The sequence below is a fragment of the Eschrichtius robustus genome, chromosome 17 (genome assembly GCF_028021215.1).
Source record: "Eschrichtius robustus isolate mEscRob2 chromosome 17, mEscRob2.pri, whole genome shotgun sequence".
Lineage (NCBI taxonomy): Eukaryota > Metazoa > Chordata > Mammalia > Artiodactyla > Eschrichtiidae > Eschrichtius > Eschrichtius robustus.
Genome location: NC_090840.1, coordinates 77,329,713 through 77,858,804, shown reverse-complemented (window position 1 = coordinate 77,858,804; position 529,092 = coordinate 77,329,713). Strand labels below are relative to the sequence as shown.

Here is a 529,092-nt window from a genome sequence, read left to right as displayed (position 1 = left end):
TTCTTTATACAGCAAGGTAATGAGGAGACTTGTATGCCCAAAGAACTCTGGATTCATAGAACCCACTTCCAGGATGCTTTTGTAGTCTGGAAAGTTCTCATACTTGACTATCATTTATAAACCATTTATAAGGTACTTACTGTTGGGCCAACACCACTCTAAGTGCAGCCTATACAACATTCTCCAATCAGAATAACCCTGCAATGTTGGGCATATTAGCCCTATTTTATACATGAGGAACATGGGCTTCTTTGAGATTGAATGACTTCACATTGGTTTAGTAAGAACAGAGTCTGGTTTGACACTCAAATCTAACATTTCAAAACCATGCACTTGCCACTGTACGTGTTTCTTTTATACTACACTACGCTGATTTATAATGACAATATACAAAATTCTATGTAAGTGTATTGACAAGTTCGTAGCTTTACCTCCATTGACATAAGAAGAATCCCATACTCTCGCCTTGTCTCAAAACATTTGCAGGGATTATTTTTTCATTACCATGTCTCTTTAAATCATCCCCTTACTCTTTTTTTCTTTTCTGTTAATTAGCCAGGCTGCTAAGCTGGCACAATGAAGTGGTGTTAAAGTGTCCCCAAATTAATAGTGCCTCATCAGCACTGAGGCAGGGCGTGAAATTACCTTCGGAAGTGTTACCTGAATGCAGTTAGCACCCCCTCGGCTGCTGACTTCAGACAGGAATGGGAACTCAGCAGAAATATCAGCAGGTCTGTGTTAGCCATAAGCAGAATCCTGGGGTCAGGGAAGGTGAAGTCCTCCTGGCCCACCAGTGTCTCTCCAACCACTCTGCTCCCCTTGGCTGTACTATCCCCTGGGCCCTACTGCCTCCCAGCTCTCAGGGCTCGAGGTTTCCAGAGCCAGTTTTTCCTGACTGGAATTGTTCTGTTCCCAGGTCACCCCTTAAATAGAGCACATGGCATCTCCAGGCAAATGGATAGGTCAATTGTGAGTTGTGCTAATGGGACAGGGTCAGGGCAACTCCCTGGCACCATGGAAACCATGCCCTGCATTCAGTGCTGGGTCTAACCTGTCAGAAACCCCCATGCTGGATGGGAGAGGAGCTGGGAGTGTGGCAGAATGAAGGGGAGCTCAGTGGGCGCCTCCAAGGGGAGCTTCTCCTAAGTAGGTCTTCAGGCATCTCTATCATTGGTTAGCCCCGCTTGGATTGCGAATTCCTTCCCCAGGCCAATTTCAGTCTTTACAAGTTCTACACGGGTTAAAAATCCCATCTGAGATGAAATTTACTCGATCAGTTGTTCATAAACAGAGCAAACTCAGGTCGGTTCCATCTGTCCCACTACCTGTAACAGCCACCTCTAGGCTAGAGAGGGGGCATATAATTGATGGGAAGATTGTAGCTGAGGGAAGCACTCTGGGGAAATAGAAAAGGCCCTGGCGCACATGGGTTCCCACGAAGACGGGACCAATCCTTGCTCAGCCACTTACTAGATGTGTGATGTTGGGAATGCTACCCACCCACTTTGAGCTTCCATTTCTTCATCTGTAAAATAAGGTTTATAATAATGCTGATCACATAGAGTTGGTGTGAGGACTAAATGAGATGTAAAGCTATGGCACATAGTGAGCACTCCAGTAACTGTTAGTGATCAAGATGATGAAAGTGAGGGTGATGTTGATGGTAATGGTGATGATGATGGTGATGATGATGGTGATGATGGCGATGGTGATGGTGATGATGATGGTGATGGCGATTATTTTGATGATAGAGAAGAATAATATATGTGAAGTATTTAGCCATTAAAACAGTATGCTACTAGAACTGAGGAGAGTCCAGGGACAGGATCACAGCATATGGACACTTGATCTACAACAAAAGAGAGACTAAGAGAGTAATAGAGAAAGAATGGCTTCTTCAATAAATGGTGCTGTACAGAAAAACATGAAACTCACTCCCACTTCACACAAAACTCAACACCTAAGGTTATTTTTAAATCTAAATGTGAAAAGTAATACAAAAATTCTTCTAGAACAGTGTCACCTTGCTTGGACCTTCCTGACTGGTTAATCCAATCAGCCTGGGTAGGCCATTCACTGAGACACATTTTAATAGTGATCCAGATAACTATGTCTTAGAAGCATGAATAAGGGCAGCGGCTACCTCTTTTATTTCCCTCAACCCACGCAGTGAAATCTGCTCTTCTAGTCCCATGTGGGGAGCCCGCCTGATCAAGGTATAAGATGAGTCTGGGCAGGAAAACCCTTCCCTCTCTGTCCCAACTGTGGCTGCGTCTTTGTGGCAGGGCTGTGACCTGGGTCCTTGCCACCACGTGGGTGAAGGGTTTCATAGTATGTCCTTCAGGACCATCCACGTCCCTCTCGGCACCATCAACATCCCAGGCTCAGAGTCTAGATTCAGGGCACAGTCCTTTTCCAGGTGGTCCTGCTTTGAGGGATAAGAAATCTGCAGAGGCAGATGGAGTCGGTTCTTATTTCCTGGGTGGTTCCATTGATCAGAGTCCTGGCAGCACAGAGGGTGAGTGAGGGGTTCAGGTTGTCCAAACGCCTGTGGAAGATGGCTAACAATGTCCTGAGGGCCAGCTATGCACTAGGCATGGGGCTAGGAGCATTCAAACCTCACCTCTAGTCCGTGGAGCAATTCCACGAGATCCTTATTTTACAGATAAACAGACTGGGCAGAGAGGTTAAGTTACGTATCCAGGATCACACAGCTAATGGGCAGAAGAGCCAGGATTTAGACCCAGGCCTAGACACTACCTCAGTACACAGGCTGCATCGTGAGGGCAGTTAGAGAGGAGGTCAGCCATCACAGCACAAATATGAACACAGCCAGCTTCTGCCCGTATCTAAAGGGAAGAATCAGACTTCTTAGAAGGTGAGTGAGCATTAATTGCTCCCTTGACCTACCTTCGCCATTACTCTGTCTCTCCATAAGATTTTGCTGGAACTCCAGAGGGGAGAGAGACAGAGGTGAGGCTTGCAGACAAGGGCCTAAAGGGTCGCCAGTGTTTCTTTATCAGAACCGATGAAGGCCATCCCAGAGCTTTGGGTGTTTCTTTTTTTAATTATTTTATTTTATATTGGAGTATAGTTGATTCACAGTGTTGTGTTAGTTTCAGGTGTACAGCAAAGTGATTCAGTTATACATATACATATCCATATATCTATTCTTTTTCAGATTTTTTTCCCCATATAGGTTATTACAGAGTACTGACTAGAGTACCCTGTGCTCTACAGTAGGTCCTTGTTGTTTATCTATTTTATATATAGCAGTGTGTGTATATGTCAATCCCAACTCCCTAATTTATCCCTCCCCTCCACTTTCCCCTTTGGTAACCATAAGTTTGTTCTCTGTGTCTGTGAGTCTGTGTTTGTTTCGTAGATAAGTTCACTTGTATCAGTTTTTTAGATTCCACATATAAGTGATATCATATGATATTTGTTTCTCTGTCTAACTTACTTCATTTAGTATGATAAGCTCTAGGTCCATCCACGTTGCTGCCAATGGCATTATTTCATTCTTTTTTATGGCTGATTAAAGCTTTGAGTGTTAAGTAAGCAATTAAGAGCCATTTAATCAATCCTTATTTTTAGAGAAGAATTATTTTTAAAAATACAATTTAAAATGTGTTGTTTCATCAACAATGACTTAATTCACAACAAACCAGAAATTTAAGCTTACCAGCATATCCTTTTCATGACATATTTGGCTAAGTGAGGCTCATCTAATACTGTAAAGATGAAAATAATAATAAATAACATTTATTAAGCATCTACTGTGTGCCTTTCATTTTATTGTAGCAAATATTGGTTGAGCACTTGCTATGTTCCAGGCTGAGGATCCAGCAATAAACAAAGTTAACAGAAATCTCCATCCTTATGGGGTTTACATTCTACTGAAGGGAGCCAGAAAATAAATAAACAAACAAATAAATAAACAAGGCAACCATATGGTGTAAGAGGTATGGAGAAAATTAAGCAAGAGAGAGGGATTGAGAGTACCACGGGGGCTGTGATATTAAATGATGAGGTCAAGGAGGGTGGCATTTAGGCAAAGAACCAACTGAGTTGTCAGACTCAGAATGGACTTCTTGGGGAAGAGGGTTTCAAGTCGATTTAGCAAAAAATGTGAAGGCCCTGTGGTGGGAATGAGCTGAGCTCCTTGGAAGGGTGACCTGGAGGCCACGTGTCTGGAGAGGGTGAGGGAGATTCAGTCAGGGGGTCAATGGGGCCAGACGACACAGCAGCTCCCAGGGTTCCTTCCGCTCTGCTTTCATCCCCAGTGAGACAGGAGTGGGTGGGCAAGGACACGGAACAGTGGGTGCCTTGTGTTAGACTGCTTCCAGAGCCCCACTCCGGCTGCTTGTAGAGGCAACAGGAAAAGCCAGGGACCTGTTAGAAGTGGTGGTGACAATGCAGAGAGAGACGATGCTGGCTTGGCTTAGCGGATGGTGGTGAAAGTTGGGAGAAGTAACTGGATTCTGCATATGTTTTGAGGAGAGACACCTCAGGGTTTGCAGATGGAGTGTGTGTTTTTTTGAGAGAGAGAGGAGTCAGGGGTGGTCCTGAAGTGTTTGAGAAATTGCAAGGATGATGCGACTTGTACAGAGATCTGGAAGAGTGGGGGGAAAATCATCCTCATCGGGGGCAGGGGAAGAGGAGGAGTTTACATTCTACTGAAAGGAGCCAGAAAATAAATAAACAAATAAGTAAACAAGCCCACCATATGGTGTAAGAGGTATGGAGAAAAGTAAGCAAGAGAGAGGGACTGAAAATACCACGGGAGCTGTGATATTAAATGATGAGGTCAAGGAGGCCAGCCTTGAAAGTGCTAAGTTGCAAACGCCTGTTGGATTACCCAAGGAGGGGTATTGGGTAGGCAGATGGGGTCTGGAATTCAGAGGAGAGAATTGGGTGGGAGATATTATTTCTAAAGCTTCAGCAACACTTAGAGGTGAGCGTCATTTACCTCATTGTACAAGGAAGGAAACTCAATCACAGATGTTAAATAACATTCAAGATCATCCAGCTAATGAGTCAGGATGTGAACCTAGTTCAGAAACCACCCTTAGTGCTAAATGCATTCCTGCTTGATTGAAGATTTTAGATGTAAGGAGAAAATCCTCATGTGTGTGTCTCTCTCTCTTTTTTTTATTTTTTTTAAACAAAAAAACAAACAAAAAAACCCCTTTGTAGCTCAGCTCAAACTTTCCTCCATCTAAGCTCAGATCCAGAGCCAACTGGCCTCCCACTCACTTGAGAAAAATGTAAAATCCCACGTTCAGAGAGCTTTCCGTTGGCTTCGAAAGCAGTCACGATTCAGAGTCCATCCAACAGAGACTTGTTTTTGGCTAAGACACCAAGGGATGATGTCATTCTCTGAGGACAGGGAAAAGCCTGCATGCCTTTGATTTCCCCTTCAAAGCCCATCACAGCCCAGCTTCCCTGCTGCCGGCAGCACTGTAAACTGGTACAGTGTTTTCGGAAGGGACATTTTCAAGGTGTAGCAAGAATATTAAATATGTTTCTGCCCTATGACCTCAACGTTCTTATTCTGATCTTAGGAAATAATCCATACCACACAAAGATGTCTTAGTCTCAGAGATGTCCATCACAGCCCTATTTATAACGCTGGCATCTTTAAAGGCATCTCATATCCAATGGAGAAATGGTTAAATAAATTATAGGTGTCAAAATTAGTTTTAGCAAGAAATTGAAAAGTCATGGAAAATGTTAGGGTTTAAAGGCAGGATGCAACACGGTATTTTGATTCAGTCTTCATCTATATTGAAGCGATTTTGAAAAGCAATTGGTGACTAACGAGATATAGTGAAAATGTTATATATGTAAAACGATGCTGTTAGGGGTTGTATGGGACCTTGCTTTCTTTTCCTAGAATGGAAAACTAAGAATGGCACAGCTGAAAACAGAAGACTCTAGGAGCCTCACGTTCTAACTGGCCACCTCCTCACGGCTTACTGAGAGGCGCCATTTCAACAAGACAGCTCTTATCCCACCACCTCTATCCCCAACCTCCACCAGCAACCTCCAACCAACATGAGTGGAATCCTGGAAGACAGGAGAGGATATCTGCTCAGGAAAGATAAGAACAATACAGAGAAGTCATAGTCCTCCTTTCCCCATGGCTTGGGAACGCAGTGTATGTCTAAGGTTCCCATCTTCAAAGCGAAGGGAAAGAGGTGTCAAGCGAATCACTCATAACAACTGGTGTGAGCCAGCAAGAAGGAGAAGCTGATTCCTTCTGTTTGGAGGCCAGTCTTACTGGCCTGTCCCTAGATTATCAAAGAAAGGAGCAAGAGCATGGGGTGAGAGAGTGTGTAGGAGAAATGCCAACAGAGAGGGCCCCCCCTTGAATCCAACATTCCCAAGACAGACATGAAATAGGTCTGGCACATGCATGCAGGTCTAAGAGCTGATCTCAGTGGTCAAGGGGAAGAGGTAGGATCCCGTCTCTCAATGCAAGGAGTGGTGAAGAATTTATGGTCCTCTTTACCATACCCATCTTTCAGTCAGAAATTATTTTTCCATATGCAAAATATATTCCCCGTCTCCCATGATCCCCCAAATCCCATACCGTTACAGCCTTGGATCTCATCAACTAAGTTACGTCTGGTTGTAGATGAGGCTTAGTGGGTGTGCTTCCCTGAGTATGGCTCTTCTCCAATGGCAGAGCTGTGAACTAATAAGGTATGTTAGCTTTCCCACGCCCCCAGCATACAATGAGATAAGCATAAAATAACTGCAGTAGGCAAAATAACTGCAATAGACACTCCAATTCAAAAAGGGCTTTGGGGGATGTCAGCTGAGCGAAGTGGTGGTTCCCCCAAGGTTTCGCTGGCTGATTGGAACTCTTTATATCCCCAGCACTATGCAGCCCCCAGAATCTCCATTCAGCTTACAATTCCTCTGTAGTTATTTTCTGCTGGGCTATAAAGAGTCTTACTCTTTGCATGCACAGGTTAGTATTTGAGCAAAGACTTATGTGGACCTTATGCACATTTCTGGAGCTCCTTATCTGTGTAGCTCCCCGCCTTCTCTCTAGTACCTGGTTCCACAGACTCCAGCCATCTTAGCAGCTCCTAACTCCGATCTCTCGCTCTCCAGATCACCAAAACCTCTGCATTCTTTTTTGGGCTTTATCTCCCTCTACTGTATTCTAGAAAGTTCCCCTAGGCAGAAAACTGGAACAATCATGGGCCTCATCTCACATGTTTCTTCTCTCAAAGGGATCATAGTCATGCAATGTCTATTGTCCACTTTGCCTAGTTTTTCATGTACAATGTATGGCACTCCACAAAAAATAACCAGACACACAAGGAGGCAAGCTGATAAAAACAGAAAACAAAATAAGCTATTGAAACAGACCCATATACAAATAATGGAGTTATCAACTTCAGACTACAAAATAAATATGCATAAAGTATTCTAGAAGTTAAAAGACAAGATTTAGAATTCGGGCAGTGAATCAGAAACTATCAAAAAAATAAAACTTTAGAACTGAAAAAGTACAGTAACTAAAATTAAAAACTCAATGGATTTCCTTAACAGACGATTAAACCAAACTGGGAGGATAATTTGTAAACTGAAAGACAACTGGAATGATACAAGAAGAGAGAAAAGACAGCTAAATACAGAAAAGAGAGTAATGGATCCCTATAAGGATAAAAGGTTAAGAATTGGACAGAAGCAGTATTTAAAGAGATAATGGTTGGGAATTTTTTAAAAAATCTGACAAAAGACATTAAGCTAGAGATTTAAGAATCTTTACAAACCCCAAGTAGGATAAATAAAAAGAAAATTACACCTAAGCACATCAAGTAAAACTACCAAAAACCAAAGAGGAAAAAAAAAAAATCCTCTTAAAAACAACTAGAGGAAACAACAGACAGGAAGGGGAGTTACTCTGAGGGAAGAAGTGCATGGAATCAGGGAAGAATTTGACTTTACCTGATACTTAAGCCGGACCTTGAAAGATGGGTATGATTTGGGGTAAAAGATCTTCAAGGTAGTGGGAGTGATCAACAAACACTCAGAGAATTGAAAGCTCAGGACATGTGCTTCTGTATGAAGGCAGTGCAATTTGATCCTGGAAAGGTAGCTCGGGGACAGATCGGGAATGACCTAGAATTCCTCCCCAGGTGTTTGACCTTCCTCCTGAAGATAGCGGGGAACTACTGACAGTTTAAAATCAGGGCATTGATTAAAGAAGCCACATCTTTTCCAAAGCAAGAGGCAGACATTGGGGAAAAGAGAGCCAGGTCCCCTTGTGCAGCATTTATATAGAGAATATGAAAATATTCCTCATCCTTGACGTCAGAAACTATATAGAGCTGGACATGGAAAGAGGGGCATGGGAGCAGTCATTTACTCAGTACTTGCTTTGTGCCATCAGTAATAAAGATAGGCACTTACAAAGACATCACAGTGTTATCTTTCACCATAATCTCTTTGGGAGGCCATTCATTTACTTCTTCTCCTCAACATTGCAAGCTTTTCTCCTGCCTCTGTACTTTTCACATGCTACTCCAAACAGTCTACTCCTACTTTTTAGCCTGGATAATGCTTAGTTATCCTTCCAGTATCAGTTTAAATATAACTTTTCCCATGAACTTTCCAGGCAAATTCAGGGTCTTCTTCTCATATATTTACATTATTCTAAAAATATTTCCATTATGGCAATTATTTCATTTTATCATAGTAATCTATGTCCTAGCCCTGTTAATGCACTAGCACCAGCATTAATCATTTTGCACTAGCCCATCAGTATTTGCAAGGCTGGACCACCTCTTACCAATCTTGTACCTTCAGCACCTAGCAGAGAATCCAGGCCATTAGAGTAATGCCAGCTTCAAATACCACCGCTTATTGTGTCATAGAGAAAAAGAGTGTGGCAAGTTGAATCCTGGTTTTTCAAGCATTAGCCCATAAATCACGTACCAGTTTTGCTATCTTGGCCAAAGCAAGTCACGTGGCTACACTTAACTTCACGGGGGCAGGGTAGGGCAATATTATTATGGCCAAGAGGAGAAGTGCGGATTTTGGGTGAATAGTACCAATGACTGCCACAGTGAATAAGCTTGCAACAAGTAATAAAATAATGTCATAAGTTGTACGGATTAAATAAAACATGTGTAAAGTGCTTAGAAACTGTGAAATGCTGCACAAATATTATGTCTAAGTTATTATAGAGTCATAATGTTATGGATGTCAGATAAAGGAACTATTAACTCCAACATGTGAGGTGGGCGGAAGACTTCATGGGGATAATGAAATTGTGAGATAATTAGAATTTGCATATGTAGAAATGGTAAAGCGGGCATTGCAGGCGAAGGGAACAGCAGAGGTCTGGAGACAGTACTGTAAAGGGCACATTTGAGGAATGACGTATCTAGTGGAGCTTAAGAAGGCGTCTGTTCACATAGCATCTTTACAGGGAGGAGCTTCCAATGGCCAGGTGGAAAATAAAATGCCAGCTGTGCCATTTTCAGAAGCAAAGGTGTCCATAGGCAAGAACCCAGATGCCATAGATACACAAAAAACAGCCCAAGCCCAACACCACAGTCATGCTAGCAATCTGATGAGCTCATCATCCTCTCGAGAGCTCATTACACAGCCTGGCAAGGGCGATGTCTCTGCCACTCAACCCACCCAGACAGAACCACAGAGATGAGATCATTATCATCTTTTTAAAAAAGTCACTATTGAAACAACTGAAATGCTTGGCCTCATGCTGTCAGGAAAGCTGTCACCACGGAAAAGAAAAAGAGAAAGTCCCCAAATTAGTGTTGAATCTCTTCCAAGAACTGTCAATATTTTTGGAAGCCCCCAGAGAACAAATGCTTTCTGGAGGCTGGCAGGATCTGCAGTGTTGGAAAGAGAGTGACTTCAGGCTGACTGATGGTGGCCAGTCGGTGTCACATTCAGTGGGTGACATCTAAGATAGGCAGTCGGCAGCCTGGAGTGAGAACAAATTGCCACATCTCTGGGCTGATGAAAACGTGCAAAAATCTCTCAGAAAACTCAGAGCAAGATACGTACTACTGGTCTGTGTTTATATTTCTAATCTGAGTTTTATTCGTTTTACACTGACCTGCTAAATAAGGCAGAACCTTCAAATGTGCCTGGTGCCCCCAAATCGTTTATTTATGGGTGTCTCCTGGGTGTACCAGTCTTGATGGTCATTGGACAATCAGAGTCAAATCTCAAATTAGGATAATACAAAGTGGGTTCCTTAAGGGGACTATTTATAAAGGTGTGGGGGAGCTTTAGAGGAATCACAAGGACTCGTAATAGTGGGATTGTTACCATCACACTTGGTCACTAGCGGCCCCAGGAAAAGCATAGTCTCGGGTGAGACAGCTCAGTCACATCCCATAGGAGCGAAGAACTGGGGTTGTATGCTGACCACACTCCCTGTAACTGATAGCAAGTTCTTCTTGGGAAAAGCACCTGGGCTGTGCATCTGCATGTCTACTCCAGTCCTCTCCTTGCCCTGTTCAGATCCGCTTCTCAATATGTGTTTGAGGAGTCAGTCCTCCAGGATCCTGGTGGGCTTCTTTTCCTTAGGAGAAACTAGAAAGGGGAAATTAGTAGGACAAAGTACTCATCTTCCGGTACCACTTTGGTGCTCATTGATCCTTGATTTCTTCTGCTGGTACCAGCTGAGTATTACCTTCATCCCCTACTCATCTGTTTTGCCTCTGAGGATGCTACGTTGTATTAAGCATCTCTGTAGTCCTCTGTGTGTCAGACTGACAGTTGTCGTAGTTGCACCCCCTGGTTTCTGGCCTTTAAGCGCTGCCCCTCTAATACTGGCCACCAATTAGCGCTGGCCTCTATTGGTGTAGGGTCCTACCACCCCCACTGCTATCTGCAAGACAAGTTCTTTCACAGCCTCTTCTACGTCAGCCCTGGCCCACAGAGGAGATCCACCACTTTCCATGATGCTGGCGCCCACTCAACAGAGAATCCCTTATGTCTGCAGTAAATGGTTTGTCCTCTGAGCCTTCCTGTGAATCACGTGATGGGTCTCCCCCAATGTAGAAATGGTAAATCAATTCCAGCCTGCCCAACCCCCTGAGCCTTTCCATCCCTCCCTTCACCACCTGCCATGGCAAGTCTAGCATTCCAACTTTGCTCAGCTTAAGGCATTACTTCTTCTATGCTTCCAGGATCACAAATTCATACCATCTCCTCGAGTCCTTGGCAGGATGTTAACTTCTGTAGCTCAGGACAGTGAACCTGAGTCAGTAAACTCTACCCAGTTTTACGTTTTGTCCCCCTTGAAGCACCCTTAGATTCAACACCCTTAGAATCAACACCCTTAGAATCTGCTACCATGCGTACGCCTGGGCTTCAGGAGGGAATTGATGGCTACATCTCCATCATGTCTTCAAACTATAAGGGAACCATTTATACCTCCTTCAGAGTGCCTAGTCTTATTTTGTTATATTTATTGTGTTACAAAACTATTATTGCTGCTAATAAAATACATGACCCTATGGATGGGACAGGGTTTTGTATAATCTTGGAGATTTCTCTCTGCCGAGAGGCAAAGAAGGTCCAAGGGACCCCTGCCTGTAGGCATGATCACAGGAGGTAATCCAGTAAAGAACCCATAGGACAGAGAGAGGGGTGGGGATTGAACCAAGAGAAACTGAGGAAAGACCAGCTTCCTGGAGAAGATGGCCAATCACAGCGAAGTGACCACATAGATGAGAACAAGCAATGGCTCTGGGATGTGGCCAGTAGGAGGTCTGTGGTAATCTGAGCAAGAGCTGGTAGAATAGACAGGACAGTGGGGGCAGCTGGAGGTCTTCCTATTGGTTAACCTCTGTTTTTCTCCTCGTTCCATTGGAACCGAGCACAGCGCTGGCACAGAGGGGGTTAATGTCTGCCAAAGACGATTAGGGCAGTTGGGTGACTCAACGCGGAAGCGATCTCTCCCTTTTTCTGAATTATCATGTACCTTTTCCCTATGTCTCTGGATCGCTTTCAGTATTAGATTGCGGATATTTGTGTGCAGGTTTTAATTTCTCTCCTTTCCTAAACTGTCAGCTTTATGAAAGCAGAATCTTTTATTTACGCTAAGGGCCCAGCACAGACTCTTGTACTTATTAAGTGTTCAATAGCATTTGTTCAATGAATGAATGAAGTAGAGTAATGAATGAATGAAAGGTCAATGATGTTCCCTTATCTGATATGCTTTTTACTAAATCTCCTTTTTTTAAAATTAATTAATTAATTTATTTATTTATTTTGGCTGCGTCAGGTCTTAGTTGCGCCATGCGGGGTCTAGTTCCCTGACCAGGGATCGAACCGGGGCCCCCTGCACTAGGAGTGGGGAGTCTTACCCACTGGACCACCAGGGAAGTCCCCTAAATATACTTTATTGAATATACATTAATCAACATAAATGTATGTAGGGGGTCAAGAGGAAACTCAACATATTAAATATCAAGAACGATCTATGCGAAAGGATTTTTTTAAAGGTGTTTTGGAAAAGGAAGCCCAGAAAATGAAAACGTTTTTCCCACCTGTTGTTCCTCATTTATTCATTAATTACCCAAAATTTCTATTTAAATGCTATTGATGTGTCTACTAAAATTATCTAATGGTTGACATGATAAGGTAACATCTCAGACCTCATGCTGCCGAACAAGCAAGCAAGCTAGCTTCTTTCACACTTCACATCTAATTTCAGAGGTGAGACTAAGTACCCAGGCCTGTGAATATGTGAGACTTTAAAATTATCCCGGATTCTCAAGCAGCACTCACCCATTAGTTCACATGGAATACATGTAGATATGCGCTTGGGTGACATATCTTGTATCCACATATCTTATTAGTCTTCCCAAGACCTGATAAGCAACTCTTTTTGTTCTCTGGACATCCAAGCTCTTACTATATCACCTTGTTAAGTAAGTAATATTCCTTCCATTTGAGAAATTCTGGAGCCACTAGTTCAGCTAATACTAGTTTTGTCTTGTGACAATAATATAAGGAAAATGGCGCTCACTTGCAGAGTGGTTGTGAATATGGGAAGTACTCAGAAAATATTAGTTCTCTCTCTTCTTTAAAATTGGAAAATTTTCCATAGTGGATTTTTTGGTGCTCCCCTCAGATACCCTGGGACCTCCTCCCTGGTTTCTGCATGCATTGTGTTTTTGCATCTATTGGCCTGCTCCAGCAGCTCTCTGCCCTGGGGCTACTGGAGCCCTTTGCTTGCAGGTACAGAGAGCAGGAAGGACCTGGCAGTTATGTCTCCCTGGGGTGGGTTTTAGCCCAGGATTGTGTGATGCAGGGTATCAAAGCACAGCCCCTTTATTTGAGTAGGGACAAACTCTGAGGGATCCTTTAGACGCCGGAGTTTCCTGCACAATCAGGCTGAAGATTTGGCCTGACATTGAACTCCTGCTTGGCTTCTTTCCCCTTCCTGTTCTGTTTCCCTGATTCCTTTACCAGCTTCTCCTGGGAACATGTTCTTGCAAGTTATCTGCATGTGAGCCCTCATGTCAGTGTCTGCTTCTGGAGAAACCAATCTAAGTCAATTTTGTTAGGTGGAAAATGCATTTACCAGAACAAAAGGATTGGTCATTAAATAGCCTCTCCCTGGATGTGAAGGGCCAGGGATGATGCAGCCGAGGTCCAAGTGGTAGCTAGGTGGACCTGAGCAAGAACAGTGCTGGAGGGATGGAGGGGGATGGGCACAGAAAGGAACATATTGTAGAATCCATAGAATCAGAGAACTGGAGGTGGAGGCAGAAGGGAGGAGGGCAGGTAAGATCCAAGGACGGCTCTACATCCATGACTCGAGAGACTGGGTGGGCAGTGAGCTTGGGAAACAAGGAGCAGGAGATGGGGAGGAAGGCAAGTTTGAGTGTGAGCGTGTCAGGCTTGTGGGACATCCAGGTGGAAGTCCTTGTCACAGACACAGAGCAGGGAAGCTCCAGGCACGGAGGCAGTGTGTGAAGCTCAGGGTGCTAAGTATATGTATCTGGGCTAAGGAGCTGTTAAAGCAGCAAATACGAAAATCCAAGGGAAAGGAAACACACAGGGGCAGCGACACAGACAGGAAAAATCAAGCTAAACAAAACAAAACTCTGAATCCCACAAACTAAGCATCCTTCCCAGTAATTTCTGATCCCCTCTGCTCTACGCATTAATCCAAAATATCTTTCCCCAAGTTGACCTAATGTTCTCTTAAAACTTAATATTAATTTTCATTGGTTGTATTTGCCCAATACATAAATATTTCTTGTTGCTTCTTCACCTCTCTGAGGCTCACTTCCCACATGTCTAAAATGAGGGGCTACCTTACAGAGTTGCTATGAGGACCCATGAGATAATTCTTGTGGGTTGCCTCGCATATCTGTTCATGGTACGAGCCTGGAAAGTGTCATTGGCTCACCTACCCATTTCACTGGCATACTTGCTGTCACGTGCTCTTTCTAATTAAAAAAATTACATTAAAAACTTCTAGAAAAAAAAAAAAAAGACTAGAGTTAGAATGACTAGGATGATGATTCAAGTCTGAAAATTTAATTAAGCTGTTTTTCACCCAAAATGACTTTGCTGATGAAATACGGGATTAGTAGAGGACTGGGTGACTAGAGGAAGTGAGGGGGATTTCAGAAGATAGATCACCCCTGGGAAAGGCACACTGAAATAAAATTAGCCTGTGGGCTTTTATAAAAAGATGCCATAGAGGAAGAGAAGGCCCAGGAAGAAGAAGCCATACATCACGTTTTTCATAATTTTTAAAATAGAAAGTCAAGACATTTTTACCATTTTCTGTATACAAGAGACAATTTGTGTGGTCATTCTTTTGGGACAAATTGACAACTGTGACAGTTTTTCTGAGTTCCACTCTTTCTCTCTCCCTCTCCCTTACATGTTTGTTGAAACAAATAGCTCCCTGGCCTAGATGTGGAAATCATCAAGGGGGTGGGCAGTGCCCTACTTATTTTGCATCCTTGGTGCTTAGAAAGTGCCTGGTAAATAGAAATTTTGAGCCAATAAATGTCTGTTGAATGGCTGAATGATTGGTTGAACAAATGAATGAATAGACAATAACATTCACTGTCCTCCAGAAGATTACAGTACATTGCACGGGAGAGAGCACATCCTTGGCGAGAAAGTTAGATGGCACAGGGAAATCGAAGGCACAGATTTTGGAACAGCAATCTGTGCTTTATGTGGGAACAATGCTGAGGTGGATGGTTAGCCTGCCAGGGCTTCAAATACTGTATTAAAAATTAAATCTGCAGTTCATGTTTATTCCATGGTGTGTTTTGCATTCTAGACAATCCTGGCACTATTTGGAAAATTATTGCTTACATTAAATTAGAATTCCAGCATGTTTGAGCTGGAAAGCACTGGATTTCTTGGAGATGGTGCAAATAATCTCAGAAAGTGCTTTCATCAAAGTGAATAACTTTGTTTTTTGTTTGTTTGTTTGTTTGGGGGTTTTTTTTGGCTGTACCACGTGGTTTGCGGGATCTTAGTTCCCTGACCAGGGATTGAACCCGTGCCCTTGGCAATAAAGTTGTAGAGTCCCAACCACTGGACAACCAGGGAACTCCTGAAAGTGAATACCTTTGGAATTGAAGGGAATTTAGAGACATCTTAGTTGAGCCTCCATATGAAAGATGAGGAAACTGAATTCCAGAAAGGGGAGGTGATTTGGTCAAGGCCCGTGTAATACAGTCCTATAAATGCTGCCTTGACTTAGTTTTGAGACCTCAGCTAGAGGCTGGTTAGTTCCCAATCCTGAGCAGTGGATTAAGTCCACACCCCCAACCATCTTCTTCACAGGCATCCCACACTGTCCATCACTATGCCCACCCTAATTGCTCCAGGGTCCGGTCCAGACAACCAGGGACAGCCCTGATACCCAAGAGCCCACTGAAATTACTCAAATGAGCCAATCCTAACCCTGCTTACCTTGCATCACCTGTTCCTTCCCAAGGAACCCACAGTCAAGGGTCTTGCCCACAGGTCCCCTCATCTCTCTTTCTGGTGACTGACCCCAGGAGTCCCCTGAGTGTCCCTGTGTGGTGTGCTGTGTTTTTCCCCGGAAACTGTACAACTCCTTTCGGTCTTTCCCTCTTGATCTGCAGCTGGCTGCACCACACCTCGCCTGAGGTCACCTGGTGAAAATGTTCCACCGTGAATTGATGCCAAGACCAAAGCTCTGATATACAAGAATCAAGCCAGAACCCAGATTCCCTGACTCCTTCTGCCAGCCTCAGATGCAGGTGACGTATTTCTCCCTTAAATATATGATCTAAAATTTTGCTTCCTGTGGCTTTACTCTTCTTTCTCTAGATGCCATTTGATCTCCTAGGAAAGAAGTCACACAGAATCTCTTACCCAAGTTCCACTGAAATGAGGGTTCACACCCATCTTTTAGGAAGGATTTTAACCCATCCAGCAAGAGCTGTGGAATTGGACACTTGCCCTCCAAAAGTCCTACTTTGTGGCTGACTTAAATAATTTTTGCTGCAAATTTGGATTGCAGCCTCTGCTTCTTTCAGCTCCTTAATGGGGTTGAGGGATGGCCAAGGGCCCGTCTCCATGAGGAATGTTTATTTTCCTGCAGGCTGCTTAAACGTGATGCATGCTGCACTTTCGTTAACGCCTAAAGTTCAGGGTCACGTAAGTGACATTTGAGTGGCCTGTCCAAATGGATTTTTAAGAAAAAAATGTCAGTGTCAGTGACAGATAGGTGGATAATTGAATTATTAAATACAATTTCCTTTTTTTCCCCAATGGGCATGTCCCTTACATATTTTTTTAGTGATCCATTTCTTAGTGACAAAATAATCACATACATAGAAATCTCATTGCTTATTTCTCTTCTTTCTTTTTTTGGAATAATATTATGTTAAATGTGAACCCTTAGGATCCAAGAACTGGTTAGAAAGGAAGTAAATGTCACCTAATCAGATTTCTCCCACCTGAAATTTGAATCTACTAAAAGTACATTTCTCAATTTTTTCAAGAATAAAAAGTCACTTTTAGGGTCAAAGGATTTCACAGATCCCTGTATAATAGTAGTTGCATTTTTAGTATCCGTTGATTGAGAAACTAAGCTACTACAAATTCAGTCACCCCTTTAAATGAAGCTTTATCTTATGAATCATAACCACATATGTGCACATTGAACAGCATATATTGGTGAGAGGGGTGGAGACGATGAAGGTTATGGACTCAAAGACTGCAATTGCTTTATCAACCCTTCCTTTCTGCCGACACCACACCCCCGAGACTGACACAACCCATGCTGGTTCTCTGAAACATTTCTACAAAGTAGTTCTGGTTTCCGCCTGTAAATTCCCTGTGCTGGGCATCTCACTACCTCACAAAGAAGCCCTCTGTATCTCTGAGCTGCTCTTCCTAATATTGGCAGCTTCTTTCTAATGTTTAGCTAAAATCTTTCTCTCTGGTTTTCACCCCCTGAGCCCACTGAAGACAATTATCGTCTTTCACATGACAACTCAGCATTCATGCTTTCCGCCCCCAATAGGGCCAGGATGAAGTGGGCCCAGAAAAGGCTGCTATGAGGGAAATACAAAAAGGCTAAAGCTCTAAGGGTTGCAAAATTAGTGGATGTTGCTGTGGATCCATCTTTGGACTCACGTGACTACTGATATCACGGGGACTGAAGAATACGAGTCAAGAGTCCCGGGTGACAGTGAAGAAGCAGACAGGTGGAAACTTCAAAGCTGACTGGGTCCCAGGGATTCCAGGCTGATATGAGATGATTATGATGAAGAATTTATCAACCCAGTGGTGAAAGGTGGCCAAAAATTAGGTCCCAAGTAAATCTTTGAACTAATAATATCTAGATGTAGTGGGAAAAGCATTCAGATGAAAACCACCAGACCTAAAAGAAACTATTACTGCCGACCTCTTCATGCAACCTCAAGATGTTCTTATTCATGTTCTCACTGGTATGATTCCATATTTATAAAATCACATGTGTACACACATGCACGTGGGCACACACACACGCGCACACACACACACACACACACAGCATTTTTCTATTCTTGCTGATTTCTTTAGTGATGGAACACATGACTTTTCAGCTGGCATGTGACTCCCTTAGCTATGAGTGGGTGATCAAAGGGAATATAGTGTCCTAGAAATTCCCATGTCCTTCCTCCCACTCTTCCTTTGACCCTCCTCCCAGGCTGCCCTGTTTCTAAATAAACATACCCAGCTCCCTGAAAGTTTTTAAGACCCCGCCCCCCCCCCATCCTCCAAGTTTCTCTTTTCTAAATATGTTCCCTTTGGCCAAAGCACAGTACTGAGAATGTAACCCATGACTCCACATGTGGACTGAATAAAATGGAATCTTCAATGTCCTCCCTTTATTGCTAGTAGCCCGCATGTTGTACACAGACCACATTCTGCACAAGAGGCTAAACACCCACCCCATCTCATGCCCAACCAGGCAGGAGAGCACAGTGATTAAGAACAAGCGCCTGGACTCAGACCCACCTGGTCTCGACACCTGTCTCCTCGCCTCTCTCTGTGAGTCATTCAGCCTCTCCAACCCCAGTGTCTACCATCCTGAAAGGCTGGATTGGGATGAAGGTTTGCAAAAAGACTCCTGGTTTTTTCTCATTCAAACACCTTCCACTTGTTAATTTATTCCACACATATTCTTCCAGACAGCGTTGATGCGGAATGAACAAGACAAACTTCACCCTGGCCTGATGGAACTTACCTCCTAGAGGTGAAAATGGACAAAAAAGCGGTAGATAATTGAATGAGTAATACCACATCAGGTTGTGATTAGTGCCAGGTATGAATATTATATGGACTGAGGAGATGGAAGTTACAGACGGTGCTTTTTATTTTTTAAAATTTATTTATTTTTGGCTGCACTGGGTCTTCGTTGCAGTGCGTGGGCTTTCTCCAGTTGCTGTGAGCAGGGGCCACTCTTCGCTGCGGTGCGCGGGCCTCTCATTGAGGTGGCTTCTCTTGTTGTGGAGCATGGGCTCTAGGCACGCAGGCTTCAGTAGTTGTGGCTCGCGGGCTCTAGAGTGCAGGCTCAGTAGCCGTGGCTCGCGGGCCCTAGAGCGCTGGCTCAGCAGTTGTGGCGCACAGGCTTAGTTGCTCCGCGGCACGTGGGATCTTCCCGGACCAGGGCTCGAACCCTTGTCCCCTGCATTGGCAGGCAGATTCCCAACAACCGCGCCACCAGGGAAGCCCAGACGGTGCTATTTTAGCTGGGATGGTCTGAGGAAGCCTCAAAGCACAAGCTGCTTGTAGGAGCGAGGGCCTGAGTGCACAGGTAAGTAACAGAGACTCCGATGTAAACAGGCCTCGTCAACGAGGAAACGTGCATCTCACGTAAGGAGAGTTACGTTCGCCGCATTCAGGGCTGGCCTCACCCAGAGGCTGCAGCAGTGGTCTGAGTGTCACAGCCCATCAGGGCTGCATGGACAGAAGAAAGAAGACCAGCTCTTCCAGGGGTTCATTTTAAGGGGAGAGGAAGCCATTTCCCAGAAGCTCCACTAAAGGCTTGCTTCTCACGTCTCAGATCCTAGAATTAGGTCAAATACTTGTTCCGGAACAAGTCATTGGCAGGAGGAAGTGATTACACAGTTGGCCTGGGCTTTTCCAATACAGGCACCACCAGCGAGGCCTTCACTCGACAGTTTGTACGTGTCAGACACTGTGTTCAGCATACAGGTAGGGTCCTCTCCTCAAACTGAACTTCCTATGAAGGCTTCGAAGCCTACGTCTGTCCATCCACGTCCCATGCATGCGTGCGCAGCGTGTTATCATGGGCAGGAACAAGCCAGACCTGGAGCACTCTCTTCTTACCCCTCAAGACCTTGGCATCCTGGGGCATGTACTTAGCCTCTGAAGCCTCTGTTTCCTGATCCAAAAATTGATAAAAATAATCACCCCTTCCTCATAGGATCGCTGTAAGATGGAGCTAGGGGCAGCACAAAGTAATTGCTCACTCAGCGTGTCAGTGACGCGCAGGGCAGGGCAAGGGTGACTCAAGCGAGATGCCAGGACTGCAGGTCCCTGCCTGGGTGCCTGGCTTGCCTCACCCGTGCCCACACCCTGGGTGGACATCAAACATGTATTGACCTTCTAGTTACGTGAGACTGTGCCGTCGACACCCTTTGGTCAAAGGCCACTGGGAACATACTTGTAGCTGAGCAAACCAGGTATCCTTCTCGTTGCAGGAGAGAGAAGGCAGAGCATAGGGAACCATGGGGAGTCTCAGTAAAAGGGAACCAGAAAGAACCTACTCTAGGATTTGGGCCCTGTTTGGGGATCTGGGGTCCACTAAAGACGCAGGGGTCAACTCTAAGTTGGGTGTTGTTAGAAAGTGGGGACAATTTATGTTTGGGTTTCTCAATAAATCTCAACCTATAGGGAGGGGAGACTAGAGCGAGGATAAGACTGGGATTGGAAAAGAGGTCACAGTCACTCACTGTAGCCAAGAGGTGGGGATGTTTGGTATTTAGTGGGTGGCCCAGGGACCTCATTTTGACCGGTTCCCAGACAAGATTATGAAGCGGCCCTGTTTTGTATCACTTTCCCATAGGCTCAGAGTAACCTTGTAGGATGCTGGTGTCCTAGGGATGGTTTATGTCCAACAGCAGAGGGATCTGGCTTCGCCGTGAGGGCCCAGCCAGTTTCTGGATGGTTTTTCTTTCTTAGTACTAGACAATGGAGACCAAACATTAAGTTCCTGCCCTCAAGAAACTCATAGCCTGCAGGGAGGCAAACATTTACAATACCGTATGAGGATAATGCATTTATTATTACTGCAATAATGGAGGTGTTATATCTAGATGGGGGGGGGGGCTCATGGGAAGCAAAGGGGAGCATCAGCGAAAGCTTCTGCAAAGGAGGGTGTATTTCGCCTGGGACAAAGGATGAGAAAGAGAAAGAGACAAAGGAAATCCTCCCTGAGTGTGGCCGGCTATGTGTTCCAAATTATAAATTCAACACAAGCCCCAGCAACTTTGCAACTGTAGACGTTTTCTTCTCTTTCTTTCCAGGAAGAAAAATAGCCCTTCTATTTTCATCTTTAGAATCGCCATTTGTCATTCTCAAGGTGCCTCGGTGTCTTTGTCTCTGGTGTCAGCTGGCAGCAATGTTGCTAAAAATAGCTGGCGGAGGGAATCGCTCTACACACTGAACATTAAAAATAGAAAGGGAAGCACTGGTGTGAATAATGCATAGGAGAGAATCCCGCTCGCGCTGGCCTCCAGGTTCTCCGGGGGCCTGGCTGCTGGGCAGAGCCCTGCAGGGCAGGGGAGGATCAAGGCATTTGTTTCGCTCCTGCTTCAGTGAAAGGGCAGCCCGCAAATTACAGCTTACCCTTCGGCCTGCCTGCGCCAGTGAAGGCTGAGAAGAAATGAAAGCTTGGACCAGCATTCTGGAATGCAAATCTGCTGTCTAATTTATAAGCAGAAATTCAAATGCCATCCACGACCAGCACAAAGGAGGGGTGGGTCTGTGACATGGCAGTGAGCACATGCCCTACCGAAAGCCATGGAGTTTCCTTAGAAAATATACTGCTAGCCAATCAGAACGCATCTGCAAGGGGAGTTTGTCTCTGAAATCCCCAGATTAGGATTTCTGCAAAATCTAATAGCTGCTCAAAGTCAAGACCCGATTGCATCAGCCAGAGGGGAGCTCCCGCCACATCCAAGAACACTGTAAGTTCCTCATCAATATTGATGGATAACCAAATGCTCTTAGAAGGATACACAAAAAACCTCCCTTTACACTGACTCATTTGCCATGACCAGACACTAGTTTTATTTCTGGCAATCCCAGACTGTCAGCACTGAAATAACTCAGAGACTGGTGGGTAGAGTGCAGGGTGAAGTCCCGAGAAGGGAAGAAGGTATCTCAGGTCACTCAGAGGCAGGGCTGACTTCCCCCTTCACTGCCCCCGATTTGCCTTCCCCAGCGGTTGCCTGCTGAGTCACCTCTTCAAATCCTTGTGCAATAGGAGCCTTGTTCCCAAATGCGGAACAAGCCTTGATGCAGGTAGAATTCATTGTGTCTGACCCAGCACATACATCAGAGGTGGTGTGCAGTCCCTTCGTGGCCCGGAACTGTGGGCCCAGAGCAGCCCACGGACCCCCAGCATTGCCCTGGAGTACAGGATCTCTGCTGCATCCATCTAGCGAGCTGGGTTTTGATTTGATCCAATAGAGTCTTCCTAGCTCTCCTAAGAGAAAGGTATAACTGCTATTACAGAGGTCGTCCCTCCTTCCTCAGGGGCGGGGTCCTCATTCTCAACCCACGTCCGGCATCCTCGTCGAATGGCTAAGAGCACAGCTTTGGAACCAGCCTGGGCTCAAATCCAGTTCTGCCCTTGACCGTCTGCTCGACTTTGAGCAGCATGTCTAACATCTCCGGGCTCCTATTTCCTGCTCCTGAAGTGGGACCAATATCACTGGTTTACCAGGGCTGTTACAAAGCCAAGACCACGCATGAGAAACGTTGACCACAGTGACCACACACCACTGGCGCTCCGCAGACAGCAGCGCCTCCCGTTTCCCAGAGCTCCCCGCCTTCCCGTCTGCATTGCAAGCCTCCCGGGTTCCGACTGAGAGCTGGCTTTGAATCCCAGGCCTGTGACACTCCCTCGGTGGCCTTGGGTAATGGGCGTCCATCCACTTGCTTGTGAATGAAGACCATCAAGCCTCCCTTGGTGGTTATGGAGCAGGTTAGTGAGATAACAGGATAAAGCACAGCTGTGATGACCCCGAGCCCTCAGGCCTCCAGGATGTGAAAACCGTTTTCCTTGTAGGGGCCATAGAACTGGCCTGGCATATGCTTAAACTGGTGGCAAGTCAACTTTTATTTTCCTGTCTTTCCCTCATCATTCACTTATTCAGTCATTCTTTTACTCATTCATTTATTCTTTTATTTATTTGTTAATTCATTTGTCAAACCCCCAAAACATATACTCTGGGCTGGGTCCTATACTGCTTAGTGCATTACCAGAGAGGAATAAGACATGCCCCTGACTTTGATGGGGGCCCCTAAGAAGTAAGGTCACCCTGGCAAATGTTCATCAAGAACCTTGAAGATTCCATGGGCCTCTCCTATCCTTTTCCTGTTTTGATTTTGTCTCCTACTATCCAGTAAAGTGGGTGAGGTAGACAGAATAGTGTTTCCAAAGATGACCACGGCCTAATCCTTGGAAAATGTGAATGTTAACTTCTGTGGCAAGAGGGACTTTGTGGATGGGGTTAAGTTAAGCATCACGATACAGGGAGATAACCCTGGATGATTGGGTTGGGCCCTCAATGTAAGGACAAGGGTCCTTAGAAGAGGGAGGAGAGGGAGATCTGATTTCAGAGACAGAGAAGGTAATATGACATTGGAGGGCAGAGGTTGGAAGAGATTGGAGCCATGTGGCCAAGGAATGCTGGCAGCCTTGGAAACACAGAAACATGTTTGGACTGTACCTTAGAGGAAAAATACACTGGATTCACACACAGTGAGAAAACATTCAATGAATCAGCCCTATAGGATCCGAGCAAATAGAACATCTACCCAGAGCTACCTAAGCAGGGGACAGATGGGAACAAATGACACAATGACTCAGCAAATATAGTACAGAAGAAAAAAATGCACTTAGGAAAAGAACACAGCAAGCAGAAGTCAGACAAACACCCCAAACTATGAGAAAACGTAACTCAGGGAAGGGAAGAGAATGTGTCATAATTGTTTCAGGCTATAGAATGACTTAGTAAGACCATGAATTTAAAATTTAAAAGTTCAAACGAAGAAATACTAAAACAACAGGAGGAGATGAATCAAGAAAATTTAGACTTAGGGTCCCAGTAGGAAACAGAAGGCACTCCGCTGGGATTTTGAAAAAATTGAATCAAGGGTCCACTTACAGGGTGACGGATGTCATTGAGGAATGTGAAAGCACCCAAGTACTGGTGACAGGAGGAAGCCGTCCCCAGCCCCAGGCCTGCAAGAGCAGGAGAAAGAGCTGGTGTTACCAGAAGCATGAAAGAAGGGCCTCACCAGCTGCAGAAGATGCTGGGAAAGATGTATTCTTAGTTGGGTGCATGGTTACACTGAATGAAATTGAGGTTCTATAGCTGAGAAAAAAAGGGGAAGATGTGTATTGGGTGGCCACAAACTATCTCTGCCACAAATAGACAAACTTTCTTCACTCAGCAAGTACCGAGCACGTTGTGAAGGAGGAGGGGAAGGAGAAGGAAAGACAAATGTGACACAGACGCCAATATTCAGCGACTCACAGTCTGATGGGGAGACAGATATGTAATAAATGAGTTTATTAGAGTCTCTGCTGCCCTCTTTAAAGTCTGTCTAAGGATTGACATATACACACTACTATTTTAAAATAGGTAACCAACAAGGACCTACAGTATCGCACAGGGAACTCTGCTCAATATTCTGCAATAACCTAAATGAGAAAAGAACTTGCAAAAGAATAAATATGTGTATATGTATAACTGAATCACTTTGCTGCACACCTGAAACTAACACAACATTGTAAATCAACTATAATCCAATATAAAATAAAAATAAAAATAGAATATATTGAGGTTAGTAAGCATGAAGAAAATTAATGAACGGTAACTGGATATATACCAAGTTGTATTGAAACCGAATGTTGAATCCTTTTTTAAATCAGGATAAGGAAACAATTTTTTTGGTATTTTTCAAATATTTTTAGAGCTGTTCTATTCAGTTATGCACTAATACATCCTATTAAACACAAACTGATTTAAGATGTGAAAAAAAAGTGTTCCTAAGGAGATGGGGGGTACAAAGAGGGCCGTTGTCCGCTGACCCTAGAGTTTGGTGGACACACATCTCTTGAAGGGAGTGGCCTTTGAAAACATGGAGATTTTCTCCAGGAAACCTGGAGGGGTAGTGGGAATAATTAAGAAGGGGAGAAATGGTACCCCACGTCTGGGGAACAGCAGGCCTGGAGTTTGGCAGGAATGTAAGAGGGGAGATGGGACAGGAGAGGTGGGCCAGAGACATGTTGTGAAGGGTTTGCATGCTGTGCTTATGTTGGAGTCTCTAATACATGGAGGGGACAGTCAGCTTCTGTGAACTGGTGGTAATAATAGTGTCTACTTCACTGGGCTGTTTCGAGGATTCAGCGGAATGAAACAGTGAGTCCCCAGCAAATTCTAGTTATAAATACTGAGAGGCTAGGAGGTCCCTTGTCATTAACAAAGGCTGGACCACCCCTTAGTGGGAGACCAGGGGGAGTCAAGGACAACAAATGCCTGCAAATGAGAGGGCCTCTTAGGACTTGGCTGAAATTTTCTTTCTAGGCAGAAATTTTGTTTTGATTTGATTTCGTGTAAAAGATGTTGCTGATACGGCCACTTCAGAGATGGAGGCTTGCGATAATTTTTGAAAGACTTTCCTTGAGAAGCTCTTTAGGGCTTCCTTAAAATACATTTTGCTGAGATGATTGAAAATGAGTCCCGTCTATCTGCTCCCAGCTGTCTGGACCAGGGGTTGTTTCTGCCTCAGCCAATTTTTTGAAGCCGTTAGAGGGATAAAGTGTGTTACTGGCCGCGGCTCCAGAGGAGGCTTGGGTCAGGGAGACGCTCTTCCACAGCCGATGGGCCACGGGGCTGTCCAGCTTCCTCACCTCCCACAGGAAGCAGCTCCTGGGCGGGGGCTGGTGACAGTTTAGTTATCACAGTGTTTCAGGCCAACACCATGGCTGAGAAGGTAAAGAACCATCCTTTAATTTCTTTCCAATGTTTGGTATTTTTTAAAAATTGAGGTATCGGTTTCATATAGAAAAGTGAGCACATCATTAATGTACAGCTTGATTTTTATAGATGGATACCCCCATGTAACCACTGCCAAGGTCAAGACATAGAGCATTTTCATCAACTCGGAGATGCCCTTGTGTTCTTCCCAAGTCCTTACACCCACCCACCAGAGGTAAACGCTATTCTGACCTCCAAAACCATCCATTAGTTTTGCACATTCGTGTTCTCTGTATCAATGGAATCGTACCATGTGTGGTCCTTTGCTTTTGGTTCTTCTAATGCAAGTAAGAGCTCTGAGATTCCCCTATGTTTTAGTGTATATCAGTAGTTTGTTCTTTTACATTATTGTGTAGTAGCCAACTTTACATCTAAATTATCATTTTCCAAAGTTAAAAATTTGACACTTATACAAATGTAAATTTGCCATGTATCAAAGATTTTATTCAACTCATTAATTAACGAGTGAATCAGTAAAACAATAAAAACAGGTTCCAATGAGGATTTGACTTCCAGAGATTTGTATTCTCTACCAGATAGAATTTGTTGGTATTGTTGTGAACAGGAATAATTTTAGTTGCTATGAACAGGAAGCATTTGCATTGTTATCTGTTTTCCATAACTTACTATCCTTCCAGAGCTGTAAAGTCACAGAATCAATAGAAAGAAAGGTATGTTCCCTATACACCCAGAAAACCCCTTGACCACACCCAGCACTGAGCTAGAAGATTACCTAGGGATCTCTTTGGCTCTGTACCAAGTCTTAGAAAATATTTCCTGACAATGTGAACATACTTCAATTTATTTATCCATTTACTTGTTGATGAGCATTTGAGTTATTTACAGTTTGGAGTTATTATGAATAAAGCTACCATGAGCATTTTGTGTGTGTGTCTTTTTGTGGACATGTGTATCACTTCTCTTGAGTATACACCTAGGAGTGGAATTGCTGGTTCACAGAAAAATTGCACATTTCTCTTTCGTAGATACTCCTGAGCAGTTTTCCAAAATCGTTGTACCATTGTAAACTCTCCCTTGCCTCCCAGATGTGTCTGATAATTCCAGTTGCTCTGCTTCCTTGCTAACATTTGGTGGTGGCAGTGCTTTTCATTTGAGCCATTCACGGGTTGTGCAGACACCGTCGGTTTTTATCGCTTAAGTCAGGAGTTTTTCTACTTCCATGCGTATAAGAATTACGTGGGCTGTTCATTTAAAATGTGGATGCACAGGTCCCAGCCCATCTCCAGAATTTTTCATCTAGTACTTCTGGCTCAAGCTCAGAAATCTGCATTATTAACCAGCACTTCATTACTGAGGCTGTGTTATGAGAAATACTGACTTCAGTGAAGCTTTACTGTGTAACCTTATGAGTTGCTGCCGCTGTTTTCCTTTCTTCAGAGCTCATTCTGCCAGGAGAGAGGCTGAGTACACAGGTCAGCTCACAGGTTTTTGAACGTGAAATAATGATAACTACCTTTTATCTCCCTTTTCAAACAATCCTCCAGAATGAGACTTGGCTTTTCCGTCTTGCAAATGGGGACATTGAGGTTTGAGCGTAGGTAAGGAAAGAGACGTAAGGAAGAGAGGAAAGGCAATTTGCCCAAGAATTCAACATAGAGAACCAAGGATTAGATCCAAGGATTGTCCTATCCCCTATCAGTAAATTTTCTAATATACTAATGACTTTGGCACCTTTTTGTTTATTTTTGCTGGCAGAGGACATTTTTCTCTAAGATAAAGTCTCTTTTTAAAATTTTTTATTTTTAAAACTTATTTTAAAATTTTATTTATTGGGACTTCCCTGGTGGTCCAGTGGTAAAGAATCCACCTTACAATGTAGGGAACGAGGGTTTGATCCCTGTTTGGGGAACTAAGATCCCACATGCCATGGGGCAACTAAGCCCATGAGACGACTACTGAGCTTGTGCGCCTCAAGGAAGAGCCTGAGTGCCGAAAACTACAGAGCCCACGCGCTCTGGACCCTGCATGCCACAACTGGAGAGAGAAAACCCTGATGCCACACCTAGAGAGAAGCCCACACGCCTCAACGAAGACCCCGCGTGCCACAGCTAAGACCCTGTGCGGCCAAAAATAATAAATAAAATAAATAAATAATAATAATAAATAAATTTTTTAAATGAATAAAATTTTATTGATTGCATTTTTTTAATTGAAGTATAGTTGATTTTCAATGCTTCAGGTGCACAGCAAAGTGATTCAGTTATACACACACACACACACACACACACACACACCCCCATATTCTTTTCCAGATTCTTTTCCAATATAGGTTATTACAAGATGTTGAATAAAGTTCCCTATGCTGTACAGTAGGCCCTGGTTGTTTAACTATTTTATATATGGTAGTGTGTATCTGTTCATCTCAAATTCCCAATTTATCTCTCTCCCCCTTCCCTTTTGGTAACCATAAGTTTGTTTTCTGTCTGTGAGTCTATTTCTGTTTTGGTTTTTTTTTAAGTTTTTTAAAAAAAATTTATTTATTTAATTTATTTATTTTTGGCTGTGTTGGGTCTTCGTTGCTGCGCGTGGGCTTTCTCTAGTTGCGGTGGCTTCTTTTGTTGCAGAGCACGGCCTCTAGCCACTCGGGCTTCAGTAGTTGTGGCTCGTGGGCTCTAGAGCACAGGCTCAGTAGTTGCGGCGCACGGGCTTAGCTGCCCCACGGCATGTGCGATCTTCCCAGACCAGGGCTTGAACCCGTGTCCCCTGCACTGGCAGGCGGATTCTTAACCACTCCGCCACCAGGGAAGCCCTCTATTTCTGTTTTGCAAATAAGTTCATTCGTATCCTTTTTAAATATTCCCCATATAAGAGATACCCTATGACACAAGATAAAGTCTTAAGCAAAATCCCAATGTATGAAACAGATCATAATTAAGCATAATTAAGCAAGGGCTAGGAGCACAGCACCAGCCCGTGTAATTTCTCTGAGCCCTGGTGCCCTGCTTCCACCTGTAACCTCCCCTGTGCCCCAGGACAAGGGCTTCTGAACCACAGGCCCCCAGCACTGTCCCTAAGAGGCCCTGAGCACAGACGTGTGATTTATATAACATGCCATTTTTATTTGTTTAAGAAAATATCCACCCCTAAAATTTGGATTCTCTTTTCTTTAAACCTAAATATAACCTGAGAGTAAAATGTAACCTGGGTGTGGGGAGAGGGAGGGCAATTGGATGACCCAGGAGGTATGAACTAGAAGTCACAGTAACCGTGAAGCGAGGGCAGAAAAAGCAGGTGGCAAAGGGCGGAAATATTTTTCAGGAGGGAATTACCCCTACACCCCAAATAAATCAATTTTGCCTGCTGGTGTTCTCTTATCCTCAGATGGCAAGCTGGTTAAAGTTAGGGAACACTTCTAGCATCCTTCGCCATGCTCATGGCCTTTCATTGTCCAGCTGTGTGACCTTTGGCCAATCACGTCATCTCTCTCATCCTTAGTTTTAACATCTGTGCAATTGTATCAAGAGCACCGACCTCAGTGGGAAGAACAAGGATTAAGGGAAATGCATGGTGCCCGTGAGAGTCCCAGGCCACAGGAGGTGCTCGGTAAAAAATGTGTTTCTTCCCCTGGACCCCCGTTGAGTCAAGTGTACACCCTGCAGATCCACCAGCCGTTTCAGAACTGTTATGGTGACAGTGGTGTGACTTTCTTCTCTGCTTTCCTGCTGGGACTGGGATGAGCCAGCCCATCCTCTGCATAGGTGAAGGGAGGGAGGGCCAGGATGACACCAGTAGGAGGGACTGGAGAGAAACATATGAGTACAGCAAATTCTATAAACATGGGAGGATGAGATCATCGTACCATCGATTTCGGGAGCAGAAGCGGCCGCCCAGCTAGACATAGGGGTAGGTATGTGGAAAGCTGCAATTTTAGCTGACTTGTAATAACAATAATCACTAAAATGTATTGAGCGCTTAGTGAGCGTGCCAGCCATTGGGATAAGCAACTTGTACATTTTGCCTCACAACAACCCTATAGCATAGGTGCGTGCCCTTGTTATCTTACAGATGAGGGAATTGGGGCACTTGGGGCTCATGGACCTTCTCCACGGTTACTCAGCTACTAGACAATGCAATTGTGCTCACCTGGGTTCACACGGCAATACCAGTTAGGGTGTAGGTTTGGTGGCTGTCACAGAGGTTCAAATACCGTGGCCTAAACAAGTCAGAAGTTAATTTTTCTCATGTGTCAGTCTTAACGGAAGCTGTCGGAGACCAGGTCCCTTTGACCTTATCACTCAGCCCTCCCTAGGGGTATGGCCCCATTCGTGTGGTCCCTGAAAACTCACCATCACTTCCTCCTCCCGGGTGGCAAGAAAGGGGTGAGGGGAAGGCGAGGCACTTTGCCTCCATCACTTCTGCTCTCACACCGTTGACCTGGACCGGGTTAGGAGGTCTTATCTAGCACCAAGAGGGGCGTGTGAATGCCTGTTTTAAGTTAAAATCTACTGTTGTTATTATTAATGTAATAGTAAGTAAAGGAAGATGCATTAGCGGACAGCCACTCCGCTCCTCTATCTTATATTGAGAGGTATTGGGCAGAATATGACCAGGACTTTCACATCTAAGACAAAATATAAGCTGCAGCATAAACAAACATTTTGCAGGCACCTACCATGTACGGGGAAACATACGACAAGCCATGGATAGAAGACTTACGAGATATAACTCTGCAGACAAAAGGATAGCATGAGCTGAGTACCTTCTGAGTACCTGAAACTGGGCTGGACACTTCCAAGACATCATGTCCTACAATTGTCTCCACACAGCAGTTGAGATGAGAGCATTCAGGCTCAAAGAGGTGAAATGACTTGCCAAAGTTCACGTGTCTAGTAAGCGGCCAGATCAAGATTCAAGATTCCTGTGTGACCCTGGGCAGGTTACTTAACTTTTCTGTACCTATGACTTCCTCATCTCTAAAGTGGAGAAAATGGTACCTACCCCACAGGACTGCTGCAGGCGGTGGATGCTCTAATGTACTTAAGATGCTGGGTAGAAGGTTTGGCCGGTAGCAAACCCTCGGCAAATGGTTAGATGTTATTATTGTTGTTATTAACGTTATTGTTAATGTTAGTATTAGTGTTGTTTTTCCACCCTCCCACCCTGCATCCAGTCCTAATCCAAGTGTGGTAAATTCTGTATTAGGAATACAGTAAGCTAAGGATGTCCACGGAGATGGTGGGATCCTTTGAAGTCTAAAACATAAGAAAGACTCATAAAGGAAAAGAATTTGCTGGACTTTGAAAGAAGGGTAGGATTTTAACAGGCAGAGAAGAGGAGTGAGGCTGGATGAAGAAGGCATTCCGGGGAAGGGGGTGAGCTTGGAAAAAGGCATCTAGCAAGGCAGTGGTAAGGGCGTCATGGGGTAGTGAGGTGGGATAAGTGAGGCGAATGAGTGGGAGACAAGGCAGGATGATGAGGGACGGGGGAAGCACGGAGCTAATTTAAAGAGGTTGGCCTTTTACCTGAAGGCAATGGAGAGCCCTGGAGGGTTTTGATCAGCTCTGTGCCGGAGGAAGATTGCCATGGCAACAACTCTGGGGAAAGATGGGCAGGTGGAGAGGCCAGCTCAGTAACTAGCGCCATGGTTTAGGTAAGAGGCAATGAGGATCCGAATTAGAGCTATGGCTTTGGGAAAGACTGGGAGGGAACCAAATAAGGACAGTGTGTGGAGGGGGAACTAAAGGATCACAGTGGCTCCGTGTGTAGAGGGTAAGGCAGGCGGAGCAGTGAAGCTGGAGTGCTTAAGCCCACTGTCTGAAGCACAGGCTCCAAATAACTTAAGCCTCATAGCATATGATGCTCTCTGCCTGCTGTGACAAATTATGAAATTATTTCTTTTTATTTTTTTCTGGCTGGTTCTGGTTAGACCTGAAACTATTCATTCACTCACTCACTTGTTCATTTGTTAACGCATGTGCTCAGAGTTTATGTTAAGCAAGTTCAATCGGTAAAGAGATCAAATGTGCTTTCGGCAACAATTTCTATGAGCAAGGTATAGAGTAGGCTCTTGTAACAAAAAAGTCCTGCTAGAAACCGGATACTTGTGTTCCCCCTAAATTCCTATGTTGAGACCTATTTCCCCCAATGTGATGGTATTAGGGGTGGGGCCTTTGGAAGGTGATTTATGTAATGGGGGTGGAGCCCTCACGAATGGGATTAATGCCCTTATACAAGAGACCCCAGGGAGTCCCCCTGCCCCTTCTGCAATGTGACAACACAGGCAGGAGACCAGGAAGATTCACCAGATGCCGAACCTGCTGGTGACTTATCTTGAATTTCCCAGTCTCCAGAACTGTTAGAAATAAATTTCTATTGTTTATAAGTCACCTAGTCTATGGTATGCTTTTATAGCAGCCAGAACAGACTAAGACAGGCCCCCAAATACATTGGTTTGAACAAGCCACAATTAATTTATCTTCCTCATGTAAGTTTAAAGTCAGTTCAGGTATGGTGTGAGGGCCTGATGGTGAAGGGAAATTAGCCTACTTCTAACTCGTTCTGCCATCCTCAACAGGTAGCTTCCATCTCGAGATCTGGAACGGCTGCTCCAGTGGCCGCTGTCATGTCTACACTCAAACCAGCAAGAAAAGGGGAAAGAAAGGGGAGGACTCCTCTTCCCTTAAAGGTTGTGACCCAGAAGGTGAACACATCACTTCCATTTACATCCCATAGCTGGAACTTTTTCCCATGACCACATAACTGCAAAGGAGGCTGACAAAGGTACTCTTGAGTTGGGTGTCCACGTACAGATACGAAACCTACCACCAGGGAAGAAGGGGATGTTGGCAAACAAATACAGTCTCTGCTACTCTCCTATATCCCCTGTGCCTACTAAATTCAGGGAACTTAGACGGGGCTGATCCATTTGCATGGTGACTTAATGAAAACTTCATGATAGGTTCTGGGGTACCAAGATGAAATAATATACTTTCTGTTTTGAAGGAGCTTTTAGTCTATACTGGGGGCTAGACAAGTAAAGAAACAAAGACAATGAATTGTATCGGGTGGGATAGCAGCCTGTGCGGGGCACAGTTTAAACAGTCACAAAGGAGAAAGGCAGCACATCCATCTGGGGCAAGAGGGGTCAGAAAAGACTCCATCAAGAAGGTGATGTTCAGCTGAGTCCGGAAAGCTGAGTCGATGTTTGTCTGGGGAGCCAGGCGAGGAGAGCTGTTCAAGGATGCGAAAGAGGAACATCAGCAAAGACAGGAAGAACTTTCCAGTCTCATTAGAATCTTCATTAGCAGCACTTTCAAGGATAACACCGGACACCGTGGTGCTCTCCAGTTTTTGACTTACAAATAATGCAGTGAAAAACCTCATTGAATCTTGGTAGGCATCTCTGATTGTTTCCTTGGGATAGAGTCTAGATGGAGAATCTTCTACCAGGATGTCTGATATACACTTCACAATTAACAGGGCCAAGATGGAATCTTGACTTACTGCCCCACCCCGATACCACACACACATACACACAGACACACAGACACACAGGCACACACACACACACACACACACACACACACACACACACACACTCCTTCTGCTTCTTCCATAGTCTTATTCATCAGTGAATGACACCACATTGCACTCAATTACTTAAACCAAAAACCTACTATCTTCAATATCTTTCTTCTATTTACCCTCTTATTTAGTCCATCAGCACGTCCCATCAATTCTACCTTCCTAATACCTCCTAAATCTACCTCATATCATCTCCAGTGTCACCAGCTTGGTCCAAGCCCCCAGCATCTCTCCTGACACCTGAGATAGCCCCTAACTCACCTCCTTCCATCTAATCCAGACCTCTTACATTCCGTTTTCCATACAGTAGCCAGAATAATATAAAAATGTAAATCAGTTCACGTCATATATCCTCGTAAAATTCTACAACATTTAGCACAGATTTAAGGAAAAGAAGACAAACTCTTAATCATGGCTTACAAAGCCCCCTGACCACCCTGCCGACTGGACCTCCTTCTACCCCCTCTCCCAATGCATTCATTTATTTTATTATGTGAAAGTTACAGTGATGGGCACTTGCAATGTATCAGCAAGAAAAAGAAACAAAGATTCCTTTCTCGTGGAATTTATATTCTCCCAGGAAAGACAAGAAACATAATACATGGAAACCTTGCAGAGTGTGGTAGAAGTGGTACGTGCTATGGGGAAAAGAGAGGTAGAACAGAATAAGGGGGAGGCGGGGTTATAGGATACGACTTTAAATAGCATATGACATTTCAGCAATTCTTCTAACAGGTGGAGTTAGCTACATAGATATGAGGAGAAGAACTTTCTAAGCAGAGAATATCCATTTCCTATACAGCAGCCATCATAATATACTGCATACCTTACGTTCTAGCTTCTGAAGTTCAGACAGTAAGCAAGTAAATGAACAAGAAAACTGGGAAAGTTCAGGTAGTGATAAATAGTTGTAACAGACCTAAAGTAGGATCATATGAAGTGACTGACTGAGGGCTACTTCAGGTTACTTACTGCGTCTCATCCTTGTATCACCCTGATAAGTTAGGTCTCAGTAGCCTCATTGTACAAGGAAAGAAACTAATGGCAGAAAGACTTTAAATAATTTGCCCAAGTTCACTCAGCTAGTTCCTCCTTTTGTGTGTCTCCATGGACGCTCTGTGGTTGTCATGGCACTTGTCGTATGGTCTTACAATGGCAGGTTTAGTCACCTGACTTTCCTGCAAGGCTGTGAGCCCCGTGAGGGGGAAGCTACATCTTTCTCGTTCCACACAGAGCCTGAGACACTAGCACAGTGGCTTACACGCCGCAGGCGTCCAACAACGCGTGCTAAATCCATGAATACATGTCTGACCCCTAGTTCAAATCCTGGTCTGACGGACCCTAAACCTGAAGTCCGGCACTATGAATGTATTGGCCCTAATGTAGTATGCTGGTTTGAAAAGTAGTCACAAATTCTTTGACACTCTTTCCATTGAGTCAGTGTCCAAATCCGAGGGGCTTTTGACTCCTCCAGCCAATGGAGTGCATTGTAAGTGACACTGTGTGGCCCTGGGGCTGGGTCACAAAAGGTCATGCAGCTTCCGCCTCATTCATTGGAACACCTGCTGCCAACTGTCTTGAGGGGAACACGCATAAGCGCTCTGGTCAACAGTCCCACTGGTGTCCAAGCGTCCCCAGAGAAGGGGCCGTCTTGGAAGTGGATCCTCTCACCCCAGATGATCCAACCCCACCCGTCTGAGTCATCCCAGCTGAGTCGCAAACATGGAGCAGTAATAGGCCAGTCGTGCGGTGCCCTGTCGGGGCTCCTGACACAAAGACTCCACAAGAATCATAAAAGGGCTGTTGCTTTGCACCAGGAAGTGTGAGGTGGTAGGTTACATAGCCACAGATAACTGGAACGTGAAGGAAAATCCCATGTTCATATTGACTTAACTGTTGTGTTGACAGTTTATCTCCCTTTCCTGAATGCAAGCTTTCTGAGTGCAGGAATTTTTGCCTCTTTTGTTCAGAGCTGTATTTCTGGCACCTAGTAGAGGATGTGGCATATAGTAGCTGCTCAATAACTGTTTATGAAATGAATGAAGCTTTAAACATATTCATTGAAATAGAGGAGCAGGAAAAATCAGCTCTTAGCCTTTTGGCCAAAGCCAAGAGGGAAACAGGAAGCTTGCAAGATTTCCAATGACGCGCGGGATAAAACCATACTGGATGCTTTAGGAAAGCCTGGATCTTTCTGAAACAATTTACTGCAATCGTTTCTACTCTGTCTTACCCTTCTCCATCATCTTCCTAGATAGTGAGAGATTTTCCATGATTTAGTTTGTATCTTACCTCATTCCTTGCCAAGCCTGGAAGATCCTAGAAACTCTTAGTTGCTCCAAAAATATTTAGTGAATGAGATCTCATGCATCCCAAACCACAGAGCCAAGTTTTATCTTCGTGAATGTAATACAAAACTGAGCTCTTAACTTGGAAAGGAAAGAATCAGCTACTTAATATGCAATGTCAGCAGCCTTGTCGAGTTTATGCTTCAAAACAGAACTGCATGTCCCTAAGCCCAGTCGATTTCCTGCTTATTATCATATTAGACCTATTCCAAGGCAGACGGAAAATTTGAAGGACATCGCCAGCCATTAAGACTGGCATAAATCTTCCAGGACTGCATTTAAATACATAATACTTCCCATTAACATTTTTTGAAATTAGGGTCCACTCAATTTCTTGATTAAGCAGGAGTTCTTTTGTCAAGTCATTCTATTCCTTTCAGCTGATACCTGGGCTCCCAAAATCTATAGTCGTTGGTAGGAAGCCCTGTTGACGTCAGTCCTGCTTTTAAGGCAGACTTTGTTCAAAATTCCATACAAGATCTTTGTTGGTCCCCTCTTTGACCTTCACTCTGCCTGAGTGTTTTTATCATCAGTTAATGAGAAGAACAATGGTCCTAGCACCTCTACTGCAGCCTCCCCATGCTCAGCACACCAGTAGTTTTCAGAATAACACTAAGGTGTGGTACTAGCATCTCCATTTTATAGATGATAGAATGAGGGCCCAGGGAGATTGAACAAGCTGCCCGAAGTCACAGCAAGTGGGTGGCAGAACCAGGAGTTGAACTTCGTGTTGATTTGATTCTAAAGCAGGTATTCCTCTGACTTTGCTGAAAGGGATGGAAGATAAACTGGCATTTATAAGAGCTCCTACTATGTGCCAGGCACTATATTGGACATGATAGTCTTTAGTCATTTTATAGCCACATTATAAAGTAGGCATTTTTATCTCCATTTCGCGTAGGAAAATGAGGCTCCAAGATATTTAACAATTTGCCCAAGGTTAAACAGCTACTAATCCGTGAAGCCAGGATTCAAGTTCAGGCTGTGAGACTGCACACACTGCTCTTTTCTTTAAGCAGGAACCTAAGCATTGAATGAAAGGTCTAGTAGATGGTGAATTAACAGGGAGGCAGAGGTATCCTGTGACTTTGAGGAAATCACTAAAGCTCTCTGCCTCTCAACATCTCCACCTGTAAAATGGGTTTATAAAGCTCTCCCTCCCTACCCCACAAGACTTTGGGAGGATCAACTTTAGGACTGAATAAAGAAACGACGTGTCCTAAACCCTTACTTTACAGATCAGGACACTGAGGCCCAGACAGGCCATGCAGCTTTTCCAAGTTGCTCAGTGAATTGATGACCCGGGCTAGATTAGAACCTCAGTGTATCAGTCAGCTAATGCTTGGTAACAAGTGCCAAAGTTTATTTTAAAGTTAAAAACATAACTCTCATGCATATATAAAATGAATACATGGTAAAGATTTTATCCAACTCATGAAGTAATGAGAGAATCAGTAAGATGTTGAGACCAGTTCAAAGGAGATTTTGAAGAACAGAGAGAGACACATAGACAATCAGGAATGCTGAAATAAATTTGCTAAAAGATGCATAACAGGTTAATATTCAAAAGGCCATAAAATGTCAAGTTTGGGGCTATCTTTTCTACAGGACACAAATCAACTATATCTCTATAGCACAAAATTCATTTGCACTGCTATCAGTTTTCTACAAGTTAACTTTTATCCCTGCAGAGTTTCAAAACAGCAAAGGTGCAGATACCTACAGATCAGAGCATCCCTGTAGGGATTACAGCACTCCGCCAAAAGGACACCAAATAATCACTTTTGCTGACTTCCGATTTTTCCTGATACGGAAGATCACTGAAATTTTCATAGCTTTTGGTCATAAGCATTTATTCATCTGTTCACAGGTCAGGAGGTGGTGGGGTGTCTCTGCCCGACATGTCTTATTCTGGGGCCCAGGCCGTAGGGACCAGCAGCTTCCTGGGGCATGTTATTCTCACAGAGGAGGGGTCAGGGCTGTCAGAGAAGCAAGCACAACCATGTGATGCCTCTTAAGGTCTAGGCCTGAACATAGTGCATTTTTACTTCTGCCCATATTCCACTGGGCAAAGCAAGTTATGGGAACAAGCACAACATTAGTGAGATGTATAGTCCTCCCATGGGTGTGGGAGGGTGAATATTTCCTGAGCAGTAATCAGTCCATATCAGGTTGTGTTAAGAGATGCAAAACATCTGGACACAGAGGCACTACGTAAACATACAGGAACAAGAGTCTTTTACATACAGAGATCTGTTGTGACCATCTGCCCCCTCTTCTGGAAGTGAATGAAAATATGGTTGGCCAGCCAAAGGTCAAGTCTGGAAATGAACTCACTCTGATGCTTGGTTTAGTGACACAATCTTCTAATAGTGGGGGACTCTTGTGAAGATATTAAAAGACAGTTGAAAAGCATCTTTCTTAAATAAGGTATGTCTAGCCCTTTGGGTTTACAGAACTAAGCCTGGGGGGATACAAAATGACAGAATACTCATGGCACATTATCCTGACCATTGGTTTTACATGAAGCATTTTGCGAACTGTTTTGAATTAAAAGAAAATAACAGCTATAGTATAAGTATACCACATGCCAACAATAAATGGTATATGACATTTAATGGATTATTTTCATGTGTTGTTTTATTCTTATTTTTGCCACAGATAATTAATAGGAAAAATACTTTATGGTAAACAAACAGAGATGAAGAAGGAGGGTTTCCAGTCTGACAACCATTTGGGGTATCACCCACAGAGCAAGCTTGAGACCAGGGTGGGAAGTACAAAACCAGAGAAGAGGGATCTTCCCCCTAGAATAGGACTGTGTCCAAGTGTGGCCCTTTATGAGGCCTAGGATATGGGAAGCAGATTGGGGGAACACTGTTTCCCCAGAATTGGGGGCCCAAGAGACTCTTCCCCATTCTCTTAACTTTTTGTTCTTCCTCTTCTTTTTTTTCCAACACCGTCATCGCAATCAGACTGGCCGCTCCCACTTATGAATTGCTCCCTCTTGTGTTAGGTGCTGTGCACTACACTTTACATAAGCTCCACGGCTTTATGTCACCTGCCTGGTCCCCACTGACACAGGGGTTTGCAAACCCCGGCCAGGACTTCCACTCACAAAGCCTGTTTGGTGTGGTCTCAGAAAATTTACAAATTAACACCCATTTAAAAGGGAGTCTTAAGTCAAGATTTTTTTTAAAAAAAAAGTGGCTGTTCTTCCTTTGAGGAAGAAAGATAAAGTATTCTTTTCGTTTTTTCCCAATCTGTAGCATCAAAAGAAAAGTCAAGACACAATTAAGTTCTAAATAATGCAATGTCTTACAAGTGTTAGATTATCTAGTCTTTCAATAGTCTTCTTAGGAAGCTTTTATTATGGATATAATATTTAATACAAATGTGGGAATAATAATAATAATAATGGAAAATTAGGCTCAAATAGATTAATAATGAGTCAAACAGAAATAAAAATGTGGCCCAAAAACCATCTGCAATGTAACAACAATTTCTTGGGGTCTCTGTATTTAGCTTTGAACTTCACCATAACCACATGAGGTAAATGTTACTAACAACTCCATTTTCCTGAAGAGGAAGCTGAGCACGAGAGAACTTCCAGAGCTTCCTCAAGTCCACATAGCCAGAAAGTGCCAAGGTTGGGATTGAAACCTAGGTCTTCAAACACTAAAACCTGAGCTATCACTGCCCTCCTATGAAACACCTGAATTTTACCACCTGTGTTACATTCACATTACCTCCGGAAAACTTCATCTCACCACGAAGAAAAACTTTCCGATTATGGGGACAACATCTTCTGAGATTTGGAGAAAAATCTGAACCTTTGCTCAGCCATTGTTCTCCGACTTCGGGCAATCCACATACATCTGTGCAAAACCTACCTCAGTGGGCAGCTGTGACAATTAAATGAGGTAAAGAAGGAAAGGTGCCTAATAGCACAGGGCTTCCCACCGAATGGGCACTAAGTGGTGAGCGTATTGGTTATTCAACAGTGGGATTCCTTCTTGGAAGGCAATGTGTTGGAGACAGTCAAGTAGAGACCGAAAGACTTGGCTATAGACTGATCTGGATTCACATTTTATTAGCTAGGTTCATGATCCTTTAGTGGAATGTAAAATGTCTGTAATGGGCTCGTGTTATGAGCTGAATTGTATCCCCCCAAAATTCACATGTTGGCCTCCTAACCTCCAGTACCTTGATGTAACTCTATTGGGAGACAGAGCCTTTAGGGAGGTGAGTAAGCTCAGATGAGGCTGTTAGGATGGGCCCTAATCCAGTATGACTGGTGTCCTTATAAGAAGGGGAAATGGACACACAAAGAGACACGAGGAGTGGGCACACACGGAGAAAAGACCACAGGAAGACACAGAAGGGAGGCAGCTCATCTGTAAGCCACGGAGGTGACACCAGAAGAAACCAACCCTGCCAAAAACTTGATCTTGGACTTCCTAAATTTCTGTTCTTTCAGCCAGTGAGTCTGTGGGCTTTTGTTTTGGCACTGCCAGCAGACGAATACTGTTTGCAATTAGCATTTTATAAACTATAGGATAGCAGATATCAGAAGGTATCCTCATTCATTTCGGTTGGTTATGCGTATGTTATACTATATGCACTGGGTTGTAATATAAATGTGGGTCACTGTCACCAAGTGTGGGGCAACACTGGACTTGACACCCAAAAGTTCTCTTCTAATTTGGGTATCATAATAATCGTTATTATTGCAGTTAATATGTTACTATTCAGCATATGAGTTAATATGTATTAATTGCCTCTAAGTGCCAAAGGTTTACACATACTAACTCCCTTACTCCTGAAACGTCCCTTCAAGGTAATTATTATTCCTATTTTACAGATTAGGCTGAGACTGATTATTTAATCTGCCCAGGGTCAAATGCTTAGCATTTTTCAGAGAAAGAACTCCTGCCCAGAGCAGCCTGTCTCAAAAGCCTGAGTTCTCCCCATGCAGCATCATTGTGCAGCTACCCATAATCCTCCGTCCAGTTCCTTAGCACCCAGGCGTCAGCTTCCCCTCTGCAAAACGTTCAGTGATGGAAATTAGGAAGACCTTGGACTTAACAGGCTCTGCGCACGTGACTAAGGGTACAATGGGCCTTTTATGATGGCAGTAAGAACCGGGAGCGCTTCTCCAGTTGGCATGGAGCTCTTCTCTCTGTCAACTAAGGTAAATGGAGTATCTGGGCGTCTGGGGGGGCCGGTAATGAGACACAAACGTCTACTCCATCGGGACTAGAAGGAGGTGGGAAAATGGTCCCGGAACTCCTTGTCTGAAGACACTGTGAACAGCATCTCTGCCCACAGCACTCAGCCCTCCTGCACGAACAGGCTCCGGGCCAGACGTTCTTGAACGCAGGTACACGGGCTCATTAGAAGGGAAATGGTAGCGGGTAATTGGAATATGTAAATGGCATGGGCAAACAGGGTGTTTTAACAATCAAGACCCGAAGAGAAAGAGCTTAATTTGATGGAGAGAAAGGAACAGACTGCCCAGGGAGTCAATTACTGGAGCCAGAGGAGGGGTGCTTGGCTTAGCAGGGATCCCACAGTCAGGAGGGAGGGAGGCTGGGACGTTAGCTGGGTTTGCTTCTGCCTCTAAAATGCCAAGTGACCCAGTGACCCAGCCCTGTCTTTTTCCAGATACCAATTCTTGAGAACTCTTTTGTGCTAAATACTTCTTGCAGCCGTTCCCCCCACTCTTCTCCGGGATCTGCCGCCACTTTCCATCTGGACCACAACATCTCTCAGATGAGCTCCACCAACAGTCTTGTAACTGCTCTAATAGAATTAATCCCTCCCAATCCCAGCCTCTCCTCCAGAGTCATCACAAAGCCTTTTCTGCAACCACCTGGGACCACGTCAGTCTATGCTTAAAGCACCTTGTGGTCCGCAAGTTCATAAGCCTGGTACCTAGGCAAGCCTGTCCCGAATGTCCCCTGCTTCATTTATGCTCGCCTCGGCCATCTGAACCTCTTGCCCTGGAAACTTCAGGCTGTGTCTTTTTTTTTTTTTTCCCCGTTGGTCCGCACCACAGCACATGGGATATTAGTGCCCTGACCAGGGATCGAACCCATGCCCCCTGCATTGGGAGTGCGGAGTCTTTTTTTTTTTTTTTTTTGATGTGGACCCTTTTTATTTAAGTCTTTATTGAAGTTGTTACAATATTGCTTCTGTTTTATGTTTTGGTTTTTTGGCTGCAAGGCATGTGGGATCTTAGCTCCCCAACCAGGTATCGAACCCGCACCCCCTGCATTGGGAGGCAAAGTCTTAACCACTGGACGGCCAGGGAAGTCCCTCCACGCTGTGTCTTGACTCCAAGGCTTTGCATATGCTGAGGCTTCCACTTGGCACAGAATTCTCAGCAAGTAATACAACTTAGGGGTTGAAAGTATAGACTCCACATAACTTGAATCTTGGGACCCCCATTTTTTTGCCGTGTCACCTTGAGCGGGGTACTTAACCTCTTTAAGTGTCATTTCATCATGGTTAGTAGAGAACAATAACCATTATGCCTCTCTCATAACTTTGTCGCTGGGATTAAGGGAGATAAACCACATAAAGCACTTCGCCCAGTGCCAGGCATACAGTAAGCACTTGATAAATGTAAATAATGATGATGTTGATGATGATGAGCATCTATGATGATCCAGGTCATTGAAATGCATGACGATACAGAGGTGAGTAGATTGTTTTACATTGTTTATCTCATCTTTTCAACTAAACACGGAATTCATTACTCAACTTTCTTTTCTTTTCTCCTCCTGTTTCCCACAGATAGAGAGCAACGCATGAAACAGGCAATCAATAAACGCTCACTGGAAAGATGAATGAATGAATTCATTAGATGGATGAGTTGACTATTTTACCCAATATAATTATTTAAAACAAAAAGCAAAAATGACACAAAGAAACATGCAAATTAAATTTGAAGGTTAACGTAAGAATGGCAAAGGCAAGGCAGGAAAAAGAAACACTTTTTCCCACTGAGAACAACCAAAGCTAAGCCCTTTAGTTATTGCCATCTGGGGTGAAGGTGAGTGCCATGTGGCTGGGAGCTCATTCATTCCCCATCACGCCTGATTTGAGCTGCCTTCCACAGTCATGTGTCCAGACACCTTCGAGTAATGTGCACAGTACATCACAGGCTACACAGCTCTGCCTCATCATGGATCCCTGAATGGTAATCAGACCATTTTACAGACGAGGAAACTGAGGTCAGATATGAGTTCAGCCACTAGGTCAAGGTCACTAAGCTCAAAGGCACAGAGCCAGCACCCGAATTTGGGTCCGGGTCTAAATTCCATACTTTAAGCTGCCCTCATCCTCTGGGTGACAGGTGCAAGGGTGTCCTTCTGCCACTCTCATCTTTTTCATTCCCAGGAAGGCTTCTCACTTGCGAGGAAGCCCTCACGTAGAGTGGTCTGAAGTTTAGGAAAAGGAAGACAAACAAAGGCATGGAGGAAGGGAAGAGGGCAGCAACTTTGAGGATTTGCTGTAGTTGGGTTTTCAAGAACAAAAATAAGTACAGGGGAGGCGTGGGATCCTTCCTTTCCAAATATATGTCCTTTTGGCCCGGGTTGTTACAGACCCAAAATTGGAGCTTGTGCTGTCTCTTCCAAAAAAGCAAAGGGGTGCCTCCTTAGCTGCAAAGACCTGTCTCACTGGCTCCTCCCAGAGGTAGAGTTATGACAAGCATGGTGGGGATGCATGATCTGACCAGAAGCAGTTTGACGTGGGATTCTACGATAGTGAATACAGTATGTTCAGCCCATGGAGGGTGATGTTGGCAGAAACATCACGGGCATGGGAAGCAATTCTGTATCCAGGAGATACGTATGTTCTATGCGGTCACATCTCCCCCACCCACGGTTGGAAGTTCCAATGTAATCAACAACACATACAAGTACTGTATGCAACAAATACTAAAAGCAAATTTAAGCATGGTCTAAAACAGTTATTTAATGTGTTTTGGGAGCAGGGTGAGAGGGTAGGTAGGGTCCCCATTAGCCTGTTCCTGTGAACCTGAGATACTACCCGGCTCATCTGATTACAGTAATAGTAACCAGCACTGGAGTATTATCATCTCCTACAAGCACATTTCTGTTCATCTGGTCACTACACGCCTAGCCCTAAGAAGTATGATCTACAAAGGTGGAAACTGAGGCTCAGAGGAGGTCTTTTGGTCTCTCTCTCTCTCTCTCTCCTTATTCATTCTCAGCAAGGCTCCCTACCTGCAAAGGGGAAAGACTTCACTCGCCCTAAAGTACAGTGAGATGAACACCAGGAGAGGTGAAAACAAAAGCAAATGAAGAGAGGAGGGATCCCGAGAGGAAAATCTAAGAACTAGGAAGTGGTTGGGTTTTCAAGATAACAAGTTGTGCAGAGCTGGCACGCAAAGCCAGGAGGGGGATGCCCTGTTGTTTCCGCCATGGCCCCTGCCTGACTCTTGAGGATACTCCGTCACTGAACTCTGTCTTGGTGCCAATACCCAGTTGACACCTGAGGCTTTTGGGATTTTGGCTTCAAAGAAGATTCCTTCCAGTGGGATACAGGACATTTGATTTCCATTAGCAGGAAAATGTGCTATAGAGGTTTCAGATTACATAGTCTCCCAAATGGCACCCAGTTTTTTGTGAATTTCCAAACTCTCTATCTGAACAACACTCTCCATCAGATTATAAAACCATTGAAGCAAATCAGTTTCCAAACTCCCTGGCAGTTTCCCTACTGTTGGGTTTAACTGGATCAGAGTTACGAATCTGATCTTGACTTTGCTTCACCCTTTTTGGGGGGCATGAACAGTCCCCGCGCTTGATCATAAAACGTTAATATTTGACAGTCTGCGGCTCTTATCAAGATAGAAGCCTCCTCACGTGCCTGAGGTCCAAACTGTCATTTTGGAAATCTGAACTTTTGATTAATTGCACAGTAATGAATTCTTTCCTATGCCTTCTTTCTATGTAGTCCTTGACTAGTACCCTTTTGAGCTTATCTAGTGAGGCTTTTTAAGTACTGTCAAAATGTTTTTGTCACTATGTTACTGAAGTTACAACAGCATTAAGATTTCCTAAGATTAAAGACTTTCATAATAGTAAAAGACAAAAACAAAAATCTCATACACAAACATACAGCCAATGCTTCATTAGGTACCAGGCATTGTTCTGGAGTCTTTGCATTCTGCATTCATTTATTCATCATTCTTTCATGCTGGCAATAAGCACTGAGAGCTTACTATCATATATAACAGGCAAGAATTCTTCTAGGATGCTGAGCCCCTGCACTTGTTTAGAAAGATAATAGTAAACAAAATGCAAATATGATCATTTTAGGCAGTGATAAATGTAATGAATAAATAAAACAGCAAGGGATTGTGGGGGAAGGTAACTTTATAAAAGGTGCTCAAATATGAAGGGCAGAATGGTTCTAGGTAGTTGGGATTGGGCTGGGACAGAAAGTACATGCATGTGTTGGTGCTCTGGTGGGGTGGAGGCTTAACAAACGTCAGGGAGCCTGCTTCAGGTGGCCGGCTTCTGTTTGGAGCTTTTCTCATCCAGGCAATTCCCTTTCTCCATACTTTTCCTCCTTCCCAGAGTTTGCACTGACTGGTTACTAACATGTTCCAACTAATTGCTGAGCATTAATTTATTCGTAAACATTTACCGGCGTCCCACCATGCAGGCAGTCATGTTTCCATGTACCAATTCATGTAATCTTCACAAAACCCATCCTGCAGCCCATTGCCCAAGGAATAATTTTTCTCCATTGGGTTTTCATGTCTTATTTTATATATAGTTCTCACATGAGAGTCACTTTCTGGGCAAACTATTCTGTTGCACCAAGCAGTTTTTGTGCCAATGCAACAAACACCATTTTAAGGACTTAAGCTTTGTAGCATAGCTTAACTCCCTTCTTGAAACTGCACCCACCTTGCTGCTGAGATTTTTGAGGTTCTTCCCTCTGACAGTCATACAGGTCCCCCTCCTCCTTCCTCACCCCAATTCTTCTCCCCTCCCCCATCCTTTCGCCCTTTCCCCATTTCCTCTCTCCTCCGGTCCCCTGCCCTTCACTCTCTTTCACTCTCCTTGTCCAACTCCTCCAGGCAAGTCCAGAGCCACATTCCACATGCAGGCCTTCTGGTGGCTCCTTTCTGCACACTAGGGATAGATCTTTGGCTTGGCCTTGCTCACACACCCGCCCCTCCACCCCAGCAGACAAAAGGAGAAAGAGTGAAAAATAAAGGAGGCACCAGGTGCCTGGGCAGCAGGAATGAAGGGTTTCTCTAATGCTGGCGGCAATGGTAGAAGGAAGGGAGGGAGTTAGGTTCAAAGGGCATGACCCCTAGTGAATTAACAAGATCTACCCCCACCCCCACCCCCCAACTGAGGCCTCACCTTCTTCTACTCTCCTCGGAGCTCAATAAGCTCAAGCTCCCCTTCACCTTTGCACTTGCTGTTCTGCTGCCTGGAAGGCTCTCCTGGACATTTACGTAGTTTTTCCAGCTTACCATTAAACCTCACCTCCAAATGTCACCTCCACAATGAGATGTTCCAGGAGCAGCCAACTTAAAGAAGTTCCCCGCTTGTAGCACAGGACGCTATTTTCTTTCCTCGTTGAATTACCAATGCAGTAAATTATGCTGTTATGTTTGTTTTTCCGTTATTGTCTTCCACCTTTCAAGAACGCAAGCTTTCTGAGCGCAGGGACCTCGTCTGCCCTGGTCCTAGAAAAATCGCCTCTCTTACTCAGGTGGGTTTAGTCACTGATTGAATGAATGAACAGAAACTCAGGCAAGAGAGGGAATGACCTGCTTAGAGCACAAGTTAGGAGCGAAGCCGATTCCCCGTGTCCTATTTCTTCGGTCTCTGCTCACTCTAGTTGATGGAGGTGCCATTCAAGGGGCCGGGAGGTGAGGGCGGAACTGTCCACCACGAACCATGAACCAAAGGGACTAGGGAGCCACAAGCATTGCTAGCACCGAGCGGGTGGGTTCGCGGTGCGCTCGGCCTTGGCCAACCCAGCAACTTCGATTTTACTTCCGAAGCCCAGAAGCTGGGTTGGGAGGTGACGAGAAAACGTAAAGATGCAGGGCCCAGGCGAACGCGGGAAAAGAGACGACGCCCCCAGCCGCTTCTCCTCTTCGCGCCGCACGCCGCGCCGGGGGTAAGCCCCAACGCCCACGGGTGCGCGGGCAGCCCGGCTCGGCGGCCGCAGCAGCGCGCACGGGCTCTCCCGGGGCCGCGGGGAGGGGCGGGGCGCCGCCGGGGCCTCCGGCCGCGAAGGGGCGGGACGATGGGGCCCCACCCTGGCGCGGGCGGGCGGGAAGCGGCGTGCGCTCCGGCCCCGGCGCGGTCGCCCGCTCGCCGCTGCGGCTGGAGCGAGGCTGAGGCTGGAGCGAGCGGGCGGGGCGGGACCGGGGTGGGGGGGGGGTGGCGCGGGTAGGAGCGCGGAGGAGGGAGGAGGCGGCGGCGGCGGCGCGTGTGGCGGGCGGGAGGGCGGCTGGCACCCGGCTTGTAAATAAACTGCGATGCTGTCTCGGGCTCGCCGGCCCGGGTGCCGCCGCTGCCGCCGCTGCCGCCGCCGCCGCCCCGAAGCGCCGGTGCCGGGCTCCCGCCGCCGCGCGCCCTAGCGCCTCCGCGCCAGCCTCGCGTGCCCTCGCCCGCCCCTCGCAGCCCGCGGCCCGCGCCCCCCGGGGTCCCGCGGTTGACCCGCGCGGGATGTGACCCCTCCCCCCTGCCCCCCGGGGCCCCGCCTTAGCCTGCTTTTGGAGGGGGGGGTGGGGAGGGGCGCGCGGATCATGGCATTGGAGTTCCCGGGCTCGCCGCCGCCGCCGCCGCCTCTTCCACGCACCCCGAGCGCCCCTTCTTCCCGGAGCAGCTGCGGAGAAGGCGAAGCGGCCGGCGGGGGCGAGGCCGATGGGGCTCAAGGCGCGCAGGGCGGCGGGGGCGGCTGGCGGCGGCGGCGACGGGGGCGGCGGCGGCGGCGGCGGCGGGGCCCCTAACCCGGCCGGAGGGGACGCGGCGGCGGCGGCGGCGGGCGACGAGGAGCGGAAAGTGGGGCTGGCGCCGGGCGACGTGGAGCAAGTCACCTTGGCGCTCGGGGCCGGAGCTGACAAAGACGGGACCCTGCTGCTGGAGGGCGGCGGCCGCGACGAGGGGCTGCGGAGGACCCCGCAGGGCATCGGGCTCCTGGCCAAGACCCCCCTAAGCCGCCCTGTCAAGAGGAACAACGCCAAGTACCGACGCATCCAAACTTTGATCTACGACGCCCTCGAGAGACCGCGGGGCTGGGCGCTGCTCTACCACGCGCTCGTGTGAGTACGGGGCCGCTCGGGGCGCCCGTCGGAGGCGGCGTGTGGCTGGGGGTTCGTGGGGGGTTGGGTGGGCTGGAGCTGGGGACGGCTGTGAGGCTTCAAAGTCCAGGGGCGCCCGTCCGCCGAACTGGAGACCAGCCTGCCCTGTGCTGTGTAGGTGTGTGTGTGTCTGTGGACCACTCTCTGGGTGTTGGACACCAGGGCTTGAAAGATCCAACCGTGGCTCCTCAGCTCATTTGGAGACCGCTTTGGCCTGTGTGTGCGCGCGCGGGTGCGCAGTTATGGCACCTTCTCCGGATGTTGGTATCCAAGCTTAAAAGAATTATGTGGTTTTTCTAATTAACGAGGAGGTCGAACGGGATAAAGCGGATCTTCCCATGCGCTCTGTGGCTCTGCTCGGGGTGGGTCCCTTCTACTTGGGGTCGCTGCTGACTTTAAATGATACGTCCTGGAGTTGGGGATGGGAGTGGTACACTGCCCACAGTGGAGTGTGCGTGTGTGTGTGTGTGTGTGTGTATGAGCGCGGGTGTCGATGGCTTGCTTGTGCTACCTTCTTAAGCCTCCATTCTCGTATGGAATGGAACGTGGTTTGCTCCAGTTGGGGACTTGGACTGGCCAAAATGCATGTTTTGGGTTTCTTTTTAGGGAAGTTAATGAGAGAGAGAGGGATGGGGGGAGATTGATTGTGATTCTCAGGCTCTAAGCCTAGACTGAAGGGTGAGGGCTTAACCCTCACCCTGAAGGGGGGCCAGGGATCATTTTGGCTGAAACATCTCCATAATTTGGTCTTAATATCCCCTCAACCGCTTGCCTTTCTCTTGCTTTGGCTGGGCAAGGGCAGCGGGAGTGTGAAGGGGCCTGGGCTGAAGGTTTGCCCCCTGGAAAGAATCTCCTTCTAGGCAGAATGTAAATGCGTGGTGGGAAGGAAGATGGAACTTCTTCTGCTCCTGACACTCTGGCTAGAAAATCCTGCTGGACTGGGGGAGAGGGTGAAGATGGTAGTGGTGGCCTCTCTCCAGGAGGGGAAATCACAGCTGTCAGCACGCATCTCAGGGCTGGCAGGGCACTTCAGGTACCCCTTGCTTCCCGTCTGTGGCTTAGTCATCTTGATGGCTGCTTCTTAGGAGTCTGTACCGTTACCAGGGTTTTGGCGGGGCATCGGCCAAGACCTTGACCCTTCTTGTGCCTTTAGCAATGGATATTCCTCTCTGTCCTTCTCCAATTGACCCATGACCGACGTGGTGGGAAGGAGTTCGGGGAGCCTTGGAGTTAAACACTACCTGCCAATCTTCCTTGGTTGGAAAGGCTTTTCCAGCTTTGGCCACCAGGTGGAGGCGTCTGCACAGGACCTCAGGCTTGGCAACAGGTTTCATCAGAGAGGTTACCGAAGCCTGGAAAGGGTGCCTTCCGGAAACTGAGGAACTTAGGACATCCAGCCAGGAACATGGGTTCTGGGGGGGGGGGGAGGGGCGCAGAGGGGGGCGGTCCAGCCTTTGGCATTCATGTCTGCGTGTATTTGCAGGTGTTAGTGGCTGGACAGAAGGGTTAGCAATTGTTGCTCTTCCATTTGCTTTCTTCAGGTGGTAAAAGGGGATTGAAAGATATTCGTCTCTGTCTCAAGTGCTGCATTTAGTTAAATTGAACTGAAGATAATACTGGAATATGGGATAATAAAAAAGGCACACGAATTATTTGAGTGCACACAAACATACACAGCCTCACATGTCCTTTTGCACGTAAATGGTGTTCAGTACGTGTTGGCTGACTTCCGAACCTGGGGTCCCACTGGAGTTTGTGGGCTCCCTCTTTCTTCTCCTCCCACCTTTCCCAGCCAGCGCTCCAGCCCTGTCTTGACCAGTCTGGGGAAGGGATAGGTAAGGCCTCAATGTTATCCTTCTCTAGAATTATTCCATCACCTGGAAGCAGGTTTGGGAATGCCAACATCTGTATGTAGTCTCAGTTTCCCAGAGAGGATCCAGGAAAATTTCAAACTATGGAAGGAGAAAGGCACTTTCACACAGGCAAATCATTTATTTCATTTCATTCTCACTGTGATTCTATGATGTGGGAATTGTTCCCTACATTTGATAGGTGAAGATACGAAAACTAAAACAGATAGCACCACTTGTCCAGGATCACGTAGCTGGAGCTCACATATGAATGCAGTGGGTCATCTCTTGTTTTTGAGCCCGGATTCCAGTTCTGACCCTCTTCCAACAATTGCGGGACTCTGGGTATTTTACCAGGCGTCCTTGGATGCCTCTCACCCCATTGGTAACAGAGGACTCTTAGTCCCGCCTCTGCCTCCCCTTCATAGCTCCCAGCTGGCAAATGGCTGGGAATGGAGTTTGGAATCAAAGCAGGGGCTGCTCAGAGCCCAGGGAACCCCAGTGTTAGGGAAACGCGACATGGCCTGGGGTGGCAGTGGTATTGGGATTCTGATTAATTGGGCACGAGACAGGAAAACCCATTGGGCTGGGTTTGAGCTCCTGATATTGAAGCATACCTCATTAGTGGAGGCATTGTACATCCTTCCTCCAGCTGAGGAGGAAGTCGGTTAAGTGAACAAAACCATATCTTTCATTGATGATTCAGGATTTTGCAAGCACTGAAATTCGTGCATCAAAGCAGCCATTATCTTATTCTGGGCCGTGGTTAATGGCAGAAGGCGAGCCAGGAATTTGGGCTGACCGTGGGCTCACAGGCTAGTGCACGCTTTTTTAAAAAAAATGAACCGGACCCATGAGATGTGGTTTTTTCCTTCTATCCCAAAGGCAGGATACAGCAAGTGTGAGAATCAAAGACCGCACCCGTCCCCCCCAAGCCTGCCGCCCCTGCTCCCTTTGCCTTAAATGCCCATCCCTTGCTTTCTCCTGGCTACTCACTTTCACCTTGGCCGAGTTCTCACGTCACCTCCTCTGGGAGGTTTTTCCCCGACCCTCCAGCTGAGCTAGAATTGCCCCTCCTCGGCAGCACCCCCAAGCATAGCATTTTGCACTGGACTGATCTGCTTGCTCATCTCCCCTGGCAGAACTGAGAACTACTTTGAGGAAGGGCTGTGTGGTGTCTTAGCCACTTCAGTCCCCAGCAGGCTTCTGGGCTCACGGTAGTTACCCAGTAAGCATTTGCTGAACGGATGAGTGAACGCATACTCTCAGGTTCCCCCAGACTTCGTTCTGCGTGGTTTTACTATTCTCAGAACAATAATAAGTAGTCAGCATTACGGAACGTTAGTGGTGAGAATAGCTCTCAGAAGTCTTCCAGTGGACAATAGGGGAGAGGTGGGAGACCACGCTGTGACCCCAGTAAGGCTGATCACTTTCTCTGTATCTTTAGCTGCATGGCTGAAAAGGATTCTGATGCTGTAGAAAAGGGGCTGGACTTGAAGTTCACATCTGGACTCTGCCTTCAGTCTCTGTGACTTTGCCTGAGCCAAGTTGGGGAAGATCTGTAAGTTGAGGATGATAAACACCCCATCATAGGGTGTTTTTTAGGCTTAAAGAAAGTAGTGTGTATGAATGAAATTAGCCCAGTATTAAGCACGAAGTGTTTACTAGTTGATTCTGAAATAGGGTCTCCTTAAAAGTCATAACACACCTGCCACTGTGGCTGTCCTGAGGCTGTCTGGGGACTCCCCCTTCCTAGCCTGTTAGTGGGAAGATGCTGGCTTCATCTTGGCATTATTGCTGGACTGCCACCATACAAGCATCCCACTACCCTGACCACCTGTCCGTGGCCAGTTGCATATGATCAATCAATCACCTGTTGACCCACCAGTGATCACAAGAGATGCACACTGATTGCATTCTCAGGTAGACTGGCCCCTGGAACGTCGGGCAGGCAAGGCTGAGAGGTGAGGCGCAAGGACCCAGCAGCTGCTCTGGAAGGTAAAGGGCCCGGCTGGTGGACCTAGCATATTGACTAAAGGAGCTGCAGTCCTCAAGGTGGAGGAGAGACACTGGCCTCTCACTGAGACCCCTTAGTAAAGCAGGGTCTTAGCAAGTCTTTGAAGTAAGAGAAATTTGATTTCCCAAACTTGCTTTGCCTCTGAACAGCTGGTATGTTCTTGGGCAAGTTGCTGGATCTCTGAGTTTCAGTTTCTTCGTCTAAAACATGTTATCAATATAGACTCTTGTGGAGCTAAGAGCACCTTACATAGAAGAAGTGCTCAGTAATAGACAGTAATTTGTGTTGTTAATGTTAGTCAATAGAAATGCCTTTGCTGTGCCTGGCACTCTTCTAGACATTGGCATTATAGCAGTAAACAAAATCAAGCAAAACAAAACAGTCTAATCTCTGCCCCAATAGAACATATATTCTAATAATATCTTTTTTTTATTGGGGTATAGTTGCTTTACGATGTTGTGTTAGTTTCTGTGGTACAACGAAGTGAATCAGCTATATGTATACATATATCCCCTCCCTCTAATAATATCTTAATAATATTTAATATCATCTAATAATAACAGTATTAGAAGAAATCTCAGAGTTTGGCCATCTGGTCAACTTCCCAGCCCAGGCGTAAGGAATCCCTTGAACAGCATCTCAGCCAGTGCTACAACTTTGTAATTCATTACGGAAGGGATGGACTGCTGGATTCAGTTCTCTCAACTGTTCTGTTTCTCTGACTCTATTCATCCCATTCTCTTCCTTTTCTGCCCCCATGTATCTTATTCTTTCTCATTTCCCACTAGATGTTTGTCTTCTTAACCATCTCAGTTCATCCTCACTTTTTTCCTTACTCCACTAATTTCCTCTTTGCATTCTCTTCCTCAGTTTTGTAGGTTTCCTTCTCATTATTGAGAACCAAGGATTTTGAAAAGCTCTCATTCTTTTTCAAATAATTTTTATTTTATTGTGGTAAGAACACTTAACGTGAAATCTACCCTCAACAAATATTTAAGTGTGCGATACGTTATTGTTGACTGTAGGTACAGAGTTGTACAGCCGATCTCTCCTCTTGCTTAACTGAAACTTTATGCCTGTTGGTTAGTAACTCCCTCTTTCCCCTCCCTCCAGCCCTGGGGAGCCACCATTTTACTCTCTGACTCTATGAACTTGACTGTCTCAGATGCCTCATATAAGTAGACTCGTGCAATGTTTGTCTTTCTGTGATTGGCTTATTTCACTTAGCATAATGTCCTCAAGGTTCATCTATGTTGTCACATACTGCAGAATTTCCATCTTAAGACTGAGTAGTATTCCATTTTCTTTATCCATTCATCTGTTGATGGACATTTAGGTTGTTTCCACCTCTTGGCTAATGTGAATAGTACTTCAATGAACGTGGAGGTGCTAATAGCTCTTTGATCCCCTGATAATAATGTTTTGAGTAAATACTCAGAAGTGGGATTGCTGGATCACATGGTAGTTTTATTTTTAATTTTTGAGGAACTTCCGTACTCTTTTCCAGCTGTACCATTTTGCATTTTCACCAACAATGTGTAAGGCTTGCAGTTTCTCTATATCCTCACCAACACTTATGGTCTCTTTCTTTTTGTTTGTTTGTTTTTTTTAAATAATAGCCATTCTGACAGGTGTGAGGTGATCTATATTGTGTCATGCTTTCTCAGTGGTAAGAACATGGTCTTTGGAGTCAGACCTGGGTTTAATCCAACTTTGCTATTTCCTTACTTTGTGACCTGGAGCAATTTGCTCAACTTCCCTGGAGTTCAGTTTATTTCTGATATGGAGATAATAATACCTACACCCCCAGGATTGTTGTGAAATTTAATCAAGGCGATGACATTAAACACCTAAACATTGCATTGTGTTGATTTGCAACCTCAGGAGTTCCCCAGGTGAAATCTGAAATTGGTCGGGTACATGGAGGGCAAGGAGAGACCGAAGAAAGAGGCAGGTCACTCCGGATGAGTAGGTGGCGGGTTTAAGAAGCAGAGAACTTACATACGAGGCTTGTCTTGGGCAGCAAGACAGGTAGATATCCACACCCAACCGCCAGCATCTTAAAAGTTTATATAGAGGCCTTCACGGGGTTCAGTAACATACACTGTCCGGGTGGTCTCAACAACATATGCCCACTCAAGGCTGCATCCTTGCAAATGGCTCCCACTGTGGGCACAGTGGGCAGAGTTCATTCCCAGCCCTGGAGGGCTGAGGAGCCAGCTGACAGGTCTACCGGTGGTCACGACCTCTCCATGACCTCCACCAATACGTTGTAGACTTCAGTAAATAGTGTTTCATTTTTGCTTCCCCTCTCAACCGTATTTAATCTGCCTTCTTCTGGTACCCCCCCTCATAAAATCCATGCCCCCTCCCCTTTCTAATAATCTCATTTGATTTTTCTTCTCATTTTATGAACTTCCTGACTTCTTCCTGGCTTTCTTTCTTATGACATTTTCAAGCTGTTCAAGCAGAATGAAGAGGTCAGGTAAGGGGTGAACAACAACCCACAACATCAGATCTCTGGGCAGCAGTGAGGCTGTATGCTGGGAATGGCAATGACCACAGGTGCCCCGTATTCACTTTCTAGGAAATGGGCTAACATCAAGTGGACCCTCGTGCTAGAAGGGAGGGTACCCAGTGTCTCTCTTTTATAAATGAATGACAGATGCTGAGATTTGCCCAGGCTCTTGAAACTACTCCGGTGGTGGAGCTCGGATCACGCAGGAGTCCTCCACCCGCGAGGTGGTGCTCTCTTCACCACGTCACGGTTCTCCTCTATAGAAGACAATGCACCAGAAGAGTAACAGAGAGGGACGGAAACGCTCCCTTCCAGGGTGAGGCGCTTTAGAGCTGCATTTCTGGAAAGTTCCCAGGGGAAACCAGTGCTGCTGGTCTGCAGACCACACTTGGAGTAACAAGGCTTCCCAGACTTTGATACACATGTGAATCACCTAGGCAAGAAGGCACCTTAAGAGAAATCTGGCAGACTCCACCTGAACCAAAGCCATCCAGCTTCTGTATAATGAGGCGAACTGACCCTACCTTCCTCCTGAATAGTTCAGTGGAAATTTACAACATACCTGCAGTCGTGCCTAAAATGACCTGAATCTAAGCATGAAGAAATAACAAAGTCAAAGTCAAATGGTGGGACATCCTGCAAGATATCTGGCGTGGTCTCTTTCAAAGGGTGCATGTCATGAAAACAAACAAAGATGAGGATAGCTGTTTCAGTTAAAGGAGGCTAAAGGCACATGACAACCAAGTGCAATGCTTGAGAATCGACAAGTGGGACTGCATCAAACTCCTGCACCACAAAAGAAGCGATCAATCAAATGAAAAGGCAACTATGGTAGGGGAGAAGATATTTGCAACCATGTATCTGATGAGGGGTTAATATCCAAAATATATAAAGAATTCATACAACTCAGTAACAAGAAAGCAAATAATCTGATTTAAAAAATGGGCAAAGGATCTGAATAGATATTTTTCCAAGAAGATATACAAGTGGCCGACAGGCACATGAAAAGGTGCTCAACATCACTAATCATCAGGAAAATGCAAAATAAAACCACAATGAGCTATCACCTCACACCTGTCAGAATGGCTATCGTCAAAAAGACAAGAAGTAACGAGTGTTGGCAAGGATGTGGAGAAAAGGGATCCCTTAAGCACTGTTGGTGGGAATGTAAACTGGTGCAGCCACTATGGGAAAACAGTATGGAGGTTCCTCAAAAAAATTAAAAATAGAACTACCATATGGTCCAGCAATCCCAGTTCTGGATATATATCCAAAGGAGATGAAATCAGTATCTTAAAGAGCTATTTGCAGTCCCATGTTCATTGCTGTATTATTTACAATAGACTAGATTTGGAAACAACCTGAGTGTCCATTGTTGGATGAATGGATAAAGAAAATGTGGTATATATATATTAAAAAATGGAACATTTTCCAACCATAGAAAAGAAGCAGATCATGCTATTTGCAACAACATGGATGAACCTTGAGGGCATTATGCTAAGAGAAATAAGTCAGAGAGACACAAGTACTGTATTATCTCACTTATACAGGAATCTAAAAAAATTGAACTCAGGACCAGAGATCAGATTGGTGGTTGCCAGGGGCTGGGGGGTGCAGGAAATGGATGAAGATGGTCAAGGGGTACAAACTTCCGGTTATAAGATGAATAGGTTCTGGGGATCTAATGTACAGCATGGTGACTATAGTTAAAAATAACTCTGTTGTATAACTGAAAGTTGCTAAGAGAGCAGATCCTAAAAATTCTCACCAAAAAAAAAAAAAGTCAACTATGTGAGGTGTTGGATGTGTTTATGAACCCTATTGCGGTTATCATTTCATAATATATATGCATATTTAATCACCACATCATGTACCTTAAACTTATGCAATGTTATATGTCAATTATATGTCAGTAAAGCTGGAAAAAACACAAACAAACCAATGCAATTCATGATTCTTGATTGGATCCTGAATTAAAAAAATAAAAACAATAAAAGATATTATTATAGGGACAATTAAGAAAATTTGAACAGGGATTCCATATGAGATGACAGTACATATCCAAATTTAATTTCTTGAGTATGATAATTGCATTTCGGTTATGCAGATGAAGGTTCTTTTTTTTTTTTTTTCAAGAGATGCGTGCTGTAATATTTAGTGGTGAAGTGTCATGATATCTGCAGCTTACTTTCAAGTGGTTCAGCACACATACAGACTCTGTAAGTGTGATTGTATGTGTACACAATACATACACAGGGGAAGAGGGAGAAGGAAGAAAACATGGCAAATACATAGGGGAAGAGGGAGAAGGAAGAAAACATGGCAAATACATGCACAGGGGAAGAGGGAGAAGGAAGAAAACATGGCAAATACATAGGGGAAGAGGGAGAAGGAAGAAAACATGGCAAATACATAGGGGAAGAGGGAGAAGGAAGAAAACATGGCAAATACATAGGGGAAGAGGGAGAAGGAAGAAAACATGGCAAAAATATTAACACTTGGAAAATCTAGGGAAAGCTTATATGTGTGGAATATATTACCCTTCTAATTAAAAACATTTTTAAATAAAAAGTTAAAAATACTTTAAAAAAAAAGAAGACACACACAAACAGCACAGAGCACATACATGAATACAGATGAAGGCGGCCTTACCCCAGAAACTGATACCATTGCTCTGTGGGGTCCAGGCATCACTGTTAAGTGATTCTCATATGAAGCCAGGCCTGAAAACCAAACCAGGCTGAGCTGAACGGGCTTTCTTAGATTCACGGATTCTGTATAGACCGTGCCTCAAAGTTCCTCTCCACCTTGGGTTTTTTTTGTTTTTAATTTAAAAATTTTTTTAATTAAAAAAAATTTATTGAGTATAGTTGATTTACAATGTTGTGTTAGTTTCAGATGTACAACAAAGTGATTTGGTTATACATATATACCTACCTATATATTCCTTTTCAGTTTCTTCTCCCTTATAGGTTATTACAAAATACTGAGTATAGTTCCCTGTGCTTTGTCCAGGTGATGGGAAACATCCAGGAGAAAGGTGCAGTCTAGAATGCTAAGGTCATTCATTTCAAGGCCACACGTACCGACTCAAATGCCAAGCTTCGTGCCAGGACGTTGAGGGAGATGAGCCATTCCTAATTCTTTCCCTGTGGAGGTGGAGACTGGAAACGACTAAATGTAAATAGCCTAGCAAATGCAGTAATAGCATGCAAATGAGGAACGCAGGCATGCAGAATGGGGAAGGCGCTGTTGTCTCCTTCGCTAAGGGAGACTTCTGCAAAGGAGGTGTCAGCAGTGGGGAGAAGATGGAGGAATTTACTGACGGTCCCATTGACGACTCATCTCCCCCTCCTACTAGGAGGGCTAATAATTCAGAACACTGAATTATTATTCCTGCACTATTTGGAGGTTCCGCCTTTCGCCTGTATTCATTTAAAAAGATTCCATCAACGTTTAAAAGGTTCCTAAATCCAGTGTGACCCTATGGTCTTTTCCAGACAATCAAGGTCCTGCTCTCTTCCTCTTCTTGGCTTGGGTTTCGAAGTTTTGACATTAATGAAAACAAGATTTGGTGCATCTGTGGGCCACAGAGCAGTGTGAAGGGAAGCATGGGAAAGGTCTTCAAAGCTGGATTGACTAAAACCCATTTTAGACACCGTGATACGTGGTTCTGGTGTGGGATGGCTGGAGATGGCTGTGAGTTTGTCAGAAATGCATTGGGTAAGTCGTTTGAAGATGTGTGATTCAGACACCTCCCTTGTCTCACAGTCTGCAAATACTTACCGTGTAGGATTGATGGAGAATCCCATGAGGCAGCGTGTGAGGAAGCACTTTGGAAAGTACAGGGGGAGCAGCATTCTGAGGTAGCATCTTCCGAAAGCTGTACGAGGAGCAGACAGGTCCCACAGTTGGGTTTTGGGTTTGGGCATTTGCCCAGGGACAGATTTGCCACGTTTCTGTCTGTGTTGCATCACCTGAGCATCGCTGGGTATTTTAATCGGGAACCCATTAACGGTATGACTTAGTACGTGTGCTACAGGGATGTTGGCTTCCCTAGGTTGATTGCCTTTTAGGAGAATGAAGAGAAAGAGGTTTGGAGATGACAAGACAGCAGTCAATACCGAGGTTTCAGGTCACCTCTAGTTTGGCAGGTGTCATAGGATGCAAATCAGATCCCATCCAGTTGTACCCTTGTTGGATGGAACTTTTCATTCTGCCACAGAAGGGATAGAGGGTTTTGTTTGAAATGTTTTCTGAAGAGAACAAATTGGGTTATAACTCGGGAACAAGATTGCTTCTTGCATGTAGTTAAGGAAGAACAAGAGTAAATACTTATGCAGTTGGCTCATGGGGCATCCTGTACGTAGGCTCTGCTCGGCTTCCTCCTGAGGTGGGCTTCTGTCCGTGCTGAAGACCTCAGGGTTTCCTCAGGATCGCCTTTTCCTCTTCTTCATCCTCCCCTCCTTCAAGAGACGTAAGATCCTTTGGACCCTGTAAGAGTATAACAGCTGAGTTGGGGCATATAAAACCAAGATATCAATAATAACCAACATTTTTACATCATTTTGTAGTTTATTATATTCCCTCTTGGGCAGTGCTGCCAGGACACTTGCTTTGGAAGTATTAGCCAAATGGCTGTTACAGCAGGGCCCTTCTTACAAATTCGCCAAATCTGTTTTTTCTACAATGTTGTATCTCAGGAGCCTGTCCATGGAGTTTCTTTGCCATTAGATTCTTTGTAAACCTGCCATAGCGGTTCAAGTCCGTCTCTACCTTTATGGATGTCTTTTGTAGGGGATGGGGTGAAATATTATCCAACGTGACTTGAAAATATTGAGCCAAGGGAATATGTTCATCCGGTCCAGGCCATCTGCACTAATGGAACATCACTCAGCACTATCTCACTGTGGATCTCCCTACTCCTCCTGCCCGTTCCTAAAACCCCAGCTTCGGCTTTATCTCACCCCACGTATATCAGTTTCGGCTGTTTCTCCACCTAGTGAGGCCAGTCCAGAAAATGAAACCTTAGGCACCAGCAAGTCTAATCAGGCTAAACAGCAGTTTAGGGGATTTACGAACCTGGAGAGAGGCACTTGGCAGATTACAAAAATCAGAGACCATTAGAACTGTAGAGAAGAGGTAACTGAGGCCCAGGGCAGTGAGAAACTTGCCTAAGGTCACTTTGGTGGCAAAGGGAGGACTTGAACTCAGATCTTCTTCTTCCAAGGCTGGCTTCCATTCAGCCACCTCAGCTTTCCCTCATGGTCTTCCAATGGCTGTGTACCAATGGAGCGGTCTTACCCATAGCATGACTTTTCTGGGTTGCCTTGTCTCGGGGTCTGGATCAAATAAGCAGAAGAAAGAGTAAAGCCAAGTGCAGACTATACAGGCATCCATCCACAGGCCCCAGCTGGCCTCTTGCCAAGGAGGGTTTCTCTTCCTGTTGAAATTCCTTGTGCCTTGATCCTCTTTTCTCCACCCTACCCCCCAAATCCAGCCCTCTACCAAGAGTCATATAAAATGCTCTCTGATCTCCCTTGAGTCCAACATTAAGTTGGGGCATTCAAAACCAGCATATCAGTGATCACTAATGTTTTTATCCATTCATGGAAACCTGATCTGTTTTCATTAATAACAGTCACTGGTATTTATAGAGTTATTTCCCTGTGCCACGCTGGGCTAAGCGCTCTTAATGTTTTTTCTAAGGTGTGGCTGAGAGCCCAGCCGCTAGGAGACCCAAGCTCTCACCCTGAGTCCTGGGCTAGTTTGCTCTGTTGTCTCCGACAGGTCATTGTACTCGTAAGAGCCCCAGTGTTTCATCTGATAAATGGCCCTAATATTCCCTGCCCCACATTGAAAGGATTTAACGAATGAATTCATGATGTACTCAGGGGAGGCTACCACTGCATCTTACTTTGTGTCCCCCCAGAAGCTCCCTGAGGCAAGGTGCTCAGTGCAAGTGGTTTATTTAACGCACAGTCGTGCACTCTGGTTTTCAGCATCTCCCCTTTGAGGAGTCTTTTTAGACGCTTTTTTCCCTGATTGTGCCCACCCATGATGTTTTAATACCACAGGTATACTGTGTATCCTTTATGTACTGTATTTATGTCTGGGCTCCATATATAAAAAGAGTAAGATTTTTTTTTTTCCCCACCCCACCCTCCAAGAACCAACTTTGCCCCCTTGGAGGCAGTACCCAACGCTATTGAGAATGCATGATTTAGGAGGTGATTCTGAGAAAAATTGGAAAAATAAGTAAAATTGGAGCAAGTGGGGAAGTAAGACACGAAAGAGAATGCAGACCGTAAGGATGCATTTATCATCAAGCAGGTCACCGTGCGGGTTAATGAACACTGGTCCTCCCAGGGGCCCCTGTAACGCAGTGTAGAACGGTGCAGAATTATCCTCAGACTCCATCCATCATTGGCTCAGGGCTGGTCCCAGGGGTATTACCTCTCAGAGAAACCCCTTAGACAAAAATGGGGGCGTTTGCCAAAGGTATTTGTTTGCGGAAGGCCACCTTTGGCAGGTGCTGGGAGAAGGTGCTGAGGAGGGGTGAGAGGGGCATTGACAGCAACTGCTGTACGTTGTCTCATTCTGAAGTGAAGAAAATACTGGAACTTGTGGTTCACAAATGTTTCTGTGTTTTTGTTTTTTTTTTTTTCCCAGTGGCTCTTAAGTAAAGGAAGTCTTGTGGCCTCAGGGTCATGGTAATCCTGTAGTGTTTTTTCCCCCTCATTAATTTTTCATTTAGGAAAGTCATTCAGGAAAAAAAAAACACGTGAATTTAAAGTATTTGTAAATATGTTGATTCAGCGCCTGGTATCTCACGATGGCTACGCTTTTCGAACTCTTACTGTGTGCAGGACTGTAGAGGTCTCAAAAGCACCATGAAACCAGGCCATTGCCTGCATTATCCTTTGGGGGATGGAGCCATATCCTTGTTGAAATTCTGGTGCGTTCACATATTAGTAATTCTTACCGAATAAAACAGGAGGGTTATCTTAAATGAGCATGGAGAACTTTAGGCCTGCTGACACTATAATTCCGAGTGCCTTTTGTGATGCTTTCAAAGAATGAAGAATCTAATTTATAATGTGAGAAACATTCGCATTTTTAAAACAAGATGAAAATAGGTATTCCGGTTGCTCTTACAGACACATCTTTCATTGAGAAAATGGCAGGATCTGGTTGCGAAGTGTGGTGCTGACTTCCACCGTCTGCCTCAGTTCTGGTTTCCTGGGAAAGTAATTAACATCCACCTTCAGGATTCCAGAATGTTAGCAGGAATGTTGAGGTTTCTTCTTGAATTCGTCTAGGAATTAGGTACCATGATTTCAACACCTTATTTGGTTGGGAAGAAATCTCATAGGAAAATCTTCATCCTTTACGTTTAACATCTTTGCCTCCAAATATCTATCTGCTCATCAAACTCAAGGGATTCTGATTCATCATTCAGCTGACATTGATTTCAGGTCTAAAAGATGCCATGCCTTGGACTAGGAACAGGGGGCATAGGGATGAATATATTAGTTTTTGCCCTTTCTGTCCATGGTCAAGTAGGTAAATAAACAATTGCATAGTGGTGTGATACTTTAATATGTGCATATACTCAGTCTACATGAGGCTCAAGTAAAACTGTCAACATCATTTAAATGAGTCAGGGAGAATTTCCATCAACAAGAAACAGATTTCATCATGCATATAAGGTTAAAGACTGTTTCTTTCTTCATTTTGTAATGTACAACCCTGACTATGACTGTGTCACACATTTAGACATCAGAGGTCTGATTTATTCTCACACTAAAGGAAAAGTGTTGAAATTAATGCAAGAGAGAGTGGGATCATAGAACCTAGCACTGGGTGAACCTTGAGGTGAGTTGTTTAAAGAGGCTGAAGATTGTTTCCTAGCTGTACTTCTGTATGTGCAAATATTCATTCTTTGCAGCCCAGGGTCTCATGCAACACCTGGCCCACCAGATACTCAGTCTTGGGTAAATGCACACTGGGCCAGTCCTGAGAGGTGTGCAGGTGAAGTAATGGAAGCAGAAGTGGGTACAGATAAGAAGACCTGGCTTTGAATCCTGGCTGTGCTGTGTTTTAGCCGAGTAACCTTGAGGGAACCACTTAACCAGCCTAAACCTGTTTCCTCACCTGTAACATCGAACTTGCTTATTTGCATGGTTGTTATAAAGATTCAATGAAATGTCAGTAATATAGTCCAAAGCCTGGTTGTAGCTCGTGGTCAGTATCTGATACATTGCTGTTCCCTCTCCATTCTTTCAAAAACCTGCTAAGGTAGAAATGATGTCAGTCAATGAAAGTTATGTTGAAATTAATATCATAATTTCTGCCTTAAGGTTAGGCTCTGGACATGATGAAGTTCTGTTACCATGTGTGAGTTCTGTTATCATGGTAAAAGGAAGGAATTTATGTGGAAAGGGAAGAAGAGGTGTATAAAGAAAAGCGTTCTTCTGCCTGACTCAAGTTTGCTGAGGGAGCAGAGATGCTGAGGAAAACACTTGCCCAGCTACAAAACACCTGATCAGTACGCCACCAAACTGTCAAGTTCATCTGAAACAAGGAAAGATTGAGGAACTATCACAGCCAAGAGGGGCTTCCAGAAATGTGACAACTGAATGAGATAAGGTGTCCTGGATGGGATCCTGGAACAGAAAAATGATAGTAGGTTAAAAACTAAGGAAGTCTAAATACAGTACGGGGACTTCCCTGGCGGTCCAGTGGGTAAGACTGTGTGCTCCCAATGCAGGGGGCTGGGGTTAAATCCCTGGTCAGGGAACTAGGTCCCACACGCATGCTGCAACTAAAGATCCCACATGCCACAACTAAGAAGCCCGCATGCTGCAACTAAGACCTGACAGAGCCAAAATAAATAAAAATTAAATAAATAAGTAAACAAATAAATAAATAATTTTTAAAAATATAGTATGGACTTTAGTTAATAATAATGTATCAGTATCAGTTCATTAATTATAACAGATGTATCATACTAGTCTAAGATGTTATAATAGGTGAAACTGAGTGCAGCTTGTATGGGAACTCACTGTACTACCCTCTCAATTTTTCTGTAAATGGAAAACTCTTCTATAAAGTCTATTTAAAAAAAAATTAATTGCTGGACTCTGTGAACAGAGGCACTGTATTTACAGAGGTCCTCCAACCTGTTACACAGACATGGAAACAGCCTCAGGCAGATGAGATCATGTCCCCCGTGTCTCACAATTAAGAGCTGAGATTTGGACCCAGGTCGTCTAGCTTCAAGTTTAGTCTAGCTTTCTCTACTACTCTTTCATCTGCTCTCATTGTATTCAGTGATGTCCATGAAATTATGATTTCCCCAACAGACGGTGTTCAGATCACATCAGCTGTTCAGTGCCATCGTCTGGGTGGGCCAATGGAGCCAAGTCTCTTCTGACCACTTCCTGGGGCACAATTCGAGGGGCCAGTACATTTTCCCTTATGTATCATTGACCAGCACCGGGTCAGCTGCTCCTTCTACCTTGGACCAATGAAGTGAAGGCCAAGGGAACTACCGTGATTGACTTAGACCCATCCTGAACCACTTCCTGGGGTCTGGCACATTGCCAACCAGACAAAATGAGACTCCGTTAGGAGGAGAAAGATGGAGGAATGTCTTCTGGGTAGACACACAGCTCACCTGCCATGTTGTGGTCAGCAGGAGCCCGTATCAGAGGCTGGGACTGACGGCTGGCATTATCATCATCGTCTTCTTTCCCCGTCAGGTCTGCCTCCAGGTCCTGCCTGACTGGCCGCTGGCCTAGTCTTCTGCAGAGAGGGCTTCTAAGTTGTCCGCTCACTGCCCTTCCCACCCTGAGTGGTTGAGGGTGTGAAAGGAGGTTCCGGAGGCCCTGGACACCCTGATGAGGCTTGCCCATTGCCATATCCCAAGCAGCCTGCTGAGCCAGAAGAAAGGAATGGAAGTTATTTATTTTGTCTGATCAAGGCTACTGTGGTCACTGCAGTTGGTTGTTGAAGTGGGGTGGGAGGCTGGAGACCTTAGGAGACTTCTCATTCTGTGGCCCTGCTCCTGACTCACCGTGTACCTGGAGGGAGGTTGTATCAGGTCAGAGGGGGCCTAAGGGAATGAGGGGGTCCTGGACCAGGAGATGGGATGGGGGGCTCTTGTGCTGGGCTCTTTGACATCTTTTATGGAGGGGATGCCATAAGGTAAGCATGGATGGACTGATGTGGTTCCCACCTTCAAAGACCTTATGGTCCAGACAAGAGGCAGACATGCACATGACCACACAGGAAGCCAGGGTGCCCTCGTGGCTGCGGCGTGGGCTCTGAGGTATGGGAGGAAATCCTCTTTGCCACCTGTGTGACCTCCAGCAAATTGCTTCACCTTCCTGAGCTTCAAATTCTTCATCAGTAAAAATGGGATAATAGGACCTGCCCTGCCAGACCGCTGTCACCATAGGATGGCATAAGGACTGTAAAATAGTTGGCTCCATCCTACTGATGGTAATGGGAACAAACGATTCTCATACAAAGGCAGGTGGGCACACAGGCTGGAAGTCAAAATACAGACAGACTGCTGTGGGTTGATTCCGAGATAGGACTCTGGCAGGCTTCCTGGAGGAGGCCGCCTTTGAGCCAGGCATAAAAGGATGCAGTGGTGTCAGGGTCAGGGTTAGGACTGAAGACAGAAGGAACAACTTAGGCAAAGGCTTGGAAATGAAAAATGCTGCTGCTGCTGAGTAAGGTGTGACTATCTCCTGGTGGCTGTACCTGGAGGCTCTTTTGTGGGGGGTTAGATAGCTGGGTGGTGAGAGGATGAAGTAGGAAATGTAATAGGAGGGGTCAGATTTTTTTAAACTGTGAAATTGCTGTGCAACCTGGGATAAGAAACTTCCGTGTCTCTGTGCCTTTTCTTCTTCCCTGAAAAATTAGGTAGTTGGATACATTTTAGGGTTTCCTGATGGAGAAGCTGTTAGCGTTATGGATGACATTGTTTCTCTTTGGACAGGAAAGTCGCAATTTTGCAGAATTTTCAGCATTTTCTGGACCCTGCCTACAAGCGCTATTAGAGCTCCCAGAGTTGGAATAACCCAGCCACTCCCAGGCTTTTCCAAATGTTCCAGTGAAGGTGGTAGCACCCTCGGTTGAGCACCACCAGCCTCCAAAGGCCATGACTCTCTGGCTGATACTTTGGTCTCAAATTCCCAGTTTTTACACTGTCAGTGATGAGTCAAAGCAAAAACACAGGTGTAGGAGGCTGGAGGATTCATTACACTTGTGGGGTTAATACAGTGTTTTTATGACTTCAGGAAAGCCTAAATTACTTTTTAGGCTGAAACAGTTTGGCTCAGGTAAAATACCCACGTACATCGTTTCAGAAGTTGGGGAAAATGAAAGTTACACAAACCACATATATGCACACACACACACACACACACACACACACACACACACACACACACACACACACACACACTCCTCAGTCCCCATGTCCCAGAGTTTGGAACATTAATTAGTGTCACTGCATGGAACAAATTAAGCTGGGGACCTGTTGATTCCATATGGAAAAAAAATGGTGCTGGGAAATGCTGACATCTGAAGCAACAGAGCAGTGCATTCGTTACTGGGATATCACCAGGACACAGACCCTCTCCAGGCACTGAGCTTGCTGTTCCAGGAGCCTGGGCACTTCGGCTGGATGGGGAGGTCGTGTGTGGATGAAAGCGTGGCTTGTGTTTCAGGTGGGGAAGGTGTGTTGGAGCAGGGAGTCTTAGCCAGGCCGCGGGGGTCTGAGCTCCCACTGTATGACCTCAGGCAGATTACACTTGACTTCTCTGGGTCTCAGTTTTCTCATCTATAAAATGAGGATATGAATAGTACCTACCTCAGAGCGTGGTTGCGAGGATTACATGAGTCAATCAAGGTAAAACACGAAAAGCACTGGACACAAAACGAGAGTGGTATGTGTCTGCTGTTATGATGACAATCTGTCAGGGCCTCTTGGATTCTTGCTGTAAACACACAGGTGCTCAAAAATGCCAACTGAGGGACTTCCCTGGTGGTCCAGTGGGTAAGACTCCATGCTCCCAGTGCAGGGGGCCCGGGTTCGATCCCTGGTCTGGGAACTAGATCCTGCATGCAGGCCGCAACTGAGAAGTCTGCATGCCACAACGAAGATCCAGTGTGCCTCAACTAAGACTTGGTGCAGCCTAAATAAATAAATAAATAATAAATAAATATAAAAAAATGCCAACTGAACAAATGAATTCAAGTAAGGGAACAGGGGGTCATAGCGGGCAACCTAGCTGGGAAAAGTACAGCCCTTTTTTGCCATATTTTTTTTTAATTGTAGTAAAATATAAAACATAAAATTTACCATTTTAGCCATGAGAGTACAGTTCAATGGTTTAATGTGTGCAACCATCACCACCATCCATCCACAGAGGTTTTTATCTTACAAAACTGAAACTCTGCACCCATTTGTCTGAATCCATTAGGGCTGCTGTACCAGAAATACCATAAACTGGATGGTTTAAATAACAGACATTTATTTCTCACGGTAGTGGAGGCTGGGAAGACCAAGATCAAGGCATTGGCAGACTTGGTGCCTGGTGATGGCCTTCTTCCTGTTTCATGAAAGAGGGCTTCTTGCTGTATCCTCACATGGTGGAAGGGGCAAGGGAGCTCTATGGGGTGTCTTTCATAAGGGCACTAATCCCATTAATGAAGACTGCACCCTCATGAGCTAATCACCTCCCAAAGGCCCTACCTCACACTGGGGGTTAGGATTTCAACATAGGAATTTGGGGAGGGGACACAGTCAGTCTATAGCAACGTGAAACACTAACCCCCCCATTCCTCCCTCCCCCCAGCCCCTGGCAGTTGCCATTTTACTTTCTGTCTCTATGAATTTGACTACTCTAGTACCTCATATAAGTGGAATAATACACTATTTGTCCTTTTGTAACTGGCTTATTTCACTTAGTATAATGTGCTCAAGGTTCATCCATGTTGTAACATTCGTCAAAATTTCCTTCCTTTTTAAAGGCCGAATAATATTCCATTATATGTATGTTCCACATTCTGTTTATTCATTCATCCATCAGTGGACACTTGGGTTGCTTCGACCTTCTGGTTCTTGTGAATGGTGCTGCTGTGAACATGGGTGCACAAAGCCACATTAATGCTTTTCACCATGACCCAGCTTCTCTGAGTATCTCTGACACCTCAAGCCAATTTCATCCATTGGTCCCTGGCAAGGAGTGGGGAGGAAGGACTGTGTGAGTACTGGGCACTAAGATGACCAACTGCTAGCTGAATAACTTTGGGCCGTTCCTTTATCCCTCTGGGCCTCCATTTCTTCATCTGCAAAATGGGGATGCTCATGTTTCCTTCCTTATGGTGTTGAGAGAATAAAGTGAGTTAACTTCTGTAAAGCACTTGGGACAGCACTGACACATAGTAAGCATTGTTAAATGGAAGTTCCTGTTATTTATATATTATTCTGGCCCTATCTCATGATTTTATTTTCACTGTGACCTGATGTGGACGTTAGGAAGTGGAGGCTCAGAGAAGTTAGGTGACTTGTCCAGGGACACACAGCTGGTAGGCCATGGAGCTGGATGGGAACCTGCATGGGCCTGAGTACAAGCCATGCTTCCCTTCCCAGTTTTTCCCTGGGCTTTTCTCCTTGAGCTGCAAAGGATCTGGCGCCCCCGTTCATCCTGCATTAAGCGCTGCCTTGGCAGGGTTTGCCCTGAGTACCCCAACCAGATCAGGGCTCCGTTATAGGCAAGAGCCAGGCATGATGTGTTTTCTTTTCATCGGCAGTGCCAGGCATGATGCTGGCCACGAGGTCCGTGTTTAACAAACACTGTTGACTAATCCCCTTGGCCTTGCAGCATCCAAGCTGAGTTCCAAACAAAACCCAGCTCTGAACGCGGGCATGGAAAGCGGCTGTTGGAAAGCTGAGCGCAGCTGACTTGCGTGGGGCCTCCACAAGTACGCCAGGAGCTTGGCCTGCGGTGAAGGTTCTGTGCTCTAGTTGGGCCAGGTCAGCTCAAATGCCATTTCCTTACCACCGTCCCGGCCAATTAGCAGAATTCAGCCAGAGTCTGTGGTGTGTGTATCCTAATCCAGGTTTTAAGTCAGTAGTTGTCTGTGCTTGGACATGGCAATAAGCAAGTCAATAAGAATTGACCTGTTGTGGTCCAGCCTTGTGGAAGGGTTGAATTCCATCCCTCTCGGAAAGAATCTCCATCCTTTATACCCCCTTGCAATGCTGCTTTTCTTCTTTCATCCCTTTCCCTGTTCTAGGTGCCCAGAGAGGGGCAGAGACAAGAGGACAGTGCTTGGGAGTGGAGGGAAAGTTGGGGTGTGAGATGGTTCTTCGTGGAGAAAGACCAAGCAAGTTCCTTCTTGCTCTTCAGCTTCCAGCCTGTCACCTACTCTGCACCTGCCTTGTGGTTCTTTGCCTCAGGGAGATGGTGTGAAGTCGGCCACTCTGAGCCCGGTGGTGCTCAGACTTCCTATTCATAAACCACTCCTTGCATCTTCTGTGATGAAGTCTGTGGCTGGCACTGCTGAGTGCGACATGGATTGAATAATGAAGATGTTTTTCTGGGGGGCAGGGGAGCACTGTCGTAATTCACTGGGCAGAGCATTGGGGTGGGGGTCTGGACACTTGGCGGTGGCCCTGGTGTGAACATGGGCGAGTCTTGGGCCCATGTTGGACCTTACTTTTCCTTTTTGTAAAATTGTAAGGCCTTCACTGGCTCTGACCTTCCAAGATTCTGGCCCTGCCCCTCGCTTAAGCCAGTGGGAATTGGTGTCGATCATTTGCCTCTTATGTGTAGCCCCCGTTTCTCCCACCATTCTCTGATTTCCCTTTGGGCACTTTATCCCACCCTATTCTTTTTTTTTTTTAAAGGTAATTTTAAATTTATTTATTTATTTATTTATTTTTGGCTGTGTTGGGTCTTCGTTTCTGTGCGAGGGCTTTCTCTAGTTGCGGCGAGTGGGGGCCACTCTTCATCGCGGTGCGCGGGCCTCTCACTATCGCGGCCTCTCTTGTTGCGGAGCACAGGCTCCAGACGCGCAGGCTCAGTAGTTGTGGCTCACGGGCCCAGTTGCTCCGCGGCATGTGGGATCTTCCCAGACCAGGGCTCGAACCCGTGTCCCCTGCATTGGCAGGCGGATTCTCAACCACTGCGCCACCAGGGAAGCCCATATCCCACCCTATTCTTAACCATGTTGTTTGGTTAAGAGTAACTCCGTGCCTGACTCCAGAGGCGGGCCCTGTTTGGAATCATCCAGTCAGCACGCCTCCTCTGGCCCCCGTGGTGGGTACAGGAAAGTACATGCCACCCGATCAGAGCTGGTGGGAGGAGAGGGTGGATCTGAGGACTTGGGAGAGAATCCCAGAAGAGGTGTCTTCTCCTGTGGGTGGTGTGGTGTGAGGGTGTGAGATCTGGAGCATCTGCAGTCATTTTTCTAACACGAGTAGGGGTCTGGAGAAGTGGGAGAGGGGAAGGAAGTGGCCGTTTATCAGGGCCTGAAATCAAAGGCTAAGCCATGTGAGCTGGAGTGGGAATACCTGCTTGCAGGCTGAGAGACAGGTGTTTGGAAAGGCAGGTGTGGTGGAGGTAGGGAATTGGATGTGGCTGTGTAGACCACAGTAAACATTTAAGTCTGTCCCCAAGGCCACTGGGTTTCCCAGCAGGTGTAGCAAGAGCAGATTGGTGTTTGTAAGGATGCCTTTGCTGCTGGGTGGAGAAGGGTTGGGGTTTAGGGATACATGTGGTCCTTAGCTGTTCCAAGATGGCGGCTACAATTCAGAATGAGGTCATTTATAAAGCCTTGGCCTTGGAGGTGCACATGGCATTCTAACCCACTGCATCTCTGCAGCATCTCTGCTATACTGAATTGCATTGTCCCCACTCTGTAGTTAAAAAAAAACGCTCTCAGAGAAGTCCAGTATCTTGCTCAGTGTCACACACAGCCAGACGCCAACTCTCAAGCCTGCACCCTCCCCACAGTACCAGTGACAGCACACGTCACTGTTTGACCAGCAGGGCCCTTCTTTCTCTCACCTGCTCTCTGAAACCTTCAGCATCCTTCAGGGCCAAGGTTTACATTTGTGTTCAAGATGATTTCCTTCCTGCTCATAATAAATGTCAAATTGAATGATGGAAGTGATTCAGCAAGAAATAGAATTTGAGGGGGGAAGAAAAGAGCTGTGTAAAAACATTTGCAAATGGACTAAAAATTTGAGTCCACCAGCTCATGCCAACATACTTGGAAGTTTGGGAGATATTTTTAGACCATGAAATCCAAATGGCACAGATCGTGGGTTGGAAAGATGGAAATGCAAAGTATAGTTTGCTAGCTGTGACCAGAGATTGCTTTGCTGAGTTTCTCCTTAGCTGTAAAATAGCAGCATTCCAGATGTAGAATCCCCTGAGTGCACAGTCTTCCTTTTTTTTTTGCATCTTTCTCCTTCCACATCAGGAGCCCTGGGGCTCAGCCACCTGTTCTTAGAGGTCCCTGGAGAGACCTACACGTTGTTGTCTTTTGGATCGTCTTCACATTTTTGGAGGCCATGAAGGCAGCCCCGTTTGAACCAGCTGAGGAGTCCCAGGGAGCTTGTTGGCTCGTGGATCCCAGAGGAGATCAAGAGCAGGACCAAGCAAGGAGGGGGGCTTTACCTGGGGCCAAGAACACCTGGAGCCAGGGGCTGGAGGACTGCCCAGACATGAGCTGTCATCCGCACTTGTCTTTCTGCAGACTCCTTCCGCGTGGTAGGAACCATGGTCACGTACAGCATCTGAACTTTATGTCTCTCTGTCCCTGGAGAGAGACTGCCCTTTCTTCTTTAGTTTTCAAGTTAGGAACCTGGGTGCCCACTGCTGGATCCCCCTTCCCAACCTGTGTCCTGGGGGTATGGGTCATGAGAGAGCATGACAGCTGCTGCAGAACAGGGGATAGAGGTGATCCCAAGAAAAGGGAGGAGAGCTTGTCAAAATCTTTGACGATAGATTTCACCGGATGTCATTTACAGCCCACCAGGCACTTCTCCAGATGCTTTACCTATGTTATCTCTTTTAATCCTCACAACCACCGCATGAAGTAGGTGCAGTTAAATGGAAAATAAAAGGAGGATTTGATCGCGCTGCAGGGTTCCTGGGATGACGAATCAGATAGTATTTTGAAGTTGCTGAGGGCAGTGTCCGGCGTGTACCTCCTTTCCCATTCCTTCAAAATGTTTTCAGTTATTTTTATTGTGATCAGAGGAATACATGCATGTAACTCAAACCCCAAATGGTACTCGCAGGTTTAAAATGGAAAGCCACAGCCCTACACCGCCCTGTACCTTCCCTATACCACTTGCAGAGGCAAAGCCTTCTCTTTCTGCTTGTTCCCAGACCCCCTGGCGGTTCTCGCCATGCCTATCAGTTACGGGCTTGGTGCTGCTGTCTTTTGATGAATCAACTTCAGGCATTTTTATTGATTTCCTGTTCTATCTCAGATCCCTTATGGTTTATGTTCTCTTTTCTCCCATGCGCCCTCTGTTCCTTTATCTGTGACCTCTCTTTCCTCCTCGTCTCTTGCATTCTCTCCTGTCCTCCCGTCACAGGTGGTCCTTCCCCCCACCCCACCTTCTCTCTCCTCTCTTCTTTTCCGGTTTTCTGAGAATGTCTTCTCCATATCCCTCTCCCAGAAACCTTTAGCATCTTTTTAAAATGTATCTTTATTATGATCCTTTCCTGCTCATTCTGCCCTGTGTTAGAGTTATTTATAGTCACATTATCACTAATTTTTAAAAATCGTTTTCTTGCATTCGTTCCCTTATGGTGCCTTCAGACCACTCCGTGATGTAGTGTTTTGTTCTCATTTTTTTTTTTTTTAAACTTTGGGTTTGTTTATTTATTTGTTTGTTTATTTATTTATTTATTTATGGCTGTGTTGGGTCTTCGTTTCTGTGCGAGGGCTTTCCCTGGTTGCGGCGAGGCGGGGCCCCTCTTCATCGCGGTGCGCGGGCCTCTCACCGTCGCGGCCTCTCTTGTTGCGGAGCACAGGCTCCAGACGCGCAGGCTCAGTAATCGCGGCTCACGGGGCCCAGCTGCTCCGCGGCACGTGGGATCTTCCCGGACCAGGGCTCGAACCCGTGTCCCCTGCATCGGCAGGCAGATTCTCAACCGCTGCGCCACCAGGGAAGCCCTGTTCTCCTTTTTGTAGAGGAGCTCACAGAGCATCCTCGGACTCCAGGATGGACTCCATCACACAGGAGAAAGTGACAGCCACGTGCAGAAGCTCGTTCAGGGCCAGGTCTCATCTGACTCAATCATCTCATTTCCCTCCAGCAGGGGGTCTGATCCTAGGAAGGGCTCAGGAAATGTGTGTTGCATGGGATTGGACAAAAAGTCACATTCCTTTTGATTAGATACATGGATATTCCTCTCCGACTTTTCGACTTTGATTCCTTGAGGCCACGTACAAACACGCTTTGTCCCACACGTACCACTCACACGTTCTGGCTTTAAATTCATCTCTTATGTGTTTTTTATAGCTTTTTATAAATCCTAAATTCTGTCTGGGAGGCAGCCCACTTGTAACAAGCCGTTGGAGGTTTTTGTCCTCCTGACACCCTGGATGATTTATGGGCTTGGAGATAGAGAACTTGCCTCTTGCACTGTCAGTATTGAATATACATGGCTTCCTCACAAAACAGCTTTCGGAGTTGCAGTAAATCCTCTGGAAATTACCTGGAGTTAGCCATGGGTGGGTTAAGTGCCAGTAAGTTCACGTTCCGTGGGAGTTCCTGCTGACATGTGGACGTGTGGCTTTAATGGTGTCCCACAGCTATAGAATTTTGGAGCTGGAAGAGGCCTTGGGGTTGAAGAACCTGAGCCCAGACCAGGGAGAGGGTGTGCCTAAGGACACACAGCTTACTAGTGGCAAAGGACACCTGGGTCTCCTGAGCGCCATCTCTTCAGTACCTTTGCTCTGCCCATTTCCAGGCAGGGTGCCCTTAGGTCAAGGTAATGTGTGCCCTGATGTAGTTGCCAAGCTGTTTCGTAGAGCACTCCCTAATTTAGTTATTAATTGGATACTAATCTCACTGGCCACCATTAAAGTGTTGCCTTGACAGGAGCTGAAGATTGGTGGATCAACGCTGAGATGGGGATTGTGGAAGCTGCTCTAAAGCCTTTAGGAATAAACATGCACCAGAAGGTAATCCGGTGCTCTTCTTGCTTTGAGAGTAAAATAGTAACCTGCTTGTCCCTTCCAGGCCCTCGTCCTGTAACGAGCTCAGCACTTGGACAGATGGCTGAGTAAGTGTAGTTCAACTCTGTAAATGCCCATGGAGTGCACTGCTCTGTGCCTGTCATCGTGCAGAGTACCTGGGCCACAGGTGCATGGAAGACAGACTTCGTGCCTGGAAAATCATGGAATGTTTTACAGGCAAACAGAGAGGGAATGGAGAAAAATAGCCAAGTTCTGGTTTCCAAAACAGAGCCCTGCGATTAAATCAAGCTTTTACTAACTGTATGACTTTGGGCCACTGAGGTCATCCCTGTGAGTCTCTATTTTCTCATCTGTAAAATGGGGTCATTGTAAGGTTTAAATAGGATTCTGTATGTGAAATGCCTGGCACATAGTCATTAACTCATTTGATTTGGAAGTCTGGGGAAGATGTCTTCACGGCCTTACTGCTTAGTGGAGCCTTCTTCTTATTTCTTTTTAACATGGTCACCATGCCCCAGTTAACTCATTCAGTCATTTTCACTCAAAAATATTTATGGTGGGCACTGTGCTAGATGTATGGGACATAGACCTGGAAGGTAATATGTCTCTGCCCACAATGGACTCAGAGTCACGGGGGAGACAGGGCAGGTAGCTCTATGTGATGGGCAGTGGGATGCAGAGAGGAAGGTGCTTCCAGGCCAGAGAGCCGCCCCTGCCATTTCTCATGGTCTTTCCTCCTCTGTGCCTTTGTTCCGTGCCACCTGTCAAACTCCCAAATGTGGCCTGACTCTTCTCTTCCTTTCTGAAAAGCCAACTCTTCACTTCTCCATGAAGTGACAGTGACACGAATGTGACGGTGTAATGCCCCGGTTAAGAGCCTTTGGGAGTGGGGTCTAAGTCTCCACTCCACTACTTCCCATGACACCCGTCCATGCTTTCACCTTTCCAAGCCTTGGTTTCCCAGTCTGTAAAATGGGCGTGGGGTTGTGAGAACTACGAGAGGATGATTGAGCGCTGAGCATGTTATTTGAAACATTCTGAAGGTTTTAGCCCAGGTTATTACTCAGAAGCCCAAGGCCCCTTCTCACCAAGTAATTTGTTCTGAGAGTAAAGCTCACTGTTTTTTTAGGTTACTTTGTCATCTCCAAACTACTGTCACTCGCAGTGTTTCATTGAATCCTTACAACCAGATGAAAAAGGGAAGGAATTGTTATTTTCTCCATTTACATAAAAGAAACAGGCGTGGAGATGTGGAGTGATATGACCAAGGTGCCACGTCTGATTGGATCCGAGTCTGATGTCACCAGATCCCATGCCCTTCACTGTCTGCCATCCTAAAGCCCTATCAGCTGTGTTTCTCCAACAGTAATTGCGCTAACAATACCTTGAATTTATCTAACACTCACCATGGAGGCCTTGGCATTCTTTAGAGCCTTGTTTCTTTTAACTCTCAATTTGCACGACCCTATGAAGCAAGTTTTATTTTATTTTTTATTCATTTTTTTTTGTTGTTTGCTTTTGTTTTTGTTTTCTTTTTTTCTTATTTTTTTATTTTTACAACTAAGAGAACTGAGGCACAGAAAAGTAACATGATTTGCCCAAGTTCAAACTCAGGCTGTTGGCCTGCAGAGTCCCTGCTCTTATCCTGTACACGGTGCTGTCTTTTTATTATGAATCTGTGCCTAACTGTTTTCGATAATATTAATGATGCTATTATATTCAGCATGGAGGCTCTCTGCTAGGGACAGGACACGTGGCCCTGGTTGTAGCATGAAGACACGTGCTCAGAACTCCCAGAGTTCGTGTACCGAGTGTGGAAACAGAGTTTAATGTAGGAATGAGTTGTGGTGGCCAGGTGAGAGTGGCAGGGAGAACACAGGGGACAGACGAGAAAGCTCTGGAAGGGGCCCAGGCTAAACTAATGGGAGAAACACTGTATCATCTCCATGTTATAATGTGACAGTGGGCTCTGGAGCCAGACTGTCTGGGTTCAAATTCCAGCTCTGAAACTTACCAGCTGTGTCACTTTGAACAAGTTACTAAACCTCTCTGTGCTTTTCAGGTTTCTGATCTGGAAAGGGATCACACACACGGGGTTTATCTCACAGGCTTGGTATTTATAAATATTCAACTGAGAATATTGCCTGGCACTTAACTATGAAAGTAGTTGTTAAGTAAATAAGGAGAACACATAGGTGGGGAGAAGAGTCTCAAGGGGCTGGGCGACCTCACTAGGGTCCTAACAAGGACAGGAGCAGGACCTGAATCCAGGACTCCTTGGACCATCCCAGGTAAATCCATACTTCTTCCCTTACATGGCACGACTTGCTGCAAAATAGAGAAAGCAAAACAAAATAGGATAACGATCTTCCTCATGGTTGTCTGTGGTTTGAGAGGAGCATCCAATTAGGGCATGTGTGTCTGTGTCTGGGACAGGGGGTTTAGGGTGCTTGGTGGGGAAGTGGAGGGAGTGGGGGGTGTTGGCGATGGGTTTTAGACCAAGCCCTTTGTCTACATGCCTTCCGAGAACCCGGGCTCTCGGTCATCTCCGACATGTGGGTATCTCTGTCCCAGCCCCTTTTCAGATCCCTTTGATTCTTATTAATGCTGTTTTTCAGTTAAATTATTCTTAGCTCTGGAATCTACCCAATTAAAGAAGTAATTTTCTGTACTTCTCCTGGAAGCGATTGCTTACCTGGTTTGGTGGTGCCTTTAGCAGTGAACAAAGCAGAGTGAATACTCCAGGGCCACCTGCTCTAATTGGTGGTGCTGGGGAGAGGGACACGATTGCCATTGTGGGGTGGATTTCTACAAAAGCTAGCCTGACAGTGAAACGGGCTAGTCAAATGCCAGTTCTCCCCCGCCCCTGCCACCTTTATTTCCAAAGGTTATGCTCAAGCGGGTCTCAGCGATAGCTCAGATTTGTAATTCTAATTTCCTTGGAAATAGGGCTAAATAGAGCATTTGTGATTCCTCTCCATGTGGATTCCCAGCCACAGATGAGGATTTACGGCTTGAGCCCCTCCCTCCTCCAAAGGCCTGTCTCTGGGGCAGAGATGTGATGTCTGAGCAGATGAGGGAGAGGGTGTTGGGGGTGAGGGTGAGGGTGAGGACTGGGCGTTCTCAGTTAAAAATACCTCAAATATATCTTTCCTCTAAATCTGGGGAAGAGAAAAACACACACTGCTAAAGCTTCAGGTTGCCTGGTTATGATTAAAATTCAAAACAGAAAAATGATGTTGAAAGGAGTGAAATGCTTTCAGCACTGGAGGAGGGGTCTTCTGCGCTGGATATTTATTTGGGGAAGGAGAATGCTTTGCCTTCATAGGGTCAGTTGAAGACTAGCAGGCCCAGATAGGAGCACGTGTGGCTCCCCAGGCTGAGAGATGGAGCAAGCTTTCCAGGTAGCTTTGGGAATGAATGGAGAGAGGATCTGGCCCATCTTGGTTGAAGCCAGCATTTGAGAAGTTTAGTGTTGGAGGTTAGAGCCTGGCTGTGTAGCCATTTATTCATTCTACAAATATATTTACCACCTACTGCATGCCAGGCTCTGTGCTAGCACCAGGGGAGCTGACGGGGCATCCAAACCTAACAAATGGTCTCTGACTCCATGGAGTTTATAGCTAGTAGGGAAGACAGATGTTATTCAGGGAATCACAAAAATAGATGTAAAATTACCACGGTAAGTGTCCCAGAGAAGAGGTGCCTGGGGCATAAAGCTCCTTGGAGAACTCACTGGGCATCACAGACATTGGAATTGAGATACGGAGAAAAAAATCTGTTTCACCTTTTGAGGTCTTTAGGTGTCAGAAGTGGGAAAAGGGTTCAAAGCAAAGACCTTGCTGCCAGTCTTGGCTGTGACACGTGGTAGTTAAGACTTTTGGTAAGTCATTTCCCCTCTAAGAGCTGCATCTGTCTCATTTGGAAAATGAGACTAATCAGACCTGCCCCGTGGTGACAGTGGTACGGATGTAGAGGGAAGAGCCGATGGGGGATCTGGTAGGCCAGAAGCCTTTGACACGTGAGAAGCAGAGTTCCAGTCTCTTCTCTGCTCTATCACTCTGAGCAGAATGTCATTCACAGCTTCTGATAAATACATAGTCAGCCTTGATTTAGGGCTTGGTAGGGCTGGGCCCTGTGGTTTACAGGCTCCATAAATGTTCACACATTCTGAGTATTAGGACGTGGGCATCCTTGGCCTTCATGGAGACATCTTCTCAGTAAGAACTGCGGGGAGATTTTGGCCAATCACTCTACCTCCCTGAGCCTCAGTTCTCCATCTTTGAAATGGGTATAGTAATATCCATGCATCATGGATCTTCAGAGAACATTCTGCTGCAGTACTTTATGGCACCAGATCTACCCGTGGTAACCATTAGCAGGAGGGGAGGCTGGGAATCTTTCCTTTTGACTCTAAAGGCATTTTCTGTCTTTGTCAGGTCTTATGTAGAAGCTTGACAATAATGAAAATTTACAAAGCCATATTCAGCAGAAAATAAAATTAATGTAGAATTTCTGCTAAACAGTTATTTAGTATGAACTTTCAGTTTTCAGCTGTTTAAGAAAGGCTGAAAATGACTGTTGGTGATTTATACAATCAAGTTAAAATATTTCATAATATCACCTGCAGTTACAATTTATCATGTGTCCCCCCTTACAGTGTTTGAATGTGGTAATGTGAAAATCAGGACTCATTTCCACATCCAAATAATACCTTAAGAATTTTGTTGATGATTCCACTTGTTATTGCCTCAGCAAGGTGAAGCTTCTCCAGGTTATTTAAAAGCTATCTAAGAACTACACTGACTCAAGAAAGTTTCTCTTACTTGGCATTTTGTCAAGTTTTTGCATATTATATGAAAATCTTAATTACAGAATGTAATGCATTTGCTGGAATGAAGGCAAAAGCGTTTTGTGGCATAAATACATAATAATTATGAATTGTTTCGTAAAAAGCCATTTAATAAATTTTGACTCTTCCCCTCTTTCAGTGGCCAACTGTTGCAGAGCTGGGGCAGGGTGTGGAGGCTGGTAGAGATGATACAGACTTGATTGTAATGCAGAGTGATGAGAAAAAGCTTGGGGGGGTGGACCAAGTTCAGGGAGGCTTCTTTCTGCGTTGAGGTTCTTGAAAAAATGGTCTATGCTTCTTTTCCTCTGTTTCCTTGGGCTTCTGTTTGTTACTCAGTCTGGGTTTGGATCCCTTTTGGGGCAGACTGCTCTCAGTTTCTTTATCAATAAAGCGGGATAAGAAAGGCATGCCCCCCCAAGATGCTTGAAGATGAAATGCACGGGAGGTAGCCTGCAGTGGCTAAGATCACATAGACTTGGGATAACATCCTGGTTCCTGTACTTGCTCGTGGTTACTTATGTTCTCTAAGCTTTAGTTCCTCATCTATAAGGAGATCCATCCCTGCCTCTGCCTTTCTTGTGAGGATCAAAGTCAACTGACATGGGAGCTCTGAGCTTTTCTTGTTCCCTTGACTGAAGAACCCCATACCTGTTCATGCACTCATTTGTTCATTCACTATTTTATCCCACAGAATATTTGAGTATCTATTATGTGCTGAAAATATTAACACACTAACAAATTAAAGAACCAAATACTAAATAGAATCAAACAATAATATTTACCAGGGGAAGCACTGGATCTGTGGTCCAGGATGCCCTTACATTGCTCCCTGAGCTTCTCACATCCTTTTTTCTTTCTTTTAAAAAGATTTTATTTTTAATTTTTGAAAAACTTTTATTGAAATATGGTTGATTTGCAACGTGTTAGTTTCAGGGGTACAGCAAAGTGATTCAGTTATACATATATATATATAGATATAGGTATTCTTTTTTTATCTTCTCTTCCATTATAGGTTATTATAAGATATTGAGTATCGTTCCCTGTGCTATACAGTAGGTCCTTGTTGGTTATCTGTTTCATCTATAGTAATGTGTATGTTTTAATCCCAAACTCCTAATTTATCCCTCCCCCCCTTTCCCCTTTGGTGACCATAAGTTTGTGTTCTATGTCTGTGAGCCTATTTCTGTTTTGTAAATAAGTTCATTTGTATCATTTTTTTAGATTCCACATGTAAGTGATATCATATGATATTTAGAATAGAAATTCCAAATGGAATATTACTCAGCCATAAAAAGAATGAAATAATGCCATTTGTGGCAACATGGATGGACCTAGAGATTATCATACTAAGTGAATTAAGTCAGAGAATGACAAATATCACATCCTTTCTTAATTATTAGTGTGTGGGCCTGTGTTCCCTCATGGCCCCATGCTGGTTTATCCTTGTACACCCTGTACTGGGACAGTACCCCTGGCACTTCGTGGGTGATTAGTAAATATTTTTGCATCCCATTCATGTGAGGCTGTAGGTCCAGGGGGTTGGACTTTGGGGCCAGAAATTTTTTCAGACTTAGAAAATCTTACAGAGGTTCATATTGGTTCCATGTAGTATTGACTTCTACCCAGTCTCCAGGGGCCAGCTGTTTTCTAGATCACCTCCTTTTGAAGCCTCCCCTTGTTTCCATGCCCAGTAACTCATTTTTCACTCATCTTTTCCAGCATTCACTGTTGATACTGGACATCATTTGACATTGTCTATGTACAGTTCTTCATGACCATCCTGGTGGCCCCTAGAAGTTTCCTTCAGATTATTTTGATTTAACTTAAAAAAATCTGAGCTGATTTAGAGTGAGCCACATCTTAGTTTGAAGGATACCTGCATAATCCAACATTAACTTCTCCTCAATTTTCTCTTTGATGTGACAGAAATAAAACTATCTGCCTTGGAAGGTTGTGATGACCACATGAGCTGATTCGTTCGTTCAGCAAATACTTATCCAGCATCTGTTATGTGCAGGCACTGTTATAGACACTTGGAATATTTCAGTGAGCAAAAGAAAGAAAAAAACCTTTGCCTTTATGGAATGAGCATTCTAGTTGGGGAGGCCCACGATAAACATAACAAATGGGAAAATTTTACAGACTGTTACAGTGGAGGAAAGTAGAACAGGTGATGGAAAGATTTAGCAACTGTAAAATACCATGGAAATAATAGTTTATTTTGTTAAGTATATACTAAAAAATAAAAATCAATTCAACATACTCTCATCAGCTTCCCTCAACTTCCAGAAAGACGTGTCCAGCCTTCTCACACTCATTGATTGAGTTCCCCAGGTGATTGTTGGAAAATCAGAATGCTGTGTTGGGGAGCAGAGATGAACCCACCTTTGTTGACTTGAAAAGAAAGCTGACTCAAAGGAAATGAGGGAGCATTAGGCTGTACCCAGCCCTTCTCTGTTGAGTCAGAACTAGCTCACACATCAGTGGGGGGTTGTTTTCCACAAACAGATGGCTAGTGGGAGGTCTTCATTGAATTGGGAACCGGTAGGGGCTAAGGATCCAGGTGAACAGCATCCTTGACTTTTGTAACATCTGAGCTGGACGCTCATGTGAAAGGATGAGATAAACACCTGGAGGGTTCGGGGTGGCTACTCTGATTCTCCTCCAACAGCATAAGACTCTTTGACCCCATGCACTTTGGGCATTGAAGGAGCCAATAATTCTAGTAACACCAAACGGGGATTCTTTGTCCACCATGGACAGAAGACAATACCATTTTGTTTAACCCAGAATTTGGGGTCATGGTATTGCTATCCCTGCTTGTGGGTTCTCTCTGGTCAAGTGCTGGCAGATTATTCTCAGCATCAACTGGACCATTAGTTCAACGAATACTCTGTGAACACTTTATCTGTGCCTGGCGTTATGACAGCCACTGGAGATACAAGCAAAAGAGACACGAATTCTTACCCACACGGAGGTTTCAGTCTAGTGGGGAAAACATATTTAAATGAGAAGGGGTTACACTGGCCATAATGTCCTGTGTGGAACTGAGGGGCAAGTCTCTGAAGGAAGGAGACCAGTCAGGAGATTGGTTAAGGACATTATTGGAATAATGTTGAAGCATAGGAAATTCAGCATGCTGTTTAACCTAGTTGGAGTGTTCGACTTTTATGTATTTAAATAAATTCTTGATTGATTTAAACTCTGGACTTACCTGAAAACAACCTCCAATATTTTGTCAGATTGCAGTTTGGTTTTGTCTTGGGTTTTTGCTGTGTTCATTCATTTTCTGCCTTAGGCCCTCGATGTCTTAGCTGGTCACATCTCTACCACTGGGAAGCTGGGTTGCCATGGATTCTTACCCTAACCCTGATTGATTCAATTCTGATTCACTCTACGAACATGCACTGAGGGCCTGCCATGTGCCCCATCGCATGCCAGATGTTGCAGTATAATGATAAACAGAATGGGGTCCCTCGGGATTGTGAATTTCCGTGTTGAGTCAGTAGAGAATCAACGGGAAAACATGGGGAGTGAATCAAGTTAAGTTAAATGAAATCAGTAAGAATTTTTACCTGTGGTTCTCAGTGAGTCCCCGCAATAACCCCATGGAGTAGATTTTATTAAAATCACTTTAGAGAAAGCGAGACTGATGCCTAGAGATGTAAAGTTACTGGTCCAAGGTTGTACAGTTAGTGTGGGAAAAATAAATGAGACGTGACTCCAGGCCTCTGGACCTGGTTAAAGACCGCAGTAAAAGGGCTCAGCACGTGCCTGGTTGGAGCTGTCTGTGAGGTGGGGTGCTACCCCAGCTGTTGCCTGTCTGGGCCCCAGCAGGAAGGGTGAAAATGTCTTCAATAGAGCCATGGAAATGAGCATCCCTAGACGTGCTCTCAAAACAATGCTTATTCCTCTCTCCTCCCAGTCTGGGGACTGTGGGCCCCCCTGCCAAGGAGGACAACCTGCGTGCCTCATCTAGATATCTGATTTCATGAGGATCCCTTCCGAGGTGAGCCGGGCTCCGTCGTCCCGGGAGACGGGGAGATGGAAGAGGTCAGAGCCTGGGGAGAACTTCCGGCTTCGCTGGGCACACCTGCAGTGAGCTCTGAGGGCGGCCAGGCCAGGAGATACGGGAATGACTGAGGACTCCCTGGATACCAGAGCTGGCCAGCATGGGCAGTTGTCTCCTGACTGAGGAGACAGAACCTGGATGGGTATTTGGCAGGAACGTCCTAGTGAGATCGAAACCCTGGAAATAGACGTCTGACTCCTGCCATCCCCGGGCCCTTTGGATTCTGGGAGAATGTGATTCTGCTGTGAGTAGGTGCAGGAGCCTCTCCTGGGCTAGTGATGCCTGAAAATGGTCCATGAACGTCATGAGGACATGCTTTCTCAGGGGACGTAGGAGGGAAGAACCCTGATGTGTGGGGTTTCAAGGAATGTGAGTGGCCTCCGGGAGGCTGGGCCGAGCTGGATTTGGTGCTGCCTGGGGGCAGTCAGGAAAGAAGATTCTAGGGCCTAATGCAACCGGGGTGCAGCATGAGGAGTTCTTGTCAGGCACACAGCCAGGGTCCTGGCCAGGCCGATAGCGCTGTGCGCTGTGTTCACGGGGTGAGGGGAGAGAGTCCCCCAAGATGAACAAACACTTCCTCTCGCCGAAGCAAATTGTTCTGAATGCGTAGCGGGGAGCTTGTGGCGGTGGCTGATTCCCCCACTGATTTCCCAGCTTCTGAAGGTGTTTGTCTCCTGGAATGGGCTAGGTTCTAGCGGCTCAGGGATTTTGTAGACACAGACGGTTACAGCTGGAAAGGCCCTGGCAGATCCCCCGGTTCACTTAGCTCTCGTTGATTGCAAACAGGAGACAACCAACCAAGTCCAGGGAAGGGGGAAGCGACTTGCCCAAAGTCACACGGCAGATTGGTTGAAGACCCAAGGCTGGCACTTCAGGCCTTTTGGCTCAATTCAGTGACCTTTCTCTGCTGCATTGTCGAGAGGATGCTTGGAAATGCTTGGTTCAGCGGTTTCTAATGAGTCTTCTCATTACAATTGCTTGGGTACTTTTAGCATTTCTGATGGCTGTATCCTGCCCCACCTTAGAGATTCTGATTTATTTAGTCTGGGATGGAGACTGAGATTATGTTTGTTTTTGAATCTTTTGGGGGGGATTCTAATGTGTAGCCAGGGCTGAGAACCATTAGCCCCGTCAAACTAATTCCAAATGATGCGTATAAGGGAAGTTCTGGGTGCAAGTCTAACCGAAGCACACGTTGAAGATGATTTCTAAGAAGAAATAGCTCATGCAATAAGGAAGAAGCCTCTGGTTGAGACGGTCTCTGAATGACTGCTCAGGCCAAGGCATGTCCCTTATGTTCTGTCCCTATGCCCAGTTCTTGGCACAGGGCATGGCAGGGAGTAGGTGTTTGAGCATCAGTACCCGCTTTTTGAATGAATGAATGAATGAATGGGAGCACTTGATTTTGGAAACAATCTAAGGCAGTGAGCCGAGGAACTCTTTGAGCAGACTGATTGGAAAACTCCCGTTCTTTAGATATTTTCTGCATCTATTTGATGACATGACACAGACAAACTTTGAGAGTGGGTCTAGAAATACTTATTCTTTGGAATAAGAAAAACAAATCAGTGTTTAAGAGGATAAGGCATGTATTGGGTGGTTGGAGTCTCATAGTTATGACTACTCTTCAGTTTTCAGCAGTTCTCCTAGTTAGCTGGATGACTGGCCATGGGATTATGTTTTCTGTGTTAGTTTCATCATCTGTCAACTGAGGATACGGTGCCTCTACTTCCTGCCTCACCCAGCTGTTCATTCAGTACCCATGTGCGGGGCGTCTGCTGGGAGCCGGGCGTGGGCTTGTTGCTGAGGCTGCAAAGATAATAAGGCGAGACGCCTGCTTGGCCAGAGACCTTCACACCATCCACTCCTTCATTCCTCACTGACAAGCACACGTCGAGTGCCCGCGGTGTGCCTGGCACTGTGCTTGTGAGGATCAAAACCAGTGGATCTGGGGCAAGTGCTTTCAAATAGTGTTTTGAAAAATACAAAGCACTGATCCAAATGCCAAGGTCACCCCCTATGGAAAGGCCTGAAATGGCTAAGCTTGGAAATCCCACGGAGGCCTTTCTGACCTCCCTCAGGGGTCCCTTCTATTATCGCCTTTATCATATCATAGAGTCATGTTCCGTTTAGATGTCTGTTTCTGTACCTTTAGGAGAAAGATGGTCTGCTATTTATATGTCAGCCCCCAGAACACAATGGTTGCTTCATATCTGCTTGTTTAACTGAATGAATATACTAGTTTTGCGCCAGTGGTGTTCTAAAATGCATATAAGTAATATTCCTGGCGAGACATATATTTTTACAAAACATAATTTACATATACAATCTAAGATGGGTGTACCTTGCTGTATCTTCCACTTTTAAGACGCGATAAAGGAAATCACAAACTTGGTAGCATTTTAAGGGTTAATCATTTTTTTAGTGAGCCTTAGAAAGCTGGGATACGCACGTGTGTGTGTGTGTGTGTGTGTGTGTGTGTGTGTGTTTTCTCTAGGGTGGTGGACAAGAAGGGAACGCTGACTAATTTCTGTGTGCTGGTTTCCAGGGACCAGAGGCAGTGGTTGCTATCTCAAATTGTTTGTGTTAATTATTGTAATAATGTTTTGTAAATAAGTTGCCTTATGCAAAAGTGGCTTAGGTGTGTTTCCAAGGAATTTTGGACTAGCTGTGGCAGTCATTCCCAGTTGGAAAAGACTTTGCTGGAGGCAGGAAAGAATGAAAAGAGAGCACAGCTGACAGAGGGACTCTGCTTTAGAGAAAGGATCACAGGGAGGAGTGGGAGGTGGAAGGGGAAATGGCACAAGGAGAGAGAGACAGAGCTAGGCAGATGGAGAAAAGGAGGAGGGAAGCATCCGGGGGCAGATGGACCTTGAGAGAGCTGAGATGCCGAGTGGAGACAGATAGAGGGAGAGACCAAGCTGCAGAGGCACAGACAACAGTGGGGACACACACACATGGGGATCGGGGACACAGAGGCAGACACCCTGGGAGAGACTGGAAGAGAGAGAGAGAGAGAACCCAGGGAGCATCCGCAGGCTGAGGCATAGGTAGATCATGGCCAGGAGGCCTTGCCTATAATTGGTCCATGGGGAATTTTAAATAAAATCTTTAAAGTGATTAAAGGCCATTTTATTGAAAAGAGATCTGGGCCTCTTTGGTGAAGAGAGAGACCAACCTGGACCACGATTTCCCCTGTGCTCAGCTGCTGTTTCAGTTGATCGTGTGTGTGTGTGTGTGTGTGTGTGTGTGTGTGTGTGTGAGGGTGGGGCAGGGGGAGTGTTGTGGATTTGCTCCCCTCTTTTCCTCCTGTCTGTGGCTCGGCTGGGGCGCACCCCGTCCCCAGGTAATTTGGGAGGGAGTGTGCATGGGGCCCAGCAAGAGCCTTCATTTCTTTGGCTTTGCTGTTCAGACCCCAAGTCTCGCTGGAACCAGGGTGTTATTTTTATATTTTAAATCGCTGTTGCAGAGAGCAAATGCAGCTTGAGGCCATTCCTTTGCTTCTGAAGTTTCTTTTGGAATCAGACCTGGTAGGAGTTTAAGGGTTAATCAGGAGATAGTACAGTTTTCCAAGAGGGTGGTCAGAATGGTGGCTTGGTCTCCTACCCTGGGGTCAGTGACCCCATCCTGACCCCTCACCATGATGTGATTAATTAGATTAAAGGAGACAGAGCAAGGAAGGGGAGGTGGAACCTCAGAGGTCATCTAGTTCAGTCCTTTCATTTTGCAGATAGAGAGACTGAGGCCCTGAGAGGCCGAATGACTAGAAGCCCAGGGGTCTGTGTGCAAGGCCAGTGTTCTTTGTCCTGTTGAGGGTAGGAAGGCACTTAAGCCATAAACCTGCTGCCTGACCCACTCCCTTTCCCGTGGCAGGCATCACTAGTTAATCTCAGCTGTCACTACTCAACCGTGATCCCCTCCTGCCAGAGCCTTCTCAAGCAGTCTTCGGGGGACACCAACCATTATTTGGTTTCTTCGGGCAGGATGAGTCTTTTTACTCTCCTTGTACCATGCAGTGCTCTCCTGCTGGCCTGTGTTTGTCATTCTTATGTGATAGCTTTATAGTAATAATCTGTGGCCCACTCTCCACTGATTAATAATAACACCTATAATGTAGTTACAGGGAATCTAATCCATCCCTTCTCAGAGTCCAAGTGTTGTTTATATGTGAACGTGAGGTGGTAGGAAGGAATGTTGACTCCTGACTCAGTGGTTATGGATGTCCTTGCTTTTCTGTGTCTTTTACTTGGGGGCAGGGGAGCCCCTATAGTTAGATTATAGGAATTTGAGTTTTGGTCTTTTGCAAGGAAGGCTTTATTATCCCTTGGAAGATGAAGAAACGTAGAGAGTTTGGCCAAACTCACACGGGTGAAGGACGGAGTCCGGCCCCAGGATTCTGGGAATGGCTGGACACACACACCAAATACAGGACCGAGGGGATCCACAGTAGTTTGTTATCCACACGTGATCACAGCCCAGGGGAGAGGACACCACCTACCACATAGGGCTCCCTGGGGACTGCACTTGTGAACAAGCAGGGGCTGTGGAGGCAGGCTTTGTAGTATCAAGAGGGTGGGGTGCCCCTGGTTTTTGCAGGAGGATTGGCTTGTTTAAGTACTCTGGGGGGCTGGCAGAGACCTGAAACCACTATTCAGGGATGAGCAGGGACGGTTCCCTGTCCCCCTGATAAGTAAGGTTGTTTCTCTAGGGGACCTAGTGCACAGGAGCAGAATCACGAGGGCAACTTGTGATTAGATCATTCGAAGCCCTTCCGATTTCACCAGCGGTCAAGGCAACGCATAATCCTGAGCTTTAATTTCACGCCTTCCACCACAGCTGGGACAGGCAGAGCTGGAATTTGAACCCAGGGCTGATGACTGCAAAGCCTGAGATCTTTCCCATCCCAGGATGCAGGCTCCTGCCAAAAGCTTGCTGTGGAATCTGATTTTGAGTAAATGGTTCTTCTCATATTCTATTCTTGTCAGTCACTCTTGGTGCCGCGTCTGTGTTTGTCTTTTATCACACCTGGGCCTTGTTTAATGATAGAACTCATTTCCTTCTCAGTTTCTCTTTGTATTTGTCCCACTGTGGTGGCTGGGAGAACCAAAATATTCTAGATGAATTCAGGCATTGTCTAAGAATCAGAGAATGAGGTAAGCAGTCAGTGGGGTGAATACAGCCGAGGATGGAAAACATAGACTCACTGACCTGACAGGAGTTGTGCCCCGCTTAAATCATAGGAACATGCCCATGCATACAGATGCGTGGAACAGACACCTTAAGCAGCTCAGTGTTCACGCTGCTGGAGGATGTTCAGCCATTGTAGACGAGTCTCCCGGAGATTCCTTTAAAGAACACACTTCCCGGTGCATTTAAAATAGCACTCAAAGTATGTAACTACTGTTTACACACTGTGGAGGTTTGGGGGTCATGGCTGTTAGGAAGGGAGTTGTAACACTGATTTTTTAAAAAATTATCTGTAGGTATTGAAGAAAGAGGTGAGCAATGGACAGGTACAATGATAAAAGCTTCTATTGTGTGTGCCCCTGTGCTAGGCATTTGCCTTACGATTTCTCCTTTACCTTCCTAAGAACCTCTCAAAGCAGTTATTATTAATATCATTTTTAAGGTGAGGAAATTGAGGCCCAGTGCATTTAATTGTCTGAAGTCACCCAGCTAGCAAGTGACATCTTACTTCCCTTAACGGGTGGTAATAGGGAGAAAAGAGAACGTGTATCATGATTTAGCACAGTGTCTGGTATGCAGTAAGCCTTCTGTGCAGTCAGCTGATCTCTTTATCCTGAGATTATATATTACATGTCTCTCTCATGACTATATGGCAAGTGGCTGGTATCTAGTGGAGGGCAGGTCCGTGCTGTGGACCCACGTGCTGCTCTGCTTTGTGGGCAGATGTAACTTGGACCAGAGGGTCTTCCTTCACCTACAGCTGTGCTCGATTTCCAAAGCTGTCTGGAATCTCCAAGTAGAAGTTTATTGTAGTGACTTGAATGGTGGTCCCCCAAAGATGTGGTCTAACCTCTGGAGCTTGTGAATGTGACTTTATTTGGAAAAAGGGTCTTTGCAGAGGTAATTAAGTTAAGGATCTTGGGATGAGATCATCCTGGATTACCTGGGTGGGCTCTAAATCCAATGACAGGTGTTCTTATAAGAGACACTCAGAGGAGAGACACATGGAGAGAAGAGGAAAAAGCCATATGAGAATCAGGGCAGAGATTGGGTGATGTGGCCACAAGCCAAGGATCACCTGGAGTCACCAGAAGCTGGCAAAGACAAAAGAGGTTCTCCCGTGGAGCCTTCAGAGAGGGGTGGCCCTGCCGATACCTTGATTTTGGACTTCTGGCCTCCAGAACTGTGAGAGAATACATTTCTGTTGTTTTAAGCCTCCAGGTTTGTGATCAATTGTTATGGCAGCCCCAGAAAGCTAATACACCCGTGGTGTCTCAAGAACCCTGCTGCTGGTGGGGCAGAAAGATGACCAGCTCAAGTGCCAGGAGCCCTGGGCTTTGCCCTGGTCTGCCACTAATGAGCTGTGGCCTTGAGACAATCTGTTTTGCCTGCTGGGCCTCAGTTTCCTTGTCTATAAAATAAGGGGTAGGGGAGGGGATTATGAAGTAATAGAGCAGGGCGACCAGAGATTGAGGGTGGAATCCTTGGGGGCGCTGGGACTGAGTTGTTAAGTGTTTCAGCCTTTGGAAGGGGACAGAGGCTGAGGTGCAGGGGAACATGGGAGGAAGGGTGCAGGGGCTAAGGGCATGGGTGCCCTTTGGAATGTGACACGCGGGCAGAACTGCTGGGGGGTCTGCACCCACCTGAGTCAGCTGCAAATGCTGCCCGCTCCCACTTAGCTGGGCCTGGAGCTGGGGCAGGGATGGGGGCTGCTGATGGGAACCGGTTCATTCCAGTCCGGAACAGGATTTTGACATGATGGAAAAGAAAAAGAATAATAACAAGCCCTCCATTTGAGATCATTTGGCTGCAAATGATGGGAGACACATTTAGGATATTTCTGCTCTGGTTTTTTTTTTATTTTTTTGAAATTCCAGAAATAATTCTTTTGACCTAGTTTTGGTTGTGCTCGGGATGTGGTTAGAGTTAACGGAGCTGAAGTACAATATGCACTTTCAACGTTCCAAGTCACCTGCAGGGCTGCTTGTCTGCTTGGGTCTCAGTGTCCTTTGGACGGGGGCAGGGGTGGGGTAGGGTGGTGGGGTGGGAGAGCGGGTGAGGGGTCAGGGCTCTGTTCCCCCTGAAACCTGAGGGATCAGTGCAGCTCGGAGGACAGGGATGTGGGCTCTGGCATGAGTTTGTGGCTCTGCCACTGTGGCTGTGTGGCTTTGGGTAAGTTACTCACCTCTCTGAACCCCAGTTTACTCAGCTGCAAAATGGGGTGACTTTGCCCTCCTCGAAGGGGTTCCCTTGTTCGATTGTTACAATAGCCCTGTGAGGTTAGAGCCATTAATGACCTCGTGTTACAGATGGAGACCTGGCACCATGAGGGGTTGGGTGACAGGCTCATAGTCACATCTCATGGCCGTGAGAATTTCCAAGCCTAGAGCCTGGGCGGAGTCCACGCTCTTTATCTGCCTCTTCCTGCCTTTCCAGGTGGATATTTGGTAGTGAGTATTGCCTTTGGTGGAAGACGCTAAACCTTGTACACTGTGGAGGTCCAGGTTGCTGGAAAGTGGCCCCGATTCAGTGGAATCGGGATAAAGTCCTGGAACGCCGATGCACGCGGAGTGGGCAGCTTTACCATCCTTTCCCGGGAATGCTTCCTTTTGGTCCCTACCAGCAGTGGTGCCCTATCCTGGCAGCTCCTGTGTTGTCCACAGGGCATGCCCGCTATGTCCTCCTCTTCCACACAGGCAGCACGGACGGGCACGTGGTAATACCCCAATTTTGTCAGATGACATCAAACAAAGAGTTCTGGCTTCTCCTTGCATCTTCACAGTGGGGTGGCTAGCTTGTGTGAGTCCTGGAAAGGGGCTCCCAGCTTGATCAAGCGTGGTCTCCTGGGCCCCCGTCTCCGTATCTAGTCCCATCCCCCTCCCACCCTCCTCCTCCAGGACCTGTTCCTCCCAGTATGTGCTGTTTCATGACTGTGCTTTCGCTCATGCCTTTCCTTCTACCTGAAATGCTTTTTTTTTAAGATTTTTTTTTTTTTTTGATGTGGACCAGTTTTAAAGTCTTGATTGAACTTGTTACAATATTGCTTCTGTTTTATGTTTTGGTTTTTTGTCTGCGAGGCACATGGGATCTTAGCTCCTCAACCAGGGATCAAACCCACACGCCCTGCAGTGGAAGGGGAAGTCTAAACCGCTGGACCGTCAGGGAAGTCCCTACCTGAAATGCTTTTCCCTCATTCTGCACCATCTACCCCAAGGGTTCCTTTGCTTCCTCAGACCTTGGCTTAAAGATCTGTCCCTTCTTCTCCCAGGCAGCTGAGATTCTAGTGCAGAGACAGACAGACAAATAAGTAAACAGACAAATAACTACACGTGATGATTTGGAAACAAAGGCTTTAGTGAAATGGAGGGTTGTGGGTGGAGGCATCCCTGAGATGCAGATATCAGATGAGGGGCCAGTCACGCCCAGGACTGATGTGTGGGCAGAGTGGCTGCTGGAAGAGAACCGTCTTCCGAGGTCCTGAGGTGGGAGAGCTGGTGTGTTTCAGGACCTAAAGAAAAGCCAGAAGAGCAGAAATGTCCTGCAGGATGGGGAGAGCAGTAGGAGGTGAGTTGGCAGAGGTCCACCTGCAGGATGGGGAGTTAGGTTTAAATGTTGATGCCAAATGTGTGCTGTGGGGTGATCCCTTTGGCTGTTGTGTTTATTCTGGAAGTATTGGGTTGGCCAAAAAGTTCGTTCGGGTGTTTCTGTGGCATCTTTCCGGGAGACCCGAACGAACTTTTTGGCCAGCACAAGAGACGTGCCGATAAAGGAAAGGGGAAGGTGTGGGATGCCTTATGGGTCTCTGGTTGGAGCAACTGGATTAGATAGTCGTGCCATTTCCCGAGAAGTGCTCAGTGTGGAGGTGAAATCCGGGGGTGTGTTTGGGCTGTAGAAGGTGTTCATGGTGGGGTGACAGATGGCGGAGGCCCTTAAAGGCAGTTGGGCAGAGGGGCAGCAGCTCCGAGTGGAGGTTAATGACCTTCCTGTCTTCCTGATGTCGGTGGTGCAGCCCCAGAGCTACGGACGGGGCTTATGATGCTGCTGGAAGGTGGGGAGAGGCAGGGATGGGACAGGGGCACTAGTGTGACGATTTGAACCTGGGTCCATCCTGGCTGCCCTTAAGGAAACGGGGTCGCATTTGCCCATCTTCAGGATCCAGGCGTCTCCCCCATTCCCTGTTCCAAAAAGCAAATTTCATTGGCGATTCTGCCGTCAGATCTAGGGCCTGTGACTCACATCACGGTATTATGTTTCCTGTGTCTCCTTTTGTTCCTGCTTTATTCGGGTTTATTCCTCATCTTCCAGTTTGGAAAACATTCTTTTTGCTGAAGACAGAATCACCCATTGAGGTGAAAAAGACCACTTTTTGCCTTTCGTCTGTTGCTGATACACCATCTGCCCCCATTTTGTTTTCCTTCCTCCTCCACGAGATTGTACAACACAATTTTGGTCATTCCTGGTGTCTTTCTTCTGCTCCTTCTGGGTCTGCATCTTCCTCGTGCTTTTCCTACAGATGTGAAACACTTTTAAAGATGTCTCCTGAACCTCTTATCTCCCACTCCTTTGGCTCACCTGCCCTTTTGTAATTGGGGCTTAATGGAGAGCATTTCCCGATTCCCAACACTGGTTTCTTGAGACTTCTTATCGAAAGATTTGTAATGACACTGTTGGAATTTCACTTTCTTCGAGCTTTGCTTGGACCAGGGTAAGCTCCCATTTTGCTGAGGGCGTCTGTGTGCCAATCGCATGCCTGAATAGATTTAGTTATCAAATATCTTAAAATATATGACCATTCATATCCACAGATGCTGTATATTATATCCATGCATATACATATGTCTCATCAGGAAACTTCGAAAATACAGCAAAGCACTTCTCAATACGCACATTTACTGTATAAACCTTTGAAAAACTCACCTTTGTCACCTTCGGCTCAAACCTCCCATTGGAATATACCAGCCCTGTGTTCCAGTTTACCTTTCAAACATCGTATTCACCATTTGGATTAAAATGTAAATTTACTTCATGTTAACCCAAGCAACATTTTTTTTGAGCACCTACTGTGTGCTAGTCTGGGGGCTAGAGTTACAGAGGGAAATGAGGCCACTTCTTGCCCTTTAGCAATGAGGGGCCTTCTGTGCTGTGTTGGCAAGTGTATGAAGCCTCAGTCAGGGAAGCAGGCGTTCTCTTTGTAGCCTCAGGAATACAAAACACACTGAAAGCCCAGAAACACGATGCTTCTGCAGCATCTTTTATCAACATGTCTCGAGTACACTGTGGTTTGGTACAAATTAGTTTTTCATCAAGGCATAAGCAGTTAATAAACACTTGTCCTTGCCTAGAGAGTTCTTCCCTCCGTGAGTCTGTTCTGACCACAGTGACCTCTTTGATGTGCTCTCTGAGTTCTGGTTAATTTCTGTCTTCTTTTGAGTGAAAAACACAGCCCACGCACTTCGGGGTGTCAGCTCGGGAGACATCCATCCTGGCACTGGGTGCTTCCGGCTCAAAGGTAAGGGACAAGCTGCAGATGTGACCAGGTTGGTCTCCTGACTGTGACAGCCTAGAGGCTGATGGGCCGCCATCATCAGTGCCCGTGACATTGTGGTGACGGGAGGGATTCCTTCTTAGACACTTCAGAATTTATCCAGGCCAGCATTCATCCCCCTGGGTAGGTGCCCACGTATTCCAACAGGCAGTTCTGTTTGTATTTTTCCTTTGAAGAGAGAATTGCATGCTTGGAAGAACACAGGCTCTATAGTCAGACATTCCTGAGCTCAAATGCAGCCTCATCAGTTGTTACTGATGGTGTGTTGCTGTGTTGCCTTGGGCAAGCCACTTAAGGGGTTTTGAGCCTCAGTTTGTATCATCTGTGAAATGGGCTACTAATACTGACCATTGTATCATAGGCTTGTTTGGAGGATTAGAAATAAAGCTGGTACAACACCTAGAAGAGTCCCTGCATGTATTAGCCACTTGGAAAACAGGTCTCCTCTTTCTTATCAGCAAGGAGCGCTCTCTGAAGGCACAGGTAGCTTCACAAGCGGAGGTGGGTATGGTTGTGACCATCTTTTCTCTGGTCTCCTTGATGGTTTTCTTGGCAAATACTTTAAGAAGGGCCTTCTGTCTGGTCCCAGAAGTCAGGAACTCAAGGTGCTTATTACATTTTACTTAGGTAGCTCCAGCTTCCACTAAGACGGTGACCAGTATATTCAGAAATCAAGACAAAAACTCTAATAATTTTTAGGGTGTTTTTATAGCCGAAAATGGAGGTGGAGAATGCCTTGCGGAGGCATGGGTGAGAGAGCTGAGTTACTCAGCAGGGAGTTTGGGAGGGGAGGGAAGAAATGTCCTCCTTATGCAAAAAGTGCCACCATGCCTTAGTGCCCAAAGCATTTGGATTGTGGACCAGGAAGCATCTTTTACAGACCTTTCTAGACCAATCCCTCCTCAGTTATGCTGACTCCCCTTCTCGTGTTTCTGCTGTGTGCTGGGCTTTATTCACCTCCCTTAACCCTCACAAAGATGCTCGAAGGCAGGGGCTGTCATGCCCACCGATTTTACAGGTGAGAAAACCGCGCCTTACGATCTGACTTGCTTTATGCCACATGGCTTTTAAAGGTTGAATCTGGACTTGAACTGAGGTCTGACTCCAAAGCCCACCCCCAGCCATGGTGCTGCCACTTTCCTCACACGTCCTCCTTACAGCTATTTTCTTTTTATATTTAGCAAAGCAGGAGGTTAAAGCTCAGGGTAGGGAGTAAAGGGCTTCTCTTAAATTCACAGCCAGTTAGAAGCAGAACCAGGTTAGGACCCAGAACTCCTGACTCTCTGCGCCTGCTTTTTTTCTGCTCCCGGCCTTGCGTCCCTCGAGTGCACCTTACTAAAACCACACAGAAGCCGGAGACGTCTCCTCAGCTCTGTCACAGAGCCCTTCCTTCTGGCTGCCAGTGGATACCGGTCCTCTTCAGGAAGCCTAGGATCTGAGCTTATATTTATCTTGTCCTCAGGCATCAAAGTAATTGTTTCCTCCTCATCTTCCTGTGGGACTTTCAATGCGAGTAATGATGCTCTTGCTCAGAGAAAACCCCACATCAGCTTTGTGATTCCAAACCACCAGCTGCCAGAGATGCTCAGTGCCTCCATGTTCATGAAGGTCCTTACAGATCAGGATTCCTGTCCCTTAACCCCGGGTAGTTGCAGGACGTCTCCCCTGGAAGACGAGGCAGGATGACCCAGTGGGGAAATATTCCCTTAGACCACGACCCAGGAGCGTTTGTACATCACTGACCTTGGGTGGGTCAGGGCCCTTCCCTGGGCCTCCAGGTCCTCACTTTGCTTCCCTCCCAGGTAGCTTGTGGCTCTCCAAGACCCTCCATCCATCCTCTCAACTCCAAGGGGACAGACAGAGAACGGCCCTTTCCCACTGTGGTCCACAGAGGTTCCAGAGCTGAGTTTCTGAATGGCCTGGCTTGGCCTGCATGCTGGGACGACTCGTGTTGCTTGGATTCCCCTGGGAAGCAAGTGGGTTTTGTTCACAGATGCATCCTTCTTACTCAGCCTGGAATGAATGAATGAACGAGTGCCTGGAATGAATGGATGAATGACTGGGTGAATGAATGAACTTTACCCAGGTCTGAGTCACAGGACCATTGCTAAGGGGTAAACTCCCCCCTCCCCAACCACATGGAGTATGGTGTATCACCAGAACAGGGACCATATGCAGACCGGTCAAAAAAGTGGATGCCTTCTACGTGCTGAGTATTTTGTCTCTCCAAATCCATTCTCCACCTGCTCTGTATCCGTATGAGACTAACCTTGTGAATTTCATCAATGGCTCCCTTGCCTGGACTTCTGGTTGGGTGCAGACAATAGAGGCAGCGGTGGAAGATCAGAGGGTGCGAGCTGGGGAGAAAGGACTTGGTTCCCTCCCGCTGGGCTGTTGTGGGCCACAGCTCCTGCTGGGAGCCCTCTCCCTGCTTCCCTTCTTTTGCCTTTTAGGCCCAGGGGTGATAACAGTTCTCTGCTGTGGTCAATTCCAGGGAGCTTTTCCCTCCCTTGTAGATTATCCTAAGCCCTGCCCCGCTGTTGTAAATAGTCCCTCGATTGGTGTGCGGAGCAGCCAGTGTCCCTGTGCCCTGTCTCTGTTGAGACAGGAGGCTGGAGGCTGCTGCTGTTTGACTCAGCAGCTGGGGATCAGGTCCCAGGAATCCAGAGGAGGGTAAGACTCAGTCCCTTCAGAAAGGGAGCCCTCAGACTCATGGGGGATACAGAGGGACCAGCAACAGGGGCCAGCATCCATGTTAGAGGGATGCCCACTTGGGGTGATGGTGACACGTCTCTGGTGGCAGACCTCATGCTCACTGCACTGGGCCAGGCTGCTCTGGAGGCTGAGAAATCTCACTAGATTCAGGCTGGCAAAGACATCAGACAGAGGAGCGGGGCTGGAAGGAGACTCAGGTTCGGGGGTGGAAATGAAGGACCAGGGGAAAGCCGCCTGGAGTCGAGGTCCGGGCAGCCTGTGGCTCAGGGAGGCTGAGTGTCCATCCAGGAGGCCTCCATCCGCGGACTTCTGCCGCTGCTCTAGCTTTGGGGGCCTTTAATGAAGTCTTTGCCCTGGTGAGGTGACATGATCTGGCCAGAGCACTGGGCAGGCACTGCGGCTCTGCCAGGTGACTTTAACAGAACTGGCTGCAACCTCTCTCAGGTGGTGGTTTGGGGCTTGGAGCTCCAGCGTGGACCACTCGCCATCCCTACTTCCCCCAGACTTCCTGTTCATCCTTCCCGATTCAAGCAAAATGTCTCTTTGTTCCCTTCATATATTCTTTTGCTTCACACACTTTGGTTTTTATTCCTCTCCTTAAAGGATGCTGCCTGTTTTCCCTCCTCCTTTCCCAGGAGCGGTCCATGGGGCAGGACATGAATAACTGTGTCCAGGGGTTGAGCTCCTAGGGAGTCCCCTTTCTCTCCTTCCTCAGCTCTGCCGCATCTAACTGTACGTCCTCCAGAGTCAGCCCTATCAAATGTGACAGAGCTTCTCTGGCAGAGAAGCTGCTGGAAATAGCTGCATTTGATACGCTGGGGCTGGTGAGGGCTGTCATCCCGCCTGCCTGCGTTGCTGCTCTGAATGTTAAATCCAGAGGGGGAGGGGAGGCCTGGCATTTCCCAGCTCTGCCTGAGGGGATCCCTCCCCTCCCTGGGCTTTCCAGGGCTTCCCTGCTTTCTTCCTGATGCTCCTCCCTCTTGCAGTGGAAAGTGTACCTTCTGGAGACTTGGGAAAATGGTGGACTGGGGCTGGTTACCTTACCCCCCTGCAGTGCTGATTCCCTATCTGTAAATGGGGGTGGTGCTAGCTCATACCCCTCGAGGCTGTTGTGAAAATTAAATAATGTCGGTTAAGCTCCCAACAAGGCATGTTGTAGGAACTCGACCCAAGGTAGATGCTGCTGTTATTATTATTATTATTTTGCGTAATGGGACCTGAGCCTGGTAGGCACAGGGGGTGCCTTTGCAGGCTGTACCCAGGAGGCTGGGGCAGGCATCTGTTCGGGATGAATAATTCATCACCAGTCTCCTTTGCTCCCAAAGCAGCAGCTCCTGGCAAACACTGCAGACGAATTCGTGTGTCACGGGTTGGGGGGGTGGTACGCTGGAGAACAGATGGGATTCCCCAGTCACGTGCCCCTGCAGACAGCATGACACACAGTCGTGCTGAGGAAGCCCTGCTTCTTGGAGGAGGAACTTCTTCAGCTTCTGAAAATGGATGCAGCGAAACTGCTGCCTGTGCCTTATGTGGCAAAAGCTTTGTGCTGTTCTGGAAGAAAGCGGGTATTTTCCATCCTGCTGCGTCCTTGACAGCATCTGACAATGTTTATTAACCGTGGGGACACACACGTCCCCTGGGAATTATAAGATCAGTTTATATAATTATGTTATTCCTCCTGGGTGCCAGGCCCTATGTTAGGCACAGGAGAACAGATGAATGGAGATCTGTACAGAATGTTACGGACACTCAAAGAAGGGGGTTGCTGACATAGTCTACTGAATAAGTAACAGCTGACTGTAAGCTACTTTAACCCTGCCTATGGCAGTCAGGGAAGGCTTCCTGGAGGAGGTGCTGATTCAACTGAACTTGGAGGATGAGCTGGAGTTTCTAGATGAAGGAGGATTTTGAGGAACACATGAGAAAGCATGGTTTTTCCAGAAAACTTTAAAGGGTTGAATATCTGAAGGATAAGCATGAACCAGGTGGAGGTCCCGGCACACCTCACTAGGTTTGCACATGATCCATCCAGTGGGAGCCACGGATGGGTGTTGGGTAGGAGGGGAACTTGGTATTGTTGGTATTATGGCAAGAGTACTCCAACTGCGTGGGGCAGAGTGGGTTGAGGAAGGGAGATCAGTTTGTGCATTCATTCATTCACTCACTCACGAATTCATCCACCCATCCTTTTATTTGTACAGCAGATATTTCTCAAGTGCCCAGTGTGTGCTACACTGAGAGGTGTCAGTGGGGAGAGGAACCCAGCAGACATGCTGAGAGGTGAGGGATGGGGAAACCAGCGCGGCTTGTTGGGTCAGATTGGTATCGCTTTGCTTTAAATAAATGAGGTCAATAGAACGAAGCTCTTGGTCTGATCAGAACCTGCAGAAGGACCCTGCTGCACAGTTGGGGTCCATCCACAGACACTGCGTGCCACCCCACGTGTGCTGCTGGACAGCGACGGGCGGTTCTTTACGCACTGTCATGAGGCAGGAGAGGTGGCTGTGCTGTCCTCTCTTTGCTCCCAGAATCCCCCTGGGGCATCTAACGCCTGTTCTGTGCCGCTTGCCGCGGCACTGCTGTCGAGATGCACAAATGCACATATGCACACACCTCTTCTACCTTAGCAGGCTCAGGTGGCCAGTGAAGTTTGCAAAAGGGTTTCTATTCCATGCCTAAAACATTGCCAAAACCCACAGGTCCCGGTTGGACTCTGCTTGGAGATGCCTTGGTACTCCTGTGGGGCAGAAATTTCCAGTCCACTTCCTCCCCTTCTGGTATCCTTCCTGAGCATCTTCTCCTCAGAAGGGTGTGCTTTATGGATCCACCTGAATCAGGATCGCCTGGGGTAAGGGTTAAAAGACAGGTTCCGGAGCCCCAGGCAGGCTTAACTGAATTAGAATTTCCTGGAGCGGGGGTGGGGAGCCGGGGAGCTTGCATTTTTAATCACCACCTTTGGTGTCTGGTGATTCTGAAGCTCTTTCATGTCTTCTGAGAGGTACCATTTTAAAGCACAGAGCTTTTTTTTTTTTTCTCCTGGAATCAGCAAAGCCCTATTCCTGAGCCACGTGTCATGCAGTGGGCTTATTTCCTTCTCACTCCTGCCCCAGAGGATGGTGGAGGGGGGTCCTCTATTTTATGCTGTAAGTAAGGGGGTGAAGCTGGGGTTCAAACCTCAATCGCCTAAGGCCAGTAGATGTCTACATCTGATGCAGGCACTGAATCAGTGCTCAAAGACGGGCGATGAAGTAGTTCATCGAACAGGATGGAAGCTCGGGGCGTGAGCAGGAGCTCCATTCATCCTCTGCTTGTCCATTTCAACCCACTCTTGGGAGCTGGGGCTCCATCCCCCATGGAACCTCGGCAGGCTTATCTGTGCACTTGGAGACTCAGAAGTCCTTCAGTCGCTTGGAATCTCGGGACGATGTCACTTTTAGGAAGCAGTGTGCTGGGTCCTGGGGCTTCGGCTGTGAGTGCCAACTTTGAGAGGAAGGGAGGTGGGGGGAGCAGACGGCCTTTTATGTGTGGCCCTGATGTTTCCGTTTCTTTTTCTCTGCTGGTGGCAGAGTTGCTCTGACCTTGAAAATAACACAACGGGGTAATTACTGCTCATGTTCACCATCCCTTGGTGCTTGTGAGCTCCTTGGGGGAAGGGATTCTCTGAAGTTTTTTGTGAAATATGATTACACATTTAACAGCTGAAAACACCCATTTATTACCTTACAGATATTGTAGGTTCAGTTCCTGGCACAGTGTGGTTGTCTTCTCTGCTCAGGATCTCAAGGCAGAGTTGAGGTGTCGGCCAGGGCTGTGTTCTCATCTGAGACTCGGTTCTCTTCCAAGCTCACTTGCTGTTGGCAGAATTCACTTCCTTGAGGTTGTAGGACTGAGGCTCTGCTCTCTTGCTGGCTGTCAACCAGGGTCCATTCTCAGCTCCTAGATGCCATCCACTTTCCTTCCCACTGAGCCCTCTCCATCACATGGCACCTTGCTCCTCTCTCACCTCTTTTATGGGCTTGCCAGGTTAGGTCAGCCGCACCCAGGATAATCTCCCTTTTGAGAAACTCAGAGTCATCTGGGACCTTAATTATATCTGCAGAATCCTTTCTGTCACATAAGGTGAAATAACCATAGAAGTGCTGTTCTCTCATAGTCACAAGTCCTACTGATATTCCAGAGGAGGGGATTATACAGGGTGTACACCTGGGGCCATCTTGGAAATCTGCCTACCGCAGGGCCCATGTTTAATTCACAGGGTACAGGGCCAGATATTTGCTTTACTGAAGGTAAGGGAACTGCCTGGAGGACCAGAGCAGGGCACAGAGAAGATTTCATACACCCAGAAACACACCCCAGGCGGTAGAAGCAGGACTCAAACTCACTGCACCAGTATTTGGCAAATAGCCTTGAGACCCTGTTGGATTCTTGCAGATATCTCCGTGGAGTATTATGCTGACGATTTTCTAGGGAGAATTTTATGGAAACCATTCCACATTGAGCACTTGAGTAGCTGGTTGCTGAATTTAGTCCATGATGATTAAAAAATTTTTTTTAAATTGTTACCTGACATAGTCCGCATAATACTTTTTATAGCCCTTTGGTCCAGAGCTTAATTAATTTCAGTGGATGGGTGGGTGAGCAAGTTTGTGAATAAGTTCATTATCACTAAATTAACCTATTTACTCACTCATTTCTTCATCCACCCACCTAGCAACTCCTGCAGCCAGTAGCCAACATCCTTTGTCAAAAGCCCACTCCCCCTGCTGTGATGAGCACTGGTGCTAAGAAACCACACCGTCCCTGGCTCCTACTGTGGCCCAGGGTTCCTTCAGTGTGCTCCGAGGGGTGCTTGAACTTGGGTTACCTGGGGAGCATGTGAAACATGCAGATTTCTGCACTCTGCTACAGACCCACTGAACTAGACCTCCTGGATGTGGCACCAGGAATATGCTGAGTTTTGCAAGCTTCCCGGATAGTTGAGGGCAGAGGAAGCATGAGACCCGCGAGCCCAGTGGTGCTGGGGAGACAGAGCAGCGAGCAGGCACTTCCGTTCTGTGTGTCCCTTGCTGCGACGGAGGAAGGCGGTGGGTGGGGTCAGGAGGTGGACCTTGTTCCAGGGAGAAGGAAGGCGGTGGGGTCAGGAGGTGGACCTTGTTCCAGGGAGAAGGAAGGCGGTGGGGTCAGGAGGTGGACCTTGTTCCAGGGAGAAGGAAGGCGGTGGGGACAGGAGGGGGACATTGTTCCAGGGAGAAGGATTAGCATCAGAAGAGGCCAGGAGAGAGAGAAAACGGAGATGGCCAGGAACTAAAAGTACTGTTCTGCCTGGATTCTGGGATTGAAGTGTAGCCACATTGATTTACTCTGAATCCAGTTTAACCTGGCAGACTCTGGGTTAATCTAACTCTAAACCCCTACTTTCCAGGGTGGAGAGAAAACTCAATCTGTGATTTGTCTGGGGAGTCGTTCTCTTTCCCCATCAGAGATAGTGCAGAGCCAAAAGAATGAGGCCACTGGTCCCTTTGCGAGGGCGAGTCTGCAGAGCTGCGGGGCAGGGCTGTTTGCTCCCTTTGTAGGGCTTGTCGCCTCCCTAGCGGGAAGGGTCCCTGCCTCCTGTGGAACCAGCCCTGCCCTCGCCCACCGCCCTCACCTCCGTCAGTCAGCACCTCCTCTGAGGATGGCGGGGACACAGGCCTGGCTGGAGGTGTTGACTGCTGGCCTACACCTGGCATGGGAAGCAGAGGTGCCCAGCCTGGCTTGGTTTGTAAAAAGGGGAGGAAAAAGAACCCCTCATTTTCTGTCTCCTTCGTAAGTTCTCTTCCCACACACGAGATTGTCTTTCCCCCTTTCTCTCATCACATGCACACAGTTTTTTCACTTGAAGCCTATGAAAGTGGAGAAGCATTGACCTGATTTCTGAATCCAAGTTGACTTCTGAGATCAGTTTATATGTTTAATGTTAGTATATCCTACCCCAAGCCCCCGAGTTCTGACCTGTTGTTAAATTCATAGTGTTTCTTATAGTTTTGGTGTCCGGAACTGAGGGAACATACTAGTTTAGTATTGGTGTGTTTGTTTCTGTGTGTGTGTGTGTGCATGTGTTTCTGTATGTGTCTCTGTGTGTGTCTCTGCGTGTGTATGTCTGTTCAAGGGCCTGTGTGTCTGTCTGTACGTGTGTGTCTGTGTGGTACATTGGGCAAACGGGGCTCGGGTACAGAGTTGTGAAGGAGACGACGCCTACAGAGTAGGCAAGGCGAGATTTTACAATTAATTTTGTTTCCTTCATGCTTAGAGCAAGGGGAAGCCTTTGGAACAGAGCTTATAATGAGTGGGCGACCCCAGTTAAAATACTGAAGTTCTTCTCTGCAGGTTTTGGGGGTAGTTGCTGCCCCAGGCTCCTGAGTCCCTGACCCCCTCTCTCACCCCTAACCCCTAATCATCTGTCCCAAACTCCACTTGATGCAGCAAGAAAAGTGTTAATTACTGGCACCCAAGATGCCCCAAGGCCACCATCTGTTCTGATTAATCAGTATCCAGACAAAACCCGGGGTTAAATATTTTGAAGCAGCACCCTTTCTTCAATTAGAAGGTTTAATCTCCACCACAGCCTTGTGAAATTGGAAAATTTGGCATTATTACTCCCAATTCACAAGCGTTGAAACTGTTGCACAGAGAATTGAAATCACCCACACGCGGCCACCCACCTGGGACATTTCTGCCTGGTTTCTTGTTCTCTGAGGCTGAATGTTGCCTTCAGCGTTGCCTTTCTTGACCTGGAGGCTATTTGGGAGTGAAGTTTTCAGAGGAAGCGGTTTTATTTTCTGGGAGGAGCTCCCCCTGGGGTGCCTTTTGGGAGTCCCCTCCTCCATCTTTGTTGTGATGTCCTATCCCTGGTAGAGGCCCTCCAAAGCTAAATCTGTATGTTTGCTGCATGAAGAAATGTTGGTTGAATGAAGAAATGATTGGACCCGGCTGCAGCGTTGATCTTGTCTTGAAACAGTCAGAGTTGTTTTTGAACTTGTCAGTCTCCAGCCTAAACTGCAAATTCCTGGAAGACAGGACCCCTGTCTGCTCATCTTTGCACCCCACCTTGTTGCCCCAGCACAGCCCCTGGTACTGCACGGTGTGGGTGCTTTTCCAGAGTTCTTTGATAGGGTGGAGTAACCCCCAGTCAGCCACGTCTTGAAGTCTTCACCTTCCGGATAGTGGGAAAATGTGCCTTAGCCAGGTCTCTTACCCTGAAACCAAATGCAAGAAGGGCTCTTTCAGAAGCAACCTGTATTTTTACTGCCACGAAGAGGCTGGGTACTAGAGGGAGAGTGAGCCTGGGGACCGCATGACTTGGAGAATCTCAGAGTTGTTCTTTGTGGGGATGGCCATTTCATGCACCTGGACAAGCTTACCCTGTACTTTGTGGACTGATGGCTTGTGGGTGGGGTCTGTGCATATTCAGAAGTAGCCAATGTCTTGTCTCTGGCCACTTTCTGAACTTTTGCCCAGTGGCAGCTCCATGACAAATTTTTGAAGAATGGGAAATTAACCAAGGGCATATATCATCTGCTTCTGCAGTGTCTCCTGTCCCTTTCCACAGCTCCGCCCTCACTCTGCCCAGGCTCTCCCCTGACCGCACCCCCGCCCTTGGTATGTCAGGAGAATACAGGCTCTTTGGTCATGGAGACACACATTCAAACCCTTGTTCTGTCTCTATAACTGGGATTATGGGTGAGTCACTCAGGAATCTTCTCTTTTCCTCATCTGGAAAATCAGGAGAGTGGGGTTATTGTGAACATTAAGATAAATGCTTATCATATACAAAGTGAGTGCCCTTATTTGAAATCAACTGATTAGGGACTTTAATCACATCTATAAAATACCTTCAAGGAAGCACTTTGTGTTTGATTGTGTAACTGGAGGTTGTACTTAGCCAAGTTAACAATCAAAAAACCACCCCAGTTCTTAACCAGGGGAGAGAGGAGAGCTCTCTGAGGGACTGAGAACTCTGAAGCTCAGAGCTTCAGGGGAACTTTCTCAAATGACAGAGCTCTCCTTCCCCTGGAGCTTTGATATGTGACCTTTCTTCCCATCTAGAACCACTGGTCTGCAGAACACTTCTTTGTCCTACTTCGCTCCTCCCTAATCGAAACTCCCCTGTCAATGTCTTTCTATTTGCTGTGAATTTTGTGGAAGAGAAGCAAAAGTGGGCAAGTCTGAGCCGTGTTGGCCAACTTGCAGGTCAACTGAGGAGTTCCTGGTGGCATTTGGCCACAGGTTCTGGAAGAGAAGTGATTTCACAGGTTTCAGGGAGAAGTGATTCAGGAGCGGCCTATGGGGAGAGGACAGTGTCCTTCCCTCCCCTGTAGCCTGGCCTCATGGCGAGGCCTTAGTAGCTGAAAACTCAGCTACTGACATCCAGCTACAGCATGTTTCCTGAGGCGTCCAAAGGATGAATAAAATTAGGTCCCTGTTCTCTGCAGGATCCACCAGACTGCAGAGGAGACAGACGCAGGAACAGTTATCCCCAGAACGGTAAATGTGGGGCGCTCAGCAGAGCAGCAGGAGAAAATCATGAGCCCCAGCTGTGTGGGTCCAGAAGCTTCCAGAGGAGGTGACTGAGTCCTGAAGGATTCATAGACATTGGCCAGCGGAAAAGCAATGATGATATTTTTTTGCTTGAGGCTTTTAAAGTTCGACATCTACACGGCTTGGGGTGGAGCATTGGTGTCCGCCTCAGCAGGTATTTCTGAGGCTTGGGAGGCAGGCAGGATTCACGCTTGCAGCCCATGCCTGCGTGCCGTTTAAACATCCAGCTGCTAATTAATGAACCCCAAACCGAGCTTGCTTGAATGTGCCAGACTCAGCATTTGGAACAGCCTGCGCCCCAGAGAGCAGGGATGGGCTGAGGGTCTGTACACAGAAGGCTCGGGCTGGGGCAGGGCCACTGTCCCACTGCAGGGTCTGGGGGAGGGGGTGGTCAGAGTGGCCACTGGGCCTGCTAAGGGCCCAGGAGCTCCCAGGACCCGCAGGAGAGCCCCAGGTCACGGCTCTCTTTGCGACAAATCCTCATTTGGACATTTTCTTGCTTTCTTTTTTTCTTTATTTTTTATATTAGAGTATATTTGATTTACAGTGTTGTGTTAGTTTCAGGAGAACAACAAAGTGATTTAGTTATACATATACAGGTATCTATTCTTTTTCAGATTCTTTTCCCCTGTAGGTTATTACAGAGTATTGAGTAGAGTTCCCTGTGCTGTGAAGTAGGTCCTTGTTGTTTATCTGTTTTATATATAATAGTGTGTATATGTTAATCCCAGCCTCCTAATTTATCTCCCCCTCCTTTCCCCTTTGGTAACCGTAAGTTTGTTTTCTAAGCCTGTGAGTCAGTTTCTGTTTTGTAAACAAGTTCATTTGTATCGTTTTTTTTAGATTCCACATATAAGTGATATCATATGATATTTGTCTTTTTCTGTCTGACTTATTACTTCACTTAGTATGATAGTCTCTGGGTCCATCCATGTTGCTGCAAATGGTATTATTTCATTCTTTTTATGGCTGAGTAATATTCCATTGTATATTGGACTTCTTGCTTAATTTTTAATTTTTTTTTAATGAACAGACTTTTTTTTTAAATGCAGTTTTAAGTTTACAGAACAATTAGGCAGAGAATGCAGAGAGTGTCTGTAGATCTCTGTTTACACACAGTTTCTCCTATTTTTAACATCTTGCCTTAGTTGGCATGTTTGTTACAGTGGATGAACCAATAGTGGTACATTGTCATTCACTAAAGCCCATAGTTTACAGCATGCTTCACTCTTGGTGTTGTGCAGTTCTTGGGGTTTTGCCAAACGCATAAAGTCCTGTATCCACCATGACAGTATCATGTAGAATCGCTTCACTGCCCCCCCGCCCCCCCAGGTCCCCTGTGCTCCCCCTGCTAGAAGTCAGGTGGAGCTTGCGTGAAAGGGGACGCACAGCCTTTCAAGGAGCCCAGGAGGGCATTTGTAAACAACCTCTCAGGTCATTCTGGGCCCTGCCAGGAGACCTGTGAAAGACCAGACCCCATAATAACAGCCTTCGTTGCTTCTCTGAATTAAAATGTGCTGGTGGTTTGTGTTTATCTGTGGTTAATCTTGTTTAAGGAAGAATTAAGAGGACCCTAAGTGCTCACCAAGCAGAAGACGTTGTTTGCTACCAGACACGATGCAGAATGGGGTGGCACCCGGCTTTGGGGCCCTCCCCCCAGCCCAACGCTGGCCCCAACTTTCCTGCGTGAATTTTGTGAAGCCCAGTTAAGGGTCTCCCAGCTCCCCTGCCCTCTGCGTCAGTGTCAGAGGCCTGGGCAAGGCCCGCTTGGAGCCTCAGTCCTGCAGATGTGAAACTAACACCACCACCTGCCTTTCCAGGTCCTGGTGAAAGAGTAAGTGAGACCATGTAGAGAAGAGCGAAGGGAAGGTGCTAGAATGTAACGCCATCATGGCCAGGCACAGGGAGGCCCGGGACATAAACGCACAGCAGCCAGAGCCCTGGAGAGCCTCACCGCTCTGTTTCTCCGTGCCCTGTTTCTCGCGGACTGTCTCGCCCCACGTGCATGATTGTGATTGATTTCCTGACCGTTATGATGCAGGAGAGGAGATTCTTGCAGGCGGGCATCTCTGCTGCTTCCCTCCCTCCACCTGGGCTTCCTTGGCAGCCAGAGTCAGAGCTGGTGTGGGACCGCCATGCAGGGACCCGCGGTGGCGTCACCAGGGCCGGGGAGCTGGCTCCTCGCCTGTGCAGCCTGCACCACGTGGGGCCATCCTGCTGAGAGCCTCTTGTTCCAAGTTGATCAAATGTCACTTTTATCTGGGTTATGACACAGGCTGGGTACTTGAGAACAAGGCTATATGGAAAGCCAGACCTGGGGGTTGGCTCTGTGCCTGGAAATCAGACCGTGATCACATGAGCCATGAACCCGGCCCTGTGCTGAAACAAACGGGTAACTTAGAGGCGGATGAGAGTCGAACTGGGTTTTAGTTCAACCCCCTCATTTCACAAAGAAGGAGGCAGACTCCACAGAAAAGGTGCACAGCTGGATGCCAGATAACTGTGTGTTGAATATATTAATAAATGCATGGTTGCGTAGCATATATATATCTGTCTCATGCCCTGCACACAACCTCCTTCACCGGGCCAGGTCCAGCTCACAGTTGAGCTCTAAGTGCCGCTGCCTCTGGGAAGCCCTCCCTGACTGCCAGGTCAGGTTCTTCTGCATGTGCCTCTTCCTTAGCATGTGTCTTTCCACGTTGTCTTTGCCTATTTACACAGCTGTCTCCTCCAGCAGACTATGAGTGCCTGGGGGGCAGGGCCATGTCTTATTATTTTGTCTCCAGCAGTGCCTGGCTCCTAGCGTAGACAGTAGACTACTTGCCAAGGGAATGAATGAATAAATGAATGAACAAATGAACAATTGGGTGGTTGAAGCCAAACTGGGCTGAACAACTAAATCTCTGGAAGCTACTATAATTTTGTTCAGTGATGCTGAGAGATAGTAGACACTCTCTTCCTTGACACTAGCTCTGAAATTGGTATATTTATTCATTCTTTTTTTGGCAAATATTTATTGGGCTCCTATTAGATGCTAAGCTGGAAATTCAACACCAGACAAAATAGAGAACTTCTGCCCTAATGGAGCTAGAATCTAGAGTGGGGAGATCACTGAATTAATTTAACAAATATGAAAGGAAATAAATAGAATAGGTAAGCCCTAATTCCTGGGGCGAGCAGCTTTGTAGATAGGACAGTCAGAAAGGTCTTTCTGAGGAGTTGATCTTTGGGCCAGATCTTATGCCGGGGAGTTGGTTATCCTTGTGCGTGGAGAGAACAGTAAATGCAAAGGTCCTGAGGCAGGAAGGACTTGGCGTGTTGGAGGAACTTATTTAAAGGCCAGGTGGTTAAGGGGGAGGGTGACGTGGGGTGAGGTTGGAAAACCTGCTGATCACGCAGGGAGAGCCTTGGATTTTATTCTAAGTGCAACAGGAAGACCTGGGGGGAATTGGCTTGTTTTTCATTTCCTTTGGAGTTCTCAATGCTGAGGGTTGTGGGAAGAGATGTTGTGAAAAATGGGTTGAAGAGGGGCAAAAATTGAAGCTGGGGTACCACTTAGCATGATTCTTCACAGTTCCAGATGAGAGGTTGATGGGCTTGGACCAGGGGTAGCATTCATGGTACTAATATCTAATATTTATTAAGCACATATGCCGAAGTAACTCATGAAACACTGCCAGCAGCTTTATTCCATCGGTTCTGTTACTGTTCCCAAGTCATGGGTGAGACTTAGAGAACAGAGGCTTAAAGAAATCACTTGCTGAAGGACACGGAGCTGGGAAGTAGAGGAGCCAAGATGTGCATCTAGGAAGCTTAGTTGCCAAGCCCGTGCTCCTTCTCGCCATCCATATGGGATCCATATGGGATGTGTTTTAGGGTGGAATTGATGAGGCTTGCTGCTAGGCTGGATGCCGGGAGGGGTGGCAAGAGAATCCCTTGAGCATCTGGGGGGCAGGGAGGTCTATAGTAAGACCAGAATTCTTTTCTGGAATTTTTTTTTTTTACCCTCTCAGCTCAGACCCTTGTTCTCCCCGGGACCTTTGCACTGGTCTCCTGCCCCATCTACTACCTCTGCAGACCCTCACACATGCATGCCCCACTGTTGAGACATTGACATTGCCCTGTCTCCCTTCTTTCTTACTAAAGCCAGTGTCATGCCTTTCCTTAGTGCTTCCATTGGCTATTCCATCACCCAACATGAGTACCATACCAACAAGGTCCTAAAACGGTGTTTCCTCTTCCTGTCTCATTGCAACCACAAACCATGTGATGCTCTTAACCGGACTCTGTTTCCAGAGTCCACCCAGCTCTGATCACAGGGCAGGACACAGGGTAGATGGTCAATGCAAGATGCTTGAACAGATCAATAAAGGCGCTCTGCTCTCCTGTCTCACCACCTTTGTACATGTTGTTCTGAACCAGAATATCCTTCCCTGACCTCTCTGTTCACTGCCATCTTGCACATCCTCTAAAGCCCATTGCACATTCCTGCTGCTCTGGGAAACTTTCTCTGTTGGCCACCACTAGATGTTTACGTCCTCCTTGTTACAAGGTTACCAAATATAGACACCGTTCCAGCTTCAGTGACCATCTCCACTAGGAGACGGCCTGCCTGCCCTGTGGGGGAGAGGGCGTCTGCATGGCTTTCATCAACTCTCCTGAGCACGTGCAAAATCAAGAAGGAAGCAGAAAGGACCTCCTGAGAGGTCATGGCTTGTCCCTTGCTGTCTGCTCTCACACTGATAGAATGCGTTCATACTCCATGTAGGGCTTGTTGACTCTCATTTGAAATAAGCTTGCCTTCAGGGAAAAGTGATTACGTACCTGGTAGGTGTCAGGCACTGTCCTAGGCACTGTGGATACAGCCGTCACAAAGCAGTTTAAAATCCCCATCCTCGCAGAGCTCAGGTTTCAGTTAGGGTAGGGGGAGAAAAGCAAATAAGCCAAACAGGTGGGGCTGAGTGGTCATATCACTCGGGAGGAAGACAAGCAGGGGCTGGGTGCGGGGAAGGGTGGCTTGCTGTTGGGTGCTGGGTGATGATGAAGCCTTATCCAAAGGGCCCTGGAAGCAGAGTTCATGGAAGGGAGGGAGGGGGCAATGAGGAGAAGAACACGGAGCATGCCGTGCTGACGGAGGAAAGGGTCTCGCGTGTTCTGGGAGCGGCCAGGAGACCAGCGTGGTCCAGATGGTGAGAACATGAAGTGGGACACGCAGTCAGAGAGATGAGAGGATGCTGAGGTCACCAGAACCTCGGAGGCCATCACAGGGCCTGGATCTTCACTCTGGGGAATTTGAGATGCTCCTGGAGGGTTCTGAGAGAGTGATATGAGCTGACTTTAGGTTATAGTAGCATCTCTCTGGCTCCTAGGCTGAAAACAGACCATAGAAAGGAATGTTTCCATTTTACAGAAGAGAAAACTGAGGCTCAGAAAGAGAGTTTATCTGAAGTCCAATAACTGGTGAAGGGGCAGGCCCTGGGAACCTAGGGATGGGCAGGATCGTGCTGTTCTGAGGTTTCTCAGCATCTCATGTGCACAGACAGGGATGTAATAATGGCCTTATGGGGGGGTGCCCCAAAAGTTCTTCCATCTTTATGGATGCTTGGTAATTTGGACAATGTAAGGGGTTATTGAAATCTTAGGATTCTTTTGCCCCCTTTTCTCTCCCTTTTCCTAGCTCTGTGGGCCTTGGATATAAAATGGCTCCTGAAGGCTAGGATGGGAAGGATGGGATAAGAGAAACAGGCCACCAGGTATATCAGGAGAGTTGTCTTCCTGAGGTGCGGGCAGCTTGTTGCCTGTCTGCTAATAGAACAGCTTCCTGTGACAGCTGCAAAAATGTTCAAATGCACTGGAAAAAAAATGACAGAAACGGTCTGAGGCTTAGGCTGCTCTGTGGGCGCACAGAGGTGAGAGCTATTTCTGTAACTCATTACAGGAGTTTTTATTGCAACGTTGTTAAAACTTGTGAAGCAGGTTGATTCTACTGCACATACAGAGACAAAGCCTATGAATAAATGTATAAATCTTAAGTGCATGTTACACCATTGGTTTGTCCTCCAGCACCTTTGTGGACACCTCCCATTATTTGGACAGAGGTCCAGAGAAGACCTCCCATTTTGTTGGTGGATTTCTAGAATGGCCCGGCTCAAAGGGCACTTGATATATGGCTGCACTGAACGCATCTTCAGGTATGTGCAGGCCGATGCATGCAGGTGGCCTCACTCTGTGGTCAGAGGAGGTGTGAGCCAGAGCTTGCTGTTGCAGCCCGTAGCTTGTGCCATATAGTGATGCAGTCTGAGGTTCAGGTCCTTCCTTTTGGGGCAGATGCCAGCATCACCTGCGGTTCTGAGAAAGTCCATTCAATCGATCAGATATACTGTGTGTTTTATTTGCTTCCTTCCTTCTCTCCTTTTTCTCCTGGCTCATCTTCCCAGCCTCTCTTTGTCCCTTTCTCCCTTCTCTGCCCTCTCTGTCTACCACCTCTGCATTTTTAGCATCATTCAGTCTCTTACTGTATCCAACCACTTAACCTGTACGATTTATACTATTTGTATAAATAGCAAAATTAAAATAGCATTTTTTTAACATCTTTATTGGAGTATAATTGCTTTACAATGGTGTGTTAGTTTCTGCTTTATAACGAAGTGAATCAGCTATACATATACATATATCCCCATATCTCCTCCCTCTTGTGTCTCCCGCCCACCCTCCCTATCCCACCCCTCCAGGTGGTCACCAAGCACCGAGCTGATCTCCCTGTGCTATGCGGCTGCTTCCCACTAGCTAGCTATTTTACATTTGGTAGTGTATATGTGTCCATGCCACTCTCTCACTTCATCCCAGCTTACCCTTCCCACTCCCCGTGTCCTCAAGTCCATTCTCTACATCTGCATCTTTATTCCTGTCCTACCCCTAGGTTCTTCAGAACCTTTTTTTTTTTTTTTTAGATTCCATATATACGTGTTAGCATATGGTATTTGTTTTTCTCTTTCTGACTTACTTCACTCTGTATGACAGACTCTAGGTCCATCCACCTCACTACAAATAACTCAATTTCGTTCCTTTTTATGGCTGAGTAATATTCCATTTATATATGTGCCACATCTTCTTTATCTATTCGTCTGTCGATGGACACTTAGGTTGTTTCCATGTCCTGGCTATTGTAAATAGAGCTACAGTGAACATTGTGGTACATGACTCTTCTTGAATTATGGTTTTCTCAGGGTATATGCCCAATAGTGGGATTGCTGGGTCATATGGTAGTTCTATTTTTAGTTTTTTAAGGAACCTCCGTACTGTTCTCCATAGTGGCTGTATCAACTTACAGTCCCACCAACAGTGCAGGAGAGTTCCCTTTTCTCCACACCCTCTCCAGCATTTATTGTTTGTAGATTTTTTGATGATGGCCATTCTGACTGGTGTGAGGTGATACCTCATTGTAGTTTTGATTTGCATTTTTCTAATGATTAGTGATGTTGAGCATCCTTTCATGTGTTTGTTGGCAATCTGTATATCTTCTTTGGAGAAATGTCTATTTAGGTCTTCTGCCCATTTTTGGATTGGGTTGTTTGTTTTCTTCATATTGAGCTGCATGAGCTGCTTGTAAATTTTGGAGATTAATGCTTTGTCAGTTGCTTCATTTGCAAATATTTTCTCCCATTCTGAGGGTTGACTTTTTGTCTCGTTTATGGTTTCCTTTGCTGTGCAAAAGCTTTTAAGTTTCATTAGGTCCCATTTGTTTATTTTTGTTTTTATTTCCATTTCTCTAGGAGGTGGATCAAAAAGAATCTTGCTATGATTTATGTCATAAAGTGTTCTGCCTATGTTTTCCTCTAAGAGTTTGATAGTATCTGGCCTTCCATTTAGGTCTTTAATCCATTTTGAGTTTATTTTTGTGTATGGTGTTAGGGAGTGTACTAATTTCATTCTTTTACATGTAGCTGTCCAGTTTTCCCAGCACCACTTATTGAAGAGGCTATCTTTTCTCCATTGTATATTCTTGCCTCCTTTATCAAAAATAAGGTGACTGTATGTGCATGGGTTTATCTCTGGGCTTTCTGTCCTGTTCCATTGATCTATATTTCTGTTTTTGTGCCAGTACCATACTGTCTTGATTACTGTAGCTTTGCAGTATAGTCTGAAATCCGGGAGCCTGATTCCTCCAGCTCTGTTTTTCTTTCTCAAGATTGCTTTGGCTATTCGGGGTCTTTTGTGTTTCCATACAAATTGTGGAATTTTTTGTTCTAGTTCTGTGAAAAATGCCATTGGTAGTTTGATAGGGATTGCACTGAATCTGTAGATTGCTTTGGGTAGTATAGTCATTTTCATAATGTTGATTCTTCCAGTCCAAGAACATGGTATATCTCTCCATCTGTTTGTATCATCTTTAATTTCTTTCATCAGTGCCTTATAGTTTTCTGCATATAGGTCTTTTGTCTCCTTAAGTAGGTTTATTCCTAGGCATTTTATTCTTTTTGTTGCAATGGTAAATGGGAGTGTTTCCTTAATTTCTCTTTCAGATTTTTCATCGTTAGTGTATAGGAATGCAAGAGATTTCTGTGCATTAATTTTTTATCCTGCTACTTTACCAAATTCCTTGATTAGCTCTAGTAGTTTTCTGGTGGCATCTTTAGGATTCTCTATGTATAGTATCATGTCATCTGCAAAAAGTGATAGCTTTACTTCTTTTCCAATTTGGATTCCTTGTATTTCTTTTTCTTCTCTGATTGCTGTGGCTAAAACTTCCAAAACTGTGTTGAATAATAGTGGTGAGAGTGGACAACCTTGTCTTGTTCCTGATCTTAGAGGAAATAGTTTCAGTTTTTCACCATTGAGAACGATGTTGGCTGTGGGTTTGTCATATGTGGCCTTTATTATGTTGAGGTAAGTTCCCTCTATGCCTACTTTCTGGAGGGTTTTTATCCTAAATGGGTGTTGAATTTTGTCAAAAGCTTTTTCTGCATCTATTGAGATGATTATATGGTTTTTCTCCTTCAGTTTGTTAATATGGTTTATCACATTGATTGATTTGCATATACTGAAGAATCCTTGCATTCCTGGGATAAATCCCACTTGATCATGGTGTATGGTCCTTTTAATGTGCTGTTGGATTCTGTTTGCCAGTATTTTGTTGAAATGAAAAAGGAGAAGTAACAACTGACACTGCAGAAATACAAAGGATCATGAGAGATTACTACAAGCAACTATATGCCCATAAAATGGACAACCTGGAAGAAATGGACAAATTCTTAGAAAAACACAACCTTCCCAGACTGAACCAGGAAGAAATAGAAAATATAAACAGACCAATCACAAGCACTGAAATTGAGACTGTGCTTAAAAATCTTCCAACAAACAAAAGCCCAGGACCAGATGGCTTCACAGGCGAATTCTAGCAGACATTTAGAGAAGAGCTAACACCTATCCTTCTCAAACTCTTCCAAAATATAGCAGAGGGAGGAACACTCCCAAACTCATTCTATGAGGACACCATCACCCTGATACCAAAACCAGACAAAGATGTCACAAAGAAAGAAAACTACAGGCCAATATTACTGATGAACATAGATGCAAAAATCCTCAACAAAATACTAAAATAGCATTTTAATAAGGGAAAAGGCTTATGCAAGTAACCTTTAATAAAATGTTGAGTTCTTGGGGCACCCCAAATAAGATTCTGACATTTGAGACATTTTTTTTTTGGCAGAGAATTTAGAAAATGGAAATAATGAGCAAATTATTTTAGAGAATGCTATTTAAAAAATGAAAAGCCACTATAAGTTAGTTTCTTCCATTCTGTTCGAGTCTAATACATTTTCCAAAAATGCATAAAAGTCAAAAGCAACACCAAGAAGCTCCATAATTGGGAGAGACCATATTGCACCAAAAAATGAAAATAAAAATTAACCGAAGAGTCAAAGAATGGCCGAGACCTGAAGCCGTTTGCTCTCGTGTTTTGTTTGGTTCAGCAGAAACCGTTTGCAGAGAATAAAGACTGTATTTTGGACTTGTGTTCAATTTGAAGACAAGATGATTTCTCTCGAAAGAGAGATTTTTCAAAACTGATGTGGAATTTGGTGTTACTCTAGAATTTGATGGTCAATGTTTGCCCCTGACACCATCTGTCTCGCCCGCCATCCCTGCGTACCCACCCAAATACGCAGACACAAAATAACCCTGTGAGGCTTTTGCACCGGGATTAAATGTTTTATAAGTTTGACTTTTTCATAGTAGATATGCTTTTCTTTAAAAGGCAATCCTAGGACTTAGATAGATAGGCAGACAGATAGACAGACACAAGGGTAGATAGTTGGCATTTAGCTAAATGTGAAGAAAAAAAATTCTTGAACTTGGATTGAGGTGATAATGATTTTGAGTCCTGTACCTTCCGTGTGCCCTTAAACAAATTACTTCTTTGGGAAGTATTTTTTAACCTTTAAAAATATAATTATTAAAAGAAAGGATCTTTCAAGCTAAATATTCTAAGAGCCAAGGTGGTTCCCTGGGTCACCCATACAGAGGCCACCAAACATAGGCAGGCCATATGAGCATAATTTGTTGAGCGTCATTTGTTGACAACCTGTTTTAATTCACAACTGATAGGCTCTGGAAAACAGGTCCTTCCCTCAGGGATCCCTGTCAGAAAACAGAGCATTTCCTAATCCTGTGCTTTGTACCGGGCGTTCTCCTGTGTGAGATTTTACATGATTCCTACCCCAGCCCTATGCGGTGTATATACTCTTGTCATGACTACCTTATTGCAGAACAAGCAGCTGAGGCCCAGGGAGGTTCAGCAACTTGCCGAGGTAAGCCAGGCAGGGAGGAGGAGGCTTTGCTCTAAGACGGGCCCCCTTCCAGCTCACTGTGCACTGAGAGGGACCACCGAGGTCGGCATCGGGCAAGATGCTCACAGGGGGCCCAGGGGGCCCAGCTCAGCCTCCCAGACTGAGTAGTGAAGCTTCAAGTAGTGATCTGGTAGAATGAGATTTCAGCCTACAAAGCCACCATCCAACCAGATCAACTGAATTTACTGTGTGCCTTTGGCCGTGGGGCTTTTTATGAAAAGCGCAGTGATAATAATAAACCACTTGGAAAATAAATGGGGTGGCATAACGAAGCTCTCGTCATCTCAGAGGCAGAGGCACTGGATAATAATAAGTAGTAATATTAATAACCATAATTATTGTTAGAATAAAATAAATTCCAATAATAATAGTATTATTAAGAATTTGAACTAGAGTTAACTGAGGGTAGGCCCAGTGTGAGATGGGGATAAATCATCTCATCCATCTTTCTACCTCCAGGGCCTATTGGAATGTCTAGCACACAACAGGTGCTCAGTAGAGAGGGCTGTTATCACCTGGTTTTTGTCTTTTGAACACTACGATTCTTGAACCTAATCTTGTTTTTCTCTTTGCCTTGATCATTAGGGAACTCAGATGGACTTGAAACTCTGGCATCCAGAAAGAACTTCTTTTTCTAATTTCATCTTATTTTGTTTATTTTCTTTCTCCCAGTGATGACTGTTCCTTTCTGTCCCTACCTGCCCACTGCTTTACTTACTCTAGGTTCTTTTCCCCTTAAAGGTAACATTGATTGAATATTTACTCTAAGGCAGACATTATGCCAAGGACTTTTTATGTGTTATCTAATTTAGTTACTACACCAGTCTATTTTACAAAGAGAAAACTGAGGGATTTTGCTGTCTTGTTGACTGTCTAATCCCAACACCTGGGCCAGACATGAGATCATAGTAACTTAGACTGGAGGATGGATAGAACTGAGTGACTGGCATAAGTGATGGTGTCCAAGGACTTTGAACACAGGTTAATTGTGACAGCAAATGGAGGGAGCAATGAGGAATGATTCCCTGGGTTCCAGTTGTAGCAACAATGAAGGAGCTGGTGCTTTTTCCCAAGATGGGAGACTGGGGATCAAAAGCTTTGGAAGGAAAATTTAGAGTTTCGTTTTCAACTTCTTAAAGATGCCATGGAAACATCCTGGTGACGTCAGGTAGACAGGTGGCTCTGTGAGCCCAGCTGTCAGAGGAATGGGCCAAGTTGAGGTCATGAACTTGGGAGCCATCAGCAAATAGGAGCCGTAGGTGTGGATGAGCTTGCCCAGGTGAAGACACAGAGAAAGAGAAAGAGGGCATTGAACCTGAGTAACTCCAGTGCTTAAAGGTTGAGTAGCGGAAAATAAGCCCATAGAGTTGACCACAAAGGATCTTAGAAAGAAGTGGGGGGAAAACTAGAATAGCTAAGTGTCATAAAAGCTGAGAAGAAGAGAATGTTTTTTGGAGACACAGTGATCGATCTGTCAAATGCTACTGAGAAAGTCTTATACGAGGAAAGAGCTGTGTCAGTTGGATTAAGAAATGTGGAAGGCACTGGTGACTTGGGTAGTTCGTTGAAGAGTGAGTAGAGGATTACAATATCCTCCATGAGATAGTCTTACCAAAAAGGCTTAATCTGGTTCTCATTAGGAGTAAGCTACCCGACAAATCCAGAATGTGAGTTACTCTGTATGGCAACTGGCCTGACTCTTTAAAAATGTCGGTGACATGAAAAACGTCCCCCAACGCCAAGAAACTGTTCTTGATTAAAAGAGAATAAAGGAACATAATCAAATTACATCATGTACCTTGATTAGATCCTGGATTTTAAAATATGAGTAAACATTTTTGAGACAATTAGAGAAATGCTAATGTGGATTTCATATTAGATGATATTATGGAATTTTTGTTAATTTTCCTGGGTGTGATAATGACATTGTGGTTATAAAGGAAAATGTCCTTGTTTTTAAGAGATGCTGAAGAATTTAGAGGAACGGTTATTATATTAGTGTCCTATTGCTGCTGTAACAAATTACCACAAATTTCGTGGCTTAAAGCAATACAAATTTATCAGCTTATAGTTCTGAAAATTAAAAGTCTGAAATGGGTCTCATAGGGCTAAAATCTAGATATTATCAAGGATACCAGGACAATCTCTCCATCTTAAGGTCATCTGATTAGCAATCTGAAGTCCACCTGCAAACTTAATTCCCCTTTGCCATGTTACCTAAAATATTCACAGGCTCTTAGAATTAGATGAGGACCTCTTTGGGGGCCATTATTCCACCCCACAGTCAGGATGTCTCCAACTTACTTTCCAATGTATCATAATTTTTAAAAAGTATAAATAAAGCAAAAGGGGACAAAATGTTAACATTGGATAATAAATCTAGGTGAAGGGCATGTAAGTGTTCTCTGTTTTCTCTCAACTTCTTTGTAAGTTTGAAAAATTTCAAAATAAAAAGTTGGAGGAAAAAAAATTGAATGGGAGGTGAAGATTAGGGTACCCTGTGTAGACCAGTTGGTTTAGAAGTTGGGTGGAAATGGGGCTGTAGATACAGAGATGTGGAGGAGATGGAAGGCTTTAAGACAGGAAACACTAGGGCTAAGGCCTTCTAAAGATCACCAAGGGGAACCAGTGGGAAATCCACAGGAACCCAGGGCTCGCCAGGGCTGGACGCGTGTGTGGAAACCTCTCTCTCCTCTCCAGCTGCCCATCCCCACCTGACAGCACTGCCTAGAACTTACCCACTTCCTAGGTTGTTGAAAATAGCAATGGGAAAATAAGGTTCTCTCTCTAAAATGTAGACTTGGACTGAATACTTACCGTAAAGCACTGTGGAAAGGATGAACATGATAACATGAAAGATGCACCAGGAGTGGAAGAGGTTTTCAAGAAAAAAGAATTGTCCAAGTTATCGGAATGAAGTTGGGTCTTTGCTGCCCTCCCTTGAGTTTATCCCCTCACACATCACTTTTCATTATTGCACTTTTATCAAGGATTTCTTCCGTGCTGCATGTGTCTTGTGCACCACCCCACAGCAGTCTCTGGGAGGTGTACTACTACTGTCCCAATTTCACAGATAAGGAAGTTCACGCTCAAGGTCACACAGCTGGTGGGGATAGAGCTGGGATTTGAACCTGGGCAGTCTGACTCCATAGTATGTTCTCTTTGGCACAGTGCTACATTAGTCCAGAAGAAATATTCTTACTGAAAAGCAAGAGGAACCTTTCTGTGGCTTAACAAGTGCTTCAGGGAGGGGAGGAGAGGGTTTGTATTCATTGCCCTCTGCAAAACTTCGTGACATCCTCTTTTCTCAGTAGTTTCTCAGAATAGCTAAGAGTCCCTTGCTCTGACCTGAACATCCCTGCAAGTGTGTGTGTTACTGAGTCCAAGCTTGTACTGCTCGCTGTATGACAGGCCAGTAATTCCAGAGACGAGGTGTTAGGGCAAGGGACAGCAACTTTATTGGGAAAGCCAGCAGACAGAGGAGATGGTGGACTAGTGTCCCAAAGAACCTTTTCCCCCCGAGTTAGAATTCAGGTTTCTTTATACTAAAAGTGGGGCGGGGAGTGTGGTTGGTTGTTGCGAACTTCTTGGTGCCGGAATGCCGCCGTCCACCTCGGTCTGGTTGCAATGTTCCCATAAACCTCCAACAAGACAAATATTATTCTCTGTTCTGCAACTTTTTATCTTTATAGGAATAGAAGAGTGTTGTACCTTTAAAGGTCCGAGCCTTGAGAATGGGCTATCCTGTGTATTTCTGGCTGTAGGCAACATCCTTAACTTGTAACAAAAGCAATAAAATACAGAGTTTCAAGAAAAAGAAACAGATCCAATGTGGAGTTGGATTTGTTCTTGCCTATTAACATGCGCACGTGCGCGCACACACACACAGACACACACACCCCTTTTCTCCCAACCCCTCCAATTCCTTTTCTCTTACCTTTGGCAAGATGGCTGTAACAGCTTTGCACCACCTTGGCCAGCTGAAGCCTGCACAGGTCCAGGTGCTGCTGTGTGTGTGGACACCAGGAGCCAGGAGCCGTGCGTGCTGTCAGAATTCTGCCTGCTACAATGACCCTCATCTCTTTGGTATTTTCCCAAGGTTTTGGTACCCAGGCTTTTGCACTTGCAGGGAGCAGGACTGGACAAATCTGAGACCAAACCTGAAAAGCAACAGGAAGACATTTCTCCCTCTTGACATACATGAAGTTACTGCCTTGCCAGGTTTGTTTGACCATGTGTGGCTCTGAGGAGATCAGGTTTTTTGTTTTCTTTACAGTATAAGTGACATGTTTTTCTTCCCTGTAAATTCAGCTTCTGCAAAGGTTGGTTCTTAGTTGCAGAATCTCACTGCTCAATGTAGGTAGTGGCTAGAGAATTGATTTCCATGGAAACTGAACTTGGAGACCCAAGTGTTTGTTATCCTGATCTGTAAAATGGGGCCAACCATGGGCCACTGTGAAGATGAAATGAGACAGCATATGTGGCACAGGGAGCAGAGTACCTGGGTCAGGGATAGAGGTCGTGGCCACAGCCTGTGCCAAGGGCCTCTCATACTGTCTCATTTAATCCTCACCACAATCCCGGGAATAGATACTAGAATTAGCTCCATTTAGCAGATGAGGAAAGTGAAATTGCTGAAATTAGGTAACGTGCTGAAGTCCAAACAGATCATACTGGCAAATCTGGGGCTGACCTCAGGTATCTGACCACAGCCCGGGCCTGGCAACTGTGAAACCAGCCTGCTACCTTAGGGCATCGCTAAATGCCAATTCTTGTCCCTTGAGTCCCATGAGTATTCCTGGTCTCTGGTGAGATGTGTCATTCCCCTAGGAGATGCCATTAATGCCTTTGTTGGCTTTGAGGCTCCCTGAGCTTCAGCCCCTGTAGGGATCGACCGAGTGCCGACCTGAAGGTTATTGGGAGGAGCCAGTAAGGGAGCACCTGGGAAAGCCCACAACACGTTGTGGAAGCTCCAGAATCCTTGGTGAGCTGGAAATTTCCTTAGGATGACATGCTGTATAAACACTAGGTTATTACTATGTGATTAAAAGCCTCTCCACTTCCCTGGGTTTGTTTTTATGTTTCTGAATTGTCTTGAGCTAAGATGCATGGGCAAGTTAAAAAAAGAGCTACTGTCAGTTGCAAAAGATGTACTGAATGGAGTAGGGGACCACTTTGATTTGAGCTGCATTATGTGAAATCAGACTCGAAGCCACCTCTTTGCTATTGAGTTAGACCCCACCCCGCCACCACCGGTGCTTCTGGCAGAGCCTGGTGTGGATGGGGAGTTCCAGGAAAAACAGCAGGGACCGGAAGGGGATGTTAATGAAGCACCTATTAGTGCTTCACGCCCCTCTGTGCGCTCTGAGTGGGCGATGCTTGGGCTGACTCATTGAGTTCGGATTGGTTGCAAGGAGGCAGGCCCCATTACCAGCAGTAGGAGATCAGTTTCCACATCCTGTGCCATCGGAGCTGGTCCTCGGTTGTACTTTAAGTTGCACCTCTGAGCAGAAGCACGATTTGTCTCCCCAGGACATCCAGGCAGCCGGGGCCAAGGTGCACCAGACCACGTCTTAGCAACAGATGGAACCCTTCCGTGGTGCATGATGCTGGTTAAACCAGCAAACGATCCAATCTGGGGACTTTCCTGGCTTCGGACTATTTAATTAACACGGGTCTCATGGGCTGGGCCAGTCCCTGAGTTTCTCTCACCACCCCATGGTCATCACATCTTCAAGGACCCCATCAAATCATGACAATGAGGGTGACAGTTGTGGCCACATTTTAAGTACTTACTCTGGATCAAGCAATCACTTTACATATATTAGCTCATTTAATTTTCTAAAAAATTCTTTGGTGATGGGGGTTTATACTGTTTTTATCCCTGTTTTCTGGGTCAGGGAGAAACTGGGTCATATGCCCAGGGTCTCCATGGCTATTAAGTGGCAGGAATGGAAATTGGTTCCAGGTCTGGCTCCCCCAAACCCATGACTCAGCAGTGACCTTCTGCTAAAGCCTTCCCTGAGCCCCAAGGTCAAAGTCCACTCTGACTTCTCAGAGCTCCCCTGACCTTTGCCTGGATCTTCTAATGGTACCTGTCACCTTCTTCCTAGCGTGGCAGGGAAGGATGTTGCATGGTGGCTGGCACAGGGAAGGCCCTCTGACTACTTGCACTTCTTGCCTTTCCTTTGGAAGGCAGACCCTGAGTCAGAATCACGGTTTTTAATGCCCACAGCCTGGTGCCTGGCACATGGTCCATATTTGCCGCATGCTGGTGGCTCCTTTGCCTGAACGTGGACTTGAGTCTGACTAGAGCTTGTATCGCACTGAGCAGATGAAGGGACACGGTGGGTACTTGGCACACCCTGGCTGGACAGATGAGTGGAAGAATATATATGCAACAGGTGATGAAGAATTATAGCCATCATCCTCATCATGACTTGGCATTTTCATGGAACGTGCAACAAGAATGCAGGACACGTGTCAGTGGTGGAACGATCAGGGGCCTGGAAGACCTGGATTGCAGTCCCCACGTTGTCACTTAATCATGATAGCTTTAGGAAAAATCACAGGGCCTCCTTTAGCGTCTGTCCTTTGACCTCTAAATTGAGCATAACCATCCTGAGTTTAATAGGTGGTTCTGTGGCTAAAATGAAATATTTGAAAGAAAGCCTGAGCATGGTGCCTGACACAGAGTACGCACTTGATAAATTACTCAGGTCATTCCTGTATTCAGCAAATGTTTATTGAACACCTACTATGTGCCAGGTGTTGTTCTAGATCAGGGGTCAGCAAACTATGGCCTGCAGGCCAAATCCAGCCCACAACTTGTATTGGAACACAGTCATGCTTGTTTGCTTACCTACTGTCTATGGAAGCTTTGCTTTACGAGGAAGAGTTGAATAATTGAGACAAAGACATTATGGCTTGTAAAGCCTAAAATATTTACCCTCTGGCCTTACCTGTAAAGAAGTTTGCCGAGCTCTTTTCTAGATGGTTGGGATAGAGCCACGAACAATGACAAAGACAAAACTCTGTGCTTCTTACATTGGGTAGTGCCAGGATGATAAGTTCAGGAAGAGAATACAGTGATGGTGGGAGATGGGAAATCAGAGAGGAGTTATTTAGATGGAGTGTCCTCTCTCTTGAGTTGACACTTATTCAGCCATTCACTTCTTCACAGATAGAAAACTTCAGCGGGGGGAAAAGTGAAATAGCAGTAAAAACACTGGAAGTATTAAGCACCTACCATGTGCTTCATGTTGTGGACCTAGACTTAAACTAAACTGGAAAATTCCTAGCATCATGAAATTTACATTCTAGAGTGTGTGGGACACCAAGACAATAAAGAACTACCCCCAAAAATTTTTTAAAGACTATTATATTAGAAGATGAAAAGTGCTAAGGGATAAAATAGACTGAGTAGCCAGGCGGGAAAAATGTGGCGAGGAGATTATTGTAGTTTTAAAGGGGGGAATCAGTGTAGGTGTTACTGGTGACATCTAAACAAAGAGTTGAGGGAGGGGAAGGGGTGAGCCATGCAAGGCATGTGCCGTAGAACCTTTAGGCCAAAGAAACAGCTAGTGCAAAGGCGCTGGGGTAGAAATGTGCCTGGCGTCTCTGAGAAACAGCAAGGAGGCAAGTATGGCTGGGGCAGAGTAGGAAGATGGTGAGGGCTAGCAGTTGAGATCAGATAGGTAATGGGCCATGGACAGGACTTGGGGGCCAGCATAGTGCCTCCATTTTGAAGATCACAGCAAAAATGGTGAATCCTCTTCTGGAAAATTATAACCCAACCCAGGAGCAAAAGATGAGTTCCAGAGAGTTTCTGTTGGAGACAAGTCAATAAAATTGACCCGAGAACTAAAGAGCCGCTGTTCTCTTTGCAGAGAAAGTGACTCAATGTAGGTCTGAGGAATTATCCTGTAACCAGATATGTTTCTCTGGGGGGAAAGCTGGATGCTGAAGGCATTAAAAGGATCTGACTTGGAACTGCTGGGTAATGAAAGTCCACAGTGGTCTACGACAGACAGCCAGATGTGCACACACAAAAGCCCACCATCCCCCCCCAGGTGTGGCTAGTGGACACATACACCTTTCCACTCATATGTCAGTATCAGAGTATGTATTTGATGGGGGCTTTCAAATGGATTTTTCTTTCTCTTTTTCTGGCTCAAGAAAACACATTGTGTCCACACCCGCCCCCTCTTAGCACAGGAGGCAGTTGCCAAGACAGTGGTACCCAGACACTGTGAGCATCTGTTTCGGAAGCAGTAGAGTCCTTTGCAAGACTGGTGGCTCCAGAACGCTGCTCCCCACATAGAATATGGTGCAGGAGGCTGGCTGGCAGTTGGGTGAGAATAAGTCTCCAGGGGGTTAGAAAGAAGAGAGATGGGTAGCTGTTTTTGAGTCTCCTGCTGCGGGAGAGGAAGATGTTTTCTCTCTTCTGGTTGCTGTAGACCAGTGAGAAAGGATGTTTCTGACTCTGTTTTCCCTTGGTTGCGCTGTGTACCCAATGGCAGCCTCCAAAAGCAGTTTGGTGGTGTTTGTTTTAGCTCCACGGGCTTCTAAAATCCAGGTCAGCCTACAGAATCAGTTTTTTCAGTGTCATTCCCCAGCCACCTGCTGGATGTGGGGGGCGAAGTGTTTTCTAGCTGAGCACATTTAGTGTGTTTGGGGCTTTTGTATCCCTTAGCTCCGCACAGCCTCACCAAAACATCTAAGACGAGGAGAGAGCTTCTTTTGTCATCCTGTCCATTTCATAGGCATTAGGGGTTGCGTGCCTGCCCCAAAGTCACCCAGCCAGTAAAAGGTGGAAGGAATGTTTAAGATCTGGCCTTTTGGTACCGTAGTCTTCAGGGCTTGTGTCTGAGCTACAGAACAAATGAACCTCTGTCCAGACGAACATCTGTGCCCATTACCACTCACAGGGTGCGCTGTAGCCACTGTCAGCTGAATCCAGGAAAGGTGGATCTGGGCTTTGTCTCTGGGGAGTTATAACCTGTAATGGAAGAGAATCTGAAAAAGAAAATATATTCATATATATCTGATTCACTTTGCTGTACACCTGAAACTACACAACATTGTAAATCAACTATACTTCAATAAAAATATTATCAAAACATAAACTTACAAAACCAGAGGGTGTGCCCTGAGTGGAAATACCCCCTAACTCCCTCAATGACTTCATCACTCTGGATTCTGAATGACATTGCTCTGTCCTGAAACTGTACCCATCCTCCCAGTCCTAAAGGATAAAGGTATTCCATACCTGAGGATGATCCTAGTTTGTCCCGAGATTGTAGAAACCAAATATTTAATAGTAATAACATTTTTATATGTTTGGAATTATTTTGACCCCTTCATTCATGTTATCTCATTAAAAAGAGTATATATTGCTACATTATTATTATAAAGATAGCAGCCTAATACCTGTCGGGCACTTAAAATGTGCCAAGAAACACTCTAAACCCTTCATGGGTATTGGCATTTGTAATCCTCAGAGCTTACTTAGAAATACTGTTATTGCACCCATTTTACAGAAGAGGAAACCGAGGCACAGAGAAGTGCTCAGAGTCACACAGATAAGGTGAAATGGAGGTAGCATTTAAATTTCAGCTCACAGACTGGAGAGCTTGTGCTGCCTTTTCCCATTGTACCAGTGCTTCTCAGAGCTCACGTGAGTGTTTTAAAACACCCAGGGAGTGTTTTAAAAAATGCAAATGCTACTCTGTCCACTCAGAGATTCTGTTTGATTGGTCTGGGGTGGGGCCCAGGCATCAGTATTTTTGTTGTTCTTGCTTTATTAGCTTTTTTTTTTTTTTTTTTTTAAAGCAGTTTTTTTTTTTTTTTTAATATATTTATTTATTTTATTTTATTTTTGACTGTGTTGGGTCCTCGGTTCGTACGAGGGCTTTCTCTAGTTGCGGCAAGCGGGGGCCACTCTTCATCGCGGTGCGGGGACCGCTCTTCATCGCGGTGCGCGGGCCTTTCACCACCGCGGCCCCTCCCGTTGCGGGGCACAGGCTCCAGACGCGCAGGCTCAGCAGCTGTGGCCCACGGGCCCAGCCGCTCCGCGGCATGTGGGATCCTCCCAGACCAGGGCTCGAACCCGTGTCCCCTGCATTAGCAGGCAGACTCTCAACCACTGCGCCACCAGGGAAGCCCTATTAGCTTTTTTATTGTGATTACGACATGCATGAAAAAAAAAGGCATAAGATAAATGTACAGCTTATGGAATTAATGTAAAGGGAACAGCTGTGCCACCACGCAGGTAAGGACATTGCCAGCACCTCAAAGCTCCTGCACTGTCCCTTTCCACTCACAACCCAGACTCTCCCCGCAAAGTAACCATTATCCTGACGTTTACAGTGATTACATTCTTGTTTTTCTTTAGACTTTCAGTACGAAAGTATTCATCCCTAAACACTATAGTTTCTTTTACCTGCTTTTGGACTTTATTTAATTGGAACCCTATAGAAGGTGTTATTTTGCGTCTAGTTTCTTTCCTTCAGCTATACGTTTGTGAGATTTATCCATGTTATTGCGTGTCACTTGAGCTCATTCATTTTCATTGCTGTATGGAATTCCACTGTATGACTGTAGCATCAGTCACCATTGATGGACATTTGGGTTGGTTTCTATACTGGATTATTACAAGCAATGTTGTTAGAAATTTTCTTGTATGTGCTTTTTGGTGCATATATGTACATATGCAAGGTCTATGGCAAGGAGTACAATTGTGGGCTCCAGGGTCTTTATCTTCAAATATAATACCTAATGTCTGTTTTCCAATGCAGTTGTACCAATGTGCACTCCTGGCAATAGCGTATGAGAGTTCTTCCTATACCACCTCCCCAAAAACCCTTCCTATTATCGGCCATTTTAATTGTAGCCATTCTGATGGGCGTGTGGAAATATCTCATTGTGGCTCCAATTTGCATTTCTCTGATGGCTTATGAGGTTGCCCACTTTTCATTTGGTTAGTTGCTGCTTGGATATCCTCTTTTGTGATTTGGGTACTCCAGTTTCTACATCACCTTCCCATTAGGATGCCAATTTTTTTTTTAAAAAAACGTATTCTGGATAAAAGCCTTTTATTAACTATATGTGTAGCAGATATCTTTTCTCACTCTGTGGCTTCACTTTTCTCTCAATGGTTTTGTTGCTCTTGTTTTGTGAACAGGTGTTCTTAATTTCAGTGTGGTGAAATTGGTGAATTATTTCCTTTATGAAAACATCATGAAGATTTCTCCATTATTTTCTTCTCTAAGTTTTATTGTTTTATCTTTCATTCCAAGGTCTCCCATCAACCTGAAATTGATTTTTGTGTATCGTGTGAGGTAGAAATCAGTTTCATTTTCTTTTTTAATTGATACCAGATTTTTCAAGGAACATATTTTTAAAAATCTGTTTTATCAGCTTATGTATTAGTATTTCTTTAAGCTTCCCAGCTGAGTCCAAATTATAGCCTGGGATGACAACTACTGCCCTGTGCTTAAACTCATGTTTCTTGTGGGACATTTGGGAAAAAGAATAACATCTCAAAGAACATAAAAATCTCTACCTAATCCCACCACCCAAAAATAACCATATGCATTAATTTCATGCATATTTTGTTTGACGATGCCTGCAACCAAGCCTGATACTTAGTAGATGCTTCATCAATATTTTTTGAAAGAAATAAAGAATAAGTGAGTGAATGAAAACTTTTATCTCCTTCTATCTTTTTTGTTCTTTGCATATTTATACAAATTCAGGTCATGCTATACATGCTATTGGCAACATGATTTATTAGCAATAGCTCTTGCCCATTTTCTAATATTAATTTTTTTCTAATTGGTGATTTTTAATGGCTGTCTGGTATTTCATCATATATGGAATGTTTTAAATCAGTGCCCTGTTGTTGAACTTGTACACTACTTCAATTTTTAATTAGTATAAATAACATCCTTCATCCTGAAGTCCTCTTGTGCTTTTCAGTTTATTTCTTCAGAATGTATTCCTAGAAGTAGATCAAGGTATGAATATTTATAAGTGTTTTTAAACTTATTACCAAATTGCTTTAAAAATTTCTGAATCAATTTAAATTACCCCAAGCAACCCAATGCCTCTTTCTCAGAATCTTCAGACATACTCTTTCCCAGAATTTTCAAATAGACTTGTGCCATCATTTTTTTTTCAATCTGGGCTAATTCGATGGATTGAAAAGTCATATCACATGTTTACTTTAATATTCAGTTTATTTATTTCAGGTGAATTTGAAAATGCTATTTATGTAACTTTATGTTTCTTCTTTTTCAACTTGCTAATATCTAATAAGAGTTCTTTACTAAGGACAGTAATCTTTGGATTATCAGATACATTGCAAATATATTTCCCAAATGGTAACTTTTCTTTGAAGTTCATTGGTTTTTTTCTTCTTCAAAAGTTTCACATTATTATGTACAAAATCTACCTTATTAAGCTTGTGTGTGTGTGTGTGTGTGTGTGTGTGGAGGGGGGGGTTGATCTTTAAGTTTCTGCTTCCTAAAGCCTTCCCTATGTTGTCTTAGTGGGACTGTCTTTAGGTTTTCAGCATTAAGTAAGATGTTTTCTATTGGTTTCAAATTATTTTACTATCTTGACGAATTCTTTCAATACTACTAATTAAAAAAAACAACATGAACAGATATCAAACTTGATCAATTGCCATTGGTCATCTATGAAGATGATTATATGGATTTTTCCCTTTGACTTATTAACGATGACTCCCATTAATAACTTTTCTAATGGCAGACTATCTTTTATGCTCCTGGCACAAAGGCTGTACTGAACATAATGTTCTATTAGGACATAATAAGTTTTGTTCTTCTAATGTGCCGCTTGAGTCTCCTACTAGGATATTATATAGGATTTTTGCTTTTGTAAGTATATGCAAGAATGCTCTTTATTTTATTTTTGTTAGTTTTCAACATGGTGTTGTGCTTCCCAAAATGGATTGGGAGAATTTTCATTTTTTCCTGAGAGCTGAGGAATGAGTCATGATCCATTCCTTGATGGTTTAAAAGAACTTTGAATTTTTTATTGTATCTCTGCTCTGATGAGGTTTTAAATATCTTGAATGAATTTTGGTAATTCATATTTTTCCTTTAAAATCATCATCTATTTCATCAACTTTTTAAAAGATAATAGCACAGAACTATATAGAGAATATATTTTTGTGATTTAAAAATGTATATTTGTGGTTATAAAAACTTTCTATTAAAATTTTTGTCTATGTTTAACCAGCTTTAGAATTTATTTTTCAACTTTACTCTTAATTTATGCTTTTATATTTTTAATTCCATTAAGCTGTTCCATATAGTTAAAAAAATTTTAGTTGCAAGCTCATTCCATTTATTTTAATCTAGCCTCCTCCAGTATTGACAGCACTTAAGGCTACACATTTTCCTCTGAGAACAGCTTTGGATACTACTTTTATATTCTGATATGAGATGTGCTCATTATCATTTTCTTTTCAATCAGAAAGTATGCTTCCCTAGGAAGATATCTATCAAAATCACCTAAAGGATCTTTTTAAACAATATAAGCAATCCAGTATCTTCCCTGTCCTGCCTCCACCCCCAACCCCATCCAGAGTTCTTTATTTTTCCTTTTTCTTTGTCACTTTGTTTTAGATGTGTTTCTGATAGATAGCAAATTGGTAGATTTGGGATTTTTTTTTCAACCCTCTTAGAGTATTTTCAGGATATTTAAATCTATTTGCATTTATTATATATTTAATCATCTGTCATCATTACCATCTTGTTTTATTTTTGCTTTCTGTACATTATATTTCCTTGCTGTTTCCTTGGTATTCTATTTTTTGCTGTTGGCCTACCTCTGCACTTCTTATACTCTAAGGTGGATCCCTTGGTCTGACATGATGTTATGTGGGACCTGGTGCTGGTCAATCAAACATGCTGTCAGTTCTTAGGTAATGGGGCTGGCTGAGGTCCTGAAGGCAGGAAAGGGATACTCATACTTGAAATATGTATCTATTCCTGCCGAATGGAATGGTTACCCATTCTGGGTAGACAGGCTACAGTGTATCTGCCTTGCCTCCCAGGGGCTGGTGGGTCTTCTCAAATGATGGTTGTGTATGGGGGTCTCTGTGTTGGTCTTTTTGTTGGCAGGGTGCATCCCCAGGAAGCAAACTCTGAGAAGGACATTAGCCTACAGGATGTTTGTTAGGGAGAGCTCTTGAAATTAGCACTTGTGGAAAGGAAGAGAAGGAAGCAGCCCTGAGCAGAGAGAGAAGTAGAGCTTCCATGCAGTCCCTACAAAGGCCTCTGCCAACTTCACTGGGATCCTTGAAGCTGGGATGATCTTTCAGAATTGTCCCAAGTTGGAGCAAGCGGGCAGGGCCTCTCTACCCCTGTGTTGGTCAGTGGTTGGCTGTAGACATGATCTTGGGCGAGGAGTTTTCATCAACCGAAGCAATCCTCTCAAGGCTGTTCTACTAGCATTCCAGCACCTGGAGGGGGAGGAAGGGAGTCTTTTGTTCCTGAAGGGGCATCTCAGTGGCTCATCACAATATCCATGCAGCTTACCAGTGCTAGTTACTGGACCAAACACTGTATATGGATTATTTGGTTCAACTTTCACAAAAGCCCTGTGAAGCAGGCGCTGTCAGCATTCCCATTGTACGGATGGGAAAGTGAGGCATCAAGAGTTTAAAGAACTTGCCCCTAATAAAGGAACAGAAGAACTGGTACTCAAACCCAGGCAGTGTGACTTGAATATACTGCCTCTATTGATCTGGAAGGTATAAACCTTGCTCTGGATTTCCCTAGCAGTCACTTTTAAGTATTAGAAAATATCCTTGAACCTGTTTCTCCAGTGACCATATCTGGTTCTGCCTCATGTTGCTGTTACACGTGAATGACCAGCTGACAGGTATAGAATTCTTGGGTTGCAACCTTTCCCATTAAGCTTCTGTGTGGATGTTCCGCTGCCCTCTGAGGTTTACGGCTCGCAGTCTTAGGGCCTCGATTCTTTCATCTTCCACTGTACATGGCCTCTTTGTTTGTACTTGTGTGCTTGTCGAGTTGTCTCCATCCTGGAATCTCAAAAATGCCATCACATTACTTCAAGGTGTTTACTTTCCTTCTGTCTGCTCTCCACCTGGGTGAAATCACTCATTCATTCTTTTGTTCATTCATCTTTTGAAATGTGTGTGTGTTCAGTCCCTGCCACACACAGTGCTTGTTGATGGGTACGCAGAGATAAGCCAGCCATAGCAGCCCACAGGGATGAGGAGACAGGAAGTAAAACACTGCCTTGGGGTAGGCATGTGCCCGGGAGACAGACCCCCTGAGTCTGGGGAGCAGGCCTTGGGGAAGAAAAGCCTTGTAGAAGGTGAGCCCTGATTTGGGCTTTGAAGGATGTGTAGGAGCTTGTCAGGTGACATGCTGATGCTCTTGCACTGACTCCAAGTCTCCCCAGTTGGGCTTTTTGTCTCGTCAAGGAAGCTCGACAAAGACCATCACAAGAACCATAGCTAATGCCTGATGCAGAAACTCTGTAGATGCTTTTCCTCTGCTCACTCATTTAATCCTTAGTTTTCAGAGGAGAAACTGAGGCCCGGAGAGGCTACATGGTTTGTCTGAAGTCACACAGCCAGGAAGTGGCTGAGTCACAGTTTGGTTCCCTGCCTGGTGATGCTGAGGGAAAGGTAGAGCTGAGGCTCAGAGACCAATCTGTGTCTTATTGGGAAACAGCAAAGAGCCGTCTCTGGGTTCTTCTTCCTCCAGGTAGCCCTCCTTCCCCAGCCCACCCTTGACCCCATCCACCAGGGCCCCTCTCTGCATACCTTGCATGTGCTCTGTGTCAGCACCACTTTGGGTGCTGTGGGCAAGAGAGATGAACAACGTGTGGTCCCTTCCAACACCTGTTAAAACAATAAGGAAAACTTTATTCAAGGTGACTGCAATAGGGGAGAGAGATCAGGCTAAGCTCTGAATGAATACAAGGAGAAGTGGGGGGAATGCCCTGGCGGTCGAGTGGTTAGAACTCCGTGCTCTCACAGCCGAAGGCTTGGGTTCAACCCTTGGTCTGGGAACTAAGATCCCACAAGCCGCTTGGCACGGCCAAAAAAAAAGAAAAAAAGTGGGGCTTTATAGCCAAAGGAGGGGGTGAGGGTTTATACCAGTGGATGGAAAATTACTAAGAGAAGGCCTCAAAGCTAGGGAGACTCTTGCTAAACTGATCCAACAAGATTCTTACCAAAGGCAGACCAAGGACTTAGACATCAAAGGTGGGGCATGAGGAACTGGATCAGGTATCAAGAGGGGGGGATACTTGCTAAACAGAGTCAGCAGGTTTCTTTGCTAAGACTGGACTGGGCAGGCCAAAGGCAGGACAGGGGTCAAGGTCCAGGGCTAGGCAGATTAAAGTCTGGTCAAGGAGAGTCTTTGTTACTAGTTGATGCCATACGACAAGCGGTTCAGAAGGTTCATTGAATGCGTGAATGCAAGGGTGCTGCACCGTCTCCGTCCTAAGTGAGTGGATGTGACTGGAACCACCAGCCCCTTCTCTTCGCCTCACTGCCCCGCTTGAGCCTCGGGCTCTCTCTCACCTCTGCTGTCCACCCAATCCCCCTCTGGCTTCCTGTAGGCGGGCAGGGTCCCCATCTCCCTCCCCACCCTGGCCCTGTCACCATGACAATCTTGCACCCTGCAAATAAAACACGCTGCACAAGTCATGTTTGGTTAGAAAATGTATGTGATTCCCCAGCCCCTGCATGCTGTGTCACCTCTACATCAGCGGGAGGCGTCCCTCCATCATGTCACCCCCTTCTCTCCCCACCTGCGTTGTATCCTCATAGACAGGTCAGCACCTGATTTTCAAAGGAAAGTTGCCGGATGTGTGGGGAAAGAGGTCAAGAGTGGTTTGGGGATAGGGTGTTTTCAGCTGTGCACTCTTAGAAGACAAGGGGTTGGATTTTTGTCTGTTTGGAATGAGAGAGTTGTAGCAAGAACTAGGTGCCTCTCATGATGGTGCTCTGGACGTGGAGCCAGGCTTTGTGCTACAGAGACCCTGTGTCATCTAATCCTCCCAACAGCCCGCTGAGGCAGGTACTTGCTGTAGCTCCATTTCACAGATAGGAACGCTGAGGTTCAGAGAGGGTCAGTAACTTACCCAGGTGAACCAAGCTAAGAGGTGGTAGAGGCAGCATCTGGGTGCAGCTCATCTGACCCCTTGGCCCTAAGCTCTTCACAGGATCACCGTACCAAGGATGGCATGAAGGCGTGCCCTCCTCCACCCTCGTCCTACCCCTGTCCCCACCTCCTCAGCGGCATCTGTTTCCTCTGAAGCCCGGCCACGGCTCTTAATGGCTCACTTCAAAAAGCCTGACCCCCGCAACGAAGCGGTTCAAAACCCTGTAAGATGTTATGGTGTATGAATTAGATCTCAATAAAGCTGTTATTTAAAAAAAAAAAAAGACAACTGCAGGACTTCCCTGGTGGCTCAGTGGTTAAGAATCCACCTGTCAATGAAGAGGACACGGGTTCGAGCCCTGGTCTGGGAAGATCTCACATGCAGCGGAGCAGCTAAGCCCATGCACCACAACTGCTGAGCCTGCACGCCACAACTACTGAAGCCCGCGCGCCTAGAGCCCGTGCTCCGCAACAGGAGAAGCCACCGCAACGAGAAGCCCGCGCACCACAACGAAGACCCAACGCAGCCAAAAATAAATAAATAAATTTTAAAAAAAAACCCTGCAAAGATTCAAAACTATGCATTCAGGCACCCCCCGCCACGCCGTATGGCATTGGTTGTTACTTAGTGTGACTGGGACAAGCTGTCTGCTGGCTTCTGCAGCAGAGGCCATGGTGGGGCGGGGAACTGGTGTGGTGACGTATTAGGACATGGCTGCCCAGCTCAGTGGGCTTCCGCTTTTGTGCCCGGGATGTTCTTACCCCAGTTCTGGCACTTGACTCAGCCTGACCACAGTCAAGGCCCACCCAGACCTCTCTGATCCTCCGCTGTACATGGAGGGACTGAGCCAAAGGGAAGGGATGGTGTCCCTCTGAGTATCCGGCTCCTGGGCCCTCGGGCCGGGGTCGGGGCCTGATGGTTGCTGGTGGGATCTGCTCCTCCCATCCACCACTAGGATGTCAGCACCATGAAGTCAGCATCTGCTGTTTTGTTCACTGAGGGAGCGCAAGCATCTAGATGCCTAGCACATAGTAGATGCTCAATAAATATTTGGTGAATGAGGGAACTCCAGTTGTAGGCTGACGGTGATGTAAGCAGGAGTTAGCCCAATGGGGAATCTCCATCTGTAGGGAAGGTCTCGCCTCTGCCTGCAGCATAGCAGTCCTGGCTCTCTCTAAACATTTTGGGGTCCTGTGGTCTGGGAGCCCTAGTACCCTCTATAGGACATGACACCACACATGATCAGCCCCTCTCTGGGAAGCGCTGTCACTTCTCAGTGGAAATCTGTGCCACTGAGTAATCCAGAACTGTGAGGTGCAGTGAGCATGTGGTTCGTTGGTGAGGACTCAGGTGTGGCACTTCTGTGCATGCTCGTCTGGCACAGGGGAGGAGTTTTAGCGCCAGATCAATCTAGGCTTGAATCCTGGCAGCGCCACTTCTCAGCTGTGTGGCCTTCGGCAAATGACTTAACCTCTCTGAGACTCAGTTTCCACATCTGTAAAGTTAGCGGTCATAGACCGAGCTTATAAGGGTATTGGGCGGATTAAACATAACTAGGTAACTCGCTCAACAGACAGAGACACTCAAGAATTACTTTCTGCTTAATCGGTTTCTTGACAGCTCCGAATATTCATCTTTCCTTTGCTCCGTTCTCCCTGCTTTACATTTCAAGTCTCTATCCAGGTGTGCGGGCACCCTTCCCCTCTTCTACATCTTTCTGCTTCCCTTCTTTTTCCATAGTAAGAGGGCATTACTTTCTGCCCATTTTTTCCATATAGTTAAGCTTTGGCCGTATGTCGTGATGAGCTGGGACTCCCCCGCTGGGGCTTGGAGATCTGGAGCTGGTGGATCTGTGTCTGTCCCATCTCTGTGTGCACAAGGCCTGCCTGGGACGGGGGGGTGTTCAGTGAATAGAAATTAAATGAACTGATAGTTCCTCTCTGGACATTTTCTCTCGCTCCGCTGCAAGACTGAAGCCCCTGCGAAAAAAGCCAGAAGTCTTAAGTCTGATGAATGTGGCTATAATTCCTACAGCCATGGGTGTGTGTGTGTGTGTGTGTGTGTGTGTGTGAGTCAGAGGGGAGATCCAGGGTGTGTGCATGCAGAGGACCCAGCAGAAGACTCTCTGGCGTGGGCAGCAGGAAGAGGCAGGCTGTTAGTCTAGGGGGGGTTTTATGTGAGCACCAACCCCTTCTTCATGTTGCTTCTGATGCGGAGTTTGATCCACCGAAGTCGGGAAGATCACTTCCTGTCTAGGAAGGTGACCCCATGTATAACGTGGAATTGACATGCTTGTCTCGTTCTCATGGAGTCAGTTACGAAGCTAGAAGGGGCCTCTGTCTCTGCAGTAGCTGGACAAGATCCCACACTTCGGGCTGACACTGGCCTGGGCTCAAAACCCCCCTCCTGATACACAGCTGTGTGCCTTGTGCAGACGAGTGTTTTTATTTCTCTACTCTTCAATTCTCAACAGTAACAGTGGGGATACTAGAATCTCTTAAGTAGTTCTTGAATGAGGAAGACGGACTAGGCAATTTTCTTCTCATGCCCAGCTCAGTGGTTGGCACACAGTAGGTATTCAATAAGCAAGTAAAACATATGGCTGTACATCTTTACATTGTCTTAATTACTATTATCATCACCAGTAATAGTACAACTCTGGGGTTTGTTGGCCTTTATGTAGTCATAGGTAGGATAAGCCAAAAAGAACATTTTAAAAAAAAAAGTTGCCAAGATTTGTTTAGGAGCTCCTCGAATGGAAATCAGGGGAATGTAATGTAGCCCCAGTAGTAGTAGCAACTAGCCAATACTTCATTTGGTGTGATATGCACCACATCTTTGTCCCTCGAACAGTTAGCTGGATGAAGAAATAGCTGTCTGCCCTCAGAAACGGAACATAATATGCAATTAAAATTAAGGACTTTCTATTTGAGGGGACCTGAAATACATGAAATTATAGGAGGAAGCAATCGAGGAATATTCTTGTTTCACATATTTAGGGATCGGTAATTAGAAGATGCCGAACACCAGCTGGAAAGGGCCGGGGCAGGGGAGGAGGCCCTCACCTCGCTGGGCGTGGGCCATCCCTGGGCGGCGTTTGTGTTACATACAGAAAACGGGATGCCTTGCAGCCATCATAAATGATGGGCTGAATTCAGCGGCTGTAGTTGTGGAGAAGAAACTTAGACTCTCGACAGAATGACCTGGTCTCACATTCTGGTCCCTGTATTGAATTATGTTACTTTTCCCTTCCAAAGTGTTGGTTTCCTTCTCATCCGGAAAGCAGGCTACTCATTTTGAGCACATAGGTTTGTTGTGGGATCACAAATGAGATAATAGGTTTCCTAAAGTGCTTGCAAGGAGTAAGTCCTTAATAGATATTAGTTTTTATTATTCTGTTCAGAGATGTGGTGAGCTGTCCACACATGATAGAGGAGGTGAAAAGCAAACGCACAAACCGCGTTATGAATAGTACCTGTGTCGTTAGGATGCTTCTAGCTGCAAGTAAAAGATGGCTCAGCCAAGGGGAATTAGACACTAGGGCATTTCATATCTCAGAGAACAAGAAGTCCTGGCTTGGTTAAGTCAGTTGTTCGACGTTATGGTTCCATTGACAAGGGGAAAGGGGGAGTGACTGATCAATGGACGTAAAGTTTCAGGGAAGCAAGATGACTACTTTCTGGAAAGCCGCTTACAACATTGTGCTATAGTCAGCCATACTGTATTCTACACTTAAAACTTTGTTAAGAAGGTAGATCCCATGGTAAGTGTTCTTCCCACAATTAAATTAAAAATAAATAAACTTATCTCTTCCCCCACCCCCCCGCCAAAAAAAATCCCAAACAAAGCAATATCAACAACAACAATAGCAAAACCTGATGGGGTTGGAACCATTGTCTTTGGTATCTGGAAAGTCACGTTTACAAAAGAAACATTTTCTTCTAGATCAAGTGACTTGAGGTGGAATGGCCACTCCTCCCTCTCTCTCTCTTTCTCTCTCTCTCTCCCTCTCCCTCTCTCTCTTTCCCTCTCTCTCTCTGTCTCTCAATTCTTAGCATCTAAGCTTCGTTGCCTGAAATTCTTCCATTCCTTACTTCCTGCCTGCAAAACTCCCCAGTTAACAAGACCATGCTTGGTGCGCCCAGGCCTGGGTGGATTACTGGGGGAACAGCGTGAGGGGTGTAAGCACTTAGTTAAATGCACAACTGGATTGCCAGCATCGTATTTTGGAATAGGATAACTATCATCATTGTAAAGTAAAATGCCACTGACTGTAAGACAGACCCTCAACTTAGCTACAACTTTCAAGAAGAAAAATTAGAAACATTAAATGTACGCATCAGTGTAAGACATTCTGATTTCAGAAATACAGTAATGTGAGGAGAAAGAAGTGCGTCTCTTAGAAGTGAGGTATTAAACCGATACCTGTGGGAATGGGAATTTGGATGGATGAAGTGGAGGGAAGACCAACGGGGCATGCTGGGCAAGGTCACTTAGATTAAAACACACTGACCGACATGGGTGCTTTGTGAGGGTCTCCCACGAGGCGGGCCCTGGGCTCCTTGCTGCGTCACGCCCCTGCCCACAAGGAGCTCCCAGTCCGTGAGACTGATTTCTAACCTGAAAAACCTGCTCCTGTGTGGGGAATGCTAGGATGAGGTGTGCAGAGAGTGCCAGGTGAGCACAGGTGAGCACTTACCTGGCCTGGGGGTGGTGGGGTCAGCAGAGAGTTCCTAAGGGAAGTGGTACCCGTGGTGAGTCAGCAAGCATAAGAAGGAATGGGCCAGGAGGAGAGGCTGAACAGGTATTGCAGGGAGAGGCCCACAGGTGGGAGGTGTGGCTGGGGGGCGGCCCGGGAGAGGGAGGCAGTGCCCCAGCCCATGAGAGAGCACGGGATGCCCAGTGGGGAACCTCAGGCCTTCCCCTGAGAGCCGTGGGAGCCAGCAGAGACTTCAGCCCCGCAGAGAACAGGTCATCAGGGAACCGAATCGCCCTGGCAGCCAGTGTGCAGAGAATGGGTTTCAAGCAGCTGTTCTCAAAGCATGGCCTGGGGACCCCGAGAGTCCCCCTTCCAGAGAATCCAAGAGGCCAAACTATTTTCATAATCATACTCAGGACACATTTGCCTTTTCAGTCCCATTCTTTTGTGAGCCTACAGTGGAGTTTCTCAGCGGTTACATGGCCTGTGTGATCAAGATGGATTGGATGCAAAAGCAGATGAGAGTCCAGCTGCCTTCTCTTGAGCCAAACATTGAAAAGAGATTTAGCCAAAAGGCCAAAACAGCACTATTCTGCTTAGTGCAGTGATTATCTGTTTCGCGAAATATAGCTGTTTTTCATCAAAGATGTGTTATTTATGCTAACGTAATAAGTTTATTATTATTTTTAAATGAATTAAACATATGTTAAAATATCTCAGTTTTAATTTCAAGTAGAGTAGATGTTGATAGATCTGATTGCAATCCTCTATAATACTGTACTGAAGAATGGCAAATGTTGCGAATAGCGAGTTTAGTTTGCTTTCTGGGAGGGGCCCGTGTCAGGAAGTGCCAGCAGGGGACAGTACTGGGTCAAGGCTCCTCTGGCCCCAGGGTAGGAGAAATGGGGCAGGAGGGAGTGAGTGGAGGATCGAGATAACTGGCAGCCCAAGAGGAATCTTCCTTTAACAGAGGTTCTCCACGGTCTGTTCTAGATGTCAACTGGTACCATATCCTGAAGCCTTTGCCGCTGGATCTGACACTTGTGTCTGTTATCTCACTCATCTTTGCAATATCACTGTGAAAAAGGTGCTGGAGGCTTTGGATTTTACAAATGAGGAAACTGAGGCTCAGAGAGGGAAAGCGGCTTCCCCAAGGACACAGAGCAAGCCAGGCAGAGTGAGGATTCAAACCCAAGTCTGTGTGACTCTGGGGCCTTTGCAGGTCTCGCCCATGATGGGTCATGTTCATTGAGGAGAGGTGTTTGAGGTCTCAGCCCCCCACTGCTGCTCAGGGCTACGGGCCCCCTGCCCCTGGCTGTCCTGAGGGGTGGTCCCTGATGGTGTCTGAGGGAACACGCTGACCACGGTTGATAGCACAATGCAGACACTGCATCTGGCAAAGGGATCTCAGCTGGGGAGGTCACTGCAGCCTGCAGGGGCTTCTGGGAGGAAATGTATAGCCAGTGATGAGCTCCTCCTTGGGCAGAAGCAGCCCAGGGAGCTGGGGAGGGGAGGACTCATCTTCAAGGCAAGCTGTCTTCTCCCTGTCATTCAGCAGAGCTCACTGGGTACTGTTTATGTGTCAGGAGCTAAGCTTGGTCCATTGGGGGAGCGCAGAGAGGAGAGAGAGAAGGAATATTTGTTAACTTCTTGCAATGCAGTCAGCAAGCAAAGGTCAGATCTGCATGGAATCCCTGGGGGATCTCAACTGGGAAGGCTCATCCTGCCACTTGTTGGCTGTGTTACCTTGAGCATGTAACCTGACCTCTCTGTGCCTCAGTTTCCTGGGAGTGAAATGGAGATAGTACACCAGTACTCACCTTGTAGGGTTGGCATGAGAATCAGATGGGTCAATACATTAAAGCACTTAGGTCTTGGCCTGGCAGCTAGAAAGTACTAGACAAATGTCACTCCTAACATTTTATTGTACTGCCCTGAACATGTTAAGGTGACCTGCCCTATTAGCATGTATTAGCTGCATAAAGCACATCTTATCGCATCATTCTCACCACAGCCCTACATGTCAGGTGTTTCGTTATTGCCCCAATGATTTTGATAAATAAATGGAGGCTCAGAGAACCTGACTTGTCCCAGATGTAGGTCTCCAGGGCCATCTCTCCCTGTTTATTCCGACTGCAGTGGCTAACTTTTCAGTGACACTTCCAATGCTGGAGGCCTGGATGTCGGCATGCCTTTGAACTCACATTCTTCTACTTGCATTAAGAGGACCCTCCGTGATGGGGGAGGCCTGCACTGGAGCTGAGAGACCACAGGGAAGTGGCCATTTGCTGAGCTCATCTTTGGGAACGAGAAAGGAGAACCTGGGGGTCCCCAGGCTCCTTCATCCATCCGGAAGGAGGATTCAGGACCCCAGCCAGAGGCTATGGCCAAGACAGCTTTGGGAAATTCTACGTCTTTGCTCATTTTCTTGTGCTTTCTTTCATTTTCTCTCTCCTCTCCTTTCTCTTCCTGCTCCATTAAGGAAACCAACCTTCATGGAGCACTTTTTTCTAGGAGCAGGACTCCATCCACAGTTTGCGTGCATTTCTCCTGGCTTCACAAGGAGCCCAGGAGGTTGTACCAAGGAGAGTGATCTGTGCTCCCCTGAGCCCACCCTGCCAGCTCTGTTCTAAATGCTTTTATGTCTTCACTCACTCCAACCTCAGAACAGCCTTGGCGGAGTAGGTACTATTAGGGTGCCCATTTTACAGATGAGGAGCTCGGGGCTTGGAGAAGTGCAGGAGGTGCCCAAGAACACTTAGCTAGTGAGTGCCAGTGGCGGGATAGCATCAGAGACAGATAGTCTGATTCCAGAGCGCAGTGTCAAGCCACAGTCTTGGACAGAAAAGACGTTACTCAAGGAAGCAGTAAAGGGCACTCTCTGCATTTGGTACAGAACCTCTAAGAGATGGATGGAATGGGGAGGCCGGCAGCCCAGACCGAGCCACTCCGAGGCTAGAGATGTGCCCGTTCTTGGAGCCGGACATGAAGTGAGGAGACTCGGTGCTGGGGACACATGGGGCTGGAGCAGGAGCCACAGCGGTGGGCAGGCCTGGGATTCTCTTTCCTCCAGGCTTGACCTTGGCTTTGTACCTACCGTGTGAAGAACGACGATGCCTTAAATGACTACAGGTCCCCTTGGAGTAGCTCTCAAGGCTGGATGTCAGGCCAGTGCTGAAGGCGGGTGCTCGCCAAAGGGCAGGGCGTAATGTTTGCCGTGTGCAGAGGGGAGACTGAAGAAACGGGAGGCCTCTCTGCTGATATTTACTCTGGAATTACTGACTGTGCAGAGTGGAGCCACAGCGTGGGAGGATCCAGCCAGAGCTGCTTAAGTTTCAGAGGTAGGGCTTTATTTTTTTCATGGGGGGTGGTGTTGGTTTTTTCCTGGTTGTCCTGACTTGGCAGGAAGAGGAATGCCACGTTCTGTGCCTCTGGAAATACTTCTTCCTGCTTTAAACAGGGCAAGGTCTCAGAGAGGGGACTAGTCTTTAACAAATCCCACTCTTCCGTGGGGACCAGCGTGCTGAAGGTGGCCATAAAGACGCTTATTTCCCCACCAGCCACTTTCACCTCATCCCTGATAACTCGGCTCCAGCCTTTCCTCCTCCAGGAAGTCTCCTCTGATTGCCCAGGCTAGTTTGGTCCCTCCCTCCTGCATTTCATTGCACCCTACATGGCTCAGTTCTCGCCCTCACCATACTTTATTGAAGCCTTTGGCTTGCACGTCTGCCTCCTGCATTGGGCTGCAGGCCCCTCGGTGCATGGCCTCAGCGCTCAGTAAATATTTGTGTCATCAATTCGACAACCCTAGCAGATAGGCTATTAGTCCCATTTAGAGCAATGATAAAGTTTCTGAGAGAATAAGCCACTTACCCACATTATTAAGCGCCTGCTTTGGGATTCAGTATCGTTCGCAGTAGATCACGTTACAGTTCCGCACAGTGCCAAAGACTCCAGAGGAGCAAAGAAGCCTGGAGACGACAGGAGCCTAGTGAAATAGCCAGTCCATCAATGAGCGCTAGATATCCACTGAGTGCTCCCTTCGTGCCGAGGGAGAAAGAAACCTCAGGTCCTGCCTTCAAGGACAGTCGGATTGAAGATGGAGGAGCTGGTAGATAAGGCGCGGTTGTGAGAAGATTACTGTCCGCACAAATGTTTCTGTGGCCCGAAGTCAGTGACATGCAGCTGGGAGTGACCAGTGTGGCCTCTGGGAAACGAGGGGGTCTCACCAAGGATTTGCAAAATGGGAAGGGCAGAGAAGCCTACAGGAGTGGTTGAAGGGCTTGGACTCGGGAGCTTATTTCCCTGCTTAGCAAACTGTGGGCTTTGTAACCTTGGAGAATTTTCTTTACCTCTCTGTACCTCAGTTTCCTGATCTGTAAAATGGAGATGGTGACCCTGACGTCCTTGTTGGGCAGTGACAAGAAGTAAGTGGGACCAGGCATGAAGAGCACTTTCCCCAGTGCCTTGCACGTTGTAAAGTGGTCCAGAAACGCTGCCTCTTGTTATTAACGCAATGGTTATTCCCAGCAATACCAGTAGGAAGGGCATTCCCGGCAGTGGTCTCTGCTCCTTGGCGTCTGCCCTGACTTGGAGTGGGTCTTCCCAGCCTTACCAGCTGTGTAACTGGATCCCCCATTGCTCTGTGGCTGAATTCAGCCAAGCACCCTTGCTCTCCATTTCTTATTGATCAGGGCTGTTTGAAACATGCCTGAAAACACGGTGCTCTAATGGCACAGAGAGCTTGCCAGAGGGAGCGGTCTAGTGGCTTACAAATGCCCCTCCCAACCACTGGCCCACCAGGGGACTCACTTTCCAAGTAGGAACCAGGAGAGCATTACAGGAAACAGTTAATGATGCCTGTTCCTTCCATGGGTCAGGTTTCTGCAAGAAGATTCATTCATTCATTCATTCACTCATCCATCCATCCATCCGTCCATCTGTCCATCCTTCCGTCCATTCATTTGGCAAGCATGCATTGTGTTTGCTGTTGCTCAAACACTGTGCTGGGCATGCGTGCAATGGATATTTATTAAGTGCTTACTGCGTGTGGCTCATTGTGCAGCTTGGCACACTGTGACGTCTGAGCCATTGGAGACCATGAGTAGGTGGAGTGGGTGCCCAGGGGAGTGCTGACAGAGTCATGATGACAGCGTCAGCCTGGCCGCGAGTCAGAAGAGGCTTCAGCCCCGCCTTAAAAGACAAGTGGGATCCAAGCAAGGGAAAACGGAGGAAATGAGCCTTGCTGGCAGAGGGAACAGGGCTGCGTGGGGAAGGCCTGGAGTTGGGGCATAATGATTGTGGTAATTACAACCACAGACATTGATTGAGAGCCTAGCCATAGCCCCTGCCTTCCTAAGCACTGAGCTCACTTTATCTCAAGGAGTGTTGAGTGCTGTGTCTGGCAGATACTTTTAAGAACTTGCTTCTGGGGTTAGAGTGTCTGGGCTTAAGTCCTGGCTCCACCTCCATTTGCTGTGTGATCACACAGTTCCCTCATCTTTAAAAACTGGTAATGTAATCATTTATCTATGTCAGTATGGACTTGTGGGTGTTTATTTTATACTTTGGGTTATAGTTGAATTCTGCCTTATTTTGTTACTCACATTGTTTCAGCTTCAGCCGTTGAGAGCTCTTTCAACTGGCTCCTGTGTCCCTTTGACGTACGCCTCTTGGTGTGTGTGTGTGTGTGTGTGTGTGTGTGTGTGTGTGTGTGTGTGTTTGTTTAAGCACTATGTAGTACTTCAGCCTCATCTTGTATAGTCCCTGCCCCAGCCCTAGAATCAGCCCTTTCGCTAAAAATTCCCAGTTCCTTTTATTGGACAGTGGTATTAGAAATCAAGATCTGGTTGGTAAGTGTGCTCATTGCTACTGGGATGTCACTGCTTCTAGACAAATCTCCAGTGCAGAAAATTCCAAATAATTTATGTAGAGAATTCCCTTCAAGGAGATAGAGCATGACTCCCCATCCCCTAAGTGTGGGCTGCACGTGGTGATTTCTTTCCAATTAGTGCAGCATATAAAGAGGGAAAAAGAGGAGTAGCTTTTCAGTGGACAAAGCTGATGAACGTGACCTCAGCCAGCTGATCAAGGTCAACATCAACAGGGACGTAATGCTGATAGCATGTACCCTTGATGTGATGTGATGAGAATGACACTTGACCTCCTCAAAACCCATAACCCCAGTCTCATCATGAGAAAACATCAACTGAGGGACATTCAACAAAATGCCTGGCTAGTCCGCCTCAAAACTGTTTAGATGATCAAAAATAAGCAAAATCTGAGAAACTTTCACAGAGTAGAGAAGCCTAAGGAACATAAATAAATGTGCTATGGTATTCTGAATGGTATCCTTTAAGAGAACAAAGGACAGTGTTGGGGAAAATGATGAAATCTTAATAAAGTATGACTTCAGTTAATAATGATGTATCAATATTAATTCATTAGTGTGACAAATGTACCATAGTAAAGTAAGATGTCAACAGTAGGGAAACTGGTTGTAGGTATATGAGAGCATTCTGTATCGGCACCAGTTCTCTGTAAATCTATAACTATTCTAAACAGAAACATTTATTGTAAAATGTAGGTAATACTGTTATTACCGAATAAGGTTCTTGTGAAAAAGAAATATGACATTATATACCAAACACAGCATGTGTACAGAGTAAGTACTCAATTCACGTTGATTCTTACTGTCATTATTGTTACTTAGTTCTCCCAAATCCCCTATGAAGGGGCTGTTGCCGCATGGTATCCCTTTGAAGGAGGTGGCATTGTCTCACTTTTTCGGCCGTGCAGTATATTCCTTATGCAAACTCAAGGTTCATGTAGCTGAATGTCAAAATCTGAGCCCGTGAGTAATCTCTTAATATGCACCTACTGTGTACCTAGCAGTATGCTCTATTTCTCTGGGAATTGCACATTCTGATTCTCAAATATGTCTGGGAGGAGCAGAGCTTCTGAGAGCCATGCTGTTCCGTTGGAACACAGTGACATATATTTCATTCTGACCAGTGATCCGGCGAAAAGGCATTAGCACAAGGTACAAGACGACCCCACAGCAATAGGTCTGCCAGAAGTAGTTGTGAAAGTCTGAGATTGCTACTGCCTCCAACTAATCTCAGTAATGTTTCTTTTTGTTTGATATTATCTTTGAGTTTGGGCTGGCAAGCACTAGAGGTTTAAGAAAAGTCTGTGGGGAAAATTGTTTATTAGTTGAAAAAAATCCATTCAGTAGCTTAACTTGTCATGCAGATTAGGACTAGACCACTGTTATTTCTTTACTGTAGACTCTGAGATCTTGAACAGGGGTGGTATCTTGTTTTTCCAGATTTTGCCAACAGGCTTAATAAATGTTGGGCAAATGAGTGACCAAATAAATTTTTGAATGACGATTTATCATTGGCTTACCTTAGTCCAGTTCTTTGGACACCAGTGTGTTGCTGGAATTTTTTTATTTTAATAAACTTATTTTTTTAAAATTCATTTTTGGATGCATTGGGACTTCGTTGCTGCACGCAGGCTTTCTCTAGTTGTGGCGAGCGGGGGCTACTCTTCGTTGTGGTGCGCGGGCTTCTCATTGCGGTGTCTTCTCTTGTTGCGGAGCATGGGCTCTAGGCGCGCGGGCTTCAGTAGTTGTGGCACGCAGGCTCAGTAGTTGTGGCTCAAGGGCTCTAGAGCACAGACTCAGTAGTTGTGGCGCATGGGATTAGTTGCTCCGCGACATGTGGGATCTTCCCGGACCAGGGCTCGAACCTGTGTCCCCTGAATTGGCAGGTGGATTCTTAACCACTGCGTCACCAGGGAAGTCCGTGTTGCTGGAATTTAATTTAAGAACATCTTCTCTGGGATAAACAAAGTGTCTCATAATCTTCCTGAAGAAGGATAAAAAAACCACGTATATAGTAAATATCATGATCAGTTGTATTCAGCGGTCTCTGAACAGGCATTGGGGGTTGAGTGGGAGGAGAAGGTGACAGGCTGTCAATAATTCACACGTACCAATGTTTGTTTCTTATGTTTGTGCCTTCGCTGTAATGCCTCCTTCTTTTATCCCCACATCTTCCCCTTGGCTATTCCTACACATCTTTTAAGATATGCAGCTCAGAAAGAAAAAGAAGGAATACTTCCAAATTCTTTTTATAATGCAATCATAAGAATGATGCCAAAACTCAGTGAAGACTGCACAGAAATAGAAGCCTATAGTCCAATTTCACTTATGGCAAATATCCTAAGTAAAATATTAGCAGAATTCAGCAATGCATTAAAAGAATATTTTATGATCAAATGGAATTTGTTCTGGAATGTAGCATTAGGAGATCTGTAACATTTTTCATCTTCGTAAATCGATCTAAGGAGAACACGCACATGATCTTCTTGATAGATGCTGAAAAGGCATTTAACGTAAGTCAGCATATATTTCTTGAAAATTTTCTTAGTAAAATTAGAATTGATGTATATTTTTAAAAAAATTTTTTGAAAGACTTATCTTAATTCAAAAGCCAGCATCATGCCTACTGAGAAAACACTGGAGGCGTTCAGAGTAAAGTATGAAAGGCAAGAGCATACACTATCAGTGCTGTTATTTAGCACTGTACTAGCGATACTCGCCAATGTGTTTATACAGAGAAAGGAATTGGAAGTATGAAAATCAGAAAAGAGGAGGTAGAATTAATGCAATTTTCAGATAACATGATTAATGCCTGGAAAACTTGAAAGAATCAGATTAAATATACTAAGAAGAGATTTAGTAAGGTGACAGGGCAAAAAATTGATACATAGAAATCAATATGCAAATTTTAATGAGACCACAAACTTACTTACCATAGTAACAAAAACGATAAAATACCTGAGGATAAATGTAACAAGCAACCTGCAAGAGTTATATGAAAAGAACTTTAAATTGCTCTACAGGTAGTCAACAAAAGCACTAAACAAATGAGAGGGTTTGGCATGCTCTTGAATTAAGAGGCTTTTATATAAAGATGTCAATTCTGCTTATATTCATCTATAAAGTTAACTTAATCCCAGTATAAACATGCTGGTGCTTGTTGAACTAGACAAATAGATTTATACAGCAAATGCTGATTTTGTTCTAGATTCTGTTTACATTCTTTACCAGCATTCACTTATTTAATCCAATAACAAACCATGGGGCATATACCGTTATTATCATCCTGCCTATTTTACAGCTGTGAAAGCTGAGGCACATAGAAGTTGGGTAATATGCTCAAGGTCACACACAGTTGCAAAATGGCAGAGCCAGCCTGGAAACCCAGGGAGTTCACCTCCAGAGCCTTCCCTCACTTCAACCATGGTGCTTCATTTTGAAGTAATAGGAAACAGGTACTGTGATAGGAAAAACATGCATAGGCACCCAGCTCATTTTTTTATGGGTAAAATTTTAGAAAAATGGATGCCTCATTGGATTATTGTAAGGATGAAATGATTTCACATATATACTGCCTCTAGCATAGTGCCTAGTGCAGAGTCGCTGCCCAATAAACATTAGCCCCTTTTCACCTAGGAGGGAGCCCAACAGAACTTAGATTTAACACTTACCCACTAATGTACTCAACATGAGTTATTATGCACTTACTGTGTGCAGGCTTTATGCTCAACTCTGGATTTAAAAAGGAATAAATATTAAATGAATGAGTGCATAGAAGAAACAAAAAGCAAAAAAACAATACCAGGTCAGTAGCAGGAGCGCTAGAGTAGCCTTTATCACCTTCCCATTGACATTCTATGTCACCATATTGATATTGACATTGTTGTCATATTGATAGCCTTTATCACCAGATAAAGGTAGAGAATAGGAGACCACTTCCTAGCTCTGTGATTTTGACCAAGTTTCCACTCCAAAACCTAGTTTCTTTGTAAAGTAAGGAAGATAATAATAGTACCTACTACACAATGGGATAATCTATACCAAAAGAAAGTACCTAGGCAATTTATCAATGTCCACTATTATATGATGATTATTATTATTTGCAGTAGTGGCTGTTGTTGTAGTAGTATTGACATGAGCTAACGCGGACTGTATAAGATCTTACAGAAAAACCCAAACAAACTTTTCAGCCAACCCCAATATATCTCTCCACCCATCCACCCACCTACCCATCCCTTTACTGAGCCCACTTATAAAATGTGTATTAAGTACCTAGTACCACATCTGCGCTAGGTCCTGGACATACAGTGGTAAGTCAGACATACCTGTATCTTCCCTTCTGGAATTGATAGTCAAGCAGCAGTGACACTCTCTCCAGCCCAGGCTCCCACCGCTTTACTTCCCTGAGCCCTCCTCAGATACTAAACAAGGCTGGCTCCCCCTGGGATGATAGAGAACTTTTTCCGAGTGAAAACGCAGATTCAATGGAGAAGGCTTAGGGAATCCATTGTAGCTACATAATGTGAAGTCATCAGCCCAGAACCAAAAGCTATGTGTTCTGTAGGTGTGTGGCCAACACTTAGATAGACCTCCATTGGGGTGATTTTTTTTTCTTTTCCTCCTAAAGTAATTTCCTCTTTAGGTGTTTTCAAATTATATCTTCTCGAGTATCGCCTTTCACAATGTTAACCATATCCTGTGTCATAATCTGTATTCCTCCTGCCCTGAAATGTTTTAATTCAAATTTTGCATTATGTCCGATGTGATGAATTAGAGCCAGAGAATCATTGACTAAGTGTCAGGAGAGATGGACTGAGGAGTTGAAACTAACGGCATTTGGGGACAATAGTTCTCCGCAAATATCAGCGTCCCAAATGAAGAGGTGAATTATGTTGCAGCCAGGAGCAGTACACAAACTTCAGTGATACACGTGACTTTTTTTAAAGAGAGAGCGAATTGCATTTGAGTTTAGATTCTTTGAGAGATTCCGCTTTTAAATATAGGGTCAACTAAGGATAAAGTAGAATAGCCCAGCATGAAATTCACCAGTCCCTGGCACTCAGAAAGTGCAAAAGGGGGGGAAGAAAGGAAGGTGGGCAGAAGAAGCACAAGCCAGTGGGATGTGGAGGCTGAGATGGGTCAGGTGTGAAGCATGGTTTGGAAAGAACAAGTGTGAATGATGTAAGCACGCAGGAGCCATTCACTGTGGGGTTGCTCTTCAGCCCTAGACTAAGATTCTGGACTAAAAGAAGCCATCCAGGGTAGTTGGTGGTGGAGTGCCATAGAAACAGAAGGTCACCCTGGGTCAGCACGTTTTGAGAGGTGGCCCTCAGGAACACAGGGGCGGCCTGCAATGACGAACCCTCCTTGCGGGTTACATCACTACAAATGCTCATGAGTCTTTTTTATGGGAATATTTATCTATATCAGAACCATATCCTATACACCAAGCACACACACACATATACACATATACAACATGGCCTGGCAGCATCTTCCAAAGTGTGTTCCCAAGGGCACTAATCCATTAAGGAAAGAAGGGTTCAATGACAAAATAATTTGGGAAACAGCCATCATTTGGAGAGTCATAGTACACCTTAGCTTATTAAAGGCTCTGAGAAGTCCAGCAAGTCTGACTTCTTCTTTCATCTAGTCTTTCCCAAACAAATTTGCCACATGGAACCCTTTTGTATTTGGGGCTTTTACCTACACATATCCTCCAGAATTAGTGTTCCACTTGGTGCCCTTCGAGAGATTTGGATCAGAGATGCCCAGCATATCTTGTTAGCTCTCCTGCAAGTGGCCAGGTTTTGCCGAATGAAGGGCTTACTTCTGAATCTGGCTTCTCACTTTGTGCACTGCTTTTGCCTGATGTATTCATAGTACTTCATGAGAGTCTACTAGCGGCCAGGTATCCGTCTGTGGTGTTCATGGTTCCTGTGTTTGCAGCTTCCCCTCCACTCTTTAACCTTTGCCTGATGGGATTCCCTGCCTCTTGCCTCCCCTTCATTCTAACCTCTAAAACCCAAAGCTACATGGTGTCCGCCATGCTTACAAATTCATTACAGAGTCTCATTAGCATGGTCATAAGCCCCCAGCCTCCACTTGACATTTCCCAACTCAGTACATCTGCCCTCCTGCCAGCTGTGGAGCTGAAGACCACATGCCCTTCAAGCCTGCTTGCCTTTACACTTCCTTAGTATCTTCTTTGTTATGCAGTCTCCTCTTTGCCTGGCTAATCCCACATCCCGTTTTTAACCTAGCTCAAATGTTCTGCTTTCTGGCATCAGCGTACCTTGGTGACCGTTCCCATTTAGCAGTGCTTCCTGAGGCTTTCTCAGAAATAAGCACGCAGTATAGACTCCAGTTAGAGCATTTGCTTCAGCGAGTCGTCATTTCTTGTTTGTTTGTTTAAGCACTTATTTCCCCCAGCGGACCTGAACTTCTCAAGGGCACAGCTTTTGTTTATTTCTTTCTGTTTCCACAGGAGCTGATAGGTACTCAGTAGATGTTTGTAGATGACTTGGCAAAGTGGAATTTTGGCAGGTCCTTCAAGCGTGATTTGAATTTGGATAAGTGGTAAGAATTAGAGGGTTTCCACAGGTAAAAATGTGACATTCTTAGAAAACACAGCAGATCCTGTGTTTGGGAATCTTCTGGTAGACCTGAACCAAGACGTAGAAGTATCTTGTTGTATGGTTTGCAAATACATTTTGAGGGTTCTTAAAATTATACTTATGTTTCCAATATGAAATTAATAGTGGTCTCTTTTGAAATATTGGAAAATATATAATAGAAAACAGATTGATAAAGAAAATCACCCAAGCCACACAGGAAAGAAAAAACACTGTTAATATTTTAGAGGGTTTCTTGCAGGATTTTTCTGTGTTCAAGTTTGCATCACATAGTTCAAAATCCTGCTCATTTCATTTATGTAAAACATAAGTATTTTACAATGTTATTATTTTACTATTTGCTAACATAATTTTGTTAATGTAATTTTAATGGCTGCATAATATTCTTTCTCCTGGATTTAGTATAAGGAGATTACTGTTTTCCACTATTACATTATTATAAATAATACTGAAGGACTTTGCTGGGCTTATATCTCTGACTTAGTTTTAGACATATAAATAGTTTAAAGGTCTAAATTTGCCTGAATTAGTTTATAAAAGATAATTACCAGTGTACTCTTCCTTAGTCAATAACTAAGAATTCTGTTTTACTGCCCTCTTGACTTTTATACTTTTATAGGTGAAAAAGAAAGCTTATTTCATTTCTATTTCTTTGATTACTATTAATAGGGACTATTTTAGATATTTTATTGTCTGTTCAAGTTGCTTTATGTATTTATGTTTTAGAGAGATTTCCCACAGGCAGAAATTTCACAGTCTGAGAAACAGAGCTGAAATTTCACAGTCTGAAAGACAGAGTTGCTATTCTAAGACACAATTAAAACAATGATCAGGAAGTCAGCACAGGAGAAATTCAGAAGATAAAAAATATTCTATTGATTTTCAAAAGTTCAATACATAAAAAAATACATTAGGTATAAAATATCTCTGCTTTGGAGCTACCAGACAGGGGCATTGGGGGAGTTTTGCATTGGGGAATCTGGGAGTGAGGGGTTGGGGAGGTTTATCCAGTACAAATATCAGGTGAGGCCAGGAATTCTACTTTGAGTGGGATGTTCTTTGGTGCAATTTCATTTATAACCAAACTGCCTGGCTTCCAAGAGGCCCTGGATGATGGTCAGGAGACTGGACTTTGGAATCCAGCATCCCAGCTTATTAGCTATGTATCAGAGAGCAGTAACTTCATTGCTTTGTGCCTCAGCTTCCTTATCTGTAAAATGGGGCAACAGGCTGGTGTGAGGATTAAAGGAGTTACATAGAAAGTGCCCAGAACGCAGTAGACAATATCTAGATATGAATTTACACTAGCTGTTCCCTGACCTGGTTTTAGAACCAACTTGTTCTCCTACTTCTTGAGCAATCTGTTGGTTAAGGGTCCCTGGCAAATGACTCCAAATTCCTCTGATGGACCTAGAGGAATCGTAAACCCTTACATTCTTGGAGGGCATTCCAGTTATCTGGAAATACTTTCATATCTGCTGTTTTACTCAGTCTTCACACTAACTTGCAGGGCAGGTACCATCTCATCATCACCTTGAATTCTTATTCTTGCATTTTCTAGCAAGGTGACCTTGGGAATAGCACTCTCTCTCTGGAGCCTCAGTTGCTGCCGTTTAACCTTGGCTTATGTCCTCAAGACTCAGATTCAACATCCCTCTTCTGTAGCCTCCTCCATCCCCCTAAATAGGTTAGGTCACTTCCTATATGGTCTCTTTCATCCTCTTGACATTAGTATCATGTTTTTTCTTTTTTTCGTCTAGCACAGTGGCCAATATGCATTTGACAAAAGAATTCAGACTGAACAAGGATACTTACCTGAAAATTGAGTGGGCTGGTGTATGTAAAAGGGCATTGGAAGGGTTCAGTAATTATTTATTGGTTGAGTGGATGTGAATTCCTTCACTCTGCCCTTGGAATTGGAAAAGATTTTACCATTCTCTCATCAAATTTCACATCCAGGGAGTTCCCTGGTGGTCCAGTGGTTAGGACTCGGCGCTTTCACTGCTGTGGCCTCAGGTTCAATCCCTGGTTGGAGAACTAAGATCCCACAAGCCGCACGACGTGGCCAAAAAAAGAGAAAAAAAAAGTCACATCCTGTTCCTAAGCTCTGCATAGCCACTGGGCTAATCAGTAGACCATCTCCAACCACGGAGGCTAACACTTCAAGAGAGGTCTTGTAGGTATGGGATGTGGAATGCTCCACCTGGGAGGAGGGGCAGGTTTCAAACACAGCTTCTGTGTGCTTTTCCCTGATGATAGGTCCTGTCCACAGACCATAAATACATTGAAGATGTTCAATATGTAAGTTAGAAAACAGCATGGAGGCCAGCCTATAGGGTGTACCATCAGAGGGCCTGGACGCAGCTCTTACAGGTTGTTAGACGGTTGAGTGATGTTAATGCCCTTTGTCCAAAGTGCTCCTGTGTCTGCGGGGGCCTGGGAAGCCATCTGTGGGCTGCAACTTGGGAAACTTGCATTGGGTGCTAGGCGAGGGGATGGAATGAAAACCGAAGAGATAAGCAAGATCAAATAAAGCGCATTCTGGACTGAAGCTTGATGGAAGCATCACCTTGACGGTCTAAGCAGTGAAGCTGAAGCCAGGTCAGCCCCTTCCCTCCCTTCCCTCCTCGCCAAGCACTGTCCGGGACCCCGGGGATACAAACAAAGGTCCTACCTTCATGACACATTCTAGAGAGTAAAACAGAGAGACTCAAGGAGAAAATAAAGGAAGAAACAAGGGAGGTACAGACTATGAAAATAGATGAGAAGGAATAAATGGAGTGACGCCCCTGGGAGGTAGGGGGAGTCGAGATGTCAGTGAGAGCCTGGTGTGGAGGGTGGGGGAGCAGTGCCGGAAGAATGGCCACCAGCTCTTCTCTGAGTGTAACGCCTCCTCTGGGAGTAGGAGGGGATGGGACCAGGGGGCTGGAGCTGACTGCTCTTTCAAAGCGCCCCTGTGAGGTTTAAGGTGCACCTTCCACTCATCCCACCAGCAGCTCTCGAGCACCTCCTCTTTGCCAGGCTCTGCTCCTGTGCTGGGCAGTAGCAGTCAACAAGGCAAAGTCTCAGCCATCAAGAAGCTTACATCCTAGTGGGAGGAGGCGGATCTGTAACAAACAAACCCAGCGTCATAGGTCAGGTGAGCAAAAGTGCCATGAAACTGAATAAACAGAGGGACAGAGGGAAGAGGATGGGGCTTGAGGGTGGGAGCCACACAGGACTCTAGACAGAGGAGTTGCTTGGCTAATTTCAGGAACAGCGAGGAAGCCAGCCTGGCTGGAGGGAGACGGGAGATGTGACCAGAGAGCGCTGGGAGATCAGAGCTTCACAGGCCACGACAAATGACTTCATTACATGCTGGACTCCCCAAGTTCTTAAGAGTCTTCAGAACTGGGGCCGTGCTGGACATTTGTAACAGGAGAAGCTAGAACCACAGCTCAGGGGTAGGTGTTGTCAGGGACACGGGGGTGCCCAGGTTCAGGTCTGAGAAGCTAAATTGGTATCAGATCCAAGGGGGCCAGTGCAGATCCAGAAATGTGGATGAGACTCAGAAGCTGGGTAAACACAGGCCAGGAGTAGGTGGGAAGCAGGAGAAAAGTCTGCGGATATTGCAGTGAATGGGCCTGGGCTTCCTTTGAACCACACCTTCCTTGTTCACTGGTGGGTACCTTGACCTGGGTTTGCCAAGGAGAACCCAAAGAATGAAATGAATATAAAGGTGCTTTGTTAACTCCCATTATTTGTCAACGGCGTCATCACTAGTTTCTCTAAGGACCACTGATACGATTAGGAAACTCTTTCACCTTGTCGTACAAGGGATGACTGGATTTGTCTCAAGGACTCTGAGGTGTGTGACCAGATTCAGTTGGTAGCCCTGCTACCACCCACAGACCTCTAACCCGCTAACCTGTCCAAAGACCCCCCAAGTGTCCAAGGAGCATCGTAAAGCTTCCACAGTGAAGGCATCACTGATGGCTTGACCCAAGCAGAGGGGGCTGAGGGGATGGCAGACCCCTTTTCCCCAGAGATCCCAGCAGGACAGACCCTGGAAAAGCAAGAGTGACAAGTCCATCAGACATAAAGGGCAATGAGCAACACGCCCAGCTGGAAACAGTTCTGAAGACTGGAAAGTGTTTAGTTATCAGATATTAGCTATGGGTTGCCTAGCAGGAGCTCCCCGATCTGAATCAAAGATGAAACATTTCTGCCTCTTAGCTTTCAACCAGGGAGTGAGGGTTTTCCTGTTTTTGAAAGGGTGGGTAATTTGGTTGAATGCCCCACTACAATTAAACTGGCATGTTTGTGATGCTCTGTCATCCTCTTTGACCCACACAATTATACTGTGTTGTTCCCAACTGGCAGATAAGGAAAGGAGGGCATGGAGAGGTCAAGTATGGAGCCAAGGTCAAAGAGATGACAAGCATGACGGGGGTTCGGGCAGAGACCTGGTTAATGAGTATACTGGAAGCAGAATTAATGAGTATACTGGAAGCGGAATTCCAGCAATGGACAGGGATAGCCCAGACCCACTGTTCTCCCCCCACGGCTGATGGTGTCTGGCTGTGCATTTCCCGTGGAGGTGGGGACTGCCAGTCTGGACCATCGTGGAGTGTGGGGAGCTTTAGCCTTGGGGGGTTCACTGACCCCTTTAGGAATCTGTTGAAAGTGCTGAGTCCTTATCCAGGAAAAGTATGCATTAACACAAATCAGTGTAAATTTCAGGGGTTCATACCCACCACTCAAGCACAAACGTGGATCCCTCATGAAGATCCTCTGATATTGTGCGATCCCCGTATTTGAATTACACGTCGATGTCACCCGCACGGGACTGGACTCATTTATTCTTTTGGAACAACTCCAGTCATGATTGCGTGCTCCCCACCTCCTCACCTTTGGAAGCGCTGGGATAACAGTTTTTCCCGCATCAAGTAAGTCTGTCATGCTCAGTTTAGTCAGAAGTTCATGGTGATTATAGAATTCTTGAGCTGAAAGGAACCAGAGGCATCTCTAGGCAAACTTTACGCAACGTGCCTTCTTGGATATTCCACTTCCTCTCGACATGATTGGGTTTTATAACAAAGGCTTTCTGTGGCTGAATGAGTCTGGATGTGGCTGATTGAAACCGTGCTGACCAGGATTCTCGGTGGAGCCACAGTGATGCCCAAAGATGGAGCCAAGGCTGGAGCAACTCACTAATTCATTAGGCCTCAGAACGCCTTCTCTCTAGAAGCACTTCGCAGGTCTGGTGCTCCTCAGGAAACTGATTCCGCTCAGCCCCTTTCCTCATTCTGAAGTGGAAGAAGCTTAGAGGCATTGAAGACAGTTTACCGGAGTCATCCTTTCCTCCTGCAATAATCACTGTCTCCTTCATACCAGGTCCCATCCCACATAGGGCATAAGACCTTGTCTCTGACCTCAAGAGGCTCCTATTTCATGGGGACACTGACACACAGATTACAATTCAACTCAATAAGTATGCAGGGCCGTGAGTTTGGAGCACTGGAGACTAGTGAGAGGCTGGACACGGAGAGTTGGGGGCTGCAGCTGCTTCCGGTGCCCCAGGTCCCGTCCCCTTGCCCCACATCTCATTCCAGCTGCGTCTGCTGGGGCAGCCCAGTGTGAGCTCAGAGTTGCAGATGGACCTGGCGTGGTCCACAGGGCAGGGCAGTGAACCACCTTGGTGCCAAGCCAGGAGATGTGGGTAAGTGCTCCAGCCTCCTGACCTTCATGCAGAGAATTCTGAGAGATTCTGTAAGCATCTCCGGTGGTCTCGAGGGAATCGAGCCCCTGATGCCTACAGCGCATGTGCACATTGGCTGTCCTCCCTGCCTGCCCACCCCTCCACTCGCTCCCTCACTCTTGCTTCCTGGAGTTGCCCTCCAGATGAATCACCCACCCAGGTCCTTTTCTTTTGGGGAAACCCAAACTAAGAGAGGACATAAAAGCAAGTGGGTGATGTTTTTGTTTTATCTCGAGTGAATCGAATGCCAGATGGTCTGGCTGGGTGAGTAACACAGTATTCTCTGCCTCGTTTAAAAAGGGAGGATTTTCAAGATGTTCTCGGTGCTCCCTGGATAAGTGACTCAACTCCCAGAATCCCAGGGCCTTTTATTACTGTTATTATTAATATAATTATTTTGGATTTACTTCATTTTCTCCCAAGCCACAGGACTGTAGAACCTCAAACCTGGCACATATTTTAAAAGATATCTAATCCAATTCTAAACTCATCCTTAAAATTGCCTCCATATCATTTCTCTTGTGTGGCCATCACCCTCTGTTGTTTTTCCTCTTGCCATGGGGAACTCACTGCCTCACAGACCGTCCAGTTCCTGGGCTATCACTCAACAAATCAACTCAACAAAGATTTATGTGAGAAGAGCATTAATCATCACCCTGTATCCTCTAGGTTGTAAAGCATTTGAGAAATCGCACAGAAGTCAGATAGGGCCATGGCTCAGCTTGGTTGATGGTAAAAATTCATTAGGAAATGGGGCTTTGTCCTGAGCCCGAAGAGCTTCCTAATATTTCTCTTTCCACGTGCAGACCATGGGACATTCCTAAGGGGAGAGACAGGTCTGCAGGGTGAGCACACATCTGGCCAAGTCTGTGGAGGATTGGGGTCTACCTGACTGCACTCATGTACAAGGACCTAGATCCCCAAAGTGGGAAGATGCTCTTGTGTGTGGTCTGGAAAGCATCATTCCTGCTTTGTAGAGAATTGGGTACCAATGCCTTTCAGACTGCAGCCATCTCACCCACTCAGCCCGTCACTCCTCCCCAGGAGGGAAAGCAAGTAAGGGGCTGGGAGAGACCAAGAAACATTTCTTCAATGTTGATCTGTCCTGGGGACCAAGTAGAGGTGCCCTTGTGTTTTGGGGACTGTAAGGAAAGAGCTAATAAAAGATCCTGCCACTCCCAACCCAGTCTCAGAGACTATGTTGATGAAGGGATGGAGTGGAGAGCACGACAGACAGTCTGTGACCTGCCCCAATGCCCAGCATCTGGAGGGACAGAAGGCAGGCACAGGGTGCTGTGAGAAGGTGGAGAAAGGAGAACATGACGGTAATGTTGAGCCCAGAGCGTTAGATCCTTGGACATCATTTCACCCAGTGGTTCTCAGCTGGAGGCAATTCTGCCCCCAGGGGACCTTTGGCAAAGTCTGAAGACGTTTGTGATTGAACTGGGAGAGGGTGCTACTGGCATCTCGTGAGTAGAGGCTGGGATGGTGCTCACCATCTTACAATACCAAGGGCAGTCCCCACAACAAGGAAATATCTGGTCCCAAATGTCAGGAATGCTGAGGTCTCGAAACCCTGGTTGAACCCAGCTTCATGCCCTCATCTTATAGATGTGGAAACTGAGGCGCTGAAATGTGACATGATAGCCCGAGCCTACAGAGCAGCCAAGAAGAGGCACAGGAGCTGGAATCAAGGTGCCCTGCTTCCCAGACCCACGCTGTCCCCTGAGCGCCATGCCATCTCCTGAGGACAGTCTCTTAGAGACCTCTGGAGAGGAGGCAAAGGAAAAATCCAGGAAAACAAAACTAGACCATCGGGTGCCGCACCTGCCTGGCCAGAGGACGACAGGCCTGTGTCCCTGGTGGGGCTCCTCAGTCCCCAGGCTGATGGGACCGGGCAGGAGGGGCTGTGCAGGAAAGTGTGCTCAAGCAGGAGCCTCAGCCTGGCAGCCGAGGCGGGGGAGGAGGGCAGTGGGAAGGGGCTGAGGCAGCCCTCATGCCGCTGTTCTGGACAACCTTGGGTGAGCAGCAGTGCAGGCTGCTCTGTGCGTCAGCACTCTTACCAGTATGCAGGAGAAATGTGTGCGTGTGCATATGTGTGTGCGCTCATGTGTGCAGTATAGTTGCAAGGCTTAATTTGCAGGTTCTGGAGTCAGACTGGCAATGAATCCTGGTTCCACTCTGAGCACTTTCTTCCTCCTCAAACTAAAGAAGCCACTTAGTATCTCTTTGCCTCAGTTTACCTGTCTGCAGAGTGGGGAGAAAAACGTCCCTTCTTCATGTGGCTATGGTGAGGACTAAATGAGGCAATGGACAGAAAGGGCTTAGCTGTTTGCCAACTCTCAGTAACTGTTAGCAGTTATTACGTCACTTGCCCTGAAAATTACAGCATTTGGGGGCTGAGGGGCTTCAAAGATACTCCACATGCGCCCTCAATTTACAAGAAGTGAGGCTGGGTTTCACAGCACAGGACTCACTCTTTCTGTCAGCTCAGGACCAGGCCTTCTGCCTCAAGCTAGCATTCTTCCTAGTACATTTTTCTTGTAGAAATGTGGCTTTGAATGGACAGTTAAATTTTTTTTCCACGATAACAACCTGATGGCTGAGGGTGAGGCGCCTCAGAGCAGGTGTCTCTTCTGCTGCTTTTTGAATAGCAAGGAACTCACCTTGGTGGAGCCTCCACTTAGTGCCTGGCACTATGCTGAGAGTCATGAAACCCATCAACAGCCCTCTGATGTCCCCATTATACAGATGAGGAAACTGAGGCTCAGAGAGGAAGCGTGATTGCCTGAGTTATCACCCTCATAAGGGGATGCACTGCCATTCAGAGTCAGCCTGCCCTCAAAGCCCTGCTTACCTGACTTCCTGGACCCAGACGATCACTGCCTTTTGCTGCTCCACTTCCCCCTGAGCTGAGAGGACCATCTGAGAATCCGTGAAGTCTTGGTTCCTGAAAGCACATTGAGGATCAGGGTGGTTAAGGGACTTGGCTCAAACATTTCTGGGGGTGAATGTGCCTCAGAAGTCAATGAGCCTAGACTCCTTGGTTGCAAGTGACAGAATCATCACTTAAGCACAAAAGGGATTATGTCAGCTCGTGTCAGCAGCCCACGTGATGGGCAGGCTCAGTTGAAAGCACTCAGAAACCATCGGCATTCCCTCTCACTTCCCCACTTCTTTCTGCTTTGCCAGCTTCATTCTTTTAGACCAGCTTTCCCACAAGCGTGGAAATATGCTTGCTACCAGTCTAATTGCTGAAAAAGTCTAATTGCTTTGGCCTCTTCCTCTTCAACTCTCATTGAAAATTCCCAAGGAAGAGTTCTGATTGGCAGGCTTGTGGTCACATGCCAATCTTTGGACCTATCACTGTGTTAGAGAGGTGGGGCTTTATGATTGGCCCACCTGGGGTCAGGGGCCTCTCCCTGGACATGTAAGTCTGGAGGGGCATGGCCAGTTCCATCAGGGTGGCAGCTCTGCAAACAAGCCTGTGATGGTGCCTGGTGGTTCAGAGGCACTGAGGGTCCAGCTGGCATCCCAGCGCCTACTAGAAACAGGGGGAGAAAGCTCTTACTAGGTGTGTGATCCTTGCCCACCATGGGTAACAAATAGCTTTGAGGTCTCTTTATAGCAGTCATTTATGCTCACCATGCCCACAGCTCTGCAGTAAGGTAAACGGAAGCATTCTAAATCCTGACCTCAATCAGTTTTCTAGAGGTGCTTTGTGACATTTCTACAAATAGATCAGTTCTTAATTAAGTAACGTAAAGAACAAGGTGCATTCTCTCTTCACCTCGAGCTTTTGGCTGCCCTGGGGACCGTTTTAGAACAGGCACTGTTTGCTGATTTCCCTCCAGGGTTGTATCCTGGGGCCAGTAGTGGAGACAGTGGCAGAGTGATACTCCAGGCAGGCTGCGTGGATGCTGAACCTCCACATCCAACCCATCCCTATGTCAGCAGGCCGCCTGCTGAGACATGTAAAGCGTAGAGGCTACCAGGGATTATCGGGGGTGCCCCACCCACTCCACAAGCCCAGCAGTAAAGGAGACAAGGAGGGATTAGCTAGGGATTCATCCTCCAGATGGGGACATCTGGGACCTGCAAGGCAGAATGGCTCAGTCCAGAGCAAGACCAGGCTGCCTTCTCATAGAAGGTAGGAACATCTTTGAAGAAAGAATTTTCCCCACCACAGTGGGGTTGGCCCACCATGGAAGTCTGAATATGGAAAGTCTGGGGAGCAGAGTGGAAAGTGCCTCCTGAGCATTGTCTAGGGGAGAGCGTGTGCTGACCCAAGAACATGATCTGGTTTTAGTGACTGTGTATCCTTGTGATGGAGATGGAAATGTCAGGCTTGCTCAGTGCCAGGAAACACTCAAATAATGTAACTAGTGCCTTTGTTTTGATTCCTGTCTCACGAAGCCAACTTCTGGTTTACAGCTGATCCCGACCTAAGGAAGTATTGTCTGGTATCCTTGACGGTTGTTCTCCCTGTGCAGTAGTCACTTGGCATGCTGGTTTATACATCAGTCTCTTTGAGTCTGGTTAATGTGAGTCTACCTAAGGGAAGAGGAGGCCCGGAAAGTGGCAAATACACTAATGCTAAATTTTATCCTGTGAGGTCTCATGGCAGCCAGCCGCCTCTCCTATAGATATCCTTTTTAGCTTTTCTTCAGACATGGACAGTGGAAGTTCAGTGAGTGCTCAGCACAAGTTGGGCACTAGAAGGAAAAGCAGACAAGCTCCTGCATCTCACAGAACATGCACAGTTCCAACCCTCCCTTGTTCAAAGCCCTGAGCCAGGTGCTGCAAGGAATGCAAGACAATGAGAACATGGTCATGGCCCCAGGGACCTAGTAGACAGATAGGGAACACACACTCATAACCACAAAGCATTGATAACCTCCCCCGTTGCCATTTTTGAGCTTACAGCGTTCTCTCTTGCCTGTGATCTCACCTTCTTGCTATAAAAATTCAAGGTTTTTCAAAGTAGGTATTGTTAAATCAAACTACAGATGAGGAAATGAGGCCAAAAGAGATTATCAGGTCTGCCCAAGGTCCCTCGTCAGTGAAAGAGCCAAGATTTGAACACATGTGTCCACAGTTCCCAGTTTTAACCCTCTCCATGTGCCAATAGCTGTCTCTAGTTGTCTATCACTTTTTTTTTCTGATGGTTTTTCTGCCTGAGAATCCTTCCCTTCTTTCTGCCCTCTGCATCCTGCCAGATCTGCCAGTCAAAATCCTACTTTTTGTCCTCAGCTCTCATGCTGTCCCTTCCATGAATCCAGACGAGCATATATCGGACATCATGCCAAGTATGCAGCTGGGGTCAGGACAGTGGGAAGTGGACACAGATCCCTAAACTCCCCAAAGAGAAAATAATCCTTAACTCTAGGAACCATGATAGAGCTGTCAAAAATTCACAAAACCAGCTATGCAGATCTTGACGCATGAGTCAGCGAGTATTTTTGCCCTAACAGGTTAAAATAGCATAATCTCCATTAAAATGAGAAAATGAAATCAAAGAAAAAAAATGAGCATGTTGGCATGTAACCATTGCCACTTACTAGCGCCATCTTGTGGTTAGATCTGTCACTCCCAGAGCTAAGTAACAACCCCAGTCCCTACTTGCTTCCTCCTAAACATTGTGCTCTCCCAGTGCCCATGGGCAGCACCTGACTTAATCAGCACAGCAGCTCTGAGCAGTGACTTTCCTATGTGAGCCTTGTTTTGTGTACCTTAAATTGTCAGGGTTTCTCAGCCTCAGCAGCATTGATATTTTGAGCTTGATAATTCTTTGTAGCCTGGTAAGTCTTCGGTAGCCTGGAAAGTCAAGAAAGGGTCACTTTGAGGTGGACATGATGACAGTTTGAAGCAGGTCTTGCCAGCCTTGCGGTCTAATGAGGTGGTGGAGCCTTTCATGAAAGGGAGGAAAGATGGATTAGGCAGGCTCTGGACCTGCGCTGTCCAGTAGGGTGGCCACTGGCCACATGTGGCTGTTTACTTTGAACTTAATTAAAATTGAATACAATTAAAAATTCAGTTTCTTCATCCTTCACTAGCCACTTTCCATGTGCTCCGAAGTTGCGTGTAGCTAGTGACACCATGTTAACAGTACAGGTATAGAATGGGTCCCCCATCACCGAAAGTTCTGGATGGTGCCGCATTGGATCTCCACGAAGCATGGAGAGCCTAGACTGTAACGTAAACACCCTCATGAAAACTTATTTCTAACAGACCTTATGCAAACCAGCAAACTCTCTGATGTGAATTTACACAGAGATTTTTTTTTTTATTGAAATACAGTTGATTTACAATATTGTGTTAGTTTCAGGTGTACAGCACAGTAATTCAGTTATATATATACATATATATAGTAAGCCCCCTACATACGAACCTTCAAATTGCGAGCTTTCAAAGATGCAAACGTGCATTCGTGTGTCCAATCGTGTAAATTAGTTCACGTGTCTGGCGTACATTGTCACATGCGTGCATCATCTACAAGAAGTTCTGCTTTTGTGTACTTTACAGTACTGTAGCGAGTACAGTAGTACAGTATCTTTACTTCAAGCCCAGGATGTCAGGATTTTCTTTATTTGAGAAGGCACTGTTAGTTTTTGAGGCATAGGACCGGAACGTAGAATGGTACATGAAGGCTGCAGCAGCCGTTCAGAATGCAATCCAGTGCCACGTGTCATCTATGACGAGAAAACAAGAGCTACTACCCAGACATCCTGGATCATTTTTTCAAGAGGGTAGATAGAACTAAATCCAGCAAGGAACCAGAACCTGTGCCATCAGCATCAGGCGTGAGCGAAATTGCAGCTTGCCCTCCGTCTCCTGTTGTTGATGATCCTTCAGCTCTACCATCTCCCACCTCCTCTCCCTCCTCCAGTCAGTAACTCTTCTTGCCTGTGCACTCGATGCCAGCCCCTGTATGCCAGCTGTTGGTCAGCTGTTGCCAGCCCCTCTATGCCAGCTGTTGTACTGTACTACTGTACTTTTCAAGGTACTGTACTGTAAGATTAAGAATGTTTTCTTTATTTTTTGTGTGTTTGTTTTTTATGTATTATTTGTGTGAAAAGTATTATAAACCTATTACACTACAGTACTATATAGGCCATGAGCAAGATTGGCTGGTGGGAGAACCTGCAGCTTCTTGAGCACCGGTGTGCCTTCCAGCCAGGGCCTCCTGGGAGATTTTTCCAGGCAGACGTGGAGGAATTTGCTCTATGGTTTTGCAGTTGAACAGTCAGTGGCAGCTCAACTATACACATCTCCTAGGTTCCCACATTAGACTTGCAGAAGAGGCAAAAGAAATGGTGAGTCAAGCTTCTTCACTGTGACGGAGAGCGTGGTGGCGAGGGCTCTAGACATCCCTTGTGCTGACAGCACCACCCTCCCCTACCACCAGCAGCTTAGAAGACGGCTGAGTCACCCTGACCTTTGGCGATGCTCCTGCCCCCGCCTCCCTAGGCTCCAGCTCACCTCGAAGAGGCTGGCATTTTCTCAGAGTGAGGCGACGCTTGCATGAGCAGAGGCCAGAAGTGGAAATGTAGCTGGAGAAAACCAGCGTGGAAATGCCAGTCTGCTCTTTTTGGAACTTGACAGCCAGAGCAGGGTACCCACGTGGCTTCAAGTTCCAGGTTCACTTGTCGAGTAGCCACTGTGGGTCCTCAGTGCTGGGGAGAGTGGGATCAGCTAAGGTCATGCCATGACATAAGCCTCACTGCCACCATCATCCCACTATTGTTGTCACCATCACTGTGACCATCACCATGATTATCACACCATCATCACCATCACCACCGTTACCGTCACCATCATCTTCACTCTTGTCACCATCACCATTATCACATCATCACCGTCGCCATCCTCATTATTGTTATCACCATCATTGTGACCATCATCATGATTATCACATCATCGTAATCATCATCACTGTCACCAGCATTATCATCACCATCATCGTCACTATTGTCACCATTGTTGGCACCGTCAATGTCACAATCATTATCACATCATCATCATCATTACCATCAGCATCATTGTCACCATCATATTGTAATCACCATCAGCATCATCAGTTATCGTCACCGTCACCATCATTGTCACTCTCATGATTATCACCATCATCACCATCATCATCATTACCATCATCATCACTGTCAATGCTGTTATAGCCTTTAGTGATGATAAATAATAACAATTTATTGAGCTCTTATTATTGTCAAGTTCTGTGCGTATCATCTCATTTTTCCACCACTCTCCAAGGCTCTGGCACTTTAGAGATAAGGCCACTGAGATTCAGTGATTTATGTAATGGGCCAAAAAAAAAAAAAAGGAAAGAAAAAAATTTCTCAATTGGAGAGGATAGGATTCAACCCAGACTGTGTGACTTGCTCCAAAGGGTGCTCTCACCGTATGTGGGATTCTCTCATCAGTATTTACCACAGCTGTACTCCAGTGGTTAATCACGTAGTAGCAGTCTTCCTGGCCTGAGGTGACTGTCCCGAATGAGCATCACCTTGTTCACAGCTGCATCCCCAGTGCCTACCCAGACCTGGGTAGGTGCTCAGTACCAACTAACTGCTCGAACAAATTCCTGGAGCAGAACACTCCCTCAATTTTATTCTTTCTAAGGCTCCAAATGTATCCACCTTCACGTAGATAACTATTATTATTTTAAGTCTTCAGGCAGACCTAAGGCAGGGAGGCAGGCTGGGTCTGAGTGACTACATTAAACCAATGAGAGATGCCAAGTGAATGTAGCTACTCTGTGCTTTAGCCAGAACCTCTGACTCAGTGCTATTCTAAATTTCATCTGGGTCATATTTGTAAGTGTTCTGAGGGACAGAGGGGACCAGGGACTCACCCAAAGCAAGTCACAGTCACCGTGCTGTGCCCCTTGATCAGTCCATCGATGCGAACACAGTCTAGCAAAAATGCACCACCGACCCCGTGGAGCTGTATGTTGCCAGCTAGGCTGACCTTGAGATACTGGTCACTTTATCTCAGCTCTTCTTCTTTTGTATTTTTTAAAAAAAATTTTTGGCCAAGCCGCGGGGCATGCGGGATCTTAGTTCCCCAACCAGTGGTCGGACCTGCGCCCCCTGCAGCGGAAGTGCAGTCTGACCCGCTGGACCACCAGGGAAGTCCCTTTCTCAGCTCTTCGTCCTCTTCCTTGGGTCACCTCACAGCCTTTGTTTCTTGACATCTTCTTTCCTTCTTCAACTGCATCAAGTTGCCCGCCGTCAGAGCTCAGCCTCCTCCTCGTCACTGGACCCACCAATTTGCTTCCCCCCAATCTCCCTTTTGCTCCTACTGCAACTGGCCTTGACTTTATCCACAGCCTCCATGCAAGTGTCCCCGGCAGCTGTCTACTCCCTGCACCTGTAGCCTATGTTGTGGTCTCTTCCAGGAGTACAACAAAGTCACTTGCTATGTGTTAGTTTCCTGGGCTCTAGATTCAAATTCAAATCAGGTTCCGCCCCTGATGAGCTGTGTGATCCTGGGTGCATTTCTTAACTCTTCTAGGCCTCGGTTTCCTCATCTACAGGATGGGGATCATAACGGCACCACTTCCTAGGGTTTTCTTGAGGAGTCCATAGTCCGGATGTGTGAAGTGCTCAGGACAGTGTTTGGCCCCTACAACAAACTCAGTAAATGTCTGTTTTATTCAGCTCTGAACATGACTGGTGCTCTACACAGTCTCATTTAGTCTGCTTGACAGTTACGTGAGAGCAATATGTGAAGGCGTGGTGCATCTTTTAAGAGATTTGATGGTGGAAAGAAAACCAGAAAGGGTCATGGTTTGGACTTGAGCCGGGGACAATCAAATGAGCTTAGGGTGTGTTAGAACGGTGCTGAGGGATTGGCATCCTCCGTCTGAATTTACAGAAAACCAGCCATGAGCGATGGTGGACGAGGGATCGGGCAGGAGAGGGGACGGTGATCAATGGATCAATGCCCACTGGAAATAGGAGGTTATTGATTAGATCAAGGACACGTGGAGAGAGGTTGCTTCAACAAACAGAGAGGACACTCCTCCTCCAAGTCTGGAGGGAACAGGAATAGGAAGAAGAGGGTGTGGCTAGAAGAGTCAGGATGTCTCTGTGCAGGCAAAACCATCCCATTTATTAGAGAAAAAATGTGACTCATGTGAATTATTTTTGTCTAGTGAAAACTTCATGGCTGCATGAGAGTTTTGTATCGGTGTTGCTCTGGACGATGAGCGGTGGATAAGCCCTCTCTTTAGTTCCCATAGATTTCCAAGATTAGAGAGATGGTAACCCAACAGCTGACATAGAACCTTCGACTCTCCAAGTTCAACGGTGAATGGAGAGGTTTACAACAGAGGTACCAGGTCTGGTTTAAGCCCGTAGTGGAAGGGCCATAGTGTGTGCATTCATTCATTTCTTCATTCATTCATTTCTTCATTCACTTTTCACTGACTCATTCGTTCACTCAGTTATCAACGTTCCGTGCTAGGACCCGAGGATAGAGAAGGAGCTCACAGCTGGAAAGGACTGTAAGACACATACACCCATGACTGTGATCCAAGGTAGATTGTGTATAGACATGGCAGGAGTGAAAAAGATGACTATCTCAGGAGTTAAGGAGAGAAGCATCTGGGAAGAGGAGGCATTTGAGTTGAACCTCTCGACATGGAGAGGATTTGCCTTCAGCCGTATAGATGACACTCCCATCTTACTTTAAGGCTGAACAAGATGGAACGTGCCAACTCTTCAACAAACACCTCTCCCATTAAGGGTTATCAGCGAGTGGCTCCTGCCTGTGGGGCAGTTAGGCATTAATGCTGTGCTCGGGAGGAGTTCTCTTCACCCGTGTTTGACGCTTTGCCTCTGGGCTGATAGAGCTTTTTCTTCCCTTTCTCTTTGCTCCTTCCGGACCAGAGCGATTCAGTAGAACGTTCTGCTCTGTTCAATATGGTAACCACTAGCTCTGTTCAATCTGGTCACCGCTAGCTGCATCTGACTGTCCAGTACTTGAAATGTGGCTGCTGTGACTGAGGAACTGAATTTTTAATCGTAATTAATTTAAATTTAGACAATGTGGCTAATAGAACTCCTTGCAACTCTGTGTTCTTGCTTAGTTCCTGGCACTTGGTAGATGCTCAGTATAGGTGCAATGAAGGAAACTATTTTTTGCTGCTTAAAATCTAGGCTGCTTCTTAAGAAGAGTGAATGTCTTTACAGAGAAGACCTTTGTATCGCTGAGCGCCTGCTCTCGTGGATTTGGCTTTACAAGTTGGCCAGTAGAAGGTGCCCCATCCATATTCTCAAGGTCTGGGTATAGCCAGAAACCCAGGCTTTGGGGAAAGGGGAAGCTACTCTAACAGATGCAGAAAAATGTGGGCTTTCTGGTGATGATAGGAGACAGAGCAGGGCAGACGGGGATCATTTGCTTGTCATATAACCCTCCACTCGAATCTTAAAGATCCAAGCTGATAAAATGTTTCGTGTGAGTGGATTTTTGGAAGAAAGTGAAGGGCTGACCATTGTACCTGGGCGTGCACAATAAAGCAGAGACCCCACCCCGCAGGAAGTCCTGGGGAATAGCAGGTGCCTTAGTCCGTGCAGGCTGCTGTAACAGTACACCACAGACTGGGTAGGTTATAAACAACAGAAGTTTATTGCTCACTGTTCTGGAGGCTGGAAGCCTGAGATAGATCAGCGTGCCAGCATGGTTGGGTGAGAGCCCCCTTCCAGGTGGCCAGCTTCTTGCGGTGTCCTCACATGGCAGAAGGGGTGAGGGATCTCTCTGGGGTCTCTTTCATAAGGACACTAATCCCACTCATGAGGGCTCCACCCCATGACCTAATCATCTCCCAAAGTCCTTATCTCCCAACACCATCACATTGGTTGTTAGGATTCCAACATGTGAATTTGGGGGAGACACAAACATTCAGACCTTGGCAGCAGGTCTCTGAGGGAGCGTGTTGAATTCCCAGGCACTTGGGATTGCTGAGGACAAATTTGTTCTGTTTGGATTTTTGAGGGGTGAAGGGGTCTTCTGCTTGGCCAGTCTGAATTGGTGGAGAGAATGCGTAAGTTAGTGAATGGATGAGTGAAGGGGAAGAGTTAAAAGATAAGACACAACGTAGATTCTTGTTCTCTTAAAAAATTCATCATTTCATATCTGGAAGGACCCTGGTCCAGGCTCTGGTCCAGCCCCTACACTGTTCAGAGGAGGCACCTGAGGCCCAGAGAGGGGAAGAGACTGGCCCGAGGCCACACAGCTGCCTGATTAATGGTAGGACACAAGCTGGAGTCTGGGTCCCCCCACTCTGATCCTTTTTTTTTTTTGTAATATTTATTGGAATATAGTTGATTTACAGTGTTGTGTTAGTTTCAGGTGTACAGCAAAGTGAATCAGTTATGCATATACATCTATCCACTCTTTTTTTTTTTAAACAACTGGTTTTAAATTTATTTATTTATTTATTTATTTATTTATTTATTTATTTATTTGGCTGTGTTGGGTCCACTCTTTTTTTAGATTCTTTTCCCATATAGGCCATTACAGGATATTGAGTAGAATTCCCTGTGCTATACAGCAGGTTCTTACTAGTTATCTATCTTGTATTTAGTAGTGTGTATATGTCAGTCCCAATCTCCCAGTTTATCCCTCCTCCCTCTTATCCCCTGGTAACCATAAGTTTGTTTTCTACATCTGTGACTCTACTTCTGTTCTGTAAATAAGTTCATTTGTACCTTTTTCTTAGATTCCACATATAAGCCATATCATATGATATTTGTCTTTCTGTGTCTGACTTACTTCACTCAGGATGACAATCTCTAGGTCCATCCCCCCACTCTGATTCTGATGTCTCTTCCATCGTATTCCAGGTGCTCCTGTAATGTGGAAAATGGGATTTTTCAGGATGCACCTCCTTTGATGGGTTTGCTCTGTGGTCCCTCCTCATGCTCTACACTGGCTTCTCCTGAGTTTTGCCAGGCTGGCCTCCCCAGAACATTAGATAAGCCCTATTAGGAGAAAGCTCATTGAGGAGGCATGAAGGCGGCGCTGGAGTCACATCTCTGTAAACTCTCAACAACCATCCATCACTCGCCCCCAGAGCCAGTTTCTGCCTGGCTATCTCCTGCCAGAAACGGCTCGATTGTTTTCTGTGTCGACATCCCCTCAACAGGAGAGGGCATTTGCTGACAAACAACCGGCATGTTCCTCAGAGCACAGATGGGAATTCTGGACAGGCGGGCCCCATCGGGGCCGAGGCTAGCAAGTGTCCCCCCCGCACCCTCGGTTTCCCTGCACACACCACTGTCAAGCCACCAACCCTCAAAGAGCAGTGATCAGAGTAACAGCCATGATAGTGAAATGAACAGTATGCAAGTGGCAGGCACTCATCTAAATGTTATCAGAGTTTAATTAATCATCCAGCAACCCTCTGAGGTGGGTGCTACAATTATCCCCATTTTATTACATGGGGTTAATGGGGTTGTCCAAACTCGCACAGTTAGGATATGGCAGAGTCTGGATTCAAACCCAGATGGTATGACTCCCAGATCTGTGCTCCCAGCCATGCAGGAGGTGTAGTGGAGCCAGGGGTCTGGTGTACAGTTTCAGTTCTGCCTTACATGTTAGCGTGTGACCTTGGGGCCATGCCTGACCCCCGCCTTCAGGGTCTCCCAGGCTGGGTCATAATACCCCCCGTCACAGGGTCATTGTGAGAATTACAAAGGATGACATTTGCAAAGTGCTTCCCTGTACTCTTACCCAGCACCCCATATGTTCTCAATAAATTTGAAGAGAAAGACAATTACAGAAGGCATTTGTTTCTCCAGCCTTCCACCATCTGAGACCTGCCACTACGCTTTTATCCTTACCCGGCTCATCCCTACATGGCCCCAAGGTAGTTCCTATCTTCCAATGTTAGGTTGATTTAGAAAAAAAATATTTGGATGATAAGAATAGAACGTGTATTTTATGAGGTTTCCCTTGACAAGTGTTTTGCAAAGCTCATTTTTACACTGTCCAAGTTTGGCATTCTGGCACAGAATCAACCCCAAAAAGCGCGGGGGCAGGGTATATGAGTATTTATTATATGCCAGACATGGGGCCGGCACGTTGGTTTTAATCCTCATAAACGAGCCCAAATGCATTTAGTCGTAGCCATGACTACGACTGCACCGTGATTCCTGAACTGCAAGGTCAGTAGCTTAGGGGGCTGTGCTGAGCCCTTGACACCTTGTGAATTCTTTGTCTGTAGAAATGTGTTCTGAGCCCAAACTATTGACCAATAGGGAGCCTGTTGGTACCAGCCCATCATTCACAAGGTGGGAGCTGACTCCACAGTTCTTGGCCTGAGGAACCATCATGCCCCTGGTCTGTCCACTGATGGGCTTCGGGGGACTCTGCTCTCCTTGAATTATATGTAAGTGCCGAGGCCAGTGATAGCTCAGAAGAGGACTTTATACAAATTAGAAAAAGGCAATGCCCAACATGTTCAGGAGGAAAAACTGCAAAAGGGGCTTCTTCTCTGGGCAGATTCATCATCAAGATTGTCCCCTTCCTGCTGGATGCCCTCTCCAGGGTCAGGGCTTGCTGAGTGGAGTGTGGGCTGGATTTCAGCCTCTGCCAGAGGCCCCTTGGCCTGGTGCCCTTATGCAGGGCACAACCTGAACAACCTTTGGGGACGCCCTGTGCATTGTTGCCTGTAAATATGATCGTTTTGAGTGAGGGGGTTCTATGGGTTGCATGGAGGCATCTCTGATCCAAAAAGATGTATTAGTCATGGTGATAAGATGAAGGGTGCCCCATACAGAGAATAAGTACGAGGAAGGGGATGGAGCAAACACTGTGACTGTGTGTGACAGTTCACTGGACTTTTTTTTTTTCAGACCAGGCAACAATATCTTTTATTATGTAGGGGTTTTTAAAAATTATTTCTGCAATCTCTCCATATGTGGGCAAAAATAAGTGTCCAGTGTAGCATATTAGAACTTGCAAACCTGATCACTGCCGAGAGAAGGGAACATTATCCGTTCAACACGCTTAACCAGGAGGCCAGTTCATCTGCCGACCTCCAGGAACATGGAGATGAACATGATAGACAAGGGGAGGCGGAGGACACGCTGTGCGGGCACGTGGACCCAGAGGCAAGCTGCCTGGCGTCAGATCCCCATATACCTCTTGGGCATCCTCCTTAATGGTCTCTGTCTCAGTTCCTCATCTGTAAAGGGAGGATGAAGATCCTAACTCACAGGGTGTTTCTGAGCTTAGAAAAGATGGTGCATATGAAGCCATTAGAATAGTGCCTGGCGTGGAGTGGGAGATCAGTACATGGCTGTAATCACCACCTGCTCCGTGTCTGGAGCCCCACGGGATTAGCCTTCAATGCTGTCCTTCCCCTCCCCGTCGGATCAGAAAGGTACCTTCTACCTGAGATGAACCGATGAGGAAACTGCATCACTCCTGAGCGCCTTGCCCTTTGCACGTGGAAGAGAGCCATGATTGGAAAGCAACCACTGACTTCCAAGGTGGCAGGTGGCGCTGAGTCTGCACAGAGGGGGAGGTGAAGGCACCGCCGAGCCCTGCTTGTAATGCAGGTGATCTGTCTCTGGAAACCCCGCCAGCCTCGTCGGGGGTCAGTCCACGCATGCCCAGACCGGCACCTGCCCTTTGGGAACCTCTAGTCAGGTGGGGGAGGCAGGGAAATGGGATGAGAGCTCAGGTGATGTGATGGTGGCCCTGCCTTCCCACTGCTGTGAGGCCAGCTCCCTTCTACACGTCCAGCTCTGTTTATGAAGAAGGAGCCTCTTCTCCAGGAATTAGTCTTGGGTCTGCAGAGGGGAGTAGACAAGGTCCCAGCCCAAGGAGCTCACGGTGAGACTCTTAAGGCTTGAAGTTGAATAAATGAGACCACTGCGGGGAGGGGAGGGGAAACACGTAAAAACAAGTGACACAGAACAAAGAGGATGTAGGTTCTCTTCCCCACCCTTCCACCCCTCCCCCATACACGTCTCTAAATACCACTGCTTGAAACTCCTAGAAGGTTTCTCTCTGATTTTGCATTTGGAGTCTAGATCAATCTCTTTGGGAACAGGTCTTGTGATCGGTGTGAAGGGATAAAAGCTTTAAATGAAAAGAAGGGAGCTCTGGAATGGGTGCCTTGCCCTGCTCACACCTCTGCTGGATGCTTGTCACCCAGACTATCATCCTCTTGATTGCTCCATCAGACCTCGAGCTCCCTGGGGGCAGGAGTTATGCCTTCCTGCCATGTATCCACATCAATGATGACAGTCGCTGGCCCTTTGTAGGCACAGAGTGAATAGTTATTAAAAAGTGAGAGGGTGTAGTCACAGAGGAGACAGTGAAACTCGAGAGAAGTTGGGACTGTCACGGAAAGCCTGGGGTGCAAGTCAGTGGACAGCCGTTGAAAAATATTTACGATGCTCTGGTTTTAGATTTGTAATTTTAGAAAGACCACTTTGGCTGAAAGATGGGGACTTAAAGTAAACGGGGCAGTGATAGGTCAGAGTGTGGAGACTGCTGTGAAATCCGGGTCTGAGATAGTCGGGGTCTGAAGTAGGGTAGTGGCAGTGGGGCTATAAGTTAAATAACCATGTGTGCACAGTTGCGGGGGGAAGGGTCTCTCTGGGAGTGAAAGCCAGGGATGCAGTCTTCCCAGAAAGAAATGCTCTTGAATGTCCTGTTGAGTCCCCCTGCCCCCATTAGGTATTTCTGAGATTGTCCCACCTGTAAGCATTGCTCTATGGCCTGCAGCTTGGGGGCGGCGCCGGAGACAGGCATTCCTATCCCCCTGAGGTACTGCACCACGAGGGGCATCTAGCAAGAAGCCTGCCAAGGACCACGTGAGTGAGCCTGGGCTCAGACGCTCCCTCCCCACTCTAGCCATTACATGAGACTGCAGCCTCAGCAGACAGCTTGACGGCAACACATAAGAGACCTTGAGTCAGAGACACCCAAGTAAGCCACACCCAGACTCCTGACCCAGGCAAACTGTAACACAATAAATATTTGTTGTTTGAAACAACAGTGCTACGTCTTGCAGGCTACCATCCTTCAGCAAACGCTTAGTGAGAACCTACTAGATTTGGGGGATATAGTTTTTAGCTGTCACCTGCCCAGGAGCTCACCAATTAACGAGGAAACAGACCATTTAAAACCAGTTATCTGTGAAGACTCACAGTGGACATACAGGTGAACAGGTAGCCTGTGAGCTGTGGGACCCCATCTCACAGGGCCATGCAGCTTGGGCCAGGATGGCAGGAAGGGCTCCCTGGAGGAAGCAACACATAAACTGAAATTAAAGGAAGAATGGGAATTAGCCAGGGGAAAGATAGAAGGTGTGAAGGGGGAGAAAAGGAAGTTCAGGGTTGTTATCCCCATTTAAAGATGAGAAAAGTAAGGCTCAGAAAAGTCGAGTTTCGCCCCTACTTTCATAATTAGAAGTAAGTGGTGGAGCCAGACTTTGACCTGTTGACAAGGTCAACAGGGTCCCAGCTGTCCCTCCCCCATGGCCCACCCCACCCCATACAGCTCCAGATCACTTTACTCACCTGGTGTTAACCTATTTCTCACTCTTACCTGTCTTTCTCTTGACTCTTATTTTATAACATTCTTGAAATTGGGCTTGTTTCCATTTAAGGGATTAAAAATTCCAATTCCCTTATGCCTATTTAAGGCAAAGATGGGGAATCTATCCTTTTTACCATCCCATGGGAACAATCAGTGGTTCATACTAAAGAAATGAGTTGCTTAATCTTGCTAGGGATTTCTCAGTAAAGAAAAAGGAGATACTTGAATCATTAAAATTTCATTCACCTGAAAGTGGTTAGAAAAGCAAGTCAGAGTTCTGACTTGGAGTTTACACAATACAGAAAAGCCTAAACAAGGTGATGGATGGCATAGAACGCATAAACCCACCACCCAGAGCCATCCATCCCAGTGCATTTTCTTCCTGACTGTTTCGTATGGACAATTTCATATACTCATTCAGCACTTTATAGTATTTTGAAACTCATCGGATTTTGATTAAAATATGGAATATAAAGGTGTATTTAAGAGATGGAGCAAACATTTAAAAATCGTCTATCTTCATTTCTCATAAAGGGCAAGGCAGTGAGAAGGGAGACAGACAGACATAAGCAGACAGAACTGCCCGTAAGGTTGATGAAGGAGGGATTTGGTCATCTCTCCCGTAACTCCGGGGTCCAGTTGCCCCTGCTCTCCACTCCCAGGCAGCACGGCTGTGACACCAGCAGGTGGTGCCATCCTCTGGGGCAGGAGGCTGGTTAGGCTGAATGGAGCGGTGGAACCCTGTGCCTTGTGTCACTTCCCCTTTGGACCTGCGGGCGCGTCCTCCCAGCTGTCTGAATTCAGCCCCTTCCCCACACGGCATGCTCCCTTCCCAGGGGAACGTGCCGTGTGGCACCTCAGCTGTCCTGCATGAGCTTGGAGAGCAGGCATCCTGCTTGCCCTACCCCAGTTTGGCTCTGGGCTGGGTAAGATGTCATCATTGTGGGATACAGCACGGAAATCAAGGGTCCGAGCCTGGAGTCCCACAGACAGGCCCGCCTCTAACATTTGTGAGGCAGGGGCTGAAGTATGAACGGGGCCCTCCAGACCACGGCTGTCCCCCACCTCCCTGCCCCAGCTGCAGCCCAGACCATGAGGGACTTGTGTGCATGCATGCCCCTGGGCCCCCGGCTCGCACATCCAAGCTCCTCCATCCCCACCCATTTAGGCCCTCCCTCCGGCTTCACCTTAGACCCCTTCATGGGCCCGCAGGAGCCTGGGCTGCTCTAGGGAACCCAGAGCCAAGATGAGGCCTGCCCTGCCCAGGAAACCTTTGCGGTGTTGGGCAGGGGAATTGCATGGTCCTTGGTGGGACAGAGTGGGGACGTGAGCTTCAGACTGGCACATCGTCTTGGTCTTGCAGAATCCTTCTGTGCAGGGGCAGGGAACATGGTAGAAGGAGGATCCTAGTGGGGTCCCTAAAGCCAGAGCCAGGACAGGGACCCTGGGTGCCCAGCCCTAGGGACCGTACTGCCCACAAAGCTGGGTTCAAACCCCACTTCCGCCTATTACCATGTGGTTTAGAGCAAGTTACTTAATCTCTCTGAACCTCAGTTGACTTACCTGTAACACAGGGATAACAATAGCACATAACTTCATAGAGACACTATGGGGATTCCAAGAAATAAGATATAGAAGGTCTTCGGGTGCCTGGCACACAGGAAGTAAGTGTTAGCTCATGCTATTCTCTCAATTTCCTCGGGTTGGTGTGTTTCTTGGCCATAAAGACAAGAACCAGATTTGTGAGATACACCACTGTTCGCCCGGCACCTGCCTTGGTGCCTTGCGTGGAGTTGGACTCAATAATTATTTGTTGATTTCCTGGAATCTGGGCACAGCAAGGAATAAATTAGTAAAAGAGTCAAATCCCCTTTGTCTGGTGCTTTCATTTTAGTGAATGAGATTGACAAACAAACAAGCACCAAATGTAGAATGTGGCTGGAGGTTCTAAGTACTCCAGTAAAACGTAAAACTAGAGAGGGCGTCTGGAGGCACTGTTTTAGGTGAGATGTCCAGGGAAGGCTCTTCGAGGAGGTAAATGAGTGAGTGAAGGAATGAGTGAATATTAACCATTTGAGGGCAGGGACTTGGTCTTGTCTCTGCTGTGTCACTAAGCCTCTTGCATTGTGCCTGACAGTGGATGCTCAAAAGGTTTGTCCTATGGATGAGTGCAGGTCTATTAGTATAAACTTTGACCAGGGGTGGGAGTCTATACAACCCTGCAGGTGGCCTTGGGACCCTGTTGGACCGTCTCCAGGCATGGGAATCCCATGATTTCTTGGACAGCTATACCTCCCTTTTGAGAAAGCTTTCAAATGTTACATTGTATGCTGCATCAGCTTTCTTCTGCCATGACCCAGCCTGAGCCCTTGTCACCATCCCCAGATCCAATTTGGGTTTCTGCTTAAATACCCCCGGAGATGGGAAGTTCATGACCCTGAGGAACGCCCATGGTGACATTTGTCCCCCTGCTGCTTCCATTCAGGGTGACCAGCTCTGCTGTGGACTGCAAGTTCATGGTCCACCCCCCCTCCAAATTCACATGTTGTAACCTAATCCTCAAGGTGATACTGTGTGGAGGTGGGGCCTTTGGCAGGTGATTAGGTCATGGAATTATGAGAAAAGAGGAGCTAGAGAGATGATCCCTCTGCCACGTGAGGACACAGCGAGAAGACAGATGCCTGCAAACTAGGAAGTGGGACTTTATCAGACACCGAATCTGCCCGCACCCTGATCTTGCACTTCCCAGCCTCCAGGACTGTCAGGAATAAATGTGTGTGGTTTAAGCCCCCCATCCTGTGGTATTTTTGTTATAGCAGCCCTAACTGACTCAAACAAATTTCCTCACCCCATAAGTGTCGTGAGAAGGAAAGGTTGTGTTTCCTCCATGGTTGTGATTCCTTCTCCAGTGTAAACAGCCCCAGTTCCGTATCTGGCCACCTTTGTTGGCCTCTCGTAACCCTCCTCTCTTCAGTTGGCACCACGGTATTGGACACACCCACCTGCGTGTCACAGCTGGAGCAGGAACCAGATGTTCATCCTGTCCGGCTGTATGAGTCTGTTCAGGCCGCCATGACACAGGTTGGGTGGCTTCAACGTCCAAAGTTTATTTTCTGACAGTTCTGGGGGTTTGAAGTCCAGGATCAAGATGTTTACAGCGTTGGTTCCTTCTGAGGCTGCTCTCTTCGGCTTGTAGATGGTCATCTTCCCCTTCCTGTGTTTCCACAAGGTCTTCCCTCTGTGTGTCTGCGTCTTAATTTCCTCTTCTTGTAAAGACACCAGTCCTATTGGATTAGGGCCCACCCATTTGACCTCATTTTAATTTAATTTCCTCTGTGAAGACCTTATCTCCTAGTATGGTCACAGTCTCAGGTACTGGGACTTGATACGAATTTGTGGGGCACACAGTTCAGCCCATGACACCAGCCACCATCTCCTTTCCCAGATGTGGAAACTGAGGCCAAAAGTAGGGAAGGGTCTTGACTAAGGTCCCAGCTCTGTGTTGGAATTTAGAAGGGACCCAGTTTTTTTGCCCCCAGCACACTGTTCCTCCCCCTCCATCCCACGTGATGATGTGATCATGTTTTCGGAAACCCATCTGTCGCTCTTCCTCGGCCGGTTTCTCCTCTCGTAACTGGGTGAGTCCTCATCTTCCCCCATCCCGTCCCTCCAGGGCCTCGGGAGGAGGCTGGAGAAAGCCAGCCTGTCGCTGTGTGGGTGTTGGTTCCGCCCACTCTGAGCTCCTACTGAGCTGTGGTGGGTGGCGATCCTGGAAACTATGGGATGGAGGCCAGGGAACACGCTGCCCTTATTTATTTTTTCCTTAAAAAAAATTAACTAGGACATTAAGATATTATTCTGGGTTTGTTCAGTCTGGGAAGCCTCTAACTTTGCTTCACAAATCAGTGAAATAACAGGGGAGCAGAATCGCAGGAAAGCTCAGGAAGGGGGTGTGTTGTAATGACAACAGCTGGAGGGCTGGGCCCCTCCCTCTGTGCCATCACTCGCCAGCTGGGAAACTCTGGGAAGGTTGCCATCTAGCCTCAGTCTTCTCATTCTGTAAAAGTGGAGTTGATAACCCATCATCCTTCACGTAATTATTTAAGAAATATACATATAAAGAACTTGGCACAATATTTGGTGCCTAGTAGATGCTCCCAAAATGGTTCCTTAATAAAAAGGGAACTACTGTTTGGTAACTATCCTTAGTTCTCACCTTAAACTGTGTTCACTTGACTTTTCCTCAAGTGTGGTCCTTCCTTAGAGATACAGCTAACGGGGTAAGGAAAAGATGAGAGGGGAGTTTTCTTACATGGGAAAGTCAGGGCCAAGGGCTGTCTGCTCCCACCCGTTCGTTCATTGTGCATTTTTTCACTTCATCCAGTTAACAAATATCTACTGATTTTGAGATGTTGTGTCTAGAGATTAGGGACACAGAGATAAATAGATAAGGTCCTGCTCTCAAAAACTGTATAGTTTTGCCGCGAAGAAAGAATGCAGGGAAAGACATTATCATGAGATAAAGGTATAAAAACTGAAGCATGTGCAAGCTATAGAGATGTGTCTGGAGCTCGGCACAGTGATCAAGGCTAACAAGAGAGGTTGGAAGTCATCAATACAAGGATTGCAGTTGACGATACAGGAGAGGAAGAAGATGGAGGTTACGGAGACTGAGAAGAGTATTCTGGGAAACCTGATGCTCACAGAGTGTTGAAAGTGAGACAGTCCTGGTCTTGGGGGTGTTGATGTCCAAGGAGGTCCATTCCGAGGGTGGGAGCTGCTGCAGAGTCCGGGTCGGGTGGTCTGTACTAGACACCGTGGTTTCAGGAGGCCAGTTCCTCAAGCGCAGGACCCTGGTGGCGGCTCCGCTTTGGAAGGATGCCCAGCAATGCGGGGCAGAGCCTGGCTCAAGCCAGCGTGCCAGGCCTGCCAGGCTGGGGTCATAGCAGAGAGGTCGATGATGCCTAGAGGGCTGAATCATTCCTTGAAGTAGAAGCCTCACCGTAGACTCAGAAACTTCACAGCTACTGAGACAACCCAAAGCCCATCTCAGAAACCAGGAAACAGACCGACATAACTCACCCTAGACCCTTCTGTCTGGTGGGCCCGGGGGCTCTGGGCTACTCAACGTCCTCGTTGCGAAGGGCTGAGCCTTCAGGGGGTACGAAGCACCGCTCCAGCTGAGAGGACCGAGCAAAGGCGGGATACACACACCTCACCCGGGCCTTGGCGTCACTGCTGCAAAGTGAGGGGTTGACCTAGGATGATCTCAGAGGCCTCTTTTGGCTCCAACTTTTAATAGACTCTCTGTTCTCGTTTTTTCCTAAGGAGGTTGTGATTGCCTTGAGGGCAGGGGCAGTCTTGGGCTTAAATCCTGACTTCAACTCTTAGCTGCATGACTTTGGGCAAGTTACTTCACTCTTACTCTATTATGGGGACAGTAATGCTTACCATTGGTTGTGGTGGGGATTAAATGAGAAGTACGGTGGCTGTAAGTATATCGGGATGGTTTCAGCTGACCAGAGGTTAGCAATCTCTTTCTGTAAAGAGCTAGATAATAAGTAAATATTTTAGGCTTCGGAGATCACAAACAATCACTGTCACAGCTACTCAGCCCTGCCATGGTAGCATGAAAATAGCCACAAATAATGCATAAATGAATGGACGTGGCTGTCTTCCAATACAACCTTATTTACAAAAACGTGTGGCAGGCTGGATTTGCTGGGTTTGATCCATGGATTGTAGTTTGCTGATCTCTGATTTGGACCAGTCAGCCTAACGCCTACCTTTTCCTAAGGCCACGGGATTTCTTCTCGGCCTTCCTTCCAGCTTTAAGCTTGGGTGGATTTGGTTTGGGAGGAAGAAGGCAGGTGTCTTTGTAGTCAGGCACGAGTGTGTGCCTCCGTATGGAGCATAGGGGCTGGTACAAACGCAAACTGCCTTCCTTGCTTCCTGGGGGCAGATGAAGCCTCACCAGCCTGTGATGGGAGGTGAAGGCACATACAGGAGAGGGGCGCTGGGAGCTCGGCGTGTCCGGCAAACATAATCACTGCTCTCTGAAACAAAGGGCCCGAGGTGCGCCAATCTAACAACCTCGCAAGTGGCCCCGTCTGCGCTTGTCCGTGGGCTGCACGGAGAAATGTAATTATTTGGGGAAATTCCATTCCCTCAGGTGGGTTGTCACCAACTGTGGCCAAAAGCCCTCATAACACGCCTGTTTTTTTAATTGGTTACGTGGAGGTTTGGAAGCCTGCACGGTTCAGAGCGAGCATCTAGGGATGAAGACCACATTTTCTGCTCCAGGATTCCTATGCAAATGTATCTGAGCTGAGCGAGTGACTAGAGAGACACATTTGGCCTGCCTGTCCCAGTCTCCGCTGTCTGAAGACCTGGGCTGTAGGGCAGTCATGGTTTGGCACGTCATACAGGTATCTTATCTTTGAGATTTAAATAAAAGATAGGACCTACTTATCTTTATTCCACATGCGATGGGAAACCCAGTGAGTTCTTTTTGTTCCCCCAACGCCTCTGCCACTTGGTGGGGTAGTGGTGGGAACAGGCAAATGTGTCACCTGGCTCTGAGATTCCTGCTCCGGTGGACTCTCTGTCTGAGTCCTGCCTTCCCTCTATGCCTGCTCACCTCTTTGCTTTGAGTCAACAGAGACGTCCCACTAAGCCCCTTGCCTTGATTTCTTTCCAAATCCCTTCCTTGGAGCATTGGCATGGAGAGCTGAATTTATGGAGAATAAAGGATATTATCAGAGATGGGAGAAGCAGGCAAATCATGCACTAAACAGCAAACCATTAAAACTGGATATCAGACATCTGTGTTATTTGATGAATGCTCATCCCCAAGAACTGCTCATCGGCCGGCTATCTCTGTGAGCCCCTCCCTCCCAAGGCCCATTTCTATTCCTTTCTCCTCCTGCTCGGACTGCCCTCTGTGCTCGCTCACTGCTACCAAAGCCTGCCCTGAGGCCACATCCAAGCCATTATCCAGAAAATGTGCTAGAAATGCTCTTTTTGTGCCGATTTCTCCACCTGTAATGTGGACATAATAATAACACCTTTTCCATAGGGCTGTAGCAGGGATTTTAAACAGTAGTGCTGGAGGGGACGTAGCCCAGAGGCTGGCTGGCCCAGAGTGGGGGAGGCGGGTCCTGCTGGGGACTGCCTGCCCAGGACACTTTCTGTGATGCTAGATTCTTTGTCCATATGTAATAGATCTTAAGGAGCAAGTAGGATTTCACCTGGTACACTGGTGTGCGGATGTTCTTGGCGAAAAGAACAGCCTGGACGAAAGCACAGAGGTATGGTGGTGAATGGTGTGTTCTAGAAATGAATATAGATGACTTTGGCTCAGGTGGAAATGATGTGCAGAAGCCACAAAAAAATGTGATTAGAAAACCAGAGGAAATTGCGAAGGTCTTGCTGGGGTTGTGGGCATGCTGAGAAGTTTGCACTTTATGCTTTAGGACTCAGAGTCCAGCCCGGAAGTGACATTAAATTGCCTGCTTAAATGCATCCTTCTGTTTCTGTGTGGGAGGAGAGCAGGTGGAAGCAGGGAGACCCACAATAGCCCAGGAAAGGTGTGATGAGGGCCTCAAGGAGGGAGTCGCAGCGGGAGAAGATGGTATTCATGGTAAAGCTAGGGCTCCTACAAGACGGTGATACCGTAGCCAAGTCTTAGCAGAGCGAGATGGTGGTACCAGTGCTAGGTTTTAGCAGGGCAAGATGGTGGATGGCCCACGGCCAGGGTTTTAGCAGGGCAAGATGGTGGTTCCTAGGCAGTTTTAGTAGGGTGAGATAGTGGTGTCAGAGCCAGGTTTTAGCAGGGCAAAATGGAGGGTTCTTCCAGGTTTCGGTCGGGCAATAAGAACCTGGCAGGACCTAGGAGGGTTGGGGTCCAGTTTGGGAGAACGGTGCATTAGGTATCCAGCATCCTGTGTTTCTGTGACTCCTGAGTCTGTCTGCGCTCTACACAGTGGGAGGACTTTATGTCTCCATCCAGCCAGCCACTCCATAACCACGAGCTACCCCAGTGGCTCTCAACCCTGGCTGCACGTTTAAATCACCTAGAGCTTTTGAAAAGCAAAGACTAGGTCCCATTTTAGACCTTTTGAATCTGACCTCTCTGTGGGTAGATCTCACATACTTCTGCCTGTTCATTTATTTTTCAAATGTTGCCCAGGCAATTCTAATGTGCAACCTCCATTGAGAACCACTCACTTGTGAGAGGGAATGGGGGTGAAGAGGAAGTTCTTACGGTTGCAAGTGGATATAGACGGTCTTCAGCAGGTGCGGACGAAGGCGCCCATAGGCTGTGAGCATTCTGAACTTCACCAGGCACCAGCATCAATTGGTTTTCTCATTTGTTGTAAATAACAGCATCGCGTAGATCCATTAAGACTTCCCTCTTCCGCTTGGTGCTGAATGTAATTTCAGGGGCTCTGGCTGTGAGCAAATGCGGCTGTCGGGATATATTAGCTTTCCTTCTGGAAGATAAAGTCCCAGCTACTCCTTTGAGTGTGAGCTGCTTTTTGCCCTCAGAATTAGGTGGGGTGAAAGGATCAGGCAGAATTACCTGGATCGTGAACAATTTGGGTCAATTTCAGGCTGGAAACTGACTATGGTGAGCTAGATTTCCTGGGTTTTGGTGACACTGTGACCTTGGGTAAATCATGTCATCTTCCTGAGCCTTAGTGGCTTTATCTGTAAAATAGGCAGGTAATGCCGTTCCTGTAAGACAAGGCCAGCATTCACATGAGGCAGCGCGGTGGTGCTCTTTACCTGTGTGAATATGTTATTCCTTGCATCAGACCTGCGCCAATAGGCATTATTATCCTCATTTTAACAGATGAATAAACTGAGGTCTGAGAGTTTAGTAACTTTTCTGAGGTCCTACGGCTGATAAGTGACAGAACCGGGAGGAGAACCTTGGCATTTGGACTCCAGAGCCCATGGTCTTGATCACCAGATAAAGTGATATGTGAGTGTTCTGGGAACCTGAAACTATACAAATCCAACCATACATTAAACTTTTTTAAGGATACTGTACTTTCAAAATTGACAGCTTTATTGTTTGTTGGAAATGAGATCTCGTGGGTTCACTGGAAATCATAGTGAGCATTTTATTCATTTTATTCTGTTCATTCATTCAACATGTAGTTGAAGAAGGGAGCTAAGTTTGTCCAAGTCTGGCCACCATAAGGGCTGTCAGGGTGAGAGGGTGGGGTCACTTCTGGGGAACTGAGAGGGTAAGACTGAGGTTGGCCTAAGTAAACTCTTCACGTTGCGTCCTAAGTAGGCTTCATGCCCCCATGTCCCCGTATATGTTGTGATAAATCCACACTGACAGGCCAGACCATTAGAGCAATGGAAAGCCCACTGCATCACGCTGTGTTAGTGATCCAGGGATCATACATGAGCATGAGAGGAGGACGCAGGAGTCTAGAGGGACCTGTAGCCGTCATCCGTCACCTCCGGGCAGTACAGCTGCTTCATGGTGGGCTCTCAGCGGCGCTTTAATTCACGGGCCATCACACCATGGTCAGACCAACCACGGAGACTTGCAGAGTCCCGGGCAGCCTGTCTCGGATCAGTGCAAAGTCTGCCTCTGTTCTCTCTTCTGATCTCAGGCATGTTTTTCAGGCTCCTGTGTGTTGATTTATTCTTTAAACTCACTCAACAAGTTAAGTCCTGAGCCTGCTGGGCGCTGGGAGACAAGATGAGTTAGACCGAGGTCCCTGCCCTCAGGGAGTCCAGCAAGTAGGATGAAAAACGAGCCCACAGATAGACAGGCACCACTGTGCCTGCTGCGGCTTTGCAGTTAGGACGATGGTAAGGAGGGTGCCTCCCTGCTCAGCTCAAGCTCTGGGAGGTCAGAGAGTCTCGCCCGTGAGTGGATTCATATTTTTAGTTTTTCATGATTGAGGAGAAAATTTCTTATAGAAAATGATGGCAGATCATCACATCAGCTGTGTGATCTTGAGCTTGAACAAGCTACTCAGTCTCTCTGAGCCTCAGTTTCCCTAGCAATCTCTGCATCCTTTGGGCAGAAGTGAACTCTGGCTTCTATGATATTTCCTAACACCTGGTTAAATGGAGAAATGTTATCATCTCAACATGCCTTCCCCTCCCAACCTGCCCGTTCACTTTTTTTCCCTGGTTCCAGATTGCCTTGGTTCACCCCATCCCTTTACTTCTCAGGGACATTTGGGGATCGATCTATCTATCTATCTATCTATCTATCTATCTATCTATCTATCTATCTATCTATCTATCTATCTATAGTTCTATCTTGTTATAATTCAGTCTCCCTGAAACCTTCCTTCTTGGTCTTTAGCGTTCATCTCTTTTTGCATCTCCAACCCTTGGCTGCTTCCTGCACTCACTCCCTAATGTTTCTCCTGCCAATCCAAGGCACTTCTCCAAGGTCATGGGATCTAGATATCCTTAAGGACCAGGGCCCAGCATTTCTGGGAGCAGTGGATTCAGGGTCAAGTGATGCTTCTGTGTCTCACATAGGATAGGCACTCAGCAGATGGGTTCTGTCACTGCATGAGTCACATCCATTTCCCTCATTTTGGCATTTTGATGTGGTAGCAACTGAGATTCAGAGAGGATGAGTGATTTAGCTGGGGTCACACAGCTAGATGGCAGCGGTACTTGGTTCCAGGCTGCGTGATGCCATGTGTATGTGTGTGGTATTGAACATTTACTCTGGGCTGGATGCCGTACTAGTGCTTCTCCAGGGTCACACACTGAACCTCACAATGGCCTGAATGGCCTATCTAGAAGGAACCTCTGCTTTCCCCTCTTTGCAGATGAAGAATCAGAGTCTCGGGACATCAGGAGCTTGCCCCCAAATCACAGAGCCATGCATGGAATTGGCAGAACCAAGGTTCTAACTGGGTCTGTCTGACTTTAGAGACTTTGTTCTTAACCATCGTTTCTCATCTCCTTGCTAACACCCACCTCTGTGAGGTGGTGAGTAGTTTGTGCCAGTCAGAGTGAATCCTAAGAAACAGAGGCAGGGACTATTCAAGGCAGACAAGGTGAGCTGAGCACTTAAATATAATCTTTCAGGAAAGGATGATGCCAGAGTGAACTGCTGAAATCAGAGAGTTTGGATAAAATGGACCTGTCTCATCACCCTGCCTCATCTGGGGATAAATGTGGTCGTTTAAAATACCACTGCATTTGGGAAAAGAAAATAAGTAAAGAAACAAACAGTAACTCACCTGTGTAAAGCCTGAAGCAGATTCCCTGTTCCAGGGTCGTTGTTAGTAAAAATGTTTCTGTAAAAATTTCCAAAATTACAGACTTCTCAAAAATACTCATTGAGCTACAATTCAGGCTCCTTTAAGACAGTTCCCCCACTGCCTCCAAAAGATGGAAAACCATTCAGAAGCATGAATCATAGACCAATAACTTGGGATACATGAGAGGAACTACTGCTAGTGTATAATTCAATTTCGGCCTGAAATGAAGTTTAATAATACATAGAGTGGCCTCATTTTCCTCTTATTAAAGTGAAGGATATGACTTCAGGGAGAAATTAGCTAATTGAATAGAAATGTTTCAGATATAAGAAAACTAAAGGACATGGATTGCCCTTGTAGAAGGGAAAACAAACAGGAACTGAGCTGTTAGGAGAAATAAGTTATCTTCCAACTTGAAGAAAGTACTTACAGAAGAGAAACCTGTATTACAACCCCAAAGACCACCCCAAAAAATGAGCCAGGGAAAAGCAACTTTTCCTTTAAGGTAGGCAGTGGACAAGTCAAACCCTAGGAGTATGAGCTCTTACCTTTTAATTCCCCAGGAGTCACAGCCCAAATCTCTTCAGTCACGTGTCACATAAACGTTTCCTAACCATTATCCCTTCTGCCCCCTGAATTCCTCAGTTCTATCAGTGGGCCTAGAGTCACCAACCAGAAACCAAGACCTCCCCTTGTTTTGCTCTCGTACCCTTCCCGTTCCAGGTAAGCCTTAGTCTAGTTGATTCTACTACCTAAGCATCTCTCAATTCTATACGTGACCACCCTTCTCCCTGCATCCTCCCTGCCCTATTCCATACCTTCATTGTATTCCACCTGGCCTCTTGCTGTAGCCTCCTAATTATACTCAATTTCCCATTTCTCTGGTTTCTCCTCCATTTTTCCAACCAAAACATCTTCCTAAAATCCTAACCTGACCACGTCTTTTATCTTTTAAAAATGATTCCGTAGTTGGTTCTTCATCACTTATAGGATAGCCTAAACTCCCTAACTAAATCCAATGTACCGTCATGGTCTTCTTTCCTTATGTTCCCTATTCTGGAACTCTATCCTCAGTCTAAACAATTTCTTGCAAATGTCTGGGCACATTTCGTTCTGTCACGCCTGCATTCGCAATTAACTTCTCTGCCTGCTATGATCGTCATTACCTTACTTGCTCATCTGACCTAAACCTGCTCATATTCAGAGACTTCTCTCACACCACACCCTGTAGGACTTCCGGTATTATTTTGGTGTTTGGAATGGAGGAAACATCTCATTTTGCTAATTGTTTTGGACAACATTTATTGGGTTTTTCTTTTCTCTCGCTTGTTTCTGATGCTACCTTCCCATAAATTAAATTTCCCGTTACTGGAACCTCTTTTCAGTTATTTTGCTCGGTTATCTTTACCCAACAATTCTTGTTATACAAGTTATAATTCTTGTACCTTATTTTTTATTATTAAGTATACTTAATAACCACTTTTCCAGTTTTATTGAGAGAGAATTGACATTCATCACTGTGTAAGTTTCAGGTGTACAGCATAATGGCTTGACTTAGACGGATATTGTGAAATGATGAACACAGTAAGTTTAGCTGGCATCTGTCATCTCATTTAGATACAATACAAAGAGAAAGCAAAAAAAAAAAAAGAAAGAAATGTTTTTTCTCATCACGAGAACTCTTAATGATTTTCTCTCAACAGTTTTCACTGTCATTTTCTTTTAAGGCAAGGCACTTCTCATTACTCTGTTTTTCCAAACATTCTGGTATATTCTCCCAGGTTTACTTTAAAATCCATCAGTTTAACCAGGTCTCTCCTGGGGTTTTGTAAGAACTATAATAAGCCTAAAATTAATTAGGACATGATCAAGATCTTTACAGTTAGTCTTTTCCTCCAGAAACATGTTTTTCCTTTGTTTGTCTTCCTACAGGGCTGAGTAATTCATGTTAGGATTTTCTTTCCCTCACTATTTGGTTGCCAGAGTTATTATTGGTTTTGCTAATTTCAGTGGATTTATTTCTTCCAATTTTATCTTTCCTGTTTTTATACTGTTTTGGGCGTATGCATTTCTTTTCATATCCAGCCATTTTACAACCTGGTCCCTTATTAGTTGTAATGCTTGGTTTGCTTGGTTTGGTTGCTGTTTGTTCTGTTTGGTTTTCAGCTGATTTGCTTGGGAGTTCTCATTCAGATGTGGATTCCAGAGCCAATGTATCTGGCTCTCTACTTACCACTGTGTGATCTGGAAAAAATTAACCTCTCGGTTCCTCGTTTTCCTTATCTGCTTATTGAGTATAATGATAGTACCTGCCTCATAAGGTTATTGTGAAGATTCAGCTGGGAACTTTATGTAAAGTGTTAACCAATGTTTAGTCCTTTTGAGGCTTCAGTGAATGTTACTCTTGCTGTTGCTGGAGATAGACAGTCATGTTACTAAAAACAGTGGTACATGCAAACGCAAGAACTATTATTTCTGGTTTCTAATTCCCCTGACTCCTCCTTTTAAAGGGATAGCATTAAGTTACTTTGATGATAATGTGGGTCCTTGTCCAGGACATTAGTTGGATCCCATTTCATAGCTCACTGTTCCCATAGTTCCTCATGTCAACAAAATACTCTTCCATTTTCGGTTTACTAGATTTTTTTTTCAAGAATGGGCAATAAGCTTGGTCAAATGATCTACTGATACAAATAATGAAATGATTTGCTGATTTTAAACCCTGGTAGCCTTCCAGGGCATAAACCCTATTTAGTCATTGTAGGTTATGCCTTTAAAATGTTCTTCAGCAATCCACATGCTACCATTTTTCTGAAGGACTTTTGCAGCCGTCTTCTTCATGGAGGTATTTGCCTTTGGTCATATTCAGTTCTCCTTCCATTGCAAATGATCTCCTTGTAACTCCCTATTCCCGTTTTCATAGAAGCCGGGTTCTCTGATGTCCTATTGCAAAAGCCCTTTCTGCGTTTCTAAAATATTCTTCAGTCTCCCCTTTGCCAGAGGTATCCTCTTCCTTAGAGACTTGCGGATAACGTTCTCTTCCACCCAGGTCACACTGTTCTTTTCATGGGCTTTATTTTTGCTATTTCCTCCTCTTTATTCGTTTCTAGAGAAGGGGTGTCTCTCCAGGCCAGGGTTTGGCAACAGGCAGACTTACGTTGACTGCCTTTGGCCTTGGCCACTGCCACATGAATGATGGTCACAGCCTTTCCGTCTGGGAGGTTGGTGTGCCCAGCGCCTTCTGGCCCCGGTCCTGGGGTCTTACAGGCATCTGCTGTGTGCAGTTTTGATGAACTGTGGTGGGAGCTTCCATTCCCAGGCAGTCAAAGCTTTCTGTGTGTCTGCAGTGGTGCAACACCTGAAGGGTACCAAGCTCCTGCGCACGAAGCCAAACCCGTCCCGTCTCCATCCCCAGTGGAGTGTTTCTCCTGCAGTGACCCCCATCCCCCAGGATGCATTGCATCACTGCTGCTCTCTGCTTTGTCTTTTCCCTGGAGATGAAAATCTTGGGAGCAGGAAGTGACTGAGCACAGCATTGGCCGATTCATAAAGCAGCACACAAAAGCAGAAAGGTGACTGACCACTTTTCTGGTGAATACAGACCCTGGTTCTCTGCCAGTGGAGAGGAGGGGGTCAACATCTCCTGTAGTAGTTTCCTAGGGTGCCATAGCAAAGTACCACAAATTGGGTGGCTTAAAACAACAGAAATTTATTGTTTCACAGGTCCGGAGGCCAGAAGTCTGAAATCAAAGTGTGGTCAGGGACGCGCTCCCTCGGGAGGCTCCAGCAACGAATCCTTCCTTGCCTCTTGCAGCTTCCGGTGGCTACCAGCATTTCTTGGAGTTCCTTGGCTGGTAGATACAGCACTCCAGTCTCTGCCTCCATCAGCACATGGCCTCTTGCCTGTGTGTGTCTGTGTCTCCTCTCCTTGTTTTATAAGGACACCAGTCATTGAATTTAGGGCTGGTCCTAATCCAGTGTGAGCTCATCTTAACTAGTCACGTCTGCAGATTCTGAAGTTCTGGGTGTGCGTGAATTTTGAGGGGCACCATTCAATCCACTGCTCCTCCTCACATCTTTCAGCCTGGTTGGGCCTCTCTCTTTCACAAGACAATGTTTGCCAAGGTCACCAGTACTTTTTCTCAGTCTAGCTCCTTTGACTTTAAATGAATAACAGTTAACAATTAGTGTTTCTTTGTGCCAAGCACTTTATATGCTTGAATTCATCAAATATTGTTAATGAAAATTCTTTCCTAATTCTGGCAAAAGTTTACTTATCCCTTTTGGTTTTCAGTGTGGTTATGAGTTAGGAAATTTTGCCAGTTTCTCCTGTGTCCTCATTGGTATTTTAATGAGAAGTACCAATTGAAGGAGACTGGGACTGCTGGACAGACATCACCTTGACCTTTCTGTCTCCTTAAGGACAATTTATATAATTGTCCTCCAATTCTGTATGCTTACTTTTAAAATAAATTACTAACCAGAGGGCACTCTTATTTCCGAATTCCCAAATTATTTGGTGGCACCTTATTTTGCCATCACGCAGTGTCTGTGTAATACATGTGACCTGGCATATGGAGAACACCTAGCAAACTCCCTGACATACTGTAGATATTCCGTAAAGGTTTGTTGACTAAACAAATAACTTTACTCTACCAGGTTAGCTGTCTTATTAAATATAGACGTAGGTGACTCTGATGCAATTTGCTCGTAGTGAATCTTTGCTAGTTCCTGTTGATCACCGTTTGTCCCCCCTAAAACCCATCTCTTTAATAAACCATGCAGAATTGTTCAAAGAATTCCAAGATTTATTCAGATGTAGTTTTCCAAATTCACTTTTAACCCTTTTTAAAAATAGAGACTATTCAGCTCATATTCAGCTTTTATGACTCCACATTATCTAGTGGATGGAGCAGTGAGTGTCACTTACACATGTTCAGTAGAGTTTCAGACACCCTGGGAGCCCTACTACCCTGGGCCTTTGTTTTCCATCATCAGGCTCTTGGTAGGACCTGGGGTCAGAACCTCATCACTGGGTCTTACCTTTGGGTGGGCTTTTTGGACTCACCTTCCCTACCCTCGCCCCACCTGAGTCACCCCAAGCCCATAATACAAAAATGGGGAAATGTCCCACAGCCTAATCAGCATGTGCAGCTGTATGTGTCTGTGCTGCAACCCCGCCTTGAGAAGCACCACTGCAGTCTGACCCTTCACTTATGGGGATGGGAGAAGAGGGACGTGTCCAGCTTCCTGTCAGTCAGTTACAGGAGCAAACAGCCAATGCAGGCCAGTGGGGTTCAGCTCCTGGCACGCCATCACACCTGCTCCGCATATAGATAGATGACTCTTCCCCAGGCCCTCACCATGGTGACCCCAGTGGAGCACTTTGTACCCCTCACCTGCACTTCCACGGAGAATAGAGTGGAAGAGGCATAGGCAACAGATTCATGCTAAGACATGGAGAAGCCTGCAATGGAAATGGCAGCTGGGGAACTTTTAGGGTAATGGAGATGAGCCTGGGATGCCTAGCTATTCAGACAGACATGCAGCTAGTAAATAAGAATAAGAAAAGACATCCATCAAACAATGGGCTGGCCATGGAAGGATTCCTGGGTGAGGACATAGAATGTACATGGCCAGTCCCGGCCAGGCAGCGGCCACTCAGGGGTCCAGGCAGGGTGCCTACCCACCCTGCTGCTTATTTTCCTGCCCCGAATATGGGGGACACGTAGATTTATTACCTTAGTTTTCAGGCTGCTTTGAACTTAATGACTTCCTGGGGCCAGCACATTTATTCTAACAGTAACTCATTTACGTGAGGGCATCTGACTCTCCTTTTAAAGGTTGTGATATAAAGTTCCCCTTTCTAATGCGGTAATTGGATTTAAGTGGAAAGGAAAGTGGATTTTAAAAATACAAAGTAATTAATAGTATGGGTAGTACCTGCTGGATATGGCAAAGATGGTGATCAGCTATCTGACCAACCAACATTTGGGAAGGTCTAGAGATTTGAGGGTCCTTCCAAGTTTAGAATTTCATAGCTCAGAGCTCTCTGTGAGGTAGTTGGGATTCAAACGCCATAGAGGGACCTGTTTTCAAGACTTCGTCATCAAAAGGATGTGGATTTGTCCTGCCTGCTTATGCTTCTTCAATTCATTTTTTTGTGTGCAAAATCCTTATCATGCGGTTACCAGTTCATTCCTTTAGCTGGAATTCAGTGAGAGTCAGATCTCTGGCATGTGGTCCTTGCTACTGGGAGTTGCAGTTAGCTTGGTTTTGATGCTGGAAGCTGGCTTCATGTTCTGAGGCACACCTGTCAATGCAGGTAGTGTGTTTGCGGTGCCAGAGTGGAGCTGAATCATTCATTAGCTCACAGCCCTCTTCCCGTTTGCACATTGCTCCATACGGTAGCTGTGCCCCTGGAAATTCGCCTCTAAATCAAATGCCAGGAATCAACATAAGAAAATATAGAACAGTGCCTGGCATAGAGTAGTTGCTTAAAAAATATTTGTGGAATGAATGAATGAGCAACAAGAGATGATAATAGTTAACAATTCAGAATCCGGAGTCAGATAGATCTGGTCTAGAATCCTGTTTCTGCCACTTAGCAGCTGTGCGATCTTGAGCAATTCACTTAACCTCTCTGAGCCTCAGTTTCTCTATCTGCAGAGTGGGGATGATAACATTCTTATGTCACGGGGTTATTGTGAGACATATGACTTATATGAGCAAGCAAACCATGTCGGTCACTGTACCTGCCCCATCGCAAGCCCTCAGTATGTGTTACGTCTTGTGGTTATTATTATTCCCATTGATGATAATAATGATTTTAAAATAAATACAGGCAGTTCCTGAATTACAGTGCGTGGTTCGTACACCTGCCTCACGTATGCCCCCCACGTGAATCCTTAATAGTAGTTTTGGGAAATCTCCTTTTCTCCCTGCTAATCATATAGTCTTCCCAGAAATGCCTTCCCACCTTATCCTTGTCTACTTTCCCTCCAGAGCCAGGTCCCTCGCCCAGCCCTTCCCCAGCAGGCTGAGTCCATCGCCCCCTCCTCTGTGCTCCAGCAGCCTCTCTGCAATCGTGGTTATCGCCACGGATGCTGAGATGTCTCTTCATCTGCTCTCCTCCTCATTGGACCGGGAGGGACTGCAGTTGGAGCCACTGATAAAGAAGAAAGCCCAGGGACCCAGGAGACCATAGAGAAAGAAAGAGACCCAGGCTCAAAGCCAAGGGGAGCCAAGGAGCCCAGCTGTATATTTTTTCAACCAAAATCCTAGGACTGCTTCTGTTGTGAGTTCCCTGGAGATGTCCTGCCTTTCTTTGTTCTCTTGCCTTCCTGCCTGTGGCTCCCTGCGGGCCTGACACTGAAAGATCTCAGGAAGCCCCAGGAAGCCTTAGAGCTTGTTTCTAGGACAGAAGGCAAGTGTTGCCATCCTCAGGGGGCCAGAGGAGGAGACAGGCTCTCATGGGAGGAACCAGCTGGCCCAGGGAGAAAAGAAGCTGGTGGACACATTTCTGTCACCAGGGAGCATAAAGACAACCCTAAGGGAAGCTTGGGGACCTGTGTGACTCCGCAAGAGTCACGTGACTTCTCTGATCTTCTGTTTCCTCAGCTGTAAGACTTAAGCCTTGCATTAGAAGAGCAGTTTTCCGACCGTGTTCAGCAGAGTTCAAAGCATTCTCCAGGCAAATTCAGCCCCCAGGATGGAAAGAAGGGAGAGTCCCATAGCCAAGGGGAGAATCCTTGCCTTCTTACCCTGCCAATCACAGAGGCTCCTCCCCCTTCTTACCCTGCTGGTCATGGAAGCCCCACCCCTTCTGACCCTGCCAATCACAGAGGCTTCTCCTTTCTTACACAGCCAATTAGAATAGCTCTGACTAAAGTGTTTTACATACTGAGCTTTCCTCTAGGCTTTTCCTTTACAAGACAGGACTATCTGGCTTTTAAAAAATTTTAAATGCCTCTGAACAAGATCATTTATGTGTCTCTCTCCATGCCCAAGAATGTATGACACTAAAACTTACACTAACAGTTACAAAGACAGGTAGGGGAAAGAACAGATAAAGGGATGGACGTTTATCAGTGTCTTCCATATACTCAGCACCACCGTGAATCCGTTAGTGATCAATATCTTGACCCAGAGCTGATTTTTCTTTTACATTTGCCTCAAGGCGAAACTCACTGAGGAATAGATCATCCTGAGATCATTAATTCAGTTCAATTAAATGAGCATTTATGAGTGAGTGCTTTGTACACCACCGGGCTCTGGGGATTCTGTGATGAACAAAACATTGGTCCTGTTGTTATGGAGCTTACAGTCCTCTGAGAAGTCTCAGATCTGGAAAAGATGTTTTAAAAATGAGATGATTAAGCCCAGAGAAAATAAGTGATTTGGTCCAAGTCACACACAGCAAGTGACTGGAATTAAGCTCTGGGTTTCCCAAGGTGACTGTTACAACCTACTTCACTTCTGCCTTCCCAATTTATTACTTATAAGCAGGAAGACCATTAAGTTCTTCTAGAATTAGCCACAATCTCAAAGGGCTTACGTAGTTCAAAAAGGAGCCAGTCGTACTCTTAATGCTCCCTGGCAAAAAAAAAAAAAAAAAAAAATTGGGGCAGCTACTCAGTCCACTCTTGCTGTAACTTCTCACTGCCACATGGTGTCACTGTTGAACACAGGTCCTGTACAGTCCAGTGGCTGCTTTGTTTACCCTGCCCTGGAGCTACTGCTGGCCCAAATCCTATACTTGCTTCCAAGATGCTGTAAACTTAGGTTCCAAGATTTCACCTATTTAATTGCATGCTTATATGCTCAGTCATTGATTGGTAACGAATAATTCTACAGCTGGATCAACTTTGGCTGCTTGTAATACGGGAACCAACCTTTTCTCACAGATTCTATGGTTCATGTATGAAATCTATGTCACTGACCAAGACTTCCCCCCAAACTCTGAGCCACTTTGTATCCTGTCTTGGTTTATTCCCATCTAGAATCCCATGACTCTTTGGGCAGATTATTTCACCACCTCCCAGCTCGAGATATAAAGGGATGTTGTCAAGGGTCTACCTTTATTAAGCCAGGTAATATTCCATTATCCTCTTCCTCCAGAACAGTGTGTATGTGTATATAACTAAGGGATATCACTCATGAGACTCTGCCCTAAATAGCAGTCTTTCTAAGGCTACCAGTTCCATCTATCTAGGAAGATTTTGTTACCCTTTAAACTAACTTCTGCTTCACACTAACTCTTCCTAGCTTGTCTAGGGAAAACTTGTGATCTTCCCAAGCTGGGTTTATGAAACATCATGGCCGAGGTCGAGCAGCCCCAAAACAGAATTTCAAGACTATCTCAAAGGAGAAGCATTAGGGAAAGTACTTGTCTGGTTGTGGGGCTGGAGTGAGTCATAGGAGGGTTTCAGGGCAGATGGTAGTAAGCATGGTCTGGACAGAGCTTGACCAGAATTTATGAACTAGGTAGGTTCCTGGACCAGTCAGTGGTCTTATCTCTGGAACATATGAGTTCATTGCTACATCAATTTGTGGTCTTATCTTGGAACGTATGGGACTGAACGAGCTGGTTTTAAAACGCTTTGAGCTTAATTTGTGTTGCATGTCAGGGCTGGTTCAGATTATCCCTTCTTAGGGTCAGCGTTCATTTTGCAAATTGGTTTCTGTTTTATTTCTCAATCCCATTAGCCAAACCAAACCAGAAGGCAGCCGGCAAGGGAGCCCTGATGAGATGGTCTTCAGGCACTGGGCAGGACAGGAAAGAGAAATGGCTCTGGGGGACAAATGTAGAAGAACCAGCACCCTTACCTGCCAGCCTGCCCCTTCTCCTTTCTTCTCCCCCTCCCTCATTTCTTCATTTCCCAACTGATGTTGATTCTTCTTCATCTGTGTCGCTACAATCTATCACTCTTGCCTCCAGTCATTTCACACTTTGGAAATTACTGCTCTAAGCCTTTGCAAATTATAATTGTATTGTATAAATAGAATATATATTGTATAAATAAAAATATAATATATAAATAATCCATTATTATATGTTATTGAACATTTTTATACAGGACGTCTTTTATACCCAGAAGTCTCAGCCTCTAAATCAGCACTGTCCAACAGAACTTTCTGCATGGTCCAGTATGGTAGCTGTTAGCCGCATGTGGCTATCAAGTTATGACTACAGTGAATAATGAGCTGGAGTTTTAATTTTAGTTAATTTGCACTTGATTTAGAGGCTCGGGCTACTCTGTTAAGTAAATAGCCCTGAAAGGGGTTCTCTTTATCTGCATTTTAGATAAGAGAAAACTGAGTCCTGGCAAGGTTAAGCAGCATGCCCATGATGACTTGGCTGGTAAATGATGGGGTCAGGACAGGAGCCCTGTTCTCACTGGCCCCAAAGACACTCAGCTTTATACCACGACTGTTCCCTCTGCCCAGATACCCTTATTCTCATCCTCTCAGCCAACTCCTACTCATCCTTCAAAATCCAACTCAACTCTCTCCTCCTCCATGAAGTCTCTATAATCCCCACGCAAAGTTTTGAAGACATGTCAACGTTATACTTAGTCAGTATCTCAGCCAGTGTATCTTTCACATCGTATTGCAGTTACCTGTTTAGTTGCTTACATTTCTTAATAGAGTGTGAGGTCTTTGAGGATGACCTCACAGTAGGTATGATGCATAGTAGGTATAAAGAATAAGTTTGGCAAATGAGTGCTTTGCCGTCATTGCTGCCTTCATGGGTTTCATAGCACTGAAATGGTAAGGTTATAGCATGGGGCTTATTGGCGCTAATCTCAGCTGTTTCCTTAATAGGTTTAAATTCTATAGATGAACATGATCTCTGCTGAGAGAAAATTCAGGCCTGCCCACCTCCCTCTTGGGCGACTGATGGCTCTGGCGGAGAGTATTTTAAGCCTGCTGCCCTTTGACTTGAGTCTTTCTTCCCCGAGTCATTACACGTTGCCTTGCATGCCTCCCCAGCAGGGTGGTGGGTCAGCGGCGCCTGGAGATTGTGATATAATTCAATAGGTTCTCCTGAGCAGCATGCAAAAATGGCCAGCTGCCTGCTGGACAGACACATACATCTCTGGATGTCCAGGGCAGCCATGAGCCAAAGGACCGCTGAACGGAGGGGTCCTGGGGTGGATGAATTCCCTGGTAAAATTGGATAGAGGAATTTTGACTCAATACCTGGGACACAGCATTGTTACAGATGCGTTTGAGAACTGAGAGGGGCAGGAGAGAAAGGAAAGAAAGCTTAGTCCTAGGAGACTGACTTCAAAGACCAGAGAACATTTTGATGGTGTCTATTCAAAACCAGTTTGTGGTCAAACCTCTCAGGAGAAGGGACTCAAAGGAAATAACCTTGCCCCTGTGTCTTCATTATCTTGTCCGCTATGACCAGCTCTGCATTGCCCCCAGAAATAAGTCTAAACTCCTTAGCACTGTTTTCTAGGGGCAGCAGTAGGTCAAGCCTCAGATGCCAACGAGGGCCAGGTGGATGATACCACGAGTAAAGTAACAGTTTGGAGAATCTGGCAAATTGGAAAGTCCGTGGCTGTTCAGAGGGACCAGCCACCGCTCCACTGGCCTATTGTCATACGAGAGAATGAGAGTCCAGGCTTTCCTTTTTCTTTTATTAGAAGAGGGAAATCTGGATTTTGGTGTAAAATATCTAGTTTCTTATAATACTTTGTGGACCAAGTAAAGCATATCTCTGGATCAGATTTGGTCCAAGGGCTGTTATTTTGCTGCCCCTTCATCTGCCCCAGCTCCATTGCCCTGGATTCCTTCATATACTCTACTCTTCTGCCATTTTGACTAGCGGGGATGAAAGACCCAAGTCAAAAGGGCAGCAGCCTGAAAATACTCTCAGCCAGAGCTATCAATCGCCCAAGAGGGAGGCGGGCAGGCCTGGACACTCCATCGTCATTCACACCACGGTACCTTTGCACACGCTGTTCCTTCATCCCAGAATTCCTTTTCCCTCCCATTTATACGTTAAGGCTGTACTGGTCCTTCCAGGACCAGCTCAATTGTCACCTCCTCTAGAAGTCTCCTGACATCCCCAGGCATCTGTTCCTTCCTCTGGCTCCCTTAGCTTCGTTTCCACCTTGTGTATTGCATTTGCTACTTTATATTCTAATTTTGGGGTTGCCTCAGTTAGACTCTTGAGTTCCGGGACTACACATTGCACATAGCCAGCTTTCTGCGGGACCCCGTTCCCCAAGTGCATCACGGCAGCCAAGGTGCGAAGTGTCCTGCTTGGAACTGATTTGCATCCTCCTGCAAGCCTAATCCCATTCATATGTCTTCATCTCAGTGAAGGGCAGCACCCCATCCAGTTCTCAGGCTAGAAATAAGAGAGTCATCTTAGATTCCTTCATTTCCCTCTCTTTCCGCATCCTGTCAATGACCAAGCAAGACCTCCTTTCAGTATGTCCGTTTAATCACCATCCCTCTCAGTTAGTCCAAACTGTCCTTAGTATGTGTTCAGTAAACGCTTCCTTAATGAATTGTTTAACTGTGGGCCTGTTTTCATGTCACATTTTGGTGAACTGCACAAAACTCTGGGAAGACCCCTGAGAAAAATGGAATTGAGCAGGGCTGTACTGGCTGGGTAGGCTGGCGGTCAGGTGGCAAAAGAAGGTGTGACAGGCAGGGAGGGGGGAATGGTGGCTGGAATGAGCAGGGCCATTTTACAGCAAGCAGGGATCGTCGGCCTGACTGGGGTGGAGTATTACGGGATAGTAGACAGAGGGGAATGAGCCAAAAGGTTCATAGTTGGAGGGCCTGGAAACCTCAAGAAGATATTCAGAGTCTATGTACACACTGCTGTATTTAAAATGGATAACCAACAAGGACCTACCGTAGAGCACAGGAAACTCTGCTCAATATTAAGTAACAACATAAATGGGAAAAGAATATGAAAAAGGGCTTCCCTGGTGGCGCAGTGGTTGAGAATCTGCCTGCCAATGCAGGGGACACGGGTTCGAGCCCTGGTCTGGGAAGATCCCACATGCCGCGGAGCAGCTAAGCCCGTGTGCCACAACTACTGAGCCTGCGCATCTGGAGCCTGTGCTCCGCAACGAGAGAGGCCGCGACAGTGAGAGGCCCGCGCACCGCGATGAAGAGTGGCCCCCACTTGCCGCAACTAGAGAAAGCCCTCGCACAGAAACGAAGACCCAACACAGCCATAAATAAATAAATAAATAAATAAATAAATAAATAAATAAATAAATAAATAAAAAGATGGCAGAGATGAGCGTTCCTGAGAAGGCCAGATAGGACATTTAAAAAAAAAAAAAGAATATGAAAAAGAATAGATACATGTAATATGTATAACTGAATCACTTTGCTGTACACCTGAAACTATCACAACATTGTTAATCAACTATACTCCGATGTAAAATAAAAAGTTTAAAAAACAAACAAGCCTTGAAGCTCCAAAACAAGTAAACAAACCGACAACAGGAACAACAGAAATGCTTTTAAAATGTTCGGTAGAGATCCTAAGAGCAATTGTAAGAGCTGACTATGCAATGAAAGGGTGTGTTGAGTTGTCAGAAGTTCAGGGTCTGGAATTAAAAAAGAAGGTTTGGGAAAAAAAAAAAAGGAAATAGAGAGCCTTGGCTGGTTCTTGAGCAGGAGATTCGTGTTTCCATGCCCCAAGTAAGAGGGAACAGGACATAAGAGAAGCAAAGGGTGGGGAAGGCTCAAAGCGTGAACTATGGTCATGGAGTCCATTGGAAACTGGGGCAGCCACAAGGCACGTGGACTCCAGAGTATGTCTGGGCATAGACAGTGTTTGAAGGAAGAGTTTGGGTATCACAGGGGTGTGGAGTGTGCAGAAAGGAAGAGAGAGACCAAGGGAACCCATCACCTTTTAGTCCGACTTGCTGCACGAGCTGACAGTGAGCCTTCTCTCGAGCAAAGTGGAAAGAAAAAAACTTGGCTAAGCTGGCAACATTCTCATTCTTCTTTGGCTGGCTTGATCCCTTGTTATAACAGCAAGTGGGTAAAAATAATTGTCAGCATCCTGAGGCTGGTGAACCCTTGTGAATGCTTCCAGAGGACAAAGTGCTTGTTCACCATCTTCTCTGATTTCCACGCCAAGCCTGCCTCGTCATCAGTGGTGCCATTCCTGATTCCTCTACAGATGAGGCCACTAGGGTCCTGGAGGAGAATTAATATACCGGAGGCCAGGCAGGTGGGGAGTCCCAGGCAGGTGGAACCATTACCTGAGATTCAGTTTAAAACATAGTTTTTTGGGTGCAGTTCCCCCGAGATTCTGTTTTAGTGTGTGATGGACAGGGCTGTCTTCCCCAGGTAGTCTTGGAAACCACAACGCTTCCCCACCCTGCCTGGGCCTGAGACCCAGCCTGGCTCTGGTGTTACGGTCATGGGGTCATGGCGCCAGGTGCTGATGGGTCCCAGATCTGGACTTCCCTCTGCCGTCTCACATCCCTGAAAAGGCCTCTGGGGCACCTCTCAGCAGGTACCCGGTTTTAAAACCTGCCACTTACTGACAGCCTGGGAGCGTATCGTTGTGCCTGCCTTAAGTGACCCCGCAAAGATAAGACAGAAATAGCGCTTCCTACCAGGAACAAAAACAGAAATCGTGAAACAAATCCGTGTATTCTTATCTCTGTGCGGGGCACTCCTGACAAATGGGCAGAAGTTGCTTCCAACATTCTGCCACTTGAAATGGCAGCAAAGGACTTTCCTGTCAGGAAGAGAAAATGAAGAAAAAAAAAAAACTGTCACTTTTCCATGATGGAATGATCTGTGGTCTATTCTTGTCTTTTATCTTCTTTCTCTTTTGTTTTCTTTCCATCCCATAATAGACACATTTTTCCATTCATTCCCCTTTGCAACAGGACCCAGGTTATTGTATGTGTTAGTATGTCCCTGGAGTGTTATAGGGGATAGACATCCCTGCCCGCAGATGGCTTCCTACTAGTCAGAGAGACAGACATATAAACAGGTATTGACAATCAGGGCTTGGAGGTGCTGGGATGGAAGGATGCCCAGAGAGCTCTGAGAGGGCAGAGAAAAGGGGCACATGGCCTCTGTATAAGCCAGTATCCCCTCTGCCAACAGGGAGACAATTTCCATCATTGCCTGGCCTTGGGCTCAATTCTTTGACCTTATAAACAGAATTTAAATTGCTTCATTTTTCAGAGAGGCAGGAACGGACTGCTTGATTGAGACTTTTAAAAAGTTGTGCACCCGATTCTGCAAGAGGCCATGGGACCTACAGGCTGAAAGCCGGGGCACCTCCCTAATTATATTCCACTTTCCAAAACGAGGACATGCCACTTCTCAGATCTTGGAGCAAGATGCCTCCAAGGGATTAAATATTAATAGGGTCCTTCCTTCCTTTTTTCCATCCTTATCTCATTTTAAAATGCATTTTCCCTTCTCCCACTTCATTTATTTATTCATTTGTTCTCTCAGTCCATCCAGTGCGAATTTGCCCTGAACGCTGCTGGCACAGGGCATACGCAGATAAACAGCAGATTTCCCCCATGCGTCTTAACCCTGGATGTCCATCAGAATCTCTCAAGGATCTAGCTTCCTTATGAATACAAATGCTCTGGAACCACCTCCAGTTTAGATTTTTAAGTGATGAAAGCAAAATGTAGAGAAGTGTGTAGTCTGGTAACATTTGTGTGGGAAACAATTTGGGGAGGAGAACAATGTGCATATTTTTTTTTTTGTATCTGCACAGAATATGTCTGGAAGGATATATAAGAAGCTAGAAGCATTGGTTGCCTGTGGAAATGGGAACAGTTGTCTAAATAGGAGAGTAGGAGGGAGACTTACTGCTATACGCTACTCAGGACTGTGCCATTTGAATGTATGCTCATTTCAAAATAATTTTAATTAGAATTAAATAAGTAAATAAATAAATTAATTAAATAATCTGCAGACCTTTCTTCCAATATGTTAAGGTACCAACCTCCAATTCTATACACTAGCTATCCCTGACTATTTGCAATTCTCTGAATGAGACATGTTCTCTCTGGCCTCCGTGCATTTGCAGGAGCAGTTTCCTTTGCCTGGTACTCACTGCCTCTCCAGAAACCTTTCGTGCCCACACCCAGGTTGGTACCCACCATCACCACCTTTTTTTTTTTTTGGCCGTGTTGAGTTTTCTTTGCTGCGCGCGGGCTTTTCTCTAGTTGCGGCGAGCGGGGGCTACTCATCGTTGCAGTGTGCGGGCTTCTCATTGCGGTGGCTTCTCTTGTTGCAGAGCACGGGCTCTAGGCACGTGGGTTCCAGTAGTTGCGGCACACGGGCTCAGTAGTTGTGGCTCGCGGGGCTCTAGAGCGCAGGCTCTGTAGTCGTGGCGCACGGGCTCCGTTGTTCCGCGGCATGTGGGATCTTCCCGGCCCAGGGCTCGAACCCGTGTCCCCTACATTGGCAGGCGGATTCTTAAACCACCGCGCCACCAGGGAAGTCCCACCACCTTTCCGCCTCTCTTCTTCCAGAATATCCCATGCTCTCCCCATCGTAATTCTCTCATGCAGGACTACAGTGGTCTGTTCACCTGGATAGGGTGCCCATCAAACCTCATACTCCAGTGAAAAGAGATCGCTCCTAAGGTATTACCTGTAGCGTCCCTCAGATCTGGCCCCTTCAATGAGGTAGGTGCTCAGTAAATGAAGATTGCACAGTGACAGACCGGTCAGCACTAGAAAGAGGGTGTCTACTGCTCCCGGTCACTGACTACTGAAACACATCTTATCCTTAAGAGTCCAAGGCAGAGGTGCTCAAACTACAGCCCGTGGGCCACCCCGTCGCTTTGTAAGCAAGGCTTTACACACAGTGTGTGCACACAGCCACACCCGTTTGTTTATACGTTGCCTGTGGCTGCGTAATCCATGAGGGATTCGAGTAGTGGCGACCGAGACACTGCCGCCCGCACAGCCCAAGACATTTACTGCCTGGCCCTTTACAGAAAAAAGTTTGCCACTCCCTGGTCCAAGGCATCCTTGGCTCCTGCTACAAGGCTCCAGTCCCACCTGGCTTTGCCCTCTGCTTGCTCTTCCCCTAGGTTGGCCAAATCGTCATAGTTTGCAGAGGGCTGTCCTACTTTTAACACTTAAGAGTCTCATGCCTTGGGAAACTCCTCCATCCTGGGCAAACCGGGATGGTTGATTCCCCATGCGCATCTGCTGCTAGCCAGAAGGCTGCCCCTCACATGGTCCTCCCCTAGCACAGAGCCGAGGACACAGGCTCCAGTATTACCTCTTGAGAGCAAAGCGTAAACGTGTGTGATTTCAGAATCGGAACGACCAAAGAGCTGGCGTAACTTAAAATACACGTTTCGGAGAAAGAGTCAAATACCAAGACAGTAAGTTGCTTATAGAAGTCATCGGTAATCTCACTGCTTATCCCACCCCCATCTGCACCCTTTGAGGGGGTCTGTGCCACCTTATCGGTCCTGGTTGGTGGCTTTAGAGCCGGGGTATCGGGGGGACTGCAGAAGGTCAGGTGGCACTGTAGCCTCCTTCAGCATAACCTCTGCTCAGACCCACACAGGACTTGTAACTTGAGTAAGGCACAAATAGACTTTCATCACGTTAAGCCACAGAGATGTGGAAATTGTGTGTTACAGTAGCATAAATTATCCTACATGACTGAGCCACTGATATATAATTTAGAATATATTTACGACATAAAGTTAGTTTGTATTTGTGCTCTAATGGGAAAGGTTCTAGAAAAAGGCACATTAAACTCTCTTGGATTCCCCACCCACTAAAATGGTGAGCAGTAAATTGTCCATGAAATTAGAGTTTTCTGAGGCTTTGGAGTCACAAAGACCCGAGTTCACATCCTGACTCGGCTACCTACACAGTTTGTCTTACTGGGTGAAGTGAACACTGTCCAGTAGGATTTTCTGCGGTGGTGGGAATGTTCTATTCCACACTGCCCAGTATGACCTCCCCCCCAGCCACGTGTGACTGTTTAAATTTAAAAGAATCAAAGTTAGTTAAATAAAATTTAAAATTCAGTTCCTCGGTCACACTAACCGCATTTCAAGTGCCCAATAGTTTTAAGGAATAGAGAAAATGTATTTAAAATACCTGACTTGGAATTGTTGCTCAAATATAAAAATTATTACTTTCACCACCTGTTTATTTGTTCCACACGCCTGTGGAGAAGGAGTGCATAAAAACACCATCTCAGAGGGACAGTGCCTGCTGGGCCGCCGCCGATGTGACCAGCGTCGGGCTGTAAGGTCAGCCGTAAGTCTAGATGTTTACAGTTTAGAAAATATAGAACATCTGATCATTCAGGTATTCCACGAGTGCTTATGGAGGTGTTTCTCTGGATTATGAAATAAATCTCAAAATCTGGAAAGTTTAGCCCCAGAATGAGAATTTCCCAGTGGAAAGGACCCCTAGGACCAAAAATCCCTGATGCTGTACTGCCTGACACATCAGTTTGGATTTTCTTTCTCTCTCTGATTCTTCTTTTCAACTTAAGGTGTCCCCCACAGAAGCACTGTTCCCGATAATAATGGCCCACAAAATCCTAAACCCCTTTCTCTTTCCAGCATCACTGGAATAAACTCTGTCTTTCCAAACAACCTTACTGAACACTAAGGGAGAACATTAGCAGGATCATCTCAGAGACTGTGAGGAATCTTTCAGTAATGTCATTTACAAAGGAGAGAGTTCTGGTCCTTTCCAGAGCTCATCAGCTCTGTCCCAATTCACATGAGACCTGAAGGGACAGCGATCCCTGCCTGTCATTTGTTTGCTGGCACCTGCCAGGTAGCATCTGATCACCCAGTCTCTCAAGCATCGTCCTACACATCATGACTCTTTGATCATCAAGACCTGAAGAAATAGAGCCCTCCTCCCCACCCAGTGCCTTCCCCTTCAACACCCAGTCTGAATTCAGACCTGACCCTTCTATGGGCCTCCCTCTTCAGGCCTGACCAGTCCTCGAGGTCAATTGCATCACTGTGATTCATGCCACACAGAACCCAGCCTTCACGTAGTAAGAGGCACAGCATTGCAATAACTGGTGAGTCATTCCTTCATGTGAAACTGGGTTAAAATAATGTGAGAGTCAATATTAAATCACGGTCGCTAGTCGTCTGGGAAGTTCATGTTTTTTACGGAGCCTAAGACAAATGAATATCCATATGTGCAGCTCTCCATCCATCCATCCATTTATCCATCCATCCCTCTGTTGGTCCATCTCATTATCCATCCATTCAGGCATTTGTTCAACCGTCTTTCCACCTCTCCTATCTGTTCATCCTTCCTTCCTTCCTTCCCTCCCTACTTCCTTCATCCCTCCCTCCTTCCTTCATCCCTCCCTCCATCCTTCCCTCCCTCTCTTCCTTTCTTCCTTCCATATCTCCACCTACCCACTCACAAACATGTGTAATGTGGTGGTCAATAGCTTACTCTCTAGAGTCAAATTACATGGGTTGGGATTCCAGCTCTATGTTATTACCATGTGACTTGGTCTCTCTGAGCCTCTTTTTCCTCATCTGCATGGGAGGATGAATAATAATATTTACCTCATACTCCTTGGGTTGGGTGAGAATTACCTGAGATGATGCATTTGAAGTCTCGGGAACACTTCCTGATATACAGTTAGCTGTTATTATTAATCACCCACTACAGACCCCAAGGACACCAAAGACATACAAGTTCTGCCCATCAGCCAGGAACTCTTCGCCCCAGGGAGACTCAGACTTTTCCTGCGTTTTATGTAGTTGATTATTTCAACATCTATCACTGAAGTAGCAACAGATCAGTCAAGCATATCATTTGGGAATTCAAACTAAATATGTGAAAACTCTAGAACTCTTCACTGTGTAAGTAATGAACAATTTCAGACATTTGGACAGGACTAGGGTGGGGTGGGGCTGTTCGGGGACAAAAGGTCTTAAAATCTCCCTGTGGAGCAGCCCTTGCTCTGTCTGTGTCAGTCGGAGCCTGGACTGTCTGTACCGCAGGATATTACCTTTGTTATCTCTTCTGTTGTCTGCAACCCGTGGAGGCCAAGTCATTTTATCTTCCAAGACGGGCTTAAAGTTGTTGGTTCTTTTTAAATTAATTTTTCCCTTAAGGTCCTCATCTGGCCTCCAATACTCAGTTACACACAGCATGCATAGCTGGATCACGCCAACCATTTGTAGGTCCTGGCTCTGGGGTCCTCTCTTGAGGGTCTCTATAGTTTCTCTGCGTCCAGTTATGTATAGACGGCATTTTTCATACCTTTTGTTCAAGTAGTGACGGCCTTTATCTTTCCCAAGTGAAGCCTCATGTGGATTTTTAATAGGTGAAAGGGATAACATGAATATTGTATACAATCACGGATACACATTGGGGGCAATATTATCTGAACTAAGTGTTGGTTAGATGTGATTGAGAAACATGTTGGAAAACTGTAGCAGAGGCATAAAAATTATTTCAACTTAATTAACAAATGACCTTTCTTATGACGTAGAGTTAGATGACTTGACATCGGGAACATCCTGGAAAACAGCAACAAAAAGAATAATAAATGGTCCTTCTGTGGTTATTTCAGATCAGCAGGCTAAATTTTGGTGATGGAGAATTATTTTTGTTGGTACTTTCCCAAGCTGTGAAAAGAACATTTGTGTTCATCTCTCTCAGTATCCAAAAGGCTGTTTGTGTTCAAGATGAGGAAGGCCAAGAAATTAACATTTATTGTGCACTTCCTAGGTGTTTGCGCTGTGCTGAGTGCTTTGTACACATTACCGGCTTCCATGAATCTTCAAAATTATTGTCTGAATTTGCTGTCTCCATTTCCGCCCCTTCCACCCACCCTGGTCTGGCTTTTTTTTTACCACCATCCACCGAAATAGTTCTTGCCAGTGTCTCCAATGCATGACACTAAATCCAGTAGACATTTTCCTGTCTTCAACATATTTGACACCTCAGCAACATTCAGCACTTCTGGAAATCTTCTCTTCCTTTATCTTCATGACACTAGATGTCCTGCTTTTCCTCCCCCCCCCCCCTGACTGTTGGTTCCCTGTTGTCTTGGAGGTACCTGTCTTTCCCAGGCAGAACATGGTGCCTAAGAAATCTCATTCACACTCACGACACCAGTTCTCTTCCAGGCGCGTGTCACTCACGATTATGTGTCTGTGTGTCTGCTCTCAGTCTGAACGTCCAACTGCCTTCTTGTTATTGCCATTGAAATAACTTCATCTTTTCTCTAAAACTTGTTTTTTTTTCCCCAGTATTTTCTAACCCAATGGGTGGCAATTCCACCCATTCTCCACCAGAAACTTACAAAACATCCTTGAAACCTCCCTCTTTCTCATCTTCTGTATCCAGTTGATCTTTGAGACCTCTTGGGTCTGCCTCCAGATATCTCTTGAAGTCTTTATCTTCTCCATCTCCAAGGATGCCCTTGGTTCAAACCATAATCTCCAGTCTGTATGATTATAGCCTCCAGAATGCCCCGCCCCCCAACAACCATTCTTTCTCCATCTATTTGAATCTCCACCCAGCAGCCAGAGAGACCCATGTTAAGATGCAGATTGGGTCGTGTCTCTCCCCTTCCCCGCATCCCACCTCCAGATGAAACACGTCAGTGCCTTTCATCGTTCTTGGGATAAAGCACAGCATCCTTACCGAGCCTGCAGTGGCCTTCTTCTTCCTCTCCTGCCTCATCCTCTATCACTCTCTCCTTCGTCTGCCAGATAATCAGTCCTTGGCTGGGTCTCGAGGACACCAAGATGAGTAACATTAATTTTTTAACGTAATGACTAGTCAGAGTCTTGGGCACGTTTTCTGTGTCAGGAGTATGGATTATGAATGTTCTCCTTCTTATTAGGACTTCAGATTTGGTGTGAAAGAGCATGGGCTATCTTCCATACGTGAACTTGGAGATGGGCTTCTACATTCGCTGAATGTATGAAGGTCTGCTTTATACGAAACCATTTTTCTACACTGAGACTACTTCTAAACAACCAAGGAAGAGTCTATACAAGAGATAGAGAGTAGGGCCGTGTCATTGGGACCTAGCCCTACTTGGAGATGTTGGAATTTTTCTGCCTGCTACCAAGGATGTAGTCACAGATTGAATAAGGAACCTGAGAGGTTGAATACCTGCTTTCAGGAAGTCTCTAATTTAACAAGGAGGCAAAAGAGAGGGAATATAAAAGCATTGGGAAAAAAAGGACTTTGCAGATGTGATTAAGTTAGGGTCTTGACATACGGAGATTATCTCAGATTATCCTGATAGGCTCTAAATGCAGTCACAGGTACCCTTGTAATAAGAGGGAGGCACAGAGAGTTGTGACACACAGATAGAAGAGAAAAAGCTATGGGACAAGGCAGAGATGGGAGTGATGTGGCCAGAAGCTGAGAAATGCCAGCAGCCACCAAACGCTGGAAGAGGCAAGGGACAGATTCTCTCCTGGAGCCTCCAGCTGGAGGGTGGCCCGCTGACATCTCAATTTCAGGCCAGCGATACTGATTTTGGACTGCTGGCCTCCAAAACTGTGAGAGAATTCACTTCTGTTGTTTTCGGCTGCCAAGTTTGTGATGATTTGTCACAGCAGCTTCAGGAAACTTCACGCCCAAATATCGATAATATAAATCACGATGTGCAAGAAGTGCTCACCATTAGAATCTATGCATTTTTAATTAGCCCTCCACGTCATAATGCTCACAGCTCTTCTCTCTCTCTCTCCAGCCTTCTCAATGCATATTCCTGCTAAAGGAGGACTTAAGTCGTATATTCTTCCTATAACCTTGAATGAGAACATATCTGAGTGATCTATTTTCCAACCCACCTCTTATAGCCAGTGTCTTTGTAGCTCCGTTGACATCTTCGCTTTTCGGGATCCTATTGAAATCCACTTCGATTGCTTGAAAATCAGACATCGTTCTGCCACTTTGAACTTCTGCCTTTTGCATTGTGTCTCGAATAGTGTAATCATGTCCCACGCACAAGGTCTTCCCACCCAGTAACGTGAATGATAACATTCTCCCTTCACTGTGAACGTCTCTTAAGTATTCCGACTGTGTCTCCAAGCTGTTGAGGTGGGTCCATGCAGAGGCTGATAAATTGTGCGGAGTGGGTCAGCAACTGGACTAGTGGGTTCAGTTCAACTCAGAGATTTGTAAATATCAGTCCCAAATGCAAGGATCTCAAAATCCAGAGAGCAAAGTAGACGCATAAGACCAGAACTCTCATACAATGTGCTGCCTTGAAAAAGAGGTAGGGACAAAGTATTTTGCAAGTAAGAGATGTGCAAACAACTGATACAGTGATGGAGAATCAGAGAGCAGTAGAGAAGCGTGGGCAATCTGGGAATTTGTAGGTGCTTATCCGGCAATAGAACCAGCATGGACAGAGGCAATGAGAGTCACTTCCAGAGTTAGGGAAAAACAAATAGTCCAGAAACTGGAGAGCAGCTCATATTTACGTGGGAGAACTACCTACAGGAATTTGATGTGGAGAAGTGATTTTTACAAGACGGAAAGAAAAATTATGAGCTGCCTCATGCCCTGTATCATACAAGCAATTTTTTAAAATGTTAAGCGCCACGGGTATGTCGATGAGGATGAGGTGATAAGACCTCTTGCATACTTTTGGCGGGAGGCTGAGTTAATCCAGTTTTGTTAGAGAATGACTTTGCAATATGTAGTTAAAACCATAAAAATACCCACGTATTTTACCCCGAGGATGCTGCCTCCAAGAGTCTATCCTAAAGGAATAAGATGAAATATGGAAACACGTCAGGCATAGAGGTGTTTATTGCAGCAGTATTTATAATGTCAAAATCAGCAAATACCTTCTCTGTCCAAGAAGAAGGGAAAGCAAAATAAACTGTGGTTTCCAGAGCTCACAAGGTGGCAGGCAGCGAAATTAACCATTTTGAAGTGTATAATTCAGTGGTATTTAGCATGTAGAATGTTGTTTGACCATCACCTCTATCTAGTTCCAAAACATTTTTATCACACTAAACGGAAATCACTTCCCACCCCCTCCTGCCCCCAGTCCCTGGAAATTGCCAATCAGCTTTCTGTCTTTATGGATTTACCTGTTCTGGATATTTCATATAAATGGAAATATATAACATACGACCTTTTATATCTGGCTTCTTTCACTTAGCATACTGTTTTCAAGGTTCACTATGTTGTAGCATGTATCAGTGCTTTATTCCTTTCCAAGGCTGAATAATATCCCATTATATGGATATACCACTTTTTTTTTAATCCGTTCATCCATTGATGGATATTTGAGTTGTTTCTACCTTTTGGTTATTGTGAATATTGCTACTGTGAGCATTTGTGTACAAGTTTTTGTTTGAATACCTGTTTTCAATTCTTTGGGGACATACCTAGAAGCAGAATTGCTCATTGTCAGTTTTTCTTAATTGAACTTGAATGTCTTTGGTCGGCCTGTATGCCTCAGCTTAGCTTCAGTTCCAACTGCTCCCTTTGGTTTTATACTCAACCCCTTTACATGCCCACATTAAGCTCTTCTTTTCCCTCAAAGGCATTCCTTTTGGGTGTGTGATCACTCTCTCGCCCAGTCTATGGACTGTTCCATGGCCATGAGAGATGACTCTATAGAAATTTTAATAACATGGGGAAATACTTCTCTTATAATGTTAGAAAGGGAAAGATCAGGTTATCATATCTATAGTACTTTTTCATCAAAACAAACTAAGTGTCTAATCCGAAGCCTAGTCAATACGGCTTGAACTTTTTTCCCATGGAAAGATATTCATAAAAACACTGTAGAAAATTCTCCATACACAGGCTGACACTTGCACCCCTTTCTTCATCTCCATGGGGTACTCAATGGAGAACACAAGGAAATCCATAGAGCCTCAGAAGAAGATCCAAGTTCAAATACCAGGTTGCCCACTGCCTGGCCGTGTCACCTTGGATAGCTACTCACACATAGTAGGTGTTAATAAATGGTTGTTATGATTGAGTTAAAGCAGATGTGACCTTTTCTTGATTTTATTATTTTTGAGGTGTAACTTACAGTCCAAGGTATGTTTACCTCCTCATTACTGGACCAGGAATGCCTCCCCAACCCCCAGAGTCCCTTCCTTCAAGAGAATCTCCCTGCCCTCAGCCTCAGCAGAGCAGATTCCTTACAACATCTCACCTCTTTTCTTCTTGGGACACAACCCAATTTGTAATTCTTTGCTTGTCCTGTTGTTTAATGTACATCTCCTCTCTGGGATCTGTGAACATAGGAGTCCCATCTCTATTCCTGGTGTCTGGCACAAAAGTAGATGCCAGGAAAATATTTATTTGAATAATGAATAGGAATCAAAAGATTGGGGTTCCAGCCCTACGCTTTCTAGTCTTGCGATCCTGTGCCCATGTGATGCTAATGTCATAAGGAACCAGTTTGTAAAAGATGACATCAGGGACACACCAGCCCCTATGTTGCAGAATTGTGTCACCTTCCACATGTGTATATTTCTCAGTGTTTTCAGAGCACTTTCAAATCCAGTGTGTTGTCCCCCTGATGACTTTTCCCCATCTCCCGACCTGGCACAGGGTGCAGATGACAGGGAGGTGGCAGGGACCTCTGGAGGAGTCTTGGGGGTCAGCAGCCCGCCGGCCATGCTGACCTGCACTGCTGATGACTCACGTGAGACCAGGAAGAAGCTCTCCCGCCCAGCCCTGGGGTTTCTGCCAGCAAAATGCCCAAGAACATACGGAAAGGAGCAAATCACTTATATTTGCTTGATGACCCTTGTCTTTCCTCTGTGTGTGTTGCTTGTTGAGAGAAATGCAGGTAAATATCATAGTAAAACAACAGGATTTGAAGTCAGATATACTGAATCCATTCATTTCTTCATATTTCCATGCAGTGAACACTTTGCTAGATAGAACCTGCTTTGTATCCTGACTCAGGACTGTATGCTGGAGAGTCAAAGATAAATACTGGTCTTTTTACCTCTCTGAGCCTCTGTTTCCTCCTCTGGAAAACAGGAATTAATAATAATGCCTGGCTAGAAAAAAAAGGCCCGGGCAAATGATTAGAAGCAGTGGAGCAGATATTCATTAAGAATTTCTATAGTATCTTCCACCAAGAAAAACACAGCTTCAGAGGGTTCTCCTTGTGTCCTTTCTCCTTGTTTCTTCCTCCTGTTCTGTTTCCCATCCGGGACTCTTCCGCAGTTGTTGCCTTCCTCGCTCTTTTCTTCCTGGGCTGCTCTCAGCATCCTCCTTCCCTCTCTCCCAGCCTGACTCCCTCCTGCCAGCACTGCTCCCAGCCCCACTCTGCTGGGAACCCGTGGCCGGCCTCGGAGCAGCCTTGTGGTCATCGGGCCAGGCCAGCAGCAGGCTCTCATCACATGGGCAACCTGCTAAGTGGAGATCATGGCGCAGTTCTATTTGGGGAGCTTTAGGCCCACAGAGCTCTCTCGACATCCGATGTTGAGGGGAGGGAGGCCTCGGTGCCAATGCCAAGCCGCCCTGGCAGAGCATGAATCTTAGAAACAGAATTTTTCTCGTGTACAAGAACAGGAGGGAAATGCAAACAGCAGAAGAAGAGGAGAGAAACACCCCAGTGCTGTGCTCCTGAGAGGGTCCCGGGAGACACCAGGAGTGTGCCAGGGACAAAAGTGTGTTCAGTCCCTCAAAAGTGGGCAAGGGGACAGACAGGGCTGGGAATGAGGGTGGCCTGCTCTCTCCTTCTGAGCGTGGACTAAAGGTTCTCATCCTGTTAAAATTCAGGAATGGGACATGGCCCTGCTTAACCTGCTGAGGATGGGATAAAGGGCCGGAAGACAAACATTCAGGGAGTCTTTTGCTTGTGCCTGCTATTTAGGAAATCACAGATAAATTCAGTTCACTCAGGAAGGTGGGGTTTTTCTGAAACTCCGCTAGAGGCTGGGGAGACGGAACCAGCCCCTGGCCTCCCGGTGCTGACAGAGTGGGTGTTTCCAATGGGTCTTAACAGGGTATGCTGTGTGTAGGGCGCTTTGTGGACATAGAGCCGTGACCTGGTGTGGTTAGAAAAAGTCATGCCACGCAGAACCTTTCATCCAGGCTTGAGGGAGGAGTTGGAGTGAGACGGATGAAGAGTATGAGGAAGATGACTAGGACAGAGGACCCAGGGAAGAGAGGTCAGGAGCAAGTTCCCTCTTCCTGCAGGACCATCGCAAGAGGAGCGAGAGGAGGGGGAGGGGTGGGCCACGGGAGCTTCCTGAACCGTGGAAGGAGCTGGGCTCTGCTCCGTGAGCAGTGGGAAGCCACTGTGGGGTTTCCAGCATGCCGAGTCTACAAGGACGTGCTCTTGTAAAGCTCTCCCAGGCTGCAGTGAATTGCCTTTAAGTGAGGAGTGAGTGTGGAGGCCCAGGGGAGGCTATCACAGTTGTCCTCATGGAGATTTACACCAGCATGGAGATGGAGATGGAGATGGAAATGCAGATGCAGATGGAGATGGAGATGCAGGTGCAGATGGAGATGCAGATGGAGATGGAGATGCAGATGGAGATGCAGATGGAGATGCAGATGGAGATGGAGATGCAGATGGAGATGGAGATGCAGATGGAGATGCAGATGGAGATGGAGATGCAGATGGAGATGCAGATGCAGGTGGAGATGCAGATGGAGATGCAGATGGAGATGATGGAGATGCAGATGGAGATGCAGATGCAGGTGGAGATGGAGATGCAGATACAGATGGAGATGGAGTAAAGTAGATGAATTATATACATATATATAAAATGTATGTATTTATGAAACATATGCATATACACAGGAGGTCAATTTGTTAGTACTGGACACAGCTTTGATGGGGGTCAGTGCGGCCCTCCTGGAGTACCGTAGCAAAGGAGGAGGGGCAGGCGCTTCATGGGACCAGAACACGTCCTGGGGCTGCTCTACCCCTGGGAATGCTGGCACACAGCCATGGTTTGCCTACAGTGTCCCTCTCAGCTGTGCGTTCAGGGGACGTGCTGTCTGAACGGAAGGGCAGGTGGCATCAGTGGCATCATATGAGCAAGATGCTCAGTCTCAGTCTGTTTCCAGGTTTGTCCAATGCAGACAGCGATAGCTTATCCACTGGAAATGTTCCATACTGATGTGGGGTATGAAACAAAGCCACAAGGGCCTGCCGCTGAATGTAGCTGGTGCTTAATAAATGTGAGTTCCCACCCCAGGTTTCTCTCCCCATCCCAGCCGGAACAGCCACCCTTGATACTAGCTTCCATTCTGGTCTTGCTGGAATCCAGGCAAATAAAGAAACCACATCACTTCTTCCTCCACTGTTCAAAGCCCTGTATCACTTACCCCTGGTCCACGATCCCAGCAGTTCTCCCGCTTATATTTCCTACTTGTGTTCCCCTGGCCAATTACAAGGCAAACACAATGATTTTTTTTCCTCCTTTAACGTGATGAACTCATTTCTGCCTTTGGATCTTTGCACCAGCTCTTCCATCTGCCTAGAATACAGTCCCTGCAGTTCTTCATGGTTGGCTCCTTGGACCCTCAGCTTAAATGTTACCCCCATCAAAAGGTCTTCTTTAGCATCCAAGTTAAAGTAGCCCACCCTCCTCAGTCGTGGTTCTCTGGCATAGCTTCATAGAATTGTTCTGTCTCTGAAATTATCTTGAGTATTTGTTTACTGTTCATTGCTTGTCTTTCCCCCACTGAAGTGTAAGGTCCATGGGACCAGAGGCTTGGTTTTTCTTATTCACTACTGTGTGCCCAGCACCCAGAACTGAGTCTGATAGATATTGGGTGCTCAGTAATTATATTACATGAACAAATGAGTGTCTTATCATTAAGTTTATCCCAATTGTTAATTCCTTATGGAATTTGTCAAAGCTTGTCAGATCCATGATCTCCCTTGACAATCATATTTGTGTGTATAAGTACAGATGTACATGCATATATATACACACACTCATATATACATACATATACATGTACAATCGTATAGGCATGCGTATATATGTATATGCTTACACATGTGTGTGCATATATACATATACAATCATATGTTAGTGTTTGTGTGTGTGTATATTTGTGTCTCATCATCAACAGAGCAGGTAATATCATCTCCACTTTGCAGATGTGAAAACTAGGCTTGGATAGGAGTCTCCCTTACCTGGTCTGGAGTTGATTGGGCATATCAGTTCATAGTCACTCTTAGGCCCAGACTTGGGTGTGTTTCTCCTCCTCCCAGGTATTGAAAAGAAATAGAGAAAGAAGTTCAGCAAACACTTCTGTTGGCTCTTACAGTAAAATTCAAACCTGAAGACTGGCCTCTATGCTACTGCAGCCAGGGCACCTGTTGACCAGAAGTGACCAAGGGCCGAGAATAGCCTGGGCGACCCATTTCCTCACCTGTAAAATGACATCCCTGATGACTGTCCACAGATGCTGAGAGGGACACTGAGGACATAATCATGAAGTTGATTTCGTGAGAACAATGCTTGTCTTCCCATCCAAATGGAAGTTGTCAGTGATGGGTCCTGTTTCAGATTCTGCACCTCTCTTATCTGCCTCCCCAGGCCTTGGCGAAGTGAAGAAACGCTCAAGGAAAACGCCGATTCCAAAGTGCGATCTTAGGAAGCCAGTGTCTGTGGCTCAGCATTCTTCTCTGCTGTCTGTGCAACAGACCCTTTTGGCAGTCGGCCTATGGCATTCTCAGCAGAATGTTTTTTAAATGCATAAAATAAAATTAATAGGATTACACAAGAAGCCAATTATACTGAAATGCAGTTATCAAAATTCAAAACAAACCATTTTTGAAACAGTAATATATGTGCATCTTTAGTAATATGCTAAACAACAAGATCCGGCAACAAGCCTAATAAGTACCGTCATTGCAAAGCAGTGAAAAGAGTGAATGTTATTTTGAGATCTCTGCTACGACTATGATGTGATATCAGAACATCTGTGATTTCTCTTAATGACAAAGGCATGGGCACTATTAATACTCCTGTGGTCTGCCTACTCTCATAATTGAAGGAAATCTTGTGGTCTCGGAAGACAGATGGATTTCGGTCCTCCTGACTCATTTGAATCCCAGCCTTGAGTAAGCCCCACCCTGTCTCAGAAGGATGTCAACCCCCACCTACCCCACAAGGATGAAGGAGAGATGGGACACCAAGTGGAAAATGGAGAAACACAGAGGGCAGGTAGGATCTGAAAGCAGAGGGAGGAGTCTCATATTCAGAAACAAAAAGACCTTTGTCCGCCCTGGTTTTCAGACAACAAGATCCAGTGCGGCTCCCGGGATATTTAACCCAGCCCGGCTCACAGCGGGGGTTTCTGGGCTTGTCCTTTGGAGACTGTCAGCAGGGACTTTTCCAACTTCAGCGTCTGCGAGTCTGCGAATTCACCCATCTGCTCATTTGGGCTCCTTCTCAGCAGGGCGTTCTCTCATGTGTTGACAAAAAAAATCTTTTGACATGTAGAAGGTTAGTAATTTTTAGATTTCGCGAAAAGACGCTCAGAAATCTGTCTCCCCAGCCGGTCTTCCCCTTCCCTCCTTCTCTATTGAGTCCGCCTTCAGATTAATTTGGCAGCCTCGCAGTTTCTTCTCTAAGTCTTTTTAAGATTTACTTTGCAGACTTGGGCATCTAGTTCCCCCCGTGTATTGGCAATGCTTAGCATGACCCGCATCTATTCCACGGTTGAGCAAACACTGATAATAACCATGGCTTGGACAGATGGAGTGGAAAGAGGGCTGGATTGAGGTCAGAAGTCTTGAGTTTGAATCTGTGATTTAAAAGCTCTGTGACTTCGGGCAAGTTGCTCAACGTCTCTGAGTCCTAGTCTTTTTCATCTGTGAAAAGAGGCTGTAACATCTACCTTATAGGTTGTAAACGCAGAAAACACAAAAGTGGTGAGCATACTGTCTAGCACATAGTAAGTTTCAATAAAGATTTTTCCTTTCTTTTAAAAAAGATATTGTTTATTCTTTTTTGCCATCTTTAATCCAGTTCTGTTGCAATTTCCTTCAGTCATAATTGTTGTCTCTCATTGATGCGGCATGTTCATTCTGTGCTAAAAAGATGAGAAAGTTGAAGGATCACTGATTAAGTACCTGCTCTGTTCCAAGCACTGTGCATGCGTTACGGAGTCTTGGTCTCGTAGCACCACTTCTCCAGGCGTTACCATCGGCGGTATTATCCTTGTTGTGCAGACTCGAGGGACTTGAGTGATTTCCCAGAGTCGTGCGACTCTGCATGGCAGAATGGGATCGGTCCTGGTTCTGTCGGGTGTTCTCTGGAACACAGATTCTTCACTTCGTTTATAGTGCTGACCATGGAGGGTTGTTTGTTGTTATTGTTGTTGTTTTAATTTTTCATTTCATTTATTTATTTATTTTAACTTCTTTAAAAAAAAAATTTGTTTTTTGGAGGGTTGCTTGATGTTTCAAAATAAGGCAGGTGTGACCTCAGCACTGAGTAGGCTAAAAATGCCTGTGAGGAGTGAGAAGAGATACCCATTTTGAATCAATGTGAGGAAATAGTTTTAAATGTCCATCATGCATGGAACCCCAGTGGGTGGCCTTGTTGGGGCCGGTGGCCTCCCCACCATTGAAGGTGCGAAGCGGGCCGCCTGCAGGGGGCTGGGCAGGGGCTCCCAAATGCCCATTCGGTTCCCTGGTAAGGAGAGTCTTCGACTGGACGTTCCTGAGGTTCTGTCCGTGGCTCTGACCCTCCTCCTGAGTGACCTTTGCCGAGTCCCTTACACCTCAGGGCCTCCATTTCCTCTTCTGTAAAATTGATAAAGGGCCCCCGGCTCCTGCAGTGGTTGTGAGATAATCCAGGGCACGTGCCCAGGACCATTTCTGAAGTGTGGGGAGGACACAGTAAACGTAGCTTCAAGCGTTATTTTCACTGCTACGAATAAATTATGAAAATAAAGGTCGGGTTCTTTTACGGTTTGTCTGAAGAGCAGCCCTGGAATCGAAGGCCTGTTCTGGGGCACCGTCTTCTGGGGCTGTGGACGAGATGGGGTCAGCGCAACGGCTTCACCTAGTCAGTGCTCGATAGATAAATCGTAGACGGTGATGGTCGTGGTAGTAAGATTTTAGTTTTGTTATTTAGGTTCAGTAGGTGGTTCCAAAGGCGGGCTTCAGATGTCACCAGTGAGAGCCAGTGCACACAGGGAATGGTCCATCGATCCTCAAAGCGACCCCTGGACCCTATGAGGCTTGTGTGGGCCTGGAGGGTGGAGTTACTGACCTTCCTGGTTGCTTCTAACTCCCCAAGGCTGATCGGCAAAAAACAATTGTGCCTGGAACTCCTTGGTGTCATGTCATAGCTTTTTCTTACCCGACCCCCCCCCCCCACCGCCGCCCTGCAAGGGACAATACAGTGAATTCATTGTTTGCTTTTATTCGACGTGAGAGGGCGTGTAAATAATCTTTCAATAGTAGCAATCATCCATTCACGTGTATAATGCTGTGTAGTTTAGAAAACATTTTCCCATATGCCCTTTTGCCTTTTCACTGGTTCACTCAATCCACAGGTGTTTATTCAGTGACTACTACGTGTTAGGAATTGTGTAGGCCCTGGGGAGCAAAGATAAATTGGATCCTTCCCCTGCCCTCAACTATGGCTACCTCCTTTCCATTCTTCAGGGCCCAGCTCAGGGTCCCCTCTTACCTAAACAGCCGCCCACCTCCCAGCACTCCACTGAGAACTTCACAGTTTACACTTGTTTGTTTGTTGACATTTCTCCCTCTGCCACAAGTTTCCTGAAGATGGCAAGTGCAGAGCCTAGCACAGTGCATGGCACATCAGACACAATCGGTATTTGATGAATGAATAAAATGGGACACACGAGTTCTAGAAAGAGCAGAGGCACAGGGAAGGGAGCAATATACTGTGCAGAAAAAGCAGGAGCTGTAATTTGATCCTTTAGTGTACCCTGTTAGATAGTACAATAGTTATTCTCATTTAGCATGCAATGAAACTGACCTGCCAGGAGACTCAGTTCCTGGCCGGACAGAAATAGAGCCCAGCCGTTCTGGCTCTTTCTCCTGGCTAGACAGTGACTATGGGAATGGTGGCAGTCTTAAGTCATGTGGACCAGAGTTGGACCAACACTGCCAATGGCAGGGGAGGGAAGGGCTGGGACACTACTGAAACTGAGCAGGACCCTTAGGGGCCTTGCCAGGGACAAAGCTCCTTGTCCCCCGCCTCTTGTTTGTAGAAAAGCTTTAGCCTCCTAGGCCTTCCCCGAGTTCCAAAGAGCAAATTTAATCAGAGAAGTGAGAAAATGCAGAAACAAAGGAAGGCAGTCGAGCAAGACAAAATAATAATAGTTTAGCCATAAAATAAAGTCAAGAACCTTTAGTTCCTCCTCAAAGGCTATCAATAATATCCTGAGCCATATCCTTGAGTTGTTTTGCAGATACTAAAACCCCCAACAGATGGAGAAAGTTAACTGCATGCTGAGCACCTACATGTAGACCCCAGACCGGTTGGAACCAGAAGGGTGGTGACTGTAATCCCCAGACATCACCCTGTTACCTCACCATCAACCAATCAGAGAATTGTGCATGAGCTGATCACGCACCCTGTGGCCCTCTCCTACACCCTTCCCTGAAAACCGTGAAGGGAGTTTGGGTCTTTTGAGCATTAGCTTCCCATTCTCCTTGCATGGTGCCCTGCAGTAAATGCTGTACTTTCACCGTGACCCAACATCAGTGAACTGGTTTTGCTCTGCGTTGGGTAAGCAGACCTTAGTTCGGTTTGGTAACACTTTTAAGTTCTGTGAACCCACTCTGTGCCAGGCACTATGCTAGACATTTTGTATATGTTATTCTCCCCATTTTACAGATTCAGAAACTAAGGCACAGAGAGATTAAGCATGAGGCTCAAGGTAGTTACCCAGAGTTAGCAAGAGATGAAGCTGGATTTGCATCCAGATCTGGTTGATGTCAAAGCCCATGTCCATCCCATCTCTCCATTCTGCTGGACAGCCTAGGTGAAGGGAAGTTACCAGAAGTGAAATGCCTGACAGCCAAAGTTACCATAGAAACAAGCTGATTGCAGAGTTCTCAAGAGATTTTTTTTAATTTTAATAAATAAATAAGGCAGAACAGGTCATAGGAGAAGCCCACCTTTTTCTTGGCTCTAACCAATGTGATACCTGGCGACTTCCATTTCAGTAAGTGGCCTTTTAGCCCTTTGGTCAGTCACTGCACAATGATGTCAGTTTCACTCTGTGATTACATAACAGTGTCAGTGACAAAGTATAACCTTTGCCATTGGTTCATTCAACAAACCAAATCTTTTCTGTAAAGAAATATCCTGTAAAAATACTCTGTGAAAAAACACACGCTGGGAAATATTTCTATAAAAATATAAATTTATTAAATTTTTCGTACATGGATGTCTCTGTTGAAACTACTCAACTCTGACTTCGCATCATGAAAGCAGCTGTAGGAAATGCTTAAATGAATGGGCATGCCTGTGTTCCAATAAAACTTTATTTATAAAAACAGACAATGACCGGATTTGGCCTACAGGCCATAGTTGCCAACCTCTGAGTCCAGAGCTCCTCATTTTACAAATGAGGAGATTGAGGCTCAGAGAGGCTCAAAGTCTTGTCCATGGTCAGAATCAAAAGGGAAGTGGTGCAAGCTTTGCCTTTGGTTGCCCACAGCTCTTGGAAGGATGGTCTTAGACGAGTGTGTTTGGAAAACAACATGTGCCTGTTTCTGCGATGAAATGCCGGCGACCAGGACTCCCTGCATATGGAGATTCTCTTTCAGGCAGTTGGAAACTGGAAAATTCTTGACTTGGTATTTTTAGAAAAACGGCCTTTTCCCAACCATCAGTTTTCAGTCTGGCAGTGTCAGTATCCATTGCCAGAGTTTTAATTGAAACATCAAGTTAAAGTTTTCTCTGATTATTTTGGCAAAGCTGCATAATAAAGTCTGCTTAATTGTTTTTCCAGAAAAATCATAAAGCTCGGAAATCCTAGGGAAGCTGCAGGTATTTAATGGGAAGGTGGGAAGGTTAGAGAAAGTGGTCCCTTAGATAATGGGCCACTTGGAAACGACTTGACAAACTTAGCCGCTTCAGAGTAGGTGATGGAATTGTAAATTCTCTCTTTGGGGAGGTGTGGGCTACAGAGGGAGCCCCATTCTTTTGCCTTGCCTACCCCCGCCCAGCCTCGCTGTTGACTGAATGCACAAAGTCAGAAATCTCATTTTGACAAGTATTTATTGAGTCCCGGCTCTGCATCAGGATTCGTGTTAGGTGGGGCTGTGATGGAGAGAGAGCAGGAGTCAGGAAGAGGAGAGAAATATGCAAGGGGCACCGAGATCAGGCCCTTGTATTCAAGAGGCTGAGAGTCTAGGGGGGAAGACAAAATTTGTGCATTACTGAAGATAATTCTAGTTGCTGTAACAGGACTTTAACCTAAAAGGTAATTTCTCTCTGATATAAAGTTCAGTTGGGGACTTCCCTAGTCGTCCAGTGAGTAAGACTCCATGCTCCCAATGCAGGCAGCCCGGGTTCAAGCCCTGGTTGGGGAACTAGGTACCGTAGGCATGCCACAACTAAGAAGTCCGCACGCTGCAACTAAAGATCCCGTGTGATGCAACTGAGACCCGGCGCAGCCAAAATAAATAAATAAATAAATATTTTTTAAAAAATAATAATAAAATAAAGTCCAGTTGGCAACACGGATAGGGTGTTAGTCGTTTCAATGCTTATAGGTAACAATAAATTAACTTGTAAAAAGCAGTGTTTTTCAGTGTGGTCCTTAGACCAGTTGCACCAGAATCACTGAGATGTCAAAATGTAGATTTTTGGGCTCCTCCTCCAGCTATTTTCATTCAGGAGGGTCCGTAGTCATCCCAGGAGTCCTGATATATGCTAACATTTAGGAGTTACTGATGCAGACTGTAATAAGGGTTTAGGATTGACAAGCAGCGATGTGTGAGATTTTGGAGAGAATTTAAGGTTATTCTGAGGAGTTTAGACTTTGCCCTGTAAGGAGGCCCTGAAGATTTTGATCAGGGGAGTGACAACTTCAAAACGTTGCTTTGAGAAGATTAATCTGCAGCTGTGAGCTAGAAAGCCATTGCACATGTCCAGGAAAGGCATGCTAGGATTCAGTGTGATTAATACGTGCAAAGAACTTACATGGTGCCTGGCACGGAGGAAGTGAGCAACGCATTTCAGTTGTGATGTTTACTCCTGAGCTGAGATGATGCCAATAGGAAATAAGAGGAAGGAGTATGGCTGAGCTCCAGTAACAAAGATTGAATGTAATCTGGGACCCTGGGTAAGTGGGTGGTTTTGTTTCTTTGCCTGTATCCCTGATAGCGTATTACAACCACTTCTTTACATTCAGTGGAATTTGAAGGTGGCTCTTGGTATCAGGACCGCAGTCCACAGAAAGCATCTTGGAGTTTCCTGATGGATCTGAGCGGGTTGAGGTCCTGGTAGGCAACCCTGGTTCCTTATTTCCCGTCCAGTAGCTTTCGTTTTCTGCAAGCCATCCATTTCCACATGGAGAAAACATTTTCTTTAGCCTTCCTTTCCAGTGTCCTTCTAGCAGCGGTAATAAATAAACCCTCAAATTTCAGGTACATAACACAAGATTTCAAATGTTAAATACAGAGGGATGCTTTTCTCCATATGGTGATTCAGGGACCCAGGCACTTTTCATCTTGTAGCTCTGTCATCCTCTAGAACAGAGGTTCCCAAAATGTGTTTCGGGCCCGGTAGCATCACCTGGGAGCTTATTAGAAAGGCAGATTCTTAGGCTTCTCACCAGACCTGCTGAATCAGAAACTTAGGAGGGTCCCAGAAATCTGGGCTTTCAGACACTGTCAGGGATTCCGAGGCAACTCAAGTCTGAGAATCACCACTGCTCCAGGCCTCTGGAGCCCTCTGCTTCCCACCTGAAGGGGGAGGGTGGAGAGGTGTGGATAGCAGTGTTTTTGCACCACGTCCTGATGCATATAGGTTGCTTTCTCTCCCATTCCTACTGGAAAACACCTCCTGTGAAGCAGGCTGGGATTTGTAGTCTGAACATCCTAAAAGAATAAAAACCAGGTTGTGATGAAGAGCTTGCAACATGCCACCTGTCTTCCCATCAGTAAAGCAGGCACAAAAAAGCTCTGCCACAGAGTTACTGTGAGAATTCTTTGATAAAATGTAATCTCGGTTCCCGGCTCAGTAAATTTTAGTCTCCTACCTATCCCGCCCCTGAACCCTCAAGATGGTCAGGAGTCATTAATCTTCCATCATTTCTGCTGCTTGGGAATGTTTTTGTTCTGCAAAGGACACATCCAGAGAGATCCATCCACCAGTCAACTCAATCAACAAATGCTTTGACTCTATACATAATGATTTTAAAGTAGCACTGAGTGAATTCTTACTATCTGAAAGGCACTTTAGGTAAGTGGTATCATTCATTCCTAACTTACACCTTGGGGGGTACGACATCTAGCTCCCTTTTTACAGAGGAGAAATCCAGGGCTCTGAGACATAAATTGTTTACAAAGGTCCCCAGCTGGCATGTGACAGCTGAGTTGGGCTGCCTGACTTTTTCTGCTTTACCTGGCTTGCCATCTGGGCTGTAGGAGAGACAGGAAAATAGAAGGTGGTGCCTCCAAACCCAGAGAGCTCACAATCTAGATGATGACATCACATAGAGACAGAAGAAGACACTGACATTAAATGTGCCAGTGTTTCATTCCTTACCTTGTTCTAGGGAGGAAAAAAAAACCCCAGAAATTTAAGGCAAACTGACTCGTAGAACGCCATTAAGAAGCCAGATGAGCTAAGCATATGAACGGTAGACACAAGAGGCCCGTGGTGTGCTCTGACGTCAGTTCAAACCATTTGCGTGTGTCACAGCTAAAATCTGCCGTACTGATGCACAGGGTGTGACACGCAAGCTTCCGTGGGAAAAGCCCCCATCTCCATGGTGATTGACTGTGTGTCTCAGACATTGTCTAGGGGTTAGGAAGGCATTGGAGACAGCAAATCCTGTCGGAACAGTGGGGCCTGTAAGGAATGCCATGCTTTCTTGCCCTTGCCTTGCAATTCAGCGTCCTGGGAGAGCTGGAAATAACAGACAGACTCATTGCCAAGGAATTAAAATTGTGCTATTAACACTCCCCTCCGGGGGTCCTAAGCATGCTAGTTGACACAGCGTGGCCTTGCTATTACGAGCAAATACAGATTTCCTGTCTGAAAATGCAGAGCACCTATTTCATCCAGAGAAAGAGGATGAATGGCCACTCATATCCTAAAACCACCAGATTCAGTAGAAATTAGCTAAGCTTTCTTATTCTAGAATGGCTTAACATCAATAGCTGTGATTTGTTGAGCATCTACTGTATGCTGGGCACTGTGCCAGGCCCCTGTGCCTTAATTACTACCAGTCCTTTCCACAGCCCTACAAGGTAGCTATTCCCACTTTATAAATGAGGCAGTTGTGGCTCAGAGAGGTTAAGCGTCTTGCCCAAGGTCGCACAGCTCACAGGTCTGTCTAAGCCCAAGCCTGGGTTCTTTGCACTAGAAGAAGAAAGAACCTTTTTTTCCTTTTTCCATGCTTCTCAACTCTAACCTTCGGAGCTCTTTAGAAGTTTATAGGTAATAAATGATTATAACAACTTATCCTACTGCATGCTTACTGAAGGTCAGGCTGTATTCTAAGTCCCTTTAACTTTCACAAAAACCCTGAATATAGGTGAAGCACCAGAGCACAGAGAAGTGAGATAACTTATCCAAGGTCACACAACTAATAAGTGGTAGACCATGGCTTTGAACCCAGGCAAGTGGATTTGCTTTATCGCTCTAGACCTGGAAGGCATCTGAATTTCTGGGGTGGGACTCTGGCACAAGTTGTGTTTTATTAAGTCCCACAGGAGATTCTGATAGGGTTGGAGTAGGAGCCCCTGCCTAGAAGCCCCTGCGTGTCTGCAAGTTCCATTCCTTCTGGCCACCTGGGCTCTCCAAATAGAACTCACTGCACACCAGCCTCAGTGGGCCCCAGTTGTTAGCATGACAGGAGATGGCCAGGAGGTTTTGGGGAAATGACACCAACACACAGCCCCACCTGATTGTTGGGGGCAGTGGGAGTGTGGCTCTGGTCCTTTCCTGCGCAGCTCAATACTCAGCAGTTACCGGAGGCTGTCCAGCCCAGTCCTTTGGACACCTGTGGACAGAGGCTGGCCAAGGGGGGAATTTAAGATGAAGCAGCAAGCCTAGCTTACGGGCCAAAAGCATGGAATTTGGAGGCAGACTGACCTGGATTGGAACCCAGTTTCACCACTTGCTAGCTGGGTCAACTTGGCAAGTCACTCAGCCTCTCTCAACCTCAGTGTCTCAGAATGGGGATGATGATATACCTATAGGATCATAGTGAGCGCTACATTAGATATTTTGAAGATGCTGGGCTTTGTGCCTAACACAGAGTGAGCTCTCAGGTTGCCTAGGGAGAAGTGGGTGGGGTAGAGGGACAGGGACCTGCGCTAGAGCCACTAGGGTGAGACATGACGTGGCCAGCGGTGACCCCGAAAGTTCAAGATCTCCAGCCTGGTGGGAACGCACACTGTCCAAGGAGTGAGGCAGTCTCTGGACACAGGCAAAGTGAGGGCTCAGCACTGGGAGCCCATTCTGAAGTCACAGATATGTCTACAGGCCAGCTGAGCACTGAGGCTGCCGCTCTAACCTGGACCATTAAATCAGACAGAGACCACCGCATCCTCAGCCCCCAGTAAGAGGAAGATCTGGGCCGCGCTCCCTGCCAACATCCTAAGACCTCTTTCCTCCTTCCTGACTTCATCTCTCTCTCTGTTCTTGGCCTCTGTAGTAACTTGTCTCTTTCGCTTTCATCAACAAGATTTTCTTTGGACCTGATGATGGTTTAACATTTACAGACTGCATAGGTGGACTTCTGGTTCCATCTGCCTCTGGCCATTTGAAGTAATAAGTCAGCAAACCAGCCTCAGCCCCAGGAAACCTCCTTAGCAGCAACCTGTTGGGCTGTGCCCTTGAGCACAGAACAGGACAGAGTGGTGAGTCGGGGTGAAGCAGTCAAATCAGTCTCTCTATGGGAATCAGGGCCCTAGGCCCGAAAGTGAGGTTCTAGCCCCAGGAAGCTAGCCCTTTGAAGAGCACACTGAGATCTGAGATCACTGTCACAGAGTGGACAGGTTACCAGGCAGATGCCAGGCCTAGGACTAAGTGTAAGAGCTGGAGCAGCCAGAGTGAGCGGTCCTCTGTCACCATCCAAACTAGCAGTGAGGTTAGCACCAGACCAGCAGGATAAAGGAGTGATGCCAACTCAATTTTGACTCAGTGGGAAACCAAAGCAATGCAAGGAGCGTCAGCTTTGGGGTCAGAGAGGTTAATCCCAGCTCCTCCTCTTAGTAAGTATGGAATCTTGGGCACTTCCTCAGCATCTCAGGTCCCTTGATTAAAATGGGGACAATGATGGTACCCATTCAAAGGTTTGTTGGCCAAATTAAATGAGTCAGTGCCTCCAAAGGACTTAGGTCATGCATAGTAAGAACTCAGTAAATGGTGTTGGTATTTCAGTTCGGGTTACGCTCTGATGTATAAAACCTAAGTAACAAAAGGGTGAGATATTTCTTTTCCCTTGTTTTCATGAAGTCTGGGCATAGCCTCTCCGAGGCTGGTGTGGCAGCTCCAGGATGTCAAAGGGGACCCAAAGCACCTTCTATTTTTTGCCTCTCCCCTCGTTAGCATGTGCCTCCATCCTCAAGAGCATATGGTGATACAGGACGGCTGATAGAAGTCCCATCCCCTGGATGCAGCCTGCTGGTCTCTGCCTCTTAACCTCTGTACATATTATTCCCACTGCCTGCGATGCCCTTCCCCCACTTAGTCATCCTGGACCCCTCAGCTCAGAGGTGACTTCCCCACAGAAGTCTTTGCTGACACCCACATTAAGGATTAGACCTATCATGTCAGACTGTATTGATCTGTCTCCTTGTCCATCCCTCACCTGGCGTAGCCTGATAATGAGCTCCTTGAACGTTGGAGGCTTGCCAACACCTCCATGAGTCCACAGTCCCTAGCACAAGGCCTGGAATAGTGTAGGTGCTCAATAAATATGGCTGAGTGGAAGTCTGACTGAATGAGGTGGGCTTGACCGCCACTCACCTCTATACATTTCCCCAGCACAGGCACCCTTGAGAGACCTGTGTTGCATGAGACATTGAATTATCATTGGGTTCCTGATGCCCCAGTAGAGAATTTTGGGGGGATTGATTTGTTTTGTTGATTATTTACGCTTTAACGTCTTTAACGGCCATGCAAAATGTCTTTCCTTTAAATGAATAAATTTGAGGACAAATTTTTTAACATTTTAATGATTAACAATTATCCCTAATGTTCAAAAAAAGTGCAAAGAGTAATTCAGTAAACACCTATGGACCCACCATCCAACTTGAGCATAAGATAATATGAATGTGGAAATAGAAGCCCCTTGTGTACCCCCTACCCAGGCTAATCCCTTTGCAGAAGTAACTACTATTCTAAACATAGGGTTTATCACACATATGCATTTGATATACACGGCCAGGACAAACAGGAGATGGGTGAGGATAATCATGCCAGTACAGGGTTGATCCCGTTATTTAATATTTTTTTGATTTATTCATCATGGATTTTTTTTGCATTAATTTTGATCTTTTAAATATTGCATTAAGTATCTTGATTGCTGAGACCTTTGACATCCCCCTAAATTTTTATTGGTAACAACTTCACTGAGATATAATTCACACAACCCTATAGTTCACCCACACAAAGTGTATAATTCAGAGAGTTTTTAGTATGTCCATAGAGTTGTGGAACCATCACCAAAATCAAATTTAGGATATTTTAATCACTGCAAAGGAAACCTTATACCCCTTAGCAGTAACTCTTGTTCTCCCCTCTCTCCAGGCCCTGGTAGCCACTAATCTACTTTCTGTCCATGGATTTGCCCATTCTAGACATTTCATTTAAATGGACATTTCTTGTATCCTGTCCAGCTTCTTTCATTTACCATAATATTTTCCATATTCATCTGCAGTGTAGCACGTATCAGTACTTCATTCCTTTTTATTGCCAAATAAGATTCCATTGTATGGATACACCACATTTTGTTCATCCATTCGTCAGTTGGGTTGTATCCACTTTGGGGCTGTTCTGAATAGTGCTATGAGCACCTGTGTACAAGCACCCGCTTAAATTTTGTGTATGAGGCTAGCGTCTCATTCCCCTCACCCTAGTCCCAGCCCTGTTGCTACATATGAAGAGTTTTGTTCTGTGGCTAAAGCGAAAACCAAGAGAGCAGCCTGATTCCCCAAGCAGAGTGTGGACGTTGGCCTCCAGGGCTGTGCAGGTAAAGGCTGGAAATGGGGAGCTGCCCAGGGGCGGCAGCAGAGTCAGCTTTGATACCCCCCCAAGACTCCCCACTGCAGTCTTTCCCGTTCTTCCAGTCACGTCTGCTGCCACTGCTGCCGCCAGTGGGTCCCCACTCTGTTTGCCACCGTCACATCCTGCCACTTGCATCTTTTCCGCAGAGGGACGACTGCATACTGCCTTCCTCGTCCTAGCTTCAAAACATCCTCCATCCTTTGGGAAGCCTGCTGCAGAGCAGGGGATGAGGATGCGGGCCAGTCGGAGAACAAAGGATGTCTCCGGGGGTGGGGACGCACATGCACAGTGAGAACGGGACAGCGGGTCATTTGGTGCAGGTCCGATTAGCAAATGGAGCCCTGCTGGGCAAGGCAGAGCACACTTGATCGGGCAGAGCCAGGCGTGGGTGAAGGTGGCCGCACTTAAGAAGCATGATATTAAAAAGGAGACCTCTCCGACTTCAGGGAGAAAACCAGTACCTCAGCAAGGATCAGTGGCTTCAGGACATCCCACCCGACCCCCGACTTTTCTCAGTGCGCTCCAGATACAGAGCTGAATTGCATGCATGTTCCTGGGCCCCAGTGCCTCTTCTGCCTCTGACCTCCTTAGAAGAGATTTAAATTTTAGCACTGTTGGGAACGGTGAGTCTGTGTGGGGTTTCTTTTTGGAATGATGAAATGTTCTGGAAATGAGCTGTAGTGGTGGTTGCCCAACTTTGTGAATATACGAAAAACCAACAAATTTTACACTTTAAAAAAGTGACTTTTGTAGTATGGGGGTGAGGTTTCAATAATAAAAGAATGAAAGAAAGAATAAATGCGGGGATGAATATGTGATTAGATGGAGGGATGGAGGGTTGGAAGGATCAAAGCAGAAATGGATAAACAAAGAACTAGGGAAGCTTCAAGCAGATAACATTTTATTTTAGCTGCTGTTTTTCCAAGGACGGGAGTAGGTTGGGGAGCATTCCACGGTGAGAAGCAAAAAAATATCCTGGGTTAAAACAATAGAATTTCGTTCTATTATTGATTATTAATTTTATTCCATTTTGGTCAAATGTATTTTGTATGATTTCAGTCCTTTTAAATATTTTGAAACTTGTTTTATGGCCTAGCAAATAGTGATCCTGGAGAATGTTCCACGTGCACTTGAGAAGAATGTGCATTCTGCTATGGTTGGAAAAAATGTTTTGTAGATGTCTGTTGGGTCTAGTTGGTTTATGCTGTTGTTGATCTCCTGTCTGGTTGTTCTATTCATTATTGAATATGGAGTATTGAAATCGCCAGCAGTTTTTAAATTGTGCATTTCTTCTTTCACACTGAATAATCTCAACTGACTTCTCTTCAAGTTGGCTTATTCTTTCTCCTGCCAGTACACACGTGATGTTGAGTTCTTCTGGTGAATATTCCATTTCGTGTAATGTCCTTTTCTAATTCTGTCTCCTTATTGATATTCTCTACTTGGTGACACATTGTTCTCGTACTTTAATTCTTTATACATGGTTTCCATTAGTTCTTTGACCATATTTAACCTAGCACACTTAACATCTTTGTCTAGAAGTCTTTCATCTGGGCTTCCTCAGGGACGGTTTCTATTGACCTGTTTTTTTAATATATGAGCAATACTTCCTTGTTTCTTTGCATGGCTTATTTTTTATTGGAAAATATTTTAAACCATAAGATTTGGCAACCCTAGAAATCAGATACCCTCAGGATTTGTTGTTGCTGCTGTTTATTGTTGTTGGTAGTATTTGTTTAGTGAGTTTCCTGAATTAATTCTTTAAAATCTGTATTCTTTTTCCTGTGTGGCCACTTAAGTCTTCACTCAGCTTAGTGGTCAACTAATGATTAGACAGGGATTTTCTCAAGTTCCTGGGACTAGTAAGTCTCCCTGCCTGCACTGAGGGACTCTGCATGTGTGTTAGGGCATGGCTTCAATGCTCAGGCAGGCAGTTTGTAACTCCACCATGGTCTTCACTTTCTGCTTGTGCAGAGTCTCAAAATCAGCCAGAAGTGAAGGCTTAGAACCTTCTCAGGTCTTTCCTGGGTGTGTGCACATCCCTATGCGTGTGCTTGGTTTGCTAGGTTCCCAGGAATATTCAGGGACCCTCGTGGCCCAGATTTTCCTTTAAGGTTTTTGGTTAGCTTATTGTTTTCCCCAACTGTTACTGCCACCTCAGTCAGCTATGATGTTTAACAGTTTCCACTGATGGTTTTCAAGAAGATACTCTCAGGGGAAAAACAGCAGCTCTCACCGGGCAAGTTCTGAGTTAGGTCAAATAAAGACCAGCCCCTGCAATGGGATTTTCCAGGGAACTGCCAGACAGATCAAATAATGACAGTTTTCTGGGAACTGGGCTTTGAAGGCACTGGAATCCCATTCTCACCCCTCCAGAGGCTACTAGACTGCTGGTTTTCACGGTGGTTTGTGGGGCTTTTGGTTTTCAAGGCTGTCATGGGGCTGGAGAGGAAGAAATGGGACTAAGGCACATTAAAATGCAACAAAGATTACTCTTCCTACGGAGATTCAGCCGTTTTTCTTGAGTAAATACTCCTGGATTGTTCCAAGCCTTTGGTTAATTTCCAGAGCCCTGAAAAGTTGATTCTGGTTTTTGTTGCTTGTATGAAGGAGAGGGCTTTAGGAGGACCTTATTTTGCTCTTCCTGAACTGTCTTTTCTATTCATTTATCCTTAAAACCTTTGCCCTCAAGCTGGTACACCTCATTTTATGCATTGTCTGTATTCCTAACTTGTCTGTGCAAGTGGTTTTTTTAATTGTTTATTTGTTCCTTAAAGGCCCCTGTAAATTCTGTATTGCTTGCTTAACAGTGACTCATTTGCTTAACATGGAATGCATCTACTCTTCGTCGCCGGGCAGTGGAGAGGACGTCCCTTCTCTTGTTTATTCCATGCATCCCTTTCCCCCCTCTTTCTAAAGCTGTATCCTCACACGTCAATGGGTACTTGAAATCTGATTAAAATCATTCTAATTCAGTAGACCTGGGATGAGGCCTGAGACTCTGTGTTTTTACAAGTTCCCGGGTGATGACGGTACACGGATCACACTCTGAGTAGCAAAAGGTCCTAAAGATTTAGCAGCATTGGTCTCCAAAGCCTGCCCCCTATATCTCCTTGATAGAATGTAGCTCCCATCTGCTTTCTTCAGCTGGGCTGTTTATGCACTTGAACTTTCATATGTGGGTCACAGAGGAATCCTGTGGGATTTTCTTCAGGGCTTTCAGAGTGAAGGAAAAGTTCATCTTCTAGGGTGGATTTTGGTGAGGTTGTGCCCGAAGTCCAGGAATGGATGGAGGGAATTTCCAGGTCACTGTAAAATCAAACATGGTTGGATCCTCTGAGTGCTGTGCATTATTAGTACGGGTGAAGGGGAAGCCAGGAGAAATCTGAATGGTTTCAAAACGTGCCAGGTGTCTCTTATACCGATACGCCTTTTCTGAGAAAAGAAGGAGGAGGAGAGAAAGTGTATAAAGCAGAAGAAAGGAAGGCAGAGGGAGAAGGCAAACCCCTGTGCTCAAAGCCACTGTGTTTTAGGAGCTGCAGGAGAGCATCTTGTTTCCAGTTTCGGGCCTGTTTCCTCTGTGCCTCAGTTTCTTCTGTTGTAAGATGGGGATAACGTCAGTACCCACAGACAACCACCTCTGTAGGTGCTGAGTTATGTTAGTTCTCGTTTTTTATCACTAGGCTCTTTGCTGGGTCCTTGCCACCCATTATGCCATTTAATTTTCCTAACTCTCCAAGGGAGACATTATGACCGAAGTTTAAAGACTTGGTCACCAAAGCCCAGAGAGGGTGACCTATCCAAGGTCGACAGCTGGGATCAGAGCCAGGAGTGGTGCCCGCACCTAACTTCCAAGTCTTGCCGTCTTTGCTTCTTGGGCGTGAACCCCACATTCTGCTAGGATGCAAACCTTCTGGGGAGGTCCTCACCCAACACAGTGTCTGGTACACAGGACACTCTCTATGAATCTGTTTCTGCTTGAACAGATGAGTGGGTGAAATTCAGAAAGGGAAGTGTAGGAGCCTTTGTGAAATCTTTCTCTGAAGAAGTGAAAAGGTGCTTTTCCAGAGATGATGTATTCTACTGGTGAGGAAGGCAAAATGGATTGGCAGGCCTCCTAGAAGCCGGTGACAAAGGCAAAAGTGAGACAGCAGTGTTTTACCTGGTAGCAGTGTCACTGCGTCAGCGACTAAGAGCTGTGACTGAAAGAGGGCCATTAGGATCCATCGGATTAGAGTACGCTCAAGAGCATCCCCAGGGACCTCGAGACAGAGATGAGAGATGATGCCAGCTGGGGTCCCATGGAGCCGCCATGGTCCTCCTCATCAGAAGAGCAACGTGTTTCACTTCCACACCATTCAATGAAAGCAGGTTTGGGAGAGCGATGCACATCTTCTCCTGATCGTACCTGGCCCAGGGGTTGATTTTAGAATATCTGGGGCAGTTGATGAACAGCACTTCACAAGATGTCCCTCGATAAGGTTTCCCTCTGCCAAAAGTCTGAGAGCTAGTGGGTGGGGATGAGTTTGGGGTCACCCTTCCTGAGTATTCTAAGGGCAACTATTGCATTTTGCCGGGTAGGAGTGACCAGTGGACACAACGAACTGATCTGGGGAAGGACCTGGTGCCCTTTTGTGAGATAACAAGTGTCTCAAAGGGCCTGAGCCCAATTCGGGGTCTACTCACTCCTCTTGGGGATGGTGAAATGGCCCACAGATGGGCCAGACATCTCCTCAGAGATTGTCTTTATAATCTGTTCATATTCATGTATGACTAGGCTATTCGTGCCCTCAAACCTCTACTCCATATTTTAGGTAGGTCTAACCCTATTGAAGCTCACCTTAGAAACTTAGGACTTTATGAAATATTTTTAAAAATATGTGATGTCCCCACCATGTGAAATGATAACCACAGACTATTTACTACATGGTTAACTTAAGCCTAAACACATCACATTCGTAGAAGCTGTTCCATGGGGTCAGCCTTTCTATTTCTCTCCATTAAGGAATTGCTGAAGATCCAGCCAGCCTGAGTCTAGGGGCTCTAACGGTGTTGTCAGGGGTCCCTTTGTTTCCCTGCCTCTTGGCTCCATTCTCTGTTGGACTCTCCCCAGGATGAGGTCCTAGCAATGAGCCGTTCCAATGAAGAGAGACACCAATCGTTCCAGCAAACATCCATCCCTGCATTGTCTCTAATTGAACTAACTTGCAGTCACCGTGGCAGGATGGGAGGGAGTCTGCTGATTGCCTGGATCTGGGGTCTGTGCCTCTGCCTGGTGGGTGTGGGGAGGAGCAGCCCCACGTGAATCACATGGACTGAGTGTGTAGGAGTGGAAGGGTAAGTAAAGAGTATTGAGGTGCTGCGCTTAGAGGAAAGGTCCCAACAAATCTTGTTGGAATCGGAGCTGTCTCTTCATTTTGCCCATTGTGTTGGATAGAGGACTTATGAGACGGGCAGAGGTGGGTACTGAGGTCCCCCTAGAGGCCAGTACAAAGGAATCCTTGCTCTACTCATTTTCTGTTTTTAATTGGGGAGGTGGTGTTGGTGAACTAACACGAATAAGATTGACAGTGCTCTCTTTTTCCAAACAAACACGTAAATAAGCATATGAATCTGTATGTCATATGTACATGAATATATAAGCATATTCGTATGCTTATTTAAGTGCTTAATTGGAAAAAGTATTGTCAATCCTATGTCATATCTATATCTAAGATGGAAATTTACAGACTGGAAGAGGTCTGTGGGTCAGTTTTGGGAGCCATTAACCTGGGGTCTGGTATCAGAAGAGTAGGAAAGCTCTGCCAGTTACCTGCTGTGTAGCCTTTGGTAACTGTTTAATGTCTCAGTTTTCATCACTGTAAGGATGAAAGGATACTAATAGGATTAAGGATACTAATAGTACCTACTTCTCTGGTCTGGGATGCAATGAGTTAATATTTGTGAAGCACCTGGTAAGTGATATATAACTGATTGCTCCTGTTATTTTCATTTCTCCCTCCTTGTTCCAAACAATCATGTTGAATGGAACATTCTCGGCCTTTAATAGGTACTTCTCTTACCCTTTCAGCAAACGAGGAGTGAGGGTGGCTAATGTGAGTTAATATATGATGGCAAGGTTGTGCTGTGGACTTGGACTTTGTCTCACCTGGGGGACCCTGCTGAAGTCACTCAGTCACCTTTTAACTTCACTTTCTCTTCTGTCCAAAGTGAATGTAAAATATACGCAGTTTAATGTCTAGGTTTGTCGTGCAGGTGAAATTAGATAAAGGTGAAAAAAAATGCATGTACGTTGGCAAACGTTAGAATTTTGTTGGAGCTCATAGAGAATTTGAGGTCTCCAGGAGATCACAGCTAGAGAAAAAGACAAGTAAATATATGACTACACGATAGTGTAACAAGAGCCACACCAGGTGATACAAAGTCTAATAACAATCATAATACAATGACTCTGATTTCTTTTTTTGTTTGTTTGTTTTTGTTTCTGTTTTTGACTCTGATTTCTTAGGCGGTGGCCGTTGACACATAGTTTATGAACTTTATTAAGGAGATGCCAATATTCTCCCTCTTTTATAAATGACAAAAGTGAGACTCAGAGTTTAAAGCAGGTGCACAGAGTTGCACACATACGTAGGCTGGTGCTCATAACCCCCACCATACCCTCCTCCAAGGTGCTGAGTACTTTCTGGAAGAAGGGATGTTGGGCTGAGACCTGAGGGGTCAGCAGAGTTGGTTAGGAAAGACGGAGGTGAAGGAAGATGTGCCAGGTGGCAGGGGCAGTGTGAAGAAAGGCAGAGAAGGGAGAGAGAGAACTTGCTGTCTCAACCCTGAAACGGAACACTCCATTGAATAATCTGATGTAATGCCCTGTCATGGCAAATTGCACAGACTGGAACAATCTCTCCAATATCTCCAGCCTCTTGGAGGGAGAGAACAAATGAACAAGAGGCATTATCACGGCTGCGATCAGCCTTGTCCAAGCAAAGAAATCGCTCCCCTCTTGCTAAATAATGATTTAAAGTGTTGTTTATATTTCCAACTTCATGACGGCCTCATAAAAGAAACCAACACCCCAGCAATACCCTGAAGTTGGGATGTGAAAGCAGCACATTTCTCTGCAGACCTCCTATTTCCTATTTCGTAAACTTTATAGCTTCTTCCTAAATTTGCTGCTTTGGGCATTATTCCCCCAACATTCCTTCTCTCCTGGAAAGGAATGGTTTATTGGAAATATCCTATTTGGCTATTTTGAAGCAATGATTTATTTATTTCCTTGGTTATTTAAATCCCCTTTGCCTGTGCCCAAAGTGCTCTGAGCATTTGTACAAAAAAGCAGAAAATGGGACAGGCAGGCTGTTTACTGTAAGCAGGTGGGCTCCCCCAAAATAACTGAGGGCCCCTGGCCATGTCCCATGTAGAAAACTGCCCAGGTCCTGAATCCTCAGGGTCAGCAGAGTGGGAAGGAAAGATGAAGAGATTCTTCTTGTTTCTATGTCTGCATTCTGGAGGGATCCTTTGAGTTTCTCTTCATTCATTCGTTTGTTCATTCCTTCCTTCATTCATCAACTACTCATTGAGCATTTTGTATATAACAGATACTCTGCTAAGGTAAATGACTACTGAGATAAGTAAAATTTAGACCCTATTCTCAAGGAGCTCACAGGCTACCAGCAAGCAAGCAGTGTTAAGTGCCTGGGAAAGTAAGTTCAAGGATGCAACGCCATGTATGTTGGGGAAAGCTAAATAGTGACAGGCTTATACCGGGTAATACTAGGCAGTAGTTAGAAAGGATGAGGTAATCTGTCCTAATATGCTTGAATATCTGAGACATGCTGAGTAGGAAAATAATACACCAAGTATAATATAGGTATGTAAGAGACATATAAACCTGTCACTTTGATGATTAACTTGGAAGACCAGTAGTGGAAGCAACTAAGTTATTTTCTTGGTGGGCTTGAGAGGGGTGGTTAAAAACGCCAGAAGTTTTTAACCTTATCTGTGACTTTTTAAAGCAATGTTCATATAGCACATATATTTAGAGGCCAGTTGCTAAACACAACCTTAAATGCAGGTATAGGCTGCAGACATAATGCTCATAATTCCCTCCTTTTAAGAGAATTTCAGGGAAGTTTTCCTACAGGAGAGCACATCAGAATAGGGCTTTGATGAATGAATAGGAGTTTTCCAGAATGATGAAACAAAATGCTTACAAACTGGAGCAAACTGCAGGAGATGGCATAAGAAAGGTGGGCACAAATTAGATCCTGAAGGACCAGGGGTGCCTAGGTGAACAACACAGTGGAAGAAAGTGCTGAAGTTCTTTGAGCAGGAACTGAATTCATCCCAACTTTCAGAAGTTAGTCCTAGGTCCTTGCAGAGACCTACTGAGGCCTGGCCAGTTCCAGCTTTGGCCCAGATAAGGTAAACTGAGTAAGAATAATACGGGAGAAACTTATATGTAGCTCTTTCAACAAGCAAGTTCTTAAGTGTTTTATGTATATCATCTCATTGAATTCTCACAACTGCCCTGTGAGTAAATATGCTAGAATTACCCCCATTTTGCAAGTGAGAAAACTGAAGGATAGAGGACTTGAAATTAATCACAGAGGAAACACTTCTTTCCCAAGGCTTTTGTTTGTTTGTTTTGTTTTTAATTTTTTAAATTAAATTTATTTATTTATTTATTTATTTATTTATTATTTATTTTTGGCTGCGTTGGGTCTTTGTTGCTGCGCGCGGGCTTTCTCTAGTTGCGGCGAGCGGGGGCTACTCTTCGTTGCGGTGCGTGGGCTTCTTATTGCAGTGGCTTCTTTTGTTGCTGAGCACAGGCTCTAGACACGTGGGCTTCAGTAGCTGTGGCACGTAGGCTCAGTAGTTTTGGCTCGCAGGCTGTAGAGCGCAGGCTCAGTAGTTGTGGTGCACGGGCTTAGTCGCTCCGCAGCATGTGGGATCTTCCCAGACCAGGGCTTGAACCCGTGTCCCCTGCATTGGCAGGTGGATTCTTAACCATTGCGCCACCAGAGAAGTCCCTTCCAAGGCTTTTGATATGGTCAGACACCAGTTATATAGCTTGAGGTGACAGTTTACATCCCTCAGGAGATAAGACCATTCAAGGTGGGGCAGGGGGGAGTATGCATATTGTGATTGCCGTTATGTAAATAAATGCATAAAAGAAATGCTGAGATACCAAAGTGATAGGGTAGTAGTGAGTAGCTTTTTCATCTTTTCATTGGTTAAGTTTGGTGCTGTGATTATGTTACTTTTATAATAAAAGCCAGGCTTCTATAAATAATGAAAAACTTTTACCTTCAGGCTCCAGAGTTGCCAACAAATAATTATGGGATGACACAGGCAGAAATGAGAGAAGCAACTTATCCGCGCTTCTGTGCAGGCTGAGGAAGGGAGCAGAGAGGATGTCGGGCTGGTTTCTGTACAAGGACTCGAATTCAGGATGCTCAGACGAGACCTCAGTCTCTCATGTGCATGGTGAGGGGCTGGATCTGTGTTTTCCCCAACGCGGATTCTTTCTATAAGATGTTTTAAAAAGTAAATGGAGAAATAGGACCCTAGATCACATTGAATCACATAGTTAAGTTTTTCCCTTTTTATTCTTTTCAATCTTTCTGGTTAAAAGGAGGAATTCTCATTTTGCTGAAAGTATATTTTCAACACCTCTCTATCCCTTAATGGTTACCTTTACTTCCTCCCTTCCCTTCTTTCTTCCTTCCCTCCTTCCTTCCTTCCTCTTTTTCTTTTCTTAAACAAAAAAAAAGAGCAAGCCCTGGGCTCAAAACGTTAGCCAAGCAACAGAATCTGGCTCTGATTTAGTCACAGTCTTTTTTTTTTTTCATTGTACTTATTTTTACAGTTTCCTTCTAATTATTGCAGGTAATAATATACTTTCCTTCTTAAAAATAAATATAAAAATGTCTTTTATGTGAAAAAATCAAGCTCAAGAAAAAGAAGTAATTGATGGTACAGGTGGTGATTAAATATAGAGGAGTAATCACTGAAGTTTCAGAACCTTGCACTATCTGCTGTCTCTGGTCCTGTTCAGTTCTGAGACTCTAAGAGGTTGGAGGGAGACCAGGAACCTCGGTCCTCATCAGTTGCTCATCCGTGTTTGAATCAGCCCAGTAACATCCAGGACACCCCTTTTCTCTACTAGGCTGTAGTTTTCCTTCTATCAGCTGGCATTTGAAGGCTCAGTTGATGCTTTTTGCAACTGATATTCCTCAGATTTTCAGTGAAGGATGAGCACACGTGCACAGCACAATAATGATGATACCTGGATTGTGAAGTCAACATATTTTCCTAAGAGCTTGGAATCTGGATACAAGGAAAAATGATGGATCTTTCTACCCTTACAGGTTCAGCCGTGAAGGGAAGGGATAAAGGGAAATGAGCCATTATTGAGCACTTAGTGTGTACATTGAACCATTAGTAACTTTATCTTGCTGTGAAATTGAGGCTCAGGGAGGTTAAGTAATTTACCCAGGGACACACAGCTACTAAGCTGGGAATCAGGCTCTGACACCAAATCTCTGGCTCCAAAGCTATGGCTCTTTCCATGAAGCAGCTCTTGGTCTTACTTGATGAGGCTTTTGACACAATTTCCATAAATGGGTTAAAAAAAATCACTTTTTAGTTACTGCTTTTTATTCTGCTTCTTTCAGGCTGAAATCCCTCAGAACCCTATATGTGTTTCCTTTTTGGCCTCCAAACCTTTGCCAAGAATTCCTTCCCTACCTCACTTTCCAAACCAAAGTCACCTGTTACCTCCTCCAGGAAGCCTTTGGGAACAATTCCAGATCACATTATTTTTTTCTCCTTTTGAGACCGCCAGTGTGAGACTAGAGACTTATAAGACTCGTGAGGTTGTATCATATCCGACATGTGGGCTCTATCATATACTAGCTTTGTAAGTTTGGGCAAGTCACTTAACCTTCCTGAGCCTCAGGTTGGTAATCTGTAGAATGGGCTCCTTATCATGAAAGTTAAGCCTCGTGGCCCATTATCGGAATTGAACTGACATTAATCAGATGGCTCTTCTCTTTCTCCTGCCTGGTATCTTCCCATCCTGATACCTTTTATCCCCTACTGCCAGAGTTCCTTCTAGGAATTCGATTGTCTTATTCCTCCTCAGGAATATTCAGACTGCCCCCATTTCCTTACGTAAAACATCATGGTAGAAAGGAGGTGGCATCCCAGCCTCTCTTCCAAAAAGTCGTTTGTCCCAAAGCAAGTGCCTACTCTCTCTGAGATTTATGTTCTCATCTATAAAACTAGGAAAGTGAGGTCTACTCCACAGGATTTGAGTAAACAAAGTGCCTATAAATGAATACAAACACTGTTTTGTTCCCCGTAAAATACAATGTCAGGTGTTATGATAAGCCCTTGGGATTCTAAAACAAAAAATAACTCAATTATTCATTCATTCAATAAACGTTTATTTTGTATTATACATACTATGTGCTTGGCACTGTCCTAGGTGCTGGAGATCTGGCTGTGAATGAAAAAGGTATGGAATCTACATTTTTAGTATATCTATCATCTATTTAGTCAAGAAAACCAACAAAAAAATAGATCATTATAAAACCAGTTGCTATGCTGTTGAAAGTGGTGTAGTACAGAAGGTAAACTTGCAGCTCTGAAATCAGAGTGGTCTAGTTTCAAATCCCAAGTCTTCTACTTACCAACTGTGTGGCTTTCGGTAGGTCTCTTGACATCTCTAAGGATAAACAGGGCCTGTATCATGAGGTTGTTCTGGTGGTCAGATGAGACAGGGTGTGCAAGTTGCCAAGACATCATAGACGGTCCACGGATGTCCGTGCCCCTCCCAGTTCCTACACAGGGTGGGACTGCCTTCCACCCACCTCACCCCGTAATTCCTCGCACAGTGTCTTATTCAGTAAATGTCTGTTGATTGGCTAGTAAAAAGTTATTAGACGGGAACAAGCAGGTGCATTAACCACCTCTCAGGTCAGCAACTCTGCCGTACCCACATATGAGGTATTTGCCGTTCTGCATGACTCAAATAGATATTTCTTTTCCACTAATGCATGAAAAAAAGTGAGCTGAGCTTTCTTCCTGCCTCATAAGAAATGTGGTGCCGCTGTAAGTGGTTGTGCAAAGAGGAATAAATTCTAAGCAAATTAAAATATCCTTGATCTCTCCGGATGCCCTTGACTGTGTAATGCTTACTATAGTCCTGAGTAAGTTAGTTCAATTCCCTCCTCAGTTTCCACTTCTGTGAAAATTGGAAATAATCCTTTTCCCTTCTACCACTCAGTGTTTTTCTAAAGGTAAAGGGAGGTGATGGATAACAATAACTATAATAACAAAATGATTATTTAAGATACTATCGTTGCATAATATCTTTATAAAGTAAGAAGAATTTTACATTGTGCTTAGAAGCAGATAAACGCAGTGATGTGAGTCCTGACAGTTTTCCAGCTGTAACCTTGAGCAACTTATTTAACATCACTAAGTCTATTTTCTCATCCATGAAATGGTTAGAATTATTATAGCAATTTTTTTAAAATTTATTTATTTATTTTTGGCTGTGTTGGGTCTTCGTTTCTGTGCGAGGGCTTTCTCTAGTTGCGGCGAGCGGGGGCCACTCTTCATCGCGGTGCGCGGGCCTCTCACTGTCGCGGCCTCTCTTGTTGCGGAGCACAGGCTCCAGACGCGCAGGCTCAGTAGTTGTGGCTCACGGGCCCAGTTGCTCCGCGGCATGTGGGATCTTCCCAGACCAGGGCTCGAACCCGTGTCCCCTGCATTGGCAGGCAGATTCTCAACCACTGCGCCACCAGGGAAGCCCCGTATTATAGCAATTTTGTAGGGTTGTTGTGAGAGCTACAGGACTTAAAACGTGGAAAATCCCTAATACAGTGTCTGGCACATCATAGACTCTTATTAACTGATTCATTTATTCTTTCATTTGTTCAACAAATGGGCACCGTGGGCACAGAGCAAGCACTTGGTGAAGACTTGTTTACAGCACCAGCTTCGAAAATACAGCCCTCAAGTAAACAATATCATCACTGAAATGTACCCCTGTGGCAGATGTTCTTAGTCAACTACTACCTTTCTTCTTTCTTCTCGCATTACTAACGGACACCCAATTTCATCAAGAACAGCCCCAGACACTAACTCCATCAGCATCCCTGTAGATTGGGTGGTCACGTGACATAGTTCTGGCCACTGAGGTGTGGCAGGAAGGCTTTTGGCTTTTCCTTATAAAAGGCTTCCTGTGTCTTCCTTCTGTCCTGTACATGGGTTTAATACCTGTAGATGCTGTGTTTTATGATGATGAGACAACCAATATGAGGGAAAAGCCAAGACAATCATTCAGGCATTGGCTCTGGCATTGCTGAGTTGTTGAACAGATGTCAGCAGCTGCTTGCCTCATGTATCTTGCTATGTGAGAAAAATAAGATGTCCTCCTTTAAGCCAGTCTTATTGGTGACCCAGAGTGTTCTCATGCTACCCTTATCCAGGAGGGAACACACTCATGGCACCAGCTGAGATAGCGGTAGTCTGCTCAAAAGTGAGAAGCAAAGCTACATCAGACATTAAAAACTCATATTTTCAAAATCATTTCCAGCCAAATACCAACCAGAAGCATATTCCATGACTTGATTTGAATTCGGTCAGTAGCAAATCTTCTTCCCTGTTTTCATTTTCCCTTGCTGTCTAATCCAGATTCCATGAGTCCATTTCATGAAATTATTTCTACTCAGACGCCGGAATAGAAAATGCTAAATCCTAGGTTTACGTGAGAATTGCCTGCTCAACCTCAATATTCTGCTAGGGCGAGTGGAAGGCCCAGTGCATTTAGGATACATTCTGGGTTATCTCTAAGCTGCAGGTTCAACATAAGCATAAAACCTGAGCTAATGAATCACCTGGACAGCCTACTCTAAAAGCATCCATGGAATTTTGCCTTCCCCCCTTAGACTTCTGATGGGAGGAAAAAGCAGAGACCTCCATCCTGCTTTCTTCCATTCATCTCACACACGAATACATCACTCTTCTTCACTGCTTAAGAGAGATACCAAGCTACACAGCTGTCTCCCCGCCCCCCCCCCCATTGCCCTCCGTTTCAGCCTGAGGACACAGAAAAAATGTTTGCCCTTATTACTAATTTACAGAAACTTAATATGGATATATAACATAAATTAGATACTTATACATAGGCAATGTAATTGCGTCTTATGCTGACTAGATTCTAAAGGTAGAAAAGCAGGCAAAGATTCCTTTAATAATTTAAAAAAACACCCAACATCCAAAATTGCTCTTCAATTGTCAGAACCTGGCACTTTCAATATTTCAGCTGAAGCAATAAAGGAAAAGGTCTAACTTGACCTGCGGGAAAAGTAATGAAGTGAATAAATTGAGTGACCAAATAATTTGTTGTCCAAACCAGACCACTTCTGATAGTGAAAGGCTGAGCTATTAATAATTATGCTGGCACAGCCAGAGTAAACCAGAACAGACCTGGACAAACCAGGATATGTGGTGACACTATAAATAAGGACTGTCACCTTTAGCCACCCCCGCCCCAGGCATACACAGCTGAACGCTGACAGAGGAGATGACTCCCTTTGTAAATGGGGAAACTGAGTCTCAGGAGAGTTGTGATTTGCCCAAGACTACACAGCTTGGAGGCAAGGGATTTCAGATTGTGACAGTTCTCCCATCTCCATGAAAAACGGTTTTCCCTTGGTGGGTGAAAGCCCCACAGTTCTTCCATTCCAGGTTTGGGAAATTAACTCTGTGTAATGACAGGGGAATGCCTGAACAGAGTTCTTGAGACCCGACCTTAAGGTGGGGCTGCCTTTTGAGGGTGAGACAGAGAGATCTCAAAACAGAAGAAAACTGATACTTACAGAACACACTACCTCCTGGGCATGGTGATAGGATGTATGTGTGTTTTATCTTGTTTGGTTTTCAGAGTAAACACATGAAATGGTTATTCATGTTCCCATTTTTCAGATTGGGAAACTGAGGCTCAGCTCAATTACGTGATTTGCCCATGCTTAGGGCAGGTAGAAAGTGGCAGATCCAAAGCTAGGTTGTCCAGCCTCACAGTTTGTGCTCCTGTCACCACATCAGGTGTCTCGATTTGGAAAACAGAAAGCCTCAGGACCATCTGTTTTTCTCCATCACCACTGCTGCCCTGGTCCAGCCACCATCCAGTTCTTCCTGGACCACTGCAGGAGCTTCCTTGCCTCATGCCACACAGTCCATTCTCCACACAATGGCCAGAACCATCATTTTAAAAAGTAAATCGGATCTAGTGGTGACGATTGCACAGTCTTGACACCCGCCTGGAATGCTCTGCTGGGTTCCGTAGGGCTGGTTCCTTTGCATCACTTGGACCTCAGCCAAAATGCCATTCCTTGGATTGGCCTTCCTCCTGTCCCCAACTGAGTTAGCACCTTCCTAAGCCACTTCCAATGGCACCACCCTGTTCATTTCTTGATGGCACTTACCCTTGTCTGAAATCCTCTGATGTATGGGTCTATGCGTGATCGTCAGCCTCGCCTCTTGGCAGGTGCTCTGCTCAGTGGGGTCCACGCGGGGCTCCTTCCAGCTGTATCTCTGTGGCCCAGCACAAGGCCTGGCAGGAAGCAGTGGATGAATGAGATTCGTCTCTGGATGAATCCATCAGAAAAGCCTGATTCTTCTCCGTGCTGCCACCTACACTGATGTGGTCAAACCAGAAAGAATGTAGGGTTATCTCCAAGCTCTTCCTTAACTCCACGACTACTGGGAAGAGTTTTCCGAGCCCAGTTACAGAATCACAATTGCAAAGGGCAAACTGTTTTCACCTGGAAAAATACTTGATTCTGCCTGAGAGTGAACATTTTGAAAATCTTTCCAATGGGACCTCTGTTTCCCAAATGGTTCCAGCTTAACCGTGACCTCCATCAGGTTATTCAATCCAAACATACAAAAGAATCCATAAATCTTTGATGCTTGCAGAGATCCAAGTGCCTTTTCTTGTAACTTAAAAAAAGAGAGAGAGAAAGCAGAGTTAATACTGAGAAAACAGAAGCCTGATTGAGAACACGACTGAGATTAACACTGATAATGAAAACAAGAAAATAACCACTGGGTGAGCGCCTGCTCTGTGCCAAGTAGCACACAAGACGATGTTTATTCACATCGTCTCTGTATAAGCCCGTGATGGCAGGTGGAGTTCCAAGGTGGCCCCCACCATTCCCTGGCCCCTGCCTAATTCCAGGGACTGTGGAATTAGGACATGATTTGGGTTATCTCATCTGGCACACTTGACTTTAAGAAAGGAAGATTATCTGGGTGGGCTTGACCTCATCATATGAGCCCTTGAAATCTGGGAACAAAGGTCAGAGAAAAACAGAGATTTGAAGCCTGGGAAGGATTCAGCACAAGTGAGATTCTCCATTGCTGGCTTTGAAGATGAAGGGGGGCACGCAGCAAGGAATGCGGGTGGCCCCTGAAAGCTGAGAATGGCTCCTGGCTGCCAGCCAGCAAGGGATCAGAGACTTCAGTCCTACAACCACAGGAGCTGAATTCTGCCAACAACCTGAATGGCCTCGGAAGAGGACCCCAAGATCCAGGTGAGAATGCAGCTAGCCAACACCTGGACTTCAGCCTTGTGATGCCCTGAGCAGAGATGCTTCTGACCCAGAGATCTGTGAGCTAATAGATGAGTCTCATTTAAGCCACTAAGTTTGTGGTAGTCACACAGCAGTGGATAAGTAATGCACTCACAATAACGTTACAAAGTACATTGAGTCAGATGACACAACGGGTAGTGGATACTAGTGATAATGATGATGATGGGATCATGATGATGTTGATGGTGATGAAGATCATGATGATGGTGACATGATGGCATAGCTGACATCTACCGAGGACTCACTGTGTGCTCAGTGCTGAGTACGCGTGATCTCAGTTGCTCTTCACACCAAACTTTGCAAGACAGGAACTAGTGTTTTCATCTCTGTTTGAAGCTGAGGAAAGTTAGGAATATTTACTTTAGTCATGTCACTGGCCCAAGGTTCGCCCTTAGTCAGAGCAGGATTCCAACTCAGGGTCTGCCTGGCCCCATCTTTGTGCACTTAAGCCGCTCACAGCACCACCTTCCATGACGCACGCTGGGCAACAGGCAGGAGCTTCACAGAGTAGGAAGGGGCTAGGTCCAGTGGAGGAGGGTCAGGGGGCAGCATGAATACAGGCCTGGAGGCATACAATCGGATGAAAAGTGGGAAATCAAAAGTTGGGTGAAACTGTTGGAGACCTGTGCTTTAAAAGTCAGGATTTCTTGATTGCAAATAACAGAAACTCAAAGCTACCTAAGAAATAAAGAGAATTTATTATTAAAACAAAAACTGAAAATGAAACAAAACTAGGTTGTCTCCTGGATTACTGAGCTGAATCTGAGGTATTACAAGAACTAACCCTCCTTCTCTCCTTTCTCTTAAACACCTTCTTTCTTTCTCTCTTTCCCTACATTCCCCCTTCTCCCCTGGACTCTTTGGGCAACATGATTGCCAAGAGCTTCCCAAAATACATGTCATACCCCATGCTCCCAGAAAGAGAATGACAGCATCTCTCAGGCCCCAAGACTAAATTCTCAGAGAAAGACTCCATTGGCCCACCTTGGGTTAGGGACCCACCCCCAGCCCGATCAGCCTATTCCATGGGGTCATGTAGTCCTCACTTGGAAGCTTCTACTGAATGAATGGGGAAGAAGGGGCAATTTGTGCTAAAGGGGTGCTGAGGCAGCTACCCCCACAGCAATGGGGCAAGGCAAGAAAAGACTGGAGGGGAACACAGAAGCAAAGTCAGGAGGTACTTTAAGGATCAGGCTAGTGAGCTTACCTAGTGACGAATTAATTGATGGATGGAAAGCCTTGGCAGAACCTTATTTATTAGGGGACTGACGTATTACGAAGAAAGCCCTGGGCCTCTTAAATCATTTTATTTGGAGGATCTGCTGCTCCTCCATAACTAAGTCCAGCCGTGAAATGGGGGGAGACTTTGGAAATGCTGGAAGAACTGAGGCTGCCCTATGACCTGCTCCATGACCTGGTCCAGCCCTCCCTGCTACTTAGTTTGATTCCGTGAACTCCTGCAGACGCACCCTGCTCTTGGCAAGCTGCTACATCCAAGAAGATGTAATCAACGACATTCTAACACGTGAATAAATAAAAGCCTTGTGAGAGACTGAGGGAATTTAACACCTCTGTAAGTACCTCTAAGGTTATTGCTTGGAGAATTAAAGCACATTCCATGAAAGCCACTGACTTAGGAAGCTGATACTGTAGGGGATGACAAAATGAGACTCAAAGTAATTTCAGGAAGGAGGAGGCTGGAGGGAGGTTGTTAGTTCTCCAGGAAGCCTTGGGTAGTAACACTGAAACTGACAGATTGCAAAAGCTGGAAGACCACGCCCAGGGCTGTGATGTGCCAGTGCCACGGGTGACCCTTACAATGGCTTCCAGTGAAATGTGACATTTAAGACAGGCTCAACTGATGGCACTGGACCCTATAGATGGCCAGTTATAATCGATTATAGAAAAAGATAATATGGCAGTTCCTGATCTTAGCTGCGTCATTTAAACATTCTGAGCTTCACTTTCTACATTGAGAAAATAATACCTTAGGTGTTGTGAATATTTAAAGGTCCGATATCATAACACAAAGAATAATCGTTGACACGGAGTAGGTGATCAAATATATGCTAGCTTTCTCATCCCCCATTTCCCTTCAAATCTCAGCCTCAGACTGACATTTGATATGGACTCTTTCACTTGTTTTATTACCCTGGAAATGACTTAAGTCTAAAGGAAATTTTGCAGCTTGAGTCTAAGGCAGCATATCCAGGTGGGGTGGGAAACGCTGCAGGCAGGCTGTCTGAATGTTGACACACCGATTGAGAGATGGGAACCTGTAGCCACACCTCATGATTGTAAATTCCAGTCATCTCCATCCTTTGCCATGCTCACATCCCCTGTGTGCCGATCCCAGAAAACAAAGCAGACTTTCCTCCAAACAGGAACCAATACCTACTCGATGCCGGGGCATCACAGGAGGTCACAGCCCTTGACAAGTAACAGCAAGAGGACAGAGACATTTGTTGGTGTTCTTCACTGATGTATTCCAAGCACTTAGCCTTGTGCCTGGTACACAGTAGGCTCTCAATAAATATTTGAAAGGCAGTCTCTCAGGCCCTGATCTCGGGTGGCCTCCGCCAGCAGTGGCTTGAAGCGGAGTTTCGGTTCCCAGACGGAGACTGAAGTCAGGCCTCAGCGGTGAGAGCGCTGAGCCCTAACCACTGGACCACCGGGGGCCAGTGGCCAGTGACGATGCCCTGGCCAGTCAGCTGTGTAGAAATGAATTTCCACGGAGAGACGGAAAGTAGTGAAACAAATAAGGTGTTTATTAGGAGGAAAAGGGTGCCTATGGACAGACACACGGGAGGAGAGAGTCGTGCCCTCATGGAGTTTGAATCACTTTCATGGGGCATTCCTTCCGCCTTTCCTTTGGCCAGTCATCTTGCTTCACCTGGCTCTGAGTCCATATTGGGTTTATCTCAGGAACCTCCCATGTGTGCGCGCATCTCTCAGCCAAGGTGGATTCTAGCGAAGAGGCCTATGGATAGTTGACGTCACTTACTATGGGGTGACGCCCACTCCCTTTTTGACCTCCAAGGAGCTTTTCTGCACCTGTGTAGTCAGGAAGGTCTCCTTGACTTCGAGAATGAGGAATATGTGGTCTTTTATCTCTAATCTGGGCGGGGCCAGCCTCCTCTCTCGACTGTCCTGCTATTGATATTTTGGAGTTTCTGTCCGCAAGGAATGAACTCCAGCTGCTTACCCTGGGGCCCATCTATCTCCTGCTTCAGCCCCGCCCAAAACCTACTGAATCAGAATGTGCCACGTAACAAAATCCCCAGGGATTCCTGTGCACATTAACTCCTGAGCTGCTCTGGGGTTACAGTAATGCTCCAAGTAGCTTGATCACATGTGCAGAAACGGGAATGCAGACTCGGACAAGAAAAAGGGTAGGTTTTCCTGTGGTTCAGAGGGATGAACCTATGCTAAGGAGCCATTTGCCTATGATTTAAGTCCACATCCTACCATGTCCCCAGTTAGATGACCTTCATCAACTTCCTAGTCTCTGAAGCTCAGTCACCTCTGCTGGAAATTACTGGAATGGTTGTCGCTATTTCCCACAGGGAGGTTGTGAGGAATGGGACATCCAGAGCGTGGAGCACCTCGTTTTATATGTTCTGGGAGCCCAGTCAGTACAAATTTCCTTTCTGAAAATATTCAAAATTAGAACTGCTGTGCCACCATCAGGATCACCACTGCTGAGGATTAGGAAGGAGCTAAAAGACCATTGTGCCTTGGAGCCATCGCGCAGAGCACAAATGTGGCCTGGAACAGGGCAGAGAATTGCGGTAGACGTCACAAGTCAAAGGAAAGGCTTAAAAGCACCTGCAAAGAGGCCCACGTATCTAAGTGCATGAGCTTCCCAGGGCTGCCGTAGCAAAGCACCGTGCACTGCGTGTAAAACAACAGATATTTGTTCCCTCACAGTTCTGGAGACGAGAGGTCCAAAATCAAGGTGTCCACAGCCTCTCTCTGAAGGCTCTAGGGAAGAATCCTTCCTTGCTTCTTCCAGCTCCTGGGGTTTACCGGCAGTTCTTGGCATTCCTTCCTTGGCTTGTAGATACATCACTCCGGTCCCATGCCGTCTGCTCCCTGTGTCTTCACATCTTCTTCCCTCTGGGCATGTCTGTCTGTGTCCACATTTCCCCTTTTCATAAGGAAACCAGTCATATTGGATGAGGGCCCACCCTAATGACTTCATTTTAACTTTATCTCTAGGAAGACCCTCTTTCCAAATAAGGTCAACATATTGAGGAAGTGGAGGTTGGGATCTCAGCATATCCTTTGGAGGGGGACAAAATTCAACCCATAGTACTAAACAGGGGTTCTTGGTGAGAAGTGGATGTAATTCTGGAGGAGGGGGAGGGGAGGGTTGAAGCTATATAACCTAATATTGTATATAGGGCCACAGCATAATGGTAAAAAAGAAAAACAGGTTTGGAAGGCACCAGTAAAATATAGTGCTTTCTTGCCAAAATCTAGTGTGGCCATGACTTTCAGGAATCATGTCTTCCCATTGCTCTGGCACCTGTGGCTTGGGATCAGTTCTCATCTCTCTGCTTTCTGTAGAAAGTTTCAAAATAATGTCACAGGGACCTCCCTGAGTGGCAGGAAGGCGCATTGTAAGAAACTCTCCTGTGACTTAATCTGGAGAGAGGTCGGAGGGTTGTTGTGCTTTGTCTGTGTGTGTGTGTGTGTGTGTGTGTGTGTGTGTGTGTGTGTGTGTGTGTGTGTGGGCGGGGGAGCGGTTTCCTCTTCTGCCTGTGGTGGCAGCAGTAGCTGTGTCTTTCTCAGCAGTGACAGGCTGAGAAATTGGAAGATGAATTTCGACTGAGCGCGGGGGTGTGATTTCTCTTTTCTCTAGCGGAGGCTTCATCTTGGAAGGTAGGAAGCTGTTTTTATCCTGGCTTGGGAAACTGAAGAGGCAGCTGCCAGTGTGCAGATGAGGTCTTTGCAGCCTCCAGGGGTCCTTTGTGCTGGGAGCCCTGGGAAGGTGCCAGTTTGAATGCTGATTGGGCCTCACCCCGTACCACTCTAGGGAGGCAGCCTTGGGGAGAAGCTGGGAGGGGCGTCTGGTCCTGTCACCTGTAACCAGGCGAGGTGGATCCAGCGTGGCCCTGAGGCAGAGGAGCGAACATGTTATTGACAAAATTGGTTTCCCAGATGGAAGGTGAGCCGTCAGACCCCATCGTGCCCTTCCCAGAGCCGGCAGCTTTTCTGCGCTGGAGTGTTCTGTGAAAGATGCCAATTATGTGGGTTGAGATATTTACCAAGCTCCCTCCCCCGCAAGTCTCCGTGTAGGAGACGGTGGCATATCCTTAGCCTTAATGCATTCAGCCTGGGGCTTCTCTCTGCCCTGTCGTGTTTCGTCCTGGGGCGATGCTGCATTTGCTTCCTTGTTCAGTATATTTAGTGACAAGAACGTGCCTCTTGGAAGGTCTAGGAATGACCCACCCCACACCCTCTGCGCTTCTCGAACTCTCTGTTCAATCCTATTTGTTCCCATGGTTTAACGGACCACCTGCTAGCTCACGACTCTCAAATCTCTAGCTCCAAATCAGACTGGCTTAGAAATTCCAGCCTGCGTTTGCTGACTAGCCATCACCACCTGGAAGCTGCCCACAGGCACCTCGAGTACAATCTTCAAAATTAATCTCAATAGCTTTCTTCCAAAGTTTCTTCCGTACCAAAAGCTCAGCAGCAAAGAGCAATGCCATCTTACTTGTGCTATCCTCCAAACCCTGTCACAGTTGACTCTCCATCCTTTTTACTGAAGTTCTGAAGTCAATTTAACTTTAAGACTTCGATGTATCTTGAGCCGGCCTCCTCCTCCTGCTGCCCGTTGCCACTGGCTTGGTTGAGTCACTCATCAGTAATCTCCTGAGAAAAGCTGCACCAGGAGCCCCTTTCATGCCATTCTTCACCCCACATCGAGAAAGAGCTTTATGAAACACAAATGTGATCATGATTGCATTTAAAATCCTTTGTCAGGGGGGAAAAAGTCTTCCTCTGTCCTTTCGGGTTCTGTTCTTAGGACCTGCAAATTAAACTGACAAATGACAGATTAACAGGAGAAAAGACAAACTTCATTCACATATGTATGCAGGAGCTTGCAGAAAACGTGGCTCAAAGAAGTGATTAAAATTTGGGGCTTGACTTCCCTGGTGGCACAACGGTCAAGAATCCGCCTGCCAATGCAGGGGACACAGGTTCAAGCCCTGGTCCGGGAAGATCCCACATGCCGCGGAGCAACTAAGCCCGTGCGCCACAGCTACTGAGCCTGCGCTCTAGAGCCCGCGAGCCACAACTACTGAGCCCATGTGCCACAGCTACTGAAGCCCACGCACCTAGAGCCCGTGCTCCGCAACGAGAAGCCACCGCAATGAGAAGCCCGCACACCGCAACGAAGAGCAGCCCCCGCTCGCCCCAACTAGAGAAAGCCCGTGGGCAGCAAGGAAGACCCAACTCAGCCAAAAATTAATTAATTAATTAATTTATTTATTTATTTCAAAAATTGGGGGCTTATATACCAAGTTAATAGGAGAAGGATAAGGGAAGAAAGGGCACTTATAAAAAAAGGAATGCCTTTGGGGAAAGAAAAATGGGCCTTTGGGGAAAGAAAAATGGGCCTTAGGAGAATCTATGCGAGTTATGATAGTTTTGTGACAATGTTTGTGTATGCAGTTTCTCATCCCAATACTGACTTCTAGTCTCTGGTGACAGGAATCAATCTTCCCCCTGTACAGGAAGCCTCCCTTGGAAGGGAGAACTTTATGGCAGCTGAATTCTCTTGGAAGGCTCTGCTGTGAGGCAGATGGGGGTGGGGAGTTCAGACAAGGCCCTTTTCTGCATCTTTTGATTCTCAAATGACTTCAGCTCAAAATAATTTTGAATGCCACGGTGGTATATTCTGGATGGCTTCACCTTCAATGGTGCCCTATTATCTGCAAGATAAACTCAACTCCCTAACACAATACATCAAGCTGGTTAGGATTTGGCCTCCATCTCTCTGGTTTCATCTCACAGAACTCCTTTCTGGTCTTCTCTGTCTGCCTCTCTTTCTTTCCTTTTAAGAGTCAGCTGGCGGGCTATCTGTGGAAGGACACTTCCAGACATTCTTAGGCTGGGATAGGTACCTCTCCACACTACTACCCCAAGGTTACCCTTATCCTCAACTTTGACCACAGGGGACTGAAAATATGTTTTCTTTTCTCTCTATCAGATAACAATAAAAATAAAAGCTACACTTTTTGAGTGTTCACCATGTTCTAGGCATTTTCCTAAGTGTTTCCATGAAGTAATTAATTTAAAATTCACAATAGCTCTCTGACACAGGTACTAGATTGTGAGATCCTCGAAAGAAAAGACTGTTTCTTTTGCAATTATGTATCTTCTGTGGCTAATTCTATACCAGACACATAATAGGTGCTCAATAAACATTTTCTTTAATAAATGAGTGAACAGATGGGTGCATAAGTGAATTATTCAGTGTAATAGGGTGGCTCTCTCTCTATATTCCTCAATAAAATTATTCATTTGTCACTTTGAGGCCTGAATAGTTTGAGTTCTTGGGGGAAAAAGCCCACTAGTTGAGAAATCACATGAACTTGATTTGTGTAAATCAAAAAAGTTTCCCCAGAGCCAAGACTGCCTTGGTCTTAACAAATGTATGAACAGCCAGTGGAAGCTCCCTGTGGCTAATTGCCACAGCTTTGATTTTGTCAACGCTATTTTCTACCAGCAGAGGAGTTCGCAGCAAAATCAGCTTACTCACTGTTGGAGGAACTAAACACAGTCTTATTGGGTTTTGTGTTTTTTGTTGTTTTTGTTAACGTCTGCGTGAACTCAGTAATGCTTCTTAATTTCTCACCTCTGAGTTTGAGCAACGTCTACAGTTTATGAGACACAGAAGACTCTGCAAGACAGAGGGCGATGGGAGGTGAGTTTGTAGTCTTCTTATGGGCAAATGAATAAATAGGAATGGCAGTGTAATCTACTACCCATAATATAAAGTCTCCCACAACATCACTGATACTGGGTTTGCGGAAAAGAGGAGTTCCCTTCTAATAACATGGAAGGCCAAGCTTTCAGTATCAGTCATCTTGATCAAGGGGAGAAAACTGACATTTCTTAAATACCCACAATGTGCCAAACACTGGGCTGGGCACTTTGGGGTATTTTATCTCATTTAAAAAATCACTCGGGCTTCCCTGGTAGCGCAGTGGTTAAGAATCTGCCTGCCAGTGCGGGAACACGGGTTGGAGCCCTGGTCCGGGGAGATCCCACATGCCGCAGAGCAACTAAGCCCGCGAGCCACAACTACTGAGCTCACGTGCCACAAATACTGAAGCCCACACCCCTAGAGCCTGTGCTCCGCAACAAGAGAAGCCACTGCAATGAGAAGCCCGCGCACCATGATGAAGAGTAGCCCCCGCTCACCACAACTAGAGAGAGCCGGCGCGCAGCAACGAAAACCCAATGCAGCCAAAAATAAATAAATAAAATAAATTTTTTTAAAAATCACTCATTTTGATACAAACTACTATATATAAAGTAGATAGACAACAGGGTCCTACTATATAGCACAGGGAACTGTACTCAATATCTTGTAATAATCTATAATGGAAAAGAATATGAAAAAGAATACATATGTATAACTGAATCACTTTGCTGTGCACCTAAAACTAACACGACATTATAAATCAACAACAACAACAAGGAATGTTTCCAAGGTCACCTCTATACTATCAATTGAATCAAAGTCAGAAATAAGAATTTTGCCACATCAATGCAATTAGTTAGATATTAAAACAATAAAAAATGTTAACAGTGGTTCTTTAGAGCCAAAAAAAATCTCTCGTTTATATGTTGAGTACCTATGACATGCCAGGCACTGTGGACAGAGGTAAGCAAAAACAGACATGGTTTATAACTCCTCCAACAAATGTTGCAGGTATATAAAACTGGTAAATGCTGTGGGTTGAAAGTCTAGGAGAAGGCCTACTTCTCTTTAAAGGATTGATGCCTGTGGTGAGAGAGAAACGTCAAAACCCAGAATGAGATGAGCCAGACTTTGTACAAGGGCAAAACATGTGCATGGTAGCAGAGGCGTGGAGAGGCCAGGGAGCCCCATGGTTGTGGTGAGGGGGTATTTATTGTAAACCAAAAAGATAGAAGAAGATATAGTGGGACCACCAGATGTAGGAGAGAAGAAATGAGGAATCAGGCGAACGTGGCTTCCTCTGCAGAGCGCTGGCAAAGTGTCAGCTGCCAGCGGCAGAGCCAATATGCTAGAGCTGCCCTCGGCATGGGGCCCAGCGACCCTGCTCATCACCACCCTGCAGTGGGTTCAAGTTTCCACAAAGCACAGGTCAACTAGGCCCCGGTATTGGTCTGCTAGGGCTGCCATAACAGAATACCACCGACTGGGAGGCTTAAACAATAAGAGTTTATTTTCTCACAGTCTGGAGGCTGGAGGTCCATTCAAGGTGTCAGCAGATTTGGTTTCTCCTGAGTCCTCTCTCCTTGGCTGGTAGATGGCCACTTTCTCTCTGTGTCCTCAGATGGTCTTTCCTCTGTGTGAGTGAGGCCCTGGTATCTCTTTTTCTGTCCCAATTTCTTCTTCTTACAAGGACACTAGTCAGATTGGATTAAGGCCCACACTTAGAGTCTATTTCACCTTAATCCTCAATCTGAAGACCCTGTGTCCAAATACAGTCACATCCTGAGGTCCTGGGGGTTAGGGCTTTAAGGAATGAATTTTAGGGGGACACAGTTCATTTCATAACACCCCTAAACAGTTCTGTCCCCAGTAGTAAAAGTGGGATCAAAGTAAAGTGAAGCCAGAAGGAAAAAAAGAATAAATCCTCTTGGGAAATCTAACAAAGGTCTCACAGAGGGGGTGACAGTTAAGCTGAATTTTGAATTTATGATTAAGTTTCTGATAAGCCGAGCATGGGGAAAGGGGGTATGGATGAGAGAGGATAGCATGTACAAGGTCATATAACATGTACACACTGCTATATTTAAAACAGATAACAAACAAGGACCTACTGTATAGCACAGGGAACTCTGCTCAATATTCTGTAATAACCTAAATGGGAGAAGAGTTTGAAAAAGGATAGATACACGTATATGTGCAACTGAATCACTTTGCTGTACACCTGAAACTAACACAACATTGTCAATCAACTATGCTCCAATATAAAATAAAAATGTTTTAGAAAAGAAAATATCTTAGACATGAGAGCACAATGTGACTGCAGCTAGTGGTCCTTGGGAAGGTGTGGGTAAAGGAAGGTTGGAGTATATTGAGGCCAGATAGCAAAGGGCCTTGTGCGTCCTTGGTTCTGAGTCAAGGTATGAGGAATGTGGATCCTTCTCAGTGGAAGAAGTAAGAACCATTATGAATGGATCTGTTGGGAGTGAGATACGTATTAAGTACTTTATTACGTAGCAACTTGTGTGTGCCACCACCTTCTCTGCCACCATGGATAAGTGACTTCCCCTCTCTGAGATGCACTTCTGTCTTCTGAAAAATGATGTCAACGATACTTTCCTCTAAGATGCTATGATGGGGGCTTCCCTTGTGGTGCAGTGGTTGAGAACCTGCCTGCCAATGCAGGGGACACGGGTTCGAGCCCTGGTCTGGGAAGATCCCACGTGCCGCGGAGCAACTAGGCCCGTGAGCCACAACTACTGAGCCTGCGCGTCTGGAGCCTGTGCTCCGCAACAAGAGAGGCCGCGACAGTGAGAGGCCCGCGCACCGCGATGAAGAGTGGCCCCCGCTCGCCGCAACTAGAGGAAGCCCTCGCACAGAAACGAAGACCCAACACAGCCAAAAATAAATAAATAAAATTTAAAAAAAGATGCTGTGATGGTTCAGTCAGATAATGGACGTGAAATTTTCAAAACCTTTGTATAAATGTCAGTGACTTTCATTTTTATCACTCAGAGAGTGTTGCCAAAATGTGGGCACAGAATTACATCCTCCTCAGACAGTTCACATTCATTGATTTGGTCTTGGCAGGATCTACAGTGAAATCTGTTTTCCTCTGTTTGGTCATAGACTTAGCTCCAGGAGATCATTGATAATTGATACCCCGCTGTATTTCTCAGGTGATCTTTCACCAGCCTCAACCCACCTCTCTTTACACTTCTGCAAAATGGTACTGTCTGTAATAGCTACAACTCAGGTTTATTTTTAAGAACACCATGCCTTGGACATATATACACTACCAAATGTAAAATGGATAGCTAGTGGGAAGCAGCCGCATAGCCCCGGGAGATCAGCTCGGTGCTTTGTGACCACCTAGAGGGGTGGGATAGGGAGGGTGGGAGGGAGACACAAGAGGGAGGAGATATGGGGATATATGTATATGTATAGCTGATTCACTTTGTTATACAGCAGAAACTAACACACCATTGTAAAGCAATTATACTCCAATAAAGATGTTAAAAAAAAAAAAGAACACCATGCCTAGTGTGTAAATTCACGCATTCTGGCTTTGTGTTTCTGGCTCTGAAGTTACTCTAATTTGGGCTTTGGCCACTTGTCAATTCATGAGTTTATTTTAAATGTTACCACTAAGCCATGATTCCCTAACCTGCCTCTATGCTTGTAAACACACACACACACACACACACACACACACACACACACTCACACACACCCTTGTCCACCAGCAGTGGATGAAGACACCCCATAATATGGCATTTAATTCACCACTGCAGTCTTAAAATCCTCCATGACTATTTCTAGCATAGGGAGGCAGACTCTCAGGGTAGAAAGCCGCCTTCGAGAGCACTTGTTCCAGGCCCCCATGTGAAAGTTGAATCTCCTTGCTGATGTCAGGGGAGGGGAAATGGCACTTCCAAGGCAGCCAGTGCCACCACCACCTGAGTACAGCTCTGGCCCTAAATTCCTGGTTTCACGCAGGTCCCTTTGGCTGTTAGCTTGGACTCTGTAACCAGTCGTGTGCTGGTAAATATTTGCTAACTTAAAGAAAAACACTGCTTTGTAGCATTTGCCTCTTCCTATAGTGTTAATACTCCCACCATGGGCAGTTTCAAGTAACCAATGTAAAGTGGCTGAAATCAGAGTCAGGAAGGGGTGCACGTAATTGGCTCTTGCAAAGCAGTGTGAACAGACCCCAGGACACCACTGTCATCCAGTTAGTGTCACATATAAGTAAAGATCTGCCTTGTCCTGCCAGGTCTTCATCCTGAAGCCCATGCACTCACCCACCCTGTCTTCTCTATCCTAAACTGCACCCGTTCCTACTTGCTACTGATGAGTTTTAGCAAAACCTGAGGCTCTGAACTGCCTTCCCAGCCACCATTTCCCTTTCACTCCCAGAATGTGATTCCTGTGATCTTTCTAGATTGACTACCTGACTTCCTCTGGCATATTTCAATTCTGGCTTCAAATCACGGAGGGACTCGGCTACTTTTATATTTATCTTATTCCCTCTCTATTAGAGGTGTGAAGATATTTTAAAAGTTCTTTTCATTTGGGCACAATATTCCTCACTGTTACTGCTACCAATAGAGTCTATTTATTTTTTCCTCCTGGGGCTCACACAGAACAAGCCCTGCTGGGAATCCTCACTTCCTGATTTGCAAACCGGGGACAAACTGGTGGGTCTATTCTGTCTCAACTTTAGCATAAATACTTTATTAATGCAGCCTTCTTCTACAAATTGTAAGCCCAGAGAGGGTCCGTGTCTGCTCTGTTTATCATCGTACCAGTGCCTGGCATAATGCTTGAAGTACAGTAGACAATAATGAGACCTGACCATGCCTTCAAGGCTTCATTAATTCATTCATTCTTCCAGTTAATGGAATTGCCATTATGTAGCTCATGCTAGGCACAGCAGGTTATCATGAGAAGAATGGAAAATTAGGACAGAGCATTGTTGAAAGCTCAAAAAGTAGCAGAATCGAGGTATTTGGGTGGCACATGGACCAGCGATTGGCTTATTTTCCAGCCACTTAGAGAAAGGATTGTCCTGTTCCCTTTGGCTCAATTGGCCATAATGAATCTACTTTTAACACTTTTCAGAGATAGAGAAAATGGCAAAATGAGAAGGCCTGCCTTGAGTTTGGTTCTTGAGGGTACAGTATGTTCCTGCTGATTGACAAGCTGGTGCTTCAGACCCCATTAATTGAGACCAACTAGTAGAGGGGGGCAGGTCAGAATTAGGGAGGAGCAAGGCAGAATGTACTTGGAGAATGTTTCCTCACTTTCAAGGGCATCCAGACTCTCAGAGTCTCTACCGCCCAAAGGGAGGCCCAACAGCCATCAGCCTGAGCCTGGGCTAATCAATCCAAAAAATTAAATTTTAAAAAGCAATTAATCCTGTTTATATTTGTGTGTCTCTGAATTTTAATTATGGGCTAGCTCCGTTACTTTCTGGAAGGATGCAAGTGTAAATTTTAGGTCTATAAATTAAATCCATTGGAAAACAAAATATTATTCTGGAGCTCAGATTTGTTATTAGATTTTAATAATTTATTTTGTGTGTGTGTGTTTACCAAACATTTATTCAATGCTTGCTGTATGCCGGCATTGTTCTCAATACTGAGTTATCAAAAGTAAATAAGTTTCCTGCCTTCTATAAGTTAGTCTCAGAGTATATACCTACCACATCCAAATCTCCCAGGCTTTATTAACATTTCAGATTAACCCAGCCACATTCCAAGCATACTAATATCAGAGCCTATTAAGGGAGAGTCCCAAAATGTGCATTTTAAAATAAGTTCTGCAGGTCTTTCTCATGCATACTAAAGTTTGATGTCATTCATTGCAGTAAACACAATAGTAATAGCTTGCATTTATGCTTTTTTAATGATTGCAGTGTCTTGGGATTCCTACACTAGAATTCCTTCAGCACCTTACTTGTAAGTAACGCAAGTGATAGCCCCATCTGGCAAAAGGTGCTAAAGTCATCTACCACCACCTCTGGCAGCTGCCCCTACTCTGATGGCTCCTACATGTTCTTGTACTTTGTACACATCTCCGTGAAAATACTTCTCACGTGGGATTGCAGTTTACGTCCATAGTTGCCTGCCTTCCTGCTGGACGGCAGGCTCCTTGAGAAGGAAACCCGTCTTGTTTCTATCTGAATCCCCAGGCCTCCCATGTTGTTTGATTCTTAGCAGGTCCATAAACATACTGTCTCCTTCCTTCCTTGTCTGAGAAGTAAGTTATTCATTATTGTCTATAGTATCTCATTTAATCTGTTTTGTTGAATTATAAATTTTCACATTTGTGAATGAGTGAACGAAATCCACAAAACACTTTCACACACGGTATGCCCTTTGATGAGACAATGAATAACGATCATTGATACATAGCTTTCACGAAGTGTTTGTCAATTACCAGTCGCTCCTGTTCACCTTCATGATTTTTGTCACATCCAAGCTGGTATCGATTTAGTATTTTTCTCTTGAAGTAAACTCGCTGATTCTCGCTCCCATAAATTTAGCCTGATCCTAAGCAATAGTATCTGTGAAGTCATGTTATCTGATGTGCTAAATTGTATGCTTTTTCAAATCCACATTAAGTACATAACTAAAGGTTCCTTGTATACCACCCACCTGTACATTGCACATCGTGCAAAAGCCTTCCTGTGGCTGATGCACTAGACAGGGTTCCTGGTTCAGATTTTAACTGGCTCTTGGCTTTCTCCTCTACCATATATAGCAAAGGAGACACAACTCCCCACCTCCAGACTTTGATTCTCTTGGGACCCTCCTGAATGTTCTCTTCTCCACCAACCCAAAGCCCACTCAGAGTACCTTCCCTTGCTCTTAGCCCACACTGAGCTATCCCATCTCTGGATCTAACGAGACCATTCAACTTAGCAAGCAATGGTGTACCAAGTATCTCTTTTCCCTGCAAACAGTCGGCTTCATTACATGCTTATTCACTCGAGGAATATTTATTAACCTACTGTGAATATGTTGTCCTGGGGACAATGGGCTGATGTGGAAATTAACCAGTTTTAGGGAGCCTTGGTTGCTTGTATGGATTTGGTAATCAGGGGCTTTGGGGGGTGCACTTTTTGATTAAAGGAGGGATTTCCTTCATCATAAAATATTCTTGATGTTTTTTAAGAGAATAATACTTTAGGGGAAAATGTCCATCAGCTCAGGGCCCAAAGTACTTATTTCAATCTGCTTCTGCATTCACTTTATCATGTCCTGAGAGTCAGCTTACCTTGGCCATGGTACCTCATAAGAGCCTTAAAGATTCTTCCTTCAATTTTGGGAGGGAGGTGGTAGCTTTGGTCATCGTTCCTTATTTATCCCTAACTGTCCCCAAGCTTCGGATCTCATGACCAAGCAATCAGTCTAGTCTGCGACAAGCTGCTTATAAAACCAATGGAAGAGTCTGCATGTCTTTCTGCTTTTCTTCATGCTTGGAATTGTAGGGAGCAGATTTGGAGAAGGCATTGCAGACGTGAGTGTTTTGCTCTCAGCCAGTAAAGGAACTCACTTAGTGGATCTTAGGAAAGCAATATCTGATGAAAAATACAAAGTTGTTTGTGAGGAGGAGCGTGGTGCAATGGAAAGAGAAGGAGAAAACCAAAGAAAACTTCAGGAGGGTCTTAATATTTGTGCCAGCTCCACGATTTTCTTCCTGGGGGACCTCAGGAAAGGGGTTGGGCCTCTCTGGGACTCGTTCTCCTCATCTGTAAAAGGCAAAGAAATTGATTGGATTGGTCAGAGGGATTCTTGCTTTTCTTTAGCAGAAACATCTTTCATTTTATTTTTAATTACATTCTATGTTGAACCACAGTATCCACAAGCAGACAAAAAGTAAGGTGCTCTGGTTAAAGAGGATTTGGGGCAGAGCAAGGGGGTTGGTGCTTCCCCCTTTCTCGAAGGAATCTAAGAACTAGAGTGATGTCATCAGATTTACATTTAAAAAGCTCACAATGACTATTTTATGAAAAATAGTCTCAAGGGGCCAAGACTGCAGGCTCAGAGACCATTTATAGAGGTAGCTGGTGTGTGTGGGCAAAGAGGGAAGAGCCGGGAAGCTGTGTGGCTCCAGGGTAAATGGTGCTATTGCCCAGAGATGGAACGGATGTAACGGGGAGGAAGCTAGCCAGGCTCCAGCGGGGACAGACTGCTGCCATCCCTGTCCTGTCAGGTCCTCACTGTGGCTGATGAGTCGAAACTTCACCAAGACAAGAGGAAGGACTGAGAACTAACCCCAAACAGTGGGATAAGCTCTGAATTGACTAAGCAGTTGACCCGGGAACCTTCTCATCAAATGTGGCCTGAGACTTCGGCATCACCTGGGGGCTTATCAGGCCCCACCCCAGACCTGCTGAATCAAAATCTGTATTTAGTAAGGTCCCCAAGTAATTCCTGCACTCACTAGAGTTTGAGAAAACCGTTAATGGAAAAACACTTTCGTGACAGATAAGCCTGTGCTACATTCCTGGATGTTCCATTTACTGGTGTGGACTTTAGCCAAATCAACCGTTTCTGAATTTTCTCATCCACACCATGGAGGCGATAATACTCCCCTTACAGAGAGTTTCGTGGAACGGAGTTGCTGTAAGCAGAGTTTAGCACCCAACTCACTATTGAAGCAAAAGTTGATGATCAAGAAAATAAAGGAAAACAATAATAACACACACACACACACACACACACACACCATTCCTCTGTGGTCCAGGACAGAAGAAAGGAAGTGAGGAAGGGGTGCTAGGCCACCACTGTGTTTCTGGTGTGAGTTTTCAGTTTTCAATGTTCTCTCTTCTCCAATAAGGGAAATTCGTCATACTTTCTAGGGAGCAGGGGAAAGATTTTCTTTTTAAATTGATTATTTCCAGGAAGATTGTCACCATTTCATAATACATAGAAAGAGCATGGATTTTAAATTGAAACAGACCAGATTTTGACCTCCCTCTGTGCTTCCTACCTGTGAGATACTGGGTGCACTGATTAACCTTAGTTTATCTCATCTGTAAAATGGGGAGAATAAAACCTTGCAAGGAGTAAATGAGGTATGATATGAAAAGAGTCTAAGTCTTTTTATAAATCCCCCTTTCTCCATCCTTTTCTTCTATGATTTTTTTCTGTCTACCATTATTAGAGAACCCTTCCCTTCAAAACTGTGGTTAGAATTATGGCATGGGAACATTTATTCATTCAACAAAAATCTGGATGCTCACCGTGTGCCAGGTGCTATTTAGATGCTAGGGATGCAGCACAACTGGGTTTGTTCATTTTTCTATTATGTGCCTCACCTGTGGGTTACACCTGTGCTGGGTACTGTCCTAGGTGGGAGGCATGCAGCATGCCTGGAGTTTATTCATTTTTCTATTTTATTCCCCATCCTGTAGGTTACACCAGGGCTATCTGATCTGAATGGGGCAGAGATTTATTCTCCTCGGGAAACAGGCAAAGTCTGTGGTCATTTTGATGGCATTCATAAAACCTCCCTCATTTAGGTTTCAAGGATAAGACTCATTTTGCAAGGTCTTTGCATCCTCTATTGAGAATGCACCCTCAACCACACTCTTGGCTAGGCAAATTAATACCACAAATAAGACTGAAAATATTTAACCTCCTTAGGAGAACAAACCGTTTTTCAAGGAGACTGGCAAGTCCATTTGCATGCAAACATTTAATGGGCTGCTTTGAAATGATCCTTATCTATTTATGGAAGCAGGTCTGCCCAGACCCCTCCTTGGCAGTTAGCTCTTAGATGGAGCCGCCACCGCACATGATCTGGAAATCATCAATATGCACTTATTGAAAGATGCTCAGTAGTTGGAACTTCCAGTGGTTTGCTTGGACCTTTGCCCCAATTAGCTCCATCAGTCAGCTTTGACTGAGCTCCCTGTTACAGCCAACCGTGAAGAAATTGTAACTACGTGTACATTGCACATAGTAGGTGATTAATAAGCAGTGTTGGATGAATGAATGAAGTCATGTGATTTATTTCCTCTGCACCCTGTCTGGACACTCTTAGATTCCTCTCCAATGGATGTGCTGCTAAACATTTAACAACCAGCCCTGAGCAGGCGAAGGGCGGGGCCCCGTGTTGCAGTGTTTGCTGGTTTCTGAGGTGTAAATAATCCCACTCTGGTGAATTTCAGACTACTAGCATGACATCACTGAACACAGGGAAGAGATGGGCACCCTTATATAATATTTCTACCAGACAGAAAACAGAAGATGTAAGTAACCTCAAGGGCATAGATAACAGTGAAATATAAAATCGTTAGGTAGTGATGAGTTTTGAGCATTTAGTACCTTTTTTCATATAATTTATTTCACTATAAGCTTATATCATTTAGTTTTTAATAACAGCTGAGTTTAACCATAGCTTGCAAAATTACTGAGAATTTAACCATCAGCTCTCTGGAGTCCCATTAAGTGGTCCCAGTGCACCCCTGTTTCTTACGCATTTCACATGTGCAAGCTCTGGAGTGACACCACCCCCTCTTCCCTCTCTGAGCTGTCTGGGAGGACTGGGAGCTGATAAGTGCTTCCTAAGATGCAAATAACCAGATGACGGGGTGTGCCCTCTCCCTCCTGAAGGTCCAAGAGCATGCTGTTTGCACCTCGTTAGTGGCATTTTTCACCTTCTTTTGTTTGTGTTAAGAGCTGTTCCTCTACTTGTCCCTTTCACTGGGGTCTATGCCATCAACAGTGTGAAACCTGGATGTCCTTTGGGATCCAAGTGGAACTGGTTCTCACACTATCGCACGCATGGTGAGAGCCTGCTTCCCTCCACCCAGTCTCCTTAAGCACTGGGCTGTGTGGAACGAGGTCATGTTTACCTGTGGTCCTCTGGCTTAGAAATCTTCCAGGATATCGTTCTGTGACGGGCTCAGTACTTCCTCATTGATGCACGTGGTGTCTCCAGGACACCACGTGGAGCACAGGCCCTTCCCCCGATGTCCCTCAGAATATCATGCACATAAGGCAGTTGTGCATGTAGCAAACTCTCCCCAAGCTTCTGGCCTATTGCAGAGGTGTGTTTTGTTATTGCCGTTGTGTTGTTGTCATTGTTTTTCATTCCCATGTGGTTTGGTCCCCTGGCCCTTTTCTCCTGAAAGCCTCCCATCTTCCACTTCTCTACCCAACACTCTTCCATGAAATGCAACTCCTCTCCGTGGATCATGAAAGGAGTTTATTATACAGAGAAATGTGGCTATTTATGCTTTTTTGCATATCCTCAGACTCATGTTTACTGATAATCATGGACCCTTTTTTCCCAGTCTCCCCTTTGTCTCACTTCAGGTTTTCAAGAACCTGACTCTAAGCTATAGAATACAAACAAAGGGACGATTTCAGCGAAGTCCCAAGGAGGGCAGCTTCTACCTGACCCTACCAGGAGTCCCAGAATGTGAGCTGCAGTCCTGACCCAGGACCCATCAGTCATTGGCTAAGCCCCACCCCCATCTGGCCATACATCCTACCTTCTGCTCCTGGCCACAGATGAAGCATTCCCAGCAGCCCATGGGCTACTCCTTCCAAAGAAGAATAGCAGATGAGGCTTGTTGGAGGAAGGAAACTGAGGAGGAGTAAAAGGTCCTTGGTTAGAGGCTCTGGGCAGAGCATGGACAACGTCTGCTACAGTCTTTTAGGGCAAAATAGAACTGCCCAAAGCTTTAGAATCCCTGTCTTGCTCCCTTTTTCTTTAATCATCTCTATGAAGAGGAGAAGGCAGAATAGAGATTTATTTCCCTCTGCTATGGATGATGGACAGCCTTGAGATAACAACGTTGCTATGGTTCAGGGCGTGTGGGGGAGATAGACCTGTCCAACCCAAAATTCAAATTTACAGGGTGGAATTTGCAACGGATCATATGTTTCCAAGAAAGGAACCTCAGTGCCTGTGACCCAGAAGAGGGCGAAAAGACTTGGAGTTCCAACCCTGGCAGGGATTGGTTAAGGAGGGTCAGCAAGTCCCACTCCCATTCATTCAATAACTATTTCCAGAGCACCTGCTATGCCCCAGGTACTGTCCCCAGGTGTCTGGGCTACAGCGATGACCAAGAATGACACGTTCCACCTCTCATGCATCTAAGCCCAGTCTCCTCTCCTGTAGCATCGGGTAAATCACCCAGCCTGGCAGATTTGTAGAGAAGAGCGATGAGGTAACGACAGGAAAGTGCTTTGTGAGCCCTCATGTGGCTGAGTCATGTTTGCTTTCCCAGGTAGAGCATTCATCAAAACAAGGACTCTTTTAAATAGGGGGATAGTTTAATTCAGTGCTCCACAAATGGTGCCAATTGCATGTGTGCACAGAGAGGGAGGGAAGTGAGGGGAGGAGAAGGGAGGGGAGGGGAGGGGGTGTTGCCAAGGGTGGACAAACATCGCTCCCCGTAAAGCCACTATCACTTTTTCAGGTATATTTATTTGACTTCTGCATAAGATTTTTTTTACCTAAGTATAGTTGATTTATAATATTGTGTTAGTTTCAGTTGTACAGCAAAATGATTCAGTTTTATATATGTATATTTTTTCAGATTCCTTTCCATTATAGGTTATTGCAAGATATTGAATTTAGTTCCCTGTGCTATACAGTGAATCCTTGTTGTTTATCTATTTTATATATAGTAGTGTGTATCTGTTAATCCCAAATTCCAAATTTATCCCTCCTCTCTTTTCCCCTTTGGTAACCGTAAGCTTATTTTCGATGTCTGTGAGTCTATTTCTGTTTGTCAGTAAATTCATTTGCATTATCTTCTAGATTCCACATATAAGTGATATCATACAATATTTTGCTTTCTCTGTCTGACTTACTTCACTTAGTATGATAGTCTTTAGGTCCACCCATGTTGCTGCAAATGGCATTATTTCATTCTTTTTTATGGCTGAGTAGTATTCCATTGTATATAAACCACATCTTCTTTATCCATCGTATATTGATGGACACTTAGGTTGCTTCCATGTCTTGGCTGTTGTAAATAGTGCTGCTGTGAACATTGGGGTGCATATATCTTTTTGAATTGCAGTTTTTGTCTTTTCTGGATATATGCCCAGGAGTGGGATTGCTGGATCATATGGTAGCTCTGTTTAGTTTTTTGAGGAACCTCCATACTGTTCTCCATAGTGACTGTACCAGTTTACATTCCCACCAGCAGTGTAGGAGGGTTCCCTTTTCTCCACACCCTCTCCAGCATTTATTATTTGTAGACTTTTTGGTGATGGCCATTCTGACCGGTGTGAGAATGGCCGGTAGTTTTAAAGACTTGTTTAGTTTTAAAGACTTGTTTTTGAAGAAAGAACTCCACTCCTAAGTAAAGAAGAGGAAGAAAGAGAGAGGGAGGGAGTGGAGGAGGGAAGAGAAAAAGAGAAGGAGATATTGGCCTGGTTTATTTAAAGTCTACTTCAGTTGGGAGCACAAAAGTCTGCCCATATACTTTCAGGAGCACGGCTATTGCTTAAATGATGGTCTGTATCTTAGTATTAGAATGGGAAATGATCTGCAGAAATTATCTAGTTACTAGAGGACATTGTCGCTCAGACAGGCAATGTGACTCACTCCCAGTCACCCAGGTAGTTGGGGGCAGATCCAGGACCAGAACCCAGGCCCTTAACTCCAGTCCTGGGTCTTTTCACCACCCCTTCCCTCCACGCCTTGCTTTATCTTTAAAGTGAGGACAGTCCCACATACTTACAATGCACTAGTTAGGTACCTTGGTTCTGAGTCATTCTGCATATTTTTCCTTCTCCCTTTGTGTTTTTTTCTTGTCCTCATTTCAAGGAGGAAACTTGGTGTCCTCATCTCTAAAGAGAGAGAGAGAAAAAAAATCCCATTTGAGATGCCACGCTCATGACACATTTCCCATGCAGCCCCACAGCTCGGCGTCAAGGAGCATTGATTACTCAGTCCCTATTAGAGCCCCGTGAGAGCACAGGGACCTTGATAAATGGATCTGGGGTCTTCGTTACTGCGTCTAGGATCGTTTGCAAACCAGAGCTTGCAGTAGCCTACCAAGGCGGTGGCTGGCCTTCAGGTCGGCCCACGAAGGATGCTCTCTCTCTCCACATCCTCTGGGTCTGTGGCCTGTGAGTAAGAGAGGGACACACCAAGGACAAGCTTTGTCAGCATCTCAGGGTTGAAGGGGGTGATGTATGCCTGGGTGTAACTGGTGTTGATTTGGGTCTTTGAGCCCTTGATGCTGGCATGTTATCAGCAGCTACTCTCAGATATGGAAAGATGAAAATGCCAAACCAGCAAGCTGTCTCCAGGAGATGGGCTCCGGGGGACAGAGGGGAGTAGGAACCCTAAGCCAGAATCCCTGATCCCCCTGGGAGGGGGAAGTCATGGGAAGCTGTGGAAGGAGAGTGGCCCCTCCATCAATGAAGTCCGTGTGCCACTGGGAGGACTGTCAGACATTCAGATGGCAAAGCTGCAAAGGACAGTTAATGCTCCAGCAGCAGAACTCGGTGTCCGAGATGATCGTGGCAGCTAGAGATACGGGCTGGGTCTCAGAAGATGAAATGGAACAAAGATAAATGTAAGTGCCTGTACTTAGGTCCAAGAAGACGTCGATTACACAAGCACTGATAAACGATCTATGATTTTATAATAAATGTGGGGAAAAAAATCCGTGTTTCAGTTTTCCATAAGTTCACTTTGAAAAGTATACAGTGTCCTGTGCGTGCCCCAAACTCCGATGACTTCAGAGGCTGTCTGAGTCGGCGGTGGTGTGACCTGAAGGAGTTCTGCCTTCTCTATCCACAGCTCCAGGCAGCCTGCAAGGCTCTGTGTGGAGAAGAGCATCCCAGGGGTCCTCAGGCCTGGCGGGAGTTACCCCAAGTAGTTAATGCCTATGTAGGGAAGAGCCAACGTCATAGCCCTGGGGGATGGATGGTGACATCAGTCCTCAGGTCTGGCGGGAGTTACCCCAAGTAGTTAATGCCTATGTAGGGAAGAGCCAACGTCATAGCCCTGGGGGATGGATGGTGACGTCAATGGAGACAGAGCAGAGAGAGGAGATGAGGACTTGTCAGCAGGAGGAGCACAGGGTCTGCAGCCTGAGAACTGAAGCCTGACAAGGTACCCAAGTTGAGTCTTCACCTAAGAAGAGTCTTCTTCTGAAAGGGGCCCTGCCTGGACATCCAGAAGGGGGCCTTGCACTTTACCTGGTCAGACCAGCCTTGTGTGTAGATCTAAGGACTTACTGAGGGTTCATGGGGAGTGGAACATGTCCAAAAGAGAATGATCAAGATGGCAAAGACACTCAAAAGTCTGTCATCAGAGGCCAGGTTTAAAGAGCATGATTCCAGACCAGAGAAGGGTTGGGGGGTGGGCGTGGAGAGCCGGCCTCCAGTACTCGAAGAGCCATTTGTGAATGAAAGGGAGTGTTGTGTATGTTCCCATAGTAGAGAAGCAAGACGACTGGGTAGAATTTATGGGGAGACAGGTGTCAACTCCTTTTGGGGAAGGACTTGGGAGGCTCTTGGCGCCAAGGCCACTGGTGGGGCTTCTTAAGGGAATTTTGCAGGACCTGCAGGAATCAGACGGACTAGGGGAGATAGGAAAGTGAGTGTGGGAGCCTGTGCTCTGTATGTGATGAATAAAAGGAGGTCAAGGTCAGCCGGCCAGAGGGGCAAGCAAGGCATCAGTGGGCACCCACCCTGCGTGTAGCACTGTAGTATACAGTCAAGAATGTGAGTTTTGATGCCAGATGAACATCAATGTTAGTTCTACCACTTAGAAGCCATGTGGCCTGGGAAATTTATGTAACCTTTGTTGAAAGATAATCTTTTAAAAAAGTAAACTCATGACTCCTATACATATATAAAATGAATATATGTTAAAGATTTTCTTTAATTCATCACTTAATGAAGGAACCAGGCAAATGTTACAAAAGACTCAAAAGGGAGAAAACAAACACATCCATAGATCAGGAATATTGAAATAAATGGACAACTGACAACACTGGTGTTTTTCACAAGAGGAAAAAGGGGAAAGACATCAACTGAACCTATACTAGACAGGACAGAATTTGAATGTTTAGAGACAAGAATTAGTTGGCTTTGCCATCTCTTATTTACAATTTACAGTTATAAAGTAGCTCAAAGACAATGAAAGACTAAAGCCCCTAAGGACAATGAAAAACTTAAGATAACCTGGAAGGGTATGATCTAAACAATGCAGAGTTTTCTTATACCTTTTATAGTCTCTGTTGGCCCATCTTGAAAATGGCAGAGATTGTATATCAGTAGTTAGCTCTGAGGATTAAAGAAAATGATGCATGCCTAGGGCTTCCCTGATGGTTCAGTGGTTAAGAATCTGCCTGCCAATGCAGGGGACGCACGTCCAAGCCCTGGCCTGGGAAGATCCCACATGCCGTGGAGCAACTAAGCCCATGCGCCACAACTACTGAGGCTGTGCTCTGGAGTCCGTGAGCCACAACTACTGAGCCCACGTGCCACAACTGCTGAAGCCTGCACGCCTAGAGCCCATGCTCCCCAACAAGAGAAGCCACCACGATGAGAACCCCGTGCACCGCAACGAAGAATAGCCCCCACTAGCCGCAACTAGAGAAAGCCCGTGCGCAGCAATGAAGACCCAACGCAGCCAAAAAGAAAAAAGAAAATGATGCATGCCTTGCATTTTGACCAATGGCTGGCACACGACAAGATTTTAATGAGGTACCCGGCAGGCATGATGGTTGGATGGAAGACACACTGTAATAGGAGCCATAAGGCAGGTCTGTGCAGAGTGCTGTGGGCCCAGAGGAAGGCACCGCGATCTCTGATGGGGAAGCCGTGCAGCAGTGGCTTCTGTGCAGGCTGTTGATGAAAGTTAACGCTGAGCGTTTATGTGCCATTTTAGTGGATTGTCTTATTTAATTTTCACAACTACCCATAAGGTAAATATAATTTCCCCATTTTACAGATGATAATAGTGGAATAGTGTGGTGCACAGACTTTAAGGTGGACCTCACCATCCCCTCTACTGATATACATAATAACATAAAAGCTTAGCACCGTCTTGCTAGAGTCCCCCCTGCAACCTTACTCTCTCCCTCCCTTTCTCCCACCCTCCCTCCTCTCTCCATTTCTGGCTTTAAAAAAGCAAGTTGCCATGAATCCCTTTGGCCACAGAGGGAGCTTGGACACAGGTTCATCCCCAGTCGAGCCTCTGATGAGAACCCAACCCTGGCTGACATTTGATACAGCCTTAAGCAGAAAACCTAGGTAAGCTGTACCCTGACTTTTTTTTTTTTTTTTTTTTGGCTGCCTCGGGTCTTCTTTGCTGCTTGCGGGCTTTCTCTAGTTGCGTTGGTCTGGGGCTACTCTTTATTACAGTGCATGGGCTTCTCATTGCAGTGGCTTCTCTTGTTACAGAGTACGGACTCTAGGCACACGGGCTTCAGTAGTTGCAGCGCATAAGCTCAGTAGTTGTGGCTCGCGGACTGTAGAGCACAGGCTCAGTAGTTGCGGTGCACGGGCTTAGTTGCTCCACAGCATGTGAGATCTTCCCGGGCCAGGGCTCAAACCCGTGTCCCCTGCATTGGCAGATGGATTCTTAACCACTGTGCCACCACGTATGCTGACTTTTGACCTACAGATACTGTGAGATGATAAATGTGTGTTGTTTTAAGCTGCTAAACTTGTGACAGTGTGTTACATGGCATAGGAAACTCATTCATATAAGGAGATTATAGATATCAAGTAACTTGCCCAGTGTATCTCACTAAAAAGTGTTAGAGCTATGATTCAGACACCATTCTTTCTGATTGTGCAGACACAGCCCTGACCAAGGCAGGCGCCCACCACAAGCTTATGTGCTTCTTTGACTACTGACCAGCCAGAGACAGGATTCAAATCCATACGGTTCCACTCCAGAGCCCACAGTGTTAAGTGGTGGCGTATTCCTTCCAGAGGGTGACTTTCAATCCTGACTTTACATTATTATCATGTGGGGGAAGTTTAAAAACTAGATCAGCATTGGCCCACCCAGAGCAATTAAACTAGGAGATTCCTGGGTTGGGGGTAGCCCATGGTATTTTGTTTTTTAAGATCCACAGTGATTTTAATTCACAGCTAGCTTTACAAACCACTGTTCCAGGGCATAGGGGATGCCCAGGAAATCATAACATCATTACATCTGGGGAGAAGCCCTTTGCTAAAAGATAATTTAGGAAAAGGTGAGGTCATGACTGGCATCATAATTTTTCCATTGAAACACAAACATTGTTTTCAATACCCAGCTCTTCTTGCCTAAGAAGGGGAAAGCCTCATTCAGCTTGTGCTTGGCCGGCACCAAATATCTTCCCCAAGTGCTCTGACAAATGCTGGTAGACAGGAAGAAGAAAAGACAGAGAGGGGTGATACAAAGTCAGAGAATGAGGAGGACACCTCCTGGAGAGGTCAGAGAGTTATGACAAATGAGACAGACAAGGGCTAATGAATGTGAAACCCCATTGCCAATTATCTTCAATGAATATGGGGTGTGTCTAGAATTCAAAGCACCCACGAGTGGCCCATCTCTCTTTCCACACAGGTAAATGGTTCCCATAGTTCCTGAGAAAGGGCCTGTCTGCTTCCTGCTCATCACCATTCCCCTGTAACTGAACCCTGAGGGCCTGTTTTAAGCCACACTCTGCCTTGTCTGCCTCCTCTCCAGTGGCCTGAAGCCCAGGACATTCCCTGTTGCACCTCCTGATTCAAATAAGAATCACAAATCTGTTCTAGATCCAGAAGGTGTCTTAGGAGGATGAAACGTGGAATGAACATGAGCTGAAGGCCTGCAATGTGCCAGAACTGTGCGTGCATGTTCTCACTGATTCTCCCAACCCACCTCTTACAATCGCTCTGAGAGGTCAGTTGGTTAGACCCATTTTGCAGATGAGGAAATTGAGGCTCAGAGTCAACTTGCCCAAGATGACCCAGGTAGTTGGTGGCAAAGTCTTAAAATGAGTTTTCCTATCCTAGTATTCCTTTTCCTCCCCATCCCTCTTTTCCTACATGTCCAAATACAGGCAACTTTTGCTCCACTTTCTCAGCCTTCTCCTCAGATAAATATTGTGACTCAATTTACAAAGTTTGATGCTGGTCCTAGGAATTGGGAACTGTAGAGCCAGTGAACCCAAGCTTGAGGTAACTCCCAACACCCATGGCTAGTGAATGGTCTTGCATTTTTCCCTCCAGTGACTGACCTTAGAAATGCGAGGAGGGGGGTCTCAAAGCTCCAAGATACTGTTGGGTTTTGAAATTGTAGCTAATAGCTGGTAACGCCTGAGAACTTATTAGGGTGCTCTTGACTGCCCTCTGTCCCCACACAGTGGCACGCGCTATGTCCACTTTAATGTCCACTGGAATAACTGGTTTCCTGATGATGCTGTAAGTATCTCAAAGGCAGACCTGATTCTTGGATCACCTCTGTACCTTGACAGGGGGCTCAGTACAGAGTAATTGCTCAGTAAACGTGTATTGAATGAAGGACTGCGTGAGTGAATATAAAATCCAGGAGCATTTAAAGATGAACACGGTACCCAGGGAAGGAAGGAAATTGCTCAATCAGCCATGATAGCTGTTTTTTCTACAAGTGCAGCTGTGCACACAGATGTGTCTCCGTCATGCTAACGCAAGCATGGGACACACTTTTTTTTAAATCTCTCTCATTTTGGAAACTTGAAGCCACTAAATGTTTCCATTCTAATGAGATTTTCAAAAGCAGAGAGAAAAACATCTGGAATAATCAGGGCTTGTGTCATGCTGGGGGGAAAACAGCAGGGGGCCCAGATCTTACTTTGTGTCTCTGTGTTTAGCTCTCAAAAGAAACACTAGAGCCATTTGTAGGAAGGTGCTAATGGAATAAGAAAATATAAGATGTTTACACCTTTTGGTTTGGGTTTGAGAGGACCAATTTTTATCTCTGAATGAGAAAAGTCTCCAGGGCATGGTAAGAAAAGTAATATGCCAATTACACATTGGCATTTTTCCCACTGTCTTCAGCCTGAAGGCAGTTGAAAGACTGGCTTGGCCACTATGCAGGTGGGAAAGTGAATGCCTACTTGGGACAATTTCAGAGCTGTTGAGAAGACTTGCTCCCTTTTCTCCTAAAACCTCTGTTGTTCAGCTGGAGGTCCCACAAGAAGTAACTTAATCCTTGGGCGCAAGGCTTTATTCCCTTTTAAAATGCAAATCCTAGGTGCCATTTTATACCTATTAAACTAGCAAGTCAATTAGCAAACTGTATTAAATAGTCAATGCTGGTGAAATTGGGTGGCAGTGGGTGCTCCTGTGTTCCTGGGGACAGTGTAAAGTGTGTGACCCTTCAGAAAAGTATCAAGAATCCATTCAGAATATCTGAATGTACCAAGAATCCATTCAGATATTCAAAGCCCAGATATTCTAGAGATTTATTATGAGGAATTGGTTCTAAAGAAGGAAAAACTTCATGCACAAAAATATTTACCATTGTGTTACTTATAACAATACAGAATTGGTAGCAACCTAAATCTGAATATCCAGCAATAAGAGAATGGTTTATATATTTCAGTGCACTGATATCATAGAATGCAGCTCTTCCATTAAACATGATTGTTTTGAATATTTTATAGCTAAGTGGAAGAATATTTATGCTTTAATAAGATAAAAATGTAGACTATGCTGCTGAGACAAAGCAAATATTAAAAATTGTGTATGCCTGTGTCCTTGGGCTGCAAAAGGGCAGGAGAAAATGAAAATAGTTGATTTATTAGGCTTAGAATTAAATATGAGGATTCTTTTATTTTGGTTTCCATTGTTTGCTTTAGAATGTCTTCTGTGAATTGAGTCTTTTAAACCAAGAAGACTGGAGATGCACAGATGAAGGTATCTGATGGTAGGCATGCACAGTGACCAAGAACCAGTGAGGAGATGGGATGCTTTCGACCTGCAGTGAGAAATGCAGAAGAAAAGGCTATTGGGGCAGCAGTAGAGGCTGGAAGACGATGGGAACAGAGGTGACTTGGAGGGGAAGGAAAGGGATGCCCTAGAAGCACATGCTTAGACTCTAGGCTCTGGATTTCAAGCCCCAGCCAATTCCTTGCAAAAGGTCCTTATGCCCAGATGGAAGAGACATGAGGTGGGACTGGAGAGAAAATGCTAGCCTCTACTGTGAACCTTTTAAGACACGCCCCTCTCCTTCTGGAAAGTGGGAGGGGTGAAGGGGAACCATGCAGCCTATTTGCCATTCCTCCCATCACCTTGTCACCTTCCACCCTCATGGATCCAACCTGGATCTCTTCCAGCCTGGTCCTTTTGGGTGTTTATGGAGGCTTCACTACACAGACATAATTGATTGAATCATTGGCCACTGGCGATGGAACTCAAGCTCCAGCCCTTCTGCCCTCCCCAGAAGTCTGGGAATTCCGGGACTGGAGGTTCCAACCCTCTAATCACTTGGTTACCTCTCCTGGTAATAGCCCCCATCCTGAGGTGCTTCCCAAAAATCACCTCACTAACATAACAAAAGACACCTTGATTGGGCTCCTCACTAAGGAAATTCCAAAGGTTTTATGAACTCAGTACCAGAAGCTGGGACAAGACCACATATATATTTCTCATTATAAATCACAGTCTCACAGCACAGTAGGTGCTCTGTAACCGATTGTTAAATCAAGCATCCTCTTAGGGTTCAGCCTCATTCCAGTGGCAGAGTGGGTGTCTATGGAAGGATGGATTGAGACCTCAAAAGTACTACCCGGAGTCTGAAACAAAGAATATTTTGTTCACAAAGCTGACTGGACTTTTAGTTGAGGCTTATGAATTTTTAATTACGCCTTTGTTTTTTCATGCCCACTCCTGCAACAAAGCCAAGGGAGCACCTACTGTTTCTCTTCTGATTTTTCAAGGTTCACTTTCTTGATTTCTTGATGGCAAGCACCACCCAACCCCATCCAGCTCTCCAATACAGTGCATCCTGTGACAAGGTCTTGAAGAAATTATGAAAAATTCCATAAAAATGGTCCTGGTGAGAGTGGGCCACGTGGGAATGTAGCTTTGTATTTTACCCAACCTTCCAGGATCAGCTGTCCTACATGGGCATGAATGAATACCGTAACTTTTTTTCTGGGGGTGTATGTGCACATGGGAAGTTCTGTACGATGATACACTGCTATCAACATGGTTGAAAGTTCACAAAGGATGAAATAACACCATTTGGCAGAAAGATGGATGGACCTAGAGATTATCATACTAAGTGAGGTAAGCCAGACAGAGAAGAACAAATATCATACAGTTTATATGTAGAATCTTTAAAAATGGTACAAATGAACTTATTTATAAAATAGAAATGGACCCACAGACATAGAAAGCAAACTTACGGCTACCGAAAGGGAAGAAGGGGGAGAGATAAATTAAGAGTTTGGGATTAACAGATACACACTACTATATATAAAATAGATAAACAACAAGGACCTACTGTATAGCATAGGAAACTATACTCAATATTTTGTAAAAACCTATAAGGGAAAAGAATCTGAAAAAGAATATATATATAGATAGATAGAGATAGATATATAATGAATCACTGTGCTGTACACCTGAAACTAACACAACATTGTAAATCAACTATACTTCAATTGAAAAAAAAGAAAGAAAGAAAGAAAGAAATTTGACAAAGGCAATGGATGGGAGTCTGTGCTCCAGACACTGGGAATGGCTTGAAGGGGGTTGAAAGTTACCAACTTTCACTGGTGTTCACCCTCCATCTGCACTGGAATAGCAGCCTCTGTCCCATGTTTACACTGGTGTTTTATTAGCCTCATTTTAGAAATAAGGAGACTGAGGTTTCCAGAGGCAAGACAACGAGACCAAGTGCACATGGCTAGAAACATGATCCAGAAATCGAAACCAGATTCTGCCTTCCCGCTAAGACCTTTCTTTTTCTGATAAGCCAAATTGTCCAAACGATGCTTGACTCTGTGTGTGTGGAGGTGGGGAGAGATAGTGCGTTAGGAGGAACAGGGTAAGAGGAGATGGGGGCAAAACGAAAGCGTTTCTGTAGAATTGACATGAGGAGTTGGGAAGACAGGGAGGGTGGGGAGTGATGGAAATGAGGCTGGGGGAAGATTGCTCTGGACTTTCCAGGATGGATTGGAGGCACAGGAGTGGAAGGCTGTAGGAGCCAGGTCAGGAGACCACTGGAGTGATCCAAGAGAAAACTGAGATAGCCTTTCTAAGGCATCAGTCCTGGAGATGGAGAGAAGTCGACCAGATGTCTGATATTATTTCAGAGGAAGAATGGGCATAATTTGCTGAAGGAATAGTATTCCTGTAGGGGTGGGGCGCAGTTGCAGCATAGGAGTAGGGGGGCTCCCTGCATCCTGGTGGGGGAGCCGGGGTGGGCACCTGGCAAAACCTTATCTCACTGAGTACTCATCACAACTCTGTGAGCAGCCCTTCCTTTCCAAATCTTCCAATAAATGAGCTGAGGCTCGGAAAGATGGGGTATCTTGCCGGAAGTCACACAGCTTGCAAGAAGGAGGATCCAGATTCAAACCTGGGTGCCCATTATGGTCATATCCAGGAAGGAAGGGCGTAAAGCCTGTGGCACTTGGGAACACATATAGGATTGCTGATGCTCTCCACTCTGCTAGCTTAGGTGAGCCCCAGGAAGCGTCACTGCATGAAAATGTGGGAGCTTTAGTTCCTGTGAAATAAAAGATGTGAAATGTTAGGAGATGCAAACAAACTCGGGCTATAACGGGTCCAATGAAAACAGAAGGTCTTAGGCCAGATAAACCCTGGACCCACACTAATGCCTGTGCCCTGTTGGTGCTGGGGACACGGGATCTACTTCCAGGCCCTCAGACATCCCCGGAGTCCTATCATGACCCTTGTCCTGTCCAAGGGTTTGTCCTAAAGGACTTGACTGTAAGGCAGCTTTACCTACCTCTGCTTTGTCAATTCTAAATGCATGTTTTTCCCATTTTAACATCTCTAAAATGAGGATGTGGAATACAATCAATGGCTGTCATAATTTAACTGGCAGTTTCCCTTTCTTAGTAGTTTATACAATTATAATGGGTCTTACAATTAATTGTGTCTGAGAGATAATGAAACATAGTGTTTCTTGGTAGAGTTACCCAAAGATGATATATGTGTGATGAATTCCAAATGTCTTATAATAATAACAGTTGCTTCCAGTTATTGAGAAATTACAATTTTCCCAGGCACTGTATTTTATGGAATATTAAAAATAACCGTCATAATAATAATAATAATAATTGCCAACATTTATCAAGCACTAGCCTAAGCACTTTATTATCCCCATTTTACAGATGGAGAAACTGAGGCACATTTAGTCCTCACAACAACTCTGTGAGGTGTAATACAGGCATACCTCGTTTTACTGTGCTTCAATTTATTACACTTCACAGATGCTACTGTTTTTACAAATTGAAGGTTTGTGGCAATCTTGCTTTGAACAAGTCTATGAGTGCCATTTTTTTCAACAGCATTTTCTCACTTCCTGTCTCTGTGTCACATTTTGGTAATTCTGGCAATATTTCAAACTTTTTCATTATTATATTTGTTATAGTATCTGTGATCCTTGACCTTTGATGTTACTCCTGTGACTCACAGAAGACTCAAATGATTGTTAGAATTTTTTAGCAATAAAGTACTTTTTAATTAAGGTACGTACATTGGTTTTTAGACATAATGCTATTGCACACTTAATAGTCTACAGTATAGTGTAAACATAACTTTCATGTGCTGTGGCAAACCAAAAAATTCACGTGACCTGCTTTATTGTGGTGGTCTGGAACCAGACCTGCAATATCTCCAAGGTATTGCTACATCTGCAGTTATCCCCAAAATGAATGAGAGGCATTGAAGGATCAGAGAGGGGTTGAGTTACTTGCCCAAAGTCACACAGCAGTAAATAGTGTAGTCAAAATTCAAATTCATTCCATGTCTGATTCCCAAATTTAGGCTCCCAATTATAAATATTTTGTAAATGGGCATGTATGTTGGCAAATTGGGAGGCAAGTACCAATTGCTGAGTGCTGAGTACTACCAGCCTGTAAGCATCTTATATCTGTTATCCCACTGAATCCTGTTGGCAGGTAGGCACTTCATCCCACTCTATAGATCAGGAACCAGAAGCCCAGTGGTGAGGCTGGCCTTGAAACCCTGATGTGTTTGGCTGTAGGGCCCAGGCTGTTCCCTGACAAGAGGTGCCCATGACACTTGGTCAGGTCGTGGAGAAGTTTCCTCGCAGCCTAAAGTAACACAGTCGGTGCCATCCACAAATATGCTCCTGGGACAGCGACAGTGCCTTCAGACAGAGCTGCTGATTTGTTTAAAAACCATTAGTGAGCAGACAGGACGCTCAAGAAGAAATGCATGGTAACATACCATGAAACTCAAATAGATGTTTCCAGAGACAGATTCACCATGAAACTAATGAAGCTTAAGCTGCAAGCCCGGTGCTATTTTTTATCATAACTTGTATTCTTTTTCCTAAATTTGTATTTCTTTTCTTCCACAAACCTGGGTTTTTTGACCCTATTTTATTCCTCTAATCTTGTTAAATATTCTGTCATCTATCTCAACCACGGTGAGATTAAATCCTTTACTTTCAAGTTCTAAATATTTTTTTCTGCACTGAAATTAGACATATCAGACATCTTGAGGTGGTACCGATTGAATTCAGTTGCCCTGGGCTCTTAGTTTAAATCAAAAGTTGGGAAACTTTTTCTTAAAAAGCCGAATAGCAAATATTTTAGGCTTGTGGGCCAGATGGTCTCTGCTGCAGCTACTCAGCTCTGCTGTTGTATCACAGAAGCAGCCACGGACAATATATAAACAAAGGAGAGTGGCTGTGGTGTAAGAAAATTTATTTACAAAAGTACCAGGTGGCTGGATTTGACCCCAGGGCCGCAGTTTGCTAACCCCTGGTTTAGATGGTCAAAACCTGCATCTGCGTTACACATCTGTAAATCTATAGATGGATATGGACAGGATATAGATAGATCAACATATAGATACAGATTTGTCTGTGGTTCTTTGTGAATATGATTTTCTTGCCTCATTTCAAGAACAGGGAAGTTTTTTTAGGACAAAATGATTTTTTCTATATCCCATTAAAGTCATCTTTTTACTCTCCTCTGTGAGCATAAGATGAGAAGAAAGGAGGTAAGAAACTGGCATCTGATGAATGCCTGGTAATTACCAGGATTCTAGGCAGTTTACATATCTGGTTCTCTTTTCATCCACATGACCATGCCATGAGGTAGGTTTAGAGGGTCCCTAATTCCACAGTTAGTAGGAATCAGTGAATATCTACTTAAAGGGAATCTGCTGAAAATGGGGACCAAACTTCGTACTAAACAGTGAAGGAAATTTCTCATTAGTACATAATCACAAAAATATAATTAAAATACAAAAATGTGTTTATTGTATCTCATAGTTCACAAAATTGGGGTTATAATTGCAACTATGCTCTAATTTTTACAATGAACAAAGACTCAACTGAGTGTTAATTTGAGGTTATAGTTTCTTTGCCAAAACTAGATGATAATACAATATAACTTCACATTTTATTTTCTCAACATTCTGGGGGAAGGATTGTATGGTATTTTTCCCACTTTGAAGTATCAATTGACTTGTCTTTCGTTGTTCCAGTAAGATTGTCACTTGTTAATGGCTTTGGTGTATTTAGAACAGCTCTCCAGCATCATATCCATCAACTTCATGAAATCCTACATCCTTTGTAAGCTTTGCCTTTTCACTTTGCAGATGGTTCGCATTGTACTATTGGACGCTGTACCTGATAGGGAGGCAGAGACTGAAGTTCAAGGCCGTGATGCCCAGGGTATAGGCTGCTGTTAACTCATCAAGGATGTTTGCATGGACACCTCATTAGAGAAGTGGTTTTTAGTTATGAGGATTTTTGCTGCCCTGTGCAATCTCTGAGCTGCGAAGACTGGGATAAAGAAGAAGATAAGGAAGATCCCTTGATTTGTCACTCCTGTATTGCAGATGAGAGGTTCTACAATACAGGTTAGAAGGTTCAGAAAAATAAACCTGCCCCAGGTCATCTGGTTTCTAGGTGGTGAGCCGAGATTCAGATCCTGGTTAACTAGTACTGGTTATCTATTGCTGCATAACAAGCTACCACAAAACTTAGCAGCTTAACATAACACACGTTTATCATCTCAGTTGCTGTGGGTCAGGAATCCAGGCACGGCTTACCTGGGTCTCCCGCTCAGGGTTTCTCACAAAGCCTGTGATGAAGGTGTCAGCCAGGGCTGGGGTCTCATCTGAAGGCTTCACTGGGGAAGGACTCTCTTTCAGGCTCCCTTTTGTAGTTATTGGAAGAATTTTGTTCCTTGAAGGCTCTTGGGCTGAGGGTCTTGGTACCTTGCTAGCTATTGGCTGAAGGTCACATTGAGTTCCATCCCACGTGGGCCTCTCCAAGATGGAGGTATGAACAACTTGCTTCATCAAAGCCAGCAAAAGAGGGAGTTTCTGGTGGTCCAGTGGTTAGGATTCAGCACTGACACTGCTGTGGCCTGAGAACAGAGATCCCGCAAGCTTCACAGCGCACCACCCCCTCCCCCCAAAAAAAAGCCAGCAAGAGAGAGTCTACTAGCAAGGTAGCAGTCACAGTCTTTTATAACCTAACTCCAGAAGTGACATGCCACCTTTACTGTATTCTGTTGGCTAGAAACTAGCCATAGGTCCCAGCCAACTTTCCGCAGAGGGAATTAACCACATGTGTGAATAGCAGGAGGCAAGAGTCCCTGGGGTCATCTTAAGAGCTGACTGTTACACTAGATTCCAAAATCTTTACTCTTCTCCTTTTTGGTACTGGTTACCAGGGGAGCATGGTGGATGCTTGCACCACGAAGAAGAAGCTTAAAATATAACCACACATCACTTTGTAGCACCGCTACCTTGGAATGCTTTTGGATGTTGACTAAAAATGCTTTGTCAATAACAAGGCTTTGCAGATACGCCAGTCCCTAACACAGTGCCTGCCACACGGGAAGCACACTGCAGATGATGAAATGAATGCCGTTGAATGGGGAGAGGGGATTGGGGGCCAGATTGACTTTAACATCTCAGGATGTATCAGAGATATGGCTTGTTCTGGAGAGGAAGAAAGGAAACATCCAGTGATGGACTGTTTCTCTCCACGGGCTTGGTTCAGATTCCCGCTGTGTCTGCCACTCAGCGTGGCCCAGGAGTCCCGCTGGAGCCGGAAGTACAGAGCTCATGACTCCTGTCTCTAGCCTATAGGGGGAAAAGAATGTGACCTGCCAGCCCTAGGATAGCATCACCTTTATCAGGAAGTGTAAAATGAAAACCAGGGTACTGGAGAGGGCATGTTGGTGGCACTGTTAATGGGACTGTTGTATATTTCAGCTGATGATATTGTGAGTGTGGAGAGGGTCAGAGGCATGGAAGAGAACCGCTCGGTCTGGGGAAGGCCGATAACCCTGTCCCCAGGCAGAAGACTCCAACCCTCCCACCTCCCAAAAATAAATGTGGCCTCCTTTAGGGGGGCTGGATGGATCTGAGAATACTGACAACCAGGATCCCTGCAGAAATAGACAAGTGATGACTCAGACTTGGTATAGACGGTGCAGTGCATGGTGGCACTCAGACATCTTCTTGCCAGGGCTTCTTCCAAGTTCTAGTTGATTTCCCTATTCTAAAGAACAATCTCAGGTCTGAAGAGATGGCAAAAAGTTCCATTAGCCACATGGCACTCAGCCATAGGCCCGACCCATCCAAGCTCAAATTCACTCCTGCAGTAGCTAACACGAATTGGCCTCTGTGCTGTGCCAGGCACGGTGTCACATAGCCTACGAGCATGGCCTTGTGTGCTTCTCATGCACAACAGCCCTGAATTAGGAACTGTGGTCATTCCCACTTACAGATGAGGAAACAGTCTCCTAGGTGGTAAGTGACAGAGTTGAGATCTGAACTCCTGAACTCAAGTCTGTGCTTCTCTGAAAGCTCCTCCAGGCCCTCCTGCCAGGGTTGTGGGCTGGAGGCCTGAACCCACAACAACTTCCCTTAAAGGCCTTTTGGATCTTGTAACCCACTCGTTTCACAGATGTATACACTGAGGCCTGGGAAGAGGAAAAAGCTTCTCCAAGTGCCTACAATGAGTACACGACAGAGCTAGAAGTAGAACTCAGGTGTGTTTAGCTTCTTCAGAATCGCTTGGGCTGGGCACTGAGATTCTAAGAGGCCTTGGGGCTGACTCAGAGGGAATGAGAAAGCCCCTGACACACAGTGGGTTCTTTACCTCTGGGGCATTTCCATGGGGGATCGGTAGGATCCTGATGTGGTCTGAAGGCTTGTAGCTTCTGCTGGAGAGCAAGGATCAGAGTGGTAGCTGAAGGTCAGGACGTGGGCTAGCTGTGACCTCAGCACAGCTGCCCTGTTAGGGGGGTCAGTTCTGCTGCGCCTGGCTAGGGAGCGTGATTCTACACATGCCCGTTTAATGGCACACGGATGGGGATTTAATGGCACACGGATGGGGATTTAATGGCACACGGATGGCACACGTATGGGGGGAGAGTCCAGTGGTCAGCCGCCACCTTCCCCCCTCGGTCTAGGACCTTTGCTGAGCTGCAGGTACTCGAAAGATGCCTACCAGGACCCGGGAACCAGCCGGGGTCTCAGGGAACTACCTGGAAATGGAATTGAGTTTTTCTCCCCCAAACTGGAGTCCAGAGGAGAGGGGAAGCTGAACTGTGAACCTCAGCCCTCCCACTCTCTGGCTGGCTCTGCCCCGTTCCCTGCAGAGTCTCACCCAAGTCCCTGCGACCGCTCTCAGCACAGGGTCCGGTCCCAGCAGCGCTGCCCACTTCCTTCCTTTGGTGACCCCGCTGCCTGAGCCTGGAAGCTGTGTTCCTCATCTGTAAAATGGGGGCACAGATATAACGGTGACAATGCCCCTGGCTGGCATTGCTGCTGTCTGGGGTAAAAGAGAAAATGATGTGCTAAGAAAATGACCAAGTAAATGCTGGAGTTTTCACCCTCTTGGGCTTACTTTGAATGAAGCCTGGGAGAGGATATTTGGCTGTGAAGCCTTGTCCTGATTTCCAGCAGGTCCGGCTTTGTTCCTGTCAGGGGGCGCCCAGCTCGGGTGAGAAGAGGCGGGTAGGAGATGGTGTCTGGCTTAATGGTATGTCAAGACCCTTGCCCTTAACTGGCCTCATTGGCAAAGACAGCCAGGACCCTGCAGACAGAAGGACAGCTGTTGACTCTCCCCAAGACTTCAGCAAGTCCCAGGAGGGGAGTCGGGGGGAGAAGTGCTAGGTGAGGAGCAGAGGGGAGAGGAAAAGAAATTAGGGAAAGGAGGGCAGTGAGAGAAGAGTGGGGTGAAGGAAACAGTCAGGGCTACAGAGAAGGAAACCACAGTGACAGAGGAAGTAAAAGAATAATTGGTGAGGCATGGGGAGAAAGAGAGAGAGACAAAACAAGATGAGAAGGGAAGACCCTGGCTAGCCACACCTATCTGGCTTCCATCTGTGAGACTGATAATCTGGTCCTCCTGTCTGAAATCAAGTTCATATCTTAAGAATAAACTGAACTATGCAAGAGACCATAGGGTGTTTCCCCTTCTCAGGTGAAAGAGGGCTTCCCTGATGCTTTTCGCTTTATAAATTAATAATTGTTTTCAAATCCCAGCAAGTAAATTCCCCAGGTTGCCGGTGCTTTTAATTCCTGGAGATGCCAGGAAGTGCCACGTTCTGCCAGGTGTTTGCTGCCCTCTCCTGGCTAAAGCCCGATTCTGCATGCCCCCTGCAGATGGGAACCACATTGAAACTGCGTTTTGGTGACAGGTTAAGGATGAGTTATCCCCTCACCTGGCTCTAAAATCACAATTGGAGCTGAAAGGGACTTAGGTCTCTAGCCCCAACCTCTCCCCTAAGCTTTAGACTTGAATTTCTACCAGCCTGCTGAATATTTCCACTTGGACCTCAAACGGCAGGTGCGCAGCGTAGCTTATCTTTGCTGTCGTCCTGGCCCCAGGGCACATACTCTTGAAGTCTGTGAACACATGGTCCACCCTGTCACCCACCAACCCCACGACCCTCCAGATGCTCCTCCTGCTCTGCCTCCACATCCCAGCAGTCACAAGTCCCGCTGAAACTTCGGAAGGATTCTGTCTCGTGGAACCCCTGTCATCTCTGCAGGTCAGTCCTTGACAACAGCTTCCTGACTGCTGTCCTGTCAGAGAGCAGTCTTTCTAGACATAGGTGATACGGATGTGGATATTGATGATGATATAGATATAGGGAGAGATGACATGGATGTGGATATCGATGATATAGATACAGATACAGATGACATGGATGTGGATCTTGATGATGATAAAGATACAGATAAAGATGACATGGATGTGGATATCGATGATATAGATACAGATATAGATGACATGGATGTGGATATCGATGATATAGATACAGATACAGATGACATGGATGTGGATCTTGATGATGATATAGATACAGATAAAGATGATATGGATGTGCATATCGATGATATAGATACAGATATAGATGACATGGATGTGGATATCGATGATATAGATACAGATATAGATGACATGGATGTGGATCTTGATGGTGATATAGATACAGATAAAGATGACATGGATGTGGATATAGAAATAGATAAAGATGATACAGATATGGATATGGCTGTACCTACAGATGTAGTAGATACAGATCTTCTGCAGGATAAAGTCCAAACTCTCACTTGGCCAACAAAACTGTTCATACCCTACTCTGGCTTGTCCCTCCAGGCCCATCCTATATCCCTTGCCTTCTATTCCAACCACAGGGCAACTGCTCATCTCTGAAATTGTTTTTATCCATTCTCTAAACACATATGGGTTCTTCTTAAGTGCCAGGCTTTGGGATAGTCACTGGGATACAGAGAGGAACAAGATAGTTCACCCTCAAGGAGTGGAGCCTCGTAGACCAAACATACAAGTGCAGCCCAGACATCATCTGAAGAATGGGGGGGTGAGGTGGGGCTCTATAAAAACTGGATGCACTTGGTACAGATTCCCATCCACACTCTTAGCTTTCTGTTGCTGCGTAACAAATTGCCACTAACTTAGTGGCTTATAGCAACACATGTGAATCGTCTCACAGTTTCCATGGGTTAGGAGCCTAGGCATGTCTTAACTGAGCCCTCCTCTTGGGGTCTCACAAAGCAGCAGTCAAGGGGTGGGCTGGGCTGTACTCCTTTCTGGAGCTTGGGAGTCCTCCAAACTCACCTGACTGTTGGTCCTTGTGGTTGTAGGACTGAAGTCCCACTTTCATGCTGGTTGTCAGGTTTCATGCAGGGCTGCTTTCAGGTCCTAGAAGCCACCACAGTTTCTGGCCTTGTGACCCTCACAGACCCTTCCCAACATGGCAGCTCACTTCAGGGCCAGCAGGAGATTCTTGCTCCATTCAGCTAAGATGGAGTCTTATCTAAAGTAACATAACCACAGACGAATCTATCCCATTGCCTTTGCCACATAATGAAACCTAATCAAGGGAATGACATCCCATCACCTCTGCCATAATCTCTTGTTAGAACCAAGTCGAAGGTTCAGCCTGCACTCAAGTATGAGGATTATACAAGGGCATGGCTCGTTTGGGGTCACTTTATGGCATGGTCACCATGCACACACCTCGTAGACTCTTCCCAAGATTCACATACATTTCAAGTACAAGAGTGTGGGTCGAGTCCCAGAATCTGGCTAAGGACTCTTGTTCCTCCTGAATTAGTCTAGCTGTGGAACATCAATCTTTCCCTTCTCCCCACACATATCCCTACCCAGGCCACAGGCTCTAGCTCCATGTTCAATGCCCAGTAAAGACAAAACCACTCCATAAGGCCATGGTTGATGATTGGCTTTGCAGGACCACGAACTTGTAATTTTAGCCAGTCTTGTTCCTAACAACCCTTCAGCATGTGGCCATATCCTCTCCTCTTTGTCATTCCCGGCCCTCAAGACCAACCCCCATCTCCAATTTCTGGCTCCTTTTTCTTACTGAGAGGTTTAGCAGTCTTGTGCCTTTAGGGTTGCAACTTCCACCTCAACTGGATCAGTAAAATGTTTCACTAGGCAAAGGCAGTTCCTGCCCTAGGATGAATTCTCAAGTTGGGTGTTAAGATAGTGTGCTTTATTTATGACACAGTGCACGCAAACGATTACAAAATGATAATGGGTTAGGATCAGTACTGGAATAGCAATGCCTTGGGGTGCTCTGTGATCCTAAGGGAGGGATCACGTGAGGAAACCGACAGGCAGCAGCTGGGAGGCTCTAGAGGCAAAGCCATGACCTGCACTGTCCAGGTGTCAGCAGGAAGACGAAGGGGCATGTGTGGGGAGTGGGCAGGGAAGAGGAGCATCGAGACAGACACCAATAGGATAAGAGAATCTGAGGAAATGCTGTGATTCAGTATGGCCAGCCTGGGAGTGGGAGAGCAAGAAGAGACGAGGCTGTGAGGAGGGCAAAGCCAGATCATAAAAGGCTCACACCCCTTGCTAAAGGAGAAGACTGAATGGGGTTTTGTGTCCATGAACTTCTGAACTCTCTGCACATGCACGTGTTGTTCACAATGCCTAAGGGTCCATACTCCAGGTCAACACATAAAATGGGCAATGTCCTGGATAAAATGGAACATATGGTCAACCCTAGCTAAGCCTCAGATATCTTTCCAACCCTTTGGCCATAGCCTCTGGGATGCTTCCAGTATTGTACTCCCAAAGCATGTGGTGGACACTCAGATCATAACCTCAACCACACTCTCGTGTGATTATTTGTCCTCTGTTTCCCCCACTGGACTAGGAGAAATGACGGCTATGTTTTATTCATGTTTGTACCCTTAAAGTCATCTCTCTGCCTAGGACAGAAGAGGCATTGATATTAAATCACAATAAAATAATAGCTTACACTTAATGAAGGCTAATAAGTATCTGTCAGGCATTCTTCTAAGCCCATGACATGGATTATATCATTGAAAAATTGAGAACACTAGCACTTTTATTGGACTCATTTTACATATGAGAAAATCAGGATGCAGAGAGGTTGTGTAACTTGCCTAAAATGACACAGCATGAGAGGAGGAAGAGGACTCTAATCCAGATCTTATCTCCAGAGGCTTTGAATGAATAAAGTCAAGTCTTGAGATAACAAGAGTGTGGACTTGCAGAATCGTCTGAGAGCACGTTTCCCGGAGCCTGTCCGGCCAGTGATGCGTGTGTGTCTGGGCGAGCACCAGGCATCATTTGCTTGATCTTAAACAGTGGACCGAATGACTCTCCATCCGTTATCTCCTGTGGTCCTCGCAATAACTGTGATCTCTAGGCAGGTTCGTTATCCTCGTTCTATGGATGTGATCATTGGGGTTCCCAGAATCAGTGAGCTTCTCAAGATCACATACCGGAACCTCTTTCTAGTCCATATCTTTGGACTCCAAACTGTATGGTCTTTTTACCGACCACACAGTTATCCTGATGGTAATGATTCCTTCCGATGAATTTCTTCATTGCTAAAATGGGAATGATCGTATCTACCTTGGGAGGCGGTTGTGAGGATAAATGAGCTGATGGATGTAGTAACTGCTCACTAAAGAGTGGTGGTGGGTGTTGACGTTGTTACAGTTGTCACTGTCATCGTCATCATCGTCATCACCACCTGAGAAGACTTGGGATGAAGAGTAGGCAGATTCCAGCTATGGGTCAGGAGTCATGAATTTAAAGTAAAATGGCCAAACAGGAGGGAGTTGAAAATCTTGTTTGGGTTCATAGGCAGGGTTGGAAACATGGATTCAGGTCTGCAGATCAGCAGCGCTGTTGATCAGAAAATGTGATCAGGAAGGATCACCAAGGGCCGGAGGAGCCAGGACTCTGGTCCAATCCAGGGCCAGGAGCAGACATTTCCAAACCTCCTTACATCATGGTCCTTACCATCACACCATGAGATCGCTTCCTGTTTGCCTGAACTCTGAGCTCAGGAGGACGGATCCAGCTTATTCATCATTGAATTTCAGCTCTGTGTCCCCCAGTGCCTGCCATATAGGTATTGGATGGATGGATGGATGAATGAGTGAATGAATGAATGTACAAGTGGGTACCCACTTACACAAACCAAAAAAGCATGGATTGGAACCTAGCAGGGCACAGAGCCAGATTACATAGAGCAGGAGAGCTTGGAGTATATGACCAAGCCTCCTGCATGGACCCTCTCTTGTAATTTCCCTCTTAGACACCCAGGGAACCTGGTGCTGACCATTGAACCAAAGACTCTCCACCAAGAGCAAGGGAGAACCCTTTTTCTTTGCTGAAACAGTGAAGCGTGCACACACACACACTGTCCCTCCACCACCACCATCAGCCCCTTCACACACAGGGAGTTTATAAATATAATAATCTCAAAGGATTGTTTGCAGCTAGCTTCTGCCTGAGGCAGGGGCATGAACCAGATGAGCTCTCAGTGACTTTTCAATGAGCAGCATTGTGCATCACGGTGGCTTCTCTTCTTTCTAGCATGAAGCACACTTGGTCATTTCAAAAACGATTCTGAAGGCCCCCAATTGAAAGAGGTTGTTTCCTTTAGTAACTATTGACTGTAAAAACAAAAAATAATATGCAGATATGGTGACAGACGCCATCACCGAATTTATCAATCGTTGGATGAACTTGTCTTTATTCTAAGGATGTTTTCATATATTTGAAAAACATAGACCTATATGTGCAGGATACATTATTAACATATTCATACTCCCGTTGATTTAGCAAGCCTTGCAGTAACTTTGGTTTTTCAAGGCATCTGCAGCCCTCCAGGGGCTGGACCCGATGATCTAACTCAAATTCTCACTGTTTCCACTAACTAGCTGGTAAAGTAAAAGTTATGCACATTGCTTCACCTCTCTCAGCCCTGTTTTCTTTAACTGGAGCAATAATTCCTACCTGCCTTTCAGGTGTGTTATGAGGTTACATGGGATAACGGATAAAGCACACACCTATGTCTAACGGATGCTGTAGCTTCATCCTGTCTGACACCTTCCCAGTCTTGCCTCGGCGCAGTCCAAGACTAGACGCTTCCTTAGTTGCCTTCTTCCTTCCCCTCTAGGTTCCTGATTGTCCTTGGGTGCTTGATTCTGGCCGTCCTGACCACCTTCAGGGAGTACGAGACTGTTTCGGGAGACTGGCTTCTGCTGCTGGTGAGATGGCGCGTGCACCGTGGTGCTGTGCTGCGGGGGTAGATGCTCTGGTGGGACCGCCAACGATGAAGACAAGGAGGCCCTTGGGTGCAATTCTGCCCAACTGGTTTTGGTTTCCTGGAGTCTCTGGCCAAGTCCAGGCCCAGGAGAAAGCATTGGTGGATCAGTTATGAGGTCTGCTGGGGGCACAGTTGGAGCAGGGAATGGCTGGCATGTGTCATTCCAGATTAGAGGTAAGGGGACATAAACAAGGTCAAAGCAAACACCAATACCCACTGGTTAAATGATCAAATACAGCTTCCCAACTCTCTGACAGTAACACAAAGGCATGTTTCGTCCCAACCCTTCCTCTGCTTTTCCTCCCTAAACCCTGAGGATCTCTTCCTTCAAGGCCAAGCAACAAATCCCATTTCTGCATGAGCACTCCAGGTCCTCCCTTCTGGGCCTCTGCCTGTTTTTACTCTCCAGTCTGTATCCCGTGGTGTGGCAGAGAGAGCGTGCAGTTAGAATTCTCGGGCAAGTTACCTAACACCCCGACTCAGTCTCCTCCCATCCTCACCTAAAATATGTAGCAACGTACGGTGAGGAGCACATGCTTATAGGCTGGGTGAGGCCTCCACACCCGGCCAGGAGGAGGCTCCCAGGAAGGGCTGGATCCTTCTGCAGCCCCGGACAGCACAGGCCAGCGGCCCCTTGAATGACCACGCCTTCCTGGATTAGGATCAGCCCACCTCTCTAGGGGGAGGCCCCACCCTCTGCACAGGGAAGGGATGCCAGCCCCCAATCAGGGTTTACGAAATAGCAGAACCTTTGCCCCCCAGTGAGCTAACCACGTGTCCGTGGTGCCGGAATCAGCAGGTTCCTTCCAAGGGCAGGTGTTGACAGTCTACAGGGCAGGTCTGAAGCTAAGACCTGAGCAGATGACTCCTGGGAAGCCATCCAGTTCCAGGAACTAAGTTTCGAGGATTGCTGCAACTCCCCAAGGGCCCCAGGGAGGTCAGTGGGGGCAAAGGTGTCTCCATCTGATCCACAAAGGAGGCTCAGGAGGGAAGATGCAAACCCGATGTCCCGGAGACGGGCGCGGGCTCAGAGCCTGATCGCCTGCCTGGGATGCCTTTGTTGCCACTTTTGGCCTTGAGACATTTGTTCAGCCACTCCTTGCCTGGCCTCGGTTTTTCAAAATACAAGATGAGGGCATATTATAAACTACTTCCGGTGGTGCCTGGCCCAGGAGCTGTGCTCAGTGACCATTGGCCACGATTAACAATACCAGGGACCAGACACCGGCTGGGCAATATCACTGATTCCTCTCCTTTCAACCCAACTGAACTTCTTGGGGGCTTTTCAGTACATTAAAGGGATTTTTTTTAATGATCCATTAGAAGAAAAACATAGAAAAAAAGGGTTAATGTTAGAGACAGTTAGCACATCAGAGTGAAGACAGGAACTGCCCCAAACTGAATGGAGGTGATCAGCCTGTCCTGCCCCCTCTACCACCAAACCAGCAACAACAGGAATCCAGCTCTTCAGAACTTCCGGACAGAAATCGCTAGTTCTGGACAGCTGGGTCCCGGTTAATGTGTCTCTCCACATGTTCTTCAACGCAGGAAACATTTGCTATTTTCATCTTCGGAGCCGAGTTTGCTTTGAGGATCTGGGCTGCTGGGTGTTGCTGCAGATACAAAGGCTGGCGGGGACGACTGAAGTTTGCCAGGAAGCCCTTGTGCATGTTGGGTAAGCCCCGACCCCGAGCCCGGGGTGCCTCATCCCCTTCTTTTGGTGCATTATTTCTCTGAGGCAATTTTAAGCAGACGCTGTTCTTCTGGGAGACCATGCAGTGCCTTGGGGGCCTGTCCCCGCCTCCGACCCTCCCTTCAATCCTCCAGCAGGTGGAATTCCTGCCCCCGTGGCTTCTCTTTATAATGAGTCCACAGGGCAGGAATTCTTAAGGCGGGTGGGGGACGCTCTTGGCATTTGGGTCGTGAAGGAGCCAGCTCATGGCAGGATGTGGAGCAGCCCCAGTCACTGTGACAGCCAAAATTGCCCCTGCAGTTCCAGACTGGCCATGGTGGGGATGGGAGGCAGGACACCATTGCTGGTTGAGAATGACCTCTGTAGGACCGCAGAGGTAATTCTTCCATCCTAACACCCAGTCTGGAAGAATCTAGCACCTGTGACCCCCCTCGCCACCATAATGCTTTGTCCTGACCCACCTTGCTTTGGGGAGGTGTCATGGAGACCCCTCCATCCAGGTGTAGGCATTTTGATAGCAAAGAAGGTGGAAGCTCTCACACACACCTATTGGTGCACCCCACCATGTCCCATCTGAAGATCCTACTAAAATCATACAGTGACAGGACGAAATCTACCTGCAGTGATGGTTAGGAGTCTTGGAGCTTCGACTTCCTAGGGATGGTTAAAGTCAGAGGATCACAGAATGTCAGGGCTGGAAGGGACCTTCAAAAGCGTTTGGTCGAAGATGCCCTCCTGTCTGATGCTCCAGCCCCCTTTGCAGCAACCTTTAAGTGGTCCCCCAGACTCTACTTGCATACCTCCAGTCACGGGGCGCTCACCACCTCTCGAGGGTATTCATTCCATCTTAACTCCTCTGACTCTCTTCAGATATTCGAGTTCAGCCATCCTCTTCCTCCTCTCCACTCCAGCAGTCTCCTTTCATTGGGAGGAATGTGCTTAGCGGCTTCAACTCCATCTTATAACCCATCTTCTTAGCATCATAGACCCTCTCCTCTGAGCTGCTGCTTATTCCTCACTCCCCTTTTAAAAAGTGACCTGCCGGGACTGGACACAGCCCTGTGGGTACGAATGACCCAGCCAGGGAGGAAGAGCTGGACCCCTCCTTTGTCCTAGGTGCTGAGTTCTCTCCGTGCCTCCCGGGGCCGTGTTGCCACGTTTGCAGGTTGTCTCACACAAAGGACAGGTACCACCCTCACTGTCGGCTGAAGCCTCTCTCCCTTCTTCCCATTTGCTGCTGAGGTTGGAAATCTGAGGGTTTTGTTTATTGCTCAGAATTTTGAATGCAAGTAGGATGGGTGTGTGTACACACACGTGTACACGTGCAATTTTGGAGAACTTCGTAGTTACTGATTTTTTTTCACATTTTTTTTCTCTCTTCCTTTGTCCTCTTTCCATGTCTATCTACCGTGTCTTAGTCCTTTCCAGCTGCTATAACAGTGTACCACAGACAGGGTAGCTTATAAACAACAGAAATTTATCTCTCACAGTTCTGAAGGCTGGACCTCTGAGATGGGGGTGCCAGCATGGCTGGGTTCTGGTGAGGGTCCACTTCCTAGTTCCTAGACAGCTGTCTTCTTGCTGTGTCCTCACATGATGGAAGGGGCAAGGGAGCACGCTGGGGTCTCTTTCATAAGGGCACTAATGCCATGCATGGGGGATCCACCCTCATGACCTAATCACCTCCCAAAGACCCCACCTCCCAATGCCATTACACAGGGGGTTAGGACTCAACATATGAATTTGAAAGGACCCAAACATTCAGTCCATGGCAACCCCCAACTTTCCTTCCCCTTCCTCTTTCCTGTCTTTCTTTCAAGGCTTAAGCTGACTTCTTTTTGGGGTGACCTATCCAGTGTGTATGTGTGTGTGTGTGTGTGTGTGTGTGTGTGTGTGTGTGTGTGTGTGTGTGTGTGTGTGTGTGATGGCAGGGGGTGGGGGAGATGACTTTGTGATCGACGGTGCCCAAATTCAGAGGTTCCTGCCAAGTTAGAGGATGTCGTAGCATATGGAGCCCGGGCCCCTCTGGAACAGGGGCGTTCCCCATGGAACTGTCTCCGCTATTCCAGGATTGTACTGGAGCTCCAGATCACGTCCCCCTGCCGGCCTTCCTGGAGAGACAAGGCTGGACCTCAGCATCCACCATCCTTGCTGGCTTCTTTACTGATGTTGCTGCATTTTCTGTTCTACTCCTCTCAACTTCTCCCGTAACGTGGCCCTTGTGGGAAATGTTGCTTTCCTCTGTGTGTCTGACAAGAGGCTGGTTATCACGTCCACACATATCATGGCCTCCTTACTCGAAGCAGCCTCAGACCCTGCCATTTTGGGTGTGGAAGGGTCCCTCTGGGCCAGAATTTGCTGTCCTGTCAGGGTGTCATTGACTTAAGTCACATTTACCCTGCACCTAGGTTTTGTTTTCTCTTTTACAAATGTGATAAATGGGTATCTTTGCGCAGACAGACTGAGAAGCCTGGCCAAGGATATAGACATATTGGTATCCAGGTGTCTGAGCCCTACTTTTTCCCAAAGGGTAGGCACACCTGGGAGATAACTTTGACATGGTGGAAGGGGTGCCAGCTTTTTTGCAGACGTACCTGGTGTAGATCAAGGAGCCTGATCCAAGCTGGGTGGCAGCACAAACAAAGGTGTAGAGGTGTGAGAGAACACTGTGGGCTCAGCAAACCACACATGCTTCTAGAAGGTTCCCAAGGGCCGGATCACAGAGGATTTTCAGAAGTTTGGACTTTGCCCAGTGGATAAACATTCCTACAATGTGTTCCTTGGAATCCTGATGCTCTTGCAAAAAAAACAAAAAAAAAACAAAACAAACAAGCAAAAACAGTTCATACAGGTCAAAATCTTTTGAGAAAGGCTGGACTTCATTGGTAAAATTGAGAGCCACAGGGCATATTAGCATATTAAAGGCTCTGAGAAGTCCTGCAGTAGCAAAACCTGTTTAATTGAATTTTTTTCAGATTTACTTGATGATGGGATCCTTTTTACCTGCTTAGCCCACTGCAGTACAGTGGGGAGATAACAGATCCGGGAGCTGAGGGGAGAGCATTGAAGGGAATAAGAAAGAGACCAGGGCCCTCTTTCTTCCGTCCTCAGCCATTTAACTTCAGGAGCCAGCTTGGCCCTTTCAGAAGCGCCCCATCCCCTCGGCCTCTGCTCCCAGTCACAGCTCTGGTAGACGTTTCTAGGTCACCTCCTGACAGCAGCACCCCACTGCTGGGGTGGGCCCCATGTTTTCCCACAGTCTACCCCAGGGCCTTCTCTGAAGCGGAGGGAGGTCACAGGCAGTGCAGCTCGCGAGTGTGGGGAGGTTACGACCCCCTCGGCCAGCAGGGAACAGGATCTGGTGGACAGATGGCCCAGCTCCCATCTTTCAGAGGGACAATGGTGGGAGGTGTTCTGCCTACAGCTCAGAGGCTCCAGCAGCGGCCTTGACATCACCCCTTGCACTGGCCTTTTCCCCGCCCCCCTCTCCCCTCACTTCTGCTTCCTGAGATCATTTCTCATTAAATCACCCACAGCCGCGTCCCTGTCTCAGGGGCTGTTTGCAGGGGAGACCCACAGTAAAGCAGCGTCTGAGCTTCAGGCTTCACCTCCACCACCTGGGCAACCCAGATCCCTTCTCGGCCGGAGAGGGACCCCCGAGTGCCACCCCTGGAGGGCCTTAGAGCATCACTTCCCTGGGATTTAGAGTCAGCGTTGGAGTCCAGCAGGCCTCCTGCATCCAATCCCCAGTCGGCCACATCCGGCCGCGTGGCCCTAGGAGGGCATTCACTCTCAGAGCTCCTGTTTCCTCCCCTGTCACAGGAGAACGCGAATCCTGCGCGGTCCACGTCACGATTTAACACAGCAGCGTTTAGCGCGTGTTCGTCTGCCACCGACACTGCCTGTGACGGCTCCCATGCCTTGGCCTGACCTCCATTCCCCTCTCCCCTGCCACCCTCTGTCCTCTCTCCAGACATCTTCGTGCTGATTGCTTCTGTGCCGGTGGTTGCCGTGGGAAACCAGGGCAATGTCCTGGCCACGTCCCTGCGGAGCCTGCGCTTCCTGCAGATACTGCGGATGCTTCGCATGGATCGGAGGGGCGGCACCTGGAAGCTCCTGGGCTCGGCCATCTGCGCCCACAGCAAAGTGAGTGTCGCTGCGAAGGGGCCAGACCGCGCTGGCTTCCTGCCCGCCTAGGCCCATCCGTGGCTTCTCCTCCCTGACAGCGTCCCCAGAGGGTGGTTGTCCTGCCACCACTGATGATGATGATGACGATGATGGGGAGGGGGAGGAGGAGCAGGAAGGAGAGGCACACACAGGTGCGCTGCAGCCAGCAGACGCAGGTAGACCTGGGCTCAGGTCTCAGCCCCACCAAATGCGAACAACTCTGGCCAAGTCACTCAACCCTTTTTGACCTCAGTTTTTCCTCATTCCTAAAGCAGGGATGGTAATGCCTGTACCTGTGGATTGTTGAGAGGATGAAATGAGCTAATGCAAACCAGCATGGGGTGGGAGGGAAGGGTTCTGGAGTCAGGCAGACTGGTTTGAATCCAGACTCTACTGATGTGACTTTGGAGATTTCCTGTAACCCCTGTGGGTCTTCTCTCCTGCCATTTATAAAATGGAGATGACAATGTGTTCACCTCAGGGTGAAAAGCACTTAGAATACACCCAGTTCATTGATGTGGTTCAGTGGCTATTGTTATTATGTAGCCAGAAGCACAGTGCCTAGAACTTAGTGTTTGGTACAGATGAGCTCGCCCCAGGGGTCAGGCACTGTTCTTACCCCATTTCAGTGCTAAAGAAGCAGATCTGGAAAGAGGAAGTGAGCTGCCCACCATCACAGACCCAGGCAGGCTGGCTTCAGAGCCTGTGTTCAGTGATTTGCTGCTGGTCGTGGTGGCTCTTGCCTCTCCAAGGGAGATGAGAAGCTGGGATCAGTGGGACTTGGCCGGATCTCTCCCAGAGTCCCACGTGCTGGAGCAGGTGTGGAAACCCAGGCAGGCAGAGTCCAGCGTGTCTGGAGCTGTCTCTGCCGTGCTCCCTGTGTTTCTTTCCTATTGTTAGCCCAGACCTTCGGTAGCACTTTGTGTTAACATCCCTTCCTCAGCTGGACCCTGGAGAAATGAAGGAAAAACCTCTGAGTGGCAGGAAAAACCACTCCGAGGCCAGTTCAGGAGAAATTGGAGTGAAGGACCCCTGGGATGGGTGTTCTTCAGGGGATAAAGCCAAAGCTACCTTTGTCACTACAAGGGCATCTTCTTGTGCCAGGCTTGGTGGGTACAATGGACGCGGTTGGTGCCCTGACCAGGCTACCTTTACCGGGAGGATGTGCTCAGCCCTCAGCTGCTATGAGAGTTAGCCGCTAATATTCCCAGCTGTTCCCTTCTCTGGAGACATACAGGAACGCTGCCTTGCCCAGGAGCTTATATTGTTTTCATCTTCCTTCCCCCACATCAGGGAAGCACACCGCCAGTGACTAGCTGACACAAGTACCTTTCTTGCGTTGGGACCAGCCCTGTGGTGCAGTTCACACTCCAGAGCTCCCCGTGGGATCAGGCTGAAGGAGGCTCCAGCAGAGACCACGTCCTTGCTGAGCTCTTTCTCCTGCCCTGTCTGGTTTCTTTCACTCCCTCTCTCCCAGACCCACCCTCAATCATCACATGCACCTAAGCCTCTGTGTCAGGCTCTGCTTCTGGGGAACTGCACCCAAGGCAGTGATCCTGGGGGCAAGTCGCCATTGGGGAGCTCAGAGTTTTCCTTATATGTGTTAATAGCAGCGTGCCATCCCCACTTGGGCAACCCCAGAATGCCTCCACACAGCTAACTCCTGGGTTCTTCCAGCTCAGGGACACACCCAGATGTGCCGGCATGTCATCGTAGAATGAGCAGGAGCTTAGGAGTCAGACAGCAGCTCAGTGCACATTTCAGCTCTGCCCCCTTCCAGCCGTAAGACTTTAAGAACATTGCTCTGTCTTTGTACGAGCTTCCCCAGGGGTTAAGATGTGAATCCTTCCAGCGGCTCACATAAGAAAAGGTACATGTGAGTGCCTGGTGAATAATAAGTGCTCATTAACGGTAGCATGGATTATTTCAGACATGCTCTTCTTCACAAACGTACAAGTAAATATATAAAGAAAATGAAATACAAATTTAAAACACCCGGAGTCTCTCACTGGAGGATGCAGTTTCTTGCCATACATGTTTTATTCCCCATCTGTGCCACTTCTGGCCACAGGCTCGGGGAGCTCAGGGCTTTCTTTTCAGAGTTCTTTCTTCACCCGACCTTCTATTTTATCTTTTATCAGAGGACTTGTCTCCATGGAGCTGAGCTGATTCACAGCTCCGGTGGAAATCAGGGCTAAAAATGTCTGGTTACGGTCTTTGTCCTGTGTTCCCTCAGATTAGAATAGATGACAGTTGGATGTTTGCTATGTCATTCCTGGGAAAAGATGGTCCATGCCACCGCCAGACCCCACAACTGATGCCAGGTGGGCAGAACTTCAAGACGAAATCATGTATGTGGTAGGAGACCGACGGCAGACAAAACAACTGCTTGGCAAGCTCTGTTTCCCATCCTTCCCCGCAACAGTCCCACTAGACGAGCCTTTAGCCTTTCACTGTGCCGAAGCTGCAGAGCGGTTATAGGGCTGGCCTTCACTTCCGGGGCAGGCAGTGTGTTCAGGAGGTAAGCACTTACCTGGATTTGAGTCCAGCATTCACTAACTGCAAGAGCTTAGACCAGTTCCTTCTCTGAGCCTGGTGAACAGGCACTTACCAATTCATTTCTTCATTCATTCATTCAGAAAACGTGTTCTCTGGGCCAAGTTCCATGCTTGACTCCCCTGGAAACTCAGAGATGAAGAGTGACGGGCCCATACAGGGTTACACAGGGTTAGACTTTAAAGTTAACGCTCTTACTAAAGTTAGGCTCGGCCGGGCTCTGCTTCCAGAACAAATAGGCCCTGGAGTCTCTGTGACTTAGCACAAAAGCTGTGGGTGTCTTCTCACTCACACAGTGTCTGATGTGGGCTGGGTGGTCCTCATCTGTCTTGGAAATGAGCCTTGAGTCACCAAGGCAAGGGAAGGGGGGCCCAGAGCATCCTCTAGAATGGATTTAAGGCAGGAAGTAGCTCCCCTCACCCCCCCACATTGGCTGGACTCCGGGCCCTCAGCCCGCACCTGACTGCAGCGGGGCTCAGGCGTGGGCAGGAGCCCGTGGATGTCGGGGAGCAGCCACAGGTTCTGCCATAGAACTGCTGGCGAAGATTGCCTCCAGGCAGAATTACCTTGCATAGCCTTTGAGACGACTGCAAGGCACAGAGTGGGGACACATTTCACTCCTCAGTGACGACCTTTATACCAGCTCTTAATCCCACACAGCCAGTGCTTCTGTGTGCGCATGGACAGCTGTTTCTCTGCTTAAGCACCAGATGAAACTTCTGACTTGCACTTGGGGGCCAGAGGGTATGAAAAAGCTTAGGCACGCTAGAACCACACTTAACAGAGCAAGAGGGTCATGCTCATACAGCCACTGGGGAAGGACGATCCAATTCATCTTCTCCTTCTCGAACCCCCGGCGGGGCAGACACTCATGGGGGGGAAGGGCCGCCTGGATTGCCTGCAGCATCTCAGCTAACCTCTCTGTGCTGTAAACTCACACGGGTGCACTGTGCACGTGACGCTGTGGGGAAGGTCAGGCCTCTAAGCAAATGAGCGTAAGAAAGTGTTAGAGATTTAAAGTTTGTTTAGAAAATAGTGAAGGCCTTGAAAGAAAGCTAGAAATGAACCCTAGCTCTAGTTGGGGGGAGCAAACATCCGGAAAGCTCTCATAATGGAGATGACGTGAGTCTGAAGATGACTCAGTGCTCTCTGGTTGGTCCCATGGGGAGGGACAGGGAGGACAGAGGACCAAGGTGAACAAAGGCACAGAAGCAGGCAGAAAGCAGCCCTGTCAGCGAGATACGATTCACCCATAAAGCCAGCTGACTGGCCGCAGATGGTCAAATAGATGAACTCTATCGATACGAACAGCTTCATTCTCTGTGATGACTCAGCAGGAATGACGGGCCTAATCTCCAGACTGTGTTCGCCCACGACTTTGACTTTCTTCTGCCCAACCTACCACAGTAACCACAGTAACCCTTGAAACTGGAGTAGAATGAAAGACATAGAAAGCACCTCAGGGATTGTCATGGTCAGGATGTTTGAAACCTCAATGATTTGCCCATCTTTGCCATGTCTCTGCACCATCCTTACTATTCCTCAACGTTTTCCTTTAAATCAGCTTTCTCCTGTTTACATATTTGTCCTAGTCTATCATGCAGTAATATCCATGAAATAATAGGTTTTAGTGTAATCTATGCTAACGTGTAATATGGTTTAAATCAGTAGGTGACCACTTCACATAAAAAAACACCTATCTGCATTTGAAGTATCTGTGGCACTTTTTGGAACTCTCTGGTCCAGTCCCTTCATTTTAAAAATGAAGAAACTGAGGCTGGGGAGGAGGGGTCATTTGCCCAGAGTCACACAGTCAATTAGTGGCAGGGCTGGGGCCCCGTCCACAGGTCCGTCCGCTCTGCCAGGATAGCTCCCCCTTGCTGTCCGTCACTGTCCCAGCAGAACTGAGCTTTGTCCTTGCTCTGCCCAGTCCTGCTATAGGATAGGGTCTCCTGAGTCCCAAGCCTTGTCTCAGAGGCAGTGGCCAGTCCCTCCTGCCTTCTTGCCTCCAGGGGAAGGCCCTTGAGCTGTGATGTAGAGATCACAGAAATCTTCCTCTCCTCCTAGAGCTATACGCTTGTTCCGTTAATGACGAAAATAATGACCATATTACTGATCCTATTTTACAGTGATGGGAGATGAGGACCAGAGAAAGTAAGTAACTTGCCCGTGTCACAGAGCTGGTACACCTGGACTCCAGCTCCAGTGTGTCTGCTTCCAACCTCCACCCAGCCTCCACTCAGTGACCCCTCCCCTGTCTCTGCTTGCTCTCCCAGGAGCTCATCACCGCCTGGTACATCGGGTTCCTGACGCTCATCCTTTCTTCATTTCTCGTCTACCTGGTTGAGAAAGATGTGCCGGAGGTGGATGCCCAAGGACAAGAGATGAAAGAGGAGTTTGAGACCTATGCGGATGCCCTTTGGTGGGGTCTGGTGAGTCCCCACCTTGAAGGCTGCCCAGTGGGGATTGGCTGTTAGGGACAGAGAGAGATGGAGGGCGTGGCAGGGATGCGCTCCGTCACGCAACTGCATTCTGCAGCCACAGGGGAGAGGAGGCCTCCTCCAGTTCTGAACCTGCCCCTGGGAGACGCCCCCTGCAGGGTAGGCCCTTGGAAGGGGCTTTTCCACAGTGTTTATAGGAAGTCAGAGCTCTAAACAGTCTGGTCCTACGGTCACTCAGGGACCTCACCTCATTCGTCGTAGGCTGTCATCAGCCAGGCCATGCTGTGTAAACAGACACAGTGGCAGATGTAGATGTGTGTACCCAGACCCTCAAACACACCTAGAGACACACAGCCCCACACCCACAGGACATGTGGTACTAAAGCATTGCTCTAAGCACTTTACATTTATAAATCTATTTTAAGCTGAAATAACTCTTATTATCAGCCCGCTTTTAAAAATGGGGAAACTGCGGCATGAAGTTGAGTAACTAATTCCAGGACGATCTCTGAGCCAGTTAGTGGTTGACTTGGGATTTGAACTCAGGCATTTGGGTTCTAGAAGCCACACTCTTAACTGCTCCGAAAGCCTGCCTTCCATGTTCATAAAGTACATGCGCACTGATAACCTACACATGTAAACGCACACAGGAATATTCAACTCATACCAGGACAGACACGGACACAGACCTTAGCCATGCACACATATACACACAATACATATGAATACACCCACAAGAGCACATATATTTAGAATCATGGCTATACACAAAATCACACATAGGCAAAAATACACATGAATGTATGTCACATACACATGTTTGCAATTATTGAAATATTTGTTGACTGATTGACCATAGGGAGGAAATCCTTAACTTAGAAACAGGTGTGGTCTCAAGGCTCCCATATAAATTTGCTGGTACTTAACACCTTCTCTCCCGTGGGAATCCTTTTTTTTTTTTTTTTTAATTATTAGCACTTTTAATTATTATTATTTTATTTTTTTGGCTGCGTTGGGTCTTCGTATCTGTGCGAGGGCTTCCTCTAGTTGCGGCAAGTGGGAGCCACTCTTCATCGCGGTGCACGGGCCTCTCACTATCGCGGCCTCTCTTGTTGCGGAGCACAGGCTCCAGATGCGCAGGCTCAGTAGTTGTGGCTCACGGGCCCAGTTGCTCCGCGGCACGTGGGATCTTCCCAGACCAGGGCTCGAACCCGTGTCCCCTGCATTAGCAGGCAGATTCTCAACCACTGCGCCACCAGGGAAGCCCTCCAGTGGGAATCTTATTCTAAACGGGAACAGCACCCCGGTCAGTACAAAGGCTTATAGGTGAAGCTCAGCTGATACATCAGTTAATTTCCTCTCCCTGGGAAGCCGCGTGTCTGAACTCTTCTCTCTTCAGATCACACTGGCCACCATTGGCTACGGAGACAAGACGCCCAAAACGTGGGAGGGCCGTCTGATTGCAGCCACCTTTTCCTTAATTGGCGTCTCCTTTTTTGCCCTTCCAGCGGTGAGTATCTCGGGTGTTCTCCCTAGCGTGACGGGCAGGATCCCTCACCGCGTGGCCCCAGCTCTGCTTTCCAGCCTCATCTTCCATCGTCTCGTATCTTGAATTCCAGCTCTATCAACTCAATAACCATCCCCATAGCATGGTTTCCCGTCTCTCTGCCATAGGCTGTGCTGATCCCTTCGCCAGGAGTGATCCCCCCAAACACCTACTCCCCTTTCAAGACCCAGTTTCTTTTTTTTTTTTAATTTTTTTTAATTGAAGTATAGTTGGTTTGCAATGCTGTGCCCATCTCTGCTGTACAGCAAAGTGACTCATAATTATACACAGAGAGACATTCTTTTTTTTAATATTCTTTTCCTTATGGTTTATCACAGGATATTGAATATAGTTCCCTGTGCTGTACAGTAGGACCTTGTTATTTATCCTCAAGACCCAGTTTCAATGCTGCCTTCTTTAGGCTGAGTTAGTCCTTCCCTCCTCTGGGCATAGCTCTGTAAAGGCATTTCAGACCCCGTGCTGGGATTGCACATTTCCAAATCTGCCTGCCCAGAAGACTGTGAGCTCCTGGGGAGCTGAGATTATGTCTTTCACCCACGTATTCCTTGCACATAGCGGGTCCTTTGTATATGTGAGTTCCCTTCCCTTGCCCTGTCATCTACTGGTTTATATAAAAAATGCATTTCTCTCAAGAATAAGTTTTGACCCCTGATAGAGTGACTTCCCCAAAGCCCAGTGCCCATCAGTGTAATAACAGCAATAATAATAGATAGCACTTGTTGAACATACTGTGTACTAGATTCATGCCAAATGCTTTACCTACACCATCTCACTTAATCTTCGTGACATTAGGAGTTTGGCACTACTTTTATCTCCATTTTCCAGATGAGAAGACCGAGGCTTAATTGGGTTAGTGAAGTTTCCACAGTCACAGGGCTTTTGGGCTGTGGAGCCAGGGACCCAGGTCTGCTCATTCCAAGCCTGGCTCTTAATCACAAATCTTGAAGAGAACCTTCTTGTGTAACAAACCCTCTTCCCTGCCCTTCACCTCCCATCCTTTGGTTGCTAATGTTTTTTGTCCACTGCAGCCCTACCTGGTCTATTTTTTTTCTAAGCTGTTTGACCTTGGGCATATGGCCTTTCTGATTCTCAGTTTCCTTATCTATAACAGGTGAGGGGCAGTGAGGGTGCGACTTGGTCTCTGAATTCTCTCTTGACTTGAAAAGGGTGTGTTCCTACCTGTGTAATTCACATGAGAGTCCGACCTGGGTATCAAAACAGATCACAATTCAGAGAGATTCCAGCCAGAGTAAAAGCCTCAAGTGACAATTCAAGCAACTAAAATATTTTTTAAATTCCCTTACTAGTAACTGGGAATCTATTCTGCATCCTACTCCTTACTAAGCAGTTCCTATTACATTATCTCACTTTTTTTCCTAACAGAATTATGAGGTAGGTACCTTTATCCTACTTCCGTGTGGAAGAAAGTGAGATGCAGCAGAGAGGAGGCTGGCCCAGGGTCTCACCGCTGGGAAGTGGCAGAGTCAGGAAGCCCTGGCTTCAAGGCTCCACTTAACCCAGCTCCTACTCCCTGGAGGAGAAAGAAGGGATCTTTCCCCCTCCCCTTGGCTCAGTGTCGTCCTGCTCCTGGGAGTCGGGGGGGGGGGGTGGGGGTGGGGGGGGTGGGGGGTGCTCTGGGAGAGTCTGGGTGGGGCTGACTTCAGGGCCTGACCTCTCCCTTCAGGGCATCCTGGGGTCCGGGCTGGCGCTCAAGGTGCAGGAACAGCACCGTCAGAAGCACTTTGAGAAAAGGAGGAAGCCCGCTGCTGAGCTCATCCAGGTCTGTCTGCCTGGGGATGAACTGGAATGGGACTCAGATCCCGGGTAGCTGCCTCTGCTTGTGTGTCTGTATGTCTGTCTGTCTCTGTGTGTGTGTCTGTCTCTGTGTGTGTGTCTATAGGCAGCCAGGCAGCAGTGGGTGTTGGTCTCCTGCCAGCTCTCCATCCTTATCTCTCCCCCAACCGTGGGCTGGGGGTTGGGGACTAGAGTGAGAGATGGTGGGAGAGGCAGAGGGATCCCTCTTTCACTTCAGAGAAAGTTCCTGCTTTGTGGTTTTATGGGCCACTGGGAGCGCAGAGAATAGGAAAAGAGAGAGCGTTCTGGCTCTAGCTGCCTGGGACTGAGTGTCTGCGTGACCACCCACTCGTGAACTCATGTCCAGTTGGAGCGGGTGTCTCTGTGGGTCAGATACAGGATGGTACATGATGTTACCCTCCATACTGTAGTTTCTAGGCCAGTGCTGATCTCTAAGAGCCTGCTCTATCTTCGCAAACCCCAAACCATCATGGTATACAGAAGACCTAGTATATTAGAATCAAAAACTCATCTCCCGGGCTGTCTCTTGTACTGGGAAATGCACAGAAGTGGAACAGAAGACTGTTTGTCTTCCTACCTGTTGGAGAAATCTCAAGGAATCTTGCAAAGAGAGTAATCCCTGCTCCTTTCAGGGATCTTCTACCCAGCACCCGCGTCCCCCGTCCACTGTAGTTCACCTCTCCACACCCCACACCATCAATTATAGCTCCGAGATGATGGGGTCAAGGAAGGTTTTCTTCCCATAGGAGCTACAGAAAGCCAAGAATCCGGCTTCCCTGGATATGACCTCACTGCACGTTTTACTCTTAGGTGTCAAGGGCTTTCTGTTTTAGTGTTGTGGGATTCCATGTGAAAGTCTCGGGTGACACCAGGTCATTCCTGCCCCTCTTTTCTCCTCCGCAGGCCGCCTGGAGGTACTATGCTACCAGCCCCAACAGGATTGATCTCGTGGCGACATGGAGGTTCTATGAATCAGTCGTCTCTTTTCCGTTCTTCAGGCAAGTGGCCACTCATCTGAATGCTCAGAGCGTGACTGACCATCCCTCCCGTGGGTCTGTATTTGTGCCTGTGGCCTTCACGGTTTCCCGGAGGGCGTCCTTCAGGGCAGTGGTTCCCAATCTGGGCTGCAAGTTAGAGTCATTAGAGCTTAAAATATCCCAATGCCCAGACCATACCCGGGCTGATTCAGTCAGAATCCCCAGGGTTGCAGCCCAGGCATCAGTATTTTTTAAAGCTCCCCAGATGACCCCAGGGTGTCACCCAGCGTTTCCAGCTAGACAGTGTGGAGTGGCTGAAAGGGGAGGTCGGGCCAATGTTGGAGCAGGATTAGTGGCTGAGGAAGTGAGCAGCCAGTGCAGTGGGCCACCCTGGCGGTCCTGGAGGCCCCAGCACCTGCGCATAGCCTGCACCCCGAGACCACTCTGGACAGGGGTAAAGGGCACGGGGAGGAAGCAGCTGGGGACCCAGAGATGTTGTTTTGTGTTCTCAGAGGTGGGAGATTAAACGAAAGCCTTCAGGAAAATAAAATTAAAACCTCTTCCTATGGCCAGCACCTAAGTTATTTTTTTTATTGGTTTTTTTTAATTTTCTTTTGGCCACGCCACACAGCTTGTGGGGTCTTAGTTCCCCGACCAGGGATCGAACCTGTGCCCCCTGCAGTGGAAGCGCAGAGTCCAAATCACTGGACTGCCAGGGAAGTCCCTGGCCAGCACCTATGAAAAGGGAGAGGGTAATGAATACTTATTGGATGTCCAATAGGTTCCTGGGATCCAAGTTCACATTTCATTTAATTCTCACAGGCATCCTACGAAATAAGTCAGAGGTTCTCAAATGTTAAGGTGCGTTAAAATCAGTGGGGGACTGTAAACACCAGATCCTGCATCCACCTTTAGCAGTTTCAATGGCGTTAGAGTAGCTAAAGCACCTCACACAGGCGCCCCTGTTGATTCTGACACAGTGGCCCATGGTGCATCCTTGGAGACAGGCTGGGTGGTCGGTACCACCAGGCTCCTCTCACGGATGAGCCAACTGCGGGTCAGGAACTTTGGTCATTTTGGCCAGTGTCAGCCACATCTAGAGGCCTCCAAAGCCCATGTTCTTTTCACTACGTGGGCTTCTAAAAATAGACCGCACCCTGCCAGATTTTTTTTTTTTTTTAATTTTTGAGTTTTATTTTATTTATTTTTTTATACAGCAGGTCCTTATTAGTCATCAATTTTATACACATCAGTGTACACATGTCAATCCCAATCGCCCAATTCATCACACCACCACCACCCCGCCTCTTTCCCCCCTTGGTGTCCATACGTTTGTTCTCTACGTCTGTGTCTCAATTTCTGCCCTGCAAACCGGTTCATCTGTACCATTTTCTAGGTTCCACATATATGCATTAATATACGCTATTTGTTTTTCTCTTTCTGACTTACTTCACGCTGTATAACAAGTCTCTAGATCCATCCACGTCTCTACAAATGACCCAATTTCGTTCCTTTTTATGGCTGAGTAATATTCCATTGTATATATGTACCACTTCTTCTTTATCCATTCGTCTGTCGATGGGCATTTAGGTTGCTTCCATGACCTGGCTATTGTAAATAGTACTGCAATGAGCATTGGGGTGCATGTGTCTTTTTGAATTATGGTTTTCTCTGGGTATATGCCCAATAGTGGGATTGCTGGATCATATGGTAATTCTATTTTTAGTTTTTTAAGGAACCTCCATACTGTTCTCCATAGTGGCTGTATCACTTTAGATTCCCATCAGCAGTGCAAGAGGGTTCCCTTTTCTCCACACCCTCTCCAGCATTTGTTGTTTGTAGATTTTCTGATGATGCCCATTCTAACTGGTGTGAGGTGATACCTCATTGTAGTTTTGATTTGCATTTCTCTAATAATTAGTGATGTTGAGCAGCTTTTCATGTGCTTCTTGGCCATCTATATGTCTTCTCTGGAGAAATGTCTATTTAGGTCTTCTGCCCATTTTGGATTAGGTTCTTTGTTTCTTTAATATTGCGCTGCATGAGCTGTTTATATATTTTGGAGATTAATCCTTTGTCCGTTGATTCGTTTGCAAATATTTTCTCCCATTCTGAGAGCTGTCTTTTCATCTTGTTTCTGGTTTCCTTTGCTGTGCAAAAGCTTTGAAGTTTCATTAGGTCCCATTTGTTTATTTTTGTTTTTATTTCCATTACTCAAGGAGGTGGATCAAAAAAGATCTTGCTGTGATTTATGTCAAAGAGTGTTCTTCCTATGTTTTCCTCTAACAGTTTGATAGTGTCCAGTCTTACATTTAGGTCTCTAATCCATTTTGAGTTTATTTTTGTGTATGGTGTTAGGGAGTGTTCTAATTTCATTCTTTTACATGTAGCTGTCCAGTTTTCCCAGCACCACTTATTGAAGAGACTGTCTTTTCTCCATTGTATATCCTTGCCTCCTTTGTCATAGATTAGTTGACCATAGGTGCGTGGGTTTATCTCTGGGCTTTCTATCTTGTTCCATTGATCTTTGTTTCTGTTTTTGTGCCAGTACCATATTGTCTTGATTACTGTAGCTTTGTAGTATAGTCTGAAATCAGGGAGTCTGATTCCTCCAGCTCCGTTTTTTTCCCTCAAGACTGCTTTGGCTATTCAGGGTCTTTTGTGTCTCCGTATAAATTTTAAGATGATTTGTTCTAGTTCCGTAAAAAATGCCATTGGTAATTTGATAGGGATTACACTGAATCTGTAGATTGCTTTGGGTAGTATAGTCATTTTCACAATATTCATTCTTCCAATCCAAGAACATGGTATAGCTCTCCATCTGTTGGTATCATCTTTAATTTCTTTCATCAGTGTCTTATAGTTTTCTGCATACAGGTCTTTTGTCTCCCTAGGTAGGTTTATTCCTAGGTATTTTATTCTTTTTGTTGCAATGGTAAATGGGAGTGTTTCCTTAATTTCTCTTTCAGATTTTTCATCATTAGTGTATAGCAATGCAAGAGATTTCTGTGCCTTAATTTTGTATCCTGCAACTTTACCAGATTCCTTGATTAGCTCTAGTAGTTTTCTGGTGGCATCTTTAGGATTCTCTATGTATAGTATCATGTCACCTGCAAACAGTGACAGTTTTACTTCTTCTTTTCCAGTTTGTATTCCTTTTATTTCTTTTCCTTCTCTGATTGCCGTGGCTAGGACTTCCAAAACTATGTGGAATAATAGTGGTGAGAGTGGATATCCTTGTCTTGTTCCTGATATTAGAGGAAATGCTTTCAGTTTTTCACCATTGAGAATGATGTTTGCTGTGGGTTTGTCATATATGGCCTTTATTATGTTGGGGTAGGTTCCCTCTATGCCCACTTTCTGAGAGTTTTTGTCATAAATGTGTGTTGAATTTTGTCAAAAGCTTTTTCTGCATCTATTGAGATGATCATATGGTTTTTATTCTTCAATTTGTTAATATGGTGTATCACATTGATTGATTTGCGTATATTGAAGAATCCTTGCATCCCTGGGATAAATCCCACTTGATCGTGGTGTATGATCCTTTTAATGTGTTGTTGGATTCTGTTTGCTAGTATTTTGTTGAGGATTTTTGCATCTCTGTTCATCAGTGATATTGGCCTGTAATTTTCTTTTTTTGTAGTATCTTTGTGTGGTTTTGGTATCAGGGTGGTGGTAGCCTCATAGAATGAGTTTGGGAGTGTTCCTTCCTCTGCAATTTTTTGGAAGAGTTTGAGATGGATGGGTGTTAGCTCTTCTCTAAATGTTCGATAGAATTCACCTGTGAAGCCATCTGGTCCTGGACTTTAGTATGTTGGAAGATTTTTAATCACAGTTTCAATTTCATTACTTGTGATTTGTCTGTTCATATTTTCTATTTCTTCCTGGTTCAGTCTTGGAAGGTTATACCTTTCTAAGAATTTGTCCATTTCTTCCAGGTTGTCCATTTTATTGGCATAGAGTTGCTTGTAGTAGTCTCTTAGTATGCTTTGTATTTCTGCGGTGTCTGTTGTAACTTCTCCTTTTTCATTTCTAATTTTATTGATTTGAGTCCTCTCCCTCTTTTTCTTGATGAGTCTGGCTAATGGTTTATCAGTTTTGTTTATCTTCTCAAAGAACCAGCTTTTAGTTTTATTGATCTTTGCTATAGTTTTCTTTGTTTCTATTTCATTTATTTCTGCTCTGATCTTTATGATTTCTTTCCTTCTTCTAACTTTGGGTTCTGTTTGTTCTTCTTTCTCTAGTTCCTTTAAGTATAAGGTTAGATTGTTTATTTGAGATTTTTCTTGTTTCTTGAGGTAGGCTTGTATAGCTATAAACTTCTGTCTTAGAACTGCTTTTGCTGCATCCCGTAGGTTTTGGATCATCGTGTTTTCATTGTCATTTGTCTTTAGGTCTTTTTTGATTTCCTCTTTGATTTCTTCAGTGATCACTTGGTTATTTAGTAACGTGTTGTGTAGCCTCCATGTGTTTGTGTTTTTTACGTTTTTTTCCCTGTAATTGATTTCTAATCTCATAGCACTGTGGTCAGAAAAGGTGCTTGATATGATTTCAATTTTCTTAAATTTACTGTGGCTTGATTTGTGACCCAAGGTGTGATCTATCCTGGAGAATGTTCCGTGCGCACTTGAGAAGAAAGTGTAATCTGCTGTTTTTGGATGGAATGTCCTATAAATATCAATTAAATCTATCTGGTCTGTTGTGTCATTTAAAGTTTCTGTTTCCTTATTTATTTTCATTTTGGATGATCTGTCCATTGGTGTAAGTGAGGTGTTAAAGTCCCCCACTATTATTGTGCTACTGTCGATTTCCTCTTTTATAGCTGTTAGCAGTTGCCTTATGTATTGAGGTGCTCCTGTGTTGGGTGCATATATATTTATAATTGTTATATCTTCTTCTTGGATTGATCCCTTGATCATTACGTAGTGTCCTTCCTTGTCTCTTGTAACATTCTTTATTTTAAAGTCTATTTTATCTCATATGAGTATTGCTACTCCAGCTTTCTTTTGATTTCCATTTGCATGGAATATCTTTTTCCATCCCCTCACTTTCAGTCTGTATGTGTCCCTAGGTCTGAAGTGGGTCTCTTGTAGACAGCATATAGATGGGTCTTGTTTTTGTATCCATTCAGCAAGCCAGTGTCTTTTGGTTGGAGCATTTAATCCATTCACGTTTAAGGTAATTATCAATATGTATGTTCGTATGACCATTTTCTTAATTGTTTTGGGTTTGTTTTTGTAGGTCCTTTTGGTCTCTTGTGTTTCCCACTTAGAGAAGTTCCTTTAGCATTTGTTGAAGAGCTGGTTTGGTGGTGCTGAATTCTCTTAGCTTTTGCTTGTCTGTAAAGCTTTTGATTTTTCCATCGAATCCGAATGAGATCCTTGCCGGGTAGAGTAATCTTGGTTGTAGGTTCTTCCCTTTCATCACTTTAAGTATATCATGCCACTCCCTTCTGGCTTGTAGAGTTTCTGCTGAGAAATCAGCTGTTAACCTTATGGGAGTTCCCTTGTATGTTATTTGTCGTTTTTCCCTTGCTGCTTTCAATAATTTTTCTTTGTCTTTAATTTTTGCCAGTTTGATTGCTATGTGTCTCGGCGTGTTTCTCCTTGGGTTTATCCTGTATGGGACTCGCTGCACTTCCTGGACTTGGGTGGCTATTTCCTTTCCCATGTTAGGGAAGTTTTCAACTATAATCTCTTCAATTATTTTCTTGGGTCCTTTCTCTCTCTCTCCTCCTTCTGGGACCCCTATAATGCGAATGCTGTTGCATTTAATGTTGTCCCAGAGGTCTCTTATGCTGTCTTCATTTCTTTTCATTCTTTTTTCTTTATTCTGTTCCGCAGCAGTGAATTCCACCATTCTGTCTTCCAGGTCACTTATCCGTTCTTCTGCCTCAGTTATTCTGCTATTGATTCCTTCCAGTGTAGTTTTCATTTCAGTTATTGTATTGTTCATCTCTGTTTGTTTGTTCTGTAATTCTTCTAGGTCTTTGTTAATCATTTCTTGCATCTTCTCGATCTTTGCCTCCATTCTTATTCCGAGGTCCTGGATCATCTTCACTATCATTATTCTGAATTCTTTTTCTGGAAGGTTGCCTATCTCCACTTCATTTAGTTGTTTTTCTGGGGTTTTATCTTGTTCCTTCATCTGGTACATAGCCCTCTGCCTTTTCATCTTGTCTATCTTTCTGTGAATGTGGTTTTCGTTCTACAGGCTGCAGGACTGTAGTTCTTCTTGCTTCTGCTGTCTGCCCTCTGGTGGATGAGGCTATCTAAGAGGCTTGTGCATGTTTACTGATGGGAGGGACTGGTGGTGGGTAGAGCTGACTGTTGCTCTGGTGGGCAGAGCTCAGTAAAACTTTAATCCGCTTGACAGCTGATGGGTGGGGCTGGGTTCCCTCCCTGTTAGTTGTTTGGCCTGAGGCAACCCAACAATGGAGCCTACCTGGGCTGTTTGGTGGGGTTAATGGCGGACTCTGGGAGGGCTCACGCCAAGGAGTACTTCCCAGAACTTCTGCTGCCAGTGTCCTTGTCCTCACGGTGAGCCACAACTCCCCCCCCCCCGCCCCCCCACCTCTGCAGGAGACCCTCCAACACTAGCAGGTAGTTCTGGTTCAGTCTCCCCTGGGGTCACTGCTCCTTCCCCTGGGTCCCGATGCACACACTACTTTGTGTGTGCCCTCCAAGAGTGGAGTCTCTGTTTCCCCCAGTCCTGTCGAAGTCCTGCAGTCAAATCCCACTTGCCTTCAAAGTCTGATTCTCTAGGAATTCCTCCTCCCGTTGCCGGACCCCCAGGTTGGGAAGCCTGACTTGGGGCTCAGAACCTTCACTCCAGTGGGTGGACTTCTGTGGTATAAGTGTTCTCCAGTCTGTGAGTCACTCACCCAGCAGTTATGGGATTTGATTTTACTGGGATTGCGCCCCTCCTACCATCTCATTGTGGCTTCTCCTTTGTCTTTGGATGTGGGGTATCATTTTTGGTGAGTTCCAGTGTCTTCCTGTCAATGATTGTCCAGCAGCTAGTTGTGATTCTGGTGTTCTCACAAGAGGGAGTGAGAGCACGTCCTTCTACTCCGCCATCTTGGTTCCTAATCTCAATAATCTAAGCTTTCACCTTAGGAAACTGGAGGTGCCCATGACTTGCCACTAGTTGTGCTCAGGCAGGAAACGCGCTCACCGACACCATCAGCAAAGTGCCCAAAATCCTTGCCAGATTTTAGACACTGTGGTCCAGAGCTCAGATTTTTAAGTGTGTGGATAGAAGGCTGGGTGGATAGGACCCTTGAGTTGGAAGAAGAAGTAGAGGGACACTCAGAACTCATACCTGGAGTGGGGACCCTACTCTGAAGCGTGTTTCTGCCATGTGTCTGGGTTCATGAACCATAGTATGACCCAGTGCTGGACGGGTGGCTCCCCCCAACCCCATCCCACCTTCCCACACTCTCATTGTGGAACCTGCGACCAGACTCTGAACTCGGCCTCAATTTTCCCTCCACTTCCATCACCGGACTGTCATAAAGATTTAAGAAAATTCATGACATCATGACTGACTCATTTCCCTGCATAAGACTTTCCACTGGATAACCATGATGAAGAGAACAAGATCCAAAACCTGACCACAACCCACAGGGCCCCAGAACCTCAGGGTCCTGCTTACCTCTCCCATCTCAGCATCTATGGTGCTGTTACTCCCAAGAGGGTCTAGTGGCATGTGGCACTTTCTAGTCCAGGCATTCGGTCTACCAATATTTTTGAGCCCCTTGTACATGCTAAGGATTGGACCAGACCATGCAGGTCACGAGTGACTTGTGAAGGACTCTGACCTTGATCTTGAAAGCGAAGAGAAGCTATTGGCGACAGAGAATGACATGATCAGATGTGTGTTTCAGGAAAGTGACAGGAGGGAGGATGGATTGGACAGGCTCAGGATTCTACACAAGGACATCAGCTAACAAAGGAATGCAGGATTCAGGGGAAGAGGAAATGAGAGCTTAAACCAAGGTAACAGCAGTAGGAAGGGAGGATAGAGGGAGGACCTGAAAGGGAATAAGCAAAGGGAAAGAAACTCAGGGAGTGATGACTTGTGGGAGAGTTAACGAGATGAGAAGAAGCAAGGCTTCCGTAATGGAATGATAAATTTTGGTTTACTAACTTTGTCTTCTTACTTGTAATTAGATTTACTCAGAAGATGATCTCTGTGATTCCTTTTGATTCTAACATTCGATTGTTGCTATAATCATTTTGGGTTTGGGGTAGTATCAGCCTTCCTTGGGATAACAAGGGTCTTAGAATGGGCAGGTGGCTTCTCCTGAAGAGAACAGAGTGACCTTGAACTCAAAAACAAGAACTTGTGCAACCACATTGAATTCTGAATCAAGAAGATTTCTGTTTGCTTTGCATCCCAAGGTCTTGGCAAGAGGACCATTCTTTTGGGTTGATTTATTATAAATAAGGCATTGTCCTAGCTGTCGGAGACTCCAAGGAATACATTGTGCTGCAGACAGCAGCCGTGATACGGGAATGGCTTTTAAGAGAGAACATTTCTTTCTTTTTTTCAAGGACAAAAGTATAAAGCCACTAGAGAATTCACTTGGCAACCATTCTGAAACAAGGCCATCCCTTGGGAAAAGAATGTCGCCCCCATATTCCAACCCTCCATATGTCTAATGGCAAAAAAAAAAAAAGTAGCTGATAATACACTGGTGTGTCCGCACCTGCTTCCTAAAAGTTTTTTATTTGATTTACTTTTTTGAAAAAACACTTTATTGAGATATATTTCATATACTACAAAAGGATTTCACATACCATAAAAGGTACCCTTTTAAAGTAACAATTTGGTAGGTTTTTAGTATATTCACAAAGTTGGGCATTGATCGCCACTATCTAATTCCAGAATATTTTCATTACCCCCAAAAGAAACCCTGTGCCCTTTAGCAGTTACTCTTGGTTCCCTCTTTTCCCCCAGCCCTTGCAACCACTAATATTTTCTCTCTCTATTCTGCCTATTCTGGACATTTCATATAAAAATAAAATCTTATAATATGATTTCTTTCACCTGTCATAATATTTTCAAGTTGCATCTATATTGTCTTGTGTATCAGAACTTTATTCCTTTTATGGCTGAATAATATTCCATCATATATACCCCATTGTATTTACCCATTCATCAGTTGATGCATATTTGTGTTATTTCCACTTTTTGGCCCATGAACATTTAGGTACATGTTGTGTGGATATGTGTTTTCAATGCTCTTGGGTATATACCTAGGAGTGGAATAGGTAACTCTATGTTTAACATTTTGAGAAACTGCCAGACTGTTTTCCATGGTGGCTGAACCATTTTATAGTCCTCCGAAAGATTTTGAAGGATGAAGTTGTGTAGCCCATTTCTAAGAGTGGTGTCATATCAGTTTCCAGCAAGTGTAGTTCTTTGTTAATTTGCAAGTATATGTGTGTATGTATACACACATGTGTACATATGTGTATGTATATACATGCATATTTTGGGCTAGCAGTGATGAGTGATGGTATTATTGCCTTTTTTGTTTTTCTTTTATGATTACTTAAAATTATAAAATCATTACTTTTGAATTGCAAAGAACCTCGGAGAGTTTCAAGTCCCACCCCAATTTTATATGAGAAGAAACTGAGGCCCCCAGCAGCTCTGGAACTTGCTCAAGGCCGCACATCATGTTGGGCATAGCTGGGATCAAACCCAGGTCTTCTGATTTGCTGGCCAATGGAAACTGTGTAGACCTGGTAGAAGTAGGTGGTAGGAGGCTGAGAAAGTACAGGAAGATGCTGGGGGGATGGTAGATTGTACATCCTCATGCACAAGCAGAGAAGAGAGCAGACATTAAAAACCAGGTGTTACTTACCACCAACAAAAAAACATGCACACAGATTTGTTCCCTAAAAGTGATAGTAGAATTGTCTATAGCTGCACTGCCCTATATGGTAACCACTAGTTACATGTGGCTGTTGAGCATCTATTACTAGTGCAACTGAGGAATTGAATTGTTAATTTTCTTTAATTTTAATTTAAATAGCCATATGTGATTGATTAGTGGCTACCATTGGACAGTGCAGCTTTGGAATCATTAGATAATAGAACTAAAATGGAGCTGAGACTTAGGCCCAAGAAACAGAAGTTACTTGACCAAGAAGACCCAGTTAATTTATTGTAGAACCAGAACTTGTTCTTTTTATGACCAGGGTCAAGGTTATTTGAGTGCTTAGAAATGGAGAAGGGGAACTATATGCAGTAACCCTTTGCTATGGCCAAATAACAATGGATCTGTTTTCATACAGGCTATCTCATTTAATCTTTAGAATGTCCTGGGAGATAAGTAGAATGGGTAACTCCATTTTTCATAACCCCAAGCTTATAGGTGAAGAATCAGAACATCAGTGAGATTAATCAGCTTGTCTAATGTCACCCAGCTAGTAAGCAATGGAGCAAAGATTGGAACCCAGGTCTTATGCCAAAGCCCATTATATCTCTGAAAAGAAAGAGTTTTTTGGGAGAAAATTGGATAAAAGTAAGATGAGGCAAGTTTTGTTGAGATAATAATAGCCCTTCTGAAGATTGTTGTTGTGAAGGTCAAACTGAATAAAATGTGCGAAAGTACCTGACCCATCCTAGGTGTTTAGTCTCTGCTGGTTGAATCTGTGCTGGAAGGAAGCAGTGGGTTTATGGCACAGAGGAGAGAAGAGGGCAAGGAAGACACTAAACTCCCAAAGCACAGTCCTGGGAAGCCACTGTTAGTGACAGCAGGGCTAGAACATCCCCTCTGGAATGTGGTTACAAATCCTTTCTTCATTTATCCATACATTCGGCAAGTATTTAACTGAGCATCTCTTACATGCTAGACACTGGGCGTGGCATTGGGGATAGAACAGTGAACAGGAGAGGGTCAACCGTGCTAGTCCTGTCACATGGTTGATGGAGACAGGGACAGAGAATTGCCCACTGGGTGTTATCTCTTGGAGTGTGTTGGGGCTTTGACTAGAGCAGTTGCAGTGGAGCAGTGGGCAGAAAGCGAGCTTACACAGGCCAAAGGGTGACAAGGAAATGAGCACGTGGGGACAGTGAGTGCAGATGACACAGCTGCAAGGGATGTAGGGCTCAGGTTTTATCCTTGATGAGAACGGGATAATGGTATAATGGTAGAGAGGTGTATAGGCGGATGCAGTGGTGGTGGAGGGGAGGGCTAGAGGAGAGAGCAGGATGGAGGGCATGGGCTTCAAGGCACAAGTGAAGCCGTCAGCAGGAGCATGGACCCTTCATCCATCAACACTGAAGGGAAGCCAGTGGGCGAGACCAGGTATAAGATTGTCAATATGGTGGTAGGACCATGTGGCAGATCTCTGCTGAGGTCAAGGTCACTGGCTGGGGGGGGGGAAGTGGGGAGGTGGGGGAGTTCTGATGCTGGAGGGGGAGGCATGGAATCATTGTCCTGTAGCATGAGAAAGGAATGCAAGTGGTGCCTCTGATTCTTTTTTTAAATTGAAATATAACTGATTTACAATATTGTGTTAGTTTCAGGTGTACAGCATAGTGACTCAGTTATATATTTTTTCAGATGATTTTCCGTTGTAGGTTACTACAAGATCCTCCCTGTGCTATACAATAAATCCTTGTTGCTTATCTATTTTATGTATAGTAGGGTGTATCTGATAGTCCCATGCTCCTAATTTATCCCTGCCTTTAGCACCGCCCCCCACATTGCCCTCTGCTCCCATCCTGCCCTCGGCCCACTCCCTCACCTTTTCCTTCTCCTCTTACGGCCATCCCTACTTTTCCTGGAGCCAGAGACCCAGAGGATTCTAAAAAGTCAGAGCTTCTTCTGTCCACATGCTTCAGGAGGGGAAATAGGCCCAGAGGATGTGTCCAGCTCAAAGCCACACGAGACCCACAGGCTGAGCTGACGCATGAACTAGAAATCCTTAACTCTCCAGCTGGTCCTTTTGCTCTTCTACCAAGACACCTCATATTCTCTCCTCATTTCTCCCACCCCTGGATCCCAACGATAGTCCAGGTATTCATTCAGTATTTCCTGTGCACTTACGAAGTGCCAGGGTATGGGGTGCTCAGGTTTTAATTAATTAATTTATTTTTATTTTTGGCTGCATTGGGTCTTCGTTTCTGTGCCAGGGCTTTCTCCAGTCCCGGCGAGCCGGGGCCACTCTTCATCGCGGTGCGCGGGCCTCTCACTGTCGCGGCCTCTCCCTGTCGCGGCCTCTCCCGTTGCGGAGCACAGGCTCCAGACGCGCAGGCTCAGTAGTTGTGGCTCACGGGCCCAGTTGCTCCGCAGCATGTGGGATCCTCCCAGACCAGGGCTCGAACCCGTGTCCCCTGCATTGGCAGGCAGGTTCTCAACCACTGCACCACCAGGGAAGCCCCTGCTCAGGTTTTAGAGCTGAGAAAAGCAGAGGCTCTGCCCCCACACGACCACGTAATTCTAAGACAATGTGATCCAGTCCAATTCCACATAAGAAGATATTAGCTCAGCCTCAACCCTGGGAATTTAGATAGAAACACCAGGAGGAGCCCCTCCAGCTGGAACTTAAAGGAAGAGTAAGACCGTTCTAGGCGGAGCCTGAGCGAAGTCTCGGTCATGAATGTGTGTAGACTGCGTGTGGCCTCATGGTTAGAAGTGTGGGCTCCGGAGCCAGGTCACCTAGGTTTGAATCCTGATGCGGCTGCTTCCTGGCTGCGAGACCTTGAGCAATGGACTGAATCCCTCTGTGTCTCAGTTTTCTCATCAGGAAAATGGGGGTGATAATAATACTTACCTCATAGGGTTGCAGGTGATGATTAAATAAGTGAATCCATAAAAAGCACTTAAGGGCTTCCCTGGTGGCGCAGTGGTTGAGAATCCGCCTGCCAATGCAGGAGACACGGGTTCGAGCCCTGGTCTGGGAAGATCCCACATGCCGCGGAGCAACTAGGCCGGTGAGCCACAAGTACTGAGCCTGCGCGTCTGGAGCCTGTGCTCCGCAACAAGAGAGGCCGCGATAGTGAGAGGCCCGCGCACCGCGATGAAGAGTGGCCCCCACTTGCCGCAACTGGAGAAAGCCCTCGCACAGAAAACGAAGACCCAACACAGCCAAAAGTAAATAAATAAAAATAAATAATTTAAAAAAAAAAAAAAAGAATGGGAGAGTTCTTAAAAAAAAAAAAAAAGCACTTAAAAGAGTATCCGCCTACTAATTACCGCACAATAAATATTAGTGATGATGATGTCGACTGTAATGATGATGGTGGTGACAGAGTGATGGGGTGTGTGGCTGCTATTTTATGAAATTCCTGGTTTCCTGATCTGTCCCCACCGCTGAACAGATCACCTGAACCCAGCACAAGGTGTGGGGCAGAGTAGGTGCTCAGCAACCATTTTGGGGACGCATAAATGAATGCATGGCTGAGAAGAACCTTGGAGTTCAGAGCCAGACCTGTTAGATCACAGGAGGGGTCTGGGGTCTGGCTGGGGAAACCCATGTCATTCACTGGCTCTCCTCCACTTGCACCATCTTGTCCCAGAGCTCCACCCTGCTCCTTCATCTTCATCAAAGGGAAGCTTGGGGACAGATTTTGGGGAGACGGGGAGCTGTTGCCTGTAATTTATGCTGTGTTTATTTTTTTCTCCCCCGTCTCCTCACAGGAAAGAACAGCTGGATGCAGCAGCCAGGTATGTTTGTGATTATGAAGCCTCTTCTTCCCACCACTGTGTCGGGACAGAGGGTCCAGTTGTGTACACTGTAGGGCCCCTGGGCAGTCATGCTGGTCGTGAGATAGAGTTTTGGGGTTCACTGCTGTTGCTGGTCGCCATTTTCCTCTGCCAATTTCATGTTAATTTACTCAAGGACAACTTAATTGTGATCATAGCAACAGCCACATTTTGAGTGTTTCTCCTCTGGGCCTGGAGTCCTGCATGTGTTATCTCATGTGGTCCTCACATCCACAGTGAAAGATCGACTCTCGTGTCTTCATTTATGGATTGAGGAGACTGGGGCTCAGAGACGTTGAGTTACTCCGCCTGGGTCACACAGCTACTGAGGAGCAAGACCAAAATTCAAACTCAGGTCTGAATATTAAGACCATGTTATTTCCATTATATCTTGCTTCGTTCGCTTCTTGGGCTCACAGATGGTTCTTCGAAAAGTGAATCAAGACTATAATTCATGATCCCCAGTAAACCATGCTCACTACAGGCTGCTGTAGAAACAGGTTGAGCTTCTGCATAAGTCCTCTCTCTTCCTTTTCGTTCCCTCTCGAGAAGATGTCACAGTATCAGGGAAACTATGGGCCCTGCTCGAGATTCTAAAGGAAGACCATCTCTTGCAAACAGTTTAACTGTTTGTATACAAGTCATCCCTCTATATCCACAGGGGATTGTTTCCAGGACCCTCAAGGATACCAAAATCCGCAGATGCTCAAGTCCCTTTTATAAAATGCCATAGTATTTGCATATAACCTATGTGCATCCTTCTGTGTACTTTCAATCATCTCTAGATTAGTTATAATACCTAATACTTTGCAAGTGCTATATCAATAGTTGTAAATACAACATAAATGCTCTGTAAATAGTTGCCCGTATGTGGCAAATCCAACATTTGTGTTTTGAAACTTTCTGAAAAATTTTTTTCGAATATTTTTGATCCTCACTTGGCTGAACCTGTGAATGCAGAACCTGCAGATATGGAAAGCCACCTGTATTTATAAATAGAAATAGTTATAAATGTAAATATACATTATGTATATAATATAGATTTAAAGTATTATTGTTGACAAACTACTTGTAAAGCCTCTCAGTCAATCTCCTGGACACCAACTTAGCTGTTGTCCTTCTGGAGCTGACAGATTGGGCAGAGGAGGTGGTGGGACCCTGGCCCATGTGTATGGGAACCACTTAATCCTGCCTGGAAGGAACAGACAGCACCAGTTAACTCACAGACAAAGACAGTTTGGACTTTCTCCCTCCTTTATGCAGACTTTCAAATGGAAGGAGCATTTCTTGCTTGGAACCAGTCCGGACTCTAGGGGGCATTTGGGGAGATTGTAAAGGAGGGCTGACCACTGACAATGACAGTGTCAGGAGACATTTGCTAGAAGACCTGCAGCAGCTCATGCCTCACAGAGGCAGAGCGGGAAGACGCCTCAGAGATCCTCCTCTGGATGCTTTTACAGAAATGAGTCCCCCCCAAGAAGGCAGTCTCACCCCAACTTACAGAAATCATGAGCTCGAGGGGTTACGCGATCTCAGGACTCCCCATGGAGTTCTCTTTCCCCCTCATCTCATGACCAATGGGATTTTAAATCATGCAGGTGTTGACATTGCAAGTGAATTACTGCATTGACCTTTATATCATTTTCTATGCAGACACGAACAGAATTTAGCCAAGTTGGAATATATGTGCAAAATACCGCTGTGCACTGGACTGGGCACTTTGGTTTCATTTGGGCTTAGATGCATTTTGCAGCTTTGCTGGCCATGCTTCTCCAGTTATTGAAAATGGGCTCTCTGAAATCTGCTCATCAACTTACTCGTGCCTCTGTCAAGAACTCTCCACTCTGCCAGGGGTACACACAGAGGGAACGTACATTCCATGATTTCTTGGGGTTAGAGTTGCTGGGTGTTTTCTGGCTCATCCTCTTCAGGAAGAGAGCTAGGTCAGTTACATAAGCCACTCAGCCTCCCTCATCCAGGCTCAGGGTGCAGCACTTCTGATTTGAACAACAAATAGGTTTGGCTGATGGATTGGCAGGGGAGATGGCAGGTGTGATTGTAGCCGTGAAGCTTGGAGGTGGTGCCGGAGATCTGGAGGAAGGATGGGTGAATTGTCGACAGAGGAATCAATTCTTTTACCGAAGAAGGCAGGGAGCAAGGAGACCAGAGAATGGTCAGCCATGTAAGTGTGCATTAGATGAATACTTACTGGTATACCATTAGCTTCTTCAACAGGCTGTCTGCTAACTGGTGTTTCTATCTTACTTTATTGTTATTTTTAAATAGCCAGAATCAGATTTGGAGTTCATCTTTTTGACACCTTCTAACACAGGAGGCCCACACATCTGTTTGTCAGCCCAAGGAAAGAGTTATGTTCTCTTTAACTTAACAGCTCCTGGTTCTCTGTTGGGATAAGAAAGGGAACATTTTAGTCAGCTTGTTGGAAAGAGCTCATACCTGTGGTTGCTTATAAAGCTAGCGCGTGTTCCCACCACCACCCCCAAAGGGTCAAGAGAGCTGAGCTTCTTTGGTCCCAAGGATGGGACTGTCTTGACTGATTTGCTTTTATGCAAGCTTGTTTGAGGAACAGAAGCCCCCTGACTTCCTACAATGGCTGGGAGGTTGGCTTTGATCACTGTTTGCTTCCTTCTCGGGATCTATAACTCTGAGAAGGAAGAGAGCCAACTTCCATTGTGGGCTTGGTAGGGGCTGAGCACTTTCCATAGATCGTCTTAATTAATTCTTGTAAAGATGGAGACAGTTGACAACCCACCGCCTCACCCCTTCTCACCTAGTTTAGATGCCCCACTCGTAGTGCCCTTACGTAGGACTCAGCACTTCCCCTAAGGAAGCGTTTACTTTATTCTTTTTTCTTTTTTAAAATTTATTTATTTTTGGCTGCGTTGGGTCTTCGTTGCTACGTGCGGGCTTTTCTCTAGTTGTGGCGCGCGGGGGCTACTCTTCATTGCGGTGCGTGGGCTTCTCATTGCGGTGGCTTCTCTTGTTGCAGAGCACGGGCTTTAGGCGCGTGGGCTTCAGTAGTTGTGGCGCGCGGGCTTCAGTGGTTGTGGCTCGCGGGCTCTAGAGTGCAGGCTCAGTAGTTGTGGCGCACGGGCTTAGTTGCTCCGTGGCATGTGGGATCTTCCCGGACCAGGAGTCGAACCCGTGTACCCTGCATTGCCAGGTGGGTTCTTAACCACTGCACCACCAGGGACGTCCCGCATTTACTTTATATACAGTCAAAACTTTTAAAATTCCCTCTCCCTCTCTCCCCATGAGTTTGATAGGGCTAACGCTGTGCCTGAAATGTAGGAGGTACTCCATAAATTTGCTGAATGTATAAATGATTTAATGAAAGAGATATTGTACAATCATTTTCCTTAGGAGGAAATTGAGCTCAAGCGTTTATGTAACTTACGCCTAAGCCAAGGACAGAAATAGCCAAGATGAGGATTTCAGATATAGGTCTGTCCGACTGTATCAGACTATGCAGGCTGAGTCCCACCACAACACAGGTGGTCATCATGCCCTCTTTCTCCTCCAGGAGGAAAGAGTGAGGTCCGTTAATCTAGCAGACTCTTGATCCTGGCGCTTGTTCTCTCTCGGCCAGGAACTCTTATCTCTTTGTTCCGCTTGCTCCTTCACTTCATTTGAGACTCTGCCAAATGTCACCTCCTGAGATAAACCCTCCTTGCCTCTCCACCACACCCCAGTCTCTACCCCTTGACCATGCTTCAGTTTCCTTGTTAGCACTGATGGTTACCTAATAGATGATGCATTTGTTTCTTGTCTGCCTTCTCCACTAGATCAAATGCCTCCAAGGGGCTAGACTCTGTCTGTTTTGCTCACTGCTTTTCTCCAGCACCTGAAACAGTGCCTAGAACAGAACCTGGCATGTGGTTGGCTTTAAGTAGATATTAATTTACTGAAAAAGTGGGTGGATGGATAAATGGATGGATGGACGGATGGATGGATGGATGGACAAACCCTTTATTCCCCAAGTGTCAGAAACCCAACTTAAAGTACCTTGGACTCAGAAGGAAATACAATGGCTTTCATAGTCACCCATCAGCGAGGATGGGAACCCCTGGGCGGGAAACAAGGAACAGGACCCTTCCAGAATCTCTCTCTTCAACTCTTGTCTGTGCTTCTCTTTTTGGTTCCACTGTCTCAGCTGACTTTCTCCATACTGATAAGACTGTGGATGTTAGCAGCCCCAGGATCACATATTTTTTCCTCTTTCTTCTGTCCACCTGTTCTTCACCCAAGTCTAGTTTGAAAGATCCCAGGGAAGCATTTAGATTGGCCCAATTTGGGTCACATGGTCACACCTTGGTCTCTGTGGCTCAGAGAGTAAGAGATTAGTAACAGTGACCAAACTCTAGGTCATGTTTCCACCAGTTAGGGTGGGTGGGTGTAGGTTCAAGATACTGTGTTTGGCAGCCCCCATTAGAGTCACTTGGTTGAAGATGGGAGATCTGTTCTCCAATAGAATAGGGTTTTTTTTCCCAAAGAATAGGGGGTGACACATAGAGCAGACAGACATGATAGATGCCCATGACAGGCATAAATTCTACTCATAACTTTTCAAATTCCTAAAAATAATATTGCATTAAAGAACATCAACACTAAAACATACTGAGCCTCGTTTATTTTATAGAATATACCAGAGAAGACTTCAGTATTTTGGGTTAGGGATGTCATTTTGAACATCAATTATAACTATTCAGTAGACGTGCAGCAGTGCTGATAATTAGGTTTTTGATAGAAACCAGCATTATTTTTTTTAACGTCTTTATTGGAGTATAATTGCTTTGCAATGGTGTGTTTGTTAGTTTCTGCTTTATAACAAAGTGAATCAGCTATACATACAAGCAGCTTATGCAGCTCCATATCAAAAAAACAACCCAATCCAAAAATGGGCAGAAGACCTAAATAGACATTTCTCCAAAGAAGACATACAGATGGCCAACAAACACATGAAAGGATGTTCAACATCACTAATCAATCATTAGAGAAATGCAAATCAAAACTACAGTGAGGTATCACCTCACACCAGTCAGAATGGCCATCATCAAAAACTCTACAAACAATAAATGCTGGAGAGGGTGTGGAGAAAAGGGAACCCTCTTGCACTGCTGGTGGGAATGTAAATTGATACAGCCACTATGGAGAACAGTATGGAGGTTCCTTAAAAAAATAAAAATAAGAAACCAGCATTTTTTGAATTTGCAGAACAGGTAACTGTGTTGACGATAACTGCTTGCCTGGGCCCAATTGCTCACTTTGTGTTTTTAGACGATTCAATATGAACAGCAGCCTTCAGGTTTCTCCTCCTCTGTATCAGTCTTTGGAGAGGGAAGAAATTTATCCCATGCATCTTTATCTCCTATCTCATTATTATGTCCTTCCCATTGCAAACCTGTCAACCTTAGTAAAGGATCATTCTTTGGATCAAAGAATTCAAGTTATGATAACCTTTATTTATAAAGAATGCCTACTGTTTGCCAGCTACAGTTCTAAGCACATCTAGCCACCCCGGAAGGTAGGTAGTATTTTTAATCCCCATTTTACAGATGAGAAAACTGAGATTCAAAGAGGTAAGTGACTTGCACAAGGTCATACAGCTAATAAAGTAGCAAGAGCAGGACTTGGATCCAGCTGGTCTGGCTCCATAGTTCGTGGTCCCAACCACTCTGCTGGTCCTCACTGTTGTCGGGAACAGTCACATAATCAGTCACTGCAGGTGTCCGCTTTTGTGTGTTGTTTTCTTCTACGCTTTCTTGGCTCACATAGCTGGAGTCCCAGCCATGCGAGGGGGCTGTGCAGGCAGGGAAAGGCACAGACCCAGAGTCTTCTACGGCGTCAAGGAGTGTTTAGTCAGACCTTGTAATTCACATTTTTCCTTCTCCCTGTGACGTCAGCCACATGAATTTCATCTCACAGTGTGATGGATGATGTTGGCAATAAATCTTCCATGCCCTAGAATCAATGACTATTAAAGGTGTACAAGAATTTAGAGATCAATTAATCTAACCCCCCAATTTTACTGATGAGAAAATTATTACCCAGAACAAAATAAGAGCCTTGGACACAATCCCATAGCTATATGTATTTTCTCCTGCCATCCAGACCCTGCAGCACTGCTCCCAGGCTACAGAATAACTGAGATTTGGACCAGTTTTAATCTCAGAGTGATCCCTGGCATGTCCTAAGGACTTAGTCTCAATTTGTTTTTAATATTGGGGGTTGCCTATTTATAACACCCTTTTCTCTCTGAATTATGAACTAGTTGAGACATAGAGGAGACAGGGAAGGATCGAAATATAGGCTACATTTGCTGGGTGAAGCAGGATTGGCTCTGGGGCAGCAGTGAGCTTTGTAACACTTCACGGTAAGTCTGGCCTTGGGACCAGCACATGCGCAGAGCAGAGACTCTCCCAGCCAGCCACCTGGAGCCATGGCCTGTCTGACCCTGTGGGTCACTGAGAGCAGGAGAGAGAGACCATTCGTGACCTTGAATACAGTGCTGACCTTTAGTATGGAAGCCTACCCAGTCAAGAAAATGGGCCCGGTGGCGATTACACACTCCGTATAACCCAATCAGATAACTCACCTCCTGCCATGGGGAAAAGCCAGTAGAAGGCTAGAGGTTTATTAGTTCTTCTAAGAGTGTGGAAATCCCATTTTTATGATGTTGCCAAAATACAGGAAAGGGTGGTTCTCCCTCCCCTTCATGTAGCCTCCTGACTACCAATGAGCACATCATTCCTTAGCACACGAGGATGTGTCACGGGCTCTGACTTGGCTCCATCCGTCTGAAAACGGTGCACGTGTATCTACTAAGCCTTCATTGTCTGCTGTGTTAGTTTTCTGCAGCCGCCACAGGAAAGTATCACAAGCTGGGTGACTGAAATCAACAGAAATGTATTCTCTCACTGTTCTGGAGGCTGGACGTCCAAACTTAAAGTGTCACCAGGCCGTGCTCCTTGGAAGGCTCTGGGGAGAATCCTTCCTTGCTCCTTCCTCGCATGTGGTGGTTGCTGGTACTCCTTGGCATCCCTTGACCTTGTAACCCATCACCTCCATTCTCTGCCTCCATCTAAACATAGGCTTCTTCCTTCTGGGTATGTTCATGTCTCTGTAGCCAAAGCTCCCTCTCCTTTCACTTACAAAGACATTACTCATTGAATTAAGTGCCCACCCTACTCCAGTAGGAGTTTATCTTGAGTACATCGGCCAAGACTCTATTTCCCAGTAAGGTCACAATCACAGGTAACAGATGAGGGCTAGAACATAGCTTTTGCAGGGGGACATTCAACTCTCTACATTTGCAAAAGGTAAATGTGATGGATCTGCATGTGGTGGGAAGCTGACTGAGCAGACCTAGAATATGTGATTTTGAGATGGACGTTTATGAGAGCTAGATTTCAGTGTCCCCCATGCAGATGAAGGTGCCGGGGCTCGGCAAGGGGAAACAACATGCACAGGGGCTGAGATCTGACCCTCTGTGTGCCCGGCTCCCTCCAGATCTGTGGTCCTCTCTCCTCTTGAACAAGGGACCAAAAATAACCAGGTGGTAGAATTAGGAGATAGTCATAGCAATAGGGGCTGAGACAGACTCCAGAGTTAGACTATCAGACTTCAAAAACTGGCTGCTCTGCTTATTACCTGTGTGATCTTGAGCAACTCATGCAACCTCTCTGTGTCCTCATGTCCTTATATGTGGAAGGGGATAATAATAGTACTAACCTCATAGGCTGCTTGGAATGACGCCTGTGGTCCAGCAGAAGTAAATGCTCACTAGAGATTAGTTCTGCTCATTTGGTATATTATTCATCCACGAGATTTGGAAACATGGGAAAAATAATTCTTTTAGGAAACCAACACAGAAAAATATATAGTTTCTCACTCTTGCATCAATGTGTGAGTCTGTGTGTCCTTGGAGCACCAGCTGCAAATGTTCTGGAATCGTGCTCATAGATCTCCAGACATACTGTATCAGAGAAAAACAGTAGATCCTTGAGCTCAGCAGAGCTAACTTTGCAAACCTGTCCAGATGAGAGTGAACCAGATCAATATATCAGGGTTATTTTAAAATCACAATGTTCTTCCTACAGCCCAGGAGTCAGTCCTATCATGACCCTACCTCCTGGTCCCTGCTTTATCCACCGTTTTCCTTCCTCAGCCCAGACAGTCCGTTAAGAACCACCAGCCCCCTGGCCCTCGGCTGCCTCATCGCTAGAAGGCAGAAGTCGGACCAAGGGATTCCTAAGCCACTTCCTGTGTGTTGTGAGTTTATGGCCACAGTAGCAGAATTGGCCCCACATTGTTTTGCCACATTAGACAATGTGAGTTACAGGCCACTTGGAAGATTTTTTGACTGTATGATTTGGGCACATTGCCAAAGCTTTGTGCCTCAGTTTTCTCATCTATATAATGGTTATAGTAAGAATACCTACCTCCTAGGGCTATTGTAAGGATTAGGTGTGAATAGAGCCTTAACCTGGAAAATACTACGTAAGGTTTGCTTTTATTATTATTACTGTCATTATCCTGATTGACACCCACATTTCTGGGTTTTCTGTGCCGAGGATCTTCTCCACATGCTGTAAGGCCAGCTTAGGAGTCAGATCAGCATAGGTTTGAATCTTAGCTTGGCAATGGTTTTACCCTCCCTCCCTCCCTCCCTCCCTTCCTTCCTTCCTTCCTTCCTTCCTTCCTTCCTTCCTTCCGTCCTTCCATAATCCAAGCACTAAGAGCCCTGCTTTGCCTCAGTCCCTAGAGATTCCCAGGGAATTGGGACTCACAGTGAAATGGAGAAGGCACTCACAGTCTGATGGGGGAGTTGGATATGTCAACCAGAAAAGAACAATGTAGTGAGGAGGGTGCTGGTATGGGGATATTACAGACACAGAAGTACAGAGAAGGAGAGCAGAGGAAGGGAAATCTAAGCTCTACCTGGAACAACACATCAGGAGAGGATCCCTGAGGTGCTTTCCTTTGACTTGACTGTTAAGGGCTGAGTGGCTTTACACGGGGCTGAGGGAGGGATTAGGGCTCTAATTTTGTTCCTTCCCTCCTTCATTCTTTCATCCTTCAGACTTAACAAGCATTGAGTCCCTAGGCCTGTCATCTTTCTGTGGGCCATCTATTTCTGTATGAGAAATCCCTAGAAACGCCAACTCATTATGTCAGTAAAGAACAGCATGCAGATGCCCCGAGAAAAATGTGCAAAATGCCTAAATAAATGAGTCTTCATTTCTCTATAGAGGAATTTATATCGTAGCTAGAAACAAAGGATTTGAGTTCTCCTAGCTCCACCGTGAAGTAGCAGGATGCTGACGACCACTCCATGTTCATTGTCATCTAATTCCCAATTAAGATTTCTCATTTTAATGAAAAAGAAACATAGGCGAGATAGCAACTTTCATTCATAGTTTTTTTCTCAGAGAGAAAAACAGGGCACCAAAGCCTCAAAGGTTTGGCATGTGGATGGTGACAGATTTTTATTCTCTCTATGCTTTCTCTGCCTTTTTCAGGGTAGACCATGGTGCTAAAGGAGCCTTCTAAAAGGGGGCTGCTGATCTTGTGTAGGGCTCTACCTTTCCCATGTGTAAAGATGGAAGGAAGAAAGAATGAAAAAGAGAAGGGACAAAATTAGGGCTTTAACTCCCGTAGGTGGGATTGGCTGCTCTGTGCGGGTTACCCAGTTTGTGCTCATTGAGCTGAACAAACAGAACAAGACAGATTGACCATTTCTTCAAAAGACTGTTCTCTTGGCTGCAGTGACACTGTACTCTTGGTTTATCCATCATCCATCATCCATCCATCATCCGTCCATCTGTCCATCCACCCATCCATCATTCATAATACATCATCCGTCATCCATCCATCCGTCATCTATCATCCATCCATCATCATCCATCTGTTCATCCATCCATCCACCTATTCAATGAATATTTATTAAGACCCTCCTGTGTACCAGAAGCCCTTTTAGGGAATATAGCTATGAATAAGAAAGATAAGGTCCCCAACTATTTATTTGACAGGATGCCTCTCAGTCTTCCTAAAAGTAACTTGTCCCAAGCTCAAATTTTGTTCTTTTGTTTTTTAAAAAAGACATTTTTAGCTTATCCAGGACACACATGTCCAACAAAGATGGCATAAGGAGGCAGAGGATATAGTCAAGTTGGTCCCAAACAAAGTTGTCTACTAAGCACTATTTGCCTCTGATATCTTTTAACCTTACCTATTGGGTTGTCTCCCTTTCAACTTCTCTCTGATATCACAGCCTCACTGACACCTCCTCCCCACGATCTCATCTTATTCTGTATCCTGGATGGGAAGGGCAAGAATTGTATTTAAAAGTACCACTCCTAGGGTTCTCTTTGTATTTTGTTCATATGAACACTTTTACGAGTTTTTAATGTGCCAAAGTGGGCCCAAGAGCTGAGTGTGAGAGTAGAGACAAAAGAGAGTTTAATTGAATTGGAAGTGAGAACAATCTAGATTGGAACAGAGGAGGACTCAACCCTGGAGGGAGTATATAAGGAGGAGAAATGGGAGGGGAGAGGAGGATTCAGAATCCCGCAGGAAGGTATAACCACTGAGAAATTTTCCCAATGGAGAGAGTCTAAATGATTTTTTAATTTTAATTTTTTTAATTTTAAGTTTCTTAAAAAAAATTTACATGGTTCATTAGTCAAAATAATGTAGAGGCAAACAGTGAAACATCTTAGTACAACCTCCGTCCCTGTCTACCCCATTCCACCCTCCCACCCCCCAATAAATAATCTTTTTCGGTTTTTAGGTATCTTTCCAGTGTTTCTTTAGCACATACACACCAAAATTTATTTATATTTTTATATTCCGAATTCCAAAAGTATTTTAAGAGTGATGTCTAATATTCAACTTAAGTTGTCTGAGTTGTGAGGCAAATCCTCACCATTTAATAAAATCCGCTTCACACCAGTCTTGTATCAAGTGCGTATGTGTGTGGTTGTATGTGTGTGAAGACAAGGGACTGCCAAACTCAACTTCTGATTTCTTCTCCAAACCTGTTTTTCTCCTTTTGCTCAACTGAAAAAAAAATGGCATCACTGTAAAAAAAAAATGATGTCCCCACCCACCCATTTGTGTAGCCAGAAACCCAGGAGTGGTGCCTTACCTGTCTCTTTCCCTCATGGCCCCATAGAATCCATCAAGGAAGACTGTTGTGGTTCTTCCCCAAAATAAATGTCCAAGTGCTGGTCTCCTCCTTCTTCTCACTGCAGTCACCCAAGTCCAAGCCACCAGCTTAGAAAACTTCAGTGGCATCTTCTTTGGTCTTTCATTTTTTCCTTGCTTTCCTCCAATCCATTCTCCATGGAGCAGCCACTGTGTTCCCTTTTTTAAAACAAATGTTTTATTGTGGTAACATACACATAAAATTTACTGTCTTAACCATTTTTAAATGTACATTTCAGTACTCTTAAATATATTCATATTGTTGTGCAACCAATCTCCTGAACTTCTTTGTCTTATATAACTGAAACTCTGTACCCATTAAACACCAGCTCGTTTCCTCCTCCCTCCAGCCCCTGCTAACCACCATTCAACTTTCTGTTTCTGCAGGTTTGACTACTTTAGACACCTCATATGAGTGTAATCATACAGCATTTGTCCTTTTGTGACTGGCTTATTTCACTGAGCATACTATCCTCAAGGTTCATCCATGTTGTAGCACGTGTCAGAATTTCCTTCCTTTCTAAGGCTCCACCGTATGTTTATACTGCGTTTTGTTTATTCGTTCATTCTTCCATCCATGAACATTTGCGTGGTCTCCACCTTTTGGCTATCGTGAACAGTGCTGCTATGAACATGTGAATTCTTTTTAAAAGCAAAGTTGATATCCTCTTTCCTTCTTAAAACTCTTTGGGTGTCTCCAGGTAGACCTAGAATAAAATGGAAATTCCTATTTTCCTCTTCCTATTTTCGAATTCTATTTCTAAAACTCCCTGACCGGCCTGGCCTCTGATCCCATCTTGCCCTTTGTCCCCCATTCACGTATTTTTGGTCACGTGCGCTCCCTTCAGTGGCACAAACCAGTCCTCACACCCTTTGCACCCACGTGCGAGTCTTCTGCCTGGAGAGCTCTCAACACCTTTTCTTTGAAGTCTTGCTTCTTCTTACTCTTCCAGGCTCAGCTTCCATGTCTGGAACACCATCATTTTGAACCTGAACCACTGAAACTGGTTCTCTAATTCTTCTTCCCATCCACCCCAGAGGCCTTCCCTGACCACCCTACCTAAGGTGACCGCCTGATAGTCTCTGTTGCTGCGCTCTCTTTGTTTCCTGGTGTTGACTGAAAAAAATGCACAGCCTAAAAGTTGAGAATTACGTTTTATTTGGCAGGCTTTCTGAGGACTTAAGCCCTGGATGCAGCCTCTCAGATCGCTCTGAGGGACCGTTCCAAAGAGCATCCAGGATATATAGGAGTCTCTGCCACAAAGACCAGGTGGTCAGAACATCGAAAGATGTTCATTAAAGAAAACCAGATATCTCAGGTTAAGGAATTTAGCGCTTTTCTATGTATGGGAAGATGCAAAATTCTGGGCTCACTGAAATCATTCCATTGATAGGCACCTCAGCTCTCTAGGGCCAGTATCTGGTGCTTTCTCACCCTGAATCCCCTCAGAGTGCACCTTGGGGGGCATCGTGTTTCTATCCTGAGTTCCCTCAGTGTTCACCTTTGGGGCAGCTGTAATGTGATGGCTTGATGGCTGCAACATCCTTTGTTTACTGATCTGACAGGCAACATTTTCTTCATTGACACTGGTCAGATTTCCAACAATATATATCTGTTTGCCTATCGTGTGATTTCTTGACCTTACTGTAAGCTCACTGGAGGCTGAAAACCATGTCTGTTTTAGTCACAACTATTACCTTAGCAAGTTACCAAGAGGCTAGCATTTTCAAGGTGTAGAACACATTTTTGTGGAATAAATACATAACATTAGCTCTATTTTACAGGTGAAAAAAAAAACGGAATCAGAAAGAGTTAACGCCTTACCCAAGTTAAAAAATATTAACTGCAGGGCAGCGATTTGAACCCGGTTCTCTTCTCCCAAAGGCAACACTCTTTCCACTTTACAGCACATCCTCCCTCAGCTGAAGTTGGGTTCATTTTCTTAATCAGAAGGTCAAATATTATTATTCCTTCCTTCTTTCACCCAACATCATAACAGTGTTTTCAGTGCTTACTATGTGCCAGGCACTGTGTTAGATGCTGCATCATTAGACAAAGCACAGTTTCTGAACAAATAGCTTACGCTTTTGGTTTCTTATGCTCAGCTCCGTTGACTTTTTGGGTGGGATAAGCTTTTGCTGTGGGGCTACCCTGTGTGCATTGTAGGAAGTTTAGCAGTATCCCTGGCCTTGACCCACTAGAAGCCAGTAGCACTCTCCAAGTTATGTCAATCAAGTGCGATTCCAGACATTGCCAAATGTCCACTGGGGGCAACATGAGAGAGAGAGAGAGTCCCTCGAAAGTCAGAGATTTCATTATGGTGGCCAAGTGCCATGGTTGAGAAAAGTCTCTAAGAAAGCACAGTGAATGGATATCTAATTGGACCAAGAGTGGAAGTGTGCCTTGGGACTGATGTTTGGACGAAGTTTCAGACAAAAGTCAGTCTTTTGGATAAAAGAAGGGATGAAGGGGCTTCCCTGGTGGCGCAGTGGTTGAGAATCTGCCTGCCAATGCAGGGGACACGGGTTCGAGCCCTGGTCTGGGAAGATCCCACATGCCGCGGAGCAACTAGGCCCGTGAGCCACAACTACTGAGCCTGCGCGTCTGGAGCCTGTGCTCCGCAACAAGAAAAAGGCCGCGATAGTGAGAGGCCCGCGCACCGCGATGAAGACTGGCCCCCACTTGCCTCAACTAGAGAAAGCCCTCGCACAGAAACGAAGACCCAACACAGCAAAAATTAATTAATTAATTAATTAATTTTTTAAAAAAAGAAGGGATGAAGGTTTTCCTAGATACAGGTCACCACTTGTGCCAAGGCTGGGAAGTCTGAAATCAGGGAACTGCATGGAGTTTAACACAACTTAGAGTTCCCTGGGACAGGAGCCCAGGGCAGGGACTGAACAACTTTGCCAGGAAAGAACAGCCTTGATTTTACTTTTGCCATGCCTAGTCTCTACTTCCAGTTTTCCCAATTCGTGTTTGGAAATCATTTGTCTGCACTTATCACATCAGGGACCCCGGCTTTCCAAGGGAATCTGATGTCAGCTTCAAGGAGAGCTTTTCTTGCTAGACCTGGCATAGCCTCCAAACACACAACCTGAATCATGCACTAGAAATCCATACAGAGAAGGGCAGAGATGGGTTTTGAGTTTCAAGGATGAACTTTGCCTTGCATTTGATTATCCTTTGGGGTCTTGGATTTCAGGCACCACAATTAAGAAGTAAGCTGATCACCCACTTTGCTGGAGAAAGAATTCCGTAAGCCTCTTAGGCTCGATGGCCGTAATTCAGAGCCGAGATTTCTGACTTGTGCCCGATGCATCTGGACTCCTAACGCTGTCAGACTCCATCTCTCATAAAACGATCCCTGGGACCAATGGGGTATTAAGTGAACATAGCCAAAGCAATTCAGACTGTTAGAAGTTGCAGTGAAACATTTAAATGCCAAACAAGCGAATCCTAAATCCCAACAGAGATAGAACCAAGAGAGTTCTTTCATTATCTGATAGTCAGCAGTTATCCTGAGATTTCAAATCAGGACAAAGTGGCTGCCATTACTTTTTTGACTTTTGTCTTGCTTAGTTTAGAATTAAGCTTCTCATACACTTATCTCCTGCCAAGGTCAAGTTCTGTGACAATGGTGAGTGTTTGAGACTAGCATTAAGAAGAAGTACTGTAAAATAATATAAAAATCCTGAGAACTCATCTCAGTTCATTAAAAAAAAAAACCAAAACACTTTTTTGTGGCTCAGGAAATTTTATCCATCCTTTTCACACGTCATTAGCTTTCTACTGCTTCTGTAGGAAGAGGATTATTTACCGAGATAATGGTGACAGCCAGCATTTATTGAAAGCTTCTTGCATCCGCATCCCAGACAGTCGGCTAAGCACTTTACACGTATTCCCTCACTTAACCCTTCCACAACCACATGTAACATGGGCTGGTCCTCATCATTGTGCCCGTGAAGAAGCTGAGGGCCAGGCGGCATGAATTCTGTGTCCTAGGTTACATGTTTTTTAGGATGTTTCCCCTCAGGCCAGTTTTGCCCCAAAGTCCTGACCATCAGGCTGTGCTGAGCAGGGATGTGGGGTGGGTTCAGAGATGACCAGGCAGAGTCCTTTCTTTGCCAGGACTACACAGTCGAGTGGGGCGGGGGGGGGGGGTGTGGGAACGTACAGCCTCTACCCTGTGCACTAAACACGGAGACGGAGAAAAACACAGCCTGTCTTTGGAGCAGATGGGGAGAACTTAGTTTCCAAGAGGGGACCCTTGGGCAGTTTTAAAGGGCAGATGGGAATGAGGTCAACTGAGAAGGCAAGAAAGGGCATGGCTGAGTGCACCAAGGCATGCAGGAGGGGACTTGGGGATGGGCAAGGGGCTTGGTACGGATGGAATGATGGATCTGCTTGGCGGTATAGCAAGGCAGGTAGGCAGGGGCCAGGAAGCAGAGGGCCTGAGAAGTGACTGACCTAAAGTCCCCTTTTTCCTTAGCTCATGGCTAGGAAAGCCTTCTCTGTGTGTTCAGTTGACTTCCTGCCTTGCTCAGTATTTTTTAGCCCCTGGACCCTAATATATTCTCATTAGTCATTCACCTGGTACTGGTCAGGAAACCACTCTGAAAACTTTGACCAGCTCAGGAAAGATGGAGTCATCTGAGTACTGGCATTTCTCTGACTTTACTCTGGGCATGTACATGTATTCATGTAACAATGCCAGGCGAGAGAGAACAGTCCAGAAGGAGTCAGGTGTAACAATTACTCATCCACTTGTTCGTCCATTCATTAATCAAATGCTTCTTAGTGCCTTCTCTATGCCAGGCTGAAGACAAGAAGCATTGCAGACATTATCATATGTAATGCTCCCCAAATCTCTCCGAAGCAAAGTGTTGTCAGGCCCACGTAACCGATGAGGACCTGGTTCTCAGAGAGCGTAAGGCACCTGCTCGGCACGAGGTGCCCCCGCCTCTGCAGCTCCAACGCCAGGACCTCCTCACCACCCCAAGCCACAAAGATGGCAGCAGCTTCTGGCACGAAGCACGTGGCTGTCATAACCAGACGCAGACTTTAGAAATACTCAGTTATCTCAGGATGATGCAAAGCTGACTTGACCACCCATATTCATATTCATTTGTTCACTCATTTCTCCCACAAGTACATGCACACCTGCTGGGTACCAAGCCCCGTGTGGGTGATGGAGAGAACGCAGCTGAGCTGAGTGTATTGATGTGTGAAACAAGCACTATGGGTCTCTCTGGTCTGTACCACACAAAAGGACTTCCCTCCTGTGCCCACTCAGGTGAGGGGCAGAGGCTAAGAAGCAGAGGGAGAAATTACTATTCATAGAGCAGCTACTGTATCCCAGGCTCCATGCCAAACCCTTGACAGGCATCATCCCACTGCAACCAAGTGAAGTGGGACGTGCTTATCCCTATTTTAAAGATGAGGTAACTGAGGCTGGCTAAGGTCACAGATTTGCCCGAGGACAACGAGATGGTTTCTGCACCAGGGCAACTTTCTGTTGGACTCATTAACTGTTTTTTTGTGCCAAGAAGACTTTTGGCAGTACGATGAAGTCCAGGGACCCTTTCTCAGAATAACAACTTTGAATCCATAAATAAAAGGCAGACAGTTACAAAAGAAACTGATTATGTTGTAATGTAATTACCAAAATATTTAAACTTTTGAGATGCTTCTTTGTGATGAATCTAATGGCATGATGTAGTGGCAGGTTGAATACTACCATAATTTCAAAGCAGTGACGAGCATGGCAATACCTGGAGATAACAGGATATAAAATGACCTGTGATTTCTGTTGTGGAAAGTCACAGGATGTGGCTGGGGCATTGAGGATATTACTGGGGTCTGTTCATACATTCATAATGGAAAGACATGCTAATTTTCAGATTGAGATTAGTGAATTAAAATCTAATTAGTAAATTAAAACTGCAGTGTTTTTCCCATCCAAGCCCATGGACCTCCCCCAAAGTTCTGTCCATGGCGGGGTGTCTGTGGACACCAGGTTAGGGTACCTGCTTTGTGTCATTTATGTCATTAGTTTCTGTTCAAGGAACACTTGATAAAGCTTTGCCTCTGTGAGTCACTATCTGGGCACCACGGAGTGGTACAAGGGAATTTATTGATGCAGAGGAGATCGGAGTGGAGGAGGAATGAAGCTTTGCTGCCTGCTACTACGGGCTGGCATTTTATATCCTGGATCTCGTTTAAGCTGCACTTAAGCATCTGAAGAAACTGAAATTCAGAGAAACGCGCCTGAGGTGTAATAGCTAGTCAGTTGCCGAGCTAGGATCTGAACCAAGCCCTGTCCCATTCCAAGCCGCTCAATCAGATTGAGCCTTGGAGGCGCGAGTCCCACTCCCGCCCGCGTGGAGGAGGATGGGTGCGTCTTTATGGAGAGGGACGGGAAATTATGAAAGCCTGCACTCAAGGAGGAAAATTGTTCACTTTTGCTTATTTTGTAGCCAAAAGCTGGGTCTCTTGGATCGGGTTCGCCTTTCTAATCCTCGTGGTAGCAATACTAAAGGAAAGCTATTTACCCCTCTGAATGTAGATGCCATAGAAGAAAGTCCTTCTAAAGAACCAAAGCCTGTTGGCTCAAACAATAAAGAGCGTTTCCGCACCGCCTTCCGCATGAAAGCATACGCTTTCTGGCAGAGCTCTGAAGGTAACACCCTTCCTCTTCCTCAGCCTGTCTCCTCCATGTCACCTTCTCCCACCCTCTTCCTTCCTCTCCTCCCTCCTTCCGTCCCTCCCTCCTTCCCTCCCTCCCTCCTTCCCTCCCTCCCCTGTGGAAGAACCCTGCAGTCTACAAAGTAGCCCTTTCCTATTGCCCTGAATCAGCTTCTCACTTGCCTTATCCTCAGCCCCTGGGCTGTGATAGGTCCCTGCACTCACTCCAAGAGCAGAGGGCCCACGTTAGCTGTTCTCCTGGGCCAGGGTCACCACGTGTGTCTGCACAGCCCCTCCAGGGAGCCTTGGGACATACCGCCATGGATCCTAAGGGTGGCCCTGATGAGTGCGTTGTCATGGAGGTCACCTTGAAGGATGGAGAGGGGCCAGGTGCAGAGTGATCTGGACACCTGGGGAACTCAGCACCCCCAGGGGTGGGAAGAGGTGTTGGAAAAGTGCCCCATGGGGGCTGTAGGAGCAATACATCTGTGTGCCCCTCTCACTTATGAAAAGGGAGGATGAGTAGGGCTCAGAAAGTGACCACCCCCCAGTCAAGGTCACAAGGATAATGACTGACAGAGCAAGAATCTAAACCCGGTCTGTCTGATAAACACCCACGTGTGTCCCTTTGCTGCCTCCAAAGGGCCACTCCGGAACCCTGGAATTCACATCACCTCCATCCTAGCCTTCTCCCCCAGCAACAGTCCTGACCTACAGGCACCTCTGACTCAGACTTCTGGATAACAGAAGGGAGATGAGGAGAAAGTCTGAATGACGTCACAACTGGAGAACGCATCGGGGTTTCTGAAATGGGAATGGAGATTCAGGAGGTTGAGTTTGGATGGCTCTGACCGAACCAGGTCCCCGAGCCTTTCCGAGTACTGTGGCCTGCCGTTGATATGTGTGTCTCCTTCCCTCCCAGATGCCGGGACGGGCGACCCCATAGCGGAAGACAGGGGCTACGGGAATGACTTCCTCATCGAAGACATGATCCCCACCCTGAAGGCCGCCATCCGAGCCGTCAGGTAACGCCCCCTCCTCCCTACCTGTGGGCCTCCCGAGGCCCCAGCTCAGCTCCCACAGGATGCGGTTTTGTAAAGTGCTCTTGGGCTTTGGGAAGGTGGGCAGAAGATCCCTCAAGTAACCCCTGAGTCAAGTCCAGAGACTATGTCAATTCTAAGGGAGCGGCTACATTAGCAGGTCATCCTGGAACACTCTTGCTCTCCCTTTTATAAAAATGCTTCCACAGGCCCCTGACAGTGTTTCTAACTGTCACCCTCTTGTCTGGCTTCGGCCACCATTTATTTTAAAGGATGTTGGGGAGGCAGGGATGTATTGACATGGAGTTTTCTTTTATAGGCTTCTTACTCAAAATAGCTTTTCTTCCGTCTGTCTTCATCCATCTAGTTCTTTTTTAATTAGCATTTTCAACAAGATAATCAAGGATAGGATTTTTTTGTCTGCTTCAAACAAGACTGTAATTCACCCTGGCTATTTCTGTTTTGTTTTGAATTCCACAAGAAAATAAAAATATGCTACCACTTCAAGAAACCTTTGACCAGGATATGGGCTTATAAGCACTCCGCCATAGTGGCAGTGAATTCTAGAAACTAAGTCGGAGTCTCTGAGAACTAGTCGTGATATTTTCAGAAGATTCCCAGTCCAATAGATCAGGGAGCACGATAGTTTATAATATGTGGCCCTCAGCAAAGCCGCTGACCTGGTTCCTCATGATCCCATCCTGTACAATGTCCCAGAAATGAGGCTGGGTAAAAACACAACTACCTGGATTCATAACTGGTTAAATGGTCTTATTCAAAGAAAACCAATGAATGAATCTGCGTCAAGCTCGAGGGAGGTCTCTGCTGGGATGCTTCATGGTCTGGCTTCTGCCCCATCCTTTTTAACATTGTCCTTGATGCCTTAGTTCAGGGGCTGGCAAACTTTTTCTGTAAAGAGCCAGGTAGTAAATATGTCAGGATTTATGATCCATAGGTCTCCGCTGTATTCAACCTTGATTTTGTAGTGCAAAAGCAACTGTAAACAGTCTAGAAATGAATGACTGGGACTGTGTTCCAACATAACTTTACTTTCAAAAACAGGCAGTGGGCCAGGTTTGGCCTGCAAGCCATAGTTCCTGATACCTACCTTAGATGGAGCTATGTAAAGGGCAGCCTTAGAAAATGACATACAATTGGAAAGGATGGCGAGTTGGGTATACAATCAATAGGCAAAAATAGTGTTTAGGGGCTGACGCCATGGGCTATGACAAACAAAATGAGCCTTGAATGCACCATAAAAAAGGCCTGTACATGGGACTTCCCTGGTGGTCCAGCGGTAAAGAACCCTCCTTACAGTGAAGGGGACTCAGGTTCGATCCCTGGTCAGGAAACTAAGATCCCACATGCTACTGAGCTCGAGCGAGAAGAGAAAAGAAAGAGAAAACCCGAACGCCACAACTAGAGAGAAACCCAAACGCCACAACTAGAAGAAAAGAGAAAACCCGAACGCCACAACTAGAGAGAAACCCGAACGCCACAACCAGAAGAAAGAGAAAACCTGAACGCCACAACTAGAGAGAAACCCGAACGCCACAACTAGAAGAAAGAGAAAACCCGAACACCACAACTAGAGAGAAACCCGAACGCCACAACTAGAGAGAAACCCGTTGCCGCAACGAAAGATCCCTCCTGCCTCAACAAAGATCCCGCGTGCCACAACTAAGACCCGACGCAGCCAAAAAATAAAAGACCTGTACATGTATGAGATGGGAGGACCTGGGTGTTTCCTACCTGGCCTATGATTAAAGGTTTTAATTGACACTATGCTCAGCAAGAGTTGAGCTCGTGATGGGAATTTCAAGGAGCATTAATCACCTAGGATGGCTTTACTGGTTCCCAGGAAGATGGGAGGGTTCAGCGTCTCCAAATTCTGGGCGCCCCACTTAATTGAGAACCTGAGAAAACTCGGGGAACAGAAGCTAGCTTTTCTCTTCCAGGAGCTCATAAGCCAAAAGACTTAAGGAGGCTATTGAGGAAGAGATATGTCAGCTGTCCTCAGATAGAAAGCAGTGTGACACAGGATTAGGACCGTGAGCCTTGTCCGCATACAAACCTGGGTTTGAAGGGAACTCTGACGTTATGAGCTAGGTGGCCCTGGGAAGATGCTGAAGCTGTCTCGGCCACAGTTGCATCATCTGTGAATTGATCTATTAGCAAATTGTTAATGCACTTAGCTCAGTGTCTGGCATGTAATGAATGTGAAATAAATGTTAGCTCTTATTGTTACTATGAATTTATTATTCAAATGAGTAAAAGGAGGTAGTCATGAAGGAGAGATGCCAGCCAGCCTAATTCAGTGTGTTTCCAAGAGGTAGAACCAGGACCAAGAGTTGAAACTTCTCATCAAGCTGTTTCTCTTTGGTTCTTTTATCCTCCCCCCTCCTCCGCCCCAGAGTTTGCTCATCTTGTATCATAATTTCTTTTACTCTCCACTCTTGACGTACAAATGTCTCTACTCTGCCTTGCAGAATTCTACAATTCCGTCTCTATAAAAAAAAATTCAAGGAGACTTTGAGGCCTTATGACGTAAAGGATGTGATTGAGCAGTATTCCGCCGGACATCTTGACATGCTTTCCAGGATAAAGTACCTTCAGACGAGGTAAGACAGCACACCTGGAAGGATGGTGCTCTCCTGACTGCCAAGGAATTAGAGCCAGGTAGACCTTAGAGCTGAGGGTGAAAGGCATTCACTAATCCACAATGCAGGGGAGAAATTTTAAGAACAAACATATTCATCAAACGCGGATGTCAAGGCCAACCAACACCAGATCAGACAGGCTGGGAAGAATTTCTATGACGTTGACACGGCCAAGATCAGCACCCTGATAAGGCCTCAGGGAGAAAAAAGGCATCTGTGCTACTGGCCCCTGACTGTGCTGCTTTGGATGTTGCCAACAAAATTGGGATTACCTAAAATGAGTCCAGTTGACTAATTCTAAATATAAATTTTCACCCAATTAAAATTTCATCAAGTGTTATTTATACTAGTGAAAATATGGAAACAGCATTGATTCCCAATTCCCAATAATTGCCTCCATTTTTGTTAAGCACCTGGGTGCTCTACATTTATGTCTCTAATCCCTTATAACCCCCTAAGTATTGCATTATAGCTGCCATTTTACCAGTGAGAGAACTGAAGCTCAGAGGACAATGGATTTGCCCAAAACTACCCAGCTAGTCGGTGGCAGAGCTGGAAGTCAAACCACATCCAGCTGGTTACAAAACTCCCATTCTCTGCAACATACCACACTGCCTCAATTCTATAAATAGTGATTAAGAAAATAATGGTACCTGCTCTCATTAAAAAGTTATGCAGCCATCAAATGACATGTTAAAAATCTATATAGTGGGCTTCCCCGGTGGTGCAGTGGTTGAGAGTCTGCCTGCCAGTACAGGGGACACGGGTTCGAGCCCTGGTCTGGGAAGATCCCACATGCCGCGGAGCAACTGGGCCCGTGAGCCACAACTACTGAGCCCGCGCGTCTGGAGCCTGTGCTCCACAACAAGAGAGGCCGCGATAGTGAGAGACCCGCGCACCGCGATGAAGAGTGGCCCCCGCTTGCCGCAACTAGAGAAAGCCCTCGCACAGAAACGAAGACTCAACACAGCCAAAAATAAATAAATAATAAAATAAATAAATTTAAAAAAGAAAAGATGACTACTATCTTTAAAAAAAAATGTATATAGTGAGATAAAAATTTCTGTGATTAGTGACTATATATATGCATAATATGATTACTAATAGTACACTTAGATACTTATATGGACATACATATGATTATATTTATATATAGTCTACCTAGACCTTGTGATGATATTAACTATGTTATTTGTATACTATGATTACAAAAATGTACACACGTACGCTTATTCAGAAATATACACAACACCTACACACTCTCCCTTACAGGGGCCTAAAGAAAAGAAATAAGACTTCCCCCAAGGGGTTACCGTAGCTCTACTGATGTGCTGAGTCCATGTGTGATTTTTTTTCTACTTTTTAAATTTATCAAATCTTCAATGAATTGTAAAAATATCCTTTTAAAAAGAAAATCATTTAAAACAACTAAAGGACACTTTGATGTCAAGTCATAGAACTGACATCAGGAAGCCAAAGTCCTGTCTGAGGCCCATTCTCAGACCTGTGTGAGATTTCAAATTGACATGAGTCAGGTCCTCTCTGGACCTCAGTTTTCTCATCTGAATATTTCACCGTTGGGTTGTCCTGCAGAGTCTATAGGACCATCGTGTTGAATGAATTGGCCATTAACGATGCTGTTGGGTTGGAAGAATGCTTATTTGTGACCTTCCTTTATCCATAAATGGAATACCAACTGTGACGGCCCAGCATAGTGGCGGGCACACGATCGGCGCTCAACGCCTGCCGAACGAAAGGATGTGTGAACAAGTTCTGAGCCTGACATGCTGTTATTTATGCAAATATGTCTCTCTGAGAGATGGAAGGAGGGAGCATGATGTCTAGGACATACCAGACTCCAAAAATATCAGCCCATCTTAATGTGCATTGAGTGGACCTTTGTACAGTCATCATGTTTGGTATTTATCAGGCACATGAGTTTCTGAGTGTTAGCGGGAGGTTGACTGCCTAAGTGGGCTAATCACATACCCCCAGCCATGCTGATACTGCAGGAGGCCAGAGAGAAAGGAAGGGTGATTTAGTACATGGTGGGGTCACTGGAGGAGCGATTGGGTTTGCAGAGAGACAGAGTGAGGCATGGCTTCTTCTGGGTGCATGGTCTTAGCGGTCCTAGGCCTGTGATAAGCCTTCAAGGCTGCTCCCACACCCTGCCCCTGCCGTAGCCCTGCAACTTGATGAGGGGAGGGGGTGGGGGGGCGTTTGTCTCCCGTTGTGCTGAGGGTGATGCGGATAGGGAGCTAGTGGCTTGAGCAGAAATGGAAGCAAGGTGTGGGAGATAGTGTTGGATCCATCCCTCTAATGGTCGGAGAAGCCTGCAAAGCAGCAGAGAAAAGAGAGCACAGCTGAAAACAGAGCCTATGGTTTAGAAAGAAAAACTCCCTAACTAGATGTTTTGGGTGGAATAAAAGAGCTGGAAGACCAGATAGGCTGTAGCACACATGACATTTCCTGTAAGAAATAACAAGACACAACTGTCACCCCGTCTCAGTGGTTTGGCTGCCTCTCTCCCCTGGGATAGAGAGATGCTCTCGGTACCCCTGGACCGAAAAAAGATAATGATACATTGAGCTTATAAATTCTTTCTCTCTTTCTGTCTCTCTGTCTCTCCCTCCCTCTCTCTCTCTCTCTCTCTCTCTCTCTCCCTCCCTCCCTCTCCTTACCTCTTCCTTTCCCTTTCCCCCTTCCTCTCTCTTGTTTCTCCTCTCCTTTATATTCCAAACCCACAGCTGACTACAGAGGGAAGAGGATGAATTGCTTTCCTCTCTTTTCTTGTAAAGCTGTTTTTAATTTAATCCCCTCTCTTTGTGTGCTCTCTTTCAGAATAGATATGATTTTCACCCCTGGACCTCCATCTACTCCAAAACATAAGAAGTCTCAGAAAGGGGCAGCATTCACCTACCCATCCCAGCAATCTCCCAGGTGGGGCCCGTGGTCATGGGCTGACACGCTGTGTGGTGCCAAAGCCCACAGAGCATCCCCAAATCTCAGCTGGGTTCCTTCTCGGTGGGGTGGGGTTGCCATTCCCCTAAGCCAGATGAAGAGAAAGAGTTTGAAGCCTATTGTGGCCTGTGGCCATTTGAGAGGTTTCTGTACAAAAGACTTGCAGCCCTTCCACCCAGACCCTATAGGTGACACTGCTTTTTATGGCTATTGAAAATGAAATTAATGGTTTCCTAGTTATAAAATAAGAGGAGGCTTATGAGCTTTATTGGAACCGAAAGAATATGTCATGTTAGCAGAGCCCAAGGCATTCCTGGTCAGCTGTCTTGGCTTTTCCTGCATCATCACCCACAGAGCCCAAGAAGGAAATCAGATGTCAGGTCCCCGACAACATTGTAACAGGTAGAGCTGTGTCCCTCAACAGAGCAGCTCTGCTCTCCCTCAAAAAATGTTTGAGAATTGTCCTTTGCTAGGTCCTCATGAACAAGGAGCAGTCCTTTAGAACAGCGGTCCCCAGCCTTTTTGGCACCAGGGGCCGGTTTCAGGGAAGACAACTTTTCCACGGACTGGGGGTTAGCGGGGGATGGTTTCGGGATGATTCAAACATATTACATTTATTGTGCACTTTATTTCTGTTATTATCACATTGTAATATATAATGAAATAATTATACAACTCACCATAAGGCTGACAGGAGACAAAGCTCAGGTGGTAACGCGAGTGATGGGGAGCGGCGGTAAATACAGATGAAGCTTCGCTTGCTTGCCCGCCGCTCACCTCCTGCTGTGCTGCCCAGTTCCTAACAGTAGCGGTCCATGGCCCGGGGGTTGGGGACCCCTGCTTTAGAAAGTCCACTGTAAAAGAAATGTACACTTCTTTATTCCCAAATGTCTTCAAGGCAGGTAGCATGAGTGAAGGGAGGTAGGCGTAAGAAATATTAGGCACCTTATCATAATAAGGCTCCTTATTATTAAAGAAGGAAGAACGTAAGGAGGATAATATACAGCATCTAATCTTTGGCCTCAATCCTGGGGATAGAATAGCAAGGGGTGAACGTGCCGCATCCCTAGGAGGTAATTGTTACTTTGTTCTGCTGTTGCTAATTTTACCAATGAAAATCTCTCTTTCCAGAGAGTCTGATTTCCCAAGAAAAGCTACATATCCAGACTTGATGTGCAATTCCCCATTTTTGAGATGGCTTAAATGTTTAGAACCCTGTGCAAGCCAAGGAAAACACTGGTGGGCTTGGATTCAGCACACAGCTCACCAGTTTTTGACATCTGCTTTAATTCAAGATTGCTCAGCCCAAGACAGGCCAGGGTCTTAGCAGGAGTCAGTAGCCTAGAGAGAAAAACCAACTGCCTAGAAAGTGCCAGACATGAATGGTTTCAAGCAATAGCTAGGTGCCCTGAAAGGTCTCTTCTACATAGAACAGTATTGAAACTAACTGGAATTTAGACAGATATGAACTGTGCCTGGCCAAGGAGCAAATGCAGCACACGTCTCAATCCTGTTACCTACGAATATCATCTTTTGCATCATTTTCCAGATTTCACATCTGTTTTCCAGTCTTAACTAAACGGAACAGATGAAATGTTGGAATATTGGTCCCCACTGTGTAGAATTTCAAAGATGAGACAAACCCTCCCCCACTCCATCCTCAACCAGTCGCCTGAGACGGAAAGGCCGAGGAGCATAATTTAAAGGAATCAAACACTCTGGGCACAGTTATTAACCTTGACACAAAGCTTCCTAAGAGCAGCTTAATATTCAGCTTCAGGACTTCCCTGGCAGTCCACTGGTTAAACTTCACACCTTCCTGCAGTAAACACGGTAAGCATGAGATGTCCCTGTTGAAGACAGGAAAATGCTGGCCTTTCCTGATGCCCATTTGCCTCCAGAGTTGCGTGGCCTCTTCCAGGCTATGTCAGCCTGAACACGAGAAGGATAGTTCCAGGGGCCACAGCCCACCTAGCTGAAATGACCTTGCAAGGCAAAAATAGATATCACGATCTTACAGCATTATGGGCTCTTTCCTAGGAATGAACCATATGTGGCCAGACCATCCACATCCGAAACTGAAGACCAAAGCATGATGGGGAAGTTTGTGAAAGTCGAAAGGCAGGTAGGTCCTTCCTTTCTCTCACCAAAAAACAAGTATGTGAAATTTATTTTCAAATGTCGTTTTTTTCATAGGGAGATATAACATACTTGAGAATCTACCATTCATAAAAGGATCTGGAAATGAAATCGCCGATTTAGCACTTTACTGGTTGGGTGATCACATTCAAGTGAATAAATTGTTCTGAGTCTTAGTTTCCTCGTATGTAAAATGGGGATTTTAATACCTCAAAAGGTTGCCATGAGGATTAAATCAATTGATACCTGTAAATTATCTACAATAGTAGCTGGCACACAGTAAACACTCAACAAATGGTAGCTACTGTTACCATGAACTTCATGGTGTTTAAGGAATGTTGGTGACCTTCCCCACATTTATTCGTAATCTTCCTTCCCTGAAAGTTTGGGTCAGTGTGTGGCCTGTGTGAAGGGGCCTGGAGAAGGGCAGGCTATGGGTGGGGTTCATTCAGGACAGAAAGAAACCCATTCAGTCACAGCACCCTAGGTAGCCCACCTCTCATTTCTGCAGTAAAGCAGCTTAATAATTTCAGGATCGTTTGCCCAAATTTACACTAGATAAATAGCACTGTCAATTTCCTTTAGGATTCCTATCAATCCTTTTATTTTATTCAGAACCTAAAATTGGATCTGTGCAGAAGAAGCAAGAGAAAATTTGAATGATTATTCTTTTTTGGTATATCAAGAATATCCTTTTCCATTTTAAATTTTTAATTTGTCATCTCAGCTCTTCCATTTACCTGCTCTGTGATGTTTGATGAGTTACTTCATCTCTCTGTGCCTCTATTTCCTCACCTGGAAAATAGAGAGAATAATAGTATCCACCTCATAGGGCTGTTATGAAAATTAAATAAGTTAATATCTTTAAAGTGCATACTAACTGCTAGAGAAGTATTAGTTATTGTTAAGGCTTGGGTACCAACTCAGCCATTACCTAGTTCTACACTTTGTGTCTTCCTCTGTAAGAGAGGATGGTAGACCTGCCTGCAGTGCTTCCTGGTGAGTTATGAACTGTCAGGGAAAGAACATCCCGTGCACACATGAATGCACACTTGTGTCTGTGCACTCAAAGATTTTGATACGTTCTCAGTTTTGTAGGTAAGAACAGATAGATGCAGCTTATCTCAGTGTATCTTCCACTGGCCTCCAAGACCCCTAGGCAGGGTCTCCAGTTCTGAGAAGCTCAATTCTTGCTAACCACTGCCCTTGTATCTTCGGGGCTTACATCACCAGGTAGGGGAAATGTGCACAAACAGTCTAGATGCTTCTGTAAGGGGATGTTTGCAAATCAAGAACTCCCGCTCCTAGACCCAAACAGCAGCAGCAAGGCCACCTCCTCCTCGGGTAAAACTTGTCCTCCACCCATCTCTCTGCTTCCGGCTTTCTGGAAAGTCCTTGCCCTGTTTTTTTTTTTTTTTTTAGATTAGCACGAATCCATGCGCAAGGCTCAGAATCAAGAGGCACGAAATAATTAGCTGTTATGATGATTACGACTTGCAAGAGCCCTCTTCCTTTCTGAAAAGTAAATGCTATAGTTTTTCCTCCCGACCAATAAAACTACCCGCAGGTCCGGAGAAAGCAGTGATTCACGGTTCCTCGTATTTTCCAGGTTCACGACATGGGGAAGAAACTGGATTTCCTGGTGGATATGCATTTGCAGCATGTGCAGCGGCTGCAGGTGCACGTCACCGACTTCTGCCCGACCAAGGGGACCTCCTCGCCAGCTGAGGTGGAGAAGGAAGAGGACCACAGGGATTCGGATTTGAAAACCATCATCTGTAACTACTCCGAGACCGGCGCCCCCAACGCCCCCTACAGCTTCCACCAGGTGCCCATTGACAAAGCCGGCCCCTATGGGTTTTTTGCCCACGACCCCGTGAACCTGTCCCGAGGGGCGCCCAGTTCTGGCAAGGTTCACGCCACCCTTTCCTCCTCGGCGACCACCTATGCGGAAAGGCCCACCGTCCTGCCTATCTTGACTCTTCTCGACTCCCGAGGGAGCTACCACTCCCAGGCTGAACTGCACAGTCCCTGCTCGGACCGGCTCTCCCCCCAGCAGAGACGCAGCGTCACCCGGGACAGTGACACGCCCCTGTCCCTGATGTCCGTCAACCACGAGGAGCTGGAACGCTCTCCAAGTGGCTTCAGCATCTCCCAAGACAGAGACGATTATGTGTTTGGCCCGAGCAGGGGGTCAAGCTGGATGAGGGAGAAACGGTACCTCGCCGAGGGTGAGACAGACACGGACACAGACCCCTTCACGCCCAGTGGCTCCATGCCTTTGTCGTCCACGGGGGATGGCATTTCTGATTCGATATGGACCCCTTCCAACAAGCCCACTTAAATGGGGTCGTGGGCTGGCTCCTCCTTGTAATGTAGACAGACTTTGTATAGCTCACTTGCTCTCACACCCGCCATGTACCTGTGAGATCCCCAGCGGCTGCATCAAACGCATGCATGTGCGTGGTAGCCCCACCTGGGCTGGGGCTTCTCGTGGCCTTTTTCTTCTCCAGGTCACCACAGTGAAGCCGCTTCCTTTCAAGCATGGTTTGCATGACTTTACACTATATAAATGGTACCGCTAACCTCTTTAGGATACACATTTATCCGCTGTTCTTACTTTGAATCATGACTGGACCAGTCCAGAGAGAAATGACTGGTGAGCCGTGCCATGTGTCTGTGTGGTTGACTGGCTGGGTTTTGGCTGGGTGAGCAGAGAAAGTCGTCTACGTTGTTTCTAGCATCACTGCCCCTTTGTGTAAAACAGTCCCACAATTAACCGTTTTCTAAAGCAAGCAAATAATTCTCTCAACAAAAATACATTGCGTACCAATGAGGTTGCCTCCTGAGCTAAAAACGTGAGGGCAGGAACGAGATAGTCATCACATCTTCAAAACCAAGAATTTAAAACATTATTTTATTAAGGAAAGGCTGGAAAACCCTTCCAAAAGCTCTCAAAGGGACCTCACTTAGTCTGTCATTGTCAACTATCATGCCCCAGTTTCCTCATCTATGAAGGGTGGTAGCAGGTGTAACATGTCGGATGAGTTGTGACTAGGCAGGGAGAAAACACACACACATGCACATTGAGATAGTTCCCAAATTATGTAGCCAAAGATAACCAGATTTATCAGCAGCGGGGTGCCCCTCAGGGCAGGAGTTCAGTGCCTTCAAAATGAGGTTCCAATTCACATTCTTCCCCGTGATACTTGTATAAAATATCCATCTCAAATAGGAGCTAGAGTCAAGAGGGCACACAGAAATTATCCAGTCCACGTCCTTCCTTGTAAAAATGAGAAAGCTTAGGCCCAGGTAAAGACATATGCCCAGGGCCACTCCACTGTTCCCCGGAGAACTGGGACTCAAAACCCGGTCAGCTGACTCACTCCAGGCCCCGGTCCCTCCTGCCACACCACTCTACAGTTTACACAACAGGACCGAGATGCCTGTACTCTGTTGTGTGGAAAGCACTCGTGACACTGTTTATCCAGCGGGAGGAGGAGGTCTGCTTTTATTGCAAAACATGTTTGTCGGATGCTTTGCATCTTGGATCCAGAAAAAAGTAATAATACAAGTGAGCTACAACATTCATTAATATGCAAATAGACAAAATTTCCAGAACCATCCATTTTTCCTCCTCTAGATTTTTTTAAACCACACATAGCTGTAAGACTGGCTGAGCTCACCGTCCTACTATATAAGCATTAATATGAAGCAGAAGCCATCCTGCTAGGAGACGTTGCTACTCTCTGAAACACACTGATGGGAAAGGTTTCCGTTAGGCTTGAGGTAATTAGCTAAATGACTACACTGCAGTGTTATTGTCTCACTCTTTTCATACGTCTAAGCACAGGTTGTGGATGGTTGCCTTGATGACAATCAGGATGTTTGAAACGGCCTAAGCGAGTGTCTACATCCCACCGATGTTCTCCCTCGCGGTCTTGTCAAGAGTCATAATGGCTGTGGCAGACATGATGGCTGATGGTCTCATCGTTCCCTAATGCAGGGATCTTGCACTATATTGGAGAGAGGAGCTCCTTCCTCAGAGATTGGTTTCTTTCAACCTATGTGTCAACAGGTACCTTGTAAAAGGCTCAGAGTACAGTAATAATGAAGGGTCAGCCCCTGACTTTAGGAACTTACAACCAAAGCCTGAAGTCCTTGGCTTTGTGAGTGGTAAAAAAGGAGTTTTACTTGGTGAGCCCCACGAATGGATGGGTGTTGACTTTGAAGTCCGAGGTAGGAAATACACAAGAGTGCGCACATACATCAGACGTGAAACCCCCTCCCCCATGGTTTGCCATTTGACTTTCTGGCTATCTGAAGGGCAAAGGGCGTGTGATCCTCCTGACTCCCTTCAGTATGGCTGCAAGTGCCGCTGGAGTTGATGACCTAAGAAACCTTATGCCCCTTCCTTAGAGTTCGGTTCTTGATTCTGACCTTCCTGGAATCTTTTGTCAAAAATGATTGAGCCAACTAACATACCAATTATTTTTCTAACTTATTAATATTCTTGCAGAACCTACTGGCCTCAGTATCTTACAAATAGAGGCATTTTCCAAGAACTCAATGGAGTTCCCAGCTGGAAGAGTGAGACTTTCTCATCCTCAGGTTAAAAATAGTTACCGTGGCGCCAAAGTTAGAGGATTACCTTAGGTTCTTTTAGTAACTGATGAAGAATTGGAGTTTGTATTATTTTCCAAACCATTAGAGGACAGTCTAGCTTCCCTGCTGGATCATAAGGCCAGGACGGCAGGGATTGGGTTTGTGTTGATTACGTACCTCCAATGCAGTATGTTGTCTTTATCAGTGTAGACAAAGGCAAACTACATCTTCATGAATGAATAAATGATAAGAATCGTAAGAGCTGTTCTTTCCCATCTAAGAAAACAAAAAAGAAAGAAAAATCATCTAGAATATTCTGCTTTGATATTCCTTTAAAAAAAAACACATTCCAGAAATGCAAACCAAACCTACTCAAGTTGCCTGCCCACAGACGACATCATCAACATGGCTGGCATTGATGAAGTAGAAATTCAGAGTCTGGGATTGAACATAAGTTATTAGGAGAAACAGTGTGTGCTTCCACAAACATCTTTTTGTCAAACAAAAAAACCCAGCATGATGAAATAATCCAGCAGAATTGGTAAATAACACAGCCCAAGATTATTCTACTTCAGATAAACCAGTGGTTCTGAAGCTTGCCCAGGAAATTGCAATAGTTTCAGCAGAACTCCATGAAATAATGACAAATGAAGGATGATATTCTCAAGGGAAACTATGATATATGTATTCAGTCTCTGTGTCACAGCATGATATATGCAAAATTGAAGAGGTCGTCTTTTAGCAGGATCAACATTAATGAGATAAATACACTTTCCAAATGTTAGGTGAAGGGTGATCCTACTGGGCTGAGAAGAAAATACTTGAGATCAGTTTTGAGTTTTGACTATCAGAGACTAGCACACAAGCAAATACTGAAAGTTTTTTTGTTCTTTTTATTGTGAGAGAAAAGAAAAATCAAATTGAGCAAGTACTATTCACTAACTGTGTTTGTTCTGGAAACTGAGAGATTAGACTTATTTGACATGGCGTTGATATTATAAAGCTCTAGTTGTCATGAAAACATAGCCAGGAAACCCCAAGGTATATACTGTACATCAAATGAGCTCATTAATCAACAGTATGCATTTAATGCCTATTTTGTGCAAGACAGTTCCTAGACACTAAGTTGAAAGAATAATTACTTATAGGAAATGTTCACATAACAGGAGCTACTCATAACTGGCCAAGATCATTGTCATAATTCCATGCCACTCTAATGAGCGTGATAAAAACGTTCCTTTGTTTATTCATTTACGAGATTTATTAAGCACCACTGTCTTCTAGGCACTGCACAATGCACCAGAAGTTTGGAGATAACGAAAAATACAGACTGCTATCAAAAAGCTAGGAATCTGGTGGCCTTGAATTATTAAAGGTCCCTTTAAATTATGTCTACCAGAAGCGGAAAGAACCTGATTTCATCCCTGCAGACAACTATACAGACAGGAATGCTTCCTAGGTTGGAATCAGTGAGAGACTGAACATGGAAGAAAGTGAAAGCAAAAATTCTGCATCAAAATCGTAATGACCCCATCAGCTCAGGGACGGCTGATTGGATTGTATGGGGACTTTGAGTTTGGGTTCAATGCTTTAGACATTATAGCTCCAGACAAGCTGTGGAAGAAGGAGTTTCTGGAGTACCTGAGAAGGCTCTTGGAGAAATCAGCTTTGTCTTCCTCTCCAAATCCCTACCATGATTGAGACCAGGCAAGGAGCTGAGCTACTTCCATTTCATTGTGTTGACCAAGAGAAGCTTATAGTAAAGACCAATATACAGTATCTATTTAGAGAAAAGTGTCACTCTGCTTCTGGAAACCTGCACATCAGATTCTCCTGGGACAAGAGAATAAATGTGTCCAGTGTCCTAAGAGGCCAACTTCACTTTGGAAAGTGCACCCCAGCTTCCTCCAGAAGATGCCCCGTAGCTACTCTTTGTTTTCCTTGAATACATATCCAGGGCACCTAGAACCCCAAGGATTATCTTTGCTTTCTGAACCCTGGGCGTCCTGAGGAATCTTCCCATGTCCTCACTCGTCTTTGAAGGCTTGCTTGTTTCAGGATGAACTTTTAAACAGACTGTAAGTCCTTTCTTTGTATTCAAATCAACCCAAAGTTCTGTGTTACTGATATTACACCATTTAAAACTGAGCCAACAGTCCCCTAAATCAGGTGGCAAGTATCACGATGCCCAGGTCAGAACATGTTAGGAACCAGCCTATCTGCATAGCTTTAGTGCTTTAGGAAACCAGTAATGAAAAATACCAAAGAGCTCAGAAGGATATAGAGATGCCCTGGATGAAAATTTGAGTTATATTCAAACGTCTTTGGCTTTCCTGATGTGTTTTGATTTTCAAAGACACAATCCATATAGATAAAGCCCCTACTACAATGACTGCCATATCCGGGGTACTGTTATTCATGTCCTTTTTTTTACAGTATGTATGGACCCCATTGCCTGAGTCTTGGTATTAATCATGAACTCTAAATTTACACTAGAAAATCTTTTTCAGAAAAAGAGTGGTGAAGATACAATCCCAATTTTTACACGACAAAATCAGGCACTTTCACAATTGCTATTTAAATAAGGACATCTCTAGAAATAGAAATGCTTACTTTTTCCATCAAAATAAGGAAGAGCAGGAATGTCGGAATGAGGAGAGCAAGACTGTTGGATCCCAGTGGTTGGGCTGCGGCAGTTCCATGGGACTGTACCAGATCTGTACCAGATACTGCACCGTTGTCTCGAAGGATGATTTGTAGGAGGTAAAGCCAAATAGAAGGAATAATTAGATATAAAGAAATGAGTGTTTTCAACGAGGAAATTCAACCGTGCCATGATGTCTGTCAGACAGATGCTAGCAATGAGTGGAGAACTTCCAAGAAAGAGTTTTAAGTTTGCTGAAACCCTCCTCAGGGGGATTTGTTCCCAGCTTTGAACAGCCTCAACTCTGGCATTCCTGCAGGAAAACTGTGACTAGTGTTTTGCTTTATTATCATAGACACAGGGAGGTATAATTTCATAGATTCTTAGATGCTCAGAGCAAGAAGAGACCTTAATCACCCAGACCACCTCTCTTTTTATATCAGGAAGCAGAGGCTCAGAGCAAAGGGAGTCACACTTAGTCGATCAGTGATTAAATGAGTGGTTGTGTAGCAGAATCTAGAACTCAGGTCTCCTAACTCCTGGACCAGATGTTGGAGATCAAAAACTAAAAGTAAAATACCCAGTGAGAATAAAGTATTTCTGTTGAGCCCAGGAGATGAGAGAGAACGTCCTGGTCCACTGGAGAAACTGCGAAACCAGACACATGTGTCGGGACATCTTCCCATCTCTGGAATATGATTGAGGATCCCATGCCTTGAAAGATGACATCGCTCTTTCTTCCAAAATCCTGCTGTGTTCCAAAGCTGTAGACATACCACTGCTGCTGTGTGCGGTTGAGAGAAGGAATGAAGAAGAGCACTCCTCCCCTCCGCTCCCCTGGCCTCTCCCCCAAGCTTAGACTGGTTCAGCTCTTTGGTCCATCACTTGGACTCACTCAGCTCCAGAGTGATGCCTCAGGTTATATCCTTACCTATAAGCCAATTTACCAGGATTTCTCCTTGAAAAAAATGTATGGGCTTGATTTTAGGAAATGGGATGTGATTTCTTTGGGGAAGTATATGACCCCAAGTCAGTAGGTCTACTGAAGTTGTCCCTTTGCCCTGGGATCTCTGGGCCCCACCTGGGCACAGCCTGGCTCCTCCTGCTTTGTCCCAGAGAAAGTCTGTCTGGGTCATATCACAGCCAGGTATTCTAGTCTTCACCAAAAGCTACAAAGAAGCAAACAGGATTCAACTGAAGATATCTTATGTTCCTGTAACTAGAAAATTATTTTAGGAAGTCAACAGGCCTCCGTTGGCTCAAATGAGGATTTCCATAGTTGGTTTCCACTTATATTGTGCTTGGGATAGATTTTCCAGAATTTGGCAGGGCTCCCCTTGTTAAAGCCAGTAGCAGGATGTTCAGTTCTCCTGAGTCAAGAGCTCCTAAGAGATAGAAAGAAAGGTGGTCAAGTTCTTGGATGGCAATAGGTGATGCAGTGACTTTAATGACTGTCATTCTGTCAGCCTTCACATAGCACCGTTCTAAGGTTAAAATAAGTTTCAGAGGGAAATAAGTCAAAAACGGGGTCTATGTAAGAATAACCTGAGTGTGACTTATAATTAAGCGGTCAAAAGCCTTGCCCAGGGGCTAGGAATATATCTGTAATTCCTCTTAGACTTGTCACATGGACTCTACAATTTGTTGCCTAAGAGTAATGCAAAATGAGAGCATGTTTTCCTTCAGTGTTCTACTCTCTTCCTCTGTCCACAAGACTGATGTCAGGGAAGGGGAGGAGAACCCACCCTAAGCTCTCTTTATGAGCAGCACGTGATGTCATAGTTCTCTCTCTCGACTTCATGCAATCCTCATCACAACCCCACTGAGAAGGTATTACTCTTTCCATCTTACAGAAAGCTGAAGCTGAGAGGAAGAAGCCGTTAACCAAAACCCATGTACCTCCAAAGCCCATTCTTCCTCCCCACCCCAAGTCTCCCAGGTCAATAGAAATGCTCCCAAATCATGCCCTGTGGGCTTCCACAAAGCCGTGCCCTCCCGCACCCCATCACCTTTAAGTAAAATGGTCACAGTCCTGTCGGTTCCCTGGAGAGAAGAGTGATTCTTGCATTGACTGTTCCCCTTGCTATTCGGCGGGTCCTGCCTGCTCCTTTGCGTGGTTTCACGATCCAGCTGTCGTTGGCAGAGAATAACGCCACCTAAATTGTCCATCTGGTTCATGTTGGAATCGGTCAGCTCTGGGAGTTTGGTGTGGCTACAGATTATCCCACAAGTGCCCCTTGTTCTTTGCCCCCAAGGATTTCCTTTCATTGTTTTAACCAAACAAGTTCAAATGTCCCTCCTGACTAGTCTTTTGTCTCTAGACTGTACCTTTATTTCAGAGCTTAGAGATCCTGCAGAAACAGGTGAGTCTTCAAAAACATCCTCTGGGAGGCCAAAGGCTCAGAACAGTTGTGTTTCTCTTTCTCGATATGAAAAGATCGAGGTTCCCAGTGCAAGCCAACCTGATCTGATAATTGGGCTCTTCTTTTCCCTCCGAATCCTTTTCCAAGGGAGGGGAGCGCAGCTCCACCCTCCGAAGTTCCTGTGAGGGTTCAGGGAGTCCGGGTGGGATGCCAAGTTCGGAGACCGGCAGCCACCTCGTTGTCAAGTGTCAGAGGCTTTGCTGTTGGAGATGTGAGGTGGGCCCTGCCCCATCCTGAAAATCACCTTAGAAAGATGCACCAACTTCATCAGATTCGTCAATCATTCCCTGTTTTAAAGAGGAAAAGGCTTTCCGCATTGCTTCCAATGGGGTATGGCTATTCTTCTCTTTCTTTTTTCTCTTTGTGATGTAGCAGTGATGGAAAACACCAATCTGAACAGCAAACTGAGGTTTCCAGTGACATGAATCCGTTGTATCTGATTTGGGATTGTATTTTCTTTAACCCCCTTTTACGGCATAGAATTCTGGTGCCTTGCTCCCTGAATTTGTCTCCATGCTACAGTAGGCTTTCTTCACATTCTGGCTTACATGGGAACACAACTCTTCCACAAGTGGCCTTTAGTGCTCTTTATAATATGATTTCCTGTAATTTTTAAACTGTATGTGTAATTTATATTCTGGCTCTGTCCGATATTTGAACAACTTTAATAAGTTGATTTCCGTATATATTATGCAAACAATTCTTACCTGATTTTTTATGTTCTATCTTAAAACAAATAAATACCGCACCACTTATTAATAAATAGACATTTCAATGATTGTGTGGCAAAATGTTCTTTGCTTCATTAACAACACAGAGTGACAAAGAAAGACAGTTCATTACCAGTTGTGGGCAGGAGGAATAGGAGGGGATTTGAGTATGTTTGTAAGAAGTGGTTGAGAGGCAGAGAATAAAGACACAAGAAAGAAAACATAATTCAATGTTTTCATAGCTACAAAGTACATGATGTGGATTGCACACCTCCTTAGAAACAGCCACTGTACAGGTTGTAGATGTACAGAGTTTAGTAAAACATTATCTAATCGTTACAGTTTTAAGACATTATTACTCCATTTTTATAGGTGAGAAAATTCAGACCCAGAAACATAAGAGACCTGCCCAAGGACAGACATTAATAAGTGAACAGTCACAAGTAGGGCCCAGGACCATCTACCCCCAAGACTCATGTTACTTCCTTTGGAGAAGCTTCCCCTTCTAGACCATGTTGGGGGGAAGACCACGTGGGCGACTCAGAGAGAATGTAAGTCAACGGAGAGGAAATTAGTAAAGCTCATATCAGATGGCCTCTCTCTGTTGTCAGTACAGCAGGAAGGGATGTTTTCTCATGAGAAAGAGGGAGTTGGAGCAGGGAAACTTGGGAGAGTTACTCAACCTTTTTCTGTCTTGGTTTATCATCTGTAAAGTGGGGAGAAAATTGTGTGCCTTGAAGGGTCATTATCCTAGCCAAGGATCTGGCACTCAGCGAATGTTCAGTGAATGACAGCTTTTGACTCTATCCTGTGCCCACATGCCTGGCTGCCTTAATTTGGGCTTCCGCAAGAATAGAGACAGAATGTTGGATGCAGGTAGTATATTTGGAAAGTGATCCCAGAAAACACAGCTGAGAAAGAGTGGAGAGACTGGAACAGGGAGGGAGAAAAGCCAGTAAAGAATGAGCTAATCCTTGTGGGTAAATGGGCTCAATTCCACCAGGAACCCCCCGAGAACCCATGTGAAATACACCAGAGAATCATTCCACCTTGGGACAGGCATCTGGGGCATTCATCCACGGAGCCCTGTTCTTCCCGGGTTGAGAGTTGCCCCTGGGATATAAATTCCCCCCTCTGTCAGTTTTCCTGTGCTACAGCTGAGCAAGCTCCCAGGTGCAAAAGCTCTGAGGCAGAGAAGCAGAGAGACGTGGCCAGAGAAGCTGTCTGCCTGCTGTGACCTGTGTACTGTGACCACAGGTGAGCTCGCAGCTGGGCAGAGGGAAAACAGCATGGAGAAAAATCAGCATGTGGTACATAAGCCCACTTGAAAACCCTACATACACACAGGGAAGCAAAAACCCAGCCAGGTTGCCACAAATCACTCCGTAAGTCAAAGGACAAAGTTGGCCAACACTGGGCAAGCTGGTCGTGGTGCCCATGAACTTGTTCATTATTAAAACAGTGCCTGTAACCACTAGGAAGCAGTGTAGAAGGTCTGCTAGAAGATCAGGCCCACATTTGTCATTGTGAAGGCCTGTGGCTGACAGGTGAGAAGAGCATCCACTCAGCAAACATACGTCCCTCCCCCAATAAAACACACCCACCTCCGGTCTCAGATGACTGCCTGCCAGACAGAAAAAGAGCCTAAAAATTATATCCCTGAGAAAATCCCTTTCCATCTGCACAAATGGAGCAAAAGCCCATTCATAACCTCTCATCCCAGATCCTCCTGGGAGCCAGTTATTGTTCTTAACAATGTCGGCTTCCAACAATGAGCTCGGGCATCCAGTTGACCTGAGACCCTGTGGCTTCCCCACAGTGAAGACGTGTAAGGTGTCTCCCCTGAGAAAAGTCCAATTGTCCTTGTATCCTGCCTCCACATCAAATATGAAAACATTCCCAGCAATTTATCTTCTGGTTAAATTGGGCAGGTCAGCCCCAGGCCAGTGCAGGGCAGGTGAAGTTAGCAGAGAGAAGCAGAAATGAAATTAGAGAAGTAACAGAGGTCCAGTCATGAACAGCCTCCTGGGTCATGATAAGGACATTTGCTTTTACTCTGAGTCAGACAGGAAGTCATGCAGGGCTTTGAGTAGAGAGGTGAGAAGATCTGATGGGTGCTAACAAGGGGTTCTCTAGCTGCTGGATTGAGAATACACTGAAGGAGGCAAAGGCAGAGGCAAGGCGATTAATCAGGAACACTAGTGCATTAGCAATAATCCAGGTGAGAGCCAAGAGTGGCTTGGACCAGGGTGATGGAGGTGGTGAGGAATCTTAATATTTAGAATCTAGATACCTTTTAAGAGTAGAAATGACAGCTATAGGTATACATATATCCCCTCCCTCTTGGACCTCCCCCCCCTGCTGCCCCTTCCCACCCATATAAGTCACCACAGAGCACCGAGCTGAGCTCCCTGAGCTATACAGCAGGTTCCCGCTAGCTATCTGTTTTACACATGGTACTGATTCACTTCATTGTACAGCAGAAACTAACATGACACTGTAAAGCAACTATATCCCAATAAAAATAATTTAAAAAAAGAACCCAGCCACAGACAATTAAAACAAGAATAAGAGTAGAAATGACAGGATTTTCTGATAGATTGAATGTGAGATGTGGAAGAAGGAGAAGAATCCAGGAAGATTATGCAGTATTTTATTTGAGTACGTGGAAGAATGAAGGTATCATTAATTGAGATGGGAGTAGATTAGGGAAGGGGCAGGTTTTTGCAAAAGGACGTGAATTTGGCTTTTTAAATGTTAAATCTGAGATGCATATGAGGCATCTAGTGGAAATGTTCTGTAGATAGCTGAGTGTGGAGTTAAGATTATTTAGGGCTGAAGGTACCTATCTATCTGTCTGTCTGTCTATCTATCTATCTATGGATTTGACAAGTTATAGATAACCTTTAAAACCATGAGACAAGATGCGATCTCCAAGTGAACAAGTATAGAGAAAAAAGAGGAGACACCTGAGGACTATACCCAGCAACCTCAAGAGGTCAAGGAGACGAGGAGGAACCAGCAAAAGAGGCTGAGCAGAAGCAGTTGATGAAATAGAAGGCAATCAGAAGAGTATGGCGTTGGGGATGCCAAGTGCAGACCTCATCGCATGGAGGGAGTGACCTATTGCAGGCACAGAGCGCTACTGAGAGGTCGAGTGAGCGGAGCAGTTAGCCACATGGGAGTCATGGAGACCTTGACAGAGGCGGTTTGGGTGGGGTGCTGCTGTGATGCCTGATTGGCGTGGCCTTGAGAGAGAGGAGAGGAGAGGAATTGGGGGCGTTGAGTAGGGAAACTCATAGTGACCATGTTAAGCATACAGTTCCATGGTATTGAATAAATTCATAACAGTGTGCAACTATCCCTAACTTCCATCTCCATAACTCTTTCCTTCCTGTAAAATTGAAACTCTGCACCACCCATTCAAGAGTAACTCCCCATTCTCCCGTCCCCCCCATCCCTGGCAACTACCATTCTACTTTCTGTCTCTATGATTGTGACTATTAGGTACCTCGTACAAGTGGAAGCCTGCAGCATTTGTCTTTTTGTACCTGCGTTTTTAAGTACAAGGAAAATGAGCCTCAGAGAGGTCAAGCAGTTTGCCCAAGGCCACACAGCTAGCCAGTCACTGAAGCAGAACCAGGGCTGTGGCTTTTGTTCCTGCTGCTTCACCCAGAAATGTTACTGTTAGCACAACAGGTATATTTCACAAGAGTCAACCAAAAGTTCAGAAATGCAATCTTTCTAGGCAGACAATGGGTAACAATTCTCAAATGTCTACCTTGAACCAGGTGCTGTAAGCCCTTTCCTTATGACCATTCTATCCTTCTGACAGCCTTCTGCGGTGGCTACTCTTGCGATCTTCATTTCATAGATGAGAAAAGTAACGTTGAGATAACTGATCTCCCTAAACTGAAATGTACAGGCCATGAGGGCAGGGATCCAGACTGGCTTATTTGGAGCTGAGTCCCCAGCACCCTGAAAAGGTCTGGCACACAAATGGCTCTCCTCTACCATTCCCGGAGACAGTGTTTGGTCCCTGCCTCCTCTTCCGACAATATCCTCACTGTCCGCACCTCCTGCGTGGGTCCCAGCTGGCCTGAACCGTTGTAGGTGCTGGGGATGCAGGATGCTTGAGGTACAAGGGTACCTGCCCTGAAGCTACACACATACACACAACCTACTGAGGGAGACAGACAAGCAAAGAGATCATCCCAATACAGCACAATAAGACAAATACAAAAATGTTACCCTTAATGGGATGGGAGGGTATCAGAGAAGGCTTCCTGGTGACGGGGAAGTCTGAGGTGAGAATAAAAAGGATGAGTTAAAGTTTGGGGTGTGGGTAGCTGAAGGGAGCATATCACAGCCAAAGAGATCTTCACATGTGGATAATGAAATTAAAATTTATATCATTTTTACACATCATGAAATACTCTTCTTCTTTTGCTTTTTTACAACTGTTTAAAAATGTAGAACCATTTTCGGCTTTATAAGAACAGGCAATGGGGCCAGGCTTGCCCACCCTGTTAAAATTCACGAGTAACCCCTAGCCAGTTCTTCAGAAGACTTCTACTGGCTCACAGGACAGGTGATGCTTGGCTCACAGACCTTTACAGCAGGAAGGGGAAACCATCACCTTGTGATCCTGTTCTGCTCCTTCAATACACGTAATTACTGTCAGAAGAGGTTTCCCATCCCACGCTGAATCAGTGCTTTGTCATTCTGTTCACGGATGCTATTCATTTCATAGCAAAGGCATTTTTCTCTGTTTCTCTGATCCTGTTTCACCGCTGTGACTTCATGGTAGGATTATTATTCCATTTTTTTTTTTCCAGAGGACTTAAAACAAAGTTATCAAGCCTTTCCCCACCTCCACCCTCTGTATCTTTCACTAAGAACTCATATAAACCCCACAGCTCTGACTTAGCTGTTAATCTTTCAGGCTGCTTAAATTCTTTGAAGTCATTTATCCTGCTCGGGAGACAGGTAAGTCACATACCGTAGAGATTTGCAAACCCTTCGGTTCCCTCTACTCCCCAAAGCATGAAGCCAGATAAGAAATGCATCTGCTCTAATTCCCAAGCTCTGGGCTCCTGGTTGCCGAATGATAGGAGAGGAGTTTCTATCACCCAGTCCCTACGCTGCACTTAAGCTAAGACTCACCCCTTGATCACAGTCTGTTTCTTTCCATTTTTCCCCTTAAGCTATCGATTAGCATCTTAATGCAGCCCTCAGCCGGGGGTGGGGGGGGGGGGGAATGGCTTGTCCTCACATCTGTGATAAAGGAAACATGATCTTTAATCCAAAGAATTGGAATGAGAAGAAAAGAACGCCCTGAAAAATGGCTGGCAGCAAGGCAACAGCTCAGAAACTATACTTTCTCAGAGGCCAATCCATCACGGATTTTGGCGGCAAACAGACTGGGATTCCACTCCTGGCTCTTCAGCTGCGTTCCCGGGGGCCGGTTGCTTGTCTGGGCCTTGCTTTCCTCCAACTATAAAATAAGGATGACAACCCCTAAGTAGGGTTACTTCCAGGACCAGTGGCTATCACATGTAAAATTCCTGGCACCTCAGATAGTCAAGAAATGATAGATTCTTTGCTTCTTTTTCTGAATGAACTTTTTTAAAAATTAATTAATTAATTTATTTTTGGCTGTGTTGGGTCTTTGTTTCTGTGCGAGGGCTTTCTCCAGTTGCGGCAAGTGGGGGCCACTCTTCATCGCGGTGCGCGGGCCTCTCACTATCGCGGCCTCTCCTGCTGCGGAGCACAGGCTCCAGACGCGCAGGCTCCAGACGCGCAGGCTCAGTAGTTGTGGCTCACGGGCCTAGTTGCTCCGCGGCATGTGGGATCTTCCCAGACCAGGGCTCGAACCCGTTTGCCCTGCATTGGCAGGCAGACTCTCAACCACTGCGCCACCAGGGAAGCCCCTGAATGAACTATTTTTGAAAAGCCAGAACCTCCCCTTTCAGTGTCTCCCGGGCAGCAGAGCCTACTGCCGGGGTGTGAAGGCCGGGGCTGCTCCTCTTCAGCTGAAGGAACTTGGGCCAGTTGTCTGACAGCCTTAGGCCTCTGGGCCCTCCTAACAGAGAGGGAGCTGGTCCTCACTAGGAAGGTTGCTGAGTGCAAGCATTACTGGGCCCTCTCCAGATTCTTGGATGCAATACCATAGACATGAATGTCACTTCCACAAGACCCTTAGGTAAGCAAAGCTCTCTCTTTTATTAAAAGAGAGAGCTTGTGCACAAGGGAGAAGGTGGAAGAAAGTGCCAGCTCCCTGAGAAGGGGCGAGTTGCTTTTATAACAGTAGGGAGGGTTTGTCTCATGATCACTGGTTACTTTCCAGAAATCATCAGACTTCTTTGATCAGCACCAGGTAGCTGCATGATGGCTGTCGGGAATAGGGAGTGCTCTGGTGAGGGAAAAGGAGTGCATGAGAATTTTCTGCAAGAAGACACCAGAACAGATAAGGTTAAAATTGATAGTTGAGCTTCTTGTCTTGTGGCCACTAGGTATACTCCTTAGTGTAACAGAGATAAAGTTAATCTTGTACTCCTGTGAGCCTGGTTTTTGTCTCTGGGACTCAGGACCCCAGAGCCTTTGCTCTTTAGCTTCCAAGGCCCGTTTGGCCCAAGGTCGTTCCCCGGTCCTTTTTCAAAATGGCTGTACTCTTGTCTTCCTGCCTCATGACTAGCATTTATGCCAGTGTCACTGGCTGTTTATTCAAAAATAGCCATGGGAAACAACAAGGTCCTACTGTATAGCACAGGGAACTATATTCAAACTCCTGTGATAAACTATAATGGAAAAGAATATGTATATGTATAACTGAATCACTTTGCCATACAGCAGAAATTAACACAATATTGTAAATCAACTATACTTAAAAAAAAAAAGAATTAAAAATGGCCATGGGAAATGCAGTGAAATAATGATGACTCCGTTTCAGGGTAAATTTTTGGACGTCTGATCCAGTCTTTGTAAAATATAACTTTGAAGATTGCAATTCCATCCATATGGGGAATATTGTTGCTCTTTCTTACTATTAGAGTACCACCATCTTTTTCAGTACCAACACTTTTATTTATTTGTTAAGAATTTACATAGCCTTTGCTCATATACCATTTGCTGTATTTTATAAACATAACAGCCTTGGGTGAGGCAACTAAGGCAGAGAGAGGTTTAATAACTTGCACAGCAGGAGTGACCAAACCAAGAAGCAAAGCCAGGCAGCTGGGCTCCAGGGTCTGTGCTTGTAACACCAATGCCATGAGCTCAACAAAGATTTTTTGAGTGAATGCAGGTTAAGTATCTTGACCCAGACAACATTGTCAAGATGCAAATCAAGTCTGTGGGACCTTAACCCCTGCTCCTCCCTCTGCCCTAGAGTGTCCCACGGTGGCCCAGGCTCTTAAGGGGGACTTTGCCTGCCCATGATGACTGGTGTATGTACCAAGCACCTATACGTGCCAGGCACTGGGTTAAGTACCTTAGATTCATTATCTTAAATCCTCACAAAGACCTTATGAGCTAAGTTCTCTTATCCCCATTTTGCTGATGAGGAAAACCAAGCTTCAAAGAGTAGACAGATATATGAGAATAAGAGGACTCCAAGAAAGCCTCCCCCACCCCCAGCTTTGTGAGGCCTATCTCTGTCCAGGGTGACATCCAGAAGAAACACCACTTAAGTATCTACCAATAATTAAAAAGCAATTTAAATGTTTACGACGATCTTTCAAGAAAATTCCAAAGGTGGTTCTATCCCTAATGGGTAGCAAAACTTCTTAAAATATAATTTTCCATGAAGATGCTCAATTCCTGAGAAAATTTTCACCCCAGTGCACTTGCTCTTGACATTTCTCCTCTTCCCCAAGTCACCTTCCAGATCCATTCCATTCTCTGCCACTGGCAAATTTCTACTCTTTTCAAATCAAGTCTGCGCAGCCCGTATTAAATGGGTAATACATTAATACCTACACATCAAGATTGTGTAGTTATGATGTGACAGTGTGCGTCAGGCAGCAGTCTGTGTGGTGTCTGGCACACAGAAAGCACTCAATAAATTTTCACCATCCTTCCTATTAGTCTCAGCTTTGCGGCTTTTAACTGTCATACTGATTCTGTGCAGCAAATGCCCAGGGGAAAGGCTGGCACACAGTGCTGCAGTGAAGGAAGGAGAGTGTGAACACTCAAATGTACATGTGTATTAATATTATTTTCTTACTTATAAGCAGCAGCGATGCTGTATTTGAAGGGTATTTTCCATCTAAACAGCGGGAAAACCCATGGAAGAGACACTGATTCTCCCTGCATATGCATGCACCCCTCCCATATTCCCAGACTTCCTGCAGTCATTCAGGACCACATGAGTAATTCTGGTGGAGGCTGTAAATGAATGTAAGCGTGTCACTTCCTGCCAGAGCATTTAAGAGTTGGTGCATAATCCTCCAGGTCTCTCCCTTCTGCTGCCACTGTGAGTCAATGACTAAGGAGGCCACAGGGATGGAGAACTACCAGAAGGTAGAACCTCCATTATCCAGGGCCCCTGAGTGAACATGAAGAGCAGTTCCCCACCAATGCGCAGCGAGTACAGACTATCAACAAGAAATCGACTTTTATGGTTGAATTAAGCCAGTGAGATTGTGGAGTTAATTTGTTACCTCAGCATAACCTAACCTATCCTAACTATACAATGGCTTTTATCAGTTGTATTTCTAATAACTCCCCATGCAGTATTCTCAAGGATGTTCTGCATCAATGTGGTTAGTAATCCAGCTGGTTTCCTCCAAGTGCTTGCTTGCTTGCTTCCAGGTAGGCCAGAGTGTCCAAGACATGCCAGGCTTCCTGCTACATGGTCCACTGGTAAGGCTGTGCATGGGCCTCGCATGTGTCCTGTCCCTTTACAACACAGGTGGGTCTGGTCGAAGTTGAAGTGTCTGTTCTGTATACTATGTTTGGGTATTCATTGTGCTTTAGAGAATTGTAGCAGCCAGCGTTTCAGCCCAGAATCCAAACGAGTGTGATAAAAATGGCAATAATAAATTCCCCATTTATTCTGTTGCAGTTGAGTCCCATTTATGCAACAGAATTATCTTCACCTCCACTGTTACCATCCTTATCCAAAGCATCATCTTCTCTTTGGTGGACCACCAGGAGAGCTTCCCAAAGCAGCTCCTTGCTTCTCCTCTTGTCTCTCAATGATCCATTCTCCACTCACCAGCCTGAGCCATCTTTTCACACATTTCATTAAGCCACCCTCCCAGTCCTCCCTCAGTTCTCCCTCCTCCTCCCCAAAAGTATTCAATGACTTTCTACTTTTCTTTGGATAGTCTCCTAAGTCCTTTACGTGCTCTACATGACCCAGCCCACCTCCCCATCGTCTACAATCCCTCATATCCTTCATTCCTTATGCTCCATCACATTGGCCTTCTTTCAGTTCATAAAATAATACTCATGCCCATCTCAGACCCCGGGCTCAGGCTGTTACCTGTACACAGAATACCCCTTCAGCCAGTTACGTCCTGCTCACACACTACTCGTCTTTCAGATCGCAGCTGAAAGTCACCTCCCAGGGACGGCTTTCAGATCCCTGAGATTAGTTCAGGCTCCCTGTTCCATACACTCAAAACGTTTTCAAAGTACCTAACATTGTTTGTAATAATATCCATGGGTCTTAATTTCCTTCATGTTTGCCTTCCCAACTAGACTATAAGCTCCATAAGGATGGAATCTGTATCTATCTGCTCGTATTATACCAGCATCTAACACACACAATGCCTATTAAAGTCTAGAGGCTTAGTAACATGATCAACTATTAGTATTATTATGGCTAGTCAATAAATATTTAGTGACTAAATGATTGAATGAATGAGCAAACTACATGTGGGATTTTAAGCAAGTCCACATCATAATTTTCTCATCTTTAAAAGGATTATTTTGGATTAAATTTTCTCTGATGTTATGTCTGGGTTATAATTTCTCTGATGAAATCTTTTCTTCCTTTAGAGTCTGCCTTTAAAGGGGAAGCCAAGAAGGAAAATTTCATGACCTTCCTACTTACAGCATGTAAATGGGCAGGTGGTCCTTCTTAGTTTACTCTGTCTTGGGTAAATTCCTTGGCTTCTCTGAGCCTCACTTTCTCTGTCTGTAAGATGGAGATTGTACCTGTACCTCCAGCTCTAACAGTCAGTAATAGTTCCCATGAGCTGCTCATTGCTTTATGGTTTGTGGTACACCCAGATTCTCATGACCTTATTAAATCCACAAAAACTGTGACCTATGAGCAATAGAAGATTTCATAAAGGGAGATGTTGTTATTTGACATCATCACTTTTGTAATAATCCCACCTTTCTTTGACTTTTTTTCTGATGGTATGAATTTGGTTGTAAAGCAAGACAATGAATGCATGACAAGGTAAAAGACACAGAGGAGTCAGGCGCTGGGTTTCTGTACCTAACGTTTTGGCAAACCAGCAGGATAATTTTTTTAATACTTTTGAATTTGGGGATGGGAGTGGTAGCAGGAATCACTCTTTATGCTAAATTTTTTATTTACTTTTAATTAGTTAGTGCATTCGTATAGTTCAAAATGCAGAAGGTACAAAGGTGTAAAAGTTAAATGCTCCACCAGTCAGCCACTTCCCTTCTCCAGAAGACACCAGTTGTACCAATTTCTTCTCTATAAGCAGGGTAATTTTCAGTAAATATTTCCCCTGTTTGGGTCTTTAATTTTCTCTTTAAGTGGGAACAATTCCTGTTTCACAGGTAATCATAAACCATGAAAATCGATAACATACTAAACATGACTAAGTATGAAGAGTGCTAATACCATCTACCTTAAAGACACTACTATGGTGGTCATATTATCCAAAAAGAGAACAATAGCTTTATGTTATCTGCCCAGCAATTTACTTGAAAAATGTCTATAGCATCCTATTCAGAAATCCCTGCTTCTGGGGTATTTAGCTCACACTTCAAATATTGTTACCAAAATCCACCCATGGGTTTGTAATTATAAAAAGAAGTGGTGGAAATAATTTTTCCTTAATGAAATGAGCAGTGTTAAGAAAGGTTCTAGGTTAGGAAGACTGCAGCCCAGGGCCCATCATTCAGATTTGACAGGTGTAAGAGTCCCACAAACCCAGCAGCTTAGAGCATCCCTGGAGCCTGGCAATCCAGAGCCCAGATGATTCCGGCCCCTCACCCTGACAGAGGGCTCTGCTTCCTGGGCAGGTAACAGGCGAGGTCGGCTGGTATCTCCTACACATCTCACTGCAGCTGCTTCAGAGTAGATTGTGGGCGTCAAGGGCCCCTCAGGGTGCCTGAGAGGGGAGAGCCGGATGGACTCTCCCAAGCCAGAGGGCGGGGCTTGTTTGACAGCTTCAGGCCTGCTTGGTAATAAACATCTGTCTCAGACTTCCTTTAATTGTAACGAGAACATGACCGCCACCTCCAGTAGCCGTGTTGTGTTGTAAAGAAGGGCATCCACAGACTCGCCCTACCTCTAACCCCGAAGCTCTGATATTTAACCAAAAAGCCCGATCGTCTGTGAAAGGCCAAATTGGCTGACAACGGTTGACTGAACCTAAGTTCCAACAGGGTACATAAAAAGCAGAGGGAACAACCTAAATGTTCATCCACGGGTGAATGGATAAAGAAAATGTAGTATATACATACAGTGAAATATTATGCAGCCTTAAAAAAGAAGGGAATCCTGCCATTTGCCACAATGTGGATAAACCTTCTGCTAAGTGAGATAAACGGTCACAGAAGGACAGATACCACATGATGCTGCTTCTATGAGGAATCTAAACTCATCAAACTCATAGAAGCAGAGAGAAGAAAGGTGGTTGCCAGGGTCTGGGAGGAGGTGGACACAGGGAGACTGGCCAGATGTGGGATTTAGATACATCACGTAACATTCTGGGTCTCAGTTTCTCATCCTTCAAAGGTAGTATTGGATAAGAGGAGTTATAAGGATATTATAAATTGCTGAGGCTCTGCTTCCACGGTACTATTTTATTCACGAAAACTTTTATTTCAGTGTCTGGATATAAAGAAGTTAAGAAGGAAAAAGATGAGGCTTTCCTTGGTGCAACGGTAACTAGACCGGTCCTAAATCCTGACTTACTCTGTGACACTATAACACATTTTTCAGCCTCTCTGTGCCTTGGTTTTTCCATCTATAAAATGGACATAAATCACCTTCTCCATTGGAATGTGACATGAAAAAATAATCACTGCAACAATAATAGTAACGGATGCAGTATGAGTAAATGGCATCTAATCCAAAAGAGCTGACTTTTCAGGTCTTGGCTTTCCGTCACTTCCGCAGTGAGGTCTCCTCCATCCCCCTAGACCAGGTTGTGTTCTCTGATAGAGGTGCTCCCAGCATCCTGCTGGTCCCTGTTTGATACTCTTCCCGTGGGATTACACGTGAATCTCCCTCCTCCCTCTGAGCCACAGACGGTAGGCTCTGCGGCCGTGGAGATTCAGTCCCTTCCTGTTGACCTCTTTATACCAAACACCTACCATACTGCTTAGCCCTAGGTGAGCATTTATCGAATGAATAAAGAATGAATGAACGCCTTTGGTATTTCAAAATTTCCTTTGACGTTGTCTTCTTTGGCAGCATGAAATTTGCTGAGTGGGCAAGTGGCCTGATATTTTGGAAGTAGGTTCTGGCCCTTCATTACCAGGACTCAGTTGTGCAAATTTAGGCAAGTTTCTTCTCCTCTCTGAGCCTCGGTTTCCCAATCCAGTAAAGAGATGGGGTGGATTAGACCCCCTGCATGGGAATCACCTTGTCTATTTATTAAAATATGCATTTCTAGACCACGTCCAGTTCAAGGAGACTAGAATCTCAGGGGGAGGGGTCACAGTGCCCCCGGTGATGCTGACCTTCACTAAACCGGAGGGCAGCTGCAGTACAGACCTCAAGGCCCCTCCAGCAACGTGGGGCTGGGGTCGAAGGCTCTACTTCTCTCCTGAAGCCTTTTCTTTTCCCAGTGTCTGGCCTCCGAGGAGAAGAGAGTAGAGAAAAGGGGGTCACTTTCCTGGATACCACAGGTGAGTACCGCCCACCCCACCCCCAATGCTCCATGGGTGGCCTGGGCCGCTGAGATTACTTCTCCCACCTCTTTGGACCTCCATTCTCACCCCCGCAGCGGGGCAACTGCATCCCTCCAATCCTCAGATTGCTTTAGCCACAATTATCTGAACATTAAGTAAGAGATGAAAAAGACAGTGTTTGCAAAACCATGAAGAGCAGCGTCAAGCTCTTATGTCCCCTTTGTCAACTGTTGTTTCCAAGTCTTCGGGGAATAGCTGGGAGAAGCAGCGTCTCTCCACTTGGCTGCACACTACCAGTATCTGGGCAGTTGGATGGATGGATGGATGGATGGATGGATGGATGGATGGATGGATGGATGGATTTAGGTAGTAATGTCTGTGACACATCCCAGACCTATTAAATCTGAATCTCTGAGGACGGAGCCCAAGCATCAGAATTGTGGAACTGGAAAAAAAATCTTTCCAGTGATGCCAAGGGCCAGCCAGGATCCGAGCTCCTCTGTTAAACAATGTCATTATTTATATTAGACAGCACATTGAGAACTCCTGCAATTTCCTAGGGCTTATATCGTATATTATATATAAGCATCTCCCACCAATCTCTACTCTCTCCAAATGCAGAGATAAAATATTCCCTAAAATAAGCATTCCTTGTGTTTCACCCGAACTTCTTCTACCTACTCTTGCTTGTCACAGTATATGCCATTAGCTGTCACCTCCTGAGGATAGGAACTGCCTTTTATCTTCCAAATCCTTGTGCCCGGCACAGGGTGTGAGTTCATGTCCAAAGAGGAGGCACATCTGCCTGAATGTCGTAAATGAGGAACTTTTCCTTTTGCCAAGAAAGGGCTGCTGATGACGTTATCTTTGAATCTCTTTCAGAGCTGCCTGCAATGTCGGTTGATCTGTCTGCACTTAACCTGACAGAGCTGGTGAACGGAATGCTGATCAGAGCTTTAAAAGGTAACCAATTTTTTTAAAAGCACAATCCAGGCCCATTTTTATCTTGTTCTTGCTTCGCCTCTGGACTCTCCATGACCTGGGCAAGACCCATCACGTCTCTGTGTGTCTCAGCTCCTCTGTGTTCAGAGCAGAGGATGTGTGTCCTACCTAACTCATGATGAGATTGAAAACATCCAGATGAAGTAGGAGGTTTGCCAGCATTTTGAGAGCAAGCTGCGCTCTAAACACAGCATCTGTGTAGGCATCTCTACTCATAACTATATTGTGAGGCAATTGCAAGAGTTTAAGGACAGATTAGGAAATTTAGCCAAGGGACATGTACTTTTGCCTTTTTTGTTTGTTTGTTTTTGGTTTGCTTTGATTTGATTTTTGTTTATTATTTTCAGTGTTTATTATTATATTTTTATTTGTTCATCGTATTATTAATTTCCATGATCAGTTTGCTAATTTCTATTACTGCTATTATTGTTAGTGGGCATTTACTGTTTCTTTATCTCAATGTCTTTGACAGATAGCAAGAAATTTTTCTCCTTGCTGAGTGTTACTTCCTACAGCTCCTTTGCCTTCCACAAGTTTTCTGTGGCCATTTACAACAGTAAGTGCTGGCTCTCCTTTTTTTTTTTTTAATTTATTTTATTGAAGTATAGTTGATTTACAATGTTGTGTTAATTTCTGCTGTACAGCAAAGTGACTCAGTTATACATATATACATTCTTTTTCATATTCTTTTCCATTATGGTTTATCACAGGATATTGAACAGAGTTTCCTGTGCTATACAGTAGGGCCTTGTTGCTTATGCATTCTAAATATAATAGTTTGCATCTGCTAATCCCAAATTCCCAATCCATCCCTCTCCCAATCCCCCTCCTCCAGCTTTTCTTGGCGGCGAGAATGGTAAGCGATGGGTAGGCAGGCCAGGCTATGTGTCAGGGTTGCTAGGTGCTTCGTTTCTCTTCACAGTTTCTAACCTGAAGACTGTGGACCCAGCCAAATTCCCCACACGGTACTGCTACTGCTTAAACAACCGGACCAATGATTTATCAGGTGGGTAGAACTCACTTTGAGGCTTGCAGGCTGCCCTGATTTTGCTTGTGCCCTTTTAAATAAGGTTGAATTATTTTTTTTCTCCTTAGACTAAGATCAGAAAATGTAATGATATCTATTATGCTTAAATATGTGCACATCCATTGTCCTGGAAAGTTCCTTTCTTGGTTTTCTACCCTAGAGAAATAGTTACGTCTGCGCAAAGGGGCAAGAACAAAAGGTAGCATTGTTTGAGAGCAAAAGCAACCTAAATATCCATCATTAGGAAAATGGCTGAATAGTCTACTGTACAGTCAAATCTTGGAAGGCAGCCATAGAGAGTACATAAATGAATGCATGTGGCCAGGTTTGGTCTATGTATGGAAATATTTCCATGACATTTTCAATTAGAAAAAGGGAGTTCAAAAATCAATAGGGTAAAATGGCATTGATGAAAAAATATATACATATTTGAACACCGGGTAGGTGATTACCTCTGAAAAGAGGATTGGAGTCTGCATGTGAAATAGAAGGGTGATGATTAAGGGGACCTGGTATTACCTGATTTTTTTTTCAAAGACAGCATATTCATGTATTACTTTTATAATTAAAAATTAAAAGTACAACATGTTCCTTATATTTAGAGAATCCTGAAAAATAAAAGTGAAAATTATTCTCTCACCACTGATTCATCCATTCAGCAGTTCTTTGTTGAGCACATACTATTAGCCGGATGCTCTTCTAGGTGTGAGGGTGTCACCCACACTGAAGTGGACACACCCCCTGCTCTCATGGACTTAGATTCTGTTGGAAGGGAGAGGGAGTACACGAATAAACTGAAAGCACACAGTATGTTGCTAATGGCATGACTGTGAGAACAATAAAGCAGGGGACAGGGTGATGGTGGAGGTGGCTGCTATGTGCAGGGTGGTCAGGGAAGTCTTCTCTAGTGAGGTGAGGGTTGAGGGGCTACCTGCAGGCAACCTGAGAGACAGCCTTGTGGTACCTGGAGACAGAGTGTTCCAGGCAAAGGCAGGGTGAGGACCAGAAAGGCCAGCAAGTGAGCCAGAGAGCCGTGAGAAATGAGCTCAGAATTGTGGGGGCAAGGCAGGAAGGGTGTTGCAGATCATGTAGAAGTTTACAGTCTGCCCCAAAGATTTCCACTTTTACTATGAATAAGAAGGAAGCCATTGTGATTGTCCACACAGAGGAGTGACGTGATCTAACTTACATTTTAAAAGGATCCCTTTGGCTGCTTGTTAAAGAATAGTCTGTAAGGGAAGCAAAGACTCAAGGTGAAAAAGTCTCCTCCTTTTTTTTCCCCCTCGCTTAACCTAATATTAAAAATATTTTCCATGATATTACAAACTCTTTGCAAACATGTGTAATGGTTACGTAACCTATGAATGTGAGCATTTTCTTAGCTAGTATGCTGTTGAACTTTTGAGTGGATTCTAGGTTTTTCTTAATATAAAAAAATCCTGTATTAGACATCTTCGTGTCTAAAACGTTTCCCTGTTTTAGATTACTTTCTGAGGATAGATTCCCCAAGGTGGAATTTATGGACCAAATATTGTGCACCTTTTAAAGAGGATAATGATTATTGTTTAACAAATACTGGATGCCAGACTGCAATAAGTACCATCTTCTTATTTAACTCACCCTCTGAATCTCATCAACAAATTACATTTGGGAGGGAAAATGTTCTTCGTAATCACATCTTTCTCACCATCTCATTAGCCTCGGCTAGAGGCCAAGTTTTGTCCGGTGTTGAGTCCCTGCCCTGATTGTGTGAAAGATAAAAATAAAATTTACAAATTGGAGTCACATCTGCTGGGGAATTTTGTAATTCTGTTTGGTGAGCTGAAGTGTATTTTCATACACATGCAATGCTTATTTGAAAAGAATTGATGCATGGATCTTTACCACTGATAAAATAGCATCTTGCTCCCCTGGTAAACCACAGAGATTTTCCCAAGGTTTAACATGTCCCAACGTGCCTAATGCTGATTCCCCTCAAATTGCTACCATGAGAGGCTGTACACTTCGGCCAACATCTTGCCGTGGTTCAAAACCTTTGGGGAAGATGTGTTTGTGGATAATCTTCAGACATGGATTGTTTTCTGAATATTCTCAACTCTGATCTATAGCCTTCCTCTGAGTGTGTTTTTCCTTAATGAAAATAGCTTAAATTTTCTTTTTTTTTTTTTAATTTTTATTCATTCATTCATTTATTTATTTATTTATTTTTGGCTGTGTTGGGTCTTCGTTTCTGTGCGAGGGCTTTCTCTAGTTGCGGCGAGCGGGGGCCACTCTTCATTGCAGTGCGCGGGCCTCTCACTATCGCAGCCTCTCTTGTTGCGGAGCACAGGCTCCAGACGCGCAGGCTCAGTAGTTGTGGCTCATGGGCACAGCCGCTCCGAGGCATGTGGGATCTTCCCAGACCAGGGCTCGAACCCGTGTCCCCTGCATTGGCAGGCGGATTCTCAACCACTGCGCCACCAGGGAAGCCCTTAAATTTTCTTGATTTAAAAAATAATATATTGTGAGGATAAAATATATTGTGATGTTGATATATTGTGAATATATTGTGGAAACCGTTCACATTGCTTCTTTTCACGTCCTATTGTCTAGAGCTGAGTCACATGGCCACACCCACCTGCAAAGCAGGCTTGAAAATGTGATTTTCAATTACGTTAAACTACCATGTGCCCAACTGAAATTTCATGTTTTCTTACTAAAGGAAAATGAGAGGATGGATATTGGGAGACAGCTGTCAGTATCTACCATGTTTTCTGTGAAATTTGGTATTCCATTTTCCACTAATCAGCATGTCTTAAAAAACATTCCATTCAATGATATAAATGTGCTTCATCCTTCATATGAATTCATAGTATTCATTGAAAGAATGTACCATAATATACTTTATCTCCTCCTGATGGAAACGTTTTTTTTTTTTTTACAATTATCAGCAATGCCGTGATGAGTACCTGTGTACAATCACTTGCAGCATTTGCCCAATTATCACTGTAGGATAAAGTCCTCAAAATAGAACTGTTGTCTGGCAGGAAGAGGATTTTGTGATGCTTCAAATTGCTAAAATTTCCTCTAGAAGTCTTGCATAAGTTTACACTCTTACCAGTAATGTTTGAAAGTGTGTGTTTTTCCACACCCTTGCCAACACTGAGTACCAAGAGACATTCTTAAATCATTACCAATTAAGACAGACAAAAAGGGTTTTTTCCCTATTTTCTATTTATATATGAAAGTAGTCAGAAATCATTCATCTGTGTGTTGCTAGTAAATTAGATAGTTCATATTTTCATCAAAACAAAGAATATCTTTGAGGCAGTGATAACTGATTTTCTTCCAAGCCTAGGACTCGATTGTGAAAGCACTTCTAAAAGGAGAGTTGACAAATGTATTGAGTATGAGATTTGTATGAGCAGTGGTAGAAATTTTGGGAAGAATAGGAGCTTTAGCACAAGGCAGACCTCAGCTCAAATTCAAGCCCTGCCACATGCTCTGGGACCTAGGGAAAGTTCCATCATTTCTCTGAAGCTTGGGCAGAATCTGGACTCCATGCTTGGTGTCTGGGCTGCAAAGCCATGCTCATAGCTTCTATGTAATATAAATAGTGGATTGCAGTAGTTTCTTGGTCTATCTATGAATCTCTCTCTCTCTCACTAATCTCAGCTTCAGGTAGGCAGAGATGGTGTCTTAGTCCTCCAGTGCCTAAAAGATGTCTGGCGTACTCCAACACTCCATGAATGTTTATTAGATGAATGAATTCATAAACAAAGGAGATTTTTGAGAATTAGAAAGAAAATAGATGGCATAAGTAATGAAATACTACCCCTCTTCAGTTTCTACAATGTGACTATAAACAGATTGGTCTAAAGAGACATAAAGAAGGATGCCTACCTTCTGCATGGCCACGTGTCCACACCTGTACAGGTGGCCCACCACATCTTCCTCTAGGAGACTAACCACGCACCCGTGCAAGTGTGGTAAGATGGCATGTCACCATGGCCCCGGCTCACATAGGGTAGCGCCCACCTCCTGTTGGCCTTGCATGCTATACATTCCACTGGTTGTCACATCACGTTTTCATGCCTCTCTGGGTTCTATATTTTCAATGGTCTGGGTTCTATATTTTCAAGTCAGCTTGCCCCTGACCCCAGCTCATAACCCCGTTACTGAGTAAAAGATGCATTTAGACAAGGCATGACGGGAAACTCTCCGTGGGACCTCAGAAGCTTCTTTAGAAATTGACAGTTTGGGGCTCCTAGAATAAGTACTCCTTGTTTTAGAAGCCAAGAACTTGCTGGGTCCTGGAAAACCATAACTGAACAGCAGAAGAGGCAGCAGCTGTCTGAGTAGGAAGTGCGTTAGGACCTTTCATTGGTCAATGGCACCCACCATGGCAAGACCTGTTCAGAACGTGCTGAGAGACAAAGTCCTCAAAGATTTTATAGCTTGAAATGTTGTAAAATTATCTCAGTCTCCTCCCATCAGACTTCTGAACATGGAGGGCAGGAGAAGAGCTTCCTTGTTCTATTTTGTGTAAAGTCCTTGTCTCCTTTGATAGTTCATAGTTTATAATCCACCACTAAATTTGATGTCATTTTGAAAATCTGAAGTTATGTAAATTTACATCCCATGTCTGCAGGGCTGCTTCCTATCCAACGAATTTGGTATTCTAAATCAATTAGATGAAATAATTGGGGGAGGGGGGAACAAATCAGAGAAACCATTATTCAACACTATGGTTTTGCACAGCTCTTTGGTGCTGGCAGAGAAGGATCTGGGGTGGGGGGAGGGAAATGGAGGAGAAAGGAGATTATGATGGTGGATCCAAAAGTTTTCTGCCTGCCTGAAATTAAGACTTGAAAAACAACTAGCAGTATTTCTTTTTATGATTGTTAATAATCCCCAATACACCGAACTAAATCAAACTTGTAAAATCTACTCTGAAAAATCCAAATACAATATACATTTCCCTTCAAGTCTCTGAAATTTAAACCAAGTCTCAGAAATTTAAACCTCCTCAATCTATCTTACAGATTTCACAGCCCTACTGGTGGACATCGTTGGAAATTCTACCAGCTACCTCACAGAGATTTTTAAGTCAACCTCCATCCTCTCAGGTGTGCTCTTCTTGAAAATGCTTGGCAAATTTGAGACTTGGCATTCATCACGGAATAAAACCTAGTCAACTTCCCACCCCGATCCCTACCATAGGCCGGGCTGCCAGGAACTTTAATGTAAGTTTTATTTAGACAATCAGCGTGGTACAGTTTCAACCACCAGTACAGTATTTGAAGTTTCCATCTTCCTATCAAAGCTATTCCTGGGGTCCAAAAAGTTGGAGGAAGAATCCAAGGCTCAACACTGGGGGGAGTTAGGCAGACTCAAGAAAACAGCTTCTATTGGACAGCTATACTCCCATTTTAAAGATGAGAAAACTGAGATTCAGAGAGGCTGAATATTTTGCTCAAGGGTGGCTCAGGATTCAGATTTAGATCTCTATGGAGCCTAAACTCATGTCTGACATACAGTTGAGAAAGATACACTTCAGTTATAAGGTGGCTTCATATAACCCCAGGCAATTCACTTTCCCCTGGGGACCTACTTTGAAAAGCACAGATCCAGTCAATAGCCCAACTCTTGGTCTCATCAGAAAGGTGGTGTCCTATACTGTGGAGCAACTACTGTTTTAGGAGCAGTGGGGGAGGAAGAAAGAGAAATAATAGATATATTCAGGTGCCCGGGACTCTTCTAAGGGCCACCCTCATTGGATCCTCACCACAACCATATGGGGTAGCTACTATATTTATCTCCACTTTACAGGTGAGGAAACTGTGGCACTGAGAGTTTAAGGAACTAGCCCAAGATCATTCTGCAGAGATAGAATTCTAACCCAGGTGATCTGGCTCTGAAGTCCATGCTCTTGGTCGCTATTAATACATATAGTAATAGGACCACATTAACAAGAACCATTATTACTATTATGCCTATTTACTGAGCTCTTCTACCTGCCTAGCACCATACTTAGAGTTTCACGTACATTGTCTCATTGGATCATCATAGCCATCCTACCAGAGATTTCCAACCACACATCCACAGTCCTTCAGGCAGTATCTTCAGGGACAAGTATGCTTAGGAACTCAGAAGTTTTCGGATTTTTGATGGTGTAATAGGGTGTCTACACTATACCTGACAGAACACCTCCAGCAGCATCCAGGACAGCCTGCTGTAAATCAAACACACTCATATTCATTTAGCAAAATGGTTGACCCTTTACACTAAGAAGGATAGATAAACTACAATAGCCTCACATCTGTCAATTCAGGTTTTGCCACTGAATGAGTCGGTACCAAACTCACACAAAAACCTTCCATCTTACGGAGATTTGGGGATTTGGAAAGTGCAAATAAGGTACTGTGGGATTTGAATTTTCACGATTTTAAAGGTAGGTGAACTGAGTCTTAGAGAGGTCAAGCAGTTCATTTATGCTCACTTAACTAATCAGTGCCAGAGCTAATGTTGTAATCCTGGACGCTGACCCCAGAGGCTCTGCCCTTAGCCATTACATTATACTGCACCTTCCCTCCATCAAAAAAATTAAAACCAGAAACTCGGGGCTGACTGAAAATCAGGGCTCCTAAATAAGGAGTTAGCCTTATTTTCCTATAGCATCCAGAGCTAGAGATTTCCAACTTAATTTTCATTTCAACCAAAGACTTAACAGCTTCAGACCCATTGCTAAGTCCTGTTGTATCCTGGTCTGTTTTACAGTGAGTCAAGCGAATGAATCTGACTGCATCTTCATCTGTGTGATGTCAGGAAAGTCAGGTGAACCACCAGCCATTCTTTGACAAGCTCTCTGAGCTGAGAATTAAACACAGCCCTCCAGCAGGTGAGCCCAAGATTTGACCTTGTTGGTGTGGTTCTTGCAGGAAGGAATCTTTCTGACTTCTGGGAGATGGCGGAAAAATCTCCTGTTATCAATTACACATTTACCAGCAGCATGTCTGGTGTTCTGGGTGAGTGTAACCCTCCCAAACTCCTACTATAGAGTCTCCAGACCAGGGTCCCAGCTAGCAAGCTGAAGGCTGAATGCTGCCCTCAGGTATTTTATTTAGCTGTACTGTGTTAAAATCAGAGGATTTTGTCATTAAAATTTTTTGAATTTCTAGATTTTTTTTTTTTTTTTTTTGCAAAAGATCTGGCAGCCCTGGACCCTCCCCCTTCCCCATGGCAACTGGGATTGAGTTGCCATCCTCCCCATTAGGAGAGACACCTTTCTCCTCTTTTCCATAGTCCTCACTTCTCCCTGTTGCCTTGCACTTTTTTCTCATATACACTACCTGGTTTTTGTAGGTATTTGAATTTGTGACCCTGTTGTAGACATTGCCACTCCATAACACTCAGACCGTACCCAACCATCCTCTACCCCTCCACACACGTCTACCCATCTTCCTGCCTTTTCTCTGGCATCAGGTGGCATTTTTTGGAACCGCCTTAAAGCCATCTTTCTCCCCTATACTTATGTGTCAATTCTAGCTGAATAAAGTTTCTGGAATCTGGCTGGTCTTCCAAGATCATCACCTGTTGCTATGATTATCTTAGTTCAAGTCCTTGTCATCTATCTTTACTATAATAGCCTCTGAACCAATCTCCTTTGACCTAGTCTCTTATTTCTCTGAAATACCCATCCATTGTCATAAGAGTGATAAAATAATTAGGTTATGTCTCTTCATTGCTCAGAACTCCTAAGTCAGCAGCAGGGGGTCTGAAGTCCTTAGCATCGAGTATACATTTGTCTGTCATCAAGCCCACCCTACCTACTCTCTTTTACATAAATCTTCTGCTAAAACTCCACTGAAATCCCTGCCCTTCTTGCAGACGGCATACATCTCCATGCCCCTGCAACCTTGCTCATGCTATTATACCAGCATGGAACGTCCCTACTTTTCCATATTTCAGAATCCAATTTGTCTGTCAATGGCCAGCTCAGCTGCTGCCTCCTCTTTCCAAAAAATCCCCCAGTCAAAATTAGTCTTCTGTCTTCTATGATTCTACAACACACACTTATAAGTCATTTGGACTGTTACTCCAGGTTGTATCACAGATGACTTTATCTGTGTGTCTCCTCACTGAATCATACTTGAAGGCAGAGACCGTCTCCTTCATCTCCATAGTCTGCTTTCCCCTCAGTGCCTCACACTGTACTTTGCACATAGTAGGTTCTTTATCCGTGTTTATTGGAGTGAAATGAAGTTCACAATCAACCTCCAATTCCACTCCAGAGGGCTGCCTTGGTTGGTATTTATTGTAGGGCATCTCTTAGTTATGCTGAGGAAGGAACTTCAACTGTATGGAATAAGGCTGCTTGATAAGGAGATGAAATGGCATTTGGTGGGTTCCCCTCACCTACCCAATTCTGAGGACAGATCTGAAGGTTGAGTCAATCTCACTTCTTCAGAGGGTCCTTTCATGACTTTCTGACCCCCAGTCTCAATTATGTCTCCCCTTTTGTGCTCCTGTAAACTTTTCCCAGCAACAACTGCTTGAGAAGAGAGAACATATGAACAAGTTGACACAAAGGTGATGTGTTTGATAGCCAGTCACCTGGCTGAGTGATAGTTTGATTGGCAGGCACTCAGTCCCACGTCCATTAATCTGAGAGCAAGGACCGGGCTTCTGGTGCATGTGGGGTGATATTGAGCTCAGAAGTAAGGCAGGAGAGAGGAACTGAGGCTGCAGGGCCACCTTCTGCAATTGCACTGGTTGTGCCCAACACACAGTTACCTGCCAAAGGGGCAAGTAGGGGCCGAAATCCCACCTGTCTGCAGGCCAGGCTTTGTCCACCCAGAGGAGGGGACCTTATGGGCTAGTGAGAGCCTGTCCTATCCTAACATGCAGCCTCCATCCCCTAAGCCTTCCCGAGGTAGGCTTAATGAACACTTGGACCTCTTCCTCCTTTTCCTCATGGAACATCCAAGAGCACTGTGTAGATCTCCTTCTGAATTAAGCCTTCCTTCTGTCTCTGTGGGGACCCATCTTTCAAGTGGGTTTCTTACAGGCAGCCCCTAGTTCCCCCAAATTTCACCTCTGGCCCCTAGTCATACCCACAGGGCACATGAGCAAAGCTAATCCCTCTTCCTGGGACCAGTGCCAGAGCTGTGGAGGGGTTGAGGGTTGCGAAGTGGGCAAGGACCCTGACAGGATCCAGGTTCTGTTCAGGAAACACCTCAAGTGTCTGATGCTTTTTGGCCTGGCAGCTTTGCATTCTGTGCACATTGCTTTTGCCCGTGGCATTTTCACCCCTCAATATTTTAGCTTGATCTGTCATTCAAGGAGAAACCCTCCTCTTGGTGACGTAACGTACTGCTCCGAGCAAGGCTGGAATCTCTGCATTCTGTATATTTGCTGTCCAGTGACCTTTCAGTGGCTCGACAGTTCTCTGTGTGCAAAGTGTCAAGCATAGTAACGCTGCCATTGACTGTCTCCTTGAATGTGCAGCTACCAGGGGGACGGCCCTGACTTCACAGCTCACACCCGCAAGCCAGCAAACACTACCAAGGACAAGCCCCCCACGTGGATCCCAGAGCGCGGGAGTGTCTGCTCTGAGAAGCTCTCCTGGGACAGAGTCAACCCCTCCTTCAGAGGGAGAGCAGACCATGAGCACAAACAAGCGTCCTGAGGGTCACAGCAGAGCCATGGCCAGAGCTACCACCACCCTGGACAGCGCCTCTCCCACCCTCCCAGCCTGGGGTGAGATTTCTCACCCCTTCCTCTCCCGTCCTGTTTCTCCCCGCACTTCCCTCTAGGCTCAGATCAATAAGTGAAATCTTTCCTTTATCCCTTCTCCACCAACCTCTTTGTTCAGCAGCCCTTTAATAAGAGATAGATGTGAACCAGTATGGGTGCGATACCTATAAGCAAAGGCAACAAATGTCACTGGCATAATGTCTTTCTAACATTTAATTTTATAATTTTTTATTTTGAAATAGTTTAAGACTCACAGGAAGCTGCAAAAATAGTACAAAATTCCCTCATACCCTTCACCCAGCATCCCACAGTAGTAATATAAATGTGGTATATGGTAACATCAGGTATTTTTATTTCAACAGAGCTGGTAGCAATATCTCTCCTGAAATTCACACTAAATGGTGAAATGCAGTCAACATTTTATGGCAGGCAGGGTTAGGTTAATTTGTAGCTGGCTGGATAATGTTGCCAAGAATATGTTAATGACTTGATGCCAGTGTAAAAAAGCTGCTGCTGCTGACCTGCTAAGAAGTTCTTCTTTTCCCATCATTTTTGTGAACACTGATCAGTGGTGTTGTCACTGAAGATGTAAAAGGCATGCTTATCCTATTTGCAATAAGAGACAACTGAGATAACGCTTTCATTAAAAGATGATTATGTCTCAGTGAGTTCCAACAATGGACCACAGTCATCAGAATACATTCATTCATTCATTCACTCATCAATACGTATATTTAATATCAGACCCCAGGCTAGCTGTCAAAAAACACAGCTCTATCAATGTTCCCTTTCCTTCCTGAGCTCTCAGATCTGGGAGAGAGACATAGACAAGTAAACTGATAGTTTATTATCCAGCCTACAAAGAGCTATTGTCCTGGAAAGCCCAGAGAGGGGGCTCCCCTGAGGAGGCTGAGAACTGATAACAGTCAAGCAGACAGGGAAACAAGAACGAGGAAAAGGAATCAGATTCACTAACTAGAAATTTTTTAGTAATATATCCGCATCAAGACAATTATACAAAATTAGAAAGCTTTCCAGTATAATATGAAAAAAGATGTGATTGCTAGTGGCAAGAAAAGTCATAAAATATCTCGCTATCACTCTGAGAGGGAAAGTGCTAGTTCTGCATGAGAAAAACTACAAAACTTTCAAGAGAGTAATAAAAGCATATTTAAATAAATAAAGGGTTATACCATGTTCTGGATGAGAAATCGGAATAGTTTTAAAATGGCAACTGCTCCCAACTTAACTTATAGATTTAAAATCCTCCTGGGGATAAGTTTCGTAAAACCTGAAAAAAATTTATTTTAATTCTTAACATGGGAATGAACGAGTGAAAACATCTGGCAATTGTTTAAAAGACCAGCGAGGGAAGACTTATCTTAATAACCGTCCTGTGATATTGTCAGTCAGGCATCATCATGATCGTCACTGCCATTTCAGTGGTAAAGCTGAAAAGAGTTTAGTAACTTGCCCCAGAGTTCACAGCATGGAGGAGGTGGGGGCAGAACTTACACCTCCAGGTCCCCTTACCTGAAACCTTTCCATTGTATCACATGATTAGAATCGTATTTCTTAAATTTGACAGTGTCCACTGTCCTCTGGACACACACCTTAGCTGATTGTTCAGCGTCCTAGGAATTTGGAGAATTTTTTAAAATTAGTAGTTAGGAAAACAAAGTTTAGTGTGGTCCCCTTATTCCAATTCAGGGTAGGGTTGAAGTCCCTGGATTATCTATATTATGCATGTGCATTGCGTGTACCCTTTGATTATATGTCAATGTCTTGTCAATTTTGCATCTGAATCAAAGCGGTCAAGCATGTAAGTGCCCTGTTACTGTCACTTGTGCAGCTACCAGGAAGGTGGCTGGAACTCCATGGGTGACAGCCCACAGGCAGGCATGGGCTTCCACACTACCTGTGCCCTGGGCTCAGGCCACCAGTGAGAAAACACCTGGAGGGCTTCCCTGGGAAACACGTTCCTCCCCGCCGACACCTCCTGCAGAGGCCGAGGAGGCCACGAACACGCGGAGCTTTTCCGAGACTCCTGCCAAGACAGTGGCCACGCCTGGTAGCCCATCAGGGACCAGCTCAGCCTCAGGTAAGAGAGGATTCTCACTCCTACTGCACTAATTACATATACAAATATAGTGATATGCACATTAAAATGTAATCATATAATATGAGGAAGGCCTGAGCTCTGAAAAACTGTGTGATTCCAATTTTGTGTTTGTCTATGTATTTATGTGTGTGTGCGTGTGTGTGATACAGATACACAGAAAATAAAAAATAAACCAAAATAAGACTGAAAAGAAATTCACAACGTGTTAACCTTGACTATATCTGGGAAGTATCAATAGATAGGATTTGATTTTTCTTCACTTCAGTGTCACGAATTTTCCATATTTTCTACTCCTGTAATCAGACACAAATGGTTTACGTGTTTTTAAAATCACTTCCTCTGATCTCTGCAGCCAGAGGCCCTTCTTCTATGCTTGTGTTTTCAATGGATCGTAACATTCATCACTGCTGTGCTGTTAGGGGCCACGAACTTGACCTTTCTCCCCTCTGAACCATGCTCTCTTTAAAGGCCTGTGTCTTTACTCTCCAGTTCCCATGAAACACAGCAGACATTCAGTAAAAGCTTGCTGAATTACCTGAATTTCTGAAGAAGTAGAGAGGAAGAAGTAAATGAGTTTCAAAGGGTGCAAACGTAAAGTCTTAACTTTAGGTGCAAAATCTCAATTGCACAAACAGGTCTGGGAATGCAACTGATAGCTTAAATCGGAGAAACACCTGACATAATGGCATTGGGAAAAATACAGGCTAACATACTTGGGTTTGGCCAACAGGCAACAGCAGCCAGCAGAGCCCTGAGGCTTTGAGCTCTGGCCTTTATTTCAGACACAGTAGCGTTGAAATCTTGACTCCGCCACTGCTGTCTCCTCGGCAGTTCTTTTGATTTCTCTGAGTCCTGGTTTTCTCATCTTCGAAATGGGGAAGGTGATGCTTACTTTTCAGAGTGGTTGTGCTGATTCAGTTAAGTGATGACTGTAAGGTGTTCAGCTCCACACAGAGCACCTTGGAATCCCTCAATCAATGGCAACGCCTACCGCCCTGTCCTACTGCCCCCAGGGCGACAGCATAGCAGCCAGCTTCAGGACACACGCTCAGGAGGGTAGTGGCAAAGCGGATGTCAACCAGAGGAGAGCGTGTGTCTGCTTTTGCCCTCGGCCCCTTGCAGCTCTAATCCTCTGCGATTCTGCAGTCATTTAGTTAAACTGTGAACAGTGACCACAGACAAGTCAGCTCTGTGTTTGGGTTAGGGTTAAGGCTGCTCATCTTCCAGAACTACGTAGAAACACACCCAGGCAGCAAGTGTCAGCGGTGCCTTCTGTATTCAGGGGCTTACAGTCAGTGCCTGGAGGGGAATCCAAAGAGGATGCTGAGGGCTTCCCTGGTGGTGCAGTGGTTAAGAATCCACCAGCCAATGCAGGGGACACGGGTTCGAGCCCTGGTCGGGGAAGATCCCACATGCGGTGGGGCAACAAAGCCCGTGCGCCACAACTACTGAAACCCACGTGCCTAGAGCCTGTGAGTCACAACTACTCAGCCCACATGCTACAGCTACTGAAGCCTGTGCGCCTAGAGCCTGTGAGCCACAACTACCGAGCCCACGTGCCACAACTACTGAAGCCCGCGCACCTAGAGCCCATGCTCCGGCAACAAGAGAAGCCACTGCAATGAGAAGCCCACGCACCACAACGAAGAGTAGCCCCTGCTCGCCGCAACTAGAGGAAAGCCCGCACACAGCAACAAAGACCCAACACAGCCAAAAATAAATAATAAATAAATAAATAAATAACAAAAAAACAAAAAAAAAAAACCAAAGAGGATGCTGACCGGCTCTGAGAAAATGACCAGGTTGCCCGCTGGAGTTGGGCCTCCTGCCCATAGTCATCTGTTTGTAAATGTGTCATGCTGCCCATCTCTGCTACTGAGGCAGTTGAATTCAACGCTGCCACACCCACCATCCTAGCAGAGGAGCCTAATAAGGAACAAGCAGGATTGCAACACTGTACTGGGTCCAGCCCAGGCTCTGAGACCTCACCCCACCCCTCCACATCTTCCTTCAGACTCCAGCCATAGCAAAGGGCCTTCCGCTCACTTCTCTGGGTCTTTGCTTATTACGCGCTTTCCTCTGCTTGGGAGGCCTGTTCCCCTCACCTACGGTTATGCTTCTCCATCCCCGAGAAGACGTCCCCGGCCCCATCCCCCATCCCCGTGCTCCTGTTGCACCCCCAGCCTAACCCCTTTCCTTCCGATTAACCACACGAGTGAAAGTGCCTGTTTCCTCTTCCTCTCCCTCGTTTCCTCTAAGAAGGCTGCTTTGCTGGTTTTGCCAGAGGCATGCATCTTGACAGCAGGATCACTTGCCAAAGTGGTCCTTAACTCAGGACTTCATGAACAGGATCAAAAGAACTGTTGAGACAGCCTACATTCTATCGTGACGGTGCTGGGCAGTGCATAGGGGTGGGGATGGGGTAAGCGTGCACACCAGACTCAGGTGAATGAAGAGCATCTCGTGTCCTCTTTGCCTAGGGGCACCGTGATCCGACACGGCCCACGCAAGTCCACTCCTCTCCCATTTCATACCAGTGTTAGCGGGTTTCCAATGGCACCAACACACTGTATCACAGTTACTGATGGGACTCGCCCATTTCCTCCTCAACACTGGGGGTGCCTCCGTTGTAGAGTCTATTTCTTACTCATTTCTGCATCCTCAGCAACCCCCAGCTACCTGGATGAACAGGGCAGGACTGGTGGCAGGGGGCCTCTTCTGCTCATGCATCCTTAGAAGAAACTCAAGCTCACCTCTCTCTCCTCTCATCCCAGGCCCATTCACCCCTGGCACACAGACTCCAAGCCCTACCAAGGCTCCGGCCCCCAGATATCCACAGGCAGGTAAGAACGTGGCCCTGGAAAGAGGAACCCAATACCCCAGGTGGAAAATATCGTTTAGGGGCAGGGGCGTGACGGGACAGGGGTGCCTGTAGGCAGACTAAGCTTGTTATCGTATTTTATTGGTTCTAGCAGGAGGAGAGGCAGGAGAACTAAGTCTTGCTGTCCTATTAAATCACCCTATGATCTTGCATAAATCACTTTCTCTTTCTTGACTACAATTTCCCTATGGATTTATAGAACTCTTTATCTTTAAGATGCCATGATTCTCTGCTTGTGTGTATACCCCAGGTCCGTTTCATTTTGACCTTTGCGAGGCCATTGTTGTCCTTGCAGGTGATCTCCCTGCTGCGTGGTCCTTTACCCCTGCAGAAGAGCCAGCCCTCGTCCCAGGACCCCACCAGGTTTCAAGTACGTACCAGTGCCCTGTCGCTCCTATAGCTTTTGTTTGTTTTGGACGAAGTTGTGTAGTATAATAAAAAGAGGTTTGTTTGATAAGTTTAGATTCAGACTGCTGGGATCTGAATCCTAGCTCTGCTATTTACTGGTGAGGTAACCTCCTGCGCTCAAATTCCAGAATTCAGTTTCCTCCGCTGTAAAGCAAGAATAATAACAATTATCGTGGGCACTAAAAATGTCTTACCTCTGCAGGGTTTTGTATTAGGTAAGATAATGTGTGTGGAAGTGATTTGGAACTGGAGAGCTCCATATAACTTAATTCAATCAACTTTTATTGCATGGACACCCATTGAGAATGTGCTGTACACTTTGTAAACGGAAGCTGTTCTTACAATGAGGATGATGTTAGCAGAAAGAGGGGAAGGAAAAAAGGATGACTCCAAAAGTCCACCCCCAGCCACTGGGTGCCATTTACTTCTATTCCGTGTGAAAGGACATTCCTGTACACTTCATTCTTATGGAATTCTAGGGGAATCCTTCTCCTGGGCTTGGACATGGGTTTTCAGGACTCCTGACAGAGGCTCAGGACTTGGAGTTTCTGTGGTTTATGCTGCAGTTTTCCAATTTTTGGTTGTCAAACTCTCCTTTTTTCCTGTGGAGCCAGTTTCCATGAGAGAGAAATTGACACAAAGTGAGTCCTTCAAAGCTGATTGAGTCCTCAGGTCCCTCCCACTCCTAGATGCCTTTCAATATTATTTTCCTGAATGTTCCTGGACCTGAATGTTCTAGTCATATGTCAACGGGGCATTATTAAATTGCTGGACCTTGCACCGTCTCCTTTTTCATATCACCTAAGATCTGCCTCAGCCCCATTCTCAACCTGCAGTGGATGGTGAATGGGCCTTTCAGGCACAAAGACGTGATTATGTTACCATAGAAAATTATAGCCCTGTTTTCTCCAGGTTCTAAAGAAACACAGGAGTGGTGCAGATGGTGGCAGTCATCAGACTGAGTTTTAGAAAACAAGTTGACTATATGTATCTGTATCTTTATCTATATCTTTATCTGTATCTATATCTATATATCTATCTCTGTATGGCTCCATCCATCCATCCATCCATCGTTCCATCCATCTAATGAGAAATATAAAATTTTTCATTAGAACTTTTATTTTTAATAAAATTTCAGTGAGACCATCTCTGATTTCTTCCAGGAACCAGACCCCCTCCTTTCTCTACCTATCTCTGGAAAGTCTCACAGCAGCTTTACCAGACATGGTGAAGCAAGGCCATGTGTACCTGTTGGTCTCGAGCTACCTGAGATCAGGGGCAAGACAGTATTCACTCGGCACAGTCCCTGACAAAGGGAAGATGCTTGCTAAATTCTTGTTGATGTGAATGGTCTGGAATTGCATCTTCTAGGGTGTCCTGAGCCGCTCCTCAAGGAGGGGGCCGTGACCCCTGCTCCTCTCACGCTGGCCATCCAGAAGCTCAACCCTTGCCTGATGGAGCTGTGCCGCTTTTTCCAGCAATGCCTCTGCATGAGCCAGAAGAGAGACCCCAGGATGGAGGCAGTGAGGTAAACTGAGCCACTCACTGCTTTTTACATCCAGTATTTACAGGCTTCTGATTCTGCTTGGCTCCTCTGCAGGCCACTAAGTGATGAGGCATTAAGTAATCCACACACAGATGACAGGGGTACCTCAAGGAATGCACACACCAGTGGGTCCTCTATTGCACTGTCACCTCCTTGAGAACCAGGATGAAACCTCATTCATTTCTGGGTCCCCAGAGCCAAGGGCGGGCCACGACACAGTCAGTGCTGTCAAGTTGACTTGTGTTATATCACGTCTGCTGGAATAATTACAGAGGATTTTGAGTGGTCCCGGAACCCCAGTGCCCTCAGCCTGGCATGATTTGCCAGAAGAGACTAATCAGAGGTTATGTCCACCTAAATTCCAGTTTTTTCATAAATCCCTAAGCAGTCATTTGCTGACTCAATAATAAAGACGTAAAAGGAAAATTAGAAGGCAGACTCCATCTTATATTAAGAAGGACTAGGTGTGGACGTTTTCCTGCCCAGGAAAGCTGACACACTGTCCTTTCTTCTGGGATTTATCCTTGGCTGTAAGCCCAGAGCCAGACAAGGTAGATGAATATTTCTGCTCCAATAGTAGGAGGCCAGTCTCTCAGATCTTTAAAGTTATTTTCAAAGTCTACTTATGAGATCTTTCAGCTTTTTAAATGCCCATTATCCACGGGCTCTGAGCCCCAAGTTCAGGTTGGCAGCCTTTTTCCATCACTCTTTTCTGGCCCTGGTCTTGGATCTCTCAATCAGAGTGGATGCTTCTTCCACCCAGAGAGGGAAATAAGCAAGATTCGTAGACCTGAAGGTGTTAGCCAGCAAGGTGGAGGCATTTCTCCACAGCACAGGCTGATCCTAAAGAAGAGGACATTTTGCAACAATACTTTCCTACTCGATCAGCCCACTATTCCTTCCTTCTTTCTCTATCGAGCTCTTTGTATCAATAACAAGTGTCAAGTCTCCACTATGTATCAATTTAACACTGAGCCGAGCCAGCAGGCTATAGAGACAAATCAGAAATAAACCCAGAAACTGAGGATTTCATAGTTGGGGGGAATAAATGGTCATAAACACGCATTAACATATGGCATAGTAAGTGACGAAATCAAGTCACGCACCCAGGCAAAACCTATTAATCTCATACCCTCGGAAGAAAGTCAGATTTGAACAATCCATATTGCATATTTGCTGGAAGGATAATGAGGAAGGCAGACATTTCCAGAAAGAAATTTGAGTTTAAATTTAGAGAAATGAAGCATCTGTAAAACTGAGCTTATCCCCTCTTTTCCCTTTAAGTTAATAGTGAATTGTTCTATAATCGTATAGTAAGCATTGAATATGGGATAAGAATAACAGAGTAGGAGGCTGGCATTACTCAGTGTGCTTGTTGAATAGGACAGCCCCTGTGGTCAAAAAAAAAAATCGTGGTTTAGTGGGGCAGTTGGCCATGTGAAGAGACAAATTACAAAGAAGTGTGACAGATGCTATAGCAGATACAAGCTCCGCTATACAAGCTCGTATAGCAGAATACGAGCCATGGGACCCCAGAGGAAATAGCTAATAGGGCTTATGGAGGAATAGGAGTTTGTTAGGCAAAAAATGGGAGAGGCCACTCCAGGCAAAAGGTGGAGAGTGAGAGGCAGACTGGAACATCTCAGGACCACGGAGAGTTCCATGTGGCTACAGCAAAAATGGGAGGCCACTGTCCCAGCATATGTCCCTATTCAGGAAACCTTGCCCTTCCCAACATCTACTTGGGTCTTGCAAATGAGTTTTGACTTTTCCCAGAGTTCCAGCAGCAACATCTCTGTGCCTCGGTTTCCAGAGTTTTATAGTGTCCTGTAAATTGAGGGTGACAGAACCTGGGAAATCTTTACAGCCAGCTTTACATGAGCAATTGGTTGCTCCCCAGAATATGCGAGAATCACAGAATGATACAGATGGAAGAGAAGTTAGAGAATATTTAGCCCAACCTCCTCATAGCTCAGGCGAAGGATTGAAAGGGAATTGGGTTCCCGAGAGTCCTATGTGAAACCAGTGACACAGCCTGTCCTGAAAACTCTTCTTCCTAATGACATGCGTGGCCTTTTCACTGAAGCCTTTTGAAGCGATCCCTGCGGCCACCAGCCGAGAGCAGGATATTATTTTGCTAAGTATTTGCTGCATTGTTAACTATAACAGTCCTGCACTCTTACTCCACCTCACACAAAAATAAACAAATGAATATCATTGATCCAGCACCTATGATAAGCCCGGCACCGCTGGGGAACTTTGCAAATGTTATCTCGTGTCATCCTCAGGATACCCTATGAGTGTAGATTCTATTATTGCCTCTCGTTTACATGTGAAAAAACCAAGGCCCAGAGAATTAAGTAATGAGCCTGAAAGTCATACGTTCTAGTAAGTAATGATGGTAGAACTAAAAATAAGTCTTTCTGACTCTGAAGTCTAAGCTTTTTCCTACTCAGACTCATTCTCTACCTCTCCTCCCACAGCCTATAAAGATGGAGAGGGAGTTCCTTACTATGAATAATTAGCCATTATGATTTTTTTTTTTTTTTAGTATGGTTCTCTTCTTATAGCCACAAAGGATAGTAATTGCGTTCAACCCTGATTTAAATCTTTAGGTATTGTCTTGAATACTATTCCTGGTTTCTGAAGAATGCAACATACATCTGTCAGAGGGTGAAAAGGGTGTTCCACTCACACAGTAAGTACACAGCCGGACTGTATTGTAAATCGCGTTCTATGAAAAGGTTCTAGAACTCTGAGTGATGTTCCTGCCTTAGCACGGGGTCAGTAGGAGGAAGTATAATTCATCTAGTGATCATGAATCCTAGACAAAAAGAGTCTAGGGTATTTCTGAGTCCCCTTCACCTAACAGTTTGAAAAAAAAAAAAAGCAGGAGTCAGCCCAGCCAAGCACTGTTGCTTTCTCTGTGCTCTTGGGCAAGCTTCTTACCCTCTCTGAGTCCCCATGTAAGCTAAAAAGACAAAGACAAATGAAACGGGAGACAATCACCGTGTAAGCACTCAAATTCCTGACCAAAGCAAAACGTATACAAATAATTCAAGAAGAAGAAGGCAGCTTGAAGTGCTAGAAGTGGATGTGTATGGTACCTCTGTCCTTGTCCTCATGGCATCTGAGCCCCATTTATTCTCAGAGATGCCAGACATCTTCTTTTTTTCTTCTACTCCTGCTGACAAAAGTGGCTGACGTAGTCTGTCCATTCCCAAAACCAACAGTTTGGCCATTTTATTGTGCCATCTTCCTGAACTGTCTGGTCAAGGACTCTGGCTTTCTGAAAAGCACGGAACCAGGTTGAAGTCTGTGAAAAATCCTTTCTAAGTATAACCCAAATATAAGCCGGGTGGTCACATGGCCATGCTTTACATGACAACAAACAATCAAGCAAAAAAACAATTCAGCTGCCCAGTCCTTCCTTGTGGCTTTTGAAGAATATCAAATGAGATCCATGATAACACTTCTTAGAAACTCTTCTTATTCTTTTTGCCCCTCCATTATCTCTCACTTCCCACAAGCTACCATCTCAAAACCTCTCTTTAGGCTTTATTTTCCAACGCATCACTCAATAACTTTCCTAAAATGAAGCTTGCTGGCTCTTTCTCTGTTTCCATATATCTCCTCTGATTATTTTCTTTTCCTTTTGCCTTTCACTTTTTTAATCTCTCAAAAACAGCTTCCTTATTTCTTATACAAATCCATCACCCCACTTCCGCCGTCTTTTCCTTCCACCGTCACCTTTATCCTGCATCATAAAAACCAAGCCTTTGGACTGGGGGTGTTGGAGGGGCTCAGGAGTCAAAAATAGAAATCTATTTACCTGGTGTGGGGAGAGGGAATGGGAAATCTTGCAAACTGCTTATTGACTAGCTCCTCTATTGTCCTCACCACATTAAAATCTCCACACAAACAGCATTTTACATTTATGGAACATCATAATGAGTTCAGATTAGCATTGTGCAAACTGGGGAGATGAGGCTGGTACAGCTGGGTGTTAGAAAAACATCTCTGGGCAGAGACTGGCGAAATGAGGCTTGCTCTCAACACGACTTTTCTGCTAACTAGCAAGGGGGTCTTGCACAAGTTCCTTCATTCTCTGACGTTGACTCTGAGTAACACCCTGTCCTGTGCACTGCCATATACTGGCCCCCTGGGAAGAGCCTGAGCCATCGCTGGTGCTGTCAGAATTTATGTCTCTGTAGCATTTCCTTCTCCACACCATGAGTTCCCTCTCTTTTGTTTTTCCAGCCTTAAAACAAAAATGCCTCGAGAATATCTGCAAGTCTGTTTGAAGTCTTGAAAAGGCAATGGGACCTAAGAGTAAGCTGGGCAACATCTGTTCAGCCTGGCCCCTGGCCCAAGTTGGCTGCATTTGCAGAATTCACCCAGGCTGCAGCCAGATCATCAATTAATTGAATGTGGGTCTTTTTGGAAGCAGCCATTCTTTCTCTCCTGTGAATCTGTGAAAGGTATTGAATGTGGAAGACCACACGTTAGAGCTCTCACAGTCAATGCAGTGATGCTCACTCCCTTGCCTGCTCCAAGGTCATGGACACCTAGTAGCTACGCTCGAGGGACTCTCATGATGACTGAGACTGGAGAAATGGGATGTGGGGTGCCATGCTAGCATGAACAAACCAGTCCAGGCACTGAGACTCTGACATAGTCCCTGAAGTGGCTTAAACTTGGGACTTCAGGAAGACAACACAAGGATAAATGAGGAAAGCTGAACGCATCCTCTGGAGAGAGTCACGTATGATTTCTCTATACAGTTTATTCAAACTCGCTTATCTACAACTCATCAGACTTGCTGTACTATCGATCCAGATAACCTTCCCAGCCCCCTAAACAGGAGGCGATGAGAACCTTCCCTCACGAGGAGGTAGAGAGTGTTGTTTTGTTGATGTCTGGTCTTGATTTCTCTTCTGTGTGTCCCACTGTATTCGGGGGTGCCCAAGGGCGCTCTCAGGTTTGATGATGTACTGATAGGCCTCACAGAAGTCAGAGAAGTTCTTATAGTCACCTTTACCATTGACAGCAGCAAAAAGATAGAGATTAAGGTCGGCCAAGGGAAAAGGTGCAGAGGGAAGAGTCCAGGCACAAGCTTCTGGTTGTCTTCTCCAAGTGGACTCACGTGGACAGCACTGAATTCCTCCAGCAATGATGTGGGACAGCGTGTATGGACTATTGTCAACCAGGAAACTCATCCGAGCCATGGAGTCCAGGGGTTTTATTGGGGGTCAGCCATGCGGGGACATGAAGTGAGCTGATCTTAGTTACTCAGGCTCCAGCCCCTCCAGAGGTCAAGCTGACACTGTGTGACTCGTGGCACCCACTACAAATCACCTTGTTAGCTTAGACTACCTGGCATGGTCCGAAGCCCCAGGTATACAAAGACGTTTATCAAGCAATATATTCCAAGGGTTTAGAGGTTATGTCCTAGGAACTGTTCAAGGACCAGACCTTCCTTTGGCAGTTGCATGGTTTGAATGCCCTCCTGAGTCAGCCCTCTACGGCACAATCACACAATGAGTCATCCGCCTTATGGGATCAGGTCCCTGTACGCTATTTCCATGTCTGTGGTTGCTCCAGTATCTCTGTAAATGTCGGGTGTCTACGCAGAGCGTTACTAAGCTCTCTCCAGCGGCCCCGCCTGGACCCCCTCGTTCCTCACTGCAGGGACGGCTTCCCTCCACTCACTCACCTTGCACGCTGCCGAACATCAGCTTTCCCTCCTTTATGACCTATGCCCGCCACTTTCCAAGTAGCAGCCAAGTGGAGACAGTTTTCCCCCATCGGAAGACCCTGAGTGTCCTCGCACGACCAGTGAACATCAGGTTCTTTCGTGAGGGAAGTAGCCCGATGCTTCCCTGTCTGGTCAAACACAGAAAGACTTATTGTTAATCCCCAGGACACTTGAGGGGCCCTCAACGTTACGCAAATGTCAAGCTCATAAACAGCTGTGGTCGGGCCTCCTAGGGCCTGCAAAGGGCCCCTTGTTTGCAAAGCTGAGGAGGATACAGTAAATTCGCTAAGGCAAAGGGGTTTGTACCTGGATAGGAATCAAGAAAACAGCATCATTCATTAAGTGTGGGTTAATCTGACCCGACCCTCTGCGATGGATCAAATTGATATTACTTAGGGACCTTTGGCAGGAAATGATCCCTGAGGTTCCACAGAGAGTAATTTATCATCAGGGACAGTAGAGGATGGACTGATGAATGACTTGGTCCCAACCCCCGGCTATCCGCTTGTGTGGAACCCGCCAACCATCCTTTAGGGATAATGATTACGCACGACCACAACTTTTAAAAGCCCGAGTGTGAGGGACGTCTGAGGCCCACGCAGCGGGGACAAAGGCTCAGAGCACCACATGGGACTGGTTTTGTAGGGTCACACTATCCCAACAGCAGCCATGGCGGGAAGTAAATGGGGCCCACGGAAAACTGACCGGAGCCTGGAGTCCACGGTCTCCTGGAGTGTAAGGGGAGGTTGACCCCTCCTGGGCTGAATAAGTCCAGATGTGGCGGATGCCTAGGGCGATGAGGAGGCCTCAGGGGGTGCTTCCACCCTGGCGTTCCTACTCATTTGTGCATATGTGGCCACCAGTGGTTTACTGATGAGGTAAAGAGATAGGACGGTTACGGTGCCCCAGCCAATGAAGGGGACCATGCAGCTACACAGGTAACATCATTAACCAGGATTCTTCCTGGAGGCAAAGCACAGGTGCATTTCTGTCTATTTCCCTCAAGTCCAAAAGACTAGCTAAACTAGCAAGAGAAAGAAAGGAAGGGGGAAGGAGAGGGGGAGGGGAAAAGGGAGCAAAAGGGATTCCGTGTGTGTTTCCTAGTCCCGTTGCGTGTCTCTATGAGTTCGTGTGTGCATGTTGCTATGTCCACCTATTCTGAATAGGTGCCCTGTGTTGGGGGCTCGTGTGAGCGAGGAAATAGGGTGCTGTCATAATGCAATCTCAAATTTTAAACTCCCATACAACAGCCTTTTTTCTCTTATGTCTGAGTTCTTGTGAAAACTTTGATTCTCACTCTGTTCAATCAACAGAGACGGAAAAGGCCAAGGTTCCAGGGATATTGCAGGCCAGTGGTTCTCAGTCAGAGGTGACCTGGACCCCCAGGGATGTTTGTTTGGCAATATCTAGAGACATTTTTGTTTGTCACAACTTGGGGAGGGAGACTGCTACTGATATCTAGTGGGTAGAGCCCCAAGATGCCGCTAAACACCTTAACAATGCACAGGAGACCCCAACAGCGAAAACTAATTTGGACGAAAATATCAATAGTGCTAAGGTTGAGATACCCTGTTGTTGGCTATGGGAAGAAGATGAGCTTCTCAAATCCCAAGAAATGTCTAGAACAACACACTTATGTAGATTGTTATTACCCCTTGGCATTGAGCAGAACTCAGGCTCTGGAGATGCTGAAAAGATAAATTTTGCCACATTGATCCATCTACCCCCCTTGACCTAATCGTTTTAGAGACGGTGCGTCTTCTGTATTAGTGAGAAAGGATGGGCACGGCATAGCTTCATTCTTCTGTGCACGTGAGATACTGAACCAATAATTAATGATCTATAAACAAAGCTTCGATGCACAAGGACAACTAATGATTTGAAGAAACCCTTCAGTGGGCTCTGTAAAGGCTCAGCTCTTCCTGGATTTGATCACTGGATGAGCCCTGGTTCTCCAGGAGGCAGTGGTGGAGGGAACAGCTCACAGCCAGGTTCACCTGTAAGCCAAGAATGGTCCCATCACACGTGAGCTCGGATTCACTCCTCAAACCTCGACGACCCCTGTTTGTCTCATCTGTAAAATGGAGCTAGTGCTGCATCCTACCACTGTCAGGATGATACGGACAAAATCCTGTCAAAACATTTGTGGTGCACAGTAGGCTTTCAATAAATGTTGTCTCTCCTTGTTAAATCTGCAAAGGAAACAATTCCCGAGGGGGCTATCAAGGAAAGAGGAAGAACTAGGATTTAATGGGCCCCGCTACCATCCAGGCACTTTACCTGGCTCACCTCATTCTCACGGTCCTCGTGGGATTACTCCCCATGGCTGCAGAGTCAAGGCTGAGCAGTGACAAGCTCCAAGCTCCATATCCCTCTGGCAAGGAGTAAGCAGGACGGGCACGGGAACCTAGGGTGTCTGATTTCAAAGCCCTATCTCGCCCTACCCCCCAGCTTGGGCAGAAAACCCCTAAAGGAAAGAGGTATCAAATTCCCAGGCCAGAGGCCAGGCACATATAAGAAGAATCACCCCAGAGATCCTCTTGCTGGAAAATTAACTAGACTAGACAAAGCCAGCCCTTTTCCTGGAGGGAGAGCTCTTGTGAATTTCATTGGCGCTCCCCTGATGACCCCGAGACATAATCTCTGGGCCTCCAAGCCTTTGAGATGAGGAGGGGTGAGTGGAACAGGGGAGCCATTGTTCTCTAATTAGAGCCTGGGTCTCCTCTGAGGCTCAAGATGGGCCTCTTAATATGGAGGCTTCACCTGCTCCAAGCCAGAGCGTTATGATGCCTCCTCCCCCTCAGAGGCAGCCCACCTGCCAAATTCAGGAAAGGCTGTCCTCTTGATGTGAAGAGGGGGAGGGGGAGCGCATGACTAAGGGTTTTCCCTGGGGTATAAAGGGCTCGGTCCCCATCTTGTTCAAAGCCAAGGACCGTTCATCCAGCAGCTTTCGAGTGGGACCTTCACGGTAGGCACCCCCTTCCCCTGACTGTGGAGGGGGCCAAAGAGGAAGGAAGGGCGGGATGGAGGGAGGGGGTTAAGAATGGAGGAAGGGGGAGGGAGGGAGAAAAAGGGGGCGGAAAGGATGGAGGGATGGTAAGGGTGGGAGGAACAAAGGGAGGGAAGGAGGCTGCTCTCGAGGGGCGCCTGAGACCAGGATGCTACTGCAAGATGTAGCGAGAAACTCAAAGGCACTCTGAGCTCTTGGACAAAGAGATGCAGTGCCGGAGGACAACATCTGGTGCATTTACCTGGGGAAAAAAACCCAGCATGACACATCAATGAGAGTCCTACAAACCTGTGTGGGCCAATGTCTCTCCCTGGGGCACCTGGTGTGGAAATATAACCATCATTAGTCATGGGCCGGCCTTACTAAGCACCTAGTTCATGCTAGGCAGGCCCCACCTTGAAGGATTACGCCATTCAATCCTCATGACACCCTGAGGAAGATAAATGGGCATCTTACTGCCCAGGAAAATGAGTACAAGACAGCTTCAGTGCCTGGCTCCGGGCACTCATCAAGGGAAAGGCGGAGCCTGAGCCCCCTGCCCTGCTCCGCCCCCCAACCCGACTCCACCCCAGGTCTGTCCAGCTAGAAAGGCCTTGCTTTTAGAAACGTCCTAGATGAGGTGGAATCAGTCTTCAGGGAACATCTTGGTGAGCCAGGCCTCCAGTGCACGCAGACCAAGGCGAGGCTTGGGGACCCTCAGTCCCACAAGATGGCACTGCCGCAGGGTCCCTGACAGCCCCGGAGGCCTCCTTAGGAAAAGGCAGTTCTCCTCCAGGTGGGCACAGCCCCAGCCCCAAGGGCACCTGACTCTGCCAGCAGAAGGATGCTGGATTTCGGCAGCGGCCCTGAGCCCTCCCACCCCCAGATCCTAATGTGCATGTCCCCCCCCCTTCAAGTCTCTTTCCCCATTGTTCAAGGCTGAGCGCATGTTGCCACCTCTGGCTGGCGCTGCAATTTCCCTTTTCTTGGCTCCCAGCTGGGGATTGTCAACTGCAGTGCCACACCACACCCCAGCGAGGCGCTGGCCACCCTGGGGGCCTCTCAAGCAAGTATTGCCAAAACTCTCAACAGTTATACAGTGAATAAAATTACTAGGCTGCTTGTTTGAGATTTAATGATCAGCATTGCAGTTGAGGGTAAAACACCTTGTTACGGAGTCCAAGCTCGCTCTGCTCTCTACAGGACAGGCCAATGAATCGGGAGGCGAGGTGTTGAGGCAGGGAAGACGACCTTATTCGGAAAGCCGTCAGATTGAGAAGATGACAGACTAGTGTCTCCGAAAAACCATCTTATTGGGGTTTGGATGCCAATTTCTCTTATAGCACAGAGAGGGGGAGGAGATGAGGAAGTAAAGTAAGAAGCCCATGACATTTGCAAATATCCCCTGGAATAGCCAGCCTCGGGCAGGGGATGTGTTAATTTCTTCTTTCTTGTAGCCATCCACAGGTGGACAGGGTCCGGATGTTTCCCTGAACAAAGGCACTTGGGTTTAACATTCAGGCAGGGGGCAGGGTTCCCCGAGGCAGGCCATTATGTATACACAGTATCCTTTTAGTAAACAAAAGCAGCGGAAAGCAAAGGTTAAAGTAAAAGAAACAGATCCAGCATGTAGTCAGATTTGTCTCTTCCCTGTTACAACCTGGACCAAAGACTTAAGTCGGACTGGCTGACCGCAGTTTGAATCTTGTGCCTGGTGCTGCCATGGTCCCCCTGCCGTGGTGCCTTTTGGCAAAGGTGGCCTTGCAAGTTACTGGACCTCTCTGAGCCTTGGTTCCCCACCTAGAAAGTTCTAGCGTGCCCTTATGAGCCAGTATAGGGAGATGCTTGGTGAAGACCCAAGACAAAGAATGACCCAATCACTGAAAGGTAGTGTTTAAATGAATGAGGTCCTGGAGTTTATAACATCTCTTTTAATTGTGGTAAAATATACATAATATAAAAGTTACCATTTAAACCATTTTTAAGTGAGCAGTCCAGTAGCGTTAAGTGCATTCCCACTGTTGTGCTAACATTACCTCCATCATCTCTAAAACTTTTTCATTTTCCCCAACTAAAACTCTCCCATTAAACGCGAACTCCCCATCACCCCGCCCCCCGTCCCTATAACTTACTTTTTATTTATTTATTCTTTTAAAGAATCAATTTTGTTTGTTGTTTTATTTTTGGCTGCGTTGGGTCTTCGATGCTGCGTGCGGGCTTTCTCTAGCCGCGGCGAGCGGGGGGCTACTCTTCGTTGCGGTACTCGGACTTTTCATTGCAATGGCTTCTCTTGTTGCAGAGCACGGGCTCTAGGCGCGTGGGCTTCAGTAGTTGCGGCACACGGGCTCAGTAGTTGTGGCTCACGGGCTCTAGAGCGCAGGCTCAGTAGTTGTGGTGCACGGGCTTAGTTGCTCCGCGGCATGTGGGATCTTCCCCGACCAGGGATTGAACCTGTGTCCCCTGCACTGGCAAGTGGATTCTTAACCACTGCGCCACCGGGGAAGTCCCCTATAACCTACTTTAAAAAAATATTAGACCCGAGTCAAGATTATGTCTGTAATAAGGTCACTTCTGCTCATTTGCATTCTAATAAAATATATGCTTGAAAGTCCAATAAACATTATTTGCTATTCCTATAAACACCACCCTCAGCCTGTTCTTCCCTGAGCGTCAGGATGACCCAAGGGAACATCTCCCTGAAACGAGTATCACAAGAGAAAAAGAACAACATCCATGGTGCTCAACTGGATCCTCTCCTGCATTTCATCCAACAGGGGCTTCTACTCCAACAGGGAATTGGAGCCTTCATTGTAATAGCTGCTTTTTCTTGAGCCTTTCCTGGTGCTGGACGCTATCATTGTAATTACTGCTGATTCTGAGCCATTTCTCTCCAGCAGGCACGTGTACGTGCCCTGCATGAATTAACTCATTCCGTCCTCACAACACCTCCTAATTTACATTGTTAATATGATGAGCACTGGATCTGGGAGTGGGGCATTTTTACCGTAAATTGCTAGTCTCTGAGCCTCCCTGACCTCATTCGTACAAAGAGACAAAGAGACTAGATGATTCTGCTGCCTCTTCTGAGCTCAAACAGCTGGCATCCTCGCGCTGTGTGATGGTAACAATTAAAAGTCTGACTCAGTAAGTGCCAGGTAGTGCCACCGGTCTCGGTCGTGAGGGTACGACTTCAATAGGGTCCCCTGAAATGCCTTTAGCTGCCACCCACGGAGTTCCCAGGCCATGCCACTTTCCAGCGTGAGAGCCTGTACCATCAGAGAGCCTGTCTAACCTTGAAAGTTAACCTGCTGTAAGAATTTATGTGGTTAAAAATTGTTATAGGCAGAGCCTCATGTCTGGCAGATAATAAGCAGGGTATTAGAGAATGCTTGAGCTGAGTGTGAATCTCAAAGATCTCACACCCTCTTCTTGTGTATTTATTCAACAAACAGGTATCTTCCAGCCAGCAGAGGTGTGCTGGGCCCTGCAGCAAGTTCACAGAGTAGAGATCCTTCAACCTACAAATGTCTTCTCCCCTGGGACACCTTCCCCAGTACCAAGCCCTGTTCACTTGCAGAGCGGCCCACCACGGACCTGTGTACCTATGCTGGGCCACCAGGACGCAGGGCAGCCTTTGCCTCTGGTAGAACAAATTGCAGAAATTGCCCCTTCCTCCAGGTTGACACAGCCCTGCAGAGGGCAAGCGTGGGAGTTGAGCACTGGCTGCATTTCAGCCCCTACTTGCCCACTCAGCACAACACCTTTGCAAAGTGCACAACATATACAACCGTATTCAGCAGCCCTGTGTGTGCCGCTGGGGTAGCATAATCACTCTGTATTATCATTCAAACTGTGCCCTAAAAACATGTTCTAAAACAGAATACGTATAAGTCAATCATCCGTCTCACATTCCTTTGGGAGTTAGATTCCCAGGGAGCTAAAACTATTCTATTCTAAATCCGTCTGGTCTTTAAATTGTTCCTTCCCTATTAAATACATGGTTGACCTGCTTGAGTCAGTAGACCGTAAGTGACTGTTGAAGTTCAATATTGACTGCTCAGATCCCAGGGCAGCTACAGTTGAAATGTGGCAGGTTCCTGACCCCACCCACCTCGCCGCTTCCCCCAAGGCCCTTCCAAAGGCACATTCCTTGAACCGCTAGGACTGCCACAAAGTATGCAAAAGCATTGTTTGCTAGCAGGCAGTGCTGCCACGCGATGGCCAGATGTATTCTGTGATGTTGGTACAAAAGTTCAGAGCCAGCCCGCTCAGGAATATCCTATGATATCACTTATGGGTGGAATCTAAAAAAATGATATAAATGAACTTATTTACAAAATAGAAATCAACTCACAGATATAGAGAAAAACCTTGTGGCTTCCAAAGGGGATGGGGGGAGATAAATTAAGAGTTTGGGATTAACAGATACACACTATGTATAAAATAGCTAAACAACAAGGACCTACTGTGTAGTACAGGGAACTATACTCAGTATCTTGTAATACCCTATAATGGAAAAGAATCTGTAAAAGTATATATATACACACACACACACACACACACACATATATCTGAATCACTTTGCTGTACACCCAAAACTAATACAACATTGTAAATTAACTATACTTCAATTAAAAAATGGTTTAAAATTTTTTAAGAAAAGAATGCTGCTCGGAATGCTGGTGGGTCATAACGTATGGGTTGCTCAAAATTCAATTTACAAAAGTCAAACTATAGCGCTTGTTAAATTACCACCCTTTCCCATTCGTCTGTGAACCACTCACAGGTAAGGTGTGTTTTCCTCACTTTGCTTTCCTGGATCCTTGCAATGTGCCTGACCCATAATAAATGACCATTGATTTAGTGAGTAAATAAATGAGACCAGAACTATGTCCTCAAGGAGCGCATGGTGAGGTGTCCATTTTACAGATGGATAAACTGAGTCTCAAAGAGGGAACATAATCTCCTTACTGTCGTATTGCTAATAAAGCCGCTGGCAAAGCTGGGACAGAGACACTTCCGGGGCTTTCTCTTTTTCTTGCACTGCATTACGGGACAAACAGCTCCTGTGGGGTCCCGTGTCATGGTTTCTGAAAGCTCACTTGCCATATTCCGCTGACTTCTCTCCCAGGACGCTGTTCCAGCTGATGCCAGGATCCCACTGTTTGCTCTGCTACCATGATCGTGCTTCTGCTCGTAGGAATGCTGATGGCCTCACATGGCAGTGAGTAACTGTATTTTACTGTATTTCTGGCTTAGTATATAATTACATACAATGAACCCTGGGCTGTCTTGTCAAATTCCAACCGATTTGCTTGCTAGTAATTTTATCACCTTGCCTAATGAGTGGTGGAAATCAAACATGAATGATAAGCTCGAGGGTTAATACCGATATTAAAGTTGATATTTTGAGCATGGACATGTGGGATGGGGGTGAGTGGGCACCAAGGAGAGCAAAGGGCAAGGATTAGCCAGGTCCTCTCCACCCGGTAGCGCATCTCCTCCCCAGCTGCTCAGGGGCGGCTGTCCCTTGCTTTGCTGATTCCCTTGGAATGTGTTGGCCTTCCTGACTTGCAACAGCTCCCTTGCCCCTTCTGGAGGCATCTCTGGTGTAAAAGCAAACACTTCCAAACCCACATTCGAAAGTTGGGGCCCACGCCACCAAACCCGAAAGCCATCTAAGTAAGCTCCTTGGCAGCCGGGGTAATAATTCCGAGTTCACTTGGGATCTTAGCTGTGAATCTGAGTCTTCCGGCTCCTTCCTATGCTCTTTCTTATTTGCATATTTATGCAGCTAAACATCCCAAATCACTTCTTTCCTTCCTGCAACTGCTTGGGCACTGTCGTTACTGAGATCACTCATTTATCTTGTCATTTTTCTCCTTCTTTTCCTATATTCAGGTAAACTCTGGACCAACCCACTGACCCTCCCCTCTCTATGTTCCCTTCCAATCCCAATAGTGACAGTGAAGCAAAGGGAACCCACAATATTATTGATCGTTTATCTTGACCAGGACCTGAGTTAGGAGATAATTCAAGAGGTTTGCATGTCGTCCAGAAGCTTGTAGGTTGAAATTAGAATATAACCACTTTCCATAAGATGCAAAGTCTTCCCTTCAAGTTCAAATCCTTCCAAACACCACCTCGGATCTTTCCTCTGAGACAGAGTGGGTCAACCACTTCCAGAATGTGCTGGGCTTCTATTGATTATTTACTTCCTTCATATGTGGCTTTTTTCTTATTAAAAGTTTTTGGTCGTGACTGGGGTCCCATTGTTAGTGCAACTGGGGCTGATGTATCAGCCCCTCAACCTTTCTCAAGAACTTAAGTGGTCTTGATCAAATACCAACTATGGAACTTCCCTGGTGGTCCAGTGTTTAGGACTACTTGCTCCCGATGCAAGGGGCACAGGTTTGATCCCTGGTTGGGGAACGAAGATCCCGCATGCTGCGCGGCGTGGCAAAAAAAAAAAAAAAAGATCCCAGCTATGATCTTGACTCACCTCATCTTTGGTGACAAAATTGTGAAATGTTCTACAGTTTTTCCCTAATATTTTTCCTTTTAAATGAAATCTCATTTACCAAAACCCATTTTTATAATTTTTAAACTTCTTGTCTAACATTTTCTTCTTCCAAAATGATACATTTCCCTTTGATCAAAATTGTCCTTTAACATCCTCCCACCCCCACTTACATGCCTTTTAAAGTTTTTAATTTCTTTATACAATTGAGGCCACTAAACACTTTTCTATCTGTCCTTCTTGCTTTATCTCTGTTTCCCCTTAGTTTACTACTACATTGTGATACTAAAAATGATCATGATATCCTGTTATGATAACCTGTCACAAACATTTGTGCTTGTCCTGAGAGATTTTATTTTCAAACACAAACATCTAGAGTTAAAAAAAAAAGGTATAACCATAGAAAGTTTAAGTGCAAACATACCCTTTTATATATGGGTTTAGATGTGCCATGCCTATGGCTCCAGTTTTGCAGGGGTGAGTGTGTGGCCACTATAGAGACTGCCCACCTCCCCAATTCGCCAGTTCTTGATCGTGACATTGTAGGGGGAAAGGTCTGTTTTTGAGGCCTCTGCCTGCACGCTACTCTCAAAGAAGTCTGGGTCTTCTTTGATGACAGGACAGGTTTAAGTGTGGAAAGCTTTCAACTGTGATTAAAAAAATGGAGTGTCAACCAGAAAAGCCTGGGAGAGGTCATACAGCTCTGCAAGTGAAGGAGAGACCGGGGAGGGGTGGTGGTGAACGCATCCTAGACAGACACAGGTGTGTCTAAGGAAATTTGGCAAGGCCCCCAGGGAGGAGTCTGTCAGAAGAGTCCCGCGTCCCCCAGGAGCCCAGCCCACCATGAACACCTGCCAGTGCTGAGCCGTTGGCTAGGAGCAGCCGTGAGGGATGCGGGTTGTGGCTTCTGGGCAAACACTGCCTTAGACTTCAGGGCACAGCACTTGCTGGAGTTGGAGTTTCTTAAGGAGCCTCCATACTGTTCTCCATAGTGGTTGCACCAATTTACATTCCCACCAACAGTGCAAGAGGGTCCCCTTCTCTCCACACCCTCTCCAGCATTTATTATTTGTGGATTTTTTGGTGATGGCCATTCTGACCGGTGTGAGGTGGTACCTCATTGCAGTTGTGATTTGCATTTCTCTAATGATTAACGATGTTGAGCACATTTTCATGTGCCTCTTGGCCATCTGTACGTCTTCTTTGGAGAAATGTCTATTTAGGTCTAGAAAGTTGCTTTTCTAAGTGCCAAATCAAGCTTCTTGCTATAATTCACTTCTGGGCCAGTTTCCTATTAGCTCAGAGAAAACATCTCTCTCTATTATGTTCACTGGTTAAAACAATTCCCTGCAGAAAGTAGGGTTTTCTTAAAGATTTTTGGAATAAATATTGCAGCATGTAAAGAAAAAATAAAACAAAATATAATAAAATAAAATCCAGGGTGACTTTTTTTTTAGCTGCTCATGAAAATGCGTGGACACCGATATCCCAAAAGTAAGTGGAAGTGTAGAGGAGCAAACACACCTGATTAGCCCATGTCAGTAATAAGATCATTCCCCACCCTCCAGAGCAGAAATTTTATTATCAGTTGCACAAAGGAAATACCAGTGCAGTAATGACAAAGGAGTAGGCCATATTTTATAATCGCTGCTTAAGTGGGCAGTAGATATTCTTAGCTGTTGGCTGGTATGCTAATTAAACAGTTCCTGAGGCAGTTGTGCCCAGTGTAGAAAGCGCCAGAGCAGTTACATGGGCTCTGTGATAAGGGCTCGAACAGAACTGAAGTTGTGAGTCTCCCTCCTGGTCTGAAAGTCTACACTGTGCAGGGCACTGTGGCTGTACAGCCCATGGCGCTCAGTCAGGAGGGAACTCCTCTCCCTGGGAACCATCCCGAGAACCTGGCAGAGAGGAGCCGTGGTTGGAACCAAAAGCTGAGACATGTACATCAGCTCAAGCCCTGCTTGGCTGGCCTAGGTGGAGTACTGACCCCACCAAGCCCCTCTGCACACACCCAAAGTATCTTCCTTTCACCCTCAAACTAAAATCAGCCTGCAACCTGCTTTTGTTGCTGTTTTAATTTAAAATTTGAGCCAAGAGTTTAAAATGGGAAGATTTTACAAAAAGTTCAGACTTCCAACAAATTTGTTAAAATCCGGATTGTGGGACTCCTTCCCCAAGGCCTGGGGCTGAGTGACAGCTGTCCCTCCCACTGTGACCTGGGGCTCTCAAGTTCTCCACAGTCTCCACCAATCCTTATTGTTTCCCAGCACTGGACCACTTCTCTTGTTTACATCATCTGCCTGACCCCTGGAGAGATTTGGGTTTGCAGTCTTGAGTCTTAAGAAAGACCCCTGTTTTCTCTGTCCTGGACCAGTACAGTCAGTCTAAACCTTACTGGGCTCTGGGCCTCCCATCTCAGCCCTTCCAAGTCGTTCTTCATGGTTTCCTTTAATCCACTCAGCAAACAGTACGCCAAGGGAGGTGATAGGCTTTGGAACTATGATGAGGTTCCTGCCTTCAGGTGTTCAAAGTCTAATGCCAGAGACCCACAGGTAAGGAGACCCTGAGAATCAGCATGAATAGTACCACGGTAGAGGTCACCAGAAGGTGGGAGTGGGCATGAGAGCTCAGAGGGCAGGCAACTAGCCAGAGTCTTCCAACATGGAGGGAGGGAGAGAGGAAAGACTTCCACATGGTATTGTTAAAACTAAGCTTAAATGGTGAGTAGGGGTCAGCCAGGCTGAGTCATGGACAAAGTACTCCAGCAGAGGACATGGTCTGTGCAAAGGCCCAGGGGTCAGGGCACACTCATGGAACTGAGAGCAATTCTGGATGGTTGGAGTGTGGCATCCAAGAGGGATTGATCCCAGCTGTCCCAGCTCACTGCAGTCCCCCAGATATCAACCAGGGGTACAAAATGCACAGGACAGCCACAACAGAAAATTATCCAGCCCAAATGTCAATAGTCTTAGGCCGTGAAACCTGCTCTAAGCCAAACAGGGCCAACTGGGGGCATCTTCCTGAGTAAATTTAATCTAACATGCTTCTTTGAAGGACAACCCTTTGTGGCTTTCAGATTTGCAGGTTTCCAAACAATGTCAAACTTATGGGCCTGACTAAATTGACCACTTTGTGAAGAAAGACAAAAATCTTTCAACATTTCAGGCTACTCACATGCTGCACATAACTGGGGGGGAAAGCAATGTGAGCGTGGACAAGTCTGTAAGCCCTCTGAGCCTCTAGGGAGCTGGTCCCTGGTTGAACTAAGATTCCAATTCCCATCCATTTGTCCCCATTGCCCTAGGCTGCATCCCCATCCTCCCACCTCGATGAAACACTAACTGAAGTTGGTGGTAATATTTGGGTACTGTAGAAATCATCATTTTTTCCCCAAGCAACATTTCTCAAAGTGCAGTTTCTAGGCCATCAACTTTAAAACCAGCTGGGGAGCTTGTTAAAAATATCTATTTCTGAGCCTTAATCCAGACCTGCTGGATCAGACTTGAGTGAGGGCACAAGGATGGTACTTTTTACTGAGCCTGCATCCCAGGTGAGTTTGATGCTGATAGTCTGGGGGAAACCCCTGTCCTCAGTTATAAACTCCATGTCTGTTTTTTTTTTTTTTTTTTTTTCTTTTATTATTTATTTATTTATTTTTTGGCTGTGTTGGGTCTTCGTTTCTGTGTGAGGGCTTTCTCTAGTTGCGGCAAGCAGGGGCCACTCTTCATCGCCGTGCGCGGGCCTCTCACTGTCGTGGCCTCTCTTGTTGCGGAGCACAAGCTCCAGACGTGCAGGCTCAGTAGTTGTGGCTCACGGGCCTAGTTGCTCCGCGGCATGTGGGATCTTCCCAGACCAGGGCTTGAACCCGTGTCCCCTGCATTGGCAGGCAGATTCTCAACCATTGCGCCACCAGGGAGGCCCTTCATGTCTGTTTTTATTTCCACCAATCCTTCATCTCAAGTAACTCCAAACAAACATGCAATATAAGTTAAAATTGTATGCTTCATATGCAACAACAGCTTCAAGATAAGTTCCCAAATCTCCCCATCCCAAACCAGAAAGTCACTCCCTTAAGGCCAACTAATATAAAACACTGGGTTACCCAGCCACTCCTTTATTTTCTTCAAGAGGTGACCGCAGGGATCTGGCGCATAGCAGGCACTAGAAAAATCTGTCTAGAATTGAATTTCTCTGCATCCTCATTGCTTTCCCGGCCACCCCTTCCCAGCTCTAGCCCAGCACGAGGGCGGCGGCAGTGTGGGTGGTAACCCTACTCTCCTCCTCGATTATAGGGGCCCACCCTCTGGACACCCCGCATCTTCCATGGGAGCTGCCTCCAGGACTCTCAGAAAATATCAGTAAGCATCCTTTGATCTTTTCTTAGGAGACCTAGCTGGGTAGAAAGCTGTCTAGGATATCGGCAGAGAAATTGATCCCTTCTGAATATACCCTAGAGCCGTTTACTGCTGTGGCATTTGTAGGTAAAGTGATTTGAATAAGACTCAGAAGCCTCTCTCTCACAGTTTACTCTGGTGTCTGACCCACTGTTGGTCTCTCCTTTGAGATAAAGCACTAAAAACTCTCACCAAAGACACAGGTCAGCTGAAAGGGGAAACTAGAAGAGGGAAGTAAATGGGCTGATGAATGAGGGTTACGTAGTAACTGCATTAAAAGGCAGGACGAAAAGAAAACTATGATGTATTTCAGTCCTCTGGTTATTTGAAGGGAGGGATCTGTAATTGTTCCTTGGGGAACGGAAGGTTTTCCTGGTGATGGATTGTAAATATTTCTCAGGTGGGTTCCTATACAGGCATCGCTGAAGAATAGAATACATCGTGAACTAGCTGACGAGGTTAACCCTGAGTTAAGGGTTCATTTCTGACCTTTCAGAGAGGCGAGCTGAGTCAGCCAAACTATTTGTGCATGAGCCCACGCAAGCTAAGTGATCAGTCCCATCCAGACACAAATGTTAGTGGCCTCTCTCCAAATGGCATCACCCCCATGGGAAGTGCAGTGCCCACTAGGAGGTCTTCTTCAGGTAGATATTTAGACTCACAGGCCACACTTGGCTTTCAGAAGGATCAAGGCCAGGAAGCACTGTGTGCGAGCAGGCCATGCCGGCCATTCTTCTTTATCAAGAGGAGCTCTGGCAGCAACCTACGCAGTAGTCCAGGAGCCCCTAGCTAACAACTCAGGTACAAGGGAACGGGGCTCACGTGGAGCAGCCCCAGGACCCGCCCTGGCCTAGAAGCTTCACTCTCCATAGGAGTCAGTATCCCTAGTAACCACCGCATAGGTGTAATTTCTAGGATGCCAGAATGGACACGCCCAGCTGAGTGAGTCGTCACACTGATGGAGACCCAAAATGCTGGCCTCCCACCAGGTGTTTGTAGTTCATCCGCAGTTCCTGCCAGTCTAGATACACCTCACCATTCACGGGCCTTTTTTTTTTTACCATTGAGCATTGTTGTCTAGCAACACAGTTCACGGTTTTTGTCTTATCAGGTTTCCATGGTAACCTATGTTACTAGAAAGCTAGCCCAAGGTCAAATCTATCCTTAGAGAAGGGGTTTTACTCACTCTACCCGCAGCGGGGTGGACCAGGAAGGGAAAGGGGTAGACCTCAAGCCTCTCTAATTTATTTTCTCTTCCTTCCACTTAGACATGACTTTCTTCAATGGGGTGTTTAAAAATGTGGGAGGAGTGGCCGAAATTTTTGGTAAGTTAAATCTGAACTTGCTTTTATCCCCCAGGTGTCAGGGCATTGGTGGGGGGGGGGGTGGGAAATCTAAGGAAATGACCAGGGCCTTGGGCTCTGCCCTCTGAGCTCCTGCAGCCTCGCCAGCAAGCTCCGAACAATGTGATCCGGGTTCTGATGAGAGTAGCGGGGCCCTTTATCGCAGGGTGAGCCACTGAGTGTCCAGGTGGCTTTGTTGTCCTTCCTTCATTCATCCTGACCTCAACCTGGCCAGGAGGGGAATGGCATCCCTACTTTACAGGCAAGAAAACTGAGCCGAAGGAGTTAGGGACTTGCCCAAAGCCACACAGCTAGAAGGGACAAGGTCTCCTCTGAGTCCAGAGCTTGGTCCCCTTCCACAAAAGTGGTTTTATTTTTCCTTCTCAACTAGTGAATATACATAAAGTTTAAGAAGCATTCCATTGTTCAGTTATATATCTATTATTTGACTGTTAATCGCACGACATTACGATGATTCCCATCACGGATGACTAAAAGTACCCAAAATAAGATTATAGCAAGATGGACATGAGCAAGGTGACTCTGAACTGCTATGGGATTAGACAGTGCTGCGTGTAAAACTGCACTTCAAATGTATGTATGACTAAGTGCAGGTGCCCTGGAAACTCTTGAATGAAAATGCATGTTTCTATAAACACATACACATACACATAAACCTTAGGGTGGCTTTTTCCATCAGCGTAGAACCATTTATTCATGTTTCTGATTAGGCTGTGTGGAAACAAAAGGTGGGAAGGGAAGTTTGAATGAGGTAGGAAGAAACTAGAAGAGCGGTGAACAGTCGAGGTGGACGTGGTCCTCACAAACAACTTTGGATCTCCCCAAGCTCCCTACGACGACCCCGTGCGTTTAAATCGGTGCTATGGGGTCACCTCATTAAGCACCTGACGATCATCCAATCAGAAAGGCAGACAGCAGAGAGGGCGACCATGAGTTGTAGAGTCAAAAAGGTGGATACCGTTTTCTTGCCAGTTTTGTTTGCAAGAGCATTTTTGTTTAGGATAAGTCATCGTTGCTGGTGGATACCTCGGGCATGTCTCTGACCTTCTATTTCTTACCCGTGAAAGGGAGATGACAGAATAGCATCTGCTTTACAGAATTAACAAGAAGTTTATGGGGGGGAATTCCCTGGTGGTCCAGTGGTTAGGACTCTGAGCTTTCACTGCCAAGGGCACGAGTTCAATCCCTGGTCAGGGAACTAAGATCTGGCATGCCCCATGGTGCTGCCAAAAAAAAGCAAAGCAAAGCAAACAAACAAACAAAAAACCCAAGAAGTTTATGGGATCATAGACCAAATGAAAGCTTTATAAAGCATTACTCACTCAATCAGTTTTAACTATTGTGCTATTTAAAGCACTAACACACCATTGTAAAGCAATCATACTTCAATAAAGATGTTAAAAATAAAATAAAAAATAAAATAAAATAAAGCACTTAACACAGTTTCTGGCACATAGCAGGTGCCCGCAAATTATTTGTGTCTGTACCCCTTCTCTTCCTACACTGATTCATACTTCTTTATTGCCAGGACTGTATCATTAGGAATCCATTCAGCAAACTAATAGTGACTTAAATAATAAAGACGTTTAATGATCTCACATAAGCCATCTGAAGGCACCAGCATTGGTGCAGTAGCTCAACACAGGTATCAGAGACCCAGCAGGTTTGTTCTATATTACCCCACTGCTACCCTGGACATAATAGTTTTTCAGCTTTAGGCTTGGGGCCTCATGGCTGCAAGGTGGTTGCTGCAATTCCAGCCAGCATATCCTCCCCATATTCAAGGAAGGAGAAAGGTGTAGCTCAGAAGGGCCCTCTCACATGCCTTTATGCTTTATTAAGAAAGAAACATTTCCCAAAAGCTTCTAACAGACTCACCCTTAGGGTTTTGGGGCCATATTTGGGTTTCATGCTCAGCCCTAGACTAGCCCTTGTCATGGAAGCATGGGATTACCATGATGAGCTGAGAATGACTATTAAACATTCCCAGGGACTTGGGGAGGAGGTTATCTTCCTTGAGTGCTTTTCAGTGTTGTTGGTAAGGAAGACGGATGAATGGCCGTTGGGTGGGCAACCAACAGGGACCACAGCTAGTAAACCTGCTTCCCTTCAATTGTCTAGAATTGTCCTAAGTACACAGTAGGTGCTTAGTAGGTGATAAGGCACCATCCACCCGAGAAGGGGGCTCCCTCCTCAACTCTGGCTCCTGGTGCGCCCTCCTCCCCTCCCCCAGACTGCCTGGGCTCCCACTTCACCTGGCTGCAGGATGTCTTCACCAACTTCCCCGCGCTGCTCCAGTTCGTGAGTGGTATGAAGTGTGTGGCTGGTCTCTGCCCCCGGGACTTCGAAGACTACGGCTGTGCCTGCAGGTTTGAGATGGAAGGGCTGCCTGTGGACGAGTCTGACAGGTGAGCATGACCAAAACGTGAGCTCATGGAGGCCCGGCTGAGGCTTGGGCAGAGCACAGATGTGGAAAACTCCCTTGGCTTCGTTTGTGTGTGCAGGTGTATATGGGTGTGTGCAATAAAATTTAAAATCTTAGAAGCATCTGGGGTTGGCAAGGATATGGCAAATAGCTACGGGTAGCAGGAGGGTCAATTAGGACAAGTTGGTGGTATCTGTTAGAGTTTTATGCATATCACCTATAACCCAGTAATTCCAATTCTCTGTTCCTAAGGGACTCTGTGATCTTAGGCACGTTCTTTTACTTCTTTGTGTTCCATTTATTCATCTATTAAATGGCGGTAATAATAACACCTACCTCATAGAGTTATTGTTTAGAATTACATGACCAAATACAAGTTAAAGTGATTGGGATTCTGCCTGGCTTATTAAGTCTTCAAGAGTATTTGCGATTGATAACAATATTAGTAGGGCTGTAGTAGTAGTAGTGATAGTAGTAATAGTATTGTGGGAGTCATAGTCAGGCTGTAATAGTAGTAGTAATAGTAACAACATTAGTAGTAACAATTGTCTAGGTAGCTATAGTAGTATTAATAGTAATAGTGGTAATAATAGTAGTGACAGCAGCAGCAGCAGTACTAGTAAACTGGTGGTTGTGGTGGTGCTGTTAGTAGTAGTAGTAACAGTAGTAGTAGAATAGTTGTCACAGTAGCTGTAGTAATAGTAATAGTAATAATAATAATAGTAGTAATAGCATCAGTGCTAATAAAACTGTAATGGTGGTGGTGGTAGTAGTAGTAGTAGCAGTAGGAGTAGTAGTAATAGCAGTAATTGGAGTTATAGTAACTGCAGCAGCAACAGGAGTGTGGAACCAGGAAATTGAACCCACATCTCACCCCTACTCCAGGACCATGTCTATACCTCACTGGTATTATATTTGTGCCCAAATCCAGTGTGATAAAGTGTGTGCTTTCATCTACACAGACTCCTAGAAGATAGGGAAGGATTCCCATTGGTGTAAATTGTTTCTGCACCAAAAGGGCAGTTTGTCATTTCTGGGACCATAAGCCAGCTCGTTGACATTCAGAAAGGGGGAGGCTGATTCTGTTCCGGGCATGGTGCCGGAACCATTTCTGGGACTGTGTTTTCCTTTCAGGTCCTCCCTTACCACTTCCTTTAGTTATTAAAACACCCACAAACCTAGAAGTCAAAGAAATGAAGCAGTAATTCATCCCTGTCTCAATGATCAAAGCACTGATGGCCAGAACTGGCAGAATGGTGGGCCTACCCAATTTCAATTACTTTACACATTGCAGTTGATGGAGGTGGGGATTTCCAGACTCCTGGAGGACAGATTATTTCCACCTCGAACTTGCACGCCAGATTCCAGAAACAATTGCCATAGTTTATTGAGTGTCAACCACATGACAGGGTCTTTATAGACATTCTCTTGACTCCCCCAAATTCTTACGAGTTAGGTAATGTGAGAAACTTAGTAGCTTGCCCATACAGCTGCCTGTATGTCTTCTCCTTTACATTGGTTTTCACTGCTTGCTGCATGCACTGCAAGAGCCACCTGACTCCCTTGTTTAGTGTCAGCCTCTCTCTGTGATCAACCTTGACCTTGGCAAGTTACAGAGCTTTATGTGTATCACTTTTCACATATGTAAATGCTCATAAGAATAATAGCACTTGCTGCATAGGTAATATAATTCAAATTCAGATATCGTGTGTGTGTGTGGGGGGGTGGGTGTGTGTGTGTGTGTATACACTAAGCATTTGGAACAGGCCACTGCCAGAAACCAACCAGAGACACAGAATTATCATGTGCTGCCTGCCCCTCTTCTGACCCTAACTCACACTCTCACCCTGACCCGTCCCCATCGTGCCACAGCTGTTGCTTCCAGCATCGCAGGTGTTATGAGGAGGCTGCAGAGATGGACTGTCTACAAGACCCCGCCAAGCTTAGCACAGATGTCAACTGTGTCAGCAAGAGTATCACCTGTGGTGAGCATCTCCAGGTGTCCCAGGAGGCTGGGCTGAGAAATGACAGTTCAGAGATCGCAGGCCCGGGCTCCCAGGGTCCACCCTCATCATCATCACCATTGGCAACATCACTGTGTGTACTTAGAGCACTACAAGGGCCAGATCTATGGCATCTGTACCTTGCATGGAGTAGAGGCACAACAAATTCTTTTTGAATTGAAACAATGGCTGCTCAGCAGATTATCTGATCTACAATTTTATGCTTGTACCAAGCCTGGGCGCTTGAGAAGAGCAAATAGCTTACTACTTATGCATTGTGTGATTTAGGGGGAATACCCTGACCTTCTACTTAACAACTGGGAACCTCAAAATGGGGAGGAGGAAACCTGCTTCAGAGATTTGTTATAAAAATTAAGTAAAGGTAAAACAATATTACATTTTAAAAATGTAAACAATGTTAAGTGTAAAACAGTTAATATGGTGACTGGCATCTGTTGAGAACTCAGTGACGGAAGTGGAGTCCACGAGGGAGGAATAAGGCTGGTGTGGTTGCAGGAATCAGGCACACACGGCGGTTCAAATCTCAGCCCTCCACATTACTAGCTGTGTGACTCCAGGAATTTTATTTCATGTCTCTGGACAATCCCGGCAGAAGAAGTAGAGTAGGCAAAGGCATTGAGGGAAGAGGACCATGGCACGCTGGGGTAGTATATTAGGGCTTCCTCTCTGAGTGCCTGTTATGTGCCACGGATGTTGTACACAGCAACTCTGATCGTCCTTACAACCCTATTAGATGGGGGTCATTATCCCCAGTTTTCAGACAAGGCGAGGAGAGCTCAGAGAAATTAAACAACTTGCCCAAAGTCACATAGCTGCTAAGTGGCTAAGGCAGAGTTTGAGCCCAGGTTAGACTGGTCCCACAGTCCAGGTCACATGGGCTGGCTGGAGTTCAGAGCATCAGGAAGGGTGTAAGTTACAAAGTGAGGAACACAGCGAACACGAAGAAACAAGACTCATTCATTCACTCGCTCAACACATGCGCGCTGAGCACCTACACCAAGCGTAAGACAATCGCCTACGTGTTGGGGGTACCCTGACCTTCTGGAATTTCCTCTTGGTTGTCAGACACTGAAAATGTCAGAAACAAATCATACGGTATGTTAGATAATGCTAAGATCTGCGGAAGAAAATAAATCGAGGAAAGGCATAGGGAGGGCTGGGGTGTGGGTTCCTATTTAAATAAGAAAGTCAAGAGAAGCCTCCTTGGGAAGATGACAGTTGAGCAAAGACTGAGAGGAGAAGGGATGCCAGCCTGTGGCTACTCAGAAGAGCAGATGTTGGAAGCAGCCTGTGGTGGACCCCAGGCTCCAGGTGCCTGGTGTGTTTCAGAAACAAGGGGGACAGTGGGTCAGAAGTGGGAAGACGGGGGAGGAGTGAAATAAGGTGAGGTCTGAGAAGGAACAGGGGGCGGTGGCTTTTACTTTGAGTGCGGAAGTTGCTCAAAGTTCTGAACACACACACACACACAAAGGTATAGTTTGACCTGGGTTTGAAAAGGACTGTTCTGGGCCCTCAGTGAGAAGAGGCTGGGCAGCCGGGGAGGAGGTGGGGGGACCGGTGAGGCCACTCACATCACCCAGGCAGGGGATGATGGGGGTGGAGTGGAGATGGGGACGCATGTCAGACTCAAATAGGTTGAAAGTAGCCGGTAGGATGGCCTGGTGGATCCGGTGTAAGTGCGGGGCGGGGGGTGGGGGGGGCGGAAAGGAGTGCCTATAGCTCCCGGGCTGGGCCCACACGGCTGAAACGATGGAGCTGGCGTGGATGAGATGAAATTGGCGTGGGTGTGACAAAGAAAACCGCAAGAGAATCAGGGCTTTGGGGGCAGAGTGGGAGTCAGTTTTAGAGTTTGCCTCACCTCTTGGGATTCCCAGTGAGCTCTTCCGGTCTGCTCTGCCCTTGCTCTGTGGACAGAGTCCAGGAACGCTTGTGAGCACCTGCTGTGTACCTGTGACAAGGCTGCCATAGAGTGCTTGGCTCAGTCCAGTATCAACTCTTCCCTGAACCTTCTGGACACGTCCTTCTGTCTGGCTCAGCCTCCAGGTAGGAAGATCCAGGCCCTGCATCAGCGGTGGGGCTGGCGATCTGCGGCGGGAGCTGGTATGGGACCAGTCGTTGCTGCGTTTCTTCAGATGCCAAGTCCAGCGCCTTCTAACATTCTCCAAAACCACTTCTCTAATGTGCTTTCTCTTCAGAGACAACCAGCAGGAAAGAGCTGCTGACACTTCTGCCCAGAGGTAAGGTCTTCTCGGGAAGCTGCTCTTGTTTGGACCACAGGGCTCTGGCTACTGATGGGAATGGGTGGATACACCTCCTCCACCCGGCCTGCCTCACCGAAGCTGGAGTGACCCATGGCACTGAAGACATGCCCACATCCCCCAGCCGGAGACGCCATTACTTCTGATAAACTCAGTTCACACCCAGAATCAAATGGCCCTTTCTACGTAGACAGGTGTAAATTTAATCCAGTTAGGATGAAGACCCCAGGTTCTTTCTCTCGGCCTATAATTGTAAGCAGGACAGGGTCCAGTGCTCAGATGGGGCAAGGCCCCTCCCGGCTGGGGGCGCTCCTGGCCACTGAGGCCTCCTGGGAACAGACCAGCTGTCCCCCTCCTCCGCCCCCCAGAGCCTGCAGCCCAAGGAGCTGCCTGGATCCAGGTGAGGCCCCTTGAAGGGGAAGTTGTTTTCTCATGTGTCACTTTTCAGGACAGGGTAGCCTCCTTATAACTATCTACTGAGCTAAGCAAGGGATGATTCTGACTCTAAAACATGCATCTTATGAAAAAAGTGAGAGTTAAGTTTATGCCCATCATTCCTTGTCTGCCAAAATTCCCACGATCTTTCAGTCCCAATACTGTGGGTACCCGGGGATGGGAAGTTCGAGGTACACCTCGGCCAACCATCCCTCCTTTCCCGGGGCTGGGCTCTCTTTCTCAGAATTAGCACTGCAGTGTTTGTTAAAGAGGAAGCCGATATGGCTGTGTGTGCGTGGATGCAGGTGTGCCCGTGCCTATGAGTGTGCACGGGTGTGTGCACGTGTGGGTTTGTGTATGGGCATGTATAGGCTGACGTGTGTGTATGGCTGCGTGCGCACGGGTTGTACCTCTATGGACTTTCTGTGTCAGTGCCCTTTTCTCTCTGCCATCTGCCTTCCCCTTGAACAGAGGTCTTCTCAAATTGGGACCACACTCCATAGGCACAAACCTTTGGAGTTTGCAGCCCTTTCGTCGCCACAGCCTGTGTCCAATGGTGTCGCCTTCTCCCCCAGAACCCAGCCCTGGCTGGAGTCCCTCCCGAGGGGGGGGCCTTGCTGGGCACCCCTGTGTCCTGGGTGGTGTGCAAGAGGCAGAGGTATCCTGAGACAGGACAAGCAGCCCTTCTGGGAACATCTTTTACAGCCCCTTATCCTCCCGCCTCATCCAGCCACCCAGCCTGTCCTTGGGGACCCTTGGCACTTGCATCCCTCACTCGTTGCTCCTGGGGGCTCTCTTTTTCCAGTGGTTCCCGTGGAGCCCACGGATTCCAGCCTGACGGCCCTCTCAGGAGAAGGTGAGCACAGGGGGACCGGTATGGAACCCAAATATCCGTGGGTTTTTTTTTTTTTTTTGTAGAGTAGCTTTCTTTTTTTTCTTTTTTTAAATTTTATTTTTTATTGGAGTATAGTTGATTTACAAAGTTGTGTTAGTTTCAGGTGTACAGGAAAGTGATTCATTTATACATATACATATATCTCTTCTTTTTCAGATTCTTTTCCCATGTAGGTTATTACAGAGTATTGAGTAGAGGTCCCTGTGCTCTACAGTAGGTCCTTGTTGTTTATCTATTTTATATATAGCAGTGTGTATTTGTTAATCCCAAGCTCCTAATTTATCCCCCTCCACGTTTCCCCTTTGGTAACCATAAGTTTGTTTTCAAAGTCTGTGAGTCTCTTTCTGCCGTGTTTTGATTGTGCCAGCTGCCTGCTTGCTGGGATTATCTCCCTTAAAATGCTCCCTGCCTGGGCTTACAATGGAACTGCCTCAGGAACATTCTAGAACCCCTCCTGCTTCCTTTTTTTTTTTTTAATTTTATTTATTTATTTATTTGTTTATTTATGGCTGTGTTGGGTCTTCGTTTCTGTGCGAGGGCTTTCTCTAGTTGTGGCAAGCGGGGGCCACTCTTCATCGCGGTGCGCGGGCCTCTCACTATCGCGGCCCCTCTCTTTGCAGGGCACAGGCTCCAGACGCGCAGGCTCAGTAATTGTGGCTCACGGGCCCAGCCTCTCTGCGGCATGTGGGATCTTCCCAGACCAGGGCTTGAACCCGTGTCCCCTGCATCAGCAGGCAGACTCTCAACCGCTGCGCCACCAGGGAAGCCCCTACTTCCTTTTGACTGCCAAATCTCTTCTCTACTTGCTCAGCTTTCTCCCACACTCCTAGTCCCACCTTAGGAGAATTGTCAGATAAAACACAGACCCCGCCCTCAACCATCTGACATTGAACTTCAGATCACCAACACATACTTTGTTAATATAAGTATGTCCCAGGATTTGCATGGGACTTACTTCTACTAAAAATGTATCTTTTGTTCATGCAAAATCCAAATTGAACTGGGCATCCTGGATTTTTATTTGCTAAACCTGGCAACTCTTCACCTCAGGGAGATCACGCTGCACACCCACCGCCCTACAGGTTCGTGTACTGCTCTCCTCTGCTGTTGCTGCTGCTGCTTCTGCCAGGTTAAAAGCAGAGGCTCATGTGTTCACCCCCAGCCATCCTCCATGTCCAAGGGCATGTCATCCCCAACGGCTTCCGGACAGCCCGTGCCTTGGAGACCAGGTCCAGAGAAAAGAGGAAATGGCACCAACGCCAAACCAAAGCTCCACCGTACGCCCTGCTTCCAACCGGCAGCCATTCCCAGCATGCGTGGTAGTGGCCACGTCCCTTCTAAATTGAGGATAAGCTACGGGCTTCACGGCCCCGCCAGACAAGCACAAAATAACCCCAAATTCGTACATTTTCCACTTTCTTCAGCCTGAACCATCACCCCTTTGTGGCACAACCCTGGAAAAGACTCAAAGTAAATAAGGTTCCTCAAGGAGTCTAGAGTCTAACGGGAGGAGGTGAGGGGATATACTCTCATCTTCGCTCCCCAGCGCACACGCACTCTCCCCCTCACATCCATGACCTAGGCAGTGGCCACAGATGCCCTCAGAGGAGGGGGCAGCCTGAATGCAGGCTCAAAAATCAATCATGCAGGTGCAGGTGGGACAGTTTGTGAGGAAAAGATCTGGGGTTTGTAGTTGTTCTCACCATCATGGGATGAAATTATGTTTTGGAGTCAGGCAGATTTGGGATGGATTCCCTGCTCTATTTTTCATCTGTGTGACTTGGGAAGTGTGGTTTAAGCTCTTTAAGCTTTAATTTCCCCTTTGCATAAAGCAGGTATCAGCATTTTTTTATGTTAAGGGCCAGATAGTAAATATTTTAGACTTCGTGGACCGGAGGATCTCTGTCGCAACTACCCAACTCTGCCATTGCAGCAGAAAAGCAGCCATAGACAATCTGTAACTGGATGTGTGTGGCTGTGGTGCCAATAAAACTTTATTTACAAAAACGGGCTGAGGGCCGGGCCATAGTTTACCAATCCCTGGAAAGGGATGATTATCCCGGTCCATTGTGGTGACCGGAGAATGAGACAGAGCATGGGAAGATTCTGGGCCAGCATCTTCTTCCAAAAATTCTAGTGAGACTATAAAAAACTGCACACAATGTCAAATCACATGCAGGATACTGGACGACTTGCCTAAAATACATAATCTCATTTAATGCTCATACAACCCTATGAAATAATTGATGTAACCTCCATATAGAGATGGTAAATTGAGATGGAGAGAGAAGTTGTCCAAGCCCAGAGCTGGGTGGTAGGGCTGAGATTTGAGGCCGCCACTGTCTCCATCCTTACTTCTAGACCTAAACTCCCTCTTCAGCTGCCTTCCCCAACAAAGCCATTCCAACCAGGGGAAATAATGGCCCTTTCTCCCAAAGAGGTCATTTGCTGGTCTCTCTGCCTAAACACAGGACTGGCCCTTATCTGGCCTCTTGTCCACTGACTTGGGAAGTAATGGAGCAACAACGTCCAGACATAGTCTGATCATATTGCCATGGGCCTTCTCTCCTCTGCCCAGCTAAGGTGTTGAGCTGGGTTGGTAATTGAGATGTGGTGGTTTCTTTTCACAGTGGCGGCTGAGACCAGAGCTGCCCGACTGACCATTCTCTCCAGGACAAGTAAGCAGAGGGGACTACATAGGAGGACAGCAAGAAACCCAGTGGAGAAATGCCACCTAAATATTTGTGTTCAGTTCTCGTGACCAGTTTTTGACATGGCCTGGAGGAAATATTATTATACCCATTTTGCAGATTATATCGGAAACTCGGGCTCTGGGAGGTTAAAAGCTCTGTCATTCAGCAGTGACTTGTAGACTGGTTTCTAATCCCAGACTTCATTCAGGCTTTCTGTTATACAATAGTGATTCACAGAGAACAACCTCCTACTTAAAAATACCTAGACCGAGATGTCATCAGAAGAATTAACATATTTACTTTGCTTGTGGTCATTAACAACCATGGCTCCTTTATTAATAAGTATAAATAACGGATAATAACGGTTTACTAAATACTAAGAGTGACTAAGTAAACAAACGGATTCCTTGCTTAATAGGCAGTGACATTGTTGAGGACCTCCGATGTGTCGGCGGGTTCCTAGGCCCCTATGCACCTTCTCTGAGTTAATCCTCCCTCATCCTAGAGACCCGCTGTTATCCCCATTTTACGGGTAAAGGAGGAGCTCTGAGAGGCGGGGTCATTTCCCCAGGGTAGTACAGCTTAGTATTCCTTTAGTTCTGAATCTGTACATTCTGCCTTTGACGAGAACCATCTGCCCCAGCTTAGAACTGCCGAGATTTTCTCTCTTTGCTGAGCCTTCGTGTCCACATCAGGAAATTTCAAAGCCTGATTTTCACATAACATCATCATAAACTTGGTCTTTGGCACATTGAAGTTAAGGCAGTTCCTTCTTTTCCGAAGCATTTTGGAGTTCCCACCTCTAGCTCTCTGGGGTACAGCCAGAAGGGAAATAGTAGCCTAGCATAGTGGTTAAGTGGGTCAACTTTAGCCAGGTGGCCCAGGTTTGCATGTCACCATTTCCTGGCTCTGTGACCTTGAGCAAGTGTGTCCCCTTTCTCATTTGTGAATGAGGGTGAGCATAGTACTAACTCACGGGGTTGTTATTGAGTTAATGTAATCGAAACACTTAGTGCTGTCTATGGCATGTAGTCAGTCTTAGTTCATTCTGGCTGCTATAACAAAGTACCACAGACTGGGTGGCTTATAACAACAGACGTTTATTTCTCATGGTTCTGGAAATCCAAGATCAAGATGCCAGCATCGTCAAGTTCTGGTAAGAGTCCACTGCTTAGTGATGGACGGCTGGCTACCTTCTCACTGCGTCCTCACACGGGAGAAGGGATGAGGGAGCTCTCTGGGGTCCCTTTTATAAGGACAGTAATCCCATCACAAGGGATCTGCCCTCATGACCTAATCACCTCTCAAAGTCCCATCTCCAAATGCCATCCTATTGGGGCTTAGTTTTCCATATAGGAATCTGGGTGGGGGGGGAAACACACACTCATTCTATAGCATACTAGAAGCTTAATGACTGTTAAACAGCAACAAATTCATTTCACAAAGAAACCTGGGCTCAGCAGTCTTCCTGAAGCCACACCACAAGCAACTGGAATCACACAGTTCTGCTGCCTTATTCTCCCCTGTTCAAAAAATGTGATTTTTATTTGTTTATTTATTTTCATTCAAATTCTGGAGAAGTCTGCTTTCTCAAAGTATTTCAACAGACTCACCTGCTTGCAGCATGACAAGTTGTGGCTGCGTTTATCAGCAAGCCTGAGTCTGGGGGTTTTTTAGCTCAGCAGGGACCCTGCCCTCACCAGCTCTCCTGGGAGGCGACCAGGGGCAGAGCAAGGAGCACGTTGCCTCCTGGGCTCAGCGGGATGGGAGCTGCCTCTGGAGACCAAGATGGGACAGACTGGAGTTAATGCTTACTCCCTCTCTCTTATTCTGGGGACAGAACCAGGCCAAGTCCAGGAAGACACAGAAGATGCAAGGGCCACACCTTCTCCAGGTAAGCATGCTCAGCTTTGTATATGTTGTATATATTGTTGTCCGCCATATATTTATGAAATCAAGTGTGTTCCCCAGAATGAAAGAAATCATTGAAGCCAATTTACTTTTACATCCCCTGTCCAAAATTAGACAAGTGAAATCAGAAAATAGATTCATTAGTAGGAAGATACTGAAACCTACCTGCTAAAGAGATGCATTTAGAAAAATATAGAAAACTGTACTTAGTTGTCTATTTAAATCCACATTACAAAAATAGCTACTTTTAATATTTGAGGATGCTTTCTTCCAGTCTGCCCCAACCCACAGTGAGCACATCTGTGAACATAAATAAAACGAATTTGAGATCACTTGGCAGCCATGGTTTTGCAGTCTGAGTTGCATCACTTCATACAATGAGATGATATTCCCCTGACATGAAATATTTTTCTGTAACATGATTTTTAGAGGCTGTACAATGGTTTCTTGTATGGAATCCTATAAATTGTTTAACCAATTATTTCCAACATGTGTTATTATAAATAATAGATATGCACTTTCTTTATGCCCATCCACTTCTGATAAATGCCTAGAAGTTGAATTGCTGGATAAAAGGTATAACCATTTCAGGGCTCTCAATATGTTGCCAAATCGCCCTGGAGAAAAATTGAACCAATTTACATTCATATGCACACGCCAGGGGCCAATAGCGCCTACTATTATTTAAAAACAAGGAAACAAAAAACCTGTACCCATTTTTAATAGAAAATAAAGGTAGCTCATTATTTTCCACTGTTCCCTCTGATTCACCTTTGTGGGGTTGGAGAGCTGGGCAGGATACTAAACCTAGGGGACTGAGGTTACGACAGGACTGCTAAAGGGCTGCTTCTAACCCATGAGGACCAGTGTTGAGCAAGCTGAGACAGAAGCCCAGATGTATGAAGCAAACCAATATGGTGGATTTGGGGAAGGACTGCAAGTCAGAGGCCCAGGTCTTACCCAGAGCGCTGGGAGCTGAGCCTGGGTCAGCAGATGAGTGGGTACGGAGCTTACCGAGGCTCCCTTGGTCTGGACCACACTGGGCTGGAGATCTGGCCTGTGGGCTGGAGACCTCCCTGCCTCCAGCCAACGGAGCTGGTGGGACTGAGGTCTGAGAGCAAAGGGAGATCCAGACAGGGCCAGGGAGCCTGCATGGGGCAGGCAGAGCCACATCACGGGCAGCCTTGACGGCCATGGAGAGGACCTTGCACTTAACTCTGAGTATGAGGAGAAGCTGACGCAGTGCTTTGAGGAGTTTGCATTACTGGGTACTGTGAGTTGGCTTAATCGCTCCACCATTCTTTTTCTCTCTTCACCCGTGAGCATCATCATGGACCTTCACTTGGCAGGCTCATGATGCACAAATACAGGCCTGAGAGGCTATGACTTTTCTCGCCCACGAGATGTCATCCAGGTGGTCTAGCTTGGGGTCCTGTCAGTTTTAATGTAATCATAGGAAATTTGGAAATTCTCATGTAGTGTCCATGGACCCCTGAGGCTCTTGCCCTGATGCCTGCAGACCCAGTTTGAAGACACTCTCCCGATGCTTGGTCTGCATTTGGCCCTCACTACATGTCCATCTGCAAACCTCTTCTTGAACCACTTTTCAAATACGGACCATAAAGGTATGTGTTTTCAGGGTCTGCAGAGATTGTTGCCACAGCTAAAGGTGTAACCATCGTCCCTGCCGGCATTAAATCTTTGGGGTTGGCTGTGTCATCCGTCAGAAGTGGTCCTGAGGAGACATCTGGAAAAGGTGAGCAGAAGCAGGCAGAGATGTCTGTCCTCTCCCGGCCTTGGGATCCTCTGGTGAAGTCGTTAACCAAGCCCCTTCGGCTACCGCATCGTACTGTGACTGTCCCACTTGGTGCCACTAGAAGGCGCCATCCCTCCTGCCGCTTGAGCACTTCGATTCTCAGAGCGGGCAGATGAGCCTGCAGCCATCAGCTGCTGGAGGCCGAGCCGGGGAAAGGAACCCCTGACCGAGGGCTCCTGTCGCTCTTACTGGCCCTGAAGGAAAGAGCTGGGCGTCATCCGCAGCATGGCTTTGCTGGAAAGAATGAAACACTTGGGTTTGGATGGTTCTCCTCCTTGGCTGTCCTCCCTCGGCTGCCTTAGCAAAGGCCCCGCACCGGCAAGCAGCCACAGCCGGTGGGACACACAGGACTCTGCTCACGCCTGGGCAAGCCCTCCACGCATGCAGGGCTCTTGAGAGGGAGGTTGGGGAGGAGCCCTGCGCAGGCCTCCGGCTTCGTGGTTCTTCCCCTTTTAACTGAGGACAATGGAGTTTGCACAGTGGGCTTTTGCCTAGCTTAGCACAAGTTGCAGGCTGAGGAGGAGGGGAGAAGAGAACGAGGGCAGAGAGAGAGACAGAGAGTCCTTGTTTCTCATCAGCCTGTGACAGGTTCACCTTCCTGCACCTGGGAAGCGGGGACAACGCTTGGGTGATGCCACAGCTTGGAGAGATGCTCTTTTGTCTGACATCCCGGTGCCCGGAGGAATTTGAATCTTACGGCTGTTACTGTGGGCAGGAAGGACAAGGCGAGCCAAGGGACGCTCTGGACAGGTACGGCCGGGCGAGGATGGCGGGTGGGTGTTGTTGATGCTGCAGCGAGAGATGATAGCCTTCTTCGACGTCGGACACTGCTTCGGGCTCACAGAGAGCTCACTGAGTGGCGTTATTTCACTCAGGAGGGCTTGTTGCCATTATGGTCCCATTTTCCTGATGAGCAGTTGAGGCCCCGAGGCTGACTTGTCTGAGGTCCTTCAGCCACGAAGGGGCAGAGCCGGGCAGATCCAGATCTTTCGATTTGGTCTAGAGCTCCACCACGAATACTGCCCAGCTGCTCTAAGAGGGTCAATCTGCAAAGACACTTCAGAAGACCCCAAATCTGCTTATTTTGCAATGAGCAGCATGTAGAATTGGGGTCCCTAGTTGATTTGCTCTGCAGGATGACACACTGAAATGAGCTTCTCAACAACTTTTAAGTGTAATTGTCAAATGTTTTACCTACTGTTCTTGGAAGAATTTTCACTGACCTCATGCATTCATTAATTTATTCCTTCATTTATATAGGCATTCAGCCTACATTTGTTGTGCTTTTGCTCTGTGTTGGGCACTGTGCTAGGTGCTGGAGACATAAAAAGGATTAAACCTAAACAAAGCAGATTAAAACAAACTGCCTCTGCCCCATAGGAGCTTGCTGAGTAAAAGAGATGGACAATTCAACAAAATACCACCCGCTGTAACAAATGCAGTGGGGACACAGAGGAAACGATGCGGAACTCAACCTGGAGATGAGTTAGAGGAAGATTCTGAGAGCAGAACTGATCAGGTTTAAAGACTGATTGCATGTGAAGACTCACCCAGTTCACGGCCAGGTAGAGCTCTAGTGAAATTGTGTATGCCCGCCTCCGATGTTGGGCTTGCCAGGGGAGAATCAACAACTGTAGCTGAGAGTGAAAAAGACGAGTCTTATTGTAGTTAACACAAAGGATACAGTACTGGCAGGAACGTGGAACATGTCCACTGCAGGTCACGTGGCGTCTTCATGGCTGTATGACTCACACACCCACCTACCTCCACAGTAGTTCTCCTGTCTCCACTGAACAGTCATCCAGCCCCATCATCCAACCTTTGCAGGGCATTCCGGGAAATCAGGGGCTCTGCTGCCCAGGCAGACTTCAGAAAATTTACCTCCCACCAGGTGATACTAAAGAAGTTTTTATTCTAGCAAAGTGTATACCACACTGTGGAATCACTGTGTTTTCATCATGGGGCTTGACAACACGCCCTCTACTCTCCAAGACAGAGAACCATTTAAGGATTGTTCCTGAGTCCACAGCACTCAGAGAGATAAGGCAAAATAGAAATCTAGGTAGCAGTAGTCACTGTGTTCTGTTGAACCCTATGGAAAGAATATGGGGGTGCTGTTGAAGAGGTTTCCTGACTACTGACCTTATTTCACAAAAAATATGAGATTTGACCAGGCAGGCAAGTGAGCTATGATACGGCTTCCTTTGTGTGACATCCATTAGAAAGAAATGGAAAAATGGAAAGTCATAGCCTTGACCAAGGAAAGGTTAGTCAAAATGATATTATTTTCTGCAACGGTGTTTTTCCAAACCATGCATACTTTATATTCTGGGACACCTGAATGGTTTTCAAGGGTAGTTGGATCATATATGATTTCTGATTCACTGACTTTAGATTTTAACTATTATATTAACTATCCACCGCCACCCACCCCAGCCGAATGCCACACAAGATAGTGGCTCGGCTGTCCTAACAGCAGAATGGGGGCTGCAGTTCTCATCCCACACAGGCTAATGTGATGTGAGAGGTGGATTGTTCCTCCTCCGACTGCTGGCACCACAGAATGGGTGGTGAAGCCCATACGTGGCCAAGCACAAGCACTACCAAAAAGCCACAAGTCTGCCTGATCCCAGCTCTGGCTGTGGTCTCCAGGACCGAGTGAGAGTGATTAAAGGACAGGGGAGAGTTGAAAAGAGAGGATTTAAGGAGCAATTGTAGCCCCCTATTGGTTGCAGCCATCACAAGTTCCCTCGGGATATCCATCAGCTGGGGGGGACACTGTGAGGCTTTATCAGGCCAGATGGGTGGGTCTAAAAAGCAAGAACATGATTCATTCTCATCTATTTCCTGAGGTCTTGCTCTTTGCTGGACACTTTCCTAGATGCAGTTCTTTATTTACTTTCGAGATAGCTACTCTGTTCTCTTTTAAGGCTATGGACAAAGGGGGTACCTTATGGATGTGAGATTAACTGTTCTATTATGTAAAAGGTTGGAGGGAGTGGGTTATTTCTAGCCCATATGGTATGCTAGAAGTGGTACCCCTTCCTTGAGACTCTTTATTTCCATCTTTTGGAAAATTATTGTAATAAATATGCAAGTCACCCATCTTTTCAGTCAACAGAGTCACAATAAAAACACCAAGTTTTTAAAAAAAGAGTAAGATACATCCAGTGTGATGGACACTGCCTTAGATGTGGCATCCTTGTGCAGTCCACAACCTGAACAACCATACATGGTGGCCCTTGGGATGTATATAAATCAGTCCAGTGGCACTGGAAAGGAGGCACTGGCTTCTCTCATTAATATAGGGAGTATGGGATAAGCAGGCCTGGAGTTCTGGGGGCAGCTGGGGGCTCTGGGCAGTAAGCGATTTTCCTTGCTCTTAGGTGCTGTTTGTCCCATCACTGCTGCCTGGAGCAGGTGAGAAGGCTGGGCTGCCTGCTCGAGAGGCTTCCTCGGTCACCAGTGGTATGCGTGGATGGTACCCCCAAGTGTAAGTGCTGTGAGCCAGCATAGGGGGTTGTTCTTTCATTCAAGTCAGCATCAGGACCACAGCTCACCTTATTGATGCTTTCCCAAGCACTTGTTCATCTCTAATGTGATTTAAAACATTTCTTAACTTTGAGGCACACATTAGTACTCCTATTCCACTGAGGAGGAGACTCAAGTGCAGGAGGCTAAGTCAGCTGACAAAAGTCACAGAGCCAATAAGAGCAGACGGGGAACAATGTAAATTACCCATGCTTATTGAGTGCTTCCCATGTGCTCTTCTGAGTTTTTCTGTGTATTAACAGAGTTCATCCTCACACCAATCTTATGAGGTAGCACCACGAGACTTCCCATTTTACAGAGGCGGCGACTGAGGTCCACGACCACACAGGTAGAAGGAGGTGATAGAACTGGGGCTGGAACTGTGAAACCATAGAGCCTCAGACCCAGAACCGAGTCTTCACTGTGCCAGTGGGTCTCTTTTCCTGAGAAGCAGAGCGCTTTTCCCAAGTGAGGTCCCTTGAGGAAGCCCATAAAAAGGGGAGTGTCTCCGGCTGAAGGAAGAGGTGGGCCTGCATCTCCACTCCTCCCAGGTGTGGCAGCCGGAGGCGCCTCCATGGTCATTCAGGGCCTGGGGGAGGGCAGGGGGGAGGGGGACATTTAAAAACAGCCCCACTCCCAGGAGCCTCACTCTGCTGGGCTTGCTTTACAACTGGCTTCATCTTCATTCTCTGGCTGCATTTCCTCATGTACATCAGTGGATGTATTTCCCTTACCCTTTGCAGTTTAAAAGGAAATGGTCCCTATAGCATTTCTCGAGAGCCCTGAGAGGGCTTGTCTCACCCTCACTTTTTATCTGGGGAAGCCCCAGGCTGAGGCTTCAGTGCTACCTTGTCCCTCGGCCTCCGGGAATCCTGACCTTGGAGGATCCTGTGTGCCTCTCATCTCCCAGGAGGGAGCTCTGTGCTTTACATATCACTTACTCATTCATTCATTCACCCAATTATCTGCTTATCCAAAAAACCTCCATCGGGACCTAGAAACACAGTGAACAGACATGATCCCTGCCTCAAATTGCTCACAGCCCGGAAGGAAGAGAGACAAGCAAGGGACTCTTCTATTATCATTAGTATTGCTATGAGGTGGTACAGGTGCCCAGGACCGTGGTGAAAGGGGTTTTGAGCCCGCGGAATACGGCAGCCAGGATGGGAGAATTTGGGAGAAGTTAGAAGGGCAGTGAAGGAGGTTTTCCAAGAGGTTAACAGGTTCCCAGGTGGCCGCGCTGGGTGTGGGCGTTCCAAGAAAAGGGAAGAGAAAGATTGTGGCCTTTGGGGAACTCCTGGCAGTTTGGGAATGACACGTGGTTCTGTATTTCGGGAAGAGATAGTGGGAGTCGTGGGACCATGGTGATGCAAGGTGAGGCTGGCGAGACAGGTACCAGATCACGAACCCAAGGCTGAAACATTTACATTTTGTCCTCTAGGGGGTGAGAAGACAGGGGTGGGTTTAGAACCCATGAGTGACAGGATCAGATGATCGTTGTTGTCTGTGATGCAATCACGCCTTGAGGTCCCATCAGCTCAGCTAAAGGCGCCTTCATCTCTCTGGTCTCACTGAATCCAGGAAGGTTGTGTGTGTCGTTTGAACCCCTACAGGGCTTCTGTGAACTGGTTCCAACCCTCTGTGAGCCCTGAGCACCGTGTCCTGTAGCAGCTGCAGGTGGCGGGTTGTGAGAAATGAGGGCATCTCGGAGCCTGCTCTGGGCCACCCCACATAAGGCACAGGGGCCCAAGCGCAGAGCTGCTCTGGGGAACAGGCTCATGTCTGGGTCCACTCTGCTCTTCCATGTCTCCTCTTTCTGCTTCCTGCTGTGGAGATGCAACAAGTATGTGGGGCTGATGTGAAGGCCAGGGTAGGAGACGTGGAGGGTCAGCGTGATGAGAAAAGGTCTGGTTGATCTGGTTGATGAATACTTTGCGGTAGGATCAGAAAAAAAACATTAAACAGACCAAATACATCTTTGAAAACCACAGACAAGGAAAACGTCTGCAGAATGCTTGCCTATGTCCGAGCACCTTCACATACGTTATTTCCTTTGAATCACACGCGTGTTCTGCACGCCAACCCGCACTACATGCAATTGAAACCTTCAAGAAATAAAGTAGGGTCACCGGACTGAGCAAATAAAAATACAGATAGCAAAAATATATGTATTTCTGCTGTGATAGTAAGAACCATAGGGTGGGATTCGATGGGAACCCACAGGAAAGACACTCCCTTTAGCCAGAGGGGCTGGAGGAAGCTTTCTAGACGGGGGGATGCCGGGTGGATTCCTGATGTACGAGTATGCGCTAACCAGGAGGAGAAAGTTAAGAATATTCCCAGTAGAGGAATCAGTGGACCCAGGACCAAGAGGTGCAAGATGGAGCCGGGGAGCACAGGGCGGAAGGGGCAAGCATCCTGCAGTGTCTCAGGTCTGCTACTCTGTTCTTGCCCCCTAAGGTGTGGGGCAGAGCCTGTGCGAGAAGCTGCTTTGTGTCTGTGACGAGACGGCGGCTGAGTGCCTGGCCTCCGCCTTCTATAACCAAAGCCTCAAGTCACCTGGCAGACAGGAGTGCCAGGGCCACCGGCCGTCCTGCGAGGATGGCAGCATTTCAGCTTCGTCCCTTGGCTCCAGCTCTGAGGAGAACAGCGAGGAGGCCCCGCCCCCCAGGGAGGGCCTGAGAAGAACCAGAAGATTCCTGGGGAAGTCACTTGGTCTCCTGGGGACCAGGCCACAACATGGCCCCAGATAGATTCCCAGAGAAAATGACCATCACACCCTGTCGTTCTGTCCCTCCTGCTACTGTAACCTCTCTGGGCCCATCTCCATCCTCTCTGTCCTCAGCAGAGGCTCAAAGCGGGGAGAGGCAGGAAGACCCTTGCACACGTGCCTTGTGATGTTTGTCAGCTCACATCTGAATGTGTCTTTGGAGAAAGCAAACGAGGGGGTGGTTATACGTTTCCTGGAGGGCACTGTAGGGGCTCAATAAATATTCCCATCAACGTTTCTTTGTCTGGTTTGGTTTTGAAGATACTGATACATGAACAGATGGCAAAGGTGAGATGGCAGAGGAACAGAGGGGGAAAGATATCTCCACTCCCCAATCACTGAAAGCTACTTTTTCTTCTATTAAAAAAATACAGAAGGGAGTATGTTTAATCAATCTTATGAGATCACCTATGGGTCACCAATAACCCACCAAAGACATATGCCAAGCACGGAGATGACAGCCCTTCCGGTGTGTTATTAGGAGAATGGCCTCAGCCACCTCCATGGAGAATCACTGATAACCCTGTCGTGGGTCTGGCAATACTAAATTGATTAAAAAAAAAATGACAGGGTTTATCCCAGTGGCTGGAAGTTTGGGGGATGCCAATGCCCACTCAGACACAGACAAATATAATGGGAATTACAAAAAAACGGAAATTATATCCCTCCATCCATCCACCCACTCACCCATCTGATAGTTATTGAGATTTTACTGTGCATCAGGCAAAAAGGCAATGTGCCTCCGGAATCCCCTTCAATATTTGATAAGGACACGAACTATAGTTCACATCACATCCTTGGTTCTCTATTCCCATAAATCACGTGTCCTGCAGTGAGAAGATACAGGGTCCCTGCCTGCTCCTCAGACAGGCGGGAAAGCAGAGCCTCTGAAGAGTTCGTGTTCGTGACCTTCTCATGGTGCGGAACTATCCTGACGTTAAAGAATTGAAAACCTTAAGAAATCAAAAGGTCATGGTGCCAAGCCAGCAGCTGATACCCTTCCCTACCTTCCAGCGAAATCACCTGATGGGCACCTTTTGATGAATCCAACACATTGGAATCTGTTTTTTTGCATGGCATGTGGGATCTTAGTTTCCCAACCAGGGATCTAACCCTTGCCCCCTGCAGTGGAAGCGTGGAGTCTTAACCACTGGACCGCCAGAGAAGTCCCTCACATTGGAATCTTTTGAATAATGTGACCTTTTAAGTAACAGCTTAAAGTTTGGTCCTCCCAGAAGCGGACCCTTAGACAAGGACTTGAGTGGTTTATTTGGAAAGTGCAGGAAATGCTGAGGGGAGAGCAAAGAGATAAGACGGCAGAGGAACGGTAGCCAGTGAAAGCTGCGTTATCAAGGCAGTTGCCACTGGAAGTAGAATACGCATAGCACACACACACACACACCCCCCCGGGAGAGGAGACAGATCACCTTCTATCAGATCAGTCTCTACTCTCGTGGAGGGCGATGTCTCCTGCCTGCTGCACCTGGGGGCCGGAGGCTCTGGCGGCTGAGGAAGCCTTTAGGCAAAGAAACGCAGGTGAGAGTGGCCGGCAATCAGCCCGTGGGCACTACAGCGGTCAAGGCGAGGCGTGCCACCGATGGCACTCCCTTCCTTCAACCCAGCAGGTGTGTGCTAAGTGTCTGCTTCCCATGGCCGTCACCGTGCTGGGCCGCCCACAGGTATGGTGACCGCCTGCCTTCTCTGCACCTTCACCTGAGGCAGCTGAATGTTGCTGAAGGACAAAAGCAACTGAGCTGACCCACTTCACTTGAAGCTCATGACCACAAAAACCTCAAATGGACGCTCAACCTTTTCTTAGTAAGCTGAGTTTTCTGCTCTCCAAGACAATTGTTTGGTCCCTTTCCTCCTCTCCTCAAACCTTCCACACCTCCCCTTGCTCTCAGCTGAGAATTGTCCAGAGCGGAAGGGCCTGAGATTTTACCTTATTTGTAACTTAACAAGTTGGTCTGCATTTCATGGATGCTGGCAGAAGATACGAGATGCTTGGGTCAGAGACAAAGGACTTTATTACTTACAGTAATGGCAGTAGCCTGAGTATGAGTATTTATGCTGGTTCCTCAAGCCCTGGGCCAATGCAAAGAGGATCAGGTAACACCTACACACAGGGTGGGTTTCATTACATAGGGAACCTAAAATATTTATAATTGGCCACAAGCCTGCATTTTACCCCAGAAAAGAGATCATCTGTATTATACAGGACAAGAAGCATGTCTGTCCTGGGCTCCAAAGGGAGATGCCATCTCTGTGTTCCAAGTCTGTAGGATGTACTATATCCTTAAAAAAAGATAATCCAGAATAAAGATAGTGTCTCTGTTCACAAGACATGCAGAAATGCAAGGCACATAGCAACAATGACCTCACCTAATACTCCACTGAGAAAATTGAAGTTTTCCAGTGGGAATGTCCTGATCTTCTAGCCACCAAAGCTACAAGATTACCGGCGGTCTTTGTCTTCCTTCTTGTTTCAATGAAAAAAGTGTTCCTTATCCATATCAAAGGTCAATCCCTCCACCTATGCTCTGGGTACAGTACCCCCCTATTGCCTTTTCCAGGGCTTGAATCCTGCAAATATTTCCTCTTTATTCTATATCAATTCATCCCTCTCTTCTTCTGTGTCATTCTAATCAGCATGCAAACATGCCCTAAAGTCTCCCATCTTTAAAAAATCTCTCCCTTGACTCATTAAACTAAGATGGTGGAAACATGAAATTATAAATCTGATGCTCCTAGATTTAGTCTTGTCCTTAAATACCACACTAGGTGGTGCTATATTGGATATCTTCTGCCTGACTTCACATCATCCAGCCCTACCTTACTCCAGATCCTGCCGTGATAACCAGTTGCACACAGGCTTCAACCTGCCTCACGTGTGGGGGTGGAATCTGACAATGCCTGCCTTCTGTACTTCTACACTTCGTGCATGGGACGCAGGACTTCTCTGAGAAAAAGGCATGGCACACCTTGGGAAACTGCCCAGCACGCAAGCACAAACAATCCAAAAATGTGGGGGAGTTAATGTCAACAGGGCCACCCTTGACCATGAAGAACAGAAGCCGAGGATACATGCTTCCCCAGCTTTCATCACCTGGGTGGACAGTTCTGAGATTATTTCATGAGACTCCTTAGACTGTCCAGTAGGATGGATCTCCAGTCACCTATGGTGCTGGCAATTCATAAATAAACCCTCTTAATGAGCTTTTTCTCATTCCACTTCATGGGTCCAGTCCCTCGCTGGGGTTCCTTGGAATCGCTTCCCAGAGCAATTCCTACATGTAAGCCTTTGTCTGAGGCTCTGCTTTGGGAGAACCTAGGCTAAGTTACTGGCTCCCTAAGTCTGCCTGTGACTCAAAGTGTAAGTACAAGGCGAATGTAATGTAGCAAAACTAAGAGGCAGAGCTTGATGCTGCACACCGGCTCTGCTTTTTCATTCGTGTGAACTTATGTATCAGATGAGAGAACAGGACGCAACAAATTACAGCTGAAAAGAAAACACACGAGATAGTGTATCACACAGGCAGCTCATTTTACACCTAAAGAAAACAGGTTCAGAAAACTGGAGTGACTGGCCTAAGACTGCAGAACTGAGACAGCTGCCCAGGTTGCTTAAGACGCTATGCATAGTGAACTCAAGGATTATTAATGACAAACACTGACTCAGTGTCTAGTCTGTGCCATGTAGGCATGACACGAGGAACCTCTTCTAAGTGATTCATTTACCCCTCAACAGATGACCTCTGAGGGCAGAACATACTATCCTCATTTTACAGACTTCAAGGCTCAGAGTTCAGTCACTTGCCTAAGGCTACTCGGCCAGGAAGTGGCAGGGTGGGATTTGAAGCCAGAGCCCATGCTCCTCATTGCTTTGCTAAAGTCCTAAAGGAAGTCCCTGAAGCCCATCTGGCTATGGTGGGCTTTCCTGCCAGCAGTAGGAAAGCAGACCAGGTGGCAGAGGGTACTACAGAGGAGCTATTTTTTTAGAGAGAGGCTTCATGTAACTTATACAGCAAAGGGGTAGGGTTGAAAATACAAACAGTAAGACTGATGCAGAGGTGGAAACCGTGCTTTTGCAAGCACACGCTAAGAGCTTAATCTTAGCTGTATCTTAACCACGACTGCAGTTATGGTTCTGATTCTTCCAATGTATGTGAGGATGAATCCATTTGGCAGCTTGATTTTCACTGAAGTTCTTCATTTTTAACTAAAGCAAAATAGTGAATACGTTTAATTTAATAAATGCAATGGCTATTACAAAAATGTACTTATACAGAAGTAATTTGATTTTGTTTTATTGCTTACATATGAATTGCACAGTGAATTGTTACATTTCAAAAAACTCAATTCATTACATTTAGTACATATATGGGCATGAATAAAACAAATTAGTACCATTTTCAGAAAGGAAGAAAAGAGATATTGTGAGGAAGGGGAAGTTAACTGCTGGTTAAGTACAGTATTATGATTCTAAAAGATAATGAGTTCAGAAGTATTAAGGAAGTGTGTGTGTGTTTAGGTTAGTGTGTGTGTGTTTAGGTTAACTCCAATGACTGTATAAGCAAAGACAACACAAGTATAGGAGGAACATTTCAATGTTAACTATTCAATGTCAAGGAAAAAAATGAATGATATAAGCAACAGTATACAGCAAAAAGAGAATGATTAACAGTTTTTATTAAGAGTTTTAAATATCTACAAAAATATAGCAATACAGTGAATTTCAACACATCCTAAACTTTCAGTATCCAAACTGGCTGTGATATAGTAGGCATACCTATGACGTGCAGGATCTCCTGCAATCTCCTGGAAGGGACAGAAAGCCTAAGAAAAGACCCCTCATTTCTTGGGAATCGTTGCTAACAAGACCAGTTCAGTAATCTAGGATATACAGAAGTCTACTGTGATTTAAAAACAACTACTACAGGAAAAAAATCCCACAAAACCCAAATCTACAGTTTACAAAACAGACCAAAAGAGAGGTGTGATAAACATTAACTGAAATGGTTTTCCTTTACATGCTATACGTGCATTTTTAAATCACAGAGAAACATGAAATTTTGTAGAGCAAAGTTTGTTTTGCATGAGTGCAAATGAATATATATCTTCTTTTCTTATACTATTAAATTATATATATTTTTTCATACAAAAGCACACAGTGTTAATCTATAAAATGACATCCAAGTGGATGATGATTGTTTTTGCATGTCCCCCTGCTTAGATTTTTACACAATCTTTCTTTAGAAATACAGAAAAAAAAAGGGAAATTAAAAAAACATAAAACTTGGCCTACTAAATGGTGAAACATTTTACCTGGTCAAGAGGTAAAGTTACAGTGACAGCTGCAATGGGGCCATTTAACCCCCCAGGTGGTGACTGCACTATCACTTGGAAAACAATGCCTTGTTTATCTACAGTGAGTAAACCACCCAGGATGCTTGAGTATCATTTAATAGGTTTAAAAAGACTAGGATCTTCTGCAAGATGATGCTGTACTTTGGTTTAAATATTCAAAAAAATTTTGAGTATGCTTGTTCTATTATTACTTCCTCACTTTTTTGTTTCTACTAAAGGTGCCCAAATAATTGTAAACACCAAGTAATAACATGCCTTTCTTCACTGCAATTTTTCAAACAAAATCTAAAGCTAAAAATGCAATTGTTTTTTGGGTTACAATTTTTGATATATATATATTGTTTTATGTAAAAGGGAATCAAAGCTGAAAAGGTAGTAGAATTATAAACAGATTATTTTATAAAAATGTCCTAAAAGAATTTTATGAGTTGCAAAGAAAATTGTTCATTTTTGCCATGTGATGGAATTCACTAAGATGTACACAATTTTAAGAATTTAAGTCTGTCAGCACATGTAATCTTGGTAGCTTAAATCAATACAAGCTTAAATTGACGATCTGTAGCACACTTGATTGCTAAACCCACAGGCACTCTTTTCAAATGTAATATCACAAATCCTAAACAGAGATGCATACAAGTTGCAGTTCAAATCTTACAAACTGAAAGTCCATTTGGGGCATTTTTTGACTATGAGGATTTAAAAATCGCACAATATTAAAATGTAAATTAATATGCTCTCAACAGAAATCAAAACGTACACACTCTTCACAGGTGAACTAGTAGCTGTTTTAAATGTCTTTTTTTCCTATACTAAATATATAGCTCATTTAATTAATGGAGCCACAGCAAAATACTACTATAATTTCAAAGCATAGTCTGTAAACGAATACATCTAATGATGTAAAAAATATTGCACAGTTCAGTACTCCAAGAGCAAGCTCTAAGACTCTCAAGTAGAACGGTCAAACTTTTGGCAGAAAACACAGTATTACAAGAACTAGACACTTTAAAGTCGGAGATTTTAGGGTCATATTCTAGGAATATTACTCAGTAAATGTCATTTCCACAAACAAGTTGAGGAATGACTGTCACATATTGTTACAGCGAACGAACAGAGGGATGCCCACCACGACATCTACAACATGGGGACAAAGAGCCACAGAACAGTTTTGCAGCTCCAGGATTAGGAATATATTTGTATGTTTTTGCTTTTGCAGATAAAGAAAAACAACAGCAATTCTAATTTTAAGCAGTTGCGTAGATGTCTAAGAAATACAGTAGACACTTCATACATCTTCAACCCTCTGAAGGCTTAATTTTTTTTTAAATTACATGTTTGTGAAAATTTTTAAATATACTATTTAACAATTAATGTGAGACCAATATACATTCAATTTTAAAAGCCATCAGGAACCTCAAAAAAAAAAATTAACATGGCATAAACCTATCTTCAAAAGTACTCTAAATCATATAATATAGCTGCAAAATATCTAATCTGATATGCCAAGCATTCGGTTAAAGATAAATTCCATCATAATTTTCAAGAAGTATGTTAACACACATTAAGTAAACCCTGAAAACTCAGCTTGGCCCTAAGTTTTAGGCTTTATGCTGAGGTCTTCGTGAGCCACTCAGTACACACACAGATCTGGAAACTTCATCTCGTAGACCGGGACAGACTGGTATTGGGCGTGCCCAGAAGTAATGGTCAGTGTTCCTGATGGACTGGGAGGAGGGCTGTAAAAGAGCGAGGCATTGTCAACAGGTGAATTGCAAAGCTGTTCACGTCACAGAGCACTCCCGTTACTACCTGCCAGCAGCAGAGAGTCTCCTTCACCGCAGGGACCAGTGTGACAGAACTGCGGGCCAGCTACAAGCTGGCGTGGCACATAGATCACAGTGGTACCAAGCTGTTTTTAAGTCTACACTAGACATTCTCCTCTGAATATATGTATACATAATTTTTACAGTGGGATTACGCTATACCCACTCATGTAAGCTTGCTTTGTTTCACTAGTAAAAAATCTTATATATACATATATTAACTTCTTTTGATGACCACCGCATGGTACTTCAATATATAGATATATTATAACTGATTTACTTCAATGGACAGATGTAGGTTCATTTTCATTTTTCATTATCATAAATAATGCTGACAGGTCTATTCTTATACATAATTTTATCCTGTCTCCTTGGTTTATAGTCTTACACACAGAATTTCTGCATCAAAGTGTATTTACATTTTTGAGACTGGTACATATTGCCATAACACTGGCAAGTCATACTTTCAACATCTGAGTGTACCCATCCTCTTACACCATTATAAATATTGGGTATAATCATTCTTTCTTGTTATTTTAATCTCTGGCACTCTGGCAGGCAAAAGGGAATTCATTCTTTCTTTTATTTTCACATTTTGGGTTACTACTAATGTTACATACCTTTGTAGATTTAGTATCCATTCTGTGTTTCTTTTAAAATGAATTGTCTATTTGAGTCTACTGCCTGTATTTCTACTCAGATATTTTTCTTTTATCAGTTTCGGAAACTGATCTTTTGTCATATGATACCAATGTTCTTCCCTCAATTCATTACTTCATTCTTATCTCTACCATAGATAAAGATACTGACACTTTCATCATTCAAAAAAGGTCCTTTGTGTCCTCAACCAATTTCTCCCTACTCCCACATACCCATTCACATACACCCACATCCAACAGTAACTATGTTCTGATCACTGTCACTGGAGGTTAGTGTCACTTGTTCTTGAATTTCACATGGTCTATACAGCCTATAGGAATGGTCCATACAAGCTATACTCGTTTATGTTTGATTTCTTTTGCTCAATGCATTCTTGAAAATTTACCCCCAAAGTGTGTTCCTTTTTACTGCTGAATAGTATTTCACTATAGTAAGAGTACCACTATTTGTCTACTCTCTCTCCATTCTCCTGTTGATGGACATCTGGTAATTATGAAAAAAGCTGCTAAAACATTCATGTACATGTCCTTTTGTGAATCAAAGTTTTCATTTCTCTGGGCAAATACTGAGATATGGGATTACAGGATCAAGAGCAGGTATATGTTTAACTTTATAAGACACTGCCGAAGTTTTGCAAAGTGTACCAATTTATACTCCTATGAGCAATATATGCGAATTCTTCTATAACGTCCAATATACTATTAAGCCCATCCAATAACATTTTTTTTCTTTCAGATATTATAACATTCAGTTCTTGAACTACAATTTGGTTCTTTTTTAGACTTTCCATTTCTCTCCTAAAATATACATAATTTTTCCTTTAAATTCTTTGATATGTGTGTGTGTTCTTTTAAGGTCATTGTCTACTAATTCCAATAATTGGATCAATCATCTGCGGGGCTGCTTATTCTTTTTCTGTATTTTCCTGCTCCTTTGCATTTCTTGTAATTTTTTTCTTATTGTACTAAGGTCAAAGTGAATGAAGGAACAATGGAAACATATAGTTATGATAGTGTGATTAAATGTAACATGGTGGTCTCTAGCAACATTTCTTTTAAGAACATGAGTTAAGGATTTGAATTTTGATCATTTCCACTCACTAGCTGGATAAACTTCAGCAAGTTACTTTACTTCTTTACTTTACAACTTACTTTACTTCTCTAAGCCTCAGTGTCTTTACCTGGGGGGTGGGGGGAAAGCATCTACCTAACTTTTCAGGACTATGGGGAGGATTAGTAAAAACAACAGATATAAAGCGGCAGATATTTACTGTTAAAATCAAGAGGCACCAAAGAAGCTGTGGACAGGGAGTGCTGCCTGCCATTCCAGTTCTGCAAGATCAAGCCATCAGCCACTGCAGTCGCCTACAATGGTGCGCCCTGAGGGGAATTCAGGATGGAGAAAAACAGGGAGCAGTCTGTTCTTTGGATACTGGCCCTAGACAGTTAAGATGCATATCTAAGGAATAATTTCAATGCACCCAGATCCTTGCACCTTCCCATGCATAGAAAAGCACTAAAATCATCAACCTGAGAGGTCTGGTCTTTGTGATTGGCAGTGATCTTTTGATGTTTGACTACATGTTTTTTTCCAGCCCCAAACTCCTAAATATCTTGGCTCCTCCCTTACCTCTTCGGAGCAGTTCCTCAAAGCTATCTGAGAGGCTGTCTCCTGGGCTATAGTCCTCAGCAAGGTCCCCAAATAAAACTTAACTCTCAACTTTTAGGTTGTGCGTAAATGCCCACACCCAGCAATTTTCTTTGAATCTAAGGTATATAGTATATTGCATATTTTAGTCTGATTCTCTGTTCTGAACTTTTATAAATGAGTGATTCTCATATAGTGGGGGGGGGGGGGGGGCGCAATATTGGTGGTAAATGCCTAGAATAAGATGTTAAAGTGATGAAAACATGCTTTTGAGTATGAAGGCAGAAAAAAGGCTGGGGAAAAAAAAGCAAGTGAACTCGAGCATCTACCTGTTTATTCTGTTTATAAGGATACATACAGGGTTTGAAGCAAAACAGATTTAGTTAATCAAGTTGAAAATATAAAAGATACGGCGATGTAAAAAAAAATTTCAGAAGCACAATTTCTATCTATGGCTCCTTTACTGTGCCACATTATACACAGACCAGTCTCCACACTGAAGTCAATATAAGAATATGCAGAGGGCTTCCCTGGTGGCGCAGTGGTTGAGAATCCGCCTGCCAATGCAGGGGACACGGGTTCGAGCCCTGGCCTGGGAAGATCCCACATGCCGCGGAGCAACTAAGTTCGTGAGCCACAACTACTGAGCCTGCGCGTCTGGAGCCTGTGCTCCGCAACAAGAGAGGCCTCAATAGTGAGAGGCCCGCGCACCGCGATGAAGAGTGGCTCCCGCTCGCCGCAACTAGAGAAAGCCCTCGCACAGAAATGAAGACCCAACACAGCCAAAGATAAAAAAAAAAAAGAATAAGCAGAGGTTCTTTCCTTAGGTGGAACCTGGAGTTTTTCTCTCCCTCTGTCATGTGCTTCATTACTTAATAACCAATAGACACAGAAAAACCGATATTAGATACCTTATGTTTTTGGAGCATAAGATACAATCGTTCAATGGTATCCACAGGAGATTGGTTCCTGGACCCTCCACACAGACCAAAATCCTTGGATGCTCAAGTCCCTTATATAAAATGGAGTGCTACTGGCATATGACCTACACACATCCTCCCTTGTACTTTACATCGTATCTGGATTATTTATAATACCTAATACAATGTAAATGCTATGTGAATAGTTGCCAGCATGCAGCAAGTTCAAGTTTTACTTTCTGGAACTTTCTGGGAATTTTTTTTCCCCCAAATATTTCTGATCCACAGTTGGTTGAATTTGCGAATGCAGAACCTGTGGATATGGAGGGCCGACTATAATAACTAATAACAGGACACAAACAGACACGACTTAGGAAAACTCAAGTGAAGTTTAATAATTCAAGCGAGCCATCTGCATACGTAGAATCATGATTGCCCTGGAAAGAACTATGAGGTTGAACCATATAAAACTGTAGTTTTTATAGGTCACAATGGTTAAATCTGAGAAATTACCTTTTTAAACATATCATTAGAATAAGAGTCTTCCAATTACTCAAATGTCCTTATAGGACCATTTTAAAGGAATAAGTGATCTAAAAAGGAAAGCTAGAAAAGCTAGAAGCCCCCTGGACAAGAGATGGTATCAGACAATCCAGTAAACAGACTAACCACTGAGACAGAGACCTGTATGATCTTGTGTTTACCCTAAATGAAAAGCACAATTACCTAAAAAGCCACAAGTTTATAGGGATCTAATAGTTTCTATTTTGTTGCTTTATTGCTCTTGCAGTACCAAAACTCTTACCGTATGGTGAGTTCCAATATTTGAGCAAGTCTATCATGAAGCAAATTTGCCTACAAAGGAGAAAAAAAATGTTAAGAATGGATCTATTATTTTCCAAACACCCATATGTAATAACACAAGTGTGATTTAAAGGACAAAGCATAACTCTAACTATTAAACTGATGGTACAGAATGCTTTAATGTTTTGGTTTTATCTGTCTCATACACTGGAATTTAATGTAAAGTTTCTCTTTTATTCCTTTCCTAGTCTCACTGGTAAAAACAAAATCGATAGACACACAAAATACCTACAGCAAAATCACTGAAAACCACTGCAAAAACAGTTTCAAAGCAATAACAATCGTTAACATTTAATTTGGGGCCTGCCATTCCCATCAGCTGACATTACACAAAAAAATTATTTAGGCTTCATAGCTATGTCTTCAGTTTTCAGTCCCTATCAAATCCACTACCTTGTGGATTCTGTTGATCTGCCTGAAGCTTGGAATCTACCTACCAATTACCAGGACAGCTTCCATGAAGTCAAACTCCACCCCCCACCCTCTTCACCATGTGTTCACTTACTTTGGATTCACACTGTGCTGCTATTTCCTCAAAAGGTGCTTTCTGGAATTTCTCTATTACTAGACGCCTCTTTTCCTTTTCCTGTTCTTCCATTCCACTGGTATCTATATAAATGTTTACAAAGACCCATTAAAAGGAACACAAAATTTCATAGAACCTTGCCAATGACCCTAAGAGCAAATGATCTATAAATAAAAAATAAGGGTAATTTATAGGACTACTTGTATAGGGAAAAAAGCAAACGGTGTGACATCCTTGAAGTGTCTTAGTTAAGGCTAGAAAGCCCACATATAAAAAAATTAAAAAACTACACAGCACAAAACCCTTTTTCATAAGACTACCTTTGTCTCTCTTACCAAATAAAAGCAGAAGCATGACAACTTCCTACAAGTCAAGCAACTTCAAGGCCCTTCCTGAAGGATGATTCTTTTATTAATAATCATGCCCTTGCACATATGAGGTACTAAATTAAAAGTTTGCTAAACTTGATAGTGAATGGCGTGATTGAAATATAGATAGGGTCATGAGGAACCATATTGTTTTAGCCTTTTCCATTTATCTTCCACAATTTGAAAAGGGATTTTTTAAAATCTTAAGATGACGTGCGGTCTGGCCAAAGTTTGTGAGATAATAAAATAATAAGTGTCTGTCATTTTGATACATATAATAACTATGTCTATTTGCTTAAGAATCTGAAAAGAAGGCTAATTAATGGCTTATTTATTGATGGTCTACAGTAACAACTCAGTAACTCTTCAGCTTTTTTTTTCTCCTGGTCAAGAATTTCATAAGATGAAACACAATCTGTTCAAGGTTCTTCAAAAACAAAGCTTCTCTTCAGGTAGACAAACTGTAACAATTAGCTAGTTTTAAAAAATGGATATAGCAGGTACAAACGAAATAGGTTTCTTTTTCCCCCCTCTGAAGTTGTGGCAGGTTAACAAAGTTGTCGAATTTATGTACTTTTTCTGAATGACTATAATACAGAATTATGATCACATCTCTCGTGTTCACTAGATCAGGGGCACAAGCTCAAATGTGCCAGAGGCTAGGCAGGAAACATAAATGTTTTAAAAGCAGTAAGAGAAACAGGACTTGGGCAAGCTGAGCATACATCCCTGGTCTTTATTCAAATCCAATTTCTGAAAATAATACTTCCACCTAAATTTGGCCTGCAGGCAGCAAGTTTCTTTTCCATGCATTAGTCCAGTAGTTCTCAAACTTTTTGTTTCAAGACTCCTTTCTACTCTGAAAAATTATTAAGAAAGCCAAATTGCTTTCTTTATGTATTACATCATTTGATATTTTCCGTATTACAATATAAAAATGAGAGACTTTAAAAATATTCATTAAATGCATTAAAGAAATGAAACCACTATATGTTAACATAAATAACATTTGTTTCATGAAAAAATAACGATATTTTCTAAAATGAAAAGATTTAGTGAAGAGAATGGCATTGTTTTCTATTTTTGCAAATCTCTTTAATGTCTGACTTAATAGAAGCAGTTGGATTCTACCTGCAAATGCATTCAATCCACTGCAATATGTTATTTTGGTTGAAGTATATAAAGAAAAACTAAACTCACACAGGTATGGACTGGGAAAGAGTAATTTAATAAATAGCCTTTTCACAGAATTGTAGCTATTTCTTCTTGGACACTACAACAAAGCATGACAAACGGTAGTTTCTTAAAAGTTAGTTGCAATATGGAATTTGAAACCTTATTAATGAACTTTTTGTAATTGGTTATATTAACATCTATTGGTCTGTTCTACAGTTTGAATAGAGCTTTACTCATGTATGGTTTTGTAACATCACGCAAGGTCATTTGGAATATTGCTCCACTGATTTATGCAGACCCGCTAAATGTAGACATATCTCACTGTAAAATACTCTTTAAAATCACATTTGTTAGTTATTATCACTGATCTCATTAGAAAAGTCTTTAAATAAATATTGGGGAACTGTCAAACTTGCAGTGGCAGACATACGCTTCAAAATTCTAATTTTGTTAAAAAGTGCTAATTTTATCACTGGGAGCAAATACCATCAGGGTGGTGTTTTTCTCTTGAAGTGACAGCTTCCCTTCAAATACCACAGGTTTTCTGTCTTTCTTTTTTTTTTTAAGTAAAAGTGATGTTCCTTAAAAAAACCAACTAGTTCTGCTTGCGAATAAAAGCAATCAAAGAAGTGTTTTATATGTGCTTCCCAAAGGCATGTATTCATGGGATGAGATTAATAAAATTAATCATTTATACTGATTCTTCAAAGGCATTCTTAAGAGAAATCTTGACTTTTAAAAATAACTGGGGATGTGTGGTGCTGAAGAATTCAATGACCACTAGTACAGTTTGATGCCACTGCCTTCATTCATGTTAATCCATGCAGTAAAAAGGCAAATAATGTCTTAGTATTGTGCTGAATATACTTTTTGACTTGAAGGATCCCTTGGAAGAGTCTTCCCCAAAGCTCCAGGGGTCCAAAGACATACTTTGAGAACCACTGCCAGACTGTAAGTTCCTCAACATGTCTTATTAATTTTTAAATGTCTCACAGTATCTTGTACATAATGGGTGTTCAAAAATTGCTTACTAAATTCAATTTTATTTTGGCAAATTTGATATTACAATAAGAAAAAAAAAATCCTCTAATGGATTAAGCTGAACAAGGTCAGATTTTATTTCATGTATGATGGGTACTAGAGCGCTTCACTTCCCTTGTTAATGATTTTCTTATTCTAATATTTCTTAAAAATTGAGAGCCAATTTCCACTCTATCGTGAAAGTCAATTTCCACCCTCTATTGCTTTACCAATTAGAAATGGATTGAGATCAAGGCATCATGAGCCTAGCAGGAATTTATATTAATACTTAATTGAAGGAATCATTTAAAAAATTTTTAAAAGAGGCAAATTATATAAGGTAAAATTTATTTCCATAAAGGCTACAGGAGAAAAAAAAAATCAGAGTATTATTTTATGCAAAGATAAGTGAAAAGATTACAGAGTCAGTCAGACCTGGGTATGAAATTTGTCTCCGGTATTTACTAGCTATGTGATCTCAGGAGAGTTGCTAATTTCTCTGCCTCAGTGTTCTCATTGATAAAATAGCAAGGATTAATGTGACTCTATTGTGCCTGCTGACAATTTCGGCCAGCTCCTTTCTCTTACCCCATTAGAAACATGCTTCTAATTACACTGCTATATGCCTACTAAAAATCATTCTATGTAATTCTCTCAGAATTATTCACCTGCCCATCTCCTATAAAAGAAAATACATTCACTATTTCTCATAAATTCACTCAGCCTCAGCGTTGGCCACCAAATAAGGGCAGCATTCAAATACATGGCGATATGCTTTCATAATTCTAGAAAAGTCATTCTATAGAGAGGAAAATAATTATCTATGACAAGACAGGACAATTACAAAAGTCTAAAGAACATAAGCTAATAAATTGATTATATATTTATATAGAAATCGACAGTATATACACTTACCATGCTGCCTCTGTTAATTCTGGCATTTAAACAAGTAACAAGATATAGATAAGCTAGAAAATACTAGGAGAGTTAACAAGCAAAATCTCACCAATTGCTTTCTTTAACGCCTCAAAGGTGATTTCTTCAGTGTTACTAACCTAGAGAAAAGTGATTTTAAGTAAAATAAGGAGTTAAGAACGGTCAATATAAATGATACCTTCACCTAGTTACAAGTCATCTAAGAACTCTGACAAATATTTTCTCTTCTTTGTGTTGGCTTGCTTTGTGAGCACACTCAACAGTGTCAAATAATCTCCACGTTTTCATTGGTTTTAACAATGGTCTACCACAGTGGTTCCCCAAAGAAGCCTACAGATTGATGTTAGGCTGGCAGAATTAGCAACCTTTAAGGCAACCCAACCAATATTCAAGGCAGAGATTATATATAAATGCAGCTTCAGCTATGTAATAAATGAAAACTAAGTATTCTATACTCTTTATAATTTTGGTACCACATACAGTTTAAAAATCAAAAATGAAATAATCTAGAACTTTAAATGCAAAAATTTTAAAGCAAAAAATCACTACTTTGGGAAGTGTTCAATGAGTACAGTTAACCAACATTTAAAAATAATTATATTCTGGATCTTTTAAGGTCAACCACCGAGTCTTATTCTCCAGAAACTCCCTTTTAACTTGAAGTTTTCAAATCTCGCTTGCTTTGAGACATGTAAAAGGTATGAAATCAAGTGCTTACATAAAAAGTCAGTAATACTTTTTGTGGCACTAGCACATTTTCAGAAGGAATAATATATCCAGTTACTATAGTATCTCTGAATAAAAGTTAAGAAATGATATATGAGCACTCGCCTTGGACTCTGGTCATCCCTAATTTTAGCTCATGAGCTTCTTTTTGCTAAGTCTAAGGCAGCAAGACTAGTGAAAGCAAAAGACTTCATGCTTTGCACCTTAGCTCTCTGTACAAAGGATTTAGCTGGAAATCAAGCAGCAAGAGTTCTGCTACCTCGGTTTTTCTACTGAGGGCTCATATTTCTAGTTGAAGTCAGATTCAACTTGGGAGTCTTCAGTTGCTTTGTTCTAGACATTTGGAGCAGATATATAAGATTAGGCTCTGGCTGGTCAATTATTTGTACCTAGAAGCAATCCAGTACTTCAAAGTTGTTCTTACAACTGGTTAAGAGCTTTAGACTTTTGAGGATCAACTATAGTATAGGACAAAGAACATAGGAGAAGCTAGAAGGCCAGAATTCTTATTACGTAGAATTTTTACTTATTACCTGTTCAATCCTGGATAAGTGAAAAGCTAGAGTATTGAAAAGCTAGAGTACTTTATCTAATAACTCTTCTCTGTTCGTTGTTTTCCTTAATTTGGATAATGATGATGCATTTGCCCAGCATCAAAGAATCACGCCTATGGTGCTTTATTCTACTAGTCAAGCTGATCATTTAATTTCAGGAGGCAGAGACGCCGCTGAAATAAATAGATGTTTTAGCCATTTATCTTCTTGAATACCTTAATTTAATTAGGTATCTTTATACATATATAGTGCAATTTTTAGGAGAAGTTCACTAAGTGATTCATGGTGGGCTAAAATTTGAATTGCAAATGTCAGGACTCACATACCTCAGAAATGAACCAGGTATTTTAATAGACCATAGTAATAAGCTGAGTTATATCTAGGGAAAACAAAAGTTTTGCTATGATCTCCATCTAAACAACATTACAAGCTCTAAAAGCAGGTATCAAATATATCTGAGGACTAAGTGGGATTATGTATATACAATTTCAAGTAATTTTGATGAAATAATGAGCCATTTTTCAAATGAGCAATTTTTTAATTTGATTCATTGTTTGCAAATATACTTATTCTTAGTTTGATATTTTGTTACACCATTAACTGGTGAATACCTAACTGATGACACTTTCTCCTGTCCACACAATGAAATTAGTTAGTTTTAGCCTAGAAGGTACTGTTATTCTGTCTTCCGGTGTTTCAACGACCATTCCTAATACACAAAATCAGATACCATAATGGTAAATGAGTTTGAAACTCCAATGTGCTCAAGTAAATCTTATATACTAAACTGTACTTAACTTTTCAAATACTCAGGGTGAGGCATATTTGACTTAGGATTTATAGTTAGAGCAAAGATAAAACAAAAGGATCTTTAATAAGTTAACAAATGTATTAATGAACTTTTAATGTAAAATTCATGCTCAAGAATGTTCCTCCTATGTTGTCTTCATGCAAATGTTTCTTCAGTTCATTTTATCAAAATAGACTGATTCTTTGCTACCATTTAAAGTGCTATATATGTATTTTTAAAAGAAATAAAAATGGTTAACAAAAGGCAAATGGAAAAATATCAGTCAATAAAATAGACTGCACTCTTGACAAGTATAAACTAAGGCTTTGGATGAATTTCTTCCCTCAAAAGGTAATAGCAGCAAATTCATAATCACCGAAAGATATCGCTAGCAAGATATCCTTCTTGCTAGTAAGGAGTGTAAAAATTAAAATGGCTTTGAAGAGGTGAAATTTAGGGAAGATGATTTTTCCTGAGTCTCAAACTGGTAAGAAACTCTAAACCAACCTTAAAGCCCCAAGTTCCAAAATGAACACTAACTGCCTATTCCAACTACTCTGATGCTCTGCAGATAATTCCTTGATAAAACTGATTAATTTTACATAACAGGGAGTTAAAAGCATGAAAGATATAAATTAATTGGCTGTACCCTGGCCACCAAATAGTTTTAATTCCTGAAGACAAATTAACTGGCAGGCATTGGAAGCAGGAGGGAGAAAGGAGGCTGAGAAAGCATGAATTCAGACAACTTCCTTCCTCTTTTCTTACATGGATATTCTTTTAGCTATTTACATTGTACCAATGAGAAATAATGAAATACCTAGGAAGGCAAACAATGGATAAACCACAAGGAGGAGGCTGACTTGACATGCTGGCACATTGGCATTTTTACTTGACTATCAAAAAATTCTCTGCTGATTTGTGTGGACAAGTCCTAGAGAATACTGGCTGCTTTTTCTTCCTATAACTCAGTTGGGTACACTCTTGTGTTCTATTGAAACAGGAGGAGAACATTAAATCTATGATGTTTCAAATAACTCCTTAAAGAGTACACAGGTCACTGATACAGCTTAACCTATGTTAAATTCACTATATTCACTATCCAAAAAGATAAAAAAATTTCTCTCATAGGTGAAATTCTGAAACTTTCTAAAAGTAGTGAGCATTTGGCTTCACATGAGAGTGTATAATTCCATTTATTTTCACAACTTATGTTTCATAAATCTTTAAAAATAAATAGGATTAGAGGGCCTACTTATTTAATAACAGGCCTTGTGTAGCATTTCTTACTTATTAAAAAAACTTACTTAGTTCTATCTTCTGGTTCCTTTTACTACAATGTGAAATCTAGTGATATCATAACACACAATATTAAGTTTATGTATCTTTATAGGTATATGAAATGAGTTCAGTAAAATAAATTATAAATAAGTTCAAGCCTAAATCAAATTAACTTCTACTAACAATTTTGTTGATTTAGGGATAAATCAGAGTTGTATTTGATCCTGTTTAGAAGTGTGGAGGGGCAAAAAGTTCTTTTAAATTGATGTCTATCTCAGACAGTACTTCATCATAAACTTTCAGCAACTTACCACATCATCTGAAGGAATGCTGTTGGGTAAGATATCCACCTGAATGGATACGGTGTCCACAATACTTTTCCTTCTAGAAAGTCGATCTTCATCTAAAATTTTAAAACATTTCCCCCATTATGTGCTAGTTAGAATGATATGTCACTTATAAACTCCACCTATTTCAGATTTAAACTTTCAGAAAGTTAAGACCATTTTTTGCCTTTTTTGCTCTTTTACTAAATATATGAAACAGTGCGCTCTCAGACTGTTATATGTCGTGAAGCAGATTAAAAAAATAAAATTGATGGCTGAACTCAGTTTAATACAGCTGACCCTTGAACAACATGGAGGTCAGGGGTGCTGACACCTGCACAGTCGAAAATCAGCACAGCACTTTACAGTTAGCCCTCCACATCTCCAGTTCCACATCCAGTTCAAACTTCCCAATTCTCTATTAACCAATTCTATTCGACATGTTCTAAACCCAATTTTAACATCTCTAATAAACCTCCAGTATCTCCACAATGCCATATTTATTTTCCAAGAGTGCCATCATTCAAAAATCTTTATCTTTTCTTACCTAGATCTGAGGATAGCTTACTAACTGGTCTAATACAACACTCCCTCCTATACTACCAGTAGAGTTGTTCTAAAATAAATCTTTTTCACACTAAACTATAATTTTAAAACAAATCCAGGGACTCCCCTGGTGGCGCAGTGGTTAAGAATCCGCCTGCCAATGCAGGGGACACGGGGTTAAGCCCTGGTCCGGGAAGATCCCACATGCCGCGGAGCAACTAAGCCCGTGAGCCACAACTACTGAGCCTGCGCTCTAGAGCCCGCGAGCCACAACTACTGAAGCTGCACACCTAGAGCCCGTGCTCCGCAACCGCAATAAGAAGCCTGTGCACCACAACAAAGAGTAGCCCCTGTTCGACGTAACTGAAGAAAGCCCGTGTACAGCAACGAAGACCCAATGCAGCCAAAAAAAAATAAGTAAATAAATAAATAAATAAATAAATAAATTTATTTAAAAAAAAAAACAACAAAAAAAACAAATCCAGCCCACTGACTAATGCTGAGCTTTGCAAGTTTTTTCACATCAAAACACACATATATAATTATAATACGTGTAAGGCATATGGAGATAAAAGGAAGAGGTTGCTCGCACTGCAAGCTGACTACCCCAGGCCCGACCCAGCTACCTGAAGAACTAAGGAGATAAATATCCAGCTTGTAAAGCTCCCAATAACAACTAGGAAGCTCAGGTCTAGAATCTTAGTCGAACAGCGCAGTCAGTCACTTCATCATCTGGCAACACTCCATCTTTCTAATCTCATTTTGTATATAGAGTTGACTCTTGAACAACATGGGGGCTTGGGGCACTGACCCCTGCACAGTCAAAAATCTGCATTATAACTTTAGTCGGCCCTCCATATCCATGGTTCTGCATTCACAGATTCAACCAACTGAAGATCATATAGTACTGCAGTATGTATTTACTGAAAATTATCTGTGTATAAGTGGACCCGTGCAGTTCAAACCCGTGTTGTTCAAGGATCAACTGTACTGTGATTTTATCCTTCTGAAGGGGTGAAGAATGAACTAAAAGAAGGCCAACATAAAGAAACTAGCTTCTTTCTTACTGACTACTCCTCTACTCCAAGGTAGCCTTCCATGGCAGTAATTAATGCTGTTAATCAAATACGGCAATTTACTCTCTTTCTGGGACATAGTAGGATTGCAATTCCTGGCCTCTTTGTGGTTAGGAGGGACTGTGTACGTAGTTCTGGCCAGTAAAGTATGAGTAACATTTCAGATGGCGGCTATCCCGTCAGCTTGGATTCCAGAATACGGATGACATGAAGTTATGCACAGTTAGTTGGAGCGATGAATACATCTTCACTGGTTTAAACTACTAAGAACCTGTGACTGTTTGTTCTCACAGCACAACCTAGCCAGGGTTTCTTAGCCTTGGCACTAGTGGCATTTTGGCCCAGGTAATTCTTGCCGTGGGGACTGTCCTGTGCCTCACTGGATGTTCGGTGGCATCCCTGACCTCTACCCACCGGATGCCAGTAGGCCTGCCCCAGTGGTGATAACTAAAAATGTCTCTAGGGTTGACAAATGTTCCGTGGGATGGGCAAAATCACCCACAGTTGAGAACCACTGACCCCGTCTATCCTGACTGATAACAGACCTTTCTAGAATTTTTCCTCTATGCCACCATGAGCTTCTTAAACACTAAAACACTAACCACATCACTCCCCCAAGCAAATCTGCCCATTGCTTGACGAAGTACAAAGGCATCTGGGTTCTCCAGTCAGATCTTGCCAACAGTAACTTCAGAGCTGCTCCCTTATTTATCTCGTGTTTAAGGCAAACGTGCCTATTCTCCAACCTCTGAGCAGGCTTTGGCACATCTGCCTTACATGCTTGTCTACAAACAGAAACTCCTACTGGAAGCCCTTTATTACCTGCCCTTTCTTATGTCCTCCCCACTGTAAAGATTCTCACCTTTCAAGCCCTGGTTAAACATTACATTGCTTCCTTTAAATCTTAAATATCACTCTAATTATTTTTACTTATCCCTCTTTCTTCTAGCTACAAAAATTTACTTTCAGTTATGACTGATCTTTCCTTGTCACTCTTCAATCATCATCACCCTTTATTCATCTAGTGGGCCTTGAAGTACAGACATATGACTTAATGTCTTATGTCCCCAAGTATACAAGAAATTCAGGGGCAGACTCTGTGTCTGCATCTAGCACACACCAGTTACTCAGGTTCTGCTGGGTGAAGGCTGGAGGAACACAGACCTATATCTGTGACAAGTTATTACCTATCGTTTTTCTACAGTTTTCAGGCTGGAAATATTATATCTCTTGCATAGGGCCATTACTGAGGTAGCCTAGATACTGTACTTTTTCTACTTTTTCTTCATGATCACATGCACTAATATAAATCACCAAAGCTAATGACCAAACATCAATGGAACTGCCACAAAATAGTATGTGGTCATCACTGCTGACTTGCTTTTTTACCCTCTAATCACGCCAACTTTCAATGTCTTACCAGAATTCAAAATGAGGAGTAAATAATAGCCTGCTTCCCACCCACACAAGAATTTCTAGGTTAATATACAAAGGCTGATGGTTGCAGAGAAAAGTCAAATTGAAGCCTAAGATAAAAATAAAAAGGAAAGGAGAAGTACAGAGGCAGGAGAGGGATTACTGAGGGACAAAAATCAACAAGAAGAGAAGGGAAGTATAGTGAGCAGAGATTAGGGAAGAAAATGAAATTCAGTGGGAAACTCTAATAATATATTCTCAGAAAGTTCTTTCTTTTGACCTGTAGAGCAACCTGCTTGTAGGTGACAGAAAAAGCCCAGATACAACTATCATCAGATATCTTGTACATCTACACAGAAGTAAGCTTTCCAAAACAGAGCTTACCAAAGATAACTCTCCTGTTTCCATGGGCCGTCCACATGGGTTCCTGACCTGCCTTTCAACGTCTGCTGGAACGCAGCATCACTGCAGCCTCCGTGGACTGCGCTGTCCGGCCAGTTCGAGAACCACCCTGTCACCATCTCAGCGCCTGACGTACGCACCCCCTCGGGAGGCCCTTGCCTCCCTTCCTGAGGTTGGTTTGGGGGAGTCCCAGACACCACTTTCTGTGCCCTTTCATTTTCCCATCCCTTCTCCCTCTCCGCTTCCTATAATCTGCCGTTCACAATGGTAATCGTTGTTTCTTCTTTTTGTTTTTAATTAGAACCTGGGTTTTAGAAGTAATACTTAGAGAGAGCGAGGCCTAACGTCCTTCAGTGATATTTTGCTGCCACCTGGTGTATCTGTGTGTAATGTATATAACTGCATTCAGATGGCTAAAGAATAGAGAAAACAGTCTGAATACAAGTATAACGCAGAACTACATTAAATTACTCAATATAATTTTCTATGGCTATATAAAAAATAAGATGTAGGAACTTACTTAACTGTATATAATAAATCACAAATGTAATTAGGGCCACTATACTATTCAGATTCAATGAAAAAGCTAACTGGGGCAAAATGAAATTTCACAGATAATTTATCTACACGAAATTTAAAATGTCAGTTTAATGCTGATACTACTTATACAGATATACTTTTTTTAGTCCTGTAGAAAAACACAAAATTCCATCTAGAGCTAATACATATTTATAAAATGAAAAGAACCTAAAAAACCATTGTCACCATGAATAAAATGCCAGTGTAATATAAAAGACAATCTTTTATTTCTAAAACAAGCTTTAAAACAAAACCTCTACAAGGAGAGATAGGATATATACATGAAAATCCTTTTATAAGCAGATATTCGTAGGAAAATAATGGAGGTTTTGATAAAGCAGATAAAGGCATCCATGTGTTATAAGTGCTTTTAATCAATAAAACAAATTAACAAAATTCAAAATGCCAACTGGAAGATTAAGACATTAAAAAAATACTAATAACATTCTTATACTGATATGGCATTTTGTAGTTTTTAAAAGTACTTTCACGTATATATCCCACTTGAGCGAAATGGCTTCAGGGCTATGGTCCTCGCTTCACATGAGGATGTGGGGTCATTGAGAGATTAAGGGGTTATGCCCAAGGCCACATAGCAAGGGTAGAACAAAGCCACTCTAGTCTCTCTTCACTTCTTCACTTTGAGAAGTCATCTTTCCTGAAAGCTCTTGCAAAATTCCCTATACTGCCAATTTCAAAATTCTCATCATAACCTCTAATCTCTCACACAAAACACCGTCCTGACCCCTACCGTACTTGGATGCTCCATTGTCCGAGACACTCAACAAAAGGCTGAACTCCAAAACTACTCCCTCTTCCCTATTCATTTCTGTTAATAAAAAGTCCATCCTTCTATCACCCAAGACTCAAAACTACTTATAGACAGTTACATTTGAAATGCACACTTCTTTCTTTCTTGACTTAAACCCAGTCACGCCACCCGTCCCTCCTAAAACAAAAACAACAAAAAGCAAGCAAATGAAGCAGCAAACAAGCTCTGTCTGCTCTTCCTCCTGGTGCTGTACCAAGCACCCAAATGTCCGTGGTAGAGCCCTAGACAAAATCTTTGCCTTTCTCCCTGCCCCACCCCCACCACCGTATCACTCAACTGTTTATAGATTCTCTCTTGCAGTGTTCTAGGGTCCACTCACTTTCCTGTATTCACACTGGGACCTCCTTAGTACAGGTCACTGCCACCTCTCCTGGAGATTACTGAAGAGTATTCTAAATGGCTGTCCCGTCTTCAGTTTGCTAAACTACAACTAGAGTAACATTTCTAAATGCAACTCTTATCATGCCATCCCCTGTTTAAAATCATTTAATGACTCCCCATTGCTTTTAGGATAGTTCAAACTATTTAACCTGGTTTTACAATTCCCAACCCTACTCTTCCAATTCCCTCCAAGTAGACTAACTTTATACTAATTCCTTGAAAAATCATGTTCTTGCCTACCTCCATTCCCTCCACATATGCGATTACTTCTGCATGAAACACAGTTCACTTGCCTAACACCTGCTTCAGGCTCAGCGTAGGGACTTTTTCCTCTGGAAGACATCTGTGTCACCAAACCTGGACCAAACACTCTCCTAGGTGCTGCCTGAGGACCCCAAACCTCTCTGATCATAGCCTTTAAGGCATATTGCAACTGTCCTGTTAGACAAATTGTACAATGAATTAACTTCTTTCCTACGCATCTCGAATAAAACTGGTGAAGTGCCATCTTGGGAGAACTGAGAAAAACGTCACTCAAAATCATCTTCTGTGTTTTGTGGTCCAGATGAGGAACCCGTTAGGAATGACTATAAGTGTTGTGAAAGCAGAAACCTCTACCTGTCTTGTTCATTTTTGCTTCTGTTTGCACAGCAGCTGGCACACTGTAAGTACTCATTAAGTACTGTACCCCCTCACAGAGGAGCATTTAGCATACACCTAGACATACGCTATTAACTCAAATTCTAGGTTGATTTGAGATAAAAGGAAAATGCAATAATCAGCTAACATTTATTGATCACTTACTATATGTCAGTCACCAACAGTTCAGTAAGCTTTAGGCAGACCATTCTTCTTTCTTTAGAACCAGTTACCATTACATTTCAATCATTTGTCTGTCTTCTCCACCAGATTTTAATCCTTGAGGATAGGGACTGAACCTTAACATCTTTCTACCCCCAAAAGTCAGAAAAGTGCTTGATATATAGTAGACTCTCAGTAAAGGTTTGTGGAATACATAAAAAAATAAACTTGGATCAATATGGATGACTGAACAATCTTTGAGCACACAGTTGGCAAAAATCAATTTATTAAGCACCTAACTGAACAGGCAAGGCACTTAATTCTAGTGGTCTTACCTAACCAAATTATTTAATTTCAGTCTCACTATCCTCATTTGTAAACAAAGACAGGGCTACCTTCCTCACCAAACTATGTTACAGATTAATTGAGAACATGAATACGAAGTGCTTATCACAGTGACTGGCATACAGTTAGTGCCTAATAAATGGCAGCTACTATTTTGATGATGATGGGTGTATATGCATGACACACAACAAACTATTTTGTTTTTTTTCTTTTGATATATTGTTCTTAAATCCTTTATTTTTTTAAAATGAATATCTGATGGTTATACAGCAGAAGGAAACTTTAATAACCGATTGATTATCCCATAAAGTATCACTATATCTTCTGACTCCTTCTGCATTAAGGCAGGACACACATGCCACGGACTGGCTCTAAACTATCAAAATCTTTATAAATCAGAAAAACCTTATTTATACTGAGGGATTTCTGTGCAGTTATGTAACTAAGTATATGCTGAAATACTCAGAATTCTCCTAGTCAATGATAGGGAGGCATTAAGAAAGAGAATATATCATTTTCAGGGGTGGGAGGAAATGGGAAGAGCAAACCACCTCTTAAAAGAAGTACCATAATTTTCATTAAAAATTGTTTAGAGTTAAAGGAATAGGGTAAAAGGAAATAACAAGGAGTGAAAATAAACTACAGCTATGGGGAACGTAGAGCAAAATAATAACTGAACTCACAACTATATAAAATATACAGGCCACTGGCTCCATTTTCTAGAAGGCAAATTGTATTAAGCTATTTTCCTAGAGGACAGGTGAGGGAAAGGGCAAGCCAAACTGACACTTGGATTTACCTTTGTACTTGTGCCTGGGTTTATGAGGTTTTTTGCCTGAAGGAAAGAGAGCTAAATCCAAGTTATAAGAATGAAATATTTTAAAAGTCCGTTTTAAAAATTCTTTTAAATTACAAAGCTCTACTCATGTTTTATTCTTAGCACTTTTATTTCGCCAAGGAACTCATGAGCAATAGAATTTTCTATACTATGGAATTTAAAAGAAAAGCTTTCATTAACATCTCAGACTATTATAAACAACTATCATTGTAATAAATGTATATACTTTGGATCCACATTATAAAAAGATGGCTATTCCCAAAGACTGTGCTACTTCTAGTGATTAATCCAGAAAACTACCTAACTGAAATCAAACAGTTCTCTTATAGAACAGAGGTATCCCCAAAGGAAGAACTAGTTTTTCTACCAAATTTAATATTTTTACAGCCATCAAATGAAAATGAAGGTGTAAGATAAAAATTCTTCGATTTTAGTTTTCAAAGTAAAAACTGAATGCAAGACACCATGCAGTTTTGCCTTGAAACAAAACAGAATTATCTCAGGCAATGAAAAGAACGGAAGGAAATACATAATGCACAGAGCAAAACATATTCTTAACTTAACAAGTTTGCAGATTTCTTTACATAGCAAATAGTCTGCACTCTTTCAAATGACAAAAATTACATAATTCGTTAAGGTCAATAGTCACAAATCACTAACTAAACAATTTTCACCAATTTCCCTAAGTTAAACACAATATTGCTTAAAGAGTAAAGATCTCATTTTGCTTCTTTGTTTAAAGGATAATATTATTCAGTATAATATCAATAAAATATGAAGTATAATAATAACAATCACTTGAGGATTCAATATGCTCATGATAAAATCATATACATGTTTTTAGAGATTTACTAAAGGTTTTCAAGAGCAAAATTTTAAAATAGAAGTAAATTCTCTTAAGCTAGTAAGTATACAAACATAATTAACTTTCTAACTGGGCTAACAGAAATATTGCTGACACATAATCACTAGAGTTCTAATTACCTTCCTCTTACCTGTTACTTGTGGTACGTACGGTACTGACAATCTCTCAACACTATAGCCACTGCCACCTAGTGACTCTGCAATCTTGTTGGTCAAAAAGTACAAATTTTTGTCATGCTTCTCTAAAGATTTTGGAAGCCTGTCAAGTTGATCAAAAAAGAAGTCATTTAGTATTATTTAAATTACTGGGCAAAAATAAGTTAACATATAAACATTTTAGATCAAGGCCTAAATATAAATATAAATGCAACTTAAACTGTAATTAGTAATAGAAAAATCAGTGTATTTTAGGTGGCTAATTTGAGCTCTTTAAAAACATATGGTACGTGGACCCATATATGAAGCATTCTGCTGATTCTTTCCCCAGTAACGTCCCAACGGTGAAGCCAGCCTTACATGATTCCACTGGGATTCACACATTAAATGATGAAGAGGACTAAATTCAGCTTTAACTTTCATGCTAATTAAAAATCTACTGAGAGAAGAAAATAAAAATGAAGCTCACTGACTGTTAATGAAGAAGATATTAGCCAACTAAGTGATAGGAAGCACTTGGCTAAGACCTACGATTTCACTTTCCTTTCAAACTGCTTAATATTATCTTATGCGCATGCTTTCAATATTAAACTGGTTTTAGAGCCCAAAAGTTTGAATAAAGTATTTTTCATATATATTTTTTTGTTTGGACAGCAAGAAAAAAATTCAGGGTATAACACTGATTTTCCGTAATACATTCTTTCTCCTACAGCTTTATTAATATTGTTGTCAGTTATTGAGAGTCTTGAACAGGATATTGTATTCTCTTAAAGGAGTGTTCACTTATATATCAGAACATGCTATATTTAAGAGATATACCTCCATATTAAAAAAAGGTAAGATAAATTTTTTTCATCAAAGATTGATTCCATGTGTTCATGAGTCTACATTTATACTGTACAAGAACTTTTATAGCAAGAGAAACAAGTTAGATGAATTAAATGACAGAAACATAAAACGATGAATATTTTAAAACACCAGAAAATTACTCTAACAGTAGTTTACTCCTTTGTAATTATCACTGATTGGTTTCCCAAGTCAGTGCCCCTTCCTTAAAATGTAAAGAATTAACATACATGCACTTATCTCTGAAAATATGCTCTGGTAGAAAATAAGGGGCTTCCATAGTTCGGATTTCAATAACCTGAAAAATATTCAAAAACAAAACAAAATAAAAATCAAAAACCTCACTCCTCAGGACCCTGCCACAAAAATTTGGAAAACTAAAAACACAGAAACAGAATCTAAACATTTATACAAAATACCGTCACTTTATTTTGGAATTTAAACTACATTTAGAGCCCAAAAGCAGAGTTCATTTTGTTTTCACATTTATTATTTTAAAAAGTCAGCAGGTAACAAAATTGTGATAGTAAAATAATACAGGTTGTTAAAAAAAAAAAAAAAGAGGATACATTACATTTGATTAAACCTACTACAGAGGGGTTAGAAGCTGTACTTTCTCAAACGCCCCATGTGGGAAATACCTTCACAAGCACCAGGCCCTCGCTGTCACCCCCCCTCTGCACCACCTTCTCTGCAGCACGTGCAGGTGGTCTCAGCGCTCTTGTGAGGTCTGGCTCCTCCACTCACCTGGGAGCCACTTAAAGGGGGACCCTGCTTTCACAGCATTTGTATCTCTAATGGCAGATGTCAAATATTCACTCAAACATTTGTTTAATGAAGGAATGAGTTTTATTTCTTAGAATGCTCTAAAAGCCTACATTTTAGCAAGGACTGAGAGATGTGCTTCCAATTTCATAAAAATGAGGTTCTCCCTGAAAGATGTTTTTAAAGAATAAAAACTACAGTGGACTTTTTCTGCCAGGTAAGTTAGGAGCTCTGAAATGTATATTAAATCATGCAAGTAACTATTTAATGAATTACTGCTGAGAAAGCTAAATACAGTTGAATGACACAGGACAAATCTCTGAGAGGCATATTAATTATTCAACTTTTGAGATCTAACTCAAGTAGATTGGTTTAAAACAATAACAATAAAAACAGTATAATTAAAGAAATATTAGATACTATGATTCATAATGGTTTAAAAAGGAAAACAATTATATAAGAAATCACATGAAGTATTTTAGAAGAAAATCATATATTCTACTCAACCATTACACAGAAAAATTCTAATACAACAACAGGCATCAAAGAAAACATAACACTAGTCATAGTTAGAGCTGTAGTGTCGATTATGTCACTATTGAAAAAGTCATGCATACTTTTATAGCATTATCTTAATAATTCGGTACATAATCACCAAAATTAAAAATAATCATCACTGGAAGAAAATCCACCACTTTTGTACAAAAATCAAATTCGAGGGCTTTTCTAAATACATTACCTTGCTAACATGCTGGCAAAACGCAGGGACAGCTATCATCTGACTTACAAAGTTGAGGTATGCAGCAACCAGCGCCATGATTCCACAACGATGGAACATTGGCAAATTATCCTCATTGATAATTGCACTGTCCTTTAATAAAAAACCAAAAAACAAACACTGAAAGATCAAGGTCTTACGCTTCATTAGCATTTTCTCTATGATTATACTAAAAAACTGCAGGTAGTTCGGAATGCTAACAAAAATGTCCCCTTATAAGAAGCTTTTTTTAAAAAAAAATTCTAAAAAGAGAATAAATGCCCATTTATAAGAGACTTAAATCTCTCAATTCAAACAGTTCTTTAGGAAAGCCCTTCCTAAACGTGGGCGTGGGCAGAATATATATAAGATATATAAAAATAAATATATATATTCTCGTTGCAAACTGTCCTGTTATTGCGTAACACTTAAACGCCAATTAAACAACGACATACATGTAATTCTTATTATTTAACGACCACCTTCCCCGCTAGGATGGGCACAGGGACCATGTTGTCTTTTTCATCACAGTATTCCGGTGGCCGTGAACAACAGTGAGCACACAGTCAATACTTACTCAACATTTGTTAAAAGGATAAATGAATGGGATCGTAGCCTTGAGTATTTTAGACTTAAAACTAGACATCTCACTTAAAAAACTCATGTCCTTGGATAAAGGCAATAATATTTTAAAGATGGGTGTCTAATTCATGAAAGAATCCTTTCTTCAATGAAAGGTTATGAAAACATACCTGTAAAGCAATGGCTAATCGAATGAGATCAATAACCACTTCTTCATTGGCCAATTCAATAGTTATAAGAGCAAGAGAAGTATAAAGTAGCTCATAGTTTTTCTGAACATTGTCTTCCTCTTTACAGCCCAAATAAATGTGCCGATATAGCTGTTGCCCATTCTGAAAAGGGGAATGACAGAGGAAAAAGATAATTTTGCTTAAAATGTAGCAAGGCAGATTTTACATGCACATATAACCTCTTAAAAAGTAGCTATCTTATTACATAACTTAACATGGAAGAGATTTAGGCTGATAATCGGAGGGTCAAATTGTATTCCAATTATTAACGTCAATAACTACACCAATGTATGACTACAAACTAATATTGGAGTTGAGGACAAACTTAAATAAAAACAGCAAGTAAGAAACAGTTCCAGTGTAAACAATGAAAATGTTTTTAATACTAATTTGAAAAGACAAGCAAATTATAGACTGATTTGAGAAAAACTGAAATGAATGGCAGAATTATGGGAGCTTTGGCAATGATAAAGAACATTTGGCTGAGAGGAAATGGACTCAGGCTCTCCCGCCTTAGGGAACAACCTCCTGTGAGGTGACTTAAGAGCTGTCCAGGGAAGAGCATCTCCAGGTTCTGCTACACTTTTGTCTGAAGTGATGATGGCACATCTATAAGCCCATCTGTAGATGGAAGAGGTTACACACACACCCCAGGGACTGCGAGAGGGTCCCCTCTAAACCAAACCAATCTAAGTATGTTAATAAAGAATATAAAAGCCTTGCCGTCTCAAGCATTCCTGGGTATAGGTCTAACTGCCAAGTGAGAGCTAACAGAAATAAGAGAGTTTCTCCCATTTCAAGTTACTATGTGGTAATTAACTCAACGTGTTGCATTGGTTCTCAACACAAACTGTAAGCTACGATCACTGGGAAATGGAAGGACCACCATGCCTCCTCCCCACTATTCACCACTGCCCACCCCCGATATGATTTAACCCGTCAGTGGCGAAGCCCAGGCATTGGTGTTTTTAAAGCATAAAGCTCCCCCCGTGATTGTAATGTGCAGCCAGGGTAAGGCCTACTCATTCCCACGTGGAGGGGCCTGAGCTCAACACTCCAAGCTCAGTTTCTGTTTCTCAGAAGGTTCGTCTGCTTCCTCACTGGAGGAGAAAGAAGTGAGCAGCAGCAGCACAGTCTTTGCACGCCAGCCTGTCTTGAAAGGTGCGCATTTTGCTCTGTTCTCTACTTAACATGCACATGGACCCACCCAGGTGAGGGTGGCCACAGTCGTCCAGCTGCGCCAGGGACTGGTTAAGTCTGTTTAGGTCTGTGGTTCAGTATTAGCAAGTGGGGGGTTTTGCGGCTACAGATACACAGCTATGTATGCTCTCCTAACAGATTCCTCTTTATTTCTGAAGCTGACATTTTGGTTTCCATCTTTCTGAACCCAGAGTTTGTCTCTCTCTCAAAAGACTCTATACTCTGGTGTATAACAGTCTATGTATTGGGCCCTCTCCAATCCTTTTCTTTCTCTTTCTTTTTTTTAACATCTTTATTGGAGATGAAGATAATTGCTTTACAATGGTGTGTTAGTTTCTGCTTTATAACAAAGTGAATCAGCTTTACATATACTTATGTTCCCATTTCTCTTCCCCCTTGCGTCTCCCTCCCTCCCACCCTCCCTATCCCACCCCTCTAGGTGGTCACAAAGCACTGAGCTGATCTCCCTGTGCTATGCGGCTGCTTCCCACTAGCTATCTATTTTACATTTGGTAGTGTATATATGTCTATGCCACTCTCTCACTTTGTCCCCGCTTACCCTTCCCCCTCCCCATATCCTCAAGTCCATTCTCTAGTAGGTCTGTGTCTTTATTCCCTTCTTGCCCCTAGGTTCTTCATGACCTCCAATCCTATTCTTAAATCTGACGTTCCTAAACGTCATTAACAACCATTAAAGCAGTGCTTACACACATGGGAGTTTAAACTTCGGGTTCCTTAGTAATTCAAGTTTATTTTTTAAAAATTACCTACTACATACCTACCATATTAGATAAAATTAAAACCTAACATTACGTATTATTATAGTGCAAATAGACATAATGACTTCAAAAAGTGGTTTGGCATTGTCTAGTAAATTTGAAGCATGCATAACTTATTACTCAGCAATTTCTCTCCTACAGGCATCAGAGAAATGAGAGTTATATACAGCACAATACATGGACAAGAATGTTTATAGCCGTACTGTTCATAACAAACCCAAACTGCAAACAATTCATAATTCCACCAACAGAATGGGTAACTTGTGGTATATTCATGTCATAAAATACTATAAAGCTACACATGTGAATGAATTTCACCACAATAAAGCTAAATGAAAGAAAGAAAACATAAAAAAATATATAAGGTATGGTTCCTTTCACACAAAATACAAAAACTGATAAAACGACACTGTACTGTTCAGGGATATACAGATATACACTTAGGTGGCAAAACTGTAGGAAAAAAAAGCAAGGAATAATATTCATGAAAGCAAGAACAGTGATTACCTCTTGGGGAGAAGATGGAGTTGTAAACAAGATGGGCATGTGGGATGCTTTTAGCTGTACTGCTGTTCACGTAAAAGTAATTAAAATAATAATGCCTATATATTTTACATTTCATAATAAGAAGTACTTTTTTTCTGCATAATCCTTAATTGATAAAACACTAACAAGAGCTCTTTCATACAGTGACATTCTGCCAGGAATTTAGCTCTAGGAGAGTAGCCCTGGCAGGTGAGGAAACAGCTGTTTGGAACAGCTGAGTGGAAACAGCTGTTTTCTCTTATCTGGAAATAGCTTCATTAGGATATTAGAGCTGAAAGGGCACCTCCCAATGTAATTTGTAAGGGCACCTTGCCCTGGGGCAATTTCTCAAACTTAGATCCAATGTCTAAGATGTCCCTAAAACATTCCGATGGAGCAGTTTTAGGCTGGGTAGTCATCTGAGACTCAGCTGCCTGGACATAATGCTTGCATGGAAAAGCCAAAGGTACTGTCCATTCTAAACTGCAAGCTTCTCTTAACCAAAGGGCAGTCCACAGTCCCCTGGCTATAGACCTCAATTTTTTTTCTTCAGGTCTTCATTGAAATTTCCATAAGTGGCTAGTTAAAGTTGCATATGAAAACCAAACAACATTTTTACTGATAAAATAAATTAGAAAGTAAATGAAAAAGGGTATCCAATTGTAAAAATAAAATTTGATAAAGGAAAAATGTGAACAGATTGTTCCTAAAGAAAAATATACTAAAGAAATGGTTTATACTAATGGTAACAAATGCTTAGCCATTTATTTTAAATTATAAAATGGAAGGAAAACTAATTCAGAGAACAGTTTAATGATTCAAAATTTAACAAGGAATAAATAGTCTAACCTTTCAGTTAAACCATACCCTTTCAAATTGATTGGCTAGCAAAATTAAGCACAAAGGATTACTTCTATCATACTAGATAAAATAAAATCAATCCAGTCCCAAAGTTCAGGATTGCTTAATGTCATGATGTTAAAGTAAAAAAACCCCAAATTAACTATCAGTAAATTTTTAAAATTCATTCTATCACTCGATTAAAAGTTCCTTAGTTATGGGGAATAATTTCTTTGATTAACTAGATGATATAAAATATCGAAAAAATAAAAGTTGGAAAGAGTTAATGCCTTTGACCTATTATTAACCACTTTTTTCATACACAATACAGTCAAACTTAAAGAATTCTTTTTATTCACATTAACTTAGGAACGGTGATAGTTTGTAAATTATTTTTCAAATGAAGTTTTTAAACTGTGAGGCCATTAACTTGAAACACAGCAATCGATATTAACGGATAAGGACAAAAAAATAAAAGATGGTGACAGGAAGAAAGCGGGGTCTGACAAAGAGCCAAAGATGATCAGGGATTATAGATATCTGTACCCATCTTCCTATAGGTCTGTTGTTCTCTGCACCTCTAAAGATCCAGGCTCGACAAAACTGTGATTATACTGAGGTCAGTTAGCACACATGGCATGTTTACTGTTGTAACTCTCAATGCTGAGCTCAGCGTCTGGCAATACTAGGTGCTCAAGCTTTGGATGAAGAATAACTGCACAGAAAGTTTATTTGATATACTAAATAACTTTAGATGCCATAATTTTCTAAATTCAGCCATTTGCCAATACGCCTACAAAATTTAATTGATCATAATGATAATCTAGCTAAATACTAGCTATACAGGCAGAGATCCTGCCCACCTGACCTTTATACCCCAAATAATGCACAGAATAATGCCTAATACACAATAAATACTCATTATATGTATTTAATCAATGATGATAAGTATTTTCAAAAGCTTGAAGCTGTCTATTAAAGACCCATTAAAAGCGAAATCAATATTTGTGTTTGGGGTGGGGAGGAGGGCAGGGCAGAAATTACAGAGAGACATTTTACTTAAAGGGAGAAATTTGGAACTATCACAGCAGACCGACAACCCAAAGTTTAAACGCAGGCCGGAGGAGACGCCATCAGGACGGTTGTGGCAATGTGGGGAGTTGAAGATGGCTTCAGATTTTCAACTCCAAAATGCTATGGCTTCATTTTAAGGTTATCGATCAATATAAAACTACCTAACAATTCAAATGGCTATAACTTAAGTCATGCATTCTTTTTCAGAAGATAATCTTACCTTTTTCATGAAACTTGTGTCTTGTCTACAAATTTTTTCTCTTTTTATTTTTAGGTCAGCCACATCTGGTATTATTCTAGAGACAATCAATGCATCATTTTTAATGAACAGCACATTTAGTTATAATATCATATCTTATATGATGAATCAGCTATACTTAGGAGTCTGAACTATTTAACACTCATTTCAATGAGCACTTTAAATAAGCCTATATGTAATAATACGACTGAATTCCAAGTTTAATCAAGTAGAACTGCATAAAGTAATCTTGACTTCTAACGTCATTCCTAAGTTTAAAGCAAAACCAAAATAAAATTTATGTAACTAGTGATTACTAGTAGATGAGATCTCTGAAAGTACATTAAAAGACCTTCAACACTGACTATCTTAAAACATATTAATAATTAAATTGTCACAATACCAATTAAATAAAATTCTGGATTAATAAAACCTGAAAATCCTAGATTAAAAAAATTACAATACTTAGAAATCTGAAAACATTACCATTAAGCCTATTTTCAAATAGCACATTACCTGATCCCTCGAAGCTTTGCCCTATTGTCATGGCGATCCATGAGATTATGCATTACTTCCAAGACTAACTGTCTCAGTTCATAGTCTTCCATGAGGGATGGTGATAACAAAGGATCCAGAAAAGACCCCGGCAGTGCAGTAACTATTGTCTTTGCTTTGTATCCAAAGGTTACCTGATTATAGGGAGGAAAAACAAAGAAACAAACAAAAAAACCTTTGCCATGAGTCCTTCTTTGGTAAAACTCTCAAGCTGTTTTATAAGAACCATAAGCTTAGAGAAAACAGCAAGTATGGACACAAGCCTGAAGGAAAAACTAAAAGGAAATTTGTGAGATGATGAGGATTTTACTGAATTTACAAAAACATCATTCATAGAGTTAATAAAATTAATAATAGCACACATTTACCATATGCCAGGCATGAATCTAAGCACTATATGTGTATTAACTTCACCATTACCGTATTCCTATGAGGCTAGGCATTAGTGTACCCCCATTTTGTAAAAGAAAACTGAGGCTCAGAGAGACTAAGACTATATGGAACAGGTAGTCAGTCCTAAATGGATATGAGGAGACTAGGCAGCAAATAACACAGGTAAGACCTGAAAATGTTAAAATGGCAAATAATTCTTTTATTTTAAATTAAGCAATTTAGGTTAATAGGAAAGCATTTTCATTTTGGAAAGCTGTACTTTATTCTTTATTTGATGTGACATTTCTGAGTGTATCCCTACGTCTAAAGTTGGAGCTTTCAATTAGCATATACTTTAATGCTATTAAATAGTTTAACCATACCACATAGAAATTCATTCAGTTGACTATGTAGTACAATTAGGATTAGAGACAAGGTTATTTACTCAGGGAATTTATTTAATAAAAAGGCTTAGGACCAAATGAAATTTCATGTGGGTAATCTCTATTTATATTCAGGATTACTCTAGCATATATAGCACATCTAACATTTTACATTTGGGCACTCATTATAGGATAAAAGTGATTTTATAAGTGAGCAGAAATTGGTGGGACAATTACTACCCACCTAGAAAAACTAAAAATATATCCGTATCTTATACCACATACAAAAATAAACCTCAGATCAAAGTTCTACATGTGGAAAGCTGAATTTTAAACCTTTTGTAAGAAGATGTAAACAAATGTGTTCATATCATCAGAGTAGGCAGGGAGCTCTTAAACAAGATCCAAATAAAAAAGCAAAGATCACATAGGAAAGGACTGACAAATCTGGCTCTAGCTGGGCCCAGGCATCTTCATCTATAAAATGGCAATGCTTCCTGCCCTCGGTATGTTTCATCCTTATGAAGATCAAATAAGACGACAGGAGAAGTGAGGAATAAACAATAAAAGTAAAATTTTAAAGAATGAAAAGCATAATGTTCAAGTATCTAAACCACAGGAAAAAAACTTACCGTAAATACTGTCTTATAATGCAAGAAAAAGAAACTGATAATGTGAAGCTATTCTTTTAACCTCTTTAATGATTTAGGGTTAAGTGTGTTCTTCACCTGTCTTAAATTCCTTACCATAAGTAAAGATCTCAGCAACATTATCTGAATCCGCCTGGTTCCCAAATCCCTAAAATATACAAAATCGTGGTATTATCTTATTAAGAGTAATTAACTTCCTTTCCTTACATTATTATTTATTGATTTAAAAACTCTATTCATATTAGCTATATAGATTTTATTTTCATACTAGCTAAAGTCAAGGCTCACTTTATACTCTAAAGTAAATTCCACATGAATTAAAGGGTTATATGTTAAAAAAAAGTCAAATTTGAACCAAAAAAATTAAAAAGCTATTGGCTCTCAAAGGAAACAGACCTCTGCACGTAATGACATGAAAAGTCAGCTGTATGAATACACAACAAAACAACCTCAATTAAAAGATACTATAAATTGGCGAATAGATCTATTGCAAATATAATTGACAAACATAACATCTATTTAACATATACTGATAAGCAGGTAAGAATGTGCCTAAATAATTCTTATATAAATAGTTCTTCAAAAAAGAATTAACAAATGAAGAAAGGGTTCTCTAATTAATGGCCAAATAAATATAAGTCAAATAAGACTATCATTTCCTTATTAAATTAGCAACACACAAACATATTTACAAATTAAAGCTTTAGCATGTTGTAAAATCAAAGCAAATCTATAAAATGAGGGGAGGGGGCCAAGACATATGATCTTTAAAATAACTTTCAGTTCTAGAATTCTAGAAATAAGTCAACATTCCTTCCACAGTGACAAACTTGAAACTTTACCCTAAATAATCTACATATATAGAAAATGCCCAGGCTGACCAGACCTTCCACCTAGCCAATATAAGAAAATTTGAGAATTTATGATATACTGAAAACTGATTCTAAAAGCATGCAATGTTTTTTTGGTTTTGTCTTGTTTTTTAATTTTTATTGGAGTATGGTTGCTTTGCAATGTTGTGTTAGCCTCCACTGCACAACAAAATGAATCAGCCATACATATACAGATATCCCCTCCCTTTTGGACCTCCCTCCCATTTAGGTTACCACAGGGCATTAGGTAGAGTTCCCTGTGCTATACAGTATGTTCCCATCAGTTGCCTATTTTATACACAGTATCAATAATGTATATGTGTCAACCCCAGTCTCCCAATTCCTCCCACCCAAGCATGCAATGTTGATTCAACTGCTTAGCAATCTAGTGCCATAACAACACCACAGGACTTTTATTACTGAGTAAAAAGACAAAACATTTTATAGATTTAAGATAAAATTTAATACAAGATTAAGTTCAAGTTTACAGTTTGAGAACACAGAACAACTACATACACATACCCTAGTTGACTGATATCCAAAGTATGGGTGGATGTTCCAAAGACGGGTACTTTCCCCATAATGAACATCATGATTTCTGACCTCTGATAATCGGGTAGGTTACTTCCAAAAAATCCTATAAAAATATTAAGATAAATTTAAGATAAATTTTACAAATGGAAAAGTTTATTTTTCCATATAATAAAAAATCATAATATATTTTTAACCACAGCTTTCAATATGTGGTAAAATAATGTCTTTGAGCTACATGTAAGTCTAAAGATATTATAATTTCTTTGGTGAAAATCATTTAATGATGTACATTATAAGATGTGTTTAATGGACTAATGCTTAGATTAAGATAAATGTTTGAAAGTCTTTTGCATACAGTTAACAGTGGCAAATCATCAATTTGAATTGACTGGAGTTTTAGAAAAAGGAAAAAAAAAACTTTTGGTAGTATTTCTGATGAAACCCTTGTTCCCATTTTGTAAGCCTAAATTCCTGTTCTAGTAAGAAAGTCAATAATTAAGCCACTACTTTGGCTTCCCCAGGATTGTTGAAATGTTCTAGAATGTCATTATAATGAGCCAGGTTTACAGTCTAACACTGTGGGTTAATTCAGTATTAATTCAATATACATAATTCAACTTATTTACTTATTTGTCATTTTTCTCAAGGAACTCTTGGGTATTGTGCATATTTTGAATTTATCTGTTATAGCTTTGGAGAGTTTACTTCCTGGTCACAGAAGACTTAGGACACTTAATTCACTTACTCAAACTTTTAACCCTGTTGTTTCTTTGAAAGATCAGAACAGGTATTAAAACCTGGCTATTTTTAAACTTTCATTGGGTTATTTGTATGGAAATATGTTAATATAAATGTTTCAGACATTACATGAAATTTCTAAAAATCTTATATTTGTATTTGTATGGAAATATGTATGGAAATATGTTAATATAAATGTTTCAGACATTACATGAAATTTCTAAAAATCTTAAAAAAAAAACAACAAAAAAAAAAACCTGGCTATTTTTGATCATTTCTTAAAATGCAACATAATCATTACAGAAACCTACATTTTTAATATTTCTTTAAGAGTAAATTAGTTTTTCAACTTAACTCTTCAGCCTGTATTACTGGAGTTAATAATATCTTTCTATAAATTCAAATTGTTCTATTTATCATTTTGATTAGATCTAGGGGTAAAACTCATTTCTCTTTATAACATACTCTAGCAATCAAAAATCTCATGATCTTAACATTATTCAATCAGCATAAAGTATATTATTCTACCCAACACTTGAGCACATATTTATGGGGGTAGGAAGCTACTTTGTATTTCTATCCTTACAGCAACAAATAATAGTACCTTATGAATCCAGGTACTATTATTTGTGTCAGTTTCCTCTTGTGGAAATTAGGATAAGAGAGGTTAGGAATTCACACAAGAAATTACACAGCTAACATTAAGACCTGAGGTGAGATCTATTCATCTCCAAAGCCTATGTATGTTATTATTACTCTCTGCTTCCTCTCTATAAGGTATTTTCAACTTTCCAAGAACCCAATTAGGTATGTTCCTAATCACTGTACAAAACTGGACACTGATTTTCTGTTCCAAGCAAGTTGGTCATTAACCACAAAGGCAGAAATTTTCCAACAAGTCAACTGTGAGGACAGCCAGAAAGTTAACTCATTCTCTATTCCCATTGTTTGTATTTGAACTGCTGAATAGAAGTGCTAATGAGCCTCCCCAAAAGAGCAGAGCATTATTTTAAAAGAAAGCTTGGCCAACAGGCCTCCTATCTTCAAGTGCAAAAGCTACAGCAGCCCTGTTCTGTGTCCCACCAATATTCACGTGATCTGATAAATAAAGAATACTGAGAACTTCTGAAAGAAAATATTGAGGAAAGCAGAAGTTGATTTAAATAAAAGTCTTATTCACTGTGCCACACTGCACTGTTTTTCTCTCATGTTTTAATTTTCACGTTATTCTGAATGTGTTATGTCACAGAAATATTGCTTGTCTGTGGTATATACATTTTATAACAACATACTTGAGAAACAATAAATTAAATACTCTAGAGTAAAACAGTAACACTGAATTAACTAGAAATCACTAAAGCAATTTAAATTAATTCTCTGAAAACAAGACTAGCTGATTTGATATACCATCTTAAAATATCACAGACACTCTGGGCCTTTGCCCTAATGAGGACAATTTCTATGCACATGATGAGATTGTGATTAGGTGAAACAGAGGTACTACCCCAAGCAGATCAACCAAAGGCATCCACAAGGTAGGAGCCACGTGCATCAAGAAGCCCAAGCATACGGCCTGGTGTAAGTTCAATATGTTCAATAAAAAGGTGCTGAATGTGGATGCGTAATGCATGTATGCATATCCATAAAACTTTAGAAATAAACAAAGGAAAACTCTGTATTAAATATGCCAAAGGACTATTATAAACAAGTGGCCCATAGGTAGGATATTACTCAAATATTCTGAGCTCCAGAATAAATTTATATGACTCTATTATTAGTAGAAACTATTAGTAACCACTAGAAATTAGGTACTAAACCCCAAGAATACAACTCAATTTGGAAATTATCCTAGAAATCATACAGTTACATTAAAATATGATCTGGATACTCTAAAGAAAATATTGGAAGAGGAGGGTTAAAGTAGGAAGAGTTTGATTGCTTTAATTTGTATTTATATACAGTCTGATCTTTAATTTCCCAAAAAATTCCCCATGGCTTTCTTTTTTTTTTTTTTTTTTTTTTTTTAAGTAAGCTCTTTATCCTTTTACCCTTTGTGTGTGTGAGGGGAGGGGGAAGCATATGATATTAAAGCCTAAGTATCAGTACCCAGATCCTGGTCTCTAGTGCCTCTCCCCACTAAAAGGAACCACAGCTCCTTAGAGAAATGACTGATTCTAGGATTGGGGCAGGAAGTATAAAATGAACCTAAGGCTGTGCTTAAAAGAAATGTGGGGGGATATTACAAAGATACAGAAAATAGGGGCTCCACTGGCCAAATCTGGGACAGTTTGACCACCAAAATAATAATAATAATTTAAAAAGTACAGAATAAATTATGAAGATAAAAATATAAATCCATGAGCTCATACCACTGTATTTAAATAGATAAACACATGTATTCCTACATACATAAGTAGGGAGAAAAAGGGGCTCTTGCTTACAATGAACACTGAGTGCCAAGTGAGAGTGCCAAGTTGATAACCATCATTTTGTAACCATCACGGGAAAGACTGGTTCAGGTAAGAATTTTGAATGGTTGCTACATCTAGGGGGTAGTTTGGATGGAGAGCAGACTATCTGCACGGCCTAAAAGTATCTTCTCAGAGACTGCTTATTATTTGCAAGGGGAAAAATGGAAACTGTGCAGCAGAGGAATAGAACAATACTTTGTGTGATCAAAACTAACATCACCAGCGAGAAGTAGGTGTACACTGTGTACCTCTGAATGTGATAATCTGAGAAGAACACTATCACTTACGTAGTATCCAGCCAGGAACCCATAACCTGAATTTAATCATGAGGAAAGAGCAAACAAACCCACGTGAGGATATTTTTTTTTTAAGTGAGGGGTCAGGGGGACCTATAGTCTTAAAAAATGCCCATATCATAAAAGAGAAATGTTCCAATCTAAAGGAACCAAAGAAACATCACAACTAAATGCAACTAAATGATCCTAGACTGGATCCTGGACCTAAGGAGAAACATGCTATAAAGGACATTATCAGGTCAAACGACAAAACTGAAATATGAAAGTTTGACTAAAGTACTGTATCAAAGTTAAATTTACTGGTTTGATAACTGTACTCTGGTTATGTAAGAGTACTCTGGTTTATTCTTTGGAAAAATAATCTGTAGTCAAGAGCCATGCACTTACCATCCAGTGGTTAGGAAAAAAATGTAGATGTGCATATGTATGTATCTATGTCTCGCTATATGTATATATTTATATATGTGCTTATGTGTGTATATCTATATATACACACATATACATACACACACAGAAAAACGGAGAAAGGGATGGAGAAAGGCAGACAGAGAGAGAAAGGAAATGATAAAGTAAATGACATAAAATATTAATAGATGAATCTGGGTGAAGGGTATATACAGTGTTCTTTGTCGTAGTCTTATGTTTGTTTATTTTCCAAACAGAAAGTTTTTAAAAAAGTCTAAGCTATCATTCACCTTTGACTAATGTCCCGTAAGAGACAAGTACCTTCCGTGAGGGCTTTCTGAATCACTGTTTCCCAGAATAATTTGAAAAGTGGAATGTACTCACCTATTGTTTGGATGATAGCATTCTGCACAATCTTCTCATCACTGTCTTTGGAACTTGTGTTTAAGTTGGCACTGCTTATAGATCCTCCCTGTAAATCATTTGCTTCAAATTCAACACTGAGACGCAGATGCTTCAATAGGGTGTTAAAGACTTCCAGCACTGTGGGTCCTGCAAATGAACCCTGATGTGAGCAGATACATTTTTCCGGCAATGTACACTCAAAACCAATCTTCGTTATTTCTCAACAGAGATTTCTGCATATTTTCTAAGTACTTGGAAATACTTCATAATTTATGAACTAACTAGCACATTAAAAAAGTAAATGAGAAATACCTAAATAAGAAAGTCTCCTAGCTATTCCAACAAACATTTACTGGGCATCTCTGAGCAACTCACTGTTTGAATCCTTGGTACAAACCACACAAAATATGTATATTCATATAAAGATTACAAAAAACTTTCCATCTATCTAATCTTGTCTACTCAGAATAATGTGTACAGTATTGGGATAAACTGACTGTTGGGTCAGAATCCACAGAACTATAATATAGCTCACTGTGGCCTAAGAAATTTGTTTGGCATCTTTTGAGGCTGAAGAAGAAAGAATTTTGCCTCAATTATTAGACAGAAACTAGACAATTTATCACATTCAGGTAAACTAAATATGCTCTCTGTTTTTAGTACTATAAATACTCTGCCTGTGTTTCTGGCACTGCATCTATCACGCTATACTTTAATCAGTGTTTTTATTTCTGCCTCCTACTCTAGATTCCAACTTTCTCCAGGACAGGCAGCCACGTTCAAATGCTTCTTTGAATGTATGGAACCTAAAACATAGCAACCTCACACATAATAGATATTAGCAGGTGAGACGATTCAGTCAATGCATCATCTGTGTTTCACTTCATATTTCAAGTTAACTCTTCAATTAAATAACCTGCTTCCATCTCTTTGAGATAAGTTATGAGTAATGACAAGTCCATATCCAAAATGCCCACTCTCATTTGACACTGAGTGAGTATTAGAATACTTCACCAGCTAATATATAGTTCCACTTTCATTTTGAAGCAAAGAAACCATAACTAGATTTTCCTCCTAACTTCAGTAATTTTATTAGGAACCCTTCCATTCTTCTGATCACATGTGAGTGAAAGAGCATGATGTCTGACCTGTCCCTTCTCCTTGTTACCCCTCTCTCTAGTCAGTCAGTTATCAGATCCTGCTGGCTTTACGTTCCCATTCCTACTGCTGCCATCAAGGTCAAGTTCTTTCTCTGTGCCTCCAATGGTGACAACCACCTGTGACTTCCAATGTGTCCTACGCTCTGCAGCCAGATGAACTGCCCTGTAACACATCTCTGATGAAGAGCACAGTAAATCTCTTTAACTAGTGCCAGTCCACTGTAGAATGACACCCGTGACCTGGCCACGCCTGGAACTTGAAGCCATTCCTCAGGCTTCCCCCACACTACCACCACACGTCCTAGTCAAATGGGCTACGTAATACTTCCCTCCTGCTGATCCATTTTCCCTCCCTTCTCTGGACCCTGGTTTTCTTATGATATGTGATCAAATTCTGCCTTGTATTACAGTATTAGGTAAAGTCATCTAACTCCAAGTAAACCATAACTTTCTTGTATCTGTACCCTCCCAATGTTTAGCATATAACTGGTATTCAAAAATCTTTACTGGAAAAAAGGAGGAAGGGAAGAAGAGAATGATTTGGAGGGAAATGTTTAACTGTACACTAAGGAAGTCCGACAACAGTCATGTGAACCTAACATTTCAAGAGAAATTAGAGCACATTTAAAAACATTGCAAATATTTTCAACGAGTTTTCCACACATTGCTATTCCTACTGAAAAAAAAAACATTCTGAAAATGATTAATGAATTTTTTTTGGGGGGGGGTTGCTGGCACTCACCTATGGAACCTTTAGCAGCAATGGCAACAGCCTGTAACAGAACCTGAATAATACCTGCTCGAACTCGTGGAGAATCTTTTTTACGAGCATCAAGGTGTCCTAGAATCTCCTGGATCACATGGTGAGAATACTGAGCCTAAAAGAACAAAATAGTGTAAAAATATATGAACAATTACATGCATCCTGGCAGAATTCATAAGAATGATAAACCATGTGACATTTAATGGAACAATAGGTAGCCATTAGAAACCATTCTTTTTAAGAATAAATAGGGATACCGGAAAATATTTACGATATCCTGAGTGAAAAAAAGCAAGTTGTAAAATACTACGTTAAATAAAATTCTGTTTTTTAAAAAGTATATAAGACTAGAATTATATGTGCCTACATATTAACACTGGTCATCTTTGAGAGGGAGATTTATGAGAAATTTTTACTCTCTTTGTACTTCTCTGTAATTCCACAAAGAATATTTATACACTCTTATAACTTGATAATAGGACAAAATGTTGTTAAAAAACAGACAGATTATGACATTTATAGTACTTCTCTCTTACCCAACCAGATACATACTGTTTCTTATCATGGACATCTAACAATGCTAAACAGTTAAAACTCTCATCTAATCAAGAGCCACTACCAAAATTAAAGTCTTAACAATGTGTACCTGATGAAATTTCCTGATCAGGGCCAGCTAGTTTAATGTTTTATGGACAGAGGTTGAAATATTACCTAAGAATGATTCCTATATCAATTTTATAGTAAATGGCAATTAAAACAATCAAATCTATCAGAAGTTTTGATTGTATCAGGATAGTCTTATTAAAGAGAAACTCCCATTCTGGTGGGTACTACCATGTAATTTTTGATTAATGGACTTCAAAAAACATATGGTGCACTTAAAGCTCCTTCTAAAGCAATGCTGTGGACCAGAAGTCATTTCTCAGAAATTTAATCAACAAATATTTATTGATTCTTCAGTTTCTTCAACTTTGTAATTTACTTTACTTTTTGTAAAAAACAATTTCATCTAGTAACTAAATCTGAATGAGGAGGGCAAATGAAGAAATACAAGGCTACTGAAGACCAGGGGAACAGCCTTAATTATGTCCACAGATTGCCAGATCAACTTCTCACCTACTAAACTAAAATTAAATTAAAAGATCTTAAAAGTTCTCATCAAAGGGGAAAAAAAATGTGTAACTATGTGAGGTGATGGATCTTGAGAAAACTTATTAAGGTAATCATTTTGCAATGTTGTATGCCTTAATCTTATATAATGTTATATGTCAATTATAATCTCAATAAAACTGGGAAGAAATTTTTTTAAATTATCCTTCCACATCCAAACCAGCTTTATAATAACTACCATGCATTGAAAACCTACATTATGCTAGGCATGCTATAGTAACCTAAACTTAATGTTTAATTTAGACCAAAAGTTCTAGAACAGAATGACCAGAATTTGAATCCTTACGTTCTACCTGTGTACCCTTGAGTGAGGTGTCTGACCTCTCTAAAGGTCAGTTTTCTGATCTGTAAAATGGGGATAATAACAATATCTACTTCATAAATAAGGAGGATTAATGAGATGAAGCATATACATAAGGTTATTAGCATATTCAGAGGTATAGTCAGCACTTGATAAATGGTACCTTCTATTTTAATATAAAAATGAACAATTCAATGAATTCATTAAAATTTCCTTTTCAGAAATGAGGAAATTGAAGCTCAGAGAGGCTAAATGATTTGCCCAAGTTCTATGCAACTAGTAAACAGCACATCTAGGATGCAAATCCTGGTATGACCTATACTAAAAGCTGTACTGCTTCTTACTACCTTATCTCCTTTAAATTAATGATGACTTTTTAGGGCATTAAAAATGTAGATAGTGTTAAAAAATAAAGACCTAAAATCCTACTTGAATTAAGAGCTAACTGGGTCTGTTCAAGTTTTGAGGAAAACCAAGGCTGTCTCTGCAGTAGATAAGAGTGCCTCATCAAGTGCCTCAATCTATAAAGACTACACTATTGCACAGTAAATATCCAATAAATGTATCAGCTATATGATGCTGTAATAAATATCAATTCTAATACCAGTTTATCATAAACTATAAATGCTCAATAATGTATTTAATAAATGCACAATAAAGATTGTCATCATAAAATTATTTAGTTCTTTTTAATTAGATATTTTTTCATCCTGGCAAATAAGAATATAAGCGGTAAATAAAAATAAATGAGACAAAGAACTAAATTAAGAACATTTCTTATCTCCTACATTGTTCTCTATCTCTGTCTGAGGACATGCTTATCGACACAGAACTAAAATTACTTATATATAAATATAACAGTTAACCAATCCTTACCTGAATGGAATACATTATAATTTTAAAGCAGTGAACTGCAAATTCATTGGGATCCCATAGTCTGTGATGATCTAAATGCCTGTAAATTAACAGTAAGAAAAGTACTTTAAGAATTCCTTATTTTTATTATACTTTCTCCTCTAGAACCCTCAACAATATGCAAAGCCTGCCAATCAAAAGAATATTATCTAAAAGAAAGTCAATGTTTCCATTTCCAGAACAACTGCCAGATCCTTTCATAAAACAGTAACAATAAAAGACTAGAATATATATATATACACACACATATACATACATATACATATATATATGATTTTTCAATACCAACATGAGCTGGCAAGAAAGAAAAGTCCCTCAGTCCAGACTCCACAAGAAGGTGAGAATCTGGAGAGGTAAGTATACACTGAAGCCAGTAGTTGTCTTAGGCACATCTTCAGATCTCTGGTAGCTGACAGCTAGTGGTTTAAAGGGTTGTATACACAGGAGACTGGAGACAAAGTTTAGGGTCCACCCAGGAAAGGTGGCTATCAGATCAGAAATACATGCATCAATTCAAGCCGTAAAAGACGACACCTTCAGTGAATCTGGGGGAATGTTCTATGTTGTAGAAGACTGTCAAGAAGCTTGTCTGTGTTGGCCTTGGCTCTGAGAAGAATCACAAAAATAAAAGTCTCTCTGAAGAATTCAACCATACACCTAGCACCCAGGCTCTCGCCTTGGTTGACAGAATTCACAAGTATCTATGTGGCTCAAAAAAACTGAAGATAAGAATGTAGTTCAAAGTGGTGCCTGGACAACACTGCATCCATGCCTTCAGCAGAAGCAAAATAAAGCCTCTTATGGAGTACACACCATTAATGCAAGCCTCAAAGAATTCTCACAAATAAAGTTACAATGAATATGAGCTCAAAATTAAAATTCACAGAACACACAAGGTAAAAAGCCACTATGAATGTCAATTATCAATCAAGTTGTTAAGGACTAGGACAGTTTTATTCACGTATATATTCCCCCAAAATACCTGGCACCTTACTTGCAGAGGGCATTTAATATTTAATCAACTAATTAACTAAATAGCTAATATATAATTAACTATTTAATTAACATTTAATTAGATTAATTAACACATGATCAGGAGGTAAGTCCACTAAGTTCTACATAGAAAAGAATATGGCCCACTTCCAAGTTACTCAAGTAATCAAGTATAGTTAATTCGGTAGTTTCTTTCTTTTAGACTAGCTCTCTAGATTTTTAAGGCCTTATAGATTACCTCTCGGTTAACAAGAGGATTAAGATAAAAACTGGAATTCTGATATTAAATCAGCATGTCTCGAAAAAATAAATCTGCCTTTAGTTATATTTGACATAATTTGATTAGTTCTTAGTAGCATTTTCATAAGCCCACAGAGTCTTTAAACGGTAAATCTCAACTTTTTGGTAGTGCCAGCAGTCGGGGGTGGGGTGGAGGGAATCCTTTTGAAAACACTATAATGATTCTCTGATGCTTAATTTTGCGGTTTATAGATTCTTGTAACTAAAGCTCAACTTCGAACCCAAATATCTGCCCTAAATAAAGAATTCTGGATATTACATTTCGACTACTTTATATATGCTATAAAGACATTATTATAGTCAGGAAGGGGAAAGGACAAGGCAAATGATTAACAAAAGAAAGACTAGCAAAAATGTCCAGAAATTACACAGAATGTTATATAAATCTATCATCTGACAATTGAGTTAGAACTCAAAGGCTTTACAAGGCTTGAGAGATAATGTCTATGTGGAGAAACTCAAAGCTCACAAATGTATTCTGCTTGGAAGGCAGCATATAAGTACCAACAAGATATTTAATATTCCTGCTCTGCTCAGTCACTCGGTATAAGATAAAACTTACTCAGAGAAGAGAATGCGACCTAAGGCATTCCAGCCATGGCAAAAAGAAAGCCAAGAAACAGAAGCCAGGGAATGTGAGGAACTGACCAGAAGTTAATAAAACAAGATACATCATACTTGGACATTCATTTGTTTTAATATTTTACTGGATATATACATTTCAAGGTGTGAATAAAAACTCTAGTGAAATGATGCACATGACTGTATTTCCTATTTAAGGGGGAAAATCTAGTGAAGTGGTTGAACAAGTGCTCAAAGGGATGTTATGTTGTCTGCCTCAATCCTGTACCCTTCCCACATTGCTACACTGGCTCTATTAATAACTCACTCACCCAGGTAAGAGTATTTGTCCTCTGTAAGTAAATTAAAACAGAATGAATATAGCACAGTCACAAGTAACCAGGAAAACACCAACTACTTACGCAAAAACTGGTCTCACAGCATTATTCATGTTCCCAAAAGTTGCTCGGCCCAGCAGTTCTCTGAAGCAGTTTTCAGCCAGCACGGCGGGATTCTCCTCTTTGTCAGCTGCTGAAGGAGAAGGAGGAGGGCCTATGCGACTGAAAAATAAAGACAAACAAATGAATGCGAAGACTCTGACACTAGTTCTGACAGTTAAACAGAACAGATTTTTACTTCTCGGAAATATTAGAATGACATTTTCTTTTTATCCCAAAATAACTTTAGAGCTTAATTCTACTTCATGAACTCAACACCTTGAAGCTAATCACATAATCTTTCAAAATTGGAGAGCTAAATTCACTTGTATAACTTGTTTCTAACTAATAGAATATCTTTTCTAAAGGCAAAATACTCAGTAGTTGCTATGTTGTTAACTTCCTACAACTTCGCTACATTTATAGCAAAATCCTACTAAGAACAAGGTGCCCAAAGATCACCCAGTTTAACTGTAAGTGAGCAAAAATTGAAAGCTAATTAGAACATTTGTATAAGTAGATGTCTTCAATAGACACTATTTGTTCATATTTTAAAACCTTATTTTAGACTAATGTATTCATGTGCAATAATAATTTCAAAAAAGCATGTATCTGTAGCATTGGGATAAAACCATGAGAAAACACAACTTCTTAAAATTTGGCAACCAATGGTATCAGCATTCCTGTATCCTATTTATGCTAATCCTGTACCTCAAGAGCCATAATTATGGGGAGTCAATTCTCAACTAGCTAGGTACCTTTAGAAGAATATTTTAGACAGAAAAACTAACCTCAGCTACATTGCCAAGAACAGGAAAAATACAGAAGGTGTTAAAATATATCGTCTCACATTTTAGGTTTCCAAAGCTGGAGACAATCACATCTAAGGAATCTAGCATAAATACTTGCTGTAATTGCCATAAATTTTGATAAACATATAAGCGCTTGCAGAGTTACCAGTTTCACCTTTTCACTTCTAGACCACTTTTATTTTGATATTGCACACACAATCATCAAAATTACAAATTAAGTTAATATTTTAGAACTACAGAATTAAATATCTTTTAAATTTGATTTGGATTTCCCTCTTTAAACTGCAAGAATCAGGGAGATCAGCATAATAAGCCAAACTGGAGAATACTGGTTCTAAAACTTGGTTGCATAGTACCTCTGTGTAAGGCAACAGAAATTTGGGAGGAAAGCATGCTTATGGCATTTGGAAAAAGAGAATAAAGTACAGAATTCTAAGTTCAACAGGTTACTGGGGTGGGGGGGTGGGGCAGAAATCAGCATATACCCCAAAACAATATTCCATGCCAAAATATCTTAGAAGAATAAATAAGACATAAATAGTCTCGTATTTCTGTTGAAAACTATATATACAGTGAATAGTAGCTGCTATTATTATTATTACTTTGATTAGTACTAACTCCCTATGAAAAAGCATGCTGGATCTCTAAAGAATAACAGAAGTTCAGTTTATAATCTCTGTTTCTTACACTTGCAGCTTTAAGTAGTATTAATTCAAATAGCAATGTGGATGCCCAATAATAAGCAGAAAGTAAAGTGAAAATTTATTCTGAAAGAAATAAAAGCTTAAGTGTCTGAGTCAGAATCTGTCTGCTCAGTCTAAATTTGACAACTGAAGCTGACATTTTTTCAGAAAGGATACATATTTAAACTTGCTCAAGTTTATGAGACTACTATATACATAATACTAAAGACAAACGTTCTTACCCTAGCAAGCGAGCACACATACACACGTATTAAAGTAACACAGCCCCAGCCCTAACATCTTTAGTCAATACCTGTCAACCTCTTCTATCTTTTGCATGTTAAACAGCAGGGATGGAACAATTTTATCCATATGCTGGGGTTCCCAAATGGTAGCCCGAAGTTCATCATTAACTGTTTTGCGAACCACACCTTGAATACCTCTGATTCCAGCAATTCGGATTCTGTAAAAAAGAAAAAAAACTGAGTCATGAAAAAAAGCTATTTAAACAAGACTGCTTACTTAGCTAAGAGAATGGATGTCAAATAAATAGTTATCTCGAGACAATAAAAATAACATACAATAAGTCTAAGAAATAAAAATCTCAAAAATCTAGTCCATGGTATGTATATACCACATCTTCAGAGATATGGCAGTTCCAAAAGAGGCTTACTTTTTTTTTTTTTAATAAATAAATGTATTTATTTATTTTTGGCTGCGTTGGGTCTTCGTTTCTACATGTGGGCTTTCTCTAGTTGTGGCGAGTGGGGGCTACTCTTGGTTGCGGTGTGAGGGTTTCTCATTGCGGTGGCTTCTCTTGTTGTGGAGCACATGCCCTAGGTGTGCGGGCTTCAGTAGTTGTGGCGCACAGGCTTAGTTGCTCCGCAGCATGTGGGATCTTCCTGGACCGGGGCTCGAACCCGTGTCCCCTGCATTGGCAGGCGGATTCTTAACCACTGTGCCACCAGGGAAGCCCGAGGCTTACTTTTAATACCATCTTTTTACAATCAGCATTTAAAGTTAAAAAAGACTGTAAAATATAGACATATTTAGCCTGTATCAGTTTTCAATAAAAAATAATTTAATCAAAGGAATTAGGTTCTCCTACATTCTCTGACATAAACTGTACCAATGTTTTCTTAGGTCAGTCTCCCAAGGCAATAGAAACAAAACCAAAAATAAATAAATAGGACCTAATCAAACTTAAAAGCTTTTGCACAGCAAAGGAAACCATAAACAAAACAAAAAGACAACCTACGGACTGGGAGAAAATATCTGCAAATGATGCAACTAACAAGGGCTTAATTTCCAAAATATTCAAACAGCTCATACAACTCAATAATGAAAAAACAACCCAATCAAAAAATGGGCAAAAGACCTAAATAGACATTTCTCCAAAGAAGACATACAGATGGCCAATAGGCACATGAAAAGATGCTCATCATTGCTAATTACTAGAGAAACGCAAATCAAAACTACAATGAGGAACCACCTCACACCAGTCAGAATGGCCATCATTAAAAAGTCTACAAATAACAAATGGTGGAGAGGGAGTGGAGAAAAGAGAACCCTCCTACACTGTTGGTGGGAATGTAAATTGGTGCAGCCACTATGGAAAACAGTATAGAAGCTCCTCAAAAAACTAAAAGTAGAGCTGCCATATAATCCAGCAATCCCACTTCTGGGCATGTGTCTGGAGAAGACTATAATTTGAAAAGATATATGCACCCTAATGTTCAATGCAGCACTACTTACAATAGCCAAGACATGGAAACAGCCTAAATGTCCACTGACAGACGAATGGATAAAGAAAATGTGGTATATACATACCATGGAATACTACTCAGCCATAAAAAAGAATGAAATAATAGCATTTGCAGCAACATGGATGGACCTAGAGATTATCATACTAAGTGAACTAAGTCAGAAAGAGAAAGACAAATACCATATGATATCACTTACATGTGGAATCTAAAACACAACACAAATGAACTTATCTATGAAACAGAAACAGACTCACAGATACAGAGAACAGACTTGTGGTTGCCAAGCGGGGTGGGGAGGGATGGATTGGGAGTTTGGGATTAACAGATGCAAACTATTATATATAGAATGGATAAACAATGTGCTACTGTACCGCACAGGGAACTATATTCAATATCCTGTGATAAACCATGATGGAAAGGAATATGAAAAAGAATGTATGTGTATGTATAACTGAATCACTTGGCTGTACAGTAGAAATTAACACAACATTGTGAATCAACTATACTTCAGTAAAATTTTTTAAAAAATGAAAAAAAAAGAATTAGGTTTTCTTAAGAGGATGATGATAATTCAAACCAAAGTGGACCAGATTCTCTCCCATTTCTTGCCTAGAAGTCTCAGCAGCTGAGTGAGAACAGGATTTATTTCACTGTTCCTGAACACCCTTAATGCGTCCGCAGACTTTTCATTCACTGTTTCTCCCTGAGAACCTCTCACCTCCCTTAGTCCACCTAGATGGAAGATGAGGCTGGTTCCTTAAAAGGTATGACAAAGGAGAACTATCAAAATGGAGTGCCGATAACCTGAGCCGTATACATACACACATATACATCCGTGTGTCCTGATGTGTATACATTACTGTGTGCATATGGGACTTAAAATTTATCCATACTGTGAGAGAATGCTGCCCTACCCTCCCTTCCCAATTCACAGCCCTCAACTTCTTCAAGCTCTTCCTCATTCTTCTTTAAAAATAAAATCTATTCAGTTCAAGGATGAGAAGAAAAGTAATTAGAAAACAGTATATAAAATCTGGGGAAGAACAATCTCGCGAGCAGAGCTAACACGGTAGCCCTTCTGCCCCGAAACACCTTCATTCTGGCCAAATTTGATTGTTATTTACCCTCCTTTTTTGTTACTACCTGAAATAGTCACCATTAGAAGTTTACTCAGCTTACCCAGCACTTTTTCCAAAAGCTGCGAATAGGGTTAGAGAATGGAAGATGTGGGGAAGGGGGTGATACTGCTTAGAAACCCATCGGGAAGTAATGCAGGCATTCAGTAGTAGCAGGTGGAGCATGGGATACGGCGGTAACATGACACTAAACAGGTGAGAAAGTGAACTAGGAGACAAATTTTGCCTTTTACAAAGCTGTGTCTTATTCATGCTGCTTTCTACAGCAAAAAGAAAGTCTTGAAATCTCTTCTGCAGCTATCACAAGTGGGCAAGCCTAACATTACTACAAAGGTAGTATTTGCAGGTCAAATATTTTAAGAAAATCTTAACAGTTATCAGCCCCATTTCCTACTGGCCATGCCCCCTAAGTTTTATTTGACAGTGTATTGCTAATAATAGAGGGATTTATAATAATTATCTAAGTTAGAACCTAAGAAGGAATATAAATAGTCCTGAAGAAAACCCAAAGAGGGCTTTTAATAAAAACGAAGCAGAAAAAAAATCAAGCCCTCTAAGTATCTTAAAGCATTTTAGTTTACTCATTTGTTTCACAGTGATTCAAATGAAGTGTTATTTTGGAATATCAAATATTATATAATAAAGAATTAAGACAAAGTACCACCTTTCATTTGTATACAGAAAATTTCAAGTTTCTTTTTTGTAAATTGAAAAATGTTAGAAAATACATGTTCAAAAGACAAGATTTTTCACTAGGGGGCGCTAAAACCTAAAAATCAGATACTATGTAAAATTTTTGAATTTTTAAAATGCATCCTTTCATAGGTACTATAATATCATAAATACTTTTCACTTACATTGGTTTATATGTGAAATTCACCACCTCACCCAAAAATTGGGAAATGCCTACGTGAACAAACTAAACAAAGAAACAGTTTTAAAAACCCCTATCTTCTGGATTATTTTCTGTATTTTAAAAGAAAACGAAATTGTTACAACTTTGAAAAAAACCTGCCATTTTATTTAGCTAATTTTTATACCTTTTTGCCCCATTAACAAGGTAATACCAGCTTCTGAGAACAGGGAACAGTCTTATGAAACATTTTTTGAATATCCTTTAGGGAGAAAAAGAGACTTTAGCAGTGATTGGGAGAAACAGGAAATTTATTATTATAAGATAGTTATAGTTATCCCTATTCTTCTATAAGGCTTTACACTCGTAATAAAGGAATAACATCAGGATCCTAAACGGCCTATAGTATACCAAGGAAAAATTATGCTAACAGCATCTCAGACAGAAATAAATCTTATATCTGAAAACTATTAAATTACCCCTCAGCTTTCTTTCTCCAAGTTAAGTAACTTTTACACTTGTTTTTGTTTGTGTAAAGCAACACTGTAGCTTGCATACTTAAAGCTAACTAGTTACATTTCTGTATATTCCTTTATTTTAAAAGAAAAGTAAAAATCACAAAACATGCTAAATCTTGACAATCGACTGCCCATGACAACACTCTGAATTTGGGTTAGTTTCTTTCTTTTTAGGTGTATTATGGTAAAGCTCAAACTACATTTACCAGGGTCATTTTGAATTTAATTTTTAACTTTCATATACATGTCAATCTATCGATTGTGTTTGCAGATAAGTATTTGATTCTAGATTACTACCAGGACGTATCTAGAAGAAATGTTTAAAAATGCCCAAATCAGTTGTCATGACAACCTCAGTCAGACAGTGATCCCGTAACATACAGTCATTCATTCATTCATTCAATTTATGTATGTATTCATTCAAAAAGTGCTTACTGAGAGCCGGCAATGTGCTCAGCAATGTTCAAAGTACTAGTGATACAGCAGTCCTCAAAACAAAACCCTTGCCCTCCTGGAGTTCATCTTCCATAGGGGAGAGAAAACAGACAACAAGATATGAGAAGACAAAGCTTAACTGGGAGTGGGATGGAAGGGTTGACATTAATAAATAAAAGGTGGCTGAGGGAGGATTCTCACGATAAGGTGACATTTGAGCAGAAATCTGAACAAAGTGAGGTAAGGCCGAGAGACCACTGTGCAGTCCAAAGGCCCTGGGAGAAGTGTGCCTCATGTATTCAAGCAAGCGAGGAGACCCATGTACTAGAGCAGAGTGAAAGGAAGAAGAAATGACAGGATCCAACACTGGGGTATGGTGAGCATTAAAGGGCATTCTGGGTTACAGTAAAGACTTTGCATTTTATTCTGACTGAGTTAGGAAACCACTCTCAATTCTGCTGCTTTAGTCAGTTCTTCTAACAGCAATGAAAAGTTGTACTTCAGGAATAAAGTATATGTTTTCCCATCTCCTTTGGTGATCATTATGTAATATATAAATACAATATTCATCAATAAATAACTCCAAGACTATAAACCATAAAACAATACATACTCTGTTCGTGTTTCTGGATCACTATCACAGGAGTGACACATGGCACTGAAGCGAGATACAAAAAAATCATAACGTCTATGATAGGACGGTGTGTCTTCTTCAATATTTGCAAATTTGACAAACTAAAAAAATAACAGTAAGATGTATTATCACCTTTGTGAAAGCGTGGAACAAACACATTTACTTTCATTCATTATTTGTTACATACATCGACAAGAAATATCCAAGTAAAAAGCAAACGAAATATGAAATATCATAAATGCCACATATATACGAAAGGAAGTTTTTGATAATGAACTTCACAAAATCAAGAATATAGCATTATAAACATCGAATATAACTTTTGTGATGCAGTCTCTTTTGAGTGAGCCCACTCTCTCAAGAGCTCTAAAGCCCTTCTGCATTTCCTGGATGCTGACAGTGTTTCCATGACAACCTCAGTGAGGCCCAAACCTTCAGGGAATTTTATTTCTTAAATCTCGGGCAGGAAATCTTGACAGTTGTTACATAACGCATGAATGAGTAATATTTATACAAATGAGATGGGACAAGAAAAAAGGGCCCTAAACTGAAGAAAACCAACTCAATAGAGAAGAAAAAATACTGAGATGGTAAAATTTATTCTACCTCTTTCCTAAAGATTACAAAAAGAGAGATATCCATATGTTTAGGAAATTTTAAATATCCTACATGAGTCACAGACCTAGCCATATGATTCCTTAATATGTACTCTTTTTTTCTTATTTGCTTTCTCATTTATTTGGTAATTTATTACTTCTAAAATAGCCTAAAGCTGTCCTGGAAATAAAACTAAAGTAAGCATAGAATAAATTTGAAAAAATAAAATTATGATACTAAAAGTATTTTAAATTAATTTAGCCAGAGCCAAGTCATCTGTTTTAAATGATAATTTCATATGATTCATATTATCTAGAAAAAGACCACAAATACCACACCTGGTAGAGATGAAACTGACATTCATTACCTATTCTGTACCATATTCTGTACTAGGTGTTTTCACATGAGTTCTTATTTAATCATTCCTACAATCCTGTAAAGAATGTGTCATTATCCCCATTTTACAGACAGGAACACTGAAATTCAGAGGTTAAATCGCTTGCCCAAAATGACACTGTGAGTAAATGGTGAAACTGGCATTACAGTTCAGCGGTTTGATTCCAATTTTCAAGATTCCCATACTACACACTGACCATATGAAGAGTTTCAGAAAATATTAAGCCAAATATTTGTATTTTTCATAAAAAGAAACTCTGAATGACACCAGGAAATGCTCAAAAAATGTAAATGATAAAAACACATACAAGTGTATATACAATATGTTCCCCATTTTCTAAAATATATTTTAAAAAGAAATTAAAATATTAAAGGACTACTTCTGGATACTGAAATTACAGGTATCTTTAACTTGTTTACTCTTTCATATTTTCTTACATTTTCCGAATTTGCTACCAAAAATCACATATTAAATTAGAAAAAAATTAATCAGAAATTTTAAAATTTGGCCATTAAAATGTTAAATGTTCTAGAAAATTTTTAGGCAACACTTTATTCTCTTTTCACTTGTTGAAAGTCACAAATACTCAAGTACAATCTGAGTGATCATTTACAGAAGCCTCTCCTATTGCCCTTTGGCGTAAAGAACAGGATAAAACATGTGCGGCTATGTTCCAGGGCAATGCATAAAATATTATCTTCCTTCCCAATTTTATGGAAAAGCTCTTCTAATTCCTGTAACTCTGGGAGCTCTCTAACAAATTCTAAACCTATACACCCTGTGCTAAGATAAATCAATAAAAAGAAAGGTATTATCATTATAGACTTCTTATCATACGTAGGAGTGGAAAAAAATGAGACAGTATGGTGCAGAGATTAGGAATGGATTCTGTTAGATGGCTCTGGATCTGGATTTGGATCCTGGATTTACTAACAAAATATGTGACCTGTGAAATGGAATATTTAACTTACAGGGTTGTTGAGAAGTTCAAATGAGAACCAAACAAAAGTTAGCACAAGGCCTTGCTACTTTCTCCCCCTCTCAGCTCGGTGCTCTGTGATGACCCAGATAGGAGCAGGAGTGGGAGGGAGGTCCAAAAGGGAGGGGATATATGTATACACATAGCTGATTCACTTCGTTGTACAGCAGAAACTAACACAACATTGTAGAGCAATTATGCTCCAATAAAAAAAAAATTTAAGTGAAGAGCTAGATATGTTATAAAAGGTACAACAAAAGGCAGCAGCAGTGTGATCTGAGATGTAGTTTCTCACAGTAAGCGCTATTACATTTTCCACCCAATAAGCTCTGTGGTGGGGACTGTCCTGGGCATTACGGACGGCATGTTCAGCAGCGCGCCCAGCATCCTAGATAGCACTAGCACTCCCCCAACCCCAGGTGTGAAAAATCAAAAACGTCTCCAGACACTGCCAAACGTCCAGTGAGGGTTAGTGAGGGGGGAGAACTGTCCCTGGTTGAGAATCACTGCTTTAGTGTAGTGAATGGTTTAAATGACTGGGCCCTATGGACAACTGTCAAAAATAGTTAAAGAAAAGGTTAAGATTAGCAACAGGCTTCAGAAAAGTGAGATGGATCAACTGAATACAAGAGGAAGAAAAAAAGGAAAGTAACCTCTGCTTTTCCTAGATTTTAATCCACAAAAATGACAGTGTATTTATATAACACAAGTTTTGGAGTAGGAAAGGCCTAGCACTGAATCCCAGTTATATAACACTATTATTTCACTATGTCTTTGGACATGTTATTTAGCTTCAATTCCTCATCTGTAAAATGGGAATAATACTTCTAAGCTTGAAGGGTTTTTGTGAGAATTAAATGACATAATATATATGAAGTATCTAGCGTATACTATATGGTTTCTTTTAAAAAACATGAACCAATGTTGCAGAGTGTTAACATTGATTACTATTATGTATTATTATTTATAACAATAATTATTATGTATTATCGTTTATTGATATATTAACTACTTAACATTTTTCTTGCCTGAATCTGTGTTTACGCGGGTATGCTACATTATTCTCTATACTTTTCTATATTTGAAATAGTTCACAATTTTAAAAAAGGGTAAAAATAAAAAGTACCTAGCACAATTTCTAAAACAAAGGAGAACCTGAATAAATCATGTACTGTTACACTGAGTCAGCATCAGCACAAAGTGGCAAATGTCAACAAATTAAAATAAAATGTACAAAGACCACTAATAAATACAGAAGCACTAAATCAGTACCAGTCATGTTTGACAGTATTTTTTTAATATTCAATTTTCAATGTTAGACAACTTAGCACCACTAAGAAATTAAAATCAGACTTTCAGGGAATACTATATAAATAATGTTGGTCAAGATAGTATAGCATTTCATTTAATACAATTCATTCAAATCAAAGTAGGTAACTGGAGAATTTTGTCTTTTTCCCAAATGAGTCATTAAAGGAATTCTAATGGCATTGCTGGCTTGAAGTAAAGAAACATCTGGAGATATACACTGAAACTCCTTCCCCCACAGCCATTAAAACATTTCCCCTAATATATAGGATAGATAAACAACAAGGTCCTACTGTATAGCACAGGGAACTATATTCGATATCCTGCGATAAACCGTAATGGAAAAGAATATGAAAAAGAATATATATATATAGATATATATAGATATATATATATATCTATATATATCTATATATCTATAACTCAGTCCTTTGCTGTACAGCAGAAATTAACACAACATTGTAAATCAACTATACTTCAATAAAATTAAAAAAAAAATTTCCCCTAAACTCTCCTCACCTAAATGTAAAGGAAACAGGAGAAGCATAAGTAGCTATGTTGCCAGAAATGGAGCCTGTCACACCACCTAACTGCACTTGGAAATAGCCAATATTTTCCCTCTGAAACAAATGGACAAAATCATATTAAGGGTTTTTTAATGAGGATTTTATTTACATACTCTTGCTTCAAAAAAAGAAAAACATTGTATTACTACCAACAATAACTAACAGTGCCAAACACTGCTCTAAGAACTTTATTTATATTAACTCATATCACACAACAAGAGTACCAAGATCGGTACTATTATTACCCTCATTTCACAGATGAAAAACTAAGGCAAGGAGAAGTTAAGTAACTTGCCCAAGATACACAGCTAGAAAGTGGCATAGGCATAATTCAAAGAAAGGCAGTCGAACCCTAGAATCCATGCTGTCAGTCACCCCCTACACTTCCTAACCACAAAATAGTTATCTATAAACAGTAGCAGGTAGTACATGACTCTGTTATTTGTTGATAAAAATCTGGATGGGAACATATAGATTGGTTGAATGCCTGAAAGCTTCCTCAGAGATGAAGTCGGAACCAAAAGACTGAAGGTTATACAATGAAACTAAAGACAAGAGGAGAAAGGTTATCACTGTATTTTATTTTCTTTATTAGATATGCCTTCCCCAACCCCACACATGTTTAACAAACTATGGTTCCGGATAAAAGAAAATGAATGTTGTTAGCAGAGATAGTTCAGAAGTACTGTAAGAAGGCCTGGGGGGAAAAGAAAAACCTTCTATTTATGGCCAACTGAGTTTCTGTTGTTCCTTATGATTGGTTAACACCCCAGATTTCACAAGCAGCAACAATAAAAGCTAGAGACAAAATGTTCTAATCATCTACCACCGTACTGGTTGTCCAAATGCCCTGACCAGAGCATCTGCTTCTACCAGATAGACACTCTAAGAAGAGTTAATCCAAGTTATGCTAATTAAACTTAAAATTAGAGAATAGTTTTACTCACAGAATTTGTTCCAAGAACTTGAAGCTTTGGTTCCCCTGATTCCAGCAGCTTTGCTACCATATGAAGAAAGCTTTCTACAAATGGCTTGATGCTTTGAGAATGGCAGGCCATAAGAAGTTGGTCCAATGCCTCCATAGCAATTAAAACATACCTAAATATAAGAGAAAAATAATGTCAACACATCTCTAGCTCTCTTAATTCTCCTAATCACTTTCATAGGGATAATTAAAGTAAGTTTATTTAAATGCACAGAACACAGAAAGGCAAATTTAGCAGCTTCTAAGTGAGATCCTAATCTTCACACAACACAAATGATCTTGAGATTATAAAATATTCCTCATATGGAAGTATATAGAAACTATACTGTACTACCCCATTTTCTCCTGCTCACCAAAAACTCTTCCAGAGCTTCTTTAACATTACCTTCATGTGAATTTTTTTGTAAACACAGATATTCTCCATTTTCCAGGCTTTTAACCACATTTCTTTGCATCCAACCCAAAAGTTATTATAAGAAATGTGCCTAAATTTCTAACATAATCTATTTGTATTTGTAAATATGAGTACATAAAACAGTATCAGCAATATTATAAGGAAAGGTATCATACATTTTACCATATAATTCATCAGATTTTAAAGCCTGTACTAAAAATTAAAATTCAGACTTCAGATAACTTTGCTTGAACAGTCAACTATAAAAACTACTTGTATCAAGACTCACATTTGTATCAAATGCTCTAAATGGTAACAATGCAGAAGTAGAGAAAGCCAGTATAGCACTTGGAGAAAGGAATACTCTAAGAAACTAGTATCATAAAATGACAATATGGAAAAGTATTTATAAACCAAACTGCAAAGTTACTGCTGTTCAAGCACAGAGAATGGATTAAGATGGTAGACCTTTATTTATAGGTAGATGTACAGCTAGCACAGGTCAAATCAGCATGCGCACATATTCTGAACCTTAAGCCTAACACAGCTCTGCTTTATTGCTCCTCTGATAGGTAAAACTGGAGCTGTGATAAAAATCAGTTCGTTCACAGAATTTCTGATAGTTTTCAATTTTGAGACTGATTTTTAAATTACAGTACTGCGCTGACAGACTAAGGGAATCAATTTCTACTATTTCCATTAGGGAAGTCTTAAAAATTAATGGATACTTAAACAACTCTGTTAAGTAACATGAGTTTATTCTTAAACCTGACCACCAGGAAAGTAATAAAAGCTACAGCATCTATTTGATATTACACATTTCCTTATATGATATTACAATGTTTTATTCTCCATATGTTATCTTTCCCTGACTAGATGGCAAAATAATTTATAGGATGATTTAGCCTAGGAAGAATTTTCCAAAGATACTATATTAGCAGCAATTAGTTTCCTTACCCAGACCGATGTCTGACAACATCCCTGCTCAACCTTTCTGCCAGGTAAGAACCAATTCGATCCAGTTTCTCTGGAGCAGATACAGCATAAAATGTCAATTTCTCCATATCAGCTTTAACAAGGCCATCCTAAAAATAAAAATAAAAAAAACAAGTGAAATAGGTTATATTTATATCTATATTTTCATGCTTATTTTTTGTATTTCTAAGTGTTGCCTGCGTCACATTTCCCCTTTTTGGATTGGTAATTAATCCATATTTATGCTGAATCTTCCTGGATATAGCCTCTTAAGAGCTAATCACCATTCTGGATATGCAGAATTTTCAAAAAGTTAAATAAATGCCCCATTTAGGAAAAGCATTTAAATATGCTTTCACAAGCAATGGATTATTCTAACACCTTCCTTTACAGAAAAATAGCTCCATTAACTGCATATAGTGCGTAAGGAATAGAATATATTTTAGTAATTATAAGAAAAGGTTTGGTTATTTGTTCCCCTCATTCGAGCACTCTCTGAAGGCAGGACTATGACACGTAGACCTCTGCACTCTGGGAACCCTACCGTTGGACGCGTTTTGGATATACCACAAGATTTGCTCGTTTAATAAATTAAAAATAAGCAATGTAGTCAATTGGGTTTATGGTTGCCATATGTATGCAAGGTTCATGTAAATCTTTTCTTTTCCTTAAACCTTATTTTACAGATTGCTATTTAAGTAAATCTTATCTAAATATTTGGCAAAAATAAAGATTCTTTCTGTAACCATTCTCTAATTTACCTGCCACCACTCCCAAGATCAAAAGTGTTCAAAGCTCCCTCACTGCCTGTAAGTTAAAGGGGGTAAAGTAGATGCCTTGTCTGTCATTCACATTCCTCCATAATCTGTGCTCCACCTTATCTTCAGTAATCGTATGTTCCAGATTCCTTAAGAAAATGATCTGAATATTCAGTCTATTAAATGATACTTCTGAAACTTCCAATCAGGAATTGTGTACAATTATCATTCATTACACTTCAATTAGGCTATAGGCACCTTCATTTGAAGGCTCTTGTTCTCAAATGTATCTCTTACTTTACCATGATTTTTCTCTTGCTGGCAACAGAGACTAATCTCTGCTTCTCCAGATGGTGTACATCCTTCAAAGTTCAGCAAATTGCATTTCTTCTGAGAATGCTTCACAGAGATTGCCAACCCATATGATACCTCCTTGATATAAAGGCAGAAACTTTACCACCTATTTTACTTAACATTTTACTTACTGATTTATGCATTGTGATTTAATATTTAGTATGCTTTCGCTTTATTTCAGTCAAATGGATGGAAAGCTTCTTAAAGGCAGGTACCATATCTTAGAGTTATTTATATGCCATAAATTATCCAGGATATCTCGCAGCCAAAATATTTAATTGGCAGGCCTCCTACAAATAGCTGAATATTTAAATCAGATTTGATTAAAAATGAGGCGTATCTCATAAATTAATATCAAGATAACCAAAAGGTTTCTAGAGTTGGCTACATTTTAAAATAAAGCAACTTCTGGAAATCAAACCCATGTAACATTTTTTTGTTCCTATCCATTTAACGCTAGACTAAAAGAGTCTTGGAAAATTTAAGACAGTGTCAAACAAAATCAATCAAAGACAATTGCTTTGAAACCAGTCGTCTTCCACAATAAAGTAACTTCTATGAAAAATTTAAAAGCACTTAAGTAAAAAGAGAACAAACTCTGCCTGGAATATTCTCCCTTTACTGCTCAATTCTCTTCTGAAAATTGTGTGGCCAACCCTATTTATTCTTTGGATCTTAGCCTAGATTTCGTTTCCTTCAGGCCTTTCTTCTCCCAAGCCCAGATTAGATATCATTCCTACCTACTCCAGCAGTACCCTGTACTTATTTCTCTATCACAGCATATTCTTTCACACAATGTTGTAATTGCCAATTTACTTGTCTAGGAGCTTGGTGAGAGCAGAAGACCACGTCTGTATTCACAGCTGTGTTCTTGGCATTTCATACAAATGATCTGACACTAGTTCATAAATTTTTGGTAAGTGAGTATTACTTAAATTGAGGAACTATACAGACTAAAGAACATCATCCGTCCAGCATTCTGAATTTATGCTTAATCTAAGAAAAGAATCCGAAAACAAGACAAGCAAGCATGGATCATTTAAAGGTTAAAAAAAAGGAGAGTAGTATAAAAATAGTAGTGCACATGATGAGATTTGGGAGTAAAAGTAGAGAAATGAAATTAGGGAAACCTTTAGGGAGGTCAGCGGGGGGGAGGATGGGCCAGCAAAGAGAAGGAGCAGTAGATGCAGATCAAATTACTTTTGGGTCTTCAGGGAAGATGTTGTCCACCAGGCGCTTGTAGCGAGGACGCAAAGCAGAACAGCAGCAACACACTCCTGTTCAAAGAGAATAAAATCACCAAGTACAGAGATTAATCGTACTGTAAACCGACCTAGAAATTCAAGTTTCTGAATATTTATGGGTTCTTTAAAATAAAGGGGGAAAGTTCAAACAGCCAGAAATAGAAAAAGGCATGCAAATTCAATTACTAATGAAGAAGTGAAAAAGTTAAATTTCTCCTCCCCTCCCCAAAGACACCAGGTCAAAATGAACATGCTAATGAATTATTCCAAAGTTTCAAACCAAACTGTTCAAACTGTTTTGGGGCGCGTGTGTGTGTACACGCATGCACGCACATCCACGTAAAACCCACCCAATTCATCCTCTAAAGCATATACACAACTGGTACCCCACCTTGCCTCCTTTCTGGTCTCACTTCCTACTACTCTCTGCAGCCCCTACCCCTACCTTTACCTCCCTCACCCTCACTTTTCCTGCCCAGACCAATCCACTCAGCTCCAGCTACAATGGTCTTAAAATGGCAGTTCGCTCCTAGTGTAGCTGGTGAAAACACGTAACACCTGTATCTATATGATGCATCATACAAAGGAACCACAATAGTGAGGGAGAACCAACATCGAGGGAAAGTCCAGGAATTTCAAAAAATGCTCAAAGGCTGCTCTATACATTTTCAGTTGTTGGCATCTTGGAAAGAGTCAAGGATTTGGATTAGAAGACCTGGGTTCATTCCAATTCTTTCACTTAAATGGCTACATGACCTTGGGTAAGGCACATCAGCTCTCTGGAAAGAACTATGTAGGTAAGAGGGATCCATTTTCTTGTACTACAAACTAATAACTTAATGGGAATGTTGGTCTTGAGCCATTATAAAATTCTTCCCATGATTTATGAAACTGGGGTATGTGTGTCTGTGTGTAAGTGTGCACTTGTATGTATTTAGAAACCAAAATATGGTGTGAGAGAACACTTAAGCTAGAAGTTAAGAGAACTCAGACTTAAGCAGACTTCTATGATCTTATTGAGTAATGTTATTCCACAGACAACTTCTCCAGACCTCACTCTGCTCATGAAGTATACATGACTCATGCATGCAGTCATATATCACGTCAAGTAAGTGTCCAACAGGCCAAAACATACAAGACTGAGTCCAGATTTGTCGTAGCATGGAGCCATTACATTGATAAAAACAAGACAGAATTAAGACATGTACAGCATCTTTAGTCATCATAAAGCAGTGTGCATACATTATTTAACATTTCCAGCAAATTAGCTAGGTATTATTATCATTACTACTTTACAAGAGTGGAAACTGTAGCAGAACTGACCAAGTAACTTACTCAACAGCAATGGCTGGGTGAGAATCCAATGTCTAACTCTGAAACCTCATGCTCTTTCCACAAACCCATAGACATTAGTGGTCAAATCAATCAAGATCCAAATATTTCATCTGCACCTGCTATGTCCCTAGCCACCATCTGTGGCTAGATGCCACAGATACAAGAAAGTATAAGAGACAAGATCCCTGCCCTTGAGAAGTTCATAAACTTGTTATTAAAAAACAAACAGTGAATAATTCAGCAATATATACACAGGCACTACATGCTGATAATGCGAAATGTTATACATTGTTCAGGATGTTTTCTACTTTAATACAAGAAAAAATTCCAAAGAGTCCATTAGGGAATTTTTTTCAGACTAACACCAAAATACCTGAACTCTTTTTAAAGTCCAAAAGCAAAACACAGGCCTGATTGCTAGAAAGAAAAACAAGGGTAAAAGCCAAGTAAGCAAAAGTCATATTTCTGTGTCAACTATACCTAATATAAAAATACTTCAGATGAATATTAATATACTGAAATAAATTAAAATCAAATATGTATCAAGTGATTAACTTACACAGGGCACTGAGCTAGGTATTGCAGTGATGAAAGACGCTTATAACCTGATAAGAAGATTAGGATGAATACTTTGCTATCACTAACACAAGGCCAAATATAGTACATTCAAATTGCTACTATGGCAAAGAGAGAACGGAACTGAAAAACAAGTCCCAAAGCTTCAAGTTTCCTGTCAGAATGGTAAATTATGTAATTTTCAGTAAGTAAGAAAGAATTCTTAATAAGGTATTACATCTCACATTGACACTTTCTGATATTATACACTGCTTTTAGTTTAAAGAGGCTTCCAAAAATGGGGACTTGGAATACACATAATATCCAGTTCCCACTTTCAGGAAGCTTGGGTGTACCGGAAGAGACAGATGAGTAAAAAGACAAAATGCCCAATAGGTAGCATGGGGTTAAAGGGCAGGGGCTCTGGGGTCACACAGACTGTGGTGAACCCAAGGTCTCTCACTGTCCAGCTAGGTAGGCACGTTACCTTCTCTTATTTTACCTACGTTTCCTTATCAGTTAAATGGGTGTAATAACGCCTTCTTCATATTTATTGGGAAAATGAAATAAAACTATATGTAAAGTTCTTATTAAGGGTGTAATACACAGTAGCATTCAATAAAATGGTAGTTATTACTAGTAACGCTGTAAGTACTTACAATCGGGGTAAGCAGAGGTGCTTGAGGGCCCTTGAGATAGTATTGCCAACAACGTGAAAACCTTTGCTGCGAATTAATCATCTAAAAATCCAACAAATTTTATATGTGGTTCACAACAAGCCTTCAGTAACAAGAGGAGAACCAGTGGGGTAACCGTTATTTTCTGAACGTGATGTGTGCAGTACTACACTAAGTACTTTACAGCATCATTCATTTACTCCTACGGCGGCTCTCTGAGGTGCTATTTCCAGCTTTGTGTGATAAACGAGGAAACAGAGGCTAAGGGAGGCCCATCTGTCCCACATCATACAGCTGGTAAGGAGAGAAGCTGAGATTCCAACCACATCTGATGACTTTAAAGGGTAACTGCCACTCTGAATTCAAGTACCAGACAATTTCTAAATTACTTTAAACGTTTTAGCTCTCCACAGACCATTACCAATGAACATGACTGCAGGAATGAGTCTGGCTAACAGATGAGGAATGCACTGCCATGGAGGGAAATAAACAATCACAGTGAGCTTCTCCAGGAGGTTCAAAACGAAACAGAACAAAAACAACTTCTTGACCACTTACTATGCATGAAAACCTACCAACTATAGAGAAGACAGATGAAACTAGATTTGAAAGCTTCAATTTACTCAGGTTTCTATAAAATGATAACATACTGAAGGTAATACAAGGTGAAAGTGAGTGGTAACAGTAATCACAAAAGAAATAACTCTATTTTAAATAAGACAATTCTGTACTTATAAGCACCACAAGAACAAGTAAAATAAAATCACTGGACCTACTCAGGCACAGAAATGTGGTTGACTCCCTTGTTGAAGTCAGTTCATAAGGCTTTTCGAGTTCAGCTGCAGGTACCTGCACATAGTCCTTCATGTTGTAAGAGACGATTTTCTAGCTGATCTTCCTGCTCTTAGATCCTTTTACCTACTGTCCAGGAAGTGCCTAGCTCACTTTACTTGTAATTAATTAGCAGAAGGTACTAATACACTGTAACTTATCTAACGTGCTGACATCAAATATAAAGCTACGGAGAACTTGATAATATCCCTACCAAATTCTGCTGACAAGGCCAAACAGCTTAAACAAGATACTATTAAAGTATTGTATTGCTAGTTTACTAAATATAGATTTTCATATAGTTTGAATAAGAAAATAAACTTATATTTTTTTTTCTTGAAGCATCCCTTTAATTCCTTCTCATCCTAGCTTCTGATCCCTTCCAACAAACTCCTCACTTTTCAACTGCTTCCCAACCTCGTCTTTTCCAAAGGAAAAAGGGGCTAAGCATATCACAAGAAAGCCTCAAGCAACTGGCAGGTCTAAGCAATATGAATTCTTCCTTTAAATTTAATTCTAACACATAAAGGAGAAGGTAACTCACTATCCTCCTCCTGTAGCATATGGAATTTAGAACCCTACGTATGATACAGCAGGAGGAGAAACAGGAAGTCTCAAGTAGGTAACGGAACTATGGGAAAATGGAACTGGGGCATAGCTGGAAAGAAAAATTATGACCAAAAAAAAAGTGCCAAGCTGCATATGACAGTGGTGTGCAGACAGGCTCATGGGGCAATCTGTTCAATAATGCTCTCTGAGCCTTAGTCAGGAAACAGAAAAATCCTACCAATCTCTCAGGGTTAGGAGTACTAAATCAATATAAAAATTGCCTGGAATATAGAAGCCACTTTAAGAACATTATATATATACAATAATATATATAATCTTTTGGTAAATTTTTTTTTTGGTAAATTTTGCCCTCCTAAATTAACCATTTCTTCTTTAAAGACACCCAAGACATCATGTGGATTCACCAGTGTCTCCTAGTCCTCACCTCAGGCAGGAGTGAAATGTATCGACCTCTATCATCCTCCTTCTTTGATGGTGAGGTGTTAGAAATAATTTCCAACCCGTCCTGATCCAACAGGCATTCACAGAAGGACTTGAGTAGCTGCACAGAAAACCTCATGGCTGAGCTGATAGAAGCCATGGATCGGATCGGGTACATGGGCACACAGGGGTGCTGGGAGAATTCTGCTTAATGGGGCCAGTAATCTAAGTGGCTGGTCCACCAGTGAGTACTCCTAGTTTGTGATGACATTGCTTTCCTATGCAGCTTTGTAAGTCTGGGGGTTTGGATAATTAATTAAGACCCCTTTTAAAATAAGTTACTTATGCTTTCAACTAACTATATTACCAATGATAATTTAAACCTAACTGGAAATAGTAATATCTCCATTATTAAATTATTAATAATTAAACTATTAATGTCTATTATTAAACACCATCATGGTACTGGGTACTTGGGAAAAAGCTACCCTCTAAAACAAAAATAATAAGTTACTGTCACTGAAGTTGAAGAATGTTTAGATCTTATGATGGGAACCAACTGTATGATTTTGAATTAGGTTTGTCTCATGATCTATTAAAGGAGAAATTAACAGTATCTATACCTTCTACAGAACAATTATATTATCTCTGCTAATTCTAACATGTAATGCATTAGGAATTCTCTGGCATATTTAGGGCTTACTAGGTGTCATACTTTCAAATGGGAATGGCTATGATTACTGGATTTTGGTCTTTATGATATTTCTATCATTGTGTCTATAACAAATTATTGTACTTATTTATACACATGTCTGTCTTTCCCCCCAGAAAATGAGTCACTCCAACATAAAGCCCATACATTTTGTTCATTGTTGTGCATGTCTGGAATATAGCAGACATTCACAAAAAATGTTCCTTCACTAAATGAATGTGGACCCAAAGTTCACTGATAAACAAAATGAATTTAATATCTATCGATATGTGGTATAAAAATCAAAATGATAAAGTACACTGCCCACTACAAAATACTAAATAAATGCCAGAACAATATAATTTCTCCAACGAATAGCTGACAATGTCAAACGAATCACTTTGAACAATTCATGTTTTATTTTTAGGCCTAGTGGAAGCTATCAGTAATCAAGGTGAAAAGAGGCAGCGTGTTTTTCTATTAGAAGATTTAAAAAATTCATTACTTCAAGACCTCGAGCTCTATGGTATCCAAAGCCCTTTAAAAGAGTCTGCATCACATATAGTCTCTTCAAGGTTAAAATTAAAAGTCAAGTTATTCATTCAGTTAGTGTCAGAACAAGACATTCACTTCATACAGTTAAAAGATTTAGCAATATTACAGTCCCGCTCACACATATCCCTCCCAAGTACCAAACATGTAATATGCAGATTTACATATACCATACACACTCATATAGACACCATATATAAAGCCTGTAATACGGCTGTTCTTCCTGCACTTCAACACATGTACAAGGCACTGTGTTAAGAGCCACAGGGGATCAAAAAGGTAACTATCTACTTGAAAAGACAAAGGTTTAAAAATTGAAATCTAAAACAAGATTTGGACAACACTGGAGGACAAGGGACATCTAATGTCAAATGGACCACATGGCCATAGGGCCACAGAAGTTGAGAGAAGAGAGAAAGCACTCCCAGGTCAAATGAAGGGAGGTTTTGTGAAGGACATGGGATTTGAGCTGAGGGCTCCCCCTGCAGAACAAGTAGACTGAACTTAAGGATACACTGAAGACACTGGAGGATGATTACAGGCAGGTGGAACAGTGCAAGTTTCACTATGGGGGACGGCGCATGGAAAACCCAAAATGCGTTTTCTAATGACCCAGAGCTTAGAAAGGAAGGAATGTAGAAGGTGGCACAAAGGAAGCATCAAAAGGGTTTGGTGACTAATTAGATAGGGGTCAAAGTAAAATGGGAACAAAATAGTCTTATCTTTAGGAAAGTGTTCCTTTTGAAAGGATTCTAATCCATTAGAGGAGTATTTTATTACATGATTCTTTCCACATGTAATTCTATACGTTCTCTCCTTTCATTCTCAATTTCACTACTTGTTCTTTATTCCCAGGCACATAAACTTCATGGAAAAGAGGACAACAAAGGCAGTAAATGGAATTTAAGCTCCAATTCTTTTTTAAAAGATGGTCTTCCCACCGCATTGCAATACTTGCCTCTACAAAAGGCATAACATAGACAAAACTCTGCACACTTCACAAAACTACTCTGAGATACTCTCTGTAGGGAAAAAACAGCTTTTTGCGGCGTCAACTAGTGATCAGTCTGTACTCAACACATTTTTCCCCCACTATCACAATTTTAAAGGAAACAAATATATTAGGCATTGTCCTACTTACAGTCAATTTACAGATTTATACCTAGACTTTAGAGTATACTATCAAACTTAACTGAAAAAAGAATAAATATTACTCAGTAGAGTTACCCAAGGACAAGAGCAATAAAATACAGAATAATCATGGTTTTTAGAAAATCTAATCCAGCAAGATTACATTTGAAAACCTTTTGGAATCCTCATATGGAAAAAAAAAAATACCACAAACATTAAAATAAGGAAATACAATTCCCTATTCATTTCATCTGATGTTGGCTTAGTTTGCAAAACAAATAAGAAAGGATCCACTGGATGATACAGAAACCAGAGCTGCAACCAGGAAAAAAAAAGTACTCACACCGCTGTCCCCACCACCATTAGGACATAGTGTATGGTTCAAAAAAAGCACTCACACCGCTGTCCCCACCACCATTAGGACATAGTGTATGGTTCAAAAAAAGCACTCACACCGCTGTCCCCACCACCATTAGGACATAGTGTATGGTTCAAAAAAAGCACTCACACCGCTGTCCCCACCACCATTAGGACATAGTGTATGGTTCAAAAAAAGTACTCACACCGCTGTCCCCACCACCATTAGGACATAGTGTATGGTTCATCCCTACTTCTAAGACCATATGACCAGACTCTGCGTGCCACAGACCTTCTTCAAGTGCGCTCAGGGGTGGTCTTGGAAGGGAGTACACAGCGCTCCGGTGTCCCCATCTCCGGAGGTAAGAAATCAGATGAGGCAAAACTGAAAACTGAAGTAGTATGTGATTCCCTTTTTTGTTTAATAGATAAAATACTGACTAAAGGTCCTCTGTGATAATGTCAGTAGTACTGTTAAGAATTACAAAAGGAATCACATTTTCTCCATATGTAATTGTTTAAAAAAGCATGTAAACAACTTTCCCCTTGAATCCACACCATGGTACTGACTATTATATTGATAATCATTTTGCACAATTAATATGTTTGGGGGGAAGAGAGAATTATGTAATGGTCAAAGATAAATTTAAGGATTATGATTAAGATAGAGGAACAAGGGCATAAGGCAAATCAGACTATGTAGAATTTATAACGTAACTGAGAAGGTAAAGTACTAAAGCACAAATGTGTTTTAAGAGTCCTATTCAAAACACAGTCTAACAAAAACTCTAGCTGACAAAAAACCCTTTATCTTCAAAAGGAGATTTAATACCCAGCTAGGGAAACAGTTGGCAAAGTAATTGAGGGCTCTGACAGTTTCCATCTCTGTAGTATATTTCAACAAACCAATCTTTGGAGCTTTGTACAAAAACTTATTTTCCACTTCTCAGAGCAAATCTTGGTAAATATGTAATATGACAAAGCTAGCCAAAGAGTACAGGAGTATCTTACATTAAGAAGAAAATGTGTTCTTCAAAGATAAACAAAAACTGAGATCAGTGTATATCTAAATTCCTTTACTATGAAAAAGAACAAAAGAAACTGAACTTACAACTTTCCCTTTAGTTAGAACTTCTTGTAAAGAACCCTTAACATGAACAAATGTTCATGGAACACCATGGAATATTGTTTTTTTATGTGTTCTTGAAAATTGTTTTTCTTATATCAATGCCTAGACATAAGCTAATGGCCCAAGAATTCTCTCTCACCCATTTAGAATCCATTTTGAAAGGGCAAAATTTTCTTGAGACAGCCAAAACCTTCTATTGTATAGTTCAAAAATAAGATTAAAATAAGTTAAAAATTCCACATTTAAAAAACACAAAAATTCTCAATAAAGATGCTACTAGTCTTACCTGTTAGAGGACAACAAAACTCCAGGGTCTATGAATCCTCACATTAGAAATCAAAATACAGAAAGAGCCACTAACATTAACACAGCAAAGACAAACTTGCAGAGCCTCAGAAGGACCTCCATGGATAAGTAAAGGCAGGAACTCCATCTGCAAATCACTGATTCAGATGGTTCTGAGGCCCAGGGATGCTTAGTAATTTAGCATCTCTAGAGTGACTTCAGGATGCTATTAATAATTATGCCAGGACCAGTGATATAAATCTTGGCAGTCACAGGCAACCTAGGACCTAGGATTATCCTTATTCTCTTAGACGGAGTATTGGGACCTGTCTAAAGGCATCAAACAAAGTAGACAAGTTTTCAGTTACAGCTACAAAATGAGGAAAAGCAGCAATAATCCAGCCAAGGAAGATAAAGAAAAAGGTAAGGAAAAAAAAAAAAGAAACATAGAACATTGGTTAAAAAAATAATAATAACTTAAGAGTTTACCTGGCTTTAATTTTTCTGGTATATAATAACTATAATCGTAATATATCAAATGATGTAATAATTTTTTGTTATTAACTGGTAAAGTCCCTGCACATCTGTAATTAATGTTCTATAAAATGCCTACTACAGTCAAGGTACGAAGCTAGGGACTGTGATGGGATGCGTGAATAAGTCACAAAACTGGTTCCTAACATGAAGACCTTTAAAATATAACAAAATTGTTTTTTGTTTTTTGTTTTTTTTTTAGATTCCATATATATGTGTTAGCATACGGTATTTTGTTTTTCTCTTCCTCGGGGCAGGACAAGAATAAAGATGCAGACGTACAGAATGGACTGGAGGACACAGGGAGGGGGAAGGGTAAGCTGGGACAAAGTGAGAGAGTGGCATGGACATATATACACTACCAAACGTAAAATAGATAGCTAGTGGGAAGCAGCCACACAGCACAGGGAGATCAGCTCGGTGCTTTGTGACCACCTAGAGGGGTGGGATAGGGAGGGTGGGAGGGAGATGCAAGAGGGAGGAGATATGGGGATATATGTATATGTATAGCTGACTCACTTTGTTATAAAGCAGAAACTAACACACCATTGTAAAACAATTATACTCCAATAAAGATGTTAAAAAATTTTTTTTTAAAACTCAAGCAACAAAAAAAAATACTAACAAAATTGTAAGAAATCAATACTACAGAAAACAAGATGATTATTCCTTTACTAAAAACGAAAGGCAGATGCAAACAAAACCATAATGGCAAGTAACCAAATTCACCCTCAATCTCCGGGTAGAATTATATATATCTAATTAGGCTGATTTTTCTACCGTACTCTTAACACAAACATTATCTCTAGGGAACAATTAGAACACCCTCAACTTCCCTAACTAAAACAACACTCTCAACTCTTCTGCTTTTACGATGTGAATGTGTTTATTACTCTCTTATGATAAAAGGTTACCTCATAAGAAATCCTACCTAAGTAAACTGTGTTTCCATAGTACAATGCTTTCCTTAGGAGTCTATGAGCCATCTGAAAAACAATCTCCTGGAATATATGTTTTTAACTGAATACTCTCTGGCCCCAGCCAGGACCTTCTGAGTCAGTCTCTAGGGATGGGATACCAGAATTCCTATTTCTAGAAATAACCCCCGCTTCCTACTATGACCATTCAAGTTCTCAAGAACCACTCCCCTTGCATAATGATTTAAAGAACTATGTATATGATTTTTTCTTATTGTGTACTTGAGGTACGCAGGACACTGTACTTACTACCTAACTTACGCAATGGATAAAAAATGATAATACCGGCGGCATCTTAAGTTTATCTAATACATTACAATAAATGAATCATATAAAGCACCATTTATGAGACCAAATGAATGACAGAGATGACAAATACTAGGGCATTTGGAAACAACGTCACAGAAGATACTGACCTGACAGAACTTCACTGCCAACAGTGCACTGGTATTTGTGGCTGAGGTCTCTAGAACTTCCCCATCACTGTGAGATGCCACCACCATACCTCCCTGTGGACTAGATTTTCTAAGCAACTTACGTTAAGTGAATACTTGGCAGACCCATGCTGGAGATAAATCAGGGTGAGGCACTAAATGGCCTTTAAAATCCTAAATCAAGTACTGGAGCAAAGGAAAACAAATTATCATGGTCAGACTTCGCACATGATTTTCTAAAATATGACCAGAACTTTGAAATTTCCCCTTTTCCTAAAAGACTGCTCTGGTATGCTTCTCTGTATTTCATGCCACTTTGTCCTTAAAATTATCAGTCCTTGGAATTTATTTTACATGCAATAGCTAAGGAATGAGCTCTACAGTTTGGAAAAATTGTTCTATTCTCCTGACCTACCTTTCCTAGAGAAAATTTCTATTATAAGGAGGAAGAGTGACTTATTTTACTGGTGAGTCTGGACAAAGGAACTGAGCGTGCCTTGAAACATAAGCTCCGGATATGTATCCTTAGCACTTACGCAATGCCCAGCGCATAGGGAGAGTGCATATCTATTTGTTGAATGAATGAACAGTGCACTCTCAAACGTTTCTCTTTCAAATCTGCATTCTGCAAGTCACTCTTTCTGCCTCTACGTGATCAGTATATTTGGTCCTGGAAGGCTGTCTCTACGTGGCCACTAGGGGGTTACCCAGAAGTCTAACTCAGAGTGTCCTCCTTGCAGAAGGCTGGTAAGTGCATTTGCTCTGCCAACCTGGAATGTCCCTTAGACACATCGTTGGAAAGTCTAGATTTGGATGGAAAGTAAGTGGGAAGCCTGATGATAGACAAAAGTCAAACCATATTTTCTGACCCAGCTTTACTAGTAATAAAGCTCATATTTTGACTTTTATCAGCCTGATATTTATATTTCTCTCAATTGGTTCCAAATTCAGAGGGGAACAAGGGTGCAACTGCTACAGTCTTAAAATCAACAGAAATATATCTAATTGGAAAAAACACATACACAATCACATTAATTCTTTCAGCAAGGTTTTCATGAGACCTGCCATGTCCCAGGCACTAGGCTAAATGCAGGGAAGACAAATACAGGTCACCGTCCCTGGCCTTCAGGAGCTCATAGTCTGATAAGAGAAGATAATCACATACAAAGAGAATTATAACTCTATGTGACAACAGCTATGACAGAAGAGATTGCTATAGGAGAACAGTAGTGCAGCCCTAACCTTCCTGCAAGAAGTAATAACTAAACTAAGTCTTGAAGAAGAAGTAGGAATTCAGCAAATGGGGGAGGATTATCATTCTAGGTGGAGAGAGCCACATGTTAAGAACAAGAGTGTCGTTTTAATTTGCAAACAAACATAAAGTTCTGCAATATGAGAGAAATGGCTAGACAAACTTGTAGGAAGCAGACTTGGAAACCAACTGAACTTAGAAGGTACAAAGAGGGAGGAGTCAAAAGGAACAGACAGGGTAGTTTGGACAAGTGGTTGGATGCTGGTGTCCAATAAGGAACAGAGGAAGACAAATTTGGGGGTAGGAGGAAGTATCAAAAAGAGAATAAATTTTATTTTGCACATGTTAAACTTGAGGTTACAAACCTGAAAGTGGGACATCCTGTAGTAGGCAAGTGATCTAGACTAGAAATATAAATTTAAGAACCAAAAGCATATAAATGATAGTAAAAGAAACTAGTTTGAGTAGCTAAGGTCGTCAAAGAAAAATAGGATGTAATTGGGGAGAGAATCCTGGGGAAGGCAAACATTTAAATAATGACTGGCAGAGAAAGAAGTGAAAGGGAAGATATTTAAAGAAATAGGAAGAAAACTACAAAAAGAATAGTATTAGAGAAAACAAAGGAGAGCTTTCCAAATCCTATACCTTCTATAAAAGTACCAATTACATAGATAAAATAAGAATTCCAAAAAAATAAAATAAAATAAGAAAGACTCCAAGAATTCACAAACCTTCAGTTAAGTTGTTCTATAATTTTGTTAGTAGGTGGTGTTCAGTTTATTGACTTGTACTTCCTGAGCTCCACTTACTGGAAGGTAGTATTTGGTCCCATATGTATGCCATGATATTTCATTTTACATTCAGCACTTTTCAGTCTAGGGTATGAGAACCCTGTCACAGTCAGAGTTCTTGAGTTTGGAAAACACAAACCTAGAGGAAGACTTCTAGTCATTTCCACAAACTCTGAATTTAGCTCTTTTGCTTAACGATCCCATAGCTTGGACATAGAACAAAAAGGCAACGTTCTGCATGTTGCATTTTCAAAGGCACTGGCAAACTAATGTATATGAAGAGGGTAGGCGTCTCTGTTGCTGCTCCTTTCCTCAGCTAACTTACTCACCTCCCTGCCTCAGCCTAGCGTTACTGCTGAAGGAAGTTGTCCTTGATGACCACCCAAAGCCGGGCCAGGCCCACCCTTCTCAGTCACCACCACCACCATCATCATCTGTTTAAATGACCTAGTGATCTATTTCTCTTAGAGGTCTATAAACTCCTCAAGGGCAGGGCTATGGTTTACTCATTTCTGAGACTCAGCAGGTAAAAGATGTTGAAAGGGTAAGGATCCAGAAATGTCTAGAAAGAAAGTCTACAGTTATGTACATTTTTCCTTTCTGTGAAAGAAAAATGGAATCTTGAAATTTGGAGTCCTCTTTGATATATTAGACTAAAGCAATCTTTTCTTAGTTTAAATCAGTTATAGTCAAAATGCTACAATAGGAAAAGAAAAGTAAGAGCACTTGACTCCCACACTTAAAATGAAAGACATAAAAAGTTATACAGAAAGTAAATGCTGGCAGCTGGTAGGTATACAGCTTAAAATGTAATTTTTAGTATTTGGTCCCATATGCATGCCATGATATTTCATTTTACATTACTGTATCACAATAAAGCTTTAAGGCTTTATTGATCTCATGATCATACAAAAAAACCAAACAAGAACAAACACATTTTTTCTTTCTTAAATTTCATCATTGTTGATGTGGTTTTTGTGTTTAAAATGTGTTGCTGTAACATTATAAAAAGCAATACTGTAGTCATTTGATCTTAACTACTATATAGGACCATCATATATATTTAAAAGGAAGTTATATAAACTTGAAATCACAGAAGAGACAAATGGCCTTTTAAAACATAATACTTTCTCAAACTTTGTGACTAATACATTGCATTTGTGATCAACGAACTAAGCCACTGAAATAGCCATTAGAACTAACATTTGAACTAACACTCCACTCCATATGTTTCATAATTTTTAAAGCATGTGCAATTTTTAAGCCATGCTGAATACCAACATTATCCTGGTGTATTCATTTTGTATACATTACTGTTCTCTGTTTTAGCAAAATTTGGGGAGGGAGACAGGATTTTGTTTTTTTGTTTGTTTTTTAAAGTAACTTCCTCCATTCTGCCACAGGAAACAAATTACTTGTTCTTGAGAACTTCTCCATTCAGACTTTTGTAAAAGTACGTACGTATATTCTTATCATTTTTATGGTTTTGTGTTTTTCTATTTAATGTCCTTTGAAACCAAATCAAAATCATTTCTTCATAATCATTTCTATATAATTCTCTGGATGCTCCTCATCACATATCAGTGGTTAGAAATGGACTGCAATGCAGTATCAGCTTACAAGAGCTAAGTAGGTATCTTACCGTTAACAGAAAGGAATTCTGCCCTGCTTCATGGATTCTGCAAAAATGAATTGCTGTTGGATTTGACTAACTGTACATAGATTGTGGTATGGTAGATTTGAAGGCTACTAAATGCAATTCATAATTCTTAACAAAAATTTTCATTCTTTTAGTTTGAAGAAATGTTTAGCACAGACTGTATCATGTACTAAATGTCAAAATATCAGGTACTACCCAAATATTTAAAAGACATCATGTAAAAAAAGGAGTAGTCTATAATGCCCTCAAAGAATAGAACTTGAATAAAAGTAGTCAAAATAATTGAGAACTCTCTGAGAGCTTCCAAACAGGATCATCTGTCAGTTGCTGTCCAGATTCAAACTAGAGGTTAGATTAAATAATCTAAGATTCCTTCTAACTCTAAATGCACATGACATTCCAACTCAGCTGCAAAACAAATATTAATGAATACCAATTATGCGGAAAGTACTATACAAGGTATTGTGGAAGGTACAGAAAAGACCAGCAATGGAAACTATTATTTAACAAGGACTCATATGCTTTGATACTTCCCTTCTAAATTAACTTGCTATGCAGGTAATAAGAAAGTCTACTTAACTTCTTGGTAAACAAAACACTTTATACTAAAACGAGATGAATGTTTGAAGTTCAAACCTTGACACCTTCGCAGTAAGATAGACAAGAGGAAAAGGCAGAGGGCTATGTACCAGATGAAGGAACAAGATAAAACCCCAGAAAAACAACTAAATGAAGTGGAGATAGGCAATCTTCCAGAAAAAGAATTCAGAATAATGATAGTGAAGATGATCCAGCACCTCGGGAAAAGAATGGAGGCAAAGAACGAGAAGATGCAAGAAATGTTTAACAAAGATCTAGAAGAATTACAGAACAAACAAACAGAGATGAACAATACAATAACTGAAATGAAAAATACACTAGAAGGAATCAATAGCAGAATAACTGAGGCAGAAGAACGGATAAGTGAACTGGAAGACAGAATGGTGGAATTCACTGCTGCAGAACAGAATAAAGAAAAAAGAATGAAAAGAAATGAAGACAGCCTAAGAGACCTCTGGGACAACATTAAACACAACAACACTCGCATTATAGGGGTCCCAGAAGGAGAAGAGAGAGAGAAAGGACCCGAGAAAATGTCTGAAGAGATTATAGTCGAAAACTTCCCTAACACGGGAAAGGAAATAGCCACCCAAGTCCAGGAAGCACAGCGAGTCCCATACAGGATAAACCCAAGGAGAAACACGCCGAGACACACAGTAATCAAATTGGCAAAAATTAAAGACAAAGAAAAATTATTGAAAGCAGCAAGGGAAAAATGACAAATAACATACAAGGGAACTCCCATAAGGTTAACAGCTGATTTCTCAGCAGAAACTCTACAAGCCAGAGGGAGTGGCATGATATACTTAAAGTGATGAAAGGGAAGAACCTACAACCAAGGTTACTCTACCCAGCAAGGATCTTACGCAGATTCCATGGAGAAATGAAAGCTGCAGTAGCAATACTCATATCAGATAAAATAGACTTTAAAATAAAGAATGTTACAAGAGACAAGGAAGGACACTACATAATGATCAAGGGATCAATCCAAGAAGAAGATATAACAATTATAAATATATATGCACCCAACATAGGAGCACCTCAATACATAAGGCAACTGCTAACAGCTCTAAAAGAGGAAACCGACAGTAACACAATAATAGTGGGGGACTTTAACACCTCACTTACACCAATGGACAGATCATCCAGACAGAAAATTAACAAGGAAACACAAGCTTTAAATGACACAATAGACCAGATAGATTTAATTGATATTTATAGGACATTCCATCCAAAAACAGATTACACTTTCTTCCCACGTGCGCACGGAACATTCTCCAGGATAGATCACATCTTGGGTCACAAATCAAGCCTCAGTAAATTTAAGGAAACTGAAATCATATCAAGCATCTTTTCTGACCACAACGCTATGAGACTAGAAATCAATTACAGGGAAAAAAACGTAAAAAACACAAACACATGGAGGCTAAACAATATGTTACTAAAGAACCAAGAGATCACTGAAGAAATCAAAGAGAAAATAAAAAAATATGTAGAGACAAATGGCAATGAAAACACGACGATCCAAAACCTATGGGATGCAGCAAAAGCAGTTCTAAGAGGGAAGTTTATAGCAATACAAGCCTACCTCAAGAAACAAGAAAAATCTCAAGTAAACAATCTAACGTTACACCTAGAGGAACCAGAGAAAGAACAAACAAAACCCAAACTTATCAGAAGGAAAGAAATCATAAAGATCAGAGGAGAAATAAATAAAATAGAAACAAAGAAAACAATAGCAAAGATCAATAAAACTAAAAGCTGGTTCTTTGAGAAGATAAACAAAATTGATAAACCATTAGCCAGACTCATCAAGAAAAAGAGGGAGAGGGCTCAAATCAATAAAATTAGAAATGAAAAAGGAGAAGTTACAACAGACACCGCAGAAATACAAAGCATCCTAAGAGACTACTACAAGCAACTCTATGCCAATAAAAAGGACAACCTGGAAGAAATTCTTAGAAAGGTATAACCTTCCAAGACTGAACCAGGAAGAAATAGATAATATGAACAGACCAATCACAAAGTAATGAAAATGAAAGTGTTTCATTAAACTGATTAAAAATCTTCCAACAAACAAAAGTCCAGGACAAAAGTCCAGATGGCCTCACAGGTGAATTCTATCAAACATTTAGAGAAGAGCTAACACCCATCCTTCTCAAACTCTTCCAAAAAATTGCAGACGAAGGAACACTCCCAAACTCATTCTAGGAGGCCACCATCACCCCGATACCAAAACCAGACAAAGATACTACAAAAAAAGAAAATTACAGACCAATATCACTGATGAATATAGATGCAAAAATCCTCAACAAAATACTAGCAAACAGAATCCAACAACACATTAAAAGGATCATACACCATGATCAAGTGGGATTTATCCCAGGGATGCAAGGATTCTTCAGTATATGCAAATCAATCAATGTGATACACCATACTAATAAACTGAAGAATAAAAACCATATGATCATCTCAATAGATGCAGAAAAAGCTTTTGACAAAATTCAACACCCATTTATGATAAAAACTCTCCCGAAAGTGGGCACAGAGGGAACCTACTTCAACATAATACAGGCCATGTACGACAAACCCACAGCAAACATCATTCTCAATGGTGAAAAACTGAAAGCATTTCCTCTAAGATCAGGAACAAGACAAGGATGTCCACTCTCACCACTATTATTCAACATAGTTTTGGAAGTCCTAGCCATGGCAATCAGAGAAGAAAAAGAAATAAAAGGAATACAAATTGGAAAAGAAGAAGTAAAACTGTCACTGTTTGCAGATGACATGATACTATACATAGAGAATCCTAAAGATGCCACCAGAAAACTACTAGAGCTAATCAACGAATCTGGTAAACTTGCAGGCTACAAAATTAATGCACAGAAATCTCTTGCATTCCTATATACTAATGATGAAAAATCTGAAAGAGAAATTAAGGAAACACTCCCATTTACCATTGCAACAAAAAGAATAAAATACCTGGGAATAAACCTACCTAGGGAGACAAAAGACCTGTTTGCAGAAAACTATAAGACACCGATGAAAGAAATTAAAGATGATACCAACAGATGGAGAGCTATACCATGTTCTTGGATTGGAAGAATCAATATTGTGAAAATGACTATACTACCCAAAGCAATCTACAGATTCAGTGCAATCCCTATCAAATTACCAGTGGTATTTTTTACAGAACTAGAACAAAAAATCTTAAAATTTGTATGGAGACGCAAAAGACCCCGAACAGCCAAAGCAGTCTTGACAGAAAAAACGGAGCTGGAGGAATCAGACTTGCTGACTTCAGACTATACTACAAAGCTACAGTAATCAAGACAATATGGTACTGGCACAGAAAATGAAATACAGATCAATGGAACAGGATAGAAAGCCCAGAGTTAAACCCATGCACATATGGTCACCTTATCTTTGATAAAGGAGGCAAGAGTTTACAAAGGAGAAAAGACAGCCTCTTCAATAAGTGGTGCTGGGAAAACTGGACAGCTACATGTAAAAGAATGAAGTTGGAACACTCCCTAACACCATACACAAAAATAAACTCAAAATGGATTAAAGACCTAAATGTAAGACTGGACACTATAAAACTCTTAGAGGAAAACATAAGAAGAACACTCTTCGACATAAATCACAGCAAGTTCTTTTTTGACCCACCTCCTAGAGTAATGGAAATAAAAACAAAAATAAACAAATGGGACCTAATGAAACTTCAAAGCTTTTGCACAGCCAAGGACACTATAAAGACGACGAAAAGACAACACTCAGAATGGGAGAAAATATTTGCAAACCAATCAATGGACAAAGGATTAATCTTCAAAATATATAAACAGCTCATTCAGCTCAATATCAAAAAAACAAACAACCCAATCCAAAAATGGGCAGAAGACCTAAATAGACATTCCTCCAAAGAAGACATACAGATGGCCAAGAGGCACATGAAAGGATGCTCAACATCACTAATTATTAGAGAAATGCAAATCTAAGCTACAATGAGGTATCACTTCACACTGGTTAGAATGGGCATCATCAGAAAATCTACAAACAACAAATTCTGGAGAGGGTGTGGAGAAAAGGGAACCCTCTTGCAATGTTGGTGGGAATGTAAATTGACCCAGAGAAAAGCATAATTCAAAAAGACACATGCACCCCAATGGTCACTGCAGCACTATTTACAATAGCCAGGTCATGGAAGCAACCTAAATGCCCATCGACAGACGAACGGATAAAGAAGATGTGGTACATATACACAATGGAATATTACTCAGCCATAAAAAGGAATGAAATTGGGTCATTTGTAGAGACTTGGATGCATCTAGACTGTCATACAGAGTGAAGTCAGAAAGAGAAAAACAAATACTGTATATTAACGCATATATGTGGAACCTAGAAAAATGGTACAGACGAACCGGTTTGCAGAGCAGAAATTGAGACACAGAAGTAGAAAAAGAAACGTATGGACACCAAGGGGGGAAAGCGGCGGGGGGGTGGAGGTGGGGGTGTGATGAATTGGGCAATTGGGATTGACATGTATACAATGATGTGTATAAAATGGATGACTAATAAGAAGAAAATAATAAAAAATAAATAAATAAAGTTCAAACCTTGACTCACAATAAAAGCCTTCTATTTCTCCTCAGAAGCTGTCTGACTGTGACATTTCCAATTTGTGAAAGTTAAAAAAAAAAAACAAAAAAAACCCTGACATTTTCCAAATGCCTTTGAAAAAGACTGTGAAGTTTATATAAGGCAAAGTTAACACAGAAAGAATATGACTACAAGACATTTTATTGTATGTCAGAAATATATGGAGAATATAATGGAAAAGGTTATTAAAATAGTATCCATGATTAGACAAATTATCAGATAGTTCATTCAGAGCATACCTACAAAAACCCAAATCACTTATTTTACAAAATGTATATGACAAATTTAATAGTTTATTTTAGCTACACACACACACATTTATTTAAAGATTTAAAAAGTGAAGTCAGTTACACTTTACCAAAATAAAGATCTCCCCAATTTATTTACACTTCATTGTTAGGCTGGTTTTGGAGATGAACCTGGGCACAGTCTCTAACTTTTCAGCCTTACTTCCCAGATAAAAACTGTGAATATTCACAGCTCTTAAATCAAGCCCCAAACCTATTCATCCCCATGCGCCTGCTCACACCATTCTATCTGTATAGAATACCTTGTCTTCATAAAAAGTACTACAGATAAGATGCACTCAGCAGTAAGATAACACGCGTTCCAGTTACAAAAGCCTCCTGGAATTGAAATCTATTGTAAACTATACAATAGGAGGTTCAGCAATTTCAAACATAACTCATAACATTGAGTTGGTAAAGAAAGTATGAGACAAAAGGCACTTTAAAAAGAATTTGCAACAAACTACTGCAACAGGACAAAGAGCTGAAAGTGAAGCATAATTCTTTACCTGGAAAACCAAGGTAATGGGTTAACAATCAAGACACTGGGAGGGTTCTGAATTGTGAGGCTCAAGAACATTAATCTGTGATAACAAAGTTGTCCATTTACTAGTCAAGAATACTTGGAAGGTTAGAGAAGTTAAAAGAAGCTATCTTTTTAAAGCAATGGACAAACGTTGCAGGTTGAACTGCGTTCCCACAAAAAAGATATGTTGAAGTCCTAACCCCAGTACCTGTGAATGTGACCTTATTTGGAAACAGAGTTTTTGCACATGGAATCAAATTAAAAGGAGGTCATCCTGGATTAGGGTGGGCCCTTAATCCAAAGACTGGTACCCTCCTAAAGAGAAAGGTAAGACAAGTGGATAAGAGAAAGAGGAGACACACAGGGAAGAAGGCCACATTGAAGACAGGAAGAGATGAGATTCATGCTGCCACAAACCAAGGAACTCTAAGGCTTGCCAGCAGCCACCAGAGCTAGAAGAGGCAAGGACGGATCCTTCCCTCGAGACTTATGGGGGAGCATGGCCCTGCCCACACCTTATTTCAGACTTCTAGGTTCCGGAACTGTGAGAATATTCTGTTGTCTTAAGCCACTTGGCTTATGGTACCTTGTATATGGCAGCTTTGAAAAACTAACACAAGTAAGATTTCATATAACATGGAGGCCAGTAAATTCTGTATTTGCTAGATATTAAGATATGTACCATTCCTGAAATCAACTCAAATGCCAAAATGACTATAAGTCAGCCTTCAGAGAATTTAGTAGCATACCAAATAACTGAGCCATGAAAAGAAAGAATTTTGAATTTTTGTTCCATTCTACCAATTTTCTTCTAGTGCTAGATATACTTCACCATAAGTTTAAGTAAATGAATATTTGGTTATAGTAAAAGAAAAAGTTACTATGCCATCAGTTTACATCGAAGTTTAATAAGCAAGCATGGCTTAGAAAATGGAAATATTGTAAGTAAAAAAATCTGTTTCACTTTCATGTCTCACATAGCTATTATGGGTTGAACTGTATCCCCCTCAAAATTCATATGCTGAAGTCCTAACTCCCAGGGCGTTAGAATGTGACCTTATTTAGAGATAAGGTTTTGCAGAGGCAATTAAGTGAGGATGAAGTCATTAGGGTGGGCCCTAATCCAATATATCTGGTATCCTTATAAAAAGGGAAAATTAAGAGACAGACATGCATACAGGGAGAACTCCAGATGAACATGAAATTGGCCATCTACAAGCCAGATCAAAAGACCTGGAACACACCCTTCCCTCACAGCCCTCAGAAGGAAGCAACTCGGCCAACACCTTGATTTCAGACTTCTGACCTCCAGAACTGTGAGCCAATAAATTCGTTGCTCAAGTCACTCAGTTTGTGGTATTTTATTACAGCAGCCCTAGTAAACTAATACAACAGCAAATACTAAATGCAAGTTCCCTCCGGCACAAATTCTGGTTTCATGGATATAATGCAAAATATAGTAGAAAACCAGAAGACCTAACCTAATCTACCCCAGGAATACCCTGTTCTTATCTATTCCTTATCTGCCAGTCTGATTCTTTCAGAATGCATTCAACCAATATTTCAGCATCTACTATATTCCAGATTTTATCTTCCTTAACGCTCATAACTGTATGAGGTAGGTATCAACATCTATAGGTTACAAATAGGAAATCAGAAAGATAAAAGTAATTTGTCCAAGGTCACACAACTAGAAGTGGTGGATCCACTTAAGAGCCTGTGCTCCTAACAGTTTCTATACCGTACTGCCTTCCTGAGATGGCTTTTTTTTTTTTTTTTTTTAAATAAGCTGAACTGGGTTTCCCTGGTGGCGCAGTGGTTGAGAATCTGCCTGCCAATGCAGGGGACACGGGTTCGAGCCCTGGTCTGGGAAGATCCCACATGCCGCGGAGCAACTAGGCCCATGAGCCACAACTACTGAGCCTGCGCGTCTGGAGCCTGTGCTCTGCAACAAGAGAGGCCGCGACAGTGAGAGGCCCGCGCATCGCGATGAAGAGTGGCCCCCGCTCGCCGCAACTAGAGAAGGCCCTCGCACAGAAATGAAGACCCAACACAGCCATAAATAAATAAATAAATAAATCCAAAAGTTTAAAAAAAAAAAAAAGAGAATGCTTGCCAACCTAACAATGAATAATTCTGGGTTTTAATGTTAATTTACTTTAAAAAAAAAAAAAAAAAAAGCTGAACTGTTTAATATGGAGAGTAGAGCAACATAGACAAAATACTTCACAGTTGCCCAAAGATTATACTTGTTACCAAGCTCTCCATCAAGTCAGACGGTAGAGAATGGAGAAGTGACACCCTGCCTGAGAACCTGTCATATTACAAAACTTCCCACTTCGAGAAGGTGTCTTCTTTTCCTATTGTAGGTTACTCTGAGCTCTAAAATATCCCTAAGAATACAAGAACATCATGAAAGGAAAAATGAGAAGCTTTTGTTAGGCTATTAGACTGCCCCCACAAAAAGTTACTGGTGAATTCCCAGCACACCTGACAACAAACAAGAGCTGTATGGAGCTCAGCCACTGAAAAAAGGGGGAGAGAACCTCATTATTTTACAAAATCACAGCCAAATGACAACCGCTGTTTAGGATGTCTTAAAGCTTCCCTATCCACTGTGCACTGTGAGTTTCAGCTTGTGACAACGAAATACTCCCAAAACTAACAAGGAAAATAACAGAAGCATTTATATGTAAACTTTCACAAAACTCTAGCAGCAAATCCATACTTAAAGCAAGTTTCAGTTTTGAAGCTACAACCCATTTTCACTTTGTAGAAATAAGGTGGGAATCCTTTGCTTTATTATAATTTGGGCATGCAGAGGAAAAAGTCTAGTTAATTCTCCCCTCTACAAACTAAAACACTCGTTTTGGGATTATGGTAATCTGACACTGGATGATTTCAGATTTTTAAATTTAAAAATATACTGTGTAAGTTTTAAAATCCCGAGGAAAAAATATCTGATTTATAATAAAGAGGTTAAAAAGAACTAGAATTTCACAATCTTGCCACTCAGTATCTTTAATTTTAGCAAGTCTCCTAACACCGTGCAATTTATCGAATTGTGAGTCCTACTGAATCAAAATCTGGGGGAAAGGAAAGGTTGGGCATCTAGGATTTCACATTTATAATCACTGCTCAGGTAACTTGTACAGTTTTTATTTTACATAAAAATCAAGCTTTCCCATATACTTAATACAGGTATGCAAGTTATATATCTCAATACAGCTCTCCTTAAAAATCAATTATTTCCATCAGTATACTTACTGTGACCTTAATAAGTATTTGTAATACCAAGGTCACAGTTTAAAACCCTACTGCTACCCTACTGTCCACAACGAAAACCTGGATATTAAAAAAAGATAAAGGTGGGGTTTTCTGCAGATTTTTAGCTAAGTTCTTTAAAAAACAAAAACAAAAACAAAAACAAAAAAACACCAACACATCCAAATCCAATTTCTGCTTAAACGAGCTAAGGCACTGTAGTCAGGAAAATAAACCCTTAAATCAAAAGATACTAACTTGTCCCCATTACAGACATAAAGAATCCACCACAGACGATGACTAGGATCTTTCTCAGTGAACCAGATGTTTGAGTTATTTTTAATTAAAAATTCTCTGAATATTTCAAAAGTAGGATATGAGTTATTTCAGGCAAAATTCAAAACAGCATTAAAATTCCCCAACGACTTAAATTTTAACAAATTCTTATTTCCTTATTAGTCACAGAGTAACAAAAGGGTTAAATCTGGGGTGTTTGTAACTTCCAAAATTATTTTCAGAACGAATACATTCAATATACCAACGGCACTGATTCTTCTTTCAGATTTCACAACACCCACGGTGTCTATGCCATATGTTGAAGATTTTCATTTGAATTGAGATGATTAAATTTCCTGATTAAACAGTAAAGGGAAAGATAGGGAACACTCTCATTATGTATCTAAACAGAATATATATTTAATTTCTCTATCCAAAGTTTGAAGATAGGAAAATATAACACAGGACTTGCTGAGTGGGTCTAGCTAAGTACAAAGTTTAATTTAAAAAACATTAAGCTACTAATTTAAACTTTCGAGGTTCAGTGCTTGACATAGTCTCCCCAAAACTTCCAGCTAAAACATAAAGACTCTAAACATTTTGTATTCACTTGGGTAACACAATGTCAAAAGCCTAAGACTTCTTTAAATTAGGTATTCTTTTAATTTATTATACACATTATGGTCACAGCATGCACAACTTTTATGTTAATCAAAACTCTTAAGAAGGCAATCTAATCTTCTCTAATATCTTTTTTAATGAATCATAAACCAAAATCCGACGCTACCCGAAGATTTCAATGTATTGCTATATCTTCCTCAAGTTCAAAGGTAAGACTTATAACAACGAATGCATGGAAGAAATAAAAAACACGGCAACTTTCTGCGGCATTTATACACAAAGGGAGAACCTGGAAATCTATACACACTTGTGGTATTCATGTTATTACTACAACTACAAAAAGAAACTATTCACTCTTGAAAATTAAAAGGGAACAAGAGAAAATCATCTCACTTTTGTGTAAATACTCAGATTCTTTAGCAAGGTTGAATACAGTGAAATTTTAGATTTAAAAAATTAAGAATGGTGGAATCAACTGCCATTCCAGCAAAAGCTCTGCAGCCAAACCACACTTAATTGTACTCACCCCTCCCTAATGTTCTTGAAACCACTGGATACAAAGCTTTTAAAATTATTCAGCCCTTAACCAGCATGTTGCTGTACCCTATCAGGGCAGGCAGCAAAAAGAGCAGCAATATTTCTTTGCTGCTAAAAAGAGAAGAGAGGCTGTTTACTCCATGTCACTGAGTAAATACGCAGAAAGCAATGGATAGGGAAGGGAAAAAAGAGGAGTATCAGCTGTGTGGGGGGAGAACGTGGTGCTCAACACTCAAAGAGCTAACTGATGCTCTCAGGTGACAGCTCCAGTCTCTAAATGCCCCCTCAGTTCTCTGTTTGAAGTAAAGCAGTTCCTCAGCAAGTTTACATAAGCATTGTATCTGCCACGAGCAGATCATTCAGTTCTTCCACAAATACACGTAACAGTGAGACTCAAAGAAGACAGCATGGGATGATAAGTTACTAATAGTTTAGTTCTATATGAAAGTTTTAGATTACATATGTGGAGCTTCCCTAATTTCTACCTGCAAATTGCACAATTTAGCTTGTCTACCCAGGAATTATAGAACAGCTTATATCCTCTCAACCAACTATAATCTGACAATCTCTTCCCTCAGCTAGGAAGCAGTGACAAGTTAATGACATAAGTACAGGATAGTACATACCACAATTAAGACATACAATCATCTTTAAGGTTTTAAAGTAAGATTTTTTTTTCCTAACAACACTTCATAAATCATCATCGTCAAAGCCTCACATCAAACAGTAAGCGACTGTCCAGCTTCTTTTCCTCGCTACACTGAAATGCTTGCAGTGCGTCTATAAATAAAGGGACTGTCACGAGCCTTACCTAGTTCTTGTCATGCACGCATTTGTTTTAGCAATGTTCCACCTGCTCCCTCTGCCTAGTCCATCCTTAAATGAACGTGTTCCTCGAGGATCTGCCTCAGCATCTTTACTCCCTTCACAACCTATCCTTCAGTAATTTCATCCACTGTTATTCCTACAAATGTACCCTGAAAGCCCTGTAAGGCACCACACACTTATCATACCCTAAGATGGACTCACCTGCCTTCTCCAAAAAGTCCCTGTATCATACCAGAGCAGTTCACCCGAACGATCACGCCTGAAATCTGGGAGTGAATCCTGACTCCTCCTTCTCCCTCAACCCCTCATCCAATGAATCCTATGAATTGTACTTTCTCAACAATATTCAGATTTCTACACTGCAATCCATCCCACTACTATCATCCAAGTCCAAAAGCCCACCACTCAGACTACTGTATTCTAATAACCTCTAACTGCTCTCCCTCCAACCTCTCTCATGTGTTTCCATAGCAACCTGTGTTTCTCCTTGAGTAATCTGAGTCACTCTACAAATATACACCGAATGTGTACCATGAGCCACCTACTGTATCAAAAACTATATATACGTTGGCAAAGAAAACAGGCATTAGGTGCTTGTAATTAGTCTGGTGAGGAAGATAAGGACTGTTGTGTGGAGAGGGTGCTGAAGAGACTTAGCAGGCAGGCCTCTCTGCCTGACCCAGCTTCAGCCGGGCCAGCTCTGTTTTTAATCTGTCAGCACTTGTCCCTGGTCAGCACTTGTCTTCCTCACCAGATTAAGCTTCATGAGAGCAGAGAAGATGTCCGGGGTGATGCCCATGTGTCTAGTATGAGGTACTGCTGTGTCCGCAGTGCCTGTAATAACTGGCACATACTAGGCGTTGATAAGTATGTGTTGCTTAAAAGACAAAATTACCAAATATATATATGGCCTTAAAGTCGTCACGCTCCCCAGCACCAATGACTTACTCCCGCCAGCTGTTGGTTACTTCCACCTGTGTGACTCAAACATCTTCCCCAAACCCGCACTCTCACCTCTGGTAACTACTCAGGCTGAGGACGCCATCTCCCACTCACCTTTTCCTTGCGGTCTCTCTGTGAACCCCACAGCACTTTCTCAGGGGGCTTGCCATTTCCTTCTTTGTGTGATAGCCATCTACACAAGGTTCTATAAACTGGATAGACTTTTTAAAGCTAGGGACTGCTTTATTCATCCCCATATTCCCCACCTATCACTGCCTTGCACATGTAGGCACTAAAATAATCTGCTGAGTGAATCAATCCCTAAGAGAAATCCAACAGGAAAATAAGAAAGACTGAAAGAGAATGTTTGTGACTCCAAGAGTATACAGACAGCGCCTATGACCGAAACGACTACGAGGAGAGATGAGACAACTCCATTCCCGGAGATCGTTAGAGCAAAAGCAGCTGAGACACCATCAGCTAAATGGCTTTGGTTTTGCCTCTAGGTCCCTGAGCTTTTGATTCTAAAATATCTTACGTTCTTGTCAGAAGGCATATTCTAATGCCTAAGACCCTAAATTTCAAACTTTTTAAAAAGGGAACAATGCTATCTACCTCCTGAAATTGGATGCAGAATCTTACCATGAGACAGATTAAAGACAGAGCTGGCCCGGCTGAAGCTGGGTCAGGCAGAGGGGCCTGCCTGCTCAGTCTCTCAGCACTCTCTCCACACAACAGTCCCTGCTATATTTCCATGGAAGACATTCTGAAAACTTACGTCTAGCGGTAGCTCAAACTTCCCTTGTGCCGCCCTCCAGTATGGATCAGGAACAACATGTAATGCTCAGGAACTCCCAATGAGAATCCTGTGCCAGGGGATGGAGCTTTAGTAAAGGTAATACAAATAGAACTGACCTGGGGCAGTTTCTTCCCTCAACCTCCTGGACCTGAGCTGTTCCATTTCGTAAAGATGGCGCAGTAAGACAATCCTGGGTCAGCTTCCCAAAGGTGCTCCCATCCTTGGAAGACCAAGTGATGAAGCAGGATGGAATCAAGGGAAAAGGCAGCATGGAGTAGACAAATTATTCAAGGCTGTTTCTGATCCGGGCTGTGAACTGAAAAAGAAACTGGACCCCCGAAGTTCACATAGTCCAGCCAGCTAAGAGAATGGGAAAAACCCATAGGGACTTAGACCCCAAATCCTAGCTACTACACATCTGCCTGGACTACCCTCCCCTGTAGGTGCCCTTCTGGAACCAGCTGCAGCAAAGGGTAACAATCCAAGAAGCAATTCTAATTCTGATTCTGATTCTAATCCCATGTTCATAGAGTATTTCCACCTCTAAAGCACAATTACATAAATTCTACTGCATCCAAATCTCCCTGAGAAGTATTATCATTTTCCATTGAATGGATCAAGTAGTTAATAAAAATACTTATAACTAAGTTCAAAAAACAATTTATGCCAGATGTCATAAACGGACCACTCCTTTCGACTTCCAGGCCAGTCCTTTAGCCTGGCCAGTACCTTTTGCCATTTACGAGGCCCCAGGCATTGACCGCAGCAAACTTGAACATCTTATATTTCATTTTCCCTGCCCAGCGGGAGTGAGATCCATTTAAAGTTAAGTGCAACCACAGCACAGAGAACTTTGTAGCAAATTGCCAAGACAGCAGTTCAAAAAGCCAATTAAATAGCAGGGGTGTGAAGAACACTTAGAATTATCCAGAAAACTGGATACAGTACAGCAGAAATACCCTGGAGTTCAGGTAATGAACTCACCAACTAAGAATAAAACCAAAAATAATGGCATTGAGGAGAATGAAAGTCCTCTTGAAGACTGCAGAGCAAAAGGTTTAATGCCCAGTTTTTAGAATATGGCAAACTTGATGCAGAGGTACAATGACAAAAGCTGAGTAGTGATTCCTTCTTTAATAAAAATTAGAATCATGCTATCTAATAATACCTAAAGTTAGCAAGCAATAAATAAATATGCAGAAGGGAGGATATGACAGCCTATACAGAAAGAGGAAAATTAATAGTGTAGCTCCTGCTTGATTTCGAGCATATGCGAAAGCAGGCTCATTTTAAGAGTGGAATAAACCTGGCAAGTACAAATGATGAAAGAATTTTGACAGGTCTGACATATTAATCATAGGAGGAGTTGCCAACATCCATTTTGTGATCATACTTCCCTAGAATTGTGTTCATTCTACAGTACACAATCATTCAGGGAAAAAAAAAAACAAAAAAAGCCTACAAACTCCCAATAAACCAAACCCAAAGTGATTCATCTCAACCTTTCAGGTTTTCACAACTGAAACGACCACTTAATAAATCAGAAATTATTTCTTCCTCCTTTCAGAATAAAAACACCAATGATAAGCATTTGCTATCACCTGACAGCAATAGCAATCAGACAGTAAATGCACTGTTTTCCTAAGCCGTATATATACATACACACACAATCAACACTATCTGATCAGTTACCCAAAATTCTTTTCTATGGGCTAAAGGAAGAACCAGTTCAGGGCAATATTTTGTTTCATTTAGGTTTTGGAAAGAATTACGAAAATGTTGAAAAAAATTATGGTAAAGTTGTAAAAAAAAAAAACTTAAGCATCTTTTTCTGATTGTGGATTATATGCTAACTGTAGAAACTCTGGAAAACACAAATTATAGAAAAGAAAATAAAAACAGTTCACAATCCCAGTGCTTTCATAAGTATTTTAAATGGCTGCATGATATTTTGTTGCAAGGCTGTTCTATATTCAATTTGCACCACTTCCCCATTATTGAATATTAAAGTTTCTAGGTTTTTACTATTTTACAAATATTACGGTGACAGACACCTCAGTGCAGACATCCTAGTGCAGTTTATGTTTTTAATCATTTCTTAAGGATTCCCAAAAGTGAAATTACTGGGTCAATGAGTAAAAGCATTATCAGAGCACTTGATAAAATATTGCCAAATTACTTTCCAAGAATTGTACCAGTTTAAACTTCTGCCTTTTCTACTGCACCTCACCACCACCTTTGCCTATTAAAGTCTTCGGTAATGTGGTAAACCTAAAATGATTTCAGCTTTTAATGAGCATTTCTTTATTAGTAAAATTGAACCATCTCCCCCCAAATCTTTATCAATCATTTGTACTTAGACTTTGACAAGCATAGGTGTGTGCTTTAACCACGGAGGGTTGGTGGTATTTTGCTTTCCGATTTGTATAAATACTGCAAATACTGATCTCTTATATTTGATGTTAACTTCGAATCCTTCTTCAAATCTTTAGCCACAGATTTTTATAATACTTCCATACCATACCTTTCCATCCCCCATAAAGGTAGTATGAAGTAGTACATAAAGGTAGTATGTAGTCGTGAATACCCACCCAGTATTCAGGTGACCTGGGGTCATTCCATACCTAAGTTGAGCTATATAATAGGTAAGATGCGGCTTTCTCCTAAGAACTAGTGCCTTCATTTGACTCGGGGGGGAAAAAAGGGCCTCTGCTTCCCACAACACAGTTTTCTTTCCTTTTAGAGAGGTACCTGTGGGTGGGGGAGGGGACAATACTGAAAATCACATCCTAGGAGACCAGAGAAAGATGGCGGCAGCTGTTTTTCTTTGAAGTTGCCCACCCCAAATCACCCGAAGTGGGAGTCCAGGCAGATGGAGTTTCCCGAGAAAGCGGGGCTTCCTCCACCCACCTGCCCCTCTACTCAGGTGATAGAGCTTTGGGAGGTGCTTAGAACCGTACCAAACTCCTGAGATGGAAGTGAGGTAACGGGGGGCGGGGAGGACCTTCTCACTCTGGCTCCCCAAAGAAGCTGGACAGGGTCAGGCAAGACCCCACCCTGACCTAACAGATCATTGCTGACCGGATCAGGCCTGTAGTCTGCTTGGACCTCCAGGTTGAGAAGGTAATCTCTGGGAAGCAGATTGTAGGGACCCTGGATGGGAAAGCAGGCCAGGCTGTGGCCACAGCTTGGTCTATAACGTTTAATATTTAGACCAGTGGTTCTCAACCCAGGGACAATTCCCCCCCCCCCCCCCCCCAGGGGACATTTGGCAATGTCTGAAGACATTTTTGGTTGTCACAGCTTTAGGGGACAGGGAGAATTACTACTAGCTTCCAGTGGGTAGAGGCCAGAGAAGCTGCTACACATCCTACAATGCACAGGAAAGCCCTAGACCTCCCGAACAAGAAATGATCCAGTCCAAGACATCAAGAGAGCAAGAATTGAGAAACCCGGATTTAGACTATGATTTGCGGGCCTCCATTTGTATTCTTGTCTCAGGTCTTGCAAGTATTTCAGGCAGGTGTGCTAAGAATCTAATCATAAACTATAAAACTTTTTATAACACTGTTTTTATGGGAAAAAAGTTATTTCAGGCTATAGTATCCAAAGAATAACTTCTCTGACTCCAGTTCGAATTCATTCTTTTATTCAACACTTACCAAGTACCTATTATGTGATCAGGCATAGTGCTAAGCAAAAGTGACAGTGTTAAAGGACGCTGATAGGATCTGAGGACTGCAGATTCAACTCCTGCCCGGCTTGGAGCAGTGCAGTGTGAAAAAAGAATTGGGACCGTGAAGTCACACCTATCCACTTCCAATCCCAGCTCCACCACTTACTGTCATTAGGCATGTTACTTGACTTCCCTGAACCAATCTCTTCATTTCTATAATTGGTCAAATAGGACCCTCCTCAATGTCGGAGACAACTAAGTAAGATCATTCCTGTAAAGCACAAAGCATATTGCCTCGTACACAATCAATATCCAATAATCAATTTCTATTACTAAGAGGAAATTTTAAGTTTTTAAGTAACCACTAAGTTGGAAACTGCTAATATGCCTACAAAATAGCCACTAACTGTGACTGTGACAGCTGGAACACAATTTTAGTCACGTTAATTGCACAGCGTCTTACATCCTTCAAATTCTGGCTCCTTTCTCCTTCTCCAGCCTCATCTCCCATGACCTACATCATCTTTAATGCAGCCCCATGGCCCCATGAGTGGGGACAGATTGAAAGATGAGATCTGGTAGTAACCAAAACACGTCAGGCCAAAGGTCGCTGTGAGAAAGAAAACTCTTCAGCTATAACTCTGGCAGTGTACATAGGTGCTGGGTGGGAGAGGGAGAAAAGGGGGTGAGGGGCAGAGAGGGAGAGAGAACGAACAAACACAAAAGGTTCACAAGCCAGTAACAGACCAAGTTTACTTGTCATGTGTTTCTAAATGAAAACACTTTCACCAGCATTCATCCCTCACTTCACAATTCACCTATATTCTGCACTTATTTCATAAGAATGGATTGAAAAATAAGTCAAATATAATCAACCTCATCAATGGAAAAATCCACACACAGATGGACCACATTACCACAGCCTAACAAATGCGGCCAGATATCAATGCCAACATCTAAATGAGAAAAGAAAGCATTACCCACAAATAATTACTGAAAGTATAGTTTAACAGCAAAGAATGGTTAATAGTTGCAGTTTCCCTTAGCCAATATACAATGTTTTCGTATATAATAAAAGGGCACATTTTACTGGACCTGCTTTGAGACAAGTTATCTGTCAGCTAACAAGTCCCTTTCATATAAGTAGTTTATTAAAAAATTTACGTCTATACCTATATAACCAAGCATCTACCTAGCACACCACTGGAATCCCCGCTAAGATTGATGTAAGTTTTGGCCAAGCTCACTTTTGCCTTAGTGTAACTCCAGGGAAAATTTTTTAAAAAGATAAACTATTATCAACTTAGCTGTGGAAAAATAAACATTATCTATGCTCAGTGTGATTATGGATAGGAACCCTAACCCAAACCCTAACCCCAGGTCTGTGTTCAAGTCCTGGTTCTACTCCACCTGTGACCTTAGCCGAGTTACTGAAACTCACCGAGTCTCAGTCTCCTGATATGCAAAATAAAATGAAACGATTGGATTGAGAAGCTTTAACGTTTCTTCCACTCAAATTCTGATACAGAGTTTGGAAAATCTTCACAATCAAAATGTTTCTTAACGATCCTTTGGGTGTAGGAGGATGAAATGAAGGCCTTTAGAGAAATGATGTGACAAATTACAGGTTTGTAGATTTGAAAAGATCGTTTAGTGAAACAGTCTTGAAATCTGTGCTTAGTGATTATTGCAAACTACTGCCTGAAAATACACAGTGACATGACCACAGAACTGTTCCTGGGTCGCAGCAACTTCCTGTCACACATCCTTCCAGGTAGCTGTTTTCTGAAAAAGAGTCTATGGATCTCCGAAATAAGTCCAATGAAGTGACTATTAACATTCATGAGATATGCCATCGTTCAGCCTTCAGGGGTGTACTATGCTCCACTGGATTCTACTTACCAATTCCAGTTTCAATGACTGAGGGTATCAATATGCCAAATAAGCAACAAAATAGCAAGAGTAGAATAATTCTATGACTTGGAATAAGGGTCACTCTCAGAATTATAGAGTCTGAAAAGACCCTAGTGATCATCTCCAACACTTTCATTTTACAGAAAAGCATTACATTTATTTCACTAAACGCTTAAGGATTAACTGGCTGAGCATGTATGTACATGAGCCTCCTAACTCATTTGACATTAGAAAGAAAAAAAGCTTTGCTTATTGGGGGGGGCGGGGGGGGGTTCCTTCCTAAAAAATCCCTAAAGAAAATAATAATTTTGCTGGAAATTACTTATTCTACATGCAGAATTTCTGAGAAGTACTAATATCCATACACTATCACAGCTATTTTGGTGGTTCTGGTCACAAAAGAAGAGAAAAAGGCAATTATGAACACAACTGACTTCACACGTGTACCACCAATCGGTACCACACTTTTAAGCAACCACAGAAACTGTACCATAATAAATACTAACAGCAATGATAGATAACTCAAATATTTCACTTGCCCTCCAGTCAGGTCACGGATCTTGTAATCCTAACTATGCAAAGTACACCATGGCTCATCCTTGTGTCATTCTGCATTGTAAATCACACAATTAAGGGGAAAAAAAAGTCTTCTATCCACTCTATGGGGCTAAATAACCTTAGAACATAACTAAAAAACTCTGTTTAATTGCCATTTTACCCATAAAGTCCACTTGAAGCCTTAACTTTTAAGAAAGGTGTTCCTCCCCCACCCCCTTTGCTTTCTAAGAAAGTAAAAGATTAGCACAGTGCTAATTCACTTGTTAACATGAATATAAATTTAGGAACAAAAAATTGACAATAATACTGATGATGATATTCCTCCAGTCTAGAAGAATAAAATATAAACTGCTGACATACGTACAGGATACAAAAATCCAAGAACATCAAGTTTAGGACACACAGGACTGGGTTAAGAGAACAAAATCCACCTTACCCATACATATATGAGGACTTATTAGTAATCTTTACATCAAGATTGTTTAAAAAGTTGTAACAGCGTTACATAAACCTTTCTAGTATCAGGAAATAATTCCTCTTTACCCACCACTGGACAAAACATGCATTTGAGGCTGACCTGGAAATCCAATGTCCCATGTGTCTACAGAAATAAGGACAATTAGGAAAAGTTATGAATTCTAAGAAATATGAACTAATTGGAAACATACCGACAAGTGTTTCAAGATTCTACAGCATGAAACGCTTGCAAGAGCCCTACTTGAAAAGAATCTCAAATCAATCATCATCATGCTTGCTCTACGTCCAAAATCAGGAGCTTCCCTAGTCTGCACATATCCAGATAGGTCACCGGGTTTAAAGTCACGTGGTGATTCTCTGGGTCGTTTTAAAATTTGTCGTTGGTAGTGTTATAGTACCCTGTTTGTCCAAAACGCCTCCACTATCCAGCAATTTTCAAACTTCAGGGTCCCTCAGTAACACGTAGGACACGCAGATTCCAGGGCCCAAGCTCCAGAATCTTATTCAACGTGTCTAGGGAGGAGCCCTACACCTGCATTTTCAATCAGTTGCCAGTTGGATCTGAAGCCGGTGGGTCCAACAAGTTCCCCAAAGAGCACTTGCTTCAACCCCCGGGACGTGTCACAGAGAAAAGTCAGGGCTGCTGGGACTTCGGGCGCCGCGGGGAAGGGCTCTGGGCCAGGCCGGAGCGTCCCACCAGGAGATGCCTGGTCCTCGAGCAAGTGAGGAGGCAATGGCGATGGGACGGAGCTATTTTCAGCATTTCCATAAAGTGCCATTTAGCTCTGCTGGAGAAAGAGCTGGACTTCCAAGTCCCACAGATCAAGCTTACTAGCAGCTCTGCCACTTACTAGCCGTGCGTCCTTAGCGCTCGGACCTCGGTTTCCCCGTCTGTGCAACGGGCTCCCACGCCACCCCACCGGGGAAGCCTAAGCCCAAACGAAACTAACTCGGCCGGTCGCCGGCACTTCCTGGCTCTCCCCGGCCCGCCTGCCCCGCCGCCCCGCCGGACGGCGACACCGGAGTGCGCGCCCAGCGGGCCGCCGCCTCCCAACGCTCCCCGCCCGGTCCGACCCTCGGCCGGCCACTCACGGGTAGGCATGGTGACCCCGAGCCGCGCTCGCCGCCGGGCCGAGGCTCAGCGGGGCCTCGCCAGGCGCGCCGACGGCACCATGACGGGCAGGGGCCGGGCCGGGGAGACCGGGACGAGGCGAAGGGCGAAGGGCGAAGGACGAAGGGCGAAGGGCGAAGGGCGAAGGGCGGAGGGCGCAGACGCGGACCCCGCGGCTCACGCAAAGGAAGCTGGCAACAGGGGCCGCCGCCAGCCCAGCTCCGCGCCGGACGATACTTGGGCGTCCGCACGCCCTGACGTCAGCACGTCACCGTCGTCTCGGCCCCGCCTCCACAGGGAGGCCGCGCTCCGGGCAGGGAGGGGCTGCGTGCTGGGGCTTGGGGAAGTTGGAGAGGACAGGTACGCGCGTAGGGTCCCTTAGGGCTTCGTTTTATTGTCAGACCCTCCTGATTTGAGTCATATTCATTTTCATGAACCCTTATGCGAGGTGCATTAGCAATATTTGTTTCTTGCAACTGCACGCGTTTATGAGGTTGTGAGGCTACGCGTGATGGCCTTGAGTGCATCGAGTACCCGTAGGCTTTTTCTTTGATAAGCTCTTGAACTTGCGGTGTGTTCTGTATTCTCTGAAAACGTGATTTGAGACGCATGGAGGTCATCCGGGGCGACGGCTGCGCCTGTTCTGAGAGGACAGCAAGTGTAATTTCCTCTTGTTCTGTGCCGCATCTTCTTTATCCATTCATCCGATGATGGACACTTAGGTTGCTTCCATGTCCTGGCTATTGTAAATAGAGCTGCAATGAACATTTTGGTACATGACTCTTTGAATTATGGTTTTCTCAGGGTATATGCCCAGTAGTGGGATTGCTGGGTCGTATGGTAGTTCTATTTTTAGTTTTGTAAGGAACCTCCATACTGTTCTCCATAGTGGCTGTATCAATTTACATTCCCACCAACAGTGCAAGAGGGTTCCCTTTTCTCCACACCCGCTCCAGCATTTATTGTTTCTAGATTTTTTGATGATGGCCATTCTGACCGGTGTGAGATGATATCTCATTGTAGTTTTGATTTGCATTTCTCTAATGATTAATGATGTTGAGCATTCTTTCATGTGTTTGTTGGCAATCTGTATATCTTCTTTGGAGAAATGTCTATTTAGGTCTTCTGCCCATTTTTGGATTGGGTTGTTTGTTTTTTTGTTATTGAGCCGCATGAGCTGCTTGTAAATCTTGGAGATTAATCCTTTGTCAGTTGCTTTATTTGCAAATATTGCAAATATCCTCTTGTTCTGATGGTGACTTTCAGAGAGATTTCACGCCTCAGGAGTCAGTTTCCTCCAGAGAGGGCGGTTCTGTCCACTTGACTGAGTCACTTTTCTTTACTCTCTGAATGTCATTGATAATTGATGTATCTAATAGTCACCGACCTAAGCGAATACTTGGAGCCCAGAGCCTTCAGCAACCCACATACGCTTAGCTAGTCCCTGTGGGCTGTGGACAGCCAGTATGGAGAAGTCGAAGGAAACCACAGAGGTCTCAGCCGGTGTTTCTCAAAGTGGCTCAAGATCCTCTTGTGCCTGAATCACCTGGGAACCTGTTAAAAATCAGATTCCTGCCTTCCTAGCTGAACCCCGATGGATCACACTTGAGGGTGATTCAAATACCTACTTA

General features: G+C 44.1%; 4 protein-coding genes across 5 annotated transcripts; 3 read left to right on the top strand and 1 right to left on the bottom strand.

Annotated features, from left to right (window-relative positions):
• The first annotated feature begins 47,634 nt into the window (after positions 1 to 47,634).
• KCNQ3 (potassium voltage-gated channel subfamily Q member 3) lies at positions 47,635 to 346,088 on the top strand. Its single transcript, XM_068525522.1, has 15 exons — positions 47,635 to 48,047; positions 287,697 to 287,787; positions 289,395 to 289,521; positions 293,513 to 293,685; positions 298,539 to 298,694; positions 300,103 to 300,213; positions 301,955 to 302,050; positions 302,989 to 303,083; positions 316,726 to 316,752; positions 334,501 to 334,703; positions 335,631 to 335,733; positions 338,238 to 338,369; positions 341,250 to 341,348; positions 343,410 to 343,494; positions 345,118 to 346,088. The coding sequence occupies exons 1-15, from the start codon at positions 47,650 to 47,652 to the stop codon at positions 345,850 to 345,852; spliced, it is 2,631 nt and encodes an 876-aa protein (XP_068381623.1). The 5' UTR covers positions 47,635 to 47,649; the 3' UTR covers positions 345,853 to 346,088.
• A 16,637-nt stretch (positions 346,089 to 362,725) lies between these two features.
• On the top strand, positions 362,726 to 389,992 carry HHLA1 (HHLA1 neighbor of OC90). The gene is made up of 16 exons (XM_068525393.1): positions 362,726 to 362,804; positions 363,899 to 363,958; positions 366,902 to 366,961; positions 367,847 to 367,927; positions 368,439 to 368,522; positions 368,889 to 368,972; positions 374,018 to 374,101; positions 375,753 to 375,809; positions 375,914 to 376,006; positions 378,483 to 378,734; positions 380,584 to 380,832; positions 383,628 to 383,696; positions 384,030 to 384,104; positions 385,514 to 385,670; positions 388,304 to 388,386; positions 389,949 to 389,992. The coding sequence occupies exons 1-16, from the start codon at positions 362,726 to 362,728 to the stop codon at positions 389,990 to 389,992; spliced, it is 1,611 nt and encodes a 536-aa protein (XP_068381494.1).
• A 2,123-nt stretch (positions 389,993 to 392,115) lies between these two features.
• OC90 (otoconin 90) lies at positions 392,116 to 427,454 on the top strand. Its single transcript, XM_068525491.1, has 15 exons — positions 392,116 to 392,181; positions 395,433 to 395,505; positions 405,248 to 405,313; positions 406,618 to 406,674; positions 408,947 to 409,121; positions 411,011 to 411,123; positions 413,077 to 413,205; positions 413,358 to 413,399; positions 414,661 to 414,711; positions 417,381 to 417,428; positions 419,284 to 419,337; positions 420,994 to 421,110; positions 421,749 to 421,920; positions 424,557 to 424,663; positions 427,162 to 427,454. Exons 1-15 carry the CDS (start codon positions 392,116 to 392,118, stop codon positions 427,452 to 427,454), a joined length of 1,563 nt encoding a protein of 520 aa, XP_068381592.1.
• A 4,352-nt stretch (positions 427,455 to 431,806) lies between these two features.
• EFR3A (EFR3 homolog A) lies at positions 431,807 to 527,565 on the bottom strand. 2 transcript variants are annotated; one of them, XM_068525473.1, is made up of 23 exons: positions 527,443 to 527,565; positions 492,159 to 492,235; positions 489,829 to 489,956; positions 488,440 to 488,590; positions 483,625 to 483,746; positions 478,617 to 478,766; positions 476,794 to 476,931; positions 474,479 to 474,557; positions 472,111 to 472,246; positions 470,188 to 470,355; positions 465,882 to 465,996; positions 464,584 to 464,635; positions 463,044 to 463,216; positions 462,510 to 462,585; positions 457,812 to 457,973; positions 457,042 to 457,173; positions 455,768 to 455,835; positions 454,667 to 454,794; positions 446,441 to 446,532; positions 442,849 to 442,897; positions 439,258 to 439,361; positions 438,694 to 438,743; positions 431,807 to 434,574 (listed from the first exon to the last, which is right to left on the bottom strand). In XM_068525473.1, the coding sequence occupies exons 1-23, from the start codon at positions 527,450 to 527,452 to the stop codon at positions 434,469 to 434,471; spliced, it is 2,466 nt and encodes an 821-aa protein (XP_068381574.1). In that variant the 5' UTR covers positions 527,453 to 527,565; the 3' UTR covers positions 431,807 to 434,468. The 2 variants fall into 2 exon arrangements, with proteins under 2 accessions (XP_068381574.1, XP_068381575.1); XM_068525474.1 differs by lacking the exons at positions 492,159 to 492,235; positions 527,443 to 527,565 and adding an exon at positions 492,089 to 492,107.
• Positions 527,566 to 529,092: the final 1,527 nt, after the last annotated feature.

Excerpts from the sequence above, each read along its gene's own strand:
- HHLA1 (XM_068525393.1), top strand. The coding sequence starts at position 362,726 with ATGCCAGGCTTCCTGCTACATGGTCCACTGGTAAGGCTGTGCATGGGC. Across the intron at positions 367,928-368,438 it reads GCTGATCAGAGCTTTAAAAG|ATAGCAAGAAATTTTTCTCC; the intron begins GTAACCAATTTT and ends TGTCTTTGACAG. Across the intron at positions 385,671-388,303 it reads CCCAGGATGGAGGCAGTGAG|GTATTGTCTTGAATACTATT; the intron begins GTAAACTGAGCC and ends TTAAATCTTTAG.
- KCNQ3 (XM_068525522.1), top strand. The coding sequence starts at position 47,650 with ATGGGGCTCAAGGCGCGCAGGGCGGCGGGGGCGGCTGGCGGCGGCGGC. Across the intron at positions 48,048-287,696 it reads CTGCTCTACCACGCGCTCGT|GTTCCTGATTGTCCTTGGGT; the intron begins GTGAGTACGGGG and ends CTTCCCCTCTAG. Across the intron at positions 289,522-293,512 it reads GAAGCCCTTGTGCATGTTGG|ACATCTTCGTGCTGATTGCT; the intron begins GTAAGCCCCGAC and ends TCCTCTCTCCAG.
- EFR3A (XM_068525473.1), bottom strand. Across the intron at positions 463,217-464,583 it reads TGCTGAGATCTTTACTTATG|GTAACCTTTGGATACAAAGC; the intron begins GTAAGGAATTTA and ends CCCTATAATCAG. Across the intron at positions 442,898-446,440 it reads GCATTCCTTCAGATGATGTG|GTTAGTAACACTGAAGAAAT; the intron begins GTAAGTTGCTGA and ends ACTTTTCTCTAG.
- OC90 (XM_068525491.1), top strand. The coding sequence starts at position 392,116 with ATGGCGGGAAGTAAATGGGGCCCACGGAAAACTGACCGGAGCCTGGAG. Across the intron at positions 414,712-417,380 it reads GACGGCCCTCTCAGGAGAAG|TGGCGGCTGAGACCAGAGCT; the intron begins GTGAGCACAGGG and ends TTCTTTTCACAG. Across the intron at positions 421,921-424,556 it reads CCAAGGGACGCTCTGGACAG|GTGCTGTTTGTCCCATCACT; the intron begins GTACGGCCGGGC and ends CCTTGCTCTTAG.